This window comes from Diceros bicornis, chromosome 25, assembly GCF_020826845.1.
Source record: "Diceros bicornis minor isolate mBicDic1 chromosome 25, mDicBic1.mat.cur, whole genome shotgun sequence".
Classification (NCBI taxonomy): domain Eukaryota; kingdom Metazoa; phylum Chordata; class Mammalia; order Perissodactyla; family Rhinocerotidae; genus Diceros; species Diceros bicornis.
Genome location: NC_080764.1, coordinates 3,996,076 through 4,562,353, shown reverse-complemented (window position 1 = coordinate 4,562,353; position 566,278 = coordinate 3,996,076). Strand labels below are relative to the sequence as shown.

The following is a 566,278-nucleotide window of genomic DNA, read 5'->3' as shown; positions in this document are numbered from 1 at the left end:
AGCACCTGGAGGGTGTCCCAGCCTTGCCCTGCCGGCCACGGGCCTCTGCCTGCAGGTGGAGTAAGGGCACTCCTGGTCCCGGCCTGCGTCGCCTCCATCTGGGCTGCTTCCTTGCAGGGCTGTGCGGGCTCTTCATCCTACGATGTCCCAGGCGGCTGCAGGATTCCGGCTGTGCTCAGAGGCGCAAACCACAAGAGGACAGGCCAGGCGGGGGAGCTGGCCAGGCAGTTCTGGCCCAGGTACCACTCACCGCTGGGGCCCTGGGAGCAGTGCCTGTCCAGGGCAGGCTGCAGGTGGGCTCTCGGCCCTGGGCCCCCCTCACCAGGGCATTTGGCTGACTACCCCCAGCCTCTGCTGGGCACTGCTGTGGGCGCCAGGCCTGCAATTCCCTGGGCCTGCCAAGATTCACAAGTCTTCATTCCCAAGGGTCCTGAGACCCCCAGGCCAGGCAGCTCTGAGTCCCCATGTCCTGCAAGACCAATGACCTGATGATCAGGCAGGTGACATCCCAGAGAAGAAAGGTGGGCACACGCTGAGTCCCAGAGGCGAGAAATAGGCCAGGACGGCAGCAGGCGAGATCCAGGCTGACATCCAGCTGAACTTCATGGCTCCTGGCGGCCCTGCTCCAGCTCAGCCCTCCTGGAGCGGCACTGGCTGCTCTGCTCAGGGAGCGCACACTTTCCCTGCTCGCCTGAGCGTGAGGAGCTCCAGCCTCTGCTCACCTCTCCTCCTCCTCCCGGCCCCTCGGCCCCTTGTCCCCCCAGAACACAGCCCGGCCTACCCCATGCCTTCCCTGCCCAGGTCACCTCCCTCTCCTCCCTTCTCTCCACCCCCACCCACCTGACCCTCTCCCCACCCCCCAGCTCCAGGAATTATGAAGTTCACCCAGATGTCTAACCTAGATCCTGCCTGCTGCTTTTTAACCGGGTGTTTCCTGTTCTGTCCTGGCTGAAGAGAGTGTTGCTGTCATCTCCTCTGAGACTTGCCTTAGCCATTCCCTTCCCCCTCAGCTCTGTGCAGCCTAGGACAAGGTCCCGGGGCCTCAGTTTCCCCTCGTGGGAGGAGGCACATGAGTTGGGTAGAAGGAAGACCCCAAAGGACCTGAGTTCCAATCCTGGTTCTGCCTCTCACCGGCTGTGTGACCTTGGACAGACCCCTTTATTCTCTGTGCCTCAGTTTCCCATTTATAAAATGGAGCTAGCACTGACCTATTTGGGGAAGGGGGGTTGTGAAGGTTGTGGGTTCCTGCAGACCAGACCCAGTGACTGGCATGGGGGCGTGTTCTGTATTCCATGGACCTGCTTACTTCCAAGGACCCTCAACCTGCTTGGGGGACAGGGGCAGTCACAACAATGAGATCCCTACCCATCAGAGTGAGAGCAGGGACAGAGGGTGAGGGAGAGGGCAGGAGCCCTGGCAAGGGAGCTGGGAAAGGTGGGCCTTACGGGAAGGAGGGGTGTGGGCAGGGGATGGTAGGTGAAAGGGCATCGCAGGCAGAAGCCGCAGCTGGAGCGAAGGCTGGGCCAGTGGGTGGTGGGCACGATGAGCAGCTCTGGGGAGGGTGGCTTACCAGCAGGGCAGGGGGCTTTGCGAGGGGGCAGGGTAGAGGTGGGCTGTAGAAGATGAGGCAGAGGGTCAGGAAGGCCTCCAAAGGCCACACCAAGGAGTGGGCCTCTGCCCACCAGGGCCACAGGGCCCCCTGTGAGCTCCGGCCACCAGCCAGCAGCTAAGTGCACAGCATGGGCAGCCCCTCGAGGGGCAGTGTGGGAGACCCAATGCTAAAGGGCAGCCAGGAGCACAGGTGGGCAGGGGCGTCCTCCAGACAGAGAAAGAGGGAGCCCGGCCCGGCTGGACACAGCTTGCTCCCCGACACCCATTCTACGGAGCGGGAAGCTGAGGCTCCGAGGTGTGGAAGAGCCACTCCAAGCCCTGTCCTGTCTCCCAGGCACCTCCAGAATGGGCTGCCACTTGGGCAGGAGAGTGGGGTGAGGAGCCAGAATCCCCGGAGGTCAGGGCCAGGCATGAGCCACCCTGAACCCAGGGCCTGGCCTCCCGCAGGGCTGAACAAACCAACAAGCAGGTGAGTTAACGAACGAGTGGGCAGTAGATGAACGCTCCCTGAGCCCCTGGCTCTCCCTGCCAGTGTCCCCCAATCCTACCCAGCACAGCCCGCGGGACTCACTCCTGCCTTGGTGGTTCTGTGCTCTCTCTCCAGCACAGTGGAAGGGGAGCCTGGAGAAGGAACATCCTGGCAAGTGCAGGGAGGCAGGGAGGCACCCGGCATGCCCAGGAGCCAGCTAAGCGCAGAGCGGGCCAGAGCTGAGGGGGCGCAGGGGGCGTCACTCTAGGGGTGAGGAGTCACCGTGGCGGGGCGTGGGCCTGCCTGGGGAAATGCTCCTGAGATATCAGCCTCAGAGATGGAGCCTGGGGCTGGGGATCAGGTGGGCCCCCAAGCCAGCTGGGCATGTGGGCTCGACGCCTCGGGCAGGGCCCCTGGGAGGATGTGCCGGGTGGCCCTGGGAGGCCGGGGCTGGGTTGAACCGTGGCCAAGAACTAAGTACAGTCTGGGCACCGGGGCCGTGGCATTCTCTGAGCTCTTTCCTCATTCCTGGCCCTGTGGGAGTAGCCAGACCCCGGCGTTCCAACACAGCCACCACCGCAGATTTGCTTACCGTCTCGTGGGGAACCAGGGCCTCCTGCCAAACCACTTGGCCCAGGCCCGGACCCCAAGGGCCCCGCTGACCACCAAGTCCTGGCCCGGGCCACCTCCTGCTGTCAGCTGGGGAAACTGAGGCCCTGCATCGGGGAGAGCCGCCCCAGAGGCTGCCCGCACCTGGGTGTCAGGAAGGGACAGAACTTGGACTGCAAGTCCACGGTCCTTCATGTCTGTCTCCCCTCTCCACACCCTGGAGGGCACGTCCCCCTCGGAGAGTCCACCTGGTGGCCCCTCCACTGGGATCTGGGTCTGGAGCCAGGCTCCGTGGGTGCCCAGGTGGGCACAGTGCAAGGGGGGCTGTTTGATCAGTGGTTCCGCCTGATGCCAGGATGCCGGGACAGCGGGCAGTGGCCAAACCGGCCCCGCCACATGCCTTCCGGCCTTCGGCAGGAATGCCATTCATCCCCCCGTGCTCGCACGGTCACTGCAGGCGGGTGCCGGGGCCCAGCGGCGGGCCTCTGGGGGAAGCTTCGAGGCCTAGTGGCCAGCCAGGGGCTGCTGAGCTCCCAGGGGGCTCAGGCTGTCTTCCCATGCCTGGAGAGGGCAAGGGGTATCCCAGGGAGGGCCCTTGAGCCAAAACCCTCCAGACACGGCTGGACAGACCCACAGGAACCCAGAGGCCAGCTGGGGTCAGCAGGGAAGGGGGACACAGTGGAAGACAGATGGGGCCAGGGCCTCCTGGCTGCGGGTCCCCATTCTCCTGAGAGCAGCCCCCGCCCAGCCCTGTGGGTCAGCTCTGGCACCAGGCCCATGGCCTCAGCCCAGGCTGTCCAGGGTGGCCTCTGGGTCTGTGTCCAGCCCCTACCAGTGGCCCTTGCTGGGTGGGGTGGGCCTGAAGGGGGCATCAGTGCCACTCCAGCCCAGCCCACAGAGAGGGGCGAGGAAGTCTGGAGGGGGACGCGTGTGAGGGCCGAGGGGTCCCGTCCTCGGTGGATGGCGCATGTGTCCCCGCCCCAGGGGAAGAGCAGCAGGGCGTCGCGTGCAGTCCACACACACTCACTGCTCTGATTCCAGCTTTATTGGAGCCGGGCACTCCCCTCCAGGGTAGGCCGACACAGCCCGTCAGAAACCCACCGGCTCTCCTGAAGTGGGGACACCGCAGGGACACGCAGAGCCTCGGCCGCCACTGCCCCTGCCCGGGCCACACTGACCCCCCCCCACCTAAGGGAAGGGCCGCTGCTGACGGGTTGTTAGGAAGGGCGGTGTCCCGACCGGGGTGCCTGGCGGCTGAGGGACAGTGCGCATGACTCAGTGGCGTCAGGGGCCCCAAGAGTCTGTTTCAAGCAGGAGGAGGAGCCTGGCTCGGGGGACAGCGTGCGGCCATGCCCCCACCTCCAGTACCCAGTGTAGGTCACAATAATTTAAAAGACACTATAGACATTTCGACGCTATGTAACAATATAAGTTAACCAGGTTCCTTGGCAGAGGACGCCGGGCCTGTGGACTTGGGGGCGTCCTGGGACCCGGGAGGGAGGGGCTGGGGCCGGGGGGTGGCCTGGAAGCTCACAGGACAGCAGCTGATGGAGTGTCCTGGCATCCTCAGGGGCACGTGGGGTGGACGCCAGGGCCAGGGCCCAGACGGTGTCACTCACTCCAGGCTAATGACCAGCCCACTCTGAGGACACATTTCCACCAGTTTCCACGAGAAAATACCATAAATTTGGGCGGGGGCACTCGGGCAGTGGAAGGTGCACCAGAAGCTGGTTGCACACCATCCCCTCTCTTGTCAGTCACTCCCTCTGTGCCTCGGTCCCCCCAGGGAGGGGCAGGAGTATCTGTAGACCTGTCCAGCCCCAAGTCCTAGGTTTCTGAGCTCTCCCCACCCTGCCCATGGTCTACAACTGAGCGGGATCCCTTCCTGCTCCTGTCTCCCGGGTTTGGGGGTGAGTCAGACTTCAAGAGAGGGTCTGTGTGGTGTAGGGACCCTGGGGGAGGTGTCTGGAGGGCAGGCCTCTGCTGGGACTGCAGTGGAGGCCCTGGCAGAGTGGCGCCCTGGAGCTGAGTTTTCTCAGCATCAGAGAGAGGGCGAAAGGACCAGGACTGGGCAAGGAGACGTCCAGAGAAACCCTGGAAGGTGCCTCGCAGGGCGCTGGGGAGATGCAGACCCCAGGGAGGCTGGCAGCAGGGGCAGGGACGCAGCCAGATTTCCAAGGCATGGGGGCCACCTCACACCACCCTAGGCGTCCCCAGAGCACGTCCTCCAGGGTTAGGAGCCCTAGGCTGGGAGTCAGGATGCCCAAGCAAAGCGGGAGCCTCCAGGGCCTCTGGCCAGTGCTCGAGCCACTCTGGGCTCAGTGTCCCCATCGGTCAAATGGGGCAAACACCTCTGACCTCCCCACCCCTGGAACAGCGCTGTCCTGGGGGCTGGCTGGTTCCAGGGTGGGAGGGGCTTTGTAAACTGGGGGGTGCCAGGCTGGCGGGTGGCTGGGAGGGGACAGCATCCAGGAGAGGATGTGGCATTCCTGGAACCTGACACTGGTGACATTTTGATTTGTTTATATGATTTCCTAAAAGAAGGGGAGAGGGGCTGGAGGTCCCTGTCCGTGGCCAGCTCATCTGGGACCATACACACCGCCACCTCCCCCTGGGGCAGGGCCAGGATGCACAGGATGCTCCCTCGGTCCCCAGGGGCAGGGAGAGGAAGCAGAGGGCGGCAAGGGGATGCACGAACACAGGTACGGAGTTAGGACCCGCTATGCCTTAGTGCTAAGAATCCTCTTCTGATACTAAGAAACCATAAATAATTTTTGTCAACATCTGCCCTGACCTCCCCGGGGCCCAGTGGCTGACGCGGCCTGGGCAACAGTCTTGCGTGAGGCTGGTGGCGTGGCATTTCTGTGTCTGGGCCACCAGGCGGGGGAGGGCGACACTCTGAGTCTTGTTGTCACTTAGCTTTCCAGGATACGTGTGTCCTTGAGGTTCACTTTCCCGGAGAAAAGAAAAGGAATCCCCTGGGCCCCATCAGGGACACCAGCGCTGTTGGCCTTGCCCTCTCAGCTGGGTCGTGGGCACTGTTTTGCCAAGGGAAGTGACGGGAATGGCAGGAGACGGTGACGTCCCCAGTGAGCCCTCCTGCGCCTGGAGCCCCCACCTCCTCCGCAGCCTCTGCCCGCGGCCCCAGGCTGCACAGGAGAGGCAAGGAACGAGAGGATGTGCAAAATGCCGCGGCGGGGGCTGCGGCCGCGTGGCTGCCGCGTGGCCGTGGCCGCCGCTCACTTGCAGGTGAAGACCTCGGTGCGCTCGCTGCATGTGTTGCACTTGACGAAGCAGCACCAGTGGAACTTGCAGTTGCACTGCCAGACCTTGGTGTACTGGTGGGTGTTGTAGCCGCGGCCACAGCACATGGTGTCGCAGCCATCGGCGCCGGGCGAGGTGCGGTTGCACAGGCGGCCCTGCGTGCCCACGCTGCCCGTGGCCGCGTCCTCCTCGCAGTAGTTGGGCGACTTCTCGATGTACACCAGGTCCGTCTCCATGGGCTTCCGGTAGCTGCGCAGCTGCTTGATGCGCAGGAAGGTGGGCTGCCGCAGCCGGCTGGCCCGCACCACCTCCACCTGCACCGCCGCGTTGTACTTCTCCTTGAGCAGGTGGCCCACCTCGCGGAACTTGGGCAGCGTGGTCCAGCACGTCTTGGTGGTGCACGAGCCCGACACGCCGTGACACTTGCACTCTAGCTTCATGCGCTCCTCCAGGACCTGCGGGGACACAGCGGGGGCTCGGTGTGAGTGTGGCCCAGGCCTGGGCGCCGTCCCGGCCCCCCTCACCTCCAGCCTGACCTGGAGTCTGCTCCCCCACTTCCTGCTGTGTGACCGCACGTAAGTGTCTCCCCCTCTCTGAGCCTCAGTCTCCTCATCTGTTAAAAGGGGCTGTTGACACAGGTCCCTACTGCACAGGGCCTTGTGAGGGCCCCGTGAGAATATGCAGAACCTGGCAGAGCTCCACGCACGTCTATCTAATATGTTTCCCAAATTCTCACAACTCTTTAGGGAGCTTCGGGTCGAAGGCACTGATGAGGAAACTGAGGCTCCGGGCACCGTGGACTGTGCAGGTCACAGCACAGCAGGTGCCTGCACCCAGCCAGGCCCAGCAACAGTAGATGCTTAATAAGTGCAAATCCCCCACCCCTGTCTCCCCGACCATGCCCTCACGCCTGGTGTAGGGACTGGCATGCAGTCGGCGCTTAATAAATGGCTGTTCAATGAAAGCCTGGCGTGGCATGGAGCTCTGTACACGCTTGCTGGAGGACAGAGGGGGGGACAAGTGAGAGGTGAGTGTACGGGTCAGCGGGGCCCAGCCGTGCGATCTGCTGGGAAGCTGCCCCCCAAACCGCATTGTTCGTTCTCGCCAGCTCCCGCGGACCCGCGATGGGCGCAGCCCTGTGTTTCCCTGGGGCCGCCCTCCCCGGCCCCGGAAGGCCGGTTCCCAGAGCCAGCCCTGAACCCAGGTACTCATTTACCCGGATCGAAGGGCCCTGCCAGCCGCCCTGATTAAAGACAGGGAATGGTCAGCTGCCGCCCGCGGCTGCAGACAGCCATTTGTCAGCTGTCCTGGCTCCCCCTGGCCTCACCCGCCTCTCTTCAGCAGCCCAGCCGTGAAGGAACTTGGCTTCGCTCCGCCCCCTGGGTCAGAACCCAGCCCTGGCCCAGAAGAGGAGACCCACAGCACATGAATGAACAAATGAATGGATGACAAAGACAAAGAAACAACCCAGAGGGCCAACTACAGCCCCATTTTCCCCACCCCGGCTGCACAGGACCCTGGGCCTCAGCAAGGATGTCCGGGGCCCACAGCCCAGTGTGGGAAACAGAAGGAAACCGACACTCAAGACGGCAATGTGCAGGGGCCGTGAGAGCCTGACCCCCCCGGAGTGAGGGTGCCGGGCATGGAGGGTTTCCGGGGGGAGGGGGTGCCTGCATTGGGTGTTGATGGAGGAGGAGGAGCTCATTAGGCACAGAGGTGGGCTGTCCCAGGAGGGGCGCAGCAGGAGCGAGGTCTGGAGAGCCGGCACACCACCACAAAGGGAAGATTCAGCCCAGAAGAGCAGTCGTGGTGCTGGGTGGGCCTGAGGCTGGCGGCTGGAGCTCGGGGTGGGATTCTCTGCTCCTGCGTGGATGACTTCCTGGGGCGGAGACTGGGAGGGGGAAGCTGCTGCTCCACCGGGGGAGGAGGGGAGAGGAGGGGGGCAGCGCCCCAGCATCCAGAGGAGAGAAAGGGGGCGAGGTTTTGGGAACGCTCAGAACTGGAATTGCAGGGCCTGGGGACTGGACCGTGGGGTGTCTGGGAGGAGGGCACAGGCCAGAAGTCTGGTCTGGGGGTCTGGGTGAAGGGGGACCCTCCCCAGGGGAAAGCTTGTCTGGGCCTCCTCTGCCTCCTGCCCCTCTCCCCACTCCTGTCCACCCCACTCAGACCTCCCCCACCCCTCCCTCACCCCCACTCCAAGTTCTCTTTGCTTGGACCCTCCCCTCCCCCAAAAGCTTCTCCCTCCACTAACCTGCCCTTCAAGGTCTGGAAGCTTCCCCTCCCTGGCCACTCTGCCTGACACGTATGCCCCTCTGGCCAGAAGCTAACCAGGCAGACGCCCTTCCCAGAGGCCCCAGCCCAGGAATCAGTTCACCCCACCCCAGGCTGCTGGCCCAGGGGATTCCTCCTCAGACGGGCCACAGGGGCCAGAGACCTGGCAGGGGTGTCCAGGCTAGAGGTTGTGCAGGCCAGGTGGTCCAGGCTCAATTGCCTGCTGGACGGCTGCCCCCACCTGCTCTGCCGTCCACCCTGAACCCCTCCCCCGACCCCCTCCCTCTGTCCCCATCTCCCTAGGCAGCCCCGTCTCCACCCACCGCCCAGGGACGGTCAGACCCTGAGCAGCCAGGCCCGTGACCGTCGGCAGATGAAGCCGACGGGACAGCTGCTCGCAGAGCAAGGGGCTGCATCATCGCTTGGCTGGGCCCCCCGGGCCTGAGCCTCTCCTGGGAAGCGATCACAGCGTGGAAGATCGTGCCATTTCCGTCTCCAGCGCCCTCGTGATAAGAGCGACAGGGACGGTGGCACCAGTCCCTGCGGCCCCAGGAGACCACCTGGGAGGGTGCAGAGTGACCCAGGTCTGCTCAGAGGAGCTGGGGGCTGAGCAGGGCCCCTGCCCCAGGTCTCCGTTTCCCCCTGAGCCAGGTAGTGTGAGGGTGGGGTGGGGGCCTCCAGGAAACGGCCACCCTGGTGTTCTTTCTGGAATAACAGTGTGGCCCCCACTCTAGGAACAGAGGTCTGTCACGGCCAGGTTGGAGGGAGTCACGGCGTCCTGGCGCCAGCGGAAGGCGCTTCGCACACACTCGGGCAACAGCCTCAGGCAGGCGGCTCTGAGCCTGGGGCCCCGGAGGGAGGGCCACACACAGCCTCTTCCACGGCACCCTCACTCTGCCGTGGAGTTTCCTGACCCTCGATGGTGGCCTGCCCTCTCCATGGGCATGCGTGACCCTGGGGGACATAGTCCGTGTCTGCTTCCCCTCTGACCCCGGGCCCACAGAGTGAAAGGGACGTGGTCCTCAAGTGAAGCTATTTCATCAGCGCGCCTGGCCGTGACGGCGAGAGCACGGCAACGTGGTCCTGCCAGCCCGGGGGCCCAGCCTGGCCAGCAGCCCCTCAGCTGGAGACTTTGCTTGAGTGCCCCCTCCCTGGACTCCAGGTTTTCATGGCCCCCACCCCAGGACCGGCTTGGACTCTAGATGAGGTCAGGTAAAGGCCGTGCCCAGCTAACAGCGTTCCTGCCCCCCGGCTCCCAGTGCTGGGGGTCCTGGTCAGGGATGGCTTCAGACCTCACGTCACCAACGAGTGGGGCCCAGAGCCGTCCTGACAACAGCCCCCAGGGCTTCCCAGCTGGACAAGCTCCTGCCTTCACCGGGTCGGTGTGGAGGGGAAGACACTGCACTTCCTCTACTCAGGCATCGCCTCTCTCTGCCCTGCTATTCCCACCCCAGGAAGCAGGGACCACACAGCAGGGGCACAGCAGCTGGTGGGCACCGGCCACTCCCGCCTTCATGACCACAGGGGATGCTCCTGCAGGGGCACCATGTAGCTGCTCATTAAAGGCCACACAGCCCAGGAGGGGCGTGGGGAGGGTGGCCACGGCCTCGCTCTAATGGAAGCAGGCAGTGAGCTGGTTCAGTTCAGCCTCTCTGAGCCTGGCCCATCGGGGGGCCACATGCCAGCCTGGGGTGAATCACCAATGTGGTGGGCAGAACAGTGTCCCCCCAAATCCACATCCACTCGGAACCTCGGAATGTGACCTGATTTGGAAATAGGTCTTTGCAGATGTAATTAAGGTAAGGCTCGTGATGGGGTCATCCTGGATCAGCGTGGGCCCTGAATCCAAGGACCGCGTCTCTATGAGACTCACAGGAGGCCGTGTGATGGACGAGCAGAGACCAGAGGACGTGGCCACAAGCCAAGGAACGCTGGGAGCCACCAGGAGCTGGAAGAGGCAGCAAGGATCCTCCCCTGGGACACCTTGGTTTGGGACTCTGGCTCCAGAACTCAGAATAAATTTCTGTCGCTCTAAGCCCCCAGTCTGTGGAACTTTGTTGGTCAGCCCTCACCTTGCTTCCCCCCTGACGTGCTGAACTCCGTGGCCCTGAGGAAGTGGGAGGGGGTGGGGACAGGCCTGGACGCCCTGTGATGGGGGCCAGAGCGCCCCAGCACCAGGGTGACCCGTGAGGGCCTGGGCTTGGTTCTTATGGAAGCCTCAAAAGCCACACCCCGCCCCACAGCTCCATGGGGTTGGGGGCTGCGGGCGGGGACAAGGCGCATACACCACTGTGCCGGTGGGGAGACCGAGGCTCAGACGAGGGACGGGGTCGGCCAGGGCCTCAGCGACAGCCAGGGACAGCGCTGGCACAAGAGTCCTGGCTGCTGACCATTTCACAGCCCTCTCCTACGGCTGCCCTGTCCCTGACGGGCCCGCGCCATGACCTGCTCTCCCCCACAGCCCGCTTCTCCCCCCCGTGCCCGTCTCCGTCCACGGCTTCACCCCAGTTCAAACCCCCGACACGCTGACCCTCCTCCATCCTCGCCGCCCCCGCTGGGCCCGGCCCATCACCAGCCTCCTTGTCCTCCCGCCTCCTGTCTCCCCCAGGGCCCAGTCCGGCCTGCCTCCATTTCTCTTATGCCTTTTACCACCTGTCAGTCGCCAAACACCCCGCTGAGTCCCTCGCCAGGCCAGTCCGGGGTTCTCAGGGGACCCCAGAGCCAAATCAGACACAACCCCGGCCCTCGAGCTGCTAGCGTCACTCTGTCTCAGGGACCTGCAGTGGCACCTGTGGCCCAGAGGCTAAAGTCCAGCCCGGCTGTCAGGGCCCTTCCCCGCGAGGCCCCTCCAACCCACTGGGCTGAGCCGGGCCATGGTGCTGCACTGCCCTTGTGACCTGACCCACTGCCATACCTCTACCTGTGCTGGTCCCTCTGCCCATCACCCTTCCCCACATCTCTGCAGCTGACTCAGATGCATCCCCACGGAGCAGTGACCGGAGCTCAGGCCTCAGGGCCACCAGTGCCTCTGCTGGTTACCTTGGGCCCACTGTCCTCATGTGTAACACAGGGAACGTGAGCCCTTCCTCCCAAGGCTGTGGGAAAGCGCCTGCTGGGGACCTAAGCTACTGCAGAGGTTCCAGGGGCGGTGATTCCATTGAGGGCTCAGTCGTGCCTCCTCCTCCAGGAAGCCCTCCAATGCCTCCAGGAAAGTGAACAGCGTCTTCCTCTGCCCTCCTGAGGCCCAGATGGCGATCTGCCTGTGGCTAGAGAATGGTGCCTATGTGCTGTCTGTGATCTCCTTGGAGCAGAGACTGTGTCACTCATTCCTTCATTCATTCGTTCATCTGTCCAATCATTCATTCATTTCTTTGACAGTAATTTCATAACTGCCTACTGCACGGCACCCTCCACAGCTACGAGGAAAAGTCAAACTCTTGGCCTGGAGTTCAAGGTCTGTTCTGGGCTGGCCCTTGCTTACTTCCCGAGCCCCGTCCCCCCACCAGCCTGAACCGTTTGCAGCCCTCCCGCCAAGTGCCAGCTCCTTCTACCTCTGCTCGTCTCAGCTCTCGCACGTCCTTCGAGGCTCTGCTTGGACACCACTGCCTCTAGGAAGCTTCTGCTCTGTCCTACGGGTCCCGGGGCTCTTGCTGCCCCTGGGCATGGCCCCCACACCCATCACATGGACCCACACAGTGCTGTGGGAGCTCCCGCAGCCAGGGGCCCGTCTTACTCATCTCCGTCCCCCATGCCCAGCCTAGCCCCTGACACAGAGCAGGGGCAAGGGAGCGTTTGTTGAGCGAATAAGTGAGTGACTGGTGGCCTCAGCCATGGTCCCTGGGACAGAGGGCAATTTCAACCCCTCTTTGCCGGTAAAGGCAAGCCTGTCCCATGCATGCAGAGCTCCTCAGGCCCTGGCGCCCTGGGTGCAGCCGCCAGGGCTGGGGAGCCAGACCCAGAGAGGCGTTCCACTCGGCTGGCTGCCCTATCTCGGGCCATCTTGCCGCCATGGAGGCCGTTCCTCCCAGCCCAGTATCTGGGGCCCTCATCTCCCTGCAGGCGGGACCCGGCTCGTCTTGACTTCTTCCCCAGTGTGTCCCGGTCTGAATGTCCTCCATTATCACCCACCAGACTGCATCCCACCCCATGCGTGGAGCTGGCTGCTCCCGCCTCCTGGGAACATCCCTCCCTCGAGTCTCCCATGACAATCGAGCCAAAGGCTGCCTCCTCCAGAAAGCCTTTCCCAGTGTGCTGGCACGACCCCTCTGGGACCAGGGCAGGGATAAGGGACTGCGGCCCGGGATCCGCAGCCAGGCCCCGCTCCCACCCTGCGTGGAAACAAGGTCCCTGTCTTACCCCTGCCACCCACTAGCTGGGGGCCCGGGCATCCCTTCCCCCCTCCAGCCTCAGTTTGTCCCCCTCAGGAATGGGAACAGTGAGGCCGCCTCTCAGAGCTGCTGGGAGGGTACGAGGTGACGGCCGTGCCGAGCACCACCCACCCCGCACCTTAGGGGTTCAGGTCACCAACTCCCTCGGCTAGGAGAGGCGCCCGAGTTCAGGGAGGTCGTGACCCCAGGGCCACAGGGGCCACCGGCCTGCGCCGCCCGGCGCCCGCCCTACCTTCCTGCCGGCCTCGTTGTTGTGCAGGTTCATGAGGCGCCGCGCGTTCTTCTTGATCTCCCGGGCGTCCACGAAGCGCCGGGAGAAGTCGATGCCGTAGCGCACATCGGCGGAGCAGCCGCCCCACTTCCAGCCCTCGGCCTGGTTGTAGTAGCCCTGCTTCTCGCGGTCGCACCCGCAGTTGCTCAGGTTGCCCTGGCTGCAGGCGGCGGTGACGGCGTGGGCCACGCCGGCCGCGGTGATGGCATACGTGAAGGCGGCCTCACGGCTCCCTGCGGGGAGGGGACAGTGTGGACGGTGAGGCCCTGCAGGGCTCAGGGGACCCAGTGCCGGGCCTGGGTCCTGCTGCTGGCCGGCTATGTGACCCTGGGCTCAGCACTTGCCCTCTCTGAGCTTCTGACTCAGCAAAGTGAGGCTGATGGAACCCACCTTGCAGGGCTGCGGTGAGGACAGTGCCTGGTATACAGTGAGCACTCAATGCGTGCCACAGCTCTGCCACCAGCGTGTAAGACACCTCTCTCTCGGTCCCAAGAGCCTGGGCTGGAGGGGCCCAGTTTCTCCAACCCTGGGAGGGGCATGTGGGGTCCATGCTTGTGACCTCTGCCCTCTGCCAGCTCTCAGCCCCGCTCCTCGTGCACCAGCCGCTTGTGCGGAGCCCCGTGGGGCACCCCGCCCCAACAGCCAGGAACCAGAATCCACGCAGCCCAGAGCCAACCCTCTCCCTCCCCCAGGCTCCTCGCTGCCGCCTCCCCCTCTCTGACCACCCATCACCCGTCACCAGGCCCTGGCCTCTCCTCCAACACCCCTGCCTGGCTCAGGGGCCCCTGACTTGCCCAGGCTTGGGCGCCAGTCCTCCCTGCCTCCCTCACTCCCCAGCCACCATCTGGGTGACCCAAATCACAGTCCTGGGCTCATCCCCCTGGCACCTTCGCTGGTTCCTCTCTGCCTGAGCTGGGAAGGGAAGGCCCACAGTCCAAGCCTGAAGTCCTTGCCCACAGTCCCTGCCTGGCCGGCCTCCCCAGCCCTCTCTCCCCATCCTCCACCCAAAACAACACTCCTTCCAGTGCTGCTCACATGCCCCTGGGGGAACCTGGTCTTTTTGGTGGAATTCCCTTCCCTTTCATGCCCAAATCCTAACAACCTTCCAACGTTGATTCCGACGCCCCCTCCTCCAGGCAGCCTTCCCAGACCACCAGCCAGAAGGGAACCTGGCTGGCCGACCTCCCTCAGTGGCAGATCCGACCCTCTCGTTGCTCCTGACACTGGCCACCTAGTTAGCCCTCCACTGGGATTTCTTGGCTCCCCATGGGTCCAAAGGCCCTTAGATGGATGGGTCCAGCTCTAATTCTTCTTTATTGTCCATAGCCCCTGGCCGGGCCCTGCGCATCCTGCCATCCTGGCCCCAGTCTCTCGAGCCCCTCGCACCTTGCTACAAGCACGGAGGCTCTCTTCGGGCCACGGCTGGGTCCGTGTGGTCCCCAGCACCTGGCGCTACGGACACAGAGCTCAGGGCTGCCATGCGGGAATCTGACTGCCCATCTCAGCAACAGTGGGGTGTGGCCCAGCCTTCAGTCCCAAGAGGGGCAGCTGGAAACCCACGACCCTGTCCTTGCACAAGCCCCACGCCTGCACCCTGCGAGGGCCAACGTGCCCCTCCGTGTGCCTGGCTGCTGTTACCGGGGGCTGGGGTGATCCCCTCAGATTGAGAGAGGATTGACAGTCAAGTCAAGTCTGTTCCACAAACGTCCATTGAGCACCAACTGCATGCCCAGCCTTGTGCTGGGCGCTGACTGTGTGTTCTGGGGTCCACCTCCTCACCCAACAACCAGCTGGGAGGGGCTCATCTAGATGGAGTCCCTGTTCCCCTGCAGGGCTCACCCTCAGTGGGGCCCCTATTCCCTGGCGGGCTCACTTACGTGGGATCCCTATTCCTGGGGTTCCTCCCGTCCGGGGCGAGGACCAGGGTGGGACCAGCTGGTCTCAGGGGCCCAGGACAGAGGAGAATTTGGCTGGGCTCTGCCGTCATGGAGGGGGCCACGGCTTCCTGAACACTTCCTTCCTCTGAGAAGAGCTGTGGGCAGGGCAGCGTGGGCGTCCCTTCCTCCCCAGAAAGATTGGGGTCTGCAAAGGGTGCAGAGCTGCCACCGCCTTCCCAGGGCCTTGCTGTGCATGGGGGGCCAGCCTCTCCTCCCCTGCAGGTCCTTCCCGCCCAAACTCCCCCCACCCCGGGTCAGTACACGGCCACCTGGGGGCCTGCTGACCGCATGGGACGCAGCTCCCTGGGACTGCTCCATAAGAAGTCGCTCTTCGAGGAGCTCAGAGGAGCCCCGGTCCGGCCAGGGACTCCTAGACAGACAGAGGGACAGGGACAGGGGCAGGGAGAACCTGAGAATTGACCTCCTGGCTCTAAATTAGGTCAAGACCATCTGAAGAGAAGTCCATCGAGGGGGAAGTGGATTATTGAACTCCTTACTGTTGGTGGTGGTGTTGCCCAAGCCCAGAAGGGCCTGCTGACAAGCTCACACACACATGCGCACACACACACACAGAGGCACACGTGCACGGAAGAGGGACCAGTAAACTAGGTGGGGGATCCCAGGAAAGGAGGTGACCATAGAGCTCTGCAAGAAGGGGCACAGGGAGTCACAGAGCCTCAAAGGATGCCCTGACCTGCATCTTGGGAGGTGGAGTCAAGGAAGGCTTCCTGGAGGAGATGACCTCTTAAAGTAAGTCTTAACAAGAAGTATGAGTTAACTCTCTGTGAGTGTGTACATGTGATCTGTGTGACTGAGTGTGTGGTGTCTGAGTGTGTATGTGTATAGTGTGTGTACAGGGTGTGTATGTATAGTGTGTGTGGTGTGGGATGTGGGTGTGTGCGTGTGTGTGTGGTGGATGCACACATCCGGCCACCACAGAGCAAAGGTGCAGAGGTGAAACAGTTTGGTGTTACTGGAAGTACCAGGTCAAGAGTAAGGAGAAAAGAGGCAGCGGAGGTCCCAGAGGGCCAGATCCTGGGAGGCCAGAGACGTCCCAAGAAGCAGGTGCTGGGGCCAGACACATGGGATTTGGATTTTAGCGCTCGCTCACTCTGACTACACGAGGGAGGGGGAACTATTAGATAGCAGGTGAGCGGAGCTGTGCTTACCGCACTGTTATCACGGTGGGCCAGCCCTTCTCTAACCCTGTACACGTGTTCTCAGTGAACTGTCATGACAGTCATACGAGGCAGATCTCATTTTTATTCCCATCTTACAGATGAGGAGACTGAGGCACAGAGAGGTTAGGAAATGAGGTGTTAGTGGCTGAAGCAGGATGTGAACCCAGGCAGTGGAATCAAAGCCCAGACAGGCAGAGAGAGGGACTCAGGGCCTGGGGCATGGGTCATGGGAGACCATCCTGCCCCCCGCTTGGCCCCTTTGCAACTAAGTGACCTTGGGCAGGAGGAGACAGGAGAAGAGGCACACGCAGCCCCCTTGGGGAGGAGATGCTGCATTTGGACCCTCTGTGGACCTGGGGGAGCAGTGGAGAGATCTAGCCAGCAGGTGAACACCAGGTGGGAGCTCTGGGGAGGCAGAGTGGGCATGTCACCAGCTAGGCACCCAGTGAGGGGTTAGAAATCTCAAACGATTGGGCAATCGCCCCCAGAGGCCGGCCAGATGGAGTTAAAATCCCACAACCAAGCCCTGCTGAGCAAGGATGATGTGGGCGTTCCCTCAGAGGCCCGAGAATGGGCCGCCCATACCCTCCTCCTCACGAAGCGCCCATCCTCCCCGACGGAAGCCAGATGCGGGGCTCCCATGTCCTGCCATCCCAAAGCCCCCAGCAGGCACTAAGGCCGGGCCTGTGCGTTTGGAGGGCATTTCACGAAAACCTCCCCTCCATCCTGTCTGCAAGTCCCTGCCCACCCCGGGTTATGCCCATACCCAGCTCAGACTCTCGGTTACTCACCAGTTACTCACCGGGCCACCACTCCCACTAATTCCTTTTTTATTTGGTTTTAATGGGCCAAACACTCTCGTCTCGCCATGGAGACAGGGGCGGTGAAGGGCGAGAGAGCCGTAGTTTGGGGAGAATCGAGGAGGATGACGTCAGGTCCCAGATCGAGGGGCTCCCATGCGCCCACACTCTGCACACACATCTCATTTACTTCTCACGACAGCCCCACGGGGGGTGGGGGGACCATCGCCCCATTTTACAGACCTGGACGCTGGGTCAGAGGGCTTCGTAACCTGCCCCAGGTCACAGTGTGGCCAGGCACGGTGTGGGGAGACAGTCCCCTCCCACAGTCACTCCTGGGGCCATCTTGCCAGTCCCCATTCACAGCCTGCACATCCTCCAAGGCGAGAACGAGTGAGTGCTTAGGTTTAGAAAGAAGCCCCTCGAACCCATGGGCCTTGCTCAGCCACCATCGATGGCCCCCAGGCCTCTGAGAGGACCTCAAGCCCTGGGGGCCTGACAGCATCTGCCCCCACCCACCACTTCTGCAGCCGAGCTTGCCCAGGCCGGACAACTGGCCCACCTGTGGGCAGGGGCAGCCGCCTCCCGTGCATACCACTATTTCCGCAGAGCAGCCTGGCTCCCTGCCACCTGCCCTGGCGGACGCCGGCCTTCTCTCCACGTGGAACGCCTGTCCACGTCCCCTCGTGTCCACGGCTTAGCCAGGCCCCGGACACAGCTGGGGCGCACGCTGCTCTCGGAAGCCCCGTCGGGGTGAGGCGCCATCCTCTGGGCTTGTGCCACGGGCTGCAGCGGCGGTGGGCAGGACCCACGTCTGACTCTTTCGTGCGTCCCTACCCAAGGTTGTTTCCTGAGTCCCTCACACAGGCAGGTCTGGGGCTGGGCGCTTTGTCTACATCACCTCCCTTTATCTCCAGGACCACCCTGTGACATGGATCCTCTCGATGGCACCCATCTCACAGATGTGAACACGGAGCCTCAGAGGTGGGAAGTGATTTGCTCCATCTGAGCTCAGCGGCTGCTCCAGGTGTGTCTGGTGATGGGGGTGGGGAGTTGGAGAAAGGCACAGCGTGGACGGTCTATCTGAGCCCAGCAGCTGTCCTGGGGGCACACTTCGGTCCTGGGAGGTCTCGGGATCCAGAGCCCACCCCAGCACGGATCTGCACCCTCAGACACCGGGGCCAGCAGTAGCATCCGGCAGCATCCCTGGAAAATGCTGGAGACAGGCAGGCAGGCCACATGTCGGCCACCCCCCACCCCACAGCCCTCGTGAGCCCTGGGGGGATCCCTGAGCACACTGGCCCACTGTTTCCAGGGCAGTCCGTCTCTGGCGTCTGGCAGGGCAAGGTGTGCACCATTAGCCCTGCAGAGCCCCCACCCTGAGGTTTCGGGAAAACAGAGAAGGAGGTGCCCAGAGACTCGGGAGGAGCAGGCAGGAGAGCACTAGACTTGGAGTCTCACGCCTGCTGTGTGGCCCCAGGCAAGTCACAAACCCTCTCTGAGCCTGTGTCCCCATCTGCCAAGTGGAGCTCGCAATCCTCACCCCACCCCATGGCCCAGGAGCAGCTCAGAGAGCAAACAGACAAACGGGCATCACCCTCACCATCCCTGAATGACAAGCGGGCCAGGGCTGGCCGGGCACCGACTGCGTCCAGAACAGGGCTTCCAGGAAAGGCCTGCGCATCTCTGTGCTTGGCCAGAGTCTCCTCCCGGTCAGCCCTGCCCAGCTGCCCCCTCCATGCATATTCTGGATAAACCTAGAACATCGGAGCAGCAGAGCCCTCAGAGACCACTGCTACGTGGGTAAACTGAGGCGCCATGCCAGTCGGGGTCCATCCGGCTCTGCGCTCTCTTTCCTGTTGGTCATTCAAACTCAAGTCCTCGCTGGGCACCAGGCTCAGAGGGAGCAGACAGCCCCTTCCCTGCTCTGTGCCCTCGGTGATGCCAGCCAGACCCGACGCCCAGGGAAAAGGGGCCAGCCCACCCATCATCCCCTCACCCTGACCCCAAGGAGGACGCTGGGGACCAGGCAGATCCCTGTAGGCAAGGGCAGGGCAAGGCAAGGCAGGGCAAGGTGAGCACCATTGCTCCTGGAGGGCACAGAGCAACGTGGGGGCCTGGGCAGGATGGAGCTCCCCTCCCTCTCCCAGGGCAGAGCTGGAGGCGTGCTGCCCTCCCCACGTCCCAGGCACAGCCCATCACTGTCCACTCAAAGCTACCTGCCACTTCCTAGCATCCACAGGGGCCTGGCACACTATTTTCAGAAAGCCATTAAAAAGCCATAATTGAGCTCATAATGACGCGATTAACTGCCGGCCTGGGGAGGCTGGGTGGGAAAGGCATCTGGTTCCCTCTAGCAGGGGAGCCAGGAATCTGGAACCTCAGTGCTGGGGGGGATCTTGGGGACCATCAGTACTACCCCACTAGAAGCCTGAGACCAGAGAGGGGCAGCATGCTGCCCAAGGTCACATAGCGGCTTGGGAAATGGGGGAGCCCAGACCTGACGTGCCGAAGTGACTGAGGTGAGGTCAAAGGTCTGGGGGCTACACTGGGTCCCAGAGAGAGGCTTCAGAGTCTGACAGCTTCAGTTCAAGTTCAGACCCTAAAATTGGCCAGCTGGTGACCTTGGACCAATCAAGGGGCCTTTCCGTGTCTCCCCACCTGCAAAACGAGGATAAATACTCCAATATGGCCAAGTCGCCGTGCCAGCAGTGCCCACGTGTGGTCCTGGGTGGCAGGCCTGGTGCTGGCACCCTGAGCGTCACTGAACTGAGCCTACACGTGTGACACACACCACACACAGGATCTCTGTGGGGGTACACGCGTTTGGGCATCTGTGTGTGTGTAACTCTGCACACGTCCCTGGCCTTACACACGAATGCAGTTCCCGTGAGCGTGAGCAAGCTTGCGCACCTGTGCATGTGCCTGTGGCCAATACAGTTCAGTTCACTGTGCCTCCCTGCCAGCCTGTAATTGCCTCTCTGAAACAAAAAACACAGCATTTGCTACAGTTCAATAATAAAAAGGCAAATAACTCAATTAAAAATGGGCAAAGCATCCTAATAGACATTTCTCCAAAGAAGGAATAAAAGGAGTAAAAATGGCCCATAAGCATGTGAAAAGATACGCAACATCATTAGCTATCAGGGAAATGCAAATCAAAACCATAATGAGATAGCACTTCACCCCCACTAGGATGGCTAAAATAAAAAGACAGACAATAATAAGTGTTGACGAGGATGTGAAGAAATCAGAACCTTCATCCACAGCTGGTGGGAATGTAAAGTGGTGCAGCCCCTACAGAAGAGTTTGGCGGTTCCTCAAAATGCTAAATACAAGAGTTACGATACAACCTAGTAATCCCTCTTCTACAGAAAGACCCAAGAGAAATGAACACGTGTCCACACAACAACTTGTACACGAATACTCACAACAGCCAAAAGCTGGAAACAACCCAAGTGTCCATCGACGGGTGAACAGATAAAGAAAACGTGGTCCATCCACACAATGGAAACTCATTCAGCCATAAAAGGAATGAAGTACTGACATGCTACAATGTGGATGAACCTTGAAAACATCGTGCTCAGTGAGTGATGCCAGCCACAAAAGGCCACATGTTGTATGATTCCATTTGTGTGAAACGTCTGGAATAGGTAAATCCCTAGAGAGGGACAGCAGATGAGTGTTGCCAAGGGCTGCGGGGATTGGAGGATGAGAGCTAAGGGGTCCAGGGTGATGAAAATGTTCTAAAATGGACGGCAGTGATAGTTGCACAACTCTGAATACACTAAAAACCATTGACTTGCACACTTTAAATGGATGAATTGTATGGTAGGTGATTTCTATCGCGATAAAGCTGTTATGAAAACACATTTGAGGGCTTTTAGGGGATTGCTACCACTTGCCCTACTCAATCTAAACCCTCACAGGGGCCCCACGTGATTCTGATGCTCAGCTCAGAGGAGGCAGGTGACTAGCCTGAGATCACACAGCAGGCCAGCCACAGAGCTGGGATCTGACCGAGGACCCCAGAGTCCATGCTCAGACCACTCCCCACCAGCCAGGACAGGGAAACCACACGGTCCTGCCTCCCTCCTCTGACCAGGCCTGGGGCCCCGGCTCACCGGGTCGGTCCCTGGCACTTACTCACTCTCCCACCCCTTCCTTCCCCACTCACTCTGTTACCTTCCAGTTTCTCCCGAGAACCAAGCACAGCCTACCCTCCTCACCGGACCCCAGAGTCCTGGGGGAAAGGCCCTCAGCCTCACCCATCCCCAAGCCCAAGGCCAGGCATACAACAGGGCAAGACTGACACCTAGCAGCCCAGGGGGCTGATGGGCTGGGAGGGGGCTCACAGAGAATGCAGGTGGAGGGCCGAGGTCAGAACAACAGAGGGGTCAGCAGGACAGGGTGGCTGGTGGAGAGTGACCAGCGAGGGCCCCTCTCAGGAAGGGATGCTGAAGACAGATCCTGAATGACCAGAGAAGTGAGCCACACAAAGGCACAGGGAACCTGTGTTCAGGCAGAGGGAACAGTGATGCTAAGGCTCTGAGGAGGGAATGAGCTGTGCGTGTGTGGTTTGACCGAGCAGAGAACAGTGGGAGATGAAGTGGGCCAAGCTGTGTTGACTTCAGGAGCCCATGGGAAGGAATTAGACTTTATTGTAAGAAGATGAGGAGCCCCTGGAGGGTGCTGCCATGCTGGACACTGAAAAGGACCCTCTGGCTGACGGTAGGGAGCATGGTAGAAGGAGGAAGACGCCCTGGGAGGCTGTTGCAAGTGTCTGGGTAAGAAATGCTGGTGGCCTGCCAGGTGGAGGAGGTGAGGAGAGGGCAGGCTCGGGACACAGTCTGAGGGTGGAGCCAACGAGACTAGCAGGAGGACGGGGTGAGGGGTGCGGAGAAAGGTGAGACCAGAAGGGCTCCTGATGTGGGGCCTGGGCAGCTGGTGGGGCCGTCACCGAGAGAGGGGTGGGAGGACCAGGCTTGGGGGAATCAAAGAGCCACCTTGGCTGCAGGCAGTCGGGGTGCCCAGGGGACCGCAGAAGGGAGGCAGGGACAGCTGGGCACTCCAGCCCTGCCCGGGAGACCCCCAGTCCTTCCTGATCAGATGGAACTGGGGCCCCTGGTGACCTGGGCCCAGGCCTTCGCTCCGCCAGGCCTCAGTTCTCCCATGTAACATGGGGGTGAGGTCCAGTATAGTGGGTTCCAAATCTCTTTAGCAGGGAGCTTTTGTCAGATGGATCTTCCCGAGGAGCAGGTCAGAATGGGGCTTTTGGGGTTGAAGTGGCCTAGGGACATGGGACGGTGGAGTCCCTGAGTCCTCCATACCCGAGGCCTGGCTAGTAGGACACTGCTGGCTGGTGAGCTCCCCTGCTCCCCTGAGCCCCCACCTCCACCCCTCCAGCCCCCAGGCTCCCACAAGCCTAGAAGTGGGTGAGAGAGTGCTCCCCCACACATACTCACAGTATATACGTGGACAGACTGGGGCCAGGGAGGTGGGGAGACACCCTAAGCCACACTGGTGTCACTCAGCCGAGTGGGTGCAGTGGCAGTGCCCATGTCCAGGTTTTTAGGGGCCTAGGAGCTGGGAAGAGAAGCCCAGGGACCTGGGGCGGGGCCAGCGAGCCCCCTGAGCTGCTCACGCCCAGCCTGGGCTCAGTCACGGGGCCTGGGCTCCCTCCCTGCCTGAGTTGCGTCCCAGCACACACGGGGTTCAGGTCGGGGGCTCCAGGTGAGGCAGGGACGGGGGGGCCAGGCGAGCCAGAGAGGCCTCCAGGCCCGGCTAGGCCCCAAATCCCTCTTTGCACACTTTAAGAATCGGAAGACCAGAGCTCCCATCCACCAGGACCCCCTGCCAGCCTGGCCTGGGGTTCTGGGCAGGCGCCTGGCCTGAACCACCTGGGTCCAATCCAGGCTCAGCCCAATGACAGCTGGGCAGGCTGCCTGGTGCCCTGTGCCTGTTTCTACCCCTGTTAAAGGAGGTAATGACATCGCCCACCTCACAGGGTCCCATTCAGTGTAAATGAGTTGGTGCAACGGACAGCTCACAATGGTGGGGCGCAGGACGTGCCCAGTGCGGTGCTGGTCTCATTACCCGTCTCGGAGGAGCAGAGACCCTGCGCCTGGGGTGGGCGAATGGGTGGGCGAAGGCCTGCGCTGGTGTTATGCGTGTGCACGTATGTGGGTGTGCATGTGTGTGCGTGCCTGTGTATCCATGTGTGGTGCTCTCTCTGTCTCTCCCTTCCTGTATGTCTCTGTCTGTCCATCCCCCTCAGTTTCTGTCTATGTCCCTCTGTCCCTCTGTCTCTTCCGGCCCCACCCCGGCCCCCACCCCAGCTCAGTTCCGGCTGAGTCAGTGTCTCCACGCTAAGCTCTTCCTTGCTGTTGTCATAAACAGACCAGCGGAAAAAGTCATGCCAGGTCCAAACACGCCGGCACGCCCGCGCACCCGGAGCCTTTGTTCTGACCCAGCGAGGCCCTCACACGCCGCCAAGCAGCCCTCCAGGTGGGTTGTGCTCCGTGGGGCACGGGGGGCACCAGCCCCAGCGTGGGCAGAACCTGGCCCAGAGCCACACGGCGAGGAGCAGCGTGGGCCGGAGCCCAGGGTCTGCGTTCTGAGCTAGGCTGGCCTTCCAGGAGCTTCCACCCCTGTCTGGTGGCTCTGGGAGGCTGGAAAGGCCTCTCCTGCGGCCTCGCTTCCTGCAGCCTCTCTTGTTAGGAGGTCAGCCTCAGACAGCCTGCCCTCAAGCATGCTTCCTCCCTGGTCAGGGCTCGCAGCAAAATCAGCAACTGTGTGTGTGCGGGGACTGGTGGAACCAGAGCCCCTTCCTCCCCGGGGCCGCCCCATGGCCCCCCCGGCACCTGGACCCCCACTGTGTGCAGAGCTGGACTGCTGGCTCAAATCCCCGGCTCTCACCAGCGTGCGGCCTTGGGCGAGTCACTCAGCCTCCCATGAGCCTCTGTCTCCCCATATATGATGTGGGGACATAGAACCCAGAACCAGTGAGGTTTGTGAAAGGGCCGGGCCGCAGTGGGCCTCAGGAGACGGGTGCAGTCACAAAAGAAATGACCTTCCTGAAATGGTGGCAGGAGGAGTTGGGCTTGGAGATGGGCTGAGGGCTGGGCCTTGCCCCTCGGAGGCTGAGGATGGAGGCCCACCCACCCTGTGATCTGTGTCCTGCCTCAGTGGGCCAGAGCCCAGAGCCCAGAGCCCCTGACCGCTCATCCAGGGAACCCTCCAGCAGAACCCCAGTGTGGGCACTGAGGAAGTGGAGCACCTTCCTGACCCCCACTCTGAGGAGAGACCTCGAGTCCTGGCGGAGTCCAGGCCCCATCCTCAGTCCCTGGTACAGGTGGGCAAACTGAAGCCAGGAGAGCACAAGGCTGTGTCCCACTGGACACTGTCCCTACTGGACCCAGGCAGCTGGCCCAGGTGGCGTCTGCATTCCCAGCAGTGCCCTCTCTCCTCCCAGACCCCATCCCCACCCCAAGACCTGTCCCGTCTGTCAGGGCCCTGCCAGGAGGGTGGAAAATTCCCATTCTGGACGAGTTCCAGGCGGCCTCTGAGGGGCCATGTGAAAGGATCAACCACCAGCCAGCCCACAGCACCCAGCTGGTCCAAGGCCCACTGACCTCCGCCCTTCCATGCCACCCACTGGAAAGTCCAGAGCCTGGCCACTTCCACGGTCACCTTGGGATCCCCCCTCCCAGGTGCAGGCTGGCCTTCCAGTCGAGGGGGACAGAACTCGAGCCCGCCTGGAGTGACGTCAGGCCTTGTCACATCCTGAACCAGGAGTGGGTGTGGGGCAGCTTTGCCTCAAGAAAGTCTTTCTGACTCTGACATTCAAGGCCCCAGTTGTCCCCATTGCCCTGACTGCATGGACCCCGAGCCTCGGAAATGCCTATTCTGCTGCCTTAGGCTGGGCCCCTGGGATGGGGTGGGGAGTGACCGGGGCAGACAGGACCAAGATGTGCGTCCCTCAGATTTGGGGCCTGCTGGCCATGAGGGCATGTCCAGTGCGAGGCTGGGGCCCAGCCCGGCCTCCCAGCCCAGCCCCGTCGGCTCACCCAGGGCATCCTGGGCGCAAGGCTCCAAGAGCAGGGCTGGGTGGCCCTCACTCCACCTCCCAGGGCGCTGCCTCAGGCCTGACATACAGCAGGTGCTCAATGTGTGCAGGCTGAACAACAACAGGGGTTGCCAAAGGGAGCCACCCTCACACCCCTGCACTGCCCCAGGAGACAGCTGGTCAGTGACCCTCCACCCTCAGCCAAGCTGGAGGACAGTGTCCTGAGAAGAGACTGTCAGATCTGGGCTCAAATGTCCACTCTGCCCCTCACCAGGGTGACTCCGGGCCACTCCCGACCCCTCTGAGAGCAGTGCCACCAACAGAAATCTCACACGAGACAAGTAGGGCATTATAAATTTTCTAGTAGCCACAGAAAGAAAAGGGAAAATAACCAAGTTAACCTAATTTTAGTAACATATTTTATTTAGCCAATATATCCAAATATTACCATTTCCACATGTAATCAATGTAAAGATCATTAAAGAGATATTTTACTTGCTTTTTCCTTTCAAAGTCTTTGAAATCTGTTGTGTGTCTTACACTTTCGGCACATCACAGTCTGCACGCACCATATTTCAAGTGCTCCCCTGCCAGAGGGGGGCCTGTGGCCCCGAGTAGACAGTGCATCCCTCCCCGCTCCTGGGGACTAATATCGGACCTCCCTGGGCCTGGTCTGTGAAGCCTCAGACAGGGGTCCCGCAGTGGGTGCACAGGACCCAGGAGTGGCCCTCTCTCCTCCAAGGCCGCTGCCAGTGGCCGACTGGAAGTCTCCAGACTGGCCTCTCAGACACCCGGAGGTAAGTCACTCTGCTCCCTTGGATTGTCCGGGAACCGATGGCCTTTCCTGAGCCCCTGCTGTCTGTGGCTGGGGGGCTCAGGGCTCGCTCCCAATTCAAACCTCACCCACAGAGCAAACCCGAGTGGAGACAGCGGCCCCTGTCATGCCCGGGCGGCCACGTGAGCCGGTATTAGGGGCAGCCCCTATGCCTGGTCATGTCTGAGGCAGCACATGATGGGGGGGACTCAGTGTTCCATGGCAGCTCGGGGTGGGGGGTGGGAGCCCAAGCGCACACAGCCACAGCTCCCATGCCCCGTGCCAGTAGGTCCCAAGGCGCTCGGGGCTCAGGCGGGGGTGGGGCAGTGGCTGGAGGGCTCCAGTGGGCCTCTCCTGCTCAGAACCTTCCAGAATTCACAGCACTAACACCTTGGGTTAACAGTACTCCAGCCCTGTCCCCCTCCCCCAGCCTCAGGTCTCCCTACCCTCCAGTTCACCCTCCATGAGCCTGCAGTTCCTGGAAAACACTATCCACTTTCTGGCCTCTGGGCCCTGATACATGCTGTTCCCTCCACCGCAGCCCCCTTTCCTGCGCTCACCTCCAGGCTGGTCCAGGTCGCTCTGATCCCCCCTTGAGTCTCAGCTTACCTGTCACCCTGTCAAAGAAGCCCTCGCCAACAGTCCTGACTCCATTACGGCACCTGTTGGAAATGCCCTGCCTTGCTTGGGTCCCCGGGGGCCCTGAGTTTCTAACAGCTGCCCCTGGAATACAAGGTTCACCCCTGACTCACGTGTCCCCCTATCTCCCCCACCCCCCACCATGGCAGGAGACAGCTGAGTCCGGACACATTCACCCCCGCCCCCAGCTCATTTTCCGTTAAAGATGAGACAGGTCAGGAGGGCCCCGGGCCACAAGCCTCGCTCCACAAATGAGGAAATAGGCCTAGGGTGGGCTTGGGTGGCCAGAGGGTGGAGGCCACCAGGCATGAGGGGAGACCCTAGTGTGGGCCTCGGCTCCTTGACGGGAGCGGAGGAAATGGCACAGGGTCATCATAAGAAAGATCTGTCTTACATGAAGCAGTGAGCTCCCTGTCTCTGGAGGCGTAGAAGCAACAGGACCAGGTGCCGGTAGAGGGGTGGGAACCCTGCACAAGGGTTGACGTGCCCCTTTAAGGGGTTTCCCTTCAGCTCTCAAGATTTAGGCCTGGCCAAGGTCACAGGCAAGGCCCGAAGGAACCATCCCACCCACCCAGGCCGTTCCCCCTCTCAGGGCCAATCATTAATTGGCACCGCTTGAGTGGCTGCTCCCACGAGTGCCCCCGGCTGGCTGCCAGCTCCTGGCCCGGTGGCTCCCATCCCGCGCCTGGGGCACCCGCATGCCTCCGACAGCGGGGCCAGGCGGTGAGGCCGGCCCCACTTCCTGCTCATGACTCCCAGTAGCTGAGCCCCGGGAGGAGCAAGGCAGGCTCAGCCCCCATCACAGCGCTCAGCACGGCTCCTGCCTCCCACAGGACTCAGCCCAGCTCGGCCCGCAGCCAGAGCCCTCTCGGCCTTCATCAGAGGGCAGAGAGGAGCAGGGAGGGCTTTGGCCATGAGGGAGACTCAGCCTGGACCTTGGAAAGCCCACCAGCCCGGGGCGGAGTGCAGGAAGAGCTTGAGGCAGGCGCTCAGCTGGCCCGGGCTGAGAAGTGCAGGGAGGTTGGAGCGCCAGGATGTGACTAGGCCTGGCTGCGGACAAGGAAGAGCCAGGGAGGGGTGGGGAAATCAGATGTGAGTAAGCGGAGCAGACGGGAGGGCCTCCCAGGGCGAGACACAGCAGGAGCAAAGTCCCTGAGAAGGGAAGGGGCCGGTGCGCAGGGAAGAGAAGGAAGTCAGCTATGGCTGAAGCTCTGGTTTCCAGAAGGGATGGAGGGAGGCAGGGGTGAGGTAGGGCATGGGCTACTCAGACTCGAAGCTAAGGAGTCAACTATCCTGGGCAATAGGGAACTACTGCAGGTTTTGGAGGAAGAGAGTGATGTGGCACGGCCGGGGCTGGGTAGGAGGCAGGAGGAGGCACTGACAGCTGCAACGGGAGGGTCAGAGAGGCAGGCCCTGCAGTGGCCATGGGGCAGAGTGGAGGGGTGGACAGGGGAGATGACACCAGGTTTCTGCTGAGACGATTGGGTGGTCAGGCTGGCAGGGGGAGGCTGGGGACGGGACATCTAAACAGCAAGATGCTGAGCACATCAGGCCAGAGGTGCCACCGGTCAGCATCGCCGAGCGGCCCACAGGAGCAGCCGTGCTGGTCTCAGCACCCAGGGAGAGCTGTCTGAGAGGAGCTGAGAAGGGGCAGCCAGAGAGACAAGAGGAAGCCCGGCGAGCCAGGGCCCAGCCAGGGAAGAGGGGGTCAGTCGGCCATGCGAAGGTTACTAATGGCCTGGACAGGGGTGGTGGGAGCGAGAGAAGGGGAGGCATGGGGACAGCGGGTGTGGACAACCCTGCCAGAAAGCTTGCCTCCGAGATGCTGATGAAAGCGAGAGGGGGTGTCTTAGGGGGGCTCCCCAGAAGCAGAGCTGGAGACGCCAGATCCCAGGGGAGCTCAGGGCATGAAGAGCACCGCAGAGCAGCACCCCCTGGAGGCAACGGTGACATTTACACATTTACACCCCCTGCATCAGTCTGCCCTTGGCCGTGGCTGCCCGTCCCTGGGGGCAGAGCTGCAGACCCTCCCAGGCTCACATTGGGCCGAGGGCTAGTCTCCAAGAACGAAGAGCAGGGAGCTGTTGGCCGCTGTCCTCACAGCTCCGGGGTGGGTGACACAGTAATGGTGATCTGGATGGCCACCACCAGCGTCCACTGTCGGGCAGGTCACTGGGCGGGGGGCCAATGCCACTCCTCTGGTCTTTGGACTGTTCTAGCAGTTGGGCCTTTACTCGGGTACTGTTGGTGGACCCCCTGCCTGGGGCCTGACCTGAAGAGAGGCTCGGAGCAGCCACGTCTCCCTTACCGCCTGTGTCTCGTGGTCCCAAAGAAAAGTCCAAGCTCCCACCCCCATCCAGCCACGGGACCGTTTTCACTGCCCATCTCTCTTCGCACAGTGAGTCGGCGAGATGACCAGAGAGGGTGGCAGAAACCTGGATCTGAACCCAGCTCCACCGAGGGCAAACCGGGCAACCCCACAGTCCCCTGGGCCTCAGTTTCCTCAGCTGTGCAGCGGGATGAGAGCCCACTCGGCACGAAGTGGGCACTGGTGTTGATATCCTCCCAACTGTGTTGATGGGCGGGCGGCCACATCCTCCCCAGCTGGCACCTGGAGGGAAGGAGCTGCACTTGGGTGGTGGGGCCCCAGGGAGGGGGGTGCCATCCTCCTGGTTGTGCCAGGTGCCACCCACAGGCTGCTCACCACAAAGAGGCCCCTAGGGGCTATCCCCTGCGCCACCTCCAGCCCCACGCCAGGCGTTCCAAGTCCTGCAGAGCTCAGCTCTGGCCTGGGTCCCAGCTCCTGGGCCCTCTGGGGTTGGAAGAATGTGTTGTGCCCACACGTTCGGGGCCCACCTGTGCCCACAGGCTGGGGTCTGGAGTAGCAGGGCCCCCCAGCATGCCTGGCTCTGTGCCTCTGAGTTATCGCTCTCCCCCATCTGACCCTCACCACGGCCTGGAGGGGCAGCTCACGTCACTATTCCCACCCTCACTGGTTCAAAAGCAGTTTACTGAGCACCTACTGTGTGCAGGCACTGGGAGAGGCTCTGGGGACCCGGAGGAGGGCCTGCTCACTCGGAGCTCAAGTGACAAATGAGGAAACTGAGGCCCAAGCAGCCCCAGGTGCCCTGCTCAAGGTCACACAGCTGGATTCAAATCCAGGTCTGACTCCAGAAGTCATACTTTTCCCTTTAAGCCCCTCTCTGGGCCTCAGTCTCCTTCTCTGTGAAATGGGCACGATGTAGCCTCCCCCTGGGCTGTGAGGACGGGAAGACAGGGTGTGTGGCTCAGGGACTGTGCGCAGCACAGTGGGGCGCGGCCAGCAGAGACCTTTCCACCCGCTGATGTGCTTCAGGGGCTGCCACTGCCCATGGGATTGGAGGCTCACCCCCATCCCCCATCCCGACCTTTCCTGCACACTCCACCCCCCGCCCTCCAGCCCATCAGGCTCCTCGATGCTTCCACACGTGTCACGCCGCGGCATCCCGCGCACTCCGCTCACGCTGTTCCCTCTGCCTGGAATCCCTTCCACTCGCAGAATCACAGCACCATCTATTTATACAGCACTTACCATGAGCCGGGCACCACTCGCATGAGGCCCCTTGCAGGCACTACTACTGTTACCCCCGTTTTCCAGATGTGGAAGTGGAGGCATGGAGAGACGGAGCAGTGTGCCTAGGTCCACACAGCTGCTAAGCAGCAGAGTGTGCCTCTAGCCACTGCACTGTACTGCCACGCCACCAGCCTGCCCAGCTCACGCCCACGCCAGGACCACGTCCCCGGCCCCACAGCCCAGAGCGAGGACCCTCATCCACTTATACACCAGCTCCTATGGATACCTCCCCCGGCCCAGACGCAACGGTGCCCCAGAGGGCCAGGCCGGGTCTGGGTCTCCCCGGGGTCTCGGGCCCCCACCCCAGCAAGACTCAGAAGGAGATACGGGGAAAGCTGTTATGGCAAAAAGTCGGTCAGTGGGGCCAGTGCAGAACAGTGAGCGTGGGTGGCCTGGCCTGGCCTCTGGTGAGTAGTGGGTGGCCTGGCCCTGGCCCTGGCCCTGGCCCCCGAAGCCCCGATGGCGGGGTCCCCTGGAGCCCAGAGGTGCCCTTACCTACTCGGAGCTCTTGCCCGAAGACGGTCTTCTCGCCGAGGGCGGAGCAGTTCCAGCGTCCGAAGCGGAACTGGTACTGGCACTCGTTGATGCCCATCTGCGCCCCCTCCCCAATCACAATGATGGCATCCGGCCGGCTCTGGCAGATGGCGCGCTGCCGCGGGGCCAAGCCGGGAATCTTGTTGCAGATGATGTTGGCGCCCAGGGCCACGACGGATGACAGCGCTCTGCGGAGAGGGCAGAGGACACAGTGAGACAGCCGGGCGGGGCCCTCCCCACTCAGTCTCGGCAGGCGAGTGTGTTCCAGGCGCCCACCACACGCCCAGCTCTGCCCACCAGGGAACAAAGCACAGATCCCCGCCCTTGGGGGGCCATTTTCCATCCACTCACATGCGTGATCCTGGCCTCGAAAGGCACAGACCCACGCCTTCTCAGCCTGGGACTCGCAGGAACCATGGTATCACCAGTCTGGCCAATCGATGGTCCCACAGGATTGTGAGAACCGCAGCTCCCCTGCCTCTGAATCAGACACGCGGACCCTTGGGGGACGTGATAACCCACCTGGCATTTGACAACCATCAACTCGGGACTGTCCACAGCAGCCCCCGGGCAACAAGCCCCAACTCCAGACAGTGGGGGCTTTCCCATCACTCGTAGACCCCTTGCTCCCTCTCCCCCCACCCCTGGGTGTCTGGGCCAGGCAGGCTGCTGAGTGGGCCGGCCTGGCTGGGAGGCAAGCCCACCTGGGCCTGGCTCCCGCTGCAGCCCATGTATGACCGTGGGAAGGCACTCCACTTCTCTGAGCCTCAGTTTTCAAAGCCATGAAATGGGGTATAAAACACCTGACCCCATCACCACCACATAGGAACGGCAGGAGAAGGCTGCACACATGGGGACAGCTGCTGTTATTATTATTCACTCGTTTCTGGATGACTGGGAGCACTCAGAGCAGGAAAAAGGAGTTGACATGAATTGAGCACCTATTGTATGCTAGGCTGGGCAGGGTGCTTTATTACAACATCGTATCCTCAGAGTGGCCCCCAGATGGTGCCTTGTAATTAATCTCTTGGCACTCCCCAGGAGCTGAGACCGAGACAGGAGGCTTGCGAGGCTCACTCTCTCTTGACCGGAGGTGTTATCGCGTGACGGTTTGTTTGTTTAATGAGGTGAAATTCACATAACATGAAGTTAACCATTTCAAAGTGTACAGTTTCACAGCATCGAGTACATTCACAGGTTGTACAACTGCCACTGCTACCAAGTTCCAAGATATTGTCACCACCCCGAGAAGAACCCCACACCCCTTAGCAGGGGCTCTCATTTCCTCCTCGCCCAGCCCCTGGCAATAGCTACTCTGCTTTCCTACAGATTTGCCTATTCTGGACATCTCACACAGAGGGAGTCACACAACATGTGACCTTTCGTGTCTGGCTTCTTTCACTTAGTATCATGTTTTCAGGGCTGATCCACATCGTAGCATGAATCAGTACGTACTTAGTTCCTTTTTACGGCCAAATAATATTCCATTGTATGCAGCAACCACATTCTCTTTATCCATTCATCACAGATGGACATTTGGGTTGTTTCCACCTTTTGGCTATTGTGAATAATGCTACTCACAACATGTGTACACAAGTTTTCGTTTGAATGTCTGTTTTCAATTCTTTGGGGCATTTGCCAAGGAGTGGAATTGCTGGGTCGTATGGTAGTTTGTTTAGTTTTTTGAGGAACCGCCAAACTGTTTTCCACAGAAGCTGTCCCATTTGGTTTGAGCAACCAGGGGAGAAGGGGCAGCAAGCTGGAAGGAGGTGGGGGCTGGTTTCCACAGACCTTTGGGCAACAGCTGCCTTTCAAAACGGCATTTGGCTTCCAAGCAACAGACGGGCCTGCTTAGCGAGGGGACAGAAGGTGGGAGTGGGGGACCACCAGGGGCACCCCAGAGTGGATGGCCATGGCCCTGGCCTCCCAGCCCAGTGAGTGCCCTCCTTCTGCCACCGCCTGCCAGCCCCTTTCTTGAGAGAAACGAGTCAGTGTTTTTCCAGGGCGGCCGAGCACCCACAGCCAGCTGGGAAAGTCCCCGTGTGGCGTGAGCCCACAGCACGTGCTGCGACCGGGACGCCCCAACCGACACTCAATCCCCACGGCCCGCCTGCCCCGCCCGCTAATCTGGCCAAGATCCCCCTGGGTCTCCCACGGGCACAATGGGCAGAAACGCCTGAGGCTGGCCTGGAGGAAGAGCATCTGGGTGGCTGGGGCCCGGAGCGGGCTGGAATCTGGAGAATTCAGCCCAAAGTAATTGTAGAGCCTCAGAAAGCCAACCCGGGGAAATGAGATGGATGGGAACCCCGCTGGGCACCAGTCTCCAGGCCACAGGTCCTAGCCACTTTGGATCCTGGACGCTAACAGCACACTCCAAATTCCCAAATTCTTCAGCAGGCTCAGGGCTGCAAAGTGCCCACTGCCTGGGGTCAGAATGCCTGCGGGGGCAGGAGCTCAGACAAGTGGGGTCTGACTGAGGGCACCTCGGTGGGGCCTGGGATGCACCCTGGAGGCAGAAATAGATGGTTGCAGCCCAGGTCTCCGGCCTCCAGGCAGGTCACCCCAGCCAGCGCCAGCACCCAGGTCTGACCGAGTCACTTGCCCGCTCATAACCCACCCACAGCTCCCCGAGCTCCTTTGCTAGAATGAGGTGCCTCGGGATCTGGCCTCTGACAACCCTGCCACCTTTGCTTATGCTGGTCCCTCTGTCTGGCACGTCCCTCTCCCTCCCCTTCTCTGTCTGACAAACTCTACTTCCCTTCCAGGCCCAAGTGCAAGCCCCATGGGGCTCAAACCCCTCGGCCCCGGGCACTGAAGACGCACGCTGTGGGCCCTTTCTCTTGTGTGCTGACCTCACCCCTGGTCTCATGGTCGCTGTTTCCACGCCCAGCCTCCCCACCAGACCAAGAGCACCGCGAGTGCAGTGCCAGGTCTGAGCTGACTCTGGGGCTGCGGGCGCTGCCCCGTGCAGCTGTTCATGAGTGTTTGTGGAACAGATGAATGAGTGAATGAGTGAGTGAATACTCAAGGATTATGTCTAAAAGAGTTCTTACAACTCAATAACAAAAAGACCACCTAATTTAAAAGTGGGCAAAGGACTTAGACATTTCTCTGAAGAAGAGATACAAATGGCAAAGAGCATGTGAAAAGATGCTCAACATCACTCATTGTGAGGGATGTGCACATCAGAACCACAGTGAGTGCCACCTCACACCGGCTAGGATGGCTGTGATCAAAACGACATAAAATAGCACATGTTGGCCAGGATGTGTGGAAATGCAAACCCTCATGCATTGCTGGTGGGAATGTGAAATGGTGCAGCCGCTGTGGACAACAGTTGGGAAGTTCCCCCAAAAGTTAAACATAGGATTACCGTAGGACCCACCAATTCCAGTCCTTCGTGTATAGCTGAAGGAACAGAAGACAGGTGTTCAAAAAAAACTTGTACACAAACGCTCATAGCAGCACTATTCAGAATAGCCAAAAGGAGGAAACAACCCAGTGTCCATCAACGGATGAACGCACTAACAGAATGTGATGCACCCACACAATGGAATATTATCTGGCCATAAAAAGGAATGAAGTATGGATACATGCTACGTGGATGAACCTCAAAAGCATTATGCTAAGTGGAAGAAGCCAGCCACAAAAGATCACATGTTGTACGATTCCATTTATATGAAATGTCCGGCAAAGGCAAATCCACAGACAGAAAGTAGACCCATGGCTCCCAGGGGCCAGGGGGAGGGGGAATGGGAGTGACCACTTAGTGGGTGTGGAATTTCCATCTGGTGTGATGAAAAAGTTATGGAACTAGATAGAGGTGATGGTTACACAACATCGTGGAGGTACTAAATGCCACTGAATTATACACTTTAAAATGGTTAAAGTGGCAGATTTTATGTGTATTTAACCACAATTCAAAAAAATTCTAGCTATACACAGCACTTCCACATCTCATAGGTGGGATCTGTGGGAGAGGATGAGAGGGAACTTGTGTAGCGGGTACCCAGCTTGTACTGGCCTGTACGCTTCCCTGGGGGGTGTGGGGTTGATAGAGTAGAGGGGACAGGAGCCCCCAGCCCCGCCCAGCATGCCAGTGGGAAGCAAAGGCGTCTGGGAGGAGAGCCACAGTGGATTTTGTGCCAGGAGCATAAATAATCAGACACAATTGATAATTCAGAAGTCATTTCAAAAACCATCTCCCTTAGAATGCAGAGATTTTTCCCCTAACGATATTAAACACTCCCATCTGAGTACCAACCTTGGACGACACATGCCTCTGCTGTGTCTCCAACCTCTCCTTGCAGGGTGAGCCCTCCCCACGTTCCAAGAGTGCAGACTAGAGCTCAGAGAGGCGAAGGGACCTGCCTGAGACTGCACAGCCAGGCCCGGAGCCCAGTCTCTGCTTCCCGAACCCGGGTGGAAGCAGCACGTGTCTCGGAGAGCCACTAGCAGCCGGCCTGGAGCAGGAAACTATGCTCACTCTTCCTTCTCAAAACACAGCTTAAGTCCTTCCCTTGCTTAAAATCCTCCAGGTCACTCTCTAATTCATCCGGGTTTATGGACAGCTTCTGTTGCCGGAGTTCGAGGTCTCGCGACCCTGTCCATCCCCTCCCACACAGCCCGCACGTGCACAGCCAGTCTGACCACTGCCCTGCCCGAGCAGGCCTGGCTGCCACCCCCGAGCCTTGCCCACACTATTCCTTTGCCTAGAGGGGAGGGGGCTGATAGGCAATCCGCACTGGCCCTCATTAGGAAACCATCGGTGTGGGAAAAAAGGTAAAAATACATAAAAACGAAATAACGGGTGCTCTGGAGGGGGAGAGAAGTGGGTGGACAGAGGCAGCACCCCGGATAATTGGTGGTTTAGGGGTGAGGGCGTGCTATGGGCACTCTCAGCCAGCCGCCCCACAGAGTGGGCCCGGCTCTCCCCACAAAGTGGGAAGAACCCTCTGGGCGGCCTCCTGGCCCGCAGCTGCCCGACCAGGTGCCTGAGAGAGGCTGGCAGGGAGGCTCCAAATGGCCTGTGAGCATAGAGAAGCCGGGCGGGGCCCTCGTGTTTCAGTCGCTGACATTTTCCGTGGAAAATTCTGCTCCGGGCTCGTCCCCTTGTGCTATTCAGGGGCCTTGGGAGACAGGCACGATGCCAGGAGGAATGGGCAAAGCTGACAGTCTGGAAAGTTCCCTCACCCCTGGCCTGGGCCAGTCCCGAAGGGAGGTTGGAGGAGAAGGGGCTTCGGGCCCGACAGACATGAGGCTCCAGCCTCGTCCCCAGGGTCTGTGAACAGGACCCTCTGGCCTCAGACCAGAGGGCGGTGAGGCCAGCAGAGGGCCGGCAGGGACGCACTTCCCTGCTGTGTTTCTTGACACTGGGTTCGAGCCAGGCACCGTGCAAGGAGGGGGCTGCCGCTAGACAACAGGAAGATCTTTCTACCTGCCAGGGTGGTCCCAAGAGGATGGGGCTGCCTCTAGGACAAGGGGGCTCCAGTGGGGGTGAGGGGCGAGGTGACCACTGCCAGGGGACAGATGGGTGTAGAAGTGACCAATAAGGCAGGACCTTGGCTGAGGCATCAGCCAAGTACCAGGCTACCCACCTGGCAGCCCTGTGGGGCAGGGGCTCCGTCTGCCTGCCTGCCCACTTGCCCTCCTTCCCACCTGGACTCCATCCACGGATGTTGCCAGCCTGTCCCCTCCGGGCTCTCGGCCTTTGTGAACCCCGAATAAAGGAGACAGGCTGCTTCAGCAGCTCCCGGGGCAGTGAGGAGGGTACAGGAGACCTGGGGGCTGCGGGCCGGAGGGGGCCCTTCCTGGGTGAGGCTGCGCCAGGCAGTGCCCTCCTGCTCTCAGCCTACGCCGGGTCCATCCCTCTGCCCAGAGGAGCTGGGCCCACCAGCGGGGCCAGGTCCTGACAGGCAGCCTTCTCCCGGTGCTGCCCTAGGCCGGGAGGGAACCGGGCTCCAAGCCACGGCCACTCTAGCTAAGACCCTCGTCTGGCCCAGCCCCACTCCTGCTGAGGCCCAGCCTGGGGGGCTCCACAGGGCAGCATTCTTCCTCCAACACTCTTGGGGAATAACACATGGGTCACCTTACGGTTGGTGACCCTGAGGCCCAGAGAGGGGTAGGATGGGAAAGCCAGGGTGTCACCTGGCTAAGGCCCAGATTTAGAGTCATCCTGTCCTCCCCCTGTCTCTGGATAGCACACCGTGCTTCATTCAAGAGGGAACCACCCTCCAAAGCCTGTCCCAGTAGCCAGGAGCCTAATCTAAATCCCTCATGCTGTTTGGAGTTCTCAGCAGCTCAAGGCAGAGTGAGCACCTACTGTGTGCTGGATTCTGGGCTAAGAGGTCCCCTCAGTGGGGAGGCAAGTGTTATAATAATAATCACTATGATTATTATTCCGTCAGAATAGGAACCGGAGGTCCAGAAAGGTCCAGCCACCTGCCAAGTAGCTCAGGGAGGCAGGGAGGGGAGCAGGGGCTGGGACCCACACCTCCTGCCCGCACTGGTCAGTGCCTCATCACTTCCATCCTGACCCTCAAAGACAGTTGGCGGGTGGTCACCTGTCAACCTGGAGAGCCATCTTCCCCATGGGTCTCTGGGGGCAGGAGGCTGCATCTGGGGCCAAGCTGCATTGGAGGGGCCTTCCCTGGGGGGCTCCTGAAGGAGGGCCCCAACTTGCACCAGGCTGGGTGGAGTCCCTCAGGCCAGGGGCTGGGTCATCGACCCTCCCCAAACAGGCTGGCCTCGGGCTCCCGGGTGGCAGGGTCCCTGTCTTATTCCTCACTTATCCCAGCACAGTGAGGCGCAAGGCTCTGCGCCTTGGTGGGGGCCAGGCCCTGCCGATCCTCAGTGGTCCTTGGGAAGGAGTGAATGAACGACGGACGGACGAGTCAGCAAGTAGAATGTGTGCAGACAGCTCAGACACATCTGCTGAGGGGGCCCCTTCCAGGGATAGTGACCCTGGCTTGTGCAAAGAGCAGGCCGAGGCAGCTGGGACATCCTCAGCGGGGCTGGGGGCTACGGGCTGGGCAGGCGGGCTGACGGGGCAGTCATGGCACGCCCTGTTTTCACTCAGACTATCACAGGCTGATGAAATCAGCTTTTATTCCCACTGTACATGTGGCTGAGAAAACATCAGCTTTCCTCAGGAAGGCCTAGCACTTGAAGCTGCCGGAGGCGGGCAGGGTGACGACGGGGGTAAAGCTACCCCAAAGCAGCCCTCGAAAAGGCACTGATCCACTGGCATTGCCAGGGACAGGAAAAGCACGTCTTTCTGATTAAAAAGCCAGAGAGAAACGGTGTCATCGCCCGCCCAGGACCACGTGACAGAACAAACCTCTCAGACCCAGAGGAAGCCTCGAGCCATCTGATCTGTCCGCAGGGCCTTAAAACTATGGCCACGGATGTGGCCGCAGGAGCCAGGCACCTCCACCTCAGCATCTTGTTTCTCCTACAAATTCCCCAACAACCGACCCCACAAACCACAGCCCGGGAGGGAGAGAGATGCCCCAGCGAAGGGCAAATGGCCTCCCCACGGCAGGGACCTCCACCAACCCAGCTCCAAGCTCCCCCTCTGTGCCCTCTCTCTGGACCGAGCACCAGCTCTAATGCAGCCCACCCCCACCCCCAGGTTTCTGGGCTGGAGCAGCCCCTGCCCCAAACCAACCACAGAATCCTGGGAATGTTCTCGAGGCTAGGACGGGGGCAGCACTCCATGGAGGAGGCGAAGGATCCAAGTACTTCCTGGAACCCAGACCTCATGACTGAGCCAGCCGAGCCTCAACATCCCGGACCCCTCCCAACCCCCTACCCCGCCACAGGAGCCGGGAGGGGTCACTAGAGGACATCTGCCCTCCCCCTCCCTCCCCACCCCAGGTAGCAGGTACCACCATTGGCAGGTCAGCAGTGATGAGCACAGGCAGCCCATGGGGCCCCCTCTGCCTTCTGGGGCCGCCCACCCCCAGCCTGCCCCTCCCCTCCCCCCACCACTACCAGCAAGATGGCAGCCTCCGGGCCCGTCTGAGTCAGACCTCCAATCCCTGGCCTGGGCTGCTCCTTGTGGGCCCAGGCCACGGGTGTCAGTCATGAGGTTGGCCCCAGGCTGGCCCCGGTCACGCACTGTGTCCCACCTCTGCACCTTCACCCGGCCGGTCCTCCTTCCCAACATGCCCTCCTCCCAGTCCTGCTGACCTCCCCACTGCAGAGACCCTCCGCCAGGAGGCCCTCCCACCCCCAGGGAGCCAGGACTCTATGCCAGAGCCATTCAGGCTTTTGCTAATGCCATTTGGGGCACCAGATGGGGGCTCCCCAGGGTGGGGATCCCCAACTCTGCCCAGCACCCAACCAAGCCCTGGGCTGACCTTGGATGTGAGCCCCCACCCCAGCCCCAATCCCCCGGGAGGTGGGCACAGGCTGGCCAACTTGGGCTGGATCCCTGGCCTCCCTCCAGGCCCCATCCCTGGCCCCGGCCCCACTGCCCAGCTGCCCAGAGCTCCTCCAGCCCACGCTCCTGGCCCGGGGCGCTTTGTAATTCTTCCTTCTCGGGCATCCTCGGGCAAAATATTTGAAGAATGTTCTAATTATCTGCGATCAGCCAGGGAGGCGGGCCTGGGTCCACTTGTCCAGGAAGTAACTCTGCAAATACCTGGGAGGGCCGCACCTGGCCCCCACGCCCACCCAAATCTGCGTCCCCGCCAGCTTCTCCCTCAGGTGGGCAGGGGTTGGCCCGGAACTTTCCAGCCACCAACAGGCCCTAGAAAGCTCTTCTCTGGCTCTGGAGCCCAGCAGGGTCCCATGGGGCAGAGTGGGGGGCGGGGGCTAGTGGTGGCCTCAGTGCTCCTGCCTGTCAAATGGGGATAAGAATGTCTTCCAGGTCTGGGGTCACTCTATAGGTACCCCGATCTACCGTCACAGTGCCAGAGCTTGGCACCAGCAGGGTCCCACAGCTCTCCTCTATAGGATGGAATAGGATAGAACGGAACAGATGGCTCAGAGCTGGACACAGCTGGTGCAAGGACCTGGTGGACCTTAGGCCACCTGTCCTTCCTCTGGTCCTCCTTGAATCTGCTCATCTCCTTTCCCCTGCTGGGGTTCTAGGCGCAGCTCAGTGGGAAGCATAGGGCTTGAGGAGAGCCCCAGACCTCGAGAAGGCCACACCAAGGCTGCTCTGAGTCTCAGTCTTCTCATCTGAAAATAGGGGACAGTCAGCCCTCTTTTGGCAAATGGCTTCTCCCTCTACTGACCTAGGTGGGAAGAACCTGGACCCAACGGGGCAATGGTGGGTGGGGGAGATGTGCGCAGAGGGCAGTCCCGATCGCAGCCAGCCTGCACAGGGCCTGCACCTGCAGGGGAGGGACAGGCCAAGAAGACCACCCTTCATGAGCAGTGTCCCCCACCCTGTCCCAACCCATCCACACGGCGGCTCTTCAGGGTGGGCCTTGCCAGCCCACTTTATAGATGAGGAAACTGAGCTTCTAGAGAACACCCAGGAGAGAGCTCCATGCATGGTGGGCAGGGAGGAAGGTGTCCCAAGAGGAGGCACGGAGAGAGGCCCAGAGGCAGCAAGGGGGCCAGCTGGGAAATGAACCCATCCCTCTGCCCCTCCTACCCCACCCAGACCTCAGTTTCCCACCTGTATAGTGAGGGGCTGAGGCGACAATCTAGTACCTGTAGCTGCATCCTAAAGAGGGTTCCCTGGGTTTGAGGTCCTGTGTTCGAGTTCTGCTCGGCTGCTGACTCTCGCTGGCCTCTCGGAGCCTCAGTTTACCCATCTGTGCAATGGGGTGAACTGCCCCTGCTTGTAGGCCAGGTCTCCCGCAGGCCGGCTCCCTCCACCATGTGTCCTGCCTGCTGCAATCTTTCCAGGCCACTGCTCAGCTCAGCTCGCTGCCCGCAGTGTTCCCGGGGAAGAGAGCAGAGCGTCCGCCTGCTCCCTCGCGCCCCCGGCGGGCAATTGCCAGCCCGCCTCCCCACATAGCTGGCATTCCTGGCCTGGTATCCTGGGACCCCACCCTGGAGAGAAACCAGGCGGTCTAGGAGAAAGCCAGTGGTGGGCAGGGGGACTTGGGCAGGGCCGAGGCCGCTGGAGGTAAACTAGCCCAGCCAGGGCTCCTCTGCACCCCTCACTGGCACAGGGAGCTCATGGCTGAGGGGGCACAGAGGGCTGGAGGGTTCACGCAGCCTCCACATCTGCTAAATCGGTGAAATTGGAACCTCATCCAGTCATTGTGACCCCAAATCCTCAGAACGTTGACCTCTGACCTCAGAAACTTCCAGAGCTCTGCTGCACATTTAGGGCCCATGATGACACTCCTGGGTTTTAGCCACACTGAACTAGCAACTCCCCCTCCAGGGCACCCTGTCCCCTCCAGCCCCCAGGCAAGATTCCAGTCCCAGCTTGGTGCCTCCTCCTCCAAGAAGCCTGCCCATCTCTTTTCTGCTCTGCCCTCCTCCCTCCCAACATGGTCGCATCTATGCCAGGCTCCCGAGGAGGCTGTTAGGGGCTGAGATTCAGCACGGACTGTCTGGCCAGGCCATGGCCATGCTTCCTGCACCCTCTGCTGTGCTCTGGACTTTCCCTAAGTCTGACCCCTGACCTTTCTCCTCACTTCCCATGGGACAGATGGAGACACTAATGCCCAGAGGTGCCCTGGCACCTGAGGCCGCACACCAAGCTGAGGCCCGAGCAGGAATGAGACCCCAGCCCCGGCCTTGGCCTCAGCCTTGAAGCCCCAGATCTGTCGGACGCGGGGGCGCCTTGCAGGCCTGGGTGACCAGGATGCCAGTCTGAAACCTCAGGATAGACGGATGGACGAACAGGCGGGCACAACAGGTGGGAGGAAGCTGGCAGGCCACGCTGGCCCACAGCCAGGCTGGGAGTCTGGGCACCTCGCGGCTTGGCCAGCGCCTGGGCCTTCCTGGCCACTTTGGACATGGTCTGAGCAGCAGATTTGGGGGCCAATAGCCTGAGGACAGAGGACAGGGAGCCGTCATCCTTGTGCAGACCACAGGGCAGGGCCAGCATCCTGGAGCGCCCCTCATCCTGGAAGAGATGAGGATGGGGCCTGCCGGGGCCACTCGGCACCTCAGAGGGGAGTGTGAGCCCCACTGGAGGCCCACCCCATCCATGCTCTCCCCAGTTCTACGGCCCTGCCCTCTGCTCTCACCAAAGCTAGGGACCCCCTCTAAGCCAGAATCCCCTGGGCACAGCTCTCTTACCACCCATCTCACTTTTTAAGCAGCCCACTGCCCAGGGCCGCTCCCTCCGAGAGTTCCTGGGCCACCAGGGCCTCCAGCCAACAGCCTCAGCTTGGATGCCTTGCAGGACAGGGTGCTCACTCCCCCAGGAACAGCCCTCTACCCCTCGTCAGCCTGGCTGTGACGACATGAACGAGGTGGCAAGTACTTATGGGGGCCAGCACCTTCAGAACACCTCCCCTGGCTCCGGGGCCCCCAGGCCTTGACTGAGGTGGCGCAGGGTCCTAGCACCACCCCAGCCTTCCGAGGCCAGCCCTCAGTTGGAGGAGAGGGGCAGCACCTTGACCGTGGCCATGCAGACACCTGGCAGGATTTGGTATCAGAGCAAAAAGCAGGACCAGGCCCTGCGGCCTTCCCCCCACTGCCAGGCTCTGCCCCAGGCCCTGTCTGTTTCCTCAGCATTCTCCCACTCTCCCACCTCCCCCTCTTCCGCCCCTCCTCGTCCCCACTGCAGGAATCTCCACCTTGGAAGGAAGGCAGCGACGGGCAGCCGGGGTCGGCTCTAGGCTCACACTCAGACTTGACTGCAAACCCTGGCTCTCTGGGAGGGGCTGGGAAACAAGCATGTGGTGGCCGGCCCCCTGGGGGCAGCTGAAGCCTCCCCTCCAATGCCCACTCCTCGGGGTGGAAGCTAGACAACGAAGAGGACTTCCTTAGCAGATGGGTCATCACACCTCAGTCCCTGCCTCGCTCCTGGAGCTGCTGGAAAGGAAATGAGGGAGCACAGGGCAGAGGGTGTCCACCCCGCTACATACCTGCGGGAGCCACAGCCTAGAGTAGAGCCTGCCTGGTCACACGGCTGGCCGGGTAGGGTCCAAGAGAGAGGGCAGTGGGAATTCTCGGGCAGCTCTCAGCCCTCAGCCCACACCCCTCCCCAGACACCAACCAATAGCAGCCCCAATGTGGCATTTCCAGGCCCGGTGTCCCTAGGGTCCCCCACGCCCTGTGTGATGAGCCCAGAACCCCTGTGTGTCCTGAGCAAGTGGGGACACGGTGAGCAACCAGAGCCCAAGGCTGCTGACTCCCTGTCCAGTGCTCCCAGGACACCAGCCTGCCCTGCCAGTCCTGGGCTCCCAGCCCTGTCACACCTCATGCATACTCCTTGAGCACCCTCCCCGGGCTGGCTGCCTGGCACCCCAGCCTATGTCGTGGGCATGAGGCTCAGGAAGGTCACCCTGGGAACCTAGGCATGCCAGACACCATGCTCCACCCCCGGGCAGTACCACCAAGGCAGTGACGACCCTGCCAGAGCAGTGACGGGGGCTCGGTCCGTGGGTGCGGCCAAGCCAGCATTTCAGCCCACCCCAGGGCCTGGTGTGGGCAGATGAGCACATAGGACTGGCCCCAGGGAGATGGGGACAGCAAGGTGATGGATCCCTCTGAAGGGGGCGTGGCAGCAGCATCTGGAAATTCCCAGCGCTCCCTGCCAGCGGCGAAGTCACCCTGGGGGGACCTGAGTCAGGGGAGCCCAGACACCATCCCCCAGCCCATCCGTGTGCCACCTGTACCTGCCGGGCCCAGCTCACTTGGGGCCCAGAGGCCTCTGCCACACTGAGCAGCGGACCCTGACCAGGGCAGTGGGCCTCGCTGGGCCCCAGACACACAAGCGGCCATCTGACCATCCGACATGCAGCTGCCGGGCACCAGCTGAACCCCAGGCGCTGTGCTGGTCAACCCGTAACCGCAGGCCTGGCCTGCCAGAGCTTGTGTGCTGATGGCGCCTCCCCCCACGCTCGGCTGCCAATCAGCCCTGCAGATCCTGAAATGCGCCCCTCTCCTCAGCCCCCCGGGGCCCTCCGTCTGAGGCCAGCGTCCTCCCATCTCCCTCACTGCTGGCCCCGACCTAGAGGGTCTTAGCTCAGGATAAAGTTGCTCATCCCTGTCCTGCTTAAAAGCTGCCGCGGCCCCCCCAGGCCTCGGGCAGCTGCCCCAGTGCCACCCAACCTCGCCTGCCACCCTAACCGGCTGCTACCCGCTCCCCATCCCCACCCCGCCCCCCAGTCCTCCCTCCACCAGGAATGCCAGTCTCCTCTCTAGCACGTTGGTTTTTGTTGTTTTTTCTCCTATGGTGAGGAAGATTCGGCCCGAGCTAACATCTGTGCCAATCCTCTTCTATTTTGCATATGGGACGCCGCCACAGCATGGCTTGATGAGTGGTGTGTAGGTCCACGCCCAGGATCCGAACCCAGGAACCCTGGGCCGCCAAAGTGGAGCACGTGAACTTAACCACTATGCCACCTGGCCGGCTCCATCCTCTCCAGCACGTTCTTTAGGACCTAGGTCAGAGGTCATCTTCCATAACAGGTCTTCCCTGGTCCATCCACCCTCATTGAAGATGGGTTAGGGGCTCCTGCTGTGGGCACCACAGGGCTTCGTGTAAATGAGGAGAAGGGAGGGAGGGAGGGAGGGAGGAAGAAAGCAAGGAAGCAAGGAAGGAAGGAAGGGGGCCTCCTAATTACACCTGCACACACAGCTGGTCTTGTTCACCTGGCACGGGGGCTGCAGTAGATGCTGCGAGTGTGGACAGCAAGCTCGGAGAGGTGGGGAGGGCTGGCGGGAAGGGGAGGGGGGGAGATGAGGGCCCCTGAGAGCATCTAGGCCCATCACCCAGATGGAGAAACCGAGGCCCAGAAAAGAGGAGGGTTGCCCCCGAGCTTGCCTCACGTCCATGGCACACAGCACCATGCACATGCCAACCTGACAGGTCATGAGCTGGCTAGCTGGGGCTGCCTTCTCTCTCTGCTCAGGCTGGCCTGAGCCCCTTGGGTCAGGGACCAAGACAAGGAGGGAGCCCAGAGCAGGAATCTGAGGGCCTCTTGGCTCCCCCACACCTACTGGGAAGGCTGCCCCTCTGGCTCCAAATCTGAACTTGGAGGCAGCCCTGAGCCCTGGAGAGAGCCCTCGCTTGGAGCCTCAGGACTCCTGGTCAACAGACAATTCTAACCAGCTGGATTAGTGGATTTCTCAGCCCATGTGAGGTTTCGGGCAGCGAATTAGAAGGCAGTGGAGCTGCTGGAGGCGGGAATCCCACATCAGCAGCCCTGAGAGGCAGAACAGACTGAGAGCCAGACTGACCCGGGTTCCAATCTGGGCTCAGCCCCCTCGAGCATGACCTGGAGAGTTACTCTGTGCTCCAACCCTCATTCTCCCCACTTCACCACTTCCCAAGTGGGTGGCCCCTGCTAAGCTCCCCTTTTCTGGCAGCCAGGGAGGAAACAGATTCAAAGCAGACCCCAGCTGCTTCACACACGTCAGCCCCAAGAGGAGAGAAGGCCTTTCCAGGGGGCCCTGAGTCCTCCAGTAGTGGAATGCAAGGCCCTGTGTCCCCCAGCCTGGAGCCCAGGGCATGGTAGTACATTCTAGAGGAGTTCCCATTCAAAAGGGTTTTTCAGTGTTTTTCCACTTGGGACAGTGAGGGTCTAAGTTGCAGCTATGACCCCTCGGCGACCTGGCAGCTCCGACACCTGCTACTGGGAGGGCGAGCGGAGACACTGCCCGCCCTCGTCCCGGGGCTCCTGCCCTCCAGAGGGCCTGGCCATTCGCAGCTTCAGGTGGGCACAGCTGGAGGAATCCCTCTGGTCTGGGAGGCACGTGGAGAAGGGTCAGGAGCAGGGATGGCCATGGGGGTGGGGTCTGGAAAGCAATGGAGGCCCACAGGTGTCATCGAGATGGGGGATGCTGCCAGGGGATGCTGACTCGGGCTCTTCCAGACCACAGCTGACACCTGGGGAGCTGCCTGCAGGGGGGCATCCTCCCTGGTCCTGCTCTGGGCAGCCGGCAGGCTTCAGGGTCTGTGGCAGCAACGGTTGGGGGCTGCAGAATTTTAGTGTCTTCCACTCACAGCCTCAGACCGAGCCGTTCGTGGCATCCCCAGTGCCCCACAGGCCATCTGCTCCAGCCCGAGGCTGGGAGAGGCGTCGGTGGGCAGGGTTCCAGGCCCCACGCCGCGTTCTGCCGCTGAGGCTGCGGATGACCTTCTGGGGCCTCAGCATCCTCATCCACAGAGTGGGCCGACCACACCACATGGCTGCCTCACACAGAGGACCCATGAGTGCTGGCTTCCTTCCAGGCAGGGCCCTTCCACAGCATCCCTGGCCCTCACTCCTGCATCTGCTTGTATGCCTCCAGGGCCAGAGAGCTCACTGCCTCCTTTCCAACAGCAGGGCTGGCCCGAGCCGCAGGCTCCCCGCTCAGAAGGTGAGGGTGCCCTGCGTAGGGGGAGGACTGGGAGGGGACCTAGGCAAGTGGAGCAGCTCCGTGAAGGAGACAGGGAAGACGGAGACAGGGAGGAGGGAGCGCACCTGTGCCCACCCCCCACCCCGCCGGCCAGCTCGAGGGGAGGCCCCAGCCCCACGCCAGGGAAGGAGGACAAACGGCGGTTTTGTCCTTGGCCAGCGGGCGGCCCGCACCACACAATGACCCTTTCATCAGGCTGAGGGAGCCCTGGGCCGGGGTTTCATCTGACAAGGGAGGGCGCCCGGCCTCCTGTCCCCTTGCTGGAGGAGTGGGGGGGCCTGTGCCGTATCTGAGCTGGACCCAGGGCCACGGAAAAGGGAGGCCTCAGGGGAGCCAGCTGACGCCCCCCATCCGCCCCAGGGGAAGAGAGGCTCCAAGAGGGTAGGGGACTGGCCACAGGCCACACAGAGGGGCCCCATTCTGGGCCCCCCCAGTCCTGAGCTCGCAGAGCGTCTGGGTCTCCACAATCAAGACCATCCGATCCCCTCCCCTCCCATCCCCTGCCACCACCCTCAGGGACTACCCAGGGTGGTCGGACGACAGAGCGGGACTCTGGACACCCACAGCTGTGCAGCCTAGGCCCCCTAGCCCGTCAAAGCTGGCGTGAAGCTCCAAGGGACATGGGGGTTGAGGGGGCAGGGGCAGGGAGCGTGACTTGCTCGGCCTGTGTCCATGGTGTCCCCAGAGAAGCCAAGCGCACAAACAATGTGCAGTCGGGGCCTCAAGAATTACCTCCCTCCGTGGTGACTCCCCCCCTCCCAGGGCACCTCCATCAGCTGCCTCTACCTCCCCTGAGAGACCTCAGGACTCCTCTCCCTGTTGGACTACCATAAGGAGAATTTCCTCTCAGAGGCGGCATGGAGCTGGCTCCACAGCCAGGAGGACTGTTACCCTGGGCTCTGGATGACCTCAGCAGAGGGCCCCTCTGCTGGACCCCAGCATCCTGTCTACCCACCTCAGCAAAATGCTGTGAGGGTCCCTTAAGAGGAACCCTGGGTGAATATGTTTGACAGTGACTGTTGTCCTTTCTAGGAGTCTCTTTCGTGCTCCTGTTTAGGCAACTCCTATTCATCCTTCAAAACCCTGTCTAGGTGTCACCTCCTCCAGGAAGCCCTCCAAGACACTCTACAGAGTTCATCACTCTCCCCTGAACAAACGCAGCAACCAGGCCTCCCTCTGTGTCACCAATGATCAGCCTCCGTGTTCCTAATAGCTGAGAATGACCCCACGTCCTGAGCACTTACTGTACACCAGGAACCCAGCTGAGCACGTCTCTGCATTTGCCTGGAGAATTCTCATAGCCACTCTAGGAAGTTACAGTTCCCATGGTCCCCACTGTACAGAGGACACAGCTGAGGTTACAGGATGTACCCAGGGTGTAAGAGGAGGGATGGGATGGGAACCTGGGATCGGGGTCACCGTCAGGCCCCTTGGCCTCATGAGGACTCAAGGGAAACCTGGTTAGAAAATGGGCCATTCTCCTGCAGGCCTCAACACACAGCTGCAGAGCCCACCGCGGTCCCGGGGAGGAAGCTTATGAGGACCCACCTTCCCCTCCCGGCCCGCCCTCCCCACACCCAGGGGTTCACAAGGAGTCACTTCCAGAATGCACCATTCCCCCCTTTAACTAGCGGTTGATGAGCCTCGCCCCCACGTCCGGGATTTCTTGGAGTTCTCTGTGATCAGAGTGCCTCCATTGGTACATCTCAAGCTGGGGGTCCCTTGGGGGTTGAGATTTTGTCGGGTTCCCCGGCTCTAACCCCTCTGTGTGCACACCACTCTCCAGAGACACAGGTGCTTTCAAATCCCAACAGGGTGCGAGCCTGACCTGAGCCTGATGCAGAAGGGTCTCCATCCCAGTCACGGATGAGGAGACTGAGGCCCAGAGAGGCCCCTGGACCTGCTCGAGGCCACACAGCAGAGCTCATCCCCACCTGGACAGACCCAGTCTTCCAGGCTGGGAGTTGCTCCTCCAAAGGGCGACCTGTCCACACCTGAGCCAGATGGCCCCGTTCCGCCCCCGACATGGGCTATGATGCTATGGGAGTGGGCCTGATTCAGCACCGCCCCCCGGGTCATGCCCACAGAGCTTCTGCGACTGCGGTTGGCACCACCAATAAAGCCACAGCAGCAGAGCCGGGAAGAGGCCCAGCCCTGGCAGGACAGTGGTGAGCACCCCCAGCCCCCCCCCAGCCAGGTGGTCGGTGAGTAACCGCCCCGTCACCCATGACTCACTCGGCTCCCCAGAGCAGGCGGTCACCGACAGAGGCTCGTACCGGAAGATCTGGGGGGATCAGTGCAGCCAACCCCCACATCTGGGAGAGGGAGGCCAAGACCGGAAGGGACCTGCCCAGGACAGTAGGCCAGCCTTGTCCTGGCACAAGGCCTCGGCCAGGCCCCCATACCACCTGACCGGGCACCACAGGCCCTCCTCTTGGCCTGCAGTCCCCCACCTGCCCTCCCTTGGGCCCTCGCTGACCCCCACCAGTCCTGGGAGCTCCTGTTCTCACAACAGAGGCGCAGAGAAGGGTGGGGCTGGCCAGAGCTGCCTTAAATGGTCGGCTGGGCCAAGCTCAGCGTCCAGCGGGGGCTCAGGGCCCTTCCAGGCCAGCACACCCGTCCGACCCAATCAGTGGCAGGGGCCCAGGCATGCATCTGGGATTCGCTGTGCACGAACCATAGCCCAGGACAGGGAGCTGGGAGAGCAGCCCAGATGAAAGGGGCAGGATCAACTGTCCGCCAGTGTCTGTGATCCCAGCAATGGGATGCTTTCTGGAAAGTTCTCTGGAGCAGAAAGCAGCCTCCGCCCAGGGCCCCTCCTGCCCCTGGCATCCTCAGATCCTGCAGGGCCAACCTTCTCGACTTTCCTGTGGTACTCAGGTGGGCTTACGAGTGACCCCCAACAGTTCTCAAAGCACTTTTGCTATGGCTGCCTCACCGGTATCGAGGCATCCGCTCACAGATGCTCAAGAGGGTCTTCTCACCGTGCACACTTTCATTTGCATCACCGGGGCCCTGCTCCCACCCATGGCACCTTACACACCCGGCCAGGCTTGTGTCCACCCAAACAGAGCAGGGGAAACCCCAGAGATGCCGGGGGCCCCTCGCTCGCTCCCAGGAATGCCTGAGTTAGTCTCCGCTCAGGAAAGCCTGGCATCAGCACCTTCTTCCCCCTGGGGCTGAAGGTCCGGCTGGGCTGGTGCGGGGGCAAGGTCAATGAAGGCAGGGCAGGGGGCAGAGTCTGCCTTATTGTCACCCCCTTCCCACTTGGGACCCCAGCACCAGCCCAGGAACGTTTGGGAAAGCTGTTGCCTTAGGAGACTTTTTGCCAACAAAGCTGGCAGTGCGCACTCGGGGAGGGAGCCTGTGTGGGCACAGATGGCAGTCACTGCAGGCCTGGATTTGGGGGGCCAACCTCAAAGTAAAACTTGGGGTCTATGGAGGTATGCTGGCCACCACCTGCCCCTCAGCTGCTGCCCTGGTGCCCACTCTCACCAGCTGCTGAGCCCCGTGCCCACCTCCTCCTCTAAGACTCTTTCTCCACACCGTCCCTGGAGGACTCCTGGTTTCCCACTCCTGGACACCTCCCCGTTCACGCCAAACCTCAGCCAGCTGGCTCCAAAAATGATTTCTTCAGCAGAGGAGCTGCCGATTCTCTAGCAAGGCTTAAGATTGAGGTGCTGGGGATTCTGGGGAGGGGGAGGCTGCCCGACCTCCCCCTCTGACCTCTGAGAACCAGAAGCTGGGATTCCAAGGCCCCCTGAGTTGATCCATTTCCCGGGAGGGACGCCAGAAGCTGGACTCTCTGGCCTGGCACTTTCCTAGCCTGAGTGCCCAATGACCTGGCGTTCCCCACTCGGCCAGCGCCCTGCTCGGGGAGGCCTGCCCCCCCCAACCCCACCCCAGGCGATGCCTCCGCAGCCGGGGCTGCCCGCCGGGCCTGGAGCGCTCTCTGCGCCTGGACCTTGTAATTATGTCCCACAGCCCGGGAAACCGCGGGCCTCACAGCATCTGGCTGCGGTTGCGAACTTTTGTTTCAAGATGCGCGACTATTTATAGAAGGAAAACTGGTAGGATAGTAATTTCCTAGGAGCTGGAGAAGAAATTGGCTGCGTCTCTATTAAAAGGGGGTGGGGGCGCGGCGATTTATTAGGACTGCGGCCGCGCGGGGGGAGGGCGTTGCGCGGGGAGCGGGAAGGCAGCGGCTGCCCCCTCTGGCCGCGTTAGGCGACCCCGGACGTGGCCCGCGTGTAAAGGAGTGGGAGGGGGAGGGGAAAAGTAGGGGAGGGATAACTGGCTCTGAGGTTTAATCAGTAGCATCCAGCTTAAATTCCCCCAAATGGCGGTTCCATAAATCAAACTTTTTAAATCGGAGGCCAGAGCATATGCGTCCCATTAGGAATCGGGCGAAGCCACCGCTGCGCCGACGCGCCCCCTCGGCTCGCTGGGCCAGGCCGGGCCCTGCCTGGAGCTTCCCGGAGCCCGGCGGGCGCTGCCCGGCCCGACGCACACGCACGCCCGCGCTCCGCGCGCTGCCTTGGCCGGAACAGCTGGGCGTACCGCGGCGGACTGCACGCGCGCACTGCGCGCCCGCCTCGCCCCAGGTGAGGAGTCGGCCGGGGCCAGAGTCAGGCAGCGCAGCGCGGCGGGAAGGAGCGAGAAGCCGCAGCAACCTCGGAGGACAGCTTGGGCGCTGTCTAGTGGGGCGCAGCGTGCACGTGTGTGCCAGTGTGAACGCGGGGGAGCGGATGTGGCTGCGGCGCTCTCGAATGGGGCACGGCCCTCTCGAATGTGGCACGGCCGTGCGGGCCGCGTGGATTTATATAGGCAGGGGAATCCTGCTGGTCCAGGACTCGTCTAGGACGCGCAGAGAATCTCTGCGCCGCCAGCGTGCTCTCAGGACCTCCCGCTCGATGCGCACAGTCTAGTCTACCCAGGCACTCTGGCCTCTATAGCGGGCCACCCTTTCTCTGACCCCAAAGCCGGAACTTCTCACCGCCGCAGCCGCCCCCCCCGCAAGTCCTCCACTTCGGCTGCTTACGCCGGCAAGGCGACCCAAAGTCCCACGGCTCCCGCGCCCCGGGCACCCGGCGCCCCGCCCAGAGTCCTTACTACCGCGTTCCCTGCCCGTCCGGCTCCAGCGGTGGAGGCCGGGGAGGAGGCCCCTGCCCGCCCACCCCGCGTGCGGCCCGCGGCACTCACAGGTAGCTGCCGCTGGACAGGATGAGAAAGATCTGCGGGCAATAGACGGAGAGGAGCGCGCTGCGCGGCGACAGCAGGAGCATGGTGGGCCGGCGCTCCTGACGGGGCTGGGCAGGCCCCGCGGGCAGGGCCCCTGGGTCAGCTGAAGCCGGGGTCTCTGCGGCCCTCCCTGAGATAGGGCGGCGGCACGGGGCGCTAGGGACCCGGGAGCTCGGGCCCCGGCGCTGTGGTCGCCCGGGCCCCGCCGCCAGGGCCGCGCATCGCGCTGGGGCTGGGCTTTGCGAGCGCTGGGGCTAGAGTGCCGAACGGGGGAGCGGGCAGTGGGCAGCGGGTGCGCCTTGGCCGCCGTCTGGCCCTCCGTCCGTCGATCGGTCGGAACCGGCTCTGTTGCTCGCTCTGGCTCACGTCTCCAAGTCTCCCCAGGCGCGCAGCTGCCATTGGACAGGCCACCCCTACATCCGCCTCCTCCGCGGGCGGGTTTTTTAAAGGGGAGGCTGACCCAAGCGTGCGGTGGGAGCCGCCCCCAGGGCTTGCCCAAACTGCTTTGGCTCCGAACCACCCCCCACCACCATCACCACAAGTTTAGCGAACCACACAGCTCTGGCCTGCTCTGGAGTGTGCACCTTGGGGGGAGGCACCGCGGGGTAACCGCGCGGGGGCGTGCGCTCCTCTTGGGGGTTGTGCTCTCAACAATGTGTGCTCGTGTGTGCATGCATGTGCCTGTGTGTGCCTGCAGGGGCGTGGGCGTGTCTGTGAGGGCGCAGGTGTGTGTGCACAAATGCACCGTGTGTGCCGCGCCTCTGCCTGCGTGCGCCCCTGGGTTTGGTGAGGCTGGCTGTGGGTCTCTGGCACTCACTGCCATGGCCAGGTTCAGCCTGGCAGGGCTCACCTGTGCACGTGCGCACTGGTGTCTCTGCAGCATCCTGCCTCTGAGTCTCTTTGGAGGGTCTGCCAGCCGGAACGCACCCCCAACAAGTGCATAGAGGCCCCCAACTCTGGCTTCCCCAGCTCACTTCTTTTTCTCTCCTTTAAGGAGTTGCTTGGGAGGTGTGCAGAGGAGCACATCCACCAGGACACACTTGAATGAGCAATCTTCCTTCTTCCAGTGGTTTCTTCTTAAGCCCCAAACAAGGTTTTCAGTCCCACCTCCTATTGTCTGCCAAGCCGAGCTACATATGAATGTCCCTCTAGATGCAGTGTAGACCCTAGTGTAAGCTGGAGTGAAGGCACAAAGCAGAGAAGATGACAAGGAAAGAGACGTCGGTGCAACATGGCCAGCGGTCACAGGGGGAGTTCCAGGCTTCTGGACCTGCTGTGGAGACTCATCCCCAGCCCCCTCTCCACCTTCATCTCTGGGTCCGAGGCTCTCAGGCCCCTCTAGACCCCCCCTGCCTCTCCTGGCCCCAAGAGTAGGGGGCAGGCATGAAGCAGCGCTGGTCCTGGGACTTCACGACCCCAGTTCCAGAGGGCAGTGTCCTCCCAGCCCTGGCTTGGCCTCCTCCAGGGCTGCAGCTCGGAGCCTGTGCAGTCCCGAAGTGAAGAACCGTGACTCCCCAAAGCCACTGGAATTGCCCCAAATCCTAGGCACATCTGCTCTTAAGGCCTCGACCCCCAAAAGGATCTCCAGAGCTGAGTTCTCCACTCCTGCTGGTCTGGGAGCTCCCCCAGGGGCTGCGCATCTGCGCTTGCACCGGGACTGAGGGGCACAGGTGTGCGTGGCGGCTGTATGTGCACAGGTGGGAGGGGAGCAGCTCCCTGTGTACGTTCATCAACCCGCGCCCACGGGTGTGGGCTAGGGGGCTGTAGTCACAGAATAGCCCCCAATACATTCAATCTCTGATATGGGGTTGGAACTTTTATGGCCCTAAAACCCCAGCCCCTGGGATTCCAAGGCCCTGGAACACACCATTGGGGGGAGTCCCCAGGGCGTCTGCGGGCTGAGACATCGTGCTCCTTAACAATAAGAAAGGCTTGACTGGTACACGCAGCTGTTTATCGGGACACCCCCACCCCAGGGCAAAGGCCCCCAGGACTAACCTTCATAGCACCCAGTGAAGCATGTGCTACTGTTATCTCATTTTTCGGATGAGGGAAGGTGGGCCAGGAGGTTAAAGAGCTCCCCAAGGCCACCCGGTGAGGAGTGAGGGGGAAGACTGACCCCCAGATCTCATCCTTAATGCATTGGGCTCCCAGGTCACTTAACCCTTGAGGTCACATCTGGGCGCAGCTGCCCCCTCCTCCCCACCGTGCGCAGCCCAGATGGCTTGCAGAGAAAGCAGGCCCCGTGTCTCCAACGTGGGGCAGCAGGGGCTGTGGTGGTGGCGGGGCTGACCTCCTCCCTTCCCTGCCCTCCCCTTAGCAGACCGCGGGGGGCTCTCCGGTTTTCCTAGATGTGGTTCCACAGGGGGGTCTGGAGACCGCGTTTTCTCCTCACCCCCCAGGAGTGGGCGAGTTTGTGTTTTAGAGGGCACAGCAGCGGAAGGAGTTCCCCCCCACCCAGGGCTCCTGGGTGGGGGCAGAGGGCAGAGCCAGGGCCACTGCCTGGCTCTCTTACCCACTCCCAGAGAGGTTGGCACAGGTGCCCGGGTGCACAGGATGGGTCTCACTCACTGGGCGCTCCACTCAGATGCTGGCCCCCATCCTGCTCAGGATGGCCAGAGCCACAGTCCCATTTACAGAGAGGAACGGGAGGCTCAAGAAGGAGCGGGGAGAGGGCATCTGCCCATGCTCATGTAGACCTGGAAGCAGCCCTGAGAGCCCAGGTGGGGCTGCATCATCAGCTCCTGCTGCTGCCTGGGGGTGGGGAGCAGGGAGCTGGGAGGTGGTCCACGGAACTCTTCCCACAGGCGGTGGGGGCGGGGGGGGGGGGGGGGGTGGTGCTGCTTTCAGAAGACTCCTGTTGAGGAACTGGTGCTAGGAAGACTGGTCCATGGCAGAGGCCAGAGCCAACTCCCTTGCTCGGTTTCCTAATCCTTAAAATGAGAAGAGTAAAAGCTTTTAACTCCAGGCTTGCCAGGAGGAGACAAGGCCTCGGTGCTGAGAACCAGGCAGCAGAGAGCGAGCCTCACTGGGGGTTGTCCATTACTGTAGAGGGCACAGGGGGGGTAAGCGCAGGGGCAGCTGGAGAGTCCGGAAGACAGCGCCTCCCTCCCCAGGCCCCACACCTCCCAGATTCAGTGCATGCACGCTCACCTCCCATAAACAAACACCCAGGGACACAGCCTACGCGCAGACCCACGATAAACACCAGCAGCCGCAAACACGCCCGCCCAGGCCTGCAGAGCCGAGGCTAGGACAGGGGGCTTCCAGCCGTGCCTCTGCAGCCACCAGCCTCAGTGCAGGCCGGCTCTGGGCCTCAGTTTCTCCCTCTGTAAAATGGCGGAGGAGGCGATGGACGGAGGGGCGATGGGCGAAATGATTCTCAGGTCCTGGGAAGCCGCGTCTCTGCCGGCGGCACCCGAACTGGGCCCTCCCGCGGTCTGTTCCCCGGCTTTGCCCGCGGCCGGGACCGAGCCTGCCTCCCAGTTGCTGGCGGCGCACAGTAGGCGCGCAGGGCGCAGTGGGGCGTGGGGCGGTGGGCGCCCCCGGCGAGGTGCACCGCACCCCCTTACGGTCACACACCCCCACCCCCACTTCGAGCGAGGCCGAGACAGATTCTGTCCAAAGGAGATCGCAGCTCAACAGGTAGGAACTCGGCTGGGTTCAGGAATGTGGAAATACGACTCGGAGCAGCTACTGCAGCGAGCAGCAAGCGCGGCCCGCCGGGCGCCCGCCCGCCCGGCCGCGAGAGGGGGAGCGCAGCGAGAGGAGGCCGGGCCGAGGGCCCTGGGCGGGCGGGGGCGCGGGGCCCGGACCGAGCCCGAGGCGGCCGGGCCAACCGCGCTGCCCATCCCGAGCCAGCCGGACGAGTTGTCAAGGTAATTTCAACACGTCCGGGTGATGGATAGAGACGAAGGGCCGTGGCGGGTGCCCCGGCCTGCGCGCTCGCGGTCGAGGTGCGCGCCCCCCGCCCGCCCAGGCCTCCTCGGCTGCCCAACGCCCCCCGCCCCCCGCCCCGGCGCGCCCTCCAGGCGGCGAGCGCTCGGCCCGGGCTCGGCGCCCAGCGCAGCCCGGGGGAGGGAAGGCGCGTCCCACCCCCGGGGCCTGGAGCCCAAACAGGTGAAAGTACGCGCCGGGCACGCTCGCCGCTACCCGCGAGCCTGGCCGCGGCCGCCCGCGCGTCTTCCTCTCCCTCCTCCAGCTTTGGGCAGGGCGCCCCTTGGGAGTACCCGCCACTCAGGGGGCTCAGCTGCGTCCCTGCCGGGCTGGGGCGAGGGTCCAACACACACCGGCCAGCCCCGCATCCCCGAGAGCCGCCTGTGCCCTCCTGCGGTCCCCAGGTCCCTGCGGGGACCCCCTGGAGGCTGCTCCTGCCGGCTGCCCCAACCCTCGGCGGCGACCCCTGCCCACGGGGATACTCACCCAAGCTTCACGTAGAGGACGCCAAAGCAGAGAAACACGTAGAAAATCCACTTGCGAAAGTTTCTGTGCATGATCCAGAGAGGGGGGCTGCGCCATAGACAGTGGCGGCCGGAGGGGACGCGCAGGCCGGGCGGGGAACGGGCAGGGGCGGGGGGTTTCGGCCGACAGCTCTCAGCCGGCGCTGCGGCTCGGGCGGCCGGCGATGCGCGGGCACTCGGCGCGCGCTGCCACCATGGTGAGCCCGGGGCGCCGCCGCCGCGTGCGCCTGGGGGAGTGACCTGGGCCGGGGGCCGCAACCTCGGAGCCGGGCTGAGCGACCGCGGGGCCCTATGAGCGCCAGCGGGGGCCAGAGCCCGAGTGCAGCGGGCGGGCGGGCGCTGTCTCCACTGGGCGCAGCCGCCTGGGGCTGTGCGCGCCTCGCCGAGCGCCGCGGCGGCCAATGTGTCCGCACTTGTCGGCCTCCCAGGTGACTCGCGGCCCCGGCAAGCGAGCTGCGACCAAGCGAGCGCGCCGCAGGTAGGAGGATCCGCCTCCCGCCCGCCCTCCTAGCTCGCCGCGCTCTCTCTCTCTCCCTCGATCCCCGGCTTTCCCCTCCCTTTTCTCCTCCCTCCCCCGTGGCACACAAACGCATCCACCCTCCGGACCCCCCTCCCCAAGCCAGCTCCCTTGCGATAGCCCTCCCGGGATTGGGCGGGGGAAGGGGGATTGGGTGCGTCGGGGGGGGGGTGCGGGGGAGGGTGCGGCTCGCTAGAGACACCTGCGGAGGGGCCGGCCGCTTCTCTGCGCCCGCGGGGGTGGGGGTGGGGGTGGCGGGGCGGGGAACGGCTGGTACAGGTCGCGGTGGCCACTCGGCTTCCTGTTTCTATTTGGTGAGGGAGAGACCACCCACTCCCATCGCCATTCTGGGCACGCTTCCCCTCCACACAGCAGTAATCCGCAAGGGGTCCTCCTGGGCCACACCCTTAGCCCAGGCTTCGCTGCTTCCCCCGCAGCCCTCGATTGGAGTCCTCCTCCCAGCACCCAGGGTCACCTCCACCTGTAAGCACTGCTGCCAGTGGCGCTAACTCAGAGTGGGGACAGGAAAAAGACAGACAGACAGGCGTGGCCACATGCAGGGGGATGACTAGAATAAGCTCCTGCAGAAGCCGTTCGTCTAGGCACCATGAAGGGGGACGGATAGGAGGATGTTGAGGGGGCTTCTATGGCTGTGGGGAAGGCTCCCGGCCCCCAGGGGTTCCATGCCTCCCCTTCCCCGCCGCCCCTGGTCCCCGAAGTCTTCGCGGTCTCCTCTGCAGTGCCGGGCTCAGGATTCACGTTCAGCGCCCAGGTCGCGAGGTCAGAACCGCCAAGGCGCCTCGCACACCCAGAGCGATCTGGCTTGGCTCAGTCCGGGGCGAGTGGGCGCCCGGGCCCGCCCGTCCCTGCTGCGCGGAAGCCCTGTCTATTCCGAGGGGTGGGACGGTGACCGGCCGCCTAACTGCTGTCCTGGCCAAGCTCCACGCTTGCTCCGCGGGTTCGCAGCTCTGGACGCCTTCGAGCACGCCACTCTGGGGCGAATGGATGGAACTGAGAAGCGCTTAGTCCCCAAGGACCAGCCAGGACCCGAGTCTCGCTGGGGTGGGAGTATGAGTGCGGGAGGTGGGGGAAGGGGTGTGGACTCCAGCCACTCTTGGTCCCACCGAGCCAAACCCGGGCAAGGACTTAGAGTTTACCTCCCTCTGTCCCCCGCAGTCCCGCTCGACCCCCTGCCCCTGATCCCCTCTTAATCCTTCCAAATCCCCTGAACCTTTGCCACGACCCGGGCGCGGGCCATCCCTCGGCCCCAGGATCAGAGGCGGGGCCGGTGCAGCTGTGCGGAGCCGGGCGGATGGAGAGCGTTCCCAGATGAAAAGGACTTTGGAGATAATCACGGGCAGGGAAATTGAGGCACAGAAAGAAGTGAGATGACCATAGCAGCCTCATCCCCGAGTGTCCCCCGCGCCCCCAGATGTCACCCCATTTCACGGACCGGGAAGCTGAACCCTGGAAACAAGAGGGTCAGGGTCGAGCCCTCGCAGCCGGTGGCTGGAGCGGGGCCGGCCCGGGGATGCGGAGCCGCAGGAGGAGCTCCGGCGCGCGGTCGGATGCTGCCACCCGGCGGCGACACGGCGGACGCGAGGACGCCTGCGCGCCAGGGCCGGGGGCGCGGGCCACTGGGCCACGCCAGGCTAAGGGGCTGCGAGGCAGGCAGTGTCCCCCTCTCTGGCACAGAGTCCGCGCGCCACCTCGCCCCCCACCGCCACCAGCCTCAGTCTCCGCGTCCGTTAATGGGGCGAATCCTCAGGAGCTGTGGGGCTGTGGCAGGGCTGAAATAACTCCCATCGCAGGGGCGGCTCCTCCGGGCTCCCGGGCTCGGTTTCCACCCCGGACCCCCGGCCACACGGACCCCACCGCCCACTCCAGCCCGCTCCCGGACCGGAGCTCGGGTTGGTTCCTGGTCCAGCCGGGGGGAGTGGGGCCGGGAGAGGAGAGGATTACGACCGGCGGGCGGGGCGCCTGGGTTCGTTCACTGACTCAGCCTGCGTCTCTGTGCCTCAGTTTCCCCGGAGAGCAGGATGTAGAACGCGCCTCTCCGGACGCGGAGGGACAACGGCGCAGCATCGCTGCCCCCTGCCGGCTGCAGGGGGAGGCGGCGCCGGGGAGAAAGGTCGGAGGAGCAGGTATCGCGCGGCCGGGTTCAAGCACCGCCCGCGTGACGTCCTGCAAGCCGCTGCACCGACTGCGTCTGGTTTCCCGTTGGCGTCTGGAAGGGAATCTGAGTGGCTCGAAGGCTGGGGAAGATCTGGGGTGGGAAGCGCTCTATGAATGCCCTCTCCCTGTGCGCGGGGCACGCACGCGCACGGGCAAACACACACACACACACACACACACACACACACACGCGCGCGCGCGCGCGCGGGCAGCAGAAGGAGCCGCCTGGGGCAGCAGGACGGCTGTGCCTGAGGTTCGTACCCAGCCTGGGCTCCCAGGGCGGATTCTAGGCCTCTGAGGTCTGCGTAACCCACGCAGGTCCACACACACGCCCTGTCCCCAAATGGGATTGCAGCTCGGGTCATCCCGAGCTGGATGGCGACTAGCCTCTGGCTCCAAGGGTCCGGCATCTGTCTGGGTGGGAGAAAGCAGAGGGGATGCTTCTGCCTGGGATCAAGCTCTGGTTCCTAATCAATGTGGAGACCTACCAACGCCCAGAGGGCAGAAATATCCAGGGTCAGGGCACCCTGGATGGGTCTTAGGCCACCTTTGGGCTCAGCGGGGCTCAGCCACTTCTTACCTCTCTGACCTCGGGCAGAGCTCTCAACCTCTGCAGCCTGGGCCCCCTCATCTCCACATGGGGACAATAATAGCACCCACACCCCATGGTGTTCTGACATTTGGATGAGTTAACCCATGTGAAAGTGCTCAGACAGTGCCCAGCACAGGGCAGGCACTCAGTCAGTGCAAGTTCAGCCTGGCATCTTCTGGCCCCTGCCTGTCCCTCAGCCTCATCACATACATGAGCCCCCTTGTCCTCTCCTCTCCATCTCGGTTGTCTTTCCTTCTGTTACTTGAACACACAAAGCTAGTTCCTGCTCCAGGGCCTTTGCACATGCTGTTCCTCCTAGAGCAGTGCTCTTCCTCTGGATCTGTGTGGCCCCAGTGTAAATGTTCCACCCCAGAGGGGCCCCCACATACATACTCATATTCTGTAAGATAACACTCTGCTGTGCCTTTTGTGACACTGAGGACAGTATGTCATTATCTGTTTCCTGAATGTCTACCACCAGCCTATAAGCTCCATGGGGACCCTCCACGTCTGCTTTGGTTCCTGCTCTATCTTCAAGGCGTGAGACGGAACCTGGCAGAAGTGCTCAATAAGCAGTTGTGGGCTGAATGGAAGATTTCCCAGGGGCAGCTGGCATCTGAGACCTGCAGTGTTGCAGGCTGTGCAGAGCAGGGACCTGACCCCGAGTCCCGTGAACCTTGAGCTGAGCTTAGCCACCGTCTCCAGCATTGCCTGCACCCCATCCTTGCTGCCTTTATTCTGCCTGCTTCTTGCATCTTGTGACTGGCTTCACTGACAGGCATTTCCTGGACCCTGCAATTCCCGCTCAGGTTACACCGAGGGTGTATGGGGCCCCTTCTAGATAAGGAACAGGGCTCATCTATTGGACCTCACACAGCCTTGTGACATGGTGCTCCTAGACCCATTGCACAGATGAGGAAACTGAGGCAGAGAAGGAAGTGCTTGGCCAAGGTCACACAGTTGGTGGAGCTGGGATTCAAACCCAGGCCCATCAGGCCCAGAGCTTGGGCTCCTTCCACTGCATGTCTCAGCCTCCAGGGAGGCAGGGTCGGTGCCTCATGGAGCAGAGGATACAGGGTAAACCAGCCTGCTGCCAAGAGTCCCCAGTTCATGGGGGACACTGAGTGTGGCAAGAGTCCAGAGGACAGGAGGCCATGAGGAAGGTGCTGCCGGCGCTGGGCAAACCCCAAGGGGAGTGAGGTATGTGAGGAGGGCCTGGAAAGGAAAGGGGTGTGTGGGCAGAATGCTAAACAGCCCCTCGAGATGTCCTGCCCTAATCCCGGGGCCTGTGAATAGGATGAGACATCATACCTATGATTATGTTAGTTATGTGGCAAAAGACGTGATGAGGTTTCTAATCAGTTGGCTTTGAGTTCATCAAAAGGGGATTATCCCGGTGGGCCTGGCCTAATCACATGAGCCCTTTAAACGCAGAGAATTTTCTCCAGCTTGTGGCAAAAGGGGCAGTCAGAGAGCTTTGAGGCACAAGAAGGATTTGATGTGACATTGCTAGCTTTGAAGATGGAGGGCACCTCGTGCTGAGGAATTCAGGGGGCGTCTAGGAGCTGAGAGCAGCCCCTAGCTGACAGCCACAAGGAAATGGGGACCTAGTTCTGCAGCCGCAAGGACCTGAATTCTGCCCCAACCGGAGCGAGACTGGTTCTTCCCCAGAGCCTCTGGGCAAGATCTGGACCTGCCCACACCTGGGTTCCCACCTGTGAGACCCTGAGCAGAGAACTCAGCCACAGCTGCTGGCCTTCTGACCCACAGAACTGCGAGATAACAGATGGACGTTGTTTCAAGCTGCTGAATTCGCGGTAATCTACCACCGCAATATACAACTAGTACAGCACGATTCAGGCACACCGAGATGGGGGAGCAGAAATCCAAATGATGGCACAGTGTGACAACAGGTGCTGGGCGCTGGGCAGGTCGTGGAGCAGAGTAAAAGAAGAGACCAGAAAGAGGCAGGGGCTCAGACAGAGAAGCCAGAAGGTCAGGCGATTTTATGGGCACCGGGGAGCTATTGAAGACCTTTGAGAGACAGAGGGCCACCAGAGGTGGGCCCTGGATGGAGTGCCCCAAGCTTGCCTGACCAGCCAACTCCTAGGCTCTCCCCAGACCTACTTCTGCAGTGTCCTGGGGAGGGGCCTGGGAACCTGCATCTTAGTAAACACCCGGGTGGTGCTGGAGATTAGCACATTTGGGAAATGCTCCTTTTCAACAACTATATGCACGGCTGAAAGATCTGAGTCCACATCCCAGACCCTCTCTGTGTACAAGGTTTTCCTGAGCCCCTGTCAAGGTGGGGGCCCCCGTGGGGAGGAGCAGCTCATCATGGGAGGGGCAGAGCACCCTCTGGTGAGTGAGAACCGGAGCCCCCCTGGGAGAGAGGCCGAGGGAGACAGACGAGTTCCAGAAGGAGTCCGGGAGAGCCTTCCGGAAGCCCTCCTGACCATCCTCTCTATGCTGCCGAGGCCTCTCCCAGAGAAGGGCAGACAGAGCTCCTGCCTTCCCAGGGGAGAATGAGGAGCCCCCAGCGCAAGTCCAGAGCTCGACAAGATTCCCTGGGACACCCAGGAGCCCAGAGAACTGGAAGGAGTGAGCTCCTGGAGCTGGCATCAGTTCACCGAGAAGAAAATATGCAGGCTACCCTCTGACCTCTGACCTCTGACCTCTGTGGGGGTTATGAATCCAGGAGGCGAGGCATTTGATGGGGGGCTCAGGGATGCCTTGTGAATGAACTTACTGTTTGGCTCAAAAGTATCAGGGGCTGGGTCAGCCCCTGCAGAGCGAAGCGTCATCAATTGTCACCTTGGTGACCAGGGTTCCTTTCCTCCTCTTGTCTCAAACTCTCAGGTTGGTGTCATCACCTCCATTTATAGGTGCCGAGCAGACTGAGGAGCAGAGAGAACCCCACCCATCCACCAACTATTAGATTGTTATGTGAGAGAGATCAGCCTGTATCGTGCCAATCCACCAAGATGTGGGGTTGTTTGTTAGAGCAGCAACTGCGCCTTACCCTGACTGATGTACACCTCGCCTGTCTGGAAGGGTGGGCTCACTCTCCCAGATATGGCCCTGGAAGCCAGAGAAGCAACAGCTCAGGCTCAGGGTGGGAGACACGGCCCAGCCCCTTGCTCAGACTTCCAGCTTACAGTGCTTCTGATGAGCCTCCTCCGATGCCTGCTAATGCACCTGCAGAATAAAGGAAATGAGACCCTCACTCACAGTGAAGCATCGTTGTGAAATGAGCATCAGTGGGCTGCTCCCTTCAGCCTTGTAGGCGACTCTCGTCTGATTGGTCAGAAGCATCCACCTGCCCAAACAGGAAGCAGGATTGATATAGCCAGAGGGAAAAGAGGGGAAACAGTCCATACCTAGTTTCATGACTTCCCATACAGGCTTTTGCAATCCAAAGGGAAGGTCGAAGAAAAGCAGGGAACAGAGTTTATCTCATACAATACAATTGGGGAGAGAATGAACGAGAACAGACTCCTCATCTCCTGGAGGAAGGTCACTGGGGCTGGGAGAGGCAGAAAGGAGAGGGGACATGGCCAGAGGGGAAGAGGAAGGGGAAAGGACTAGGGGCTGGCCTTGGGGGCACATTTGGGCACATCAAGGGCCAGTCCTTGAGAGTTATGTGGGCATGATTCATCACCGACAGTTCAGCCAGTGCCTGAAGATAACCACCGTCCAGGAGGATGCCACAGGCTTGCCCAGGTGGAGAAGCTACAGTTAGAGTCACCGACTGTCCTGATTTGCACAGGACAGAGGGGGTTGCCACAATGAGGGACTTTCAGTTCTGAAACCGGACAGTCCCAGGCAAACCAGTCCTGATTGATTGCCCTAGCTGCAGATCTTTTTCTCATTACTGTGGAGGGAGAAAGATCCATAGTTTCTCAGCAGCTGCCAGCACATAATCCATGAATTTTCCAGTGGAAGGGTGTCTGCCTGGGACCCAGGACTTTTCATTCCCCATCCAAATTTCCTTGTGCAAACATCTTTCCCTCCCTCTTTTCAAACACCCTGAATAATCAGAAACCCCCCAGGACAGAGGGTGGAGGCAGTGATGGACAGTGAGTGTGGAAAGGAAATTCCCCACTTCAGTACTTGAGTGGAAGAAGACAGTTTGAAAATAACCTCCATTGCATGACATGCCACAATTTGCAGAAGGCAGTCAAAGCTGTACTAAGAGGCAAATGCATTGCTTTCATCACTAAAAGGAAAGATGAAAATAAATGAACCAAGTATTGAGATTAAGCATTTTTATAAGTAATATATTAGTCCAAGATTCAGCAAACTTTTTCTGTAAAGGCCCAGATACTAAATATTTCAGGCTTTACAGGGCCACCTGCAGTCTCTATCACATAGTCTTCTTTGATTTATTAATTTCCTTTACAACTCTTTAACAATGTAAAATCCACCTTTAGCTTGGGGATTTGGCCCTAACCATAGTTTGCTGACCTCTGTATTAGTCAGGACTTTTTCTATTGCCAATTACAGAAGCCAAGCTGTAAGCAATAAAAAAAGGGAACTATTGATTCACATAACTGAAGAGCCCAAGGGCAGTGCAGCTTCAGTCATAGCTGGATCCAGGGCTCAAATAAAATGACCAGTGATTTTTGTCTCTCCTTCTGTCAGTTCTGCTTACCTAGAAGTTAGTCTCATTCTCAGGCAGGCCCTCTCCAAGCAGTGGCCCCTCACAGCTCCAGGCTTTTGTCTTGCAGCTTGACAACTACAGAAGAAGGAAAGAACTTCTCCTTCCCAGATTCCAACAAAGTTCCAAGATTGACTGTCATTGCCTTTGACTGGTCTAGCTTGGGTCACATGCCTATTCCTGAGCCAGTCACTGTGGCTGTAGAGGGAAGCGCTGGCCTGGGTCACACGGGATCCTGGAGCCCAGGTTGTGGTCATTCCCATCCAGATTGCCTAGACCGAGAAAGGGGAATTCATGGCTCCATGAGGAAAATGGAAGGAGAGGAGTGAATGCTGGGCAGGAAAAATAACCAGTGTCTACTACACATTGAAAATTTTGTATTTAACAAACACATACAGCACAGGCACCATTCATGAACTCACTTAATCCTCAGGGAAGCCCTGTGAGCAAGGTGTTACCATCACCCCCATTTACGGATGAGGAAACTGAGGCATAGAGAGCATAAGGGCCTTGCTCAGGGACTTGAGGGTGATCCAATACAGGAAAATTGCTGTTGCATGGTCCATCCATAGGTCAAAGAAGAAAGGCTATAGGATCATGTCCAAAGATGCCCAAAAGGCATTGAGAAAAATTCAAGACCCCTTCCTGACTTGAAAAACAAACACACAACAAACAAACAGAAACCCGGAAAGCTTAGAGCAGAGGCTGCTCCATTAGAGTGACAGGAAATACCTGGACTTCACCATCTCTCCCTCACTTGCTCCCAAAGGCCAGCCTTTTGAGCCCTGGGCATTCAGGGCTCTTGATGTGTGCCCCTAACACCCTTCAGCCTGGAATCCTGAGCACTAGTCCGTGGTCCATGATTTGGTCCTACCTCTGTGCCTTTTCCATGCTGTTTCCTACCTGGAAATCCTTTCCCTCTCCTCTCCACTACCATTTACAGCCCGACTCTGACCACTCACCTCCTGGGCCCTTAGGCTAGGTCAGGCCATAAAAGGCACCAAAAGCCAGGCAGAGACCTGGCACCTCGTCCTGGATGGAGGCCCAGCACCATGCGCTCAGCTGCCTGAGTAAGCTGGGTTTCTCCACGGCGGCACCGTGGACACTGGAGACTGAACCATTCTCTGCGGTGGGGGCTGTGCTGTGCACTGTAGGATATTCAGCAGCATCCCTGGCCTGCGCCTTCCACCCCCCAGATGCATGTAGCAACCCCGCCCACAGGTTGTGACAACCCAAACTGTCTCCAGACATTGTCAGATGTCCCAGGGGGCAGGGCCGGCCTGGTGGAGAACCGTGGGTCTCAGCTACAAGGTCTGAACTCTTGGCGTGGAGGATGCAGGTTCTGTCCATCCTGTTTCCTGGACCTCCCCAGGACAGGGCCTGGGCAGCTAGGCTCATGCTGGCTCACAGGAATGTCTGAGCTCCTGCTTGGGGGACGCAGAAATGTCCAAACCAGCAATTTCCTTTTAAGCCAGTGACGCAGCAGCTGCATTGTCTCTGCCTGCATTCCACTGATGCCACCTCTGCCCACATTCTGCTGATGCTGGCCCAGTCCAGGGCCACGCCCGGCTGTGAGGGGGCTGGGCCCCTGGTCCTGGGCTGGGCTGCCGGCCAGGCCCAGCTTCCGCTTTACAGGACAGGTAGGCACACAGACCCTGACCAGGGGAGAAGGGGACAATGGATTTTGGAGGACAACTGGCAGCCCTTCACACCTCCTTAGACTCCGGTCCCCACCATGGTCCTCTCCACACCCATTGCCTGACACCCTCCCACCATACTCTCATTCCTACGGCCCCTTGAGGCCTTTGATTCCACAGCTCCTGGTCTAGAGGATACGGCCTTATCTCCTTAGCTTAGTGCCAACATTGTACCCGGGGCCAGGTCCTGCAGTGACCTGCCGGTCATCCCACTGGTGCTGTGGAGTCCACTCAGACCATCCTAAGCTGGTCACATGTTGTTGTCTCTTCCCCACTATACCCGTTCTGATTAGGTTTCACTGCATATTACAGCAAAACTCAAAACAGCAGTGCTTAAAAAGGTAAATGTGTCTTTTTCTTTCCCATAAAAGACGTCTAGACGTAGGTAAACTAGGGCTGGTATAAAGGCCATAAATGTCATCAGGGATCCAGGCTCCTGCCAGCTCATTGCTCTGCCTTCCTGAGCTTGTGCCCCTTCACCTCCGAGTCCAAGGTGGCCGCTAGAACTCCCCCATCGCATCAGCTTTCCAGGCTGCTGGAGAGAAAGACCAAAGGGCATGACTCTCCCCATTCCCAGACACTCCCACTTACTTATTGGCCAGAACTTGGTCACATGGCCATACCTAACTGCAAGGGAGGCTGGGAAGTGTACTCTTTTAGCTGAGCAGCACTGCGCCCAGCTACATTGGAGCTCTGTTACAAAGGTAGATGGAGAGATGGGTATTGGGGCACACGATCACCGACTTCTCCCATCCTGTGATCTACTCAGATGTCCCCATCCAGGATCCACCCAGCCTGTGGGCAACTGTTCAGACCTCCTCCCTGGGGGCTCAGCTGGAGCCCAGCCTTCGCCAGGTCCAGAAAGTCTGCGCTGAAGGAATACAGGAGCAGGTGGACACCCCGCACCCCTCACCCCCAGCCACCCCTGTTCATAAGAAGAGTGTCGAGTTAAGACCCGCTCCAGGCTGATCTGGTCAAAGCCGCTGCCGTGGGGCAGGGGAGGTAAGGAGGGAGGGTCATTGTGTAATGCAAACACTTCCATTTTCTCCTCCTCGTCACTCTGCCACGACATTTAACTTTCTGCATTTTTCATGCCTCTTAAGCCAAGTGTATTGTTTAGAAAACAGGGCTGTATCATCGCTTTCCCAGCCTCTCAGGGGTGATGGCCAAGCTCGTGGGGGTGGGGGAAGCTTGTTTCTGAGCCGGGGACTCGTCCCTAAGAAGCTGGGTTAACTGTCTGAAATGTAATTGCATCTGTAGCCATAATCCTATTTGCTAGGTTGATCTCCTAAAAGTAACGGAGTGTTTGTTCTTTGTCTCGGGCACCAAGAGCCACAGCGCCAGGGCTGGCCGCTGATAGCAGCCACGTCTGGGAATCTGCGTTCTTACTTCACACCCCGCGTGACTCGTGAACAAAGACTGACTCAGGGTCAAAGTATCTGGTTGGAGTCCCTTGCTTCAAGGGTGGGAAGCCCCTTGCTCAACGAGGGGAAGGACTGCCAGGGTCAACCAGGGGCCAAGCAAGGATTCGAACCCAAGCCTGCTGGTCCCAGCCCCCAAGGGCATCCCTGGGAGTTCTTGTACCGCCCCCCTCCTGTAGCTGCAGCCAGCGGATCCAGGATCTGGCCCATGGACCTCGTTGCCTGCATTCATCCCTCGGTGCAGGGCCCCAGGGAGGTGGGCACACTGACCCAGACTCCTCAGCCCCTCCTCCGCCGCAGCTCCTCATCTCAGCCTGAGACGCACACAGGCCACCAGGGGGCAGTATCCAGAGTGTCAGGGCAGGCTCCAGTCCTGGCCCAGAAAATGCCTTTGCTCAAGTTCTGGGCCTTAGTTTGCTCAGCTGTGAAATGGGAGGTTGTCACGGATGCTGAGGCTTTGGACAGCCCTGATGCCCTGGAACCCCTCATTTGGGTGGTGTCCCCGTAATGGTGAATGAACAGATGAGTGAGTAAATGAATGAATGAGTGAATGAATGAATGAGGCGATGGACCTGCCTTGGCCTGTCAAACCCTGCTCCCCTCCCCGGCCCCTGGGGCACTCTCTCGCTGCTCCCCCACGCCTCCTCTCCAGGATTAACCGAGGGAAACGCACGCCCGTTCGGAGCCGGGCGGACGAGCCATTCCTTCCAAGGAACCTCATCCAAAGGGGCCCAATGCCCCATCGCTGGGAGGTCCCGGGAGGCTTACGCAGACAGACGTGGTCTGCAGCGCCCGGCATGGTGCTGGGGGTGCTCCTCGGGGGCCATTACAGCTGATTCCTGGGTTCACGGTGAACAAGCAGAACGTGGGGGTTAGGGGCCAGGATCTGGAGATGAGGACTGTGGGTACCAGGCTCTGTGACTCCGAGCCTCAGTTTCCCCATCAGTGAAACACGAGCCACCTCCTTGGTTGTCGAAAGTGTGATGCCCTTGGCTGGGGCCTGGCACGCACCAAGTGCCCCAGTGATTGAGAGGTGTCTTGCCTGCAAATGACAATAATTGCAAACATTAGGGCATTTCCAGGGTGCTTGTAATATGGAAACTGCTCGGCTTGGTGACCCCTCTTCTTTGGATGAACTGTCCCCGAGGGAGGGAGCAGGTGGCACATGGGGATGGCAGCCCGGCCCTCCTCCTCCTCCAGGTGGGCGATGGGACCCCTGTGGAGCGACAGGGTGGAGCCAGGCCAGAGCCAGGACAGAGCCCGCCTCTGGGAAAGTGGGTCCTGCCCGCATTCCCCGTTCCCTAGCCAAGACCACAGAGAGCGGCAGCTCCTGAACACCCTCTTCTTGAGCCACCCCTTAGCGCTTGCAGTGCCCCCTGCCCTCCCCGCCTGGTGGGCGATGGGTATAAACAGGATGCAAAGGTGCCCGGCTGCGGAGGCCATGTTCAAGCTCCTTCCTCCTTCCCTTTGGTGGGGGGGCTTTTACAGCAGCCTCCCCAGAACCTAGAGACAACATGGGAAAGAGTTTGGGCAGTGGAAGTCAGCACGGTGCAAATGAGCTTGCCTCAAACATACACATTACTGATTTCCTGGCTGGTTAAAGTATCTGAATGGGGTCCTCTCTCGGCGCTGGGCCAGGAGGAAAGTTCTCCTGACCCGGGAGGTAAAAGAATGTGTAGTCGAACCGCAAGCTCGCAGGGGGTGGGACGGGCACGTAACTGAATCGTCCTGGCTCTTCAGTCCCGCACGTCGTGCGGACAGCTGGGGCTGGGGGCGTGGGCGTGGCGGGCGCTGGGTTATTACAGCAGATATTTCTCTGTGATGGTTTGGTTGACGAGGTCCACCTGGCAGCTGCATCTTTCTCTGGCCACAGAAGGGCCTTTTCTGGCTGAACTTTTGTGAGCCCAGAGAAACGGGTGCCAACTTCACGAGACCCCGAGGCTTCCGCCTTTCCTCCTGGGACCTGTGGACCAGGCAGGGGCGCAGTGGAGGAGGCCAGAGATGGAGGACGAGCCGAGGGGCCCGCTGTCCCGTCCCATCAGAGAGACCGTGGGCAAGCTTCCAGCCTCTCCAGGCACAGCGTCCACACTCATCTGGGCCAGAGGCCCGTTCACGGGCACTGGGGACAGCAGGGGCAGTAAGGGGACCACCAGCTGTGACGGCAGGCTATGCTCTCCAGGGCCCAGGAGTCCAGGAAGAAAACAGACCTGGCTCTGCCCTCCTTGGGAGATGCCACAGAAACCGACAGGAGCCCCGAGGAGGCCTGCGTAGACAGGGGTGTTCAGGAAAGGCTTCCTGGAGGACGGCGGCCGTCGCTGAGGCCTGAAGGATGAGCCAGGCAGACGGTCCAGGAAACAATCTTCAGGCAGAGGGGCCAGCACGAGGAAAGGCACGAGGTGTGCAAGCACAAGGCCTGCCAGCCGAGCTGGAGGCCACATGGGCCTTGGCTTCACTCCAGTGCTGGGGGAGTGGCTTCCTTTCAGAAGCTTCAGGGTTTGGATCTGTAAAATGGGACGACAATGCCTGCCTGCCCCCCCAGGGCATCTGCAGGCACTGCCCTTTGGCTCCCACACCCACCCTCATTAAACTCACTTGCACTGGGCCCCCAGCCCCAACTACCACACCCCATCCAGCCACGCAGACCCTCCCCAGTGACCCCTCATGCTCGATTTTGGGCACATTGCCTAGAGGACCCTCCCCAACCCGTCTTCACCAGGAGACTCCTGAAACAGCTCTTCAGCCCACTGAAATGGCGGGCACCTCCTCCAGGGAGCGCCTCCTGGTTGCCTCAGGTAGCCGTACACGCTCCCTCTCCTTGGCCCCCACAGACCCTTTGCCCTCCCATCTCGGCCTGGCTCCCCCTGTGCTCTGTCTGTCTCTGTTCCTCCAGGAGAAGCCTCCGGGCAGATCTGGGGCTGATGGCTGTCTCCCCTCCACCTTACCCCAGCACCCCAAGTCCACAGTGGTGCCTGGGGTATGTGTGGGAGAGACCCGAGCATGGCCACATGGCCAGGGCTACTGTGGGCTGCCCAAGGGCGACCACTGAGAGGGCTTCTTTGGCAAGTGGTGGTGGTGGTGGCGGAGGTGATGGGGGAGGTGATGGTGGTGTTTAGAGAATAAGAAGGAAAATCTCTTCTCCACCCACTGGGTCCACATTTGCCCCTGGATTTGGCCTCACCTGTTATAGTCCCTGACAAGAGCCACCCACTTCAGCCTCAGTTTCCCATGGAAGTAATGGGGGGGGTAGGTGACCCAGTCACCCTCTAAAAGTTTCCGCCCCCAGTTCTGACGTGTGGGTTCTTTCCCCACCAAGCAATTTTCAGATACCAGCAGGGCGTCCTACAGTTCATCTCAATTCTGACACTATCTACCCAGGGACAGAGTCAGATCCCACAGGTTAAGGGCCCAGTCCTACAAGACTGCCCCCACCCTTCAGATGCCAATAGCAAGTCCGGGTTGTCACCTGTGCTTCTGAGCGACTGGCTGTAGATTGGAGATTCCCACGACCCCCTCCTTGGGTTTGATTAATTTGCTAGAGCAGCTCACAGAACTCAGAGAATCATTTTACTTACTAGATGACGGGCTTATCATAAAAGGATGTAACTCAGGAAGAGCCAGATGGGAGAGATGCATAGGGCAGGTATGGGGAAGGGGCTCAGAGCTCCCATGCCCTCTTCAGGGGCCACTCTCCCCAAATCTCCACGTGTTCACAAACCCAGAAGCTCACTGAACCCGGTCCTCTTGGGAGTTTATGGGGGCTTCATTACAAGGGCATGATTGATGAAATCATTGGCCACTTGCGACTGAGTTGACCTCCAGCCCCTCTCCCCTCCCTGGAGGTTGGTGGGGGGTGGTACGGAAAGTTCCAACCCTCTAATCACGTGGTTGTTTCTTCTGGTGACCAGCCCCCATCCTTAGATGGGGTCCAAAAGTCACTTCATTAACATAACAAAAGGCACTTTTGTCACTCACAGCACTTAGGAAATTCCAAGAATTTTAAGAGCTTGGAATGGGGACGAGACAAAGATCAAATATATATTTCTTATTATGAATCACAATATCACACCCTCCCAGCTCCGCCCCTCGGTCCTGGGATCCCTGGGGCCTCTTTGCTCTGTGCTGTGGAGGGGGAGTTCATCCTCTCCTCAGTGGGTAGGGTCAAAGTCAAGGTTAGGTGACCGCAGCTGGGCCAGGCAGGAGGGTGGGGGAGGCCTGGCAGCCCTGTGCCCTGACGGCTGCCCGAGCCTGCGTGCCACAAGGTGGCCTGGCCCTGGCTGGGAGTCCACGGTGCTCCTGTGGGCCTGGGGGGCAGAGGCGAGTGGGAGGAAGTGGGACCTGGGGGATGAGGACTCAGAGGCAGTTGTGGGGGAGAGGCCTGGGGACGCCTCCCTTCCTGGCCTCACGGTCTCATCTGCACCATGGGGATGGTCACAGCACTCTCTCCTGAGAAATCAGAGGTCTTGCCCCCCCACCCGCCCCACCCACTGTGCTTCCTGCCCCCGTCTGCCCAGGATACACGTGGGCAGGTCTTTGTCCTGATAATAAATGACTAGCAGTAGGATCTATTGAAGTATACAAGGAAGCCATTTGGTCTAACACTGATTCCGCCCGACCTTGTTTTTCCAAAAGGGCCTGGCGTGGCCTGTTGAGCAGGCACTGTGCATCTGCTTTAAACGTTTTTGCGATGTCCCCAAGACAAGAAGGATGCCCTTAAAGACAGGAATGCATCTTCCCCCATATCGGCATTCCCATAAGGATAAGCATCTCTTCCTGGGAGCTAAGGATTAATCGCCGACCCCCTGTGCTCACCTCGTGACCGCTCACCTGCTGACCACTGACCTGTTGTGCCAGCTACGCATCCCGTGACAGTAGTAAAAGGGGCATTCCTGTCATATGTGACATATGGTCTTTGTTCCATGACATTATAAAACCACTCTGTAACCCCCACTTCTTTGGTGTCCTTCTTTCCTTGGGGAATAAAGGTCCTGGGCTAGTCCTCAAACCTAGCTCATAATAAACTCATTTTCGATTTATAGACTGATTATGGATTATTTGCAGCATCAGTCTGTAGGCAGCTCCTGGCCCTCTGGCCCTTGGCGGTGTGGCTCCGCCCAGTTCCTGACAACTCCCAGTGTGCCCACCAGAGGGCACTCTGCGGCCAGGAAAAGATGTGGCCGTGGGACTGGGCTGCGAGTCAGGAAGGGGGCTGGAGGGACAGACACCTGGAGGGAGGCTGTGTGACCCCGGCAGGCAGGTCCCCTCACCTCTCCACAGTGGTGCCTGCCTGGGGGGCTGTGAGCAGACATGGTGAGGACCCGGGAAGTGCTTGGCCGCACCCCCACCCTACTCGGGGAGACCCAGATTGGCACAAGAGGTGGAATGAGTATTTGAACGTGGGGTCCTCATGGGGCTGAGGGGGTCTGCAGGCCCCAGAATCGCCCCCTGAGGGGCCAAGGGCACCAAATGGGGCGCAGCAGAGGCCAACCCATCCAAGGCGGCTGAGTGAGGGTTGTGTGGACAGACCACACTTTGCACGTCCATCATCCGCTGGTGGACACTGGGGTGTTTCCCCTTCTGGCCACTGTGCGGCGCTGCTGGGAACTGGGCGTGCAGGCGTCGCTGGAGTCCCCGCTTCCACCTCTCCAGGGTGTACCCAGGACGAGCCTGCCGGGCCAGAGACGCTGCTGAACTTTTTGAGGAACCCCCAAAGTGTTGTTCACAGCCGTGCCCCAGGGTCCCATTCTCCACAGCTGCGCTTGTTAGTTCCCTTGTGTTTTTTATTACTATTATTTAGCCTCCTAGTGGGTGTGAAGTGGTCTTTGTGCTTCCTGCCTTTTTATGGATGAATAACACCCTGCGCTCTTCCTGTGGGAGCTCACGGTCAGGAGGAGGAGACCCTAAAACCAACCTAAACCCTGAGGGGCAAGGGCGGCGACAGAGGCGGCGAGCTGGGGGGAAGTCCGGACTTCAGGGAAGTTTCTGGAAGGCGTGAGGGACGAGGCGAGTCAGCGAGCAGAGCAGATGTGGAGTCTAACTGGGGACACCCAGGGGACACCCAGGCGGTGGTGCAGGCTTGGAATGGTCCTGGGGGGAAGGGCATGAGCTATACACGCACACCACACACACAGGCACATACACACACCCCACAAACACACTACACTCACAGAGACACCCCCCACACACACACCATGCACAAACACAGACATACACACACACAGGCACATGCACCATACACACACACACATACATCCTACACACACAGGGACACAAACACACACATGCCACATACACACACATGCACACGCACACACACGCCCTCAGACTCCGAGGACCAGGGACTGTGCCGTCATCACAGCTCGCTCACTCAGCAATATGTCAACCAGCAAGGATTTTTTTTCTTTTTTGTGAGGAAGATCAGCCCTGAGCTAACATGCTAACATCCGTTGCCAATCCTCTTCTTTTTGCTGAGGAAGACTGGCCCTGGGCTAACATCCGTGCCCATCTTCCTCTACTTTATATGGGGCGCCACCACAGCACGGCTTGACAAGCGGTGCATCAGTATGCGCCCGGGATCCGAACCTGCAAACCCCGGACCGCCGAAGCAGAGCGCGTGCACTTAACCGCTTGCGCCACCAGGCTGGCCCAGCAAGGATTTTTTTCAGGCCTCCTATGTGCCAGGTTTTGTGCTAAGAGGTTTTGGAGATACCAAAATAAGCAAAATATTTAACACATTCCCCTTGGGGGAGAAAGACACGGAGCCAAGTCTAGCAGGAGAGACTGACCCAGTCGGAGTTGCACAAACCAGTCTTCTCAGTGCTGGGAAGGTCCCCGACGATGACAGAGAGGGCACAGCAGGCAGGTCCCGGAGGGCTTCCCTGAGGCAGCGCCGCCCAGCTGAGTCTGAGGGGTGAGGCGCCAGCTGGCACAGAGTATGGGACCTGCAAGGCCCTGGGCGTGACTCTCAGGCAGAAAGGAGCTCACCTGAGAGCTGGCTGGGCTGGGGGACCTGGGTGAGTGCCTCAGGCTGAGGGGACAGCGGCCAGCAGGCAGGGCCTGAGGCCTGAGAAGGAGCTGGGTCCGTGGCCAGGGAGCCGGGAGGGTGGGCAGCTCTGCCCACTGCAGCAGGTGGGGCTGCTGCCTGGACTCCGGGCTCAGAGGGGGGCAGCTCCCCTCTGTGGACTCGGGGCCGGGGCCGGCTCCTCCCCGTGGGCTCAGCTGGGCCGGCCTCCTGGTCCACAGGCCTGGTGGCTGGGCGATTGTCCTGTCTCCAGGGGCCAGCCCTGGGGTCACAGAGGGAGGGGACCACCAGCAGCGTTGACCCCAAGTGGTCACTCGGGTACCCAGCCCCCAGCTGCCGGATCCTCACCCCAGCCGTTGGGCTGCACCGAGAGGGAGGGTGGTCCATGGTAAGGGAGGGAGGCCCAGGCGGCAGGCGGCCTGCCGAAGCCACCCTCAGAGTGCCGGTCCGCTCCCTCCAGCCGGGCTAGGACGGGATGGGCTCCTGCAGTGGCCCTGCCCTTCTGGGGGCGCTTCCCGGGTGGGGAGACCTACCAGCAGTCGAGCGCATGGAGGGTGGTGTGTGCACTAATGGAGGTGCACATGCCATGCAGGCGGGCTGGGGCAGGGCAGGGCAGGCACCAGGAGAGCTGAGCCCCGCAGGGTGCAGAGGGGAGCACCAGAAGGCGTTGGGCAGGGGAGACGGGGTGGGGGTGATTGGGGAGAACTTACATAGTCCCACTAATACAGCAGGGACTGAGACAGGCAGGTACCAGTGCCTGGTTGGCTCCTGGGGTGCAGGCAGACAGCACATGAACAAGATCACCCCAACAGAAAGACTCTAATGCAAGAACAGAGAAGGACACCAGCCATGGGAGGCCATTGCAGACAAGACCTGAAGGAAGCAGCCTTGAAGGGGCCAGGAGGAGAGCACGGCGGGCGGAGGGCACAGCCAGTGCAAAGGCCCTGTGGTGGGAAGTAGCTCAGCACAGCCCAAGGACAGTCAAGGGCAGAAGGAGAGGCAGAAGATGAGGCTGAGATTTTCTAAAGTCCCCCACCTCGGCCTCCAGGCAGAGTCCTAGGGCGCCTCTCATTTTAAGGCTGAAAGGAATTGATTTTGTTCAACTGGACAGGCCTCCTCTGGGAATCTGGAGCCCTGAATCACAGTGCCTGGTGGCGGGTTCACTCCAGGACACGCTGTCTTCTGAGTTCCGTCTTCCTGTGTGGCTGGGATGGGGGTGGGGAATCTGGCCCTGGGCCACCCCTCCCCCGCCAGCACATTGTCTGCCCTGCGGCCGGAAGCGGCTCCTGCCCAGGGCGGGCGGGGCTTGGTGACCGAGAACCAGGCGGCTGTGGGACTTCACGTCTGCGCAGAGAACCCGGGCCGCGCCGTCCTACGCACCCAGCCCGCCCCCCGCTGGCCTGGACAGAGGGGCTGGGGGACGTGGCTGCCGGCCCCTGTCTCCCGGCACAGCCACCCAGGCCGGGACCCCATCCCTGTCCTGTGGTCCATCCAACGCCCCCCAGGACCACCCAGTCACCCAGCTGGGGGGTGACTGACCCCCATTGCCCCCCTGCAGATGGCGGCCACCTCTCAGCCTGGATGGAAGGGAGACCAGAGGACAGAAAGCCGAGACCTAATTTACAAGTGAAATGACTTCAGGACTGCCCACCTCCTCCCCAAAGAAAAATAATCCAGCAATTAGGTTGCCGCCGAAGCCATGTGGCCACAGAGGCCTCTGAGTTCCTGGGGGATCTCAGACCCGAGACTCCAGGCACAGGGATGGGTGTGGGTGGGGGCACAGAGGTCAAACCCAGGCACCAGTAAGTGTCCCCTGGTCCCCGTGGCGCCCACCCTGGGCTGGGGGCTGCAGGGGCTGAGACACCCCAGCTCGACGCCACCCACCCCCCAGGCCTCGGGGTCACAGAGCACTTTCCCCTGGAGCATCCTTGAGGAGCTATGGCTGCGTCCAGCTGGGGAAAATGGACTTCATTTGTTCAGAGCTGAATTTGTCTCTGGAGCTCTGCCTCTAGCAGACATGTGATCCTGGTGCACAGGGTAAACCAAGTCAGTGCAGAGTGCCTCCTCTCCAGTGGCATCTGACTCCTGCACCATCTGTCCAGCCAGGCCTCCTCCGGGTCCCCCAGGCCTTGGTCACTGCACGTTCCTCCTGGGGAGTCTGGAAAGGTGGACCTGCTCTTGTGGCCACTCCAGGACCCACCGCCCCTCCTCGCCCTCACCAGAGCCCTGGGGCCTGCACAGGGCTCTACCCTGCTGGGTTCCCTGGGGCAGCGGGCACAGGCCAGCCCTGCCCGGCCCTCGGAGCCCAGCCCTGCCCTGTCCTGAGGGTCTGGGACCCCTCTCAGGTGCAGCCCCCTTCCTCGTCGAGGCCTGCAGCAGCACCAGCTCAGGGTCTCTGGCTCACCATCTCCCCAGAGCCACTGTTTGGGACGTGAACTCATGTTGGCCAGGCTCTGGTTTCTAGAAGCTTCTTTTGTTTTTCTTTCAAATGTTTTCCTAGCCATGCTTTTCAAAGTCTATTTTAATGTCAAAAGCTGGCCAGAATCTCTGTTATCCCTCTTGAGATATCTCCCTTCTCTCTGTCGCTGCCTGGCAGGGGATGGGGCTGGGGAGGGGCCAGTCTTGGGGAGAAAGGCACGTCCCCCACACCAGGCAAGGATGGCCATGCTCATTGGTCAGAGGAGTCGTTGGGTCCGATTAAATGATCAGATCAGGATGGTGTGCTCAGTGTGAGCATCCAGGTGCCTAGCAGCACTCCCTCCATCACCTTCCCTGGCTCCTGGCTCCCCATCGCCTCCCTGAAGTCACAGCATATCTGAGCCTCTGGGATTTATTTCTTCCACCTGCTCCCTCCTCCCCAGGCACATGGGAGCCCTGCCTCCCAGCCTTTGCTAACACAGGACCCTCTGCCCCACTGGCACAAGTTAGCAGGGCCAGCTTCAAAGGATCTCCTCAGCTCCTTGGTTTTGGAAGGGCCATGGATCCACCTGGCCTGACCTCTCCTCACGGCCTCCTTCCCACCTGCTCTCCCCTACACCGCTTCCTCCTGGCTGACCATACTCAGCTTCAGATCTCATCTTTGAGGCCCCCTCCTACAGGCAGCCTCTCCTGATGACCCCCACCTACCCCCAGGCTCTCACAGCCCCGGACTTTTTCCATCACCCTGTCTCCTGGCTAGACTGTGAGTTCCTCGGGACAGAGGCCTGGAGTGCCATCTGAGGGGCATCTTCCAGTGAGAGAGGATGGCTCAGTGGTGGGGGTCGGAGGGTACTTTCAGACGTGCTTCCTGCCTCCTGTGCTCAGGGGGCCTGACTGGGGGAGAAGATGGGCCAGGAACCAAAACAGGAGGAAAAATAGAAAAGACACTGACAGCTACCACATAACGGCTGCCGTGTGCGGGTCCTTTCATCTCGAGGCCTTAGAAAATGCGCTGACCGCTGAGGAGGAAGTCTGCAAGCGGAGGGGCCATCTTGACCCCGCGCTGAGCACGGGAGGCGGGATGTGAGCCCAGCTTGGGGCGTGAGCATCCCAGGCCCCTGCTGGCCCGCTTTCCCAGGGTGGAATTCCACATCACTCGGGGTGGGGGGCATCTAAAGGGCTCTGGGGACTGAGGAGCCTGGACGCCCCAGGCGGGCGGCCCTCTCTCCAGGCTGACACCCTCCTCCCCCCTCGTCCCCCAGGCCACCAGCCCCAGCGAACTGCTCCTTCCTTGCAGTTTTTCCTCAGCTCCGCCCACGCTCGCATCCTTTATCAAATGCTCCTCAGATGACCCAAACCCAGGGTGCTCTCTGCTTCCCCTCCATAGGGACCTCGCCCGACACAGAAACCACAGGGGGAGGAGATGCCCGCTGTCCCCATGGGGCTCTGGCCGAGGGGCCGGCCTGCAGACCTCCACTTGGTGGCTTGCCCCTTGAGCCTCCCACAGAGCAATCCTGCTCTGAGAAGGTCACTGCCCAGCAGTGGGGACACGGCCGAGTGTTTTAACTCCAGAAAGACCAGGCCCCGGTGGAGGAGCTGGCGCCAGCTCGGACAGCTGAATAAACAGCCGCGGTCATGTTTGCAGGCCCCCTGCAGCCTGGCTGCCCCATGCGCTGGAGGCCGCTCAAGGCCGAGAGTGGGCTGTGTCCCTCAGTGGAGATGGCGGCGCCCCCGCCCCCTTCCCAGCTCCCGGGCCCACAGCAGACACCTCTGTCTGGTGGACAGCGGGAGGGAGGGCGGGAGGGGGTGGGCTGCCCCAGATGGGGCCTTTGGACCCTACATCCCAGGCCCAGCTTTGCCCCTTTTGCTCTGGGACCTTCTGCACATTCCTTCCCCTCCCTGGCCTCAATGTTCCGACTGTGGAATGGACTGAAACACCCACTAGTGTTGTGAGGGCAAAAAATGGGGTGGATGTCAAAGGCAATGGGAATTGGGGTGGTGACAAGGTGGGTTCCAGGCTGGGGAAGCCTTGAGGGGTACATAAAGACTTGGCCTGTCCCCAAGGGCGGGGGAGCCGTGGCTGCCAGAGCAGGGACCACCTGGAATTTTAAGAAAACCGCTCGGGTGGCCGCTGGCGGACGAATGGAGGAGAGAAGGGAAAGAGGGAGACTCGTGGTAGCCATGCAGGGTTGGGGGCAATGGTCCGCTGGAAGCTGGAGCCAGGGCGGGCCTTGGGGGGGTAGGCGGAGCTGGGGTTGGAGGGCGGGTGGGCAGAGCCCCGGCAGCGGGGAGGTGCCCAGGCCAACCTGCTCCAGCTGGGCCAGGCCTGGGGGGCGGCGCCACCCACACTGTCCTCTTTCCTCATGTCTCTGGAATTCGGAGACCCCACTTCCCGGGGCCCACGGGGCCACCTCATGGAAACGCGCCCTTGAGGGGACCTGGCCATCACCTCGGGGAGATCAGTTTTGATTTAACCCCAAAATAATAACTTCTCCGCTTTCCTAATTGCATCCAGCTGCTAGGGGTCTCCAGGGCTCAGGCAGCTTCCCCTCCTGCCTCCATACCCCTGGCCTGGACCCGAGACCCCGGGGGACTCCAGGACACAGGGGCGACGGGAGCCAGATGCCTGCTGTCTGTACCAGGCCCCGGGGGCAAAGCTCACCGTGGACCCAGCCACCTGCAGAGGGGATGAATGGATGGGCCACTTATAGTGACCCTAGGGCCACTTAGAGTGCAAGCTCATACCTTCTAGAGCCTTCCTGCCTGGCACTGAGTTCTCCCTGCGCCCCTACCCCAGTATGGAGACGGGCCTCACACCTCCAGGCGCTCGACCGGAGAGGCCGCGCACCTCTTCAGGGCCAGGTGGGCTCCGCCCCACCCTCCCCGCCAAGCCTCATGTCCCCAGGAATGAGTCACTCTCTCCTGTCCCAGGCTGCCTGGGAGGGTTGACGTCAGCCATATGTCTGCCCCCTAGACTGGGAGACCCCAAGAGCAGGGCCCCATCTTGTTCCTCTCCAAATCCCTAGCCCTGACCCATCGTGTCAACGACAACAGCAACGTTACCTAAGATCTATTCAGTGTTTGCTGTGCTCCAGGCGCCACAGCATCTTCTGTGTTAGTTCACTGTGCTCTGTGATGTGAGCATTGTCATTACCCCTGCGGCATAGAGAGGTTGAATGAGCTGCCCAGTGACACACAGCGGGATAGGCAGGGGCCTGGAGGGAGCCGGGCAGCCTGGCCCCGAGCACTGTGTGTCCTGCCCAAGGACACTGGACAAGCGGCTGAAGGACCAGTAGCTGGGCACACAGGCCAGCCCTGGGCGTGTTTGTGGCACGACCACCTTGGGCCTTGTCACCTCTGTTTGACCTGAAGGCCTAGATCACAGGACAGCAAGGCGGCCACACCTGGATTACCTGAATGTGCTCCCTCCTTCCACGTCAGAGCATCCGATCCGTGTCCTGGCCCCCAGTGGACCCAGCTCAGGACACGCTCACTTCCCAATTGTCTGTTCACTCAGAGGCCAGTCTCCCAGACCAGTGGGGTCTGAGGAGAGGGCACATAAAATGACATTGGGGGTGACAGCAAGACTGGCCACCTCGCTGGGCCCTCGGGTGCTGGCCTCCGAGGCTGGGTCCCCAGGGATAGCCCGGGCTGTAGCAGGAGACTCCGTCCTGTGAGGAGCTCAGGGAGAGGAGGGTGGAGGGCTTGGGAGATGCCCACCTGCCCTCTTCCTGCCCTGTCCCCTGCACTCAGGTGCCGGTGTGGGCCCTGGCTCCCCTCCGCCCCGGGGCTGGGGGCCTGGCGACTGTGGCACCACCCCATTCCCGTCCCTGCACCCAGGATCCTGGGAGGATGTCCCAAACACACACCTTCCTGTGCCCGTGAACTGGGCCCTTCTCTTCCTCAGCTGGGTGGCCGCCACTCCCACAGAATAGTCAGCCCCAGCCTCCCATCCCCTCCTCCGCTCCCAGCCTCAAGCCCCGGGTGGCTGCTGATTGGGGTGGGGGCACTTTTCCACTTGAGGTGTCTGACTGCAAACATCATCAGCCACCTGACAAATCATCTCCCTACGGGGTCCACCCATCCGGCCCACTGACCCCCTGGAACCTCAGATTCCCCATATGTAAAGGGGCAATTGGGATGATACCCCGCCCAGGGGAGGACGGGAAGATTCAGTGAGACAACACAGGTGATGCTCTCAGCCAGGTCTCCTAATGAGGGCACCTATGGCCTTTTGGGTGCCCCTGGGTCTGTGGGCGCCTGGGGCAGAGGGGGTGGCCGTGTGTCACTGCAGCCACCAGGGGGCAGCAGAGGGGAGCAGTTCCACCCCAGAGCGTCCACCCTCCCAGAGCCTGCACTTTGTGCTGGGAAAGCAGGAGGGAGAGGAGGAGGCCAGCGGGGTCACTCCGGGCCAGCAGAGGAGTCTGGGCTCGGATCCTGGCCCTGCTGCTAACTGCACAACCGGGGCCTGCCCGGCCTCCTCTGTGCCCGGGGCGCTGCGCCGTGGTCGCTGGGGCTCTTCCAACGCGGAAATTCGAGGCGAGGCCCAGAGAGAGGCGGCCCCCACACAGCTGCAGTCCTGGGCCGGCGGGCCAGGGGGGCTCCTGGCGTCTCGTTGAGGCTCTGCCCGCCCCACTTCCGGTCTGCAGATGGGGAAATTGAGGCCCAGCCGGGAGCCGGGGCTCGGCCGACGTCACACACAAAGATTGGAGGCGGCGCCGGACCCTGCTGGGCCTGCAGACGCGGAGCCTGCCCTGCTCCCTCTGCACATCACTGACATCCCAAATTCCATTGGGAGCAGGGGTCCTGCCCAGCCTCCTGCTGGGCCCACCCTCGGGGGAGGTGACCCTCCTCCGGCTCCCGGGGCCCTGGTGGGACTGAGGTTCCAGGGCGGTTCCAGCTCTCAGTGTCCCGTCCTCCACCTAGGAGGGAATCAGCAGGTTTACATCAGCCTGGAGGTTGGGGGCTGCTGGGGCACGCTGGTTCCTGTGGCCCCAGCTGCCCCCCTCCAGCGCAGGGCCTGGGTGGCGAGTCACCCCTCGGGCCCCTCCCCTGCTCAGTCCCCCTCTCTCACCAGCTTCCCTGGCTGGGTCCCACCTGCAGAGGAGGCTGGCAGGGAGCCCCAGGGAGGGAGAGGTGCAGGCTTTACAGGGAAGGGGGCCTGCCTCCTCGGGAGGCTGGGAGAGCCCTGCGGAGGAGCGGGCGGACAGCCTCGGCAGCCCTCCACTCGCCAGCTCGGCGTTTCCTCCTGGCTTCAGCGCAGGAAGGCAGGCGGCCTCGAGCTCTCTGCTCTGTGGCCGGAAAAGACTCGTGTTCCAGGAATATGCAGCTTGGCAGGTCGGAGCAAGCACATCGTGTGGTTCCCAGACCCGCTGCCCCGCAGAGGTGCGTCAATTCCTGCTCTGATGCCGGGCATGGGGCGCCCGCTCTGGGCCCTGTTTCCCCGTGGGGCGGAGCTGTGGTCACAGGGCGGGGGCTCTCCGGGCCACGTGAGGCTGCGGCCGAGGCTGGGCCCGGGGCCATGCCAGGGCGAGGCCGGGAGAGGGGTAAATGTCTGGGGTCACCCAGTTGCCCCCGAGTGAGGCAGCCAAGCACCCCGGCCCGGAGGCCTGCCCCCTGCCTGGCCCGCTGGCCCCCATCTTGGCAGCCTGGGAGCAGGCAGGGCAAGGAGGCCGCGGGCAGCCATCTTCCAGCCGAGCTGGGGCCTGGCCGGCAGCGTTTCCCGGTGGCCTCCTCCCGCGCTCCGAGCTGCATTACCTCATCGGGAAGCCATTCCGGAAAGGAGCTGCAAAGCCCCTGGGAGTGGGAGTGGAGGGGAGCTTTCCGAGGGCCCTCCTGGCAGCCTCCGGTGCCAGACGAGGCCAGGCGTCACACCCCCGGGTGTCTGCCCGCCGAGCAGCCGCTGGGAGGGCAGCTGGCTTTTGTCAGCTTTTCGGGGTGACCAGGCCAGGCTGGAGCAGGCAGGCAGCATGGCACTGCCCATGGCCGGCTGGCCACCAGGCGGGCAGAGGATTTATTTCAAGAGCCGGAACCGAACGGCTGGACAGGAGGGGAAGCCAGGTGCAAGCTAGTGGCAGAAGCCAAGCCCTAGCCCCTTCTGCGCCTCAGTTTCCCCTCAGGCCAGTACCCCTCCCCACTTGGTTCTTGCCCTCCCCCTCCCGTGGCTACAAGGAGCACTGGACATAAGTGAGCACGTGACTGTGCTCCCTGCTGCCTGCTGATGTAAACCAGAGGCCCGGCTGCCTGCAGCTGGCTCTGAATGGGCCTTTCTGGGCCATGTGGTCAGGGCTGAGAGGGGTGGGGCGCTGCGGGGGCAGCTGGGGTGCTGGGGAGAGAGGAGGAGCTTCCTGCCCTGCCTGAATGAGGGTGTGGGGCAGACAAGGGGAGCTCCCACCCTGGTCCCAGCCCTCCCCCCACCCAGCTTGGATTCCAGAGAAACCTCCCAGAGCCTCAGTTTTATTGTCTGTAAAATGGGGCTAGCAATGCCCACCCACCCACTTCAGAGGATGGTTGAAAAGCCTCTTGAGACCATGTGAAAGAGAGAATCAGAGGCACAGGTGGACAGGATCTTGTGTGGGCCCGAGGGCAAGCACTAGTACCAGCTCCTCCTGGACCAGCTTCTAGGATGCCAGAGGGGTCCTCCCAAGACACAGGTCTGTTTGGTGCACTTCCCTACTAAAAAAAAACCTTTGCCTCAGGGTAAGTGAAACTGTCTTCCAGCCACGCCTGACTGCACATGTGCCCAAGCTCACTGCCCTGTTTTCAAACTCTGTCTGGAGAACTTCTACTCATGCTGCAAAACTCCAGGTGAGCTGCCCACTCCTCTGAAATGTCTCACAGAGTTGCCCTGAGAACCAAAGAAGAACATACATATGTGAACATGTGGGCATGGTCCCAAGGTGAGGAGTAACATGCTCTCGGCTGCCCTCGTTATTAATTATAAAGAGATCATAACCAAGGGCACACGTGTGAGCAGGAAGGGCTACTGGGGATAGAAGTTAGCGGGAAGGTTTTCTGACTTAGGATTCAAGCCCAGCCTTGGCTGATGCTACAATTTTCCAAAAGGAGAGGAGGAATTGGAGGCTGGGAATAGGCCGTAGTACAGAAGTTTTAAATATGGCTGCAAATTCCTCAGTCCTCCTCCCCCGAGAGGTGAGGTCTGTGTCCTGTCTTGAGTCCGGACAGGCTTGTGGCTACTTCAGCAACCGAGTGTGGCCAGTGCTGCTGGGTGACTTCCCAGGCTGAGCCAAAAGGCCACAGCTTCTGCCCTGGAGTCCTGAGGTGCCATGTAAGAAGGAAGTTCAAATACTCCAGGACCTCCGTGCTGCAAGGAAGCCCAAGCCACGTGGAGAGGCCACGTGGAGGTGAGCTGGTTGACAGTTCCAGCCTCGAATGATCCAGCCCAGGCACCAGACATACGGATGGAGGAGCCATCTCAGAAGCAGCTCCCCTAGCCTCAGGTCTTCTGAGTTGTGCCAGGTGAGCAGCAGACACCACAGAGCAGAGCTGTCCTCGCTGTGCCCTTTCAGAAGACCCGACCCACAGAATTCATGAGTGGAGTAAAACGGCTGTGGTTTTCTGTCCCTGTTTTGGAGTGGTTTGTCATGCAGCACTAGCTAACTAGAATAAGCTAGAATAAGAACTTCTTGACCCTTAAAGCCAGCCGCATAGCCCCATGAAACAAGATGGTCCTGACCTGGAATTCAGTTCCAGGAGCAGATTCCCCCCAGATGCTCCGAGCATTCCGAAGCCCCGCCTGCTGTCACCAGTGCGTGGGCAGGGTGACTGAGTGAATGAATCGCATCCAGCCTCCCTGCAGCCCCAGTCACAGAGCTGTTCCTGAGTCACCCCCCAACCCTAGAAGGAGGTCTCCCCTCCTCAGAACTCTCGTGGGCCTTTGAGGCTTGGATAATTGTGGACCCAGAAGCTCTGGGGAGTTATCCAGGTGCTGTGTGGCATGTCTGTCCCCCTATGCCTCAGTTTCCCCACCCATGGAATAGAGCACTGAACTCCTGATCTCTGTGGTCCCTCTGGGCTCCTAATCCGCCTGACTGGGAACAATGTGGGTGCCCCCCCACGTCCTCTCATTCACATGACTCCGCCTCCAGGGAAGGCAGGGCTCATGACTGTCATCTCGCCATGACGTCCTCAGCACCTGGCTCTGGGCCCAGCCCAAGATGGATACCACTGGTGTTTGCTGAATGAGTGAGTGAGTGAAAGAACTCTTCCTGTGCTCATTCATTCAAGCAATTAGTTTTCCACACATACAACAAGGTGTCCCTTACAGCAGCTCTAGGAGTCTACTCTTGCGTGTCTCATGTGATGGGGAGCTCACCACCTTTCAAGATAGCCCATTTCATATTGGGGAAGCTCTGATCAGAGAGCCTTTCCCTGAGCTGGCCTCCTTCCTGGGCCCCAGGGGTGAGTGGCTGGAGAAGGGGCAGGGGTCTCGCGACAGAGGAAGGAGCCCTCGCTACCCGTGGTCCTCAGAGCCAGCATCTGATGTGTGCTGGGAGCAGGCGAGGGGACTTCAGAGCTCTAGAAACCTCTCGGCTCTCTCTGCCCTGGGGCCAGCTGAGGTCCCGGGCTGGGCGGGGCGAGGGCAGCGAGCGCCGTTGTGCCCAGGGCCCAGCTGGGGCAAGGCCAGCACACCAGGAGGTCTGCAGAGACTGAGAAAGCAGCTGGGCAGAGAGAAGAGCTGGGCGGGACAGGTGGCCTGTGTTGTTTCCATGGCTTCAATGCTTCTGCCTGCCCAGCCTGGCCTGGGAAAAACAGGCTGGGCACCGAGCAAACGGCGCCTGTGACCGCCCGGGACAAAGGCCGGGCTGTTTAGGCGCTCATGGCAGCCAACTGGGCCTGCCTGGTGGAACAGGGGTTTAGACTAGGCCAGTCGGGGCTGAGCTGCCAGGCCCCGCAGCCTGTCCCTTGGGCCCCTGGGGACCGAGCTGGGGCTGGGGGAAGGGGCGGGGGAGGCAAGGAGGGCCCCGGGGGCAGGCACCACGCGCAGCTCTGCCCTCCGCTGCACAGTCCCCTTGCGGAGCCTCTCAGGAGACTGAAGACAGCAGAAGCTCCTTAGATAAAGGAACAGGACTTCTCCCTCTGTCTCTGGGTGAGGAGCCAAGAGACCAGGGTGTCGGCAACATCCCAGTGGGCCTCCCACCTCCGAGGGGCACCCCCAAAGAGTGGCCAGACACGGGCCCCCGTGTGAAGTGTGTGTTTGCTGCCTCTGTGGACGGATGCTGTCTCTGGCCCCGAGCCAAGCAAACCTAAAGTGGCAACATGCTGGTGCCCGGGACAGCCCCCACCCAAGGACAGATGAGCTGGCAGACGAACGCCCCTCAGCTGGGTCAGCTCAGAGCTACACTCTGCACGATGTCCCAGCAGTCCCCAGGGGCGGGGGGACCAAGCCCCAGCTGCCCTCAGAGGTGACCTGCTTGATGACATATGCTGTGCTGCCTGTGTCCCCTCCCTGCCACACTTCTGCACTCCCTCCTCCTGTCTCCTGGGATCCCTTCCCGAATAAGCCATGCTCACACACATCCATGCTTCAGGGCTGGCTTCTGGGGCAACCCAGAGTGGCTAGGAGCTCACAGACGGGTCTCTGCAGCCTCCCAGTCACAGGGGCTTCTGTGTCCTGGAGCTGAGACCGAGGAGGCAGGGCACTAGGGCATCCCAGTAGCTGTGACCCTGGGGAGTGTGGGAAGCCTCACCAAGGAAAGGCGCTGAGGCCAGAAGGACCCAGAGGCATAAACCGAGGGATACTGGGCTGCGCCTAGGGAAGGGGGCTTCAGGCTTGAGGAGATGGGGAAGAGGCTGAGAGCCAGGAGTCTGCCCAAATAGCAACTATCGGGCCTTCATAAGCCCCTCCCTGCCCCTTCGTTTGTGCCTCCATTGGCACATAGGAGCTCCCTGCACCCTTGCCTGCCCCTTCCCCACGGCTGGAAGGGGTGGTGTGCTCTGTGTGGCCCGTGTGGCAGTGTGGGCTCCCAGGAAGCCACGCTGAGGCAGGCTCTAGGGAGCAGGATGTCAGCTGGGGATGACCTGGGGTCACCACTGTGGCCGGGAGGGGAACGAGGCGGGGTGGGCAGAGGCCTGACCCTGTAGGAGGTCTGGAACTAGAAGCCACCAGAGCTGGCCTGAGTTGGGTGGAATCAGCCAGGCTTCATACTCTCCCTATGTCCATCCCAGGATGTGGCCGGTCCAGGGAGGCCATGACCTTGGGCCAGGCTGGTCTCTGCAGCTTGAGGCCAACCCTCAAGGGGGCCAAGGGCTGTGTGCGCTGGAGGGAGCCCTGTGGTGGGGGGAGGGGAGGCTCAGGCACCCACAGGTAGGCGCCACCTTGGGGTCTCTGTCCTGTCCAGCTGCCCCTGGAAGTATCCCCGCCCCCAGCACTCAGCCTCCCATAACTGAGGTCATCGCCTTCCCCAGGCTCCTCCTGCCTCCTGCTGGCTGCGGGTGAAGCCATACTTTCATGGTGCCAGCCCGGTCCTCCCCACCCCCTCCCCACCTCTCCACCCTCACCCTTACCTGTGGGCCTGACCTCACAGGCCCCCAGCCTCCAGTCCTCAGCCAGAGTGACCTTCCCAAATTCCCTGCCCTCGGTCACCTCCACTCACACCTGAGCTCCGGCCACCCACACGGCCTGTAGCCCTTGACCGCGCATCCACTCACCTCCACCTTCACTGCCTAAACCCCACCCCCCACCCTGAGTTACCCCTGAGCTCTCAGCTGAGGTCTTGGGAGGCCTTCCCTGGCCCTTGGCCCCATCTCAGGATTCTCAGCCTTTTACCGGCTCTGCTGCTGCAGGCAGCATCACCCACCTACGTGGGCTTCGGGGCAAGGGCCGTGCCTGCCTCCTTCACGGGGTGTCCCAGGGCCCAGCACAGGCCTGGGGCACAGCAGGCCCTCAGTGAACACGTGGAGAGAAGGAAGGAAGGGACGAAGGAAGGAAGGAAGGAGGGAGGGAGGAGGGGGGAAGGAAGGGAGGGGGGAAGGAAGGGAGGGAGGGGGGAGGGTGAAGGAAGGGAGGGAGGGGGGAAGATGTGAATGAATGAATGACATTGGGATGACCATAAAGGTCACCATGAAAGTGCCCTTTATCACATTGGAGATGGTGAAGGATTTCCTTTAGAGCCCCATGAGGGGCGGACCCTGAGCTCGGAGGCCATGGGATCAGCTCAGAAAATGTCCTTGAACTCTGGGAGGAGGAAAGAAGCCATCCTTCACTCAAGACTAAGAGGCACGCTAGAACATTCCCAGGAGAGGACACTCAGGGGTGGGGCTGAGCGGCTTTGTGATGCCAGCAGGTCCCACAGGACCCCTTTCATCTCCTCAGTGGCAGCCCTGCTGAGTCAGGGCCTGAGTCAGCTTCCGCCTCCCGCCTGCCTCCCTCGAGGGGTCTGCTCGGGGCGGCGTTCCAGCATCCCAGTGCCGGCCGAGACCCGCAGCCCTGGGCACCCGGCAGCCTGGCCGCCACTCAGCGAGCTCTGTGTTGGAACTTGTACGTTTCTGAGCTCAGATGTCCTTCCAGCCGCCTTCCCACAGTGGTGCCACAGCACATCAGATTGACACACCGATAAGTCATCACCCCAGTGCTGGAGAGGGGGAGGTAGTGGTAAAAGGCGGTCCCTTGACCTGGGGCAAGTCGCTGCCTCACCCACTTGCTTGTCGGTGGCATTCCCTCACCTTCCGGCCACCAAACCCGCCATGCATGAGTCCACACTCTCCCCTCCATGTCCCCACCTGCTCATCCAGGCCTTGGCCCGTTCTCTCCAGCTCCTTGGCAACCTTCTTGGCAACCTCCTTCTATCTCTGCTGCATCTTCCACAGCTCCCTTCCCCCCAGCACCCAGCACACTCAAGTCCCTCCCTCTTCAGGGAGAAACACTCTTGACGCCACACCCAGCTCCACACACCGCCACCCCTGTCCCCCAGCACATCCCCCAACATGCCCCTCAGCCCACTTCAGTCCAGTGCTTTACCATCCACTAAAATGGCTCTCATCAGGGTCAATGATGAGCCAAGGTCGCCTCTAATTCCATCTCAAGGCCTGTGATGCCGCCCACACACCTCCTTCTGGAAGCTCCTGTCCTGGGGCCTGCACTCTCCCCAGCCTCGCTGGGTGCTCCTTCTCTGTGCAGTGGCTGGATGGCCTCCTAGCTGACCTTAACCTCTCCCAGACTTCAGAGACCAAAGCACACGGAGGTTTCCCAAGTCCACACATTCAGTCCTGCCCCAGTCCCAAACCCCAGGTGCCTCCAGTGTTTCCTCGGTGTCAGCTGCCGAGAGAGCAGGGAGTGCTGGGAGTTCATGGAGAAGGAGAGGATTGAGTGAGGCCTGGACCAGGAGATTCCTAATGCCTTGAGATGCTGCCGTGCACGGGGGCACCTCCGTCTGGCACACGTCCACCTGTGGGCAGGCCTTCCCGCCTCCAGCCTCCTGTGGTTCCACTCATCTCTGTGGCAGCGGAAACCTGTGTGGCCTCCTGGGATCTCAAATGCCTCCCTGGATGTGCTAACCTGCCCCATCAGGGCTTCTTGGAGCTGCGCTGGGGCACCAGCTACTTCTGGACCAGGAGCCGCCCTCGTGACTTTTGACCTCTAACTCACTGTTTGACGTGAGGAGACTGAACTTCTCCTTCAGGTCCCAAAGCAGAGACAGATGTCCACCCCCAGGGGTGTCACTCCCAGACCCTGGCCAGATGCCCCAAGTCATCTGGATTTCTCAGTGCATTATCTCTGCTACCACCTAGATCTAAGCCACTGTCATCCCTCACCTGGGCCACAGCCAATGTCCCCAAAGTCCATTCTCCCGACCCCCCAGCAGCCAGAGGATCTTTGTAAGATAGTCAGACTTCACAGATAAATCTGCTCCTGGCAAGGCCCTCCCCCATCCCAGTCCCCTCTCCCCAGCAGTGACTGTGATTTCTGGCCAATGGAAACCTGCTGTGAGGGAAAAATGGTAAGTTGTTGTTTTAATCTTACTTTCTCTGATTACTAATGAGGTTACTTCTCTATTTAAAAACTTTAAACTTCGCTCATTTTTAATTGGGTTTTTGTCTTTTTTTATGTATGGGAGCTCCTTTTGTACTTACACATCATATATTATGAATTCAAATTCTTGTAGACAAAGAATAATTTTTAAAGAGGTTAAGTCATGATTCTCATGCAAATAAGAAAATGAACACATCTAAGATTTTACTCAACTCAATTAATAAGGGAGCCAGTAAGATGTGAAAACCAGTTCAAAGGAGAATTTGAAGAACAGACATAGGTGTGGGCAATCGAGAATGCTGAAATGAATTTGCCATTTGGTACAAAACTGGTTAATATCCTATAGGGCAACAAACTGTACTGTTTCGGATTATCTTTACTACAAGACAATTCAGTTATATCGCTACTTACAAAATTCATTTGCATTGCTATGGACAAGAATCGTTTACCTTCTAATCAATTTTCTACAGCTTAACTTCTACTCTGACAGAGGTGGTACTTATAAACTTTTATAAGTATTTTCCATAATATATACTACTTTTGTCATCTTGTTATAATTATAAACAACTAGTAGTATCGTGATTTTATCATTTTTCATAATTTTAGATTTTTTTCTCTCTCTCCTGGGTGTTCTGAAATGCCATTATAGTCCTTCGTGTGGAATGTTGGTCCTTTCATTTATGCTGCTTGGCATCCACTGAGCACTTCCAATCTGAGCACTCACATCTTCCTTCAGTTCTAGGGGACTCCTGTTTGGTATATGACTAAATGTTAGTTCCCTTTCCTTCTCTCTAACATCTACTCTGGGGAATCTTATTAGGTAAATGAGTACCTCTATATTTGTCCTTCTTGTTTCTTGATGAGAAGCCACCTAGTAGTTATATCATAATTCCTCTTTATGGAACGAGTTGGTTTTCTTTCTCCAAACCTTTCAGGATTTTCCCTTTTCCTCTGACTTTCAGAAGTTTGACTATGATTTACCTAGAAGTGGCTTTACTTGTGTTTGCTTGGGGTTTGATGAGCTTCTTGGATCTGTAAGTTAATGTTTTCCACTAATATTGAGACATTTTCAACCATTATTTCCTCAAATTTTTTCTGCCCCTATATCCCTCTCCACTCCTTCTGGGACTCCAATTAGATGAATTTGGACCACTCAATATTGTCCCACAGAAATCTTATTTCTCTCTTTTCTTTGGGTTGAATACATTCTGCAGAATTATCTTTAGGTTTACTGATCATTTCTTCTGCCATGTCCAGAACTGGAGCCCATATAGTGAATTTTTAAAATTTCAGTTATTGTCCTTTTCAGCTCTAGAATTTCCATTAATAGTTTCCTTTTGTCTGTGGTGATTCCCTATCTGTTCATTCATTGGTATCATATTTTCATTTAATTTCTTGAGCATATTTTTCTTTGAACATATTTACAGTAACTGCTTTGAAGTATGTGACTGCTAAATCTGAAATCTGAGGCCATTCAGAGTTCATATCTGTTGACTTCCTTCATGAGGCACACTTCCCTGTTTCTTTGATGGTCTAATAATTTTTGGTTGAAAACTGCTATTGGAGATAATACATTGTAGCAGCTCTGCAATGAGGAGCTGAGTGAAGGAAGATCAGCAGGGGCCAGAGCACACCAGGAGTCACAGATGTGAGAGGGTAGGGGATGGTCCCCCAGTTCATCAGAACTTTCACATTGCCATTTCTTCTGCCTGGAACAGTTTTCCCTCACCATTCTCCTCACTAGATTCTCATAGTGCTACCTTGGCTTCAGAATCACCCCCTCAGGGAAGTCCTCCCAATCATCCTGACCAGGTTAGGACCCCTTGTTAAACACATTTATAAGTACTTTCTACAACTGCTGTAATTACAAACTCGTTTGTGTGCTTTCTTCTGTCATGTCTATCTCCCCCACTACAGTGGAAGGGAAATGAGATCAAGGATGAGCAGTACGTTGTTACCACGTGCCTGGCACACAGAGGAGCTCCATAAACATTTGTCTAATGAATGAATGCTGCCCACTTTGCCTCCAGGACATTGTCCCAATCTGCTGTCTCACCAGCAACACATAAGAACATTCATTCCCTGAACCCTCACTGGTACTTGTAACTTTTTATAAGCACTGTCTTTAATCCTTTTATAAGCTTTTCCAATCTAATAGCTGGAAATTTTATCTTAGATTATTTTGCATGCTTTGAAGTTGAACCTTTTTCAGAGATATATTGGCAATTTGAACTTCCTCTTCTATAAATATTCTTTGCAAATATTTTGTCTTATTGATTTGTTGCCTGTATATTGAGTTAGAACTACTTTGTCTGGCACATATTTTTTCCCCAGTTTGTTGTTTGCCTTTCAACTCTGCTTATAACCGTTTTTTCCCCCCATGTGGAAATTTTTATTTTTGTATAACAAAAATCTCCATTATTTTCTTTATTTATTTCCCTGCCTTAAGGCCCCTGATGTGGGTGTCATTGCTTAGGAAGATTTTTCTCCACCTCAAAATTATGTAAATAATTATATTTTCTCCCAGTGTATTTATGGTTCCATTTTTCCACCTTAAGATTCTTAATTTATCTCAAGCTTATTTCGGTGCAAGAAGAGAGATATGGATCTAATGTCATGTCATTTTTCAAAATGGTTACCAATTGTTCCATCCTTGATTTAAACAAAAAAAAAAGTATGTCTAAACAGAGAAACTTGTACCCCACACCTTCATCTCTTTCTAGATTTTCTTTTCTGTTTGTGGATCCCCTGTCCCAGTGACAGTTCTATACCTTTTTGAAAATGTTTGCTTTATAATACATTTTACCGGTATTCAATTCCAATTGAAATTACTTAGTTTATTTATTCTGCTAATATTTACTGCATTCCTATTTTGAGTCTGACACTGCTCTAGGTGCTGGAGATACAGCAAAGATCAAGGCATACAAGAATTCTGTTTTCATGGAACTCACATTCTGTTCAGGCATTCATTGCTCATCCCTTCAAAATCCGGTGAACAGTGAACAGCAAGTACTTTCAATGCCAGAAGGTGGGATATTGATTTGGACATATAGTACTATGTCCCCAGTATTAAGAATACATTGGTCCAGGAACCAAGGGGAATACCTAGGTCAAGAAAGTGGGATTGGCTCCTCTGCCATCCCCACAACCTTAGGCTTTGTTAAATTCGAGGGCCTAGTTCCCACACAGGGATTTTTCTATCCGAGAACAAACAAGATTCCACTGATCTTGAGGCCTAAACTAACTACTGGTCATTTTGGCTTCCTCACGCCAGTGTACCAACAGGCAAAAAATTAGCCACCACACTGGCAGATAATTGACCCTGCTCTTCAAGAGAAGCTAGGCTTGAGGGCTGGCAGGAGTGTGTTTCAGAACCAGAGAATTCACCAAGTGCCTCTTATTGTCTCCAGATGGCAATGAGTAGGCAATGGAAGTGACCCCAGCCCAACAAGGGCGATGCCACTAAGGGTTTGGGTCCTTCAGTGGTGAAGGTCTAGGTTCTTTCACCAGCTAGGCAACCTAGACCAGTTGAGATGTTTATCTGGAATTTGTGATGGAGGATGGAGAGTGATGGGTGGACTGATGCTGGCCTCAGACCGGCTGCAATGGTGGAGACCATAGCTTGCCCCCCTAATAATCTTAATTTAAAAACTTATAGGGCCGGCCCCGTGGCTTAGCGGTTAACTGCGCGCGCTCTGCTGATGGCGGCCCAGGTTCGGATCCCGGGCGCGCACCGACGCACCGCTTGTCCGGCCATGCTGAGGCCAAGTCCCACACACAGCAACTAGAAGGATGTGCAGCTATGACATACAACTATCTACTGGGGCTTTGGGGGAAAAAATAAATAAATAAATAAAATTATTAAAAAAAAATAAAAAAATAAAAATAAATAAAAAAATAAAAACTTATAGAGCTTGCTGCTGGCCACCAACTTGAAGGGAACTCTGTGGGAGATTGGATTTCATCAAAGGTACAAGCAAATATGAATGATGCAAGGGGCGGACTATATCAGACACCTCTTGTGCACCATTTCAGTCCTCTCAGCCCCACCTCTCACTCCAGCCACTGCAGCCAGTTTCACAATGGCTTTGGCCAGATTTGGACAGGTACAACCGGACAGCACCTTACCTTGGGCCCATCTCTTGCTTCTGCCCTGGTGCTTCTCTGAGAATGTGACTTAGGACACCTGGGGGAACCCACTCTGCACTCACACAACCCACGAGTACCGGGAAGTCAACATCCATGGAGCCATCCTCAAGCAAGGGTGAGCAGGAGCTGGTGGGTAAATGCTTCCCCCTTTAATCTCATGGGTAGACAGTTCTGGGATGTATTTCATAAGTACCCCAGAAGTTTCCATAGGATCAAGTACCAGTCTCTAGCAGCAGTGATCAACCGATAAAGCATTCTTTATTGGTTTCTCCTAGGATCTCATTCCCAACAGAGCTGCCTGCAGGGAAGCCTTTGTCTCCTTTTCCAGGAAACCAGATTAAGGCACATGCCATTGCAGGGAGACAGATCACAAAAAAAAAAAAATAAGCTCACAGATTTGAATAAATATAAAGGCTATGAAGAAATAACACAGGATGATGGGATGGAGTTGTGATTCTAGATCTACTCTGTCCAATATGGTAGCCTCTAGCCACATGTGACTATTTACATTTAAATTTGAATTAATTAGAATTAAATAAAATTTAAAATTCAGCTCCTCAGTAGCACTACCCATAGTTCAAGTGCTCAATAGTCACAAGTGGCTAGTGGCTACTGTACTGGGTAATTCAGATGTAGAACAATTCAACCATCAGAGAAAGCTCTATTGGACAGTGGACTCTGGATTATTTGGCCAATACTTGCCGCTTTATACTAGATTGTAAGTATGAAAATGACAGAGTCAATATCTGTTCAGTTTTACTCTCTATTTCCAGCAACTAGCATGGGGACTGGCACAGAAGCAGATATTAATAGAGTTGAGAGAGAGAGAGGTAGGAAGAGGGAAGGAAGGAAGGAACAAAGGAAGGAAGGAAGGAAGGGAGGAAGGAAGGGAGGAAGGAAGGGAGACAGGCCAGCTTAGCCATGGGTACAGAGGGAGATCTCCTGCCAGCTCTACTGGGACCCCAGTCTTCCTTTGCCACGTCCCTCACAGCCCCCATGGTGCTCAGCGGAGCTGCAGGTTTCAGTGTCTGAGTCAATTTGTCCCCTAGGGCCTGAACTCCCTCTCCCAGTGCTGCGGGGCAGAATAACCCTGCCCAGCCAGCTTTGCCTGCAGTCCAGGGATGGGTGTTGGAGACTCAGGCCCCTTCCCTCCAGCTCCCAGATCATCTGTCATGGAGCACTTGGGGACCTCAGGTCTGGGGATCAGAAGGAATGGAGAAGAGAGGACAAAACTGACCAGATTCCACGACTGGGCGTGAGACTGAGAGAGGGTCCAGGATGAGTATCAAACAAATGCTGGGGTTTACTGAGCCCTTACTCTGTGCCAGGCACCAGGCTATGGTTACTATCTGATTTCGCAGAGGGTGAAACTGAGGCCCAGGGAGGTGAAGCAGCCTGTCTAAGGGCACAGGACCAGTCAGTAGCGAGCCAGGGTCAAGCCCAGGCGGGCCGGCACCCGCACTGGCTTCTTAGCCTCCGTGCATGCCCAGGACAAGAGCAGAACAGCACTGTGTGACCAGAGCCGAGCGTCTGTGCCTCCTTCCTGCTTTCCTGGGCCTGAGAGGCTCTGAGACCATGCCATCACCCTCAGGCCCACCCCGGCCAGCCCAGCCAGCCACCCCAGATCCCTTCTGCCTGTGACCCAGCCCCAGGGTGGTGGCAGCCAACGGAGGAGGTTGTACTGCCGCCAGCAAGAGGCCTCGGGGGCTGATTTCACACAGGAGCCCCACCCATGATGTCAGCGCCGCCCCCCGATCCCTGGGGTGACATAACCCAGCTCCTCTGCACGGGATCTGTGGGGGACCCACCACGTCCCAGGTGTTCGCCAGGAGCCAGGACGGAAAATATGACTCGCTTCTTCCCCCAGCGTGGGATCGCTTTTCCATTGCTAATTTCCGAGGAATCTGGTGAAGTAGTGGAAAGACCTAGAAGGCGGGAGACCTGGTTCTCTCCCGCCCCCTCTTGGCTTTAGACAAGCGGCCCCAGGGCCTCAGTCTCCCTTTTTCGGTCGGTCAGCAACCAGAGGCCAAGAGACCCAGGCACCGGTGAGGCCGAGGAGTTTTGAGGACAGCAGCCAGCCGACATCTGGGGCCGCAGCCTTGCTGGGTTTTGTTTGTTTTCAAAACGTGTCCTTGAGAGTGAAGACCAAGTCAACCATGACGTACCAATTTTATTTCAGAAATCGTATTTTACTATTAGGAGTACAAAGGACTTGAGAATTGGAACGTGGCTTCTCCCTCCTACAGCCACCCTCTGGATGTCTCAGCTTTGTCCCTGGAGCAGCCACATTTTCAGCAAGCCAAGGACGTGGAGGGGGCGTGCCTTTTGCCCCCAGGATGGGGGGGTTGCTTACTGTGTGTCAGGCCTGCTCTGCAAGGTTTGCACCATTGTTATTGCCATTTTGCAGCCATTCTCCCTCTCTGCCAGAATCAGGTCAACCTTTGCCATCACTTCTTCCAGGAAGCCTTCCCTGACCCCCCAGGTCCTGCCCAGGGGCCCTGCCAGGTACCCTCCAGCCGCGTGGACGCTGCCATCCAGTGTGTGTACCACCATGCTGAGCCTTCCTCTCCCCTCCCGGCCATGCCCACGCTGCAAGCAGCAGCCCTGGCACCTAGCACCGCCGCCTGTGATGCTTGCTGCCCTGATTGCCAGGCCAGCTTCCAGGGCCAGAATCACACTGCCGCCTCCTATGCACGCAGCCGCTCCTTAACCGTGCCCCGAATCTCGGGCTGAGAAGTCTGCCTCTGCTCTGAGGGCAAGAGGAAGCTTTTTACTCACCTCACCCCCTCTCCCCATCTCATTTTCCTACCCTGACATTTCCCTTAGCCAGACCGGCTCGTATATTTTATTTTAATTTTGGTGTTTCTAGTCCTGCTGGCCACCCATGAGGCAGAGTGTATAAACGCAAAGAAGTAGGAAAATTTGCCCGAGGAAGGGATTTCTCTAAATTGCATTCCCAGTGTCCTTTGCCTTTTAGAATACTCCCTCTGCCTGGAATATTCCCTATACAAGGAGTGCTCCCTCTGCCTGGAGGTGCTCCCTCTGCCTGGAGGTGCTCCCTCTGTCAGGATTACTCTCTCTTCCAGGAGTACTCCCTATGTCCTGTGAGCTCCCTCTGCCCACAATTTTCCCTCTGCCTGAAGTGCTCTCCACTCTCTCTTCTCCTGATGAGAAGCTACTCATTCTCCTTGACTCACCTCAGGCAGCCCCCTCCCAAGAGCCTTCTTGAAACCTTCTTCCCTGGCCTCCTCTGTTCTCCCACTACACGGTGCCCACCACCCACCATGCTTCCTCCCTCACCACACTCACCATCTGCTTCCTTATCCATCCCTCCCCACCCCTCCTGTCTCCAGCCAGGCTCTGAGCTCCCCAGGGACAGGGGCAGAGTCTCATGCCCTTTGGGGGGGCTCTGTCCCAGTGTTCAGACCAAAGGAGGCCTCAGTGGGTGAGTTGGCTGCTGGAAACCAATAATGCCAGCATGTTCAAGAGCCCTGGCTGTTGGGGCTGGCCCGGTGGCATAGCAGTTAGGGTCACGCATTCCGCTTCGGCAGACAGGGTTTCACAGGTTAGGATCTCAGGTGCAGACCTACATGCTGTTCATCAAGCCATGCTGAGGTGGCCTCCCATACAGAAGAGCCACGATTCTACAACTATGATACACGACTATGTACTGGGGCTTTGGGAGAAAAAAGAGGAAGACTGGGAATAGATGTTAGCGCAGGGCCAATCTTCCTCAAAAGAAAAAAAAAAAGAGCCCTGGCTGTGAAGGACGCAGCCCTGTGCTCTATTCCAGGCCTTTAAAAAGTGATCCTGCTTATTCATTGATGTGTAAAGAAGCTGGAAGAATCCTTAGAGATCTTCTCTACAACTCTGTCATTTAACACCTGGGGAAACTGAGGCCCAGAGAGGCAGTGTCTTGCCCAAGGTCACCTCCTCTAAACCTCTCGCTCCTGTCCTGGGCCCTCTCCATGGCAGGACTGAGCTCTCCGGTGTCTCAGTGGGAATAGACTCGTGCACGCCCTGCCTGCACAGACGCACGCACTCACAGGGGCCTCCCTCCCACTCGGGCAGCCTCATGGACCCAGAGGACCGACCCTCACACCCACTGCCTCTGCGAGATGGGCAAGCAGGCTCCAGACCCCTTGTCAGATGAGGACACTGAGCCCCCAGAGAACAAGTGAGTGGTCGCCAGCTAGCTTCAGAGCTAGGGCATGTGACTCTGGGCTGGGGCTCTGTCTCCTACTGCGAATATGTCCAATTCAAATTAATAGAAGGTGCTAGAATGGCCTGGTTTTTATGCATGTGTGCATAAAAACCAGCTTAGCTTGCTAGGTGGCATATGTGCTTCTGAGGTACTGCGTCTCGCCTGCTTAGTCACATAATGAAGACAATACCCAGGCCGCTGAGGAGACGCCATAGCACCCACATTTTGGCCTGGCACAACCCTACTGGGGTCAATTTAGCAACTTGTAATGTAGCGACACATGGAGAGGTCTTTCCTCTCTGTAGGCTACTTACAGGAGTGGTACAACCCTGTTGACAGGCTGTTGTCCCTGTGATGGGGACACCGGGGCCACAGGGACTAGGCTCAGCCAAGGAGAACAATACTGTTCACGCTTTAAAAGGGACATTGGTGAAGGGTGTCGATGACAAAAGGAAATGCTTGTGCCCAGTGACAAAGGCAGATGCTGAGAGGTCACTCTCCCAGGGAGAAGGCATACGCCCCAAGGAGAGGGAAGGGACCGGAACTCGCCCCGGTAGCGCAACTTCTCTCTGGAGTAGGCGCTTACTGGGGCCACCTTTCTTCTGTTACTGACCATTTAGAGGATTTAAAAAATAAAACGAATAAAAGAGACAGGAGGGCAGGAGGGAGGGAGGGAGAGACTGTTACCGAAAGGAGCCTAAGATATCTGGGACGGAGCCAGAAAGGCCAGGACGCACGGCGTGGGGCGCGCGGCGCGGGGCCGGGCCGCCTCCAGGCCCGAGGGTCACCGGCCCCCGCCCGTGGCCCGCGCCTCCTGGCCGCGCCGGGTGACTCCGCATTGGCATTCCGCGCCGCGCCGCCGGGTGCGTGCCCGCGCCGTTCCCAGCCCCCGGCGCCGCGCGGGGACAGTGGCGCATTGTTCGCCCGGACACCCCGGGCGGCGCAGCGCCCTCGGGGCTTGGCGCGGCCCCGCCGCGATTTGCATGCGCTCCAGTCACAAAGGTTCAAGGTCAGGAGCGCCCGGCGGCCGAGCCCCGCCCGGCCCAGGCGCTATTCTTCGCCCCGGCGGCGGGAACTCCTCGCCGCCCGCGCCCGGGCCGCCCCTGCGCGTGAATGGCCGAGCGCCGCCGCCGTCTGAGGCGCTTTGTGTCTCGGCCTGGCCAGCTGGGCCCGCGGGGGACGTGCCAGCTCGGCCGGCGGCGCCCCCCGCGCCAGCGCCCCTCGCCCATGCTAATCAGCCTGGCAGCGCGTCTGGGCGGATGGCCCGGGCCGGGCGCCCCCCATGTTCCCTGCTAGGAGCCCCCAGCCTCCCCCTGTTGCCAGGAGGCCCCCAGATCCCCTGCCAGGGGCCTCCCACTTCCCACCCCTCTGTCAGGTGCCCTCCACCCCACTCCACCTCCACCCCTCCTACCAGGAGCCCCCAGCCCTCCTGCCAGAAGACCCTCTTCTCCAGCTGCCAGGGGTCTGCCTGCTCCAGTGTGAAAGGCGGGACCCCAGTGGGGGAGTGGTTGGCCAGTGAGCAAGGCCTAGGACCCTGCTGCTGCTCTGATAGGACTCTCCTTGGGGTCTGGGGCATCCTTTCTGGGCCTCAGTTTCCCCTCAACGGTGGGGCGGTTTGCCCTGATGGTCTCTGGAGGCCCATCTGGAACAGGGGCGTGTCTTCCAGCAGGCTGCTGGGAATGTGGTGGTTAGACAGCCCTGCCCTGGGTCTGGCCTCTGCAGCCCTCCAGCCTCAGCCCTTCCCTGAGTCCAGGGTTGCTGAGTCCGGGGTTGCTGCCTGTGGAGACATTCTGCCCTGAGCTAACATCCATGCCAAACCTCCTCTTTTTGCTGAGGAAGACCGGCCCTGAGCTAACATCTATTGCCAATCGTCCTCCTTTTTTTTCCCCCTTTTTCTCCCCAAGGCCCCAGTAGATAGTTGTATGTCATAGTTGCACATCCTTCTAGTTGCTGTATGTGGGACACGGCCTCAATATGGCTGGACAAGCAGCGAGTCAGTGCGCGCCTGGGATCCGAACCCGGGCCATCAGTAGCAGAGCACACGCACTTAACCGCTAAGCCACGGGGCCAGCCCCCTGTGCAGACGTTCTGAGGACTCTGTGAGCGCGACAGTGTGGCTCTGTGGGAGTTGCCCTCATGAGTCATAGCACAGCATCGTTATCCTCACTCCCCGTCAAGGCCCTGGTCGCATGGTGTTTAATTGTCCCCCACTAGACCGGGAGCTTCTTGTGGGCAGACACTGTTCAATGCCCACAGCACGGTGGCACCAGGATGTATTTATTGACTTCACAGTTGGATGGATGGATGCCAGCCAGTGTGCGTTACAAAGAGCCTTTCTTGGGAGGTGGAGCCGGCCTCCCTTGGGCCTCTGAGTTCCACAGTCCCCCAGGAGTCTCCCCACCTCTGACCCTCTGGAGATGCTCAGAAGTTGTCTTTCTGCAGAAGGCTGGGAGCTGGCACACACTGCCCCACTGGGGTGCCCATCAGGAGGTCTAGAGGCTGGTGCTGCAGAACCAGGGCCCCCTGGTCGTGAGGCTGCCAAGGACCCTCACCTTTCTGCAGCATCTGTCCTCATGGCATCTGCATGAAACCAGCAGTCCCTCCAGGCACCAGAGGAGGGAGGCCTGAAGGTTGGGGGCATCATGTGCTGGGGTGCATTTCCATGGGGTTTCCAGCAGCAGCCAGGGCTGAGCTGGGCCTCATAGCCAGTCCACCTTGGCCAGGCCCAGGCCCACGAAGGAGGGACCCAGGTGGGGTGGTGGCATGAGGCACCAGAGAGAGGAGCCCCAGCTCCAGACAGACCCTCAGGTGGCAGAGAGTCTGGCCTCGGGAGTCAGACAGAGCCAGGTTCAAATCCTTCACCAGCACTCACTCACTACATGCCCCCGGGGGTCCCTCCTTCCCTCCGGGCCTCATCTATGAAATGGGCATAATTATGTTTTCCTCACTGCTCTGAGAATTGCTTAGGACCCTGATGTTACACCGCCTAGCCTCCTTTTCTGTCTCCCGAACTTCAATTTCCAGTGTGTCTCTAACCTCATCCCACTTGGCCGGATCCCACTACTAGCTGTTTTTCAATCACCCAGCACCTGATGCTCCCCTGCGTGGAACGCCCTCCAGCCTGTCCGCTCTCTCGGCCCCCTCTTCTCCATCCACCCCTTGCCAAGTAGTGCAACCATAAGGTTTGGTTCAGATACCACGTCCTCCAGGAAGCTGCCCCTGATCCTTTCCTCCTTCCCTCTTCCCTCCTCCCTTTTCCCACCTGCCTAGACTTTCCATGCCATGCTAAGGAATTTGGCTCCAAACCTGAGAACAACAGGGAGCCACTGCAGGCTTTAAGCACAGAGTAGCGACCCGACCCGGTGACTCAGCAGAGGACATGGAGAAAGGGTTCTCAGATATCTGGAATTCACAGACTGGTCAAATTTCAAAGGAAATATTGCAGACCTACTGAAGATTGCCAACTTTCTATTTTTCCATGTTGGGACATTCCAAAAAACAATTAATTATAATCTCCTTTTTTGAAAGGATATTTTTAAACCAAAAAAAAGTAGGAAGACAACCTCAAGACCAAGCCCATCTCTTCAGAACAAACGTGGCACTGGAATAACTTGCCCCTCGTCCTCATATTTGTCATTTCATTCCAACAGTTGCAAACATGGGTATGGCCAGGCCCTCAGGCGGGCAGGTTTTCCTCGTGACATCCTCTCCTCTCCTTCCTGGTCCATGCTTTCCTGACCCCACTGGACCAGGTGGGTCTCCTGACAGGTCCATGGCTCTGCTGGGCCTTCTAACCTGGTGGCTCTCAGACGCCGAGTGGGGGTACCCGGCCAGTCAGTGCAATGAGAGCTGAACCATGAGGAGGGTCCACAGGGGTGGCCTGCAGCTGTGACACAGGTCTCTCAGACCACTAAGATGGAAGGACATTTATGAGGACAGAGAAGAGGAGACAGCCAGCGCACAGATGCCCCTCTGTCTGTCTGTCCCCGTGGTGTGAGACAAGGAACGTGCAGATGTGAGTGTCGAAGGTGCACACAGGCATTCAACCCTCCTGGCCCAGGCCAGCGGGCTCCAGCCACTCAAGGGGGAGGGGAGGGAAGGACCAGCATGAATGAAGGGTCTGCACTGAACCTTTTGGAATGTTCTAGAAGAAGATTTATCCTTACTTCCGAGGGCAGGTTGTACCGTGGACATTTTGCTGATGGGAGGGTGGGCACCATTGGTGATTAGCATTGAAATCCTGCACCCAGCCTCAGAGCTGGGAGGCCCGGGGTGATCTCTGAGGGCAGCTTGGCATTGAAGAGAGGCTGAAGCCCAGAGAGAGATAACTCTTGCCCAAGGTCACACAGCAGGGTTATACTGGAAGAAGAATTGCTCTCTTAGACGACATGAACTTTAATCTTGTTTCCAGCTTTCCTTTGTGTTTTAATTTCTTTTTGTCAAGAACAGATTTCAAGCTTACCTGTTTCCACATGATTGCATGTTTAAAACTGGATGGCCTGAATTAATTTCCCACCAGCGCTGCTCTGCCTTGCTTTTACCAGCTGTGCTGTCCTGGACTTGCTCCCCCAAACAGGATGTGACATGACACCTGTGACAGGCCCTGGCTGGGCACTGAGGACACTGAAGGCTCAAGTCTTTGCTCTCTGGAAACTCACAGTCTGGTGGGGCTCCGAGGCAAGGATGTGCAGCTTGATATCAAAGGCCAAAAGAAGCGGGCAAGGCAGGAGTGGCTTTTCATAGCCGCAGGATCCATCCTGGAAAGCTCCCTGGAGAAGGTGGTAGCTGACACGCTCACTAACGTTAGCTGCTATTATTATTCACAGTAGGAGTAAGGGGAGGAGAAGCTGGGAAGGCAGCGTGGGTGGAAAGCACATCCCTTTCAGAAGGAACAGCTGTGAGAAAAGGGGGAGCAGGGCCGGCCCCGTGGCTTAGCGGTTAAGTGCGTGCGCTCCGCTGCTGGCAGCCCGGGTTCGGATCCCGGGCGCGCACTGACGCACCGCTTCTCCAGCCATGCTGAGGCCGCGTCCCACATACAGCAACTAGAAGGATGTGCAGCTATGACATACAACTATCTACTGGGGCTTTGGGGGAAAAAATAAATAAATAAAATCTTTAAAAAAAAAAAAAAGAAAAGGGGGAGGAGGCAGTGATGGGGAAGGGGTGGGACGTGAGCTTGGAGAGAGAAGCAGGGGACCGCCCCAGGGGGGTGGAGCATGAAGGGTTTTAAGAAGAGTGGGGACAGGAGCCGTGTGTTTGGGGAACCACTCTGGCAGCCACACTAGGGGAGGCAGGTGGCAGTGAGGGAGGCGACTGTCCGGATGAAAGAAGGTTGTGGCCCTGGGGAGGGGAGGATGGGCTGACTACAAGGGCCTCGGAAGGAAGGATGGCCAGGACTTTGTGTCTCTTGTGTCCCTGGTGGCCTTGCTTGTAACCAGGATGGACAGATGTGGAGGGGGCGCCCCATGCCAGGCCCTGTGTGACTGGGCCAAGAGCAGTGGCCTCCAGAGGGTCAAACAAGACACTCTGTGCTGCCGTGATTGGGGGCCTGATGGAGGGAAGTTGCAGGCGTGGGGGTGTGTTTCTGGAGGTGACTGCTTGATACAGGAATCCTGCTTCATAGCAGAGATGTGTCCGAGACTGTTGGCCCTGCAATGGTGGATGCCACACTGCAAGCCACAGTGAAGACCCAGGTGGGCCTGGTGGAAAGTTGGCAGGCCTTCCACACCCACCTGGAAATGGTCCACGCAGTCCTGACAGTGCCAGCAAACAAGCAGTGAAAAGTACTCAGTGGGCTCCGGGGGCGGTCGGAGTCGAACCTTCCCCAGAGTCAGGTGCCATGGTCCAGGGCCATTGACCCGGCAGAGCTCAGAGCCCAGGTCCTCCCTGCCTGACTCTCCTTGGGATTGCTCAGCAAAGGCGAAAAGACAGGGATCCACCGTGGGCCTGTCCCAGAACAGTGGTGTTCCTGCTATGACAGGTCTCCTGCCAGGTAGAACTAAGACATCTTTATGAAAAAAACATATCTGCACACACTCATTCCCTGCTGGTGCTAGAATAATCTGTTGCCCTTCCTGGAGGGCCAATTGGTAATATACTCAAGAGCCTTTAAAAAGCAAATCGTCGGGGCCAGTTGGGTGGCGTGGTGGTTAAGTTCACGGGCTCTGTCTTGGCGGGGTGGGGTTTGCAGGTTCCTACACACCGCTCATCAAGCCGTGCTGTGGCGGCGTGCCACATACAAAAAAATAGAAGAAGATTGGAACAGGTGTTAGCTCAGGCATAATCTTCCTCAAGCAAAAAGAGGAGGATTGGCAACAGATGTTAGCTCAGGGCCAGTCTTCCTCACCAAAAAGATTAAAAAATAGGGGCCTGCCCGGTGGCACAAGTAGTTAAGTGTGCGCGCTCCACTGCAGCAGCCTGGGTTTCGCCGGTTTGGATCCCGGGCGCGCACCAATGCATCGCTTGTCAGGCCCTGCTGTGGCAGCGTCCCATATAAAGTGGAGGAAGATGGGCACGGATGTTAGCCCAGGGCCAGTCTTCCTCAGCAAAAAAGAGGAGGATTGGCAGATGTTAGCATAGGGGCTGATCTCCTCAGAAAAAAAAAAAAAGTTAGAAGAAAAAAAAAAGATTAAAAAATAAATAAATAAAAAGCAAAATCCTGTGTGAAGTTACAATTATTCTCCTAGCAGTAACTAAAGGGAATTATTAGAGGAGGATGTTCGAAGCAGCATATTTGTAAATTATCTAGACAGACAACAATAAAGAATTAGGTACCAAAGTTATATATGGACATCTGAACATATTATTCTGCAATCATTAAAAAATGGGCTATAGAAACATTTAAAGATAGGTGAGTTGTTCATTGCGTATTAGTGAGAACGCAGATTATGAAACGTGACATATGACTGCAATGATTTTAGGTATGTGTTATGAATAGAGAAGAAAGGCTGGACAAATATATGTTCGAATGTCAGCTGCGGTTTCTTCGAGTTGGGATTCTATGTATTTGATCTTTTCTCTTTTCTCACGGGTGCTTTTCTGTATTTGCAAAATTGTTGACAAGGAACGTGTATTATGTTTGCAATCAAGACAAAGAGAGCTGTGCATGTGTGTGTCTGTGTGTGTGATGTTTCACTGGCCCAGAAAGAAAAGATCAAGTTCAGATAAAGATCCACAGTGACTCACTGCTTCCCCAAAGCAGGTTTCTCTGTCCCAGCTTGGAAATTACTACCAAAAATGCTGCATGTGTAAGGCCTGTCTTGGCTCCTGTTTTCCCAGAGTAGAGCTCCTCTGAAGGGCTGTCCCCAACCACCTGGGCAGGTTCACCCGTGAGGAGCTTGCTACATGTGCAGGCCTTGTCCCACCCAGACGTTCTCGGAACCAGAATCTAGGAAAGATCTTCTCCCTCCACCCCAAAAATGTCTTTTGTGTGTGTGTGGTAAAATATACATAACATAAAACTTACCCTTTACCGGTTCAGTGGCATTAAGTACATTCACATTTGTTGTGCAACCATCACCACCATCCATCTCCAGAACTTCATCTTCCCAAACTGAAACTCCGTACCTCTTAAATAATAACTCCTCATTCTTCCCTCCCCCCAGCCCCTGGTAAGCACTGTTCTACTTTCTGTCTCTATGAATTCGAATTTGACTAATCTAGGTACCTCATATAAGTGGAATCATATAATATTTGTCCTTTTGGGTCTGGCTTGTTTCGTTTAGCATGTATGTTTTCAAGACTCATCCACATTGTAGCATGTGTCAGAATTTTCTTCCTTTTTAAGGCTGAATAATATTCCATTGTAGGTATAGACCACATTTTGTTTATCCATTCCTCTGTTGATGAACCTTTCGGTTGTTTCCACCTTTTGTCCGTTGTGAATAATGTTCCTATGAACATGGGTATGTAACTATCTACTAGAGCCTGCTTCCAGTTCTTTTGGGTATATACCTAGGAGTGGAATTGTTGGGTCAGATGGTAATTCTGTTTAATTTTTTGAGGAACTGACATACTATTTTCCACAGCAGCTGCACCATTCTGTGTTCCCACTAGCAATGCATGAGGGTTCCGATTTCTTCACATCCTCACCAAGGCTTCTAATTTTCTGGGATTTTTTTCTTTTAAATAACAGCCATCTTAATAGGTATGAGGTCGTATTTCATTGTGGTTCTGATTTGCATTTCTGTAATGATTGGCGATGTTCAGCATCTTTTCATGTGTTTATTGGCCATTTGTATATCATCTCTGCAGAAATGTCTATTCCAGTCCTTTGCCCACATTTTTTCTTTTCTGAGGAAGATTCGCCCTGCACTAATGTCTGTTGCCAATCCTCTTCTTTTTTTTGGCCTGAGGAAGATTAGCCCTGAGCTAACATCTGTGCCCTCTGCCTCTATTTTGTGTGTGGGTTCCCACCACAGCATGGCTGACAAGTGGTATAGGTCCACCACCAGGAACCAAACCTTGGCCGCTGAAGCGGAGCATGCCGAACTTAACCACTAGGCCACGGGGCCGGCCTCTTTTGCCAACTTTTTAATCGGGTTTGTTGTTATTGAGTTGTAGGAGTTCTTTATATATTTTTGATAAGAAAGATCATTTTTTGCATATACAGTATTCTTGGGTTGATACAACATTCATTTATTACTTTTTAAATTTGGAAAGCATGTAAAGAAAAAGAGGGATAAAAGAAGCATTATCGATTATATTCTTTGACTTAGCAATTCCACAGCTAGGGATTTGTCATAAGGAACTTTCGTGAACATGCACAAAGATTTAGCCACAAGGATGTTCATCATAAAAGAAGGAGGAAGCAAGGAAGCGATGGAAACTGTAAACAGCATCAACGTCCAATCATAGTGTATAGGTTAAATAAAATACTGACCACTCAACACAGGGCGTGTGATTGCAAATACATTGTAGACGAACACTCAATGATGTGGGGACATTCGTGATACAGCCATGCATGAAAGGAGAAACTTTCAAAACAATATTTACACTACGCTCCCAATTTTGTTTCAAACAAATGTGTAATCGTGTAAAAAGGAAGTTAAATGCCAAAATGTTAACACTGGTAATCTTGTGTGGTAGAATCTCAGGTTATTTTTATTATCTTCTTTGTATTTTTCCAATTTTCCAAATTTTCTGCAATAACATGTGGCTTTACAGCCAGGGAAAAAAAGTTATTTTTTAAGGCATTCGCAAGTGTATGTACCGTGTTATCCCGATTATGTAAAAACCTATATATTTACAAAAAAAAAAAAGGATCAAGACCACAGTCCACACCGAGTTCTCGGCCGTGGTTTGCGTTGTGAGACTTAAAGCTTTCTCGCTTTTTCTCATTTTTATTTATACTCTCTTAGGTTTTCCAAATTCTCGACAATCTGGTTGTTTTGTTATCTGGTTACGACGCAAGAAAAAAGACAGAAAACTGTTAAAACTTAAAAAAATGAAAATCTAAAGTAAATGACAATCTTAAATAGATGAAATTTGGCTCAACTATCTCGGGCACGCGAGGGAAGGACAGCCCAGCTGTAGACCAGAGGCGGGACGCGGAAACTGAATCACCACCGCCGCCGCGGCCGCACAGAGGCCCCGCCCAGGCCCCGCCCCCGGTCGCGGGAGTCCCCGCCCATAGCCGCGTAAGGCTCCGCCCAGGCCCCCGTCTGACGGCGGCGCTACGTCGGCACCGCCCGCCGCCCTGGCAGCCAGAGGCTGCGGGCAGAGGCCCCGCCCCAGCCGCGTGGAGGCCACGCCCCCAGCCCGGACCACGCCCCCTCGGCTTCGCCGCTGCGCTCGCGGCGGTCCTCCGCCGCGCCCTTGCCGGCGCTTCCGGAGCCGGCCGCGCAGAGGCCCCGCCCCCGGGGACGTAAGGCCCCCCCCCGGCCCCGCCCCCTCGCCGCCACGCTACAGCCGCGCCGCCCGTCGCGCTGGTCCTGCTTCCGGAGCGGGACGGAAGGGCGGGCGGCGGGCGGGAGGCCGGCGGGGCGGAGGCAGTCCAGGGTTCACCGCGCAGGGGCGAGGCTCAGCGAGTTGACCCCGGTCGCGTTTCCTTCTGTCCTCCTCGTTCCTGTCCCCACCCGCCCTCACGTGCGCGGGACCTCACGCGGTGGCCGCAGTGGAGGCCGCACAGCCCAGGGACAGAGGTCAAAGCGGGGGGGGCCCGCCGGGGCCCCGGGACGCGCGCTGCAGGCCCGCCTGGCCCGGGGGGAAAGCGGGCGGATCAAAGCGCGCGGTGCCGGGGCCGGCCCTTCCGAGCGAGCCCGGGACGCAGCGCCCTGGGCAGGGCGCGAGGCTCTGCAAGCCGGGGTGTCGGCTGTCACCCTCTCCTCCAGGGAGGAGGCCGGTACCCGCGAGGCGTCTTACTCCCGCCCTGGCCAGTCTCTGTCCCCGGTCAGTGATTGCAGAGCCCCCCTTCTGCCGGCTGTGACTCGGGCGTAAGCTGTATGACTGATGGAGTTACAGAGCCGCATCAGAGAAGTTTGAAGGCTGAGAAATCGTAATAGAATTTGCCGTTTGTTGGAAACCACGTGCCAGGCCGGCCCGGGACCTATGCCTTTGTGTCGTCTCATTATTCCTAGCAGCGCCATTAAGTGCTGGTATGGCCCACCACCCCCTTTCACAGATGAGGGGGCTGAGATGAGAAGCAGCTTGCCCCAGGCCTCTTGGGAGAAGGGGCACAGCCTGCATTTGGACCTGATCCCTGATTCTGCATCTCAAGCTTTTACACTCTGCTAATCTGGCTCCTGTGACAATAGATTCAGGGGGCACAGCTGGCTGCCAGCTCTGTTATTTACCTTAGCTCACTGCTGCCTCCTCGCTGGCAGGAAGACCCTCCTACTCAGAGCTAAGCCCGCCTTCCCCCTCTGATGGTGTCCAGCACCTGTGAGCTCTACCCCAGGAGCCTGGAGATCCTGTGCCAAGTTAGCACCCACCTGTCACACGGGGTGCCTTTGCTCAGGTGATGGGAAAAGACAACCTTTGTCCAGCATCTGAGGAGAGGGTATGAGAAAGTGGGTGATTGCAGGATGGTCAGTTGGACTAAGTCGGCCATGCCAGTGGCACAGGCCGGGAAGTGTGGGTGAGAGCACCCCGGGATATTCACACACACACCAGCACAGACTTGAAGAAACCAAACCCTGGCTATGCCAAAGCTCCCTGCCTCTCATCTCCACCCTCCCGTCTCCCTGGGAGATGCTGAGGGGGCATTTTGCCTGTCCACGTGGCTTTCCAGGTTGGTATATGAAGGCCACGTGACGCTGGACATTGGCAGCATAGGGGACACAAGGCCCCAGCCCAGGCCAGCTCAAGACCCAGCACAGGGCGCCCACAGCCATCCAGACTTCCCAGCCTCCAAATGTACCTCCAAGAGGAAGCTGCAAATTTGAATTTTTTTTTTTTTTTTGGCTCCATATTAAAGAACAAAGCATGGGAACTGGACAGGCCCCTCTGTAAACAGAAAACACATGTTTTCTGAGAGAATGGGCTCTTCCTTTCCTGGTTTCTTCTCCAGAGGACAAAGGCCTCCTTAGGCCTGCTGGCTTCAAGAGCAGGGAGGCCTGGGACCCAGAGCTGAGAGGAGGTGATCCTTCTTTGTTCCAACTCAGGGAGCAACACCCACCTTCTTAACTGGGGGCAGAAACGGCATTAATGGGTCTGCTCAGCAGTGGGGTGGGCTTGGGGTGTGGTCCCAGGAAGGAAGCCCCTCAGGGACCTGAATAGTATTTGGGTAGGGGGAGGGAGAGTCTGGACCATTTGTATCCTCCAAACAATTGAGAAGTGTCTTGGGTTCTACCTGAGCTAGCTCCAGGTGATTGTGTGTTCCTTGGGGCCTACCAGCCACACACAGGGGCAGAGACCTCTCTAACTCAGAAGAGAGGCTAGGGCCTGATGTCTGCAGAGAGCAGTCATGCTGAGACTGAGTGCCCACTGCTGTGTGACTTCAGGCAAGTTTCTTAACCTCTCTGAGCCTTAGGTTTCTCGTCTGTAAGATGGGGATAACAATATTTGGTTGCTGAGGATTAAAGAAGATAACGGGTATAGCCCTGTCAGACACATAGGAGCTAATTAATGAGTGAATGAAATCAAACTTTGTCTCAGTTTCAATGCTGGGCTATTCCCACACCCTCAGAGTGGCCCGAGAGCCCTCTACAAACACGGAGGATGCCTGTACTCCAAGGAGCACCTCCACATTCCCCATCCTCTGCTGGGCACTAGGTGAGTGCCTGGGCTCAGCCACCCTCAGAGCAGCTGCGACACCTCTTTGGAAGTGGCCGTCTCAGGAACGGATCGTTCCTTTGAATCCCCAAAGCAGCCTGATCTTGGTCTTCCGGGGGAGATACACTTTGGGGAAATAACCAGATGTCCTTTGGGCCAAGTCTGCTGAGTAGGTGCGTGGATGCCAAGCCAGGGCCCCGTGTCCGGGGCCAGAATGTGCCGCGACTGTGAACTCAGGAGACCGTGTGCCTCCCAGCCCCGAAGGCAGTCTGGAAGGAGACTCTGGACAGGATCGTCTGGACTGGCCGCCACTGGTGTTGGCGGGTGTGAGAGTGCCAGTGTGCGTGTGTATGAAGACACGGAGATAGTCACACACGCTCAAGCTCGGTGGATAAACCAAACCAAAGCCAGACTAATTAACACAGGCTGCATTTCATCCCTCAGCCCACAATCTGATTTTCATGGAAATCTTTGTGGGAAAATTCCCAGCGTTTCTGATCGAGGCCGATGCCTGAGAGTGAGGCAGTAAGTTGTTCTGGAAGAATACACGACTTCGAGGTTGGGGTTTTCTCCCAGCTCTGCCCCTCACCAGCTGCGTGGCCCCTGGCTGGCCACTTCCTCTCTCTAGGCCTCGATTTTCCCATCTGAACAATGGGGACCATGCCTATCCTTCATATGAGAAGCAAATGGGGAAAATATGGATAGGAACATGCATAGAAGTCCTGACCTGGTGCATCAAGGGCCTTCAAAACATGCACACCCTTTGACCTAACACTTAGGCTTATGGGCATTTATTCTCAGGAAAGCAACACAGCCATACATAAAAGTGTCAGGATAAAGATGTTCCCAGCAGCGTTATTTACCACAACAAACACTTCAACAAGACGACATGTCCGACAATAGTGGCAAAAATTATAACCTGCCGGAAGGATGGACTCAGGTGCTCCAGGCAGGAAATGCAGGCCACACCCACACAGTGGGTCTACCTCAACCCGTGCCAGTGACCTCGCTCATTAGAAATTAAAAAAAAAACAAAACTATTCACAAGTTCTTTTCACAATAGCCAAAACATCACAAACAACCCAATTGTCCCCCAAGACATGAACAGGTAAAAGAACTGTGAGAGGCATTCGATGGAACACTGTAAAACAATAAAAAGGAGTGGGTTGTTGAGAGACTCAGCGAGATCCATGAATGTCAGTTATGCTGAGCAAGAGTTCATACTCTCTGATCCCACTTATATTAAATTAAATAAAGGTAAAACTAATCCATGTCGATAGGATTCAGATGGGTGGTTTCCTGGGGCCTGAGAGGTGGGGACTGCCTGCAAGGGGGGCTAGGGGACATTTTGTGGTGATTGTATTTTTTTCTTGATTGTGGTGGTGGTTACATGGTGGTATGCATTTGTCAAAACTAGCTGAACAGGGGCCAGCCCGATGGCACAGTGGTTAAGTGCGCATGGTCTGCATTGGTGGCCCAGGGTTCGCCAGTTTGGATCCCAGACATGGACCTACTCACCATTTATCAAGCTGTGCTGAGGTGGCGTCCAACATAGCAGAGCTACAACCCTACAACTATGATACACAACTATGTACTGGGGCTTTGGGGAGAAAAAAGAAAAAAAAAAGAGGGAGATTGGCAACAGGTGTTAGCGCGGGGCCAATCTTCCTCAAAAAAAAAAAAAAGAAGGAGGATTGGCAATGGATGTTAGCTCAGGGCCAGTCTTCCTCCCCGGCCCCCCCCAAAAAACTCGTTGAACAGTACAAGTGAAAGGGATCTTACTTCACAGAAGTTACACCTCATAGAATTGATTTAAAAAATTAGTTGATATTTAGATTTCATTTTTCAAATCCTGTAGAGAATAATATTTAAAGACATAAAATACAACATATTAAACAAAACAAATCTGAAATAACCTATAGTATGATAATACACACACACACACACAGTACATAATAGTATATGGTTTGGGAAATACATCAGAAGGCCTTTCAATAAAATGTACCTGGTAATTATCTCACAGGTAATTTTTGTTTTCTTTTTTGTGCTCTTCTGTATTTCCAAATTTTCTGTAACAAACACCTTTCTTTTTATAAACAAATTAAATAAAAACAAATATATCTCTTTTCCTTTTTTACAGCTGTAGCAGGTCAGGGGTGCAGGGCTGGGCTCCAGGATAGGCCTGCGAGGATGCCCCGGTCCAGCGAAAGGGAACTGCCTGGAAGGTGGTAGCAGACGATGGGGACATGGGGGGTGGGGCCCTTTCCCTGGTTCTTTGGCCCAGTTTCTGTGCTGGGTTATTCTCAAGCGCTGCCATGCCCACTGGGCACTGCCGATGGCAGGGAGGAGCCCTGTCCCTGGGCCAGCTCGAGGAGCCCTGAAGCCAGACCCTCCCGTTTGGAGTGCCGGGACCCTGTGGCTCCGAGCACCTCTCCTGAATGTGCCAGGGTCCCGTGCTGCCCTGGGCGGAGGGTGGGGTGTGGTGGGATTTCTCTGCCCGTGTGCCGCTGGCCTTGCTGGAGGAGGCGCTCCTTGGTGAGAGTTGCAGGGACCAGTGGGAGGGTGGGGGGTGGCAGACCCTGTGCCAGCGAGTGAGCACTGTAGCACATCTCCCTCCCAGCTCAGTCCTGTGAGGTTGGGGCTATGTTTACACCACCACTCTCTCCACATTTGGGGAAACTGAGGCTCAGAGAGACATGACTTGCCCAAAGTCACCCGGCCAGTAGCCAGTGGAGCTCAGAATTGGCCTCATGCCTGGATTCTCTCACCTTCAAACTTCAGTTCCCGGGAGCTTCTGGGCCCCAAATACCTCATTAATGGAGCACGGATTTGGGGGATAGGGGCTGTGTTTCTCTGGGGTCTGTTGTCTGCTCCGAGTTCTTGTGCGATTTATAATCTACTGCACAAGCAGCGGACCTGTCAGATGTTTAGAGGTTAAACATGACCTTCTCCGAGAAGAGGGCTCTGCCTGCATTTGGGGCTGCTGGGACCCCAGTGTCGCCATCCCCCTCCCCCCCGGGCCCCCTCCCCCTAGCCAGCTGGCCTCACAAAGGTGCCGATGAAGAGACCTGATTGCTTTGGTTTCTTTTCCCTCCCTGACTGAACAGATTCTACAACAGACTGAGGAAATTAAAAATCAGAGCCTGAAACTGTCCAAAAAAAATTTTTTTAACCAAGTCACAAATAAGAAAGATGAGGCAGCAGCAGGTTCAGGACACTTTGTGATGTCGAGTTTTTATCACTCGGCACTTTCGTGACTGTAAATGTCACGATTTACGGTCCCTGTGAACAGGCGGCCGCGGAGACCATGGGTTTACACCTGAATGTGAAGCTGCCCTGGAGTGCGGTCAGTGTGGAAGGCGTTCACGGCGTTGGGGGCATCAGTCCTTCGAGGACTCTCCCAGGCCTCACCGGGGTTTCCGTTTCAGAATAAGTCGATCAAGTCAAAGAAAAAAAGGTTTTAAAATGAAATGTATTTGTATGTCTATTTATATAACTGTAAAGAAATAAACTGTCGTGTTACTGGCAGAGGCTTTGGAGTAAAGAGACTAAAAGGGAAATAATTGCTTGCTTTCTCTTTCTTTCTTGTTCTCTTTCTTTCTCTTTCTCTGTCTCTCTCTCCTTTTCTATATTCTCCAAACTTTCCATAACAATGTGTATTGCTTTTATAATGAAAGGAGGTAAAATACACTTATATTAAAAGTAGTCAGTCTGCACCTGAGCCTCAAATGATCACCACCACCATCAAGGGGTACTTTTTACTGAGTAGCTGGTATGTGCCAGATCTTCTGCCAAACCCTCCCACCATCCCAGCTCCTCAGAACACCCTGCAGGTGGGAGCCATCACCCTTGCACACGGGAGCCGAGGCCCGGAGACGGCAGACAGCACCCACACGGCGGGGCCTGGGGGCGGAGTGTGAATGATGCCGCCTCTCAGAACGGTACTATTTCCATAACAACTTCCTGCCTCTTCAAGGTGAACGTTTTCCCTAAATACAGTGATCTTCAATTAAAATATTTTTATCTTGTTTGGATAGAATCTGAAATTATTTCTGTAAACAGAGTTCGGTAAAAAAAAAAAATCATGTTTTCTTTTCTATTTTATGAGCCTGTTAACTAATGGCCAAAGTAGGGATCAGCTACATAATTTTCAGGGCCTAGGGCAAAATGAAAATGCAGGGCCCCTTGTTCAAAAAAGATTAAGAATTTTAACATGGGGACAGCAAAGCACTGAGCATGGGGCGGCTGCACAGGCCACACACCCATGAAGTCTGCCGAGACAAGACCTTGACAGTTTTTGATGGAGCTAGGGTGAGCGACATCCCCTTTTGGGACAAACTGAGCACCAGTGACCACATGTCAGAAAGCAGATGGGTGCAAGCTTCAGGAAGATGTGAAGTTCCCGATGCGTTTTCCAGTCTGAAAATACAAAGAGGTTGCCCCTCAGGAATGGAGTCCCCAGTGAGGAGGCCACGGGAGAGGGAGAGAGCAGGGAGGCCTCCCTCCCCGGAAAAGGGCCAGGCCTCTGCGCAAGGAGCCTTCATGTAAAGTGAGGGATACCGACTGCACGCTATTGTGAAATGTCACACAGTGGCCCCGAGCCTCAGAGAACTCCAACTTTTCTGCTCGAGTGTGCACGGCTGACTCGCCTGGGCCTCGGGGGAGAAATGAGAAAAGCCGACGCCCATGCTTGCTCCTGGGAAAACACAATAGGAAACTTCATTCGACCTCCTCCCGGAAAGGATCCTGGGGATCACTGGCAGGTGGATTTTGCCCCCCAAATGTGGGCACTGAGGACGAACTGGCAGCCTGTGTATGTAAGCTGACGGGTGTCTGCGGCTCTGAAAACAGGCTCCACACGCCGCCCCAGCCAGCCCCAGGCGCCACCTGTCCACCTCCACCACTTCTATGTCCTCAGCCCCATGACAAGTTCCGGAAGTTTCCAGGTGGATGGGCAGCACCATTGGGCGCCCCCGTGGCTGCAGCCTTTTCCATGAACCGCGTATGGAGGTCCAGGACCGACTCCAGAAAAGATCATGTTTGAGAAGTCATTTGAAGGGAAAATATCCACTTAAGGGAGAGGGTTTCTAGTGCTTTGAAGCTCCACCGACCTTTGTGGGACAAAAGACCACCTACTGCCCCCGCCGCAACCCTCACCCTGGTCTCTACAGCCCCCTTGCCCATTTTTCTTTAAAAAACAAACTCCACTCTCCCCAGCTTGAAACAGCACTCTGGAGCAGCAGGCCTGGGGCCGAGCCTTTCCTCCATAAGTGTGTCTCGCAGGGCAGGACGGACAGACGAACGGGTGAACAGGGCCATGCAGGAGCATCTCAAGGCCGATGGGCAGCTGGACGTTCTGTGCCCCTCAGCTGCTGTCCCAGTGCTCACAGGGCCCTCTTGGGACTGGGCTTGGCCACTGTGCAGCTTCGCAGGCCTGGGGCCACTCGGCTGCCTCCCCCAGCTCAGACGCGTCCCCAGGACCCTGCCAGGCAGAGCCAAGAGGGCAAAAAATGGCCCCAGCAGCCAGGGAGCTCCCCAGGAGAGGAGGCCTGAGCTTCCGGATCAGGGCAAGGCCAGGAATCCTGCCTCACACGTGGAATATCCGCCTGAAGGGCGAGAACAGGGTCCTGCATTCACCACAGATTCAGGTGGGAGCAGGTAGGCCTGGGCCAGGACCCAGTATGGAGCCCAGGTCCCCTGCTGGACACCAGGGGTCCCAGCCGTCTCTCTGCTCCCAGGACAGGAACACAGAGTAGCTGCTCCCAGTGGCTGACCCAAGCCCCAGTGCTGAGGGGACATGAGGGAGCCGGGGGCCTGCTGCCACCACACTGGGGCCGTAGTCCGAGTCTCAACCACCTTTCAAGAAGCATCTTGTGCCCACTTTTCTTCCCCGCGAAAAATTTGCCCAAGACGCTCTGGAGCGGGTTATAAGCCAGGCAGGTGCGGAGGAGGGTGCCTCCGCGATGGGAGCACAGCACAGGTAAAGGGGTGCGGGGGTGGTTGTTTACCCCTTAAGAAAAAACAACCTAAAAAAGCTTCTGGGTGGAATGTCAAGTTCTGGGGGTTTCTAAGTCGCCGGCCCTCTCTCCAGCGTATTTCTTTCTTTCCTCCCCTCTCCCGGCCTGCTTTCCCTCTTTGTTGCCAAGCTCAGACGTCGCTGCTGAAACCCAGCCCAGCGCCCGCGAAGCCCGGAAACTTCCAGCTTGCGATTGTGCGGAAAGTTGGGGTCGCGGGGCCGGGGTGACAGCGGCGCCGCGGGGCCGGGCGCGGCGGTGACCTGGGGCCGCGGCCGCTCGCGGCCACGCTCTGCCCAGCCGCGCCCCGGACCTCGGACAGTCCGCCGGCCGGACGTGAACTTGACTCTGGCTCCCGCCCGCCGCACCGCGGGCGCGCTCCGGGACGAGCTGGTAAGCGGCGCCCGCTCTCCCGCCCTCGCCCTCGGCGCCCAGCGCGGCCGCGGGGCTCCGGGGTCCGGGTTCGAGCGCAGGGATCCGGATCCGGGTCCGGGTCCGGGGTCCGGGGCTCGCGCCGGGAGGGGGCGTCCCGGGGGGCGAGCGCGGAGGGCGCCCCACCGCTGTGGCCGCCATCAGAGCGCACGGCTGCGCCCGGGCCCTCCGCCCAACGAAGTCGGCCCTCCCGGCCTCCTCCCGAACAAAGACTCGGGAAGTTCGGGACGGAGTCTTTCCCGACATGTTCCCTCCTCCGGGCTGCTGGCTCTGGGCGGCGGCCATCAGGGCTCTGAAAGGGGAGAGGAGATCTCCCTGGGTTTCTTCTCCCCTCTTTCTTGCACGCCCCCCCTTCGGCTGGAGGGCAGAAGGAGGGGGCACCGATGCCATGCGGCTCTCAGGTGTTAACCCTCCGAGGCCCGGGCCTGCCCAGGGGCCGCACACGTGGTCAGGGACCCCACAGGTCGGGGAGAGGCAGCCCCCCTGCACAGCTGTGTCCTTGTCGCTGAAACGGGAGCGGGAGCGGGTCCTGGGGGCTCCGGGTGGACGTTGCTCCTGATCCCCACACCTGCCAGAGCGGATTCCCTGAGGCCTTCCTGGGTGACCATCCTGAGCAGGACCCCCAGCCGCCACCACCTATCTGCTCTGCCTGCAGCAGCTGTGCCAGAGCAGCCAGTGCCAATCCGCCATGACAGGCGCTGGGGACACAACATGGCAGCTGTGGTCAGGGCCTGGGGAGGAGAGGGAGCCGGCCCTGTGGGGCCTTGTCCCCAGGGAGCACAGGGATGAGGACACTGGTGTCTCCCCTTGCCTCTGTCCACAGGCCAGGCCCAGCCGCTGCGACCCCCCTGCTGGTTTCTCTGCACACCTCCCTCCCTTTGCCTGAGACAAAGCCTCCAGCCCTGTGCATGGCCTGATCCCTGGGGGGCACCACGGGATGGGGAAGCCACCCCACCATGGTGATGGCAAAGCCTCAAAAGCTCCCGAGCTTTGCCCTGGACCCTAGGCCTGGGCCTGAGGATCTGAATTTGACTTAATGCCCCCCAGCCACAGCAGGGACCGCCTGGCTGGCCCTGCTCTCAGCAGTTGCCAGGTCCCCAACCTTCCAGAGGCCATTGCTAACCTCACCTCTGTCACCCAGACCCCAGAGTCCTCCTCGGTGAGAGGCTGCAGAGGGAGCACCCACGCAGGAGTGAGAAGGCCCTGCCGGCCCGAGACTGGGCAAGTCACCCACCCTCTGTACCCTGGAACTCCAGCAGGTTCCTCCAATGGGCAGCCCACAGGGGTCAGGCGGGCCAAGTGGGGCACAGTGGAGAGTTTGCGGGGACTGTGGGAACAGACTGTCCAGGGCTGCCCTAAGGGGAGCCAACAGGTTAGGTGCTGCCAGTTGCTGCAAGAGGGTAAGGGCCTAGAGTCCCACAGCTTCTGACTCTTCAGGAGAAGGAAATCCAGATCTGTGAGTGGAATATCCAAAATTTGAAGCTACCACAGGAGAGAGGAAACATCCTTGGGTTGAACCCAGCCTGTGGCCTGCCTAGGTTATGACCCTTGTGTACACATGAGCTGGTTAGTGTTAAAAGGGGGGCAGGTTTCCTAGGGACCCCAGCCACAGCCCCACCTCTGAGAAGGATGCCCCGTAGGTCTGGGGCACAGGGAGGGAGGGGAGTTTGCACCTTGTTTACCCCGCATCACGCACGGGGAAGTGTCAGACTCCACATACTGAGTCCTCCAGGTGGCTGAAGCTGGCTTGCCTCTTTCAGACCAGATCTGCTTAACTGAGCTGATTTGAAGTTCAAATCTCCCTATAACATGGTGCCTTACCTCCCTATCCCCCAATCCTCCGGGAAGCCTCTGTGCCCACTCAGGCTGTGTGTGAGGTGCTCAGTGTGTAACCAAGGAGACACAAGATACAGAAAGAGAACCCGAACTTGAACTTTCTTCACGTCCTAGGCAGTAGAGCTGCCACCAGTTATGAAAACCTAGGTGTACGTATTGTTGCACCGAAGGGTGACAGTGAGCCAGGCCTGCGCTCAAACCCCAGCACTGCCTTGGGCTCGCTGGTTGGCCCTGGGCGAGTAACTTCACCTCTCTGAGCTTCCACTGCCTCATTCATAAACTGGGCTGAATAATAGTTCTGACTCAGTTGAACTGTTGGGAGACCTGTGACAGCTGTGTGAACACTTAGCGTGGCACCGGCACACGGCAGGCACTCAGTAAACATTGGCTGCTGCTGTTTTACTGTAGTCAAGGTGGACCTGCCTCCTGGATCTGCTCACACATCACCTGCTTCTGGGGCAGCTCAGGAATTTCTCTCTTGCATCTCATGTCAACTTTCAATAGCTTGCCTCTTCCCCACTTTTTGTGTTTCTTTTCTTATCCTAAAAGAAACGATCACTGAGCCCCACCCCTGTGCCTATAGCCCTGTGCTGAGCTCTGGGGGTCCAGAGCTGAGTCCGACATGACCCCTACCTTGAGAAGCTGCCAGATGCCCCATGCAATTATAACACCAGGATGAGGTTCTCCAGGCCAACTTCCCATCCAGAGGAGGTGTTTTCTGCACAGTGCTCCTGCTGTTGGCCGTGCAGTCTTTGTTGAATGCCCCCAGAGATGGGCAGCTCACCACCTCTCTGGCAGTGTTGCTGCAGAAGCTGTAGGAGGAAGCCTCCTAGGTACCCCTGAGCCTTCAGTGGTAGGACCAGATGTAGGACAGGTTTGCCGCAGTGGCTCTCGGTCCGAGACATCTGGTTTTATGGGGAAAAACCACACCTGGTAAGAAGGTCCTAAAAACTCGGTGAGGTGCCGATTTCGGTCTCCAAGAAAAGCACTGCAAGTGGTCGGTGCATATTCTCACAATACAGAGCCCTGTCTCCCATTTTTGCCAACGGCCCAGGTAGCAAGGAGACAAAGAGAAGGAGTCACTGAGGGGGAAGTAGAACAAACCTAGTACAAAAAGCTGGCTGCTGTGCATAGGAAGCTGGAAGGCAAGGTCAAGGTGTCCAGAGGCCTGGGGCTCCTTGCCTAGACTGGCTATGTAATTTGCAGAGCCCAGGGCAAAATTAAAACGTGGGGCCCTTGTTCAAAAGTGACTAAGAATTTCAAGATGGTGATGACAGAGCATGAACCCAGGCAGGGGCCCTTCTGAGTGCAGGGCCTTCCTGACTGTGGGGCCCCATGTGGCAGATCAGTCACACACCCACCAGGCTGGCCTGGCTCCTTGCACGTGTTCTTGCCGCGTGCCAAGGCCTGGGAGGACCCACAGGCAGCTCCGTTGAAGGCACATGACTCCTCTTCTGCACTTTTTTTTTTTCTGCCGTCACTGATGTTCCATGCTAATTTTAGAATGTTTTGAATCCTCACAAAAGAAGAAAAAAAGTTTTCAGTCACCTGTGAAACCATATTCAGAAATAGCCAGTGGGAACACTTCATCCAGCTTCTATGAACACAGAATTTTAAACAAAATTAGCATCTTAGCATCTTATTATAGGTATCATTTTATCTTCTGCTTGTTTTACTAAATGGCTTATCGCCACTCGTTCCCTAAGTCAGAAGATAGTATTCTACAAGTTGATTTGTAATGACTATTTAATATTCCATTGGATGGATTTCTTAACTAACCCCCCATTACTGGACACTTAGGTTAGTTCCAGTGATTTCCAGTTCTCCCTGTTATAAACAACACTTTGTGTGCACATTTCTGCTTATTGCCTAAGGGAGTGAAGGCTGTCACGGGAGACCTTCAGGTTCCAGAAGCTTCTTGGGGTTGTCTCTGAATTCTTTCTCGGCCGGGGGCTCGGCCCCCAGCCCCCTGTGCGGGGTCAGTACTGAGTGGATAGCCCTGGCATCTTTTTATTTTTAGAGAAAAACCCAGCCCTCCCCAGAGCTGACTTGAGCGGGCAGTATTGAGCACTTACTGCATGCACAGCACCCGCGGACCATGTTCGCCGCCACCCTGGGAGGTGCTGTAATCAGCCCCTTTACAGACGGGGACTCTGGGCCCCATGAGCAGAGGCACTGGCCCAAGGACCTCCTGCCTGTCCTGCTGTGCGAAGGACACATTAATGATCCTGAAGCAGAAAATGGCCCCTCAACCCGCCAAACTATGGACAGGATTTGGGCGTCCGGGCAGCCCCGACCGTTGAGCCTGTCAGGCTGGGGATGGAATGAGATCACGCTTAGCATGGTACCCACTCATGGGCAATGCTCAGTAAGTGGTGGGAGGAGGAGGAGCAGCTGCCAGGAGGTAAGGTTAGAGCCCCCTGGGGGAGGAGGGCTCCGCAGAGCATCTGGCCACCTGATGGAAAGCTCCAGAGGGCAGGGATGAGGTCTGCTGACCCCAGCCCAGCGCTGCCCACCGCAGATGAACAGAGTGTGTGGAGTGAATACGTCAGCAGCCACATCCCCGTCATCTCCTTCAGAGGCCTCTGGGCGTGTTGGAGGAGGGCAGGTGCTGTATTAATTTCCTATTGCTGCCATAACAAAGTTCCCTGATTTAGAGGCTCCAACAACACAAGTTTATCATACCGTCATGGAGGTTGGAAGTCTGAAATGTCTCATGGGGCTAAAATCAAGGTGTGGGCAGGGCTGGCTCCTTCTGGAGGCTCCAGAGAGAATCTGTTTCCTGGCTTTTTCCAGCTTCTAGAGGCACCCACGTTCCTTGGCTCATGGCCCCTTCCTCCATCCTCCAAGAGAGACGTGCACCTCTTTCTCTGACCACAGCTCCGAAAGGTTCTTCACTTTTAAGGATTCGTGTGATTAGATTGGACCCACTTGGATAATCCTAGCTGCTCTCCCGGCTCCAGGCCCTCAACTTCATCCACCTGCAAAGTAGATTTGGACTGTTCTGGATTTGTTCCTGGGCTGCGGAGCTTCCTGCCAGAGGCCCCACTGACCCCACCCTTTGCCTACCTCAAGGGCAGAGCTTCTGGGAACAGGGGCAGGCTCTCTGCTCAACCAGGAGCTGCTCTTCCTCTCCTCAACCCCCCAGGGCAGGCACAGTGGGCACTATTATCCCCATTTTATAGGTGGGCAAACTGAGGCCTGGAGAGGCCCGATAACTTGTTCCAGCCCACGTAGCTGGCAAGCGGCAAGGCTGAACCTTGGTGATGGCTGGACCCTAAATCTAGGGCTCCATGGGGCCCACCACCTGCCTCTGGGAATACGGTCTTCCCTGGCTCTCAGCCACAGCCCTTGATTCCTTCCAGAGGGTGACAGGCCTTCCTGCCCGGTTCCTAGAGCAGGCTGGCTGCTCTCAGGGCCAGAAGGGCAATGGGGCAGCCCTTGTCCATGGGCTTGTGTGAGTGTGGAGGGGTCTGGGGCCTTATTGTAGCTTGCATGTTGGGGGGTAAGGTGTGGATGGCAAAGGACGAGTCTGTCCCAAGCAGAATGGCAATGGTTCTTCCCAGTCCAGCCCCCAAGTGGGGGCCTTCAGGGTGTCTCTTTCCCCAGCACTGACACAGCACACTGACCTGTGCAAGGCTGAGCTGCTTGGAATGGGCAGATCAGAGAGCGTTCCTGGGGCCACATTTGAAGCTGGGGTGGCACTCGGTCCACGAAGGCGGGCAAGGGTGTGCACCCCAAGGCTGGGACTCGGCAGGGGTACAGTCAGTCTTCCCTCCAAGCTGCCCGCTGCAGCCACCCCCCCCCCGGGGGCCTGGGCCTGGCATGGGAGGAGTTAAGCCGCTGCGGGCACCTTGGCACGTCTCGTTGCCCGGAATGTCCGGCTCCCCGCCCCCACCGCTTTTCTTCCTTTTGCCTTCTTCCTTCTTAATTAATCGTATGCTGCTGCCCAATTTAAATATGGAAATGCCCAGGCCGAGGCCCTGCAATTATTTCTGAGGCTGGGCAGGCCGTCCGGGGCTCTGGGCTCTGGGGAGCATCGTGGCATCGCCTCCTTTCTGGTGTGTGTGAAATTATGTGCACAAAAGGCGTCTCCTTATCTGAGTGTGTGAACTAAATAAATAAATAAGGGCTTTTGTTTGTTTGCGGGCTCCTGCACATGACTGTTTTGACTAAACCGCCCGTGTTGTCTGTGCCTTTCTGGGACTCAGGAGACGCAGGCAGGCGGAGGCCCCCGCCGGCCGGGGGCTGGGGGCGACCGCCGGGCATCTGGGCCTCTCCCTCCCCTGGCACCGCCGGCACCCCGCACCCCTCCACACACACCCTCGCCGGAAAGTTCCCTGCCCGGGCTGGGCTCCCAGGCAGCCTGGCACCGTGCCAGGCTCGCCGCCGAGCGCGGGCAGCGAGGTGGGGCGAGCGGAGGCACCGCGGAGGACGTGGCCGGGCGCCCTGGGCGCGAGCAGGACCCGAGGCCGGGAGGCCGCGGCCCAGAAGGTGAGGGCAGGCCGGGTGGGCGCAGGGTGGGCGCTCAGCGGGCAGCAGGCGGGGCGGCTGGCCGGAGCAGGCCTGGAGGGGGGAGCGCGGCTGCGGAGGAGGCGGGCACAAAGCCGGGCAGTGCCAGGCATCACTGCCGCCCGCCGGGCCGGCCTCCCTCCCTCCGGCCCGGCCGGCTCCGCGGGGAGGCCGCGCGTGCATGGGGCCCGGCAGTCGCGGCAGACACGGAGCTGTGGCCGCGGGGCCGAGGGAAGGCCGAGCGAGGCGGGGCCCAGCGCTGTCAAGGAGAAAAACATCCCAAGGCCTGCAAATTGCTGCTCTCAGCTTTTTTTTTTCTCCTCCTGCTTGGGAGAAAAAAAAAAAAAAACGCAGCGCTTCCTCTGGAGGCGGATGCAAAAAGGATGCAGAATTTTAACCATCTCCTGCACAGGGTCCTTCCCCGGCAGGATCTGGGCCCAGGCCTGGCATGGTGGCACCATGGGAGGGGGAACGGCCAGAGCGTTAGATGTCTCTTTCCAGGAGATGCTGGAAAGCTGGGCCTTGTAGGCATCCGGGTCCAGAAACTGGGCCCGATCGGGGGGTGTGAGGACTGGAGGTCAGGGGTGCCCAGGCCTGCATAGAGCTGGCAGGTGGTGGGCCGCTGGGCACCACAACGGTCACCTCTCCGGTCACCATCACTTATGCCTGGCGGGCTCATCTCTTGGTGTTGAACATGGTGCCCGGGCACCCGGTAGGGGACCCCAGCACTGTGCTGGGGGGAGTCTTGGTTCTCGCTGACTTGGGGCTTTCAGCCATGCTGGGATTCTGGGCCTTTCTCATGACCGATCTTTGTGTTTTAAAAATAATTCGGAAAGTTTTCTGGTGTCTAATGAGGGCCTCACACACCATACGTTCAGGGCAGGACTTAAGGAATGAATTCTAGAGTGAGGAAGGTGATCTAGACACTGGAGGAACGGCAGACAAGCCCCAAATGCAAAAGGAGAGGCCCATGCACCTCACAGGGTGAGGATGCCGGCTGGGAGTGGGTGCGATGGTCAGAGGGGTGGTCCAGGGAGGCACAGTGCATAGGGCCCACAAATATGTTTTCATTGTAACGTCTTTTAAAATTAGAAGAAAAAAATGACTACAATAATAATGAATACATAATGATGAATTCAGCTTGGATTATATTCATCTTTATACCAACAGTCATAAAATATAATTTTTAATATTTATGGAGGAAGGGCCATGAAAGTTGTGATGGGGCCCTGGGTGGGTCCTGGTCTGTCCCAGGACAAAGGGTCAGATGTCTGGCTCCAGGGGGAGCCTTTGGGGGCCATCTGGGTGCCCTGTGAATCTGGCTTCTCTGAAGGCCAGTCAGGACGAGTTGACACGGCCTGCTGTGAAGAGGAGCCAGGGCCCTCTTGTGTGTATGCGTGTTCCTATGCATACATACGTGTTTTACAAAGGATTCCCAGAGACCTGAGTGTGCAAGACCTAATTATCAAGACAGGTGAACACAAGGCTGGGTCAGGTGTGGCCATGAGGGCCTAGTATTCCTGGCCCTTGGGTGAGGGGTGACACGATGGTGTCTTCTAGCCATTGTCTTCCTGGGAGAAAGCAGGCTGCGAGGCCCGTTTACAGCCCACCCCCCATACCCGCAGCCTAACACAGCTCTGTCCAGCAGAAACATGTGAGCTGTAAATGCAGCCACATCTGTAATTTCACATGTTCTAGTAGCCACACTTTTTAAAAAGTAAAAATAGGTGAAATTCACTTTAATAATACAATTTATTTTATCTAATATATATCCAAAACAGTATATTTCAACGTGTAATTAATATGAAATTATTAATGAGATATTTGTCCTTTTTTTCATACTAAATCTTTGAAACCCAGAGTGTATTTTACACATACATCTTAGTTCAGGTGGACTCTCCAAATTTCAAAGGCTTGATTTCCATGGCATGTGGTCAGGGACTATTTATTGTATTGGGCAGCACAGGTTTAGCTGGCCCCCATGGCCCCCCCCCCAGAGTTGCGGAGACTGATTTTTCTGCTTTTTTCTGGTGGCCCTTCTTGGCCAGGGTAAAGGACACTTCCCATGGCTGGTCAGGCCCCCAGTAGCCCCTTTCAGCCCTGAGAGCTGAAAGAATGGGTGTTGAGGCTGCAAGTTTCCAGGACGAGGGGGGACTGCTGCAGAGGGTTCTTCGGCCGTGCTCCCAGACGCCAGGGGGACGGTACAAAGGGCTGGCTTCAGGGTACAATTGTGGGGCGGTTAGTCACAGTGCCGGGGAGCGGGCAGGCAGACAGAGCTCCCTGTGTCTGCGCCTGTTGGGGCTGGGCCCTGCAGCCCGATTTCCCTGGCCGGCCAGCTTCCCATCCCTGCCCTCCTCCTCAATTAACCCCCTGCTGCCCGCTGCCTACCTGGCCGCCTGGCTGGGGCATCCTTACCAGGCTCTGGTTTCCATCAGCCACCCTGGCCAGAGGCAACCTCCTTCTAGAAGCCGGGCTTAGGCCTGCGTGATTTCATTGGCATCTCTTGGGAAAGAAACGTCGGAACAGCTCTGTCCCTGTGGCTCTGCAGCGTTTGCAGCTTGAGGAGGAGTTTTCGTACGAGTTAGAGAGCCCTGTGTGCTGGGCTCCCCACTTAAAGATCTCATCAGCATTGGAGAGTATTCAGCAAAGGCTGTGCATTTCTGGAAACAATGAAAAGCCAAAACTGTGAAAAATTAAGGAGTGGCCCTGAAGCTAGTGCCTGCACTGCATGTTTTAAAGTGAACAGACTGATATAAATATTTTAATCCTGTGCATAGATAGACGGATAAGATAAAATAAATTAGTCATGTCCCAGCCCTGTCTGGGGAAACTTTGAAAGCAGGACTTCTGTCAGCATTTGCTATTTAGTAGTCGAAATTAAAATCTGCCCTTCTAAGTTGTAATCCTAGTGTCTCAGAGATGGAGTTAGCGGTGTTGTGATTTGACAGTTAAATTACTAACACGAGGAGAAGGTAACTGTCCCCTAAAAAGGTATAAAACATAGTTAACAGAGTCTCTCTCTTTTTAATTTAAAAATTATCTGTGCAGAGAGTGTGTATTTTGGCTTTTCTTTGCTAAATTAAAGTAGCATGTGTTTTTATTTTAGAAGGCAGGGATGGTTTGCTGTGCCCTGTGTGAGGAGGGGAAATAAAATACAGGGTCTTTTGAAAATGTGCCCATCTACTTAACAGCTTAAAAATTCCAAGTGCCAGGCATTTTTCTTGGAGGAAATAAATGTCTCCAATTTATTCATCTTACCTGTTGACTACATTTTATAATTTAATCTTTGCCTAAAACTGAGGATGTCTTTGGAATAGAAGAAGCCTAGGTCTGTTTGGTCCATGAGATGTTGGTCTCTCTCTGTTAAAATCCCTGAACGCCGACTCCAGGCCCTGTCCACTCTCTGGACAGACCACGATCTGTATGCCACAGCTCATCCCACCTCTGCCTTCAGAGGACAAGTGATGGGAGACATGTTCAGCTCACATCATTTTGTTCTCATTTATTTTAAACCAGTTAAGATGATTTTAGCACAAAGAATGGTGTATCTTACTTGCATTCTGAGAGCCATTGGATTTTCAAGCTGGAGTACAATTTTTTTTCAAAATCCAAATTTAGAAATTGCCTTTTAGAGTAGAAAATAGCATGCTGGTTTGCCTTTCAACTCACTTTTAAAGAAAGATACGTAAGATCAAATACATTTGATTTGTAGATTTGTTTCCATCCGTTGTTATCAAGGGGTTGGGAATGGCCCACTTTTAAAAAATAGGAGAAAGTGTGTTCGCACACAGGTATAATGAGTTCTTCTGGGATGATTCAAGCCCCAGAGTTTCCACAGATATGGGCGTGAGTCACCGTCCTTTGCATGTTCTTTCCTTCCCAGGAGGAGTGAGGCATTTGGCTCTAATGTCATCGTGTGACAAAGGCAGTCCCTGCCTGGCTGAGGCACGATCACACCTAGCCCGGCCGCTTCATGCACACCTCTCAAGAGACAAACAGACCCTGTGCAAATGCCACTATTTTAAAGCAAACCCAACAAAATCTTCACTAATTGCAATTCTGCCCTGGCCGCAGGCACCACCTGCAGTATGGAAAAAAAAATTGGAAAAAACGGGAAACACACTAGAGCCCCCGGGGGAAAATGTCTCCCCTGCAAGAAAGTGCTGGGATCGGAGGTCTGGAAGCTACTGTAGGGACCTGGGAGACCTAAAGCCTCCATTCAGGGTCTGGGGCTCTTAAGTTTGCTCCTCCAAGCCTCAGTTTCCCAGATGTAAAATGAGAAGAAAAGGGTCCATCCCAGCCCACTGTCAAGGCTTGTTGCAGGACTATGACAACGGCAGCCAGTGTTTGCCCAGCAAAGCTGGCAGTTTCATTTTCTATTTGAGAGTGTTTCTCTAAAGGGTACAGTGCTCGAGACACGTGAACTGCCGTTATCATCTTAATAACTGTCCTGGCAATATATGATGATGATTATTTATGTTAAACTCATAAATATTAACAGTAATTCATTTTATTCTTATAATGAATTATATCTATTTGACTTATAATAAATATAGTTGTGTTGGTTGTAGCCCTTTCTGGTTATGAGAGTAATATATGCTTATTGTAGAAAATTTGGAAAATGCAGAAAAATGTTTGTAGGGGGAAAATTGTTCAGCATCCTCCCCGCTTGAGCTCTGGTCACATTTCCACGTATTTCCTTCCAGGCTTTCTTCTCTGCCTTGTCGATTCTTGTAGCATCTATTTTCAGATAACTCTGTGACACTGTTCTGCGGGGTCCTCCTGTCCTCTTAGAACTTCTGTCTTTTAGGGGCAGTTCCTCCTCGCTGGCCTACAGGCCGTCTCCTTTAGGCAGGCCCTGCGCAGGCCCTGGTGTTCAGGGAGAAGACCTTGGGCCCCATGGCACCCAGCCTCCTTCCTCTGCTGTTCTGGGAGCCGTGTCGGGGCAGGCTGGACAAACCGGGAACACGGCCCCATGGCAGAGCCCAGGCTGGCGCAGGGCGTCAGGGAGAAGGGCGAGTGGCATAAAACACAACCCTCTGGCAGGGCCCAAGCCGTGGAGATGGAGAAGAGCATGGCAGGAGAGGGCAGGGAGGTGGGAGGACGGCAGGAATGTTGCAGCATGGGGGAGTGGTGAAAGGCAGGCCTGAGGTTTGAATTCTCGGCAAAGAAAGCTGCTTGGGCCAAATCAGATGTGCCATTTCTTAGACGTGCAAAGTGTCGTCAGAACTGTTAAGATAATATTTTCAAGGTGTTTAGCTTTATAGCCCTGACTTAGACCCACTAAGCAATTGGGGGTTAGTGCCAAGGGACTCGGTAGGCAGAAACAGGCCAGCGCTTTCGTGCGAGGGCACCATTCCCAAACTCTGTGTCGCAATCAGGCATGTGCCTCGGCTGGTCCCACAAATCCATCAGGCGAAAGTTCCACATCACCAGGCCTCTGGAGGGAAACAAACCGATTTCCATATTGCTTTCTGGAGTAACTGTGATCCTAAGGGAATTCTAGAATTTCCAAAATCATTTCTGATAGGATAAGTGGAGTCTACGGGGTCTGCCTTATCCCCCTTAGAATAATGCAGCGGCTTCAATGTCTTAACAACAGATCACTAGAGATTTATTCATAACCCACATTGCAGACAAACTTCACAGCAAGGCCCTTGGTGGTAGCATTAGTTACAGTAGAGAAATATTAGCAAGAGATGAAATTTGGAATAATAGGGAATGCTGGGGTAAATTATCACATAACAAAATAAGAGAATATTGTGTCACTGTTAAAATGCTGTTAACAAAGAATTTGTAAGGGCATGGGGACATATGGATACAACATTTCACAAATAGTAAATATGTATGTAAATTATGTAATTGTATGTATATGTTCACTGTTGGGAAGGAACCAATAGAATATTATTTCTGGATAATAGCATATAGCTGAATTTTCCTTTGTTCATGTATTTTATACTTGAATTATTTATATTTTATACTCATTACTTAAATTATCTTTATTTTATATATCCATCTTTATATTTTACTCTGAAATTACTTATGCTTTGCTGTGTCTTCTCTAAACATGGTATTTTTATAAGCAGGAAAAAAATAATTTTTAAAGGCTAATGAGTAGAAATATAGACAAATGGCATATTTTTCTCTAATAGCAATGGATAGATGGCATGTAGCAGAAATATTCGTTAGGCCAACAAATATGAATAGTAAGTAAATATTATTCGTTCTCTTGAAAAGATTCGTACGTTGATAGATTATTAATCAAACACCACATGGGTTCCCTAACCAAACATGTAACTTACAGAACCGGGGCATAAAAATCTCAATTAAGATTTTGTGTGAACTTCAGGAGAAGTGTTTTTGTCCCCTAAACAATAGCACCAAGAAGGAAAAAAAGGCATTTTCGTTCTTCTTGGACTCTGGGTGGGATGACCACCTCCCATGGCTAGACTCTGTGCTTGATTTTGAGGTTGTGCTTTCTGCTTCTATTGTTTGGTTTTTAAAGGCAATTTAAAAGATTCTGCAGGTTCCTATCTGGAGAAGGATATAGATCTTGGATTCATAGTGCCACATGATAAACCCTGGTCTTTGGGTGGAAATCTTTAGGGGTTTATTTATACTCATCATTTGCCTTCTTTTAAAAAAAGAAAGAAAGAAAACATAATTTTTTTTTCCAGTTTGTACTTCCCAGGACTACGTCTCAAAATATTTTTCTGTGCCCTTAAGTCACCTACTGATTCAGGGCCGAGGGTGCATCGCTTGTGTCAAGATAAGAGGCAAGAATCTTCTTTTTTAACCATCATGCTACAGGATTTTGTGATATGGAAAAATCTGTCCATGTTTCCAACTAAAAGTGCCATTTGCTTCCCGGTAAAATGAATTCCCAGGACCAGCAGTGTTGGCAAGGGTAGAATCGCTAAAATGCAGGGGTTCGGGAAATAGCAATGTCCCGGTTGGCTTCAGAGGCCGAGAGGGGGCTCTCAGAGTGACCCCCGCTCGGCGGTCCACGAGGCGCAGGTGAGCTGGACCCGCGGGGACCCGCCGTCGGGCGCAGAGCCCCCCCAGGCCCCGCGCGCCGCGGACCCCGAGGCCCAGCCGGCGCAGCCTCAGTTTCCCCGGCTCCTCGGCGGGTGGGGGCGGCGGGGACCGGGGTGGGGAGGGTCTGCACGCGCGAGGCCGGCCGGCCTGGGAGGCGCCCGGCTGGGAGGTCCCGCGGCCTCCGGGGCGCGACCCTCTAATCCGCTTTAGTCAATATATTGTGCGCGTTCCTTGGGCAAAGTAAACAGGGCGGGCCGACAAAGCGGCGGCCGCCCGGCCCGCGACTCCCTGACCCCGGGGTCGCGCCCTTTGTTCGCCCTCAATGGGGCCGCCCCCCGCCGCCCGCCCGCGGCTAATTGGGGCGCGTGCCGCCGCCGCCGACCCTGGCCTGGGCGCGGCCGCCGAGTCGGCCCCGGCCCCGGGCGCCCGCTGGGCCCCGGACGCGGACCCCGGATCCCGGATCCCGGCTCGGCCCGTGGACCCCGATCTTCGCCTGATGCAGACTCGGCCCGGCCCCGGCTCGGACCTCCCCAGGCGGCCCCTGCCCCAGACTCAGACTCCAGGCCTCGGTTCGGACCTCGGACCGCGCCCTTCCCCGCTGCAGACCCGACCCCGGCCCGCGTGGACCCGGCCGCAGGCTCAGGCCCCGCGCCCTGCTGGATGCGGACCCCAGGTCCCAGACCTGAGGCCGACCCGGACCAGCCCTGGCCCCTGCCTCGCCCGGCCTCCACAGCCCCCGCCCGCCACCCTGCGCCGCGAGCCCGGGGCCTGCCTGGAGGAGGCGCGCGGAGGCCTCCCCGCCTGCAGAGCTGGTCCCCGGACCCGCCCTGACCAGACTGGCCCTGGCCGGCCTCCTGCCCCCGTGGCGCACGCGCCTGGTCCGCAGACGGACCTCAAGCAGCCACCGCGACCACGGGGGTGCCTGTCACCGGGGAAAGAGAGGAGGCCGCAGCGACACTGCTGCGGCGGGTCCCAGGCCGGGAGCGGCGGGAGGCGCCTCTCTCTGCAGGGCCCTTGCGGAGGTGGCGAGGTTTACTGTATCTTGTTTTTCCTTCTCTGCTCTTTATTTCTGCTGGGAATCCTGCAGGTGGGAAAGAAACGGTGCGCCGGGAAAGCGGAATCCCGGTGAGGGAGAACAGGAACCTTCAGACCGTTCTCCTGCGGTGGGCGCTCTCCCCCTCAACCTGTCTTCTTCTGCCAAATCACGACCTTTCCAGAGGCCGGGGTAGTTCTAGGTGAGACCGGGGATGCGAGGTGGATGAAGGCCATTGACACTGAATTCAGGCCTTGACTATTCCACGTCCACTGAGTTCTTTGGTTTTTCCTCAAATGCTGGACAAGGTTATAATTTTTATCTTTTGAGATTTAGCTCCTTATAACTTTTTCTCCCCCAAGGTTTTTGTCTGTTTTTTAAAAAGCACTTTCTCTTCTAAATAGGTGCGAAAATGAAGCAAGGGAAAGGGGTCTTGGAATCCTTTGCCTTTGAAGAGGAACTGGGTGGCTTCTAGTTCTTGGCCCGGCCAGGCAAGGCCCTCTGGCCCAGTCTTCCTTTACTGGTAGTTTGGTTCACCTGGCTTTGCCAGGGAGACTTTTTGAAACGTTATGTTTGTTTCTGAGCTGATCATTTGCGGGGAGGAATATTGTAATGTGGAATTTGGCTCCAGGTAGACTCAGTGCTCCAGAGTTGCTGGGTGGTGCCTTGCTGTTGTGAGGACAGAGCTAGGGTGGGGGTCCTGTGTGTACTCCAGGTGGGGAGGAGCAGGTGCCTCAGTAAATTTCTAGGTGTGGTGCCGATCTCTGCTGGAAAGGGAAGCCCTCCGGAGATGTGCCCTGCTGTTGTCACCTTCCCTAGACCTCTTTCCCAAATGACCCAATTCCTCCTTCTGTGTCCCTTCTTTCTTCATGTCCTCCTCACTGTCCTTCCCCCCACTGTCACGGCACCCACCTGTGCTTTCTCTTTTCTGGGGAGCAATAACTTGATGTGATCGGCATATGGGTGCCACTGCAGAATGCTGATGTCCAGGCCGGGACCCTGGCCACACTCCAGGAGAGAACCACCACAGTGAGGCCCTCCGCGGGGAGCCGGTCATCGGCCCTCCTTGCTAACACGAGACTTGGAGAATCCCCAGGTCATCCTTGTCCCCTGCTTGGTGTTTTATACTGAGGCCTCGGGCAGGGGCCTGCCAGGTTCACAGGGGGCCACAAGCAGGGTGCTGTTCAGGTGGGCTCAGAGCCACCTTGGCTGCTTGGCGGGGAGCCCTTGCTTGCAGGGCGCTGGCACCCCAGCAGAAAGGGCGGTGGACAGAGAGCATCGTGACCCTTCTGCTCGGGCAAGGCGGCTTTGTTACGAGGACTCTGGCAGGCCCAGCAGGGAGCTGGAGTCTGTGATTTTACACCGGAGATGGATTCATCCCAGCCCAGTTTTGAGGGGGTGATCAGGATGCACCTGGCAGGGAAGGGTGGACACCTCAGATGACCGAAGCTGGCTGCGGGGGAGGGGATCGCCAAAGCTGGCCAGCTTAAGGCTAGTCTGAGACCCACATTTCAATGGGGCTCTGTTTTTCCTGGGAACTGTTCTTACCTATAAAATAAGCCTATGTATGTATGAGTGCAAAGAGGTGGGTGGTGATGTTTTCCTTAAAAAAAAAAAAAAAAGCAAAAATAACAAAGTGGCATGTGTGCCTGGGGGTCCCAGGTCTGTGCAATATCAGGCCAAGTCACTACTCCACCCCTTGGGCCTCAGTTTCCCTGGCCTTTAAGGAGATAATGACAATTCTTGTTCTGTCTTCCTCTCGAGTATTACCTCAGGAAAAACCCTCTCTGTGAGGCTGTCGTTTTACGATTAAAATGCTTAGCGACTCGCGTGGTACCTGGCACTGCCTGAATGCTCGGGGAGTTTGTGTTGATTTGAACTGTATTGAAATCCTCTGCAGTGGCTATAAGAAGGGTGTGGGCCGAGCATGAGAAACTGAGCAAGATAAAGAACATCCCAGTCCCCTCAAGGCCTTTGAACATGACAACAAGATGACCCCCAATTTGGGGGACTGGATTTGATGGTTTGAAGACCCTCCTCCTCCTGGCACCTACGCCTCGGAGCCCAGGCGTTTATCCCAGGGTCCAAAGCCAGACTCTGTCTGCAGCCGCGCCCAGCCTGGCTTGGGTAAGGGTCTGAGGGCCCAAATCCCTGCCCAGGCCACACAATTTGACCTCCTCTCCTGAGGGATCGGGCTCACGTGGCTTCAGGAGCTGGCGGGGGGGAGAGCACACCTCAGCCCCTGGCCCTTCGTCTTGCTCCCCGGTGCTGGCCTGGCTGCGTTTGTGTAACGACGATGCATGAGTTCAGCTTGATTTGCCATTCACAAAACACAGTTTTTTACTGCAGGGAGAGTTTTCCTGTATCTGAGATCGGTCCTTGTTACCTGCAGCAAGTTATGTTTTCACCGGCTTTGGTGTTTGCACGTGTGTGATGAGAAAGGGTGTGAGCCAAAGAGAAGGTGTGGAGGACCTGCCCTCTACCTGGGCTGGGGGCTCGCCATCAGGACCTCACATCTGCCCCAAGCTGTAAGGGCGGCAAAACGTTCGTTTCTACACACAGACACATGCCCACATACACACGTGCATATACATACATATATATGCACACACGCACACATATCCCAGGGTGTTATCCTCGTGTCGCTAACATTTAACGTTCTAATAGTAAAGTTTGAGGCACCAGCAGGCTGTCTTGAAAGGCTCATTCAGCCTGTCTGCCTCGGAGCTATTTTATTTATAAGTCTTCTTGTCACGTCAAAGAACTCTGTGTTTCTTGCAGACTGTGTTCGGGTGGTTGAGTGTTTTGGTTTTTGGCTACAGCTGGTTAATTTTTCCGAATCTGTAGATCCAGGTGTGCGTTGAGAAGTTTTTTCCCAGCGCGAGAAGTTTCGCAGTGAGCCTTGGAGTCCTCCTAGAAATTTCCGGCGTTCTATGTGTGAGAGACTGCCAGTTTGGGAGAAGTTGTGAGCGAGAAGGAAGGAGGCGGCCGTGCCTTGTCCACTACCTCCTGCTAGACGGGGAGACTGGGAAGGGCCCACTTAGGATCTTGGAGCATATTTAGAATACAGAGTTGAAAACAGCTTAACGGATAAGATATGAGCAAAGGCGTTTAACCTTTGATGATCGTTAACAATCCCTGCCCGTGAGCATTATGGAAAACCAAGCACAGGAATGAAAATGCCTGTCCACGTCTCCCGTTATGTTGAAATCCATTTAAAAAATATATGTTCACCATGTGAAAATTATATAGACTCATTTTCAAGGCTAACGTTGTCCGTAGTCTGATTGCTTACATTACCACTTTCTTTTGGTTAAAAAAAAAATGAACTTCATGTTCTTTTAAAATTAGGAATTACACCAAAAGTTGCTCTATAAATAGCAAGAAACAAAACAGAACAAAAGCAGTGGCTTTCTTTTTTAGTATTTTTCTTTGCAGCTATTGAATATTATCTTGTCTTGCAGTGATAGATTTAGTTAAGACATTTCTTCACTTTTTGTAGAAAGGGCCTGTATGAAAAATCCAACCTTAACCTTGTCTTTCTGTTAAATGGATCTAAAAGCTACGATATTTAGATGTAGTCAGGAAAATGAAACTGTCATTATATATAAAGCAAATTACTTACCTGTGTTGTGTGAAATCATGTTAGGGTTTGTAAAAATAAAATGAGAGTATTTCAATAAATAAGACCAGTGTGGTCAAATGTCAAACAACTTGTAATTGACAACACCCCCCCCCCCCCCCCCCCCCCGCAAAAAAAACCATTCTGCATGTGTTTATTTTGCAGGAAGCTTAGGTTTTGTTGCAACCATTTTAAAGAAGTGATCTGTGAAGTCTTGATTTAAAAAAAAGTTCTTGGTGTCCCTTGCAATTTAACAATGAACTATTTGAGTTCTAAATCAGGGTTTATTTCCTTTCCTTTTTTTCCTTTATTCTAGAGGGCTTATAATTTTCCTAGCTCCCTGAAGAAGTGTATGGCTAAGAAATGGTACTGAAGTCCTCAGTTCATCTGTGGGGAAGAAAAAAATTCAACTGACTTTCATTAGTATTTCAGCACTATTTAAAATTTTTTTTAAATAAACATTTGACAGGTTTTAAAGTTTAAAATTGCTTTAAATTTTTAATAGCTAAATTCTGCTTAGATATGATTCAAAAAGCGTATGGGGTCATTAAAATAACGACTATTTCAGGCCCCTATAAAGGACCGATGAGATGCAAAAATACTTCAAATAAATCAATGCTTTTCAACTGTGAAAGGAAGGCATTCCTTCGACATTTGAGGACTGAAATGATTTTCAAATTTCCTGATGTCCTTTCATTTTCGTGGAAGTCGGTACCTTCTTCTACCAGAAACTGTTAAACTCCAAATTCTAATATATCTTTAATTGCTAATAAAAATTTGCTGTAAGGGGCACAATAAATTCTTTAGAAAAAATGTTAATTTCTCAATTTATGATGATTCCGTTTTAGAAATTGCAGAATTGAAAGACTAAAATAAATTGAGTACCCACTTCCCTTTGAAAGGTAATTTTGATTTTTTAAAAAATTTAGCTTGTATTGTGCTTTTTATCATTCCTTATAAGAAGCCAAGAATTGAGTTTTGGCATTTGATATATGCATATATAACCGGGGACATTGGCCCGTCATCCTTAAGTCATAGTCCCTGATTTGTTTTGTTACTACTTTGGAATGGAAAATATTAATCGTAATTCCTCATCCGTAAGGAAAAATTTTTATACTAGCATGTATGTGTTATATACAGCATATTCACATATTTATATATATAATTGAACACATTTATTGTAGACTTCTAGTTGTTTTATGTTCTCCTTTTATTTGAAAAATAATAATTAACCCGTTAAGAATGCTTTCGGGGTTGTTAGACTTTTTTTTTTTACATATACATACACAGGTAACACATCATGAAAAGTGGACATGTGGACTTCCAGAGTGTGTAGAACATGATAAAACAGCTGCTCACAGACCGTTTCTACGCAGACATGTGACTGCACGGGTGTGGAGTTCCTGCCCCTCACTTGGGAGCGAGCATAGGGCAGGCTGTTGGTCACTGCCGGCTGCAGGCACACTGTCTCTACTTTATATTTTTCTAAAAAGGAAAGAAGATATAGAAATGGTATGGCAGCATGCTGGTGTTTGAGGGGACGGGGGGATGCTGATGCAGTGTCCTGCCCTGTGCTTTATTCCTCAAACATGCTTGTCCTGTGGCCAGAGTTTCATTTCTGTTGCTAGTTAACTAACGCCAAGTTGCACATAAAACTGAGTGAACTAAAGCAAAAGATTTGGAAAAATGCTTCATGATGTTTGCAAGGAGGAATCCTTTCTGTGGATGCTGGCTCACTCCTTACCCAGCCTGAGACCCTATCAGCTCTGCTTTACTTCTGTCTGAACTAGTCGGCTGCTTCTCCCTCTCTTCTTCCTCAGCTATCTGCATAAGAAAAAAAAAAAAAATGCTTCCCCAATGTAAGTTGATGATAATAGTGCGTAAATAATTGAAAGCAAAAATGAAGCCTTCATAAAGTAGGAGTACAAGTGATTACAAAATAGGCGTATCAAAATGGAATCCCAAATCTGCAGACTACTTTGAGACAAAGGCAAAAGAAAAAAAAATCATAAGCCTGGTTTGCCTTTCTACACAGTACCCAGAGCTTCTTAGCAGCTCCTCCAAAGGATACATTGGGATGAGGGAAAAAGTAGCATCTAACCCAGGAGTTGCCACAAACTCTCCATCTCAAGTGTATTGGGCCAGCTTTAAAAACATCATTATTCTTGAGTGTGCAGGTTGAATGTTCAAAACCAATGTGAAAATGTAAGTTTTCACTCACCCTCATCCTACTTGCTTTAATTAGATTCGATGCATCTGTTTACGAAGTCCTCGGAATGCCTTGGATACTGAAAATTTTAAATTATTAAATGTTGCTACGTTGAGAAAAGAAAAACCCCCCTGACTGCCCCCGGCCTTCCGAGGCTAGAGTGCGGCCGAAGGCTGAGCCAGGACCCGCACTGGCTCAGGGGCATAGCAGGAAATTGCCGGCTGCATTCCCATTAGGCAGATCTTGGGAGAAATCAGGAAAAAATAACTGTATAAGGCTGATACTATAAACATCCTGGTATAGCGAGAACCTTCCTATGACTTATGTTTCTGGTGTGGCCCCGAGCACAGACAAAGTTCTTCCTCCAGGAAACTCTTCTATCATAAGGCTCATCAACAAAGTAAATTTTCCGGGTTTCCTTTTTGATAATTTGAGCACAATTTTTTATATTATTTATTTTGAATAATATGATAGCGAGTTGGAAAGACTTTAAAAAAACAACCTAAATGGAATTCCTGAATTCCATTGGAATTACCTGAATCCTGTTATTTTCCTTGACTCAAGCAGAATTTGATTTCTGAATTTGCAACCAAATTATATGTAAATTCTTGCCAAGTATAGAGGGGATAAAAAAAAAAGAGTGTGTGTTCTTGAATATTGTTCTGACTCACCCAATTTCTTGTTTTACCAAATAAAAATTGGGAGGAGGAAAAAGGCATTAAATTAACTTATTACTGTGTGTGAGAGCAAGAAAAAAAATTCAGCTAATAAAAAGGTTAGCAAGCTGGTATGATTATACAATGATTTCAGGTGAAAATTGCAAAGCTAATATCTTGGCATTTAGTCATTGCCTTCAGTAATGATACAGTTGTCAAATTTGTATTTGTGCCAATGGAACAAAAGTTGTAAGTGGCATAATGGAAGATAATCTCTTTTTCTTTGTGGCTTTTTTAATTCAATGTTTTAATCCACCCATTTAATCACAAAACATATATCACATTAGTTATAATATTTATAGTGTTTAGGAAAGTGATTATAAATAGATTATAGTGTGGTTGGTGGATGCAGTATTTTTATGTGTGTGTGAATGTAATCTCAAAGGTATGCAACGTTCCTAGTTTTGCACTTGGAGACGGTTTTACGTGAGAGCCGTAACCATATATTTATTTTCAAAATCCCCATTTGGTTGTTACCAAGCTTGCTCATTATTTTGGAAAAACAAGATTTGGTATTAAAAGGGCCTGATACTTAGGATGTTTAGATCTCTGCATTCAGCCCAGTTTCTAAAGCAATTCTGTTGTTCTGGAGTCCTCAAAGTTGCTAAACCACAAAATACCTTTAATACGTTTTTTAAAGTAGTTGAACCATACCGTTCAGATGAGGGAAGGGCAGAATTTATAATGGCCGTTAGTGGTTGGGTTCTGCCTTGGTGTGGCCAGAGCAGGAGGAGGGTGATAGCGGGATCTGTGTGGTTTTTTGGGACTGCCCTGCACATACTCATCTCTCGGGAACGTGTTTGCTTGCCCCGCTCATCCTAGTCGGGGCTAGGAATTGTACTGGGGAAGAAAATTGTAAAAGACTGTGCTAGACGAGAGAGATGGTTTTTCCCTGCGTATTGCTAGGATGTGGGTACGGCATTCCCCAGTCACAGACTGCTGAGAGAGCCGTCCTTTTCTGAGAAAGGAGGAACACAGACTTTCTGGGCTTCCAGCTCTGGACCCCATGCCCTTTGAAGCTGGGAGTGCCACCCTGGACCTTCCTCAGGGCAAGAGTGAAACCCACCCCATTGTGAAATCACCCTGCTTGGGCTGTCTCTGCTTCTTGTCAGCAGCTATGGAAAGTGAAAGTCAGGATTTCAATGCAAAGATTAACCGGAAAACATTTCTACTCCATTTTTAAAAACTGAATTTTCTCATAGAAGAAAAAAAAAAGCTATCCCTAGAAAGGAGAGGCCACAGTAAGATTCTAACACCAAGAAAAGCAATTTGGGAGATTTCTTAATATATCCTGTTTTTTTCCCCCTCCCTCTCTTCTTCCCCCCAAAATCACGTGTGTCATAGAGTGGTGGCAGTGATGTGTGTGTGTGGGTGGGTGTCCCGCACAATTCAAGGCCAAGGTCATGGGGGTCTAGGGAGCCTGGAAGGTGGGTCGGTGGGCAGCAGAGGCCCTGGCAGAGCTACTCCAGCCGCCCTAGCCCAGCCTTGCCCAAGTGGCCAGTTCTCTCTTCCTGGGCAGTCCAGTCCAACGTGGAATGGAGTTTCCTGGGAAGCAGAGCACACGAGGAACTTTTGAATTTACCAATGGCATAAAAAGTATATATATTTTTATGACAACGGGCAAGTTTCAATTGGTTGACAGAAATGGCGAGATGTGACGTCAAGGGACACTGGTTAGAATGCCAAGGTCGGCTGGAGGGGGGGGGGGAAGACAGGCACAGAGACATTGGGATGGGGCCCAGGAGGCCTGGTTTTAATCGGGCCCCCGTCGCAGGCGTCTGGGGACAGCCAGGTCCATCTGACTCTGAGAGAGGGCATACCGGGGCTGTGGGAGGGGGTCCAAGCGTAGTGACCTCGTGTTGGCGTCCCCGAGCACCGAGCACCGGAGGCCCAGGCCGGCTCCTCTGCGGGGAAACCACTCAGGCGCCCCTGCGGAGGCCGCAGGAAAAGCTGCTTCAGCCTCCTTGGCATTCTAACCAGTGTCGGGACCCTGGAGCCCGGCCGGTCGCGACCCGGGGAGGGGCGCGGGAAGGAACCGTGCGGCCAGAGGGGCAGCGGTGTAGTCGTCCGGCTCCGAGAGAGCAAAGCTGAGGCCTAGAACTTCTCCCCGCAGGTCCTGCGCTCTGGGCCAGGGGAGCAGGAAGTTGTTTCTGCGGGGAAGGAAAAGAGCGAGCTCGGAGCTGGGCAGCAGCTCCGGGCACGGTGCCCCCGCCCATCCCACGCCTCCCCGGGCACCGTGAGGGCACCCCCCCATCCCCCGCCAGGCACCTTGCGCACCCCCTCCATCTCTGGGCACTGTGCGCTGCCCTCCTCCACCTCACCAGATCCCGGGCACCTCGCCCCCCCGCCCCACTGGGCACCGCGCCCCTCCCTCTGAAGGGCCGGCTGTGTCCGGGAAGCCGCCGGGAGGTCGCCCTGGTGCGCGCCCTGCCCCGGGGAAGCCTGCTGCCACCGTCGACCCCGAGCTCTGTCCCGGGGTCTCGTCTAGAGCTCCACGGCGCACACTGGCCTCGCAGGGATGAGCCCGGCGGCCCTGGCTGCTGTCCGCGGCGCGCAAGGCGCTGCGGTCAGGCCAGGGACCATCGGTCCGCCCGGGGTCCCCGAGCCGGGCCCGAGCGTGCGCGCGCGCGCCCCGCTGCCCGCAATCATGGCAGCCGGCGCCTCGGAGCGCAGCCGCCGAGCGCGCTTCGGCAGCTGCCTCGGTGCCAGGGCGGCGGGGGCGGGCCAGGGCCGGGGCTCGCGCCTGTCCTCCCCCCTCGGGAGCGCGGGCCCCAGGCTCGAAGCGGAAAGCCGATGGGTCTCTGCGGCGCGGTGCCCCGGCCCCGCGCGGGCAACCGGGCGGGGCCGCGGGCCGGGGGCGCGCGGACGGGGAGCGCCCGGGGCGGCATGCCCGCGGGGGCGCGCACGCGGGGCTGCGGGACTAGGAGCGGGGCCCAAGCGGCGAATCCGCTGCTCGCGCCGCGCGCCCCGCCCGCGCGCGCCGGCCCGAGGAGGAGGGTGCGCAGCGGAGGAGGGAATCGGGGAGGGGCCGTGCCCCGTCCTCGCCCGCAGCGGGCATGGCTGGGGGCCCCGGGAGGCCTCGTTGGTATTCTGGGCACAGCCGAAGCCTTGACCTCTCCGCGGAACAGGGGCGCCAGGGCGCGCGGGCACGGCCACCGCCCCCGGGCGGTCTCCCCGGGCTGCGGGGCCCTTAGGCGCCTTGCTCACCCCTGTCCCCTCCTCTCCGGGTCCCCCGTACCCCCTCCCCTGCCTCGATCCGGCGGCGAAGGGGTGGGCAGGGAAACGCGCTCTCTGGGACAGGTGCCAACTCCGAGACAAAAGACATAAAATAGGCGGCAACGGGGGAAGCGCGGCCGGCGCGCTCGGGCGGGGACGGAGGCGCCGCGGGGGCCGCATCCTCGGTGCCGACCGGGGAAAGTTTGGGAAGTCGCCGCAGCGGCTTCGCAGCGGCGGGGGACGCGCGGGCCAGGCCGCCCTCCGCGCCGCGCTCGCCCTCTCCGCGCCGCTTCTGAATAATTCATGGCGCGGCCGCCGGCCATTAGCATGCACCGGGCGCGCGGCGCGTCTGTGCCAAGCCGCCGCCGCCGCCGCATTCGGCGCCCGGGCCGCGCCAGACGAGCGGCCGCGCGGAGGCCGGGCCCGTGCTGTCCCCGCGCCCGCCCGTCCGCCCAGCGGCGCCCATTGTGCCCTGGGGCCGCGCCACCTGGCCGCCCCGAGCCCGCCCGCAGTCCGCAGCGCGCCCGACGGCCCGGCGCTGCAAGTTGGGGCCGGCGGCGCCCGCCCGCCGGCCCTGGGATGCACGTGAACTTGGAGAAAGTCGCGGGGCGCGCGAGCCCGGACCTCCGCGGCAGGGCGTGGGCGTCCCCCGCTCGGCGCGCTTTCGTTTTCGTCCAGGACAAAGGTCCTCGCGGCGCTGGTCGCAGACGCGGAGACCGAGTCCTGCGGGCCACTCTTCGGCGAGGTCCGGTCGTTCAATCCAGGGAAGCTGGAGCCGGGAGAAGAGGCGCGGCGCGGTGCGGGAGCGGGGAAGTGGGGCCTGGCCGTGCGCTTCGCCCACCCGGTCCCAGACCGTCCCGCCCTGCGGAGAGTTGCGAGAGATGGCACTGCTTTGCTCTCTGCCGTTTCGACGTGTGAAGGAGGGAAGCGTTTGGAACCCAGGACTCAGACCAATGACCCAGGGCCTGTGCAGCCTCGGGCACGGGAGCGCAGTGCCGGCCGTGTCCGGGCGCGTTCCTCTGGCAAGGACAGGGCTGTCGATCTGCGCGCTCCGGGTGACGATCGGGTTCAAGGCGACTCCTGAGGACGGTAAGTGCATTTCTCACTTTCGCTCCTTAATGAATATCTAAGTATTAATGAAAGGATTTCTAAGAAGAGCCCCGGTGTAGGGCAGGCCTTCTGCCGACGCGGGGACACACGAAGGAGGTTGCTCTGGAACTCGAAGCCGGACCAGCTTGCACGAATTCCACGGCCGTCATTAAAATTCTGGAACTTGAAATTTGTGAAATACAGCTTCTCGTCTCAGGTGTTCGGGCCATTTGCCAGAGAGAATTTTGTTGAACACGTACAATAGCGTTAGCAGGCATCTTAGAATAGAACGAGAAGAGAAAACGTCTGTTTTTAGGTTAGAAGTGTTTGCAAGGTTATTTGGAAGCTACAATTCTTTGTCGAAAAATTGAAGTCTTTCATTCACTTCCTAAGCCAGCGCTGCTCCTGCTGCTGATTTTTTTCTGCTGGTCAGGCATTTAGGGAGAGCTGATTCCGGGGGCCCTGGGTCAAGCCATGGCAGCGATGTGGCCGGAGCAGTGAAAGGCCCTTGTGTGGAAGCTGTTGTTTATGGTGGCGTAAAACGAAAAACAACTCATAACTTTTCGTAATAAATCCCCCTTTATAGGTGGCTCACACACAAACTCCCTGGGGAGTTTGTGGGGAGCAAGGAAGGGGTGAAGGAATGCGCGTTTGCCGTAATTACAGGGTTTTAAGGTAACGCTGAAATTAATTTTTTCAAAGTTGGGTTTCAGAAGCCACGGAAGTCTCTGCAGGCCAGCACTATCTTCATTTTATGTTACTTCGTTGGTTCTGGTTATTGGGGATTTTTAAACGCATGTTTGAACTTGCAAGTCCGTCGCCTGTTAAAATGAAACCCATACTGTGGGAGATTAAGCCTGCTTTTTAATATGATCGTATCACAGGTGCGATTTCCCTTCCACTCTCTCCCACCTTCTTGATGTGGTTTGGGTAACCTTGCTGGGTGATTCGACCACAAAATATTGGGGACGGGGGCCTGTTACCATAACACCCTAGAGTTGTGAGCTGGCACTTGGAGGCCATGTTTCCGGGAATGTGGACAGAGGCCTGAGTGGCCCAGGCCTGCCTCGCGCCTCCCTCTGCCTGGCTGCCCGGTTTTTCAGATCCGAGGGAAGAACCCAGTATAACAAGGGGACCGTTTTGATAAGGTCTAGCCCACCATGGCACAAAGGATGAAAGTTTGCAGAAGTACTTTGGTCGTCTTTTTTGCTAGGCAGTTATCCCCTCTCCCATACTGCCCTCCTCCCCTTTTGAATTTTTATTTATGACTTTATCAGAGGCAGTTAGCAGACATGAAACCTGAGGTGGGACATTCGGGGGTGATCTTGGAAATGGGGGTGTAACCACTGAAGGCATGCCGTTCCAGCCGGGAGCTTGGTGTGGTGTGGAGCTTGGCGGTAGCAACAAGGTTAGTAATATAAGAAGCTCAAGTTCTATCGGGGCCTCGCCTGCAAAATGCGGGCGACGTTTTCCCCGGGTCCACAGATGACCTGTAATATATCGCTAGATGGGTGAGAGTGGTGTGGCATTCTACTGAGGCTGTTGGGCATCCCCTAGGATTAAAACAGACCCCAGAACAAGGGGCGTCCGTTGCTTCTTTCTACGGGCGAGACCCCGGGGTAGCAGGGAAAGGCCTGAGTGTCTAAGGAAGCACCCCTAGGGCCACTTAGTGGGGGATTGGTATTTGTCAGCTCCTGAGGTCCATCTCCTGCCGCGAAGTGTGCCTCTGGCACGTGGAGCGGGATGGGGCTGAGATCCCACAGCAAACAGTGGGGCTGCCCCGCCGACGGAAGCCCTACCCCAGCACCAGCACAGCTCTGCCCTGCCTTTGTCCTTGTTCCTTAGAGCCGGCCCAGTGCCAGTGGAGCTTCGGGTCCACCAGGGGCTTCTTACTTGTTGGGATATCCCATCCAGGCAAAATTTATTTTCGAGGACTCTCGCACGAGAGGCAAGGTTGTGAAAACGAAACTGGTGCCTGCCTGTTTGTATCACTTCCGGATTTAATAGAAAGAATGTGCTAAGCAGGGGGACAGGGTGTCATGGATTGTGGTGGGCTGGTGGGAGGATGGCCCTGATATTCCTGTTTTTGTTTTAAACCAGGGCCAGCCCCAGGGTGGCCCCTCGCCTGCACCTCGCCACGCCCAGCTTCTGGCCACTCTGAGGCCCCGACCTTCCTGGGTGAGGGGTCTCCAGCGGGCTGGCGGGGGCTGGCTGCTCGGCACCGGCAGTGTGGTGGTGATGAGGCCTCCACAGTGGCTGGGTCTGGAGCACGCCACCTGAACCAGTGCAGACAGCACTTTCCTCAGTGGAAACAGCAGGGAGCTTTGCAGTGGGGTGGCTTTTGGTCCGTGTGGTTTGCACCTGACTGAGGCCAGCTCTCTATGAACCGGTCTCACTTGCTCCCATCCTCAGAAGGGTGCTGGGGCCTGGTGCGCCCTGGCATGGACCAGGCCTGACTGGAAGGCAGCCCGTGGGGCTGAGGGAGGGACTGGGGACTCTGCCCACCCTGATGGGTACTCTGCCTAGGCGGGTGCTCCCTGGTATTCAGGGAAATCCCTTGCAAGGCACCGACGTGTGTCCCCTGTGAGGCCTTTCCAGGCCGGGCAGGAAACCATCTTGAAACCACCACACTTGGCCGTCGTTGGGCTTGGAGGGTGTATTTGCGTGTTTGGAGATAAGGGAGAATGCTCTTGCAGAAATCCCTTGAGCGGGGGTGTCCTAGCTCGCATCCGGGCAGTTCTAGTCCAGCCCCTGCCTCTGGCTCACCATGAGACCCTGGACAAGTCATGTCACCTCCCTGGGCCTGTACCCTGAGCTCTGGATCAGAAATGATAATACTAACCTCAGAGGGTCCTTGGGAGGGTTCAGACGACGTTATTTCCACAAAGCGCAGTTCCTGGCATGTGGCAGGGACGCCCTAAATGGCTGCTGCTGTTTGTTATTGTTGTAAATTGTAATCGCCATTTTTATTGCTAGTTACTATATTTTGAGTTTGTAAGGAAGAGAGAGCCCAGTTTTGGTTTCACCACAAAGGACACCTGGGAGTTTACTCCCCCACTCCACCCCCAGGTGGTAGCAAAAGTGCACCTTGAGGGTATTTTCAAGGTAGGCTGTCAGGAGCTTGCAAAGCAGGGCTTTCCTTGCAGGAAGCCTTGGCCTGGAGGCACTGGGTACACTAGGTCCCCTGGGGGCCCGGGATGTGCTCACAGAGGAGGCACCCCTCCAGAGAATGACACTTGAGCTCACCTGGGTGCTGACCCGGGGGGTCTGACCAGGAAAGATGAGAGGTGAGACATCCTGACTCCGAGGTCCAGAGGAGCCACGCCAGCTGCCAGTGTCCTTGCTGGCGACATGGGTGGTGATTCCGTGGGAGAGTTTCAGCACTCTGATGGGCTAATTGTTTTTTGGCCTGATACAAGTGTACATTTACCAAAACGCTGGCTTTGGGAGAATTTTATCTCTTAGCCGATCGTTCAGGAAGACCCAGCAAGATTGCCCTTTCTCAAAACATCTTGTTGGAACAAGAAAGAACCCTAAATGGCATCAGCCGTGCTTTCTGATGTTGTGCAGCCAAGGAGGGAGAAAAAGTAACAATTGTCCTCGCGTGAAGACAATGGACCTTTCATATGAAATATTTATTTTCAGGGCCGACCAGTGTCCCGTTGGCTGGGACAGCGGAGCTCGGGTGTCTGGGTATCACAGGCCCTGAGAACCCAGGGACAAGATTTACAGAAAAGGGAAAAAGAAAGTCCCCACCCGTGGTTCTTGGGAGAGTTCAGTGGGAACGGCTGGCTTTCTTTATCAAGTGGAATTTAAACTTTCACAAGTGTTTTTTCCTTCTGTGATTTTTTTGAAAGGCCGCAGGGGCGCATTCGCAAGCACTGGAAAGGTAGCCAGGTTTTGGCTCATGGGCTGGATGGGGCCTCCCTCGGGCCAGGCCCTGTCGGCCTTTGTCTGCTGGGGGGTTGCAGAATGGAAGTGAGAGAAACAGGACAGGAAGAGGAAGGGTCTGTCCTCGGGGGACAGGGGGGAGGCCACCAAGAGCGATGTGGGACAATATTTGTGATTCTCTGGTGTCCTTTACTCCTCCCCAAATCCCATTCTATGATGAACTTGGGAGTGGCCTGCAGGTTATTGCAGTCTGGCCTGACTTGACGAAGCCACACACAGACCCTAAAACACCGTCCCCAGCTGGAGAGGTTGTGTTTGTAACTCCCGGATGGATGTTTTCTGAATTAACAGAATGAACAGAATTTCACTGAGCCTGCCTGAGAGCCACCTGCCTTTGCCCTTCCCTGCTGCTGGGATAGTGCTGGAGCAGCTGGACTCGGTTCCTGCTAAATTCACAGCCTCAGTGCAGCCGTGAAGGTGCCCTGGGAAGCGAGGCTCATGTTAGGGACCCCGGGAGGAATTGATCAGGCTGGGGCTTGTGATGAGAGCATCGGGGAGCGAGTCTTCCCAGCGTTGAGGAGACATTGGGAAGACCTCAGTGGACAGTTGGCCCAGGACCCTGGGCAGCTCAGAGGGTCGTCAGTCTGGACGCCCCTGCTAGGCGGATGGAGGACAGAAGGAGTGGCTCTGATCAGGGTGGAGGAGCCCTCTCCCTTCCGTGGTTCCCCTAACCTAAAAGACTTTGTTGGCAAATGATAATATTTGGCTTCAAAAATGAGGTTCTGTTTTTTAAAGCCTCTGTCGATTTTTTTTTTTTTTAAATCCTGGAACCTCTTAGCTGTGGTCTGTTTCACCTTCTGCATTAATCTGCCCCCAAAAATGCTGTGACGAGAGCTCTCTTTTGGCGTTGACCAAAAACAGCCTCTGAGGCCATGAGTAAAATTGTTAAAATCGAAATGGAAAAGACTGAAATTTCATGACGTGGGGCAGAAAAACCCTAACACACAGGCTTTTATTTACTTTTTGAGGGGAGGGGTTGAAAAGTAAAATGCTACACAATCTTATTGTGAAATTCTGGGTGGGAAGCTTGTCTGAGTTGGGATTCAGGAGTCTTGCCTTTCGGGACGGCTCAGAAACCCGTGGGGATGGGTGAATGGAGCATCTCGACGAACGGCTGGGGCCCACTGTGTAGTCAGTGGCTGAGAGGTTTTCTGAGTGGAGATGTGACCAGCAGAGGCCACGGTGATTATCGTCAAGTGAGACTGGTGGTTGTGGTTACGAAAATGTGTGCATGGGGTGTACAAAGTAAAAAGGCCCATTTTTTTTTTTTTTTTTTAGGAATAATAGAATTTTCCCTCCAGATTATAAAAAGAATGTCGTCCCTGATGCCTTTGGTTTCTGATGCCGAGGCTGGGTTTTTCTGTGAAATGCCTTTCCTTAAGTCTGGGATTTCAGATGGCAGGAAGAGCGGTTAGGTGAAATATTTACCTGCTGATGTGGGGCTCTTAAATCTAGATTCGCCTTTCATGTGTTTAAGAGCGATATTTACATTCAAATCAGCCTTTTATAATTACATTTTAAATTATAATAAAATGATGGTGCCGGGGCTTCAGTCTTCCAAATGTTTAAGAGAGAAGGATGCTGGGTGAATTGTGTGTGGCTCGCACATCCCATCGCCAGACCTGCCTGGGCTCAGAGCAGGCGCCTGATGTGCAGGTTCTGACGTGCAGGTCACACGTGTGTCCTGAGTGTGTCACTTGTGGAGCCCTCCCGGATCTGCCAGGAGAAGGGCTTGTGGATGGGTATTCTGGCCCCAGCACAGTGGGGATGCTGCCAAGCCTCATGGCATGCAGTTCTGTCCGAGAAGGGCCTGGTGCGGGCCTGGCTGTCCTGCAGCCCTGGCTGATGTGTTGTGCCCTGAGCCCCACGCTGGCCCACAGGCCTTGGAGTGGAGGCCATTATCTCCTAGGCGGCCAGCTGGGCAAGGCAGCAGCCACCTCTGGTCGTGGCGATATTGTGTGTGTGTTGGGGTGGGGAGTGCCCACCTCCTCCTGCAGCCGTAACCGGGATCTGCCTCCTCTCCCCCGTCAGGGCCAGCCCCAAAATGGCCACCCACTTTTCAGGAGCTTCCCCCGTGGAGTATGGGGGGACCCTGTCCTCCCAGCGCCAGGCTGTTGGCAGCCACGCCAAGCCCTTCCTGGAGTGGAATTCATGGCGTTCCTGGTCAGGCACATGGCATCGGAATCCTACCTGCTTTGTCTCTGGCATCAGCTGGCAACTGGTCACATGGCCGTGTGTGTAAGGCCAGAGCCCAAGGACCGGAGGGCTCCCCCTGGGCTGCTTCCTTCTCACTCACCCCGTCCCCCTCCCTTTCGCTTTGGGCATGACCATCTCTGAGCGGGCATAAAGCAATATTAAAATAAAATGTGCTCCAGGCAGCCGGGAAACTCCCATCCCCAGATGCTGAGGTGTCCAGACCGCCCCTTATCTCCGGTCGTTACCGACAAAAAGGCCCCTAAGCCCGGGAGGCAGGCCCAGACCTGGGGTGTGAACTCACACGGTGGCCCAGCCACCGTCACTCCATGCTGTCCTCTCCACTCTGCACAGGGCTGGCCCTGCCTGCCTGGGGAGCCCCTTCCCACATTGGCAGCCTCGTGGCTCACCCTGCACAGGGATGGCCTGGTGATCATAGCCTCAGCTCCTGGCCACATAAAAGGCTGAAGGAGAAACTTGGGCAAACAGATTGGCCGTGCAGCTGCAGCCTGATGCCTGCAGGAGAGGGCAGCCAAGTCTGATAAATCTCCAAATAAAAGTGCCCATGTTAAAACCTCAAGCCCACTGAGCCAGGTCAGAGGGCTGGAGCACGGGCACGGGTCACCTTTCCTCCCTGTGGTGGCAAGGATTAGCTTTGATGAGACTGAAGGATTTGTGACGGTCTGAGAGGGGTGTGGTGACAGGTCTGGACTCTGGACCGTGGTGTCCTCATGGCTGCCTGGACACCTCATGGCCGCTCTCGGCATGGCGACTGTCTGCTGAGCGTCAATGAGGTGCTGGGCACTGTGCTCAGCACTCCGCTTGTATTTTTCATTCTGTCATCAAAGCAGCCCTGAGTGGCAGGAGCCATTATCCCTGTTCTTCATACAGATGGGGAAACTGAGGCTGGGAGAGGTGGCATGGCTTGCCCAGGGTGAGGTGGCCAGTTGGGCACAAGGCTAGATTCAAACCCATAGCTGGGGCTGTCGGCCGCAACCGCGCAGGCTCCCAGGGCGTTGGTGAGAATGGGCTCCCTCCGAGGGCCGGGCTCGGGGAGCTGTTGGGGTGGGGGCCCTCGGCCTCGCCCGGGGAGCACAGCCAGGGTGCTGGCCGCCGCCTGCTCCCCTGCAGGGCCTGGCGTGGGAACAATGCGGCCTCTCTCCCGGGAGTGAGCCCAGGCCGCCTGGACTCCCGGAACAGCCGGGCCAGGCCGCCTGCCCACAACATGGCGCCCGGGGCCGCGCCACCCGTCCACGGGGAGGGCTGGCACCTGGGCAGGGCTGGCTCCCGGCGTCCTCCTCTGGCCGGCCGCTGAGTGGTCAGACGCTCCTGCTTCCTCCTCCCTCTCCCACTCGGCCAGGCCCCCCCTTCCTGGTGGTGGGTTTGGGGGTCCAGCCCACCCGCCTCTGCCACGTCTGCCATCCTCCCGGCACCCATGAGCATCTTTCAAAAATTCCCGGTGGGCGGGGCCGAGCCGCAGCGGCCGCCTCTGGCCCCCCCTCCCCGGGCAGCCAGTGCCAGATGAGAGCAGGAGACAAAAGTAGCATTTTCCTCGTCCTCCTGGGCTGGCAGCAGGGCCTCCCCCAGCGCCACTTGGCTCCTGGCAGCCCTGCCCCCGGGTGCCGGGGTGGCCGAGGCCCAGGCCGCGCCGGCCAGGACCGAGGGACCGATGGATGACGGTGGGCAGAGACCAGGAGGCCCGAGGGCCTGTCGGACAGGGACTGGCACCTGGAGACAGCCTGCTGGCCCGCAGGACCTGCCCTCCTCCGCCCGCCACTGTGACCGGCAGACACGGGGACACCATTTTCACCTCCTTGCTTTGGAGAAAGCCCCCCGTCCTCCTGCGCCTTGGGTAAGTCACCTTCTTCCCTTCGCTTTTGCTGGAGACGAGCCGAGGGCTCTGCCATCTTGTGCTGATGCCTGTTACGTTTCCTTCCCTCTAATTGGTTCTCCGAAATTCAAAATTCTATTTCAGGTCCCCCCCCACATCTTCAGTGAAGTAAGCCCTTCCAAAAACTGCAGGGAAATGCAGAAGCCAAGCCCATTTATTTTTAAGATCCCAAGCTACGGGCTTTAGAAATCACAATAAAAATGAATGTTTGTTATTTCGCAGTAGCTGTGTGTTCAATTATAATTTGAACGGACGTTTCAGGAGGTATTAGTAGGCACGGCCTACTCTCGTGTCCAGTTATGTCGGTTTGTTGTGGGGGGGGTCTCATTATATTTATTATTATTTTAATTTTTGGCACTGCCAGGAGTGGCAAAGGGAAAAACACCAGAAGCGTCCACGCTTCTCCCAGCAAACTCCTCGGCAGGCAGGGCTAGGCTGGCACACGGGAGGATGGATTCTGCATTGAGAAACAGAGGCCCTTTTATTTTGTCCAGCGTCTTTAATGCTGCTGTGTCCACAGTTTTAGGGATCTGGTTCTTTCTCCCTTTCATTTTATTTTATTTTTTGGAAAAAAGAGGGAAAACAGCTCTTTTTGGCTCTCAGCTCAATGGGGAATATCGTTTAGGTTGTTTTGGGCTCTAGGCTTATTTAAGCCCCCGGGGGTGCCACATAACAGTGTGGTGCGTGGCTCCTAACAGCCCTGCCCACGGATGGCGCATGGGGTACACCTGGGCACATCTACCAGAGAGACCCTCGGGGGACCCTGAGTGGTCCAGGGCCTGTCTGTGCTCCGATCTCGTCCTGGTTTCCCATCTGCAGAGCTGTGGGCCGAGACACCCCGACTGTCCAGTGCCTGAACCGTGGCCGACGGGGGTGGGAGTCCCTCGAAGACCTTTGTGTCCCTGGGCCACGCTGCTGCCGCTGTTCTGGAGCTGGGCTCCTTGGCTGCCTGAGTTTCTCTGTTCCCTTCAGACCTGCTAAACCTTTTCATTTAAAAGGTAGGCTCTGCAGAGTTCAACTCCGAGCTCACCTCGTCCTCTGGCAGGCTGACAAAAGCGCCCACAGACGCGGCCTGGTTTCCCCACGTTAGAAGGGAGCCGGGATCTTGATTTATGGAAAATGGAAAATCAGGCCCAGAAAGTTCTAATTGCAACTGAGAGGAAAATTCCCACGTAAATAGATCTTTGTTGTCCTGATTCAGAGGCGTGTGGACCCTGTTTGTGCCGGCCTGAGCAGCCGGCTGGAGCAGACACCACCAAATATTAAAACTGAGCTCGGCTCGCACGAGGAATATTGGTGGCTGCTTTTGTTCTTAGATCAGACAGCAGTCGATACTGGAGGATTTGGGGCTGCAGAGACAGGCGTATATAGCAGAGATAATTAAAACATTTTCCTGATTATGACAGCCACATTCTGCTGCTGCAAGCTGGAGCATCGTTCCACCCAAATATTTAGCAAGCACCAAATAAAACACTGGTGACAAAATAAAAGTAATAGGAGAAAACAGTGTAATAAATTCTAAAAGCAAAAGAGTCAAGAGTAGAGAGAGACGGGGGGGGGAGAAGAGGGTTAATCATTTTTAAAGAATTTCTACTTTTAATAGCTGCCCACTCTTCATCTTTTTTAATTTTATTTTTTGATATAATTAATGTAGGTGAATAGGCCTTTAATCCTAAATCCTGGAATGATAGATAGTCACATTTCCTGGGCATTAATTCATTTCCTTTTTGGACAACGTAGGGGCAAGTAGCATAAAATCAATTAATTTCCATAAATGAGCGTTTTCATTCTAAATTAGTATTTTCCACCGAGATTATGTTCAGCTAATGGTTTTAATGTATATGGAAAACACATTTTCCAGCATACACCTTATATAGCTGGGATGTTATATGTGATCAATTATTGGATTAGTTTTTTGACTTGGGTAATAACACTCTGCCTCCCCCAAATCAGTAAAATTCCGTAGAATCTTTTTCTTTTTAATCAGGCAAAATATCAGCATTCTCCATGGCACCCAGTACTTCTCAGCAGTATTTTTTTTTTTAAGAAAGTACTACGCATAGCAGTTTTCACGTCGTCACTTCTATATAAATTCCACTATAGACTGAAATTATACATTCTCGCAGCACAGATGGGCTGGTCTGTCATTACGAGTCCCGGGTCCTTGTTGGAACACACAGCATATTTCAATTGTGGAGTCGACAATTTCGAAGAACTGAGGTCAAAATAAACAAGTTGCATTTGTGTATAAAAACAGCCTTATTAAATGATCCTCTCATCCCCTGGATAGTTCTGTAGAAGAACAAGCAGCACCTTCATTAAATTTTAATTTACATTTTGGTCTTCATCTTCTCCTTTTAAGATTCCAAATGCCTGGTGTCAAACGACCTTAAGTGTTTTAATTAATCACCATTTTTTATCTTGTTTTGCAGCACAAACAGTGTCACACTAGATTTAAATTCAAAATTGTGGGGTGTGGGACTTTTAATTTTAATATTTTCATAATCTCTATAGGAGAGATATTAAATCTCTAGCTGTTCTATATAGACTTATGTAAAATTATTTTAAGACGTTTATGAAAAATCAGATAAATATTTTGCATGGTCTAAAGTCACATTTAAATCCAAAGGAAAAAAAAAATTCAACAGGTAAACTACAAAGAGTAGCTATAAACTTCTAAAAAAATTATCTTGCCAAGATAACGAAGTGCAGGATTTATTGGTCTATATCACTAGCCGGGAGAGTAGGGCGGTTTTACAGCCACAATAATTTGCAAATGACGATAAGTGTTTATTTTGAGAATTTGCTCACGTTATGATATAATTGATTCTGAGGGTTCTTTTCTCCCCCTTCCTTCTTTTTAAGTGTTTACTTTTGCGTTTCCAAATTCTGGATGCAGGCGGTGCCGTTCTCAGCCTGTGAGGCCGCCTTCCCGCGTCGGGGCTGGAACAGCAGCCCAGTGTTTGTCGTGCTGAAGGAGAGGAGGGGGCTTCCCTCTGCTGCATCCTGCAGGCTCCCCACGTCCCTTCCATTTGTTAACAGAAGTGCTTTGTTGTGGCTTGTTTATTTTAAGGAATGTACCTGTTGGCAGAGAGGTTGGGGAATGATAGGAAAAGTGAAAAGTTGATGAAATTTACCAAAGCCATTTAGGAGCCACTTTCTCTAGTGATTCCACTCGGATTTTTTTAACCACTTCATCCTTTCCATCCTTTTGGTTTTTTAGCCTGTTGACTCCTGTCTCGGCACCAGAACTGTGTTCGTTAGCAGCCCTGTGTATGTGGCCCCGGTCTGGGTGCTCTCAAAGATTAGGCAAAACAAAGCAGCCCCAGCCTTTACAAGCCAGAGTCTCAGCGTCATGGCGGCCATCTGGTGATGGTGATGGTGGTACCAGTGCCCTCGCTGTGTGCCGGGGACCACGCCGGGCACCTTCCACATTTGGAAAAGCAGAGTGGAGAAGAGCATGAGTCCCAGGACTGAGGCTGGGGTTCGAATTGCGTCCTTTTTATTTCCTGGCTTTGTTGATCAGGGCGAGTCATTTCACCTCTCTGTGCCTCAGTTTCCTCGTCTGTAAAATGGGGCCAGTAAGTGTCCCTGCCTCATAGTAATACATGGAAGCACTTAGCACAACGCCTAGTTCATAGACAGCACCCCATAAATGCCATTAATCCTTGGTCCATTTCTGAGTCTCAGAAATGCCTGCAAGGCAGGGGTAACCATCATCTCCATTCTGCCCTGGGGGGCACTGAGCCTCAGAGGCTGAGGGAGTTCCCCAGGTTCAACCAGCGGATGGTGGTTGGCCCAGGATTCAAACCCAGGCCTGCCGTCCTCTAAAGCCCATGTTCATCCTACATTAACTGATGAGTGTGGACATACACATCCACACGCAGCTGGTTGTGGATGGTGTGCCTGTGACTGTGCCCCATGGCGTATGCGTGTAATGTGTGCGTAGACACACAGGTATCCTGTGTTTCCCCTGGTACGTTGGCGATTTCCAGAGGTGGACTGGTGTTTGGAGGTACCGTGTCTGCTTGGGACAGGCCCTCTTCATGGTTTCTCAGTGGGCCCTGGAGCCCGTGGACCACTCCTGGGGACGCCTGGACCGGGCACTGCACTGTGCCACTGTGATGGGTCCTCTCCCCAGCTCAGGGCTGGCCACAGCCGGTGGTGGTGGGCGGACAGGCTGCCCAGGCGCCGGGCTCCTGGTAGGTGAAGGAAGGCCCCTTGCCCGGGCTGGCTGCACTCTGGGCCCTGGCCAGGCATGGCGCCGTCTCCTTGGAGGGACAGGCAGTTCTGGGCGCCGGCCATTTGCAGACTGGGAGGAATGGAAGTGAGCCTCCAGGCCCCGGAGAGGAAATGGCGGCGCGGGCAGGCCCAGAACAGGATCCGGGAAGGTGGGCTGAGGGGGGGGAGTGGCCGGAAGGCCGTGGGGTGGGCCGGTCAGCGTGCTGGTGGCCCTCCTCCAAGAAGCGGCCAGCAGGGCTGGTTTTCCCGGGCGGGTCTGCATGTGTGCGCGTGTGTGCACGTGTGTGCACACGTGCATCTGCATGCCAGGGCTCGGGGCGCCGAGCCGCCTCATGGGGGAGGTTTAGCTACCTGGTTTCCCCATCAGGAACATGGCGGGGACTGGGGGGGATTTGATGACACGGCCTAACGCGGCTTTGGACAAAAAGGCCTTGATAAAGATGATTCTTACCACGAGGCCTCTTTTTGTTGTCTTTAAAATGGGGGTGTCAGCATTGGACTCAGGGACGGTCAGATGCCTGTCGAGAGGCCCGTGATTGGTGTGTTTTTTCCCTCTCTATGGCCTCGCAGGAAGAGGCTGGAGGCCTGTGCTCTCAAGTGAGCTACCTGTCCATCCCAGCCTCAGTTTCCCCGTCTGTAAAGGGTGGGGATAAATTCTACCCACAGGCTTCTGGTGGAATTGGATGCGGTGATGTCACCCGGCATTGACGACGGGGAAGAGTCCCCAGCCTCTGGTGCCTGTCGCTCTTGGCTCCTGAGCTTTGCAGGGGCCAGATGGGAGGTAGAGGCCAGGCCTGCAAACCCCAAGAAGGGAGCAGCCGGTGGGGGTTGGGGGGCCTGGCTGCTCCCGCATGTGCGCAGGAACCTCTGGCCCAGTTTCCTGGGAGCCCAGCCCTGCCCCAGGATTCCTGCAGTGGGTGTGCCCGCACTTCCGGCCGTTGTGGGTGGAGGGATCCTGGAGGCGGGTGAGGAGTTCCCGCCGTTCCCACCCAGAGCCTCCTGGTTGTGCTGCTGCTTTCAACTCGACGGGTCGAGGAGTCCTACCTGAGCCCGGTGTGTGAGGTCCATGCGAGCGGCCCCCGCCCGCCGGCCGGGCACAGGCACAGGGGACGTGGCAGTGGAGGCCTTCGGCAGCCACCGCGGCTCCGTGGGGCCTTCCACGGTGCCCTCCAGCTCAAGCCTTTGTCGTGAAGGCGCAAATAGTAAGTTGCCCGACGCCGACACTCTGGGAGGCTCTCCTGATGGGTGGGCCGCGAGGGTCTCAGGCCTCGATCCTGGGTACGCCCGTGCCAGGTGTGAGCTCTGCCTCCCAGGGTGGAGTCACGCTTCAACGGCCGACGTCCTGGGCTGCCCGGCCTGTGCGACCAACGCCAGTGGGTGGCTCACAGAGGCAGCCTCCAGTTGGGCACTCCTGGGCCAGGCAGCGTGGCAGGCCTCCACGGCCCACAGCCTCGGAGGGTGCCCCGGCAGGAAGCGCAGCTGCCAGGGAAGGGGAGAGTGTGACTGACCGGGGCAGGACCAGTTGGGGGACCCAGGGTGGCGGAAATCCCCTGCCGTGGCCCAGTGGACAAAGTTGGGGGCCACACTTGTTTCCCCCAAGGAGGGCCAGTGCGTGTGGGATGTTGCCAACAGGACTCAGCTCCTTGGGGTTGGAGGAGCTGCCCTTTATTGACCTACTAAGTGCCAAGCCCAGGGCTGGGTACTTTAATCCATTTTTTTAAACATTCACTTATAAATTTAATCTGCCCATTTCATTTCAACATCCAGTCAGAGCCAGTGCGTGCCAGCGCTGTTCTGGTGCTGGAATATGGCGTAAACAGGACGGCCGAGGTCCCTGCCCGCGTGCAAGGTGGGTGTTAACAGTTTTCTGCGTGAGAAAACCAAGGCTCAGAGAGGCCGAGGAACGTCCCCAGAGTCACACGCCTGGTGGGTGACAGGCCTGCCCGCAAACCCAGGTGTCTGACTGCAGGACCCACACTCTCCCTGGGCTGGGTGGGAGCAGCCCGGCACAGGATCCCTGCTTGTTTTCAGCCTGTCACGGGTGCTGACCTCGGCGGTTCTCCCCAGACGCCCAGCACCAGGGAGGACCTGTCCTTTGCTCTGGAGTTCTGCCGCCCCAACGGAGAGCCGGCATTTGCCTCCATCCCTCCCGTCCCGGAGCCCATGCATCGTGCTGGTTCTGGAGGTCCTCAGGACCTGTCTCTGGCTGGCTTGCAGTTACCCAGGATCCGGGGCCTGTTGGTTGGGCTGACGAAGCCCCCATGTGCCCTGCTGGGCGAGGGCTCCAGGCCTTTGTGGCTCATAGTGCCGGCCGGGCTGTGGACAGTACGCAGTGTCGCAGCGGGCGGCGGGAAGGAGGGAGCCATGGGGTTGTCCTTACTTTCAGTGTTCCTACGACCCAGAAGGGCGAAGATGTACGAGGTTATGGGCCCGGGTGATCTTGGAAGCCCTGCAGGGATTTATTGCTCAAGTCCTGGGAATAAACACCTTTGGGAGATGCTGTAATAACCCGAAACAGGCAAGACCATTTTGCGGCCTTTAGCATTCTCAAAATGGCCCTTTCTGCTCTGGCCCAAATCAGGACCTTTCCGTTGTGCTGGGAGCCTGCAGTAGACAACGACCCCGGGGTTCTTGGCAGGTTCTTCATGTTGGGGCTCATGGCAGACACCATTCAGCATCTGACAGATGCTGGCACTTCTCCCATGGAGAGGCCCGCACCCTGTCTTAGGGGTCCGTGGGTCCCCCAGGAGCTGGGGGTCGTCATCACCTGCTGAGGCCTGCTCCGTGGCTGGGGTCTCAGTGTGAGGGGAGCCCTCAGAGCAGGGCAGAACGGAGGTGCCAGGGTGCCACAGGTTCGCAGGCATCTCAGAGTTGCTCAGCCCTCATTTGACTCTCCAGGGCACCTTCCAGAGAGAGTAGGGAGCCTGCCGTGGGCAGACCCTGGAGGGGACCGGCTGATCTTACTGAGTGCTGTGTCCTGGGCTGGAGAGATAGAACCATGACTGTCCCATCTGTCCCCCTCTCACAGGCAGGGGGCCCTCACTCAGCAAATGTGGGTGCCCTCACGGAGGCCTAGACCCAGGCTGAACTGGTGCTGGGTGGGGCTAAGCCCAACCGGGTGGGGAGCAGAAAGTTGGCCTAGAGCATCCAGCACCGGTCTGAGCCCCTGGGGAACCCGGGAAGCCCCCTGGAGGTGGCAGACCTGCAGCCCCAGGCTTATTCCCGTGTCTAGCCCCGGGCCTGCCACGTCCCAGGGCCCCGCTGCCAGGCGCAGCACCGCCCCTCCCTCCGCCCCGCGCCAGCCCTGCACAGGCCACATCTGCTGCCGCAGCCACGCCAGAGCTCCGCCTCCTGGGCTCCGTCCCCATGGAAACTGTGGGGGGCCCCTCCTGCTGCATTTGGCCCGCTGACTGGTTTCCATTAGAGCCAGCCTGCTTTCCTTGAGCCCTGCCCCTGAAGTTCAAGGCTTCTCCCCGGGGGTTTCTGCCCACATTTGTTGAGCACCAGCCTCCGTGCCAGGGGACCCAGCGGTCTGGGCCCGGCTGCCCTGGCTGACATCCATTGGTGGAGTCAGTGCCTGAGGGGCTTGCGTTTCCCTGTGCCCAGGGTCCCTCCCAGGGCCGTGACGGCTCTTGGTCTTGGCAGGCCACAGGCTCAGACCACGTCCTATCTCGCCCAAGACCAGCAGCTGCTGAGGATCAAGCGCTGGACCCGAGTTAGAGGCCCCAGGCTTCTGTCCTGGCTGGGCCATAGATTCATTGGAGGGCCTCAGATAAGCCCCTTCCTCTCTCCAGGCCTCAGTTTACCCATCTATAAAATGCGACGGTTGAACCGTTTCTCCAGTTCCTTGCAATGCCAAATAAGAAAAAGAAAGAGAAAGCGAAGCCACAGGGACACCAGCTCTTCTGGATTCTCAGTTCTGGGATTTTTGTTTGTTTTCAAAGAGAGTTTTTTTTTTTTTTGGAAGGAAGGAGTCATGGAATTTGACCGGAGATGGTGGTTTGAGAGGCCAAGAGCCAGCAGAGCCCACGGACATGGGAAGGCCTGGGCAGCTGTGCCCGCTGGCCTCCACTTGGCATCTGCTCAGTGCCCAGTGACCTGGCTGTGAACGCAGAGAGCAGAGGCATGAAACGTGCCCATGACAGAATCCAGAGGGCTCTGGAAAACTACCCGAGGTTTCCAGAGGTCAGAAATGCAGGCAGAAAATGAGATCCAGCTTTTAAAAAACCCGGCTGGCTCATCCCCTGGGGAGACGGGGGGCCTGTGAGAGGCCCAGGAGAGCGCAGCCGCTCGATTAACTTCAGAAAGCTCACCCAGGGCTGGTCCAGGGCAGCGGCCCCCAGCCCCAGCCTGACGCCCTGATGGAGATGCTGCCCTCCCCTCCACCTCTTGGGAGTTGGGGACTTTCATAGGACATGATGGGTGACGACTTGGGGACTTTTTGCCTAACCTGCCGAATAGATGGTGTGGCTCCTCCCACGGGACCATCAGATATCATGGTTATCATGGGGCCTGGCCTCGGCCGGGCCCTGTCGGTGCCGTGCTGGGGACACTTTCCAGCTTACAGACAAGGAGCAGGACCTTGGAGGCAGCAGGCCTTTGCAGCAGCTGGGTGACCTGCTGGGTGGCCTGGTCAGGGCAGGTTACTTTCCTCCCTGGGTCTCAGTATCCTCATCTGTAAAATGGGATGGTGACGCTGACCTCCAGGGTGAGTGGACATTAGGTGAGAGTTGGGGTCAGGGCTGGATAAATGGAGGCAGTGGCATCAGAACTGCACCCACCCCAGCATCCTCGTCACTAGGGAAGCAGGCTGCACGTCCCAGATTCCCGCAGACCCACGGTGGGGCTGACACTCAACCGGCCCGACCCCAGGGAACGTGGGGACAGGCTCATGTCTCTCCAGGTCACCTGGAACTGCTGCTAGAAGGCCCTGGTAGCCGGCGGAGTGGTGTTTCCTCGTCCTCGTCTGGGCCGAAGGACCAAGTCCATCCCCACTCAGCTCCTGCCCGCCTTCCCACCCAAGGCTGCCTGGGTTTGCCGACAGAGCCTGATGGCAGAAGGAGCCAACAGACTCTGGGGACGTTGTCACCGAAGCTCAAAAGATGGGCGCGATGGCATTTTCAGTTTTCTGTCCTGGGCAGGCATGGAACTTTGGCCTGAACGGTGGCGTCCTGGAAGCCGCCAGCTCTCCACACCCCCGCCAGCCCTCCAGATGAAAGTAGGCTGAGGGAGCGAGCTTGGCAGAGCAGGCTGGGCGCTGGCCGAGGCTGATTTAGACCTACCGGGAGACCGGGATAATGTAGGAAATGAAGGAAATTTCCCCAGGGGAAGAGGGAAGAGAAGAAAGAGGAGCTTAAGTGCCCAGATAATTATAAAGCCTGGCGGGCCGATTTATGGCAGGCAGGCAGGCGGGCAAGCTCCTCTCGTCTCCGCCGCCCCCTCCTGTCTCAGTCCCTTGCGCCCCAGGGACCCACTGGTGAGGGAGGCAGCAAGGTCGGTGGGCGCTGCCCGGCACCCAAGCTCCACTTTGTCCCTTGGGGACAGGGGCCCTCTGTGTGCCAGGCCCTGATGTCTGTTCTGGAGCGACCTCATGGAATCCAGTGTGCCACCATCTGAAAAGCTGACAACTGGGAGACTGAGCTCCTCACCCCCATCTGAACAGAGGAGCCCGAGCAGGACTGCCCAGAGTCCTAAACTTTGGGCCCTTCCTTCTGCCCGCGGCTGCATTGGGGGCTTCGGGTGGGCAGGGCCCAGGAGGCAGCCCATTAGAACAGTGGTGGGTCAGACAGAGTGGCAGCGGCCACTGTTGGTGCCATGGGAGTGGGAGCAGCCAAGGCCGTGGAGTCGGGCAGAAGCAAGAAGGCGCATTTTTCCGGCTCGGGACCTGGGCGTGCTCTCTAACTAGATGAGAACGCGCCTCACGCACTCTGGCCAGGGTGCAGAAGAGGCCGTCGCTGCTGCTCCGGGCGAGCTGCCTGGACGGTGCGCCATTTTGGGCCTGACCCACCAGGGGCTTTCCTCTGCTGTGACCACACCCATTCCCTCCCTCCATCCTGTAATTCCTGGGGGATGTCCCCCAGCTGCTGACCAGCAGGGTCATCCTTGACTTCTCTCTGTGCCACACCCAGACCATCCCCAAGTCCTGCCAGCATTGCTGCCTTTTAGCATGTCCCCAGCATCGCTTCTCTACCCCCAGGATGGTGCCCGCGTCTAGCCCATCCAGGGATGTATGATCATAGTGCAGGCCTCTGCCCCATCTCCCACCTTGAGGGGCCCTCATCCAGCTTCCAGCTGAAGTCCAGTCTCCCCTACATGGGACTTGAGAGAGCCCTGACAGCCTGCCCTGCCCACCTCCATAGCACCATCCCCCACCTCCCCAGACTGCAGTGCAGCATCCCCTCCTCCTAGAAGCCCTCCCTGCTCTCCACCTGCTCCCTGCCCTGCACACCTGTAGCCCTGAGCTTGGGTGATTAGTTCGCGTGTGTGTCTCTCCGGGAAAATGAGTACTTTGGGCAGAATGGGCTGAAATCGCCTCTGTGCCCTGGAGCCCAGCACCACCTGGCACAGGCAGGCTCTCGGGGAACATTTCATGAATGAACAAAACGGAATCCGGCAGCTGAAATGGAAGAGGAGAAGGCCGTGAACCACCTGTCTGTGCTCGGCGCTGCAGCCCAAGCTGCCAAGCTCACCGCATCTTGGGTGAGTCAAGACGCTCAGGGAAACAAGCGGACAGAGTTTATTTTCCACCTCTACTGAGTATGTTCTCTTTTAGGACTAATCTGAGGGCCTTGTGGGACCACACCTCATCACAAACGGTGTGTTAGCGCCCGATGGACAGGCCCGTGCTCTGAACACCTGTGGCGCGCTGAGGGAGGACGGCGGGGTGACCCCGGGCCGTGGGAAAACTACAGCCGCTGCTTTGGGGGTTTTCAGTTGAGAAGACCAGCTAATAGAGGTGACCATAGAAGGCTGTGGGGCCTTTCCTGTCGGATCTCTGGTGTGAAAGGCAGAGGTCCATTGGCCCATCAGATGTCATGGTGAGCAATGGCACGTTCTGTTAGTTTAGGTCAGATATTTCCAATTCACGAATTTCCTGGACGGTCCTGCTGCCACGTCGCAGCTCGCGGGGTCCTCCTCCTGGAGGAGACCCTCTCAAACCGTGGGGCCCTCTCCCCTCCCTTCCCCTGGCAGTGGCTGGTCTCTGCCACATCGGCCCTTGGCCTGCCCAGTCCCTCCAGGGGACCCAGTGCGCCCCTCGTCTTTCCATCATCACCTTTGCAGGTCTGTGATGAGCAATGTGTTGGCACCCAGCACCCTTCTGAGCACCTGGCATCTTTGTTCAGCTGAGGCAGGTCTGGGGCACTTCTGTTAAGTCCTTTTAAAAAAAAGTGTGGCTTGGGGCCGGCCTGGTGGCGTATTGGTTAAGTTCGCGTGCTCCGCTCGGTGGCCTGGGGTTCACAGGTTCGGATCCCAGGTGTGGACCTATGCACTGCTCATCAAGCCATGCTGAGGCGGTGTCCCGTATAAAGTAGAGGAAGATGGGCACGGATGTTAGCCCAGGGCCAATCTTCCTTACAAAAAGAGGAGGATTGGCAACAGATGTTAGCTCAGGGCTAATCTTCCTCACACACACAGAAAAGCGTGCCTTGGGGACATCACCCCCTGACCAGCTTGAGGGTCCTTGGTCCCATCCTCGGCTCTGCCATTAGCCTGCTGCGAGATCTTAGGCCAATTCCTCCCCTGCTCTGAGCCTCAGTTTACCCACCTGCCCCACAATCTCTTTGACCTCCACCTCTGACATATGATGGGTCTCTGGAAGGTTCTGAGGGGCCAGGTTTGGAGTGGCTGCCTCAGACGTGTGAAAGTGCTCCTGGGCTTTGAGCCGGGACCCCACTTCTGGGGGTCTTCTGGGGGGCCAGGGGGAAGATTGGTGCATAAAGCCGGAGATGTTCATCCTGATGCCTGTACAAACGTGAGACGGTAAGCAGCCATTCTCCGGAGGCTGGATGTTTGAGTTACGTAGTTGTGATCAAGTTACCTGTTGGGACGTTATGTGGCTGTTCAGAATGACACCCCAGGGTTTGTAACCGTGTGGGAAATGTTCCCGGGGAAAGGTGGAGGCAGCTTGCGTTGATATGCACGTGAGCCCCTCTCGGGAGGGGAGGCGCCATGGTCCAGGCTCAGCAGAGGAGGATCAAGTGTCAGTTTTCTAAAATCTTGCTTAATGAGCATCTATTCCTTTTTTTTTTTTTTTTTGTGAGGAAGATCAGCCCTGAGCTAACATCCATGCTAATCCTCCTCTTTTTGCTGAGGAAGACAGGCTCTGAGCTAACATCTATTGCCAATCCTCCTCCTTTTTCTCCCCAAAGCCCCAGTAGATAGTTGTATGTCATAGCTGCACATCCTTCTAGTTGCTGTATGTGGGACGCGGCCTCAGCATGGCCGGAGAAGCGGTGCGTCGGTGCGCGCCCGGGATCCGAACCCGGGCCGCCAGTAGCGGAGCGCGCGCACTTAACCGCTAAGCCACAAGGCCGGCCCCACATCTATTTCTCTTGCAATGGGGGAAAAAATGATTTAAATTACAAAACTACCTGCCAGAGGGTTATTGACCCGCCCAGATTGTCACTGCTTGTTCTCCCCAGAAAGAGCGTTTACAGAGGGTGCAGGAGGTCATGGGGGCGGGGGAGGAGGGACAGCACCTTCACCAGGGCGCATTTTGGCCCTTTAAAAGGAACAAGGGTGACTTTCGGGGCGGCGCTCTGAGATGGGGTAGCACAGCGAGGCAGCCATGCTGCAGCTTCGGGGCAGAGCCCGTCCTTGAGTCTCGGTGCACGTGTAGAACGTTGAGTCTGAGGTCTGAAAATGACATCTGTAAAGAAGACAGGACCCCATTTGGTTGCCATGCTAGAACTGGGGTCCGTTACTTTGCCGTTACAGATACTGACATCGTTTGTGACGAACCCCGACTTAGCAGAGCCCCAGGTGGGTGTGCGAACGGATGCGCGTCTGGCAATGGCTTGCTATTCCGGAACTGACTGGGTAATTCACGTGGCGTTGGCAGCTGCCTGGTGTGAGGACCTACTGTGTGTACCGGCCAAGCCATTGGGAATTTCATGTTCGTTCATTTCCTCCGACGTCTGCTTTGAACAGTGGGTGTAAATGGCTCCTTTTTAAGATACAAAACTAAGGCTCAGAGAGGCCAGGTTGCTGAAGGCTGCACAGCCTGGAAGATTCTGTGTGGCCTGTTTGGCAGTGGGGCCTGGGCTCCTTCCCTGGGCTGGCAGCTCTGCCACTAGATGCCATGTCCTTGGGGATTGGAGCTCGCCTGCGCCCTGACCATGCTGGCTGCCGTGGTAGCCGTTGGCTCCCCAAGTCCCTGCTGGAGCCATGTTGACCCAAGTGAAGCGGCAGAGATGAGGACGCGCCCTGGTTTGTGCATCTTACAGATCAGGGAGGCTGGAGCGTGTGGCCACTCACAAGCTCGCTGGTCTACCTCTGACCCCTCCTGACCTGTCTTGGGTCTCGCTGAGGTCTTGGGTGCCCAGCACAGCATCACCCACTGCCGGGTCTCAGTCCTCCCCACTGCATTTCTGCACATAAATTGGGGGCACGCTCTGTGCACGATTCATTAGCACCTGGCACGGAGCATGTTTCTCTGATGTGACCTTTGAGAGGGGCCAAGTTTAGTGATGAAGACAAGTGTAGATGATGTAGGCTGAGCCCTCTGGGGGCCTGCATGCCCCTGGGTCTGGGCCCTGCAGCCTGGCCAACGTTGGAGTTCCTGCTTGGCGCTCAGAGCCTCCTGCCCTATGGCCTGCCCTCAGCTGTGTCCACTCAGGCCCCAGGCCCTGGTGAGTTGGTCAAAAAGAGTCTGGGAAGGTATTTGTCAAGGCAGCAGGGCCTAGAGTGACTTTCACTAGTCCTTAAAGCCTCCCGGCGGTGGTGGGCCGATCCACTGAGCCCCACTGTGCCGGGCACAGAGTGTGTATCATCGATAATCTTGTGTGTAAATCCAAGGAGGCGGGCGTCACTGTCTCTGTGTTACAGACGAGGAGACTGAGGCCCAGAGAGGGTGAAGGGGCTTGTCCGGGGTCACAAGGGGCAGAGCTGAGATGGGAATCCAGCGGCCCCTGGGTCACCCTGCAGATGGACGCAGACTGTTCCAGAGTCCAGAGTTACTTGTGGGCGGGGGCGAGGAAGGGGCCGGGTAGAGTGGGCACCGGCTTCCAGGGCATCCTGCCAGGGCCCGGTGCTGGTTCTGTCAGACTCAGCACCAGCCCCGGTGGGCCAGAGCCTTCCAGAGGACAGAACTGCTTCTGGAGAAAGAGCTGCCAAGATGGCCTGGGCCGGCCCTGCCGTCCAAGTGACCACACCATGGGGCACGGTCTCTGGGAGGGAGCAGGCGCAAGGTGCCGGGCCCCTGGTGATTCCGGGCCTGGGAGAAGGGGAGAGACTGTAGGCGTCGTTATGAGCCAGCCCTGGGCTTAGGACTCTTACTCTTGTCACATGTCACAGCATGTGAGGTGGGCCAGAGAGGGCAGTCCTGTGCCCGGAGCCACACAGCAAGCAGAGGCAGCGGGTTTGGCTGACTCCCCCTCACACCCACTCCCCCTGAACCTGCCTCATGGATTCTGGAACTTGGGGGCCTTGTGTTCCTGAGGGACCCCAGTTTGAGTTTGCTAGTGACCTTGAGACAGGAGGGGGCCCCTGGGCACCCCTTCCACCACCATACCATGTGGGCCGGCCTGTCAAGAGAGGACAGTTCTGGGAGGCTCAGGCAGCCTCGAGGGGGAGTGATACACGCTTAGGAGATTTTTAAAGGCTCTGAGGGCAGGTTAACGCAGCTTTTGTCTAACTGGGGAACACAGTGACTGGAAACAGGGAGTGAAGGGGGGCGGGCCGAGGTAGCTGGTATTGCCTGGGTGCTTCTGGGTGCCAAGCGCCAGATGGGGCCTCCCCAGTGCGGGACCCCAGTGGTCACTCAGCCTTCCTATTCCATGGCCGTCACTGGGAGAGTGGGTGAGAGGATCCTGGGGCCACTGAGTGTCCCGGAGGGAGGGCATTCTGTAAACCGCTGCTGTGAGGTTGGAGGGGGCCCCCTGGGCAGCTGTCAGAGTGAGTTTTCCGGCCGTGGCCACGGGTGGCTCCTGTGTCTCTCAGGGATCCAGCCAGGGTCCCAGAGCCACACCTGCCCCTGCAGCTGGAGCGCCACCCACCTATCAGGATAGAAATTCCACACCCCTCGTGTGTCCAGAGTGGGTGTGTGGTGGTCTGTGGGGCTGCCAGCGACTCTCCCTGTTTTTCACTGTTGAAGCGTGGCCTTGGCCCATTTCAACCCCACCCCAGCTCCTGTCCACTGGAAGCCCGATTTCTGACACTACCACGAGCTAGAGTTACATTGACTTGGGCTATTTGCAAAAAGGGGGGGCATTGGCTGCTGGGCCCCTGTACAGGGGCACCGTGGTGCGCTGCCCATGGTGGGGCCCCTCTGTGAGTGCGCGCTGGGCTATGTTCATGGTCCGGAGGGAAGAGTGGGTGCATGCTGCGTCAGCAAACCCGGGCAGTTTTGGGGGCCCCAGTCTGTGGTCCTTTCCTGGGTAAACCCCGGAGCTGCTGTTCCATCAGCTCCAGGTAGGATTGGAGCTATCCCGGCCCAGGTGGAGCAGGCGAGGGTGCATTAGATGGGATTTCCTAACCAGGCCACGGTGAGCCGCAGGCAGTGGGCCCAGGGTTATCAAGCGGCATCAGTGCACTGCTGGCCCCATAGTCGGCTTGATTCAGCCCATCCTGAAGGTAGGAGAGGTGGGGAGGACATCCCAGCTGTCCAGGCGAGGGCTGTGCGGCCTCAGGGCAGTCCTCTCTTGGGGTTGCTCCCCCTCCTGTAAAATAGGACAGTGATGTGCTCAAGGCCAGAGGCCCCGTCCTACAGCCGAGGAAACTGAGGCCAAGAGAGGCTGTCGGCAGTGAGTGAGGAGGGAGCCAGGATTTGAACCCAGAGCTGTGTGACTCGGGGTCCTGAGCCCACGCTGTGTACAGTCAGGGTGCGTCGGGCTTCCCAGGTTCCTGTCTCTGTTTTCAGAGAGGGGTTGATCTGGGCTCAGAGGGTTTGGGGTGGGGGCCTTGCTCCAGGCTCGACCCAGTGTGTCGGGGCTGGGGGCCTGAGCACGTTCTTGGGTCACCACCAGCAAGTGCCCTCCGGCCCCTGAGGGCTCACGAGTCCCATGAAGCCCACGGTCGGAGGCCGGAGACGTTGCTGAGGAGGAGAGCTGTGAACCTGTTGGGGTGACAGTTGGCCCCACCGCTCTTTGCCCCGGCAGCTCTCACAGCTCTTGTGCCCCCCCCGTCCTCAGGTGACAGGGTCTGGGGAAGGTCGTGCTCCTGAGAGGACTGGGATGACCACGTTCTTGTGGCTGGGGGTCCGTACGCCTGCACCTGGGTGCGTTCAGGACCCTGGGTGTGTTGAGAGGGAGGAGGGTGTAGGAGGGAACCAGACGCTCCTGGGGACTTGGAGCCTGGATCCCACCTTCCTCCTGGCCACCCCACTCACTCTCGGCCTGGGGCAGAGGTTCGAGACAGGAGTGGCCCTGGATTTCTTACCCGACCTGTGAATCTGGCCAGGCCCCAGCAAGAAGTCCTAGCCGTGACAAGTCAGACCTCGGTCTGGATTTGCCGTTGTGGTGTCACAAACAACAAGCCTTTCCTGCTTTGCAAGAGCCTGTGCTGGCTGCAAGCCTGAGCCTGAGGCTGGGCCGGGGCAGAAGTCCAGGTCTTGGAGTTGCCCTGGGCCCATGCCAGCTCCTGGGCCTACGCTAAGCCCTCGGGACCTTGCTGTTCTGCCTCCCTCCATCCCGAGGTGTCTCCTCACTGGCTCATTGGGAAGACCCAAAGTCATGTCTGCACCTTCTAAGTCCCAGAGAGCAGATCATTCCAGGAGTGAGTGGGCGGCACTTCCTGTCATCCTGGGTGCCTCCTGGGTGCCAGGTACTGTGCTAGGCCAAGGGACACAGCTGCATAAGAGATGGTCCCTGCTGCAGAGCCGCCAGCCCACGGGGAGACAGTCAGTGCAAGCATCTGTGAGCTGATTTCGAGGGAGCCCCCAGCCTACTGCTGGAGCTGGGGAGATAGATCCCTGAGCCAGGAGGTCTCCCTGGAGGAGGCAACCTAAAGGATGGGTAGGAATTAAGCCTTTCATGGCAGGAGAACATTCCAGCCCCAGGGAATGATGGGTGCCAAGGGAGGGCTGGAGTGAGGGCACCTCCAAGGGGTGACCGCCCTCTGCTGGGAGCAGGCATCCGGAGTCCCGTCAGCCTCCTCCCTCTGCAGATGCTGGAGATGTGCGTGGCTGGGCTGTGAGGGAGCCTGTGGGTGGGGTTTGTTTTGGGTGCGAGTCCAGCACCATGGGCGGGAATGGGGCAGTCGGACGGTCAGATGAGGCATTCCTTCCTGTGCTTCTCCTCCAAGTCAAGTTCTTAACCTCTGCGCACCTCGGTGCCTGTCTGCAGCGAGTGTTGGGCTGGGCCCATCTGTAGGTCTTGTGAGGGGTAAAGGAGAAGAGGGATAGGGGCTGCATTGAGCCCCCTCTCCGTTCTCGGGGCTGTGCACCATCAGGCCTGCCGAGCTGACTCCTTGGTCACCTTGTGTCTTACAGAACGTGGCTCGTCCCAGAGCACCCCCAAGAAAGTGGGCGCCCATCGTGGCCTTTGGAAGATGCTCTAGGACCCACCGCCCAGGTAGATGGTCTTTGCCCTGGGCCTGGGCCTGGGCCTGGGCAGGGAGGCAGCCCGGGAGGTGGGCGGCCTGGCTGGGGTGGGAATGTGGAGCCATCTTGTAGGAGACCCAGCACCAGCCCCACCCTCACAGGTCCCAAGTGTAGCCTGGCCCACCCTGCCCTCAGGAGTTCAGCCTGGCCCCTGACAGGTGGAAGAGAGCCCACCTCACGACCAGGAGCGAGGGAGCAGAGCAGAGGATCCCCTGGCCCGCTGTGGTCCCACCGAGACCTGCCACCTGCCCCGTGGCCTGATTACGGCACTGACTCGCTGCCTCGAAGCAGATGGAGTCGGGGAGGGCGGGAGGGCCAAGCTGTTGGCGCAGAGACTCTCCTGAGCAAGCCATCGCCACCTGCAGCCGTGCGAGGCAAGGGGCATGCCCAGCCCCCAGCCCACCTCCTACGAGCCGTCCGACTGGACAGACTCCTTTGGTGCCCGGAGCCTCAGTTTACCCGTCCATAAGACCGAGGCAGGAACACCTCCTGGTGGAGTTTGGGGATGCACAGCAAACCCCAGAGTGCTTATGCCTTCAGGGAGAGGGCCCAGGGGCAGGATGCAGTCTTTGCACACCATAGGCACTGGGAAGTGGTAGGGTTTATAATTCACTGAAGACAGAAAACTCCCCAGGCGCCTGACCCACACTGGCGCTCTCCTGACCTCCTCTTCCTTTGCTGGACCTCAGCACGGTCAGTTCCATCCGTTCGTTACTTCAGGCTTGTGTGTGCTGGGAGCTGAGTGAGACGAGATGGTGGTCAATGCAGCATGGGGACTTGCAGGCAGACTCAGCTCCACGTGGCCGTGGGGCTGTGTTGGCAGTGTCTCTGAGGCAGCCAGGAGGGTCTCAGCGGCCCAGGAACCCAGGCCTGCTCTGGCCACGTGGCTTTGGATCAATTTCACAGCCTTGCGGGGGGCGTGGGGGTGGCCCGACCAGCGAGGACACTGCTGGAGGTGGCTGAGTGGGGAGAGGTGACCACTCTCAGGCTTCTGGGTCTGAGCAGCTCCGCACAGTGGTCGTGGGTCTGTTTGCACATCACTGGAACAGGGTGCCCACCCGCCCACAGCAGGTGCTCTGTGGGGCCTGCCAGAGGCTGGGCCTGGCCTTATTCCAGACCCCCGAGGTTCTCTGTCAGTGCCTTCTGCGGTGTCTCCTGGGAGGGCACCTGAGGGCTCATGGAAATGGCCACACCATGGCTGCAGACTAAGCCATAGCATTGGGTCAGACTCCCAGGGTCCCTGCCCCACCCGGCCTTCACTGCTCTGTAGTCTTCCGGAAGCCATGTTCCCTCCCTGGGATTCTGTTTTCTCATTTGCAAAAAGGGCATCCAGACTTCTTCCTGCCTCCCTCCCAGGCACAAAAGAGTTGAAGGGGGAGCCAAACCAGCCTGAGAAGCTCTGAACTAGTGCAGCCACCACTTGCAAAGATGAAGCCTACACATGTGGCCTCAATTATCAGATGGGCAGGAAGGGAACTAAGGTGTTATTTTCTTGTTTATGTCCTGCCACGTTAAACACAACGTATCTATATATGAAGCAGCTCAGAGCAACATGGACAGCACAGGAGGGTAAAGATAAGCTGAGGCGACTGGGGCGAAGGGAAAATCGAAGGTAGGCCTAGCAGAAGCCGTGTCGTGTAGGAGCCTCCCAGTTGCTGATGGTAACCCATAAATTCAGCTCTAAGCTTCCTAGCAGCCAAAGCAAAGAGGGAGAGACGGTCCTTTGCAGGGAATGATGTTTGAGGAGTACTGGCTTCAGCAGTGATGCTGAGAGAGCTGCCTGGTGCTGACTCTCAGGATGCCCCAAAGGCCCCGATGAGGCCAAGGGAGGGAGCTCCCCGCTGCTCCGCATAACTGCATCCTGAATGCCTCACGCATTGTTTCATTTAGTTCTCTCCAACCCTAAAAACCTAGCTTGAGAGAGGGGCCGTGAGGGCCCCCAGGCCATACCACCAGGCCTCGCTGAGCCTGACTCTGATCTTGCGTCTCTCTGGCCCCCAAATCCACATCCTTGCATCCACATCTGCTGCCCCTTGGAGAGGGGTGGCCCCAGAAAACTGGGCTGTTTCAGCCCCAGTGTTTTGAGCACAAAGTCACATAGACACGGCGGCTCCCTGCCCTGTGGGGTCCGCTGAGAGGCTTTGGGTGGTCTCTGAGCTGTGCTGGGCTTCTCAGGGTCTTAGGGCCGGGTGGGCCAGAGCTGACGGTACAAATGCCAAATGTGCGTCCGCCACACACCCGGGGGCTCCTTCCCAAGACGTAACCACCATGTCTCTCTCCTTCCAGGTCTCACCCCTTCTTTCCAGCCACTTCGTTCCCCAGGTGATGCCTGAAGCCCAGACGGCCGTGTCACCTCAGGTCAGTGCAGCGTTTGAATGTTGAAAATCAGGGCTACCCACCCCCTCCCTCCAGGTTCCACCCCGGGCGGGGCATGCCTGAAATGGGACGCGCACGCACGTGTAACGTGCACGTGCGCGCACACATGCACAGGCCCACACGGCCTCTGGAGGACTGAGGAGCCGGGCAGGCCCTTCCCACACACACACTTCCCCGGGTTCAGCTGGGTCGGCTCTGACCTCCCACCCGCCTTTCCTCGGCAGAGGGACCCAGGTAATCCCAGAAGTCGGGCTCGCTCGGGTCTCACTCCAGGAAGCTGGAGTCGGGACCATCTTTCCAGCTCCGTCCCACACGTACGTTGAGTGAAGCTCCCTTTGTGGGGAGCCAGCTGTCTGGGGGTGTCCGTGGTGGGAGGGCTTGGGCCAAGTGCTGGGGACCGGAACCCAGGGCAGCTGGCAGTGTCTGTGGAGTCAGGCAGAGCTCAGGGTGCTCAGCAGGTGAGGAGGTCTCCAGTCTGCCACTTCCTATCATGGCTGCCTGGTGGCCCTGACGGGGGCCTGTCGTGCTCGGAGCCTGCCCGGGGCCCCCTGCCCACGCCCCACCCCCAGAGCCAGCCCACAGTGCAGACAGTCGGGCCCACTTGGCTGATTCTAGCCTCCTGGGGATTCGGGGGCCAGACAGGCATCGTCTCCCCTCCTTGCTGTTGCCATGGGCAGGGGCAGGCCTGCCTCCCAGGTCTGTGGAGAGGACCTCGGGCTGCTGCGTCTAGGCCCGGGACTCCTCTGCCATCTGGGCCTCGCGTGTCTACGGGTCCAGCTTGCCCGCCAGACTTTACAGACACTGCTCCTAGGGCTTTTGTGTCTGCACGCAGGGCCTGTGCTAGCTGGTGCCCGAGGGTGGGGCGGGACACGGGCAAGGAGCAGGGGAGGCCCCGGGGCACATGAGAAACAGAGGGGAAAGGGGGACTTGCGGGGGATAACGAAGAAAGGAGAAGAACAGAGTGGAGGCAGAGAGAAAGCCGGGCGGGCTCGGGGAGAAAGGAGGCACAGAGCAGAGTGACCTGGAGGCTGCTTGGGACTGTCACTGGAAACGGCCTGAGGGCACAGCTGGCCCCAGATGTCCCACCGGCCATCTCTGCCCACGGCCGTCTAGCCCAGGTACTTTCCTGGGCACCACTGTGAAATCCCGCGACGTCCTGGGGGCAGCAATGGCGGCCTTCAGGGTGTGAATGAACCCACACCCTAAGAGGTGTGTCCCTTACACAGGCTCGGGCACCAGACCACACCTGGGTCCCAACCCCTAAGCCCTGACAGGTACACACGCAGGAGGCCACGAGGGCGCATCCCCAGGAGCGTGGGAGGAGATTCCAGGGGAGGCAGGGCTGGCACACCTTGGAGGCCACAGGGTCTCCCCGGCCATGGCCAATGGGGGCCGTGCACAGCTGCTGAGGCCCAGGACATGTGAGAAAGGACCCAGAGCAGAGAAGGACAGGCCTGGGGGGAGTGGACGGTCCCTGGGTGGCACCCGTGTCCTCCATACTGCGTGATGGATGGAAGATGCGGCTGATGCACACAGTAGGTGCTTACTTGGTACTCATACAGGGCCTGAGTGATCACCAGGATGACCGCATGGCCTGGTCACTTCGAGGATGAGAGCGTGCCCAGGGCTAGCGGGGAGGGCCACCCCTCCTGCATGTGTACGCACCTTCGTTCAGTGTCAGGACCACCAAGCAAGGTGGGGCTTGTCATCTCCATTCCGTTCATCCAGAAACAGAGGTTTAGGGGCCGAGAATAGCTCAGCTCTGGCCTCGCCTGCGGCCCTTAAAGGCTGTTGGGACAGTGGAAGCCCTTTGGGATGCCGGCTGGGGCTGGGGGAGCATTGGAGGTTTAGGGGGGACAGTGACTCGCTTGGCCAGATGTGTTTTTGAACCGACTCGAAATTGCTCTGCTTGCACGTCTGCCCAGACATGGCCCAGGGTGGGGACAGGTCTCGGCATGGGGTGGCGCCCTCGGCCTCTGCTCGCTGCCCCTGTGCCTGGTGCCTCACCCACACGCGTTGGCAGACAGGAGCCACGTGGGCCTCTCAGCACCCAGTGCTGGCCGCTTCTCCGGAGGGAACATCCCTGTCCTCCCTGGTGCCCTGGGTTCCTGTGAATAGGGAGGCAGCCCCGTTCTTAAGGAATTGGTGCAGATGTGGGTTTATGGGAAACCGAGGCTCGGGGCAACGGGCCCGACACCCCACAGCAGAACCACATGGAGAAGCCACGTCTGCCAGCTCCAAGACTGACCCGTACTTGGCACCCACAGCCTGGAGACAGGGCCCCACGGTGATGCAGAGACATGACCACCAACATGCCCTGGGGTAGCACACGCTGTACTTTTATCTTTTCACCTTGGACAGGGGGGGCCTCCGAGGGCAGGCCCAGAGGGGCAGGAATTGCTCTAATACCCAATCTCCAGACACCCTTTATTGATCCAGACAGAAAAAAGCAAAGCCTTGAAAATACGTTTCCTTTGGTCTTCCGATCGCAGTGACAATGTTGACAAAATACAGAACGATGGCCTTCATTCAGCACTTCCCTGTTGGCCTGAGCAGTGCTCCCTGGCCGGGCGCAGTTAACCCCTGAACGCGAGGAGGGATGTGACAAGCAAACCCTGTGAAGACAAGGACAGGGTGCAGGGACCGCCTACCCCGCAAACCACATCTGGACAAAGCAGCTTTTCAATTCGGTTCATGCTGGTTAAGCACCTCCTGTTCCTTTGGGCCGGGCCCTGAGCCCGACGCCCTTGCCATGTGAGTCATCGCTCTGCCTGGCAGCCCCACTGGTGGGCATCTTTCAGTGCCGCTCCCCTGTGGGGGCTGAGGCTCAGGAAGGTCAAGGGGTCAGCCCCAGGTCCCCAAGCCGATGAGCTGCAAAGAAGGGGCCTGGCTTCAACCTGGCCAGAGGTAGAAGCACCTCTGTGTTCCAGGAACGTGCGGTGTCCCCAAAGGGTCGGGGCCTCCCTGTGGTGTCGGGGCTGCCGCATCCTGAGAGGCAGCCTCCCTGGGGACAGGCGGGAGTGGGGACTGGGAGGCAGCTGGGGACGGGGCCTACAGCTCAGGCCCTCGCTGGAATGGTGCCCCAGGTGGGCTAGAGGGTTTGTAAGGAGTCTTCCTGCTGGAGTGAAGCCAGGAGGCCTCAGACCCAGTGCCCTGGGCTTCCTGCCCTGGCCTGAGCTTGGCCAGACGCTTGGACATTTCCCCGGTTGGAGGCCTTGTTCCCCAGATACTACTGAGCTAAAAGCTCAGCTATGTCCAGCTCTGGGTGGAGAAAGACCAGACAGACACAGGAGTGAGCTGCCCTTCTCTGAGAACATCGTGCCTACCCAGCCTGGCCAGCCTGGGAGAATTGGAAAGCCAGAAGGCCCTTGGCCATCACCCTGAGGAAGGAAAATTGAACGTCTCAGATGTGGGGCTTCCTGTGGTCACCCAGCACTGAGGGGTCTGGCTTCTCCTAATAGCTGCGTGACCTCGGGTAGGTAAATGGAGATGTCTCCGGGTCTCCATTCCCTCATCTCTGAAACACCAGGGAGAATGATAACGCGTGTACTGCCTGTGTGACTGTGGGGAAGTAACTTAGCCTCTCTGTGCTCATTCCATCATCTGAAGATCAGGTTGTAATGAGGATTGACAGAGCCGTCCGGTAGGATGGGCTCAGGTCAGTGCCTCACAGGTGCAGAGCGTCTGCACTTTCCCGGGTTCCGACAGAGAGTGCGTGCCCAGGAAGCGGTACACACGTTTGCAGCAATATTGGGCAAACGGGGATTTGAACCCAGGGCCCTGCGGCTGTGAGTTTCCATCTTCCCCAGTGAGCCTCCGTGGGGCGGCTCCCAAGGAGAAGCCACTCCTGGGAGAGGTCCTGCAAGAGGACGACCGTTTTCTTCACACCCCGGGAGTTGTCAGGACAGCTGTGATTACACGAGTGACAGTGGCACTTGCCCACCATGCGACACTGAGTCACCACGGCAGCCCCCACCCTGTAGAAGAGGCGCAAGGCCTCCCTCCTGATTCCACTCTTGTTTCTCGACACAGGCCCTGCACTGGCTCTGCAGCGGCCCATCCCCGTCAGAACACGAGGCCCGGCTGTGTCCCAGGTGTGTGAGTAGCATCTCCCCCGACCTGGGTGTCTTTCAAGGGCCCCCCTGCTGGCCGCAGCCGGGGCCAGGGACCCCTGGACCTCTGTCTGTCTAAAGCGGGATTGGTCTCGGCCCCAGGTCTTCGCTCTGCACGGGCCGGGAGGGGTGGCCCAAGGCTGGGCCCATGGCGCCCAGAGCAGTCCTGCTTGTCTCTGCCGTGCATTCCGCGTTCTGGGTAAAATCCTGCCTGCCAGCCTCCACTCCAGAGGCTTCCAGTCCCGCGGGTGTCTGCTGGGACAGCAGGGGCCGTGCCTCTTGTCCAGAAGAGGTGAGGAGGGGGCTTCCAGAGGGACATGAGTGAGGTGTGGGTGGTTGGAGACGGAGGTTGGAGAAGCAGCCGGTGCAGATGTGGCCGGCTCCAGACCCCGGTTGGGCAGGGACTCGGGCCGTGGGAGGTCGGGAGGGGATATGGCTGTGCATCCCTGGAGCGGATCCTCCTGGTGATCCCTTCGCGGTCGCCCTAGCGTGGCCGGTCCTGCCGGCTGCCCCGTGCCACCAGCACTGGGCAGGAAGGAGCTGCCGACCTGGACCACAGGGTGGGATACGCTGAGATGTCCCTGGAATGCAGACCCGCCCCTTGGCCGCCTGGTCTGGGGCTACCATGACCTTGGGCAGTGGAGGCCCACCCTCCGCGGGTCTGGGGCAGAGGAGGATTTTCATCTGGCAGGAGCCTCCCTTCACCGCCTGCCTCTCCTCAGCGGTCACTGCCTCCAGCTGGGCGGCCTCCCCGGCCTTGCGGGAGAGCATGAGTGCTGCTGCCCTGGGCAGGAGCCTGTCGTCCCCAGGACCACCTGGAGCTCCTCCAAGGGGGTGAGGGGCCTCTGGCAGCCCAGGGCGGCTGGGAACTTGGGCGGGAGGAAGGTTCTGGAGAGGGTGCTGCCTGCCCCTCTCTCTGGCCAGGCCCTCCCAGGCCTCAGCGCAGGACAGGCGGCCACATTCCAGAGTGGACATTCCTCCTCCCGCCGCTGCGGGGCGCATCCCTGCGCTCTGGCCACCGCTGCCTTTGTCCTCCTAGGGCTCCGCAAAATGGCCGCCGTAGCCCTCCGCCATTTTGTGTGTGAGTTGGCTGGGCGGGCAGCCTTGGCGGGGAGAGCGAGGGAGCCCACTGCCCGCCCGCCACCCCGAGCGGCCTGGACGGAGCCAAGCACGGCCCCTAACCCAGCCAGGCCTTGGCCGTGGCTGTGGCTGCCCTGGGTCGGAGCTTGGCACCGGCCAACCTCTTGGCAAGGTGGTCAGGGAGCCCCGGCCCTGCCCGGCCCCCACGCCACCCCTCAGACTGACCGGCCAGCAGATGGAGATGCCGCAGAGCGGAGCCCAGGGAGCCATAATTAAAGCCGTGCTCCTGGAGGGAGGCCTTGGCAGCCCCGGGCCAGTGCAGAGTTCTAGAAATGACGCTTGTCCAAGTGGGTGGGAGTGGGCACCCTGGACACGCCGTGAACAGGGCAGCTCTGTTGTAGGCCGCACTGGGGAGAGAAGCAGCACCCTCGGTCCTCCGCTGGCCCCCTCACCCCTTCACCTGTCCAAGGAGCCTTGGGGCTCCTTGGCGGGCCTGTACCGGGCACTGGGACTCACGGTGGTCAGTCAGGCTTCGGTCTGGACATGGCCGCAGCACAACCTCAGGAAGCAAGGGCAGCAGGTTTCCTGGAGGAGGTGAGCTCCATGCGGAGAGTAGGGCGCCGCACTGCAGCTGGACTTCCCCTCGGGCTGGGCCGGCTGAGGTTCTGTGATACACAGAGCTGGGGGTGAGCCTGTTCCTGCCACAGCCCTCACCTCTGTGGGACCCGGTTACACCAAGACCTCAGCCTCCCTGAAGACGCGTTCCAGGGCTGGGAGCAACCAGGCATCTCCCTCCTCGTCAGAGAGCTCTCTGGTCTCTCTCTGGCCTCGTGCGCCTCCTGTTCTTGTTTTGTGCACACCGTTGACAAGCTTGCTGCTCCGACAGCGCCCAGGGGATCAGAGGTAGTGCATTGCCGACGGGAAGTGGTCATGCAAGAAGCAGGCTGCACGGTGTCCAGAGACTCTTGGCAACTGGTGAGCAGTGCAGAGGAGACACCCTTGTCACAGGAGCCAGCTCCGGGCCATTCACCATGGGACAGTGTGCCCTGCCGGCCTTGGCTGGTGGACAGGGACGTGGCGTGCCTCCGGGAGCCGCCAGCCCTCCAGGCGTCCACGTCTGCCCGCAGTTCCCAGGATGACGTCCTCAAAGGGCAGTGTACCTTCTGGAGGAAGTTCACAGAAATTTCCACATGAAGAAGCGGGGAATGGCGTTTGAGGAAAGTGTGTGCGTGTTAAAGGAACTGCCGCATTTCTCTGGCAGCGTGAGGTGGCGCCAGGCAGACCCGGGGGCAGGCCCTGCCCTGTGTTCTCCGCATGTCAAGGGAGACCGGATAGGAGCACACGTGTAGCAGGGCAGGGCCCCGGGAGCTGCGGGGTGCCTTCCCCAGACACCTGTGGCCCAGCCGAACCCTCCAGGCTGGGAAGGCTGCTGGATGCAGCCCCAGGCCCTTCCCAGACGCTCTCTCCTTGTGGTTCCCAGAGGAACATTCCGTCGCCATGAAGCGAGGTTTGCTCAGCACCCCCCCCCCCGGAAGCCCAGCCAAGGGCTGCGTGGTGGAATGCCCTGACCAGCACCATGGGTCCACATGCCAGGACAGGCCCGGAGCCTCCTAGGGGGCCAGGAGCCCCACAGCGGAAGGGGCGTCGGAGGGGGCTGCCGCCTCATGGGGCTGCTGGAGGGCGGGGTTCACACTGGGCATTTTCACGATGTGGTTGCCTCTGGTTCTCCTTCCCTTCCCCCCTCCCCTCGCCTTGTGACCCAGACTGCGGCTTCAACTGAGAATATTTTCAGATAAATACACGCCTTTGAGGTTAAAACTATTGCCTAATGGTTAAACACCAGACGGAGACGCCCAGAGGCTCAGAAAGGGCTCTGCGTTCTTGCGTTTCGCTTTGGACTCAAGGAAATCCTGGAGTGGTGAAGAACAGCTTCCCCCGCCCTGGGCACAGGGCACCTTGACCTTCCTCCTGACAGCCTTGGCATCCTCACGCCACTTTACAGAGCGGGCAGCTGAGGCCAGAGGCGCTGACTAACTTGCCTCAGGCCCATCGCTGGTTTGAGCCAGAGCAGAGGTCAGAACTGTGACCTGGCGGCCCCAGAGCCAGCTGTCTCCGCGCCCCCATGCCCATGGCCCCCGTGGATGCAAGTGTGTCTGCAAAGCAGTGCCAGCTCCCCAGCTTCCCAGGTGCTGTGGTTACACTTGTGGGCTTCCAAACTCACGTATCTGTGGGCAGTGACGCTCGGCCCCCGCCCCCCCCGTGTGCCTGGCCTGCTTTAGGCTTGGGGCATCATGACAGGCCTGGCCCCTGCCCTGGGGAGTGGACGTTCCCCCGACCTGGCCACGTGCCCCCCACGAACGTGGAGGTCTCTGGGGACAGGAAAGCAGGGAGCCGGGGCAGGGCGCAGACTTCCAAGGAGAGGAGGTCCCAACCTGGAACACATGTGCATCCATCTCTGGGAAGCTGGACAGAGAGGGGTGCCAACGAGAGCAGCCAGGAGGAAGGAGGGCCTGGGGTCTGTCCCTGGCTGGGGCTCCTGTGTGGCCTGTGCCACCCAGAGGTATGCAAGGCCGTGGGAAGAGCCTGGGGTCAGAGGAACGGAATTCCAGTTCTGGCTTTGTTCCTGTGTCCCCGAGGGGTGCCCTTGGGGGCAAAGAGGCCGCGGGCCCCCCACCTGCCAAGCTGTTGGAACCTGAAGCAAAAGGAAAAGTCCGTGACCACGGTTTGTCCTGCCTTTATTTGGGTTTGGTATTTTTAGATCATGGGTCTTTTTGCATTCATTTTTATTTTTTAAAATTTAGCGTTAAAAACTTTTGTTTCGACGACTGAGTTTTGGTGGCCCATAAATCGGGCGCCCGAGGCGAGTGCCCGGCTAGCCTCACTGCGGCCCAGCCCTGCCGGGCGCACGGTGGGCGCGCAGCACTGGCCCGGCCCGGGTTGGTCGCAGACGGCCCGGTGCACACGTCTCGTTAACTTTATGGGCCATGTTTGCAGGGAGACCTGCCCCCCGCCTGGGCCGCAGGATGCCACCGCCACGGCTTTTTCCCAGACTCCATTGTTGGCATGGCTTGCCGAGCAGAAACACTGGCCGCTTTATGGGGAGAAACCTAATCGGGGCGGCAGTTGGGGGGGCAGCCATGGGGGGGGTCCTGGCTCCCAGTGGCCCCGAGCCAAGCCCGAGGTGACTGCTGGGTGACACCGTCTGTCTGCCTCGCTCGCTCCAGACATCCGCCAGCCCTGAAAGGGCCACCTGCCCACCGAGGCCTCCCACGCACCTGTCCCTGCCAGCCTGGCTCCTCCCACCCGGGCCTCCTGGCACCTTACCCATGGGCAGAGACTGCGGGACTGGGCAGGGCCAGCGCTGGCAGCTGGCAGGTGGCAAGGCGACTGCTGACTGCTCACTCCCTGGAGCCCTGCTCAGGGAGCCCCCTTCACGCCACGTTGCCTGCCTCTGCCGCCGGCCCTCATCCAGAGACTGGGGAGGGTCTGTTTGGTCTATCTCAGGACCCCCACATCCCCCTGGAAAAGGAGAAGTCTTTGCTGACCCCCTCAAGCCTAATGCCCATGGTCACTCCCAGGACTGTAGGGCAGGTGGGCCCAGCGAATCATGGCCCCTGACACGCAGAACTGGGGCTTTTCTTCCACTAGCTCAGAAATGTCCTCATGAACAGGTCACAGACCCAGGAACATCCATCCTACTTGCTCCTAACCCCCCCAAAGAAACGGGGGTTGTTAGCTAAAGAGCCACGTTCTGTGCGAGCCCTGCCTGGTAGGGCAAAGCCAGAGTGGGGACCCTGCTAGGGTCACGATGTCTGCTTCCTGGTCACCTGGAGCCGCTGTGAGTGCACAGGGAGCCGCTGCAGCCATTGGGGGAGAGAGGAATGTGGCCCCTGTTCAAGGGCACCCTTCACCAGCCCCACTCACGTCAGCTGCACTGCCCGCTGCAGCTCCAGGTGATTCGGAGGTGGGGCCTGGATCCTTGAGCCGGGGCAGAGCTGGGATCCACCTTGGGGCCCCCTGAGGCCTCCTGATGGGCAATGAGAGAGGTGCACGTGTTTGAGGTGCACAGGGCCCTCGTGGGCAAGGAGCAGGGACAAGCAGGGCAGTTGCTTCTGGCAGAGGATGGGCAGGGGGCAGAGGCCAGGAGGTGGGGAGGGCTGGCGGACAGTCATGGAGGGTTGAGGAGGTCGCCCAGGGCATTTTTCTGCTCTGGGAGGCTGGAGGGGGGAGCCAGGGCATCCAAGGTGTGGGGGAGCCAGGGCTGGGCGGGGGCACAGTGGGAAGGAGCAGAGATGTGGCCGCACTGAGGGCGTGAGCCCTGGTGATGGACAGCTTGGCCTCTGGGAGCACTGAGGGAGAGGGGCAGGAGAGGACCCCCAGAGCCACGTGGTCTAATCTTCCCATCTCTGATAGTGGGTGGGGACATGGAGGCTTTGTGGTTGGCACGTAGGGGGCTGGACAGACCCAGGTGGGTCTGGTGCCCAGTCCAGCATCTCAGGCTCAGCCTCAGCGGCCCTCCAGCTGGTCAGCGGTCCCGTGTATGCTCGTCTTACACCTGTGTCGCTTTCTGAGAGGACTTGTCGGCTTCCCCGACTCGTGCTGGTCCCGGGAGGGCACCTTGCTGGAATGGGCCGGAGCCAGGTGGGGTTGCAATTCATGGAGCAAGCCCTGGCTGAGGCCTCGGGCCGGGTCCTGGAAGACCCTTTCCCCCACCAGGGGTTTCTGCTCTTGGGAGGACCCCAGGCCCCACCTGCCGCAGGATGGGAGCCTCACCTCTCTGGAGCAGCCTCTGTGAAGCAGGGCTTCAGCTCCTCTCTCCCGGGTCCCACTGACTGCCAGGCGTACCCTTCTGCGGACCCAGACTTCAGTGTGAGCTTGGCGCGGTGCTGGCCGCCCTGCCTGGGAACGCCAGCGGCTCTGACCGTTCCAGGGCAAGGCCTGGGTCTTGGTGGTCTCCAACCCGGCATTGTCCAGCACAGGTGGCCATAGAGGCCGTTCTGTCCAGGCTCTTGCACGGGGTATGTGCCCCGTGCAGACAGGCTGGGCTGAAATGCAGGATCTGCAGCAGGTGGCGGGGCGAGGCCGGGAGGAGGCACAGGGCATGGCTGCGTCTCTTCCAGACCTGACGCTTGGTCCTTTTTTCCTAAAACCCAAACAGTGGTGCTGAGACGGGAGCTCCTGTGCTCAGCCGGCCTTCCTCCCTGTGAGCTGGGTGTTAGGGCAGGCCCCTGGGCCAGGGCCGCCCAGCCCTGCAGGGGCACCTCGCCGCCTGGCCCCCTCTTCCCAGCCCGGCCCGAGCCCCTGGGAGGCCTCGCTCCTGGCCCTGGTGTGGGTGCACGCCCATTCCTGCTGGATGCCCGGGTGACTCTCAGAGGATGGCATGGGTGACAGCGGCACCACAGTGTGCCCATCCCACCATCCTTGCTCTGGGAATTAGGGAGCCATGGAGAATTTTATAATGGGGAGGGATGTGGTGGAGCTGTGCCCACCCCGTTCATCTCCAGGCTCCACCATGAGGCATGGAGGTCCTTAGAAGGGGACCTAATGGTGCCACAGCCCAGCCTTTGCCCAAGCTGTGCCCTCCGCCTGCAGCCACATCTCTCCTCGTCCTCCTGCCTCTTCAGCAAACGCCCCCAGTTGACGCGCCTCATCTGCCCACAATGCGCTTGTGATATTGTGACCTTTGACCTGTTGTTCTCTGAAGGTTGCCTCTGGCCTCCCCCATCAGACTAGACATGGCCTGAAGGAGCCGTGGTCCGTTGCAGTGTGTCTGGATGGAAGAGGAGCACTCAGCCCCGTCTCCCTCTGCATGGTGAGGACTCACTGTCCCCGGGTCACCGTGTGCCAGCCGCCCCCCGGGCTCGCCCCACCACCTCCATCCAGGCTTGCCCTGCCAGGACTCTGGGGCTTGGAGTCCCCGAGGTGTCCCCTCCTCTCCTCCCAGCTGTGAACCAGCCCTTGAGTGAGTTATTAATATACCTAGGCTGCCTGCCATCATCTGAGGTGCCACACGGGCGAGTCTCGCCTGAAACAAGAACAAAGGCCAAATGAGGGAAACTGAGTCACATCTGCTCCCGGGCTGGGCTGGGGGCCCAGGGTGGGGCTTGTGGTGATGGCCAGGGTGGGTGTGTCTTCCTGTACCCCCCCTCTCCATGCCTCACCACCCCGTGGAGCCCAGTTCTGCAGCCTGTGGCTCCCAGCTGGGGCTGGGGCCCTCCTGGGGTCAGCACTGCAGGCTCTGAGCTGAAGCCCAGGCGCAGGGAGGGCAGGCGGGTGGAGGCCGCAGGGTGGGGGCTGTCGCAGTCTGCGTGGTGGCACACACGTGGATTCCAGCTGCGATGTTAGTTAAGGGTGGCCAGGCTGCCGCCCACATTCCCGTTGGGTGGCTGCTGCATTGACCCACGTCTCAGTAGGAAGTCAAGGCCCAGGAGGGTGTAAGGTGTGCCCAGAAAAGCCCAGCGAGGAGCCCGGCTGGGGTTCGCAGCCATCTCCACCTGCTGGGCCATCCTGCCCCATGCCACCCTCAGCCTGCTGGGGCTACGCTCAGGGTCCCTGCCGCCTGAGGGTGTTGAGGTCTCAGGGGCTAAGTCAGGAGCCCTGAGCGCTCGCTCAGGGTGCCTCCCCTAGAGTCACTCCCAGACATTCACAGGGAGCCCTGGGCTGGGAGCCAGGTCCTTGGCCTGTTTCCTCCCCGGCAACGAGGCTAATGACAACCAGTCACCCCATAAGGCATCAGCAAACAGCCAGAATCTTCCTGCCTGGACGCTCCATTGCTGGGAGGGGCCAAGGGAAGACCCTCAGTCACTGTTCCCTCCACCCCCACCCTGGTGGCTGGCTGCCTCTGCCTGGAGCATCCCTGGTGTCACGCTGGTCCTGTCTGCCAGCCACGGAGTCCATGTGGAGGCAGGGGACCGGGACCTGAGACCCTCTCACGCAGATTTCTTTCTGGGGCCTTGAGGGGACACAGAGTGTCCGTGATCACAGGCCAACTGGGTCCTGGGCAGGGGGTTCAGGCTGCGTTGGGACATTCCTGCCCCCCCCCCATGACTGCACCTCAGTCTCCTGTGCTGGGTGGACTGTGCTGGGCATGGCCCCTGATGTTGTTGGCCCTGGCTCAGGGTCCTGGGACTTCCTCTCTGCCCCTCGGTGGGGAGGGTACACTGCCCTGTATAGGGTGCTGTCAGCACAGCGCCTGACACCCAGGGGTTCAGGGAGCAGTAGCTACCTGCTTGTTGGGACCAGGCATGAGACCTTCCTCTGCGGCAGTGGCCAAGGCCAGGCCTGGGACAGCCCGAGAGCAAGCCCCCTCCCCTGACCTGGGGTCAGGGATCCTGACCTTCTGAGCCTCAGTCTCCTCACTGAGAAGTGGGGTCGGTGATCCAGCTTTACCAGGCATGTGAGGACCAAATGGCACAGCCCAGCCTGGTGCCTGCCTGGAGGAGGCGGCCTGCTAGGAAGGGATGTGGAAGGAGGTTTGGAGTATCCGAGAGCTCAGAGCTCTCGTACCATGTGACTAGGTAGAAAGCAGGACATTCTAACCTCCGCTCTGCCACCATCAGCTGCGTCATGTCACCTTTCTGGGCCTCAGTCTCCTTACCTGTAAGATGGGTTGACAGTAGTATTCGCCTCATCAGCTTCTCAGGGTTCCCCAGAAGGTGGTGGCCATGCTGGTGGCTGTGGTGGATGTTTATTGAGGCTGATTCTGGGTCTCTGTCTCTCGAGGGTCTAGTTCCGGCCCAGCCGCCCTCCCCTGGGGGCCAGGCTCCCTTTGGAAGAAACAGCATCCAGTGGCCTCTCTCCAAGTGGGGACAGCTCAGGTCACCCTGGATGGCAGGACCAGACCAACCAGAGCCCACGGGGAGGGAGTCCCCACCTGTCCAGTGGGTGGAGGGAGCAGGCCTTGAGGTTACAGGTGCATCTCAGGGCAGCAGGGAGCCGGGAGGCTGAGCTGTCAGATGGAAGGTGGGCAGCCAGATAGGACGCTCACAGCACCTTTTTTTTTTTTTTTTTTTGCTGAGGAAGATACGCCCTGAACTAACATCTGTGTTCATCTTCCTCTGTTTTATATGTGGGTTGCCGCCACAGCATGGCTGACGAGTGGTGTAGGTCCGCGCCTGGGATCCGAACCCGCGAACCTGAGCTGCAGAAGGAGAGTGCGCCAAACTTAACCACTAGGCCACAGGCTGGTCCCCACAGCAGTTTTCTGACACACGTTCGTCTCCAATAAATGACAGCCTTCCTCCCAGTGTCACCAAGTCAGAAGTCCCTTGGGGACATCACGGCCACTCCTGTCCAGACGGGAGTGGTCCAGCTGCCTGTAAGAGTTTCCCAGAAGCCACCTCGCACTTTTCCCTCCCTCCCTCCATCCCTTCTCTCTCTCCCTCTGTGGTTGGTGGTTTCTCCTGGGGGGCTCCTCTCCGTGGGGGTGTTCCCGGCAGTTCACTGGTGCCCTGGCCCTCTGCTGACCTGCCTGCCAGAGTCCCTGTGCCCTTAGCACCTGGCTGGCCTGGCCCCCAGCCCCGGTTCCCCAGCAGCTCTCCCCCGCTCCAGGAGGCCTCCAGAAGCCATGAAGTCCGTCCCAGCACCAAGACTGACGGCCCTTTGGGGTGAGGTAGTAGGTTGTATAGTTTGGGGCTCTGCCCTGCTATGGGGTAACTATACAATCTACTGTCTTTCCTGAAGTGGCCGTAATAGCGACGGTGGACAGCATCCGGGACCCTGGCTGCGAGGGGCGCAGGGAGCAAGGGGTGGGAACAGCCTCTCGGCGGGGGGCGGTGGCTGACGTGCAATGAGAAGACTGACAGGCTGAGGGTGCACTTGCTCTGTGGCCTTGGGCAGGTCCCCTGACCTCTCTGGGCTTCAGTTTCCTCATCTGTGAAATGGGGGCAAATGAGGATTGAAGGAGAGTGTGTGAAGTGTCCAGGGCAGGGGAGGGCTCAGAGTTGACCTTACCTCTCCCCCCGCCATGCTGAGGCCTATGGGACGGTTTGTGCAGCCTGCCCCCCCCCATCCCACCGGTGGCCCAAGCAGATGTCTGGACTGGGCCCTCAGCTGCGTCCCTGTGGCCAGCACTGGGCACCAGGAGGAGGAGCTGGGGGCCTCAGAGGACGGGGCAGCTGAAACTTGGCTGAGGTTGCAGGGTAGAGAGACCACGGGTCTGCCTCAGTCAGCATGTTCCCCCAACGACGCCCCAGCCTGCCTAGCTCAGCGTTGAGACCCAAGGAGGGAGGGAGGCTGAGCTTGTCCCTCTCACTGCCCGGCTTTCCCAAGCAGGAAGCGAGAGGAGCGTTCTCCCAGCCGCCGCAGCCCCTCATGGGCACAGGCTCGCTCCCCGCTCCAACAACCCGCAGGTTGGTGGTGTGGGCTGCACTGTGCATGGGGACACCGAGGCACCATCTGCATTTTCCCTCCTGCCCTGCGCCTGCCTAGCCCTCCAGCTCGGCTCTGGTGGCTGCAGACCACCGGGTAGGGCCGGGGCTGGGCGTGGGGCAGCGGCGGGCACGGCAGACCCTCCCGCACCCGGGCGCCGGCGGGGTGAGGTAGTAGGTTGTGTGGTTTCAGGGCAGTGATGTTGCCCCCTCAGAAGATAACTATACAACCTACTGCCTTCCCTGAGGAGCCCAGCGGCACGTCCCCGGGAGGGCCCGCCCCATGCTCCAAGGTGACATCAGGGCAGCTGGCCACGTGGTGGGAGGCTGCAGTATGCACACCTTAACTTTAATAAAAGCTGTTCTGACGTGAATCTGGAACTGGCTCACTGTTCATTCTAGAATCCCAGGGACTGGACAGTGGAGAGTGTGTGCGTGTTGGTGCTGTTGGGGAGCGTGTGCGTGGCCTGACTGAGGAGCCGTGGCCTGGACTGGTGGGGGTCACCAGGCTTGCCTGTCTGTGCCCCTGACCCCCCCATTCCAGCAGCCTTTGGACCCTTCCGATGGGTTCAGTCCTGGACTCCAGACGCCAGCCCATCCTCCACCCCACTCATGCCCCCTCTGAGCGCAGGGCTGTGGGCCCCAGACCCCAGAGGGCAGTCCCCTTGTGGGTGGCGTGGACTCCCGTCAGTAGCTCCGAGCACAGTCCAGGCCCTGGCCCCTGAGGCCCCCTCAGCACCTGGGGGTCGACGGGAGCCCAGAAGTTCCCGTCCTCCCGCCCAGCTCCCTCAGGACAGCGTCCAGGGTAGCCGTTGTTTCAGGTGTCCATCCTCGGGCCGACCGCCATCCCAGATGTTCACCCACGTTTCTGCCATAGGCCTTGCCTTTAGGTTGGAGGCTGCCGCTGGCCTGTGCCTGTGATCCCAGCCTGGGTGTCAGAAGAGGCCTGTCCATGCCTGACCCAGTGCCGAGAGCGCCCCTTGGGGGAGGTGCTGGCACGGCGGGGTCCACACACTGCCCTGTGCCCGTGGTGCCTGGCACAGACCCTAATAAGGCACCACTTTCCCAGCTGTGGCCAGCCCCCCAAGTCACCCCCCATCCCCTACAAATACAGCTCTAGGTTGGCCCTTGCCCACAGCATGGTGCACACAGAATGGGATGCCACTGCAGCCCCCAAATGCTGCCGCCTGAGAGGAGAGCAGACAGGATGCGGTCAGTCCTCAGATGATGGTCTGGGATAGCAACCCTGTGACAGGGACCAGAGGAGGCTCCTGACCCAGCGGGGGGTCTGCAGGGCCCCATGAGGAGGGGCCGGCTGAGCAGGGACCTCTCGGCCATGCACGCAGCGGCTTGGGGCCTTGGCGGGTCACTCCTCCCAGTACCCTGGCCCCCTCCCCCCATGGTGACTGTCCGCAAGCTGCCATCTTGGCCCAACCTCCATCCTGAGTCTCCTGGCCTCCTCCTTAATCTTCGCAGGTCTCCCCAGCCCCACGTGGCCATGCCTGGGCAGACCAGCGAGCCCCCACACTGACATCCATCCGTGCCTGTCCTCACCTGGGTCTGCCTGCCTTCAAAGAGCTGCTGCTACACTGTGGGTCAGGGGCTGGGGGAGCCCGGAGCAGGGACCCCATGAGGCAGGGCTTCCTAAACAGGGGCCATCTGAGCTGGACTTTGACAGCTGTATAGGAGTTTGCAGCTGGAGACAGAGGAGAGGCCTTTCTAGTGGGGAGCCCCATTGCCCTCTGGGGCCAGGGCGGTGACAAACTTGGGTACTGTCCACCTCCCCTACTTTACGCCATGGCCAGTCAGCGGCAGAGTCTGGCCACTTGTGTCCTCTGAACATCATTTCTGTCCCTCTCCTCTCTCCATCCCCACTCTCACCACCAGGCCTCAAAGCCTCTCTGAGCAGTCCCCCTGTGCCCAGCCCCACCCTCACACCTGTGCACACCCTCACCTGGACCCCTCCGTGCCCCTCTCTGCTCATCAGGGCTCTGAATGCACAGCCCCCTCCTCTGAGCGTCCACGGCTCAGGCACTGCCTGTGACCACGGTAACCTGTGTCTGTGCGTGAGCCGACTGTGACCGTGAATGCCCCAAGGAGTCGCTTCGTTCTTTCCTCCCTACACCTCCGCTGTGCCCAGCCCTGCAATCAGAGCCAGGCTCTGCCCTGCAGAGTTCACGGCCTGGTGGGGAGTAGCCAGGGACACGCAGAAGCCACTCGTTGTGGTCAGCGTCATGACGGGGGCAGCCCGGGGCAAGGAGAGCCCCGAGGAGCCCTGCACCCAGCAGTGCAGTCAGAGGTGGCTTCCGGGAGGAGGTGACACCTGGCTCACTCTCTGTCCTTCCTACCTTCCAGCCAACCAACCTCCAGCCTCTCCTCTGCCAGCTGGCTGTCCCTAAAGACACGGGTGTCGGAACCGCCCAAATGTGGGCCTGAGGAGTCGGGGGGACAGGTGCTACCCATTGTCGTCAGTGTGGTCAAAGCAGTTGGTCTGTTTCATCCCCCTCGCCCAGCGCTGGGAGGCCCTGTGGCCCTGGGAGTTTGCGGAAAGAGCCCCAACTTCCGGGACAACGGCCTGGGGCAGTCGCTCTACTCACCAAGCCTCAGTGTCCCCCTCCCACTTCGCAGGGTGCCGTGTGGATGTCAGGAGGCAGCGGCTCCGAGAGCTTGGCTCTGGGGGAGCACAGAGTGGGCACAGGAGAAGGGCAGGGAGCAGGTGGGCCTGCCCTGAGCCCTGGTCCTTGGCCTAGGCGCTTGGCGCCACCTGCTGCCTGATCCAGGGAGTAGCTCCTGGCCAGGCTCAGGGCCGGTCAGCAGGTGAGCGGGCAGACAGCAGGCTGGGGGCCCCAGAACTTGGCCCCCCCAGACTGTGAGCTTCGCAGGCAGGCGGGCACTGTGGTCAGAGATGTGGATGAGTCAACTTGAGAACAGCCCAGCTCAAGTCCAGGGGAGAGAGCGAGGGACCAGGACCCTTGAGGTGGCCCCCATGTCCCCAGGCATGCAGGAGCCAGGCCTGCGCGGACCCCTCCTAGCCGAGGCGGGTCACCAAAGCATGGCTGTGTTCTACAGGAGAGGGGTCTGCGTGTCCCTGCTCCTCCTGGGCTTCAAGGGCTTCTGGGTGTCCAGCGTGGGCCCTTTGAGAGCCCATGGGCCCTAAGGTCCACAGGGGCCACCTCTGACCTTGGACCCCCAGGATGGACGGCTGAGCCAGTCCAGCATTTAGACCCTACAGCCTGGAGCCGAGCCAGGGCCTGCCTGGCCACGTGGGCACTGAGGGACAGGGCTGTCACCCAGGGCCAGCACTAGGGTGAGGTGGCAGAGGCCCAGCGTCCCAGGGGGCTCTCACGCTCGGGGTCAGTAGCAGGGCCAGCCTGTCCATCAGCACAGTGGGCACAGAGCCGAGGCGCGCATACTGTTAGGGGCCCACAAGGCAGTTTCATTTAATTCCTTTTAAAATCTGAAGGAAAAACAAAATACAACAATACTGAATATGTGTAGTAACAAATATATGCTATATGTAATATACAATATATAGTGAAGGTATGTAATAATACATGGTATGTAATATATGACATCTACAATAATGAACCCAGCCTGGATTATATTCATCTTTGTACCACATGTCATAAAACATGTTTTCTAATCTGTTTTGTGGAGGAAGGACCTGGGAAGGCAGTGTCCCCGCCTAAGAGTCACCTGGGCCCCCCCCGGGAGGGTGGGTGCTGCACTGCCGCCCAGAGAGGGCGGGCGCCTCCTCCAGTTCCATGCCCCGGGCCCCTCATTCACCTTATTGTCACCACCTAAGTCCCCCTTCCTGGCCAGCCAGAGGGAGGCCTGGGCCGCAGCTGGCTGGGTGGCCCCCGCCATTGGACTGTGCGTTTCCCGACAGTGACACCATGTGGCGACAGGAGGCAGTGGCAGCCATGGTCTGTGAACCGCCGAGCCCTGCCCGCACCCCTCCTCTGGCCTGGGCCCAAGGCTGTGGAAGGGGATGACCCTTCCTGGGCTGGAAGCCTTGGGTTCAAGGTCAACTCAGAGGAGTGGGTTCCAGGGGCACGTCCTGCTCCTCGGGCGTGTGGGGCCTGAGCACAGACTAAGTGATAACCGAGCAGCATCTGCCCCGCACCCCCTGCGGTTCCCTCCATGTTCTGGGCGCCCCACAGCGACAAGCTGGGACGCCCCTGCTGTGGTCCCTGTCACAGAGGAGGGCACCGAGCCCCAGATGACACGGCCAGCAGCATCCTGCTCACCATCAATGAGCCCTCAGCATCCCTTCCCCTCTCGGACCCCCTCCTCATGGCCACACCCACAGCAAACCTGTGAGGGGCACGGGGCCCCTGCTACCCACAGGGAACCGGAGGGAGCTACTGAGGATTCAGACCCACATCTGTCCCCAGGCACCGGCCACTGGTCTGAGGTCAGGCTTCCTGCAGGAAGGGAGACCTGGGAGGAGAGGGGACTGGGTTGTCTGGAGCCCTGGAGATGGGGTGGCCCCTGGCAGTGCCCCCCACCCCTCCCAAGGCTCCCACAGCCTCCTGGGCCCAGTGCCAGACAACCCCCAGCTGCTGTGAGTCTATATGGCGGCCAGATCTCTCTGGAAGGAGTGACTTCCCCACGGGTGGGGGTGGGGGGCTCAAGCCGATAGTTTAAATACTGGTGAGTCAGCTCCCACTGGTGACGCCATGTGCGGAGGTGGAGTTTCCCGTCGTCAGGACAATCCTGGAGGGGCTGCCGTCCTGAGCCCATGTCATGGATGCAGACGCTGAGGCTCAGAGAGGTGGAGTGACTTTCCCAAGGCCACACAGCAGGCCAGGGCACAGCCGGAATGGCAACCAGGTCTGTCCACCCCAGGGCCTGTAGCCGGGCAGGGAGGGAGTGGTGGTGCAGAGGAGGGACGGTGGAGCTCTGGCGTCCCTTCCCTGTGGCCAAGGAAGCAGGCTGGGCCCAGGGCCCTCCGGTGCCTCAGCTGCCCGCCTTGCACCTGAGGTTGGCCTTAGCAAGAGAAGAGTGGCCGCCTGCACACCACATGTCTGGTCCCCCAGAAGGAAGTGACCCTTGTCTCCCCTCAGACTTGACCTGGCCTCAAAGGTGGTGGGGCCTGTCCCTGGTGGGCCTGGACCCCAACCCTCCACCTTCTCAAATCCTGGGTGTCCAGGCCCTGCCCCAGGCCAAGCCCCAGGCGGGCAGTGCCGTCCAGATGTGGTGAGCAAGAAATGCAGACCTGTGGTCTCCAGGAATCCGACAGAAAAGGGCGCCGGTCCTGGGGAAGGCCTCGCCCCTCCCTCCCCTCCCCCCCATCACGGGGCCTCACTGGGCCTCCCTCTCTGCTGCCCATTTGCTGGGTCAGCCCTGAGAAGTCCAGGGCACCCGGCACCCGAGTCAAGATGTCCTATGCAAGAGACCAGAGCCACTGGCCTGTGGAGCATCAGGGCCCAGGCGGCAGCTGGTGGAGGAGGATGTGAAGGCCTGGGGGTGGGAGGCGGGGCGGGGGGCGGAGGGAGGAGCCAGGAAAGCCACCTGTTGTGGGGGGTGGTCCCCTTCCAGAAGGAGGGAGACAGGAGAGGCTGAGGAGGGAGGAGGGCAGGAGGAGCCAGTGTAGACACTTCCTCTAAGAGACTCTGTGAGGAGGGGGAGGGCCGTGGGCCGCAGGGGGAGGTCCCTGAGGAGAGCGCCCAGCAGGCCCCCTTCCCAGCAGCTCCCATGTGCTCAGAGCAGTGTGAGGAGCAGAGCAGGTGGGGGTGGCCCGTTCCAAGGGCGAGGAAGGCCATGTCCCCAGAGGTCACCAACAGCCTGAGGGGTTCAGCCAGATGGCCCACCTCCCCCACCAGGCCAGAGGGGGCAGAGGCTTCCGGAGCACCCAGCAGGCCCTCTGGGTGCTGGGGGTTTGGGAGGAGCGTCCTGTAGGCAGTCCGTGGTCATCCCCAGGTGGAGGCATCCTCCAGGGGCCCGTGTGCCCCAGCCAGAGGGAGGCCAGTAAACAGCTAGGCCCTCTGGCCTGTAGACATTCGCCCCAGCAGCCCCTGAAATGCCATGGGGGGACCAGGGCGTGGCAGAAGGAGCACATGACCAGGAGACCACCCAGCAGGAGGGTCCCGGCTCAGCCACACACTAGCTGTGTGACCTAGGGCAAGCCCCTGACCCTCTCTGAGCCTGTCTCCTCACCCAGGCCGAGGACGAGAAGACTGGCTGTCCCGGGGACATGGTGCCCACGGTCAGCAGGCACCGGCTCAGCAAATGCCGGCCAGGGTGGGCAGAGCAGGCACGCTCCGAGGGAAAGAGTAGATAAAGGCCCCAGCGCCTGCCTCGCCCGACACAGAGAGGCACCCTGACCCTCAGGCCAGCAGCACACGCTCCCTCCCGTGTCTCTGTCTTCTCTCCCCCAGCCCTTCTCTTTTTCTCCATCGAGCTGTCATAACAAGGGCCCCCGTCGTGGAACAAGGGGCTCATTGGTCTTTGCAACCAGGGAGACCCTGGGGCGTCTCAGTAAGAGGGTGTTGGGGGGTCTGAGGAGGCGGGGCATTGCCCAGGATGGATGCTCTCGGAAAGTGGGGGTGATTCTATGATGGGGTGTCTTAATAAACCTTGTCTGCAGGGAGGGGCCTGGAGCAGGTACGGCCGTGACTGGTGAGGCAGCAGCTGCTCCTGTGGCCGGGACGGGCGAGGTGTGGACACTTCATGGCGTGGACGACATTCATGTGTCATCTGTGTTCAGACGTGACTACAGGGCTCTGGTTTTTGTCCTGACCCATCGAGGTCCCGGAGTGTCCTTGTCCGGGGTTGGTGTTCTGTAAAACAGTTCAGGTCCGGGGAGGACACCCAAGCCCCGCCGACACCCCCGCTGCTCCGGCCGCCCCGGCTGCTTTCTTTTCCTCAGCACTACCCTCCCCCCATGTTCTATACCCACCTGGGTGTGGTCCCCCCACCACCACCAGGCTGTGGGCTCCAGGGACTGCGTCATCTTGTTCCTGCAGCGTCCCCGCACCTAGCCCTGGCACACAGCAGGCGCCCAATAAATGCCCACTGAAGGCACAAACGAATTAGAGTGAGCACACGGTCTGGTGGGGTGGAGCCCAGCGCCACGAGGACGCTGGTGGGAGAGGTGGTGGGGCAGGTGGGCGACAGGGAGCAGCACCCGGGGACCTAGGCTGAGGAGGGGCTGGCTGTCCCCTGTAAGGTCCGGGAGGCGCTCTCGGACTCCGAGGGCCCTGGACAAGCGCATCCAAGGCTGCTGCCCGGTGTCCTCTCCCGGAGGACGCTGCGGTGAGCCCACTGAAGGCCCTGACAAGGCCTCTCGGACTTGGTTCAGCCCACCACAGTCAGGCCCCAGCTGGTCCAGTCACACCAGTAGCCGTCCCACAGGACAGAGCCACCACAGCGGGCCGTGGCCCAGCCTGGCCTGGCAGCTCGGAATTTGCAAAGGTCCCTCTGGCTGCTGTGAGAGGAGAGGGCCCCATGGAGGCAGAGAGCCCCGAGGGGTGGTGGCCAGGGGGCTCACACCAAAGCAGATGCACTGGACCACGGTGGTGACCAAGGAGAGCACTGAAGTGGGCGGGTTTGAGAAACATTGGGGGTGACACCACAGGACCTGGGGGTTGAGTGGGGCAGAGGTGGGGGTGGCGGGGAGGCCCAGGCCTCTCTGGGCTGACAGGTGGATGGTCACTGAGACAGAGGAGCCAGGCTGGGAACAGGTGCAGAGCAGGTGAGGTTTGGAACACGCCCTGTGAGGTGCCCCAGAGACTGACCTCGGGGGCCACACACAGGCCCAAGGCCAGGCCTTTGCCCCCCGAGGAGCGTCCTGGGCCCACCCTGCAGGAAGCCAGGCCCGGACCCCGTGCACCCTCCCCACACTCCCTGCCCACGGGGCATCCGGGAGAGACTCCGGGGCTTCCTTGCCTGCTTGCTGGGGGCCTTCAGGGTCAGGGAGGGCTCCTCACGCCCTGGCCCCATGGGAGTCAGGCCTTGCTGCAGGCTCGGAGCAGCAGTGGGGACAGCAGCAGGGGTACACAGGACCCAGCCCAGCCGGGCCCCGGGACAGGGTTTAGAGCTGGGCAGTGGGCCATGGTGTTCTGAGAAGACCCAGGCAGGCCCAGGGCCGGAACCCCCAGGACAGGAGCTGAGACGCAGCTCCTGGAGCTTCTGTTCTCAGGCAAGGCCCTCGTCCTAGTGGGGGCCTCCTCCTAGAGGGCTGGGCCGCAGGGCTGGGCGGAGCCTGGCTCCGGGGCGGAGCCCAGACCTCGTCCCACTACTCGTGGTCAGAGCGAGGGGCGTCTCCCTCTCTCTGCCAACAGGATCTCGGCCAACAGCGGCTCTGAGAAGGGTGCTGGGGACGGCCGGGCGGGGCCTCGGCTTGGTCAGGGCAGGCAGACCAGACCCACCGGCTGGGGCTGCTCAAGCCCACCTGTGACCTGGGTCCCTGCAGGGCTGGGCCGGGGTCCCCACGTACCCTCAGCCACTTCAGCCCGGCCACCCTGCGAGGGGCCCTGAGCACAGCCAGAGAGAAACCGGCACTGGCCCGGCGTCAGGAGCCTGGCCTCTGTCCCTGGCCCAGGCCCTGCCTCCCTGAGGGACCTGGGGAGCTCCTGACCCCTCTGTGAGCCTCAGTTTCCCCATCTGCACAATGAGGAGGGCGTGGACCCTTTCAGCTGTGCCCTCAGGATGCGCGGGTGCATCGCCAGCCTCTGAGTGTGACCACCAGGTGGCGCCATGCGCCTGATTAGAAAGTGCTGCTCAGCCTCGGGGGTCTGGGAGACCTGGGCCCTCCTCCTCAGTCCGGAGGACCAGCAGTGCCCGGAATCAAGAGCACGGAGGTGGGGGTGCACAAGGTGGATTCAGCATCAGCCGGGCCACCACCACAGGGGCAGGACGCCTTCCCCCCCCCACAGCATCCCCTGGGTGGGCACAGTGCTCTAGTGGCTGAGGTGGCAGGGGTCTGGGGGGACAAGGGACATCCCAACTTCCAGCCACCTGGGAGGACCGCCACCCCTTGTCCCTCCCATGCACTGGACAGGGGTCCGACTGCTGGGCTGGGGTCTGGCCCGCGTCTGTCTGCACACATCCCTCTGTGGCATTGGGCCACATCACCTCTGCCTCTCTGAGCCTCGGTTTCCCCATCTGTAAAGCACAAAATAACTCCACCCCCTCCACACAGCGCCATCCTCCTCTGCCCCCAGCCACCCCCACTGTGTGCCGGCCCCTGCAGATGGGGGTGTCCCTCGCAAGGCCGTCCTGCGAAGTGGAGGGTGCCGCCTGTGCCAGCTGCTGAAGGCTGTGCGGCCCCAGGTTATGGCCAGCAAGGGCTGAGACGGCAGGAGAGGGGCCAGCATGAACGCGCCAGTTGTCCACCACTTGCTGGGGGGCAGGAGGCCTGGGTGGGGGCCCTGGTGGTCTCATCTGACCCCACAACAGGGGCTGAGCCAGGTTTCCCATCCCAGTGCTCCAGATGGGGACATTGAGACCCAGAGAGGTCAGCACCATGTCTAGGGTCACGTAGTGGTGTCCCTCAAGGACAGGGGCCTCCTCACTCCCCTCTGTGTCCCTTAAGTCCAGGCACGGCAGTGATGGGCAGCGAACACTCACTGTTGTTACCGGCGTGGTGCCTGCTCAGTGGTCCTGGGCAGTCACCACCCTCCCAGAGCTTCAGGGAGCCCCATCCCCAAGGGAGTCCTGAGGGTATTACGCAGCGGAAAGGAGGCCCCCCAAAGCTCTGAGCTCTCAAGGACAGACTAGTGACAGGGAGGGCAGGGAGCATGGGAACGGCCGTAGGCAAGTGGGCAGGCGCCATCCCTGGCTGCTGATGGGAGCCAGGTGCACACGGCGTGGGGGCCACAGGCTCTTTCAGCCTGGCTGACCCAAGCCCCCGTGAGGGGCAGGCGGCCCGGAGGGTGAGATTGCTCCCTTGGCAGTGGGCGGGGGCGGCCGCTGGCCTGGCCGAGGGAGCCTGGTGGGCGCTGGGGAGCAGGCTGGGAGTCGGGCCACGTCCGGTGAGCTCAGCTGCTCTGGCTGACCCTGATGGCCAGGGCAGTGCTCAGCTGGGCAGCCATGTCTGGGAGGCCATGGGCCATGCAACCATGCTGGGCCTGGGCAAGGCGGTCCTGAGGAGGCCAAGGCCAGGCCACTGTCCTGCTCAGCATAGGGCCCACCCCTGGACGGGGTCGGATGCCCAGAGAGAGCCAACTGCTGGGGCCAGAGGGGCTGAATGTCACCCTGTCCTGGTTCACGGCCTCAGCTTGACCTCCCCAGCTCTAGGGGGCTCAGTCACAGCAGGGGCGACCCTCTCCATCCAGCTTCCCTCCAGCTGCAGGAGGTCACTGCCACCCTGGGGCGTGTGGCACCCAGCCTCTGCTCATGCTGGGCCCTGTGCCTGGGAGGCCCCTCCTGCTGCCCCTTCCCCCCGGTCCCTCCACTGGGCCTTCCGTTACGGCCACCACCCCCGGCTTCTGTTAACCACTATGTAGCCCGGCACTGACCCTCCCGTGGGTGTTATTTTTTTTCTCGCCATCTTAATGATGAGAAACCTGCCCGAGGTCCCATAGCCTCTGAAGACGCCCATTCAGGAGCACGTGGGGCTCAGGCATCCTTGCTCAGACAAGGCACGCCCGGCCTTGCCTCCATCAGCCCGCCCTGGAGGCAGGAGTCCAGGCTCTCTCACCTCTGGGGAACCTTCCTGACAGAGGTCTTTCCTCTCTGCCCCCACACTTGTATGCAGACATGTCCGAGTCCTGGCACCTCAGGCACTTTTGCGTAGCTGGGGGCTTGGGGGAGCAGCTCATGGCTCAGGGCACTCAACTGCAGATCGGCCAGAACAGAAGTTTGTCACCTTGAAGATCAGCTTGGTGGTGCAGCCCTCAAAACCAACCTTCATTCAATATATTCCAGGAGATAGACCCAGAACAGACAATGACTACACAATAGGTTAGGGGTGAGATGCTGGGACCTTGGAGGCACAGGACAGGAGGGAGGACCCACTCAGCAGGGGTGGGGTCGGGAAGAGTTCATGGAGAGCTTCCTAAGACAGGTAAGTCTTGAGTTGGGTTTTGTAGGATGAGTAGGAGTTTGCCAGCCACAGAGTAGGAAAGGGAATGAGAAGCCCACACACTCACACTCTGTGATTGTATGTGTGTGTTGTGGGGACCTGCTATGTGGTATACCGAAGGGATGAAGTGGCAAGGGACCACTCATGCCCAAAAGGGCAGGTCATTTCTAGAGTCAGTCTCATAATTCATCAGGAAGCTTTAGTTGCAGGTGACAGAAACCCAAGCCAAACCAGCTTAGGCCCAGAGAGGATTTATTGGCTTATGTAACAAAAAATCCAGGAATTGGACCAGCATCAGGCATGGCTGGATCAAAGGATGTCCTCAGGACTTTGCCTCCCCTATTTCTGCTAATTGCTTTCTTCCATGTGGTTCCCCCCATCAGGCAGGATCCGCCTACTAGGCAGACAGGGCCATGCCTCCATCCCACTCCCAACCACGGTGGAAAGCTCTCTCCTCCTCTCCAGTAGTGGAGTTCCCTCTGACTGGCGAGGCGTGGGGCAAATGCTCAGTCCAGAACCTTCGCTGTGTGTGCTCACTGGCCAGGCCGCCCGGGTGGAGCCAGCCCCAGGCGCTGCTGTAGGGAAGGGGAGCTGACGGAAGAGGCAGTGGGTTCCGGGTGCGCAGAGCCAACTGCTGCTCCTGGGACGGCATCGAGATCCATGCCGGGTAGAGATGGCCCCATTGGGCAGGCTCCTTGCAGCGACCTTGAACTGTGGAGGATAGAGGGGCCCCTGTGGCTGAGTCAGCTGGGACTTCCCTTCTGTCCCCTGAGCCCGCCTGAGTGCTCAGCTCGATGTGGGGACTGGAGGCTGGGTTTGAGTCCACCCCAGCCAGATTATTGTAAGCAGAGCAACCGTCCTTGCGGCCAGTGTGGGAGGACAGGGAGAGGGCGTGGGTGCTGGCCGTCCTGCTGCGCTCTGGCCACTTGTGGCTCCCAGGACCCTCCAGGAGAGCCTCCAGCAGCCGCCAGGGAGGCACTGTCAGCATCACCCATTCTACAGACCAGAAGCCGAGGCACAGAGAGTTCTGTGACCTGCCTAAGAGGCTAGAGGCGACGAGCCGGGACGGGCCAGCAGGCCTGTCCCACCCACCCCGGAGCCGCCTGGGCTCCTGCCCTGCTCTCGCTCCCGCCCCTGCCCCACCACCCAGCCCCTTCCTGGACCTGGCCAGCAGCCCGCTGCTGATGGGCACCTTCACCCGACTGAATGCCCTCTCTGGGGAGGGCCGGGGGGCGGCAACTGAATGAAGCCCGGGAGGAGCCAGCAGAATGTTCAGCCTTGACGCTCAAACCAAACCGGGGCCGAGGCCCAGCCGCGCCAGCCGGCACACCTCCCGGCCAAGGCCCTCGCTGCTGCCCCGGCGTCCGTCCTCCTGCGCGGCTACACTCCCTGTGTGAGCTCAGGGTGTGAGGTCGCCCACACTCTCTGCTCTGACCCCCCATGCTGGCGGGGTCATGTGGCAGGGGCTCAAGTCAAATGTGGAGCCCCACCCAGCCCCACAGATGGAAGGGGGTCTGTGTCTCTGGGTCCAAGACACCCTGGGCCACTGCCCCAGGAGAGAGGTCATGCGGTACCCAAAGCCTGGCACAGGGCTCCCCTCCCTGCTCAGGAGCTCCGTTCCCCCCGCAGCTCCCCCACCCCCACCTTCAAATTCGGCACCTCAGTGTGCAGTGCTGAGCAACACCTGGTGAGTCTCAGAAGAGCCCTTTCCAGAAGGTAAGACCCCCAAGTACACAGATGACAATCACCATAGCAACAACTCAAGATCCACGCTGCAGGAGGAAGGCGCCGGCTCTGGGGCCCAGGCTGGAGCCCTTTACCTTTGCACCCTGTGCCCAGCACAGAGTTGGTACTCGGTGACCATCTGTCAGACAGATGGACAAATGAGGTGACGTTGGAGTTGGGCTTTGAAGGATGAAGAGATGTTCATCAAGGGGAAGAAATTCCTCACCCATGTTGCATCCCAAGTGGAAGGCACAGCACAAGCAAAGGCCCAGAGGTTAGCAGGAGCTCTGTGGGTGCTGCTGGTGTGGAAGAGGTTGAGGCCCCTTGGTCAGAAGGAAGAGGCGGAGTCCTGGTCCAGCAGAGGCCAATGTCCATTTCTTCCTGCCCCTGGCCTTGCTGGTGCCTCTAGTCCTCTGTCCTGGCTCCCCAGCACAGCCCCGACCCCCACATCTCCCCTTCCTCTCCCAGCCCCAGCCTCCTCCTCCAGGAGGCCTCCCCTGACTACCCCAAGCACTGGCTGTCAGGACTTCCTGCCCATCTGCCGCTCCTGTCCCTCACACTGCACCCTGGCCAGCCCATGTGACCCACAGTACAGGCTGGTCAGCACCCACTGGACAGATGAGGACACTGGGGCCAGCAAGGGTGCCAGCTGGGGTGGGTTGAGTTTGGGATCCCATGCCCGAAACCTGAGGCCCACTCTGAGAACAAGACACAAAGTCCTTTCAGGCTGGATGCCTGCGTGGAGCCAGGGCTGGGCTGGCCAGGGGGCCATGAGGGGCAACCCCACTGGCCCCATTCCACATGCCCTCCTGGGGTCCCTCCTCTCAGAAAGTGACCCAGCCAGGCAGCCCCTGGTGCTGCCCCCTTCCCAGCAGCCCCGCCCCATCACCTGGGCTCTAGCCTCTCCCGGGGCTGGGGCTGGCAGGGGACTTCCCAGGGGGAAAGCTGGATCACCCACTTCCCGGTCCCCCAAGGCCCTCAGCCTTGCTGGCCCAGTCACTGCTTCCCTGTGACAGGTTCCCTGCCTGTGTCACCAGCCACCTGTGCCCTCTCGTTCCAGGCCCCGGTCACACCCAACCACTGTCACCCCCAGCACACTGGACCCTGTGGGGACCCCTGCCGGGAGCGCCCCACCTGCCTGGCGCACCCCCACTCTCCGGGTGCCCCTCTGGGGGGCTCTTCCACCACCCCCGGCTGGGCTAGCAGCTCCCATCCTTCTCCGGGCACTTCCAGCTGTGGCACAGCTGTCTCCGGGCAGCTCCCTGAGAACAGGCCTGGGTCAGGCCCAAAGCAGGCGATGGGAGGCTGGGCACCCAGCTGCAGAGGGTCCGCCCTCGGCCGCCCATGGCACCCCTGCCCCTTTGACCACAGGCCTGGAAGGCTGTGAGCTGTGGGCAGCTCCCCTCCCGGCCCCCTACGGTTTCCCCAGTGGTCTCATCAGTGTGGGTGGAAGCTGCCCTTCGACCTCATGGGTGAGGAAGAGACAGGGGCTCCTGACCAGGCCCCCACCCCACGTGTGCTTGGGGAGGCTTGGTGGGGAGTGACAGGAGTAGGCAGGACGCCTTGGCCCAGGCTGGGGTCACAGGACACAGGAGGCGCTGAGCCTTCGTCCTCCTGTCTCTTCTCTGCTCACCCCTCCAAGGCCCCCTGCTGTGCTGGGACCACTGGGCCTAGGTAAGCAGCCCCGTCCTGTGGGGTCCAGATGGTCACCCCAGCAGGTGTTCCTCCTTGGCAGGAGTGGGCTCTGTCACCTCGAATGACCCTCCTTGAGGCTGTGAGGCCACCGGCCCACCCCAGCCAGGCTGTGTGTCTTCAGGCAAGTGGCCCACCCTCTCTGGGCCTCAGCTGTATTGAGTGGCCATACGGCAGCTCAATAAAGCTTTGATGTACCAGCTAATGGGACAAGACCCAAGTGCCCCCTCCTCCCAGGAGTCACCTGAGTTCCCTGGCCCCAGACCACGTATATCCCTCCCTTCTCTCCTTGTGCCTCCAGCACCATGCCCCTCCCCCCACCCCACACACACAGGGATGCGCCTGTCCTAGAACCAGTTGGACCAGTTGGGGACCCCTTAGACAGGGCCAAGTTCAGGGCTTGGTGGACAAATTACTCAGTGGATGGGGGAAAGGGATGGGGAAACCGAGGTACAGGGAGTGAATTGCCCAGTGCAGGCCAGTGCTGCCCGCAGCCTCTCTGCAGGCGCCCTCGTCCCTGACGGTCACCTCGTACACACCAAGCTGGTGCCAGCCCCAAGAGTCCTCACCAGAGCTTATCCCAGCCGGAGGGGCTCTCGGCCAGGGCGGGGGGCCGGCGGCCGGCTGCCCGAGTTGACTGGCAGCTGGGGAGGTGCACTCTCGGCTCCTCCATTGCTGCGGGAAGAGGGGGAGGAGGTGCCCCCTCTGCTTTCTACGGCTGCAATTCTGGTGCTAAAAGCAGAAACACGGCTTGGCTGAGTGCCACGTTCAGCCCAGGTCAGCTCCCAGGAACAGCCAGGCCGCCCGGCCAGGGCCTGGGAACACAAGGGGACGTGGCCCTGCTATGGGGCCTCAGAGGAACGGTCAGCTCAGGAGGCCAGTGACCTTCCCAAGGGCAGACAACCAGGCAAGGGCCAGGAGCATGCCGCTGTCTCCTAACCTGGTGTCTGCTCCCTCCCCCGGGACCCCTCCTCCCGCCAGGCTCCAGACCCCGCAGGCTGGGAGCTCCCTGTGCTCAGGTCCCTGGGCCCCTCCTGCAGGCCTGGCCCTAATGGCACCTGCCCCACATCACATCTCAAGCTCTGGGTACTTCTGTTGTCCCCATTTCACAGCCAGGAGACAGAGGCCAGGCAAGGTCAACCCAAGGTCACACCGGGGTGGGTGACAGAGCTGGGGTTGAAAGCGTGTCCCAGACCCAGCGTACACTCTCACCCACCACACCCCGCTCCCCCTGTGCTGGGGGACAGCTCCCCACTTCACAGATGAGGAAACTGAGGCTCGAGAGGAGAAGCGGTCCCCGAGATCACACACTGATCAGGAAGAGCGCGCAGTCTGTGGACTCAGGGCCAGCATCCCCGCCTGCACACCCCGCCCTCGGATGCGGCCCCAGATGCAGGAGGCATGGCCTGCGGCAGGAGCCGAAAGTGCAAGTGGCCCTGGCGGCTGGGGCCCGTGCCAGGAACAGCCTCATCTGGCCTCTGGGTTCACAATGTGCTTTGCACACCCACGCCCAGCCCCAGGGACGCCAGCAAGGTGAGTGGGGGGCCCAAGTTGGGGTGCCCAAGTCGGGGTGCCCGTGTTGGCCTCTGGACGCTGTGTGTCTGGCCCCTGAGACCTGGGTCCTGCAGCAGGATCCAGACCCCCTGGGCAGCCGGGTGGTCTGCATCTGCCCCCCACTGGACAGCGAGATTTGCATGGTCTCAGCGCTGGCCTCTCAGCCCCTCACAGGTCACCCGTGAAGCTGCATGCCAGGACCCGGCACTCTCCGCCCTGCGGAGGAGGCTCTGCCCCCAGTCTGTCGACCTCCAACCAGAGCCACGCTGGAATTTCATCTTGTAGTTGACGTTCTCTGTGTGTCTGGTTGCTGGGTGGTGCTGTGGGCAGCAGCCGTCTTTCTGATCGCAGCTGGGGGTGGTCCTGGGGACACTCAGGGTCAGGGGAGCTGCGGGTGGGGGGTGAGGTGGGCGGATTGTCACGCACATGGCTGTCACCTGGAGCCACCGGGCCAGAGGGCCTCAGCATCTGTGTGACGTGGCCCCAAGAGTCCAAAGGCCAGGCCAAGGTCATGCCTCGGTCAGGGCCGGCCAGGGCCAGAGGCCAGGTCTCTACTCCCACACTGAGCCCTCCTCCCTGCCCCAGGCGGCAGCATCCAGGCCTGGGCTGTCCAGGCTGTGGTTTTCACTGTTCTGGGCTCTGTTCACTGTGCCCCAGCCTGTGTCAGCTGCTGAACTGGGGTCCGGGAGGTGGCGTGGCTGGGAGGTGACATGAGCCCGGGACACCCTCAGCTCTCCAGGGCGGGCCAGGGGGACGGAGGGGCAGGTAGCCAGCATGCCGTGGGCTCCTCCACCCCCGTCTAGCAGAAAGGAACCAGGGGCCCCGGCCCTGCATCTCCCGAGGGGCAGCTGCCTGGCAGGGTGGCTCGGGGGCAGGCTGGGGTGTCTGAGCACCCAGCCCCCCAGGAGGGGTGACTCAGGGCCACCCTCACAGGCCTCCTGCCCCACAGACGGTGCTGCCACCACAGTCCACTTGGCAGCCTCTCCCCAGCCTGGCATCTGGGTCACAGGCTTCCCTGGGCTCTGAGGACCAGTGGGTGCCAGCTCATCCCTGGGGCCCCACTGCTCCAAGGAGGGTACAGGTGAGCTCACAGAGGCGAGGCCCCCAGCACCAGCTCAGCTCCTGCCTTCTACCTCCCACTTGGGCCCGAGGGCGGCTGTCCTCTTCGCCCCAGACCTGCTCCTCCTGCCCTCCTTCAAGGGCAAAGAGCCGAGAACCCACCCAGTCTCACGCCAGAATCTGGACCCATCCTGGGCTCTTCCCCCTCCCTCATGCCCTCTTCTAATCTCCCTTCTCCTAACCCTCCTCTCAGAGCAACCCACGTCTCCACCTCCTCCCAGCCCAGCCTGCATCCCGGGACAAGGTGGCCCTTGGAGACTCTGCCCCTGGCTCCGGCCTCCCCCGAGGGGCAGGACTCACAGCACTTGGGAGCCCCAACTGGGACCTGGGTCCCTGGCTCAAATCCTGGCTCCACCAGTCCCAGCACTGGGGCCTCTCCCTGCCTCGGTTTCTTCACCTGCAGAATGGGGGTCACTAGGACCGTCCCATAGGGCCAGGTGGGGAGTAAATGAGCTGGTTCTTCTAAGCCTGCCCTGGGCCATCCTTCCTCAGAGCCTGGGTCTTTGCTGGCTAGACTCTGCCTAGCACGCCCCTCACAGCCACCCGTCCTCCCTCAAGCTGGGCCTCAGGGACTCCCTGGCCTCTCTGTGCCCCCGCTCCCCTGCCGTCCTCACCTCAGCTCCTTAAAGCCCAGACTTGCCCCTGCCATGCCATGCTCAACTCCCCCTACACCAGCTGCCTCCTACAGGCAGCACACTCAGTCACTGGCCTCTCCCCTGAGCCCCCTGACCTACATGCTCGCCTGCTGGCTCTGTGGCCATGTCCACCTCCACCAACCCGGAGTCCTTAAGGCCCCCAGGCCTCTGCTCCGGTGTCCCCACAATGCCTGCCCCTCCTCCACCCCTTCCACCCAGAAAGGTCACCCCTGGAGTGACCTGTCACGACCCCCGTCCCCTGACTGCTAGGGCAACGCCTTCCTGGGTTCACCCCTGGCCTGGCACTCCTTGGGGTCAGAGCCTGGGTCACCTCCCTCCCCACCCTCCTCATCCCTGCACACTCTGTGCCCCTACAATTCCCCTGTGGGGCCTGGGAGGCACATTAGGATACGAGACTTTCTCCCACGGCGATGTGAAGGCTTGGGAACATTTTAAGCAGCAGAGTGATAGGATCAGAGGTGCTTTCAGAGGAGGGGGTTCAAGGGGCAGGGGAGTCCAGGTGGGGAGCAGGTAGGGGCTCAGCCAGGGCGAGGAGGTGATGGTGGTGAGGGAGGTGGAGGTGATAAGAGAGACGCTCTAGGGAGGAGCCTTGGCTGGAGCGGTGATGGGTGTGCAGAGTCAGTGGGGTATGGGAGTGTCGAGGCCAACTTCCCATGTCTGGCTTAGACACAGCTGGGGGGAAGGTGGCGCTGTTGTCCAAGATGGGGAACACTGAGGGTCCTCAGGCTTCAGGGTGATTGGGGTGGGGGGGTACCCAGAACGGTTGGCCGACTGGGAAGAGGAGAAGGACTGCCTGGGGCACAGCCGGGAGTGACAGGGGACAGTGCTTAAGTCCCCAGCAGAGGCCAAGGAACCCAGTGAGGCGTCTGGAGGAGGAGCGTGGAGAGGCAGGTGTTGGGAGAAAGGAAAGAGAGGCCAAGTGTGTCCCAAACCTGCATGTGGGCCCTGGGCGGGTGTCAAGGGACAGGGTGCACGCCCCGGGAGGCACTGCTAGGACAGCAGGAGCCGTAACCAGCACTGCACCCACACCACCTGGCCCAGCCGTCTCCCAGAAGCTGCCTCCGAATTCCCAAGCAGCCCATGGGCCTGGTGTTGGGTCTCAGATCAGAGAGGGAAAAAATAAATTCTTTGTGTCACACAAACTGCTGCCCCTTTCCCAGAAGCCGTGACAATTCTGTCTTTGTTCCCAGTGAAGCTAACGGTGGAGAAACCGAGGCTGTTCGCATTGCAGTCAGTCAAGAAGTCCCCTGGAGCCCGGGGAAGGCTCCAGGCGCAAGTTCAGTGGCGATGGAGGCGGATCAGCCGGGAAGGGGGCCCCCAGAGGCTGGCCTGGAGCAGGCTGCGCCCGGCACCCTCGCCGGGGCGGGGAAACATTGCAACTGGAAGTGGAGCTCCCCAAGGGACAGCTGTGCAGCAGCTGGCTCTCAGATTGGGGTTAGAACCAAAATACACAGGCAAGATGCCCTCAAGTGGGAGAAGTTGGGAAATAGCAGTGGAGACAGTCAAAGGTGCTGGCAGCAGGTCCTGGGAAGCATCCCGCCCCTGTGACCTCGGCTTGGCTGAGCGCAAGGTGCCAAGGCCTTCCGGGTCTGAGCAGTCATTGGGTGGGTGCAGGGTAGGACGAAGCCTGGCCAGCAGCTCCTCACCAGGCCTGTCTGCATCCACTTCCACTGCCCTCTGGATTGCCGCAGGGAGTAAATGAAAAACTCACATGTGTGCACACACAGAGACAAGAACATGCACAGGCTCACACATGCAGATGTGCATGCACACCACACACAGACGTGCCTGTGCACACACATACTGACATGAGCACACAGAGACAAACTCATATGTACAGAGAGACGTATATATCCTTGCACATGTATGCACACACAGATATGCACACAGATGCACATGTGCAAAAGCACATGCATATACTCACATGCATGCACGTTTGCCCACAGGAGTGCATACACACACGCACATTCTCGCTCAGGTGGTACACAAATGCACACAAGTGCACACACAGTCACATATATGCACACACGTACACACATGCAGACACAAATGCATACCTGCTCGTGCACGCACGCAGACGCAAGCATACACACACATATGCATTCTTGTGCACATGTCCATGGGGAAGGTCGTGACTTGGTTATGAGGAGTCCGGTGGCTCTCCCACCCCTGTCTTTCTCCTCTGCTGGATGAGGAAGTACAGCCATGGTCTTGGGGAGCCTCCAGGTCTCCCCTGTGGGCAGCACATGCTCAGCTGAAGGTCAGACACGAGGCAGCGGGATCAGCTCCCTCTGGTGCAGTTCTCGACTTCCAAGGGCAGCTCCCTGGGAGGGACATGGGGATGAGCCCTTGCACCTGCCACATCCCACAGCTGGGGGCTGGCTCTGCCCACCCTGGGGTGGGGGCAGTGATTTGCTCAAGGTCACACGGCCTGCTGAGGCCAATGTTCTTTTTTGAAATAAATCCCCCTTACATTATAAGTTAACAGAGAAAAATGGAGGATTTGAGACAGCCAGGGGGAGAAATTCTGATTCCATCTCTTCCCCACCACTCAGCCAATGGATGACTCATTATCCAATAAGCGCACATCCAGCGCCCGCAACTTCCCAGCAACGTGGGAGGATGTCACATGGAAGGAAACGCAAATCCTCTTTCTTGTAAACCAGTTAAATCCAAGAAGCAGCGCTGTGTGGCCGTGGCGGCGTGAGCCACCTCCTCACCGTCCCACCCCCCACTCCAGGGTGAGCCTAGCTGAAGGCAACCAACACCCCACTCAGGAGGGGCTTCGCACGGAGGGATGGGTGTCCTGCCCTCTGATCAAGTGGGCAGTCCCTTCTCAGCTACACGGGCCGTGGTCACAGGAGGTTCCAGAAACACTGCTTCTACCCACATGGCTCAGCATTTGCCAGGCGGTGTGGAAACAGCACGGAGCCAGGAGGCGGGAGCCCAGTAGCAGTGGGGCCACCCCTGGCTGGCTGTCCCGCTCTGTGCCTCCATCTCCCCACCTGCACAGGGGACATCTCCGTGTGGCTAGCTGCTGCGGTGCCACCCCGAGGAGCCTCCCCAGGTCCTTGGGCAGCTCCTCCAGGGCGGGGGTGGGGGAGGGTGGCTGGGCCCTCGGGCTCCGGAGCACAGACTGGCCCCCGGTCCAGGGCTGCACATTAATCATGCAGAAGCCGTGACAGAGCAGCCCCGGGCAGGGTGACTTGTCAAGACCGGTTTCCTAGACTGCGAAGGGCAAGGGGCCCCCACTCCCAGGCCCGTGGCCCATAAAGCCCAACCCTGTTGTAAACCACTGGACCGCACAGTGCACACCTCCACCCAGCACTCCCCCAGTGCCAGGCCCGGCCCTGAGGACCTTACGGATCCTTTCAACAGCCTGATGAGGTTGGACTCTCATTAACCATTCTTTATAGATGGGGAAACTGAGGCATGGAGAGGTGAAATGACCTGCCAAGTCCCGCCAAGCAGCAAATGGGGAGCAGTCTACTCCAGTGGCCACACTCTTGACCGCTGTGGTCGGCACCATAAGGGCCCCCCCAGCTGTCCACGTCCTGATCCCCAGAATCCATGAATATGTTACCTTGTATGGCAAAAGGGACTTGGCAGATGTGATCGAGTTAAGGATCTTGACCTGGGGAGATGATCCTGTATCATCCAGGTGTGTCCGGGTCATCACAAGGGTCGTGAGAGGGAGAGGGAGGGCAGAGTCAGCTAGAGATCAGAAGATGCTTCCCTGCTGGCCTTGAAGACCGAGGAAGGGCCACGAGCCAAGGAATGTGGCGCCTCTCTAAGCTGGGAAGGCCAGGAAACGGATGCTCCCCTGGAGCCTCCAGAAAGGCTGCAGCCCTGCCCTCACCTTGACCTTCACGCGGAGAGACCCACGTCAGCCTCTGACCTCTGGAAGTGGGAGAGGACAAAGTGGGGTTGTTTTTATCCACCGTTTGTGGTGATTTGCTACAGCGGCCACAGGACCCTCAGACCATCACCGTGTTCTTGACCTCCACAAGCCTCTCTCTTGTTTGGCTTAACCGTAGTTCACAAATTCTTTCCACGTCTCCCCAGAGGTTTTATATCCCCGTCTTAGTGGACACAAAATCAGTGCTGCTGTTGGGCAGTGGGGATACTCTCTCTTTTCCGAGGTTGCAATCGATGTTGCTGAAATCCCTCCTCCCATGTGGTCTTGGGCAGGAGGGGAGGAGGACTCTTGGGGGGACCTTTCTGGGGGCTTGAGGACTCTCCTAATGGGGCCACGCCCTCCTGGCACCTCCCATCCCGTGGTGTCTTCCTACCAAGCATGGGGGGTCCTGATTGTACCCTGGCCTGAGCATATCCCTTCAAACACACGCCCAAGCCCCGAGAGGAATCGATGGTGGTGAGGGTTGTGTGACTCCGTGAGCACAAGTGCTGCGGCATATGAATTATACTGCAATAAAGCTGTTATGCTGAAAAAGAAAAGAAATATCTACTTGTTGAGTTTCAGTGCAGTATCAAAGAATACCTACGATTACCTGAAACCGCTGTTAAACTCCCCCTCCCTCTGCCACCTGTTACTCACGTGAGGCTGGCTTTTCTTCACAGACATCAATGAAAACGACACATTGCAGCGGACTGGGTGGAGAAGCAGATGTGAGAGTCTAGCTGCCTTCTGCTAAACCAGACGTTAAAGAGATTCACAAAAATGTTTAAAAACAATTTTTTGGCTTTGAAAAATATAATCATTTTCATAAAAGTGATGTATGTATTAACGTGAATGGCTTATTATTTTTATATGAATTAATAAATATTTAAAGCTTTTTTCAGTTTTAATTTCTAATACTGGAAATATCAAGTATAGGCCACATAAACAAAACATTTTGAGGTTCTTAACAGTTTTTAAGAGTATAAAGGAATATGATGTTATAAACCAATGTTAACCTCAATTAAAATAAATTTTAAAAACAAGAGTATAAAGGAGTCATGAAATCAAAATGTTTGAGAATGGCTGTCTTACACAACCACGGTACAATGATTAAAATCAGGAAGTTAACACCGGTGCCACACTGTCTAAATCACAGACCTCATTCTGATTTCACCAAATGTTCCAAAAATCTCTTATAGTAACTTAAAATCCTGAATGGGAAATGGGAAGGTATTGTTTAATGGGGACAGAGTTTCAGTCTGGAAAGATGAAAAAAGTTCTGGAGATGGACGGCGGCGATGGTTACACACCAGTGTGAATGTGCTTAATACCATTGAATCGTCTACTTAAAAATGGTAAATTTTATGTCATATGTATTTTACCACAATAAAAAATTACTATGTTAAAAAATAAATAACAAAAGTTTATTTAAATATAGTGAATATCATATGTATCATAATAAAAACAAAATTACAGAGCACATATGTGATATATTTCACTATAAGATTGTAGTATACGAATAAAAGCAATCACTAGGGACAGCTTTCTGCGCAAAATAGCCAGGCATTGTTAAATCTGAACATGTTGATGTAAAAGATGAAAAAAGTGGTGATTTTTTTTATTCCATCATTTCTGTTGTTGTTATTGTTATTAATCTCAGATGAGATCCTAATCCCCAAGAAGCTTCCAATCCAGTGAAGGAGATGGACTAGTAAACAGACAAGTATAACACAGGGAGATCAGCAGAGGCATTGGGGCTGAGGGAGCCCAGAAGAGGAACACAGCCTGGAGAGGGGAGATCAGGGAGGCCTTCCTAGAGGACGTGGTGCTGGAAGTAATCCTTAAAGGAAAAACAGAAGTGGGAGGAGGATACTCCCTGCAGAAGCAAAAGCAAGTGTGAGGTGGTGGATTGCAAGTGGAGAGGCTGGAGAGAGGTGGGAATATGACCTTGGCCAACCCCGGGTGTCAGGCCCAGGGACTCTGCCCAGGCCTGTCAGGCTGCCAGCCGTGCAGGGATGTGGTGAGAGGGTGGGCTGTGCAGGTGGGACAGAGCCTGGTGGCTGGTGGACAAGGGAAGTGAGAAAGGGCAGGGCGGGCGTGATGGGGGAGAGTCAGGGCCTGTAGCCGCTTGACTGGGGCATGTCGACCTTCATTATCTCTGACCCTGACAGAGACCCTCCAAGGGTGGCCTTAATTCTCTCCACGAGGAAACTGAGGAGCTGAGAGGTGACAAATTAGCCAAGTTCACTAGCAGAGCCGGGATTAGAGCTCAGACTCTCAGCTCCACTTCGATGCCCTGAACAAAACAGGTGACAGGGACAGGGGTCCTCTGTCAGGGACGAGCCCCATGTCACCCACACGGCTGCCTGAGTCTTCCTTCCAGGGCCTGTGCCCGGCCCCAGGGGCCCAGAGAGAATTCCCTGGGGTCCTGCTCTGAAGGAATTCCCCAGTCCAGAAAATTCCAGCTGGTCCTCAGGTCTTGCCAAAGGGCCTCTCCCCAGCTGACATCTTGGGCTCCCTTCTGAGGGGGCAGAAGCGACTGGGCGAGGAGGCCCAGGCCAAGCTGGGAACCAGTCCTCTGTTTCCCTAACATCCCAGTGCATGAGCAGAGACTCGTGGGGCAGCCAGCCCTGGGTTCCCGCTGTTCCGTGCATTTGCCAGAGCACGCACCAGCCGGCAACGTCTTCCTCTTATCAGCAGGCTCTATCACCTCTGCTGGTTTCCAACAAGAAGCTGGAGTGTATTCAGGGATCAAAGCAGCGGGTGGGACTGGAGCAGCAAGTTGGATGGTGGGAAGGCACAATGAGTGTCCGCTCCTCAGGATGGGGTTGGGCCGGGACATGGAGCCGTCTGTCTGCTATGTGTTTGCGGAAGGCAGAGCTGGGTGACTTTCTTTTGACCTGCCTTGGCCTGAGAGGTTCCAGCCAAAAAAGGGAGCTAGTTTCCCCCGGGGAACAAGCTCGGAGGCCCACCCCCGGCCTGGAGGTCGCTCCTGAACGCATTTCCAAAGCACAGAGCACAACACACTGATCAGAATTCACTGCGAGGGCTCAGCGGGACAGTCACGTGCTGCTTCCCCCCAGCCAGGCAGGAAAAAATGATTCCCTCGTGGGCACTGGTGGCTGGCTTCTGGGGCATGTTACAGTCACACCTCCAAGCACAGCTCAGAATCCCAAGCTGGCAGGGGACGTCGGAGATCAGCCAGCCCAGCCTCTCAGTTTATAGTTGGGGACAGAGGCAGGGCGGTCGTGGCCGTCCAAGGTCATGGTCGGGAGGGGAGCGGTAGGCACAGTGGAAAAATTGAGGACACGTGAGCCCGGTCGTCGGGCACCCAGCCCAGGCCTGCAGCTCCTGGGTATGTGGCTCAGCCTCTCGGCCTCTGTTTCCGGGGCTGCCAGCAGGGAGACGAGCAGCTGCCTGCAGAGCCGCTGAGGCTGAGTACAAAGGGCCCTGTGCACTGTGGGCACGTCACCAACTACCCATACACGAAGCCAAGCCAGGAGGGAGCTCCGGGCCTGACCCTCTGCCCAGTGAGAGGGACCGTGACCGCTTTCCTCTGGGTCAACACTGCCCTTAAGGGACACACTCAAAAGTCCCTGATTAGTGATCACCTGCCCCACGACAGGTGAGGTGGGGACACCCAGAGCATAACAGGCCAAGTCCCCAAACGGCTTAATGTCTGAACCAGAAGACAAACACCACCGACCGCTGAAATAAAGATTCAGGCTTCTGTGTCCAGTGATGGCAGGCTAGGTTATATCGATCGCCTCTCTCTCTGGAGCCAAGTGTACATTTTGGATAAAAAAATAATTAAAAAAAATTATGTTAAAAGCCTCTAAGAGTGGCCAAGATGTGGAGACCTCTGGGCAAGTTCGAGGGCAGCAGGAAGCGGGAGGTGGCGCTCAGCGGTTTCTGTTCTGAGAGCCTTTGCCAACTGGCGAGGCTGGGCCTCGACCTTTGGAGAGGGGGATGTGGGGACAGAAGACGGGGTATGAGGAGTCTCCCTCCTGTTAAGTTGGAGGCCCCAACGCCCACACGCTAGGGAGCTGGGAACCGGGTGGGTGCGGGAAACTTTCTGAGGGCCCCGCAGGAGCCCAGAGCGCACCTTGCTCTCCTAGAGGAGGTCGACACCGGGGGCGCTGGGTAGTGAAGCAGGAGTCACACTTGGAAAGCGCCAGCTCAGTCCTTGGCACCTCCTTAGCGATTGCTAGGTCGTTGGGTTTTTTGAGGGGGGGGGTGGGGTTTTGTTTTAAAATTAAACTCAGCGCCAACACTTGCCCAGAGGTGTTGAGTTAATCAAATGCACCGTCCTGGAGAAATGAGGTGATGGGTTTACAGTCTCCCAGTCTGCCTTTCCCACCAACCATCCAGGAACCCCGCCCACCAGGGTGCTGGTCCCATGTCCTCCACCCCAGGCCACCGTCACCTCCTAGGGAGTGTTCTAGTGTGGACTGCCTTCATGCACCGTGTAGAATTCACCTTTCTTTCTGCCTCCAGCCAACTCCCTACCCCGCACAGCGTAGGCTCCCAGGCAGAGGGAAGGCTCGTCCCCCGGCCAGACCCCTGCCCTGAGGGTGCATGATGGCATGTGAGCCAAGGCCCCATGCGGGTGTGACTCCCACAGGCTCCCCAGGCAGCTGCCCACACTCTGCTCCCTCGCTCTGTCTAAGATCCAAATCAGGCCCTCACGCAGGATTTGATGTTCCATGCTGCAAGTCTCAACACACACCAGGGTGCTGACTTAAAAGTAAATATCATAAATAAATCTGGAGGAGAGAGCTGGGCATGAAAAGATTGGAAGCGCATCCGGAGGCCTTCACAGCGCGCTGCGTGTTGATCAGTAAACAGAGCCTGTCTGGGCCTTAAAAACCAACAGTACTTTACATGGCTTTGGGGACTGCGCCGTCAAAGCACACCAGTCCCCATCCACTGTTACTGGAACTTCATCTAAGACATTTTTACTAGGAAAAAGCATTTTCAGTAACAACACAGAATGTAAAGGACACTCTCAGTGAGAAAACGAGATTTCCTCACATCGACTAGATGAAGCTTTACAGAAAACTCTCCACAATGTCCTGGCTTCTCTTCCCCACTTTGCCGCAGACCAGGAACATTTTGTCAGACATGGCCTGTCCCTTCGGGGGGCTGGGGACCATGGTCCACCTCCTCATGTCGGTGAAAACCAAGGCCGGAGGTGCCTCCCCATTCCCTCGTACACTTACGGGGTCTCGTGTGTTCCGGGCCCCGTGCTAGGCTCCCGGACTGAAGAGCAGGGCGAGGCCGGCCCTGTTCGCACGGAGCTCTCTCCTGGAGCCGCAGCTGGGGCGGGGGCCGCAGGCTGCTCAGGCTCAAGTTCATGCTGCCTCGACTGCTGGCAGGCCTCTTCTGGGAAAGGCAGGCACCACCGTAGATCTGGGGATCGTGTGAGGGAGCAACACACAGGTACCTCGCCTGGCGTCTGAGAGTTTCGAGGGCTCAATCAACATCGGCGGTTTCGAGGGTCGAGCCAGGGGACTAGGTACCAGAAAGACAGCGCTGAACTAGACAAAAGCCGCACGGGAAGTGGTGTCAACCCAGGGAAGAGGGTAGCTCTGCCGGTGGCATGGATGCCAAGCAGGCTTCCTGGAGGAGGTGACCCTTGGCTGAGCCCTCAGGCAGGTGGTCACCAAGTCTCAAATTTGAGCCATCTGTCAGGTCCTATCCCTGCACTGTCCCTGTGCCCTCCTCATCCTCACCCCAGCATCTCTGGAGGTAAGCATCGCTGCCCCATTTTATAGACGAGGAAGTCTGGGCAGGAGGTCATGTCCTGTGTCTAAGGTTACAGCATGAGTAAATGGTAGAGCGAGGTTTTGAATCCAGGTCTGTCTGACACCAAATCCCAGGTTCTGTCTACTAATTTCAAGAGGGAAATGGGAGGTGTCCTAGGCAGAGGCAGTGACGTGCATATACACCTGTGTTTACTATGCATTTGTGGGTCAACACACCAGGTCCCATCTCCCCTCAGCCTCGCCCACGCACAACAGTGCAGTTCACGGTTGGGCCCCCTCCCGGGTCAGGTCTCCATCTCCCAGCAGAGCAGGATGTCCTCTACCTACCGAATTTATCTGACATCATGCTTTACAGTGAGACTCTCCTCCAGGTCACATGGGTCCTGAAGCTCCACACCCATGCTCTGAACTAGACCAAGGGCATCGCTGACCCAGCCCCTGTCCCAAGGAGCTTAAGCCACCTGGGGATGGAATAGGATGTGCTGTTCTGACTCTGAGGAGGGAAACGGATGGGGGCAGTGTTGCTGGGGGTCGGTTGCCTTGGGCTTCTTGAGAATGACGGAGACAGATATCAGAGACTGAGAGCCACGGCGAGGTGGAGCCTGTAGCAAAGCCAGTCTGTAAACTTTGGCTGGGGACAGGTTAATTGTCAAAGAGGTAGAGTGTCTATGACAGCAGCAGTTGCTGGGCCTGCCGAAGGTTCCAGATCTTGCAGACCTCAAGGGAGTGCATAGCTTTACCTAACACCACCACCTCTGCTTCAGTAATAACAATTGGTTAACATGTATCATTTATTATTTGTTACTAATCTGATGGAGTCAAGCCAAACTCCCCACCAGGCCACAAGGTACCGCCTACCTCTGCCCATCTTGTACCATTTCCAGTCTCTCTCCCCTTGAATATGGCCCCTCTCTCCTGCCACAGGCTTCTGCACTGTTGCTGCTGCCCCCCTGGAGCTCTGGGGCCCAAGACTGATCCTTAACATCATGCTCCTGGATCTGCCAGAGACAGCCAGGGTATCAGGCCAGGAGAGCACAGGTTTCTGGACCAGATAGCCAACCCCTAGGGGGTACCCTGGGGCAGGTGCCAATGGCAGAGTGGGTTTGAAGTCTGAGAGCCTGGTTCTTGCTTCCTCTTAGAGACCTCAGCCATGTGACAGCGTTCCTGGCCCTCAGTTTCCTCATCTGTAAAATGGGGACGAACCTAGTTGCCTTGTGGGACTGTTTCGAGTTCCGTGCCTTACAGTGACAAGACTACGTCACCTGGACCCGTGAGGTTTTCCTGTCATTACTAGGATAGCAGCCACGCCCATGTCCATGGTTGGTCCCCACCGAGGTGCAGCTGTGGGCCATGCAGCAGCTCTGTACTTCCCAACAGTGAACTCTCCCTTTCTCAGCGTATCCCCTGTCCCCAGTGACTTCCACCACCTGACCTGAAGGCATGCTTCCAGGAGATCAGAGGCCACTGCCCTGGCTGATGACACTCAGAAGCACAAATTCCACCTCATCAGGAAGCTTTGTAGATCAGCAATGGGCAAACAAGTGACTTGCAGAGGGCTTGGACAGCTCCTGGAAAAGGGCTTACCTAAGCTGCCGGGCAAACAGACAGACATCGGCCTGGACCCCCAGACCCATGGGAGAAGCTTTGCCCGGGCAGGGGTTGGGGCCAGCAGTCGGGTCTCACATTCTCTCTGACCACAGCTGACCCTACCTGCGTACATGTTCGGGGTCTAACCTGCTGCTAGCATTGGTGGCAGACCCGTATCACTTCAGGTGGCCTCCTCCAGCGACCCCCTCCCCTGCTCTGAATGTCCCAGCCTCCTGATTCCCCCTCCCCCGAGAGGCCAAGGAAGGGCCTTGGCTGCGCTGGTGGGGTTGGGCAGGGTGGTGTATCCAGGAGTGGCTCAGCGGGGCAGGAGTGGGCTCCATGACCCACCCCCCATCCTGGGCCCCGATACTGGTCTATGTGCCCCAGTGCAGTGGGCGCCTCTCTGTGCCTCTCTGTTGTCATGTGGGCACCATAATAATCATCTCTCTGAACATCCTCAAGATTAGAAAATGGGAAACAGGCCCTGAAACAGCATCAGCACCAAAGAAATGGAAGCTATGAACTGAGATACATGCGTCCCCAAACGCTCCCAGTATTTACGAAGGTTCCAAAGAGGAACTCAGGTGGTGCTCAGACATGTTTTCACGAGTGCTAATTTGTCCCCAAAGTTATAGATTTCTGCTCAGTGCCTGCACAGAAGGCCATCTGTTCTGTTGTGTAACCTATACTTCATCAACGCTGAAGGAGGTGAAGAGAGAGGGAGAGACTTCCTGGAACTGGGGGTGGGGCGGGGGGTGTCCTTTGCGACAGTTTCTCCCATGCTGGGTGAGTGACCAGGTCTTCACAGCAAACAGGAACCCAGGGTCCCCCCCCGGGGCAGCATGTATGGAGCCATTTCTGGCCAGGATACTCCCAAGAGAAAAGTCCTGTACGTCCTTCCACTTTCTACCTGTGGGGCCTGGCTGGTGCTTTTGTTCGTGACAACTTTCAACACACGCATGAAAAACAAGTTTTCTCTCCCTAAAACCTCGGGATCCCCAACAACATCATTTCTCTCTGTCTTCTGGGTGTACACACTACTCTGTTGAACTCTACACAGCTTCCTTTGTCCTCGTTCAAAACAACTTTTCCAGGGTCTCTCCAACTGCCTGGTTGAACTAGGTTTATGGCAGACCATCACAGTGCCTCTGGGAAAAGAAGCCAACACACCTGCATTTGGACTCTTGGTCCTTGACAGCCTGGGCTCTGGAGTATATCAGGTGATGTCTTTGAGTCTGGATGTCCTCACGAGGACATGAGCCCATACGGGCAGCCGCTGGGCAGCTTCCTTTGCTGCTACATCCATGACACCCAGCACAGTATGGCCTCTAGCCACATAAATAAATAATACTGTTGCCTGCCCAACCTACAGATATCCAGGATATAATGCACAGGGATCGCTTCCTAAGCTCTGGAACCTAATACAAATATTGGCTATTGCTAGGATGTGCAATAAAAGTTGGACTTGGTGTGCAAGTGGGAAAGTTGTGTGGGTGTGTGCAGGGTGGGGCAAAGTTCACCCAGGTATGCAGTGAACCAACAAGTGTGAGTTTATAAGACATCTGTGAAAGGGACAGGTTCCGCCTGGTCTCCAGTGTCTGTGCGTAATCCAGGCATTTGTTGGAACTGTGCTTCCTGCCCGGAGTAGGTCTTCCTGGGCTCTGGTCGCTACAAATAGAACAGTGGCAGGAGCAGGGAGGGCAGGGAGGAGGGCTGGCATAGCACACATTTCGTTCCCAAAGGAGGGGCGTCCTGATGCGCTGGCACACGGGGTTTTGTGCATTCCACGCGGGGAGCTCGGGCATCGCCGCGCAAACAAAGCCGCTTTGCAGCTCCCCCCACGCCCCCCTTGCTCCTCGCTATTGGCTGTCGGGCCGCGACCTCCCCCTGCGCTGGCAGAGGCCCAGCGCCTTGGCTGGGCACAAAGTCAGCCCCTCACCCCCGAGGCACCGAGGGAGGGGACACGGCTCTTTGGCAGCTGGCCGTGGGATGGGGAGCGGGTGGTCGGAGTCAGCAGCGCCTCCCCCCGCCCGTCCCCGTTGCCCTTCACCCTTCCCGTTCCCCCGCCCGCCGCACCCGCCCCGGCACCTTCGCCACCTGTTGACACTGGGTCCTCCCAGCTCGCGTTCCCTTTCTCCTTCTTTGGCACCCTGGGGTCCCGGGGTCCGGTCCTTCCATGCCCGCCCCCCATTCCTCACCCCGCGCACCCCGGAGATCGAGGGCACCCGCGCCTGGCCCCCGTCTAGGCCAGTTCATCGTACAGACCGGCAGAGCCGGGCTCCCGGAGCGAGGAAGGGCCTCGCCAGCGTGGCCAGGGCGCTGGGCGTGAACCTCCACCCGTCCCGCAGCCTGGCGCCCGCCTCCGCCTGGCCTTCAGCCCCTCCCGGTGGGCCATGCCGGCGCCGTACCAGCCCGCCCGGTGACCTTGGCAGTCCCTCCGCCTCCCTGGCCTCAGTTTCCCCACTGCTGCAGCTGCCGTGGGGCACGAGGTGGGAGCCACCCACGGCGGCCCTGTGGCCGCCGCGGCCCCGCCCCGGCCCCGCGGGGAGCCAATCGGGCGCCGCCGTCCGGGGGGGTGTGTCCCGCCCGGGGCCGCGGCTGGAGGCCCGGGGGCGGGACGGGAGGCCCGGGGGCGGGGCTTCCGGGCCGCCCACCCGCGCTAGCCGCCCGCGCTGCCGGGTCGCGCGGGGGGGCAAGGGGCGGCGCGTGCCGCGGGGGCGCGGCTGGCACGGGCGCGGGGAGGCGGCGCCGGGCATGGGCAGGGGACGCGGCGGCCCCACGGCGGGGGCAGTGGGCGGCGTGGGCGGAGGCGGCCGCTAGCGCCCTGCCCGGCGCCGCCTCCCTCGGCGCGCTCGCCCGGCGGACCGGCAGGCGGCGGACCGCGGCCCCAGGTGCCCAGGGGCGGCCGGGCGGGCGGGCACGCGCGCGGGGGTCCGCGGGCCGGGCCTCCCCTACCCGGGGACCCGGGGCGGCGGCGGCGGAGAGGCCGGGGCCAGGCGGCGCATGCGCGGGGCTCGGGGCTGGGGCGGCCGCCGCGGGCTTGTGCGGGGGATCCCCGGGCCCAGGGGCCCCTCGGGCCGAGCGCCGGAGGCCTACGCGGAGCCCCGGCGTCCGCGGCTGTCGGTGGGGCTGGGCTGCGCGGCGGCGAGGCCGGGGACCTCGGAGACACTGGGTCCTCAAGTTGTCGCGTGGGAGGGATGGCCCACCAGGCGGGGGCATCGGGCGCGCCCTTCCCTCGGTGCGGTCGAGTTTGGGCGTCAGCGACTGGGGGGCGTTTCCCGAGACCCCCGGGGATCCCCGAGGCTAGGTAGCCCGAGGCCGGGACAGGCGCGACCCCGGGGGCCGTGCGCCCGCGGCTGCGGTCCGGCGGGAGAAGCTCACGCGGGTTAGTTCCCCGGCCGCGGGGCGCCTTTGAGGAACTGCGCCGCTTCGCGCCCGAGCGCAGTCGGGCGACCCAGTGGGGCCGGGCCGGGCGAGCCCAGCAGGCTCCAGCGCGCGCCCTGCGCCGCCCCGAGGGGCCAGGGTGGTGCTGGCGGACGTCCCGAGGGTCGGTTCTGCCCCCCTCCGCCCACCCCGGACTAACAGAAGACAACTGCCCTCCTGTGCTTTCCTCGCCTTTTTAAGTTTAAAGAAGGGACGGCGTGCCCCAAATGTCAAGGTTCTTTCTAAGAAAAGCCTGTAGTTGTAGAATGTCTTGGGTTTCGCGGGGCGCTCTGGGACCTTCGGGGCTGCACGACCCTCTCAACCCAGCCACCCTGCGCTCCCAGGGCTGCTTGGGAAGGGGTGCGCGGGGAATGGGGAGGGGAGGCGGGGCACAGGGTGTTCCTGGGAACGGCCCTGCCACCCCCTCGCCGTTGAATAAGCCCGGTCACGGTGACTTTCCTCTTCCAAGGTGGTGGAGAGTTGGGGAGAATCCAGAGGACATATCGCAATCATTTCCTCCTTTACCTTCTCGCTGCCAAGGCCGCCCGCCGTGACAGGTCCTCCCGCCCCTGTGCAGGAACAGTTTGTGGCACCGCAAGCGCAGACCCGAGACGTTGTCATCACAGGTAAAATAGAAGGTTTGATTTACTCGTGTTTCCAGACCGAAGTCTTTAAGTGTTTACTTCCGTTGCCCTACAGACTCGCAATTTGGGGGTTAATTATTCCTTTGTGATGCAGCCTTAGATATATTTTCAGTGCTTTAAAAGGAAGATAAATGTGGATAGATTCCCCTTTAAGTTCTGAAAAGTTTAGTGTGTCAGTTTCGCTAGCAACTGCATTTCTTCATGGCAGGCTGGTTCCATGTAATCGAAAACTACATATAACTGTGAGAACTCTTTACTACTTAGACAGTGAAGTTACACAGGCTGACAAGTGAAGAACGGCATGCGGGCCTCTTAGCTGTCGTAATTGTAATCTGAATATCAAGCAGATGGCTTGCTGGGATAGTAGGTCAGGTCTAGAACTATCATCAGCTAGGACACGGACAGCGTGGAGAAGTGGGCGGATGGTGCAGATTTGAGAGGTCACTGTCCATGAGGGGCCGGGCAGTGAGCCTGACAAAATTCTGTACAACTTTGAAGGAAAGGCAAATTAATTGACAGTAGAAAAAAAATTCTCTCTCTCTTTTCTCACATCTTAGACATATAATAAGAGTCATTCCATAATCATAAAATTGTTTTTTTTTTGCTAGCTCATGTTTGTCAGGCTTGTGAACAGATTTTTAAACATTGTGTGTGTGTGTGAGAGAGAGAGAGGAGAAAAAAAAAACATTTCTATATAACCTATTTTGTAACCTACTTTATTGACTATTAGGTTATGAAAAGTCTTTCCATGTGAATGAATGTGTTTGTGCTTCATCATCTTAAATGTCTATATAATATTTTGTGGTGTTTAGATACAATAATTATTTAGCCAATTCCTTTATATGTGTGTGTGTGTGTGTGTGTGTGTGTGTGTATTTAATCATTCATTCTATAAATGGTTATTGAGTAGCTGCTGTGGGCTCTTGTGCTCAGTATTGAGCAAGGCAGCTGTGGATCTGCTCATGAAGCTGATTTTTATATCAGAATGTAAAAGAGAAACTTAAAGATTATCCTCATCATCTTAAAAGACACACTGGAGTGTGGAGAGGGAACTGTTTTTGCCATAGCACCTTTCTGTTTAGTGATTGGTAACAGTGCTTTTTTTCTTGCATGCTATCTATGAGCATCTGTGTTTTTGTAATAAATATTCTTTAGGTAATCTTTTAAAAAATTTTTATTAAAATGTTTCTTTGCTTAATGTGAACAGATTTTAAATATGTCAGATTCTCCTCTCTTTTCCTCTCTCACGGTCTCTGTGTGTGAATGGAAATAGTCTTAGTGGCACATAGGTTGAGTGTCAGCTTCCAAGTGGCTGGCATTTTTGTTGAACAATTGTAGTAATTTTGTCACGTGGCAGTTGGAGGATGTGGCCTGTAGAATTTCTGCCTTTTTGGAATTTGAGGGCCTCTGTTTGCATTTCTGTTTTTGGTGGCTTGGTATAGTGTCAGTCTTTTAAATATTTCATAAACATTTCAAGAAAAAGGCATAGTTTCTGTTTGTAGGATAGACATTTGCTGTATCTGTTATTTCTGCCTTGTTGACTACCTAGAACAAGCCAGCTCACCGCTAAGGCCATGTGCTTAGGGAAAATTGGGCAAAGAATGTTAATTTCCACCTTGGTGTTAAGATAGTTTTAAGGCAAGAACCAAATAGGAAAAGTCCTAGATGTCCCATGGGACCTATTTAAAAGAACTTGTTTCTTCTTCCCAGGATTTCTGTTGCTGGCATGTAGTGAGCTGCTTAGGGAAATGGACACATGGTGCAAATTTTCCGGCCTGTTCTGTAGCAGACATAACTAGTCTGATTTGCTCATTATCTGGAGGTATGTTTGTTCTTTGTTTCTAGAGTGTTTAATTACTTAGCATCTTGTAGTGGTGACATTGTGGTGTCTAAAAAGTGAAGAATTTACTCCTCACTGGGTCAGCCCTGTTGTAGCTGTTTGTGGTTGAGCTGCATTTGTGTTGAGATCAGCATATATACAAGAAAAAACATTTGAAAATTTTGGTTTGCGTCAGGGAAGCGGCTTGTTATAGTGGAAAAGGCGTTAGGCCATTAATCATGAGATTTGGATTCTCGTCCTGTAGCTGCTGCCTGACAGGCCTGGGGATTTTGTCCACCTCTCTAAACTGCTGTTTTCTCATCAGAAAACGGAGTTCCTTTTCATTCTACCTCTGAAGGGTTGGAAGGCTCAAAGGGGTGGCTTACGTGAAGATTCCTTTTTTTTTTTTTGCAGGGGAAGATTTGCCCTAAGCTAACATGTTTTGCCAATCTTCCTCCTTTTTTCTTCTTTTGCCCCCCAAAGCCCCAGTACACAGTTGTAAGTTTGGGTTCTTCTATGTGAGCCACCACCACAGCATGGCTACTGACAGGCGAGTAGTGTAGTTCCACGCCTGGGAACCGAACCTGGACTGCAGAAGTGGAGCACGCCGACCTTTGGCTGCTAGGTGATCAGGGCTGGCTCCATGAAGATTCTTTATAAAATGCAAAAAACCATATGCAGCCCAGGAGGTGTCTCTCAGAGGAGGAAGCCACGCCCTGAACTGCCTGCACCTCTCACTCAGCCACACCTGACCCCTGTCTTATTTTTGCTCTGACCATTTTACGATTTTCAAAGGCTTTCAGAAAGAAACACACCTCCCCTCCATACACAAAAAAAATTTTCTTTTTCTTTTTGAATAGGTAAACAAGAATTCTACACCAGTAACAACAAAATATGTGTGGTTCGTGCTTTCTCTGAACATCGACATGCCCTCAGGTTTTGGTGGTGATACATTTTGCATTGTCCTTACTCGGGTATAGCTAGACCATGCAAAGGGCTATTCCTGATCCTTGGGGGATCTGCGGAATCGCAGGCTCCGTGAAATCTTCCTGGACTTGGGCGTGACCGTGTTGGGCGGTACCTAGTTGCCGTCCTGCATCACGGTTCCTTGCCAGCCTCACTTTCCCTGCTGAGTCTAACTCGCTGAGAACAGAGTATGTGTTGCTCGTTTCTGCCCAGCTGGTCCTGTATACTGAGTAGGTACTTGTAAATGTTCATTAACAAACACGCGATAAACAGAATTTAATTCAACTAATATTTATTGATGGGCCTCTGTGTTTTCTCTGGTACTCCACTGTGGCGGGGAGCTGGCCTGGGGCACTTAGATATAGAGACAGCAGGCCTGCCCTCTGCAAGAGGATTCCCCCTTGGCATTTTGCAGCTTCCCTCGTACCTGGGATGGCAAGAGCATGTTCTTCCATCAGCACCAGACGGGTGTTTCTGTACGCCACGCTGGACTTCCACGTGAAGTTCCCATTGCGTTGGTGTTATCTAGGTGGTGATTGCAGTTGAAATGATTCTGTGGGTAATTATCGCTAGGTTTGGGGTATGTTATGCATTAAATAGACTTTTTATGAGATGGTTTGAGAATCTAATTAAGTAAAATGCTCTTTCTTTCTGCGAGATCACGCATTCAAATTCCAAACCACAGACTCCATCGGGAAGAGGTATGTTTAAACCTTTGTGAGTGGGAAGAGCTTAGGTTTAACACGGCAGGAGTCCTGCAGACACTCCAATTGTGGAGATGACACATGCACAGGAGAAATTGGAGAAAACGTAGATTAAATATCTTCTGTGATCCAGGACTCATCTGACTGCGTTTATTTTGCTGTATTTTAAGAGATTTGCAAATAAAAGAGGAGTGGCGGTTTCTATTCTGATCTGCTTGATTTACACTTTAACTTAGAGACCCCAAGTGAACTTTTGAAGAAGTATCACTTTGAATAGTGAGAGTTAGGAAAGCAAATACAGAAGGACTAATTGTCTCAAAGATTATGAGCTTCATAGGAATGATTTGCAATTGTAATAAAATTAAGTAAACAGCGTATCGTAGTTCCTTTTTTTCCCCATTTTTAAGAGTGAGTGAGGCCCCAGGTTTTCCTGCAACCATTTGTAACTAAATAAGTCTGTAGTTATGTGATAACCACACGGAGGTGACAAATCGCCAAGCTCTAGTAAAAGAGAACCAGTAGTTTAGAGGTTGACATGTGGATATGTCCCTTTCTGAGACATTCTAAGAAGTTAGTTGTCAGCCTTATATGAGTATTTAAATGCATATTTACAATTAACCAATAAGGCTTATAAAATACAGGATTGCGGAATCAAGGGACAACCAAATCTTGATTATCTGAAGGCAGGTTTTCTTCTATTACCTGTGTGTTAGATGGGATTTTTCTTAGTGGAAGAATTTTTAGAAGCATTTTCTGGCAGCTTTCCTTATCGGACAAGTTGACATCTGTTAGGCTGCCAACACGAGGAGCATATTCCCCTCCGTCTGGGATTATCAGTACATTTGATAAATTCTAGACTGCAGTCTCATTTTGGCTCAATTTGTGGGACAACTTGATGACTGGGTTAGTATCTTATTTATTCACTGTCCACTCACTTTGTATTTCTGTTTTTCTGTGCACTGGGGATGAGATTAATATGAATGATGTTTAAAAGGAAGATTGTTCAGAGAAATTTGAAATTTGGTTTAAACAGAATCATCTCTGTGTGTGTGGAAGTTATTTATACTAGAAACAAACGGCAGTATTGGATGTGTTTCTGGCTGCCTTGGATGTGAGGATTTGTGAGGGGGCTGTTTTGCTTAAGTATTATGATTGCGTTTATTTTCCACTTTGAAAAACGTTACCGAGTCTGTCACCAGATCTGGGCAAGGGACCTTCTGCTCGTGGTCTGTGCCGAGCCCTCCTGAGGGTTCACAGCAGGCAGACCAAAGTGCACGCAAGTTCAGAAAACGACCTTTGTTCTCTTCTTTCTCTAGGAAAACTCCCTTGTTGAGAGCATTTTCCAGAAAGGAACATTCTCTTGCTGTAGTTCTCAAATCATGAAATAAATCTAATCATTGTATTCAGTGAGGAGTCCTGAAAGAGACAGTAGTTTTTTTTTTTTTTTAAAGATTTTATTTATTTATTTTCCCCCCAAAGCCCCAGTAGATTGTTGTATGTCATAGCTGCACATCCTTCTAGTTGCTCTGTGTGGGACGCGGCCTCAGCATGGCCGGAGAAGCGGTGCGTCGGTGCGCGCCCGGGATCCGAACCCCGGCCGCCAGCAGCGGAGCACGGGCACTTAACCGCTAAGCCACGGGGCTGGCCCGAGACAAGTAGTTTTAAAAAAATTCAATTGTGCAAAGATAGTGACAGTGAGAGCTTACTGGGGGGTGATGCCCGAAGAAGGCTTTGAAAAATAAGAGGCGTGAAGAAGAGAAAGGTATTGGAGTATTTAAATGCACTTGAAACTGATGTTCCTTGAGAGAAAAGACCAGCACAAACAGGGTTAAAAGAGCATGTGTGACAAAATAAGGTGGGGTGGAAGTGTTGGTGCCTGGAGAGTTTGTCCAAGCCAGAGAAAGAAGGTTCTAGACCCAGGGAAGAAGGTGGGTGAAGGTGCGTGCACTCAGTTCTGTGGGGGGTGGGGTTCTGAAAGAGACAGGAGGTTGATCACCAATGGCCATGAAGGATGCTGACCCACCCCCGGAGCAGCCTGGAAGCCAAAGATCATAACCGTCAGCGAAGAGACAGGAAGTACCGATCCAGAGCTGGTGTGTTGAACAGAAAGAAGGTTACAGTTTCTGGCTAAGGGTGACAGCGGATGGTGACAGGAGTGGAAGGCTTTCAGTGAAGGGCAGTAGTAATTATTCCAAAGTCCTGGCCTCTGTTTGTGAATATAGAGGATACAGAGTATTTAGCAGGATATCAATATAAGAAGAGAAAAATAACGATATTTTTCTTTCCTTCTGGAAACAGAAAATTGTCGACTTTTTTTCCTGCTCCATTCTCTTTACTTAGATGAATCTAACACGGTTAGCTTTTAGCGTCTAGGTCAGAAGTCTAAGTGAAGGTGAATATTTAACCACATTCAAGGACTGCCGATAATCTTTAATACTAATAGAAGCACAAGACTTGAGAGAAAGAAGAATCGGGAAGGAAAAAACCCGGATATATCCACGGCTTAATCATGGACTGATAAAAGAGCACACACCTAGAAAGCAGTCAGTTACTGTGTTTGGCATGAATGAATTCAAATCTGGGCTTTCTGAGTAGGATGAGCTGTTTTCTAGAAGGTATTTCAGAAAGATACACGCCCAATTGTATCAGATCTGGTTCAGTCTCTTTAAGAATGAAACGTCTGAAAGATAAGAGCAAGCAATTAAAACTCAGAACTCAGAAAAGGAATTACTTTTAAGAGATGAAAAGATGAAAATCCAACATAAGGTATTAACACATCCATCCACCTGTTATTCTAAGACAGCTGCCGTCGTCATATTTACACACGTGAAGTTGAATTGCCAAGGGACCAGGGAACGGACGTTCACTTTCTGGTTGTCTGTGTATACCTACCTCTGAGTGCTCCTGGCTTTCCCTCCCTGTGCCAGCATTTCATCTCCACTGTGGCCTGGATCAGCTAGCCTTGCCACCTCCCTAGAGACCCCTGCACTTTGTCATCCGTGTCACGACCTCAGGCCTGGCATCCACTGGCCATCCTGACACCACCAGTGACCCTCCCCGAGATTCAAACTCAGAATGTCCGCGTCTGAGCCACCAGCATTTTCCAAGAACGAGGAAAGGGAGGTTTTCCTCCCTGTCCAGTAAGTGGCCTCTGCTGGGGTAGTAGAGGCAAGGACGAGTGTAGGGTCCCAACCCTCAGCTCTCGGACTCGCACGGACTGCTCCTCTGGCCTGCGCCTCCGTTTCCTCGTGGACAGATGGGGTGAATACTAGTGCTTTCCGTGGAGGGTGGTACCTGGCACATAGTAAGACCTCTATAGGTGGTTCTTTGCTTATTGTTAACTCTGCAGCCTTAACATTGACTCACTCGTCCTCATTTATCAGCTCCTGTCATGACTAGGAAGGCCTGGCCCTGATTCTCAGGGGCTGACACTCTTTCTACACTGCCGGTTCCTCCCACGCACCCTGCTTCCTCGTTCATGCCTGGGACACTCCCTTATCCTGACCCTCGTCCCCCATGTCACCCCCATAACCTCTACCCTGGAGATCTCAGCTTACAATTACTTTCTTAGGGAAACCTCTCTGAACTAGGTCGATCTCTCTGATACAAGCACTTACAAGCTTGGTGCTTTTTCTTCAAAGCACACGTGCATTATGGGTTCATTTGCATGGTGGCTTGATGAAAGTCACTCTGCCACGTGAGTTGATGAGTTGCGGACCCGAGGTTGGGGGGACCATAGCTGCCTGGCTCCCCATCCTCCTGGAGTGTGCTGCCAGCAGGTGCTGCAGGACCTGCGCTAAGAGCCTGCCGCTCCTCTGTGGCCACCCTCCGTTTGAGATTCCGTCAAGTCCTAATCAAATGCCACCTCCCTCGTGAAGCCTTCCTTGATGCAGGAGTTTTGTCCCTCAGAAACCCTACAGCAGCTTGAATCTCTCTGATTTGACGTATTCTGCCTTCACTTCAGCAGCCGTTCATTGAGTACTTCAGTCGTTTATTCCTGAGCTCATTCATTCATTTAGCAGATATTTGCTGAGCCCCTACTCCATGCCAGGCAGTGTTCTGGGTGCTGGGGAAGGCGCTGGAAACACAGCAGGCACGGTTCCCTGCCGTTATAGAGCACTGCCTGACGCGCTGAGCACGCCCCCAGGCTAAGAGGGGAGGCGGTACGAAGCCCGTGAAGGTGCGCGTGGTAAGAGCCAGCGCAGGAGGCGGGGGACAGCAGCGTTCTAACTGTAATCTGAACTTGCAGCCCAGTAAATGTTTGTCTTTAAAATTCCCTAAAGGAACTAGGTTGGGAGAGGGGAAATAGTAAATAAAAATCACCCAAGAAATTTCAGAAACCATTTTAGTTCTGAGTCTTATCTTAAAGGCATTAAGTGCTCAGGTGGAATCCTTTTGACCTGCTTAGGTCAGCAGAGTCTAAATCTTAGGTGGATGTTGACTCTCATCATGCATCTGATGACTTATAATCAGGAAACACTGCACGTTTAGTCACAGCGTCTGCCTTCTGTGTCGCCAGTAGTTCCAGCATTCAGAGCAGATACGCCTTCGGAGCAGTGAGTCTTTCTTAATCATAGGAGCGTGGTAATCGCTTCCAGACTTGAAGGGACATGAGCTGGATCGTGTGTGCTGTTAGCTTGACACCATTTGGTTTGATAGAAGTGAATGAGGCAGATTATTTCCTAGACGAATGGGAGCCCCATTCCTAGGATAATAGACAGTGAGTGACGTCGGTGCCTTGGAGGGCAGGCAGGCTTCTTGCTTTGTGGCCAGGGCAGGGGGAGGGAGGCAGTTCTGTCCTGCCCAGGGGGTCATGAGCCCTGTCACGTGGGAGCAGGGCTGGCTGCCCTCCGCCATGGACGTGATGATTTGTTGGGTCAGCTTCCAACACCAGACTTGCCTCTTTTTGTCAGGCTCCCTAAAAACCAGGCAACGCAGATGGGTTTGAGGTTTTTTTTAAGTCAAGTTTATTGAGGTATAATTTACATACATTTTAGATGTACAGTTCTGTGAGTTTTGAAAGCCGTCTCTGGTCCCCGTTTCCTCGCTGGTTGTCAGCGAGAGGTGCCCACATCCCTTTGCTCGTGGCCCCTTCGTTGCCAAAACCAGCACTGTGGATCAAGTCCTTTTCATGCTCTGTATCTCTCTGACTTCCCTTCTCTTCTGTCTCATTTCAACCAGAGAAAGTTCTCTGCTTTTAAGAGCTCCAAGATCTGACTGGGCCCACCTGGGTAACACAGGCTAATCTCCCATCTCGAGGTCTGTACCTGTACCTCAGTCTCCTGGGGCCGTTGTAACAAAGCACCACAATCTGGGGGGCTTTAACAACAGAAATTTACTCTCTCGAAGTTCCAGAGGCCAGAAGTCCGAAATCCAGGTGTCAGCAGGCTGCGCTCCCTCTGAGACGCTGAGGAGAATCCTTCCTTGCCTCCTCTTAACTTCTGGTGGTGGCCGTCAACCTGGGACGTTCTTTGGCTTGTAGAAGCATCTCTCCAGTCTCTGCCTGGGTCGTCACATGGGTTCTCCGTGTGTGTGTCTGTGTCCAAATTTCCCCTTCGCATAATAGGACATGAGTCATATTGGATTAAGGGCCCCCCACTCCAGTATGGCCTCATCATAACTACATCTGCAAAGATCCTATTTGCAATAAGATCACATTCTGAAGGACTGGAGGTTAAGACTTGGATGTATCTTTTTGGGGGGACACAGATCAACCCATAATGGTACTTTTAATCACCTCTGCAGAGTCCCCTTTGCCATGCAAGGTACTCTATCCACAGGCTCCAGGATTGGCACATGGACATCTTTGGGGGCCTTTATTTGGCACCACACCGTGGTCTTGCCCTCATGGAACTCACAGTCTCCTGGCAACTAACACCTGCTCAAGGAGGTGTGGGGTATTGAGACCGCTAAATGTGTCCTGTCCATACTCGAGTCTGGGTGACCTGTTCAGTGTCCAGCTCTGTCAATTAAGGGCAAATCTATAACATCAAAGATAAGAAGTGGTGGCCAGCGTTGCCTGATGCCTTAGGCAGCTGAAGTAGGGCAGGTAATATGGACCTCGCCGAGGTGTTGAGAGTTTTACGAGAGTGACATTAGGAAGGACAGTGAACGAACGAAGAGCATGGTGGCTCCTTCCTTCCCTCCATTAGGCTGATGCCAAGGGGAAAGCTCGCGCTGTGGCTGCCGAGGGGGCCAGCTGTGGAGGGGGCTAGAGTGCCAGGAGGTGGTGGGGCCCATGGGCTCTCCCAGCTCTGTGTCCCTGTTCGTAGAAGGAAGGATGTTGTGAGTGTACTCATTCCCCACGGGGGAGGTCTTCTCTGCCCCCCTGCCCCCCATTGTCTCCATCTAACGTGGCATATGCTTTAATTGCTTGTCTCCTCTGTGTCCCTCCCTAGAGCGGCAGCTCCACGAGGGCAGGGATATTTGTCTGTTTCCTTCACTCCGGTACCCAAAGTGGCTTCAACATGGCCCAGCATAGGAGGCACCTAAAACTGTCTGTGGAATGAACAGAGCCTTCCTCTCTGCTTAATGGTCTGTGCCCTCGTGCTTGTTGACAAGATGACAATTTTTCTGTCCTAAAATTTTATTAGCGTTTTGTTAGAAAGTTGTTATTTGAGTAATATTGCCTGACTGTGAGCAAAACCTTAAGGACATCTCATTGTTTCCCTATTTTCCAGTCTGTGGATTTTATTGAAGAGTACAGAAATACTTCTTGGTAGCTCTGGAAGTAAAAACTAAAGAGAAAAATCGCTATTTCCAACTGTGGAGCTAATAAGTATTCACGATTATTAAATGGTTTGTAAACGTTAAGATGTCGGCTCCACTTCTGATAACAGCTTAGTAGTTTGGACGTCAAGTCGAAAAGGTGGACAGAGTCTTGAAACATATGCTGGGGCATTGGAGAGCTCACGAGGTAGTGAATGATTGCCAGGCTGAGGTCTGGAGAAGGTAGAAACTTGACATTTGTGGTTGTTTTGTCCCTGGGGTGTTGGCCAGTTTATGGAAGGAGCAGTTAAGAACCTAGTAACACTTCTGTGGGGCTAGGACTCAACATTTCGATATAAAACCTGTAAGAAGGGAAAACCGTGGTAAATATCTCAGACTTTGGGTTGGGACCCCAAAAAGCTGCCCCCTAGGAATACAGGTGGTCTGGAAATCGATCAGCTTCTCAAGGACTGAAGCCCAGTTCTAACTAATCTCAATCCTTGAGGTTGGATTAAGGTGATCCCAGGTTGCTAGGACCGCTGATGCCTGCAGAAGCAAACGAACAACCTCTCTGGAGGAGCAAAGCAGCACCCCAGGCCTCTGATTCTAAGAATAAAATTTCAAATACAGGCAGTCCTTGCCTTGCATGGTTCCATTATGCACAAATTTCAATGACCACGGTTAGTTAAATAACACCAGGCTCCCAACAACAGGCTCAAATTTCAGTCACCAAGCATAAGAACTGTGAGCAGTTACATAAATTACAGTCTTTGCTCCCAGCTCTCCAGTCCACGAATCACTACACAGATAACAGATATGCATAAGGATCAATGACCAATCTCATCACGCCTTTCAAAGTCCGTCTGTGATTGGTCCCTGCGTCTGTCATTCAATTCACTCACCCACAGCAAAGCACTAGTTGTGTTGCCCCCTTGTCTCCCAGTGGTAAGCCCTCGTCACGTTTTATAGAAATGGAAAAGTGAAAGAGGAATTGGCCAACAAAGAGGAAAGTACAGCCAATAAGTGAAAAATGATAACGCCGGAAGTAAAATTAGAATCAAACGTAAATGGAGGAATAGAAAAAACAGCTGTCATGGGAATGTGGACACTGCTGCCATTCTGGAGACTCTAGACGGTCAGACGGGAACTTAGTAAAAGTGACTTGTCAACATAAACGAGGAAAGTGGTCATGATGGACAAGATGAAGATGTCCTCAGGGAAGTGATCCCAGCCAAAAAATTTCACATTCAAGGAACTCTCTAAGGTAGGTCATGACATTGAAAGTGCAAAGGGTAAAATGTTGGAAGCTGATCCAAACTTAGGAGTGTGATAGTTTGCTAAGGCATAGAAAAGATGTTCACTCCACATTGTAAGTGATACAGTGAGAGGAAGGCAAGCATGGTTCAAACTACTCTTGATAAGTTTTTTAGAAGGAAATAAACCACTTCAGTTCTCAGTGTTCTTAATGTTGTAAATTACAATGTACTAAATAAATACTAGTTTTACTGTATTTTTTATTTCCCTGTGCATTTACAACTGATAATAAGAGATATTTTAATGTTGTGACAAAAATTTTAAAGATCGAGGAGCAGTTGTAATCTTTACCATTAATTAGCAAAATGACTTTGCACAATTTCTGCTTGCATGATCCTTTTTATCGTCTTGCACTACCATGCAAATCAAGAGTGTTTTACAATAATGACACACAACAAAACCCACCAAGCATATGAGGAGAGAAGTCCTTATGAACCAGCAGAAATAATAGATGATGGCAACAGATCCACATGACTCTAAATATTAGATTATAAAACATAAATCTTAAAATAGTGTTGCTTGCTATATTCAAGAAGACGAAAGATAAGATTGATAATTTTGATAGAGTACTAGAAATTGTATTTTTTAAAAGCACATTGATTTGAAAAATGACCAAGTAGAAATTATAAAACTAAAAAATACAAAAGCTGAAATTACATACTCTGGAGGTAGAAGTAATAGCAAAGTAGACACAACTGATGAGAGAACTGGTGAATTATAAGATAGGTTAGAAAAAATATCTAAAGTGAAATGTAAAGAGACAAAAGGATGGAAATAAAAATATAGAGGTTATAGTGAAGAATTATGTCATACGTGTAATTGGAATCCTAGGAAGACGAGAGAGAGAATAGGGTAAAAGCAATATTTAAAGAGAGAGTGGCTGAAGTTAGTCCAACACTGATGAAAGACATCAAGTCACAAATTCAAGAACCCCAAAGAACTACAAGCAGAATTAGAAACAAGAAAAAATCCATACCTAGACACACTACAGTAAAATTTCTGAAAAAAGCAAAGACAAAGAGATAATCTTAAAAGAAGCAAGAAGTTTAAAAAAAAAAAAAAAACTTTCGAAGGAGCAACAATTCAGAGATAATTTCTCAACCAAAACAGTGGAAGCCAGACGACAATGAAAAGACATCTTCAGTGTTCTGAAAGGTGGATTTATTCCAGGAATACAAGGTTAGTTTAACATTTAAAAAGTAATCAAGCATCAAAAAATATGAAATTCTTAGGGATAAAATGCATGAGACTGTACAATGAAATCTACAAAACATTCTTCCAAAAATGATCTACAGATTCAAAGTGATCAGGATAGAATCTCAGCATGCCTATTTGTAGAATTTGACAAGCTAATTCTGAAATTATATGGAAATGCAAAGGACCTGGAACAGCTAAAACAACTTTGAAAAAGAAGAACACAGTTGGAGGACTTAGACTACCTGATTTCAAGAATTGTGGTCAAGCTACAGTAATCAAGACAATATGTTATTGCTATGAAAACTGACAGAGAATGGAACAGAATAGCAAGTCCAGAAATAGACCTACATATATGGTCAATTGATTTTCAACAAAGTGCCAAGTCACACAGTGGGAAAAGATAATCTTTTCAACAAATGGTGCTGCAACAGTTGGATAGCCATATGTGAAAGAACAAACCTCAACCATCGCCTTACACTATATTTACAAAAAGAAGAAGAAGAACTTGAAATGGGGCATAGACCTAATTGTAAGTGTTTAAACTATAAAACTTCGGGAAGAAAACATAAAGAAATCTTAGTGATTTGAGGTTTAGCAAAGATTTCTTATATATGATTCAAAAAGCGTGAAGTATAAAAGGAAAAGTTAATAAATTGGACTTCATCAAAATCATAAACTTTTGCTCATCAAAAGACACTTAAGAAAATGAAAATGCAAGCCACAGACTTGGAGGAAATATTTGCAAAACATATATCTGACAAAGGGCTGGTATCTGGAATATATAAAGAAATCTTACCATTCACTGAGAAGACAAACAACTCAATTAAGAATTAAAGCAAAAATGGACAAAAGATTTCAACAGACTCTTCAGCAAAGGGCACTGGATGGCAAGTAAGCACATGAAAAGATGTTCAACATCATTAGTCATTAGGAAAATGCAAATTAACAGTAGTAGATATCACTATTAGTAGCAGAGAGATATCACTCCACACCAACTAGAATGGCTACAATTAGAGACTGACCAAGTGTTTCTGGGGACGTGAAACAACAGGAACACTCATACACTGACGATGGGAACATAAAATGGTACAGCCACTTTGGGAAACATTTTGGCAAATGATATCACTGACATTACTCTCAAAAGTATCATATACCTGAAAGAAGCCATTCTGAAAAGGCTACACACTGTATGATTCCAACTATCTGACATTCTGAAAAAGGCAAAACTATGGAGACAGTAAAAAGATCAGGGGTTGCCAGGGGTTAGGGGAAAGAGGGATGAATGGGGGAGCACAGAGGATTTTTAGGGCAGTGAAACTACTCTGTATGATATTGTAATGGTGGATACGTGTCATTATACATTTGTCAAAACCTATAGAATGTACAAGACCAAGTGTGAGCCCTAATGTAAACCATGGACTTCAGTTAATAATAGTATATTGGTATTGGCAGTGGTAACAAATGTACCAAGATGTTACCAATAGGAAAACCGTGGAGGGGGAGTGAAGAGGGGGTATATGGGAACTCTTTGTACTTTCCACTCAATTTTTCTGTAAACCTAAAACTGCTCTAAAAAAGTCTATTAATTAGAAATTAAATTAAATATATATATATTTATATATTGTACACCTAGGTATAAATCTAAAAACGTTATGCAAGACCTCAACTCAGAAAGCTGATTACACTATCGAGAGAAATCAAATACAGCCAGATAACTAGGTGGCTATACCATGTTCATGGAAGAGACAACTCAGTACTGGAAGGGTGTCAGCTCTCTGTAGAAAGGCCTAGTGTGCCACGCCAGGGAGGCTGACATCCAACACCAAGTACGTGCAGGCATCTCCACTGTGTCCAGCTGAACCGTGCGGACTCTCAGAACTGATGACAGACAGTTTAAAGGGCCCTGCAGCCCCTAAATGCACCCTCTCCCAGAATGTCCTAGGATGCACTTCAGGGACTTTATAGTAGAAATTTCCATTTTTTTCCTTAAACAGCTTATTTCTGTTCCCTTAGCATACTTCTCACTTTAAGGTGCATTCTTCCTTTTTTCTTTAGAAAAACATTGGTTCTATGCCCAGCCTTTGCCCTTTAAACACTGGTGGTGTCCTCTGTGTAAGCTCCTTTCATAGGTTCATTACTTAAAATGGTAAGAGTTTTATTTTGTAAGAAAGGGAACAGTGTTCAGAATGTAGCACCAAAGTTTGATCATTCAGTCAATATTTATTGAATACCTGCTGTGTATAGGAGAGGACGGTGGCAGAGGTGAATTCTGTCGTAAGGAGTTACAGATATTTGGGCAGAAAAGGCATCAGTTAACACCTGTGATGTGAGCAGTTGGGGTGCAGAGGAGGGGCAGGGTCCTTCCACCTGGGTGGATCCAGGAAGGCTTTTGGGAGGAATTGGTACACACTAAAATATGTGGCAATGGGAGGCATTCCAGGTAAAGGAATAGGACAAAGTGTAGAGGCTGGGAAGCGTGAGGTGAGTCTGGCAAATGCTGAGTAGTTTCTTTTGGCCAGAATACAGGGTTTGCAAAGGGAAGTGAAGAGAAGATTGATTCATTCAGGATCAAGCTTCATCGAATATTTATTAAGCTCCTTCTCAGTGCCAGGCATCGTTCTAAGCACTGGGGGTACATAAGTGGGCAAACCCCACAGAGTCCCTTTTCTCCTAGAGCTGGCACTGCGGGAGAGACAGATGATAAGCATAGTGAGTGGGTACAGGGCCTGGTGTATTCTTCGAAGATGCTAAGTGCGGGGGGGAAGCCAGCGTGGAGACGGTGAGCAGGTCAGGAGCACCAGGGAGGGAGAGGGCTGCAAGGATGGCCAAGGGTGGCTTCGCTGAGAAAGTGACATTTGAGGAAGGACTGGAAGAAAGTGAGAGCATGGCTGGGCAGACGCCAGGATGGGGAGCGTTCTGGCAGAGCAGGCAGCCAGGCCGGGCTCGTGCAAGGAGCACGAGGAAGGAACGTCCCAGAAAGGAAGAGGACGTGAGGTCACTGAGGAGAGGTGGCAGCAGGTCACCGTGGAGGGCTTTGGGGGCATTGTAAAGGTTCTGGTTGTACGCCATGAGAAAGCAGCCGCAGGGGAGGAGAGTTTGGAGTGGGGGTGTGATATACTCGATTTAGCTGTTATAGGCTCCCTCTGGCTGGCCAGGGGCCAGGGACAGAAGCTGCAGGCTGGTCATGAGGCTAACAGGGCTTACAAAGGTCCTGAAGGTGTGCGGCTTGGACAGGCAAGGTGGTGCTGTGGGAGAGCGCTGCACTGCGTGGGCCAGCGGGTGGGCACAGGGAAACCGTGACTTGAGGTCCGGCCTGGCATGTAAGCAGCTGTGTGACCTTGGATGTTGCTTGTCCTTGGTCTGTTTCCTTACCTGCAAATCTGGGTATTTGGGACTGATGCTTTTCAGAGAGGTCCCTAGGCAGGGGGTGGTATGATCAGAGCTGTACTTCAGGATGCAGCTGGCAGCAACGCTTGTGCCCCCTGGAGAGGGGAGCCAGCCATCGGAGGCGGTATTAGGAGGCTGTTGCAGGAGTCCAGGTGGGAGGGAGTGATGCTGTGGCCGGGGTGGAGACAGGATGGTTGCAGGTGATTTAAGAAGAAAACAGTGTTTCAAAACAAAGAACAAACAAACAAACCAGACCATCCAAAGGACCCTAAGCTGTAACTTTGTGCAGACGTAAAAGACCAAGGTCACATCAGGGCATGCTGGGTACACGGCATGTTGACAGCTGTTCCCGGCTCAGATGTGCCCTCTTGGTGGCGGCCATGTGGAGCTGCCTGCATATAAAGCGTTGTTGCTCTGACAGGTGCCTTGGCACGCTCCCTTCTGCATTTGGACCCACGGAAGCGCATAATCAGTTACCCCAGAAACTCGACTGTCTCCGTCTTCAGATCCCCAGCGCTGGGTGTTATGAATAAACTCTTCGTAGGTTCCCTGTGTCTCTTATTTTTATGCAGAGCTTTACTTTATAGCAGAAAATTCAAATTTTTTTTCGTAAACAGATTTCTTCTGTTCCCTGAGTGTTCTTGTCACTTTAAGTTGCATTCACCCTTGTTTCTTTAGAAGAGTATTTGTTCTACAACAGGCCATTGAAGAAGCCACCCGGTTTATTGTTACTAACATTCGCTAAATGTGTAAATTATGTCGAGCTGCTTAAAATCAATGTTGGGTAAATTTTGTTTCTGTTCTCTTACTCTCTTCTTTTTGGGAATTTACAGAATAATTATGTTTCCAGCTTTCTTTTATTAGTCATGGTGAGTAGGAATTGAAGCTGTGTGGCTCCAGGAACCCCTGGTTCCAAAGAGGAAAGGCTTGTAAACATTGCCAGCTGGCAGACTGACAAAACCGAGGGTGTGAAAGTTGCTAGAGAGGCTGGGAGCCTGGGGAAGAGGCCAGCTTCAGAATGGACAAGGATACCGCCCGTCAGAGGTTCCCATCAGGTGTTGGTTCTTCTGTGCAGATACCTCCCGAAAGTAGGATTGGTAAAAATAGGTAGTAAAACAGTTTCTACATTCTATTTAAAAATGGGAGGAGAGGTGGAAATGATATTCCTTAAAAATGTCAATATCATAAAAGACAAAGAAAAGCTGTGACAGTGTTTCAGATTAAAAGAAATGACAACAAAATGCCAAATCTGACCCTAGACTGGATCCTGTACTGGAGGGAAAAAATGCTGTCAAGGACATTATTGGGTCAGCTGACAAAATTTGACTGTGAATCATAGATTAAAGTGTTGTATCTCTGTTAAATTTCCTGAAATTGGTAAGGGTACTGTGGTGCGTAAGAGAATATCCTTCTTCTTAGCAAACACATACTTCAGTATTGAGGGAGTTGGGGCCATGCTTATGTAACTACCTCCAGATTCCCTCTCCCTCTCCCTCTCCCCCCTCCCCCCTCCCCCTCCCTCTCCCCTCCCCCTCTCCCCTCCCCCTCTCCCCTCCCCCTCTCCCCTCCCCCTCTCCCCTCCCCCTCCCCCCTCCCCCTCCCCCTCCCCCTCCCCCTCTCCCCCCCTCCCTCTCCCTCTGCCTCTCCCTCTCTCCCCCCCCCACCCATAAAGAAAAAGCAGATTGGTAGAATGTTAATCATAAGTGAATATGATAAAGAGTTTACCGTGTTCTTTGTACTAGTGAAAAAGCAAACAAATAAACAAAAAAGACAATTCCTTCAGTATATATCCTACCTACATTTATTACCACGTTTGGATTCTGAAAGCTGCAGATCAGAAAATATGAGTAACAGCTCACCTAGTCTTAAAATATCACTCCTAATTTACCTCCCTTTTAGTACTTTTTTAAAATGAAAACATTTTTAAATTTTGAGGTAATTGTAGTCACATGCAGTTGTAAGAAATAATATAGAGAGATGCCCAGTCCTCTTTACCAGAGTCCCCAGTGGTAACATTTTGGAAAACAGTAGTATAGTCTCACAGTAAGGATGTCGACATTGATGCCGTCCAGACACAGAACATTTTCACACCCAGAGATCCCTCGTAAAAGCTGTCCTCTGATAGTCACAGTGACACCTCCCACCCCTGCCCCTTCCTTATTCCTGGCAATCTGTTCTCCATTTCGTCACTTTGTTGTTTCAAGAAAGTTGTATAATGAATCATATGATATGTCACTTTTGGGGACTGGCTTTTTTCACTCAGCATAACTCCGATGAGATTCATCCCAGTTGTTGGGTGTATCAGTAATTCACTCCTTTTTATTGCTGAGTGGTAGTCAATGGAGTGGATGTACACAGTTCCTGGAACCATTCACCCATCCGAGGACATCGAGGTTGCATCCAGTTTTGGGTTATGATGAATAAAGCTGCTATGAACATTTGTGTACTGGTTTTCTTTTTTTGTTTCAAATAGCTCGGTTGAGATACATACATACAACCATACAACACTGGTTTAAAGTGTACAGTTCCGTGGTTCCATACTTACAGGGTTGTGCAACCATTAACACAATCTAGTTTTAGAACACTTGCGTCACCCCTGAAAGAAAGCACATACCCATTATCGATCACTCCTCATTCCCTCCACTCCCACCCCCAGCTAGCTGTGGGCAACCACCAATGTGCTTTCTGTCTCTATGATTTACATATTGTGGACATTTCATAAAAATGGATTCATATACTATATGTTCTTTTGTGACTGGCTTCTTTCACTTAGCATAACATTTTCAAGGGTCTTCCATGTTGTAGCATGAATTACTTCATTTCCTTTTATTTATATTTTATTTAATTATATTTATAATGCTACTTTGAACATTCTTGTTCAAGTTTTTGTGTAGATGTATGTTTTCATTTCTCTAGAGGTGGAATTGCTGTGTCATATGGTAACTCTAAGTTTAACTCTTTTGAGGAACTGCCAAACTGTTTTCCAAATGGCAACATGATTTTACAATCTCGCTAGCAAATGTGTAAGGGTTCCAATTTCTCCACATCTTTGCCAACACTTGTTATTGTCTGTCTTTTTAAATATAGCATCCTAGTGGATGTGATGTGGTACTTCATTCTGGTTTTGATTTGCATTTCCCTGATGACTAATGACACTGAGCATCTTTTCAAGTGCCTATTGGCCATTCGTGTATCTTCTTGGGAAAAATGTGTATTTAAATCCGTTGCCCAGGGCCGGCCCCGTGGCTTAGCAGTTAAGTGCACGCGCTCCGCTACTGGCGGGCCGGGTTCGGATCCCTGGCGCGCACCAAGGCACCGCTTGTGCAGCCATGCTGAGGCCGCGTCCCACATACAGCAACTAGAAGGATGTGCAGCTATGACATACAACTATCTACTGGGGCTTTGGGGAAAAAAAGGAGGAGGATTGGCAATAGATGTTAGCTCAGAGCCGGTCTTCCTCGGCAAAAAGAGGAGGATTAGCACAAATGTTAGCTCAGGGCTGATCTTCCTCACACAAAAAAAATAATAATAATGATAAATAATAAATCCTTTGCCCATTTTTTAAATAGGATATTTGTCCTTTTATTGTTGAGTCGTAAGAGTGCTTTATATGTTCTGGATACAAGTCTCTTATCAGATGTATGATTTACAAATATTTTCTCCCATTTGGTGAATTGTCTTTTCACTTTCTTGATGTTAGTGTTTATAGCACAAAAATTTTAAATTTTGATGCCCAATTTATTAATTTTTTTGTTGTTGTTGTTACTTGTGCTCTTGGTGCGTGTACAGATTTTTGCATGAATGTAAGTTTTCATTTCACTGGGATAAATGCCCAAGAGGCAATTGCTGGGTCATATGGTAGTTGTACATTTAGTTTGATAAGAAACTGCCCAACTGCTTTCCAGAGTGTCTGTACCATTTTACATTCCCACCAGCATTGTCTGAGTGATCCTATTTGTCTGCATCCTCACCAACATTTGGTGTTGTTGCTATTTTTTATTTTAGCTGTTCTGATAGGTGTGCAGTGATAGCTCATTGTGATTTTCGTCTGCAAATCCCTAGAGGCTAATGATGTGGAACATCTTTTCATGTGATTATTTTGTCGTCTGTATATCCTCTTTGGTAAAATGTCTCTTCATGTCTTTTGCTTATTTTCTAATTGGATTTTTTTTTATTATTCAGTTTTGAAAGTTCTTTATATATTGGAGATAATTATTCTTTGTCAGATATTTGGTTTGCAAATATTTTCACCCAAACTGTACTTGTCTTTTTATCCTCTTCATAGGGCCTTTTACAGACTAAGCATTTTTAATTTTGATGAGGTCTAATTTATAAGTTTTTATTTTTAGGAATTGTGCGTCTGGTGTCAAGCCTAAGAACTCTTTACTTAGCCATAGATCGTGAAGATTTTCCTCTATGTTTTTTCTAAAAGTTTTATGATTTTACATTCTACATTTAAGTCCATGGTCCATTTTGAGTTAATTCTTATGTAAGAGGTAACACTTGGGTTGAGGTTCATTTTTTTTATTATGGGTGTCCAGTTGTTCCAGTGCCATTTGTTGAAAAGGCTGTCGTTCCTCCATTGAATTGCTTTTTCATTTTTGTGAAAAATCAGTTGGGCATATTTGTGTGGGTCTATTTCAGGGTTTTCTAGTTTGTTCCACTGGTCTGTGTGTCTGTCCCTTCGCCAACACCACACCATCTTGATTAGCAAGTAGCTCTTAATATTAGAGTCATTCCTCCCACCTTACTCTTCTTTGTCATGATTGTTTTAGCCCTTCTAGGGCACGCACCTTTCCATACAAATTTAAGAGTAAACCTGTCTATGTTTGCAAAAAATCTTGCTGGGATTTTGATAGAATTATATTAAACCTATAGTTTGGGGAGAATTAACATCTTTATTGTGTTGAATCTTCCAGTCAGTGAGCACAGTATGTTTCTTTTTTATTTAGGTCTTTGATTTTTTTCATCAGCACTTTGTAATTTTCAGTATACAGATCCTGTATATGTTTTGTTGAGCTTATACCTAAGTATTTCATTTTCTTCAGAGTGACTATAAATGGCATTGTTTTTAATTTTCATTTCTGCATGTTTATTATTAGTAGATAGAAATGTAATTTATCTTTGTGTGTTGATCTTGCAACCGTGCTGAACTAACTCACTAGTTACAAGAAGTTTTTTGTAGATTCCTGGGGATTTTCTACCTAGACAATCATGTCACCTGCAAATAAGAATGGTTTTATTTCTTCCTTTTTATCTGTATGCCTTTTATTTTTTTTTCTTAGCTTATTACAGTGGCTAGAACTTCCAGCACTATGTTGAACGGTGTGGTGCAAGTGGACTTCCTTTCCTCATTCCTGATCTTAGGGGGAAAGCAATTCACTCTTCCACCATTGACTATGATGTTAAGATTTTGTAGATGTTCTTTATCAAGTTGAGATAGATCTTCTCTATTCCAAACTTGCTCTGAGTTTTTGTTATGCATGGGTGTTAGATTTTATAAAATCCTTCTGCATTAATTAATATGATAATATGATTTTTCTTCTTTAGTCTGTTGATATGGTGGATTACAATGATTGATTTTTGAATGTTAAACCAGTCTTGCATACCTGGAATAAATCCCACTTGGTAACTGTGTAAATTCTTTTTATACATTTTTGGATTTGATTTGCTAATATTTTGTTGAGGATTTTTATGTCTAAGCTCACAAACAAAATTGGCCTGTAGTTTTTGTTTGTTGTTATTGTTGCTGTTTTGTACTGGCTTTGTCCGGTTTTGGTATCAGAGTAATACTAGCTTCACGAAAATGAGCTGGGAAGTATTTCCTCCTCTTCTGTTTTTTTGGAAGAAATTGTGTAAAGTTGGTATGGTGTTAATTCTTCTTTAAATGTTTGGTAGAATTTTCCAGTGAAAACATCTGGGCCTGGAAATTTCTTTTTCAGGGGATTTTTTATCACAAATTCAATTTCTAAATGGTTATAGAGCTACTGAGATTGTCTGTTTCATCTTGGTTAAATTTTGGTAGTTGTAAGTTTCAAGGAATTGGTCCATTTCTTCTAAGCTGTGGAATTTATGAGGCTTAAATCGTTTGTAGTCATTTGTTATTAACTTTTTACTGGTTGAAGGATCTGTAATGAGCTCCCATTTCATTCCTGATATTGGTGATTTGTATGTTATCTTTTCATTTTTGTCAATCTTGCTAGAGGTTTATCAATTTTATTGATTTTTCCCCCCCAAAGAACCAGCTTTTTGTTTCATTGACTTCCTCTATTGTTTTCCTGATTTCAGTCTCATTGATTGCTGCTCTTATCTTTATTATTTCCTTCCTTCTCCTTGCTTTGGGTTTATTTTGCTATTATTTTTATAGTTGTTTGAGGTAGGAACTTAGATTATTGATTTAAGACCTTTCATCTTCTCTACTGTAAGCATTTAATGCTATAATTTTCCTCTCAGCACTGCTTTTACTGCATCCCACATATTTTGATATGTTGTATTTTTATTTTCATTCCATTCTGTGTATTTTTAAATTTCCTTTGTGACTTCCTCTTGACCCATAGATTATTTAGAAGTGTTTGATTAATTTTCAAATATTTAGAGATTTTCTTGTTATGTTTCTGTTATTAACTTCTAGTTTGATTCCATTGTGATTAGAAAATACACCCTATAAGGTTTCAATTCTTTAAAATTTGTTGAAGTTTGTTTAATGGCCCAGGATATGGTTTGTCTTGGTGGATGTTCTGTGGGCGCTTGAAAAAAAAGTGTATTCTGCTGTTGTTGGTTGGAGTGTTCTATTTATGTCAGTTAGAGGCTATTGGTTAATTATGTTGTTCAGATCTTCTATAACCTTGCTGACTTTATGTCTAGTAATTGTATTGGTTGCTAACAGGAGGGTGTTGAAGTCCCCAACTATAATAGTGGATGTATCTATTTCTCCTTTCAGCTCTATCATTTTTTGTTTCATGTATTTTGAGGCTTTATTGTTTGGTACATACATATTTAGGATCATCATGTCTTCCTAGTAGATGAATCCTTTTATCATTTTTTGATCCCTTTAGTACCTTAAAAAATAGTCTGTTTAAAAATCTGCTAGTGTTCCTGTATGATCTCACTCATATGTGGAATATAAACCAACACATGGACAGAGAAAACTGGACTGTGGTTACCCGGGAAGTGGGGGTGGGGGGTGGGCACAAGGGGTGAAGGGAGTCATATATGGGATAATGGACAAACAAAAATGTACAACCCAAAATTTCACAATGTTAGAAACCATTAAAATATCAATTAAAAAAAATCTACTAGTGTTCTTCCTTTCCTATTTTATTCAGCACTCATTTATTCTAACATTATGTCAGAATTGACAACAATATTTTATGTGAAAATTTGATAGTATCATACCCTCCAAGATTCAAAATGAACTCAGAACAATCTTATATAATCTTGATAAACACGGGTTTTTTGATAGATATCAGTGTTGAGTTTAAGCAGGGATTTGAGTATATGTGAGGGGAAGGAGGTATTTCAGACTCTTGGGCATATACACAGGAGCTGTATCAGGTTCTCAGGTATATATCCAAGGAAATATATCAGATTCTTGGATATTCACCCAAGGAGGTATAGGAGAGTCTCAGGTGTAGACCCAAGGAGGCATATTAGAGTTTTAGGTGTATAACCAAGGATTTGTATCAGGATCTCAGGTTTATACCCAAAGAGATATATCAGAATATCAGGTATAGACCCAAGGAAGCTTAGCAGCATCTCTGAGGAAGGGGTAGATTTTTAAAGTATAGTCTAATAGTTCATTTACTTTGAAATTTAAAACAATATTAAAGGAAAATACAAAATACTTCTATTTATCAGAAGGGGACATGGATATAAAAAGATTGAGACATACTGGCTGTGGCCTTGTGACCAACTTATTCTATCTGTGTAGAAATGATTGGCTCCATTGTCCAAGATGGAATCACAGGTTCTGACTTACCCTCCTGCCTGAGACAAGCAAAAGTACCGACAAATAGATGAAACAATGCTTTTCAAGACATGGACATCAGGCAGTGAATGGCACTGATGGTTGAGAGGTGAGAACAAACAAGGTGAGAGGGTTTCCAGGCTACGGTGCAGGGAGGGGAACCCAGGCAGAGCTTGGCGGACTCTCTTAATTGAGGAGATGGAGCTGAGAGTCTGGAGATACCAAAGTGTCTAGTGTTCCCAGGGCAAAGTACCAGAGGAGAATGCCATACATGGAGAGACCTCTGGAGATCTGCTGACATACTGATTGGTGCATGTATATGAGCAAAACTACTTGAGGCCCGGAAGAGAACTATCTGAGAGGATCGGAGGGAACAGTGCCCAGCGCTCACACTGGGCCAGGCATACTGCCTGGCACTCACACAGGGTTGGGAACAGTGCCCGTTCCACCTGCCAGTCTGGAAAACCTCATACTTCAAGGGGAATTGGATAGAGTACTCAGACGGATCTTACCTCAGTGGTGGGGAGTAATTACACTAGACTACATACTGCTGTGGTTCTGCCTAACAAATATCAAAAATAAGACATAAAAGGATCAGGCTTTTTCCAAGTAATTTAACTGCATCCCAGAACAAAGTTCAAGAATATATATAGGAATACAAAACTATCCAGCACTGAAGAAGATGAAATCACAATATTTGGCATCTAATCAAAGATTACTAGGCATACAAAGAAGCAGGAAAAGAGGATCCATAATGAGTGGGAAAAAATCAATAAATTGCAACCTACCCAGAACTGATACAGATATTAGATTTAGCAGATAGGTACATTACAATAGTTCTTATGACTGTATTTCAGATGTTCAAAAAGTTAAGAAGATATAACAAAAGACAAAAATTGAACTACATTGAAAACTATAATGTCTGGGATTAAAAATACATTGGATACGATTAATAGCACATTAGACATAGCAGAAGAAAAGATTAGTGAACTTGAAGGTATAGCAATAGAAACTATCTAAAATGACAGACAACAGAGAAAAACGAATTTTAAAAAATGAAAACAGCATTAGTGAACTGTAGAACAACTTTAAGCAGCCTACTATATGTATAATTGGAGACCCTGGGGAAAAAAGTGGAAGACAGAAAAAAATATTTGAAGAAACAGTTGGGTCAATTCATTGGGAAGACTGAACTGTTCTAAAAATTTATGCATCTAATAGCAGATCTTTAAAATATACAAAGCAGGGGCTGGCCTGGTGGCGCAAGCGGTTGTGTGCGCGCTCCACTGCAGCGGCCCGGGGTTCGCCAGTTCGGATCTCGGGCGCGCACCGACACACCGCTTGTCAAGCCATGCTGTGGCAGCGTCCCATATAAAGTAGAGGAAGATAGGCATGGATGTTAGCCCAGGGCCAGTCTTCCTCAGCAGAAAAAGAGGAGGATTGGCAGATGTTAGCTCGGGGCTGATCTTCCTCACAAATAAATAAATAAATAAATAAATAAAAATATACAAAGCAAAAACTGATAGAACTGCAAGGAGAAATAGACAAATATATAATTATAGTCAGAGATAAATCATAGAACAAATATAGAGAATATCAGAAGATTTGAACAACACTATCAACCAACTTGATCTAATTGACATTTATATATAGAACACTCCACCCAACAACAGCAGAATATACATTATTGTCAAGTACATACAGAGCTTTTACCAAGATAGACCATATTCTGGGCCATAAAACAAGTCTCAATAAATTGTAAAAGATTCAGGTCATACAAAGTAGATTCTATGACCATAATGGAAGTAAATTAGAAATCAGTAGCATAAACATGATTGAAAAATCACCAGATATTTAGAAACTAAATGACACACTTCCAAATAACCCATAGGTCAATAAAGAAATCAAAAGAGAAATTAGAAAGAATTTCGGACTGAATGAAAATAAAAACAGCATATTAAAATTTGTGGGATGCTGCTACAGCAGTACTTAGATGGAAATTTATAGCACCAAACAGCTATGTTAGAAAAGAAGAAAGGACTCAAATCAATGACCTTAAGACACTAGAAAAAGAAGAGCAAATTAAATCAAATGTAGCAGAAAAAAAGAAATAATAAAATCGGAGTGGAAATCAATGAATAGAAACCCAAACCAAATAGAGAAAATCAATAAAACACAAAGCTGGTTCCTTGAGAAGATAAGTAAAATTGATAAATCTCTAGCCTGGCTGTTCCAAAAAAAACAGAAAAGACACAGATTAACCAGTGTCTGAAATGAGAGAGTCACTATTACTACAGATTCTGCAAATATCAGAATTTTACAAAATATTGTAAACAGCTTTGTGGCAACAAATTTGACAACTCAGATGAAAAGGACAAGTTACTTTCTGTAATTTGGAATAAAAAGGAAATACACAGACTTCTGAAACTGAATTCAAGAAGAAATAGGTCACCCGAGTAGCCATACATCTGTTAAATAAATAGAATTTATAGTTTCAAACCTTCCCACAAAAAACTCCAGGAGCAGATGGCGTCACTGGTAGAATCTACCAAATATCTAAGGAATAAATAATTCCAGTTCCACATAAAATCTTCCATAAAATTTAAGAGGTGGGAGTACTGTGCAGTTCATTCTATGAGGCCAGCAATATCTGATATCAAAACTAGACAAAGGCATTACAAGTAAAGAAAACTAACGAGCAGTATCTCTTGTGAACATAGATGTAAAAATTCTAAACAGAATTTTAGGGCATTGAATATAACAGCATATAAAAAGAATACTATATCATAGCCAAGCAGGGATCAGCCCAGGAATGCAAGGGTGGTTTAACAGTAAAAAAGTAATGTAATTTACCATTTTAACAGAATGAGAAAGAAAAATTTTGTGATTATTTCGATAGATACAGAAAAAGCATTTGATAAAATTTCATATTTGTTACTCATAAAAACAGCTGCCTTTTTACAAGGGCGCAGAGGCAATTCAGTGGAGAAAGGACAATCTTTTCAACAGACGGTGCCAGCACAATTGGTTATCCATATGCCCCAAAGGAACTTTGATCCATACCTCATATCATATACAAAAATTAACTCAAAATAGATCAGAGATCTAAATGTAAAATCTGAAACTATAAAACTTGTAGAAGAAAACACAGGAGAAAATCTTTGTGACCTTGGGTTAGGGAAAGATTCAGTGGATAGGACACCAATAGCACCATCCATAAAAGAAAAAATGGATAAATTGGACTTCATCAAAATGAAAACTTTTGTTCTTCAAAAGACAGTTTTAGGAGAAAGAAAACACAAATTACAGACTGAGAAGAAATCTTTGTAAAGCATAAACCTGATAAATCCAGAATACAGAAAAAACTCTCAAATTTCACCTATAAGAAAATTAACAGCCCAATTTTTAAATTGGCAAGAAATTTAAACAGACACTTCACCAAAGAAGATATATGGATAGCCAACAAGTATGTGAAAATGCCCAGCATCAGTAGTCATCAAGGCAATGCAAATTAAATCTACAATCCCCTTGCTAATGTTTCACAGCTCTTGCAGTGGTGGTACGATAGCACTGCATACCCATTAGAATGGCTAAAGTTACAAAGACTGTACCAAATGTTGGCCATGATGTGGAGGAACTGGAATTCTCATACACTGTTGGTGGAAATGTAAAATGATACACTTTGGAAAACAGATTAGCAGTTTCTTAAAAAGTTAAACATTTACCATTTGATCCAGCAATCCCATGCCTAGGTATTTGGCCAAGAGGAAAGAAAGCATATGTCCATACAGAGACTGGTACATGAGTGTTTACAGCTGCTCTCTTTGTAGTAGCCAACACTTGGAAACAATCCAGATGTCCATCCACAAGTGAACAGGTAATCAAACTGTGGTTACCCGTACACTGGAATATTACTTTGCAATGAAGAGGAATGAACTACTGATACACACAACAACATGGATGAATCTCGAAATACTTATGCTGAGTGAAAGAAGCCAGACAAAATGAGTATATACTGTATATTTATATAAAACCCTAGAAAATGCAAACTAATGTGTAGTGATGGAAAGCAGATCAGTGGGGACGCAGGCATGGAGGGGCGAGAGGGAGAGATTATAAATGGGCACGAGGAACGTTTTGGGGTGATGGATGTGTTCACACTACTGGGTTGTGATGGTGGTTTCACAGGTGTATACATATGTCAAAACTTATCATACTTTAAATATGTACAGATTATTGTATGCCATTATACGTCAATCAAGTCAGTTTTAAAAAAAACAAAACAAAACAAAATGATTGGCTCATAATCGGCACTGGAACTGTAGCCTTGGCTCTGAGGTCTTCATCTGAGCACTCAGACACTTCGTCTCAAGTGGCCCACCGTGAAGATGCTTACAGAAATCTATTAGCGGAATGAATAGACAGTTCTCCACGAAATATGCAAACATTTAGCAGCATGAGAACTAGGAATTCCGATAATCCTCCACATTTCATTTTGCCATTACTTTAAACCTCCAGTCTTTACTTTGAAAACAAATTAGAACAATATTGATTTTTTTCTCATCTCTAAAGTTTACTAAAGACCCTAGCAAAGAATTATATTCATGCAATGGAACGTCTACTCTGAGTGTAGATAAACTGGGAAGGAAAAACAGCTTTCAGGTGATTCAGAACCTAGATTATCAAATCTCAAAATTGTCGATAGTTGGGTTGAAAGCTGTGAAGCATCAGCGCTGGGAGATGTTACGCAGCACCGGGTGTGGGGAGGGACCGAGCGCCTGGTACCCCCGTTCCCGAGCTCCTGGGGTCTGCAGGGTAAACCACGTGTGTCTTGCTTTTCCCGCTGCTGGTTTTTGCATTCTGCTTTCTCGAGTCTTTTGCATCTGTCTACTTTCCAGCCTCAGGTGTTTCTGTTGCTGTCTCCTCCCTGCTCTTCTCTTCCTCGTGGATTTGTACCTTTTGTTTTTGTTTTTTTTAATCTTTTTTACTGTGGTATAAGAGAGGATTCAGAAAAGAGTGAAATTAAGCATATACCATTCACCACTTCATCTTGAAGTCCACATCTCCTTTTATAGATAAGGAAATGGAGGCTAGACACATTAAGTAAATGGTAAGTGTGCTCGATGTTACACAGCTCATAAGCAGTGCTGGCGGTTTTGACTGACTCCACAACCTACACTTCCTGATCAGTAGGCTAAGATTAAAGTTTGAATTAAAAAAAAATTCTGCAAAGCTGAGCTCCTGTTTCCTTGTTGAGTGTGGTAACTGAGTTTCTCCTGTGAAACTGCAATCTCTCCCTCCACAGCACTCGGTGCCATCCTGTATTCTGTCTCTGGGTGATGACTGGTGAACATGTTTTATCTTCCACTGGCCCCCAATGACTTTGGAACTCCTTAAGGATAAGGGCTATGTCCTGGTCTGCTGTCTCCCCAAAATGCCTAATACAGGCCGTGCACAGACTGATAAAGTTGGAGAGAAACAATTGCTTGGTGCCAATAGGAATAAAATTATAATATTACATGTCAATTATCTAACTAGAACTGCTGAAGAGAAGAAGCGTTTCCTTTTCCTCTCTCCTTATCCTTATGGGGGAGGATGAAACCAATGAAAATGTTATATTAAATATCCAAGGTTTTGGCTTTTCTCTGACTTTTCACTAATTTGCCATGGAGCAAGACATAGAATGAGAATGAGCAGGCACCCATCATTCAAGTAGGAAAAGCGGAAGGCACACACCTACTGACTTTGTACCTTAGTGTTATTTACGCAAATGTCAAAAAAATGGTTCTCACCTTGCAGAAAGATGAACCATATTGGTAAAGTCATTATTCTGGGTGTGCTTATAGAAGGGCTGATGTTGAGTTCCCAGACAGTTCTGTGGGCCGAGCGGGCGCTGGGCACTCAGAGTGATGCTGGACTGCTTTCCCTCATCAGAAACTTCTGGTATTTACCATTTCCTGTAACTTTATAAGTAGAGTGGGAATCGTTTCACTCTGGAGTTCCCTTGCCTCAGAATTCTGTCATGGACCCTGTTCTGCTCTTCCAATGCTGCTTTTCCTCAGACTTTGAAGAAGTGGAAATGCATTCAGAGCTTGTTGCTCTGGCAAAATCTAGTACCTTTGACTTAATCTGAGAACTGAAGGAGAAAGGTTTAAAATGAACATACTTCTTTATCAACTTCTTCTGTCAACAAAACCAAAACTCACTTCCAGGATATGAACTTCACCAGAAGTAATTCTCTCTCTCCTTGGTCACTCTTGGTCTAGAGCAGATTTGGACTTCCCTTGAGTTGGCCCCAAAAGTTAAAGATAAAAAAACTTCCCAGAAGAAGAGATGAGGTTTACAGCGGCCGAGCCTGTGTGTCCCCCAGATGCCATGAACACTAGTTTACAGCTGGCCTCCGCATCTTCCCACCTCCCACCGCTCTCTCCACCCTGGGGACCTGCTCTTCTCTTCAGATTCCGGATTTCATGGCTATCCCCTCACCTGCCCAGTTACCTAAGCCATGGCATAGGTTTATCCTGGACTCTGTTCCAGATCCGGGTCCAGTCGGCCACCAGCTGTCCATGTTAGCACTTCGTCTTCTTCCAGTCCTCCCCGCCTCCCCATCGTCACCTCTTGTGGGGACTGTTACAACAGCCTCATGAGGAGTCTTGCTGCTTCTCATCTTGTCTCCCTTAAATCCAGATTTCACCCTGCTGCCAGAACAATCCTCCTGCAGATCTTACCACGTCCCACTCCTGCTCAGCGCCCTTCCCTGACTCCTTGCCGCTTGTCAGGTAAAGGGCACCACGATGGGCGCTGCTGGCCTCTCCGACCTCTGCAGGCTCATCTCTTGCCACTTCCTCCTTGTGCTACATCAGAAATGGTCACAAATTCTCTGAGGCTTCCCCCAGCAAAGGTAGGGTTTATTTCCCTACTCGCTGGATCTGAACCTGCCTTGGGACTCACTGTGACCCACAGAACATGGCAGGAGCTTTTTGTGACGTTGTATGATTTACGAGTGAGGCCTTGCTGTTTCTGCACTCACTCTCGGGAATGTGGCCGCATCTGAGGAAGCCCGGGCTGGTGAGGACGAAAGACCTCGTGGTGAAAAAGACACTCCACAGCCAGCACTGACCACCAGCCACCCGGCCGTGGCTGAGCCGCAAATGAGCACAGCTGTACGAGTCACCCCAGAAGGCCCTCCTGGCTGAGCCCAGCCCAAATTGCTGACCCACAGAATTGTGAGCAAATAAAGCAGGTGGAGTTTTAAGTCACTGAATTTTGGGGTTGTTTGTTATGCAGTGATGCGTACCTGACACAACTCTCAAAGTGGATTGGCCAGCCATTCTCAACTACTTAATCAACGACCTTTTGGTCGTTGGGCTGTTCCCTTTTCCTAGAAATGCCCCTACCCTCTTATCTGTTGTTTTTTTCTGCCGCATTTCTTTCTAATCACCTTTTGGCATTCCACTTGGGTGTCCCCTCCTTTAGGGAGCCTCCTTGGCCCTCTAGGACGGCCCAGGTTAGCACCTGTCACGCAGCCTCTGCAGTCATTTGTTTGTGTCTCTTCACCTACTAGCTGGGCAGGTTCTTTGCCTCTCTGAACCTCTGCATTTTCTCCTCTGTAAATACAACCAGTACTCCCTACCCTGCCCGGGTCTTGGGAAGATTAGAGAAAACAATACACGTAACTGTGATTGAGGGCTGGCCCATGGGGATGCTTGGTCAATGTTGCTTGTCTCCTTTTCCCGCCCTCCCTGCCCTATCCTGTCTCCCACACCCACTGCCCTGCAGCTGCGGTTCCCTCCGAGGCCGAGATTGCTTCTGTGTGTGTGTTCTCCAGAGTTAGGCATGGTCACCAGCTCAAATGTGTACTCATCAGGTGCGAGTTCATGAAACACGGTCTCCATGCCAAAGGTGACCATCAGTTTAACTCTGAAGATGAAGGCTCAGCCTGATAAAATTTGCCTGTTGAGTGTCTGATACATTTCTCCCAAAACCCGTTAGGCCTTCCTTGTTCTGGAATGTCTTCATTCAGTTTTGGGCAAGGCCCTTAGTCCTCCGTTGCTTCTCCGTTGTCTGGCTGGTGAATACTTCCATGTCCTCTCCATGGCTGCTGGTTCCATCTGTACTGGGTCAAAGCTTTTGCCTGGTAAATAGGAATTTCATTTCCATTGGCTTTTGATTCTGTGACAAGCTTCTCAGCTCACTCAAATTTCACTGCAGCTGACACAAAAAGTGTCCGAAGTTGCAGCTTCCCTTTACTTTGATATCCCCGCCAACAAAGGTAAGATTCTATTTAAAAACAATAACTCCCCTTCCAGGAAAGTGGGAAGGAGTGTTGGGTTTGCAGTGAAGTAATAAATACTGTCACATAGTGTGAACTTTGTGTAAAATTGGAGAGAGTTCTCTTGGAAATGGTTGGGAACATTCTTTTGCCCTTTTAAAGATGAAGGTACAGAGGCTCACAGCTACTCTTTTGTGCCACATCAGACTTATTACCCGTTTTCACGCGCCAAATTCTTTTTTTTTTTTTTTGTGAGGAAGATCAGCCCTGAGCTAACATCGATGCTAATCCTCCTCTTTTTGCTGAGGAAGACCGGCTCTGAGCTAACATGCATTGCCAATCCTCCTTCTTTTTTCCCCCCAAAGCCCCAGTAGGTAGTTGTATGTCATAATTGCACATCCTTCTAGTTGCTGTATGTGGGACGTGGCCTCAGCATGGCCGGAGAAGCAGTGTGTCGGTGCGCGCCCAGGATCCGAACCCGGGCCACCAGCAGCAGAGCGCGCGCACTTAACCGCTAAGCCACGGGGCCGGCCTGCCAAATTCTTTTGATTACAAAATTTCAATGCCTTAGGCATTGCTGGGAAAGATCTAGATAACTCTGGTTAAACCTATGTGCTGTGCAGACTATTCTTAATATGTTTGATTTAGTTCATTAAAACACAGTCACTAGCTTCTTTACCATTGCTGTTCCCTGGTACTTGTTTCTTCTGTTTTAAATGTGTTTCTGTAGGCACGTTCTGTACTTACTTTGTCAGCGTGTTAATCATTGTGCAGGTGGTAATGATTAATCTGTTTCGGTGAATTCCTGGTGCCAGGTGAAGGTACAGAAGGGTTTTTAGCAATCTTTTGTTTATTTTGAAATGTTATTTTAAATCCTAGCCCAACAAATAAAGCTAAAAGGCTTCTAAATATTAAATATAATATCTAGAAAGTATACAGAAAAGTGTGAAGTGTCTGACAAGGTAGTGAATTAGAATCGGTGGAAAACAAAAATTCATTGAGCTCTCTTATCTGCCACATAAATGGTACTCCTTGAGAAAAGTTCCATCTTTTACCTTTAAACCACTCAATGAAGTCTTCTCAGGCTTAATTTAGCAAAGGAGAATGTAAATAGATTTGTACAAAGTAGTGTTATTAAGCATATTAAGTGATAATCTGAGAGGGTTTACAATACAATGAAGTAGGGTTAGTTACAGAAACATGAGTAGAGCAGAGTCACAGTCTAATGTTTGTAACTATTCATCCGGACCCTTTCGTGTCCAATATAAGTTCTGAGTGTGAAAATTCAAGCCCAATTTCATTTGTTCTTTTTCTTGGGTATCTGATTCCATAGCATATAAAAACGTTTTGATAGCTAACTATTATTTAATGTTTAATTACAGAAAATATTTAGGAAGGATCTTCTAGGTCCAAGAAACCCTGTTAATAAGGTGGGGTGCAAAGATGGGTAAGATACAGTAACACCCTCAGAGCCCACAACGCAGTGATTCCCCCTCAGTCTTGATTCCAACCCGATGACGAAGCTTCTTTACTCCTTCTTCAAAGCACCTAATTTATTTTATCACAGAACATTTCTCAAGTTCTCTATTGCTCCTAAAGTAGAGTCAGACTGATGGTCTGTGCATGCCTTTACCCAGCATCTGTATTGAGTGCCTCCTGTGTGCTCGGCTGTGGGCACGGTCCTCTCCTTCGGGATACGGTGTTGATGAGCAGTGCATCTGCTCCCCGCATCCCTGTCTGAAGCATCCCTTTCCTGCCCGCGGGCTTCACTGTTCACTGTTATGCTTGGATATGTTTTGTCGTCTTGCATGCTTTGTTCTTAAGTCCCTACGATGATTGTGATTCACTCTGCAAATTTCTCATCACTTTCCCAACATAGAACCACTCTGACTTCTGCTCTAGGTGTCTTTATGTTTTGTTGTCTTTGGACATCCCGTGTGTACTATTTTGCCATCTGGGTGACGGCAGCCTGTAGATGCTAACGCAGAGCCAGGGTGAGTTCTCACAGACCTTCACCGAGTTACTGGTGGAGTAAGTAATGCATGAGTACACTTTCTATGCCAGCCTTAGCTGAGCGTTAGAAATGGAAAATGGCATAGTAGAGATTGTGCCAGAAGTATGGATACAAAGATTAGCAAAACACGCTCCCTACCCTCAAGAAACACACGTAGTGGGAGACAGACATGAAAAGTTCCAACACCACGTATCATTAGGGCTCTGTCAGAACTGGGCCCAGGGTGCTGTGGGAGACCAGAGGAGAGTGTGCCAAGCCCCCCTTGGCTTCACAAAGTAAGAGCTCCTTATGCCATTAATAACTCATTTTAGCTAACCTCCCAAAATGGAAAATACCTTAGTGTGAAAGGTTATCAATTAATGTTAAAATTCTTCCAGTGTTTTCACCTGCCCTGTGTTTAGGTAACATAAAGCAGTAATAGAATTCTCTTTCTTCCTTTCTTTTCTTTTTGATTTCTTTTTTTTTTTTTTTTGAGGAAGATTAGCCCTGAGCTAACATCTGTTGCCAATCCTTCTCTTCTTGCTGAGGAAGATTGGCCCTGGGCTAACATCCATGCCCGTCTTCCTCTACTTTATATGTGGGACACCGCCACAGCGTGGCTTGGTAAGCGGTGCGTCGCTCCGCACCCGGGGGCCGAACCTGTAAACCCCGGGTCACCAAAGTGGAGTGCACAAACTTAACCACTACGCCACCGGCCGGCCTTGATTTCTGTTTTTTTCAATGTTTTGTAGTTTTCGTATACTCTGCTTCATGGTTCTCAAAGGAATATTTTGACTGACAAATGGTCAATTACTATGACCTAAAGATAGAATTTCGGCATTTTCCATTTGAGTCTCTGATATACAGGATGCAGTGCTAACATTTCAATTGGATGGGAAAGAAACAAATGCGTTTAGAGTCCCAGTAGACCTCAGGTGAAGGAGGAATGCCGGAATTACACAGAGCATCACGTCTTCGCAAGGACCAGGTCCGAGCTTTGCCTTTTCTCAACTCTCCATTCCTCTCCATCTCGCAGCTTGTGTGAAACTCTCTGTGCTAGGAAACTGAGGACCTATTTCAGTTCCGTTTGCATTTGCTCATCATTTCTTCAGTCGTTTTGTCTTGCCTCCTCAGCCAGGTTGGGAGCTGCTGAGAAAAGACATCGTTTGTTGTACCACTTTGTGGCTCCAGAGCACTTGTGGCCTAGGGCACAGTGACTGGCCCCGGTTTGCTCTTCTCGGTGAAGCAGGCTGTGGCAGTGTTACGTGGATGTTCGAGGTGGGGACTTCCCGTGGTATTTCTGCTCCCTGAGCTGAAGCCACAGCAATGGGGGAGAGCCCGGGAGCCAGAGCATGCCGGGAGCCGAGGGCAGGTGGGTCGGGTGTGTGCCCATGCAATCTCAGCCCTCTGCCTGGGGACATGTTCAAAGGGAGCCGTTCCTTATCTGCTCTATCTGGAAGCCAGAAAGGGCTGGTGTGTCCAGTGATCTGTGGAAAAGCCAGTCTGCTGGTCAGAGTTCGGGTGTTGCCTCACCCTGCGGAGGGATTTTAGCTCTTCGTGAACAGGAAGACCGATGTTTCTCTCAAGAAATCTCAGGTATTCTTTAAAAGCAACTGAAAAGTAAAATGATAAGATCTCAAAACATTCTAACCCCCTGAATGTAACGACAAGGAAACCAACATCGTTATGTCAAGGATCAGTTCCTCCTGTTCTGCGGCTCCTGGCTGGAAGATGGGATATCTGCAGGAAGAAAAGGCTGCTGTCTGCTTGCATTTTCCGTTGCAGTGCTGAGAATGCGATGGGGCAGGGGAGAAGGTGGTCACAGTCCCAGTGGTAACATGGCCTCTGCCCAGTTACCTGGTGTTTATTAGGCTGAACTTTATGGTTAACGCAGTACGTGAGTGACTGCAGTTTTAAACCTTTTGTTCATAATTTTAAAATATTCAAATATTTTAAGCAATGCTTACCCCATTATTTTGCTTGCCATTTGAGGAAATCTTTCTTCAGATATAACGCAGAATAAAATATGATAGAAAAATGCACAGATTCACAGCCTGATTTACACTGATAGATTATAGAGAAAGGAAGTCTTCAAATCCTCTGAAAGATTAATGATTCTCTTTTATTTTTCCTTGTGTGTTATTGTCAACTACGGTAATTTATTGTCAGAATGCCAAGCATGAGATGTGCATCTCACAAAACTATGTGGATTGTACCCATTTTTCATTTCTAAAGGAAACCAAACCATCCCTTCATCTTTGCACTTGTTACTGTTTACTTTAAGCAAAGCTGAAGAGTGAACATGTTTCACACAAGCACATTCCGTGGATTTGCTCTGGAATAGTGTTCTCACTCCACCAGAAGAGCCCAGCGTTCTGTGGTCGTGATGGGAGGGTAACTTGCGGTGAGCGCTGGCTGTTGGCGGCACACACCCTCTCTGGTCCTCTCTATGATGTGAGCCTTGGCTTCACTGCGACCATTTCAGATGGAAACAGTTCCAGAAGCTAAATGTCACCTCGTCGGCTTCATTGGGCGATGAGTGACTCTTTGGGCTCAGAGGGGCGGACCTGGAGCGGGGCATCAGGAAGGCAGAGATGGGAGGGCAGCTCAGGCAGGACCTGGGCGAAGGCGCAGAAAGGAAGCTGTGCGGGGAAGGGTGGACGAGGGGATAGCCCGGTGCTGCTGACTGCCATGGGCACAGGGGGACGGGGAGAGGGCGAGATCAGCGGGAGACACGTCCTGAGGGCCCTAACCTTGTGCTGAGGAGCCTGGGCTCTAGTCTGGAGGTCACAGGAAGTGGTTTCAGATGTTTGAGCAAGAACGGGAAGCCAACCAACATGGGAAGAACCGCTGTTTTGACTTGGTACCTGTGTCAGTTTGCTGGGGCCCCCATGACCAAGTCCCACAGACTGGGAGGCTTAAACAGCAAGAATTGATTTCCTCACAGTTCTGGAGGCTCAAGTCCGAGATCAGGGTGTCAGCAGTTCTGGTTTCTCCCACGGCCTCTCTCCGTGGCTTGCGGGTGGCCACCTTCTCACTGGGTCCTCACATGGTCATCCCTCTGTGCGTGTGCATCCTTGGTGTCTCTTTCTCTGGGTCCAGATTTCCTCTTCTTGTAAGGACCCCAGTCAGATTGGATTAGGGCCCTCTCTAAAGACTTCATTTTAGCATCATCACCTCTTTAAAGACCTTATCTCCAAATACAGCCACCTTCTGAGGTACTGGGGGTTAGGTCCCCAGCATATGAATTTTGGGTGGACACAGTTCAGCCCGTAACAGACCCACATAGAGAGTGTTCTTTCGTTTGCTGGTTGAAACAGTCTGGCTTTGTCAGGGACTCGCCTATTTAGATTTTTAAAACTCTACAATGTGTTTGTTACTGTACAATCAGTTTTTAGGAATGAATACCTACACGACTTACCCCATGGGTACAAGGGGAACATATAATGTTGCACCGTGTGTGTGTGCTGACTGCTTGTCCCTCCTGCTCTCCCCACCCCTCAGCCTGAGTCACATGGCCTGTTCGTTCTTAGGAGTTACCTACTGGCATGCTTCCATCCTGGGGCTTGCACTTGCTGTTCGTTTTGCTGGAACATTCTCCCCCAAGACATCGGCACAGCTCACTCCCTCTATTCTTCAGGTCTCTACTGTCCCTTACTCGGCAAGGCCTTCCTTGGCCTCCTGGTATAAAACAGTGTCCACTCCCCATCCACTGGTCCTGCATTATTGGATCACTGTCACACATTCCATAGGTGTCTTTGTTTATTTGCTCACTGCGTCCCCACCAGAAGGGGTGTTCCGGGGAGCAGGAACATTGTGTCTACTGCTGTTTTGTCCGCCTCAGACACAGTGGCTTGAGCTCAGCCCACAGTGTGCCCACAGTGGGAGAAGGAATGATTCTCAGCCTGCTCAGCTCTGGCTCCTTAAACGTTCTGTGTTTAGGGATTTTCATTTTCTTAGTGTGCTTATCAAGACTCAAGCCAAGAAAAGATGGTCAACAAGGCTGCTTTTTAGGTTATGGATTCAGATTATGAATTATGGATTCAGATATGTCTTCATCGATAAATGATGGTTGCATTCAAAGACAACCAGTGTTCTCTGCCCATTTCACTGATTGCTTCTCTCTCCTCCCAGTAGATTGGAGCTCAGTGGCGTGCCCAGCGCCATCTAATCACGATGGTGGACACAGAAAGCCCGATTTGTCCTCTCTCCCCACTCGAGGCTGATGATCTGGACAGCCCATTATCTGAAGGATTCCTACAAGAAATGGGAAACATCCAAGAGATTTCTCAATCCTTTGGTGAGGATAGTTCTGGAAGCTTTAGTTTAACAGAATACCACTATTTAGGAAGTGGTCCAGGATCGGATGGATCCGTTATTACAGGTAAGCATGCTGTTTCCTAGAAAGCTTTATTTAGAAGCTTTCTTTCCACAGAGAAATGTTGTTTCCACAGAGAAAATTGTTCTCTGTAGCGGGACAAGAAGTGATGTCTTTCTGCAGTGAAATCTTAGACATGATAAAGCATTCCATCCAGTGCCACTGGGCCTTGAAGCTTTTAAGGTGTATCTTGCTTCTCATAGTATGCCTTATTTCAAAAGCTATGCACAAATCATATAATGCTTGACATTCAGTTAAAGTAGTCGGCCGCATTTAAAAAATGCTGTGAGTTTATATTTCTTAAAAGTAGAGACTCCTATTGTAATGAAAATGACTCTCTTTTCTCTGGAAATGTATATGAACCATCTTCCTCCTTCCTGCATTGCATTAAGAACTACATCAGGTTTCAGGCAAGGTGGATACAAAGAAATAAAGCGTGGGGTCTACTTAGGTGACCTGTGGTATCATAGAAAAAGAAGAAATCATGAAACAGTTCACCCTTCTAAGCACCAGTTAAGCCAACCCAGGATAACGTGGTATAAACTGCACTTCCCTCAATTTGATGGAAGCTCCGTCTGGGGTGGACTTGACTCCACGAGGCTTCTTGGCAGAAGAGGGTCTTGGGTCGGGACTGAAGAAGTTGAATTGGGATTAGCCGGGAGGAGGAGCTGTGGTTGGTAACGAGGTGTGCGTTTGGTTTTCCACTCTGAGTGTGGAATGGGGGACTCGGAATAGAGAGAAGCTTCTCCCTGGCAATGCTTGGTGGAAGGTCTCTGTTCCTTCCCTCCCACAGCGCCCCTTGTGTCGAGTTCATGGCCTGGAGCACGTTTCTGCCAACTGTCTTCTCACTTGCTCCCACTCCACAAAGATCATTTTAGTGACCGTGTGCTGACTAGTGATGGGTGAAGGGAGCGTTTACACTCTGCCGGAAGTGGTGTCCACGATAAATGCTGTGTGGAGAGAGCATTTGAAAGTGCATGTGCTCTGAAATCCTGCAAGCCCACGGGGAACAGATAGTATGCATTGCAGCCGTATTCGCAATAGCAGAGATTGGGAAACAAGGAAATGGCTAAATTGTGGGAGGTTCCTACTTTAGGATACTTTATAGTAATTTAAAAGGATGAACTAGCTCTACCTGTGTTAATAGGAATCCATCTAAAAAGCAACATTGAATGAAAATAAACAAGCTTGAGGACATATGCAGTGTGATTCAGTTCTTGTGAAATCTCCAACAGCAGGCAGTGCAGGATGCCCTTGGGGCACGTGGACGCATACCACAGAGCGTGCTCCAGCTTACCATCTCAGGCAGCTCCCGAGAGAGAGGGAGGTGGGACTGGGGAGGGGTCCTATGGGGACTTGAACTCTCTCCAGCTTGTACATTTAACAAAGGACATGAAGCAGGGGATAAAACATTACCATTTGTAAATCTGGGTGGTGGGTATTATACTGTGTATTTTTCTATACGTTGGAAATACTTTAAGAAAAATTAAAACAGTGGGAAAGAGCATTCCTGGCAGAAGAAGAAAGCAGCATGTGCCGAGGCTCACGTAATCCTCATCAACACTCTGTGAGAAAGATCAGTGTCGTTGTTTTACAAAGATGGGAATAAACTCAGAGAAATTAGGTAACTTGGCCCGGTCACGCAGCTAGAATGAGAGACTGCCGAGACTCGACCCCATGCTTCCCAGCTGTCTCTAAAGCCATGCTCTTTAGCATGAACGTCCCCTTTGGAAGCCAGCAATGTTCTCAGCTCAGTAAATCAGGAATTGCGCCATTCACATGAGACTCTAAGGGGATGATGGGTTAGTGGGCTCTGGGGACCTTCGTGGCCGGGCAGCCTTTGTAGTGACTCCGACAAATCTTTAAAAGTAGTTCAAGTTTTGACTCCCTTTCTCATGACACGTTACAGAGGGGATGAGCTTTGGGGGAAAGGAGCAAGCATGCAGGGTGATGGCAGCTTCCAGAAACAGTGGGGGAAGGGAGCAAGGAAAAGCCTCCGAGGTGTGGGACTGCCTCGAGGAGCCCAGGCAGGTGATCTTGCACTAGTGACAGTAATAGTGACAGCCCAGGCTGCCGAGCGCTGAGTGAGCCACTGCACACACCTTGTCTCACTGAATCCCAAGAGCGACGTTTTGAGTTCATTGTTATGTTTAATGAATGAGGAAAGGAAGCAGGCCCCAGGACATTGGGATGTGCTGGAGATCAAAAGCCAGCTCTTAACCCCTCAGAATGGGTCCTTTACTCACCACATCACAGCCATACCGCGTGCTGGTCAGTTGTTTTCTTATATTGACCATTTGTAGTTCTATTGACTGTTTATCAGAAGATTGTTATTTTTTTTCTTTATCTGAATTTTAGAAGACTTATCTATTTTTGTTCATTTGGTTTTGTTTTTTTTTTTTGGTTTTTTTTTTCTTAAGAAAGGCAGTTTTTTTCCCCTTCTTTGGAAAAAATATAGTCCAATCTATAATGAAAGAATTCAGGGGTGCGCTTTTTTCTTTGGGTCATCCACACCCTAGAGGTTGTTCTGAAATAGAGAATTTGTGTGAATGGGGTGGGTGTGCAATTGTAAAACCTCTGGGGAGTTCTGTCCCAGTAGTGGACGGGAAGAGTGTGGAGACACCCTCCTGCCTCCTCCAGGATAACTCCATGGACCAGCTCCTCTGCCTGGGTTTTCTCTCTCCCAACTCCTCGCCCTCAGACAGGAGGAATCTGAAATTACATTCTTCTAACTTAATTCGAGGTTCCTTTTGTAAAACTAGCATCTTTTAGCCCATTGTCAAGAACTACAATCTACAATATATTTCTAACTCTTCTGAAAGTTCTGACACAGATAAGACTTGGAAATTTCATGTAAACCAGGTGGTCTGTGAAGTTCATGGGAGGCCACATATGACCAACTCCACAGGCCACAGGCATGTCCCATCTAAATAAATTAAGGACAAGGGTTTAGGGGGAGAGTGAGTTCCAAACTGGTCTTTAACCAATTCCAGGGAGCTTTATGGCAAAAAGAAAAAAAGGGAACTTACAAAAAGTGACCACATTGAAGTATAGTGGACACACATCCTTGACTTTTGGCCACTGGCCTTTAAGGTGGTGGGTGGGTGATCATCCACTTTTACTTCCCTCCAGCTTCCCCTTGCTATTCTTTTTTTTTTTTTTTTTGGTGAGGAAGATCAGCCCTGAGCTAACATCTGTTTTCAATCCTTCTCTTTTTGCTGAGGAAGACTGGTCCTGGGCTAACAGTCATCCCCATGTTCCTCTATTTTATATGTGGGACACCGCCACAGCATGGCTTGATAAGCAGTGTGTTGGTCTGTGCCCAGGATCCGAACCTGTGAACCCCCAGCCGCTGAAGCAGAGCGCTCAAACTTAACCACTGCGGCACCAGGCCGGCCCCCATCTCACTGCTGCTGTTATTCATCCTTTGGTCATTTGGAATCATCTCATAATTCTTAAAATCATGCTTTGTTTCCTTCACAAGTTTTTCAATGTTATTGTTACTAGCTAATTTGAGACATAAGGTTATTTCTTATTTGTAAACTAGATTTTTCATCTTTGTATCTGAGCCTTTGGGTGATAGTTCTAAATTATGTAAATTGTTCATATGGAAGGGCCATATATATAAAGTGTGTTCACTTCGAACTTTCCTCTAGGAGACCAGATGGCTGAGGCTGCTTGCTCAGCCAATCTATCTTTTTCCCCTAACTTTTCTTAGGAGCCTTATTGACAGACAATAAACTGCACATATTTAAAGTGTACAATTTGATGTACACACACACACATTTTTGCATGTGAAACCATCACCACAATCAAAATAGTGACCAGACCCCAAAATTTACTTGTGCCCTTTTGTAATCTCTCTTCTCCCCCCCATGCCTCCTCCCTCCTCTAGTAACAACTGACCTGCTTTCTATCATTATACATCCGTGTGTATTTCCTAGAATTTTATATAAATGGAATCATATAGTGTGTACTCTTTAGTCTGGCTTCTTTCACTCAGCAAACTTACTCTGAGATTCAGCCGCACTGTAGCACGTATGAGTAGTTCATGTTGTTTTATCCACTGTGTGGCTATGCCACTGTTTGTTTGTGCATATGCACCCATCCGTGTGGCTGGACGGTGGATTTGTTTCCAGGTTCTGGCTGGTACAAAGAGAGCTGCTGTGAGCATTCGTGTCCCGGTCACTGTGTGGACACGTGCTCTCACTTCTCTGGGTAACGCCCAGGGGTGGAGTGGCTGGGACATGCAGTAGATGTTTGTGTAACTACTTAAGAAACTGCCAAAATCTTTTCCAAAGTGCTGTCCCGTTTTGTGTTCCCACCAGCAGTGTGTGCGAGCCCAGTTCCTCCACGCCCTCATTACCGTCAGATATGACGGCTTTGGAGTCTTAGCCGTTCTAGAAGGTGTGCCGTGTCTCGTGGTGGTGGTTTGTTTGCATTTCCCTGAGGCCTAATGATGTGCACCATCTTTTCATATGTTTTTTGGCCATATACCTTCTTTGGTGGCATTTCTGTTCAGATCTTTTGCCCATGTTTAAATTGAGTTGTTTTTTTACTATTGACTGTTGCAAGATATTTATAGATTCTGGGTACAAGTATTTTATCAGATATGTGATTTATAAATATTTTCTCCCAGTCTGTGTCTGGTCTTTTCTTTCACTGGTTTTGGTATCAGACTAATCCTGGCCTCATGGAATGAGTTAGGATGTATTTCCTCCTCTTCAGTTTTCTGGAAATACTTCTGTAGAATTGATACTCTTTCTTCCTTAAATGCATTTCACAGATTTCACAGATGAAGCTATGTTCTTTTTTTTTCAGTCTTATTTCTCTCTCTGTTTCATTTTGGGTAGTTTCTTTTGCCGTGTCTTCAGGTTTACTGGTCTTTTCTTCTGCAATGTCTAATCTGGTCCTAATCCCATCCAGTGTATTTTTCATATCAGATATTGTAGTTTCCATCACTAGAATTATGATTTGGTTTTTTTTTCACTCCCAGTCTCTACCTAACATGTTTAGTCTTTCATCTAGCTTCCTGAACATTTAGAATACAGTCATAACAACTTTTTAAATGTCTTGTCTACAAATTCTATCATCGGTGTCATTTCCACATCAGTTTCAGGTCATTGATTTTTCTCTATATCGTGAGTCATGTTTTTCTGCTTCTTTGCGTGTTTTGTAATTTTTTTTATTGGATACCATACATTGAGAGCTTTGTTGGTGATGGATATTTTTGTATTCCCGTAAATATTTTTGAGTTTTGTTCTGGGACGCATTTAAGTTACTTGAAAAATGATCCTCTCGGGTCTTGTTTTTAAGCTTTGTTAGATGGGACCATAGCAGTGTTGATTCTAGAGGTAATTTTGCCCCACTACTGAAGCAAAACCCTTTTGAGTACTTTACCCAATGCCCTATGAATTCTGAGATTTTCTACTCTGTGTGGTGGGAACAGGACATATCCAGCCCCACGTGAGTCCCGGGTATTGTTCCCTCTAATCATTTTATGTTGCTACAGGAGTGTCTTTTCTTTGAGGCTCTTGCAGCTGACAGAGCAAAGACATATATGTGTATATCCTAACCAGTGTATATACACATAATCTGTAAATATTTCTATATGTAGCCGTCTGTATCTATATTAAGGTAAACATGAGTTCATACTGACGTCTGCAACTGTGATCCATTACCACATGGATCATTCTAGACTTCTCTTGCTTAACTGTAAGCTCACACTCCAATAGTAAGAAACCTGGCTGCTGCCATCCACCATTCATTTGATTAATTGTTCATTTCTGGAGTACACGTACAGTGGTGCACCAGTGGCCCTCTGGGAAGCAACTTGATCAGCTCACATCCAGTGCTTACGTGCTGTTCCTTTTGCCCTTAGTCTTACAGATGCCACTCATTTCCAAGGTCACTCAGGGCAGCACCTTCTTCCCACCTCCATCCAGTGAGGTTGTTTCATATATTTGTAATACAGTTAGGTTGTTTTGTCACATTCTGCATTCCATCCTAGAATCCTAGCTCTCCTAAATTATCTTTGTTTTATTTGTACAGATTAAGATTTACTAGTACTGTAAAGTTCTGTGGGTTTTGACAAATGCATAGTGTCATGTATTCACCACTACGTTTTCATATGAATAGTTTCACCACCTCCAAAAACCCGTGCTTCACCTGTTCAACCCTGCCTCCCCCACCCCCACCCAGCAACTGATCTTGTTACCATTCTGCCTTTCCCAGATATCACGTATTTAGAATCATACAGTAGATAGCCTTTTCAGACTGGCTTTTTGTTTATCCATTCACCTATTAAAGGGCATCTTGGTTGCTTCTAATTTTTAGCAGTGAAGAATGAAGCTGCTATAAATATTCTTATAAGTTTGTGTGGACATAGTTTTCAAATCACTTGGGTAAATATCTAGGAGTGTAATTCCTATAAGATTGTTTTGCTTCATAAGAAACTGCCAACAGTCTTCCGAAGTGGCTGTATTATTTCCATTCCCACAGGCAAGACATGAGAGTTCCCGTTGCTCCACATCCTTGCCAGCAGGTGGTGTTGCCAGTTTTTTTGGATTTTAGCCATTATAATAGGTTTGCAGTGCTGCCTCATTACTGTTTTAATTCACATTTTCCTAATGAGCAGTGATGTGGAGCATCTTTTCAGATGCTTACTTGCTATCTGTATATCTTCTTCAGTGAGGTGTCTATTCAGATCTTTTGGCCATTATTGAGTTGTGTGTTTTACTATTGTTGAGTTTTAAGACTTCTTTGTATATTTTGGTAACAAATCTTTTATCAGATGTGTTTTGCAAGTATTTTCTCCCAGTCTGTCTTGTCTTTTCATTTCCTTAACAGTCTCTTGCAGAGCAGAAGTTTTTAATTTTAAGAAAGTCCAATTTATTTTTTTCTTTCATGGGTTATGCTTCCGACGTTGCACACGTGGATTTTTATACCGTATTCTGGTGCAATTGACAAAAGTTAACAATTGCAAAAGAGCTGGAAGGAAGCAAACAAATTAATGAGTTCTGTGTAGGACACGTCCAGTGTGGAGGGTTTGGGGAGCCCTGGGGGCAGAGGTATCTGTGAGATAGCCAGACGTGTGGGTCCAGAGCCCAGGGACACCTCACCAAGAGCTTTGGGGATGCCAGTGCAATGGCGCTTGTCTGAGCACAGAGCGGGTGGGACAGCCCAGGATAGGGGCTGACTCGGGATGGGAGCTCTGCCCACTAGCTGATACCTCCTCACTAGATGCCTCACATGCCACATCACATCCTCATAAAGCTGATTTAGACGTAGGGTGGGGAGGCCTTGACTGTTTGTAAATCCTGCATCTTCTGTTCTTAGATACCCTTTCACCAGCTTCCAGTCCCTCTTCAGTCACTTATCCTGTGGTTCCTCCTGGCGCCGATGAATCTTCCAGTGCAGCACTGAACATCGAATGTAGAATCTGTGGGGACAGAGCCTCAGGCTACCATTACGGAGTTCATGCCTGTGAAGGCTGCAAGGTACCTGGACCCTGGAGGAGGAGCAAGGTGGCCGGTTTCAGGGACTATGTGCGGTTCCTTTTGCTCATACACAAATGTTTGTCATTGCAAAAAACATCTGCAAAAAATCATAGATAAGGAACTGACCTAAATAATAGATTAATTTCTCTCTTCAGAGAGTCTATGACAGATTGCTGGACTGTACTTTGTAAATAACTTGAAGAAGTGTGTTCTTTAAAAGAAAAGAAACCACCTTAAGAATGACCCTTTTATTTGAATATGGGGTCAAAGAGTTTTGCCCACTTTCTCTCTCCATCCTCGCCAGAAGGTCAGGCAGGGGAGTGGTTCTCCTGGCCATCAGAGATGTCGGGCGTCTTGCTCAGGATCCCACAGCACACGCCAGGTGAGGACCAGACCCTGTGCTGTTTCCTCCCGCAGCTGCTCTTGACTCCCCCAGCAGCCTCTTTCTGCGCGTCAGGGGTCTCTCCACCCAAACCACGAGCACCTTTGTGCACAGCCTCATTCTCATGCCGGCTCTACTGGACCTCTCAATATACGTGCCCAGGGCCAGCAGCACAGGAGGTCAGGCGTGGCCTCCAGCATTCTGCCCGCTGGATCACTGGCCCTCCCGTGACTCTCCAGCATGATGAGAAGGACCACAGTATTGTTACCCCGAGGCTCCCCTGAATCATTGCATACTTTTAGAATTATGTATACATTCTCAAGTTTGGCACTTCATGGACATGATACATGCGAGATCCAGTAACCTGAATGTTTGGTTAAAATCAGAAATCTCCTTTCCTTGTGCATGCTGGAAGTGTTTAGTAACTTTTGGAAAATGCCACAGCCTTTAATGGCATATCACACAATCTGCATTCTTGAAACACCGGCATTCTGCCCCGAGTCAGGCCTGGCCTTGGAGGCCTGGTCCCCAGGCAGAGTGGACCGTGTTAGCCGGGACGCCTCTGTATCCTGACATTTAAAATCCTCTCTTCTCACCTTCCTCATCATCCCATATGTTCTTTGTCCATCCTACTTTACAAACCTAGATAACTGATCAAGTGAAGATATCAACCTTCCCCTTATATTCCCCAAGAGATGGCTGTCCCCTGTCATGCAGGCCAGTCAGACCTACCACATGAGACATATGGAAAATGACTGGAAATCAAAGAGAAAAAAAGAACCCAACGCAGATGGAATCTCCTTCCCAAGTTAGAAAAACATGTACCTTTGAAAAAGCTACTTGTAGGGGCTGGGCCCAGTGGCGTGGTGGTGAAGTTCGTGTGCTCCGCTTCAGCAGCCCAGGGTTCACGGGGTGGATCCCTGGCGCGGATCCCCGGCGCAGACCTACACCACTCATCAAGCCATGCTGTGGCAGCGTCCCACATACAAAATAGAGGAGGACGGGCACAGATGTGAGCTCAGGGCTGCTCTTCCTCACCTAAATAAATAAATAAACAAGCTACTTATAAAGTAGGCTTTTCTGCAGGGCCATGGTTTTGTTATTTTTGGTTAGCTTTATCTTGTGTGCTAAATAGTAAAGTTGTTTCTTACTGGGTAAAGTTTAAAATGCTTTTACAAAGCAAAAAAATTGTTTACAAAGAGCTGGCTTCCTTTTATTATATTTTATTATAATTTTTGTCTTTTAGGGAGTTAATATTCTCTTACAAAAATGCTTAGAAAGTTTTTAGTCACATCTATGGATATATCATACAAGAGGAAAAAGTTACATTTGTATAAACCTTAACAGGGCTGAGTAACTCTTCAGGAGTCTGTAATTGTGTTTTCCTAAGCCAGATGAGGACATTTTGAAATTATTTGAATTTGCCTCATTTTATTGCTTTTCATTTTACATGTTATGAAATTTAAAATTTTCAATTTGTCCCAATTATATCAGACTTTTTAGAAGAGCTATTTCTGTAAACCTAGTTCATTTTGAAAGAGACAATCAATGAACAATAAGAACTGTGAATAAAGCAACGGCATTGATTTACTAGTGGTTCATACTCTTCAATAAACTTTATATTCATCTCACAGGGTTTCTTCCGGCGAACCATTCGACTGAAGCTGGTGTATGACAAATGTGAACGTAGCTGCAAGATTCAGAAAAAGAATCGAAATAAGTGCCAATATTGTCGTTTTCACAAGTGCCTGTCAGTTGGGATGTCCCATAATGGTAGGTAAGGTTGTCTATTGCATTTTCCCAGTCCATTCCTCAGTTTACCTTCCTTGTTGAGTTGAGATGGACTGTATTTTGAATGAATGCTGCAACATTTAATACCCAGATTATTTTGTAACCATAATAGCCTAAGAAAATAAAAGTCTCAAACAGCTGAGATTCAGCAGAGCACGTGGGATGACTGTTAGAACCTTTGAATGATAAGACGTTGATATAAGATTGTAACACCAACTGGAAGTCACTTTGGGATGTCTGAATGTTCATATCATACATATGAAGCTTGTGCCGTTTTGAACATTTTACCATACTGTGAATTTAATTATATTCAGTCTTACTCTAATGTTAGAACATGCTAATTACTACATGAAGGTAAATTTAAAATAACTAGTTCATAAGAGGTGTATGTCTACCTTCTGGAAAAAGAAAAAGGTATTATAGAAACTCATTGCTCACCTTCATCTCCTTGACCTAAAGGATTGATAATGGGAGTAAGCAACCTTAAGCCCTTCCTGCTGATGAAATGAGTCATAGTGTTACCTTTTATTTTAACCTTTTTAAAAAGTCCAGGATTTATGGAGTTTGAGTTTTATTTTCATCTCTCTAAAGTAGAAAGTTGAATATTATTGAGGAGAGGATTTTAACTTAGCTGCAAATTTTCATTCATAGTTTAGTTCATGGTGTGAACTTTTCGTTCCGCTATTCATCATTATTCCATGCTGTGTTGTTCGTTTCTGTTTGTTTTCCATTATTCCATTCTCTCCCCCGCCCCCCAGCAATTCGTTTTGGACGAATGCCAAGATCTGAAAAAGCAAAATTGAAAGCAGAAATTCTGACATGTGAACATGACGTAGAAGACTCTGAAACTGCAGATCTCAAGTCTCTGGCCAAGAGAATTTACGAGGCCTACCTGAAGAACTTCAACATGAACAAGGTCAAAGCTCGAGTCATCCTTGCAGGGAAAGCCAACAACAATCCAGTAGGTGTTCTTGCTGCTGTTTATTGCGAGTCTGAAGTGTTCCGTTGGCAACATGTCAACTAGGGTCGTAGACAAGGATTGAGGAAACGTATGAAATGTTCAGAAAATAATATTTATCCCCAAGGCAAACCAAAGTCAATGGAATGGAAACATTTCACTTAGAGACTCTAAAATGTAGCTTAACAACAACTCCTGTCTTCTGGGTTTGAGCCACCTCAAAGCTCCTAGCAACCAAGTTATTATAATTACCATGTAATTAATACACCAAAAAAAAATCTCATTAATAGCTTACCAGATTCTAGAGTCGTTTCTTAAGTACATTTTTTAAAAATCCCTATTTTAATGCCACAAAATGAAACCATTCACTTCACACTCAAAACTCGCCTTTGCATCCTTTCTCCTAAAACTGCTCCGTCCTCCCCCGTCCCATCCCATAGGCCCCCCACACACCTTCTTTTCTTCAATGAGAAGGCAGTGACGTCTCAGGGCTTGGAAAGGGCCATTTGTTTACAGAAACTTCATTGTCTTTTTGGACAGTTCTGGACCTTTTGAATAGCAACGATGAGGGCCCCTGGTGGACCCCCCACACTTCATCACCACCTAGCCTAGTGTCATCCTGCCCCCACCTCCCAGTTACCTAAGTCTTTGTCTCCATTACAGAACTAATCTCAGAGCTACCTTCAAAGAGGGGGACAGCTGAGGTTGGCAAATAAAGATACTTTGCCTTTTTGCTGTGAACATGGTGAAACAGGTTTAATTTGTACTAATGAATAGCTTGAAGCAATCCTTATTGGGAATTATGAGCTGGAATTTTTAGTCACAGGAAAATAAAGTGTTTCACAAGCTACTTACTTTCATGAACAAACCAAACCTCTTTTTTACTGCATCTCTTAATTCTTCAGTGAATTCTCCAGTTAAATAGGCTGAGACGTTTCAGCAGAGTTCAGGCAAACTCTGTGAAGTTGGTAAAGCCACACCCACGCTGGGCGGCCCTGAGGCTCTTACAAATTAGACCCTTTCTGGATCACAGGGGTGAAGACAAAGTAACTCTAACTTTGAATTTCAATCCTGGAAATGATTAGTATAGCCCCAAATTAGAATAACCAAGAATTTTGGTCTCTTTTAGATCTTTCTGAGCGCTTCTATTTCTCCAATGGATTTTCAGAATTTAAAGCCAACTTAAAAGTCATCATTACTCTTAACCAAACACTCTTGGTTAATATTAATTTGATTCCCATGGAGTATCCTTCACACTTCACTGAGATCCACATGCTCTTAGAAGGAGCCCTGTCACCCTTGGCCAGTGGTGATGAAATCTGGGCAGTTGAGGACTCTCCCACACAGTTCCTCTCAGAGAGGAATCTGTATTTTGGTAGTCTAGGATTGCGCTTCACTGTATCAGAAAGACAGAATTCAGTGTACTGCTAAGCGTCAATGCCTGCCTTGGCCCACACCTCCAAACCAGAGCACCACAGGGTTCCGCTTGAAAGGAAATGTCCGGGGGTCACTCCTGCATTTGATTGCACTGTTGCTCCAAGCCAAGCTCACTTCCCACCATGTCCTCTGTGTGTCGGAGGTGTGGCTCTCCTCCTGCCTCCTCACCCAGCCCAGTGTGCCCCAGAGCTCCGAGCTCCCAATAGGGGCAACAGTCTCTGCTGTTCTATCTGGGTTCAGTCTGGACGAAGAGCCAACAGGCAGGACACCCCCTGCCACTGCTGGAATCTCTTCACAGAGCCCCAGTTTTGTCACTGCAGGGGACATCAGGACCACAGCCTGCATCTCTTACGTGGTTTAGAAAGCAGTTCAGTCTACTGGTGGGAAGTGTGTTGGGGAGACCAAGCTTTGGCCCTGACCTATTCACCTTGACCTGTGCTCACCACTCAATAACCTTTTCAGAAAAGTTCCGACCTGGGATGATGTGACAGCCCTCATTGATGCTCTGTGACATGGAATTGGTCAGAGAAGCGGAGTCTGTTTCTCAAACATCCAAGTCTGCAGGGTTGGGGTGCTTTGGAGAGGATGTATCTAATGTTAACACTGCAGAAAGGGGCGCCAACCCCAGAGGGTGTGTTGCAGGGGCAGGGGGACATGAATTTGTCTAGGCTGTAAACAGATGTATTCACGCAACCATGAAGAACATGAGCTTGTGTAGGAGGATGGGCACTGTCCCCGGAGCAGGATGGGGCTGCTTTGCCATCAGCTCAGGGCTGGGCTCGCTTCCCAGCCGGCCTAGGAGCAGCTTCCTCCTGCAGGGACTGCTGGCGCAGGGGCATGTGCGCTCCTGAACTCTCACCCAGACTTGGCCCTAAGATGTCTGAAACCTTGATGGAGAAAGATAGGTGCTGGACAGACTTTTTTTTTTAATTTTTTTTTTTTTTACTTTATTTATTTATCTATTCCCCCCAAAGCTCCAGTAGATAGTTGTATGTCATAGTTGCACATCCTTCCAGCTGCTGCATGTGGGACGCGGCCCCAGCATGGCCGGAGAAGCGGTGCGTTGGTGCGCCGCCTGGGATCCGAACCCGGGTCGCCAGCAGCAGAGCACGCGCACTTAGCCGCTAAGCCACGGGGCCGGCCCTGGACAGACTTGTAATTTGAAAGCAGGGCTCTGGTTTGCTAGAAGGGGGGAGCTGAATTTATCCTTGCAGTAGACCATTTCTTTGTTCTGTGAAAACCACTTCTGTGGCCTGTAGATCAGATAAAGCAAAGACTGTGGCTGACCTGGAACCAGTTAGGGTGCTGAGTAGACCAGGAGGGGGAACCTGTGGGGTTGGCGGGGCGGGGGGGATGGAGGGGGTGGGATGGAGTGTGGGGGTGGAGAGAGGGTCTCAGGAGGAGGAAGGGAGCTACCATAGATTCAGTCACTTTAGGGAAAAATGGGTTTTAGCTGAAGGAAGGGGGGTGATGGGATACATAGCAAATGTCTGTTTTTATCTGGACATAGGCTGGTTTGAGACCCTGAGATTTCAGAACTGTGGGCCAGAAAATGACCAGGGCCTTTAGTTATCCAGTCAGAGCCTGTCAGGGGACTTGCTGCCCCTTGATTTGAGGGTAACAGGGACAAAAGCAGAGCTGAGGAACAGGGAGAACAGTAGTCTCCTTTGAGCATTGCTTCCAAAAGAAGCACTTTTCAACAGTGCCTTAAAAAGATAATGTGTTGATCTGTGAGGTGTTAAAAATGTCACAGAGGCCGGCCCAGTGGTGTAGTAGTTAGGTTCATGTGCTCTGCTTTGGCAGCCCAGGTTTGGATCCCAGGCACGGACCTACACACCGCTCATCAGGCCAGGCTGTGGCAGCAACCCGCGTACAAAATACAGGAAGATTGGCACAGATGTTAGCTCAAGGACAATCTTCCTCACCAAAAAAAAAAAATGTCCTGAAAAGACTTTTGAGCAGGCAGCCTGCAAATGAGACTGTGAGGAGCTTTGAAGTCAGCCTCTTGCTTACAGTGTTTGCTTCCCTCAGGGGAACCAAGGGCTCAGGCCCCAACTCGCACACACACGCACACTCACACACACTCGCACACTCGCACACACACTCACTCTCGATCAAGCTCAGCTGCTTCTGGTTCTAGAAGCTAGCTGTGCCTCTGAAAAATGAATGAGAGTGTTTAGTTAAAAAAAAAAAGCCAACTCGTAGTGCTAACTATTTAGATTTTAGCAATTCAAAGCATAAGGTGACAATAAGACACTACTGCTACTTTTTAAATCTAACAAACAAATCAGAACTTTATTCACTTCAAATGAAGGGGACAGCATATGTTTATTTCAGAGATTCCCGTATTGCTCAAAATTGTCAGGAATTACCTTTAGAGTCTTTATTTATTTATTTGGTGAGGAACATTGGCCCTGAGCTAACATCTGTGCCAATCTTCCTCTGTTTTGTATGTGGGACGCCGCCACAGCACGGCTGGATGAGCAGTGTGCATGTCCGCGCCTGGGATCTGAACCCATGAACCCCAGGCCGCCGAAGCAGAGCATGCAAACTTAACCACTATGCCACCAGGCCGGCCCCTCTTTAGAATCTTTATATATCTTCAGTTATGGAAAATCTTTACCCTCTGAGAATATAATTGAATTTTAGACAAAACCATGAATCATTTGCAGTCAGTCTGGTATGCAAACTGGGATAAAACAGAGTAAAAAGTCTTGTTTGAAAAAAAAATAAATGAAGCAAGGAGACTAACTTTTTACATGTGGCTGACACCAGGTTCTAAAACTAGTTTTGAAAGAGGAATTCCAACATTATTCTCAACATGGCCATATCTTTGGGATAAGGGGCCTCCCAGGCACCATCCTGGAGCAGCACTGCCCCTTCTAATGGATGTTGCCTTGCACCACATTGTGGGGTTTTGCCTCCTGTGTTATGTTGAAATATTATACATACTACTTAAGTTGTCTTTAGATACTTAATATTTTATCCTGTTTCTAGAAATGTGTAGTAAAACCTAACCAAAAGCTTATTAAATAATTTCATCCAAAGCAATTCTACCAATAATTCACAATTAAATTTTTCCTAAAAGATGGTGCTGCTCAACTTTTCATAGAAAGTGCTGTTGAAATGTATTTTGGAGGTGAATTCTTGTAACATCATTAACACACATAGAACACCGTCAGGTGTGAGCAAGAGTAACATACGTCGGTTAGGGGAGCCTCCCTGTCTCGGCGTGTGGTGATTTGAGGGGAAGCTGGGCGGCTTTCTGCCTCGTGCCGTTTAAGATCTTTACAACGTGCTTTATTTATTTGAACTGACCCCCTGTAATGTCAGATATATTCCTATTCAAACTTGAGTATAGAAGGCACATCCCAAAATTAAATATAAGCTGCATGGATTTTTTAAATAGTCTTATCAAGAGTGTTTATCAATGAAGTCTGGCAAATTTTCAAGTGTTTTAGTATACAATTTCTCTTAGCTTTAAGAAACTTTGTTATTTTGAATTCAGATGGTTTCTGATTTTGCCTGTACATGAGGACTGCCTTCTCAAATCAAAGTGATAATTTTATAAAAATGCCATGAAATATTTGTTACCGTTTAAGTCCCCGTTTATGTCCCGGTTTATGAGAGTATGTTTCACATAAAACTAGTCTCGGGCCGGCTTCATTGGCGTGCATCCTGTTTCACGAGTCCCCCTGCTTAGAAGGGCCCCACACTGGGGTTTAAATGGTCTGCTGTTGCTGTCTTGAAATTCTTGATCATTTTTTAACAAAGGGCCCTACATTTTCATTTTGCACTGGGCCCTGCAAATTATCTAGCCAGACCTGCATTAGTCCTATGAGATGCTCTACCAAAAAGAAATAAATAAAATAAATGTTCTGTAATCAAACACCTTGGGAACCACTGCTTACCCTGGCCCCATTCTTGAAGATTCACAGTGCACACTCCTTACATTAAAGACTCTAGGAGGCCCTAAGCGCGTTTAACTCAGTGCTTCTCAAATTTTTTTCACCATGGAACTCTTTTTTTTCAATTTAATACCTTTATTTCTGCTGAATGTACTTTTAAAAAGCCAGTGATTTGAATAAAGTCAAGGTGGCCTAATGGTATATTTTCTTGAATTGAGGGAATATTGCCATCTATCCTTTAGAAACATTTCTCTAGTCCATCTTATAAATGTTAATTTCTTAAATCGGAGCTCCAACTTCCTGTGAAGCAGAACTGCCCCCAGAGTTTCCCCAAACAATGGTAATCTGGCTTGCTTCTAAGGTCTTTGGAGAGAGATAGTTTTAGTCTTCCTTAATCAGACTTGGGATATTTAGAAGTTTGGCTTTGAATTTTGTATTTAGAATATTTTCACTCATTTGTGGGTAATTTAAAAAATATCCCCTCTCCTCAGATGTGGAATCAGATTGTTTTGTCCAACACTTATTGCAAATTCTAATTCTGTTTAAACATTTCAAAGACAATCCATGGGATTGTTTCAATACCTCCGTCTTGCTCCTGTGCCAGGTCCACCCCACAGGTGCCCTGAAGATGGTTTTGGTCTGTAGTTCCTCGTAATGCTCTTGCGAGCCCACAAACAGGGAACACATCATGCTGTGGGTCCAGATGCATGTCAGCGATGTGTTCTGCCCACTGGCAGAGTGATTCTTAAAACCCCTCTGTTGATGTCCTCCAGTAGGGATTGAAAATAATGCCTTGGCCCACTTGATTACTGGTCTGTAGAACACATATAAATCAGAGAGATCCCTTAGAGGCTGTCATTTCTTCTGCTTTGCACCCAGATCTGGCATACAATTTGGCCAGCAGTGGTGTTTGCACCCATTCTCCAAAGCCCCACCAGATATATAATCCCTGCTGGGGATGTTGGCTTCAAATAACATGGCCAACCATCTCTCCTTTCCTCCACTAGATCTTTACAGAATGGCAGGACCAGTGGGTTTAGATGCACATGGTATGGCAACATGTAGGGAGCTACCATGGGGACTTGGCACTTGTTCCAGAACATGGAGCACCCATGTGAAGCTTTCAGTTTCATGCACAGGGAAACACGGGCTCAAAGAGCAAGAGTTTATAATGCTTGTTTGCTTATTTCTACACAAATGCCAACTTTCTGAGTTGTATATATTTCATGCCAAATTTATTCGTTCAGCAGTGTTAGATAATGAGGGTTATCTCTAAAGTTCATGAAATGGTAAAAGTAAGAATTATGTGTAATTAAGGCTATTGCAGTAGTATTTAGGAGTTCAGAGAATATTATAAAATATTAAAAGTGCTTTGCTAATATTCTCTTGTTAGCTTTATTGCTAAAATCATTACTTCACTTTTCTAGCCATGAAATCCCCACCTAACATCAGGCAATGACGATTGTCTCACTGATTTATGTTGTTAGTTCCGTATTAATGTCTTCTTGGCCTGAGCTAATTTTGAGGTGGTTTAAGGATGAGGACTGTGTTCTGTGCGTATGTTGATTGTCCGCAGGGGGTCTGGATGCCGTGGCTCCTCACCAGTTTACTGAGAATTAAGAGGACAGCTTGTCACCAATTACCGGACTTACTCCAGTGTCTTCTTTTGCAGCCTTTTGTCATACATGACATGGAGACATTGTGTATGGCTGAGAAGACTCTAGTGGCCAAGTTGGTGGCCAACGGCATCCAGAACAAGGAGGCAGAGGTCCGCATCTTCCACTGCTGCCAGTGCACGTCCGTAGAGGCCGTCACGGAGCTCACGGAATTCGCTAAGTCCATCCCCGGCTTCACAAACTTGGACTTGAATGATCAAGTCACTTTGCTGAAATACGGAGTTTATGAGGCCATGTTTGCAATGCTGTCTTCCGTGATGAACAAAGATGGGATGCTGGTAGCATATGGAAGTGGTTTTATAACTCGTGAATTCCTAAAAAGCCTAAGAAAACCGTTTTGTGATATTATGGAGCCTAAGTTTGATTTTGCAATGAAGTTCAATGCACTGGAACTGGACGACAGTGATATTTCCCTTTTTGTGGCTGCTATAATTTGCTGTGGAGGTAAGTTATTGATTTAATCTGCTGGTGCATGTCATTTACAGCCTCCTATCTTGAAGAACTGGACAGTGGTCAATCTGATATGAGTGGGAGCTGCGCCACGGTGGAGCGAGCGGTGGCAGGGTGCAAGCGGTGGCAGGGTGGGAGTGCATCTGAGCCCCCTCATCACCACTACTAGAATTAAGTGAGAATTATATCAGTATCATATCATGTTACAGCATATATTATGCTATATAAATACATAAACATTATATAAATATGTTCTATTTATAATTATAATATACAAATATATATCCTATTTATAGTCATGATATAATATCAAATATATTAGATATCATTAATAATTATAATGTAATATAATAGCTAATATATTATATATTATATATAATGTATGGTATATAATATTGTTATTATATACTATAATTACATTATTATTACATTATATCTGTGTTACAAACAGTATTCTATAAAGTGCCGTACAGATGTTAGTACAGTTAGCGTCACTATTGGTATATTTATGCTATTTTGAAAAATATCAGTAGCTAACTGGCAGCGATTGCAAAGTTTGCTTTGCCAAAGAAAATAGATCCCAGTGAAGGAAAATCTGGGCCTCTCTGCAGGGAAGCTGGCCCTGCAGCCCCCACATTTTCGGCTTGGTATCACGTTCCTTTAAATAGCTCTGTCCCGGGTCTAAGAAGGTCATCCCTCTACTGTAAACTCGGCTGACCTTACCCAGCCTTGGGGGAGACGATGGGGTGACTGCCCCCGCAAACTGCCCGAAGCTGTACTGCACCCTGTGATTTACTGCCTCACAGAATTGAGGCTGGCTGCAACCAGCCTCATAAGTGGAGCTGGGTGAGGGCAGCCCAGCCCATGAAGTCTGTCCCTGTTACCACCCAGCTGGGCACAGTCAAGTGGAGGGAGTCCTTCTGCTCTGGCAAAAAGGGTAAAGCAACAAAGCAGTTGTATGTAATTGATCATAGTCCTTTGTATGCTCAAGATGCAGTGTTGTGGGTAAAAAGCGATTGCTTTTGTAGTATGATCACAGTTTTATAAAAGAAATGCTAATCGTATATCAATCCTATATATAGAAAAATGTCTGGAGATATACATTAAACCTGTATGATGAGGTTAAAATTATGAGAGGGGGTTCACTTTCTATTTTTTTACATCTTTCTGTTTAAAAACTTAATAATTGGGGCCTGCCCAGTGGCGTAAGCGGCTAAGTGCACGCGTTCCGCTGCGACGGCGTGGGGTTCGCCGGTTTGGATCCCAGGCACACACCAACACATCGCTTGTCAAGCCTTGCTGTGGTGGCATCCCATATAAAGTGGAGGAAGATGGGCATGGATGTTAGCCCAGGGCCAGTCTTCCTCAGCAAAAAAAAGAGGAGGATTGGCAGATGTTAGCACAGGGCTGATCTCACACACACACAAAAAAGACTTAATAATTATTTTACAACCAAAAAACAATGAAAAATCCCCACAATTAGCAACACTTTTGAAAATCCTAGTAATGAGTGGGACTTTAAAGAGAGCACTGCCTATTGATCATGGGTGAGCAGGTATTTTCCAGACCAAGGGCAGGACGCGTGGTCTGAGACTATCCCAGGAAGTCCAGTGCCCACGGCTGAGCTACCGCAGGGCGGTCACCTGGTGTGAACGGTGGCCCTTGCTGCACCGGGTCTCAGAGCTCCCCACTCCGGGCTGCTCAGCATCCTTTCCGCTGAAATCTGCCCTCCTATTCACATCTCGCTCCACTTTCTTTTCAGCTGATTCATGTCAGAAGTTACCTGCAGCAGTGCTTTACACCACAAAACCCAAGTCTAACATAATCACACTCCTTAAATATTGGTGAAAAACTTGAAACCAAATATCTAGTTTTGACTCAGGAAGAAGAATTTCATTTTCTATATTTTGCAAAATTGGTTGTTGTAATCATCATCAGAATGTATAGTTACTCTTAAGGTTTTTGGGGTTTTCCCGGGACAGGTGGTCATCAGGTAAATCCAAAATGAAAGGGCCAGACTGTCAGGTTGCTAGTCAGCTGAAGGTCATATAACTATTTAGGAATGAGTATTTGTCCTGTCTGCCCACATCAGGCCTAGTGACTTTGAAAAAAATCTAGTTCTGTCTTCTAGTCAAGTTGACAATATCTCAGGCAGTGACGCTTTTCGTAAAAAAGGCCATGTGAAATAAGAGCATGTGGTTTCTCAAAGTGACAAAGTTATTAGGCGTTAGCATGGTGATGATCACATCTCTTCTTTCTTTCGAGAATAGATCGTCCTGGCCTTCTAAACGTGGGACACATTGAAAAAATGCAGGAGGGTATTGTGCACGTGCTCAAACTTCACTTACAGAACAACCATCCAGACGACGTCTTTCTCTTCCCAAAACTTCTTCAAAAAATGGCAGACCTCCGGCAGCTGGTCACCGAGCATGCGCAGCTTGTGCAGATAATCAAGACAGAGTCTGACGCAGCTCTGCACCCGCTGCTGCAAGAAATCTACAGGGATATGTACTGATTTCTTGTGAATGAACAAAAAAAGAGAAACTTTTCAAGGTTTTTAAAGTTGACAGCACTACAAATGAGAACTGGGAGCAATGCAACTTTGCACAAACGTCCGCCATTTTACCCTTAGAGAATGGAAAGTGTAGGCTGTAGGCAGCCGGAATCCTAGTGCACATTTCTTTCTCTTTTCTCCAGTACTTCTAAGAGCCTGTGAAGTATTGAGATGCTGGTTATAAGTGGCTAATAGTCAGGACTTGGAAAATTAAGGAGGATGATGTTCAGCCGTCTGATTTTAACTCGCCTGATTTAATCAATGCAGATTTCTTGGTGTCACACTAGTAATGTACCATTGAATCCACTGGCAACCTCAAAATACGTGGTCGGTCTTCCCTTTTTACCATACGTGGTTGTGCTCCTTTGTAATTCTGAAAACTAATCAACACTTTTTAACTTTTATAATCCTGTAAATCTAGATGTATCCAAAGGTTAGGTATTTTAAAAGCAGCAAAATATTCATTTGGAAGACTTCAGCTCTGTTTCCTGAGTTTGACGAAAGACAACAGGCTGTTTTTTAATCATAAGATTTAGAGTTGCAGAGAATTCTTCAATAAGCTATCAAGACGCAGCAGTCCTTCAGTTTCCGGGTCACTGTTTGTGTGGTTGTAACGAATACGTGGAAAAGCCAGTTTCCAGGTTTGGGTAGAAAACCCAGAAAACCACGTCTCCAGACCCCTCTGGACTTGACCGTATGCCTGTTGAAGCCAGCGTCTGTGGTAAGCAGGAACAAGCAAGCTCTGAAAGTATGTCAGCTTCCATTCCTGTCACCTGGGCTTCCTGTCAGATCTGAACCAACTGAGGCAGGCTGTTTGGGGCCATGGTAGTGTTTTTAGGGGCAAACTGACAAATTATTTGTAAATGTTCCTCTGGGCCCCGTGGGTGAAGGCAGCTCCTGGTCTTTTCCAACGTTGCTATTTAAAGTATGCAGCTTTATTTTTTGACTCTTGGTGGTAGTAGCTGCTCCCTGGAGTGGAGAAGGTGAGGCACATGTGACTTTATAGGATGGGCTGGGGGGTGGGGGGCGGGGTGACCTGGAGAACGAGGGCGGGTACGAAGTCCTTCAAATGGTGGTTTTACTTAGTCTCAGGATTCACCACAGGCTGGTTGTTTTTACAAAGATTTAGAGAGTTGTCTCCTTTTCCAACCAGTTATGTAAGGTGGTTTTTCCAACATCTAAAATATTTGTTTCAGCCTTAAAGATCAACTTCAGTCCAGTTGTGAAAGCAGTGTAGAGCATGGTTTTTGTGTAAAGCATATGGACCTGGAGACACTTTCTCCTTCCGTCCGCCACGGTAGATCAGTTGTCCCATCAGGGAATTTTCGGCCGTCCCTCCCTCCCAGCCAGACTGGGCTGAGCTTGCCAGTACCATTGCCTCCATGGGACACCTCGCTGACAGCACTTAGGACCTGGTTGTAGGCTTGATGCCCCTCCCACTCCATCTTTAGAAGATTTGGCTCTAGAAGGGCATTATTATTTTCTGTTAAAGAATGATTAGGATTGATATTGATAAAGTTCCCAAGATGAGAATTATGAAAATGCAACAGTAGAAAGCACAATAAAACTGAGACTTGAACTAGAAAAAAGTAAAAGTTACAATTAGGACATCCTTTTTTAAAAATTACACATTTAGTAGTTTTTTTTTTTTTAAAAGATCCAATCAAAGGATATGTTGGAAGCAAATAAAAGTATTTCCACACGTGAATGGCACCAATCAAGAGGTCATCCTAAGTCCAAAAGGGGCTAAGCTTTGAGTCACATGGTGCATCCATTTGGCCATTCTTTACTAAAATGAGAACTCCTTGGACTCATGAGACTGGAGGGCTGTGGCTTATCTAAGGTCGTGGGGTCGGTGGATTCCAGTGCCAGGTCTGTGCTGCTTCCATTGACCACCAGCCTCTCACTCTGATGTACCCTAGACAGATGCCACTCAAATGGACATGGCCTTGGAAAGGGAGCCTCGAGACCCAGGCTTTCAGAAAATTCATTCATTCTGTTTAGATTTTCATAAAACCTATCTAAAATCGCTCCTTATTTCATGCTTTCTGCAGTAGCAGTCAAGCTGACGGAAGACAGAGGTTCTGCATTAACAGTGTGAGTGAGCATTTAGTTCTCTTGGGGCCTAGCAGGACTACCGGTGAGGAAAGGCCGGAAAGGAGGCCCCAGGGACCTCAGCTTGAATGTCAGTTGATATTGTTCACTTTTATTAATAGGAAGAAAATCACATGTTCCCATTCATTTTAAACAACAGCATCATTAATTGCCACTCAGAATATTTTGTCATCTAATCAAAGATTTCTCAGAGCATCAATAGTCAAATATAGATGAATTATTCACCAGTTCAATAAGCTGTAGTATTTCAAATAGGAACTATTAAAAGAGTGCATTTACTGCTTGCTAGGTTTCTTGCTAGGTAGACATCAGCATAAAGTACAATGGAAACTTTGTAACAGTTCTGTAAGCTTCAAACCACAAGCCTGAAGCCGGCCTCCTCTGGTGGTGAATGTGGCTCCTTTTCACCACTTTGACGGGATCTTCAATGAGTCACTGCTTAAACCTGGCTCTTCATTTTCTCGCCTTGTAATAGCAAAAAGTGCCAAACTCCTCAAGAGACCACAAAATTACCAAAAGCCTTTGTCTCAAGTGCTGACGAGAATGAAGGGACAACTGGGGCCCATCTGAGACGTGCCTCCTAACCATGCCAGCCAGCTCCGGCTTGGGATCCCACCTGGTCCTCTCCACCCCATCCCACAGCGCGTCCCTCCTGTTCCGCCTCCTGAGCATTTCTGGTTGGGTGTCCCAACCAGACGCTGAATTCTGCACCCACCAACCCGCGAGAAGCCTGAGGGCTGCACATGCTCGAGGCAGTTTCGGTGAAGTTCAGTATCATCAAAAACAAGATGCTCCCAATTCCATCAGCAAGAGCGGGATTCAGGAGCAGTTTGAATGTTGTCAGAGCACTAGTGAGCTGTTCCTTTCTTCTCGCCTGCTCTCCAGTTTTCCTGTGACTGCCCCACGGTTGGCTGATGAGATGAATTCGAAGCATCTTCTACAGAGTATGTATGTATAAGCATAAATAATGAACGTGAAGTCGAGGAGAAAGAAACTTGGTGCTTAGTACATTCAAGAATGCCCTCAAGAGCTGTCCCTGTTTTAAAGGGATTCTTTCTTTTCATTTTAAGAGCACAGAACGTGGCTTTTGGCTTGTACTGATGTGTTTCTTACACGGGCCATCTAAAACTCCAGGGAAACAAATGGCCTCGAGGATTGTGAGATCCCAGGGGCAGGGTAGCATCCTAAGATCTGAGCAGAAGCTCAAGGCACAAGTAAAATCTTTTGTTTGATATATGATGACAAGTAAACTATTAATTTGGCAACTGTTGTTTCCCCAAATCAACAGCATAACAGCTACCTCAATAGGTATATCAAGAGGCACCGTTAGAATTAAGGTGCTCAAAACACTGGGGCCTTTCTGGAGCATCTGCAGTCAGACTGTCTGTGATCAGGGCTCAGAGGTTGCATGCTCACCTTTGCTTGTCCGCACACTGAGAAATGAGAGGTTATGACTCTTTAAAGGAACTTTTGTTGTTTAAAGAGAACCTCAAAGATCCGCATGTGCAGAAGTTGCTGCCCTGATTTAGTGAGACTGCGCATGAACATGACCCGGGTCAGGAGAAGCAGTGATGGTCTTGGCCTGCAGTGACCCCCCCCACCACCAAGGGCCTCCCCTTGTCTTCACCGACGCCTGCTGGCTAGTCAGGGAGAGACTCTGCTGATGAGGATGGAAGGAGATGCCTCCAAGCAAACCTTAGCCGGACAGTGACTTTCCAATGTCTCGCCCCTCCTAGTAGCACCTGTGCCTCTGTGCTTGACTCCAGGCACTTCCTGCCTCATGCTTCCTTTTTTAAACCACGGTGACACGGGGCACATTTGATACTTAGTAGCCAGCTGCACAATGGAGGTTTTTTTTTGTCTTAACCCAGTGGCCCTGTCTTTGGAACGTCTTAACAAACTCCTGTTTAAATGTGTGTCCATTCTTTCAACCAACGAATCCAGCACTCCCAGCTAAGACTGACTTGACTGCTGGCCTGGCCTTCTGGGGGGCTTCCATGGACCCAGGGAAAGCCAGCCACCTCAAAGGACCTCTTCAACCCGTATGGCCTTTCAAAACACAGATCCCACTAGGAAAACATGTCAAGTGTTCACAACTCCCCAACTATGCTTTGGATCTTTACAGCTCTCAACGAAGGTTCCTGCTGTCTCCTCTGATTCTCAATCCCTTGAGGGGATCATCCCTAAATTAAAGTGAAAACACCCAGGCTCAGGATGAAGGGCCACCTGACCCTTGCAGGTCTCTGGCCCCAGTTGTGGCACACTTTCTCCACCTCCCTGCTCTTGCCAGCCACCTACGACCTGGTGAGTTCAGGGTCCGGGCGCCTCCTCCACCCACGCTCTTGTGGGTCAGCCTGGTCTGCCTGACACAGGTGTTCCTGGAGGGGTTACTTGCTTAAAGCCTTTCTTTTAAGCTCACAACAATGGTGTTGATTCAGGAGAGGCAAGGAAATTATACTGCCCATAGAAGTCGCAGACTAAGACCAAGGCCACCACCTGGGGGCTTACTGATTATTAGAAAGTGTCCATGGGAGATTTTCTCCACACACCCAGTGTTTATGGCATTGGCACTGCCAGGCACTGGGCGGTTCCAAAACCAGCTCTCTGTATTTGTTCTCATTTTAAAAGTGGCCCAGCTCCTCTTAGCTCTTGGTCCAAGCTGGCTCATGGGGGTTCCCTGGGATTAATGACTCTTACCAACTAAGTCTTGGCATCGAGTTGTCAGTTAAGGGGTCTCCTGCCTTCTGACAACAGCAACCTTCAGATGGCACAGTTGGGAAGTGAAGTGTCCGTGAACACCTGCAGCAAGAAGGTTCTGTAGACAGCTCGGCTGTGCTGTTGCTGTGAGGAGCAAAGGAAGGGGTGTGATGAATGTGGACCAGTCTGCCTGAACTGGGCTGGCAGCGCCTTGCTAACCAAGGGATTCTTTGATGCCATTACATTGTGGAGTGGCCTTCCTCTTTCTGAGTCCAAGAACTTCTCTCAGGGCATGTACTCCTCTGGAAGACCTTCTGCCCGGAAAGATCTAAGAGTAGGCTCCAAAGATTGAAGTCAAAGTTTTTGCTGAGATTTTACATATTTTAGGTGCCATTTTAATAGAATTCAGGAAAATGGTCATTGACCTCCAGCCTGTGAAACACACTAGAGTAAGAATAAAGCAACAAATTTGGTGTGACTCAGGACATAGGAGATCCGTTATATTTCTCAGGAAACCACAATACAAACTAAAATGTGATATTGGAAGTTTTGTAAAGAAAAAAATGACAGTGAGTCTTCATGCTTTAGTTTAGTTACATAATGCTTCCATTATGTTATTTTTGTGGAATACAGCAGGTTCTTAAACTTTATCTCAGTAGAGTGTGCTTATTAAAAAAACCCCAAGGTGTGGGCCCACTGGTTAGAACAGAAAGCGAGAGGCCTCTGCCCAGGGCTGCTTTCTGCACTGCCCTTTCCCAGCTTGGGACGGCTTCTCTGATCTGGAGTGGGATTATAAACTGACCATTTGCTTCTCAAAATTTCAGTCTGAGGCATGAGAAATAGAACTGTTTACTTCCCCCTCCCCGAGAAGGATGGGGCCATAGCACATAACATGGTCCAACTGAAGTACAGAGCCACATCCTTTTGGAATCCTTTGCCAAATAGAACAGACCGAACTGCATCCATGTTCAGTGTCACATCTTGATTGAAGCAATTGAGAACATCAAGGACTTCAGAGGCCCCATGGCTGTTAAATGCATTCTTTGCAAAATAATGAAGAAATATCAACTTTTTTACATCATAGACAGCAAATTAAGACCTGGGTCAGATTTTTTAACTTAAAATGTTTGCTAGCTTGGATCAAATGTGAAAACCTTCCATGTTTTTCTCCAGAGAAGGGAATTACCAGCCTCCTCTTCTCTTGCCCTTCTCCCCCCGTTCGGCATCTAAAATTCATTAATACGATGAGTGGATACAGTATCACGGAAGCAGGTGCACAGACAAGCCCCCCACCATGAGCTCTGCCTCTTAGGACAAGGGGTGAGCCCCAAGATGAGGGGCATGTGGCCAGAGGGGCCTCGGGCCTCGACTCAGCCTCCTCAAGGCAGGGAGGTCAAGCTTCAGGCCTTGAAGACAAGTGAGTGACGCATCTTTCCAAGATAAAATCATTCACTTTTGGGAAATGTCTTGTCTTCTTAAAGGCACAGATGGTCTGTTCCTTTTTTCAGGCCTAAAAAAAAAAGTACCTCACAAAAGATGAATACCACTTAGTACCCTTTTCAGTAAAATTATAGTATTCCCATTCAAGTATCACTATTTTTTTCTAAACTGTATGGTAAAAAGAACTATGTTAATAGTTATATCTTAAATACTGTGATTTGAGGATTTTTTAAAATGCTAATATAAATATTTTACTAACGTACAATCATGCATCTAATGACTTGGGTTCTTTTGAAATCAGTGTTAATTGACGTATGCTCTTAATAGCCTGGCTCTTGGACCTATTGGAAACACAAAGGAAGCTGAAATATCACAACTGAAATATAACTGCACACGTGCGCACACACACACACACGTCAAAGCTTTTCATCTATCCTGAGCCACGTAGAATTGATTTTCGTCGTGCAAATCTGTTCCCATTGTCACACTTCACATGCAGGTAGCACAGCAAGTCTATCTTATCATTTCCTCCAGCAAGGCCGCCTTAGACCCAGATCAGAAGTCACTGATTGCACACAGCAGGGTCTCAATGAAGACCATGAACTATTCCTGTGTAGTAGTAAGTAGCCGTCTGCTCTTCAGGGAATTATTACCTGTGGGTTATTACCAAAGACTTTGCAATATGAAATATTCTGACAGAAACAATTTGCACCAGCTGGTTCTCTGGCAGCCTCCAGATGGCCCAACCTGAAGCATAAAACAGAAACCACGGACCCCGTGAGTCTCCCATACGTTGTTTTCCTTATCTTGGCAAAATTCCTTCCTGATGTATATCTGTCCCACCTTTGGGATCCACAGGGCCATTCTGCTGAGACATGATGGGAGAGCATTTGACAGACACCCATCAGGACGGTGCAGGTTTCCGAAGCAAGACTGAGCTTGGTTTCTGGGTGTCTGTTTATCCTTACTCTTCTTGGGTGCCTTACACTCTCAAAAGTATTCAGGGCTGACAGACCCTTTGGTTTTTATACTGAACAGGAGCAGTTCCAAAGCAGATCTTTGTGAGCAGGCTGGGGTGTCCTCTCTCTAGGTATGGGGGGACATCTAGGGCCTTGGGAAGTAGGGATGTGCAGAGAAGAGCAATGGAATCTTCCTTGTCACATTAACTGGTAGTGGTTCCAGGCAATTAGAAAATGGTTATAAAATAACTTTAATTTAAAAAAAAATCTTGAGTCGTCTTCTTTTTCCCATTAGGAGATTGAACTGATCATATATATTGATTTATATCCTGAATTTGGGGGAACTTATATGTTTGGAATGTCCTACTGTAAGACTGATGAATGTAAAGAGTTAATTTCAGGGTGCAGTTTTGCCTTAATGGTTTTAAAAAATAAACTATTTTTTAAAATTATTTGTTGAGTTTTGAGTGATGCTGTGAGGTGAACTGTTTGGTTTGAAAAAACCAAATCCCCAGCTTTGGTGTCTGCCCTTAGCCCGGAACAGTCCTCCCACCCACTCGCCTGAGGTGGTCTTCCCACGAACAGAGTCCCTTTTTGTCTGTCCTTCAGTGTACAGAATGGACCTCGGACAGTGTGGCCCAGGAACATGACATCCATTTGTCTAAAGTACATTCAGCAGGGGAAGCTTTTAGAAGTGTGGGCATCTGAAAAGAAAACCCAGCACACAGATGGGTCAGTACAAGCTCTTTATTCATTCTCTCCTCAGACACGTTCCTAAGGCCCCCGGGGGGTAAGCTGGCCTTGCAGTAATGACAAAATGAGACAGAGCAGTTCCCACCCTCTAAGAACTAGCAGACAGAAGGTGAGCTCACAGTTCAGTATATCACCAGTTGCTACCATGGGGACTATGAGAGCAGGAGTGCCAAGGGGGGGGGGTGCCTGGGGGAGGGTTGCCCCGGGACAGCCGGTAGTCTGTGGGGTTGGACTTCACAGGCACCGAGCGCTGAGTTCGCTATGGAGAGGGGGCAAGAAACAGAATGGTTTTGAGGTGTGAGCATGAGTGAGGGAAGGAAGCCGAGGGCATTCCTCTGCCTTGGAGTGAAACTGGGCCTGGAGCTACAGCCAGAGCCTGAGCGACGGAAAAGGCTAGAAGCACCAACATTCAATCTCTTGATCCAGAGCACTTGCGGAGAACACTGGTCTCACAAATGTTTCAGGGGAAGGATTATTTTTCAAAACATTAACTAGTTCTTTGGGTTTTTAATTATAAACATGATATATGGTCAAGATTAAAAACATTTTCCAAGCATCACATAAGGATGTGAAGTAAAAGCTTTATCCCCCAGACCTCCCAGTCGTGTTCTGTAGCTCTCAGCATGCCTCAGCATCTTCCCACAAGCATACAGGTCGCCTCCCTGTGGACCATTCTGCTGAATGACATCTTCGTGGCGTGAGCACTCACTTTCTGGCATTTGGGAAGGCAGGAGACCCCTCTATCTGCGATGGCTGGGAGAAGCAGCCCCTCCGGCCTCTGCATGAGCATGGACAGCATGACCCCCCCAGATGTGACCACATATAGGGTCCCCATACTAGATCAACAGCTCTGAGACAGTGGGCCTTTGTCCCTTTGCTGCTGTGTCCACAAGACCCAGCAGAGCAGCGTGGCACATGGAGGCAATTCCTGGGTGTGATGAATCATACGATGGGTAAAAGGAGCCTTCCAGGCCTGGCCCTGTGTGAGCAGAAGCCAGGGGAGGACCTTGCAGGAAGGCCTGGAACCTCAGCCCTGGAGGAGAGCTAAAGGGCCAGCAAGCCCGGCTGTGGCTTCCCTTTGTCGCCAGTTCCCGCCCTGGGTCTCAGGGAGGGGAGCTATGGAGCAGCACGGCTGGGTTTGCAGGATGTCTGGTCTGAGGTCTGCCTTTGGGGGGCCTTCTCTGTGTGGCTCCCGGCCCTGTTGCTGCTGCAGGCTGGACCCCAGCTACCTTGGGCTACAGACCCTGCTCCCAACTGCCCACAAACAAGGCAGGGCCAAGCAGCTCCCAGCTCAGCCCCATCCCTGACCCAGAAGCCACAGAGGCCCAGCTGGCCCAGGAGTCCCGTGTAGGGTGCTACTGTGGATCTGGCACCCAGCTGCCCTCATATCCGAGAACTGGGCTGGCTGGCAGGCCTCTTTGATGGAACTTTCCTTTTCTCCAAGTCCTGCCGAATTTCCTGAGGGAAAGCATCGATGTTCTTCTGGACACAAGGGAGGCAAAATCTCTTGGAATAGAATATACTGCATTCCTGAAAGAAGACGGGAAGGAAGGGGGCTGAGTACCATGGGGAGCGTGGTGCAGCTTCCCCTGGAGGCTAGCCCTTCACCACATGCTGGACGGGGCGCTGAGCACGGCCCCCAGGATACACAGGCAGCTGAGAGGAGGTGGGGACAGTGTTGCCAGAGCCAGAACAGCAGGAGGGAGAGCAGGGCCCTGGGGCCCGGCTGGCCTCCTCCAGGAGTGAGGTCTTTGCCTAAGAGAGGAACATGATGGAGGGCTGACGGAGAAGAGGGGCAAAGGAGGTCAGACCCTGCAGGTCGGGGGTGCTAGAGGGTTTTCGGCACGTGGGAATCATCCAGTGAGACTGGCGAAGGTGTCCAGGAAAGAGGAATACAGGCCTGGCTTAACCAGGGTGGGAAAGCGGGATGGGACAGAAAGGACTGCCTGGCTCCACTGCAGGCTGAAGAGAAACGATGAGAAGCTGGGGCACAGGCCATACCCAAATGGTCAGAAATCCCAGATCCCTCCTTCTCCCAGCTGTCACAGCAGTGGGACAGGGGCTTGGTGACCACCAGTGCTGGGAGTGGCAGGGTGTTTGAGGGCTAGCCCCATAGACCAAAAAGGGCCTGGTCGAGTGGCTTCTCTGAGCAGAAGGCCAGAACTGTCCAGCCACGTCCGTTCCGTCCCCGCATCCATCCTCTAACACCAAACTCCGGATTTTCATCCCACACAGGGACTACCTTCCTAGCCCCTCTGCAACTGGGTGTAGCCATGTAGCTAAGTCTGGTCAGTGGCTGTGTGCCACCTCCTGGTCATGCCCTTCAAAGGAATGGGTGTGTGCTCCCTGTCCCTTCCCACCAGTGGAGATGTAGATATGATGGTGGGAGCTGCAGCAGCCACAGTGGCCCCAACAGACGCTGTGTTGAGGATGGCAGCCGTGCCCTTCCAGCCAGCACTGCATGTTCTGGACTCTTACACAGAAGAAAACTAAGTGAATACTATTTGTCTTAATCAAGCCACTGTATTTTGTGGGTCTCTTTGTTCCTGCACCTTAGAGCATGCCTCAACTAAGACAAGGCTGTGCTTCCTGCAGTTCTCGGAAGAGATCTGTACCCGGGAGGACTCACTTGCTAACAACCTACCATTTATTCAAAGAAACTTAGAGATTTCTGACAGCACATTGGGCACCCTCCCCTCTGCTCACCAAATGCAGCCCAGATTCCCAGGGGTGGCATTCAAGGCTTCTCCCCACCCAGCCCCACCCCCTTTCCAGTATTAACTTCCCAGCTGCTTCTCTCCCATCGGAGCCTCAGCCTCGCCAGCCGCACCGTCTCCTCAAACACTCCAAGACTCCGTATGTGGTCTTCCCTCCAGGCCTCTGCCTGAGCTGAGGCTTCTTCACCCTGACCTTTGACAGGCAGAGGCTGACTGTCTAAATGTGGTCTGCGACGCAGCTCCCTTGTTTGCACTTTGCCCCCGGCAGAATGCTTGGGACCTCAGACTGTGGGATCACTCAGGTGACAGGGGCCACACTCCTCAGCCACACCCCCATCCGTCGTTGGGCTTTCAGAGAGTAGGCTCAGCAATTCTGGTGACCTGGGCCCACTCAGCCTCTCCAAGCCTCAGTTTCTTCACCTATAAAATGATGTAATACTGCTTTGCCTAACTAGGTTTGGGGCAGGACTGAAGGACCCCTCACCAGTAAAACAAGTCCCAAGCATAGAGCCTGGCACACCACAAATGCCCAAGAGAGCACAGTTCCTTCCTCTGGAAGGTTCCCCTAGAACAATTAGAAAGAAGGTCACTGTCCTGGGGAAGGAAGGAGTGTGATGGCCCCCTGCAGAGTTGGGGGGAGGAGAAAGAACTATTAGGGGCCCCTGGGGGTGGTGCCAAGCCTCCAAGAATCAATTTCTCTTCCTCAACCCCCACTGAGACCCCCTAACTGACCCCAGCTTGCCCCTCTGCCTGTCCCCTACCCCTGTTGGCTGCAGGGACCCATCCATAGTGAGGTGGACCAGCTGGCCTCTAAGAACTGGCCCCCCAACTTAGTGACTGTGAGGGCTCCTCGGATCACCAGGAAAGGCTGACATTCACACAGTCCTTGGGAAAGGCTCATGTGTCACCTCTCCCACGATCACACATGTGGGGTCCCAGCCACAGGGAGGAGGAAAGGCAGCCCCAGGGACACGCGGCTTACCTACCGGGCCCACACACACCAGCCTGCTGCATAAACTGCATCGCGAGCCCAGGATCAGGAATCTGTCCTTGTCTGAGGTGAAGGGGTCCTTCATGACGTAGCTCTCCTCCAGGAGGCTGTAGGACAGTAAGTGATGCCAGCGGTCAGAACAGCCCGAACCTCTGCTGATGGAAGCTGGGCAGCAGCATGGACCTCCCCAGGGCCTGCACACTGTGTGGGCTCATGGAGGGAGCTGCTGGTCCCCCTGTGCCACCGAGTAGAAACAGAGAGGCAAGCAATGGAGGGCCAGGCCGGAATTGAAATCGGGCCTGCTCTGGGCTCTGTACCAGCTGCGATGGAGAGAACCACTCCTCCTCCGCTGAAAGAAGGGCTGCTGCAAGCGAGCCCCCAGACCCCAACCGGACTCACCAGAGTACGGGCGGGGGCACGAGGTCTGCATCCGAGCTCTCCAAGCCCTCCGCTCACCCCTAGGAATAGTGACGCCCACTCTCAAGCTGCCTGCTTCCACATAGGGAGAACCAGGGCGCCTTACACCTGTGTATGGTCTGGCCCCACACCGCACAACAGAAAGGAGACCAGAAAGGGGGGTTCCATGATGACCCCGGTTCCTGGTCAGCAGAGGAACCCCAGCCAGAAGAAAGAAGTCTTGCTCCTGCCACTTGTCCCAGGTGAGTAATGTATTGGTCGACTTCCCCTCAACGTGGCATTTGATGAAGGACAAGTTCAGGGTCAACAATCAAGCCCGGGACCCACTGGCTCTACTCTAGGCCTTCCCTGGGCAGATTCTTAGGAAGCTGGTCCTCAGGACTCACTCTCACCAATGCAAGAGCCGCAAGGCAGGTGGGCTTCCCACTAAGAAAGTGTCTCCATAGGAACCAGCAGGAATGGCAACAAGGCCCAGCCCCAAACGAGGAGGCCGCCATGGCGCTTTTCATTCCCAGCTGCTGAGCTGTTTCAGCCAGAGCCACGGGGCTTCTACCCACAGCTGGAGCAGGTGATGAACTCTGGCCCGAGAAGGGAGGAAGGGGCTTGGAGGTCCTGGAAGAGCTGGATGGCCCTCGAGCTTTGCCCTGTGCGCCTCCTCAGGTCACACCTGAAGTGGCCAGAGCCTGGAGGGGGTGGGCCTAAAGCACAGCACCCAGGTCATGTGTCAGACTCAGGTCAACCAGCTCCAGGCAGGGCTTCCCGGGCCACTGGTACTCACATGACAGACTGGGTGTCGGGGGGCTTCTGGCCCACATAGCTGTATGGAGCTATCAAGGCACAGAGCTGGCACTTAAATACGCCCAAGGGACGACACTCTGTCTCACACGCCATCTGCAAGATCAAGAGACAGGGCATGGCACCTTCAGAACCAAGAACTACACACATCACAAAGCCTCCCACTGCTCGCTGCTTACTCACAAGACACAGGGCGCCCCTTACAGACAAGGAACCTCAAGTTCAGAGTGAGCACGAGGCCTGCTCAAGGTCACACATCATTTTCAAGTGGACATGAGATAGTCACCAAGATAGACTATACCCTGGGCCATAAAATGGGCCTCAGACTTTAAAAGACTAAAATCATAGAGTACATTCTCCAAGCCCAAAATAATTAAATTAAAATCAGTAACAAAAAGATACCTGGAAAATCTCCAAATATTTGGAAATTAAATGATATACTTCTAAATAAACCATAGTTTAAAGAAGAAATCACAAGGGAAATGAGAAAATATTTTGAACTAAATTAAAACTAAAATACAATAAATCAAAATATGTACTATGCGGCTTAAGCAGTGCTTACAGGGAAATTCACTGCTTTAAATGTTTAAACTGGAAAAAAAGGTTTAAAACAATCATCTAAGTTTCTACCTTAAGAAGCTAGAAAAAAGCAAATTAAACCCAACGTAAATAGAAAGAAGAAAATAATAACACAAATCAAAGGAATAGAAAGTAGACAAACAATAGGAAAAAACCCAATAAAACAAACCTGGTTATTTCAAAACTTCAATAAAGTTGACGACCTCTAATTAGACTGATAAAGAAAAATGAGAAGAAAATACAAATTACTGCAATCAGGAATGAGAGGGGATATCACTAAGACTACAGACATTAAAAGGATAATAAAGGAATGTATGAACTTTTTATCAAATTAGACAATTTAGGTGAAATGGACAGATTTCTTCAAAAAATGCCAATTATCAAAAATGACTCTGGGCCGGCCCCGTGGCTTAGCGGTTAAGTGCTCGCACTCCGCTGCTGGCGGCCTGGGTTCGGATCCCGGGCGCACACCGACGCACCGCTTCTCCGGCCGTGCTGAGGCCACGTCCCACATACAGCAACTAGAAGGATGCGCAGCTATGACATACAACTATGTACTGGGGCTCTGGGGGGAAATAAAATAAATAAATAAAATCTTAAAAAAAAAAAAAATGACTCAGAAATAGAAAACCAGGGGCCGGCCCCATGGCCGAGTAGTTAAAAGTTCAGCGCACTCCGCTTCGGCCGCCCAGGTTTGCGGGTTGGGATCCCAGGCTCGGACCTATACCACTCATTAGCCATGCTGTGGCAGCGACCCACATACAAAAAATAGAGGAAGATGAGCACAGATGTTAGCTCAGGGCTAATCTTCCTCAAGCAAAAAAAAAAGGGGGGACAATTGGCAATAGCTGTTAGCTCAGGGTGACTCTTCCTCAGCAAAAAAAAGAAAAAATGAAGAAAAAAAAAGAACTAGAAAACCTGAACAGCTCTATAGCTATTAAGAAAATTGAATTCATAATTTAAAATTTTCCTAAAATATGAAATAAAACAACACCAAAATAACTTCATGCCCAGATGGCTTTATTGGCAAATTGTCAAGCATTTAAGGAAGATGTAATACCAACCTATAGAAACTGTTTCAGAATAGAGAGAAAGGAACACTTCCCCAGTGATTTTATGAGGCCAGTATTACACAGACACCAAAACTACCAGGATTACCCTGATACCATTAACCAGACAAAGCTTTATAGGAAAACTATGGACCAATACAATATCCTTCACTAACACAGATACAAAAATCTTTAGCAAAATATTAGCAAACTGGGGGCCGTCCCGGTGGCATAGTGGTTGAGTTCACATGTTCTACTTTGGCGGCCCTGAGTTTGCCGGTTCAGATCCTGGGCGCAGACCTACTCACTGCTCATCGAGCCATGCTGAGCGGCATCCCATACAGAAGAGCTACAACTCTACAACTATGATATACGACTATGTACTGGGGCTTTGGGGAGGAAAAAAAAGAAAAAGAGGAAGATTCGCAACAGATGTTAGCACAGGGTCCATCATCCTCAAAAAAAAAAAAATTAGCAAACCAAATTCGATAATTTATAAGAAGCCTAACACATCATGCCTGAGTGGATTCATCCCAGGAATGCAAGGCTGGTTTAATATTTGAAAACCAATGAATGCAATTCATAACAGTAACAGAATAAAGGAAGAAAACCATAGGATCATTTCAACAGATGCATAAAAAGCACGAGAAAATTCAACAGAATTTTACAAAATTCAAGGCTCCGAGTGGTGCTCCAAACCTAAGCAGCTCCCCAACTGACTACAGAATAAACTCCCTGCCCTGGCATTTGAGGCCTCTTGAACTCGGGTATCATCTTTTTCCAACTACCTCCCGCTCCGTGCACCAGGCTACAGCTCAGTTGGCTCACTCAATATCCTTCCAATATCCCCTGCACTTTCTCACCTCCTTGGCTTTGCTCCCGCTGTTCCTTCCACCTGGAAGGCTTTCCCCACATCTCTACCCATGCAATTTCCCTCTGGCTGTCTTAACGATTTCCTCTTTATCTTTGGCTTTCAGTGGTTTGAATATTTCATTTACTTTCTTTTTCTTTTAAACTTATTTATCCTGCTCGTGCTTCTTTAAGCAGTCTTTGATCTGTGGTTTGCTATCTTTCAGTATTTTTGGAAAATTCTTGACCATTATTCTCCAAATGTTTCTTCCGCCCCTTTCTTTCTCTCTCCTCCTGCTGCGATTCCAACTGCAGACGCGTGAGACCGCCTGCTACCGTCCCACAGCTCGGGGACCCCCTGTTCTGGGTTTGTGGGTCACTCTCTTTTCTCTTGTGTTTCAGTTTGGGGCATTTCTATTAACCTGTCAAGTTCACTGACTTTTTTCCCTCGGCTGCGTCAAATCAGCTGACATGCCCTCTGAAGGCATTCTTCATCTTATCCCCAGCGTTTCCACCTGCGTCTTCCTCACGGTTTCCTGAAAGGCCCCGCACGTCCAGGCCCGACCCCGGACCCGCAGCCCCTCCGCCGCGAGCGCCGCCACCCGCCGCAGTGGCCCTTCCCGCGTCCTCCGTCCCGTCGCCAGCGCCGCGAGCAGCCGGCGAGCACTGGGCACCCCACCGGCCTCCACCGAGGCGCCGAGTCCAGCCCGGAGAGCGGGAGGCGCCGGGAGCGACTAGGCCTCGGCGCGCGCGCCCCCGCCAGGCCGCGCACTCACCTCCGCCCCCACAGCCCCGCGCGGCCCCGGCCCACAGCGCGTGCGCGGCCCCGCCCTGACGGCGCCCGACTGCGGGCGCATGCGCGGGGCGGGGCGGGGCTTCGTGGCGGACTTCCGCCACCGCCGCGTCGTCCCAGCCCCTGAGCTTTAGGGGCGCGGCGGGGCGGGGTAGGGCAGGGCAGGGCAGGGCAGGGCAAGGCTTGGAGCTGCTCTGACCCTAGCTTGCCGCCTTGGTCTGGTTTTCTGGCTGCTCCGAGGCCCTCAGCTTCTTTCTGGGTTTTACACCGGGCGTCCAGGAGTCGAGGCTGCCGGTGCGTGGCCCGCAGATAACACGGTGGCGCGGAGGTTGACCCCATCGCCGCCCCGCGTGGTCTGCTCCCCACGCGCCTCGGCTGAAATGCCCTGGTCTTAGCTCGCGTGCTACCTGTCCCCCCCATCGAGCGGGAACCTCCGGGGCCTGGGCCGCAGGCAGAGGTGACTGTGTCCACTGAGGCAACAGACGAGATGGGTTCAAAGTGAGCCCTGTCGTTTCCTGCGACCTTTATAAAGCTGTGCACAGGGGACATGTCCCTGTGCTCCTCCAAAGCCTTAAAGTGGCCTGTTACGCCCGTCGTGATCTGGGCGCCAGCAGCCTTCAACCTTCAGAGCCTCACTCCGGGACACCAACCACACCAGCTTCCAAAGGTTCCTCGGGTCCCCAAGCTCTCCTGCCTCCAGGCTCAGACAGGCTCTTCCCTAGGACTGCAATGAATGTCCTTCCTTACCCCATCCTACTCCTGACCCCTCTGCTCCTGTGTATGCAAGGCATCATTCTGTGTAGTTAGGGGCAGGATTCTGAAGCCAGCAGGCCTGAGGTCTGGGACTTTTTCCTACGGGGAATTAATAAATAAGGATTATACAAACTAGTAATGCTTGGAACAAGAATTGCTCTTGGACCTGAGCAAGAGGGGCCCCTGCCCTGGGCACCAGGAATTAGCAAGCACTTTGATTTTGTTCCTAGAAAACATGACTTCAACTGTGCTTACACCAGTGACATTCTTTGGATCAATTCAAAGATTATATATTGTTGGGGTTTTTTTCTGGGTCTGCCCAAAGATGGGCCATCTTGATGAAGTATTTAAAATCTGACTTATAACCACTCTCAGACACATGGCAGTAATCCTCTGAATGCTGACCACTCTCAGACACGTGGCAGTAATCCTCTGAATGCTGTAAAAGCCATTAGATAGTTTAGACAAATTAGGCAATGCACTGGAAGAGTTAAGTGAAATAATATCCAAAGAGCAAATAATGGTCTTTGGCAGAAAATAAAGTTAATTTTAAATTTGAGCTGCCCACAGTTAATATAAGAAAAAGCTTACAAAAAATCCAAAAAGATTAAAAATATCTCATAAAGTTTTAGAAAAAAATGGTTCCCAAAAGAAACCACATGTGAAATAAGCACAAATCAAGAGAATGAAAAGACAAGCTACAGAATGGGAGAAAATATTAGCCAAAAGACATATTTGATAAAGGACTGTTATCCAAAATATGCAAAGAACTCTCTTAAAACTCGACAATAAGAAAGCAAACAACCTGGGGCCGGCCCGGTGGTGCAAGTGGTTAAGTGTGCATGCTCTGCTGCGGCGGCCCGGGGTTCGCCGGTTCGGATCCCAGGCGCACACCAATGCACTGCTTGTAGACCTATGCTGTGGCGGCGTCCCATATAAAAAGTAGAGGAAGATGGGCACGGATGTTAGCTCAGGGCCAATCTTCCTCAGCAAAAAGAGGAGGATTGGCATCAGATGTTAGCTCAGTGCTGATCTTCGTCAAAAAAAAAAAAAAAAGAAAACAAAACAAAAACCTGATTTAAAAATGGGCCAAAGACCAGATTAGAGACTTCACCAAAGAAGATATACAGATAGCAATAAGCACATGAAAAGATGTTCCACATTCTATGTCATCAGGGAAATGCAAATTAAAATGAGATAACATGACATACCTATTAGAATAGCCAAAATCCAAATAATGACAACACCAAATGCTGGTGAGGATGTGGAGCAACAGGAACTCTCGGTCATGGCCGGTGGGAATGTAAAATGGTCCAGCCACTTTAGAAGACAGTTTGGCAGTTTCTTAGAAAACTAAACATACTCTTACCATATGATCTAGCAATTGTGCTCCTGAGTGTTCACCTAAAGATGTTGAAAACTTATGTCTGCCCAAAAATCTGCACACAGATGTTTATAGTAGCTTTATTCATAATTGGAAGCAACCAAGATGTGCTTCAGTAGGTGAATGGATCAACTGTGATACATCCAGACAATGGAATTTTACTCAGCACTAAAAAGAAATGAGATATTAAGCCATGAAAAGTCATGAAGGAAACTTAAACGCATATTACTAAGTGAAAGAAGCCAATCTGAAACGGCTACATATTGTATGATTCCAACTATATGACATTCTGGAAAAGGCAGAACGATGGAGACACTAAAAAGATAAGTAGTTGCCAGGAGTTCTGGGCAGGAGTTGGGGGCGTGAATAGGCAGAGCACAGAGGATTTTTAGGGCAGTGAAAACACTTCGTATGGTATAATAGTGGGTACATGTCATTATACATTTGTCCAAACCCACGGAATGCACAACACCAAGAGTGAACCCTGATGTAAACTATGGACTCTGGGTGATGATGATGTGTCAAAGTAAGTTCATCAAGTGTAGCAAATGTCCCACTCTGGTGGAGGATGTTGATGGTGAGGGAGGCTGTGCATGTGTAGGGGCAGAGGGTATATGAGAAATCTCTCTACCTTCTCCTCAATTTTGCTGTGATCCTAAAACTGCACTAAAAATTAAAGTGTATTTTTTAAAAACACTAAAATGACATTCAAATACAATGTAGGGAGATTAGAACTAGGAAACAGGAACATTTGCTGGACTCTGAAGGAGAAGATTCATGTACAAATAATGCTGAAGCTAATGTCTATAGAGACTATTTTCTGGCCACTGTGGATCAAGTGTCTACTGAAGAGAGATTTGAACAAAGTGAGCAACCTACTGCAGTTTTCAGTTTTCTTTATAATATCCCAGCACTGAAAAATGTGAAAGGAGAAAAACTTAGGAAATACTGTATGGCTCTAGATACGTTGTAAGAAATGGTGAGAATAGTGAAATAATGATGTTTATATAATGAAATGGAAATAATTTGTAATATTTTCTGCAATAATGATAATTTTTCATATGAACCCTCCTTACAATGTTTAAACGTGATGTCAATATTCATGGTTCAATTCTAAATCTAAAGCTTTAAGAATTTTATTGACAATCGCAGTTGCTACTTCCTCAGCAGAATGAAGTTTCTCCCAACTGAAATAATTAAAAACTATCTACAAACTATAATGACTCAGGAAAGTTTATATAACTTGCCACTATTGTCAATATAACACAATTATGTGAAAATCTTTATTATTATTAACATAATGATTTTTCTGAAACAAAGACAAGAAAAATAAATTTTATGGAATACATACATAATAATTTATGGATTATGTATGTCTTCTTACTCATCCAAGCATCACTGGCCCATTGACAGAACACCCAGGGGTACACAATAATAATTCAGTTATCTTTGACATTTTCAGCCATATAAAAACCATAGTTTTACAGGTAATTTTTTATTTTGTCCTTATGAAGGTGTATTTGTCAAGACAGGTAGATATAACATTTTATGTAATGGTTTGTAAGCTTATTTTATAATGTGGATTTTGGCATCCTGCCCTGGGTCCCCACAATGTTAGGGATGGGCTTGCTGGGGAAAATGATTACCTGTGTGTTGTGGCAATACTTATGAAATGTTGTATAAATGTGGTCTTAAAAGAATAGCTTATAAGCTTTTTAAAATCACAAGTATTGTACATTGTGCATTTAGGTGAAGACTGAGAAAGGAAATCTGATAATTGAAAAATACGGAATGGAATGCAAATTACAATCTAAAGCACAGTATTGCTAATAGCAACAAAGGGGGTACTGTGGAAGATGCATTCTTTATGCACCTTGTTTCACTAAGTGCAGTCCTAGTCATCCCTTTCTCCATTTCTGCCAGTAAAATGAAGTCTAAAGCCTTGCATTTTGTTTTTAGTGCTAATGAAATTCCAGAAGCAGGCCTTAGTTTTTTAAGTAAACTCCTAAAAGTATAACATACATACAGAAAAGTACCTACTTCCTAAGTGTACAGCAAGATGAATGTTCACAAAGTATAGTGTACCTAGTGTACCCAGCCCCCAGATGAAGTCCTCCAGGACACACGGGATGCTGGGGGTTTCTTCTGGCTCAAGGGAAAGTTTGGCCCTCCATGGGCCCTCCGTGGAGTGGTGGAGGGTGGATGCATTTAGAGACCTGTGTTTGATGCCAGCAGAAAAAAATGCCTTTAATGTTGTATGGTTTTTAAGTAAACTTTTAACAGTAGAATATACATACAGAAGCAGGCCTTAGAAATGCAAGTCTTCATAATTAACAAAAGAGTTCCAGGTCGATGAAGGACAGGTCTCCTCTCCCCTGTAGATGGAGAGCTCTCTCTGCGGATAACACTTGTTAACTGCTCTGAGTTAATAAGGGCTAAATCGAGAACAAATCCAAGAACACTCATCTCGTTTTCCTGTGCAGTACAGACTTGGTAGAGTATACATAACTGTTGCCAACTTGTTCTGGAATATACCTACCCTATTCCTGGAAATACAAGGAGAACAAAAGAGTCTTAAAAGACTCATTTAGACATTGTTGCCATGTCCTTTGAAAATGGCCTTCAAAAGAATCCTGAATTTTGCTTTGCCTTGTTACTTGGTTTTCCTGATGTCATAATTGGCATTTCTGTATTTCTAAACTATGTAAATACTTGCCATTGCTCTATCAGATTAGAAGAAGGCCCTTGGCACTCTTTTCTCTTCCAATATGTGTGGATACTGTCCTGTGACTCTGCTAGACTTCTCATTGTAACCAGCAGTTGAGAGTCTTGTCTCCTTTGTAGGACTTGCAGCTGCCGTCCCTGGTCCTCACTCAGACTACCTCCCTGCTGGTCCCGGGGGTCCCCCTTCCTGGACCCCTGAGGCCTCTGCAGCTAGGACTGACCATTTGGGCCCTATGTTTATGACCCTGTAACTCACTCTCTCACTGCACAGCTCCAAGTCATGAGATGCTATGCTGGCCTTGGGGTGGGGATGAGGGGGGCCTCTCCCCACCCCCAGAGATTTCTTCCTGGGAAAGGAGGCCAACTAGTGTAACCCTGAGCCTCCCACAGCTCCAGGAGAGGGGTAGAGACTTCAGCTGATTGCTAAATTTGGGAAGAAAGTCTGGGCGCACCCACCCACAGAGTGTGAGTCTGCCTCGCCCACGTCAGTCTTCGGAGGCTTGCCCTGCGTGGCTTGCAACTGGGGCTTAACCTCCTTCATTCCGAGGTTCAATGGGCATGTGCATCTGACCAGACTGAAACCGGCCTCCATCAGTAAAAAGTAATCATTTGGACCCCATGTTTACTCTTTCTGTCAACCTTTTCAGAAGTCAAGTGGTAAAGAGAGGCACTAGCTATGAACGTGTGCTCCAGTCAGGACCAGTGGGCCAGTACAGACCGGGCCACCCCCCAACCTCCCCACCAGGGGAGTTAGAAAATCCAAATCCGACCTTCTGACCCTGACCGTGTGGGTGGCCTTGGGAGAGTCACTGGACCTCTCCATTTTCTCACCTGGCAAAGAAGACAACTCCCCTCCCCAGGTTCTCAGGTGTCCCCTCAGGAGGAAACGATGGGACGCGTGTGCGTGTGCCTTCCAGGACTCAGAGTGCGTTCCCCTGCAGCCCAGGGTCACGGGGGCAGCGAGTGAGTGACACACACCAGGGACAACGCAGCCACCCACCTGGTTTGGTCGTCCCCCTTTTCGGGACCTCGACTTCCAGGACAGGAGCCAGGTTTGCATATGCCCCTCGTGCAGAAATCACTGCAAAGCTCACAGGAGGAATCTCACATTTAATTCTGAGAAAGCTTCAAGTGGCATCTACATAAGTGAACGTGCTTCTGAATGAAAATATAACAGCTGCCAGCCCATGTTTCTCTTAAATAAGAAACCACACTTTCTTTACTATTTCTAAAAAATCCACCAGGCTATAAACAACCGAGAGCCCAAATCCTGGATGAATATACTGTTATCTTCAATATATAGAATATTTACAATCTGTCAGTGTGAGTCCTCACACACACCCCTTTTTGTTGTTTAACAAAAGTCATGTCTTGTGGCCAGAAAATGTTATTAAATTTTACATCTTTAACATGCAAGAGGCTTGAGGAGTAGACGGGAAGCTTCAGACTGGTTCTCTTCAGCTGTGTCTCTGACCCTCTGAACTGCTGTGGGCTCCACAGACACCTAATTCCCATCTAAAGGGAAATCCACCCGGGACTCACACACTGTCCTCCTCCTCTCTCCCCAGACGCTGCACTACACTCCGACACTCTCCTTTCATGTTCCTGAGCATGGAGGCCAGGACATGTGGGGACACTTCTGAATGTAGAGGGTGTGCATTGGGGAAGATATGAGTAGAAAGCACGTCTGAGCCACTAAACATTCCTTAATCCCACAAACTGAGCACTTGGGGGAAACTTGCCTATGGCTCTTGAAACTGTCATTGATCACACAACGAGATAAACCATTTTCTGCCCATTAATGTTTCTGGTCTTCAGCCCCAGATACCGGTGGCTGGTCTTCACTGGCTGCCCGTACAGCATGTCGACGAAGAACTCAGGTTCATCTTTGGCCTTAGGTTGGAAGGACAGAAAGCCAAATGTAGTTCTTAGCTTGTGACACAGATAGGTCATTGCTTCCGCTTCATCCGACGGTTCCTCGTACACAGGCTGCTTCATGTCCTCATAGGCAGACAAAATCACTGCCTGAAATAAGTTGATCAATATGCAGATCATCACCAGCATAAAAGATGAGAGGAACAGGACCCCAAGAACTCTGTTATCAGAAAATTCAGTGTTCTGAAAAGCTGATACACAATAGGAGAATATTGTCTGAGTGGCATGAATCAAGTTACAGTAGTTCCATTCATGCTGACCAAATACCAGGTAGCCGAAAGCCACGTATACAAAGAAATACACGGACACCACTAACGCCATGTGGCAGATGCCAGGAAGGGCGGTCTGGATGGCCCTCTGAGCCAGGCGCACATCATAAAAGAATCTGGAATACCTGAGGGTCTTCAAAATTGTCAGAAACAACAGGAAAGCCAAAATTATCCTCACCATATGATCTACTTGAGAAATTGCATGAAAGGGAATGAAATCCGCAGAGTTTGACAAGTAAAACTGAATTATGCCAGTGGCTAAGAAGTGTTTCCTGAGAAAGAGCACAATTAACACAGTAAACATGCATTTTAAAGCAAAGTTGAGCAAATTATACACACTTCTCATGTAGGCGGCCCTTTCCTGCATAATGATGTAGCCCTCATCCAAAATGTAGGCTAAAAAAAAAATGAGAATGGCCACATACAAGTAGATTTCTGCTGACGTTTTTCCGTTGAAATTAGCAAGTGAGAAAGAGTGCACAGATATGCTTGTGTTTACAACACCTAACTGAGAAATCTCAAATACGACTGAAACGGTACAGAACAGGTTTACATCTGGATTAAAAGTCGTCAGTTCCAGAATCACAGCCCATGTCTTCTCATCAAGCCAATTGCTTCTTTGGAGTTCCTTGAGCCTCAGTATGGAATTAAACTCCTGCTGTTCTGGAAAAAAATAGAACGCATACCCTCCTGATCCATAGGTATGTAAAAGTCCATAGGAATAATACATCCATTTCTTTTCCGGAGGCTTATAAGTAAACCCTTTTGTATTCTTGTCTATAGCCCGCTTATCAACTTTATTCCAAAGGTTAGAGTAGTCTTTTGTGTCTTCTGGGTCAGTGCCATATTTGGGATGACAGTGAATTTCTCTTTCCATGCTGTTTTGCACAAAGTTTTTGGCAGGCGGACAAGTCCTTTCACCAGGTTTTGCCCTTACTTGCCTCATCATTGGAAGGCCAAGGATCTTAGAGGAGCTGTCAGGAAGAAACGTTGGATTCAGGTCGTTGTGGAACAAAGGCGGCAGCACGCTGTTCAACCACTGGTAGATGTCCTCCAGCTTGGTCACCGTGGCCAGATCCACAGAAAACTGATCACGAATAAACTGATTATAGTAAAAGCAGTCGGTGTGGTGTAGGAGGGCGACAAGGCTCAACAGAAGGGCTAGAAAGATAAAGTGGGTTAGAAGGTAACTCAGGAACAGGAAAGCTCTTCTCTTGAGCCTCTTCTTTCTTTTGAATATTCTGATTTCATCCTCTGTGAGGGGCTGGTACATCCTCGTGCCTCGGATCTGGATGATGCGCTGCTGTTGCTTGTGCTTCTCACCGGGCTGCAGCCGCTCGCTGTGCAGCTTGATCTCAGTATAACGATACTTGCTCACCCACGACAGGTTTTTACAGTACTTAAGCCTACCTGTTCTTAAGCCTGACAAGACTATAATTTTAGCTGGCTGCACCAGAAAAACTGACTGACAGAACGAACAAAATGATGCAAAGAGCCACTCTATTGACTTTTCATAGCCGTAAGTCAGTCCATAAAATACAATAAAGAATGAGGATATGCTAGAAGTGGCAAAAACCAGGAACCAGGCTATGTAAACACACCACCAAGGCAGAACAATCCTGGGCTTTTTGAGGGGCGCAGGATCTGGCTGGGAAGAGGGCTCTCCAGAAGGAACATCTGGATTGTCTTTCATGTTTGCGTTATTGGCATTTATGTTTGTTCTGTGGCTGTGTGAGAACTTGCTTTCTGCTTTCTTAAGCTGGTGCCTTGTTTTAGAGGCTGCCTTGACAGAAGCCTTAGGAAGTCCAGTATTTTTCCTCGATGGAAGCTTTTCCGCCTCCTGGGTCTGCGGCTCAGCAGTTTCATGGGCATGCCACTTTTCCAAACATTCTTGCCAGTGTTCACTTGCTGCTGACACCACGGGATGCTTCTGAGGCGACACCTCATCTAGAGTCACTCGAGGTTTCCTCTGGGAATAGGTGAACAGAAACGTGATCATCACTTGCACAGGGATGGTAATTAAGACACTTTCCAGTCCTATCATCATTGATCTGACATATTGCCCCCCTTCTGCCTCAGTTTGTTGTTTATTTAGATTAAAGAACATAATATTACACAGAAGGGAGGACAACAGCATTGCTAAACAACAGGACAATCTCTGAAGCCTACTGAATGGTTTAGCAACGACACCAGAAAAAATAGAGAACCACATGTGATTCTTCCCCAACTTATAACTTGCATCTATCAGGAAAAAGTCCTTTCTGCTTAGAGGCTCATCTGGGTGGGTAACATGAAACGTTCTGTCCAAAGAGGTGTCAGCAGAAAGCCATTGCCGGCAGACGAACAGCCAGATGTGTCTGCTGAACAGATTTTCCACCTTGATTCTACTTAAATACCAACTGGGGGATTTGCCCTCGTTGTTGTGCCACACACGAATGGAATGGATGTCCCCCAAGTCACTTTTTGTCGTCAGGAGGAAAGTGTTGATGCTTCCTCGGTAGAGAGTTGTAAACTGCGGGTGGCTTAAACAATGCACATCGCTGGTACTTTCTGTCCCCCTAAGTTGGACAAAGACATTGGCCCTGGTCCCAGACCCACAACGGCTTCCTGTAAAAATAGTGATTAGGTAACATATCTTATCATAAGGATCATTATCAGGTAGAACTATCACATGGTCCCGAAGAAACGGGTCCATTTCATCTCTGTGCATGGCCCAGAAAGCGAGGACTATGTATAGGAACATAATGAAAAGAACAACAAAGAGGGTCACAGGGTTGTGGGTAATGTTCTTGATGACCTCTAACCGTAGGTCCACAGGATTTGGTACCACAATCACCTTGGCCGTCAAATAGTGGGTACGCAGGTGAATGTGGGCTAGCTTTATTGTGTCCAGCTGCCGCCTGGCCCTCCCTCCGTGCTTGCAGATACAGTGTACTTTGTGCCAGGTGGTCTTCTCTCCAAGAACGCAGGTATCTTCTCTCCAGTCACTCTGGATCCCATACATGTCCAAGCAGTGAACACTGAAGAGGGAAATTCTCACTATCTTGTCACTGGGCTTCATGACAAAACGAGGTGCCTGCAGAACCACGGTTATGGTACACTCAGATGATCGGCTTCGCTGAGCTATGACTTGCAGCAGGGACGGTGGGAGGCAAACCACACGGGCCCCCTTAACCGTACAGGCCGGGTCAAACAGGTCACTCTGGTTGGCAATTGGAGGGATGTCATGGGGCACGAGGAAGGTGGCAACGAGAGCAGTGGGGACAACCTGACTGCCGGCATACACCAACACTGTGAACAACACAGTCACTTCCGTCACAATGTGGACCAACACCTCCTTCACTGCTCCGCTGTCCACTTCAAAGCTAAACCCCCCTGTTGTCTTTTTCATCGACTCATCAACCGATGAGTCATTGCTGGGTCCCACTGTGAGATTAAATGTCGCAAAGCTCAAGTTTTTCCTGACGAGATACACTTCCGCTACATCAGGTGTGATCTCTACCACGTCACCGTCAGCTGCAGTTCCCGTCAGTCTGAATCCAACCACTTCTGCCAAAACGTTTTCTTGATAATTTAACCAAGGAAAGGGGTCATCTGAAAACTCACAAAACATTGTAGAAATCGGAGCATTAGCAGCCAAACTGGGAATGCTGCTCACGTTTAGTGAGGGATAAAAACAATTTCGACAGTGTTTCTCATTGCTGAAGTCCTTGGTAACATCCGACTTTTCAGTTTTCTTGAGATACATGTTAAAGCTGGAGCTCTTCATTACAGTGATCTCATTCCCTGGCACTTTACCAGCCAATATTGTGTCCGCTAGAGATTCTACTATGTAGAAAGGGTCTTCAAAAACTTCGTGACGAGCAGTCAGTTTAAAGATATTAGACAAACTTGTTAATATTCCTGTGCTCACGATTTCTATTTGTTCAGAGCGTAAGTGTTTATCTTTTTGTTGATACTGTTGTAGGGCTTGATTGGCTTGCCAAAGCCTCACGGTGACAAGTTTCCGAGCAACTCTAGTGAATTCAGAGGCTTTCTGGGTTAATTTAGTTATAGCCGTGACTAGCTGGCTAATTTCTACCAAAGTGCTTACTGGAAGAATGAAGGACTGATTGACCAGGTGTTCTCGGAGTTTGGTTTTGTCATCGTGCAGAGTTAATTCGGTTTTCATGCTATTCAAAATGGAAGCTGCTATATACATTAAATAACCGGCAGGTAAAAAATCCTGCTTTCCAAGCAAGGTTGATAGTGGTGAATTTGGTCCCATGGTGAAATTGAGTAACCGATGCAGCACAGAACTTGACGAGTTTTTATTAGTAGGAGCCTGTGCAGTGGCGTCAAAAGTCACCTGAGAAAAAGCTCCTAGAGAGTCATATACCTGAGCATACATCTTCAAGGCATAATGATTAGCCAACACACCAACAGGGAGAAAAGAAGGGGGTGATGTGGGGTCATTTCCCAAATACAGGATGGCTCCGAAGGTATTCTCTTTCAAAGAACTGATTTCACCCAAACCATGCAAATCAGAAACTATTATTTTATATGTAAGAGGCATGTTCTTATCCTTAAAATTACTACATTGGACAACAAACTTAGTAAAAAATGCAATTCCGTTAGCTGGGTTAATTTTGCATTCTCCGATTTCAGGGACATGGTTAATAATAAAGGGATGCCTCAAGAGCAAGTTCACACCACTCCAAGTCTCTAAAGATAGAGAAATCCAAAACTTAGCTTCTAAAAAATTCTTAAAAGCAAATGCTTTTACAGATAAATAAGCACCATTTCTCCCTGTCGTAGTTTGCCCCGTCCAATCAAATAGCATCTCATCACCTGAAGGCAACAGAATGGACCATTTATAGATATCACGGGTCATTGCACAATTTGTGCAAGTTAGAGACAAAGAAAATCTATCTGATATAGTCAAAACCGTATCACAATTTTCAATACACGCAATGTTTGCTGTAGGTGTTGGTCCTTGGAGCACATGTACCCTTTTATCAGCAAATGCTGTTCTGCCACTCTTCTGTATCATCATTCTGAAAAAATACACCTGGTCACCTTTAAGGGTTTCTGGCAGAAGTGTTAGTACAGAGCCAGAGGCCGACGTCCACTTCAGATCAGTCTGCTCTGGGAGACAAACGTCCTTGCTCATCACTATTATTTTATCTGTCTGGTAGTTTCTTGGATTTGTGGTACAGTACCAAAAAAATTGGATTCCCTCTAAAGGGTTGTTTGCATCTGGATCAGAGGACGTTGTTCCATTCAGAATCAGCCCATCTGTGAAACCAACTGTTATATCGGAATCCCCAAGAATATCCGCCTTCAGGGGACTTCTAACAATGGTGACATAGATAGAATCTGATTCTTGTACTGGAGAGTTCTTGGGATCCCTTATTTTGAGGGACAATGTGTAATTAAACAGATATACGCCCCAAGATAAAGAATTCGGGGGGATATGCATAATTGATGGCATTTTCCCTAATTTGAGTTCTGGTACATCCAAAGGTTTAGTCCAGTCTGGCACGTCAGATACAGAGGGCACGGAATAGATTTTCCAACGCTGAGTGATGCTTAGGGCCAGCGGGCAGTCAAACTGAATGGTGGCATTGATAGTGGCTTCCATCTTCCTGGTCAGCGTCACGGGAGAACCGTCTTTATCCCTATTGATCCTTACCAGGGTGATAACGCAGGGCACCTGTGATGGTAACTGACAGGACACTGAAGACTCGACGTCTTGGGAGCTGTTTGAGTTGACAGCTTTTAAAACAACAAGGGTGGGCCCATCTGTAGGACACTTGGTTTGGGCCACGAAGCCCATGTAGGGGTGAGGGTCTCCGGGCAGAATGGAGCGGGGCGACACGCGAGAGGAGGAGGAGGCAACCCCGGGTCCGACGGGCCAGAGACGGAAGGTCCATTGCAGACGCCCAGGCGAGTGCAGCAGCGGGGTGAACCACAGCAGGGAGAGCCGGCGCCCGGCGGCGGACAGGTGCAGGTCCACGTGGGTGGGCGCGGTGGCGCTGCTGGCGGCTCGGCCGGCGCGGAGCAGGACGTGCACGTGCAGGCAGGACCGGCGGCGCCGCTGCGCGGGGCGGTCAGAGAGGCAGAGGCTGCGGCCGCCGCTCAGGACCACGCCGCCCCCCGGGGCCGCGCGGGGCCGCAGGTTGAGGCGGGTGCCGCGCACCCAGATGCGGGCCCGGGCCTCGGGCGGGGGGCGGCGAGCCAGGGCGGCGCCCGGGCCGCGGAGGCCGCCCGGCAGCGCGGCGGGCCCCCTGGGGACGGCGGCCCGGGCCCCGCCGGCAGCCGAGGGCGCAGGGAGGCGGCCCAGGCCCAGGCCCAGGCCCAGGAGGAGGAGCGCGGGCCCCGGCCGCATGGCGCCCGCCGCCGGGGGGAAGCTGCGAGGCGCCGCGGAGGCCGCGGGAGGAGGCCAACGGCCGCGGGGGCGCGGGCCGCCAGGGGCGCGCGGGCCGCGGGGGTCACGAGGGCTGCTGGGGTCTCTGAAGCAGCGGGTGGGGCGCAGGCTGCGGGCGGCTTCGGCCTCTTCTGACGCCTGTGTAGGCCGCAGACCTGGCAGTGCTGGTGGGGTTAATGCGGCCCAGTGTCCGGGCCCCCTGAGAAGCCCCCTCACCTGGAATCCCACTCCCTTGGGAAAACTAGTCACAAAACAGTGGAGATCAAGAGGCCCTGGGAACTCCCTGAGCGCCCAGGGACGTCTGACTTTGGGTTTCTTTTGCTTTCTTTTTCTGCTTTCTTAAGGTGAAACCCTGAGTCATTGAATTTAGATTTTCTTCTTTTCTAATAGAGCCATTTAATGCTGTAAAATTCCCCCCAAATACTGCTGAACTGCATTCCACATATTCGTCATATCTTTATCATTCAATTAAAAATACTTTTAATTTCCCGTTATAGTTGTGATGCATGAATTAGTTTAATGTGGGTTAATTTCCAAACGTTTGGAGTTTCTGTGAAAATCAAAATGGTTATTGATTTTAATTTAATTATGTGTGGTCAGAGAATATATTCTGTATGATTTTTATGCCTTTACATTTATTGAGACTTGTTGAAAGCCCATTGTGTGGTCTGTCTTGATGTATGTTCCACCTGCGCTTAAAAAAGAACGTGTATTCTGTGTATTCTGTTGTTCGGTGGATACATGTCAATTAGATCAAGATGGTTGATAGTGTTGCTTAGATCTTCTATGTCTTTTCTGAATTTTTGTCCAGTTGTTGTGTCAGTTGCTGAGATAGGGTGTTAATCTCTCCTACCATGACTGTGGAATTGTCTCTTTCATTCTTTAATTCTGTCAATTTTTGCGCTGTGTATTTTGGGGCTCTATTTATTAGGCGTATACACATTTGTGCTTATGTCTTCCTGATGAATTGCTCCTTTTATCATTATGAAATATCTCTCTTTATCTCTGGTAATAATCTTTGTTTTGAAGTCTTTTTTACCTGATATTAAAATAGACACATTAGGGCCAGCCTGTGGCTTAGCGGTTTAAGTGCTTGAGCTCCACTACTGGCGCTCGGGTTCGGATGGAGGGCGTGCACTGATTCACTGCTTCTCCCGCCATCTGAGGCCACGTCCCACATACAGCAACTAGAAGGATGTGCAGCTATGACATACAACTATCTACTGGGGCTTTGGGGGAAAAAAAAAAGGAGGAGGATTGGCAATAGATGTTAGCTCAGAGCCGGTCTTCCTCAGCAAAAAGAGGAGGATTAGCACGGATGTTAGCTCAGGGCTGATCTTCCTCACAAAAAAAAAAAAAATAGACACATTAGGGCTGGCCCCCTGGCTTAGCGGTTAAGTGCACGTGCTCCGCTACTGGCGACCCAGGTTCGGATCCCGGGCACGCACCAACTCACCGCTTTTCTGGCCATGCTGAGGCTGCGTCCCACATACAGCAACTAGAAGGATGTGCAGCTATGACATACAACTATCTACTGGGGCTTTGGGGAAAAAAAAGGAGGAGGATTGGCAATAGATGTTAGCTCAGAGCCGGTCTTCCTCAGCAAAAAAAGAGGAGGATTAGCATGGATGTTAGCTCAGGGCTGATCTTCCTCACAAAAAAAAATAATAATAAATAAAATAAAATAGACACATTATATCTCAATAAAACTAGAAAAAATAAAATAAGTAGCCACACTAGCCTTGTGCTTACTGTTTAAATGGCACATCTTTTTTCATTCATTTACTTTCAACTTATTCATGTCTTTATATTTAAAGTGGTCTTTCATAAGCAACATTTAATAGGGTTTTATTTTTTATCCACTCAATCAATCTCTGCCTTTTAATTGAAGTATTAGACCATCAACATTTAATGTGATTACTATCACCATTTAATATAATTATTGATATGGTTGGATTTAGGTCTGCCACTTTATTATTTGTTTTTTTTATTATCCCCTCTGATGTTTTTTCTTTTATTCCTCATTAATTCATTTAGCATTAGTCATTCCACACATATTTCTTGAGCATCTACTATGTGCCAGGCATTTTTTCTAGCGTTAGCCCTAGTCCCAGTTCTCATGGAGCTTCTATTATAACGGGGATGAGAAACGATCAAAAATAACCAAGGCATGTGTGATTCCAGGTGTGGTAAGTGGTGTGAAGAAAAATAGGGCAGGCTAAGAGATAAGGATTAGGGATGAGATAGGGGAGTCACTGGAAGGCCTCTCTGAGGAGGAGCCCTCTGGGCCAGCAGATCTGCTGGCCAGATCCTCTCTCCCTCCCTCCCTTCCTCAGAGTGCACATACCAGGGAAAGGCCATGTGAGGACATAATGAGACATAATGAGAAGGTGGCCATCTGCCACCCCAATCAGAAAGAGGGCCCTCACCAAGAATCCACCACCCTGGCACCTGACCTTAGACTTCTAGCTTCCAGAACTGTGAAAAATAAACGTCTGTTGTTTAAGCTGCCCAGCCTATGGTATTTTGTTATAGCAGCCTGAGCAGATTAAGACAATGGGAAAGGTCAGGGCTGAAGACTCAGAGGTCATGTAGGGAGGAGGCACAGATAGAGAAATGGACAGACCCTAGAGTCCTCCAGTATTTCAAGATCAGGCCAAGGAGGAGCTGGAGAAGGAGCTGCAGTGGGGCAGGAGGAGAGCCAGGAGGCTGTGGCGTCCTGGGAGCCACAGGAAGAGGGAGTTCAAGAAAGGGCGTGGCCAGCTGTGCCAGGTGCAGCTGAGGATGAGGAAGAAGAGTGGGAGAGGTGGCCACTGGGTTTGGGAACAGGAGGTCATCCTGGACAAGAGCTGTGTCAGCGGCATAGTGGGGACAACCACATACAACTCTCTGGGCAAGTTTTGCTGACGTGGTAGATCAGAAAAGTGGGCCAGTCGGCAGAGGGGAGTTGGAGGGGGTGATTATAAAATATCTAAGATGTACAAAATCTATAAAAAATAATAAAGAACACCCTGTGCCCACATCCCAGCTAAAGAAATAAAACAATCCCAATACAGTTGAGATAATAATAATAAAAAAATAGAATAAAACAAAAATAAAGAAAAATAAACAAAACAAAACCAATACAGTTGAAGGCCTCAGTGTACCTTCCAAGAGAGAATCTCCAGCACCCTCCCAAGGCATCCATGAACCTAGGTTTAGTTCTTATTATTCTCACATGTTTCTTTACTGTTTACATCGGAACCAACACCTTAGCAATACATTGTTTTGTATGTTACTAAACTTTACATAATGCGATTATATTGCAGATATTCTTCTAAGGACTGTGAGCATCATTTGGTTCTATTCACGTAGCCTTAGTTCATTTCCTTTCATACTGCATAGTAGTCTGTTGAGGGAATAGACTATAATTTATCTATTCTGCTGATGGCTGTCAAAGTTGCTTTCTATGTTTTTCTATTATAAATAATGTTGCTAAGCACCTCGGGCTTGTCCCCTCGTGAGTGTAACCAGTATGTTAGGTAAGCAGATCTCAAATTTGAAGAAAACGAATTTATGTCTCCTCTCCCCTGCCCCCTGCTCCTTCAGACTCACTGTGTGAGGCTAATTCTTTCCTATCCCCTTGGATAAAGTTATCCATTCACTTTTAGTTTTAAAAAAATTACTTTTTTCAGAAATTAAAATGTCTGGGTCCATGTAAGGGTCAAAGCTCTAACTTTATTGTATATTAAACGTCTCCCCTCCCCAAATCTGGTCTTTGCCTCTCTCCCTGGACAACCCCTGACCCCCCAGGGGGACCTGAAGGGGCAGAGAGTAAGGGGCCAGCACCTGTGTCATGGGTGTCGCCCGGCGGCAGGCGTGTGTACACTGACTCTTCCTTGGAGGGCATGGCCTCCTCAGAGGGCCTTCCCTCACTGCAGGCCTCTCGCCTGGTCCCTCACTTAGGCAGGGTCCCTTCAACATCCTTCAGCCCCGGGTTTGTGGATTTCTGACCCACCCCATAGAAGCCCTTCACTCTTCCGGCGAGCCTTTTGGGTAAAGGCCTCCTGGCCCCTCTTTCCCCCCAACAAGGGCACACCCAGGCCAGAGGAAATGCAGGCACCCTTTGCTCTGACCAGCCAGGAGTGTGGCCTTCCCCACTGCAGTCCCCGCTCCCACTCATTGCTCAGAGCTGCTGCCACCAGCCACCAGGCCCTCCAGGGGCAGAGGTTAAGGAGTCTCCAGGAAGGCCCTGCCACTTGCATGGGTGAGGGATAGGAGAGGCGAAATGCCACATCACATGTTTTGGTCTCCAAAGACACTCTTCTACCCGCCTCTTCAACCTCCACCCTGGAGAGAGTGCAGGGCAAGGTCACCCACAGGCCCTTCAAGGGGACCTGGCACCTCCTACCATGCCCTACCAGGCATATTAGGAGGCTTCCTTGCCACCCTCAGTGTTTTTCTTGGCCTTCTGGGGCCTCCTGGTCATACAGGGGTGCAAAGTTGGAGCCTCGGAGTCTTATTATCTTCACTTATACCAGCTAGATACTGCCAGATTCTTCTGGAAGTGGTGGCACCAGTTTACACTGGACTCAGGGAGAGGGGACATGGGGGGGAGGAAGCAGCGAGGCACTCACCTCAGGCACAAAATTTAAGGGTGGGAGTGCCAAAAACCTGAGTAATCAAGACAAATAATATTTTTATATTGAGGTAAAGTTCACATAAAATTAATCATTTTAAAGTGTACAATTCAGTGGTATTAAGTACATTCACAATGTTGTACAACCATCACGTCTATCTAAAGGCCAAAACATTTTCATCACTCTGAAAGGTAACCCATACCCATAAGCAGTCACTCCCCATTCCTACCTCCCCGTGGCCCCTGGCAACCACTAATCTACTTTCTGTCTCTGTGGATTTGCCAATCTTGGATAGTTCATGTAAATGGAATCCTACCATATGTGACCCTTTGTGTCTGGCTTCTTTCATTTAGCGTGGTTTGGAGGTTCATCCACATTGTAGAATGTATCAGTTCTTCACTCTGTTTAGAGTTGAGTAATGTTCTATTATATGCATATATATAACACATTTTGTTTATCCATTCATCTGTTGATGGACGTTTGGGTTGTTTCCACCTTTTGGGAATTGTGAATAGCGTTACTGTGAACATTTGTGTACAAGGTTTTGTTTGAATACTTGTTTTCAAATCTTTTGGGTACATACCTAGGAGTGGAACATAGGGTCGTTCTATGTTAACTTTTTGAGGAATGACCTATTGTCCACAGCGGCTGCACCATTTTACATTTCTACCAGCAATGTACGGAAGTTCCGATTTCTCCATGTCCCTGTCAACACTTATTTTCCTTTTTAATTCCATCCATCCTACTCCATGTGAAGTGGCATCTCATTGTGGTTTTGATTTGCATTTCCTTGATGACTAATGATGTTGAGCATCTTGTCAAGTGTTTATTGGCCATGCGTATATCTTCTTTGGAGAAATGTCTAATCACATCCTTTACTCATTTTATTTATTTATTTATTTATTTATTTATTTATTTATTTATTTATTTATTTATTTATTTATTTATTTTGTGAGGAAGATCAGCCCTGCCCTAACATCCGTGCTAATCCTCCTCTTTTTGCTGAGGAAGACTGGCTCTGAGCTAACACCTATTGCCAATCCTCCTCCTTTTTTTTCCCCCTCAAAGCCCCAGTAGATAGTTGTATGTCATAGCTGCACATCCTCCTAGTTGCTGTATGTGGGACGCGGCCTCAGCATGGCAGGAGAAGCGGTCTGTCAGTGCGCGCCCCGGATCCAAACCCAGGCCGCCAGTAGCGGAACGCGCGCACTTAACCGCTAAGCCACGGGGCCGGTCCCCTTTACTCATTTTTAAATTGGGCTGTTTGTTGTTTTGCTGTTGAGTTGTAAGAGTTCTTTATGTATTCTGGATACTAGACCCATATTCAATATACAATATCCAATATTTGCAGATATTTTCTCCCATTCTGTAGTTTGTCTTTTCACTTTCTTAATAGTGTCCTTTGATGCAGAAAAGTTTTTAATTTTGATGAAATACAATTTTTCTATGTCTTCTTTTGTTGCTTATCCTTTTGGTGTCATATCTAAAAAACCATTGCCAAATCCAACATCACGAAGATTTACCCCTAGGTTTTCTTCTAAGAGTTTTATAGTTTCATCTCTTGCATAAGACAGATAATATTTTAAATGCAATATTTTTGAAAATCAATGCAAAAAATCCATGATGAACACAATATCAACATTTTAATAAGGAAGGACTGCACTTGAACTACTCACTTGACTCCTGCACCCTGGGGGGAGGTGGCGGGAGGGGCTAGATTAAATTGGGAGAGAGCCATGGAGGCTGGAGGTGTGTGGCTGATGGCGGAGCTCAGGTGGAGAAGCAGCTGACACTGCAGGAGAGGGCGGTAATATTCCCGCTGCAAGCCCTTGAGAGGCAGAGAGGATGGAGCCCAGAGCACCGGTGGGATAACACAGTAGAGCCAGTCGCATGGGATGCTGGCCAGAAAAGACCTCTGTGAATGTGCGCGCGCGCGGCTTCCGAGTTGGACTACGAAGAGCTTGAAAATGACCGCTGTCCCAGGGATCCCCTGCATCCCAAGGGACTCTGACTGCAGTCACCTCCCCAAGAGGGTCCCCATCAGGGAGGAGCCCCCTGGCGGGTGGAGGGGAACTGGGGCTGGAGGACGGTGAGCGCGTCCCCAGGCCCGCCCTCGGGTCCTGCCGCCCAAGCTCTCTGACGGGGGACACAGGCGCGTACACGGAGGCTCACACCGAAGCGTGCCCCCTCGAGCCAGCCCAGGTTCCCGCAGCCCCGGAGGAGGGGAGCGCGCGGACCCCCTCACAGCGCCCGGCCCCCGACCCCGGGAGGACCGGCCGCTGCGCTATCCACGGGCCCCTTGGCCTGGGGGCCGCCGGGGTGACTGCCGGGCCGGGCCGGCCTGTCCGAGGCCGAGCAGCGAGCGAGCGGGAGAGCGCGGCCGCCCCCGTCCCGCCCCGCGGCGCCCGGCACCCCGCCCCCTCCCGGAAGGCGGCGGCGGCGCGCGGAGCCCGGACCCCGACACCGACCCGCGCACCATGGCTGCGTGCGCGCCGCTGCGCGACTGCCAGGTACGAGAGGCCGTCCCCGGCGGGTCCGCCTCGGTCCCGCGACCCCGGGGGTGGCCCCGGGCTGGACGGGGCCAAATGGGACCTGCGCTCGACCTGGGGTCTGGCGGGGGGGCCGGTGAGAGGCGTGCGTGCGTCCTGGGCGCACAGAAGGGACCAGAGCACCCTTCTGTGGGGCCCCCACCGAGGGAAACCAGCGGGGCGGGGCGGGGCCCCGCGGAGACCCCGAGACCTCCTAAAAAGCGTTAACCACCGCATGGCACAGCAGGGACGCCGGGTGTTAGTGTCTCCTTCGGGACCCGCCAGGGCAGGGAGCCTGGGCCCATTTTGCAGATGAGGAAAGAGGAGTTCTGAGGAGCGAGGGGACTTGCCCATAGCCACGCAATACTCAACCCGAGGGGCAGCCGGCTGTGCTGGCGAGAAGACATTTCCCCGCCCAGGGGAGTGAGTGGCGGGTCTCTGCGCCCCTGGCAGGACACCGAGGGCACCGGCTACAGTGCACAGTTCTGACAATCTTGAGATGTTCCACTGATAGACCTGACGGTCTGAATTGTCTGATAAAGTGGAGAGATGAGAGGAATTGTTTTGGGGGTTGGCAGGTAGTGTACATCTTGCCAGCCAGGTGGAAACACTACCCTCCCCACCTGGCTCTCTAGTGCTGGACCCCTGTTCTGCCATCCCAGACCTCCCCTCAGCCTGATCAGTGACTCCCATTTACTGAATGTCTGTGTGACTGCACAAAGGGCAGGATCTACTCCCTGTGAGACAAAAGCCAAGAGGCCAGATGGTGGAAAAGAAAGGGCAGTTTATTACAGCTTGCTAGCAAGGGGGAAGATGGCTGACTAATGTCTCAAAGAACCATCTTAAGGGGGCACAAAATCTTACAGTGGTTTTATAGGCTGGTGGGTTATAGGGGAGGGGGTTAGGAATGTTGACCCTCTGGTGTTACTGACTGGGAGTGCCACACCAGATCTTTCAGTTTTCATTGATGATGGCTATCAGCATAGACTTCTTGTTGGGGGGGGGGGTCATCACATTCCTAAGGAACTCAAAAGAACAAAGTTGTCATCTTACCGTAGCTGGGAGGTACATGAACAAGCAGGGGTTGTAAAATCTACAGAGCAGTTAGATCTCCTGGAGGGTGCATATCCAGCTGGGTTAGTGTGTCAGAGGTCATTCAAAGTTACAATAGAGCTTTTTTACAATATGGCTTCCTTCATGTCAACCTTGTCTTAAGCCGGTATCATCTGTGCCCTGGGCGGATAGTTCACAGTCACCCTGTGCACCATCCTAGCCCCATTTTACAGAGGGGCTGGCCAAGGGTCTGAGGGAACATCTTGCCTGAGGGCACGTAGCTATTTAGAGGCCGCTGGGATTCACATCTGGATCTTTCCACCCAGGGCCCCTTCTCTCTCTGCTCTGTATTGTCTGTGAAATCTGGGAGTCCATGCCGGCCCCACAAGGCTGGGTCTTACGTAAACCCATACCTGCACGATGCTGGGCATTTGGACATCTTCGGTGCATGTTTGGGAATTGGGGTTCGTGTGTGTATGTTCGGAGGGCTACATGGAATCAGGCCCTGGTATTCCCTTCTTGCCCTGTGTAGGCATGGAAGGATGCTGGACTCCCGCTGTCCACCTCAAGCAACGAGGCCTGCAGGCTGTTTGATGCCACCCTGACCCAGGTATGGCCACTGGGAGAACTGATGGCCCTCCTATAAAGGTCCATGTTGAGGTTTTTTAAATTGGTGAATGCTTTTAATTAATGTTTTTCATTTTTTAATTTTTTGGTTCATCTTACAGCTACATTTATTCATGCCACGAAGTAAACAGTACTTACACAAGCGTGCAGCGATGCACTGCACTCCCGTCTAGCATCACTGGCTTAAACGTACATCCAGATTGACATGTAATCTGATGTGCTCTCCATGGAAAGCTGGTTAATGATGACTGAGCAGGCGCAGGCCTTGAAGCTTTCCAAGCTTTACATCTTCATCAGCACGCCTGATTTTATAAACCATGAAGCCCATCAACCCCATTCTTACCCAAATCTCCCAGTAAACAGGATAGTAGGGCTTCATGGGGACCCCAATATTCTTCATAATACTTAGAAGCATCCTGCTACAGGACCAACGGTTCAGTCCGCACCAAAGCCCCACAGCCAATGGCTCGGAAAGTTGCAGGTGCTTTTTAAATTGCATGGTGACTTTAGCAATAGACTGCAGTGAAATCTATGTGGTCTGTACCGCAGGACATAGGAACATGTTGGGAACATCTCTGCCAGCCCAGGGCATGGCTGAGAGATGGCAGCAGGCTGGCCATTGGGGATGGTCTGTGAGGGTGCTAAGCCCTCCACAGGCACCCCTCTCTGGCCTGCTGAGGGTTTGATGTAGGGCTCCTCCATGTAGGGCATGGGGGACCCTGTCCTGGGGCTAGTCTGTGAGTATACTGCTCTCACCGATGGCTGTTCCAAGACCTTTAACCATATTACCAGTCATTTCTAACACCAGTGAAGGAGCCTATAGTTTTAGAGCTAGGAGGAGTTTCAGAGGTAAAGTCCAGCTACTTTGTTTGACAGGTGGGGGAAACTGAGGCCCAGAGAGCTGAGCTGACTCTTGCGGTGAGTTAGAGGAGGAGCAGGATGCACCTGGGTCTACATACATGGATAGAAAACTAGAGCTAGTCTTGGGCCGGCCCAGTGGCGTAGTGGTTAGGTGCACGTGTTCTGCTTCGGCGGCCCGGGGTTCACAGGTTCGGATCCCGGGCGTGCACCGATGCACCACTTGTCAAGGCATGCTGTGGTGGCATCCCATATAAAGTAGAGGAAGATGGGCAGGAATGTTAGCCCAGGGCCAATCTTCCTTGGCAAAAAGAAGAGGATGGGCATTGGATGTTAGCTCAGGGCTGATCTTCCTCACACACACACAAAAAAAAACTAGAGCTAGTCTTTATCATGAACTATGGAACTGCTGCCTATTGACTCCATCTACACAACATAAGGACCAAGGAACCTTCAAGAAACATACAGACCATATAAGAAACGACTGGTGAAATGCTGTTAGCTTGCCAAGGGACTGCACTGTGTCCTTTGGGCTCTATTTGTTCCCTTCCTGCACCTTTTGGCCTCTGTAGAGCGTGAATTTCTTGTATGGCAGGTGCTCAATGCAGCGGCAGCCCCCCCACCCCCACCTGCCCCCGGCCTGTGCATATTCTGTCCCTTGTATCGGTGTCTCTGTGACATCCTGTATTAGAGCATGGGTTCTTTGAGTCCCTGCGCCAGCTCCGCTGTGACTTGTTAAAATACATGTGATAATTCTGCATAGATGTAGGTTGGACATCTGCCAGACACATTCTCAAATTTAATGCATTATTATGGTTTTAGGATTTTAAAAAATAGGCATTTTTTAAAAAAGAAGACTAGAAACAAATACACCAAGTTGTCAAAAATGGTGATGAGATGAGTTTAAAGGTTAGTTTTATCTTTCAGCCTTCATGCCTCTTCCTATCTTTCTATAATAAATGTTTACTGGGGTTCTTCTTCAAAGGGATGAACTAGAAGAAGGAAGGTTCCATTGTGGCACCTGACGTCAAGGCCCCTCTTAGGGCTGAAGAAGCTGACGTTGTGGGCGGGTCATCTGTCAGGAAGAACCTTCCTTGAGATGTTTCTTTTTTGGAAATAGAGGCCTCATCAGCCCTAGAAAATGTGCCTTGAGTTATGTGTATTCAGTCTCTTCTTCTAAAATCAAGCCAGTTATGGTTTCTTTGAGTTAGAGTCTAGAAAATACTCATTGTTCTAGAAAGAAAAAAAATCCAGATTTAGACATGTGCCTTCATTAACTGAACTAAGGACTCCCTGGGGACAGCTTGGTTTTCCCTTTTTATTTCAGTACGTAAAGTGGACCAATGACAAGAGTCTTGGTGGCATTGAGGGCTGCCTGTCAAAGCTCAAAGCAGCAGATCCGACCTTTGGTGAGTGGTGCTTTCCCTGGGTTGAGGAGCTCGTTTCCTGGGTCCAGCCCCTCTCTTCCCTGACTGCAGGACTCAGCTGGGTTGGGGAGGGCAGGCCTGGTGGCAGGGGCCAGACTGGCATTTGCACGGAGGGAGGAAGGGAAGATGACAGCCACCATTGGGCTTGGAATGACAGCTGCTCTCATAGAGAAGCCAGGTTCTAGAGAGGGCCATCTTTCAAATTTTTTCCCTAATTGTACACCAATTCTGCAAGGAAGACACTGATCCCATTTCAGTTGAGGAAACTGAGGTTCAGGGAGAGTAAGAAAGGTACCCAAAGCCACTCAGCTGGTAGTTGAGGGGCTGGGATCAGATAAGTCTGCCTGAATCCTGAGCTCAGACTTGCTCGTGGACACAAGAGGTGGCTGCCGTGGCCTTTCAGGGCACTGGTGTGACCTCACCCCGAGCCTTGGGGCAGGAGGACCCACTCGGTGACAGAGGCTGGCCTCACAGGCAAGCTTGTATACAACAGCCATGGGGAGGTCAGCCCAGTACATTTCAGAACCCCAGGAGGGTGGCCCCAGTGTGGGGTGAGGTTCTGGGCCTGGGAGAAGGGCTAAGGGGGGGGGGAGGGCAGAGTAGCAGGGACTCCCCCACAACGCATCGCCCCCCACTGTGGCCAGGTCCCGCTGAGGGCAGGGGCGCAGAATGGGGAAGAAGGAAGCTGAATCCAGCCTACGGGGGAGGCAGTAGCCAGGGGTGGGCTCAAGCTCTCTGAGCAGACCAGAAGCATGGGCCACATAGGTGGTCCCAGCACTATGGTTGGGCCCTAGGTCCCAGGCCTGGGAGAGTAGCTGAGTTCCAAACGCCAGTGGACACCCTTCCTCTGTCAAGGTGGGGGCTGGAAGCCTGGGTAGGACCTGGAGGCCTGCACGCCTGCCAGCAAGGGGCTGGCAGGGCTACAAGGGCCACAGGGTCCCCCCCGACCCCTGGCCACAACACCCTCAAAGCTCTCAGCACATGAGAGTGGCCAGATCATGGCTTCTGTGCTCCAGGGACCAGCCTCTTGGACAGTTCTACTGAGTGGCCCCTGGAGAGCCTGTGCTGGTTGTAGTGACAATATCAGATGATCAGGGGAACAAGGGAGGAGCCACTGGGGCCCACAGGCAGCCCTTGACGGTTCACCCGGTGAAGGGGGGGAAGATGCCCCAGACGTTGGTGCTCACCAGAACGCCCTTGTTAGAAAAGTATCAGTGGGGGTGCAGGAGGCTCTTGGGGCTGCCGCTCCTCCACATGCATGGTGAGGGCCCAGGCTGAGTTCTGGACTGCAGATAGGGGCACAGCGCCCAGCCCACTTGCCGCCTGGGGGGTGGGGTGTTTATTTCACCCTCGGGGATGGGTGGGGCTGGGCCGGGCTGGGCCAGGCTGGACTATCTGAATCACCAGCTGTTTTCCAACTGTTCACCAGCGATGGGCCATGCCATCTCTAATGGCCTCGTGCTGATTGGCACGGGAAGCTCCGTGAGGCTGGACAAAGAGCTGGACCTAGCTGTGAAGACCATGGTGGAGATTTCCAAAACACAGCCGCTGACGCCACGGGAGCGGCTGCATGTGTCTGCGGTAGAGACCTTTGCCAAGGGGTGAGGGTCCTCCCTGGGCTAGGGGCTGGTGCTCTGAGGCCGTGCCGAGCGATGCCACAGGCTGCCTCAATGCCCATGGGAAGGGGGTCTTTGGGGTGGTTCTCACCCTGCCTTCAGTGCCCCCCTGATGAAAATCACATCCTGCTGCTGCTCTGTCATCAGCTAACTGCCAAGTAAGGAAGTAGTTGGCTAGAATTCCCAATATAGCATCCAAAGTGACTTATTTTGTTTCATTAAATAAGTTGGTTATTAAAAAAATAATAGGACCACATTTACAGAAATATATAAAAAATAGAAGAGAGGGGCCAACCCAGTGGCGTAGCAGTTAAGTTCATGCGCTCTGCTTTGGCAGCCTGGGGTTTACCGGTTCGGATCCCGGGCGCAGATCTACTCACTGCTCGTCGAGCCATGCTGAGGTGGCGTCCCACATAGAAGAGCTACAAATCTACAACTATGATACACAACTATGTACTGAGGCTTTGGGGAGTAAAAAGAAAAAAAAAAGGAGGAAGATTGGCAACAGATGTTAGCACAGGGCCAATCTTCCTCAAAAAAAAAAAATTAAAAAAAAAAATAGAAGAGAGAAGAAAACCTCACCCTCAGGCTTCTTGCCCTGACACACCCTTGTGAGCATCTGCTCATGGCCTTCTAGATTGTCCCCTACCTCTGTGGTTCCCGTGCTGTCCCCCTGTGTGTGGACATTCTGATCCTGGAGCCCATCTCCGGGAAGCCCTTGTGTCTGCTCAGACAGAGATGCCCCGCAGAGCTAGGTGACCTGAGCTGATTGAATACAGGGTTCTGAAGCAGTGACAAAGTTCTGGCCACGTCCTCCTGGTGAGTCAGTGCCCGACGCCAGCACAGGGGTGGAATTCCACCTCGGAGACTTCCTCCAGCTGGTTTATAGTCTTGGGTGAAATTGTCTTGGCACCTTGTTAAACCAGTTTTTTTTGCTTGAATTAGACAGTAAAATTTCCCACTGGATTTTCAATTTTCTGAGCCACAACCTAACATAGAAACTTACATATACATATACATACATATATATATGTATATATATATCTTTTTAACCAGTTCAGTGCAGACTATGACACTGGCAGGAATGATGCCTTCTGCGCTCCCCGTGTGTGAACTGTGCTTTCAGTGTTGCTGAGAAACCTCTCTTCACTTCCAGGAACTTTCCGAAAGCCTGTGAGCTATGGGAACAGATCCTCCGGGACTACCCGACAGACATGTTGGCCTTGAAATTTTCCCACGATGCCTATTTTTACCTGGGCTACCAGGAACAGATGCGAGATTCTGTGGCTCGAATTTACCCCTTCTGGACACCCAACATCCCCCTTAGCAGGTGTGTGCTGGTTGGAAATCACATCATTTGTATTTCTTAGTCTCTCTCCTCTGCTCTAAAAACATGGCAACTCTCCTGGCCCTGCCCTAAAAACAGTGAGACTACTGTTGCTATTTTCCTAGTTCTTTAAAATGAAAAGGTTTCATTTTCTTCATTGATCTTCATCCCATCCTGTGAATGAGGTTGTACCATGATGTATCAGTCAGGACAGGATAGTTTTGCTGCAGTAACAATCATCCCCTAGATCTTATTCTGTAGAGAATTATCTCTCACCCATACTACCTGTCCTTCATAGGAGGGCTGAGGGCTCTGTGTCCGTGTCATTGTCTCCCTCCAGGATCCCATCTGATGAAGTAGCTGCTCTCTGGACACACTAGTCCAGGGAAGACAGCTCTCCTGAGGGACTCACAATGGCAATTAAGTGCTCAGGGTAAAAGGGATACCCTGCTGCTCCCAAGTCATTGGCCAGAACCGACCAGTCACCCACCCACAAGAGGCCAGGAAGTGCAGTTCTGCTGTGTGCCTGGGAGGAGAGAGAGGCCTGGAATGTCTAAACAGCCCTGCTAACCACCACACATGATCACCTCCACTGCCTCTTAGTCACAGGGTTGTTGTGAAGGTCAAACGGGTTAATAGATCGCAGAGCTGTCTGTCAGGGTTCTCCAGAGAAACAGAGCCAATAGGATGTGTATATCTATATCTATATTATTTATACATACACATAGAGAGAGAGAGATTAATTTTAAGAAATTGGCTCATGCAGTTGTGGGGACTAGCAAATCCGAAATCCACAAGACAGGCGGGCAGTCTGAAAAGTGAGGCAGGGTTTCTGTGTCATGATCTGAAGGCAGAATTCCTTCCTCCTCTGGGCTTTCTCTTAAACCTGCAACTGATTGGATGAGACCCACCCACATTATGGAGGATAATCTGCTTTCCTCGGAGTCTACTGATTTAAATGTTAATCACATCTACAAAATACCTTCACAGCAACATCTAGATAGTGTCTGACCAAACAACTAGGTACGCTGGCCCAGCTGAGCTGAAACATCAAATCAACCATCATAAAAGCCTAATTGTGGGGCCGGCCCGGTGGCGCAAGTGGTTAAGTGCACGCGCTCCGCTGTGGCGGCCCGGGGTTCGCTGGTTCGGATCCCGGGTGCGCACCGACGCACTGCTTGGCAAGCCATGCTGTGGCGGCGTCCCATATAAAGTGGAGGAAGATGGGCACAGATGTTAGCCCAGGGCCGTCTTCCTCAGCAAAAAACGAGGAGGATTGGCGGATGTTAGCACAGGGCTGATCTCCTCACAAAAAAAAAAAAAAAAAAAAAAAAAGAAGCCTAATTGTACCTGACACATCATAAGCATTCAATACATGTTTAAACATGGAGGGTTAAATGACGCCAATAAGAAATCAACAAATAATTTAAAAGAAAAATCTGGAAGCCAGTGCTCTAGAACATTGCTTCTATGACTAATTCCATGAATAATAAAAGCTAAGGTTTGTCTCTATGCTTGGTAGTAAAGATACCATCTGAGCCTCAGATAGAAACTCCATCTCTCTATCTTGTTTTCACGTAATCCCACAAAACCACAGGAAAGAATGCCTCTTCCATGTGTGACCACCCTGGGCACTCAGGTCCAGGGGTCACAGGTGAGAAATGGAAGTGTGCATTTATTCAGCAAAGTGCCTTCAAGCCCATCCTGGGCTGGGCCTGGGCCGAGAGTGAGTTGGACGGGCAGCGTCCTGGCTTCTAGGAGCTGGGTTCTGGGGAGGAGCTGTCCAGTGAGTGCAAGCCAGGCTGGGCTGGGGCCATGCGCAGTGCTGCTGAGCAGAGGAGAAGCCACTGACAGCCTACCATCACCGCGGCTTCCCGGGGAGGTGTCCTGGGCTGTGCCTCCGGTGGGCGTCACCAGGCAGACAGGAGGAAGAGGGCCGTTGTCATCCTCAGTGGAGAAGTTGTTGATGTCTTGGGGGGGATGTGAATCATGGAGGGGGTCTGCTATGGAGATGGGATTTGGGGTTTGGGGGTTGGACGATTGTGTAGATGAGGAGAGTCGCACTGCTCTTCACCAACCAGAAGCATCGAATCGCTGGGAACAGTGCTTGGCGTGGTGCCTGGCACAGGGACAGCGCCTGGCTGGGCTGTGTATCAGTGTCCCAGGGCTGCTGTAACAAAGTGCCATGAACTAGGGGGCTTAAAACAACAGAAATGCATTCTTCTCTCCCAGTTCTGGAGGCCACAAGTCGGAAACCAAGTTATCAGCAGGCTGCGCTCCCTCTACAGGCTCTAGGGGAGGGTCCTTCCTGCCTCTCCTTAGCTTCTGGCTGTTAGCAATCCTGGCGCTGCGTGGCTGGCGGCTGCGTCGCTTGGTCCCTGCCTCTGTCCTCACATGGCTGTCTGTCTTGTGTATGTACGCATCACCCTGTCTAAATCTCCCTCTCCTTTCTCTTATAAGGACCCCAGTCTTTGGATTTAGGGCCCACCCTAATCCAGTGTGACCTCATTTAACTTGGTTACATCTGTAAAGACCCTAATTCCAAATTAGGGCCTATGTTCAAACCTGTCATTTTGGGGACACAGTTCGACCCATTCAGGTCATGCTGAGGGTTGATCAGTCCCTGTCCACTTTTTTAAAGATTTTTTTTCTGGTTTAAGCTACGTGAAAGGCATCTATTCTTTTGGATTGATGGAAACCAACTTCTACGATCAGGCAGAAAAGCTCGCCAAAGAGGTAAGTGGCCCTTCCTGAGTGCCGACCCTCAGGGAGTAGCGTCGGGGGGCAGAGCACGTGAGGGCCACCACTGGCCAGTGACCCCACAAGGCCCCTGCTCTGGGCCTTGTTTCCTCAGAGATACTGGGGAGGGCTCTTGTTAACAGAGAATGCTGCCACCTGTCACCTACCCCTCCCTCCGTCCTCCAAGCCACATTATTACTCAGCAAACTACCTCCACAGGGAGGAAGATGCGTGAGGCTCAGGGAGGTTACATTCCCCTCTCTCCCTGTCGGTCGTGAGGAATGTAGGCTCTGGGCTGCCCCAGCTCTGTCTGTCTCCAGAGCCTACACTTTGTGCTGCCGGAACCAGAACTTTGTAGGCGAGGAAGCACATGTTGACACTGGTTCTCCCACCTGGAGCCTCACATTTCTAGGTGTCACTGATGGCACCAAGCTTCGGGCAGTGGGGCAATGACTGCAAACAAAGGCTGCTTCCCTGTGGGCCCTGACCTGAGGCTTGGGGTCCTGCCAGCCAGCCCTCCCCTTCACCACCCCCATCCCCGTCAGAGGGAACAGTGGTAAAGGGTGCAGAGCAGTGTGGGGTTTGCTAAGCGCTTCCCACCGGCCCAGGCCTCTCCCTCCGCGCTCACTGTGGTGGTCTGGCTGGTGGACGCCGCTCACGTGCTGGCCCGGGGCCAAGCGGTCAGGCAGGGCCTCGAGGCATCCTCTGTCACCGGCCGCCACAGTGTCTCTGGCTCTTGAAGTCCCTCTCCCCAGCTCCTCTTCTCGCAGGAGCAGAAACGGAGGCCCAGGGAAGGGCTGTCATGCACACGGGGGCGACAACTGCTCCTGTGCCTGGCTCAGTGTTGGCACTTTATATACACCTGCTCGTGTCTGCTCAAGCCCTTTACCACAAGGCATTAATCTCCTTGTTGCCCAGATGAGGGGCCGAGGCTCTGAGAGAGGCCAAGGCCAGAGCTTGCCCAAGGCCGTGCAGCTCAGAGAAGGCAGAGCCGGACACTCACCTGGGCCACCTGACCGGACCACTGTCCTTTAAGCTGCCTGGACCAGACCCAGCTTCCCAGCATCCCAGCCAGGGCTCTTGCCCCCAGACTTGCCTAGTTATCCCCCAGCACCCCCTCCTCAGGAGATGGCCAGCATCCTCTGGGGGCCCATGGGGCCTTGAGGTCTCTGAATACTGTTCCATTTACAGAAATGGAGCCCAGACTTGAGTGCAGGGTGATGGGCTCTGTGCTTTAGCCCTGAGTCTGGCTTGGGAAGACCGGGGGACTTCACAGTGATGTTGGCTCCATGGCCTGGGTGATCATCTAGGTGCCACCATCTGGGGGTCAGCCACAGGAAGCTCTCCTGGAGACCATGGCAGCTGGGCCCTCCTATTAGGTAGCATCCATCTGGGCACCTGAGTACTGGCCGCATGGTTCGAGGAGCCAGAGGACGGCTAAAGGACGCAGGCTCACGCCCTGCCGTGTCGGGGCACCCCTCTGTGCTCCCTTCACCCCCCTTTCTCCTGCTCTCCCCGCTCCTATAAGCGCCCGCACTCTGACCCCAACACCAACACACCGCAGGCGATCACTGGGCAAAGCCAGGCTGTGACAGGGACCCTTCAGGCTTCTAGGAGAGCGAGGATGGGCTGCACTAGGCTCTGCTGGAGTCTGGAGAGGCCTCACCGTCGTGACATAAGGGTCATGTGTCTGCAAGCCGAGCCCCAGGCTGACGGGCGGGAAGAGCAAAGGGTGGCTTAGCAGGGGAAGCAGAGCGGCAGCGGCACAGCCACGGAGCTCAGAGCGTGGGAGTCTGAGCGCCTGGCAGGCTGAGGCTTAGGGCGTAGGTGGGCAGGGCGGGCACTGGGAGCAGAGGCTGCGGGGGCAGCAGGGCTCTGATCGTGCTGGGCCTTGTTGACCCTGGAGGAAGTTTGGACTCTGTCCCAGGGGACCTTGGGAGGGCTCTAAGCAGGGAAGGAAGGTGGTAAGGAACCCCTGAAAGGGGTGGGGCCTTAATCTCGGCAGAGGGGTGAGAGCCGCCCCGCTGCCCTGAGCCTCTGACATGCGTGAGAGCAGCATGCCTAGTGGGTCTGTTCATGGGGCCCCAGCACCCCAACCTGCTCAGCTGTACCCCTTCAGTCTCCCGAAGTGTCCTGGTCCTGCAGGGCTCTGCCCCGGGTGCCCATCGTCCCTATAGACCTGCTGTTTCTTACAGTCCCCATGTGGACTGGGCAGGCAGGGAGTGGGAGCAGGAGGCAGGCTTGCTGGGGACCACCTGTCAGCATAGACCCCACAGCGGGTGCCAGGCCAGGGGCAGAGGGCACAGGCCTTCCTGGCTCTGTGCCTGTGAAAGGCACGGGGAACTGAGGCAGCGGGGCCGGGGGACACTGTGACCTGGTGTGGGGCGTCTGGGCTCACGTGGACTGTCCACAGGACCACTGCGGGCCTCACCTACTACTCCGTGCCTGGTGCTTAGTAGGTACTCAGTAAATGTGAGCTGAACACATAAGTGAAAGAACAGCCCCCCTGTGGGGTGAGAATCACACTGAGTCCTGCCCGCCTTGCTGGTCACTGTGAAGCTCACGGGTCGTGGGAGTAGCTGTTAATAGTGATAATGTCAGACGAGGCGTTTCAGAGCCCAGAAAGCCACGCGTGTGGCCATCGCATGTGTGTTGGTGGGAAGGGGCAGCCATGAGCCCCTGGAGCACTTGACCATCTGCAGTGTTCACACGCAGCATCCACTTTATCTCCACAGTGGCATTACTTCTCACGGGGGGTTCAGGGGAGAGGCCCAGAGAGGCTGGGCTGCACATTGCAGGTGACTCGCTGTAGGTAGGAGGCTGTGGGGCCAGGGGGGTGAGCCCCTGCTACTGTCCAGTTATGTGGCTCTTGGCAAGTCGCTTAGCCTCCCTGAGCCTCAGTTTCTTCATCTCTGAGATGCGCAGTGATACCCTGATTGGCAGCATCTTGTAGTTGGTGTCACAAGCTGGGACACAGGAAATGGGGCTGCTCTTTGGGGTAGTTGTCGTTTTGAGGCAGAGCCCAGTCCCCACATTTGTTTGGGTCCCTTGTCCCCCTGCGTAACTCAGAGACGCCGCGTGGCCTGACCCAGGCAGCCTGACTCATCCACTTTATCCCAATTTGTGTTCCACCCCCTCCCCGTGTAGGCTTTATCTATTAACCCAACAGATGCGTGGTCGGTGCACACCATCGCCCATATTCACGAGATGAAAGCAGAGATCAAGGATGGACTGGAATTCATGAAGCACTCAGAAACCCGCTGGAAGGTATGATTCTCGTCAGTCCATCTGCCTGGAAAATTCTGTCTGTCCCCTCGAGTGAAGCCCAGGGTTTACAGACAGGAGTTTTAGGGTGCAGCTTAGTTCTGGGGAAACTCGTGTTCTGCTTGGCTTTGTTTTTATCAAGCCACAATGTCCACTAGGAGCCACAGGGCTCCCCAACACCTGCCAACATTTTGCAGATGATTCTAGAATTGCTCTTGGCCTGAGGCTTTTGGTTGTAAAAGGAACGGATGAGAAAATTACCAGGAGGAGAGACTGGCACGGGTGAAAACCTGAGGGCCTGAGTTGCCTCTTCTGCCACCACCAGCCAGTGGGTTCAGCATCGAACCCAGAACCAAGGAGTGGGCTCAGGGAGTGCACAGTGCGGCTGGGGGATGATGGGGTGATGGCACGGTGATGTGTCTGCAGGACTGGCATGTGGGGGTCAGGGCCCTTGTGGGGAGGGGTGCTGGGGCCTCCCCGTTCCCATTCCCTGCACTTGCCTGCCCCCAGCTGTGATGGTCCCCCTTCTGCATGCACCTCTTGTCCCAGACTTGTCTGTGGCACACAGCCTGGCCACCTGTCCAGGTGTGGTCTCCTTCCCTGCCCTTCTTTGCACCCCAGTGGGCTTCCCAAGGCACTGCTGACGGAGGTGGTGAGTCTCTGCCGGGGCCTGGCACCGAGCAGCAGGTGCTCAGTGATTGAGCAAACCTAAGAGAGACCAGCAACCAGGGGGGAGCAGGGAGCTGGCATGGTCACCTGTGTCGTTGGCCTAGAACATGCCGGTGAGAAGTCATTTACAGGAGAGCAGACCCCTGGCTTCTCCGGGAGTGGTATCAGGTAGAGCAGGCTGACGTGTGTGAGATGACGTTTGAGAACGATAGCCCCACACAGTTCACACTCAGATCTTCTATGGATCCTCAACGCTTGGGATGGGGGCAGCCTGAGCCAGGACCTGGGGGGGCAGTGTGGGGTGCTCGGGGCCCCCCAGGCAGATGCTTTTAGTTCTCATGTCAGCACTGAGTCTGGACTGGGGGAGCGCCCTTGTGGCCATGTTCTCCTGGCTGAACCGAAGGAGGCCAAGGAGGCCTAGCCAGGGCCTTCCAGCACATTCTATCCACATCCCTCCCCCAGGCCCTGTGAATTTCCTGGGCCACGTGCTTGAGGCCTGGCTCTTTCTGGGACAGGAACGTGATCCCTCTGAGCCTCAGTTTCCTCATCTGTACACCTGCTGTTGTGACAACTGAGAAGCCCTTGGCCCCAAACGAGTCCTCATCAGTGTTGGCCTACTGCATGTAAAATGAGGCGGCCGAGGCCGGCTGGGGTCATCTCCCAGTGGCCCCTCATCCCTTGATGTCTGCATCTGTCCCCCGCTGTGGCTCCAGCAGCCTCTGGCCTGGCTGACAGCCCTGGGGAGGGTGGCAAGCCCTGGGGCTCCTTTTCCTCCTCCTCCTCCTCCTGCCCCAGGGGTTCGGCTGCCAGCACAGAGCTCAGTCAAGGCTCCAGTCACTGCCCCAGGCTCTGCCCTGCCCTGGGGACTGCCCCTCCCACCCCGAGAGTCCAGCTCAGAGTTCTCTGTGCTTGAAGGGCCTGGTCAAGTGGAATGAGCAGTCCCCCAGCAGTGCATGAGCCACACCATCAGGGGCACTCTCCAGAATGTGCAAACCCAGAAGAGGCATGTAACTCAGTTGGGCATGAAGGGGCAGTGATAGGGAAGGCTTCCTAGAGGAGGCAACCTCTGAGCTGAGTATTGAAGGATGAGTAGGAGTTTGTCAGGCGAAGGACAGGGAGATGGAGGGTATCCTAGCTGAGGACCAGCTTGAGCAAAGACACCAAGGCCTACGGTGGCCTGTGAGGGAGAGGGGAGCTGGGCAGTTTGGCGTCCTTAAGCACAGGTGCAAGGTGGACGTGGGCCACAGAGGAAGTGTTGTCAGTTCCTCTTTCTAGGAGACAGGAGATGGTGTCCAGGCAGGGGAGGAACCGTCTGTAGTAGCCTCACAGAAGGAAGGGCTAGAGTTCATAGTGGGGCAAGGAAGAGGGGCCTCCCCGGGACAGGCACAGCATGGGGACCCAGGCCACTTGCTCAGGATTTACTGAATGAATACCTGCTGTGTGCTCGAGTCAGCAAGAACTCAGGCAGCAAGGTGGGCAGGACTCAAGTGCCAGGGAGGATATGCGCTTGGCCCTCGAGCAGGAGGGAGCCATCGACTGTTGTAGGGGCCAGGAGCCATGCAGTCTGAGCTGCACTCAAAAAAGATCCTGGGGCCTCTTGATTCAGCTCTGTCGGGCGGCCGCTGCTGGGTGTCCTCCTCTCTCAGCCAATGAGGCTCGTTTCAGGTTCCCAGGAGCTGCCGCCTGTCAGGGATCATAAGTCTAGTCTCCTAAGCTTGGAATATTCTATCGGGGCCAGCTCAGAGTGAGAGCAGGTCTTCCTTCAAAATTGTCTCATGTTGAGGGCCGGCCCAAAGTGTAATAGCAGGAACCGTCCAGATGTCAGCCCCGCTCCCCTTGTTCTCTGGGCTCTGCCGGTGCCTTTGTGGAGAGTTCAGCCCTGGCTCGTTGAGCCTCATCCTTCATCGGATGCCCTGCACTGTTTGGACACAGTGGTCCTCTGCAGCTGTTGGGGTGGATTTGTGATTCGTTTTCTCCACTGCACACATAAGGAAGACGAGGCTCAGGAGCTGAGTAGCCTCCTCTGTGTCGGCCCTGGTTCTCCTGTCGTCTAGCTCTGGGGCTGACAAGTGGCCGCCTCCCCCAGCCCCAGTTTCCTTGGTAATTCGGGCCTATCGCTCGCCATCCCTTAGAGCTGAAGGTGATGACACAGCGTGGAAATGCCTGGCCCAGACCAGCCTCAGAGCAGGTCACTCAAAGATGTGGAGTTCTGCGTTGGCACAACACAGCAGCTGTTCTTTTTATTTATTTATTTATTTATTTTGTGAGGAAGATCAGCCCTGAGCTAACATCCAATGCCTATCCTCCTCTTTTTGCCGAGGAAGATTCGCCCTGGGCTAACATCCATGCCCATCTTCCTCTACTTTATATGGGACGCCGCCACAGCATGGCTTGACAAGTAGTGCGTCAGTGCACGCCCAGGATCTGAATCTGTGAACCCTGGGCCGCCGAAGCGGAGCACGCGCACTTAACCGCTGCGCCACCGGGCTGGCCGTACAGCCGTTCTTTTTTTCCCCACAGGCTGTCTGATTTTTCTCTAATTCTCTCGTTCTTTCCCCAGGACTCTGATATGCTGGCTTGTCATAATTATTGGCACTGGGCTTTATATCTGATTGAAAAGGTAAGATGACCGGCTGTCTTATCCTGCAAAGGTGTCCAGAGAAAAATATTTTTCTGCCTTTCGTGATACTTTATATCCCGTGGAGTAATATTTTGTGTTTGCACACTTAACGGGTGTCCTGATACAATAAAGCATTAACGTTTTCAAATAGCTTTTCAGGACTTAAACGACTGTAGGCATGTTTTTCACTGTCTGGACTTGGAAATCATGTATATTGTGTGCAATTTGTGGAGACAATTTAGACCGAGTGTCTCTCTGCTGCTAGAGTGAACCGCTGAGCCCCCACCCCACAGACTGTACATGAATGAGCCACGAGACCCTCCCAATGCTTTGCCCCAGTGGGAGCAAAGGTGTGGGGGACACCCTTGACCCCAGTGATTCTGCCACTGGGTCCCATTTAGAAGGGTGCTTCTTGCAGTGCTGTTTATCATAGAGAAAAATCTAGAAGCTCCCTAGATGTCCAAAGAGAAATGCTTGGAAGACGAGGACCCTGTAATGACATGTAGAATGCACTGATACAGTGTCTAAAAGAAAGCAGTGACCCCAGCTGAATGTACAGTAAGGAAAATAGAGAGAAAAAAACTAGAAGAAGAAATTCATGAGAAAGCTTGCAGCAGTTTGACAAGCACTTAATCAGAACAATAAGGTTTTAACAGAAACTGCTGCCTCAGCAGCAGAGGCTGCTGTCTCTCCCACAGCGGGGAGTGGAGAGCCCAGAGCAGAAGTGGGTTCCACTTCTCCCGTCCTGGGACCCACACGGCAGCACTGCCCGTCCCCCTCTGTAACCTGCGGGGGACTCTGGCATGGCTGTTTTCAGTTCATATCTCAGTATTGCATTTCACCTTCTCCACGTGTTCATCATGGGAACTTGATCTTTTCCAGGGCGAGCATGAGGCCGCGTTGACCATTTTTGATAACCATGTAAGTCTGCGTTTGTACCCGGTCTGGTTTATTGCAGCAATTTGGCTTTTAGTCTCTAACGATCTTTGAGTCCATCAGTACTTTCCCAGCCAGAAACAACAGTTGGAGCACACTTCTTGTGCAAGACCTCGTGGGGTTAATTTTTGCCAGGAGTGGTGTTGTAATCGGAATGGGATGAAGATATTCTGTTGACTCTGTTCACTCCATTGGGATTGGTAGAATTACACGTCTAAGCTGGTCATCTCTGAAACTTCCTCTAGTCGTTTTAGATGGCTTTTCTTTGGTAAAATCATTTATCTGCCCGTAGGAATTTTTTTTATTGTAGTAAAATATACATAATGTATTTTACCATTTTAGCCATTTTTGAGGGTACGGTTCTGTGGCATTAAGTACATTCACACTGTTGCGCATCCATCCCCACTGTCCATCTCCAGAGCTTTTTCATCTTCCCAAACTGAAACTCTGTGCCCACTAAACCCTAACTCCCCCTCCCCCTCCCCCCAGCCCCAAGTGTGCTTTCAAGAGAAGGAGAAAAGGCTAACTTACAGCTCCCAGGCAGCCCAGTGCAGGCTTAATCATAGAAGCCTAGGATCACGAAAATGCTTGTGGTTTGGGAATCTAAACACCCAGTAAAATTTCTCTTAAGTCATCCTTTCGCGTTGTCAGGGTTTTGTGGTAAGAAATGAATGGTGACCAGAGCTGTGCGCCATGAGCATAGATCAGCTGAATCTAGAACCGTGAATGGGCAAGACGAGTCTCCCATCCCGTGGTCAGGAGCTGGGGGGTGGGAGGTGACAGATGCCAGGGCCTGGCACGTGCTCCCCCAGGTATGCAGTGTAGTGGGCTCTTTCTTCAGGTCTACCTGGTGTCCCTCTGGTGCCAGGAGCAGTCTGAGCCCTTGGCGAGGGGGACGGTCCTGATAGCTGAAGCAGAGGGGACAGTGGTGGTGGCTCCTGTTTGTTGAGGCTGGCTCTGTGCAGGCCCCACACACTGCCCAGGCAGGCGGACTCTGGCCATCCCTGTGGCCCCCTCATCCCCCACCTGCCCTTGTCTTCCAGATCCTCCCCAGCTTGCGGGCCAACGGTGCAATGCTGGATGTGGTGGACAGCTGCTCCATGCTCTACCGGCTGCAGATGGAAGGTAGCCAATCTCGGCACTCTCCTTTGGCTCCTCTTCTCTCCTCCCACAGAATGAGAGGAGACAGCCTCCGCCTGGGTGCAGGGCTGGGCAGGAGCTCATTAGCAAGCCACTCCAGGTCACCGCTGCGGGCCTTGGGATGGCATGCTTGGCTGTGGCCTTGGGTACCAGCTCTGCAGCTGCCTTCCAGGCAGTCTGAGGCCAGTGAGCCCAGGCTGCCACTGCCCTTTCTTCCAGTTCCCACGGCCCCTCGGTGTGCAGGCCTCAGGCTCTGTGCCCAGGGTGGCACCTGCCATTCCCGTGGCCTGCCCACCAGGCCTGTGGGGCACAGGTGGCCCCTGGCCCCCTGTCTCTGGGTGCCACCTCCTTTCCTAGAACAAGTTTTCTCAATGCCCTGGGATTTCAGAATGAGAGATTTCTCAATATTGTCACCGCAGGTAGCCTTGACAGGGTTGGCTGCAGCTCTGGGTGCTATGGAGAGCTTCCAGCCAACCGCTAGGGTGCCAGACTATTCTCCCTTTGCCCCCAGGCCCAGCAGAGGGCTTCCAGCCAACTGCTAGGGTGCCAAACTGTTCTCCCTTCACCCTCTAGACCTGGGGTCAGCAGGACAATGTGGGGATGAGGCCTGGGCAGCGTAAGCTGTTTCTGGAGGGTTCTAGGAAGGCTTCCTAATGGAGGTGAAATGTGAACCGTGGAAGGATGGGTAGGGTTTTACAGAGATAGGAAAGGGTGTTATATGCAGAGAGCAGCCTGTTTGAAACCCCAGGACACCGAAGCCAGCAGCCTGTTATGGGGACAAGTGACTGGAGGGTCACTGTGGTCAGATGGAGTGAAGAAGGCTAACAAGTGGGGAGGGCCAGGAGCCCCTGTGCAGGAAGGGCAGGGTGAGGAGTTTGGCTTTTATCTGGGTGTACGGGGAGCCTGCTAGAGCAGGAACAGACAGTCTCTGGATCTGCCTCTGAGAAGGACTCCTCTGAGCAGTGGGGGTGCTGAGCCAGAGGAGGCAGGGGCTGGAGGCCAAAGGAATGACGAGGAGGCTGCTCACTTCCTAGGCCAGCTCATTGATGTTCAGGTGGTGAGGCAGGGGAACTGAAACCTAGGTTGGCTGGAGGCCTGTGTGTCATGTCCAGCCAAAACCATCCAAAACTGAGTGGAGAGGGGAGGAGCCTGGGGGAAAGGTTGAGTCCTGTTGACCCTGAGACCCTGTTACCCCTTTGCCTGTGGAGGCAGAGCTTGAACACAGACCAGAAGTCTCTAAGGAGCCCGAGGCCTCAAGGCTGGGCTGTCTCAATGTGTGCGCGAAGGAGGCTTGGGAAGGGATGGAGGCTGTGAGGCCTGCCAGGGATTCTGCAGGGCAAGTGAAGGGAAGACAAAAGCCACTCGCTCCCTCACTGCACAGAGTGGAGACTCAAGAGCTGTGTGCAATTTGAAGGCTGAGAGAGAGGTCAAGGGCAACATCTCTCATTAGGGAGGTGCCCATGAGGAGCAGGAGGAAGAATCTGGTAACTTCAGGAATCGGGAGGGACAGGAGGTGGGAGGTGGTGTTGGAGAGTGGAGCAGAAGTTGGGACTGTCTAGAGTTGAGAAATCTGGACACAAATGTTAGAAGGATTTATTTATTAATTCAGCAGATTTTTATTGAGCACCTGTCATGTATCAGGTGACATACTGGCGATAACCATGGGAAGAATTTTAAAAGTGGTTTTGGTGTTCGGCAAAGGGGCCAGAGACTTCACTTAATACCCTTCGATGGTTTTTTAAATTTGCTTTCTACCCTATGCATCTGTTGCTTTTATGATTACACAGAGTTAATATAAACCCGGCCCACCCTCCACCCGAGACCAGATGCCGCCTGCCAGCCCTGCTCGCAGCCGGGCCTCCTCACCGGGAGCAGGGTTGTAGGGGCCTCTGCCGGTGTGTGGGTGCAGGACATGCCCCGGAGCCTCACGCCAGGCCTGTCGGTTTCCTCCTCGTGTCCTCAGGGGTGTCTGTGGGTGACCGGTGGCAGGATGTCCTGCCTGTGACCCAGAAGCACAGCCATGACCACGTCCTGCTCTTCAACGACGCACACTTCCTGATGGCGTCCCTGGGCGCGCGGGAACCCCAGACCACGCAGGAGCTGCTGACCACCCTGCAGGATGTTACTGAGTATGCAGAGAGGCCAGGGCCCTGCTGCCAGGGTGGGGTTGGCCTCCACCCTGCTGAGAGGGCGACGGGGTGCTGGGGCGTGCCAGGTGTGCTCAGTGCCCCTGCCTGCCAGGGAGGCTGGGGGTGGAGAACCCTGCCAGTGAGCGCAGCTGCGTGGGGGTGAGCGCACAGAGGGCTGCTCACAGGTGTGCGCCCTCCAGGTGTGCGTCTCCCAGATGTTTGTCCCCACAGGTGTGCACCCCCTGGGTGTTTGCACCTCGAATGTGTGCCTCCCAGGTGTGCATCCCTGCGGGTGTTACCCCTCCCCCAGTGTGCTCCCCCCTGGTGTGCGACCCGCAGAGTGTACCCTGCAGGAGTGCACCGGGTCCCCCAGGACAGAGAGCCCCCTCTCTGTCGCCTGGGCCAATGTGAGAGCCTCAAAGTTAGTGTCTTGCATGGGGGACACGGTGGGGCCCTGGAACCAGGGAGACCTGCCGCTTACAGGGTCTGAGATCCTGGACAAGGCACTTCTCTGCTCTGAGCCTCAGTTTCCTCATCTGCACATTGGAGACAGTGCCTGCTGAGGCAGGCTAGTAGGAGAGTGAGATGCAGTGACGTGGTGACACTCCCTGGCATGGCTCCTGGCACTGGTGGGAGCCAGGTCCAGTCACAACTGAGGCCAGAGAGAGTCCAGGGAGGCAGGTTCTCCATAGCACAGGCCACCAGGGATGCAGCTGCCTCGTTTCCTGCCTGGAGGGCCAGAGCTGTGGGAGCCGTGAACCCTGGTAGTTTGTCCTGGGTGACCATTGCCACAGCTCAGGCTGGCCACCACCACAGCCTCTGGCCCTGCCCCTCCTCCAGGGCCCTGTGGCATGAACCAAGGGCTTTGGCCAAGGAGGCAGCTTCAGGCCCAGTGCTCATCACCCAGATCCGCCACCTCCTGAGGCCAGCAGGCAGGCACGGGCTGCCACAGCCCTCCGCTCCCGGTGTCAGTGCCAACTCCAGTCCAGGCCTTTACCTGCACTGCCTGCGAAACTCCTGATAGCCCTGCGAGGTCGGCACTGTGACTCCCACTTTACAGATGAGCAGACTGAGGCCAGAGTTGGGGGACCTGCCCAAGGCCACGCCACCAGTGAACAGTTGAGCCCAGTTCAGCTGAGTTTAGAATCCTGTTCTCTCCCCCCTCGCTGCTTCTCCTCTGCCAACTCACCTGATCAAGGCACCTACTGTGTGTCGGGCACAGTGCCAGGGACATCAGGCTGAGGAAGAGATGGCCCCTTCCCTAAGGAGCCTGGGTCAGGCGGGGAGACAGATGTGCTGTGACAGGGGCAGGCCGCTGAGGGCACCTTCTTGGGCTTGCAGGTCCCCAGGGGAGAACTGTCAGCACCTCCTGGCCCGTGACGTGGGGCTGCCCCTGTGCCAGGCCCTGGTGGAGGCCCAGAACGGGAACCCTGACCGCGTCGTGGAACTGCTCCTGCCCATCCGCTACCGGATCGTGCAGATTGGAGGCAGCAACGCCCAGGTGAGCCTCGGCCTCGGGCCATGCTAGCAGCTGGAACGCGGGGGGCCGGGTCCAGAGCCCACAGCCCAGCAGCCCTGTCTCTCCAGGGGTTGGTGCCCACGGTGTGGGAGTGGCCTTATCTTTCACTCCCCTGGAATGTGGTCGCTGAGAACAGGCCAGCCTGCAGCAGGGTGAGGTTGGGGTGGAGTGGAGTGGGGTGGGAGATCCCGCCCCTCGTCCCATGTTACAGGACCCTAACTTGCCCGACTGACCTTCCAGAGGGACGTCTTCAACCAGTTACTGATTCACGCGGCCTTGAACTGCACCTCCGGCATCCACAAGAACGTGGCCCGGTGAGTTCCTCGCTCGTGTCCCAAAGCCGGGCTAGGGAAGGTTACCGAGCATAGCCACCGCTCTCACACGGGGGTCTCCCTGTGGGCCTCCCGAGTGCCCAGAGGCTCCCACCACCCTTGGCCTGAGGTGGTTCCTGCCTTTGAAGTAGTGAAAACTTGAGGCTACAGAAGTGTTTGGTTCTTCCTTGTTAGCATGCTCACCTTGGCCAAAGTGGACCAGCCCCCTACCCCCAGGCCCACCCACCTGCCCTCCCCAGCCCACTCCTCGTTCTAGCCATGCTGAGCTATAGCTACCCAAACACATCCTGCTCTTTCAGGCCCCTGGGCCTTTGCACGTTCTGTGCCCTCTGCCTGGGATGCCCTTTCACCTTTTTCACCGGGCTGATGCTGACTGATCCTGCAGGCCTCAGCTCACATTGTCCTACCTGACTGTGCTGGGTGCCAGGAGGAGTGGTGGGCAGGCAGACCCAGGCCCTGGCTGTGTGGAGCTCACCTCTCATGTGGGAACTGACCCTAAGCAATTAATTACTCAAATATATGTAAACTGCCATGAGGGCGGGGCGTATTGCTCCGAGATGCTGTGTTTGGAGGTGCTGAGTGGGCAGGGAGTCAGGAAAGGTGCCCCAGGGAACTGACAGTTGAGGGGAGGCCTGAAACCAAGCAGATTCCACCAGGCCAGGGGTGGTCTGGTGAGGAGGAGGGGCTGGAGGGGTGTGGCTGGAGGATTGGGGATGTTGGGGTGGGGGCACCCCAAGAAGAAAGCTCTGCGAAGCCCAGCCATTGCCAACTCGGTGCTCCCTCACCCCACTCACTCGCCCCACATGGGGCGGCCGAGTTCTTTGCCAGCTCCTGCACCAGCCCATGTGCTCCTGGGGTGAGATGTGACCCCCCCTTACCCTGGTCCCCTGCACCCCACTGGAATACCAAGGGGAGAGGAGGAAGAAAGGAGCCGAGGGGTGCCCAGTGGGCAGAAGGGGTGTCGTGAGACCCAGCAAAGCTGTTGCTGAATGTCTGGGACGGCCTCCGCTGGGCTCCTGAGGTCAGGTGGAAAGCCCCAGGGTCTAAACAGTCCCCGGGTGGCCCATGGAGGGCGAGACCCAGCCGCCCTGACAGTGTTTCCAAACCAAGCAGTGCAGGTGTTCACAGCACTGATAAAACAGGTGTAGACACTGTGTCATACTCAAGTCTGGATGGACATGCTGGAATGGGTTAAAACTCTAAAGCGTTTTGGACACATGCCCCTCGCTGTTCAGCCCTCCATGGCCATGTGCAAAAGCCGCACACATTTCTTTAGTGGTGGAGCCCCTTAGCGAGCTCTGGGCCATCGTGCAGGTGAGAGTTGGCGCCTCTGGTGGCAGCTAGGCGGCGAAGGTGGAGCCGTTTGGACAGAGAGGAGGGCTCAGGGCTTGAGGAGGGGTGCTGGGGCAAGCTCGGGGGCTGGGGGTTTGTGGGGTCCATGCTGGGGGGCTACTGTGCAGCAAGGGTTTGCCCTTGGGAGTGGAGGGGGAGAATAGGCAGACACCAACTGTGGAGGGGGAGCCTGCTGCTGTCAGGGTGACCGGCATGCCCCCTCCAAGTGCCCTCCTGTCATCGTCACGCAGCTCAGCTTCCCTCCCCTACAAGAGGGAAACCCTCAGCCCCTGCCATGGTGTCCCACCCCCAGTGCCAGGCCCCAGCTCCTAACCCCACCCTCACCCTGCAGAATCACTGTTGCCAGTTGTTTGGGGTCTTTGCCTTAAATGATACTTGCTTTGTTTAAACTTGGGCTTTTCTCACACCATCTCCTCTACCGCTCGCTCTCCTGGAGCAGTCTCAGGTGGGACCCCCCAGCCCCCCGTAGATGCACTTTCCCGCCTTGTCCTGGCATTTGCTATGATGGGAGGATGGGCCCCAAGTTTCCGAGGCAGACGAGGCACAGAGATGTGCTCACCCTCAAATTCTTGTCACTTGAGGCATCACAGGGACATTGTCAAACTGTTCTCAAAACACTGATGTCCCGGTTACGCTCCTGCGCCAGAGAACTGGGCTCTGGAAGTCCGAGCTTTCTCATCCTCACGCCTCCCCCCGCCCAGCACACCGCCTTCTCTCCAGTCCCCCGGCCAAGGCCAGGCCTCCTGCCTCCCGGCTTTGTCTTTGTCCATCCTGTCCCCTCTGCTGTGACGCCGTCCCCTCTCTCTAGCAACCTGGGGAGGGGAGCATCTTGCTTTCAGCCCACCTCAGCCCCAGCCCGAGGTGCCTGGGTCCTGCCTTGGGGCCAAGGTGCCATCAGGCCCCTACATCCTTCTAGGAGGTTCCACCACAGACCCCGTCTCTTTTCCGCAGGAGCCTTCTGATGGAGCGCGATGCCTTGAAGCCCAACTCGCCCCTGACCGCGCGGCTCATGCGCAAGGCAGCCGCCGTCCACCTCCTGCAGTGAGCTGGGCCTGGCCGCCTCCCCAGCCATCAGATCAGCTGCCCACTGGCTTCGGAGGGTTGGGAACAGCGAGAGCCTGTTTGCCAGGCTTGTTAGGGGTAATCTGCAGCTTTAAGCAGAAAGCCCTGTAACCAGCAGCGTTAGAGGAAGGGGGGACACAAATCAATTTTAAACATGATTCAGAATCTTCTTCTAATCCTCGCTATGGGCCGGGGTGCAGTTCTAACCAGTCAGAACCAACATGGGTGCTGCGGTACCACTTGCTTTGCAAATTCTGTTTTCCCAGGGGACTCGTACACCTCCTCTCCTGGTTGTTCAAGGGTTGGAAGGCAGCGGTGGGGTGGGGGCGGGCTCAGCTGGGGAGGAGGGTCTTCCACACAGCCCCCTAGGCTGCCCCAGGCATAAACCCTCTCATTTTGTCTTGCTCATCATATTGTAGACAGCTTCTGTTATCCCATCTTTTGGGTGAGGGTACCCCTGGCGGGAAGGGACTTTCCCAGGGTCACAGCTAGTGGAGGCCCTGCTGAGATTCACCTCAGGCCCCTGTCCTTCCTGAGGGAGGGGACCCCACCTCGCTGCCTGTGGCCTCGGCCCCCAGCTGCTGCCCCCACTGCTCTATTCATGGAAGCACAAGCACATGAGTTGGCCCTTCTGCTGTCTCTAGAGAGAAGTCTGTGAGCTTCCTGGGGGCTTTGGTGGCACAGATTTGGGCTTGTTGATTCTTTTTGTGTGTGTGTGAGGAAGATCGGCCCTGAGCTAACATCTGCCAATCCTCCTCTTTTTGCTGAGGAAGACTGGCTCCTGGGCTAACATTCGTGCCCATCTTCCTCCCAGCATGGCTTGCCAAGCAGTGCGTTGGTGCGCACCTGGGATCCGAACTGGCGAACCCTGGGCTACCGCAGCAGAGCGCGCGCACTTAACCGCTTGTACCGCCAGGCCGGCCCCGGGCTTGTTGATTCTTTATTCTAAACTGCACCTCGTAAAGGGGCCTTGGGTACGTGGTTTCCTCTGTCGACTGTGACTAATCAGACGAATGCACGTGCACTGAGCTGGTGCGCCTTCTGGGGTGTGAGGACTGAGCTCAAGGTGCCTTGCTGTGGCAGAAATCAAAGCATTGTGACATGTGGCTTTAACAAGATCTGAGCCAGTTTTATAAATGCTGCCTCGGCCTCCTGCTTCCCCGTTGTTAACCTGGCCCCGTGGTCCCTCCTGAGCGAGCTGCAGATTTCAGTAGAATGTGCTGGGTCAGTTGTGCTGTGTGAGAGGCGGTCCTGGCCCACAGATGTTTTTCAGGTTCCTCTGGTGCACACTGAAATTAAGTAGGGACTCATGGGGGCAGGGAGGGGGCAGGGAGGGGGCAGGTCTCCTGGGAGGCAGCAGAGGCCTCCAAATCCATTAAGCGAATTCCTGGGATTAAAATAAATCAGTTAATTTGTTCCTCTGACTAGCTGTTGCTGGGCAGGTGCCTTTGAGCATCTCCCATGTGCCAGGCCTGGGTTGAGTCCTGGGGGAGACAGGTTTCTTCTTGAACTTGGGGTGGGGGTGGGGCAGAGAGTCAAGAAAATGGGTAATTCCAATAGGATTTTGAGAGAGGTGCTGTCTGTACCGAGGAGCTAGGGACCCATCCCAAGGGGGAGCCTGCCCTCCCATCCTGAGCTGTCCCCTACTGCCGGTTCCCCTGACAGAGCCTGCTCACACCCCTCTCCTGGTTCCGAGCAAGACACATCTTGGCCAGGGAAGCAAGAACCCTGGTCTGTCCCCAGGGAAGCCCTCCACTGCCCCCCTGCAGGCTGGTGAGGGTGCTTCCTCTGTGCCCCACAGCCCTCGCACCTGCCCTTGCTATTGCACCTTTGTCCCCGGCTGTGACCTCCTCAGGTCAGGGTGGGCATCTGTGTCCCAGCATCACCCAGCACGTGGACTGCACCGAGTACCTGTCAGTGGACACTGATGAACCCTTGAATGAATGCATAAAAAAATGAAGCAGAATCCTACTGGTGGAAGGAAGAGATTAATCCACAATGGATAGGCCGATCTTAGACGAGAGGAGGAGGCCAAGAGAAGAGATGGGTGAAGGTATCGTTTAGTGTTGGCAGCGACAAGTCATTAGTAATGGTGCTGTTTACTGCGCACCTACTGCGTGCTGACACAATACAGGAGTAGGGGCATCGGGAGTGGGTGTTGGGGACCCTCACCCCCAGCAGACACCCACAGGGCTATGGGGATCCAACACCTGGGCCAAGAGCCTCCAAGTCTAGGACCCCCTAGGCTCCTTCCTACTGCAGTTTCCCATGGTTGTGAGTTAGGCAAGCCTGAGCCTTGGGACTGTGGATGGAGCACAGGCTGCACCAAACTGGCTGCTGTCTTCAGGAGGCCTGGCAGGCAGAGGGAAGCCTGGAGCTCTCGGGCTGGTGGGCCCCATAAAGGCAGCCTGCCTGGGGGTGAGCAGGACTTCCGACAGGCATCTGGGAGACAACTCCACCCAGCGCTCTCCTTCGAGCCCCTCTCTGTCCAGGCCTGAAGCCAGGGCCTCTCCTGGACCTCCCTGTTCCTTGAGCCAATTAGTTCTCTTTCTACAGCCAACTTGAAGCTGGTTTTCTGTTACTTGCAACCCAAAGGCTCTTGACTGATACCTGCAGCTGGGATTTGCACCTGGGTCTGCCTGGCACTGTCTTTCTTCTCCAGTTAAGCAGGATCCTGAGCAAAAGACAAGAGAACTCAGAAGGGATCCCATGGTCAGAGGCTCAGGTGGGAAAGGCAGTTCCGGGGGAGCCAGCACATTGGGGCCCAGTGGGGGTGAAGAGGGAGGCTGAAGGCTGCAGAGGGTGCCCCTAGATAGAAAAGAGGTGTTGAAGATGCCAGGACAAGCCAAAAGGGGATGCAGAGGTCAGGCCGGGCTCCTTCCAAACTGCTACACCTCCTACCTTACCCAGTTCTTACTCTCTCAGCTCCTGCCTGGTGCCCCGCACTGGGCTGGGTGAGGCTGGGGGACAGCAATGGCTGAGACCCCGCCCTGCCCTCTAGCAGCTCACAGTCTCATGGGGAGCTGGACTCAGGATCACAAGTGAAGTGGGACCATCAACGTGGAGTGATTGGTGTGGTTGCTGTGAAACGGGATGTGGGAGCCCAGAGGGGGGCCCAGCCAGCCTGGAAGTCGTCTTGGTGGAGGTCCTGGTCCCAGGATGGCTGCCCCTTGGACAGCTCCCCACCCAACCTGCCCAAATAAATAGCTCATCATCGTCCCTGAAAATGGTGCTCTCCCTCCAGAGTTCCATCCCTCCCGGGGCCGACCCTGACAGTCATCCCAGGCTCCTCCTTCCTGCCCCCTCCTCCATCCATCAGCGCCAGATAATTAGAGCAACAGCTTTATGATACTGTGCCCTGGGTGGAGCCCCTCATTTGAACCTCAAGCCCAGGGTGTGGGTATTATTTATACTTGGTTCACAGTGCCAGGCTCAAGTGAGGTCAGTCTCAAGATGCCAAAGAGGCAGGTGAACATACTGCCGCTGATTGACCCATCTACCAATCCTCCACGTAGCTCAGATCAGGGAGCTCCTATTTGCTCCAACATGGGCACTCCCCCACGCAAACTCCATCACCTGGCCACCGGACCCTGCCTCGAGGCGCACCCCTCCAATCTGCCCACCTTTGCCCTCTGGACAAATCCAGCTCCCCAGGTGGTGACAAATCCCAGGGCAGGCTTTTGCCACACCCTCTGGCTGTGCTCAGGCCCTCATCACTGTCCCCAGCGGCGAGACAGCTTCTCCTGGTCCAGGAGCACGAACTGGAGTGTCTGGTCACCCAGTGTCACCAGTGCGTTCCTCGGCGGAGGGGCCGGGTTTTGTTACTGTATTCGGGACTGACCCGTGCTGCTTTACAAAGCGGGCAGATGCGCCTATTTCGTTCGGTCTTCACATCAACACCCTACGCTAGGAATTTGACTTTCTCTATTTACATTTGAAGAGCTGGGACCAGAACCGTGTCCGCTGCCGCATGTGACTGCCCCGATGCCGAACCTGGGGGCACAGGGCGAGCCCTAAAGATTCCCCCCCATCCCCTGCTGCCCGCCCACTGCAGACCCCGCAGGACCTCGAGCATGCGCAGCTCACCCACTGCGGAGAGGCAGAGCGCACGCGCACCGTACTCCTCCTCCAGGGTCCTCCGACTACAACCCCCAGAATGCACCGGGCGCGGCGACTTTGCGCCGCTCTTTCAAACCGGCCAATCCACAGCCACGCCGCGCTCGCCGCGCCGCGTTTAAATCCGGGGCGGAGGCGCGGCCACAAGTGTGCCGCGACCGCTCGGAGTGAGGGTCTCGAGGTGGGCTTGGGCTCGTGTTGTGGGGATGGCGAGAGCTGTGGTGGGCCGCTCTCCTCGCGGTCGGTCCAGGGCGGGAGGGCTGCGCGCCGCCCGGACCGGGCCTGGGCTCTGGCCGGGGGCCGAGGGGTCCCCTGGCGCGCTCCGCCGGGGCTGCAGTGATTACGGGGCCGCCCCGGGGGAAACCAAAGCCCCCAACAGTCCGACCTGAGAGCTGGGAATTTCGTTTTCCGGGGCATTCCGGCCTGGCTCGGACCGGCCCCGACCTGGGGGTGCGTCGCGGAGCGTCTCAGGCCGCATCTCGGGTGGCCTCTGCCGCCCATCCTCTCCCTGACCCGGCTCTCCCTGGCCCTGTCCGTGCTGCAGAGGCTGCTGCTGCTGGGCTTCGCCGGAGGTGAGGGCGCCGGGGCCTGGGCGCGGACGCCTGCTCACCTTCTGGCCCCGTCCTCCCTGCAGTGACTCCCTGACTGCTCTCGCCATGGAAGGAGGAGACGGCAGCGACGTGTCTTCCGCCACTCAGGCCGGAGAACCGAAGGAGGATGTTGCCGTGAAGGGTGGTACGTCCTTGTTACTGCGGCGCTGTTGTTCAGGGAGCTCAGTGGGGATGTGGGTCGATGTAATGCTTCTGTGAGAGCTTACTCGTGTATTTATTCATCCGTGCTCTACACCCATGACACTCATGGTCCCTGTCTTCAAGGAGTTTGCATCCCTCTAATTTCTTTATTTTCTGGTTTTCTCCATCCCCCTTCGCCCCCAGTTTTAAGTTCCATCACAGCAGGGATTCATACCAGGTTGTTTTTTACTGCAGTATCCCCAGTGTGGAGAACACTACCTGGCACTTCGTAGGCGCTCAAATATTTGTGGAATTGGATTTTATGTTTTCTTTTTTTTGTTCGTTTTTGGTTTCTGTTTGCTAAGACTTGTTTAGGGTCTTTGCGACCATGTTAGTGAGGGAGCCTGGCCTGTAATTTTCCTGTTTTGTTCTGTCCCTGTCTGGTTTGGGTGTGGAGGTGAGAGTACAGCCTCACCAGATGAGTTAGGGGCCGTGCCCTCTTTTTCTCTTGAAACATAATGACATCCTGTTGTCCCTTTTATCCTTTGTTCCTCACAACACCCACACTAGGCAGATAGACTGGGTATCCGAGTAGCCTTAACACCTCCATATTGGAGAAACCGTCCTAGAGACTTTGCCAATCGTCGTTGCTTCTTCATTGTATGTAGAAAGGTATTTGCTGCCGCACCCCTCTCCTCCTTCCTGTTGTATCCTGCTTTTCAAATATCAGTCCCCTTTACGGGTATGCTGAACCCCATTGCTACCTCTTGAGGACTTCATCCCTTCCGTCACCCTCCTTTAGTAGCCTTACTTGTTATGCTCATCATTGATATACAAAGACCTGTAATCTCACTTGTCCCCAGATCCTCTGCTCCCTCTCCATTGCTCTGTGCCTCATTCAGAGCCAGACTTCAAGAGCTTTCTCTATTTGTTTTGCTATTTTTTTCACATCCTTCAACCCCTTCCAGCCCCTTCTGCCCTCACCGATCCACTCAAGCTACTTTTATCAGCTACTGATGACATCTTTGTTGCCTAATCTACTGGCACTTTTCTGTCCGCTTTTAATCAACCTCTCAATAACATTTGACCTTCTCTCCTTCTGGAAAGTTCCTTTCCTTGGCTTCTGAGGCATCTTGGTTTTCCTCCTGCCTCCCTGGCTGATGCATCTCCATCTCTTTGCAGGCTCCTCTTTCTCTACCGTCTTCTGAAGCTGATCTTCCCCAGGACCTGGTCTGGGTCTCTTTGCAATTGCCTCCAAGGAGCTCTCAGACATTCCCATGGCCTTAAACCCCATCTGCTTTCTGATGGTGCCCACATTTGGTCTTGAGCACAGCCTCTTGTCTGAGCTCTGGACTTGTATATTCACCTGCCTATTTGGCATCTTCACGTGAATGTCTTGCACCTCAAACTCAGCGTATGCCCCTGCCACTGCATTTTTAGCCTGCTCTTTGTCTTTCTCATGTGAGTAAATGGCCCCTCTAGTCACCCAGCTGTCCAAGATGTGAAGCTGCCACATTCATTCAATCATCAGTTACCGTCATTTCCACCTTCAGAAGATGCTTTTTGATCCATCTACCTCCTTCCAGCTCCAACCAAATGCCACCACGTTGGTCTCAGCCACGTTAACTCACCTCCACCTACTTATGTATTTTGCACTTTGGCCAGTGTGTACATTTGTAATTTCAATAGATATTGTCTGCTTCCTTTCTGATACTCTACACAGCAGCCAAGTCACCTTTTAAAAACACAAGTTAGATCGTAACACTCTTCTGCTTGAAACCGTTCAATAGTTTCCTGCTGCGTTTGGATAAAACCCTCTGGGATCTGACCCTACCTACATTTCAAATTCCTCCAGCCACTCCGGCCTGTGACCAGTTTCTCAGACACTTTGTGATTTCCTCTGAGGCGTCCCCACCTCCATGTTGGCCTCTCACCACACTGCCTTTCACTCAGTGTTCCCACTGGACAGTGCACTCCTCCGGGAGCACCCTTGACCCCCTCTCTGCCTGGTACCTAGTGGAGGATGTGGCATGTGTTTGCAGAATGGACAAGTCAGCCAGCCCAAGGTCACTCGGAGCCAGTTTCGGAGCCTGGAGTAGAAGGCTTCGTCTCTGAGTCCTGGTCCAGGATTCCTTTTTCCATACCAGACAGTTGGAAGTTTCTAGCAGTGACCTATAAAATTGACTTCCTAGGTTCAGACATGTACAAAGTGAAATCTGTCTCCCTCTCCTCCTTGTCCCTTAGCCACTTATCTACCCCCTCCGAAGGCCGTCGATATCATCGTCTCTTAGGTGTTCTTCCAGACCTACTTTGTGCAAGTGCAGGCTAATATGGATACAATATCAGTCCATTCCCCTCTTTTTATATTGCGTATAGAACCCTGTCCTGCATCTTGTTTTTTGTGCCTGATTAATCTTGATGATCTTTGCATATCAACATATGAAGAGTGTTACCCTTCTTTTTTGTGCCTAAGTAGTGTTCCTATGCGTTGTCCTGTAGTTTATCTCATCTGCTGTGGGTGAACATTTAGGTTGTGTCTAGTGTCTTGCTGTTACAGATACTGCTGCATTAAGTAACGTCATGGATGTCTGTAGGATACATTCACAGGAGTAGACTTGCTGGTCAGAGGGGATGTGCCTTTCTTGTTTCGGTAGGTAGTGCCGGGTATAGCTGTAGTAACGTACGCCTCCCCCAGCAGCGTGTGAATTGTCTCTTTCTCCACAGCCTTGCCTACAGTTTATCAGACTTTTTGATTTTTGACAATCTAACAGGTGAAAAATGGAATCTCAGGGTAGATTTATTTTTCATTACTCTTATTTTTGAGTGAGGCTGAACTTCTTGTCATATGTTTAAGAACATTTCATTTTACTTTCTGTGAATATTTTCTGTTCAGGTCCTTTGTGCATTCTTCCATTATGTTGTTGGTTCTCTTAGCAGTTTGTAGGCATTGTTCATACATCAGCCCTTTATGATGTGAGCTGCACATATTCTTTTCCCTGCTTATTGTTACTTCTAACTTTGCTCACGGTGATTTTTGCCATACAGAGATTTAAAACATTTTTGTAGGGGCCGGCCTGGTGGTGTAGTGGTTAAGTTCACGCTTGGCTTCAGCAGCCCAGGTTCGCGGGTTCGGATCCTGGGCGCGGACCTACATATCACTCATCAAGCCATGCTGTGATGGCATCCCATGTACAAAATAGAGGAGGATTGACACAGATGTTAGCTCAGGGTGAATTTTCCTAACCCAAAAAAAAAAAAAAAAATTATATATTGGACCATCAATCTTTTATTTTATGGATTCTACTTTGGTGTCTGAGTTAGACCTCCACACTCCAGGTTATAAAATAATTTCCCCATGGTTTATTCTTGTTCCTTTAAGGTTTCATTTTTTTCAATTAAGTCTTTGACTTATTTGGAATTTGTCCTGGTATAGTAAGAGATATGGATCAAACTTTATATATATATTTTTTCTCCCAAAAGCTTATCTCTATTTATCTCAATAATTCATTTTCTCCTTTTATTTGATATGTTACTTTTATGATATACTAAGTTTTCTTTATATGCATCTGCATATTTCTTGTTAGGTTTGTTCATAGGTATTTTGTATTTTTTGCTACTACTGTAAATAAGGTATTTTCTTCCATTGTATTTTCTAACTGTTCTTTGTAGATATGAAAGCTATTGATTGCTGTGTAATAATTTTGTCCTCAGCCATCTGCTTTTATCCTTTTACTATTTGTAATAGTTTTCATGTGATTTTCTTGTGTCTATAATCATAGCATGTGTGCACTGTGATCATTTTACCTCCAAATTCTTTCCTTGTCTAATTGTGTTGGTGAATGTGTCCAGAACAATGTTAAGAGTTGTGGTGACAGTAGATGTCATTGCCATGTGCCAGGCTTTAATGGAATTTCTTCTTCAGTTTTCCATTAAGCCTAATGCTGGCTTGTGGGTTAATTTACATGTAGATGGTAGACCTTGGTGCTGTTCTTCAGTGTTTCTCTGGTTTGTCTTTTCTCCTGGGTACATGATAAAAGTGTTCTTCCCTGCCACTTGAAGTTGGGTTTGGCTCAGGTGACTTGAAAGGTGGCCCATGAAATGGAAATGTGATATGTGTCACTTCTGGGTCTTTAAGAGCCAGTGTGGAATTTGCTCTTTCTCCTTTCTTTTCCATGAAGACCAGCAGTGTTCCCAAAGGTGGAGGCTCCATCAGCCTGGATTCTGGAGTGAGGAGGACATAGAACAGGGCCCCAGCCTGTTCTCAGCAGACATAGAGTTTGAGTGAGAAATACAGCTTTGTTGTTATAAGCCGCTTGCGATTTGAGGGTTGTTTATTGCTTTAGCATAAGTTAGCCTGTCCTAACTGATAAAGTATATTTGCTTGTGGCTTTAGAAGGAATGCTTCTGATGGTAGCCCATTAAATGTAATTTTGGCTTTTGGGTTGAGATGGATACTTCCTTAAATGATAAAATGTATCTATTACTTTTTATGAAGAGCTTTTAAAGTCAACGGTGTCTGTTGCATTTTATCATATGCCTTTTCAATGTATATGGAGACAATCATGGCTTTCCCTGTAGGTCTAGTAATATAATGATTATGTTACTAGATAGTATAAAATTAAAGCATCCTACAGTCCTGAAGTCCTGGATGAATCTCACTTGGTCATGATATATTCTTCTTCTTCTTTTAATGTGTTATTGGATTCTGTTTGCTGGTATTCCTCTTTAGGAATTTGATGTTGATATGAGACTGATCTGTAGCTTTCTTTATAGAGCAAACTTGATAGGCTTTTGGTATAGTTACGCCTGCTTCATAAGTAAGTTGGAAGGTTTCTTTTTTCTATCCTTCAGAGCAATATAAATAGTTTTGTAATGATTTATTCTTTAAAGATTTGGTAGAATTATCTTATGAAACTATCTGGGACTTGTGCTTTTCTGGAGAGAATAGCCCTTTAAAAGATAAATTTGTCCGATTATTTTATAATTGAACTGTTTAAGATTTTTTCTCTCTCAGAGTCAGTTTTATAAATAAATAAATTTAAATAACTTAAATACAAAAAATAAACTCTATTATTCTAGAAAATTATCCATTTCAGTCAAGTTCTTAGGTTTATGTGTGTGGAGTTAAGGAAACTAACTTATGAATCTTTTAATTTCCTCTGTCGCTGATTATTTCTCTTTCTCTTGTGCATTTGTGCTTTCTGCATTCTCCTTGATTAGGTAATTCGGACTAATTGAACTGACTAGTTAGGACTAATTAGGATATTAGTAAACAGCCATGTATCGCTTAACAATGGGAACACATTCTGAGAAATGCATCGTTAGGCGATTTCGTCGTTGTGTGAACATCATAGAGTGAACTTACACAAATCTAGGTGGTATAGCCTACTACACACCTAGGCTATATGGTACTAATCTCAAGGGACCACCATTGTGTATGTGGTCGATCGTTGACTTAAAAGTCGTTATGTTGTGGCGCATGACTGTATTTTTCATTTTATGGTTTTGATAAGCTTACAGCTTTGTTTATTAGGATCAAATAAGATATGATTTGTGAAAGTGCTGTATAAACCTTACCGTATTGAAATGTCGGTTCAGTGCATTTTGATAAATATTTGCTAAGTGTCCAGACCCTTAGCTGGCCATTGGGGAATTTGGGACAGTGTTAGACATTTGCCGTTTTGGAGGAGCTTACAGTCTGGTTGGGGCCACAGAAGGATCAAGAGACATACACAGAATAGTGAGGGAGGTACCGTGAGGGAGGTCAGGTCCAGGTGCTGTGGGACCCCGCGGGAGGGGTGGGAGTGGAGTGTAGTGTGGGAGCCAGAGGAGGGAGCAGCTGTCCCAGCAAAGGCACCCACTAGCCCAGAGCCTGTGGTCTGTTAGAGGGGGTCGGGCTTGTAAACAGACAGGGCTGTTGAAGGCACTAGGGTAGAAATATGGACAGGGGTACAAAGTGCAGTTTTATCTGGGGGTCCAAGATGGACTCCAGAAGAGATGACAGTCAGCAAATACATATGGAGTCCCTACTGTGCATTTGAATAATATTGAATTTGCTTTTGAAAGCAAAAAAAGTTGTAGTTTGTAAGCAGGGAATTTAATTCTAGGGGAGCTGACACAGGTGGTCTTTTGAAAATATTCTGTACCTGAAAATGACTTACCTAGTGTTGAAAAGCTAGTTAAATGACTCAGTGAATGCATTTTAGATTATATCTTAAAAATAAGGACTTAGGCTTTTGGGGCAGCTTAGCAAACAGAATGGCTGATGCTATTTTAAAAAGAAAAATGGAAGAAATAATATAATCTAGATTCCCCTATGAAAATGTGACATTTAAAATAATGATAAGTTACACTTCGGGGAGTGAAATTTCATTATAGTTTTGATTGCTATAGAGACTGGTAATGTTTTCTCTGTATCAAGCCCAACCCTAAAATAACCGTGGACTTTTTTCCCCCAGACATTCTTCTTTTGGCTGATGAAAAGTTTGACTTCGATCTTTCACTGTCTTCTTCAAGGTAAACAAACGAGTTTTCTTCCCTTGCCTTGGGCCTAACCACATTCGGTAAAGTCTTTCATTTAAATGCCAGTGTTATTAATAATCCTTTTCTTTTAAAATAGTGCAAATGAAGATGATGAAGTCTTTTTTGGACCTGTTGGGCATAAAGAAAGATGTATTGCTGCCAGCTTAGACTTAAATAATCAGATTCCTGAAGAACCTCTTTGGCCAGCATCTGAAAACTGCTTCACTTGGAGTCCTCTCACTGGGGAAAAATTTGTGGAAGTTTATAAAGAAGCTCACTTGTTGGCCTTGCAGATAGAAAGCAACAGCAAAAACAAGGTGGCCCAAGCCGCCAAGCCTGAAAACTCCTGGAGCCAGGGTGTGGAGAGATTCATACAGGAGTCAAAATTAAAAATAAACCTCTTTGAGAAGGGAAATGAAATGAAGAAAAGCCCCAGGTCACTTAAAAGGGAGACATACTACTTGTCAGACAGCCCCTTGAGGGGACTGGCCCCCTCGGGAACCCAGCCCCCACCGCGCGTGGCCCTGCACAGTGCCCCTGCCCAGGCCAGCCTCCCCCAGAGGCAGGGGCCGCCACACTCTTTTCGTTCTTCTTTGCCAGTGGAACCAAGTACTGCTCACCCTCCGAACCAGGCAGTGACTCAGAAAAAGGTCATCAGCAAATTGCTGCCGCCCCGAGCTTTGTCTGTTAGAGGGAAAAACATTCACTTGGCCGTGGAGCAGGTAGACAACACTGCGTACCAGAACATTTGTCTAGGGAACTGGACACTCCCTTGCTTCTTAGCCCTCTTGGTTTATGCCCTTTAATGGAAACTTTTATGTGGTTTTCCATTATACGGGGAGAAACTTGGAGATTTAGCTGCCCTGAGAGCTCAGAAGCATAGGAATGGGAAGTCCGTGAAGAGCGCTAACCACGTGGGAGCTGGGTTTGGGGTGGATGTGGGCAGGGCTGCCTTGCTACTGTCATAACTTAAAAACACTTCCTCCTAAAGTCTGTTTGAAATTTTCCCTTCTGTTTTGTTACAACTGGACATTCCACCCATTAGGGATTTCATTTGCATTAACAAGCAACTTCTTTGAAAAATTCTCCCTCCTGGAATGGCAACTAGTCATCCTCCCTAACTATGACTTAGTTTAGATTGCTTTCCTCCCAGGCATTAAGCGGATGAGCTGTCCTGGGAAGTGGCAGTGGACAGGTATGCCTTTGGGGTGCGGTCATCCAACTCTGGGTAGCTGAGGGTCCTAGAGGCTTGTAGGGGAGGGCACTTTGGTCACAGAAGGTACATGTCAGACGATGGCTGCTTCCAGGTTTGCCTGATCTGGCTCTGTGCTCAGAGGAGGAGGGGGAGCTCCTACTTTGGAGGAGAGGCAGCAGAGAGGCCCTGGAGGAGCAGGTTGGAGCCTGCCCTGCACTCTTTCCCAGCTCAGCTCCTGGCCCTGGGCAACAGGCTTCAGCTCTCAGCCAGTTAGAGAGGAGTGATGCTTTGTGGGGTTGTTAGCAGGTTTAGGTCAATGCAAAATGCCCAGCAAGGCCTAGACATTCCTTTTTCCCCTCTACAAGCACGTCTCGTGGACCACATGACTGCCTACTATCAGAACGCAGAATTGAACCAGGCTGAAAGTGCGTCTGCCACGCAGAGCCCTGCATCGAGGAGGGATGTCAGCCATCGCTTTCCCTAATTAGCTGGGGTTGTTCCTTTAACCATACAAACTCCTTTTTCTGGAGACCATGTGGACATAAATTTCTAAAGTGATCTTTCTGGAATGAGAACGACATAAGTCTTGTGTGTAACACGTGGAGTCAGGGCAGCGACTTGCGTGTGTAACACGTATACTCGAGCAGGGGGTTGTGTGTGTAATATATGGACTCAGGGCAGAGGTTGTGGTATAATTTTGGCTATTCTGGGTCCTTTTGTTTTCCTGGTCTGAGGTGGTGATCTGGTGCCAGAGAGCTGAGCTTTTGATCAGTGAGGTGTTAGCTGTACAGCTGGGTGGCATTTTGAGCTCATTTGGGAACCCCCCACCACGTGCCACCTTGTTTTTATGGGAAAAGTTATTCACTTCTAGAGCAGCTCACTGGCGCACCCTCACTGGGGTAAGATCGCCTCTAGAAACGACTGGACCACTTGATGGTACTATTTAGAAATGTGCTTTCAAGACAGCTGCTAGGATGGCTGTAGTAAGAAGAACAAAATAAAATAACAAGTGTTAGTGAAGACATGGAGAAATTGGAACCCTCATGCATTGCTGATGGGCATGTGAAATAACGCAGCCACTGTGGAAAGCAGTTTGGCAGTTCCTGGAAAAGTTCAACATAGAATTACCATATGACCCAGCAATTCCACACTTTGGTATAGTCCCCAGAGAATTGAAGACATGTCCACACAGAAACCTGTGCACCAATGTTCATAGCAGCATTATCCTAATAACCAAAAAAGCAGAAACAACCCAGTGTCCATCAACTGATGAATAGATAAATAGAATGTGGTCCATGCATACTGTGGAATATTCTTGGCAATAGAGAAATTCAGTATTGATACATGCTATAACATGGATGACTCTGGAAAATAGTATGCTCAGTGAAAAGCCAGACACAAAAGGTCGCATATTGTATGATCCCATTTATATGAAGTGACCATAATAAGCAAATTACTTTATAGAGACAGAGCGTAGATTAGTGGTTGACTGGACTGGGAGGTTGAGGGAATGGAGGGTGACTGCTACAGGCTGTAAGTTTCTTTTAGGGGCAACAAAAATGTTCTAAAATTAGATTGTGATGATGGTTGCACAACATGATGAGTATACAAAGAACCATCGTGATGTATACTTGACAGTGGTGAATTTTATGTGATGTGAGGTATATCTCAACTTAAAAAATGATGTAAAGGGAAAAGTTACTGCTTCATCTTTATGACTTTATGAGCTTCTATTGCTTCTTATTAAACTCTCCATGGATTAGTTCCATGAATGCCCTCATACCTAAATGTCTGGAATTTATTCTTTGTTCGACTCTGCTGGCCAAAAAAAATGGCTTTCCTTACTAGATGAAGAAGATGCATTGCAATTGAGCAGCTTGTCTGGTAGAGGGAATGACCCTTTAATGAATAATTCCTTTCTGTGCAGCATTTTACAATTTGTAATAAGAACCAGTTTCCTCGTTATCATCCTTAAGTAAGAATCTTGATTGAGGAATAGCTTTAGAGGCTCTCGCACTTATTAATGATCTGTCTTGGTATTATTTTACCCTATCTTTAATGAGGGAGCAAACTCAATCATCGTTTTTGTCTGTGGTAATTTGGTGGAGGAAGCGAACTGTTGTATTCCCTTCAGTCTCGTTGATGAATGAGGAACATGTGTAGCATTGGGAGGATGGATGGTGCCTGCAGTTGCTCTAAACTGAAGCCTTAGTGTGTCTGTACATTGTTAAAGACTGGACAGCTCTCACATTTCATTTTCAAATTTTTCAGCTTACTAAAGAGAAACCAGCTAGTCCTTGCAGAATGAAAATCCTGAATGAAAAGGAATCCCACAGGGACATGCCACCTGACAAGCCCAGCACTGCCCAGGATGTCACTAGCTTGCCAGCGAGTGGAAGCCACTTGGTCCAAGGCAAGCGGTCACTCCCTGTTCCAAGCAAGGTGGGTTGTCTGGGGCCGCAGGTGGGCTGTGGCTTATGAGTGAAGGGAATAAGACGGCAGCTTTGTATACGTGGGATGTGTCTTTTGATTAAAATCAGGGTTAGGAAGGTTGACGGAATGCCCTATGAGAAGCAGCTTGGTGAGATGCAGAGAACGCAGGCCTGGCATCTGCTGGAGGCTGGCCTCTGGCCTCTGCCACTGGGAACTCTGTGGGTTGAGAAGAGTCAACCTCTCGGAGCATCCATGTGTCTGTGATGGCAGAGGTGCTCTCTGCTTCCCTCACAGGGCCCTTGAGCAGACGAGATGGGATGTCGACGCTTTGAAGACTGCAGCTCCTCACAGGCAGAGAGACAGCTGCCCACATCTCTGCCATTTATTTTCCAGCATTGGTGGTCAGACTGAGCTGTGTGTACTTGTAAAAATGGCCGGAAGCTGGGCCCTACAGCTGCTGACTCAGCCGGCCTGGGTTGGGCCCCAAAATCTGCATTTCAGGAAGCTCCCAGGTGTGCGTCATGCAGGGCTTTGAAGATTACACTTGGAGAAGTACAGCTCGACCTGTTTCTTCTTCAAATTCAAGATGATAATCATTAAATTATTAAAAATTACTTTAAAACCCTTTTGCAGAAATAAGTAATGGGTACATAATGAAATCTTTGGTGATTCTGTTTTTTAACGTTTTGTTTCAGTTGGGGCTGAGGAAAACCCTGTTAAAACCACCTGGTTGTGCTGGCAGCCTCGAAAGAAAGCCCTCTTCCTTGGGGTGTGTCTCAGGCATGACATCCAGTGTGTCTGCTGCTCCAGCAACAGGCAAAGGTGAGGCCGGCCTGTATCTCGGGGCTCAAGGCAAGGCCTTGAGTGCTGTCCATTCCTCTGAGACTATCTTCACAGAACCACCTAGGGTCAGCAGAAAGTTCTGGAAGGCTTGCTGTGGTCTGGAGCAAGGGAGACTGTGTCAGGGTCCCTCAGGGTGCTTCCCCTGCTCTGAGGAGAGGCACTCGCAGAAGGGCGTTTTTAGTTTAGGGTGGTCCAAGCAGTCGCGACGCCAGCCTGAGAACACAGAAAGACACTGAGGCCAGCCTCAGTGGAAATGTAATCAGACACAGGTTTTTAGATAGGACTGTTCCAGGTAATTTAGGGTATATGACCCTTGTAACTCCTGGGTTTTTATTTAAATCTCACTCCCAAACCTTAAATTCAGGCTATCTTAACTTAAGTTCTCTTAATTACCAATTGGCAGTCAGGATTCCAAATCAGATCAATCTGATTCCAGTAAAACTTAATCTTACCAAGCAAAGGATGCCATCTAGTGGTAAAGAGAAGAAGCCTTAGTAGGCTATGGGGAAAGGCATTCGATTTCCTGCTCTCAAGGACTAAACCCTCTTCAAATTATACTTGCTCTGTAGACTGACTGTAGTCCAAGCAGCGTGGTGTGGATTTTGGTCACTAAATATGAAAAGTATGAACTCCAGAATCAGATTGATCTGATTTGGAATCCTGACTGCCAATTGGTAATTAAGAGAACTTAAGTTGTTTCCATATCTTTACAAACTGAGAGGATGATGGCACCCTGGCAGTGCTCTTGTGGGCACTGGAAGAACTACATACGGTGCCAGTCACCTCTATGGCATGTGCTTGGCAAGAGGAAGTTCTGTTACATTAGGTGTTGTGAGGTCTCCTTTGCTGTATTGGCTCAGGGCATCAGCACTATTTTTGTTTATGATTTCTACATTCCTACCTCTAGTAAAGGCTCAGACAAATTGAATGGGGCTTCTGGTGTGTGTATATTTCTCTGTTGTCTGTAGCAGAATCATTAGGGTCAGATACGATAGTGTGTGGGGAGGAACACTGTAAAACTGTTACCCACTGAATAATATGAGTTGTGGCATTAGGCATTCTCTTCAAGTTTTGTGTAAGAATCTTTTACTAGATTGACTTCCATATAGAGTATATTGGCAGCTGAGTATTTTCACCCTAGTTTATCTGCTATTCTGTTTTAATTAGCGCTCATGATCGATATGACCCAAGCTCTGTAATTTAAAGGAACCGACCCAGTAACGATTGTGTCTTTTCTCCGCGTTCCCCTCCTCACCTCCGCGACCGGACAGGTGGGGCTTGTGACTAGACTGTCCACTTCCATCTGGTCAGCTAGGGTAGATTTCTGCTGTTGACATAATCAGTGAAGCTAAGAGAGCTTGAATTTATGTATACTTATACACACCTTGGTAAGTGTCTAGAATTAGCAGCTCAGAACACACTCAGCTAACCCACAAGCAACCTGAATTGTCCTGTGTTTGAGGATGTTGCCTGATGGACGTGCAGAATGTTGTTCATGTGTCATAGGTTTTTTTTATATGGAAATCATCGTGATAGAAATAATTTTTTTCACTTTAACACATTTTAAGGTAGATTTGCTAAAGATAGTATATCTCGTGTATATACGTTTGTTAAATAATTTCATAATTTAAAAATAACATAAGCTTGAGTGACAACTAGATTTTGTGTGTCTCCTCTTTTAGCTAAGTCAAGTGAACTTCCGAGTAGTCCTGCAGACAGTTCCCGGCCTCTGTCAAACACCAGCCAGTTAGGCAGAATGGGACATGCCGTGTCACAGCCGTCTCTGCAGGCAGGCCCTGCTGGTGTGTCCTGCAGGCAAAGCAGGTGGGCCGAGGTTGCTGAGTTGACAGCGGAGCAACCCAGGGCGCCCCCCACGTCACCCCTCATCCAGCTCCAGACTCCAGAACAGGGAGGCCCAAGGCTGAGCTCTCACTCTGGTCTGTCACAGTCTTCTCAACTGAACACAGCTGGGAGGACAGGAAGGCGGGATTCCTTTCTAAATTCCAAGACAAAGGTGATGCCTACCCCTACAAATCAATTTAAAATCCCTAAGTTTTCCACTGGTAAGTAATAGATAAATTTTAATGTGTTTTTGAAATGTTGAACGAATTATATTTAAAGTTAAAAAAATTATTAGTTTTGGTAATGGTGATTTCTTCACTTTCTTTTTTCTTAAAGCATTTTAAATATGTCTTCTGGCTTGCATTGTTTTAGATGAGAAGTCAGTGGTTTTCTTATCTTTCATTCACTCTGCTCTGTGTAACATCACTGTTCTTTGCTGCTCTTAAATTTTCTCTTGTTACTTTCAGCATTTTGATTATTATGCCCCCTTTTTTTTTTTTTTTGGTGAGGAAGATTAGCCCTGAGCTAACATCTGTTGCCAATCCTCCTGTTTTTGCTGGGGAAGATTGGCCCTGAGCTTACATCTGTGCCCCTTGTCCTCTATTTTATATGTGGGACGCCTGCCACAGCATGGCTTGATAAGCAGTGTGTAGGTCCGCACCTGGGATCCAAATCTGCAAACACTGGGCTGCCAAAGCAGAGCACAGGAACTTAACCACTACGCTACCGGGCTGACCCCAGATTATTATGTGTTTTGATGTAGCTTTCTTGGTGTTTATCTTGCTTGGGAGTTCTTGAGCTTTTTTTGATCTGTGAGTTAATATTTTTAATCAAATCTGGAAAAAAAGTGGCCGTTATTTCTTCAAATATTTTTTCTTGCTTCCTCTCATTTCCTGGGACTCTAATTACGTATGTTATAGGTCATGAAAGCTCTGTTCTTTTTTTTTTCCAGCCTCTTCTCTTGTGCTTTAGTTTGGATAGTTTCTGCTGTCATGTCTTCAAGTTCATGAATCTTTTCTTCCGCAGTGTGTGTAATGTGCTGTTAAGCCTGTCCAGTTAATTTTTCATTTCTGACATTATAATGTCCCCATTTTTGTCCTCATGGTGTTTATGTTTTCCTTTAAATTCTTAAACATACTTATAATGGTTGTTTTAAAGTCTGTTTCTTCAATTCCCTCTTCCCTGGCATTTTGAGATCTGTTCATATTGACTAATTTTTTCCCTGGTTATGGTCACATTTTCCTACTTCTTCACATGTTAATAATTTTTTATTGTCCGCTGGACATTGTAAGGTTTACATTTTTGAATGTCTGGATTTTGTTGTCTTTAAGGAGCTGAATTTTGCTTTGGCAGGCAGCTTAGTTGCGGGTCAGCTTGATCCTTTTGAGCCTTCTTTTTAAGCTTTGATGGGCGGATCTTGAATGGGCTTCCCTCTTGGGGCGGTTTAGCCCTGGTACTCACGTGTGGCCTGTCCGAGTCCCTGCTGCGTGTGCTGTGTGTGCACAAGGTCTCCATGCTGGCTGGTTGGATGTGTTTCCCAGCCCTCGTGAGCAACGGCAGTTTTCCCAGTAGTTGTTCTCGTTTCGGCCTTTCAGAGCCTTGCCCTGCACGCGTGCCACTGCTTACTGTGCAACAAAGTTGGGATCCCTGTCAGACTTCGAGAGCTCCTCCTCTCTCTGTAGCTCCCTCCTCTCTAGCGCTCTGCCCCTCAACTTCCACCGCCTCCCGGAACCCTGATCATTGTCTCCTCAAATCAGTGAGACTGCCGAGCTCTCCTTGGGCTCTCCCACCTGCACGGGCATCCTGATGGGGCCACCGGGCAGACTGTCTGCCAGGCATGGTGTCTGGGCAGGTGGTAGGTGGGTGTTTGGTCACAGTAAATTAATCTAACAAATTTGTATGACACAGAAAGTCGTACAGAGCTAATTTAAGGGAGAGAGTAGTCCTGGCCTCCTCTCTCAAGTAGGTGCTTTCTAGGAGGCTTGAATAGGTTGAAGTTATCAGCATTGCCAGCCAGTACAGTGGCCTTTAATGCCAGAAGACCTCATTCTGAGTTACTGCTGACATAAGGATGAGCCATTCTATTGAGTGTCTTCCAGCACTAGGCAGTCTTTTAGGTACAGGGGATGTAATGATATGATAGAGCCTACTCTCATGGAATTTACAGTTTAATAGTAAAAGGCAAGAAATGTTATCAAATAAGTATACTTTGAGATCATAAGTATAATGAAGCAAATGAAGGATGATGATACATAAAAAAAGAGGATGATGTTATAATGACTGGTATGTGTTGGGGAAGAATTTAGATAGAGGGGTCCTTTCGCCTAAGATGGTCAGTGAAGGCTCCTCTCAGGAGGTAACACTGAGCTGAGATCTGAACCGTGAGAAGGAAGGAGGCAGCCATTAGAAAAGCTAGAGGGAGAACATTCCAGGCAGAAAATGGCAAGTGCAAAGGTCCTGAGGCAGAAAGATGTTTGACAAATTCTAGAAATGGCACAAAGGCTAGTGTGGTAGAAATGTAGTTATAGTAGTTAGGATTAGATTCTGCCATAAGCCCAAAGTAACGTTGATTCTAATCAAGACAGATGTTTATTTCCCTCTCACGTAAAATTCTAGGTGGATGTTCCAGAGCTGGTATGGCTCCCCTCAGTGGTAGGGATCCAGGCCTCTTCCATCTTGTTTTGCTATGATTAGCTTCTCTCCCTCATGGTCCCGTATGGCTGTACCAGCTCCAGCCCTCATACCTACCAGCAGTAGCGATGGAATAGGAGAAGAGCAAGTCCCTACCTTTCAAGGAAACTCACTGAAAGCCGTACATGCCATTCCATTTATGTCATTACTCAGGACTTAGTCACGTGACCACACTTAACTACAACGGATGCTAAGACATGTCTTTTTTATTCTACATCCAGCTAAAATTTCTTACTAAGAAGAAGAGGAGAGTGGATATTAGACAAAAACTAGCAACCTCAGCCAAGTTAGTGAACGAGAGGAAGAATAACGAGAGATGAAGACAGGCCAGCTCATGTAGAGTCTTGTGACGGTGGAATGGCTCTCAGTGCAGGAGGAAGTACTGAAGAGGGTTTTAAGCTGGGAGGAACAGGGCCTAGTGGGCAAGGGTGGAAGCAGAGAGAGCCACGCGGAAGCCTCACCATGATCCAGACAAGAGCTTCTGGTGGTGGTGGAGAAGGTGAGGAGGGGCCTGGTCTGGGGACGTTCTGGCAGCCCAGGATAGGACGTGGCAATGTGGAGAGGGGACTCAAGGGACCCTGAGGTTTTGGCGGGACCACCTGGTTGCTCCCTCTCATGGTGGCGGGAGGCCTGGAGGGAGAGCACTCCCGGGCAGAGTCCACTGGTCCAGTGTGGGCCTGTTGAGTCTGAGATGCCTACAGTGCTCCCGGGCAGAGTCCACTGGTCCAGTGTGGACCTGTTGAGTCTGAGATGCCTACAGTGCTCCAGTGGGCGGTGCTGAGCAGGCAGGCAGTGTATGAGTTTGGACTTCAGAGGAGAAGTCAGACCTGGAGATAAAATTTAGGTTTCCACAGCAGAGAGCTGCGTGTGTTTGCAGAAATGGAAGCTCTGACGGATGGTTCTGCAGGGGTACCTCACGGCACGGGGCACATGGAGGTGTTAGTAGCGTTTGCTTCCTTTCTTTCCAAGTGCCTGAAGCCTGCCGTGGCCACGGTTCATCCAGCTACCTCTGCACAGTTGTCGGCTGGTCCTCCTGCTGTCGAGTTGTGTGGAGCCGTGGGACTCCTGCCACCCTCTGCTGCTCAGACCGTGCCTGACAGCTCCTCCCGCTCCTCTCCAGTCTGCCTTCTCGCTTTAGCAGGCTGTTCCTTGTTTCTTCACATCAGGGACAGGGCCGTCTCGCACACACCTGTCATCATTCATCCTGGGCCAGACCGTCCCCACAGCTCAGTACTGGCGAGGCCACGGGCAGCGACCACACTGCTCAGAACATGCAGCTCTGTGGTCGGGTGGTGTCTCACTTGCTGTGTGGCTGAGAGCACTTGTGGTTGTGACACCAGCTGTCATCACAGAGGAGACACGGGGACAATGAACAGAGCCCTGCAATGGAGCTTTTGTGTCCAACTTTCTGAAAATATTCCAGAGACCAGTAGTGTCATTTATTGCGACTCTGTGTGCTGCCCAGGGGCCAGACGAAGGATCGAGACCCAGAATGGCTTGGACTTGTCTCTACAGGATTAGAAGCTCCATAGATGGAACCCCACCTTCAACACTTTGGGAGGAAATAATTTCCAACCTAGGATTCTTACCCTGGACTAGCCCTTGGTCAATTTTGAGGGTATAATAAAGATAGTTTAATCATGTAAAATTTCATGAAAATAGTTACCCTCCCGTGCGTCCTTTGGAAGCTCCAGAAGAGTGCTCCAACAGGATGTGGGAGAAAACAGGAAAGAGGGGCATACGGGGTCCATGAAAGAGGGAACCCAACAGGGGGGTGAGAGGGGCTTCCGGGTTGGGAGTGAAGGGCCAGCACAGGCTCAGAGAGGCCTCCGTGTAATATGTGGACTCAGTGCCCCGAGAGGTGTAACCTCATGGAAAATACTCCCAAAGACAGAGGTTATGGGACATGTAGTCAGAGAGCCCCCTTTGCCCCTATTCCCCGCACACACCCCAAAATAAGAAACAAGCAAAAAAATGGAGGCAGTTATTAAGATCTCAGGGCAGGGGCGTGGATGGGAGCCCCAGAGAGAGATGTAGTTGGGTAGCCCATTTGGCTCAGCTGTGCATGTTGCCGTCCAGTGTCAACACTGACGGCCAAGTGAACTGTAGAGGGCAGGCAGGTGGTGCCTGAGGGAGCTTATTGTGGCAGCTAAAGGTTTTGGAAATGAAGAAGTAGCCGCAGAATTTAGAATCATGAAGGTAAATACAAGAAACACCAGTTGGAAGTAGGGTAGGTGTGGCAGGAGACTGCTGTTTGTCTCTTAAGATTTTTACCCTTCTATTTTTTTCGTGCAGGAATCACTTTGATAAGGTCAGTTTTTGAAAAGAATAGGAGATGGGAAATGGAGATAAGCATGTGCAGGCAGCTCTTTTGAGAGGATTTTGCTTTGAAGAGGTGCAGAGACATGGGGCAGTAGTGGAGAGGGAGGAAGGGGCAGGGGCAGGTGCAGGTTTGTTTATGATGGGAGGGGTCCAGAGAGGGGTTACGTGCAGGAGCCCTGGCCTGGACCGCGCCTGGCTGCCTCGGAGCGTCTGCTGCAAAGGGGTCTCAACACCAGCCCCACCTTGCCCTGGGGCCTGGGGTAGGGGCTCTGGGCACAGCTGTCTGTCCATGGCTTCCAAGAGATAGCAAGGTGTTGCCTGGGGACCTGGCACCTGCGGCTTTGGGGGCCCCAGGGTGAGTTTGTGAACTGGTTCCAGTGTTGTAAGGGGACTGACTGTGGGCCCGCAGTCTGGGGCCTGTGCTGGGCCTCGCTCAGCTCTCCAAGCCGGCTTGTCATTAACTTGTGATCAGATGAGATCATACACGTGGAAATGCTTGTCTACTGCAAGACAACACGTAAAGAATGTATTGTCTTGTGATTGTCCTTGTGATGTCCTATTCCGGAAATGAAGGAGTTGGTGGGCTTTGTGGGGCCTGCTTGGGAGCCTGACCACATTAGTGTTGCTTCCATGGGTGAGTGTCTAACAAATTCAGGTGTCCCACAGGTAGACATGACTCAGTTCTGCTGAGCGCTGCCTTCTCTTCGGTGCCTGTAAAGTTGTGCTGTGTTCCTGTCTGGGGATAAGTAGCCAGGCTGAGGGCAGAGGTGGTGATGAGGGCTCTTCCTCTTCTGCACCCATCAGTCGCCCCCTAAAGCCCTGCCTGGGGTGGGTCCCCTGGAGGGAGGACGTGTCCCCTCTCACACCCCTGGGCCTGGCAGGTTTTCCCTGTGGGCTTGTCTGACCCTCGTCTACTTTCGGTGTCATCTGCACTGCAACTTGGGAAAATAGAGACATTTAGAGGAGAATTGCCCATTTGGTGAAGAGCCCCAAATGGTGGACTTATTACTCGACCCGTGTTTGACTGACGGCACACTTCCTCTCGTCTCAGGCGAACACCCAGGCAGCGCAACGCCAAAGTTCTCTCGGGCGCAGAGGCTGCAGTCCTGCACGTCGGTAGGGAGGTAATGAGTCGGTCTGCCTCCTTTCTTTTAATGTTACTATAAGAACAAACTAACGCATCTGCTGACTTCTTAAAGTCCCTTCTCAAATGTGTGGTGGCCATGCAGGTCTGGCCTTAGCCCCAGTCTCTTGGAAACCACTTTTTTTCATATCCACAGCAGTTTACCATAGCCACAGACTTGCCTCTTGTGGTGTAGATGCTGATCCTCAGCCCTGAGCCAGGGCGGTTCTCCAGCCAGGCTGCACAGCAGGAGTGCCTTCAGAGCTGTTGCAAGTGCCCAGCCCACTCCCAAAGTTTTGATTCAGTTGGTCTGGGGTGGAGCCAGAATCTGTAGGTTCTAAAAGGTGCCTCTGATTTGTGCCCGGATGAAGACCACTGGGTGGTGCAGTTTCTCAGACTTGGGGTTTGAATCCTAGCCCCACCACTCCTGGTCTCGATCTAGTCAAGTGATTGGATTGTCCTGACTTTGCTTCTTTACCTGTCCAGGGGGGATGCCACGCTCAGCACAGCAGATCCTGCAAACAGTAAGAAAACGCACACACACATGAGGCCTAGGCTGGTGCAGGAGCTGCTCAGACAGCTGCTCCCCTTAGTTGTCCTCCCACTGCCACCCTGTATTGCCACCTGCCGAGGTGGGAGGGCTGCTCCATCCACACATCCGGCCTGTTCTGGTGACCAGGCCCCAGCCTGGCTCTCTGAGTACTCTGTCACAGTGGAGGGACCCTGCCCAGTGCAGCTCAGTCCTGTGCATAGCAGCTGTAGGTGAGGGCGGAAGTGAGGACACTCAGACCCGTGGGAACAGTGTTTCCAGGGCTGGGGTCCGGGTGTGTGGCAGCATGGGAGCCCTGCTTTGGACCTTGCAGGGATGGGACGGGCAAGACGAGCCCTGGGCTCAGGCATCAGAGCAGGGGCCCTAATCTTGGCTCTGCCCGGGACCAGCCTGGGCCGTCTGCAAATCTTTCCACGACTCTGTGCTTTCCTTTACTTGTGTATGAACGTGGGAGGCATGTCCTGGGGTTGGACCAGCTGCTTTCCCTTATAGCATTAGTCATACCGAGGTTCCTTCCACGCACAGTGGGTCAGAGCAAAACCCCGAGCCCGACAGCCACTGACCGCCTCGCTTCGGCTCTCTGTCCTGGCTTTCTCACCTGCGCATGGCAGAACAGCTCCTGCCTCCCAGGGTGACTTCGAGGATTACATTTGTTTATATTTTTATTTATTTTCACTGGAGTTTGTGGTGGAGCTACCAGTGCTCAGCAATAAAGGGCAGAGGGCAGTGATTCCAGAACTTTGCAGAGTGGCAGCTGGACTAGAGCACCCCTCCCTCCTGCCCCTGCTCCTGGAGTGATGCTGTTTTTCAGTTAGAGTTTGTTTTCAGACTCTTTTGGGAGAACATAAAGACTGTCCTTGTCGGATGATAGAACCAACAGATGGGTCATCCCCAGACCTATGTGGAGACATTGGTAGGATGTTCTGACTTGTTTATAACAATTGGCTCTACCCAGCCTCTCTTCTTTATCAACAACAACAAAACAAACTGACAGTTGGGTAAGATTCTTGGCAGTTGAAGCCACAGGTGTGACCAGGGTTGGAAGGAGAGATGCATGAGAAACAAGCAGCAGGTGCCGTGACTTACTTGTTTGTGTTCACATTTGAGTCAGGTAGCCTTAGACCTGGGGATGAATGAACACTCAGCGAAACCTGCTCATCCACTCACGTGCCCAGCCAGACCCCGCTGTGGGTCTGGACTTCCTTATGGAAATATTTATGCCATCAAAAGGTGACTTAGATCTCTTCTGAACCTCCCATGAAGTATGTTTTCGTGATACTACCCAGAAAGCGCAGGCACATTTGATGGGAGCCCGTGAGGAGAGAGGGGAGGCCTCACCCACTGAGGAACCGGAAGCCTGCGCTAGGGATTCCCTGGGGTATTGGCAGAAGCTCTGAGTCCCTGCCCTTGCTGCAGCCCCTCCTCTGAGAACAGAGCTCCAACAGGCTTTGCTGGCTTGAGTCTTTTATGTTGAAACCATAGGACTTTGTACTGCATTAGCAGATTGGCTGAATAATTAGATATTTTTTAAGGTCATCTCTGCTTAAGACTCCAATTTGTCTTTGCAGGATGGTCGTCCATAGCACTCCTGTGAGACGCTCATCAGGGCCAGCCTCACAAAGCCTTTTAAGCAGTGCGAGGACCCCTGTGAGTGCGAGGCGCATATCAGCGTTGCCCACACCTGTCGGCCGTCGACTCGCTGGCCTTCCATTGGTGACCCCTAAAACCACGCCCAGGATTCTGGCTTCTCCCCTGTGTGTGTCTACTCGGCGACTTTCTTCTGAGCCCCGGAAAAAATCTGCATCGAGGTAAGAGATAAAGGTTGCAATAAGTGTGTCTCAAATTCATAAAACCTCAAGCGATCCCCATGCTGGAAAGGCTGCCCAGTCTGGTACTTAGAAGCCACTTGTCAGGAACAGCCGGGCTGTGGTTTATCCCCCTTCTCAGCGGCAGCGACGGGAGCCTGATCCCCTGCTCTCCTGTTGTTCTCTGAAAGGAAGGGAGGGCACTGGCTTTCTCCTTCATCATATTTCTCACCTGCTGTCATCCTGGGTTTGGGCTGGAGGGCTGGGCAAGCGAGGGAGAAAGCCTGCACATGAGTACAGTCATGCACCGTCTTGGTCAACAACAGGCCGCGTATACGATGGTGGTCCCACAGCATTAGTACCACGCAGCCTAGGTGTGGAGTAGGTTGCACCATCTAGGTGTGTGTAAGTATACTCTGCGATGTTCACACAACGACGAAATCGCCTCATGATGTGTTTCTCAGAATGCGTCCCCGTCATTAAGCGACGCGTGACTACACAGTCTGGATGGATGAGGGCTCTCACTGGGAGGAGCCCTCTGGGCGAAGCTGCACAGGAAGGTGCGTTCGCATCAGGAACTCTGGGATCCAGTGCTGTCCTTGCGACTGGGTCCCGGAGAGAGTCCCGCAACCCTGCCCTCAGCGTCTCTGTCGGGTGATGACACTCAGGCTTCCAGCTTTGTAGGATCGCCTGCTCCACCCACCTCTCTTGCCTCATCTCCCGCTGTCTGTCACTTCACTCCAGCCACACTGCCCCTTCGCCATACCTTGGACAGGTCTGTCCTTGCCGTCCTGCCCCTGGTCTTGGCAGAGCTGTCCCCTCCCTTTTCTGAAGTTCACGTTCAGGGGCCAAACTCAGCGGCCTTTCTGGAAACCCCCTCCCTGCTCAGTGACTCTGTTCCGTCTCCTGCTTTGTTTTCTCAGAGCCTCGCTCACCTTCTCGCTGCCTAAACAGGGTATGTGTGTATTTGTTTCCTTGACCATCGTCTGATAGTTCCTTAGCACAGAAACTCCCTGAGGGCTGGGACCTTCTCCGTCAGGCTCGTCACCATGTCCTCAGAGCTGAGAACGGGCTCCTGGCACATAGGGTGCTCAGGAAATATTTATGAGAGGAGTCACACATAGAATCTGTTGTTGGTCACTAGCTTCCTTGACTAGAAGTTTTGTCTAAAGGAGAGTTAATGGGCAAAGCATAGGCATTGGGCTTTCAGTTTGCTTATTATGTCACGGCAGAGCTGTGGGAGAGGCTGGGGGATTCTGGGAACGTGAGGACCTTAAATTGACCCCTCTTTTTCACTTCTGATTCCAATTCCATTTCTGGTCTGATGCTCTTGAGCCAGACAGCTTCTGAGGCTCCAGGCACTGGGGCGAGTGAGGTCTGGATCCTGGGGCTCCTGTGGAGAGGACAGGCGGTCTCCCTGACCATGGATGAGGCCAGGGTTGAGAGCCCCTAAAGCTACGGATTCTGCAAAGAGGAGCTCGCAGATCTGTGGATCCCGGGTCATGGGTGGGAAGGTTATGATGGTCTCAGCTCCCCAGCCTCAAGAGGCCACTAAGGACTTGGGTGGGCAGGCAGCGTCCTCTCCTATGTCATGAGGCTGTGAGATACAGGCTAGCAGGGAGCAGGGGGCTTCTCCACTTGCACCACCCAATACAGAGGCCGCTAGCCACGTGTGGCCATTTAAATTCTAGTTAATTAAGTTTAAAGGAACTTCAAAATCCAGAACTGAATTTCTGAAGCTCATTTGCACCAGCCACATTTCAGGTGCTCAGTAGCCCCATGTGGCCAGCGGCTCCTGTACTGGACAGTGCAGACACTGAACATTCCTGCCTTATCCAGCAGGGACAGCTCTGCCCCTTGGAGGGGACCGCTTTCTGCTTCCCATCAGTTGTGGCAGTGCTGTTACTTGGGGCTGTCCAGTAACTGACCTGAGTCCAGTGGGCTGACCTTCCCCGTCCGTCCCCCTCGCTCCCAAATGGCAGTGGGGAGAAATCAGCAAAAACAGACAAGATTGCAGTGAGAAGATAGACATAAACAGGAAAGATTGACGGTATTCTCAGGAAACGTGGCCTGCAACTCTCTGACAGTGAATTTGAAAACCTAATGAAATGATTTCCTAAAAAATACGTTGTCTAAATTAGCCCAAGGAAAAGGGGAAACATGAATTAAGCCATAGTTGGAGCTTAGAAAGGTGACTAAAGACCGAAAAAGGCACCTGGCTCAGGTAAGGTCACAGCTAGTCACATGTGACCTTTAAAAATCTAATTTTTAAAGTTAACTATTTCAAACTACAGATAAATAAAGATGGAAGGTTCTATAATTCATTTTAATGCCAAACCTGATAGCTAATGATAACACCTAAGAAAGGAAACTGGAGACCGATTTCACTGATGAATATAGGTATTAAAAAAACAGTAGCTTGTCATCTATCTGGAAGAAAATTAAATTGGACCCATCTTATATCATGGAGAAATAAATCCCAGATAAATTAGAGACTTAAATATAAAAAACAAAAACAAGCAACATGGATGGGCTTGGAGGGTATTATGTTAAGTGAAGTAAGTCAGAAAGAGAAAGACAAACACTGTATGATCTCATATCTGGAAGATAAACCAACACATGGACAGAGAGAACTGTATTGTGGTTACCAGCGGCAATGGGGGTGGGGGATGGGCACAAGGGGTGAAGGGAGACATGTATATGGTGATGGACAAACAAAAATGTACAACCCAAAACTTCACAATGTTATAAACTATTAAAACATCAATAAAAAAATAATACAAAAACAGTAGAAGAAAAAAGTAGGAGACTGTGTGAATAATTAGAGGGCAGGAGACTGGAAACACAGTTGAAAACCCAGGAGTGATGAAGAAAAGACAGCCATATTTAACAGTGTAAAAATGAAAAACTTCTCTCTTTCTTTATGGCTAAAATTACCATCAATGAAATCAAGAGACAAATGGTTGAATATAAAGCAACAGGCAAAGGATCTGAAGAAGCTCAAATGGTTAACAAATCAGAGAAGACACCCAGATTCACTACTGTCAGGGAAATGCACATGACAGAAACCAGGAGGCAGCTCATGGTAGATCCTCGGGGTTCCTGCTGACTGGTGAGGGTGTGGGGGAGAGGGATCCTGGAACACTGCTGGCAGGAGTGTGTGTTGTGATGGGACATTTTGGAAAGCCATTTATCAACATCTGTTACAATTCACACAGACCCCTGACCCAGCAGTCCTGCGCAGGAGTGAGGCTACAGTTCATATGTACAGAGAGGCCCATAGCAGCAGGGTTTCTAGTGGCAAAGACTGGAAGTAAACAACCATTTAGGCAGCCGGTAAGAGGCCTGAGTTAGCATTGTACTTGGGGGGGTTTCCATAAGGAATCCTTGAGGGAGAAAGGATGCAGAAGAGGGTGTGGAATATGATCCCATTTCTGTAAAAGAAACAATGGCTGAGAAAAAAGTCCTGTGTGTGTAAATATATCTACCAGCGGTAGGTGTTGACTATGTAGATATCTACTTAGTTCTACGAGAATAAAGAAGACTGTGGAAGAAAAAAATGCTCAGATACATGTGACATGGGGGAGAGAGAATATCAAACAGAAAGGAAGACAAACAAGACTCAGTATGTAAATAGTCACAGTGATCTGTGTAAGTCTGTTGTATATAAATGTAAATAGAGAAAAAAATTCTTTTTTCAGATTGTTGTAAAGTGTTTAAAATATTAAAAAGAAAATATAGGGCCCGGCCCGGTGGCGCAAGTGGTTAAGTGCACACGCTTGGCTGTGGCAGCCCAGGGTTTGCAGGTTCGGATCCCGGGTGCGCACGGACGCATCGCTTGTTAAGCCATGCTATGGTGGCGTCCCATATAAAGTAGAGGAAGATGGCCACGGTTGTTAGCTCAGGGCCCATCTTCCTCAAGGAGAAAAGGGGAGGATTGGCATCAGATGTTAGCTCAGGGCTGGTCCTCCTCACAAAAAAAAAAGAAAATATAGTGTATTCCTTGTGTAATTCAGTTTTGAGTCATCAGGTGTTGAGGGCCCACCAGGCAGCCAACTCTGTCCTCGGTCTGGAGACACAGCAGGAAGCAGGCAGATGGGCAGGTGCTCCCTACACCGTCTAGTGGGAAACACAGTCCTCAAAGGAGCATCTGCACGGGAGATGTGTGCTACGGGGGCAGCCTCCACCGTGGGGTGTATAACCAGGGGATCCAAACCTGCCTGGGTACAGGCCAGGCTCCTGAGGAAGCAGCAGGAGGAGGCGCTGTTCCAGGCAGGTGGAGCAGCCCCCAGGCTCCCCTGGGGCTGGGAGGGTGGGGCCGTGCCTAGGAACCAGGAGAAGCTGTGTGGTTTGCATGCCGATGGAGGCGAAACTCCTGCTCATGGTCCTCGCTCCTTTCCTGCTATTTAATAACCTTAAGGACAAGGGAATAAAAGGGGCACATGTTGATAGCAGCCTGGTAAAATTTTAGAGCTGATAGAACCTCAGAAGTCATTCAGTCTTCCCAACGGAGCTGGAACAAGAGCCAGGACGCTCTCCACTGTATGACACAAAAATAACACCACGGGCAAGCAAACTAGCATTTACAGGAATTTCCTTATAAGATTTTCCTTTGTTTCCTCCTGCAGAACTTCACCAAGGAGGGAGAGCAACAGCAAGGCTGCTTCTGGGTGCTCGGACTTGTCGTCCGACGAGAGTTTTTCTCCTCTGTCTGCTGTGCCACAGGCACTTAGCTTTTCTCCAGAAAAGAGTGATTTTACTGTTTCAAAAAGTGCCACCCCAGAAGTAGCGCTGGATGAAGCACAGCCGCCTGAAGATGCAGCCCCCAGTGAGGTCAGAGACAGGCGCGGGTCACTCGTGTTATACTGGTGAATGGGAACTGCCCTGGAAGCCAAGTGGTAGCTCAGGACCACGGGCCCAGAGTTGCCTCTACAGGACTTCATCCTGTGACCCTGGGGCCTCCAGCGCCAGCTGTGCCAGAGAGGAAGCCAGGACCTCCGGCCTCTGGAGGAGAAAAAATCCACCCCTCCCCCTGTATTTGACACTGATAGGGCCAGCGTTCACAGGACAGGAGGTGGGAAGTCCGGCAGCAGCGAGGGGTTAGTGGGCGCTCCAGTGTCGGCTCTGACAGGTGGGAGGTGGACGGGGGTGAAGCGTGGCCAACAGGAGAGAACTCGGTCAGTGCATGCTCACCACAGCCAGCTCTCCCCACCCAGGGCCCGTCCCAGCCCTCCTCCTTGAGGCTTTGGAAAGCCCTCCCTTTCCAGACTGTTAGCCACCTAGGGACATAAGCAAAGCCTCCATTTTCCCAAGATGGTTGACAGAAAGATGCTAGAATTGCCTTTAAATCTTGTGTTCTTGTCCAGGCTGTTCTTGTGGATATCAAGCTGGATCAACTTATCATCACTCCGAAAGCTGACAGCACACCCCTCATCGACCTCCCTCTCATCGATCTTTGCAATACTTCAGAAGCAAACCTGGCTTTGGGATCAGAAAGTAGACCTCTGATCGACCTCCTGACGAACACTCCAGACATGAACAGAAACGCTGCCTTGAAGCCTCTCCTCGAGGTGGCACAGGTGAGGAGCAGCAGGGGGGCTGGGAGGGTAGGGTTGGCTTCAGCCTTGGCTGGCCTCAGTTCTAGGTTTGTTCCTCAACCCAGGAACATCACAGTGACCCAGGAAAGAGGCTACTGGGGCTTCTAAGGGTGACATGTCTTAGGGCACGCCTCATCTTTGGTGGCGAGAGCTCAAAGTTCAAGTCCCACTGAGGGATCCTGCCTGAACCCGGGAGTTCTCTGAGGGCAGGGGTCACATCGTTTCCACCCCAGAGTCCCCCGTGCCTAAGGTCTGACAAGGGAGCACAAATATTTGAGAACTCGGAGTTCTTCAGTAGGTGCATCTTCTCCTACCAACTTCTTAGATGGGACAGTTGAGATCTCAGTGTGCCCGAGCCAGGCTTACTGAGGTGTTATGGCACCGAGCCGCGGCGAGACGGCTCGTGGGCAGCCCAGCCTTCAGTGAACAAGGTCCTGCAGTGTTATGGGCCGGGAGGGGCAACTCGGCCGCTCTTTTCACTTCCTGTTGCTTCTCTTGCAGCTGATAGACCTGGCCTCTCCTCTCATCCAGCTGAGTCCCGAGGCTGACAAAGAAAACACGGACTCGCCGCTTCTCAAGTTCTGAGTAGAATAATTTTGTGCATTTTACTCTGTTACAAGAACAGTTGGTCCTAAAGTGGTTTTCAACGCTTAGAAATAAATTTTAGGAGAAATTGTATTGGAAAAATTAAAAAAAAAAAAAAAAAAAAAGCCTAAGTACAATGACCATGCCTGCAGGGGGCTGCTGGGTCGCGGGGTGTTTTTGCCCAACTAAGGTCACTACTATCTGGTAGCTTCCGTCCTCGCTGCCCCACGCACTGCGCTGGAATACCAAGTGGAAGTCGCTCCAAATGGAGAATTTTGTTTTGAATCTTTTGTATGTAAAATAGCAAGTGACTATTTTTAAAATTAAGTTTATATGAAAAGTTAAATATTCTAGATTTAAATTGTAAAATAAATGAAAATGCATTAAAGCACATCTGGATTTTTAAGATTATCTTGATTTTCAGAAATACATAGCTATTTTTATCACTCTTATCAGTATGCAAGATTTATATTATCCAAACCCTAATTTAAAATTTAATGTGACGACATGGATGGACCTTGAGGGCATGATGCTAAGTGAAATAAGTCAGACTGAGAAAGACAAATACTGTATGATCTCACTTATATGTGGAATCTAAAAAAAAAAAAAAAAAAAACCCCGGAACTTACAGAGAATAGATTGGTGGTTGCCAGGGGTGGGGAGTGGGTGAAATGGGCAAAGGGGGTCAAAAGGTACAAACTTCCAGTTATAAAATAAATCAGTGATGGGGATGTCATGAAAAAACAATTTAGTTTGAATAAAAATTGGTTTAAATGCAGACCCTAGACCCTTCCCCCCAGCTCTGGGGCAGGCCTAGTAATCGGCATCTTTACTGGGCACCCAGGTGACTCAGATGCCAGGGCCGCAGACCACCCCGTGAGAAGAGGCTGCTCAGGGAGGTGGGAGTGCAGAATGGAGAGAAGGCAGGGGATGGGGGCGCTTCTCTGCACACTAAAGTGGGGACTGTGTCCGAGGGAGAGAGAAGCGCTCTGGTGGAGGGCAGCGGGAAACAGCAGGAGCTGAGGGCCACTGCAAATCCTATTCTCTGCCTGAAGCCATTCTAATTTAATATTTTTAAAAAACTAGCTGGCCTGAAAGCCACTAATCTGTTTAGGTATCTCCTTATTTTATGAGGAAATTTCTCAGTCTTAGTTCAGTGGCCTCATAGCAGGCAGTAGAAAAGCTGCTAATTGGACCGCTTTTTGGGCTCCTGTCCGGTGCTCCCTGCATGAGACCAGGGAACCCTGGTCCCGAAGGCTGAGGGGAGGGAGCTGGCGGGGCTGTGCTTCACCTGGTACAGTGAATGTCCGCTGTAAAGCGCCATTTGGAATGGTGTCTCCTGTGGGATCAAGAGAACAGCACTGCTGCGCCTATGATAAAAGCTTGACATTTAAATGCAGAAACACTTGTTAGTATGAGCTCGTAACTGGAGTATCCCGAGTAAACTAGCAGTTAGACTCTGAAAACAAGGCACTTTGCTCTAGGAACTCTCCCTGGCTAGCCGCAGCAGGGAACCTGCAGGAGTCACAGCAGTCTTCGCCTCTTCCCTCTATTCCCATGGGCAGCACAGAAGTCTAGAATCCAGAATTAGCGCCACAAGGGTTCTCAAATGTCTGGTGTGGCCCCATTTCATAGGGGAAGAACCAAAATCTGGAATCGAATTAATTCATTCAACAAATATTTATGGAGACTCTACTGTGGGGAGGCTGCATTTCTGCCAGGGACACAGAGGGACACGCATCCCTACCTCCTGGGGCTTAGCGTCTAATGACGCTAAGTGACGGAATGGGGCTCTGGCCGCCCCATGCACACCCCGGGGTCGAGCTGGGCCTTGGCCCTCGCCTCCTCCCTGGTTTTTCTCCTCTGGGGCCCCTTCCCCCCAGCCCAGGTGCCTCCGGAGCAGCCAGACTCCTTGGGGCTCAGGTGCGCTATCCAATCTACAAGTGTCCTCAGACAGGACTAATCTGACGGTCATTTTCTTCAAAAAGATGAAGGCCCCCAGAGCATGAGCTGGATAAAGCAGCGCCTCCCACCCCATGTGTGTCATCCCCTTTCCTTCCTGGTCTGGTCTCTCTGTCTGGCTGTCCTGCTGAAGCTGCTCCTTCTGACAAGCGTCCCCCAAACTCTTTTCCTCTTCTGGCCCCCGGACCCTAATCCACCACTCCATGGGCTCGGTGTGAGAAATCGCACATGAGGACTGGAGACTAAAGTGCTTCTGGAGTGCCTTGAGGGGCAGGCCTCTTTCTCTGTAGAATAGTGTGAGCCACTTTGGCTGCCACTAGAGGGCCACCCGCCCGAGTTTAAGAGGTCCAACTTCGTGTGGTTTTTACAGTATTTCATTAATTTCCTAGTGCAAATGTCTTCACATTTTCATCTCTGAAATTCGCATCTTAACATCGCTGTTGGCAGGCGGCACTTAGGATGTCAGTCTTTGCCATCGCTGGTCCATCCACGGACCTGGACTTTTCACAGTGGTCAATCACTTGGAGCTACAAAGTAGCTAAAATACCATATATTGAACTGAAAAGTAGCAGAAAATACATTGCCAACGTATCAAGTTTCAGCCACTTTGTGGGTTGGCGGCAGCATACTTAAACCTCAAGTCCTTGCTTTGGGCAGGAAAACTAGACTTCTGCCCCAATCTTGTATCAAACTGCCACACCCAGAGAGGGCATGGTCCTCTAGGCTGAGCCAAAAAATCCAGCGACATCAGCTCGGGAACGGCCACAGCCTGGGCTAAAGGTTCACCCCTAAATCTGCTGGAGGCCAGATACTGGGTTTATTCATGTCTTTCTGGGAACTGCAAGGTGAAACTGCTGCCCTTGTTGGATGTTTCCTGATAACTTCTTCTTCTGAAAAAGCGCCCTTCTGTCCCCACAGGGGCCCTGCCACCTTCCCTCCTATCGGGAGCTCACCCCGTGCCTGCTCCTGGCACCAGTGGCCACGACTCTCCAGTTGGCAGTTCCTGCTTCTCTCCTCAGAAGTGGAGACGTGGGGCCTCAGTTCACTCGAGATCCTTAAAACTACTCCTGTTCTCTGGAAAACGGCTCCCTTAGTAATTATCCATGTTTAATCATTTATGTCCACTGCTGACCTTTTCAGAAACTGTTAGGAAACTGATTTTCATGCCAAGTGTTGGCGTGGGCCTGATCTCAAGACCATCTGCATTTTCGGTGGCGTTTCCTCCCCTGCATTTTTCAAACCATGGTTCAAATCCTACTTGAAATCAGCTGAGCAGACAGCACCAACAGTTTTAAAAAACAAAACAGAATAAAATGAAAATATAAGATTGCATGGCACATTGCAGGGGTGAGAACTGTTTTGACATGCGTTCTATTTTACACTTACGTGTGTAGATGGGTGTGCACTCTGGGCACAGTGTGCGCTGTAAAATGTGACACTGTGGGTTGAAGGTGAAAAACAAAACTGGTGATTGAAAGCACGCCTGCATCTTGCACATGCGGGCTGCAGCTCCTGGCGTCAAACCAGACCTCACCGCCCTCTGAGCCCGAGGCGCCCAGGTCTGAGCCCGTCGCCCTGGCCCTCCCAGCCTCTCTGCGGGTCAGCCCCTGGACCTCTAGCCCGCTCTGCTGGGTCCCGGTCTCCCATCCCGGCCTCTTCCTTGGGTTCCATTTACACCCTCTTCTTTCAGGCCCAGCAAACGTGTCGAGGTTCTGCTGCGTCTGTCACCCAGAAACCTCCCACCTGTCATTTGCCCGGCTCCCCCGGGCACGCACTGACTGTCTCACTCATTCAGACGCAGCCGCATCTCCCGTCGGACGGCCCCACGGCACCGCACACTTGGAGCAGACCGGGCAGGCCACTTCGTCCTCAGGGAACATCCCAGGAGACAGAAGCATCAAGCCCTCCACCCTCTCTGCCCCCCTCATCCATTCCACCAGCAAGGGCTACAGACTTTACCTCCAAATACTATCTTTGTGTCGCCACCATTGCTTTCCAGATGGCTGTGATGGCCTCCTAACCAGGCTCCCGTCCCCTCCTCTCGACAGGGCAGCCAGGAAAATCGTATAAAAGTTTAAATGTGATCACTTCGCTCCCCTGCTAAACCCTCCAGCGGCTCCCACTGGGTCTGCGCGACCCCCGCCCCAGGGGCCCAGGGCCTTTGCACAGGCTGGGCCCCCCGCCTGCTTGTCTTTCCCTCTGGTTCAGCGAGCCCGCTCCCTCTCCTGGAAGAATACAGCTCGGCGTCACCCCCTCGGGCCGACTCAGTCCCTCCCTTGGCCTTTCAGCGCGTGCGCGAGGCGCTGCCTAAGCCGCAAGCTCCCCGGCGCCGGAAATGCAGCCGCGAACAGCACCCGCCCGTCCCCGCGCGGCGCACACGCAGCCGCTGACACAAGAGAGCACCGAGCACCGCAGGCAGCGGAGCCCGCCCCGGAGGGAAAAGAGAGCGGGGGCGGGCAGGGGGCGCGGACGTCGGCGGAGAACGGGACTCCGGAATGCAAGTCCAGAGAGGGCGGGCCAGGCCGGGAAGGGCGGAACGCCGCGCGCCGAGCACACGCCTCCGGCCGGGCGGCGCCCGCGTGCTGCGCGGCGGGGCGGGACTTCCGGCGCGGGGTGGAAGCGGCGGCGGCGGGGGTAGCGGCGGGGCGTGCGGATGCAGGCGGCGCGGCATGTCGTGTGCGCCCTGTCCGGCGGCGTGGACAGCGCGGTGGCCGCGCTGCTGCTGCGGCGGCGAGGTGAGGGGCCCTCCGCGGAGAGTCCGGCCGTCGTCCCCGTGGCCGTGGCGCGGGGACCGCGTCCTCCCTGTCGGCGGGGTCGGGGCGGCCCGAGGCGGCTGGGCCGACGGCGGGCGCGAGGCTCCGGCTCGGGTCCTTCGCGGCCGCGGGGCGCTCCCCCCCGGCCCGAGGCCCCGCGCGCGGGGCGGGTGGCGGCGTCCTCAGGGGCCGACCTCTGCCCCGTCCACGGGGCGGCCCCGCCCCGACGGCCGTCCGCTCGTTGAGTCGCGCCTGGTCGCCGTTCGGGGGACGACACTCCCCGGCAGAAGCCCGAGCGTTGCCCCGCAGTCACGGGTGTTGGGGTCGGGAGCCCAGGCTAACTGCCCGTCCGGATTCCCCGTCGGTGGCCTCCCGTGCGACGCCCCGTCCGCTTAGCCTTTGCCCTGAGCCCCGTCCGCGCTCGGCGCTGGGCCGCAGGGTGAAGGCGGGGCTCCTGGCCCCGGGCGAGTGCATCCAGCCTCCCCTCTGTGGAATGGAGGTGACGCCTGCCTCACGGGGCTTCTGGAAGGACTCAATGACAACACGTCCAAAGGGTTACCCCAGTCTCCGACACGTGTTAGGCCTTCAGGGGACACTAGGGGTTGTTAGTGCGTATTAATAACCGTAGCTGTTATGAGAGGTATAATGAGAAGTGCTACAGAGACACGTGGGCAAACTCGAGGTGTATATAATTGTGGGAAAGGGGGAATCAAGGCGTCATAGAGGTGGTGGTCTTTGAGCTGGGACTTGAAGGAAGATTAGGGTTTCATTAAGCAATGAGTTGGGAGTGTGAGGTAAGATGGCAGGCACTGCTGGCGGAGATACCAGCCCAGCGAAAGCACGGAGGGGTGGGAGCGTTGGTGGGGTCTGGCCAGAGGGAAGTGAAAGGAGGGAGGTGGAGAAGTAGGTTGAGCCCTGATTATGGAAGATGTATTAGGGACTTTATGTTGGGCACAGAGCCCTTCAAGGTTCCTGACATGGGGTATGGGCATGTTTTGGGAGATGTGGAAAACTAGGCATGGGGAGACCAGATATTTTATTTACTCTTTAGGAAGGTAAGCGCTGCTTCCTCCCCACGATCCAGACTACAACTTGGTATTCCAGCCTTTCTTGGGGGAAGCTGATGGACGCAGCAAAGAAAAAGCGTGATCCTCTCCTCTTGGCATCAAGGGCTTTCCCAGTCTTGTTGGAGGTGCCTGTCCTGTTATGTGCCCCCTGTAAAGTTAAGGATAAGCAAGGCGCTGAGGTCCCATCTTCGAGTGGCTGAGCCTGCGCCCGTGTGAGTGGATCACATCTCCATGAGAAAAATGATCAGGCAGATGAGGCTCTAGAAGAGGGGATTTTTAAAGCTCCGTGTGTGGAGTTGTTTTTTCATCCTGCAAGCACTTTTTAAGCCTCTGTTCTGTGCTGGGGACAAAGGGTTGTGTGAGACACAGCCCCTGCCCTTTGAGGAGCTCCGTGCTTTAGGGAGTCGCAGGGGGGCAAACTGGAACAACTGGAGCCCAGTGTGGTACGTGCTGTAAGAGAAGCAGAGTCGCTTGCTCTGGGGAGCAGAGGAGGGAGGGCCTGACTACCTGCTGGGCTGGGGGTGGTGTTGCAAGTATAGGTTTTAGTTTTGGCAAAGCTTTGTCATTGACTCTTTGTTCTTTGGAGTACTATGTCAAACCTTCTTTTGCAGTCAAATACCCTGTCTTTCATTACACTGAGCCTACCCTAAAGGAACAGATTTCTCATAAAGGGTAGGCACCTGTGTAGTTCATTAAGATGGTGTAAAGCTCAAGTTGGTCTTTCCAGTATTTGGTTGGACACTTTGTCACAAAAGAAAAGGGCAAAAATAGTTTATAAAATATATGGGTAATACAGCCCTTAAAATAGCCAAAATTTTAATTATCTTTATGTGTGATGACTTCAAATCTTAAGTCTTAGATGGTAATTGGAAATAACTTTATTTTTGTTTGTGAGGAAGATTAGCCCTGAGCTAACATCCGATGCCAATCCTCCTCTTTTTGCTGAGGAAGACTGGCCCTGGGCTAACATCCGTGCCCATCTTCCTCTACTTTATGTGGAATGCTGCCACAGCGTTGCTTGATGAGCAGTGTGACGGTGTGGGATCCGAACCTGCAAACCCTGGGCCACAGCAGCGGAGTGCATGCACTTAACTGCTATGCCACTGGGCTGGCCGCTTTAAATAACTTTTTTTTTTTTTTTTTTTGTAAGGAAGATCAGCCCTGCGCTAACATCCATGCCAATCCTCCTCTTTTTTTTGCCCCTTTTTCTCCCCAAGGCCCCAGTAAATAGTTGTATGTCATAGTTGCACATCCTTCTAGTTGCTGTATGTGGGATGCTGCCTCAGCATGGCTGGACAAGTGGTGCGTCGGTGCGCGCCCGGGATCCAAACCCGGGCTGCCAGTAGCAGAGTGTGCGCATGTAACCGCTAAGCTATGGGGCCGGCCCCCTAGATAACTTTTGAAATGAGTTTACTTTTCTGATAACTGAATGGTGGTTTGTATTTGCTTTGAAAATTTTTGTTGACTTTCTGCTCTTCATTCATTCACACATTTGCTAAGCCTCTCTATGTGCTAGGCATTGTGCTGACACAGGGTGGGGACACGAAGATGAAAAAATGCCATCTTGCTCATATGCCAGGGACGCAGGCAAACAAGTCAGTCCAGCCATGTCTTGTGATGCTGGAGGCCTTTACAAAGTGCAGCGGGAGTATAGGGGAAGGAGCGTCTAAGTCAGCCGGGAGAGTCAGGGTCTCCCCGACTCTCACTAAGATGTGAGTCAGCTCTGAGGACCACGTGTCGAAGGAGGGGCTGCCAGGCAAACTAGTGCACAGAGGCATGAGGCATGGTGTGTCAGGGAGCTGCCAGGGCTCAGGAATTGCTGCCTTTTTCACCCCAGGTTGATTTTACATGCTTTCCTTAATTTGTCTTTCCTTCCTCCCCCAGGTTACCAAGTGACAGGGGTGTTTATGAAGAACTGGGACTCGCTGGATGAACATGGAGTTTGCACTGCTGACAAAGACTGTGAAGATGCTTACAGAGTTTGCCAAATCCTAGACATCCCTTTCCATCAGGTGTCCTACGTGAAGGAGTACTGGAACGATGTGTTCAGGTGAGTGCAGTTCATAGACACGGAAGGCTCCCCGATGCGCTGTGAGCCCTTTCCCAGGGAGGATTGCCAGAGTCAGCCAGACTGTGAGCGAGCCCCCAGCGCTCTTTGGCCGGGGTGCCAAAGACCAGGTGTGGGAAGCCTCCGGAGCTCTGTGTTAGAGGCAGGCCTGCATCCCACAGCACCCCTAGCTCTTCTTCCTGTTAGTGTGCCACCTGCCAGCAGTCTCTTTAATGCCTCTTGAACCTTGAGATGTTTCTGATGGTAACTTAGGGTAGGGGAGCTAAGGCTGAGGTCTCCCCTGGAGGGTGCCACGAGGTGAATATCCATGCCCATGCAGGTCAGTGATTGGGGGTTCTAAGAAAATAGTTAGGTGATCCACTCCCCTGTGCCTTTTGAAAACAAGAAACAAACACACAAAAAAATTATAAATCTGATATCCCAACAATTACTATTAAGTGCTTACTCTGTGCTAGGTGCTGTGCTACATTTGGGAACGTAAAGGTATATAAACCACGGTCCTGAATTTGTAGTCTAGTTGGGGGGAGGACGTTATCTTCTAAAGAGGTAATGGTGGTGAGTGGCACGTAGGAAGTACCAGAGAGTCTACTGAAATGGTGCAGGTTCAGAAGAGGGAGAAGTGTGTCCTGTGGAGTCGTCCGGAAGGCTTCATGGAACAGGTGAGGTTTAACCTGCCCTTGAAAGTAACAGAGTGGAGAAGACATTCCAGATGGGGTAGAAAGAGCAGTGGTGAAGAGGAGGAGAAATGCCCATCATTTATTTCGGGACTGTTGAAAAATTTCACTAGACTCTTGTTGCTGCAGAGGAAGGGTGCTTAGGGCTGGAGTGTAGTGAGCCTTGACTAGGCTCTAGGCCTTGGGTGACCGTTGAAGGCGTCTGAGGCAGTGGTGATGCGCACAGGGGTGTGTTATGCTTTAGGGTCAGAAAATCCTTGGGTTCAGTCTTGATTTTGCCACTGTGTGATTTTGGGCAATTGATTTGACTTTTCTAAGCCTCAGTTTTCTCCTCCTTTAAATGGAGATAGTGCCTCAAAGGGTTATTATAAGAATTAAATGAGATTGTATGTAAAGCTCTTAGCCTGGTACATTGGTAAGCAATTAATGTAGCTCTGTTTATTTTCATCATTAAGAAGACAAAACTGTCAGCCAAGTGTGGAATAAATTACAGGAGGAGACCGCAGGCAGGGAATCTCAGGAACACTGCTGCTAGAGACTTGGAATAACATGGGGAGTATGGATGGGAGGGGAGGGCTGGCTGTGACAGGTCCCCAGAGGACAGACCCATGGGCAGTAGATGTTGGGCTAAAAAGTCAGCTGGGGTGTGTTAGATACGTACCTGGACCTGGGTCTGGGATGGGGCCCTGGAACCTGCGCTTCAACAAGCACTTCAGTGGATTCTGGTGGAGGGGGTTCTTTAGATTTACTTTGGGAAACGATGTGCTGGGGCTTGGTGACTGGTGAGTGTTGGGGGCAAGAGAATGTGAGGAGGAGTCAGTGATACTTTCAAGGTCAAGTCTGGATGGATTGGGAAGGCTGATTTTGGGGGTTCCTTTGAGTACTGCAGGGTTTGAAGTGATTGCAAGAAATCCAGGTGAATTTAAACTTCACCCTTTCTTGCTTAGTTTGGCAAGTATGTGAGTGAATGTGATTATTTTCGTGGTTCACTCACCTCTAACTAATGCCAGGCAGGTAGAATGACTTGTCCTGAGTCCTGCAGCAGATTAGGAGCAGAGCTTGGCTTAGAGCCCAGGTTCCCAGGCCAGCGTTCCCACTGCGTTCTGTTAAGGTCCCTGCACTGCGCCTTGGGCTCTCGTCATCAAGGCTGAAGGCAGAGAGCCCCGTCAGAGTGTGGGGCTCGTCTCTGCATGGCCTCTGAGCTCACGCTGGGCTCTGCCCATCTCCCTCTGTCCTGGCCTTGTCTCAGCTGCCTCTGGGTGTGGTTATAATTGTGCTCATTGATCTCTTTGTTCTGAAGGCTCACTGTTCTAATAATGCTCTCTAGCCCAGAAATTTCTTCTGAATTCTTTTGTTCAAGACCCACTTGGCCTTCGAGGGTCGGAGTCCAGGCGTTCTTTGCGTTGCCGTCTCCCTCACAAAGTGCAGACGGGGTTTCTCTCCTTTCACTGAGTAGCCTGGGCTCCACTGTTTTTGCTGACACGTCTTCTGTTGTGCTGTTGAGTAGTGGTTAACAGTATATACTTTTCATAAACTGGTTTAAATGTTCAGTCTCTTTCACCATTTATTTAATTGCTTGTTAAGTAGAAAAAGTTTTGGGGGCCATGGACGTATAGAGAGAGTAAAACGTGGATTCTACTTTAAGTAGTTTACAGCTTAGTGAACCTCTTGACAGCTTTCTAACAATTAAGAAAAAAAAAGGAAAGAGTAATAATATCAAGTGTCGTTGAAAATATGGAGCAACATGAGTTTTCTGCACTCCTGGGGGGAGTGACAAGTCGTAGGAACACAGTTTGCCTGCTAACGTGGAAGATGCACATGTGACCTGTGACCCTGTGCAGATGCTTAGTCTGTCTTCATAACACGATCCTCTTGAGCAGCATTGTGGTTTTTGGGTTTTTTTGCTGAGGAAGATTGGCCCTGAGCTAACATCTGTGCCAGTCGTCCTCTATTTTGTATGTGGGTTGCTGCCACAGCCTGGCTGATGAGTGCTGTATAGGTCCACACCCAGGATCCGAACCCGTGAACCCCGGGCTGCCAAAGCAGAGCACGCAGACTTAACCACTATGCCACCAGGCTAGCCCCAGCATTGTGTTTTTTTAACCATTGTTGATCAATGGAGAGCTTTAGGTTAAATGAAAAAGTGATTGCATATACCAAGAATACACCCAATTTTAAACTCCTGAGACAGGCATCATAACCCTCCTGAAATGAATACTCTAAGACCAGGAGATTCTTGCTAGAATGTCCTTCTCCTATGTGCAGTCAGTCTGTTAGAGCTGAAATCCTCTTAGTTAGGTTGCCTAATCCACTGTAAGTGCCTGGGAGGTGGCTAGTCCTCAGAAGCACTCGGTCACATTAGAAAAGTATTTTTTGGCACATTTGCCAGTGACCTGGGTTCCCAGGCTGATATTGTGGAATGGCTACGAGAGCCCTGCATTGTCACTCCAGAGGATTTTACCCCTACTCTGACTTGCACATATTCTCTTCCTCGCCTAAGCCTTCCTATGTTAGAGAAGTTGAAGGAAGCGGAGTTTGGTGAGTCACGCTCAGCCCCTCCCCACACCCTGTGAGCCTTTGGGAAGACGGAATGGCTACTGAGCCATAGCAACAGGTAGTAATGCCTTATTTTAAATCCAGGTTTGTTAGTTATCATAGATTCAGGTGGAAAGTGCAACTCGTTTTAAACAAGTGTTTGATGACAGTACTGAAAATGGCTGTATACTGAAGCTGTCCTGTTTTGCAGAAAATTGTAGTTTTGGTAAGACAAGGAGAAACTCTAAATTAAGCAAGTAATTAACTGATTTATTTTTTGAGGACTGATTCACACTTAGAAATGAAACGTTTTTTTCTTTTATTCCAGTGATTTTTTAAATGAATATGAAAAAGGAAGGACTCCCAATCCTGACATAGTCTGCAACAAGCATATCAAATTCAGTTGTTTTTTTCATTATGCTGTGGATAATCTTGGTAAGTAATTTGGATTATCTTCGTTTGTTTTTTAAAAAATCATAAGATTTTCAGAGATAGCCAGAAGCCAAAACCTTGTAAACAGTTTCATCTTTCAGAAGGAAAAGAAGCAGTGAAAATGATAATACTTTGTATTTCACTGAAAGAAGGAACTTTCTGGCAATGTGACATGGTAAGATCGCCAGGAAGGAAGAGCACCTCTTCGTCGTGGACCACACAAGTACCAGGACAGGCACGGTTGATTTCAGGAGAACCGACTGCAGGAGGTCCTGAGGACAGATGTGGATCCCTGGCCAGAGAGTTGAAAGGTGGGGCCACTAGGCCCTGTCTGCAGGTTTAGCTTTGCCCCTGAGCTTTGCTCAGAGCGGCTCTGGTTCCAGATGTGAGTGTATTTAGTGGAAGTTTCAGGAGCCCTAACTCAGGGCTCAAGAAACTCGGCATTTAGTTTCTTGTTAGCAATCCTTTTTTCTAGTCCTGCTGAGACCTTTTCTCTTTCTTCCAAATGTTGGTTTCTGCTTTGTCCTGAGAACAGGTCTGGGTCTGCACCTGATTCAGGATCCTGGGTCTCTGTTTTGTTTCTCTGGGTTTGAAACCATGTCTTAGTGGCCTGTTCTGAAAACCCATCTTATCGTCAAGGTCCTGCTACCTCTGACAGCTTGCCTGCAGGTTTTGTCTCTTCCTAAATTCCTGCTTCTCATTCCTCTCTGCCTGTGGGGACGTCCCCTTTCCTTTATGTTGAACCTTTCTAATGCTGCCTTGCTGGCTTAGAGTACCTCTTGGCATCTGTTGCTATGCTGTTGTGAATTCCAGGTTCTGTTTCCTGTCCCCTGCTGTTGGGTTCACCAGTAATAAGCTGAAGTTCCAGCTACTGGCCTTTCTGTCCCATCGCAGCTCGCCCCGCCATGTGTAGCCACATGCCAAGACATGTTATTGTGTGCCATAGGACTGTTGGCAGCTCTGTCCTGTCAGCACTTTTGTGGTGACTAAGATGGGGACAAAGTAGGCTTGCAGATCCAATGTACAAGGGACCTACAGGTGCGAAGACAATGAGGAAAACTTGGTTCATGTTGTTAGGTAATAAAACAAATGCCTGCAAAAACAAAGAGTCAAAAACACTTAACAAACTTGAATCCTGAACTAACGCCAAAAACATGAAATTGAATAGAGATAAATGCAAAGTCTGCTACTGAGTTTCAGTAATTAATTCTAGTACAAGATGGGGAGAAGACCTGGGGACTTTAGATGCTTCGAGCTGACTGTGAGTCTACAGTCTGGCATCTGGCATCAGAGCCAGCGCAGCCTGACCTCGCCTTATGTCAGACAACATCTGAAGAAGGGAGAGGGGTCTCCTGTGGTCTGCCCTGGGTAGGCCACGTCTGGTGAGCTACATTTAGTTCTGGTTTATTCAGGAAAAAGTGACAGACGCATGGAGTGTGACTTGATTTTGAGTGTGTCTGGAAATATGCCATCTGATGAACTGTGTGGTTACTTTGGGGTCTTCATAGTGGTGCTCAGGTGTATGCCTAGTGTGTGATGCCAGAGGGCAGAGCTGGATGCGCAGGAGAAGGATGTCACTCGGGGGAGGCACCCCTAGCTCCTCAGGAGGGGAATGATGCTTGCCTTTGGAGAGCGCGAAGCTCCCTGTCACCTTAGCTTTTCAGGGCACCCCTAGGTGGCCATCTTTCAGGGATGCTTTGGAAGGAATTTCTGCGGGGAATGTTTCCAAGTTTGAATTTACTGCATGAACAGTGCAACACAGAATAAAAATACGTGAAACCTAGACTCCTGACATCTTAGGGCTTCTCACAGATGAACCTGTGCTTTTGGCAGTGTAAGTGGTTGTTCTTTAAGGAAATAGATTTGAAGAGTTGTGTTTTTTTTTTTTTTCTATTAGAAAATCAATTAAGGTGTAATAGTGTGTTCCTAAATATACTTTTTCAGATAGTTACTGTGCAGCAGTTAATTCTTATTGTGTCTCTGTTGTACACTGAACTAGTTTGGTTGGTTAAGTACTGAATCAGTTTTGCTGCACTGTCCGGGAAGAAGTGTCTTGGAATACTGAATATCTGAAATTTTCACACAATGGAAAGGTTATGGACTAATACATGCCTTGGTAGGTTCTTTGACTTTTTTGCATAATGTGGAAAGAAGAAATTGAATATGCTTGATGGTCCTTCACCATCTAGCATCTGTATCAATTAATACATAATTATTAAAGAAAATTTACAGAACAATGAAAAGAAGAGGGAAGATGTCGTCTATAATTTCACTTCCCGGAATCAAGGGAATAGACTTTCTGATATTTTTCTTCATCTTTTTCTGTACATTAAAAAAAATGCTATGATAGTATTATATACTTTTTTTTCTCTAAGTCTTAAGCATTTTCCCATGGCAATGGCATTTTATTTTTTTATTTTTTTTTTTTAATTTTATTATTTTTTTTTTCCCCCCAAAGCCCCAGTAGATAGTTGTGTGTTATAGCTGCACATCCTTCTAGTTGGTGTACGTGGGACCCGGCCTCAGCATGGCTGGAAAAGCGGTGTGTCGGTGCGCGCCCGGGATCCGAACCCGGGCCGCCAGTAGCGGAGCGCATGCACTTAACCGCTAAGCCACGGGACCGGCCCAAGGCAATGGCATTTTAATTTACTTCGTATTCTCCTGCTGTTGAACATTTTGGTTGTTTTCGGTTTTTCCTTAGTATAAGAAACTGTGAAATGAACTGTTTGTACTTAAATCTTTGTGTGCATATCTGACTATTTCCTTAAGCTAGAATGAATGAATGGACAGATAGTAACTTCTGAAAGCCCATTAAAGAGGCAATAAAACCTTGTAACAAGGTTATGTCATTTTAAATGAAGAGTTAAAGGCCGCTTGTTTAACCGAATTTAAGGTGTGCCTCTATTCCCCGAGCCAGCGAATGCAAGGCTGAAATCTGATCCTTGTGTTTTAAAAACCTTGCAGGAGCAGATGCAGTTGCCACAGGTCACTACGCAAGAACCTCTCTGGAGGATGAAGAAGTCTTTCAGCAGAAGCACGTTAAGAGGCCAGAAGGGCTTTTCAGAAATCGATTTGAAGTTAGAAATGGTAAGTAAAAGTGGGCAGGTCAGAGCTTAATTGTTTGTGAACAAAGTGAGATATTTTGAAGAATGACAGTGGGTCGTTGTTTGAGCATACCTGCCAGACCTCTGTGTGTTCCAAACTAGCTTGTTTGTTTTGGTTTCCTCTTTGAAAAAGTGCAGTTACCGAGAGGGTCGTTTCCTCCAAGGGCCTGTGATGGGCAACAGGAGAAGTCCTGGTTGGGGGTGGGTGGGAAATTGAATCTGTAATTTATAACCCAGTTCTAGACACTGTGTGTTGGTGATTTGAAGGTTCCCATGATATTTGAGGAAATATTTGACAACAGTGACTGGAGTGCTGTAGGCCCTGTTACTTACCTCAAGTTGTTGAGGCCTGAAGATCAAGGTATACTTCAGTGTGACACAAGTGCTGTTATTTGGAGCACAGGCCTGGTGGCCAGGCTTGGAACTGTGTTGACAAGGATTCTGTATACGAATTAGTTTATCAGTGTCAAAGGGAGCAAAGTTTCACTTTCCTAGAAAAACATAAATGCCAGACAGTGAACTGGGCAGCTGCTGTCTTGTCCTGGTGTACATTTGTAGAAAAGGAGGATTCACATCATTGTTAAGTGAAAGACAAAATGGGACTCAGAACCATGTTTCTGCAAGGACCACCACCTGCTCCCCTGCTCCCAACCCCGGGGCTTTACATGCACACTTTCCACTTCACTCCTCTTAGCAGTGTCAGGAGGTATCTCATCTCGCCCCATTTCACAGATGAGGAAACTGAGTCTTGGATGAAGTCATTTGACCTGGGTGCCTCCGATAGATGTGGATCTCTGCCCAGCTCCATAATCTGTGCTCTTTCTGCTGTACCAGGCCCAGCTGAGTTCTGTGTCACCCAGCCTGCGGCCATCATGTGGTAGTGCGCTTTGTCACGGGAGCCCTGAGTGTGACAGCAGTTGCTTGGCTGCCCTGTTCTCTTTCTCTCTCTCCCTGCCTTCCGTTTCTCACAGCAGAGGGTGCACAGATAACCTTACTGCCTCGAGCCCACAAGGACAGCACTGACTTGTTGGGAAGGCCTCCCACTGCTGCCTGCAGATGCTGGGCCTTCAGCTGCCGTGTGTGCCTGGCGGGCCTCTGGGGTACTGACATGTGGGGGAGACATGGCAGGTTTCCTCTGCTCTCTCTCCCAGCTCCTCTCCGGGGACTGCCTTTCACACTCCTGGGTGCCACCCGCCTGGGAATCCCTTCTGTATCAGGAAGACATGACTTTGAATGCAAAGCTCTACCACTTGGGGACTCCACAGCAGAATGTCCCAGTGGATGTGGACTTAAGAGACTTGAGTAGATGAAGGATTTCTTTCCATGTTGAACAGGCATGGCTGCCTGCCTCCTAGAACATGTTTGCTTCCAGAGCTGTCTGGGCTTCTGTGATGAGCCACTGGCACTGTGAAGCTTCACTGATCCCGTTGGCACACGTTTATGAAGTTTTATGTGTAGCTGTTTTAATAACACCACAGTGTCTTTGTCTTCAGTGTGTTTTTTGGAACACTAAAGCTGTTTATTTTATTCTTATTCAGTTGCCCTGGAGACCTGGAATAGGGCCCCCTGGCCTGGGCCTGGGTCATGGGGAGGGTGCACAGGGGGGCAGCAGAGGGCCCAGCCCCAGGGTTAGTGGTGCCTGAAGCCGGTGCTCCTGGGCCCTGGCCTTGTGACCGGGTGGGTCTCCTCACCTGTACAAGGTGGCGGGTGGCACCCCGGCCTCTCCGAGTAAATACACGGCCTGAAGGAGCGGAGGTGTATGAATAAAGCTCCCGGCACAGGCAGGCCCTCGCCAAAGGTTAGTTCCTTTCCAAGGTGTTAATGAGAGGTTTGGGAATTTGATCGGAGACGTAAAAGACACTTTCCACTCCAAACAAATGGACTGAAGGTATATTTTATTATATAGAGCATAGTAAAGGCGACAGTCTGCAAACAGATCTAAATAGGTCAAATATTAAGAGGGAAAAAACATCAGCCCTACTGGAAAGGGAAAACACCCACATCGGCTGAAGAGAAATGACACAAATCAACCGGAAAGAGAAACACCAGGTTGACCGAAAAGAGAACACATCAAATCAATTACTTTATATCAAATCAATTAATTTATATCAAATCAGTTATTCACAACATCCACGCCCCACTGCCGGGAGAGCCCTGTCAATCGACGCGGCTGGGCAAGGATCACACGTCCTGGGCAAGGTGTCCCTTTTACAGGTGGAACTCTCACTAGGGCTCAGTTTTCAGCAGTTTTTATACCATCAGTAATTTTTAGAGTAAGCAATTACAGAGTTTGCAGAGCAAGTATTTAGTGTTTTTATGTACAAAATGGTTACCAGTGGCGTACGTGCACTGAGCCCCCTGGCTAACGTCCCAGCCCAGTAGTTGTGTACGTGCATTGTTCTCTTTGGTTATCGTCTCAGCCCGGCACAGGTGGCCAGTCCATTTTGGGTTACGACGCTCTAAGAGCTTTGAAATGTTACAACTTGCAACTCTTTCCGTGGGAGAAAGGCCAGTTCCCGGGAAAAGGCTGGTTCCCACCACACAGAAAGCAGCTTTTATATTTTTTTTTTGTGCTGGTGGCTGTAGGTCAATGGAGCGGCCAAACATGGCTGTACTCATGTCAAGACATATTTGGCCGTGGCCGTCTTTATTAACCATAAGACACCATATGTACAATGAACTTCGTATACAAGTACATAAGGCACATCTAAGGATCCAAAATCTAATGACTACAATAATTATAAAACTATCTCACAATAAAGACCCAAACCCCAGGTAACCAATCAAATAACCCCTTAGAATATGAAATGTTATTAACTTGATCTTGTAAATCATGTACAGCATCAAAGATAACATTAGATAAGGTAACACTTAGGCCTAACAAACTAGCTTGTGGAAGTCTAGATCAGCCCCCATCACGGAGGGTAGCAGAAGGCAGGGTAATAGAGAAATTATCTGATATTGCGAAGTTGTTTGCTGTTTCTGAGACCAAATTTTTCGGCCATTTATAGTCTAGGTTATAGGTCCCACTGGTGTAGAGCAGTTGGTCCAACAGTAGAGGGTCAAAGGTTGTCCTCTAGAGGCATTAGTTGGTGTGTAGGTCTACAGCAGACATGGAGTTGCAGCACAGCATAGCGAACACAGCAAGAGTATCTATTTACGCAAAGAAACAGAATTTTTAGGAATATGATATAACTGTTCATTTCCTGGAGACATAACTATGAGTGTTGCAGTGGGCCCTTGGGCCACTATTTTTGCGGCACGGGGAGCCACATTGGGTGGATGTGTCACCCACACTTTTGCTCTAGGTTTTTATCTATCTGTAGACCCAAATCTTTGCATTTCTCTTTTAGTTAATTTATTTGGAGGTTGTCTTTGTGACACATTTGGAGTCAAGAGGGGAAGCACCAATAATTGTCCCACTCATTCCCCAACCTCTAGAGTTAGTACTGTGTCACTATTATTATATAATATAAATTTTATTTTTTTTTGGTAATCTGAATCAATGACTCTTTTTAGTATATCAATATCTTTTGTTGCTAGTCCAGAGCGTCTTTTTAACAAACCAAAAGTGTTTTTGGGAAATTGTACCCCTATCCCGGTAGGGACTATAGACTGCTTCTTAGGGGGCAATTGAATAGAATGAACAGTAGATAAATCCAATCCAGCCGCTTCGGCCGTGGCAGGAAAAGGCGGTTTAGCAGACTGAGTCAGGGGCCAATAGGTTAAGGTCATAAGCTCATGGGTGGCGGCTGCCACTTCTGTAATCTTTGCTGGTAATAACCTTGATAGAGGAGTCTCATTAGGGCCTAGTGGCCTGTTATTTAACACATGTAGAGCAGTACTTAGATGGTTGTGCCACCCCTTTAATCAGCCATGACCAAGTTTCTTCAATTGTTGTTTAAGCAATCTATTTATTTGTTCTATGAGGCCTGCAGCTTGGGGGTAATAAGGTATATGATAAATCTATTTTATATAATTTTCCTTGGTATAAGTTTGAATCAACTTATCTGTAAAGTGGGAACCATTGTCACTCTGAATTTGCCTTGGTGTTCTATAATATAACTTAATTGTATCCAATAATTTTATGGCACTCTGTTGGATGGCCACTTTAGCTGGCATAGCCAATAAATAACTAGAATATGTATCAACAGCAGTGCAGGCATAAGTATAGCCACAAGAATTTGGCAATGGTCTAATAAAATCTATTTGCCAGGTATGGGCGGGAAATAATCTTTTTTGGATATGACCTTGGTAGGGTTGTGGAACTCCCCGTTTATTTAACTGTTGGCATAACTGACATTGTTGTACTGTAGTGGCAATATCATCATGGGTGACAAGGATTTCTCTTTGTTGTGCCCACCTGTATGAAGCTTGTTCTCCCAAGTGTCCACTCTTTTTGTGGACCCATTGTGCTAAGCCTGGGTTGTGCGTTGCACGATTCTGCACCAGCTGATTAGCATGAGAATTATGTTTTTGTTTTGTAGAAATTAAAGAACTGTGAGCATCAACATGAAATATAGTAACAATCGTGTTTTGACACCATAACCATATGTCTTCCCATAATCTCTTTCCCCATATTTTTTTATCATTAATTTTTTAATCATGTTTTTTTTATTGTGGCATCTACGTTGCCAAACCTTGTGCCACTGCCCACGAATCAGTATATATATGACATTGTTGCCCCTGTTCTTGTTGAAGTGCCTGATACACCGCATAGAGTTCAGCATATTGGCTACTCATATTATCTCCGGTGGTGACAATTGTTTGTTGGGTGGATGGGTTATAGGCAACTGTTTTCCATTTCCGTGAACCCGATATCATTTTGGCAGAACCATCCGTAAACCAGGTATGTTTTTGTTGTTCTTCAGTCAATTGATCATATGAGACACCCCATTTAACAGGAGATTTTGTTATATCAGTCTTGGGTGACACAGTTGGCTCACTGCTATATTGAGACACTTGTTCATGCAATAGAGACAACCCCTTTGGGCCAGGTTTGGCCCGGTCTTGAATATACCATTTCCATTTGATGATACTAAATTTTTGTGCATGTCTAATTTTATGAGTAACAGGCGTGCTATGAATCCATTGCATGATGGGTACTTGGGGTCGCATAATTATCTCATGTCCCAGGGTAAGGCTTTCTGAGTCTATTAGAGCCCAATAGCAGGCTAACAACTGTTTTTCAAAAGGACTATATCTTTTACTGGAACAGGGAAGCTTGCGACTCCAAAATCCCAGAGGATAACGTCGGGCACCTTGTTTTTGCCATAAACTCCAGCTGGCACACTGACCAATGACATCTACTTGTAACTCAATGGGTCCTGGTTTAATTGGCCATAGATCTAAAGCAGTCTGAATAGCATGTTTGGCTGCTTCAAAAGCTTTTTTTTGTTTTATTCCCCATTTAAATTCATATTTTTTTTTTGGTAACTTTATATAAAGGTGCAAGGAGCCGACTTAAATGTGGAATATGTGCCCTCCAAAATCCAAATAATCCAATAAATTTTTGTGCTTTTTTTTTTGTTGTGGGGTGCTGTGAAATCTAATATCTTTTGTCTAGCTTTAGGTAAAATTTCTTGTTTTCTATTATTCTAAAGTATTCCCAAAAATTTAACGCTTGAACTCGGGCCCTGAATTTTAGCTGGATTAGTTTTCCATCCATCCTCCTCAAGTGTGTCCATTACTTTTTCTAACTGTTGTTGTACTCTTTCTTCTTCATTTTTTTTGGATCATAATATCATCTATATAATGTATTATTTGGACATCATTAGAAGCAGGTACCTTTGCCAAGGTTTCAGCAATCTGTCGATGGCAGATAGTGGGACTATGCATATATCCCTGAGGAAGTCTAGTAAAGGTATATTGTTGTCCCAGCCACGTGAAAGCAAACTGTTCTTGGACACTTTTAGGTATAGGTGTGGTGAAAAAGGCATTAGCCAAGTCTATGATTGCATACCAAGTGCCTGGATAACTTTGCACTTTTTCTATAAGAGTAATCAAATCAGGGACGGCCGCTTGAATAGCCGGAGTCACTTTGTTTAGCTCTCTGTAATCTACAGTCATTTTCCATGTCCCATCACCTTTTTTAACAGGCCAGATAGGATTATTCTGGGCTGTAGTTACTCTGCGAAGGACTTTTATAGCCCAATAATCTTCTATGGTCTCAGATATTTTTTGTTGTCCTCCAGGGATGCGATACTGTCTTTGATTGACCACTTGTGTGGCAGGTGGAATTTCTACTTTATGATGTAAACATCTCACAATTACAGCATTAATATGGAAAGACAAAGTTCTAATAGCAAACTGGTATTGTCTATCAGCCAAATTTAATGTCAATCTTTTTAGAATATCAATCCCAATTATATATTTTGGTATTGGCACAATCATAACTAGATATGTGTGCCAGGGTAGTTGCCCAATTTGGATAGAAAGATTAGTGGTAACTGCCTGGATTTCTTTTCTTCCTAATCCAGTTATCAGAATTGATGTACCTTGAAACTTAGTTGGATTCCCATAGATAAGGGTGGCCTCTGCCCCGTATCTACAAGTGCCTTCACACTAGTTGTAGATCCATTCTTCCAAAATATTTTAATTGGTACATGTGGTCTAATATCTTTTCTTATAGTGGCACTAATCGATACAGAGGTTTGGCCTTCCCCTCAATCACATAAGTCAGCAAAAAGAGGATCCGAGGGAGGAGGCGGTGCACTAGATGCAGTAGGCACTGGGTTGGAAGCATTCTCTATACTGTCCCTTCTATTCACTTGTTTTACATTCAGCCCTTTTTCTTTATATAGTTTCTATAATTTTTTAGTGTCAACTCTATCAATCTGGTCTTTGGGTACTCCTGCCCGGAGTAGGGCCAAAAACATATCACCTCGAGTTATTTTATCTTTTTTAAGGAATGTTTCTCTTTTTTCCCTTCCTGGAGAGTTTTCAGTTGTCTGCCAGTCTCCCAAGTCTGCTAGCTGCATAATCTTATCTGCAAGTATTGATACAGGGTTTTTAGTTTCATTCATGAGAAGGGTTGTAATTATTTGTTTGTGTGCCGGAGGTGTAGTTTTTATCAACTTGTTTTGCACCTGGACACTTAAAGTCATTTCATTTAAAGCTTCACCACACCCCAGAAACACAGCCCGTTTCATGGTTTTTTCTCTCATCTTTTGGACACAATCTTTTAAAGTATACCACGGTCTATTAGTGTCCGGCCACATATCATCCGTGGGGTATTTATCTTGAGCTCCTTTTACTGCAAGAGCCAATAAAGTTGTACCATCAGTGTCTTGTCCACGATCATTTGGGGGGTGAGCATTTATACTCCAATCTCTGAAAGCTCCCCGTATTACTGGATCATTGGACAAAATTATAAATTTAAAAGCATCTCCTGCATCTAGATTAATTCCTGTAGCGCCCATATCATATAGGCGAACAAGCCAGGTTATAATGGCTTCTCTAGGCTTTTGTGTAGCCCGGGCTAAAATATCAGAAATTTCGTGTTGGTTAAAATTTTCAATCACATCTTTCCTTACAGAATGATTACCATCTATTTTTATCCGCCGACGGCGAAGAGGACGTGCCTCTGTGCGTTTGGGCAGTTTTTCCTCTTCCTCATAATCAGTTTCAGAATCATCATCCCAGATATCACCATCCCATGTGTCCGGGTCCCACTTAGGACCGGCCGATGCTATGGCCATATGAACTTTTCGTTCATTTATTTATTTTTTTCTTTTTATATTTATATTTGGCAACTCTTACATCAGCCTTTTCTGCTGTGGCTTGGTAGTTACAAGCCTGATCTCCCAGTGCATGATATTGACATTGAATCATAGCCAAGCGAGACTGCAAATCTAAATTTTCTTTTTTCAAGAGTGCCTTCTCTTTCTGTATCTTATCCCTATCTTCTATAGCCCGGCGATAAGCAGTCAACAAACACCAACTTCGCTGTGCCAAAAAAGAAACATCATCTTTCGCTTTCCTTTCCACCGTCTGCAAAGCTTTGGTCACATCCAACGGTTCAAATCGTCGCAGACGAGCATCCCAAGCTTCACATAACCCTGACCTACGAGCCCACTCCCCAGCCAGAGTGCAAAAGGGAGGGTCCTCCCATCCTGAAATTTCTTCCACATTGGCTTCAGTTACCTTTCGTTTGAATAGGAAAGGCATCTCCTTAATCGAATCCTGCTCACAGCGCCAGTTATGTTATGAGAGGTTTGGGGATTCGATCGGAGACGTAAAAGACACTTTCCACTCCAAACAAATGGACTGAAGGTATATTTTATTATATAGAGGATAGTAAAGGCGACAGTCTGCAAACAGATCCAAATAGGTCAAACATTAAGAGGGAAAAAACATCAGCCCAACTGGAAAGGGAAAACACCCACATCGGCTGAAGAGAAATGACACAAATCAACCGGAAAGAGAAACACCAGGTTGACCGAAAAGAAAACACATCAAATCAATTACTTTATATCAAATCAATTACTTCACATCAAATCAGTTACTCACAACATTCACGCCCCACTGCCAGGAGAGCCCTGTCAATAGACGTGGCTGGGCAAGGATCACACGTCCTGGGCAAGGTGTCCCTTCCACAGGTGGAACTCTCACTAGGGCTCAGTTTCCAGCAGTTTTTATACCATCAGTAATTTTCAGAGTAAGCAATTACAGAGTTTGCAGAGCAAGCATTTAGTGTTTCCATGCACAAAATGGTTATCAGTGGCGTACGTGCAATGAGCCCCCTGGCTAACGTCCCAGCCCAGTAGTTGTGTACGTGCATTGTACTCTTTGGTTATCGTCTCAGCCCGGCACAGATAGTCCATTCCGGGCTACGACGCTCCAAGAGCCTTGAAATGTTACAACTTGCAACTCTCTCCGTGGGAGAAAGGCCAGTTCCCGGGAAAAGGCCGGTTCCCACCACACAGAAAGCAGCTTTTATATTTCTTTTTTGTGCTGGTGGCTGTAGGTCAATGGAGCGGCCAAACATGGCTGTACTCATGTCAAGACACAAGGGTTGCCAGCTTTCTTTTTTACAAATAATAGATTTTGAACTTGTTTTAAAATAACTCCGAACTGCTAGAAAATACAAATTGTTCCCAGTATTCTGAGGCTTTTATACATGCACTGTTTGGTTAAATTCAGTTTTGAAACAAAAAGTAGCATTTGGCAAATGATGACTGGTTGAACTGTTTAACTGGTTTTTTTTGTTTTGTACATAAAAAGTAATGGAATAGAGATTTAGAGATTGGCACAGTTTCCAGCTCTGCCATTCTCTCCCGGCACCTCTTTGGGCGAGTCACTTTAGGTATCAGCATCAGTTTCCTCGTCTGTAAAATGGGGATAATTCTACCTCACACGGCTAACGTGAGAATCCCATTTGAGGTCAGGGGTGGAAAACATTAACTACACAGAGAGCATGTCACACACATGACTGCCCAGCCATACAGGTGTACGCGTGTTGTTAGACCCGTCACACGTGTAGCGCGCTCTGAGTGCTACTCGTTGAGGCTTTTCTTCGCACTAGCTATGAGAAATGGTACTGTGTTTAGTTCTTTCCATTGGTTATAGAACTTCAGAGTGGGCAACCCGACAGCTGCAGTCATGGAAATTCTGTAACATGCCAGGCAGGACTGATCTGGCCCAGAGGTGGGGCTGGGCCTTTTTGGAACCACTGTCACGTGGTCAAGGTCAGTCACCCCTCTGCACCATTGCCTTAAGCCAGAAATGATTCTTTATAATAAAATAGAGAATATCAGGGAAATTGCAGAGGAACATCGGACAATGTCAGCTTGGAGTCCAAACAAAAACCATTTTTACCAAGAAAGAAAATGCATTTAAAAGTAGTGTGCTGCTGCAGGAGCATAGTCTGTCTCCAGTGGTCCACCCTGGGAAGTTAGGAGAGTCCTTGAAAACAGCCATGGCGTGAACACATCTGGGATTGTTAGAAAACAGCACAGCTGACACCATGTCAGTGGAATTTTCTGTAAGTTATCTCATCCAATTTTCCCAAATGGGCTGAATTTATTTTAGACTTTTTTTTTTATCGCTTCAGAACATTTTTTCATGAGATGTTTCTTCTTTGAAAATATTATAATCGAAAGTATGAACTGGAGTAAATTTCCTTGTCACATAAAATCTACCTTCCCTGTATTTTTTTTTAATAGTGGATAAATTGGGAGTGAAAATTTTTCTTACATTTACCATGGTGGTTCTTTTTTTCTGATAGCCTGCTATTGAGTATTGATTTTTGTTTCTGCCAGACCAGGGGTAATCTGTCTAAGTAAACAGAAGGATAGTATTAAAATCAAAGTATATGGGGCCAGCCCCGTGGCTTAGCAGTTAACTGCGCGCGCTCCGCTACTGGCGGCCCAGGTTCGGATCCCAGGCGCGCACCAACGCACCGCTTCTCCGGCCATGCTGAGGCCGCGTCCCACATACAGCAACTAGAAGGATGTGCAGCTATGACGTACAACTGTCTACTGGGGCTTTGGGGGAAAAAGGAGGAGGATTGGCAATAGATGTTAGCTCAGAGCCAGTCTTCCTCAGCAAAAAGAGGAGGATTAGCATGGATGTTAGCTCAGGGCTGATCTTCCTCACAAAAAAAAAAAAAAAAATCAAAGTATGGTTATTTTTATTCCCGTAATATCTCTTGTTCTTTACTCTTGGCAGTGGTAAGACTTCTCCAGGCAGCTGACAGCTTTAAAGACCAGACCTTCTTTCTCAGCCAGGTTTCCCAGGACGCCCTGAGGAGAACTCTCTTCCCTCTGGGGGGCTTAACGAAAGATTTTGTAAAGAAAATAGCTGCTGAGAATAGACTTCATCATGTGCTTCAGAAGAAAGAGGTAGGATTGAGGGGTGTGTCTCCACGGTCTGGGGAGAAGCGGGGCCGGTGGCCACAGCACCTCGGAGGAGCTGGACACACACAGTAGGAGGTGCTGTTGATGTCCAGAAAGCAGCTTAGAAGGGGCCTCTGTCTCTGCCCCCTCCTCGGCTCCCTGTTGGGGCAGCTTCCCCGGCAGCCATGTTGGCTCATCGGGGTGCTCTTGGCTCAGCCTGCCAGGTGAGAGCAGGGCAGTGAGGACCAGGCCCTGAGACACCCCGCTGAGGGGAGCAGCTCTGTTGCTCTCTGCACACAGAGCTGCTTCTCATCCCCTCAGCCAGCACATCCTTGTCCGGTGCGTTCTTTGTGCTGCTGGCATCTGAGGATACAATGAGGAGCATCCTGATTCATCCCTGCCTTTGCAGAGCTTACGGTCAGCAGGGGGAGACAGACACGAACCATACATTGTAAACTCAGGAAATGGCGATGAGAGAAGGAATGGGGTCCTGTGAGAGAAGACACCAGTGGGCTTCAGTTTAGATTGAGGGATAGACATGCCAAGAAAGGCCTCTGAGGAAATTATGTTTTACCTAGGGCCCAAAGGATGAACAGGATTTAGTGTCACGTAGATGGTTGGGGAAAAAACAGTCCAGAAAGTGGGAATACATGTGCAAGGCCCTGAGGCAAGAAAGCCTGGTGCATTGGTGGAATTCAGGTGAAGCCAGTGTGGTGGGGGCTTGGTGCTGGAGGGTGGGCGTGCAATGGGGTGATCCTAGCAAGCTCAGCAGACCCCTGGTGTGTTCAGTCTGATCAGACCATTTTGGGTTGAGGCAGCTTGAGCTGTAGCCACTACTCCACGTCTGTCTTTTTGGCAGTGGGCATGGCTGTGCCTCTTGTCAGCAAGTCATTGTCCCTGAGGAAGGCACCGCTCCACCTGTCCCTCCACCCATCATCTCTGTCCATCCCTTTACCTGTTCAGCTTCCGGGGTGAGTGTAGGAGCCGAGGGAGCCACCCTCATAGGACCTACATTCTAGAAAGAGACAGACCAAAGGAGAAGTGATGAAGCCGTCTGACGAGTGCAGCGGAGGAGAGAGCTTATTCCAGCTTCATCTTCTCCTGCTAGAAAATATCAGCTTGAGAAGAGACTCCTTCCTCTGACTCTCCCTCAGATGCTTCAACGTCTGGTGGGGCTGTTCTCCTTCCTGTTTCTGCTGTGGTCCCTGTCTCTCCCCCGAGACGCAGCTTTAGTTTTCTTTCCTGGGGCGGCGGGTGTGACGGTCTGCAGTGCAGGGGCAGACCCTGCTGGCTGGAGGTGGTGTGGAGTTGCTTACTCAGCCGGCATGATCCACGTTTGGGGACCTTAAATAAACCCCGAGAGGCTAGGACATTCTGTAGGCCTCTCCAGGTCTGTTTGTGCGTGGTGACTGGTGTCTGTGGGTGCTGGAGGAGAAAGGCCAGGCCCTTGGCCTGAAAGTGTGTGGCTCAGGGCAGGGGGTGAGGCCCGAGGAGGCCTGCAGGGAGCACAGCTTCTGTTCTAGGGTGGGACACCTCCTGCCCATCTGTTGATCTCATGCTCTGCCTTCCTTTCATTTCAGAGCATGGGCATCTGTTTCGTTGGTAAAAGAAATTTTGAAAATTTCATCCTTCAGGTGAGTGTTCTTTGATGTGAAAGGATGGAGCCATGTTTCTGTTCTGGACCTGCCTGGATCCGTTAGTAATGAATTAATGTTTGTTTTCCAGTATTTACAGCCTCGACCTGGTAAATTTATTTCTATAGAAGACAGTAAGGTTCTGGGAACACATAAAGGTAAGACACAACCTCTGGCTGCTTTTCACTGTGAACTCATTGAGTTGTGGGGAAATGAGACCAGATACCTGCAGCCCCTTCCGTGTTACCTGTGGTCAGAGAAGACTGCTGGGGAGGAGACAGGGTGACACGAAGCAGGGCAGCAGCAGCCTCGACTGGGGGTGTTTGCCTTTCAAGATGTGTCTCCTTGTAAGCACTGCAGCTAATAAAAAAGGACGCCATCTGATTCAAAAAGACTTTGTTCTCTGAGTTATGTGTTAAGTCCCTATAAATAGAATTTATTTTTTTACTACATAAAGAAAATATTAGACTGCAGAAAAATTCCACCCTGATGGAAGGAGTTAGGTTGACTTGAAAGCATGAGCTTCATGACTTGGACTGGGTGAAGAGATGGGGTCAGAAGGTGCCCCTCACGTGGCAGGGGTGCTGCCCACTCATTTGCAGACACGTATTGGGGATGAGGGGCGCCGTGAGCCTGCCCTGAGCTGGCATGGGGAGGAGAGGGACAGAGACGAGTCAGGCGCAGTTCACAGCCCAGCTGGAAGGACAGAGGTTGGGTCGGTGAGTGGTGGGGCTGTGCCCTTGAGGGCCTGGGGACCAGACGAGTCTTGACCCAGTGTTGGTCTGACCTGCTGGAAGGACAAGGGCTGGTGCTCGGACAGACAGGCTCCCAAATGAGTTGTTCTTTGGAGATCCCCCACTCGGTTTAGGCAGACGGCTTCCCCTTCCTGTTGGGGAGAGTGGGGCTTAGATGTCATGGGCTCCTGGAGAGCTGAGCATTCCTGAGGCAGGAGGGGGTGACAGCCTTGCTGAGACAGTACTGCAGGGTGCTCCCAACCCGTCTCCAGCAGGGGGCGGTCAGATGACTCATGGCTTACAGAAGCCTACGGTTCAGTTGCCCAGCTTTACTGAAGTAGTGTGCCAGGGTAGGGGCACCGAGATTCCCTCAGTAATCTCTGCCTGTGCACAGGTCATTCCGCAGGAGGGTCTTGTGATATTTGCTGTGGAGGTGGGGGGAGGCGCAGAGGACTCGGGGGAAGCCCTGAGTCCTGGCCCTAATGCAGTTAGTACATGGGGGTGGGGGGCATACCTACAAAACCCAGAGATACATTGGGGGCTCAGCAAGACAGGGCTCATGGCCTCAGACAGTGCACCCAGCCCACATTCTAAAGGAGTTGTCCCTGCTCCTTGTGGGTCAGGTGGTCCCGCAACTGGGATGAGCTCAGGTTCTTGGTCAGGGCTGACGCTGGTGGTTAGAGACCCTCGGCCTCTCCAGGCTCCCCCTCGGTGGTCCACGGAGCCTCTGCCTGCTGCCTCCCTTGCTCTCCTCTCCATCACGAGGGGTGTGATATTTGAGACGAGACTCATCCTCCCTCACTGGGAAACTGTTTCCGTAGGTTGGTTCCTGTACACTTTGGGCCAGAGAGCCAAGATAGGCGGCTTACGAGAGCCCTGGTATGTGGTGGAGAAGGACGGCGCCAAGGGTGATGTGTTTGTGGTGAGTCTGGCTGGCCATGTAGACAGGTGACGGAGGTCTGTTTTTGGCAGAGCCCACAGTTTGTGAGACCAGGCAGGGCTGGTGAAGTCCTACAGAGCGGCAGTGACCAATGGAGCATCCTTGCCTTTCCTCTGCACCCTCCTGGGACTGGCCCAAGGTACCAGCAGGATTTTGTTTAAGGTACTTATTAGGCTCTTGTTGTATGCTGGTCACTGTATTAATCATCACATTAGTCCCTGTAAATAGATACTGTTCCTCTGATTTTACAAAAGAGGACAAGACTCGGAGTCGCATGCCGAAGGTCCCACGGAGAGGAGGCAGCCTCGTGCCTAGGACGGGGCCTGCACACAGTAGGCTCCTGCAAGTCATTCTTGAACGATGGAGGTGTCACAGCCAGGACCAAACCAGGCTATCTGCCACAGCAGGGACCCAAGCCACTGTGCCCTGGGCTCCATCCCTGGCTCTAGAGCAGGGCTTCACAAAGGGGGACGAGTTTGCCCTGCCCCCTGGGACATTTGGTAATGTCTGGGGATGTTTTGGGTTGTCACAACATGGGGAAGGGTAGGGGGAACAGGTGCTACTAGTATCTAGTGGGTGGAGGCCAGGGACCCCCCCACCCCCCCGCCCCGCCGTGCCTAACAGAATGATCCAGCCCCAAATCTCAGTAGTGCCGAGGCTGAGAAACCCTGCTCTGAGCAAGCTGGGATGCCATCTTGTGCCCTGTCACAAAGCTGGGGGACCTCCCTTTAGATACAGGCGGAGAGGACAGCAGACTCGCCTGCCAATTCTGGGACATCTCCTTCCAGGAGGAGCTGTGGGTATAAAAGCCTGGACAGGGATTATGGTCAAGCATGAATTAAAGTGGTTTTAGTGTAAAATTCAGTGGTTTCTTTTGCTTTGAGAAAAACCAGAAGGGTCTTTTACTGACGCTTGTCCCTGTATGGATCTCCCTTGGAGCCCAAAGCCCCCAGACTTAATACCTTTGGTCCTGCCTCAGAGGGAAGGCTTGCTAGATCCTAGGAGGCCAGGGGGTATATGAGGGACAGGGGTCAGGGGCCTCAGAAGCAAACCACTCAGTGCGGCCCCGGGGAGCTGGCACCGTCCCTTCCTCCCCAGCCACTTGGGGTTTGGTAGGATTCTTGCAGGGGCCTTTTTGAGAGACAGGCTGGAGGCATGGCTGGCCCCTGTGTCCCTGGCGCTGGCCCCAGGTGGGTTGTGGGGGACAGGGTGAGACCTGAACTTCGAGGAGGAGTGCTGAGTAAGGTCATGGGGTCGGATCGCATGCACCTCTGCTTCTTGCTAAGTGTGACCCTGACAAGTTACTTTCCCTCCTGTTTCTTCGTTTTCTCATCTGAAAACGAGGGTAAGAAAACTCGTGGGATGGTCACCTGAATTTTCACATCAGATACTGCAGTTTTCAAGTGTTTGCTGTTGGGATTGTTGTTAATGAAGTACAGTGAGGTGGCTTTGGGTGGGGGGCTCCTCTACGAAGGGCTCCAGGGCGTCATGACCTTTGCGTTCCACTCTGCAGGCCCCCCGGACAGACCACCCGGCCCTGTACAGGGACCTGCTGCGGACCAGCCGCGTGCACTGGATCGCAGAGGAGCCACCCGCAGCCCTGGTCCGTGACAAGATGATGGAGTGCCACTTCCGCTTCCGCCACCAGATGGCGCTAGGTGACTGAGCGGGCGGGATCCACCAGGAGAGGCCAGATTTAGGATGCGGAGATTAGACCAGGGGGCTGAGGCTTGGGGCTGACCACACATGGCAAGGCCAGTGCCCCCCTCCAAGGGCCCCTGTCTTCCACCAGTGCCCTGTGTGCTGACCCTCAATCAAGACGGCACCGTGTGGGTGACGGCTGTGAAGGCTGTGCGGGCCCTCGCCCCGGGACAGGTGAGTGGGGAGCACCCAGCTCTGTGCTGCAGAGGGAGGAGGGTATGCCCAGCTGGAAGGCAGGTTGGGCCTCAGCGAGTGTGGCCCGGAGCTCGGCCCTTGTGCATGGAGAGGGGCTTCAGCACTTGCTCAGCTGCCCCCAGGCGGCTCCCATGCAGATGAATGTTCTTGTGGCTGGTGGGCTTCGTGCTCTGGAAGGTCGGCACTGCATTTCCTCCCAACCAGAGCACCAGATTTACAGACGAGGGGGCTGAGGGGCAGGGGGTGCGGGTGCTCGGGTCACACAGCCAGTGAGGGTGGGAGCCCTGCGCCTGGTGGTGCTTCTCTCCCAGCCACAATGGCCCTGATGGCCTGGCTCCTGCTCGGCCACTGGGAGGGCCCAGCTGCCCCTCCTTGGCCTGCCTCCAAGCTGAGCCCCTGAGAGCGAGGACAGAAAAGCGAGAGGCAGAGCGTCGCGCTGCAGATGACACGGGCCTCTCTCCTTTCAGTTTGCTGTGTTCTACAAAGGGGACGAGTGTCTGGGCAGCGGGAAAATCCTGCGCCTGGGGCCGTCCGCCTACACGCTCCAGAAGGGCAAGAGCAAATCCAGAGTGGCCACCGAGGGCTCCAGTGATGGCCTGGGCAATGGCCCTGGCTTGGGTCCGACGCTCTGACAGAGGCCGAGAGGCTGCTGAGCACCCGGGAGCAGATGTGGAGGAGCAGAGCCCAGGCCGCGGCAGCCAGGGTCTTGGCTGCTGCTGCCCAAACCAGGGCGAGCCTGGCTGCGTCTGCCGCCCGGTCCCAGCCAGGCTGGCCAAGGTCTGGAAAGGCTCCAGAGCCAGGGAGAGCCCCAGGAGGGGAGGACCCGTCTTCTCCAAGTTGCAGCTCTAGCCAGAAGGACTTGCTGGCCAGTGGGTCTGTCCCAGGTACCCGATTTATAGAATTCCTCTTTCATACCTTGGGAAGGTTTTCCACCAGGGAGCATGTGGAGGGGACAGCGTCGAATAAAAATTCTATCTGGGACATGGATTCTGATAGTGGCCTCCAGTGGGCTGGAGGCCCAGGTGGGCCCTCTCAGGGGCTCCACTGCAGTGGCCCCTCTGACGGTTGAGGACAGGAGAGCGATGGAAACCCTGCCCACCTCTCCCTGAGATCCCAGCCTTCTCTTATCACAGCTGTGCCCACCCTCACCCTGTGGTAGAGGACAAGTGACAGAGAGAGAGAGAGAAGGAGTGTGTGTGTGTGTTTTGTGGGGAGAGGGTGGCTTGGGGCAGGCCGAAAGCTGCTTGAAAATAAAGAACGTCAGAGCCGGCTGTGCTGAGTGAGCGACGCGCTTTGGCCTGGGGGCCTTTTGGTCACCACTGTCCTGGAGTGATGTCATCTTACTGTAGGTGTTGAAGGAGGCCGGCTGCGGGGAGCCCAGGACTTGGAGGTGGGAAGTTGGGGGATGCACCACTCGGCCTCTCCACTTTTCCTGGAGGCCTCCTGCCTGTGGGAGGAGTCATCAGCTGAGTCAGGCAGGAAATTGGCGCTTTATTGAGAGGGCGTGTGTGTGCACGCCACACTGCATCCAACTTCCCTGCCTGGGGGAGTGTGAGGGGTCAGGGGGTAGTCAGTCCCCTGTTTGGGCTCCCAGTGGGCCACAGGGTCCCTGGTGCTCTGCCCTGAGGGCCCAGCCCCCTGCCCTGGGCGCTAGGGATAGTGAGCTCTCACTGGCTTCAGACCCAGCACTTGGTGCTTCAAGCCAGGCTCCTGTGGGAACTAGAAGTGTGGTTCCGCATCTCCTGTGGTGAGAAGGTTCTAGACCAGAGACAGCACAGTTCTCCAGGCACTGTGCTGTTGGGGGAGCGCCTTCAGTGGGGGTCATGTGGCCCTGCCATCCAGGGCTCAGAAGCCCCTAGTGCTGAGTGAAGGGGCTGCTGGTGGTGGCAAGGCCAGCCTGGGTCAGGGTTCTTGGTTGGAGCCCCCTTGGAGGCAGAACACAGAGCCCACACCTGACCACGAGAGAGGAGCCCAGAGCTGGGTGACAGGCACCTGGGCCCTGGAGCATACAGGGCCTGGTAGCCACTGTGAGGAGTGGGCTTTCTGAATGGGAGGGGAGGCCAAGGGTGGATTTTGAGCAGAGGATCCCTCTGACCTCTGTGAGGTACAGATGGGAGGGGACCAGGTGGGCTGTGGAGGGTTGGATGAGGTGGCCAGCAGGGACAAGGGTGGGATTTGGGAAGTTAGACATAGTGGGTCAGGGAGCAAGGAATTAACCACTAAGTGGATTGTCATGGTCACCGGTGGCTGGTGGTGTTTCTGCTCAGCATGGTTTGCAAAGCCAGGCGTTGTCCAGGGGGAGGAGGGGGTCCAGGTGCTCTTGGTTCTCTAGCGTGTCAGGACGGATGGTTCTCCAGCGCAGAGCAGTCACCGTCCTGCGGGTACCCTTCACTCACTCCTCCTCCAGCTGAGGCTCCACTCAGCAGGAGGCTTCCCGAGGGTGGAGGTTGGGCCAGAGCAGCCTCCCACGTGGCTTCAGAGACAATTTCCATGATCCAGGTGAAGAAATAGGTCCTGAGAGGTGGATGGCTCAGCTGGGCAGCCAGTGAGGGCAGCTGCCACCCGCCCAGACTCAGCCTGCTCGCTCCAGCTGAGCTGGACCAGGGACGCCTTGCTCTGCCCTGGCCAGGAGGCAGGCCACAGCTCGGCATCCACTTTCTATCTTGTGCTGGGCGGTGGGGACTGGACAGGCCAGCAGTGGCCCCATAGTCCCTGGGGATTCTCAGCCCAGCATGGAGGCTGGGGCTGAAATGCTGCCTTTGATCTGCCAGCTCAAAGGGCAACATAGAGCCTCCCTGGGCTCAGGTTTCCTCTGATGCACTGTCCTGGTGGCTGGGCCTCCTGCCTAGGAACTGAGCTCTGAGCTGCGGCCCCCATCTGGGGAGCCTCCACAGTGCCCACCCTGCTCTGTGCAAGGCTGACCCTTGAAAGTGGCAGAAACACGAGCAGGCGGGAGGAAGGGCAACGGGGTGGAAGTCGGCTTGGGCATGGGCTGGCAGAGGAGGCGGCCTTTCTAGCCTCTGGACGGCTCTGCCCATCCTGCCAGCCCGATGCCAGGCCTCCAGCCTGCCAGGTCGGCCAGTAGAGGAGGAGACACAAACCTGCTGCTGCCCTGTGGGTCACCCAGGCCTCACCCGTGGCTGGTGCCCATGGCCACCTCCCGGCCAGGAGTGTTACCTTCTGTGGTGGGCATTGCCTCTCGTGTGTGCTTGAGGCTGACTCTGGAAGACCCCTGGGCAGTGCCTCAGAGAGAGATTTAGCAGCAGCTGTCGGTCAGGGGGCGCCACTGGGCCAAGTTCATGGGCTGGGACTTGGGCCTCTACCCACGCCCTGCCCAAGCCCTGGGGGCTGGCAGACTCCAGGGCTGTACTCCCTAGTTACGTTCAGAAGACCCTGGGCGGGCCCGGGGTGGGGGCTGAGAGGCTGCCAGGCCCCAGTCTCTCCCTGACATCTACTGATCACGAGAGTAGGGGAAGGAGATGAAAATGTTCCGGGCCCAGAGCCAGATGCTCGTACACACGTCCTGCTCTTGGTATAAACGGAAGTGTTGCCCCTGTGCCCCACATCGTTCCCAGAGTGATCTCCATGCGACAGGTCCTAGGACTGTGCACCCACACTTCACACCTGAAAGCTCCTTCCCCAGGCTCCAGGTCACTTTCAAGCCCCTCAGGCATGTCTTCTGCCCACATAGCCCCTGGGCTCCAGCTGCCCTGTGTCCATGTGCCGGCAAGCCTTCCCAAGCCCCTGATCTCCCTCCCCCTCGGTGTCTTAATGAAGCTTGTCTGCAGGGAGGGAGCCTGGACTGAGGCTACGGCTGTGCCTGGTGAGGTAGCAGTCGCTCCTCTTGGCTGGGACAGGGGAGCTTTGGACATGTTTGTGGCGTGGACCACATTCAGATGTTCCATGTGCATGTCTGTGTGCAGATATGATTACAGAGGGGTCTTGTTGTCTCGATCCCTCGGGTCCCAGAGCAGCCTTGTCTGAGGTTGGTGTTCTGTGCAATCATTTATGTGCACTAGGCCCAGCTGATGCACCAGGCCTGCTCCCCTGTGCCAGGGGCTGCTGTCTTTCTCAGATGTTTCCATATTTTCCCATTAAGCATGGCTTTGGGGTTGAGAGAGAGAGATTCTATCCTGTGCACTACTGAGCACTCTGAGACGTGAACAGCCTGTGGACTGGGGAAAGAGCAAAACTTGGAAGAAGGACCTTTGGGGGAGTGGGGCTGTTTGTTTGTGGGTGATTTTCCTGTTTTTTCTCCCAGATTTGACCCAAGGGTGTCCCCAGTCTCTGGAGCTGTGTGGCCAGTATTGGGGCAAGAACTCCAAGAGAGGTCTGGGAAAGGGGGGGCCCTGTGGGCCCAAGAGTGGGGGGATCCCATTATTTTTTCTCTTTGCTCTAATTTTCCCCAAGGGTGGCCCCATTTGGGGGAAGTGTGAGGCAGTGCAGATGGCCACAACTCTGGAAGAAACCCATCTTTCTGGACAGAGGAACCAAGAAAAGGGGCCCCAGTAGTTAGAGCATGTGAGGTGAATCCCAGAGGGGTGAGAGCTGGAGAAGAGGCCCCTAGTTTTCCATATATACTGACACAGGTACTGGCTCACCCCCGAGCTGTGGGTCTGTGGCAAGACCCAAAACGGCACATCAGTGTCAATCAAGGATTCCCTTTGAAATTAATCAGCATACAAAGAACCAGGAAAATGCCAAGACAAAAGACAACAGATTTCAGCCCCAAGATGATCCAGATGTTCAAATTATCAAAGAATTTAAAGCAGCTTTTATAACCATGCTCCACGAGGTAAACACTCTTGGAATGCATGGCCAACTAGAATTCCTCAGCAGAGAAAAGTTATAAAAAGGAAGCAAATGGAAATTTTAGTACTTAAAATTACAATGTTTGAAATTAAAAAATTCACTGGATGGGCTCAATAGCAGAATGGGGATTACAGAGGAAAGAATCAGTGAACTTGAAGATTGATCACTAAAAATGATCACATCTAAAGAACAGAGAGAAAAAAGAATGAAAACAGATGAACAGAGCCTCAGGGACCTGTGGGACAATCAAAAGGTCTAACATTCATGTCACTGCAGTTCCAGAAGGACAGGAGAAAGAGACTGGTGCAGGAGAAAGAAAGTGAAGAAATACTGGCTAAACATTTCTCCTAACGGGTGGAAGACATACATTTAAAGATCTCAGGAGAACCCGAATAGGGCCTGCTCATCAGACTGTGGCGGGCCTGAGGGAATGAACAGAAAGTTCCAGCACAGTTCCTGCTCCTCGTGCTGGGCAGCAGCCTCCTGTGCTGCCCCTTCCACGGGGAGGGGGTGAGGGTTGGGGAGAAGCAGCACAGTAGAAGTACAAATTCAAAAATCTTAATTTATTGTAGACTTTTCTCATTCATGTCATTCCAGTGTTTCGAACGTTAATAAATATACATTTGTTTAAAAAAAAATCCTCCAGTGTCTGATTTCTCTCATAAAGTCTTAAGTCACAAAAATAGGTACATTTTTCCTGTCTTAAGAAAACTGACAGTTGTTTTTTGGTAACAGTTCTGATCAAATTGAAAGCTACACCTCAAGGGGCAAAATCCAGTTGTGGAAGAGTAATTGAAAACATGGAAGTGGAGTGTTCAAAGACTCAAAACACGAAAACCTTTTTCACTTAGAAACCGTCTCATCAGTGGTAAACACTGGAAGATACTATCATTGCGTATCTTCAAAGGCCACTCACCTGTTAAGGCACATTTATAATTCATGCAGGTATGAGGGCTCTGGGATCGCATTTCACCTCTGTATTGCGCGTCTGGTCTTAGACCAGTTTCAGATTTTCTCTCCTCTTGTGCAGTCCTTCGTTAGCGATGTGTTAACATTTTCATCAGAATAACACATTATGCAAATCTTTGTGTTTTACCTGATTTTCATCATATCTTATGGTTTCTCATATTTGGGAGCAGCTGTGCCGATCATTTATTTGGGCATCTGATTTGAAGGACAAAGGAAACACTGAAATAAAACGTGTCTGAATAATTCTGGGCCCCGTTCCACAGCCCCTCGGGCCACGCTGTGCCAACTGCCCACGGTGGGACTGTCACAGCCAGCCGGTCCTTGGTACGAGTTTCCAAAAAACAGCTTGGTAACCATTGAAAAGTACGGCTGTGGCTTTGTCCCTTTGCACAATTGGCCATTTGAAGCAAAATGAAGTAATTGGTCAGACTCTGGGGGTGGGACTCCAGGCTGCCCGGAGATCCTCAGAGACTAAAAGAGCTAGAAAATTGGCAGGAAGGAATGTGACATCCTGGAAGACCTCATACCTCCGCCTCAATCGGGAACGTGTGAACACTTTAAAATCCCACCACGAACAGGGCCAGAGGGACAAAGGAATTCCCACCTGCCATACCACGCTGACTGGGAAGGGGGCCAGGGAGGCCCTGCAGGGCCCAGACGCCCGAGAGGAGGGGCAGCTGAGGAATGACCAGCGTGTACATCACAGCTGTGTGGTACCTGCATTTTGCGCTGACCTCAGCAAGCTCCTTGAGGCCTGCCCAGTCCCAGGTCACGTCGTCTCGGATCCACAACTGTCGAGGCAGATGGGAGCTGAGAGCCAACACCTCAGAAACAAACGTGCTGTGAATTCAGGCGCCATGTGTAATGCCCGCGGGCTCCTTGCTTGCTGGCTGAAAGCAGCGGCAGGAACCTCTGTCTCATGAGTTTCAGCCTCATTCCCACCTCAGATTTGCTGGGACGCCAGATTCAAGTACAACCGTGCAATCTTCCTTATATAAAAATAGCGAGAGACCATTCCACAGATCTCTATTATCAACAGTCAGTACAAATGCAAAATATACACAGGGTTTTGCCTTCTCAGAGTTCCACACAAATATATAAAAGTAGCTACACCTTTTCAGCATAGGAAAGTAATTTGCTTTAAGACAAGGGGTGCCTTTGCAAATGGCTGTTGAGGCTGCTGGCCGGGGCGCCTGTACTGCAGGGAGATGCCCACACCGCGGCCGGACCTTGGTTTTTGGTCTGTGTTGGGTTCCTCTCACGCAAGGCCAGCTCGGGCTCTGCCAGCCCTTGTGCTGGGCCCTCTCCTGGCCAGGTCTGGGCACAGTTTTGGCTCTGTCTGCAGGCTGAGGATCGAGCTGTGTCAGCCCGGGAGTCCACGCCTCCTCGTGCCTGTGACCTTTGGCACTTGTCAGGGGGTTGGATGGGCCCTGAGCTCCTGGGGGCAGCACAGGGCTTCCTGTCTGGACCGTCAGTCACACCAGTCATGGGGCTGCCACTGTAGGGACCCCACCACCAGGGCCTGCTTCACTGGACGGGCAGTGGCCCCTCGGGCTCCAAGGGCACGATGAGACGGCACAGAGGCCTGGGTGGAGATGACCGGCTTGTCTCACAGTTTCCTGATAGTTCAAATTGAAGTTTCGTTACTGCCTCTGTGCGTGGGAAGAAGCCATGAGGCAGGCGGAGGGTCAGCGTGGACACCCCTTGCCACCAGTGAAGCCAGCAGCTAGGCCGGGTCTGAGGTTATGCAGGGGCAGAACCCCCCACTCAGGAGACAGGGGAAGCCTGGGGGCTCCCGGGAGGGCAAGCTCACGTGTGGACACAGCTACAGCAGAAGGCAGGAGCGAGGGCAGATCGGGTCTGTACCCCTGACACCCAGGCAGCTGGGCAGCCAGGCCCATCTGAGTGTCTTCCACACAGCTGGCCTTGGAGTGGGGCATGGGGCATCAAGGTCAGCAACCAAACTCATTCTTTAGGTTGGGTTTTAGGAAGGTCATTCTAGAAGACCTGGCTCCCACTTTTTGCTCCTCTTTTGGAAGTCTGCAGGAGGGAGCAACCATGGAGAGGGCCGCAGTCCTGTCTACAGCCAGTATCCCAGCTCCAGGCCTCTGCAGCTGGGCACCCTGGAGTCTGAGTCTCCTCAACCACAAGGGGTAGTAATGACCCTGGGCCAAGGAGACGATGCTTACAAAACACTCCGTCCAGCATAGTCTAAGTCCTGGAATTTCAGGGCTGGACAGGACTTCAGGGCTTCAGCTAACGTAGCCCCTGTAGTCCCCACAGGGCACGAATGTCTGCAGATGCCTAGAACAGGGAGTCTGCCCCATTTCTGGCCAGTTCCTGCTGACCCGAGCTGAAGGCCCTGTCCTAGGAGGCACCCCACTGCAGCCCCGGGGCCCTCTGCTGAGGCCCCTGCCCGCTGCCCCTCTCTGGACACGGGGCCTCTCCTCCGGACAGGGGACAGAGGGAAAGCTGGTTGGGGGCCGCCCCTGCTGCCTTTCCCGCTGAGGCCGGGGCTACTCACTCGGAGTCGGAGCCGTGCGCCTGGGCGCTCCCGGCGCGCACGTTCATGGCCACCCCGTTGAGGTGCTCGCGCCCCGGCTCCCGGCGCGGGGTCTTGACGGTGATGGCGCCGTCGGGGCCGCGGACCCCGTCGCTGGAGCCCAGGGAGGACGACCGCGACGACGCAGGGCTCTGCTCACACTCAGCCAGCTTCTCCCGGAGCCGGGACTTCAGGGTCTTCTCCGTCAGCGGCGGCGGGTACGTGACTTTGTTTTTCAAGATGCCTGGAGGTGGGGAGATGGAGGTCACAGTCAGGCTGGCTGCAGCGACTCGGGAGGGACGGTCCCTGCGGATCCGGGCAGCGCAGCCGCCGGTCTTCCCTCCTTGAGATTCAGCTCCAGGTGGCGGGGCCCGACGGCCACCTGCGCCCTGCCGGGACGCCAATTTCCCCTCCCCCGCCCACCTCGTCCCCGCCCCCAGCCGCCACGCGGACCCCGCCCCCTCCCAGCAAGCCCCGCCCCCGCCCGCCTAGACCCCGCCTCTGTCCCCCTCCCCAGGCGGAGGGACTTCCAGGGGCAGCGGGCCCTCACCACACCGAGGCACCTTTTATCTGCTCCGGGGGCTGAGTGGGGAGCGCAGGCTTCTCGCAGTGGTTGCCCTGCGCGTCCAGGTGCAGCTCCACGCTGACCTTGGTCTCCACCTTCAGACGCGGCTTCTCGCCCGGCTCCTCGCTGTCGCTCCCAGCCAGGCTGTCGTCGGGCCAGCCGGCAGGGATGTGGTCGGCCGCAGCGTCCACTGAGGCACAGGAGTGACCCTCAACAAGCAGGGAGGATCCCCCCATTCTGGGAGCTTCAACCCCTAAAAGGCTCCGAATCGTCCCTCCGCGGGGAGCGTGCGTCCTGAGTGGCCCTGACCTGCCACTTGCAGACCTGCAGGCCCGGCAGGACCACACCCTCCAGGTGGGGAAACCAGGCTCTGAGAGGGAAGGTCCTGACAATGGGGGCCCGGGCTGCAATCCCCCACTGCACCCCAAGACCCGGGAGCCTCCTGCTGGCTCCCCCCAGCATGTGGGGACAGCTTCTTGGGTCTTTGCAGTGAGGGTTCCCAGAGAGACCCCCCAAGACTTCCCTGTCTGTGCTCTGTGGATGGGGGGGAGGGGCCCTCCCCAGCCAGCGCTCCTGCCTGCTGTCCGTCTATGCTGCCGCCACATTCTGCACCCCACTAGGCCCGCTAGGCCCGCTCTGCAGCCTACCCTGGGCTGCTATGCCCCGGCCCGCTCACCTTTGGGGGTGCTGTGGACAGGGCCCCGGGTCGGGTCCCACTTGTCTTCGGCCTCCACCCCGTCATCCTCGCTGTCTGAAGAGTGTGAGGAGGCGTAAGAGCTGCTCTGCTCATCCAGGGACAGCTCGCTATCCGAGTCCGAATCGTGGCCTGCAGGGTGCACAGGAGGGACGGGGGCTCAGGCCCAGGCGGGCTTCCTGCCAAGAGCAGAGTGGAGCCACCTGGGGCCCAGGCCTTTGGGGGCAGTTGGGCCCTTGCTGACCCTCTAATTGTGACACAGCCACAGACACCTCTTCAAGCCTGTATGTCCTCCAGTGACCGAGAGGGCCATGGGACAGATGTGAGCCAGAAAGGAGCTCTGGCCCACGGCCCCCCAGGAGAGAGACGTGCAGGCTGATGGAGACCACCCTCTGGGGGACACGTACCGTGGGGCTTCTTGCTGCTCCTGGGGATGAAGGACGGATCTGGCTCACCCGGGCCGCCCCGCACCAGCCCAGAGGACACGCTGAGCTTCTGGCCCCCTTCGTCCCTAGAGAGGAGGGGAGGGTGGGCTCAGCACCATCACTCAGGGGGCGCGTGATGCGGCCACCCAACATCAGTGAGCACATTCTGCATATGCCAGGACGGCCACATGGGGCTCTGGAAGGTTCTACCACGAACCTTCCAGAGAGAGACTCCCCGAGTGCAGGGGGAAGCATCAACTCAGATAGCAGGACACACTGCTCGGACCCTTTCCAGCAGGGTTGGGACGGAGATGACAAAGTCTGTGTCTGCTCTGAGAGCTGGGCCTCCCCCTTGAGAGGACAGCAAGGGCGCCCGGCTCGGCCTGACCTGAGGGTGCTGTCCAGCGAGGCGGTGGACTCGCCCAGGGCCGTGCGGAACATGTTGGGCTCCTCGTTGTAGGTGTTGTTGCAGTTGAGGGAGCGCTGGGGGAAAGGAGGATGGTTATTGGCTAGGCAGAGGCCACCAGGGCGCAGAGGGCGGCTCTGTTCCCACAGCAGCCCCAGTGCCCACCCTGACTGTGCCCCTGCCGGGCACACACAGGAGCCTCGCAGCAGCCGAGAGGAGAGCATTGCCGGCCCCTGCTGTGGTCAGAGGATGGCCTCGCTCCCACAGCCACTGCTTCTGGTCAGGGATCCTCGCCTGCCACGGCCCTGTCCTCCCGAGACCTTGAGAAGTGGGGCTGTCTCTGTGACAGACCCCATCTAGTCGACTCTGCTCGCTTCCTGGGACTGCTGGAAAGGCACAGGCTCGATGCCACACTCGGCAGATGACTCTGTGATGCCCCATTTGAGGGGGACGTGAAGCCCACAGAGCTGCATCTAATGCTCGGTCCAGACACCCACACTGACCCTCGGCGAGCGGTGCAGCCCAGCCCCAGGCCCCTGGGGTCCCCGGGCGCCTCTACCGTCAGCAGGGTGGCCCTCGTGGTGGTCGAGTCGTCCGGGTGCGGCTTCTTGCCGGCGAGTACCCCCTTCAGGTGCTTCCGCACATCCCTGTTGAGCACGCAGTAGAACAAGAGGACAAAGAGGCCCTGGAGGGAGGGGCGGCGGGTCAGCGCCGGGCACGGCCCTCAGGAGAGAAGCCAAGGTCCTGCCGCTGCCACACCGCACACCCGCCTGCCCGGGGACGCGTGGGGCTGGGGGTGCCCAGATCAAGCCTGGCCGCCGTGGCCGCAGAGACGTGCACCAAGGCCCACGCTAGCCTCCACTCCCCAGGGGCTGCCGCTTTCTCGGAGGAGCCTGGGCAGGGCAGCCAGCATGTGGGGGGCAGGAGGGCCCCAACCCAGGCCACAGCCCTCGGCCATCTGGGATCCCCCAAGTTATGTCTTTAATCAACTTCCTGGGAAGCCCTGGGTGTAAACCGTAAAGGGCCAACACCCCTCCTTGGGGGCACAAGTGGGATTTACGCCTGGGGAGGGGGAACGAGCTCCTGCACTGGCTGAGCAAAGGACCGTGTCCTGATGAGACAGGAGGACCAAGGAACAGGGGTCCCTGGGCAGGCTCTGGGCAGCTGTGTTTGGAACACCACGCTCCTTTTTGGTGGCAGGACCGTGTGTGGGAGGCTTTGCCGTAACCCCTGACACTGCGGCTGCACTGGAAAGACAGCCAGGGTGCGGCCCCATTTGTCCTGAGAGCAAGGACACAGCCTGGACACTGGGTCAGACATCTCCCCAGGGACCCTCTCGGCCCATCGAGGTTGTGGCATTTCAGAGAGGCAGCAGCACAGGTGACTCATGGCCTACTAGGGCTGGCCCAAGCAGAAGGCCCCGCCGGGTCACTCGGAGAGCTGCCCACCTGTAAGCAGCTGAAGATGGCGAAGAGGTAGTGGAAGGTCAGCACGTCGCTGTTCACAGCCAGCAGCCCCAGCAGCCAGGTGGCGCTGATGAGCAGCAGCAGGAGGAAGGCGGTCCTCAGCAGGGAGCTGCCAGGAGAGGCGGCACGGCGTGATTCCATAGTCCTCCTCCCTCAGAGCCATCACCCACCCAGCCATGCCCCCAACTCATGCATCCCTCCATCTGTCCATCTGTGCATCCACCCACTCGTGCATCTGTCCGTCTGTCCATGTATCCATCTACCCACTTTCCCTTCCTTCCTAAACCCTTTCTAAGCATCTACCATGAGCCGGCCACTGGCTCACACAAGGGAAAGGACAGACGGAGCTTCCAGTAGCACAGATGGAGGCAGAAAACAGGCAATAAATTAAAAAGCAAATAAGTAAATAAGAAATTATAAGCCGTGACAAGGAAAACAGGCCCGTGTCCACGGCGACTCCCGCACGTGCCCTGGGAGAGGCTGCAGAGCCTGGTGGGCAGGCTGCAGTAGTTGTGAAACTTGAAGGTGCGTGGAGAGGCACAGAGGGGGGCGGTCAAGGCCTGCCCAGTGCATGTTCCAGCTCTGCCCGTTACTAGCAAGTGACTTCCTGCCCTCTGCCTCGGTCTCCTCAGCTGTAAAGGGGACGATGAGGGTGCGCCCCTCGTGGGGTTGTGGAGGAGACTGCACGGGTTAATGTGAGTCCAGTACTTGGAAAGGTGTGTGTCGGGGAGGAAGCACAGGACGATGGAGGCAATGACCAGGCTTGGCCACAGGGCCCCTGCTCACTGTCTGCCCCTCTGCAGCCATTTCAGACTCTCTGCTGTCTTCTCCACGGACTGGGCAGACCCTCATCCTCTGCTGCCCGGCGGCCCCACCTTGGGCATCATCCCTTCACCGGCCCCCCGGCTCAGGTCACCCAGCCTCATGGACGCCCTTGTCCTCCTCTCCCGTGACCCTTTCTCGGCTCCTGGACTGCACACTGAGCTCTCGTGCCACCCTGCCTGCCCCCCGACACATTTTTGTGGGTCTCCTTTCCTCTCCCAACCAGCAAGCACTGCAGGTTCCTCTGCGCTGGGCCCCATTCTTCTTGCCCGGGGAGCGCCCCCACTCCTGCGGCCCCAGCTTCACCATCACCACCAACCCAGACAGTTCCATCCCCGCCCCACCCCCAGCCCCGCCGGACTCCACTCGGCTGTGTCCCGGCACCTCAGCACCCCCCGACCCGGCTGTCATCGTCCTCCACCGCCTCCTGTCCGCATCTGCTACCACGGCCGCCTGCCCGGCCCTCCCTGTGGTCAGCCTCCCTCCTTCTCCTCCACAATGTTCGAATGCTGCTTGGATCCAGACATGGCTCAGCACAGCCCGGACAGCGTCCAGATGCAGCGGCCTCTCCCCCACTGCGGCCTGTTGATCCCTGTCTACACGGCAGTCCTCGGCCCTCTGGACTGGCCTAGCTTGTCCTCAACGACTGGTGCTCAAACCAGACACTGGGGGGGGGGGGGGGTCTCTGCATCAGGTCCCACCCAGTGGTCAGGTTTAGCACCAACTTACACAATCCCTTTTCTTTCATAATAATGGTGCTTTCTTTGGCAGGAAACCTTTGCAGACAGGACAAAAATGACTGTGTTGACCTGAAAAAAACAAAGCAAAGTCAAGGGGCCACGACTGCATTGTCAAAACAAACCTTGAAAAGCCAAACACTTCTGAAGGTCTTCACCCTGCGTCTCAGGGAGGTGTCGCTGAGGTGACAAGGCCTGGGGGCCCACACCCCAGCCTGCCAGCAAGGGACCCTCCTTGGGGCTGGATGCCAAGCGGTCTCACAGTGGACGTGGATATGGAACAAAACCCAGAATCCAGGGGTCTGAGGATGAGACCTCATCACTGTGAGACCAGCCCTTCCCGCCCCACCCGGCTGCTTAGAGGAGCCGGTGACCCAGCCAGCCCCAAACACTCCTTCCAGCTGATGCATCGAGTGGCACCCCAGCTTCCCACGTCCCTGAGAATTGAGGGTGCTGCGAACCACCCCTGACTCACAATTATAACCGTTCCGATGGGCCCGGCAAAGCTCCAGATCAGGGTGTCTCGAAGGGACAGCCAGCAGAAGTCCGGGTTTCCATAGCCCTGGGGGTCCAGGCCCACCGCGAGTCCTGGGCAACGGGGATGAGAAGAGTGAGGGCCACACCCCAGGAGAAGACCCCTCCTGAGGGCCAGCCTGGGCGAGGTGTGGCCAGCCCCACACAGCAGGACCCCGGGGCCCCAGCATCGCCCTCAGAGGGAATGGGCAAGGAGCCGAGATAGATAGCTGAGATGTGACAAAGGCCCAGGTCCCCTCTGAGCAGGAGTCCCCCTCGGTGCCAAATCACAGGCCCACCACGCCCACAGGGGCCTAAGCAGCCATGAGCTGCTCATGAATTCACCCAGAGGCAGGGAGCCCACCCAGGCTGGGGCTGCTGAGAGAGACCAGAGAGACACCAAGGAGGGCGGCGACGGGATGGGGCAGAATCAGCTGTGAAAACACAACGAAGAGACCCTGCTGTTGGGCCATGAGGAGGCCAAGATGATGTGACGGACCACAGGTGCCAGGGAGGAAGGACCTGAGAGCATGCACAGACCACACCGCACAGACACATAGACACGGACCACACCGTACACATGCACACACACCACACATACAGACCACACACACTGTACACATGCACACACACCACACATACACAAACACAGACCACACACACCGTACACACACACGCTGACCACACATACACACAGACCACACACACCATAGACACGCACACACACCACACATACACAGACCACACGCACACAGACCACACATACACACACATACAGACCACACACTGTACACACGCACACACACACCACACATACACATACAGCCCATACACACCGTACACACGCACACAGACCACACATACACACACGGACCACACATACCATACACACGCACACAGACCACACACCCCAAGACCACATATACACACATATACAGACCACATACACTGTACACACGCACACATACACACACACAGACCACACACACCATACACATGCACACAGACCCCACATACACACACATACAGACCACAAACACCATACATACACACACAGACCCCACATACACAATATATAGACCACGCACGCACACAGACCACACGCACACAGACCCCACATACCACACACACCATACACATGCACACAGACTCCACATACACACACAGACCACACACATACAGACCACACACACCGTACATACACACACAGACCCCACATACACAATATATAGATCACACACACCATACACACACACACAGACCACACATACACACATATAGACCACACACACCGTACACACCCACACATACACACATATACAGACCACACACACTGTACACACGCACACAGACCACACATACACGCATATACAGATGACACACACCATACATATGCACACAGACCACACATACCCAATATATAGACCACACACACCGTATACACGCACACAGACCACACATACACACATATACAGACCACACACACCGTACACACGCACACAGACCCCACATACACACACATACAGACCACAAACACCATACATACACACAGAGACCCCACATACACAATATATAGACCACGCATGCACACAGACCACACACACACACACACACACAGACCACACGCACACAGACCCCACATACCACACACACCGTACACACGCACACAGACCACACATACACACATATACAGACCACACACACCATACACGTGCACATAGACCACACATACATGCATATACAGATGACACACACCATACATACGCATACAGACCACACATACACAATATATAGACCACACACATTGTACACACACATGTGCACACAGACCACACACACCCCAGAAACTGCTCACCATTCCACAGTGCAATGCAAATGGCAGTTTCTTATATTATCTAAACCACAGCCATTGTTCTAACAACCAGGTGACAAGCTAGAGGAGAACCCTGTCCTTGCAAAGCCGTCAAGGTGAAGTTTGCAGTGACTTCTTCAACACAGACCTTGTTTGGGAGGAAGGAGCCAGCGTGACCTGGGCGCTCCTCGCTGTGGCCCCCTCCACCTCCCCCACCTCACTCCCCCACCCCAGGACTGGACTATGCCACAGCGCTGCCCCACCAAGCTCCTTATTTAGATTCTAAAAAGATCAAGTCTCCCCATTGATGTTTAAAACCCTCCAATGATTTCCCCCTGCCCTCAGGAGACAGCCATGGCTGCTTCTGTGGCCTTCTAGGCTGAACTCCGTGGTGTGGCCATGGCCACACTCCAAACCACGTGGCACCCCCACCCCTCGCTCCAGGGCCCGGCCTCGGGTCAGTCCCCAACCAGCCATGCTCCCATCGGTCCCCACACAATGCTGGGCCACAGAGGCACGCTCCCCTGCCCTCTCCACCACCTTGTTCCTATTTGCCCTCCAGTGCACACAGCGCTTCCTCCAGGAAGCCTTCCCGGCCTGTCTTGTCCCAGGTGAGAGCAGGTCCCCATCACCTCTCCCTCAGCTCTGAGCCCACAACAGTGCAGGGTCCGCGGATGAACCTCCAGTCAAGTGGGCTGGAGGACGTTAAATCGCCCGTCTTCCTTGGAGGGGCGACTCCCTGGGGACTAAAGGCTTTGCTGTTCTCACTCACTGCTGACTCCGGGCCTAGAACAGAGCCTGGCATAAAAGAGGCACTCCACGGATGAATGAATGAATGAATGCACACTCCTGATCCCGTAGGGGGTTTAGGTAACTGAGTCTTGGTGGGGGTTGAGGAAAGCTCACAGGAAAACGGGCTGAGAGGACCAGCCACCCAGGTCCCTTGGATTCCGGAGGGCCCAGGCTGGGACAGGCACCCACGGCCCTGAGACAAGGCCTGTCGCCACGGCCCCAGACAGCCTGCCCTTCCACTGCTTGGGTGTCTGGCACCCCAAGCAACGTCTGGGCGGAGACGCCCTCCTCCATTTAGCCCCCGTCTGGAGGGGACACCCGAGGTGACCACAAGGTGGGGTGGAGATGGGAACGTGTGTCCCCCCCCACACACACAGATGGCAGAACAGGCAGGAGAGGGCCAGCTGGGCCACATGTGGACGGCAGGCGGGGCCAGGCAGGGAGAGGTGGAAACAAAGCCGGCAGGAACAAGCCAGCCTCCATCTCAGCCCGAGGTTCCCTGGGAATTGCTTTAAGTTCTTCTGCAAGAGGCTTAAGCGTTAAAAAAAAAAAAAACTGTCTTTAAAGTAAGTTAGAAATGTGAAATATCTGAATTTAGACTCCACAGCTGTCTCAGAGGCAGTGCCATTTCACAACGTGCAACTTGACAGCGAGGCGGTATCTTTGCCCAGATGAGGTGTTTATCTTGAGATGAAAAACAAGTCACAGAAAATAGTCTTCTCTGTGTAAAGTTGTCCCTGTGGCTCAGACGGAAGGGGCCTCCGCCTCAGGGCTGCTTCCTTCAGCCCCCTCTCTGCAAGACCTTCCCCCTGCCACCCGCCACCCCTACCTGGTCAGGGCCCTCAGTCCCCAGCAGGCGGGAGCTGCGGGAAGGTGAGGGCACTCCTGTGTGTCACTCGTGCCCACTATGGCCAGCCCGGGGCCAATAAGCGTTTGTGACGTGAATGGGGAAAGTCACGTGACTTCTCCTGTAAAATGAGGAAGACCCACTTAGAGTGACCACGTGGAATAGCCGGCCTCAGGTCTGACCCTCACAGGAGTCCACAAGGAGGAGTCAGGTTTCTTCTGAGAAGCCCCTGAATGTTCTAATCGTGGCCTCCCACTGCCTCGAGCCTGCATGGATCCCTGGAACCTGGGGATTACTGAGGAGAAGAGGGTTCAGCTCTTTCTTTGTGAACAGAAGTGTGGATCTTTCTCAAAAGGAACTTTGACTTTGATACTTAGTGAAAACTGTGCTGAGGAAGTGCTGCTGTTCTGTTCATTCATTCACCCATCTACCCATCCACTCACTCATCTACCCATCCATCCACCCACCTACCCATCCATCCATCCATCCATCTACCCATCCACCCATCCATCTATCCATCCATCCATCTGTCTGTCCATCCACCCATCCATCTATCCATCCATCCATCCGTCTGTCCATCCACTCATCCATCTATCCATCCATCCATCCGTCTGTCCATCCACTCATCCATCTATCCATCCATCCATCCACCCACTCAGTGGACAGATGTGGAGTTTTTCTCTAGTGCCATAGACAGAACCCTGAACAGCCCCAGGCCCAGTTCTCAAGGCCCTGTCCCCCCAGGTAGACACTGACTGATCACACTCATGTGTGCAGATGAGCATGCAGGGCTGGGGCCTCCTCTGCTGCGGGCGGGCAGAGCTGGGTACAGAAGAGGGAGGAGGCCTGAGAGCTCCTCCACCCGCATCAGAGGACATTGGCTTATCTGACTGGGTTCCTGTGTCAGCATGTCACATGGATTCCCCTGCAGTGGTGGTCGGTTCCCGCCCCAGGCCACCCCAGCGGGGCTGCTCTGTGCGTCCTCACCTGTGACAATGGCTGGAATGCCCCAGCCCACGACGTAGTAGAACCTCATGGGCCCCGCGTCGATGTTGCGCACCTCAGTCAGCATGCGGTAGACGTGCAGGCTCTCCACGAAGGCCCAGGCGAAGGTGCTCATGTAGACGTAGTGCAGGAGGATGGCAATCACCGTGCACAGAAACTGTGGACAGGGAGCCCACTCAGTGCCAGTCCCCCGGGACCACACCCCCTGCACCGAGGGCTGAGGGCCGGGGAGGGAAGTGACCAAATCGGGCCACTTTGCAAACGTGAGGGTCTGTAGATCTGAAAAAGGAAATCAAGTTAGTTGTTTTTCTCCATTTGATTCACCCAGGAGTGGCCGAGCACCAAGAGTCACAGCGTCTCAGGCTCTGATGTGGATCAGAGGACGAGAAGTGAGGCACCTGGGGGCCCAGGGACCCTCCCCAGCCCTGATCAGTGGCAGGTGTGAGCACAGCCCAGGGGCGCGGGGGTAGGCAGAGCCTCTAGTGTTTTCAAGAGAAGTTGGAAATTGGTATTTTCATGTGATGGTTCCAAATTTGGAAATGTTGGCATTTAATTTAAAGTTAAAAAAATATTGTGGAGGCGGCCTGCTCAGGCTGTGGTCCCCAGATCGTGATCTTGGCCTTCGCCCTGACCCTCATGCAGACCTCCTCGGTCCAGCAGGGGCAGCCAGAGGAGGCAGGAGGCTCCAGCTTCATGACCTCCCCATCAAATAAGAACCAGTTCATTTTGCCTGCACTGATTTCATGGAGACATATATCTTCCACCAAAGAAAGAACAGGGATGAGAGCCTGTCCTGTTCTGTCCTCTGCTGGGGGTGGTGTGTCTGGAGGCTGGCCGAGTGCCAGGAAGAGGAAGTCAGCTTCCACAGGGCAGCTGAGAGACAGCATCCCGGCCTCTGGCGACCTTGCTGGGCCAGCCCTATGTCCCTGGACATGGAACATGGCATGAGAACAGGAGGAAGGCAGTGCCAGGGAGGGGCTGGGGGCACTGGAGTCACAGGAAGCCCAGCCTCTGAGGCCAGCAGTGCAAATTCAGTCTGAGGTGCTCTAGGATGGACCTTGAAGAGCTCTGTGCCTTCTTGGCCCAGAGCAGCCTCACTCAGGTCCTTCTGGGAGGGCGTGCCCCAGCCAGGACTCCCAAGGCCAAGGGCGGCCAGCAGGGAGATGTGGGCAGGCACCCCTCCGCGTCCTAGGAAGATGGACTGGCAGGGTAGGAGAGGGCAGTCTTCAGGGGAGGGGGAAGAGAAAGCCCCTGGCCACACCCACAGCTGGGCCCCACCCCTGGCCATACCCACAGCTGGACCACACCCACAGCTGGGCCCCACCCCTGACCACACCCAAAGCTGGACCCCGCCCACAGCTGGGCCCCACCCCTGAGCAGACCCACAGCTGGACCACACCCACAGCTGGGCCCCACCCCTGACCACACCCAAAGCTGGACCCCGCCCACAGCTGGGCCCCACCCCTGAGCAGACCCACAGCTGGACCACACCCACAGCTGTGCCCCACCCCTGACCACACCCAAAGCTGGACCCCGCCCACAGCTGTGCCCCACCCCTGACCACACCCAAAGCTGGACCCCGCCCACAGCTGGGCCCCACCCCTGAGCAGACCCACAGCTGGACCACACCCACAGCTGGGCCCCACTCCTAACCACACCCACAGTTGGGCCACACCCACCACTGGGCCCCATCCCTGACCACACCCTCACAACTGGGCCCTGCCCCTGACCACACCCACAGTTGGGCCCCACCCCATCACATCCACAGTGGAGCCACACCCACAGCTGGGCCCCGCCCCTGACCACACCCTCATAACCAGCCAGGACCCTGACCATACCCCCAATTGGGCCCCACCCCCATCACACCTGACATCTGGACCCAGCCCCTGACACATTCTGTTCCATCCTCACTGCTGTCACATCAGCCCCACCAAGGTCTCAGTGTTTGTGCCAAGGAGACACCTCAACTCCAATAGACACAAGAGCAGGAGGAGACACAGGGAGGGCTACCACCTTGCCTGACGCCGGAAGCCTCTTTGCTCAGGCCCCAGGTCCGCGTGCCCTGTGGGGAGCTCCACAGAGTGTGGGCTGGCTGGGGAGACGAGCGCCACCTGCTGCCACATCTACCTCGAGAGGCCATGATCTCTCCAGAAACTAAACCCCAGAGACATGGGAGGGACCATTCCAGCATTAACATTTGTCAAATACAGTACACAGCAGGGCCCAAGCAGAAGAAAAAACAGAAGCTTGGGTTATGACATGCCCTTTGCCTCAGACGCTGCACACAGTCAGGAAAGGGGAGAGTCTGGGCTTCGAGACCGGTGAGCCTGGAGCTGGGTGAACCCCACACCAAACACCCCCCACGTCCCCCGTGTGCAAAGCACGGTTGGCTTAGGAAAAGGAAGAATGGGGAGGAGGTTGGTTGGCTTGTTGCCTTAAACAATGTGAAAAGCAAACCCACAAAACCACCTTTTGAAAAAAAAAGCAGCCCTAGAAATACGACATTTTGAAACATTATGGGGCCATACATGCACAGACTTCTGCACTAAATGGACTAACTTTCCCAGAAACAGAACAAAGACAAAACACTAATGCATCATAAATCATTTCAGCCTGCCAGTAATCCGGGAGATGAAAAACCTCGCCCAGAGATAGGATTGTGAGTTTCCAGAAAACCCATGAAGACCAGGTGCAGTGCCAAGCCCCTAGAATTATGGCTGCAGCATTCCTTCTCTTCTTCGTGCTCACCGGAGCGTGGCTGGCTGGAAAGCTCTCATTCCAGGTAGCACAGGAGTCGGTGCTTGAAACGATCAGACAGGCTCTCTGCATTTCCCATGTGGTGTTTAGTTGCAAGGAGTGGCTTACCACCAACTCGACTCCCCTTTCTGGAGACCACTCAAAGGCACATGGGAACGGCTGTGAAATGAGTCAAGCAGCTTCCACCCCTAGAGCCGTCACCTGTCTGATGCACTGATAAGGCCGTGCACACAGGCAGAGGTGCGCCTGACACGCCTGGCCGGGTGCCGAGGAACCGCTGCAGCAGGACCACAGGGGAGGACTTCTCACCCGGCCGACGCCAGCCCAGTGCCCTGCCTTACAGAGCCCCTGGAGGGCCACAAGATTTGCCCTTGCTCGTCCAACAAGCACGTATGGGTCTGTCCTCCTGAGAAGAGGAAGAAGAGCTCAAGGAGGCAAGTGGCCTCGACCAGCTGGCCAGAATATTCCATCTTTGTCTTTTTATTTAGTCCTAGGACCTGTTCGTTCCCACAGACACACTTCCTCTTCACGCCAGGCGATGCCTCCCCATCGCACGTTCCTCAGCCCCCCGACTAGTATGTCCAGCCTCGCCCAGACTTGCTGCTCTGTCTGAGTTCTCATCTCATCCAGTGGCGTCCTCACCTACTCGCCCCCTTCTGGAGACCTGAGGCATCCCCAGTCCTTCCTCCGCCTGCCCTCCATGCCCGGTGGGCCCTGACTCCTGCCCCTCCCCCATGCCCACTGTCCTGGCCTCAGTTCTGGGCCTCGACTCCACCTCCAGACCTCTGACAATAGCCTCCTGGCTGCTTTTCTGACCTCCAGTCTCCTCCACCCATCTTCCCCTTGTTGCCAGGGTGGTCTTCCTAAAATGCAGACCCAGTCAAGACTCTCCATGGTGCAACGCTGCTTGCAAAAGATGGCATTGCTTGGCACAGCCCCTGGGGCTCTGGATGACCAGATCCCCAACCTGTCCCCGACTTATTCTGGACTCTCCTGTTGGACAGCAAATGGACGGTCTTGTTCAGCCCTTCCCTGACCAGGCACAGCTCCCTGACCCGCCACCGTGGCGTCAAGTGGGCACCTGACAATCATGTACCATCATCCAGATCTGTGTCTGGAATGTGGGCTCCACGGGCAGGGATGGGAGGGCTTCTCGAATCTGGGTCTTTGGTAGGCTTAATACAGTGACAATTAATAGTCCTCACTACATGAGGAATGAAGAAATGATAGCTATGTCAACAGCACAGGGCAGCGGCATGGGAACGGCCCACTGAGAGAGTGACGGCCCATTGCTCACATTGGGGGAGATCAGGATTAGTTGAGAGTAACCTCTGAACTTCCCGGAGTCACAACATAATCATGTGTGATGGTCAGCTGGCCTCACATCTCCCCAGGGCTATTAGGGTCACCATTTAGTGATGGACACATGAACTAACACACATGAAGAGAACTGTGTGCCCTTGGGCGGGTCACTCAACCTCGCTGGCCCCCAGCTCTCTCACCTGTAAGAAGGGATGCTACCCCCTCCTGGGCCCCAGGGATGTATCAATTAGATACCAGGCATGTATGTAAAGTCTCGAGCACAGACCCTGCACCTCCCCCTGCACCCCCATCGTGTGCTGTGACCCTTGTATTTTGAAAACCCCCTTTGTAAAAATGGAAAATCATTCGCAACCAGCCAGAGGCTGCCAAAGTCACAAACCTTCCTCCTCCTCCTTCCTCTTGCTTTTCTGTCCCCATGATCTCAACAGTGCTGCCACCTCCCCGTCCAAAGCTGGTCCCCCTCCCCAGGGTCCTCACCCACACCCAGCCCTCCCTCCCTCCCCTTGACATGACGTGGCTCAGATCTCTCACATCCCACGAGCTCCACCAGCCCCAGTTCCGCCTCCAGCTGCAGCCAGTATCTCCTCCTCTCCTCCCTCACAGCCAGACTCAAAAGGCGTCTCTCCCGGGGTCTCCACCACAGTCACTGCTACTCGCTCCTTTGTAAATTACATTTTAAAGCCACTTTGTGGCTGGTGCGCAGGAATGCAACTGATTTTACATATATTTCTCCAGTAATAGCCAGCTACCTTGCTAAACTCTCCAATTTCTCATAATGTGTCTGTAGATTGGTTTAGATTTTTCTGTGAGGTCCATCATACCCCGTATATAATCTAATCACCCAGTGATAATTACCATGAGCCTATGCAACACCCCATGAGCACACATGACAAAACAGGAGCACACGTGACACCCCAGGAGCATACATGACACCCCAGGAGCCCACGACACCCCAGGAGTCCACATAACTGGGGTGGCTTGAGCAAGACGCCCCTATATCTAACCAGATCACATCGGAGCTCGCCCACCTTCCTCTCTCCCCTCTGCTTCTCCTCCATTTATTCTCTCAGCAAGCTGCTGTCTCTTCGTCAACCCTCTCTACCCGCCAACACCACCTCACTGAGTTCTGGGCCATTCTAGACGTCTCTCTCCCTCTCTGGGGAAGCACATGGGCTTCCACAGAAAACTCAGCCATGACCCCTCAGAAAGTTCAGGGGTGGGTGGGAGATGCCGCCCGACAGGGACGCTCGTTAACAACATGCATCGCGTGTCTTCAGGCCACAGAAGTTCAAGTCACAGCTCGCAGGACGCTGGGGTTTGGCAAATGACTGTAATTTCTGATGAAATCACTAGTGTCTACATCAGGAAAGTAACAGTTGACGCATGTGGAGCCCCCGGCCTTTGTGACGTGGCTCCCACGCACACCCTTGGAGGGAGATTCCCACCCAACACAAAGCGACAAGCCCCCGGACTTGGGCCGGGGTCCCCAACTTCCCATGAGATTCCCTGCTGCACCCAGTAGACTGAAAGAGCAGTGAACGCCCGCCCAGCCCCTTAGAAAGGAGACACCCCCTCCACTGTTGCAGCAAACGAGAAAGCTCGGGCCCTCCGCGCCGGCATCCGTGCAGCTGCACATGTGGGCCCGAGGCCGGGGGGCAGAGGGGCCTCACCGGGTTTTCCGTCTGTGTGATCCCGATGACGAAGACCAGCTGGGAGAAGAAGAGCGCCCCCGTGAGGTTTTTGTGGATGCTGTGCAGGTTGGAACGCAGCGTCCGCACCAGTGCCAGGAGGACGAAGGCCACCAGCAGGGCAGCCAGTGACAAGGACACGGCAGCGTAGGTGATGATCTTCAGGGGCAGGACCTCTCCGTGCTGCGGGCGGGGTGGTTAAAAGCAGAATGTCAGGGCTGTGGCTCTGAGGGGGCTTTTGCACAATAAAGACACATTAACGACTATCACGGGGAGGAACCCACGTGACGACGACATGGTCCTCTGGATGGCAGAAACCAAGAACAAAAACCAAATGCACAGTGTGGGATGATGAAAAGACATTCTGGAGCTGGATGGTGGCGATGGCTGCACAACAATGGGAATGGACTTCATGCCCCTGAGCGGTACATGCACGTGGTTGAGATGGTGAATTTTATGTTCTGTATATTTTGCTGTAATAAAAAAACAAAAAACCTCACACATAAATCCTGCTGTCCAGGAGATGCTGAGCCTGTCCACCCAAAATTCTGAGCTGGGAGAGGCCTTCTAAACAGACTCGCAGTTCACACAAGAGGCTGATGGGTCGCAGCTGCAGGGGACTGCAATTGTCTCCTGTGCTTTTGCAAAATATGGCACTTGTCCAGGACCCAGCGACCTGCAGAGTTTTGGCATCTGGACAACAAGCAGCTCTGGTTCCCTGGTAATGTCCGGAAAGCGCTGTTTAGAACTCACACGGAATTTTGGGCCGGGGCTACTCAGGGGAGCATGGGGAGCCGGGCCTGGGTGGGGATGGGAGGACGGAGTGCTCAGAGATCTCTTTCTGTAGCTCCTTCGAGTGCGGGCTCTCGGGGGTCCACCCGGAGGCTGCAGTCCTGCTGCAGGGGGCCGGAAGCCTGCAGCCTCAGCCCGACTTCCCCATGGCTGGGGGCTATTCAGGGACCTCTGGATCTGAGGCACCAGGGCTGGCAGTCTTTGATCCCTGCTCTGGTTTCATTTCTTCCACCTGAATTGCGGCTTCTTCCACCCGTGAGTCTGCTTGTGGCACTGCCTGGCTTCCTGGTCGTGAGACGACCCCCAAATCCCACCCCTACGTGGACAAAGACCACTAATAATTAACTCCCGCCAGGCCAGGACCCAGGGCCACCTGCCCAAGAGAGCTCTGTTGTCGGCGGAAGGCCTGAGGGCACTCTCGCGCACCCCGAGGGCACGTCACCCACAGCCCAGCTCTCCTCCTGTCACCACGACAGCCGCAACAGCAACCCATGGCTGACTCACCCCCACAAGAATGCGACAGAAACTCAGGCCGCTGAACACCAGAGAGCCCTTGGGAGGGTCATGGCCTGGCCTCCTGGGCTACATTCCAGGCCCGAAAAGTGGGCGCCGGGTGAGGTCACCCCAGGCCTGTCTTCTGGCTCCTAGACACCAGTGTCCTGCACACGCCCAGCCCAGGCTGACCTCACCGCCGCGCCCTGCTGGGGCCCCACTGCCCGTTCATCCGCGGGCCCGGAGGCCGGCTCGCAGTCCCAGGCTGCGGAAAATGCCAGAGGTTAAACATTAGCCGCCCCGCTGCTCGGTGCCTCCTGACTGGCCTCCTTTGTCTTGTGGGGCCCGAGAGTGTGGCGCTGAAGGGAGATATTCCCATTGTTCCCGCCAGCCGTCTCTTTTCTTCCTTAAAGTTTAAAGTGGGGTAGAAACAGCACCATCTAGCAGACCACTGAGAACCCTGCGCTGAAGTGAGGTGCATACTCCAGGAGTTTCTTTTCAGTCTGAGGTTCGGGTCTGCCATCACGGTTTTTAATTTACAACCTGGGCTCTCTGAAAACCCTTTTAAGGGGCTTTTGTTATGGAAATCCTACCAGATTCTGGCCAATGCTCATGGAACACGAATTTTAAATCGGTCAATTCAGTTTGTTCAAATCACTTAGAAGGAAAGATGGAGTTGTCGAGGGGGTAGGCTTGGGGGATAGGCTAAATCTCGAAAGGAATTAATCCCTGGACACCCTCACCAGCTGGGCAGGGTTGCCCGTGGGGGAGCGCCCACCTCGCGTCTGGAGACGTCCATGAGCACGGCACAGCTGGTGGCGTGGCTGCACTGGCAGGCAACGTGGGTCCGGTTCCGGGACAGCAGCTCACAGCCCTTGGCTGACCACCCTCCAGTCCCACTGGGGCTGCAGAGAAAAGTCGGGGGTGAGATGGTTCCCTCCACCGCCAGGGTCTCCGAGGCCCTCCTGCCCCCGCTGGAGCCCGAGCAGCATCCTCACTGTGCCCAAGACAAGCGCCACGGTCCCCGCTCCGAGGACCACGGCGCTGGCTGCACCTGGGACCGTGTGAACGCCCTCCTCACCCTCTCGTGGAGCCTCTAATGAGCACCCTCTGAAGTTGACGTTTATGTGTCATCCAGCAGTAAAACTTAAATGGGGACATCTTGGGTCCACCACATGCCCCTTTTATCAGAAACCATAATAGTCAGTTATTAAAACAGCCACTTTGTACTTCTGTCTTCTTTTGAGTCTAGATGATTTAAGAAATAATATCGCGCATTTGTCCTACACTTTCATCTTCAGATTGCAAAATGTTTTATGGCAACTGCCTGGAAGCAGGGCCCCATTATTACTCCCGTTCTATTGATGGGACACCCCAAATGACAAGCCGCTATGGGGGTGTGTCAGCCTCCCTGACTCTGGGGAAGTCAAGTAACTTCTCTGATCCTCAGTTTACTCATCTGTAAAATGGGATGGGAAGGCAAATCCGTGTTTACCAAGAACTTTAAGATCCCGGGATGACAGGTGCACAGAAAGCAGAGATGTAATTAGAGCGAGAGCTAATTGCCAGGATTCAATGAATGACCAGCAGGAGGGCCATGCCTGAGGCACACCAAAGCCTTAACACTGCCCTCAGCGTGAAAGTGGGTCTGCCATTCTGTCTTTTGTACGCCAAGCATCTATTATACTCTAGACACTACACCAGCATCTCATTAACTAGAATTTGGAACATACAGAAGGAGGAGAGAGTGACGCACGGTCTCTGCCGAGCCAAACCTGCCTCCTAGCAGGAGCCCCGTGTGGGCCGGGCTTCTCCTCCTCACCCCGGGTGCCAGCACCCGGCACAGTGCCCAGCAGAGCCCCACTCAGTGGAACCCAACTCAGTCCAGGGAAGAGTGACTGCAGGGGATGTTTGAGTTGCACGGGAACCAAGTCCCAGACGCACAGCAGTCAACCCCCACTGCAAGCATGGATCAGGGGATGGGTGGAATGGACCCTGCCGAGGCGGGTGCAGCCTCCACAGGGTAAAACCAGCCCCAGCAGCTGCTGTGTTGTCTCCTGGGCGGGCCGGCTGAGGTCAGGGTCCCCCATCTGAGGCAGGTGCCCCCACACACATCTGGGACTGCCCGCTGTTGGCGGAAGGGCCCCTGGGCCTGGTCTCTGAGCCCCACCTCCTGTGTGTGTCCCTCCTTGTTTGGCGGTGGGCTGGGCCCTCGTCGGCTGCTGCATCATGAGAGTCCTGCAGGTGGGAGGCTCTTCTCTGTGCTGACCTTCTCCAGAGGCCTCTATGTGTGCCTGTGCATATGTGTGCACATGCGTGCATAACTGTGTGTGTGCACATGTATACGTGTCTGTGTTTCCAGGTGTGTCTGTGTACACGCATATGTGCACGTGTGTAACTGCACACACATAGGGAACTCTGACAACCGCAGGATGAGCCTCCTGCCCCACGAGGGGCTGGAAGAGGAGCAACAGACCACAAGAGAATGCCCTGGGGACACCCTGCCAAGGGAGACCCGTGGGGACCCGTGCAAGCTCCAGCCTCATCACAGCCCCCACGCGGAAACGCCCAGCCTAGGGGCAAGAGGTGGCCACTCCGGCTCCCGCGTCACCCTTACGTGATGGAGTGGTTCCAGAACACACAGACGGGCTTGGTGCGCTCCTCGGTCTCCAGCAGGGTGTACTCCACCAGGACGGGCCTCTCTGGGGGGCTGGGGAGCGGCGCCCCCTCGCTGTACACCACCGCGCTCACCACCGGGGTGTTAATGACGGGCCGGTTAGGCAGCCTGTGTTGAGAAGCGAGAGCACAGGGACAAACGCACTTAGAAAACACCTGGGTGCCACCGTGAGGAGGACACAGGACAGGCGTCTCTCTAGGAGGGACTGAATCACAGGGCTCGAGTGCGGAGCCAAGGCCTCTGCTCTCGGGCAGGGCCTGGGCTGTGACAGCATCGTGCTCCATGCAGGTTTTATCACTGATGGGGCATGCACACGGAGCGTGTCACCTGTGGGTCAAAGGCGGACTTCACTTAAAAATGAAGAGAAAGTATGTGCGAGGAGATGGTGCACGCCATAATATGTAACAGCAGAACCCCTGGAAAGGGCTGAAATATCCAATAAAAGAAACCTAGTGGGATAGTGACAGCTCATGGAAGAATCTCATCCAGCCACTAGGAAGGATGAACATGAAGACGAAAGACCCAGGGAAGGATCTGGAAATGGTATTAAGGTTGATAAAGTGGAGCCTCGCAGTGTGCCCGCCTCTGATCAGGGCCACGAAGCCCCTTTGGGCATGATTCATTTTTCCATCCAGTATCCACCGAGCAGCCCCTAGTGCTGGGGCCACCAGCGGCCCAGGGCAGACAGGTGTCAGGGGATGGACCCTCTGAGCAGGAATTATACTCCTGAGCCTGGTGTGTCAACGGTATCCACCGAGGCTCGAGGCGGGATGTGTGCTGGGAGGGGGCGTTCTTGGCAGAAACTCAAGTGACAGGGCCCATCTGGCAGATCCAGAACCTCTGTCCAAGGGCAATTCCAGGGCACTGGTCTCTGGCCTTGGGCCAGGGTCACAGTGAAATGTCCTTATTCCGATGTTCGGGTGGTCGAGACTTCGACTTACGAAAGCCTCAGAACTCTCCAGAAACAGGCCCTCCATGCCCTCATGGGGATGGCCTTACCGGAGGCTGCGGCGGTCGGGGTCATAGTGCTCGGGCAGGAGCTGCCCCAGGGTCCGATAGATGATGACCAGGACGACGGCGAACTGGCCGGGCTCCTGGGGGTGCCTCTTCCGCCTCCTGAACGGGGCCTCCCTCTCGGCGCCGGGCTCAGGGTGTGCCATCTGCGGGGCGGCCTTGCGACCTGCCGGCCTCACCGTGGGGCCCTCTGCAATGTGAGCACAGAGTGTGAGCGTGGGGGCCGGACACCTGGGGTCCCACCAAATTGCCTTCTACTTGAGCAAGTGCTTCCTTTAGGAAGACATGTTCTGTGGGAAACAGCAGGCAGTTCCTCAAAAGTGACCCTGCAATCCCACCTCTGGGTATGCGCCCTGGAGAACTGAGAGCAGAGACTCAAAGAGATACCATATACCCACATTCACAGCAGCACGACTCACAACAGCCAAAAGGTGGAAGCAACCCAGTGTCCATCAACAGAGGAAGGGATAACAAAAGGTGGTCTAGCCACACAATGGGATACTATTCAGCCTTAAAAAGGAAGGAATAGTGGCTTAGCGGTTAAGTGCGTGCTCTGCTACTGGCGGTCCAGGTTCGGATCCCGGGCGCGCACTGACACACCACTTCTCTGGCCATGCTGAGGCCACGTCCCACATACAGCAACTAGAAGGATGTGCGACTATGACATACAACTATCTACTGGGGCTTTGGGGAAACAAAAAAGAGGAGGAGGATTGGCAATAGATGTTAGCTCAGAGCTGGTCTTCCTCAGCAAAAAGAGGAGGATTAGCATGGATGTTAGCTCAGGGCTGATCTTCCTCACAAAAAAAAAAAAAAGGAAGGAAGCATGGACACACGCTACAACAAGGATGAATCTTAAGGACGTCACGCTAAGTGAAAGGAGTCAGTGAAATACTGTAGGATTCCACCTACATAAGGCTCCTGGACCTGTCAGATTTGTAGACAGAAAGTAGAATGGTGGTTACCAGAAGCTGGGGGAGGTGGGATGGGGAGTCAGTGTTTAATGGGGACAGAGTTTCAGTTTCACAAGATGAAAAGGTTCTGGAGATGGATGGTGGTGATGGCTGCACAACAATGTGCACGTACTTAATGTTGCTGAACTACGCACCCAAAAACGGTTAGGATGGAGAATTTTATGTTACACGTATTCCACCACAATTAAACAAAAAGCAACAGCTGTCATGTGATGACCAGCTGACGTCCACCCCCAACGCAGGGGTCTCCCCAAGGGCTGCTCAAGGAGCATGTGGGGGAAGTGTGAGTTCATGGGGGTTTGTGTCTCATGTTTTTATTTCACATAAAACACAGGCGTGTTTTAAACCGTACAAGCTATAGGCATACGAGAGGCCATGTATAGATCCCATAAATAAAAAAATATATATATTTTGGGGGGTACCTGCTTAAAATTTCTCTCCACTGACTGGAGCGTGCAACCATGGATGCTGGAGGCCCCGGTTTAAACCTGAATCCCCGTCAGCGTGCCCATGGGGTCACAGGTGGGGGCATCAGCCCTCAGCCCACCCCACCAGCAGGGGAACACTCCCTTGCTTCTCCCCTAACCTTGCAGGAGGCACACATGGCCACACTCAGCCACAAACGACACAATGCCCCCTGGCTGCACCTCTGGAACCATCCAGACCACCCACTGCCAGCACAGGCTGCTGGAGAGCGTGGGCTCCAGGGAGGCGGGAGGGGCAAGCCTGAGGGACAGGGAGGTCTTGGAGGGGTGACTGTGGCTGGGGAGGGGGAGGGCCTGGGAGACGAGCCTGTGGAGGGGCTGTAAGATGCGATGGGGGAGGGTGTCATCTCTGGATGGGGACGTTGCACACTGGAAGGCCCGAGGCTCAGAAGAGCTAACTAACCAATCCGAGCAAAACGCCCTCTGACCAACTGGTGTCCGCCCCTGCGAGACGGCACACACTCCTTCCACGTCCTCCCACCCCTGCTCACGGCCACGCTGGTCAACGACTGGTTAACAACACTGGTTAGCCCCACTCAGGCTGCTTAACAATATTGCTTAGAGACACTCAGGCTGGTTAGTGACACGGATTAGCCACACTCAGGTCGGTTAACAACCTTGGTTATGGACACTGGCTTTGGGGTCAGGCGGGGATGCGGCTCTAATTGCTACAAGGGTTGCTGTTTTTCAGGGTTTGTGCTGAGCGGCGTTCTGGAAGGTGAGCATAGGAGGCCACAGCTGGTGTGTCTCACCGGCCCAGTGCAGGGCGTCACCACCCATGTACCTGCTTTGGCACGCCTCACCTAACTGAGCGGTCCCCAGCTCCTTTCTGGAGGGAAGGCAGTGCAGCCTGGGGGCTTTCTTGAGTGACAGGGCCAATGCTCTCCCCAGGTGCTCCCTGGGCTAGATGATCCTCCCAGGTCCCCCCACCCCCACTTGGGCCAGACGCCACCCAGTCAAGGGCTCCGACTTGACTTGGGCGGATGTAATTATCCTTGCCCAGCAAGTACATTTACAAGTTCTCCACTCCTATAAAGTCCCATAAAGTGGGAAGCAAAGGAAGATACTGACTCAGTTCCCCCTAAGCGTTCCCCACAGTCTGCTCCTGCGGCCTCTCATTTAGTGGCTTCTCTGACACAGGAGAGGGTTCAGCTTCCAGGTGGCCCCTCGCAGGAGCTGGAGGACCCCAGAGCACGCCTCGCAGCAGTGAACAAGCCCACCCCTTCCTTGTGTTGCGCCTGGCTCCAAACAAATCACTGAGTCTAAGGCCTTAGTTTTTTCCATGACTCTACTGGCTCGTCGTGTCTCCAACTAATGAGTCAGTGGGCGAGTGGGCACGGCAGACTCCCCTCGGGTGGGACATCCAGGGGCACCTCACCCCAGCAGAACAGGCGAGACTCACCGTTGCACCGTCTGGGCCAAGGGTGGGCCAGGGCATGAGGAGGCTAGGGCCCGGAGGCCGGGGCTGGCACGAGAGCCTGCCTAGGAGAGTCAGGGCAGAGGAGGGATTTGGGCCAAGGTGGAAAGGTGAGTGTCTGAGGTGGAGGGGGCCGGCTTGGCGATGTCCAAGGTGGGCGTGAAAGGGGGCAGGGGCCACCCTCCAAGCCAAGCCCTAGGGCCGACATGGTCATCCTGTAGGTGGTGGAGAGAGAAGCAGGTCGTCCAGGACGGACATCCAAGCAGCTGGTGGGACGCCGAGGGGCCCGGACTGCACCCCCTCTACCTCCTGAAAGCTCACCCAGACGGGTCTCAGCCGCGCTTGCGGCTCATGGAGTTTACGATGCTTTTCCTCTGCTTCCCCGCCTCGGGGCGAGGCAGGGGTTTGGGGAAATCGACAGGGGAGGTCACAGAAGCCAGGGGGCGCGTCTTCTCATCAGTGAAAGAATCGGGGGGTTTACTCCGTGGTGTCTGTGCTAGCTGACATTTCAGCAGGGAAAGTAAACGCCACAGTGAGTAAAACGCGTGTACAGGGCTGAGGGGACCTGGGCGTCAGCCAGTGGCTGTCGGGACAGCAGGGAAGCAGGTACCAGAAGCTTCTTCCACAGGGTTTTCTAAAGCAAACTTGGCTCCTGTGTGCCCACTCCTGACGGTCACAGGCCCGAGAGATGACCCAGTGGTCAGTTCAGAAGCAGAAACACTGACAAGCTCAGAGAAAGAGCCCACTTCTAGGCCCAGATAGTAAGCAGTTTATGTACATATGCACATACGGCACTTCTGAGGAGAGTTCCGACCAAATACACTGCCAAACATGAAAACCCAAATCTACCCCAAATCAAACACAGCTGGAAAGACGGGGTCAGTATCGAGCATGATCCTACATCAGACAAGACCTCTTTAAAAGTTTCTGAGACACTTGAATAATAGTATCATATAACCAACAAATAAAACTGATTTACTAAAAACATTTCAAATTTTAAATTGTCCATTGTAGAATTTTACGTTTTTGAGTCCCTATTATTTTGAGATGTTTTCAGTAGCTGGAGTGGATCTGTGAAAAACACTTTGAGAAAAGTCAAAACGTTTAAGCCGTTTGGTATTATAATCCTAACCCAGGACTGAGGAACTGCACACAGACGGCTTCCGGTTTGTTGGTTTGTTTAGAGGGGTGGGGGCCAGACTCTAAAGTATTCCCTGCACGTAGAAGCAGATTTTCACTGCACATCCAGGAAGACTAGCTCATGCACAATGAAGGGCTCTCTCGTTTGTCACTTTATAAATTAACTGTTTGTAAGAAACGACCCGCCCTGCCACTCGGGTCTGACACCAGCAAACCCCCGTCGGCCCCCCGATTTCAGGGTGCATATGCAACGTGCCCCCACAGAATGTGCTCTCCTACGGAGAACTGTCTTGCTTATTCTCCCAGGACCTTTCAGAGGTCCCCACCCTCCAAGACCTCCCACGAGCAGCACTGGGTTTCTAAGAGGCTCTACCTTTTCTCTCGGGTGGTTTGAAGAAGTCAGCAGAGAAGACAACGGAGGACTCCAGCTCTTTTGGGAACTCCTCACGAATGTCCTGGAACCGCGGCACCCTGGCGCCCGTGAAGTTAAATGTGTCGAAGACGTCGACAGCAAGAACTGTGGGGACAGTTCACTTCCATCACACACGACTCCCAACTCCTCCCACGGAGCTCTCTCAAACCATCCCCAGAACTGCTGTCTCTGACCAAGGATCTTGATAACAGAATCTACTCCTCCTCTTCTGTGTTCTTTAAACCTGCTGACAGTTACCCAGCAGAAAACCTCCACGTGAAGGGAGAAAACACGGCGCCAAGTTCGACGACTGAATGTCGCATCCGAGAACCATCTGGCTCGGGTCTGCTGGGGGGGCCCCAGGAGACAAGCATGGTGTGCAGTGTGCGCCTCCTAGCCCCAGCCCACGGATATGTGACTTTCCTGCAGTTGGTATCCCTTCCAGGTGGCAGAGATGGATTGTGATGGAGGCAACAGAACTAAGAAGCCCTAACTCTCTCTCTCCCTCTGTCTCTAGCAGGCGCTAAGACGGATCGAAGGGGCTCGTGACTTCTGTTTGTTCGCCGACACTGTCGAGTCTGAGGCTGTCAGGGTGACTTTCCATTGCTGCTGACTGTCCCTGCCTTGGGGGGTCTGATGACAAAGAGGCTGACAGTCACCCTGCATGCTCCAGGCAAGCCACCTCCACCCCAGCGCAGGGCAGGCGGGATCGGAGGCTCAGGAAGGGCCTGGGATGTGCAGCCCAGCCTGAATATCTTCTGGTCGGGAATCGAGGGCCCCTCCCGGGTCAGCCCCTGAGGGTTCACGTCAGGGACGCTGCCTCCAGGTTAAAGACCCAGGTCCTTTCCGTGATAGATAACTGGGTCCATCATGGGGTGACTCCATGGGAAGGGACAAGCCCTCGGTACTGCCCAGCGCCCCCCACGTGGGTGCTTAGTAAACGCGTGCAGGAGGAGGAAGCAAGGAGCCCCTGCCCCCAGCGACTTTCTGTCTGGGTGGGTGGGGGCTGGTTCCACCTTCCGGGGCTTTCTCTCCATGAAGGAACCCGACCATTTAAACCTCTGTCCCTGAGAAGCATCTCCTGGGAGCTGCGGGTGACTTGGTCCCTCAGGCATTTGCTCTGTTGATGGCTCAGCCCCTGGCCCAGGGAGGGTGGGTGTTCCCCACTGCCCAGGTGCCCAGCCACCCAGTCCCACGTCCCTCCTTGGGTCTGGGCCTCTCTGAGTGAGTCTGGACCTGCGGCCAGACCCTCCACACCCACTTCCCTAGACTGTCTCACACCCAAGTCCTGAGAGGCCCAAGGACCACCAAGATCATGCCCGCAGCTCCTCGACTCCTAGTCTCCCCTGCTCAGCACCTGTGCCCGATTTCCTGGGCCTGGCAGTGACGCGTGTGTGTCTGCCGATCATCTCTGACAGGCTGGACAAGGAGAGCTGCATTCTCCCCATTTTACAGACAAGGAAACGGAGGCAGAGCTGGTGACCCATCCTGAGAGATGGCCAAGCTGGGCTGTATCTCAGATGGGCCCCGGGATCCGCCCGGAGAGCATCCCCTGCCCTCCACGCTGGCACGCAGCCCTTACTCATGTTGGCGGTGACGATGACGAAGGGCCTCAGGTAGGTCCGCCGCACGTTGCGCGCCACGTTGCTGAAGTAGGCCTCGAAGCGCCTCAGCAGCTGCGCGGCGCCACCCTCGCTCCGCTGGATCTGCTCCCACGCGGCCCTGGTGCCCGGAGCCAGGAGGGCGCTGCCCGTGCGGACGACGTCCTGGTCAGACAGACAGACAGATGGTGCTCAGCTCACATGCGCGGCCACCCCATGGGGGCCTGGCTAATGTGACAGGGCACACCAGGTTCTAGAAACCTTTAGGTCACCAAGAGCAGGCTGGGCAGGATCACAGCAGGGAAGAGACTGTTGGTGTTTCAACTTCAAAGACATTGTGTCAGGGACAAGCCCTGATGGTGGTTCACCAAGTGCACCCCGAGATGCAAAGGGGAGATGCCCCTGGTTACATGAGAACCCCCAACCCCACCAGGTAAACCGCTGCCCCCACCGCTGAGCATGCAGTTGAGGCAGCCTGGGGACACGCTGTGGGTCACTCTGTGGGTGGCACTCCCTCCCCACACACCTCGGGGTTTATGTGAACAGGTGGACAGTGCAGGGCACACATGGGAGGCCGTCCACCCACGGGGGCTTGGCCCCAACCCAAGACACGCACCAGGAAGGGAAACTTCTGTTTGCAAAGAATTGAAAATGGGAACAACTCCATGGGCCCAAACTCTCGGGCCTGGACTGAAATGCAAGCAGGGGCCCTGCCTAGGCCCTGGGGGCTCTGCATGGACAGGGAGGCCCCCCAGGGGCTCTGCACAGATGGGGAGGCCCTGCAGGGGCTCTATGTGCATAGGGAGGACTAGAGAGGAGTGAAGAGGAAGCACAAGGTGACGCTGTGCCCCTCCAAGAGCAGTCACAAACGTCTCCTCACCAATTATTCTAAACAGACGTTTCTTAGGGGCCCATTACTTGGACAAACACAAAACAGGATGGTCCTTGTAGGAGACAGCATGTCCTTCTGAAAGCAGGACCCCGGAGTGTGTGGTTGGGACTGGGGGCTCTGGAGCCCCACCCTTACAAGCTGTGTGCCCTTGGCTCCCTGTGCCTCAGTTTCCCTACCTGGAAAATGGGTGGTAACTGCTCTACATCACAGGATGTGTGTGGGGAATCAGTGGGCTAGTTCACGTAAACCATGTGGGACACTGTCCGGCATGTAAGAAGTGGTCAGCTGTTAGCGGCCACAACTGTCATCAACACTGTGGTCTGCACGTCCCCTGGACAAAATGCTCCTAATGCTGCCACTCCGCTCTGCTGGTCACTGCACTGGCCTCGGCTCACATGTGGAAAGTGACGCTTTGCCCTAAGGACACCGGGTACGAGGAGCTGTCACAACCGAGTGAGGGCTCCCGGCCGTCCTCTGAGCCCCTGCAGGGCGCCTGAGCTCCCGGCTCGTCCCCCGGCCTGCGGGGCTTCCCTGAGGGCTATCCACCCACCACCTCCTACCTCGTGGAAGTCGGCGTCCCGCGTGGCCGCCAGGTCGAAGCCCTGCTGGCCGCTCTCGTGCTGCAGGATGCGGCCCAGCAGCTGGTAGGCCGTACGCACGTCGTTGCCGAAGAGCGCGCCCGCGTGCCACGTGGCGTTCCGCAGCGCCCTGGCCAGCCGCAGGGACCCGTCGCCATCCATCCGCGTCTCGTTACGGCTCAGCTTCTCGTTCTGGAATGACGAGGGGAGCAAACGCCACATCTGCAAACCCACCGTGGTTGCTTTGAATCCTTCCTCTTATTCAGAAATCCCCTACTTTCCGGTGGAAACTTCCTTGTCAGGAAAGAACTTAAAAAACCCAGAAACCCAAAAATGAACTTTGGTTGATCACTGTGGCACGAGAAAGGAGGGTCTCTCAGGCCACAAAGCCCTCGGAAAAAGACACTAAGTGGAAGACGTGAGAGAGTAGGACGCAAGGAGCAGGGGGAAGATGGGTGGGCAGCGGACGCGGACGTGGGGACTGAGTTTCCAGAACGAGGCGCAGAGCCGGGTCCTGAGGGAAAGAGGATGTGAGCGCCGATGCTCCCGGGGCACGCCCGGCCCGTGACTCGAGCCCACCCCGTCCAGTAACCCCGTCCGCATGCAGTCCCTGAGGCGCGGGCCTACCACGGCTTTGAGCTCCACGAAGGAGACGGTGGTGCAGTTAAAGAGCTCGGGGGGCAGCCAGCCCTTCTCCCCGCTGCAGTGTCGGACCGCGTTCCCTAGGAGCAGAGAACGGACTCGTAAAACCTGAACCTCGGATTGTTAATAACGCTGGTTTATCCGAATGGATTTAACCCAGGGTATTCAGTGAGGTGTGAACCCCAGGGGTGACACGCACCCCTCGGCTGGCCCAGGGCCAGACAGGTGCCACGGCCGTGAAGCCAGCACAGGCTCTCTCCTCTCAGGCCTGGGGCTGCGTCTAAAGCTGCCTGACGCTGACAATCCGGCCTCGCAGCCGGCCTGAGCTGTCCAGCGACTATAGGCAAACACCTGAGCAAGTCCGTGAAAAAGAAATCAGCTCAGTCGTTTGCGGAGTACCAACCGCTTCCACGTGCACCGCAGGCCTGCCTCGAATCCGACTCGGAGCCGCGTGCTTTCCGTGCATCGTCTCACCGAATCTCCCAACACCCCTCCTGGCGTGGACGCAGCCACCATCCCCATTTCACACGGAGAACCCAACGCTGCGAACAGTGACACGGCCTGTCTGAGTCCCTCGCCACTTGCTCTCTGTGTTTTCATTATGCCCTTTCCAGGTTTTGTCATTTACTATTAAGGAAAAAGTTTTCTTATTTTCTCCCAACACTTTGGCTAAAGAAATCTTTCAACACGGAACATCTGTGAGTTCCGACACCTCGGCCAGCTCTCCCGCAAGCCATGTGCCTCTGTCCACTGCTCTGCCTGGAATGGATGTCACAGGCCACGGTACTTACCCACAGATCCCTTGGGGCATGGCACTGCAGCCGGCTGCCCGAACTTGGTCTGTGGCCACCAGATGCCGGCCTCAAATGCCCTGGGACATCCGTTGTAGATCACTGAGGGACGGAGGAGAGAAGGCTGCTCAGCCCAGCGAGGCTGTGCCCGCAAATGTGAGCGCTCTCCGAGTGCTCCTCCCTGAAGGAGGCCCTGCCCCACCAAGACCCGCACCCCTGACATCTGCCCCCAGTCAGTGCTAGAATGGCAGGGGGTGACCTAGGCTCCGACCCACGCCCTCCTGGAGAGCCAGGTTAATTAAGGCCAAGCGGACACATTCAGACCATGAGTCTGCCGAGTGTTCCCCGAACCCCAGGAGTGTGTGACGCACACCCAGACACACACATGCACACTCGAGCCCAGCAGCCTGTCCCCTCGAGGTGGCCTGAAGGAGAGGGTCAAGGGGCAACTCGGACCTTCACAGCCAAGCATGGTGACCTCAGCAAAAGGGTTGTCGCAGCGGTTGCACTGGCGGCCAATGACGCCGGGCTTGCAGGCGCACTGCCCAGTGTCAGTGTCGCAGGTGCGGCTGTGGGAGCCGTGTGGGAAGCAGTCACACGGCAGGCAGGCATCCTGGTCCGGGGGCCTGTAGTAATTCTCCTGCAAAACCCAGAAGCAGCACGTGGGCCTTCAGACGCCGGCAGAGGCTCTGCTCCCGGAGGGATGTTTCCTGACCTGCGTCCAGGTTCCAGCCCAGCTTCTGGGCTTCTCCCTGCTGCCCTCCACCCGCGTCCCCAGGGTGGGCAGATCACGGGGGCCACCGGGCCAAGCGGGGCAGGCTCTTTCTCCAGAAAGCACCCCTCTTTCATTTCTTAGCAAACACTTATTATGGGCCACCTTCATATTTGTTCTAAAGAGGATCAGAGATTCAAATGGAGATCTATGTACGAGGATGGTTTTTGGAGCCCTTTCTTTTTTAATCGTGAGAAATTAGAAGCCTGAACATCTACCGTGGGCAGGTCAGGGTGATGGTCAAGAGCGTCAGCTTCCAATTCGGACAGTCCTGGTTTACACCCAGCTGGGCCGTTCACGGGCCACACTGCCCCTGCCAGGCCACTCGGCCTCCCCAGGTCCAAGCGCACCCCACTGAAAACTGGGACGGGCTGTGACTTGGGCAGAGCTGCGTCCAGGCTTCCGTGCCAGGCAGGGACACAGAAGTGTCCCCACGGGGGTTCCAACCATGCATGTTTAGTGCTCGGGAGGGAGCACGACAACATTAGCAGTCACCCTGGGAGGGGGGATGGGCGTCACCGTCACCTTTCAAATTCCTTTCTGTGCTTTTTATAATTTTCGATGAGAAAAAAATTCTAGGTACATTTTCCCCAAATACCCTCCCCACTTTCCTCCCACTTTGCCACCCACGGACGCCACAACAGCCGACTCACTCCACGTGGCTTTCCCAGTCCTGATCTGCTACGGCCGTTATGATTTTTCATTTAAGCATTTCAAGAGACAAGTCACGGTCCGTTTCCAGAGGCACTGTGGGGCACCTGGGACATTACTGACGCTAAGCAGACCGGCGGGGAGGGTCAGAGGGCACCCGTGACGGCAGTCTCCCTTCCTGGGTCAGCAAGCCCATCCGCGTGACAGTGTGTGGCCCTCGCCAAGCAGCTGCGGTTACCAGCAGAACTTCCCTTTGGGTTTCAAGTTACTGACAGCTCGAAGGCAGTTGACATAACGATTCTGAAGGTACATGACATTTTCCAGGAGGCCGAGGGGACCGGGTTTTCATATGATTTGGGCTGAGAACACTGAGGCACGTTCAGAGACCACGAGAAGGAGAGCCCAGTGCTGTGCACGTGAATGACAGAGTCCCGAGGTGGGGTGTGGGCTAAGCTTTTCATATTTTTAAAGTTTTGGTCATCATTGAGTGCAGGTATGATAAAAGATGAGGGAAATGGCCAAGTAGGAGAACTGTGGTTGGTGCTGAGGATGAGCTGACCTCACAGAAATTGCTGTTTCCTGTTACCAGCTGGGTGTGGTGCTGAGGGTCCTAGTTCCCATGGTCTAAACCAGCTCACAGGTGGAAACCAGCCCTGGTGTACTCACAGTACAGCAGTGGGCAGCAAAAAATCTAAAACTACATTTGTACATAAATGTATGTGTGTGCGGGCATATGCACTGTGATTTCCCTGGGCTCCAGACCCACATGCATGTAAATGTGTCCAGGTAGATGTGTGTGTAGCTATGTGTGTTTATGCATGTGTAGGTATGCGTGTGTGTGCACGTGCACGCTTGGCCCTCTCCCTGGGCTTGGCCCCGTGGTGGGCTGGGGGACGTGTCTGGCCATCTACCCGCAGCCCGGGCCTCACCTTGCACTGGCACTGCCCATTGGTCTTGTTGCAGTCGGGGTCGAAGCCTTTGCCCACAGCACAGTGGCAAGGTCCGCACACAGGGTTCCCCCACCAGCCTTTGGGGCACGGAAGGTCGATCCTGTCGGGTAAAAAAGGATGGAGGATGGAAGGTGTACATAACTGTCCTTCTCAGAACCAGAGGAAGCCTCCTGGAGGCCTGCAGCCTTGGCTGGCCTCGCTCTGGGCACCAGACAAGGCTCGAGGGGCCTCAGTTTCCCCCTGCTGACCCTTAGAATTTCGAATCCTGCTCCCAGCCCTCAGGGGCCCCATGTTGGCTCTACCTACAAAGTTGTTATTTTTTAAATAATTTGTTTGCTCACTTTTTTCTTCTACTTGGAAGACACAGGTGAGAGCCCCAATCCGGCTTCCTGCCAGCACGACATCACCACATTCATTCTGCCCTGCACCCACCCAGTGACACCTGGCTCACGGGGGCTCAGTGACGACTGAGGTCTTCATGACTCCAGACTAAGCCCAGCTGCCCCGGGCAACCTTCTCCCGGGACCCGGGGCATCTGCCAGCTTGAGGATCCTGAACAAAGGAATCTGGAGCATCCATGGTTCCCCAGCTCCCTAGGTTGAACACTGGCCACATCCCCACAGCCGCTCAGAGCAGCCTTTCCACAGATGCAACGTGTACCTCAGTCAGGTCGGTGCGGCCACGGGCTGGACCCGGTGGGCTCAGAATCATCAGAACCGCCCAGTCCTGCCTCATAAGGCAGCATACCTGAGATGAGCGCTGTCGAAGGTGACAAGGCCTGGCCCACCCCTCCAAGTCATTGTCACTGTCCCCTACCTCCCCTCCCGACCTGACCGCTCACCTGAATGTCACCTGCAGACCTGCCTGCCTACAAGATGCCCCCCAAGCATCTTTCAGGCTCCTCAAAACAAAGTGTCGCCCTGTGTTTACTATCTTGGCTAATGGCACTCCATCTGCCCACCCACCCAGTGGTCAACCTCACTCGCCCACCTGATAAGCAATTATTAAGTACCGACTGTGTACACAGCAGGGGCATAAAAACGACCAGGGCAGGGTTCCTGAGCCCAGAAGCTCCAGCCTGGTGTTTACGGATCTGCATTTACAGTGTGAGGACCACAGAGCCTTGGCATACCCCTCCTGCTCACTGCCTCCTCAGCCCCGCAGTGCCTACAACACCAGCCTCCTAGCTGGTTCCCTGCCTCTGGTTTCTGCCTGCTTCAACCGTACTCCAGGCAGGAGCTGCAGGCCTCTGAGACCCAGACCTCATCCTCCCACTTTTCTGCTGGGCCCCACGGCCTCCACAAAGTCGAGCTCTGTTGCTGCTTGCAGGGGAGGCCCCCCTCCCAGGCCTGTCTGCCTTCCCAGTGCAGGACATGCCCGTGACAGCACGTGTCTGGCTCTGCCCCGGGACAGACCCGCTAAGCTCTTTAATCTGGCCTCATCCCACTGCTGCTCTCCGGCTCTGCCCCACTGGTTTCCCCCTGGAATTCTCTCTCCCTTCAGCCTCCCTGGCTCTGGCTCCCATCCCGTCGTCATCCAGCAGGCTGTCTGGTACTTGTCTTCCCATGAGATCACTGAGAGCTCAGGCCGTGTCTTGTTCATATTCTGGTCCCCAATGGACAAGGAGCAGAGGGAGGCATCCCTGCCAGTAGGAGCAGGCTGGTGCCTACGTGGCTCCAGCACCGGGATGGCCGGCACAGGCCGAGGACCACCAGCCGTGACTGCATCACCTCTGAAGGGGCCAGAGTCTTGTGGAGAAGCAAGTGGCCCCTCCTGGGAGAAAGTGACTGACCTGTGAAAACTACACACCTGGGCCTGTAGTAACTACACTAGGCCTTACTCGCATGTCAGACACCACCCCAAACCCCTGACTCGAAGGATAAAGTGTTTCTGTAACTACACTCCTCTTCCCGTGTCTGAGCGCCTGCCTGACCCGTGCATAGTGGGTTCTAGATGAATGAGTGGCATTGTCTGTTTGTGGAGTGGAAACTTGCTCAAATGGGGTTAGTTTGAGATGCCCAGTTTGATTCTCATTTGTTTCACGCCAAATTTGAAAAAAACGTAAAATCTGTCCTTGTTATGCAGAATTATATGTGTTTTCGGGTTAAATGACAAAGAGGACAAAATACGTCGGGGGAGCAGCAGCCGCGCGGACTCAGGGCGGCGGCGTCCTGGGGCGTGCCCTTACTTGTTCTCACAGTACTGCCCGTAGTGGCTGGGCCCGCACTCACACACGTAGCCCCGCGGAGAGCCGGGGTTGCGCACGCAGGCCGCGACGTGCTCGCAGGGGTTCAGGTGACACACGTCCACACACCTCCTTCCAAAGTACCCTGTGGGGACAGGCCAGCGTTACCCCCACCCCAGAACCTCCAGCACCGCAGGTCCACCTTCTGGGGCCTGACCCTCTGGGTGAAGACGTCTCGAGCAAGCTGGCTGCCCTGAGACTCACTTTCCACGCTACCCCGCGGAGTGAAGAGGCCGGGGCACCGTGGAGTCACGGGAAACAGACATTCGGTGGATCAGACTTGGAAGTGCAGAGATGGGGGTCTCCCAGGCTGTCCCAGGAGGGTGGGAGCTGGAGGGTAGGGAGTCCCGGCCACCCCAGCACACTTGGTGCGGGTACCAGCTGAGCATGGTCGCCGCACCTCAAAATTCAGAGGTGACCACTGAATCTTGTAAAATGTGTACTTTTCACTAATTCTTTCCCTCCTGTCATCACGTGCCCCGAGGATAAAGCCTGGTGTGCCCCTCTGCCCCAAGTGAAGGAGAGATGTGGGAATGCATCTTAAGAGGAGAGGGCCCACTCCTTGGTCACAAAGCCCAGGGCTCCACAGACCCCCAGAGAGTGGACGGGGGAGGCGATGCCCCAACTTAGCTTTCTTCAGTGTATTTCAAACAGCAAAGGCGTCGCCCTCTGCTGACGGGCATCAGGAAAGAGGGGGCGTGGGCGCCGGGGCCCCACCTTTGTCGCAGACGCAGGAGTAGCCGTCCCAGGCGTCACGGCAGTGGCTGTGCTGAGGGCAGGGGCTGGAGGCGCACGGGTCCTCCACGTCACAGCCATCCTCCACCCTGACTTTGAGGGCGTCGTTCATGTTCAGTGTGGCGATGTTGGTGGACGTCTCCCCCATTCTCACTCCCTGTGTTACAAAAGGGCAGCTGGCCTTGGTGCCGGGGCTTTGGGGCGGGAGGAAGCCCGAAAGGTAACTGGCGGTTAAGAGAACCCCAAGTTCTCTCGGGTCCCTTGTTTCAGTTTTCTACAGAGCCGGGACGGGTGGGGTGAGAGGAGCAGAGGTCACTTCTGCCTCCATCAGGTTTGTATTCCAGGTGGGGAGACGGCCCACTCGGGAATGAAGGCAGAATGATTCCATATCCCAATCATCCCATGGTTAGCGTCATGAAGGAAAAATAAACGAGGGTAATGGGAGGGCAGGACTCTGATGAAGCTGGGTGAGGCAGCTCGTGGAGAAAGGGGTGTGCAGAGGGCATCTGGGCACAGGGGCCACCATGCAAGGCCCCATAGTGGGGCTGCACCCGGTGAGTTCCAGGGCAGGAGGCCTGGGTGCCCGGAACATGGCGGAGACGCGGAGGGGAGCTCGGAGCACAGGCCGGGCCAGATCACGGGGGTGTAGGGGCGTTGAAGGCAAAGGAAAGTAAGGAGTTGACTTCTCTGCAGCGGGAGGCCCAGGTGGGGGGCATGAGCAGGTGCCGTGAGCTGAGCTACTGTATAAGCAGCTCACTCCGGCCACTGCTAGGACGCTTGGACGAGGGGACGAGTGTGGGACCTGTGCAGGTGAGCACGGGGGTGGACTGGGTGGGGCCGGTGGAGGCAGCGAGAGACAAATCTGGACATGACACGAGGGTAGAGCTGCGGGAGGCTGACCGTGGCACGGTGGTGGGGGATGGTGGGGCAGAGCCCAGCACAGGGGGCCTGCATGCCCCTGACCTTGAGAGGAACCATGGGGGAGGATGGGTCTAAGTTGGAAATAGGATTTGTTAAGGTTGGGTTGGCTATCAAACAAATTATTTGGTTACTGAAAACTAACAAGTCGACCAACAGCACCAACGGCAGCGCTGACAGCCCCTGAGCCAGCCATGAGGGGGTGGGCGCCCCGAGCTCTGCCATACCTGCATGCAGCCCCGGAAACCACGGCGCACAGAGACCTTATCTTCAGAAACGCCCCCCACGATGATGCTTCTCATCTTCAACCCCGGAAGCTGGTTCCCAATCTGCACCGTGTCCTGTGCAAGGAGAGGGGGGCTGCATCCACCATTCTGGAAACATCTGGCTGAGAAGAACGTGCTCGAAGGCCAAAATGCAGTCACTGCTTTGGCAAGCTCCCCACAGCCTGAGGACACCTGGGCCTCCAAACAGAGGTCCGGCCGGGCTCAGCCTTCTCAGTGGAGAACACGGCTGACTGAGGGTGATGGGCAGGGCGCAGGAACCAGGTCAGAGGACACGTGTCCGAGTCCCAGCCCAGCCAAGATGGTTAGCTGGGGGGATAGGGGCCACCCTCCCACCACCATAATGGGCACCACTAACGAGCCACTGTGTGAGAAAGAGCTTGGTAAGCTAGGAGATGGCAGCAAATGGAAAACATGTCCACTGTTGCAGGAATCTAAGAAAGCCTCGGCTGTATCCTCAGGCCCTGGAAGGCGTACACGTGGAACATGGCAGCTGTTTATTCTCAGAACCAGGTGTGAGACGAGTCGAGACTTCAAGAGCACTTAAGAGTCACAAGTAGCCCCTTAGTGTGTGGGCGTCCCGTAAAAATGCCTCTTGTTACCGGCTGCAAATCATGGAAACCCAGTGTGGTCCAGCAAGTGTTCTCTGAGCGTGCCCTCCTGGAACACCACCTGCCCATCTGGACGGGCGCACCTCTCTGGTGTCCCACGGTCCCCTCTGGTACCTGGGTCTCATTGCTCACCCACCTTCACGCACCATGCACTCTGAGGGCAAGAACCCATGCGTGATTCCTCTTTCTACCCCAGAGGTTTGGGGCTGAGCACACAGTTATTGCTCAAGACAGCTTTGCTGAAAGAAACCTCTGCTAAAGGTGCCGGTGCATCATGATGAGACACACAGGTGGACAAGGTCCAGTTCCTGATGCCAGGAGCTGACCATCTAGAAGGGGGATGAAGGGCAGACACCAGTGACCTCAGCATAAGGGGAATGTGGGACCCAAATTCAGGGGGGCCTGGAACATGCATCCCCAAATCCACAAGAGCTCTGGTGGGTCCTGGCGCATGGAGGGGTCCCTCTGTTTCCCACGGGCCTGATGAAGGGGTCTGTCCCAAAGAGGGTGCAGGTGCTAACTCACCTGGTCCATCCCATAGTCCAAGGTCATGACCGCCAGGTACTTGATGTCTTTGCCCTCCTTGGCGCTCTTCAATTCTATCAGCAGGTGGTGCCACTCCCCATCGGTCACACGTGACCTGGACAGCTTCATGGATGCCACGTCTGAGGGGCCATGGGACACCTCAAACTGAACGTAGTTGTTCAGGATCTGCAGGACAGGGAGAGCCACACCTACCGATTGATGTGATGATGACAAAATAGAAAATACTTTGCAGTCACTTAAAAATAAAGCCATGCAAACAGACTTACTGCTGGGCATTGCATCAAAGATAGACTCACAAATTAGGCAAAGTTTAATTTGGTGTTGTTGCCAGTAAGTCTCTTTAGAATTACACGCCTTTTTCTATGGTAAGAAGCGTCAAATGTTGACACAGGTCAAGTAAGATAAAGCCTATTAGATAAGTACTGGGAACAAGCACAGTTTCAGGTGACTAGTGCGCTCTTATTTTGGACATAAATGTTACACTTTATGAGATGAGATTCAGGTCACCACATTTAAATATATGTACAAAACTCAGAAACCAGCATTGTAACTGGCCTAAGACGTTCATGTTTTAAGAAAACGTAGTCAGGGGCAACGCCAAGGTCTTATTTCCCCTAATGGAGGACTAGGCAGCTTGGACCAACCCTCCTCCTGAGCACACCTAGAAAAATGAGACAAAATATTAAAGCATGCCTGTCTGAAGGTATCAGAGTGACTCAAGTCATTGTAGAGGTACAGAGCCATAACCAGGGAAAAATGGGAATCTGAAAATAATTTTGGTGTTTGCCTTGCTCTGTTGTCATCAGCTGGTTCTGGAAGACACAGCTGAGGCTGAAAGCTGAGCAGAGCTTTCTAGGCTCATGGCGCTGGGAGGATAGTAACTAGAATTCAGAGCCTGCCCAGGGTGGGGGCTGCCAACCAGAAGCAAACGTGGGGGATAGTGACATCACCATCCTAGTTTCAAATTCTCTCTTATTCTTCAATACAATGTCCAGCACTCAATCAAAAATAACCAAGTACCTGAGGAAACAAGAAGTATGCTTGAAAACCAAGAGAGACAGACTCATGGGAATCCAGACAATAAAATCATTAGACACAGACTTGAGAATAATAATAATAATAAGAAAACAGATTCAGGCAACCACTAGATGCTTACTTCTGGAGGTAAATGCTACATTTCATGAGATAAGATTCAAGCTACCATGTTTAAACACATGTAAGAAAGATAAAAAAGTAGCATTATAACTAAACTAAGATACTCATGTTTAAAGATAACTTCAATTAAAAGACAGAGTAGATTAAAAAATAAAACAACTATAGTGGACTGCTTAAAAGAGACACACCTAAAATATAAGCATACAGAAAGGTTGAAAGTAAAAGGATAGAAAAAGATACATCTAATAAACACCAACCAAAAGAAAGTTGGTGTAGGGGCCGGCCAGGTGGCGTAGCAGTTAAGTGCGTGCGCTCCCCTTCGGTGGCCTGGGGATCGAGGTTCGGATCCCAGGCATGCACCGACGCAACGCTTGTCAAGCCATGCTGTGGTGGCGTCCCATATAAAGTGGAGGAAGACGGGCATGGATGTTAGCCTAGGGCTGGTCTTCCTCAGCAAAAAGAGGAGGATTGGCAACGGATGTTAGCTCAGGGCTAATCTTCCTCACAAAAAAAAAAGAAAGAAAGCTGGCGTAGCTATATTAATAGAGACATAGTAGACTTTAAAGCAAAAATTACTAGAGATGAAGAGGATTTTCATAACGAAAACAGAGTCAATTTTCCAGGAAGATAAAACAATTCTAAATTTGTATGTGCCTAATAACACAGCCTCAAAATCTACAAAGCAAAAACTGACAGAACTAAAATGACTAAGAGATAAATCCACAATCAAGGTTGGAGATTTTTAACTCACTTCTCTCAGTAACTGAGGAAACAGACAAAAACCAAAATCAATAACAATATAGAAGATTTGAATGCCACAATTAACAAACTTCACCTACTCAACATATATAGAACACTAGAGAACACAACTGCAGAGCACGCATTCTTTTCAAGTATGGGTGAAACATTCACAAAAATCACTAAATGCTGAGCTGTAAAGCAAGTCTCAACACATTTCAAAGGCCTGAAATCATACAGCATACGTTCTCTGACCTGCAATTATGCTAGAAACAACAAAATGATTTACTAGCAAATGCCACCTGTTTGCTAATTCAGAAATATACTTGTAAATACCCCATGGATCAAAGAAGAAATTATGATGGAAAATAGACAATATTTTTTAACTGATTATAAAGATAATGCGCTCAATAATGTATTTTGATTTTCAGTCTCAATCAATAATCAATTGGGGAGGATAATTTTTCATCTTTTTACACTTTGTTTCCTTTTGTTCCACAGACGTTTACGTCAACTCGTTAATTTCCCTGTCCATTCTTTCAGTGTCCTTACTAACAAAACCCCAAAGCCAGCAGATCAACAATAAAATTGACGTATGTCTATAAACAAAAGCGATGCCGGTAGAATGCATCCCAGGACCACGAGCACCTTAGGTCTGTCCCCAGACGTAAGAGAGGCATTCGACAATAATGAGGTTATCCCACTTGACAATGCAGGCGGATTTCGGGCGCCTGAGAGCAATTACCCAGATTGTTTGGGCTGCAGGATGACTACGTAGCTTGTTTGGCTGGCCATGGAGGCGAGGGAACACCTCAACTGCTGTCCCCGGGCCCGCAGGAGGCTCCGTTCCAGACACGTCACGTGTAAATGGCCCAGAATACTCCTGCAATGCCCGGCTGAACAGCCTTTGGGAACTGCCCCAGGGTGGCCTTCTGGGTGGCAGGCCACTAGGGTCTGGAGGATCACCCCAAGGTCACCACTCTTGCCACCCAGCCTTCCACAGGGAGGGGCTGCCACAGTGCCTGCCAAAAACCCTTGATCTTTGGATTAGCTACCCATAACGTAATTACTCAAACAATACGGGAGTTTGTGGATTTCAGCGCTGTTTCATGCTTTTTTCCTACCGAGACCTCAGTGCCAAACGACAACTTGCAAGCCCTAATTCATCACCTGAATCGAAAACAGCCAATTTAATTTGTTCCAACAGTGAAACAACCACAGAGCAAAATACCATCCCCGGGCAGAACTGCACTTGCCAAGTTTTGGCCCAGAGCTAGCTCCTGGGACTGCCTGGTGAAATTATGAAACTACGAGTTAATAAGGGGAAAACAATGACAGCTGTAATTATCTCGGATGCACAAACTGCATCTTCAGTACGATCTGAATGGGCCTGCGCCGGAAAACACTCCTGAGCAAGGATGCAGGTGAGGGGCCGGTAGAAGAAGAGAGGGGGGCTTCTGTTGGGGCTCTGAGCTCCCAGCGCCCGGCCCGGACAGGGTTATTCACAGCCTTCTTGGGGCCCTGTCCTAATTCATCTGTTGACAAGTCTGGGGCCCACCAGCCCACCGGGAGCCCTCGGGGCCCTGCCCCCTCTGACCTCGCACAGGGAGCTCACAGGAGACGATGGGAAGCACCTCTGGCCTCTCCCTCTGCCCCTGCCACACAGAAATGTTTCCAGATGGACGGCCCACAGGGGCAATGCAAGAAGGTCCTGTGGGCATTGCAGGTGGGTGACGAGTGAACTATGGCACCTGGAGGTCAGAGTCTCTAGGCCTCAGATTCCCCCATGCAAAAATGAGAGATTGGAGCCGATGCTCTGTGAGGTCCATCTCACCTCCGACCGTCTCTGACCCCAGCACAGTCTGCCCTGTCTGGGAATTAAGTCCGCTCCACACTGGGCAGAATAAGAAGTCCCAGGACCCAAGAGAGTGAAGAGAAATGATGCACAGCTAGGTGAGCACATGAGGACTACAGCAGAGGGGACCACAGCTAGCTCCGGGAGGAAATTCCTGACTGTGGGGGCCATTACACCTGCAGTAGGCTGTCCAGGGATGACAGCGGTGTGTTCAGGTGTGGCCTGGGACTGAGGCACAAGTAGGCTGGTCTAGGGGCAGAAACTCCGTGCGCTGAATGGATGGAGGAGGGAGAGCCCTCAGGCTCCTCAGGGTGAAGATAATGAATGACCCGTGTGAAGGAGGTCGGCGCTGCTCGCTGAGCCAGTGTGCCCAGGTCCACCACATTCACATGTGCACAGAGACATGCGCACACAGACACACACATGCACAGATACACATATGCACACAGACACACATATGTACACAGACATGCACACACACGTATACATACTTGGAGGAAAGTCTGGAAAAAAGATAGGGAAGAACGAGGTGGTTATGTAGCACCCTGCTCAGGCACGATCCCCCCAGGCCACCGCCAATCAGGTCTAAGAAGAGTCATAAAGTAGACCTTCCAGGAGGGACAGCTGCCTGTGTGATCCCTGCTCAGACAGGGGTCAGAGGTAGCAGGGTTTACATCAGAACATTCTGTTCCTGCTGTCACTGCAGACAGGAAGCACCTGGAGACGTGAGGGCAGGAGGAGCGCTTAGCCCAGGCCTGGCCGGGTGAGCCTGCCACCCGCACCCGAAGGTCCCTGTAGCTGCCCATAAAGCAGAGTCTCCTGGACTCTCAAATATCTCAACACCCCAGTCGAGGGCGAGAACTGCCCCCTCGCCTCCGGTAGAGACAGCTGGAGGCAGAGGGGCAGCCTGGCGCGTTTCAGAAATTAAAGTAACTTATTGCTCCCTTGTGAAATACCTACAGAGCTGGGAAGATGCAAGGGGAACTATTTGTGACCAAAAAACTAGGGAAGAGAGTGCATTAAAATAATCTTTTAAAAGGTTTTAGGCACGCTGCCAATTATCCAATGTTTTCAATAAACAAAACAGTAAAGACCAAAGCGATTAAGAGCACACATGTGTAAGGTGATTCAATTTTTAGGAAGACTTTTTGGAAACTTCTAGCTGGGTTCCACCTCCTAGAAATAACAGCAGGCAAGAGCACTCTCAACCACAACTGACAGAGGCCGGCCACTTCCACCTGAAGGTGCTCACGGCCTCCTTTAGCTCTGAATCGCCTGGAGACCGCAGCTGCCGTCTACAGCAGCCCTCGGCTGAGTTTCGCTGCCAAGGAGCTGGGCCACTGGGTCCCCCCAGCCCCACTCTTACTCCTTCTCAGGCGAAAAGGATGGAAATGAACCCCCCGAGGGAATCCAGAGCTGCAGGCTGCCTTCCCCGCACTTTTCCCTGTTATGAATGGCGCGATTGTGCTGCTGCTCGGGAAGCACGCTCGTGTTCCCTGCACGCTCATGTTCCCTTTCTTCTTCACCCCAGAGAACCCACTAGACTGGCATGGAGAGGAGGGCGGTGAAGCAGCGAGGTTCCCCTCCATGGGTGCACTGGGAAGCCAGTGCTTTTGGGGCTGAGATGCCCGAGGGCTCTGGTTACATCACTCAGGCACACACCTGCCCCGCAGGTGCCCAGGGTGGGACGTGGTTCTCGCTCACCTGGAGATGGAGCCTGGAGGACACGCCTGCTGTGGCCTCCATCAGCACGCCGTCCTCCTTCCTGGTCCGGAACATGAGGCCCAGGTACCAGGGCACAGAGATGGTGATGTCCAAGTCGCTCCAGGACACGACGCTCTCCCCGCTGAAGCGCTGGGGGTGAGGCATGACTGTGGACACAGACACGGGGACCTCTGAAAATCAGACAGCCTCTGAAGATCTTTTTCAGCTGCAGGGGACAGAGATGGGCTCCCAGGGAGAGAGGAGGGAAGGAATCCTGGGCCTCTTTCTTTTAATGCAAAGGCCGGTTTCAGACTTCCATGCATACAGCATCTAGCCCTCTGAATCCAAGAGCCGTGGGCTCTGCAGAAACCCATCCCCTGGGACTCATGCCACCTTCCTGAGGAGTGAAGCCGAAGCCTGCAGGTTCCGAACCGTGGCCAGGGTACGGCAAGGGCACTCAGGCTGGACGGGAGGCAGAGTGGGACAGCTCAGCACCCCTGGGCTCAGTAGATGAGGATGCTGGGGGCCCGGTGAGCCCAGCCTACCTGTCCCACCCCAAACCTGGCCAGGTGGGGGCCCCAGGAGCAGGAGCTGGGGCTGTACGGAGGATGATATCCTGATGGGACAGCACACGCCCCTAACCCTGCAACCTGACCCACCGTCAGCTGGTGTCTGGGGTGGGTTTCCAACCCACCTGGTGATGAGCACAGAGGTGGGAAGGCTGCTGGCCAGCCTTGGGGCCCCCCAAACTCCCAGATGGTTTGGAGGACCAGGGAGGTGGCAACGGGGGACCAACAGCCTCATCCAGTCTGTTATGCTTGGAAAAACCGTGGGTGCCAGATAGACCACTAGGCAGGCAGGATGCAGAGTCAAACCAACTTCATCATTTTGCCTCCAGACTCCTGCGTACCACAGGCAGGGCCCATCCCAGAATCTCACCCTAATTCCTCCAGGTGGGACGGCACAGGCCTCACCACGAGGTGGTTAAAGACGAGACCACCAGCACAGGGCACCCAGCTAGGGGCTGCCTTTGGGGGCAACGCATCCTCGTGAGCACCGGGTGTCTGTTTCCTGCTCTTTTGAACCCAAACCCTGGCAGCTGTTTTCTCTGGCACAGCTGTAGCCGGGACTCGCGGCCTCCATAACAGGAACTCTGGGTGTGGGCAGCCCTGCCCAGCACTGTGTCCACCCAGTCCTGCTGTCCCCTCCCTGCGGTCTGAGCTTCCCATACACACTAGTCAGCCAGGGCTGGGCCTGACCTGTCTACAGGGCCCCAAGGGGTCCAGTCCACCTGCTGCCCGGAAAACAGACCCACTGGGCCTTGAAAGATGTCCCTCCTATTCCCATGGGTTTGCGGCCAGTGGGTGACTCCAGGGCAGGACTCCTAGGGCCATCAACTTGCTATGAGCACTGGGCATCTCCAGAGGCGGATCCAGGGGGCACGCCCAAACTTATCTGGCTTTAATCTACCCCTTTCAGTTTATCTTAAAATTAAAAGGCGTCAATGATTTTAAAAACGATGACACTTATTTAATGTTGTTTGCTTCAAAATGAATGAACTGTTTAAAACCTGCCAGTGTCTATGACAGCATACTAGACGCAGGGGTGGGTGGAGGGAGCTAGGCCCCATCTTTGATGCCCACGGCACGGTCCAGTAGGGAAGCAGCCAGCCGGGAGGCCCCTCTGGAATGAGGGGGGGGGACTGGGGGGTCCTGGGCCCGGGGAATTGCCCTTTCAGGCCGCGGTGTGCCTGTGGGGGCAGGCTGCAGCCACCAGGAGGCCCAGCCACGCCCCATCTTGCTTCTCTGACACTCGGGGACTCCCGACGTCATGCTGGTGCTGCTCAGACGAGGTGCTGCGTCCTGCAGAGCCGTCCCCAACCCCCCCTGCTCCAGTTCCACCTATTGTGGTGCCCCCACGAGCCCCCTCAGCCTCTCACCCCAGCCTAGGCCCTGTGCATGCTCCCACGCCCCCTATGCCTGGGAACACACGGGCCACCAGAGGCTGCTGGCCCTGGACACGGAGACCCACACGAGTGGTCCCGGGCACCCGGCACCCAAGAGCAACACGTCCGAGGCCCCGTGGTGGGGCAGGCACCGACAACGCCAGGCACTCACCTTGCTCGCAGTTCTTCCCGCCGAACCGGAGTGGGCACTCGCAGAGATAGGTGTTCCACCTGCTGACACAGGTGCCCCCGTTCTGACACCAGGTCCCGTCGCAGAAGTTCCTCTGAGCGGCACAGCCTGGAAACAGAGTGCACAGCGCAGTCTCAGAGCGGGAAACACAAGCAGAGCGTGACACGGGGGGATCTGCCGCTGTTTCCTAACACGGATCTACGCTGTGGGAAGACTGAGCCCAGCGAACAACAGCCAGAGGGAAGGTGGGCAGGCCCAGAACCCTCCGGCAGTGGTCAGCGTAAGACCTGAAGTGGCACAGAATGCGCTGCCCATGTCTGGAGATTCTGGGCCTCTGGGCATCCTGCCAGCTGGCTGGGTCATCTGATTACATGCCCAAGTCCCTGGGATTGAGTGCCCCCGGGGTTGGTGGCTGGCCAGCCCAGCAACATCACCACCACCCCACACTGCAGAACCCCCAGGCCCCAAGAGCAGCCCGACCTCGAGCCCGGGCTCCCTTCCTGGAGGCCCACAGCTGGGCGCATACGGGCTCGGTTCTAGGAAAAAGTCACGGCCCAGGATGTGGAGGTGGCCTTCCCCTGCATGGCCACTGAGGCCCAGCCGGGCACCACTGCTACAGCCCCATGAAGCCCTGGCTGTCATGCCGTACCTGCCCTGGTGCCATTGTTGGCGATGAAGGCGGCCATGTCCACGTTCCTGCCATCGATGGACAGGTTCCGCATGCAGCCCACGAACTGCCGGTTGTGCACTGGGAAGTCTTCAGGCAGGTTGGGGACGCCCCCCAGGAGAAGAGGGCCTGTCAGATCCAGGGACCTGAGGAGGCAGAGCCAAGCTCTGTGACATCCAGGCAGCGAGAGGCAGCCACGTCACAGCGGCCTCTGCCACCGGACACGCTCATCATCTTGAACGTCAATCAATGAACAGGGAGCCAGGAAGGCAGGCGGCCAACAGGCCAGAACACAAAAGCCGGATCCTACTTCTGCTGCCACCACTGGCATTCACGCCTCTCCGTGCCTCACTTTCCTTGCACTCGCATCAGAGCCTGGGCCAGTCCATGCAGAAACAGGACGTGCAGCCCACTGAGCACAGGTCAATGCCGCAGTGGTGCTACCTTCCTCCAGCCTCTGGTGCCCTTGAAGGGAGGTCACAGCAAATCAGAACCCTGGTTCCACACAAGCAGCCACGCGGCCTTGGGCACAGCCATCTTATCAGTAAAACAGGCGGGATCCCACTCCATCACAGCTGGGTGGGGATCCTACGGAACAGGCGTATAACCATCCCAAGGCCACACCAGATGCTCAGGAGAGATCAGGTTCATCTAACTGGGGTCTTCAAAGAGCTTATTAAATATGCCACCGAAACACAATCAGAAATGAGTCCAACAAGGACCTTTGCTCTGGCTTTTGAGGCTGGCGTTACAAGATAAACACGAGAAGGGCCATAATGTCTACATCAGCATTTCTCTGTCCCTGAGTGAGGATGAGCCCTAAGAAACCTCGAGATCAGCAGGGTAACACAGCCACTCCGATCTAACAGAGGAGGATTACTACTAACACTGAACCACAGAGACCAGCACTGGCTGGAACAAGCCAGCGATCCCATGCAGACTATGCTGAGGACGGTCTCTGGGGTCAGCATGCCGGCCGTCACAACCCTGGGGTTGGCCTGGCCACTACTTTGGCAGATGCATCTAAGGGGATATATTCTAGAAGGTTCTAACGTGTCGGAGGGAAGGGGAGGGAATCTGACTCTAGCCTAGATTGGGGCTCCGGGACGCTGGGCCCAGGTGTCATATGTGGGGGTCCGGCCCTGGGCGACCCCTTTTGCAGCGCTGGCCATGGGGGTTGGATGCCCATGGTCCCTCTTCCCGGATGCTCACTTCTTAGAGCCACTCTGAGTGCCCTGGGCAGCACAGCTGTAGTTCCCGATGAAGCCGCCAAAGCGCACGGCCACAGCCGTGTCACAGTCGTCCACAGTCACCACGGCCACCTTCTCTCCGGACGGCCCGTGGGGCAGGCCCAGGCGGCCGATGTTGGGCTGTCGGAAGACAAAGCACAGGAGGCATCAGCACGTTCTCCCACCAGCGCCCTCGGCAGGTTCACCGGCCCCTGCACATGCCACCCTGCCTGCAGAGGGGGGAGGACACGGGAGGGTGGCGTGTGCATCAGGGGCAAGAAGCGCCCCCAGCCTTGTTTTAAATTAGTCCCCAAAACCAGCTGTACTAGGTTATAATCTTAAATAAAATTATGTCCCTTCCAAACCTCAGAATGTGATCTTATTTGGAAATAGGGCTGTTGTAGCTATAATTAGTTAAGATGAGGTTCTGCAGTAAGGTGGGTCCTAATCCAATATGACTGGTGTCCTTATAAAACAGATGCAGAGACAGACACACACAGGGAGAACACCACGTGACAACTGAGGCAGAGACGGCAGTGATGCGTCTACAAGCCGAGGAATTCAAGGATGGCTGGTACAACCAGAGGCTGGAAGAGGCAGGAAGGACCCTCCCCTAGAGCCTTCAGAGGGAGCACAGCCCTGCCCACAACTTGATCTCAGACCCTGGTGGTGTCCCCTGGAGTTGTGCAGTGCACAGCCTGCACCACTGTACGTGGTGATCCCAGCTGAGCCTTCCACTCCCCCCGGCCAACCATCTGACCTGTACCTCAGTTTTTCTGTCTACAAGATAAGGATTTAATATTAGAATACCCATGCTCTCTGTGTTACAGGGACTTTGAGGGTAATGTCAACATAAGATACAGGAGTCTCTCAAGAGCCCCTCTTAGACAAATCCAAGGGAGGATTTTACCACACCACCTGGTCTCCTAGGTCACGGATAATCCTTTCCATTTTCTTCTACGTCAGTCGGTGAGATCACAGGTCTGATAAACTATATCCTTCAAGATTTCACCTTCAGTTAAGCAGCAGTTAGAGAAGTATAAAAAATAATGTTTTCTCGCTCTGTATCAGCAGCCCGCTTTGGAAAACGTGCACAAGCACCTATTACGGGATGCTTAAGTGCTAGGTGCGATCCTGGGGAAAGAACCGTCCCCGGGCTGTGCGAGCCCCATATTATCTTTACAACTTATAATTTACATTTTTGGGGATGGGTGTGAGCCTTCCAGAGCACGGACGTAAACAGCATTTATGCTTGGGAAGCTTACTGGAATGCAGCTGCTGTTTACACAACAGCAGTCGTCCTAAACTGCTGCTCAGTTATCAGTGGCTCAGAGTTATGGGATTCAAGCAAAAGCAGCGAGGAAAAGGAAAACCGGAGGCGAAGACAAAAAAATCAACATTTGCACTCAGAGCCTCAGTTACCGCCTGAGACAGCCCACCGTTAAGACAGACTGCAGAGCCTGGGACTACTTAATCAAAGCAGCAAGCAAGGCTTTTAGGAAAACAAACAGTCTCTGATCAGATCACCCAACATCTGCTTCTGGATTCCTACTCCCAGATCCACCGGTCATTGGGTCAAAAGTGACGGTCCTACGGCCGCAGGACCAAGCATTCTCAGAGCAAGAAGTGAAAGGACCAGCAGGAGAGACGCACACGGAAGCACTGGGGAGAAGCCATGACTCTGAGGGCCTGCTCCCTGCTCCACGGGGCACCCGCCGCGCCACCCCTTCCCATGCTGCCCCAGAACCAGCAGCCCGCCTCGTGGCCAGTCTGCTTAACACGCACCAACTACCCACTGTGCAGTCAGTGTCACCAAGAGAGCACACGGGAAGCTCGGGGAAAGGCTGTGAGCAAAAGGAAAACGAGGCTGCAGGTGACTCAAGAGGCATGGACGGGGTTCCTCAAAGAGTAAACAGAGCTGCCACAGGACCCGGCAACTCCACTCCCAGGTACAGACCCGAGAGAACTGAAAACAGGCACTCAAACAAAAGCGTGCTCACAAATGTTCCCAACAGCACTACTCACAACCGCCAAAAGATACAACAATCCACATGTCCATCCAGCGATGAACGGATAAACACAATGTGGTCTATCCACTCGATGGAGTATTATTCAGCCATAAAAAGGAATGAAGCACTGACACGTGCTACAATGTGCATGATCCTCCACAACATTACACTCAGCGAAAGCAGCCTGTCACAAAAGGCCACACACATATTGTGTGATTCCGCTGATATGAAATGTCCAGAATAGGCAAATCCATAGACAGAAAGTAGACTGGTGACTCCCAGGGCTGGGAGGCAGGGTCTGAGGGGAATGGGGAGTGACTGCTAATGGGTACAGAGTTTCCTTTTAGGGCAATGAAAATATTTGAGATCTAGACAGAAGTGGTGGTTGCACAATCTTGTGAATGCACTAGATGCCGCTGCATTGCTCACTTTAAAGGTTAATTTTATGTTATGTGACTTTCACCTCAATAAGCAAAGAAAGCTGTCCGGATGAGCATCCACCATTCTCAACCCCCCGGCTACTCTCTACCTGGATGACCTTCGGGAATCTCCTTCCCCATTTTTATCTGTAAAATGGGAATAAAATACATGATGTGGCCTTCCCATCAAGATTGTCACGAGTAATAACACACAGTAAGAGGAGAGAAAGTTCTCGGTCGGAGGTGAGAGGTGTGCACATAATTACACAGCAGCTTGAATTGGGAGGGAGGGGTGAAACGCAGACACCAGGGGTATTTGATTTGGGCTCAGGTCGTCTGTTTTTGTCAAGGGAAGACAAAGCTGCCTCACACTGTACGGCCAGCACGCAGGACATTCAGAGCACCGACGTTGGGATCTGGCACGGGCTGATGAGAAAGCGTGCTGCAACTGTGCTGGCACAGGTGGGGAGGAACAAAGAGCAAAAGGAACTGCTCCCTAATATTTCCAAGAAGAATTTTTAAGGTTTGCCACACATTTGCACAAAAGAAAAAGACGACATGGGAATAAAGGGGCCACATGGCAACAGACGAGTACTTTCTCAATTCTCACGTTAGCAGGGTGCTGGACACAGGATGGGGGAAGGCCAGCGTCCCTGCATCTTCCCTCCTTGGGCTTGGCTGTGCCTTGTGCGGCTGCTGGCCAGACCCAGAGGACCCCCTGCCCCCACTGACCCCATACCCTCCCCTGTAAGCAGCCAGGCCTGGGCACTCAGGGGCCAAAGGAAGCAGGCACAAGATACACAAACCGGAGGTGCCCACCAGTCACACGGCCTGAGGCTGGTGACATCTACACCCCTCCATGTGCACAGGCTGCCCTGAGCAGAACCCGCCACAGGACAGGTGGAAATGGGGCCAGTGAGGACAGACCCACCACGCTCACCCCTGCCGCCATCTGAGAAAACACCCAAAGGGCCACCGTGCACTTCAGTGGGGACCTGAAAGCAACAAGCTTTGCGAGTCTGGGCAGATCCAGATTCTGGATTCTCAACAGATCAGCCAGAAGCCATCACTTGGGGTCTGTCCCTTTTATTTCCTTCAACTTATTTTCTCCTCTATGCGCAGACTCTCCCTGTGTGCTTCCATTCAGATGCTCTAAAGCAGCCAGTGGAGACTCTGTGTGAGCACAAAAGTGTTTGGTCCTTACGAAGCGCTCACATTTCTACAGGCTTTTAACCTGCTGCAAACAATTCCTCGTCGGGGAGGCCGATAGGGGTTCGATTTCAAATGCTGGATGCGGGGGACGGCAGTGTAGGCCTCGAAACCAGACACCAGGAGAGGCAAGTCTTGGGAAACAGATTCATGCTGTGTCAGAAATGATTAACCGACACTCATATCAAAGAATTCACACATGGCTGGACTTCAGGAATGTCACAGAGTCAAAATGCAGCCTTGAACACGTACCGTGCTGCCCGTCCTCAGACACAGCGAGGTTCACACCCGACGTGTGGGCTTGCAGGACACAGCCCACAGGTGACAGCGGCCCCAGGAAATGCGGGCAAGACCCGGCCGGTCCCGGTACAGAGGTGACCAGCCCTCCCTAGGGAGCAGGCATGGCACTTCTCTGAAGTGACTTGGGAAATCCGTGGTCAGAGTCACCAGGAGAAACATCCAGACACACACACGCTTCCAGGATCCAAACTGATCCCCAGGGAGCCTCTGACAGGACTTCGTTGGAACTGGAACAGCAGACCAAGAGCCGCCTCCCAGAGGCCGAGGCTGGGCTGGGAGGGGCTCCCACACAAGGAGGTAACAGGACATGTTCTAGTGGAGACCACCCTCTCTGAGCCTCAGGTCCCCACCCTAACACGAAGTGTGAATTCCCTCCTGCCCTCCAGGCAGGCCACGGCCCCTCCCAGGACCCCGCTCTCTGGTCAGGCCTCCACTCAGGTGTTTGGGACCCCGTGACAGTGACCTGCTGATCAGTCTACATCCCTCGTGTGGAGGGATTCACCAACACCACAGGAGAAAGGGCCGGAGACAGAACGTAGGAAAGACAGGTGAAGGGGCACAGCAGTTTATCCTGAAGCTCCACCCACTTGCTATCACCGCACCCCTTCTGAGTCTTCTCGAGGCACTTACTCTGCTTGATTTTCCTCGTCTTGACTTGCCTTGTTACCGCTACACCCACCCCGAAGAACGCAAGTCCCTGCAGCATGGACCTCACCTGCCCACTCACACGGAATCCCAGGGCCCGGGACAGGGCTCAGCCACACTGGGCCATGATGAAAGGACGCCACATACGGCAGGTTCACCTGCACCCGGGTCTGCCACGGGGTAAGAGCCACGCTGACCAGACCGGCTTCTCCAGGACGGTGAAGTGGCCAGACATTTTTGGAACTCCATGCAGAACCCAGTGTCTCCATAAGGATCAAACGGCTTGTTCAACGAGAACTGGGCTGCTTCTCGGTGTGGACGTGCGGAGCTGCCGGCCACCAGGGGCAGCCCGGGGCCTGGAGGTGGTTCTGGAGCAACACTCCTTCCCCGGTTCCACCTCACCTGCATTTGCAATCGGGGTCGGGGCCTGCTCAGCAGCGGTAAAAAGCCATTTTGCCTCCTTCAGTCAACTAGATTGCCCGCAGAAGCTCGGAGTTCCCCAAAATTAAGTTGTAAAAATATTTACTTCTCTTGAGTTTAACATTAAGGACAAAAAAAAACCCAGACCTTTTTTGATCTTTTTCCTTGAAGACATCGGAAACCTACATCCTGGGAAGGACACAGCGTCTCCCTTAGGGTGCGGGCAGCAAACCACTGCACAGAAGCTGGACTGGGCCATCAGGCCACTTACCAGCCGCCAGGCAGAGTGGACAGCTCTGAGTTATCCCGGGGGTAAGACAACCTCAATTCCTGCACACAACTCCAGCCGAGGGGGGCCAGGTCTCCCAGCTCCCTCATCTGCCAGTGACCTGGGGCAGGGTCCATACTGCTCTGAGCGCAGGCAGCCCCGCCTCGAGACTGGGTAAGCTCATAGCTACCACCTCCAGGGTCATGTGGGAACAAAATGAAAGAGTGGATCTGAACCCCTTCACAGAGTGCCTGATGCTGGGCTGGCTGGTCTGGCTGTCACACCAATTCGGCCCAGCTGTGACAGCCTAAGGCCGGCAGGGGACACGGGACAGCAGTGTCCACAGCCTCCAGGGAGCATCACCTCCCGAAGGCCGCGAGTCCACACCCTGACCCCACTTAGGAAAGTCACCTGACTTCCCTGCACATGAGGATGCATCTGTAAAACAGGGGTAAAAATAACACCTCCCTGGCGGGATTCACGCACCACGTACGGGAAGGGCTCGGCGCTACGCCGGCCACCAGGGGCATTCCACGAAAGTCTGCGCTGCCGTGCTGTCGGCAAAAAAAACGAGAAGAGCCAGAAAGTGTGCAAATGGCTGCTTTCCTTGGATTTCTGCTGCTTTAATATTTTCCTACAAGAAAAGAATATAATTTCTTTTTATACATCCTTAAAGAAAAAAGGAGCAATCAGCAGCTCTTGCGTAACTGCGTCTTGACCAGAGCCACAGGTTCTTCTCCAGGCTTGGGCACAGAGCGACCTGCAGCTTTGGAGTCCTGCACTTGTTCAATTATCCAGGAGACGCTAACAGACTCTTCTTATTTTGAGAGCATTAAAAGGAAAAGATTTTCAACAAGGGTGTGAACCAATTGGTCACCTTAGAATTTCTTTAAAAAAATCACACCAAAGCCTTCTGTTTCTCAGGCAGGTGGTCAATCCAGGGTCACCGACAATTCTGGCCACAGATAAAAGCGGGGAGCTCCGTGTGCTTTTCTGATTGTTGTAGATATGCTCAGAAATGAAAGAACCGAGGGCTGAAGGCACAGGGTCACTGAGCTCTGTCTGTGTGCTCGGCACTGTGTATAAAGAAGCGTCTCCTAACAGCCCCAGTGATCTCCGTGGGGATGACTTTTGTTCTGGAAAAGATCCATGGGGCATGTGGCCAGCCCTCCCTGGGCCCGGCACTTCACCAGACAAAAGGTCCCAGGGTCCACAAGAGGGAGCCAGGAGCCACTCAGGTGCTGTCCCTCCTGGACCCGGCCATGAGGTCAGGGGCCCCCTCTGCGGCCAGCTGGCCTGCCAGGCTCTCTGGGTTTTCTGGGAACCAGGGAGTTTATGCAGATTTGCTCAGAAGAGGTCTCTTCTCCAATGACAAGTGAGGGGCTTGAGTTCCTTACGTTTATATAGCAACTTCTTGGAAAGCTGGGGTAACACATTCCTTCTCTTGGGGGCTTTGTAGACGAAGAGTTGCTCAGCACAAACTGGGGGGACCCTCGGGCACCCGATGAGAAGCTCATGTCCCTCCACATGTGGGATCCTAAATCTGATGGTTGGTTACTTACAGCTGGACGAGAGATGGGGAGGGGGCACCCCTGAGCGGCAGACCACTGGGGTCCTCCGCATAGGCACGGGGGCCGGGCGCTGGGGAGGGGCTCCTGGGGCTGCAGAGATGGACTCTGGGCTCAGCCCACACTGTCCCAGAAGAGGAAGGGCAAACCACTTTGAGCAATGGCAAAGTCACTCTGAGCTACGAGGATTTACAGGTCACAGGTGGCCTTTTCATAAAGCCTCCTCGGACAAAGGGAGAGAGGCTCACAAGAGATGGGCGTGCAGGCTCACACACATGCTCCTGCAAAGCCCCGGCCTGCTCCTGCCAGGACCCTCACAGGTCCCTCTCTGACTCCAGAGGCTGGACAGCGGCACAGAGAATCCCCGAGACCCTTGGTTTCTCCGGTCCCCCACAGACCCCAGGGCCTGTCCCTCACCTCCATCTCCTTTCTGAACAGTCTCCCTCCCCTTTCCTCCCCTCCCGGTCTGCAGGCCTTGAGGGTGACGTGCTGGGATCCTGTGATGAAAATGGGGGGCTGAGTTGGTTGGGAGAAAGCATGGAGGGGCTAGAAAAGGCAAAGGGGAAGGTGGGGAGAGGGACAGCCTCAGCAGGAGGGCACATGGAAGCCCGGCACTTCACCAGACAAAAGGTCCCAGGGTCCACAAGAGGGAGCTGGGAGCCTCTCAGCTGCTGTCCCTCCTGGACCCGGCCATGAGGTCAGGGGCCCCCTCTGCGGCCAGCTGGCCTGCCAGGCTCTCTGGGTTTTCTGGGAACCAGGGAGTTTTCGAATTCCATGGCTCAGGCCAGCCTAGCCCCCACTGTCCTGCTCTGGGCCTCAATTTCCTCCTCCTCTGAGGGAGGATGTGAGGACCTCAGTCAGTCCCAGGGGTGGGAGCAGAGGCGAGGAAAGGCAGCCAGCCGGGGGGGCAAGGGCTGCATCATTTCACAGCATTGGAGGGGCGTGAAAGCAGGGCGCCGGGAAGGATGGGGGCGTGAGACGGACGGCAGGTCAGGGAGAGCGGCCACAGCACCAGACAGGGAGCTGGGGTGAAGTCACTGCTGCCTGAGCCCTGCGGGCGACTTTCCATAACAGGCGGGCAACACAAAGGCCCAGGGTGGGGCCACGTTTGTCCCGGGGAGTAATTATGTTTCCAGAGCAGGTGACTTGACCATCTGACGAGGCCGTGTTTTGGAAAGGAAGCAGGCGACTCTGTTCCAGCTCCTGGGCCGCCAGCAGGCCGGCGCCCCTCACCTCTCCCACGGAGGCCACTCATCAGCCTCTTCTCACCGCCCTACTCAGCTCCAAGGGAGGCACGGAACATTCCAGGTCCCAGATGAAGGCAAATTCGGTTGCAGACCTTACCCTCTGACCTGATGGGTGAAGGGAACGGGGCCAGTCATGGGAGCGTCGATATTCGATATTTATTGACTACCCGCTGGGGCAGGCACAACAGAGGCCATTCCGTCCCCCGGAAACTGGCCGAGTAAGTAGGAATACAAAATGACTCACTCCGGACTGGGGCCTCGGGCTTGAAGGGGGTGAACCCGCACGGTAGGAAACAAGCGCAGCGGGGGCCTCCCCGCGACTCTCCTCTGAAACATGTGTCCACTCTGCAACTCTCTGTCGGTGGGAGAAGCAAAGCTACTGAGACCCCAGTGCAGACATGGGGACAATCACACCTGCCTGGCGGTCTCCTTCATCATAAAGCTCTATTGTACTTCACAAAAGCTTACCTACAGTTTAACAAAGTTTAGCTTCCTTATCTTGTAATTCTTTAAGTCAAACGATTTTTTAAACACAAAATTTAACAGAAGAAAGCAAAAAAGGTTCATAATCCCATCACCCAGATGACTCCTGCTGTATTCTTTAATAAAAGAAAATGCGAAACATGTAAAACCTCACAGAAAGGTATAAAAGGACCACGAAGGCCGCCTCCTTTCTCATCAACCTATTCCCAAAGGGATCCACTCCGTCGTAGACTGTTTGCAGAAAGAGCCACGATAACGCCTCCTGTCACAGAATCATGAGGAGTGATAAATATCTGATGTTTTAAGACACCACGTTTTGCGGTGGTTTATGACCCAGCAACAGCTTTCTGATACATGCTGTTGACGGTTTTTTTTTTTTGAGGGAGGATACCCTTCAGAAAAAAACACGCGTACACCAGCACATATTTGTACTGTGTATCTTTCCAAGTTCTTTTCATTAAGCTTTTTATTTATTTAATTTATTTTTTGTGTGTGAGGAAGATCAGCCCTGAGCTAACATCTGTTGCCGACCCTCCTCTTTTTTCTTTTGCTGAGGAGGACTGGCCCTGGGCTAACATCCGTGCCCATCTTCCTCCACTTATATGGGACGCCACCACAGCATGGCTTGAAAAGCGGTGCGTCGGTGTGCACCCGGGATCCAAACCCCGGGCCGGCACAGCGGAGCACGTGCACTTAACCGCCATGCCACGGGGCCGGCCCCAAGCTTTTTACTTTGAGATCATTTTAGATGCACGTGAAATTGCAGAAAATAACAGAGACCCGATGTACCCTTACCCAGTGTCCACCAATGGTAACTATCCTGCAAAAGCTGGGATGGGGACGCTGAAACAGTCAAGATGCAGAACATTCCATCACCACTAGGACCCCACTTGTTGCCCTTTCACAGCCACACCTGCTTCCCTCCTCCCCAACCCCAACCCCTGCAACCACTCATCTGTCCTCCAGTTCTATCGTTTTGTCATGTCAAGAATGATATACAAATGGAATCCTACAGTACATAAGTGTGTGAGATTGGCTTTTCTTTTCTTTCTTTTTGGTTTTTTTTTTTTTTTGCTGAGGAAGATTCACCCTGAGCTAACATCTGTGCCAGTCTTCCTCTATTTTGTATGTGGGTCACCGCCACAGCATGGCCGCTGACAAGCAGTGTAGGTCCATGCCCGGGAACCGAACCTGAGCTGCCGCAGTGGAGTGTGCCGAACTTAACCACTAGGCCACAGGGTCAGCTCCCAAGATTGGCTTTTCTTGCTCAGTGACTTTTCTGCCGCGTTTATCAATAGTTCATTCCTTCTTATCACTGAGCAGTATTCCAAGTTCTGTGGTATGGATGGACTACGGTCTGTTTAACCACTCGCCCACTGAGGCCATCTGGGTTGTTTCCAGTTTGAGGCTGTTATGAAAAAACCTGCTGTGAACATTCGTGTACAGGTTTCTGTGTGGACAGGAGTTGTGTCTACATTCACGAGGAATATTGGCCTGTTTTCTTTTTTGGTACTGTCTTCATCTGGTTTTGGTATTAGGGTAATACTAACTCCACAAAATGAACTGGGAAGGGTTCCTTTCTCTTCTATTTTCTGGAAAAAGACTGTATAGAACTGATGTAATTCCTTAAACATTTGGTAGAAGTCTCCAGTGAAACCATCTAGGCTCGGAGATTTCATTTTGGGGAGTTTTTAAAATACAAATTCAATTTCCTTAATAGTAACATGGTCATTCAAATTATTTATTTCATATTGAGTGAGTTATGGTAGTTTGTGTTTTTTGAGGAATTGGGAATTTATTCTTGATATTGGTATTCTGTGTCTTCTCTCTTTCTTTTCTGGTCAGTCTTGCTGGAAGTTTGTCAATGTTATTGATCTTTCCAAAGCTTTTTGTTTCATCCATTTTCTCTACTGTTTTTCTGTTTTCAGCTTCACTGGTTTCTCCTCTTATCTTTATTGTTTCCTTCCTTCTACTTGCTTTGGGTTTACTTTGCTCTTCTTTTTGGAGGTTCTTGAGGTGGGAGCTTAGATTATTGATTTGAGAATGTTCCTCTTTTCTAACTTAAGTATTTAGTGCTATGAATTTCCCTCTCAGCACTGCTTTACCTGTACCCCACATATTTTGGGATTTTGTATTTTCATTCCCTTTACATTTTTTAAAATTCTAAACAAATTTCCTTCCTTCCTCCCTTCCTTTTACGAATAATTGAATGCTTCGGTCAAATCTCCACTAGGGCCTCTTGTTCCCAACACCTGATGGAGTCAGTCAGTAGAGTCAGGGCGAGTGAGGCAGTAGCTTGCAAGGCTAGAGCTGCTTGAGAAGAATAAGGGGCCCTGGTGGGGCCCTAGGGCGAGCAAGGAGGTGGTGGATTGGTGGAGTGAGAGGTTGTTTAAATAATGGTAAATTGAGAAAATAAATAACTACATTGAGGGTAATGGGAACAAGGTTTCTTACTGATAAAGAGTTACAGATACGGAAGGGGAAAAACTAGAATGAACTCTGTAGGGTTGGAATGAAATTCATGGTTTTCAATACGTAAAGATAGAGAGAAATAAATATGAATTTCAGTATGTGTATGTATGTAGATATGTATGTGCACACATACTCATACACACACACACATATACATGTCCTAGTTCTGCCTAATGAGAGAGACTGGGAGTGAGACACCCCAGTAGCAATGAGCACACCTAGCACCTGGATCTTGGTTTCTAAATACCATTCTTTACTAAAACAATCCAGAGTTCTATGGATAAATGGCTAACTCCAGGACTGGGGCAGAAAAAGTACAAAATAAGCCTGGAATGTCTTATTGTGCCAAAAAGTAAAGGAGTGCTAATAAAAATGATGGGGGTGTGTCAAAGGGACAAAGCCAATCAGCTGGCTCTCACACCTGTGTCCTTTTAGCCAAATCTGAGATACGGGCCAAATCAGAAACAACCTCAGCACCAAATTAATGAAAATAATAGATTATAGCCCACTGAACAAAACAGGAACTCATGAAGCCACACTGACATAAACAAGTAGGGAAGATTTTGTTTCTTTCTGCTTGTTTTAGCAGAAAGCCAACTAATGGACCTAGAATGATTGATGGAACTGGAAAACAGCTGACATTCATCATGGTAACAATGGATACGGGTAGGATCATTGAGGGAGGCCAAAACTAGTGGGTGAAAGATGATGCGACAGAGCTGGTGGGGAGAGAAAGATAAAGCAAATGCAAAAAGATGTCAACAGTTGGGGAATCTGGGCAAAGGGTATATGAGTTCTTGTTTTAATCTTGCAACTTTTCTGGAAGTTTGAAATCTGAACTTAAACTTTTAAAATTGTACACCCTACCACCTGTTCTTCAGCAGGCTTTTTTCATCTATTAACAACACTCTTGGAGATCTTTCCACCTGGACACACAGAGCTCCACCTCACTATTTTTCATGGCTGCGTGACACTCCACGGTATGGATGACTCTATATTCTATTAAATAATTTCTGAGCTAGTTTCTATAAGTTGGAATCTACGAGAGAACTATGCACTCACTTTTATAAAAGCTGACAATTACCAAGGCTTCCATTCTCACAGTTTTGGAAAAAAGTACATTTCCATCACTCTCTGCTAACAGTCATTTTCCATCTTTCTAGATATACACACAAGGACAGGCTCTTTGGGGCTCTATTACAGACAAACAACACAGCCACACAGACCTGCCTTTACCTGGCCTAGTGTGTGGTGCAGGGGTGGGGAGGGGCGAGGCAGTGCAGGCTTATTTGTCCAGAAGAAGGTGCTCCCTGTTCCTTCCCTGACCCTCTTCCTCTCTCTCTTTTCTCTCCCTCCCTCTCCTTCTCCCTCACCTCGCTGAAACATGAGCTCCTAGAGGTGGTTATCTTCTTTGTCCTCTGCATATCCCCATACCCAGAAGAGTGCCTGGCACGCAGTAGGCACTCAATAAACGCTCCATGTATTAATGAAGAACAAAGGCATGAAGGAAGGGCTGCAGGGAGTGAGGAAAGCCAGGCAACCACACCCCAAGGGCCACATCCTGTTTAAGTAGATGGGTCTGGAGGACCCCAGGAAGGACTCCATCAAAGCCAGCTTGAGACAAGACTCTGGGGGGAAGCCCTTGAGTTTTCTGGAACACTCCCTGAAGCAGAGGGAGACTCTTGACACTGGGGGGGCGGATCACGTTCCTCTGCACTGACCCGTGCGTAGCCCACTTCCCTTGGGACCCCTGGAGCTTAACGTGTGACCCAGACCCAAGAGGTTACGAATGACTTGAACAAACACAGGGTCTGATGTGTGGCCGAGGTGGAGTGGTTCCTAATGAGCCCCTGTGCCTGGTGGTCCCTTTCCCCAAGGTCACGGAAATGTCAAGCAGACAGATGCTCTGCTCAGTTAGAAGCAGAGGACGCTGACACCAGAGGGGAGAGGCTCAGATCAGCCAAGGCTCTCTCTTTCTGAAAATGCCTTCAGCCCTGCGCCAACATCAACCCACATCATCTCAGAATCACCCTGAACCAGAACAGGCCAAGCCTGCCGAGCATCCACACAGCCAGCCTGGCCGTGAGGGCTCCACCACAGGAATCGCTGCCAATGCAGCCATGTGCCCTGGCAAGGCGCTTCTGGGGATATCTGACAATGACTGGAGACATTTTTGGCTGTCTCAACTGGAGGGTGCTACTGGCATCTAATGGACAGAGACCAAGGACGCTGCTCAATGCCCCACAGTGCACAGGACGGGCCCCTGCAACGAAGAATAAGCCACCCCCAGATGTCAGCAGTGCCGAGGTGCAGAAACCCTGCTTAAGCCACTCACCTCCCCCTAGATCCCTTCTTCATGCAACATCAAGATCCCCTGAAGATCCGGCCCTGCCCGACCCCACCCTCAGTGCTCACCCTCCCTCCGAGCATGCCCCACGCCCTGAATGGGCCACACTGCCTGACGTGTCCAAGTCAGACACGCTGCTCCCCGCCCCCGCAGGTCCACGTCTACCCAGCCTGTCAGGAGGTCACCCTGTGGAAGCCTGAGAAGACATTCCCCGATGCTGTAGCCGAGGGGGGCACAAGGCGTCCTTGTTTCCCCAGGATTTTATTAAACACTCCTCAATGACGTGTCTGTGCCCCCAACCCCCGGCTGGGAGCTTCTACCCTCACCGTGCTGCTGCGTGTCGAATTATTCAGACACACACTGTTGATAAAAAACCCAGGTGAGGTGGGCGCAGCGGGCAGAGCGTGCTCAGGAAGGCCTGCTGCCCTGGGGAGGGGGGCCGCCCCCTGTGTTCAGCCCAGGCAGGTGGGGCCACCTAAGGACAGAGACAGCATGGTGACAAGATGGAGACCGGATAGCAGAGCAGAGTCTGAGATCATTCTCAGACTCACCTTCACCTCTTCTGGGCCTGGTGGCATCCTGACTGCAGGCTGCAGCCCTCCCGCCCCTCCAACTGTGCTCACAACCTGCCCAGCCCTGCCAGGCACGGGCGCACAAATGTCTCTGATCTGGAGAAGTAAGAGCCTCCAGCACCGAGACAGAAAGTCACGTAGGAACAGCACGGGCCTCCTGTGAGACAGACAGACATAATCTCTGTGAACATTTCCCCATTGTGTGACCGAGGCAAACCGCATAAGGGAGGCCGCAAGACACTGAGTGCAAACTGCTGGGTTTCCTCCATCAAACAACCTCAGGCAAGAGAGGAAATAGCTGGGCTGCAGGAGAGGAAAGGCCTAATCCTGCCCGAGGGGCTCATTCCGGCTGCTGGAAGGCCGGCCCTGGAAACGGAAGCGGCCAGGGCGGGTGGCCCTCATCCACCGCCACTGGCCCCTCTTCTCCTGGGAGGCTCCTCCTTCCTCCGGGACATTCCGGGGCACTCTTCAGTGGCAAGTTCCATCCCCGGTGCTACTTGGAGGGTCTCTGCGAGCAGGCAGGCCCTTGGCTAATGCTCCCTGTGTGCACAGCAATGGCCAAAGATGACGCGTTAAGACCTGGGCAGGGGGGACCAAGCCAGGGGTCCTGTCCCTGCTTAACTACACACTGTCACTTCGGCCAGATGATTCTGGAGCACACCACGTGCAGGCACTCGGATGGGGAAACCAAGGCTGACTCAGCCCCGCAGCCAAAAGCCTTCTGCCCGGCCCTGAGAGATGTGTTTCCCGCACAAGCAAGAAGGAAAACGTACCGCGTGCTCTTCGCTTCCCTGACATGGAGCATGGGTCCCAGAGGGTCCCCCGGCCCATAACCAGCCCATCTAGACCACTCTCCTCTCCGGGCGCTCAGCCCCCAGGAAGCACACCCCAGTGGGGACCGCCGATCCCTGGTGTCCAGCCTGCGGGCCTGAAGAGCACAAAGTGACGGACGGGCAAGAGGCCGAGTGTGCTGGCTCAGAGGCATGAACGGCCGGACTGCAGGGTAGAATGTTCTCGCAACATGGCAGCTATGTGCTCTGAAGCAGCAGGCAGGCGAGAGCATCCTCTCTGGGGCTTGCTTATCCTTCTCTCTACTTGAGGTCACGTGCAACGTCCTGACAAAAGCCTGGACGTGTCTGAGCCAGAAAATCCACAACCCCTGGTCCCCATTCTCAGGCCAGGAAGGGTCAGCCTCACGGGAGCTCTGCCCTGAACATGCATCCCTGTGGGTCCTGCCCGGATACGGAAAAGCCATCTTGACAACGTGAACAGAGAAATCGGGGAGCGCAGCCCCGTCTGTCCGTCTGCCCCGCTGGCTGGAGCAGATTCAGGCCCTGGCGTCAGATGGAACAGTCCCTGAGCTCAGAGGTACTGTGCCCGTACTGTGGGGACACAGAGTACACGGGGTGCGGCCCTGCCCTTGGGGGCTCCTGACCCTCCAGAACACGGCACAGTCTCCTCACTTGTGCCCAGGAGAACACTGCTGACCCTCAGTGCCACATCGTGAGAGCCTGGCTGGCAGGAAAGACTTTCTCTGGTGGGGGAGAAGGGGCAGAAATGATGCGACCTAAGTGAAGTTGTGGGGGTAGGAAGCCGTTCTCCTGAGCAGCCGAGTCGGGTATGAGGCCCACGGGCATCAACTGGGGAGAGCGCGTCATGTGGGTGAAGACACCTGGGAGAGAAAACCCAAGTTGTGCATCTATCCGCGAGATCAGACGGGAGGAGGAGGCTCTGAGGAGTCGATCTGCATCGCTGCAGCTCACACGGCCACACGAGGATGCCCCCAGGTGAGCAGCAGGCAGGCGCACCTCTCGCTGGCTAATAATTGTCCCAAATAGCCACGGGGGCCCCACTTCAGAAGACGCGAGTCCCTGAGATAGGGACAGCAAATACACCTGTGTCTGGAGGCCTGTTGTCAGCCACTGATCCCTGACCCCAGCACCTTCACTGGCTCATACACACCTTCATCAGGCAACTATGCACAGCCCATCCACAGCCCCCGACCTGGGGATGAAACGGAGCCCGTCCCAGGCACTGGAACATTCTCTCCTTAGTCCTCAAAATCCCGAGAAGAGCACTCAGCCCCCAAGTCGCTTCAGATCCGCACCCTAGACCCCTCCAGAACCTCTCCTTCACCCTCCTGGCGAACAAGGCGCAGAGTTCCACGCAGGCGTCAGAACCCGCTGGGCCCTGCCCTGGGGCAGTGATCACCGCTGGGAGCCTGTCTGGGGCGACCCCAGGGAGGCAGAGGGACGGCAGACGACCGACTGGGGAAAGAGTGAGAGGGAGGGGCCTGGATGACACCCGGACCTCAGGCCCAGGTGGTGGGAGGCGGACATCAATCACCGGTGTGTCAAAACCTGAAACGCAGTAGACGCGAGAGACAGGGAACACTCTTCCTCCACGGTATACTTCCTACAGAGAGAGGCCTCGTCTGCCAGCCAACTCAGGCCCGAGCCCTGGAAGCCTCGTGGGGAGCCATGGCCCAGCTCAGCGAGGGGCGGGCAAGGCCAACGCGGACCCATCGAGGGAGGTGCCCCGGAGATTCCCAGGAAGGAGAAGAGTGGTTTGCAAAACCACAGCAGCAGAGAGCGGGGCATTTTGCTGCAAAAGCCAAGAAGCCAAATGACAAGCCAATAACCAGCAGAATAAAACAAAACCAAAAATGCTGACATCTTCCCAGCATTTCCTCCAAGACCCTCCCGACTCTCCAGTTACGTGCAGGTACAAGGGGACAATTAAGGCGCTGGAGCTGTGGTAGAATGGCCGGCAATTTTAGCCAGTAACGACTCGGGCCAAGGCAGCTGCAATGAATAGGCTCTTTCTGCATCCTTCCCTCGGAGTAGGGTGACTCCGGGGTCCCTGTGTCTCCCCGCCCAGAGCCCCCCAGGGGAGTATTCCCACCCCAGCACAGGGCTTGGCTATATTTACACAGATCCTCAACAAATGCTCATTTCCTAAAGAACTTTCTCAACCAGCATATTTTTTAAAATTTCAAAGTATAAATGTCCTAAGACAGAAAAGCCACCAGGGTTCTTGGGAAGGGTGCCCCGTCCTACCTTGTTGTAATACTGCACCTGCACCGAGTGCCATCGCCCGTCACTCACACCCCCGGGGACCTGTGGGGCCACCATTGTCGTGGTCTCACCTGCGGGGTGGGGGGAGACCCAGAGAGGAAACGGGTTAACAGACCACTGTTTAGAAAGTCCTTTTGACAGTCTGGATAAATTTCTTTTCCAACAATTGGAATATCATGTTTCACGGCTTTGTAAATGTTTTTAATCTAGAGATGTACCACACTTCAACGATTCCCCAGTTTCTGGAAATCTGAGCTGTGTCTTCTGCACTTTCAGCATGATAAACAACACCGCAATGAACATCTTTGTGCATCCTGGATTTCTCCCACGGGACGGATTCCCAGACACAGGAGCAGGGGATCAGTGCGTGAGCAGGCTTGGAGGAGCCGCACGGGATTAGGGTGGTTTCAACCGACCAAGTGCCTGTGACACGCCCCGAGAGCTGCTCCTTCCCTCGAGGAGGCCCTACCTGCCGAGAAGGTGAGCTGCACCTGCTCGTCCACGATCTCCAGGGCAATGAAGTCATGCTTCTCGTTGAAGCGGCCGTTATAGAGGAGCAGGGCGTTCCTCTCCTGGGTGGCAAACCTGCGGGGCCGAGCAGAAGGACGTCACACAATGAATGACCCTGGCACAAACGGTCTGCAGGCGGCAGGCGCGGAAACAAGAGGCTGCCCAGACTCGACCAGCCCAGCCCACAGACGGTGAGAGCCAGGGGCACACTCAAGAGAGACTCTGGTCCGGGCACTCGTTTTTCTCATCAGAGTTGCCAGCCCATAAAACCTGATTATCAACGCTCTTTTCTGGAAGTAGCAAACCAGATTCCATGGGGGAATTTGGTTTCCATGGCCTATACAATGTGAAAGGATTACATCTGCACAATGTTCTAGAAGGACAAGACACAGCCACTATATACCAATTAACGTACTTGTTGGAAGTGAATGCACGCCAGGGCACAGAGATTCAGTACCTTCTTGCGCAATGAGGCTGGTGTTGATGGACCACCTCAGTGCCCCTTGTCTCCACCACCACACTCCAGCCACACTGCATTCTTTTGCTCCCAAACACTACACTCTTCCCTGCCCTGGGGCCTTTGCACCTGCCACTCAGGAACGACCTTCCCTGCCTGTGTGGATCTCTCAGAGGTCACTCTAATTGCACTTTCTCTAACTCATTTTATCTAAATTGTGCCCTCGCCCCATCAGTCCATCACATCACTCAGTTTACTTCTGAAATTATTATGCATATTTGTTTATTAGAACGTGTGATCCTTAAGGGGAGGGATTACGACTCTTGTTCACTGCTGCATCTCGGTGCCCAAAACAGGGTCCGGTCCACGTAATGCTGATGTCCTTAATAATGATGTGCTGAATAAACGAATGGACGAAGGCATGAGCAAATGAACAGATGCATGAAAATGAACAGACCTGTCAGGCTCTAAGCTTTCAAAGAATGAAAATCCACTTACTCCAAGAAGAGGTAAACGTTGTCAGAAATCCTTCTCCCACCCCCACGGTCCTGAGGAAGCGGCTCCATCAGACCCGAGGGGTTCTTCAGACCCACCGAGTCGCCACGATGCCTCCCCGACAGCCCCGGTTACAGAGGACCCGGCAAACCCCCCGAATGAAGCTGGGACTGCTTCCTGAGTTAGCTGGTGTCTCTCATCGGAGATTAAGTGGGGAAATTCTTTCCTTTGATTCAAGGTTGGTTTATCCGTCTTCACGCAGCAAGAGTCTGCCGGAACCAGCCTCAGGCATCTGCCCCTTCCCCTTGAGTTACACAGACTCCACACCTTGAATTCCCTCTGTCTAGAAAGCAGCGAGAACTAATGACAAACTCTAAAGAAAAATACCCGCACAGCAAGGTGGGTGCTCTGGTGTGGAGAGGAAGGGAGCCGAACTAAGCCTGGGATCAACTACACCGGGCTTGTCTCCCGAGGCTCATGGGGCCACCCCTACTCCTGCCAGTAGGCCTCACTGTTGTGGTTTCTTTTTGGCCCCAGGCGGGAGCTGGGACGTGGTGCCAGCGTTGAATGCCCCCTATGGCACCCTCGGGGCCAGGCACCATCCACTGCTGGATACGCAGAGCTAAGACGGGACTGGGGCCAAGGAAAGGATCTGAGCAGTGCAAGTAAAAAGGGGAAAGAAACAGAAACCGAAGCTTGGGGAGGGGGGCCAGGGGAAGGAGGGGAGAACAAAGGAGGGGGCAAGAAGGGGGAGGAGAGGCAGCTGGGAACGCGGAGCCCAGGCGCTTGGCAAACAGAAACCAGAAAGAGGAGACGCACCGCAAAAGAAACAGCCTGAAACAAAAGCCGCGGCTGGTGCCCCAGCGTACCTTTCTCACGGTGGGCGCCTCTCGGAGGCACAGAGGCCCCCGACCCTCAAGGCCCCAGTCCCAAGCTACCACAGCCCCCAAGGTGTAGCTGTTCTGCTGTCGACGTTTTGGGAGGACTTCTTACGATTCTGCTTTTGAAGTCATTCCCCACAAACACTGCAGAACTCTGATGTGGCGGTGGCCCTGACGTCTTAGCCATCGCCACACAGACCGGAAATCACCCATAAATTGCTGCCAAATGCAATCACCTAAAAATACTAGATTTGGCAAGCAAGTGGACATAACATTACATTACGTGGAAATTTAATTAAATGCTACTATTTTTTAGTTTCTCTAGAATCTGGAGCCAACAGATTTCCTTTGTCGGTTTCCAGCACGTTTGCCGTGGGCCTGCCCACCTCTGGGACCAGGACTTCTGGTCACCCTTTAGGTCAGCCTCCAACAGGGACCCCCTCCTGCACCGCACATGACGAAGACACAGGACGCCTTTAATTTAGGAGGTGGGCACCCACAGAAGCCCACTGTTTTAAACATCATGCCCACATGGGACACAGAGGGGCCGGAGATCCCACAGAGGAGCCTCGTTTTGGAGGCTGCGCCCACGGGGTGGCCTCTTGAGTGTAGGGTTTGGGGGCGGAGGGCAGCGATCAGCGTTCCGAGCAGGCAGAGAGGCAGGATCGAGGGCCGGTGCAGGGCCCCGCACTCAATGGTCTGCGTCGAGGGGTGACACCTCCTGCCTGTGCCACGGCGAGAGGGAATGGGAGCTACCAACTGCGCCAGGAACTTTCTCCACACCCCAGACCCTCACACACGCCCCGGGGAGGGACCCTCTTTAGCTGCTTTGCAGAGTGGTGGAGCCAAGGTGCATGGGCCAACACATGGACAATAGCCTCAAAGCAGTGTGCCGCCAAGCGGCCCACACCTCAGAACCCATTTAGAATCAAACTACACACACTGCTGCCTTGCAGCCGGGCCCAGACGGCCGAGTGGAGCCACGTCTCCTGCCTGCCCTCTTCCCGGCTCCCTGGGAAAGGGCATCGCTCTAAGGGTCAGAGAGAGAGCCAGGAGCGTGGCCTCGGCAGCACCCGGGCTCCACGGAGGACGCCACCCTTGCTATTTCATTAAAGCTGGTCTCAAAAGGGAAATTCAGGAGGATGGACAAAATCGTGGGAAACGCCTACAAATCAGGACAAGCAGGCCCTGGGCAAACCCGGGGTGGGGGGTCCCACCTGCCAGCCTCGTGACCTTGGACAAGTTTCTCAACCTTTCTGCGCCTCAGTTTCCTCTCCTGCAAGATGGGGATAAGAGCAGTACCCAGCTCCCAGGTTCTTGTGAGAAGGAAGCAGGTCTGACCGTGAGCTTCCCAGAGCAGTGCCCAGCACAAAACCCGCATGTTGTTGCCACACAGTCGACAAAGGACCCTGTGCTGAGCGGGGCAGAGCCCAGAGGTACTTCACTGGGGACCACTCTCTAAACAGAACATCCTCCAAGAGGACCCAAAACTGACGGCCGAGCCCAAGAATTTACTGTGGGGCTGGAGCAGACCAAGGCGGGCAGGTCCAGTTGGCTGCAGGGGTCTGCCCACTTCTGCAGAGCCTCCAGCAGACGATCCAGGCCACTCAGAATGCCCGGAATGTTCACCCTCTGCAACTCAATCCCCTTCCCAACCCCCACCAAGCCAGAGAGCCCTTCCCCTGGGAGAGCCAAAGGCGTCGGGCTGACAGCTCGGGGGCTATAGGCAGGGAGCAGTGGGCACTCGTGCCTTCTCGGCACAGAACTACCAGCCAGCCGCTCACTGACCCCTGGGCACCTGGAGTGTCGGGACACAGGAGAAAAAGCCCCTGAGGAGCTCCAGGTCAGCGGGCGGACAGGCCGGGACAGAGCTAGACTCAGCACGGCGGCCACTGCAGGCACAGCTCTTCAGGAGCTTGAAGCCAGGAAACACCAGCCCAGGATCCCACGCGGTCACTTAAAGGTCTCAAAGGTTGTGCATCAGCTCTGGAGACTCTAGCACAATCCATCCGACAACCAGGACAAAAGTCAGGATCAGGAAATCTAGCAAGAGCCCCCACCCCAACCAAAGAGCTTGCATGGAGGACCGTTTACAGCCAGAAGATTTGAGCCACAACGTAGAAAACCCGCCAATGATTCAAGTCCCCATGTTAACCGAGCGCCCCCATCAGGACCTTTGCGGGGGAGTCCAGGGGCGGCCCGAGCCTGCAAGCAGGGATGTCAGAGGCTGAAGGCAGCGGACAAGCAGGTAGTGACCGGACCGTCCAGCCCGCGCGGGAATGCAGGCGTCGCCCGGCCTGGGTCAGGGGGCTTCGGAGGAAGGAGCAGGACTTGGGTGGGCAGGAGGGGGTGGGGAAATGGCCTGTGCAAGGCTGGGCAGGTCCAGGGTCCATAAGGAGGTGAGGGCAGCCACATCACAGGGCACAAGGTGCCCGAATAGAGGGTTACCAGCAGTCAGGCCATAGAGGGCCCTGCGCGCCCTGTTAAGAAGTTTGGGCTCGGGCCGGCCCCGTGGCTTAGTGGTTAAGCGCACGCGCTCCGCTACTGGCGGCCCGGGTTCGGATCCTGGGCGCACACCAATGCACCGCTTCTCCGTCCATGCTGAGGCCGCATCCCACATACAGCAACTAGAAGGATGTGCAACTATGACATACAACTATCTACTGGGGCTTTGGGGAAAAAAAAGAAGGAGGATTGGCAATAGATGTTAGCCCAGGGCCAGTCTTCCTCAGCAAAAAGAGGAGGATTAGCATGGATGTTAGCTCAGGGCTGATCTTCCCCACACAAAAAAAAAAAAAAGGAGAAGTTTGGGCTCTAACCCAGGCAGCCAGTAGGCCTGGCAGGACTGTCGACAGGGATCGACCTGACTCAGGCTGAGAGCAGACGACACCAGTGCTGTCACACCAGGTGTCACCAAGGAGAGAGGACGGTGACAGGAGCCAAGGTGCTGGGGACTGGGAAAGAGAGACGTGGCCGGACACGGGAGACATGAGGACGAGGGACTCACGGGACCTGATTGAGTGAGGACGAGGACAGGACAAGAAGGGCCCTGCTGCCTGGGGCCACTCTGCAGATAGGGCTGGGAGATGGAGACAGAGACGAGGGGTTCCTCTTGGATCTGCTGAGTGCGAGGCACCCGGGGACGTCCAGGCAAAGGAGTCAGCAGCCTGAACATACGCATTTCAGTGTCCAGCCCTGCAGAGCTGGCTTTTGTGGTTTACTGGGGCACAACTGTGCAGTCTCCCTGCCTGGAGTCTCCACGCTGCCACCTCTTTTCTGAGCTCCGTGGAATCAGGGCCCTCCCTCCTCCTCAGCACTGACATCGAGGGTCCTTCCCGCTCGATTTTAAGGTCCCTAGGGACTGGAGTCATTTCTGATTCGCCTCTGCTACCCAGAGCACCTCTCACACCACAAGTGCTCGATAAACATGTGTTGGAGCAAACTGAGGGCACGCGGCCCCATGGCGCTCACCACCACCGTGAACACACCACTGTGAACGCACCTGCAGCCCTCAGAACTGCCCAAGCCCTCTGCGGAGGCCCTGCCTACCCCGTCCCCCGATACGCTCACCCACATTTTCCATCTACCCTTTCCCTGGAGTCAGCCAGCCCACACTCCTGGCTCCACTGGGTTTCAGGGCGACGGTGGTGGGTCCCAGCCACTTACCCAGAAGACCAGGCCTCGCTCGCTGACTGCTCCGCAGGGCGGCTCACACCAGCAGTCCACAGGGCCTGCTGGCTGCACTGTACCCCTCAGCTGTTCAGGGGCAGGACTCCCAGGAAAGGAGCCTGCTCCATCCAGCCCTGAGATGCCCCATTCTTCAAAGGGCAACTCAGAGGGAGCATCCGGGTTCTGGGGTGCCCGCTCAGAGGAGGACATAGGATGCAACATTGCTACCAGAAAACCGTGTTCCCCTAAGGGGCCCCATAAACACTGGCACAAAATGACCAAATATAAAATATACCCTACTCCACGAACTTAAACCTGACAGAACTCTTTAAAGTGTAAATGATAGATTTTAAAAGATTAAATTAAACCTAAATTCTCTTGGAGAAAAAGATGCAAAAATAAGGGGCTGGGGAGACAGCCCAGTGGTGTAGTGGTTAACTTTGTGTGCTCTGCTTTGGCAGCCCAGGGTTCACGGGTTCAGATACTGGGCGTGGACCTACACAACACTCATCAAGCCATGCTGTGGCGGCACCCCACATACAAAATAGACGATTAGCACACATATTAGCTCAGGGCCAATCTTCCTCAAGTAAAAAAATAATAATAATAAGAGGAACATTGGCAACAGATGTTAGCTCAGGGTGAAAGTTCCTCAGCAAAAAAAAAAAGGGTGCAAAACTGAAATCATGACCACAGCACACAATAAGCCCGCATCGTTGTGTTAACAGATTAAGGAACCAGAGCTAAAAGGGGCAGCCGCCCTTGGTGACCCAGCCCAGAGGAGGCAAGGCAGCTGCCCAAGCTGAGTCTGCCTGAATCCAAGCTGACTGGTCCTTCTTCCCTCCACCTCTGGCTGCCTGGATGTCAGAGATGCCCAAGTGTTGGCAAGTGAGCAGGACCAGAACAGTTAAGGGCCGGCTTCCTGGGGGTGTGGCCTGGGCAGTCACCCAGGGCCCCACGCCTGGCTTAATGCTCTGCTGTTGCCAACTTGAAATTCTTAATTTTTGAACAAAGGGCCCCACACTCCCAATTTGCGTGGGGCCCTACAAGTTGAGTAGCCGGTCCTACAGCCAGCACTGACCAGAGCTCCTCAACCATCAAAGAACTACCAGTGGACGAGGCTTTTGCTGTTATCTGGAGGGACGAGATGCTGGAGACCCGAGGGGACCCTTTCCCAAGGCTCCAGCAATAGGAGTCTGTGTCTGGACACAGCAGGGCCCCACTCACGTGAGGGAGACGGTGAAGTGGAAGCGCTGTCTCAGGCCCCGGAAGGTGACGAAGGACTGGGGCGGGAAGCTCCTGGTGGTCACCTCGCAGTAGGGCCTCTCGAACTCGCCGGGAGGGCACACGCAGTGGAAGCCACCGACCAGCAGGTTCACGCAGGTGCCCCCGTTTCTGCACACTCCGTTGGCACAGCGGCCCGAGCGTGCGTTCACCTCGCAGTGCTCCCCTGGAGGGCGAGAGCAGAGCGAGGGGAGGTTACACAGCCAGCCAAGGAAGGAGCGAACCAGCCCCCGAGGCCCCGGAAACACCAGCTACAAAGTCTGCTGCTGAAAGAGACGACACAGGCGCTCGCGACGGAGGCTTGCAAGCCTCCCACCCCAGGGTCGGCCTGCAATCAGACGCGTGATGTTCTCACGGGAACTACGGCACCGTAGTGGGCAATCTAAGGATAGTGGGTGAGCGGGGTCCCAGTAAGCACACTCTGGGGGGCCTCCTCGACAGAATGCGTGAGGTGACTGAGTCACACCAACCGTGTCCCTGTCCCAGTCCCAGGCCTGCCACGGTGCCCATACTACAGAAAGCAGAGGAACGTGCAGCACTGGACACTTCTCAGCATCCAGTCCCGTTCTGAACACCCCGCTGGCTGAGCCAGGCTCTCTCTTACAAGAGAGTGATCTAGAGATAATGAGACTAATAAGAGGGCCTCGTGCCAACTCCACACACCCGTGTCTGCTGCGACGGCAGAGCACACTAGAACCTTCACCGAGACTCTGGAGCGTGCCAGGATCACACTGTACCCCAGTGCCACCTCCTCGGCTGGCCTCCTGCTGCACCCGCACTCCACACTGCCCCTCATGCAGACCCCCAACAGCTGGGTTAACGCTGGATTCCAGTTCGTCTTTTTGTGTGTGTGTGTGTGTGTGTGTGTGTGTGTATGAGGAGGATCAGCCCTGAGCTAACATCCATGCTAATCCTCCTCCTTTTGCTGAGGAAGACGGGCTCTGAGCTAACATCTATTGCCAATCCTCCTCCTTTCCACCCCCTACAAAGCCCCAGTAGATAGTTGTACATCATAGTTGCACGTCCTTCTAGTTGCTGTATGTGGGACGCGGCCTCAGCATGGCCGGAGAAGCGGTGTCTCGGTGCGCGCCTGGGATCCGAACCCGGGCCGCCAGTAGCGGAGCGTGCGCACTTAACCGCTGAGCCACGGGGCCGGCCCTCCAGTTCGTCTTTAATCATGTCTGTCTCTCCCACTGGCCTGTGAGCTCCCCGAGGGCAGGGGCCACTGTGCTCCAGGGTCCTCCCCGGAGCCTAATCCCTCAGTGACAGGAGGGTTCCAGAAGCTTTCCCAGAAAGACTGACACCCCCCAGGGCGCGGCCCCTGAGAAGACCAATTTTAGAGCCTCAAGTCTGTTTCTCCAGGAGGTTGATTTTAGCAAGCTCCATAACTGATCAGTGTAAGAAAATTCTTTCAATCATGAAAGGAATGCTTCAAATGAGCTTTTTGAGGAACAGGTGACACTGATCTGTAATTAGCATAACGATCATCAGAAACCCATGGTGCTCCTGAGAAATTTGAGCTTTCCTCTCCTTTCTCCAAGTACCCCCCATCTTCACTCCCAGGCTGCAACACCCAAGAATACATAACAGCTAAGCAAACATGACCCCAGTCAGAGACCCGTCAAAAACAAGGAGGAGAGTTGAAGTCGCTGACCTCTTCCTGAATCATGACCATGCAGGGGCCACCAGGCCAGGGACCCCCCAGGGCTGGGGCCACCCCCAGGGCCAGGCACAGGTCAGGTGGGTTCTTCTTCCTCCTCCTGCCCCCGACCAGGCAGGTCAAGGAGGCAGTGGCCAGAAGCCCCAGCCAGGCCATCCACCTGTTCTCCATGGGCAGGGGCTGCCCCCCCAGGGACATGTGAACAGAGGCTTCACACCTGCTCAGAAAGGAAAGAAAAAGAATGGCAGCCCAGGGACCCGCCCAGACCCTCCGCTCGGCTCCACCATCGATAGAAACTGGCTGATCTCCCCCGCCCGGCTCCTGGCTTACCGGGGTCCCCAGCCCGCCACATAATGCTGGGCTCCGGCACCCCCCAAGGCACACACACACACACACACTCATAACCTCACACATGTGCCCACACATGCATACACACACACCTTACACGTGTACACACACACAGACACACACAACTTCACATGCCTTCACACTCACACCTGCATACTCACACCCTCAGTCACACTCTCACTCACATGCAGTCACACTCTAACACACACACACCCTAACACACACACGCGCGCGCTGATCAGTGCTCCTGGGCCCTTCTCCAGGTGGGCGGCCTGCAGCTTCTTAAATTCCATGCATTAATTTTAAATGCTTAGCTTAAGGTGTATTTGTTCTCCTTCATGCACTTCAAATTCTGTAATCTCTACTTTTAAAATATATGACATTTGGGAGTGTTTGCTTTCCGAGTTCCAGCTTGGCATGTCAGTGGCCAAGTACAGCATATTCTAGAATAATAAAGCCGCCGTGAGAGCACAGGGTGGGGTGTGCTCCTCAAACCGTGACGGGGAACAAAGGGAGGCCCAGCACAGCCCTTCCCACGGCGCTCTGCCCCGAGGTGTTCCAGAAGCCTACCCATCCGAGCTCTGGTCCAGGTGGTCCAATGTTCACATGGATGGAAGTGAAGCCCACGGCCCCACCGCTGGCCACCGCCACTTCTACGCTCTGCCTTCGCCGTTGACTGGGACTCACTCCCCCTCTCACCTAAGGGCCGGAGGGCTCTCTGTCTTCACCTGGCCTCCAGGGTGTCCTCTAAAGGGCCACCTGCTACTGAGGCCCAGAGATGGAAGGCCCCGCGCACCCAGTGGAGAGCTCTTCACTCAATTCCGGAAGATCTGAATTTGACTGCCATCAGGTATTCCTGCTGCCAAATGCAGTTTTAGCGGCTGCAAGGAAACCTCGTTCCTCAGGCCACCCCTGTGGACCAGAGGACGACAGCAGCAGGAACTCGTGCTGCCCACAGCCACACAGGGGACTCACGCGTTCAGACACGCTGCAGACCAACCAGCCACCTTTAAAGCATCTGGCGTAACGAATGCGAGGGGGTCATTCTGTCCCTCCACTGAAATGGTCACGCTGTTTCAAATAAGTTGCAAATAAAGCTGAGCCACCACAAAGCACAACAAATTTGGTAGCTTCAAACAACATTTTTTCTCTCACAGTCTGGGGCCAGAAGTCCAGAATCAAGGTGTCGGCAGGGCCGCGCTCCCTCTGGAGGCCCTAGAGGATCCTTCCTGCCTCTTCCAGCTCCTGGTGGCTCCCGTGTTCCATGGCCTGTGGCTGCGTCCTCCCATCTCTGCCTTGTCATCACAGGGCCGTCTTCCCTGCATCTCAAATCTCCCTCTCCTTTCTCTTATAAGGACACCAATCATTGGATTTCGGGTCCACCCTAAATCTAGGATGATTTCATCTCGAGAGCCTTAACTAATTACTTCTGCAAAGACCCTATTTCCAAATTAGGCCACATTCTGAGGTTCTGGACATGAATTTGGGGGAACACTACTGAACCCACCACAGCAGCCCTCTGTGTTTGTCCTAAAATTACAGTCGTAGTAAACTTTGGTCTCTGCAAACACAGCACCCTGAGGTGAAACTGCATCTGACCCTGTGGGGCTGCAGTTTCCAGAGCAAGTCGCCAAGCTCTGGTTTCTGGTTTCTCTGCCCTCGGGAGACACTATTCCCCAGCCTTTTCCACCTGGCCAGTAAGGGTTGAAGTGCCGGGCCAGGCCTCCTCTAGGCCCCACACCCAACCATCCAACCCTTCTCCCCTTGTGACCTCCCCACAAACCCAGACCTCAGCCCCGATCTCCTCTCGCCAAACCTGTTCTCCTCCAAGTCCCTCGCCTGGGGGAGGGTCCCGCCATCTGTCCAGGGAGATAAGCCACTCCCCTCCTCCTCCCATGTCCCCATCAATGCCATCTCTCAGACTCCCGTGTCAAGATCTCCACGGCCACCTGTACCCCAGGCTACGCTGCCCCCACCTGCACAGCCACAGCGAGCTCCTCTCCGAACCCACGCCTTACAAACCTGCCTGCTCTCCGCAGAACACCAGAGAGCTTTTCAGAATGCTGACCTGGCCACAACCTGGCTTAAAATCAATCCCACTGCTCCATGGAGACCCCCCACCCCCGCCTCGGGGCCTGGCCCTCAGCCACATGCCCAGCCCCATCCACACCACACTCACCCACCTTACACGCTGTCATACGATTTTCCTCGTCACAGGTCAGTTGGGGGATTCAACAGACTAATGTATGTAGCCCCATACATACCCGGTAGGTACATACTCATACACATTCACCACTATCAGCAACGATAAACCAGCGGTGACCTTCTTTCTCTGAGCCTGCTGTCCTCTCTCCCGGCCTCTGCAGGTGGCTTCCCTGTGCCTGGATGATGTCCCATCTCACGCACAACCTCCTTCAGGAGGCTTCGCTCACTGGCCTGATGAGGTCCCAGGTGCCCATGGCAGACTCTGATGGGCCCAGAATCTCCTCTCTCTAGAGAGCGCTCATCTCAGCCCCAGGGTGACACACACTATGCGACTGTTAGCATCTGTCTCTGCAGGCTCTGGGGTAGGGGCAGGGTCTGTTTTGGGGCCAAGTCTAAGAATATCCAGCACACAGAGGGCGCCTAATGCATGCCTCCAGTGTGTAGTGCCTACGATGACCGCCCTGCACACAGAGGGTGCCTGACGAACACCAGACACAGAGATGAAGGCCCAGCACATAAGCAGGTACTCGACAAATGCCTGTGAAATGAAGTCATAAAAAGCCAGGATTTCCCCAATTCCACGCCGGTGATGAATGCTTGTAGGAAATTATAAAACGTAGATAATTCACATATTTGATTCAAAATGTGTTGGAAATATGTTGATGTAATGAATGAAGAATTATCCTACACTTGAACACAGCTTTCTTACAAAAGGCAGTGAGAACTCTGAGCATTCAGGTTTCCAACGAACTGGGTCAGCCCGGGTAAGCTCTCATCTCTGGGTTCTGGGACCCTCATGCAGGCCGACCCCCATGACCCTGTGGGCACCTTGGCAGGGTCTCCACAAAGTCCAGGCTAGGTCCTTCCCACAGCAGCCACTCCAGATAAGGTGTTTACACTCTACCCTAGTCCACTTAGGTTTGTCCTCAAGTGTATCTTCCATGCAGTGGTGTGCTGCAAACCCCAAGAGCCAGCCCTCCAGGGGAAAACCCTGATCTGTAACATCTGTCCATTTCCATGGTATACCTACCCCCACTGTGGCCAATTTCAAGCCATCAACTTGACATCACTGAACTTGGAGTTGGGAAGAGACGTGAAAGGATAGCTTTTAATTCTTAAAATCATCTCACCTTAAAGTAAATAATTTGGATCAAATTTAGGGAGCCCTATATCTTTGATTCTTTTATATAGCTCTTATAAGAAACACTATTTTAATGAAATAAATGTTCTCAGATGTGCTTACTGTCATGATTTAACTTTATCTTTCCTTTTCTGGGAATTCTCATTCAAAATAAATTTAGGCTTCTCCTTACATCCTAGTGTCCTGCTTGGTGTCAAACGCTTGCTCTGAGTCATTCTAAACCTGGGAAAATCCCCCCATCCTCCTACTATGCACCTGCCCCCATGCCAAGGATCGTGTTCACCCAGGCAAACAGATAGCCTCGCTCAATAATGCAGGCAGCGAGGCGCAACTGCCCATGTGAGAGATGGAGGGGCAGCCTCCGGGTCATGGCTGCAAATGCAGAACCCCCAAAAGAAATTTTGGAAAGGACCTTCACTCCCAGAAAAAGCATTCTTAACTGCAAAACAGAAGCTCCCAGGAGTCGAGGCCCCTCCAGCCCCTGTGGCCTCACACACGTCCCCATACTGAACACCTGTCCCACACCAGGCTTGGGACTGGGAGTGAGGGGACACTGCCTGCCTGCCCGAGGACCCCAGCCCGCAGTGCCAGAGCCACAGACCCTCGGTTTGAGGGGTTTTTAGTCCCCTGGAGAAGCCCCAGCTTCACAGGGCTTAAGCCAACGGTTCACCTCCAAGTGTCTGCTGAGAGCACAGGGTTATGGAGGAGAGGGTGAGGCCCAGCCAAGCCCCTCCCGGGTTAGTCACCGCACAATCCTCAGAGCAACCTGCTCTAGGACCTCTCATAGGCCCCATCTCACAGACGAGGAAACTGTGTGGTGTGGTGTGCGTGTGTGTGTGGTGTATGTGCGCGTGCAGTATGTGTGTGTCGTGTGTGTGTGTGGTGTATATGTGATTCTGTGGTGTGCATGTGTGGTGTGTGCGTGTGGTATATGCATGGTGTGTGGTGTGTGTGCACGTGTGTGTTGTGATGGTCCCAGCAGGTCTGGGAGAGGGAGGCAGGGCTGAAACCAGAGAGATGCTGACATGAACCCCGTTCCTGTACCTGCCAAGAACTTGCTTCAGAATTTGCCCCCGGGGGGCCACTCCCAGTTCAGGGGAAGAGAGATGAGAGAGGCGTGGGCCAGCCGGGAGAGGGAACACAGCCAGGCCGAGACCTCAGGACTGGAGGAGGGCTGGGGACGGGCCAGGAGGGGAAGGGCGAGTAAAGGTTTCATGACTTAAGTTTTTCAATAAATAAAGAGACAACTGCCTTCTAGTCTTAAGCAATAGCTAACGGCTTTGAACTAGAAAAACCAGAATTTCCAGAGGCCGCGAGGGTAGAACTCGGCGACAAGGCATCTTTGCAATTGAAGCCTGATGTTTAGGCAGAATTAAGGTGCGTGCAGCCCACAGAGAACAGGGCGTCGGGAGAGAGTGGAGCACCCAGAGACATGGGCACAGGACAATTCAGAGTCAGGTCCTCAGACACAAACACACCGACCTGAAGACAACCCCGGGCCCTCAGTCCTCACAGTGGATGCGAGGATGCAGAGAGGGGGCTGGTACCCTAACAAAGAAGACGCAACCCAACAGTGTGGTTCACATCAGAAGGTTCACTCCCCAAGAAAGCACAAAGGACGGGGGACACTACAGGGTCTGAAAAGGGGAGGTTACATCAGAAATGATTCAACACTGCAAGTCTGCCCATCCATCCTTCCATCCAGCCAGGGCCTCAGCACTGCCTTCCACCAACCCCCCTGCAGCACCAAGGCCAGGGGCAGAGGTTTCCAGAGCAAGCTCCTGACCAGTGCCTCAGTTTCCCCAGCTATAAACCCCTCCCTGAAGGCAGGATTTCTGTTTCTTGTCCTGGATGGAGCCACCCCTAGCACCTAAGAGGCTGGTGTCATGGGGAAATGAGATAATTCTGTACAGCTCTGAGCTGAGCACCCAGCTCGGGGTGTTATTATTCTGACTCCCTGTAATTTACTGACTTCCTGAGACTGGAGGCCTCACCTGTCCACCCCTCACCCCCACGGCGCCCCTCCCCTCCCCCAGCTCCCTTCCAACCTCTGGGTTCTGCTTCCATCACCTCCTACCCCCCCCTCCCAAGTTTCACGCTTGTTTGACAGTCTCACCTCCCAGTGACCACCCTGCCCTGGAGCCCCCTCCCCATGGGGCCAGGCGGCCAGGAGAGGCCTCTGCAGAGAGCCCAGACACCTACCCGCTCACCCGGACCCCCACTGGGAGGGCGGGGAAGCAGGAAGTCCACACCACCTGTCCCGGGTTGGGCCTTCTCTGGATGACTTCATTACTGTCTTTGAAGCAAATTCCCAGAGCCCCAGACACACCCATTTTTAAAAATATAAATAAAAAATGCATTCCAGCAGCAAAAGAAAAACGACCGGCTTCCCCATGGCTTCGGTTTTCCCTACAGGAGTCACCCTCACACTTGAGGGCAGGAACCTGGCGAACCTGAATAATCCGTGTGCATTTTAAACCTCTGGGGCTTACAGCAGGATTCCAGCACTGGGAGCCACAGTTGGAGACCCCTCCTTTCAGAAAAGGGGTGCTCTCCCCACCCTCCCTCTCCGCATACCCATTATGGGTGGGGGGACGAGAAAAGAACCAACCCTGAAGTGTGCTTCATGGTGGCCCCCTAAAAGACATGCCTGTGCTCTAATTCACGGACCTGGGAATATGAGCTTACACGGCAAGAGAGAATATCACCTCATGAGGCAAAGATGTCTTCAATTCAGGATCTTGACATGAGAAGATCCTCGTTATCTGGGTGGGCCCTCTGCAACCACACGTGTCCTTATGAGGGAGGGGCACTCTCAGAGTTTAGAGGCAAGAGGAGGAGGCCACATGAGGACGGAGGCAGAGACTGACGGGGCCACAAGCCAAGAGCACCTGAGGCCACCAGAGGCTGGCAGAGACAAGGAAGGATCCTCCCCCGGAGCCTTCAGAGAGAGCACGGCCCTGCCCACACCTTGGCGTGAGAATTCTGGCCTCTAGAACTGGGAGGGAATTAATTTCTGCTGTATTAAGACCCCCAGTCGTGGTCATTTATTACGGCAGCCACAGGAAACTGCTGCAAATCTCAAACACATCGAGGGAACCAGCCCGATTCAGCGGAATCTTCTTCCAGGACAGTCCCCGAGAGAAAGCAGTGCCCCTTAAACCTGTCAGCACCTCCCGAGCTTCAGTGGACCTAGAGCCATTGGAGAGAAAGCACCCTCTTGTCCCCGAGGCCTGTGGGGTGCCCTCAGCTGGCAGCAGCTAAGGACCCAGGAAGCACCAAATAAACAGAATGCAGGTGGATTTCAAAAGTCTTGGTGCCAGAACGGGTAGGGGGGCCAACCAGAGGGGGCCCTGGACATGTGCAGACGAGGCGCCTGGGGCACCGGGGGAGGGTCAGCCGAGCTGACCACCAGGACTCGATGCCCAGAACCCAGCTCAACTCCCTCAACAAGGCGCTTCCAACTCCCTGAAAGCAAAGGCAGGGTCCTTCTGAGCCAGGGGCCGGGCCACGGACATGGGCTCAGACGGATATTGGATATTGGGCTCAGGAGGCATCCGGGACCCTGAACGAGGCAGAGCCTGGCAGACGGTCCTGACCTGGGCAGCCTGGGCCCCAGCCAACGTGCCCTGGGTCCTGGTGGGACACAGCCTTCACACTGCCCTGGGACCTGAACCCACGCTGAGAAGCCCGAGTCCCGTCATGGGGCCATGCAGGGCTCCCTTGTGGCCTTCTGGGCCTCTGCAGCCGCCTCTCTCCAGGAACCATGGAGGGGGGTGCTACACAACCTGGAAACAGCCTCATCCAGGGAGGCCCCCGGATTTGGGAGAGGTCCCCCAGGGAGGCCCTGGGGAGACAGCCAGCCTCTCGGCCAGGGCATCCGCCCTGCATGTTTCAAGAACCAGCTCCAGGAGGACATCTTGGACATAGGACTATGATTTAGTTCTAATGACACGGTGACATCTGAGGGTGGGAGCAAGGGCAGTCCTGGGAAGGTCTCCTAGACAGAGAGGATGGGCAGGTGGGGATGGGCCGGGCCCTGCTCCCTGGGGGAGAGGGATGCACATGGCCTGGCCCCGGGCAGAGTGCTCAGCCCCTCCTGGTGGGGAGTGGGCTGGCCTGGCTGAGTCACCAAGGGGTGAGAGAGGGAGGGAAGCAGGGAGGGAGGCTGAGGGTCTGGGCATGCTCCTGCTGACCATGGGAAAGACGACCTATCAGTGGAAAGTGAACCTGGCGGCTGTGTGCAGGGAGGCTGGAAAGGGGCGTCCCCACCACTTTCTCAGTTCGCAGGGAAACCGTGCCAACTCTCAAACAGCAACGTGTCCAAACTCAGCTGGAATGTTAACTAAAACCTTGATCATCCATGCAAAACAGCAGCTCAGCCCCCTGATGGTTTGAATTCCCCTTCCTGCATGGTGCCAGGAGGAGGGACAGTTCCTCGGGACAGATCAATGTCCAGAAAAAATAGCACATATTCACTGGGAGGCAGGAGAACAGCCAAACTGCCCTCATTAGCACAAACGCCCTCCCTCCAGCTGTGCCCGGCCAGCTCCATTAAGTCTGGCCTTACCACCTGGGCCCCGCAGGCCCCGCAGGAGCGTGACAGAGATGTGTGTCTGTCTACACCAGGGAAAGGGCTTGGGGCGGGCGACCGGCAGTGGTGGGAGCAGAGAACACTCCCTGGGGAAGTCTGGGGCTGCCACTCTCAGGCCAGGGGCTCAGACTGGCCCCTAGCAACTTCCGATGGGCCTCCAGAGAAACGGTGGGGACAGCCAATCCCACCGTGGTGCAGATGGCAAAGGCCCCGCTTACTCATCCTCCCACAAATATTTACGAGTGCCAAGTGGTGCCAGGCGCTGGTGGGAGCCAAGGGTGTGGTCAGCAGAATAACGGAGCCCCAAAGATGTCCACGTCCCACACCCTGAAGCCTGAGGATATGACCTTACACTGCAAAAGGGACTTGGCAGGCGTGGTTCAGTCAGGGATCTTGAGATGGGAAGTAATCCTGGATGACTGGGGGCCCAAGGTAATGACAAGCGTCCTCATGAGGCGGAGAGGAGGACGAGGGTCAGTAGACAGAGCTACGATAACAGAAGCAGAGGTTGGAGTGAGGTGAGGCTGGGCTGTGAGCTAAGGAGTGCAGGCGGCCTCTAGAAGCTGGAAAAGGAGAGAATCTCCCCCAGAGCCTCCAGAAGGAATTGTAAGAGAATAAACTTGTGCTGTTTAAGCCACTTGTTTGTGGGACTTTGTCACAGCAGCCACAGGACACTAGCTGAAGGGTGAACAGGGAAGCCCAGTCCTTGCTCTAATGGAGCCTGTGTTCTAGCTCTTTCTACAGAGCAGCTGCTCTCCAAAGGCACACACAGCGGACACTTGCATCCTGCAATGGAGGGGACTGGCAAGACCCAGCCAAGGAGGCTCGTCTCCCCTCAGATGGCACGGTGTGATACCACAGGGAGGTTCTGACTGCATGTGGCATGTCCTCAGGTCACTTCACCAGCCACCATCCGACACTTCAGTGCATGCTTCTGTTCCTCGGGGACACACCCTGCACCCAGTTCATCTGCTGAGTGGGATGTGGAGAACTTTCGTGCTCTTGTGTTCCGACCTTTAAAAGGAGAACAAACCACAGAAGCCTGTCTCCCACCCAGGAGTGTCCTCTGGCCCAGCAGATGCTCGACAAGCAGGTTGACAAGAAGTGGCTACCACCACCGACTGCCAGAAGCCCTAAGGAGGGTGGAATTGTGTCCCCCCAAATCATACATTCAAGTCTTGACCTCTGGTACCTGTGAATGTGATTTTATTTGGAAATACATTCTTGCAGATGTCGTCAAGCTAAAACAACTATACTGGATTAGGGTGGGCCCTAATCCAATGATTGGTATCCTTCTAAGAAGAGGGAAATTTGGACAGAGACAAAATATACACGGGGAGAAGGCAGTCTGAGGACAGAAGCAGAGACTGGAGCGATGCATCTACCAGCCAAGGAACACCTGGGGCCTCCAGAAGGCAAGAAGAGGCAGGAAGGATCCTCCTCTGGAACCTCCAGAGGGAAAGTGGGCCAGTCAACACCTTGATTTTGGACTTCTGGCCTCCAGAACTGTGAGAAAATCTGTTCCTGTTGTTTGAAGCCGTCCAGTTTGTGGTCTTTTGTTATAGAAGCTGCAGGAAGCTAACAGAAGCCCCGAGGAGGAATGCAGGGCCAGTCTGAGGATGGTCCTCGTCCCTGATGGCCGGCTGTGCGTGTACACCCTGACCAGGGGAGGAGGATGCTAATTCTGTCTGTCAAAAGCCCCAATTTTGGGGGGAAAGAATTTCATAGAAGAGAACCGGCGATACCTGGTTAAATTTATCCACACCATGATCTCTCAGTATATGATTTTAATGGAAAACAAAGACAGCCAGAAGTGCAGTAATGCCCTAGCTTCACGATAACGTACCAGGGAAATGCTGGAGATCCACAACCTAGAATCTGTAGACAGAGCCAAACGTAAAAACTGGAAAGGTGCTAACGGGAGAAAAACTTGAAGTAATCCTGAATATCTGAAAAGTACAATTTCCTAAGAAAGGATTCTGTTTCTGCTTTATTTGAGATTTTAATTATAGGCCAGGTAATGATTTTTATTTTGAATGATAATTAACTCTCTGGTTTAAGGACTAAATTCAACTTGACAAGGAATACTTCGAAGTGCAGCTTTAATCCCGTAAATTGCAGGAAGCGCTGGCAAACCTGACTTCTCCCTGTATTAGCGAACGGCACTCCGCAGGATGACAGCCCGGCTCAGGACGCACGAGGCATTTTCAGTCTAAGACGGAGGTGCAGGGTTTTCCGCTTGGGACCCTTTAGTACGTTAGTGAATCACATGATGATGGACACACCACTACTCTGATAGTAGAATTCGAGATAAAACACAGAGTTGGAATAATGTACATTTTTTACAACAGAATCAGAGAAAGGCCAGAACTGATTTTAAACTTTTTCCCATGAACCAAAAAGACGATTAGATTTTTACACTAAAAATTTCCCTGGCCCTGAACCTACACAGAATGTCCTGGCTAGGGGAAGCTCACCACGGGGGAGAGTCAGGGTCCCCAGCCCAGAGAGGTCACCACGGGGGACAACTAGTCAGGGCCCTCAGCCCAGGGAGGTCACCAGAAGGGTCAGTTAGGGCCCCCAGCCCAGGGAGGTCACTATGGGGAACAGTCAGGGCCCCCAGCCCAGGGAAGTCACCGCGGGGAACAGTCAGGGTCCCAGGAAGGCCCTCACACAGGACAACTGGTCGGGCCCACCCTGGGGTAGTTAGCACAAGCTCAAACCCAGCATCACTGAGACTCTCCTAAGAGCCCACTGACCCACAGATTCCCAAACCAGGATAATCCCAGCTGAGGAGCACCTGATATGATGCAGCGTCCAGCAGTGTGGGCATCTGAAGCCCAGGGACAGCTGCGTGCACAGAGGTGGGACTATTAGCCACTATTCACTGAGACACCCTCCGAATCCAGACAAGCGGCCCAGGGGTCTAAAAACAGGGGCTCGAGAATAAACAGGACCCTAACAAAGATGACTCGGCTGGAGCGACCCAGGATGGGTGCCCAGACGGCCTTTGCCCAGGCAGGGCCGCTGCCAGGCCTTCCCTGCATCACGCAGAATGCAGCAGAACAGGGAGAACCCCCCTCCCTGGTGACATCAAAGCTGCCGCCTTCTCAGGAATGTTCCCCATGGGCAGACGTTAATCTGAGATGATAAATCACCTTGCACGCTCACAGCGTGAAGATATATGGACAGGAGAAGGGCAGAGCCTTCACAGGCGCACTGAGGAGTGGAAGCGCAGGTTAGCACATAGCTGTGCTGTGAGAACAGGACCAGACCGGGCTCGGCCAGTGCTCACACCAGCAGGACAGTCATCAACGCCTCGGCGTCCCCCCAGGACGGGACAAAGGAGACAGGAGGAGAGTCCTGTCCCTCCAGCTCAGTGATCGAAGCAGCAAAGGTGTTGTTTTCAGCACAACACAGCAGAAGTCGAGGCCCCCAGGATGTCTTCCCGGGCCTGCGTGGAGGAGCGGCCCAGTTAACCTCTGACCCTGTTGTCCCTGCACGAGTATTTATTACACGCCTACTGTATGCCCAGTGCTGTGCTGATGGACAGGAGACGCTGGACGTCAAGCGCAGAGGGGAAGGAGCAGACGGCACCAAGCAGACACAAATTCTTGGCCTCTGACCACCGCCATGGAGGAGGGGGCTGCAGTGAGGGGAGAGGAATGGGGACAGGGAGGTGACATTCAGGGAAGGCCTAGGGGAAAGGGCACTCCAGGTGCAAGGGCCCACGTGAGAGGGGCCAGGCATGTTTCCAGAAGGTGAGCAAGGGGAGTAGGACCAGGGCGAGGCCGGATCCCAAGGGCGCTGCGGGCCCAGGCTGCTAGACCTTACACTAGGGCAGCGGGACCAGGGCACGGGTAGTAGGATGCGACTCAGGGCACGGGTAGTAGGATGCGACTCAGGGCACGGTTAGTAGGATGCGACTCAGGGCACGTTTTAACTGGACACTGTGGGCTCTCCATGCAGAGCAGATCGCAGGGGTGGGAGACAGGTCAGGAGGCTCCACCGAGTGACGATAACATGCCGAGCAGTGGAGAGAAGGGTTGGAACATGGAGGCAGAATCGTCGGGACTTGGTGATGGTTCAAACATGAAGTGTTGGGGGGGATCCACCGTGAGCCCTGAGTGGGCTGAAACGAGAAGCCCAGGGAGGAGAGGCAGGTTCGGGGTGGGTATCCGGAATCGGTGCTGGCCGCTCTGAGCTGGAGACCCGCGTGGCGAACTGGCCGTAGAGGCGGGAGGGCAGGTGTGGAAGCCTCGCCTGGGCAGCACGTGAGGCCTTTGGAGTCAGGCTCAGGAAGGAGACCCCCGGGTCTCCCCACCCAGCTCTGCACCTCCGTGTTCCTAAAACTGGATGACAATGTCCCCACCTCATGGGGCTGTCACAGACACGGAGGAAGGGCCTGGAGCAGAGCCTGGGATGACCTTGTTCTCAATCCCCGTTAGCGAGCGAGCGTTACCAGGCTGGTAAGGAGAGTGTGATTAGACGGTTTAACTAGGGAAAGGGTGAACCAAGACGCAACAGGACCGGGATTCAAAATTGCGTCCTACGGCTCGCCCTGGGTTTAATTACGTCCAGTGTCTTCCTGGGAAGGAATAGTTTCCTGCTAACCCCTTGGGTAACAGGCTGACCGTGAAGTGAACCCCCCTCCCTGGGGCCACCGGCCTGCCCAGCACGCCGCTCTTTATCGCCCATCACACTTCTCTGTGAACTTAGTGCTCTAGACAGAAGGCGCTTTTAAAAGGTGCTATGAAATAAACGAAGAGAAAGGACCAGCTCAACAGGTAGACCCAGCCGTTCCTCCCTGAAGGAGTTCACGGGGCGGACGGGCCCGAGCTCAGAAGCCAGGACACAGCGTTTGAATCCTGACTCATCTCTCAGGGCTCCTCCACCTCCACCGTGGCGGTGTGGGCAGGACTGCTCTCTGTGTGGGCCCGTCCCGTACACTGCAGCATGCTGAGCAGCATCCCTGGCCTCCACCCACTAGCACCCCACCCCCAGCTGCGACCACAAAAATGTCCTCGGACCCTCGGATATTGTCAGATGTCCCCCAGGGGCAGAATCATCCCCCTCGTGGGAACCCTGGGCTGGATACTTCAATGTTCTGTACCTCAGTCTCTCCACTTATAATACGGAGCTGCTGCGAGGATTAATGAGACAACACATGTAGAATCATCTAGAACAGTACAGCACACTGAAGTGGCCAATAAATATTAGCTGCAAAACACTGTTGTCCTGAGGGACACGGAAATAAGTGAATCACACTCAACGTGAGAGCGGAGCAACCAACACATAAACAGGGCATGAGGAAGCCTCAAGGAAGACAGAGGGATGTCATCCGAGAAAGTCGGGAAATCTTCCAGAACCTTCCCAGAGCAGGGGATGGCGGCCGAGGTGGATTCTGAAGGAGGCAATGCCAGAGGGACGGCAGGTGCGGAAGCGGGGAGACAGGAAGAACGGGGCCACATCCTTGGGGAATTTAACGGAAACCAAAAGCACGCAGTTTACAAACTGTAAGACTTGGGGCTGAGAGCTGAGGAAAACGGTGTGTTCGTTACACAATAGTTGTTCGGTAACATCTGTTGAGTTGAGAAAGAAATCAGGATGGCATCCAATACGCCTCCACACAGTCAATGCCTTCAGTCCTTCTGTCCCCGTTCCTTTTGGGTGGGGTCAGCTGCTGCAGCCCCAACCACGGCCCCAGCGCAGAATTATTTGCACGGACATGGGGTGAAGAGGCCTTCTCCCTGCAAGGACCGGGGGACTCCTCATCCCATGGGGCCTCGGTACTCCTCTGAGGCCAAAGTGGATTTAAGGAACACAGGAGAGCCGTCAGGAATATTTTTTCCAGCATCAAATTCACTGAGCTTTTCCTGAAATTAACTGATACCTTCCTTCACCCCGCCCGTCTCCTGTCGGGCAACACAGGAAGCCAGGGTCTTCCAGGGGCCTCGGCTGCCTCCACCTTCCCAACCCGAGGCCAGAGCTCAGCTTACCAGGGAACAAGTAACAAAACCCTTGCGACGACAGTGCTGCTTTCACCACCAATAAATGAGCTCAATTACCTCCATTCCAAAGGGGGATGGCTTCAAAGGAAAAGAGGAAGAAAGAGAGGAAGGAGGACAGAGTAAAAATAATCAGTCTGAATCAGTCCTATCTCGGAGGGAAATACGTAGGATAATCTTAGTACCAAAGACATTCAAATTAGTCCCATGCCAATCACGACATTTCAGTGGATCTTCTGGTGATGACACACTGGGCCATTCCCCAGTCATTACTTTTCTAGAAACGACTCTCATGATGAAAACGCAATTGGAGAACTCTGAAAGTTCTCAACAGGTCATTCTCTCTTTGGAGAGGGTCCAGGAGTCCACATGTCCCTAGCGGCCTGCTCACATGCGGCCCCAAGCTTACATCCTGGACCTCTCGAACCCAGGCCTGCTGCTGTGGCCGCTAAAGCGAAGCTGGTCTCCCCACCCTAGGCTTCCAACCCATCTTCAAGACAAAGCCGCCAGAGCCTGGGGGGAGACTGAGGGGCTCTCCCCACCAGCTCCCCGCCGCCACGAGTCTCAACCAGTGACAGGACCAATTGCACAGGTAACACTGGGTGGTCCACCCAATTGGGCAGGAGCAGGTCTGATGTGTGCACTGGCCTGGCATACAGCAGGCACTCAATTAATGCTTGTGGAGTGAGTGAATGATTGTATACTGGCTGACCCCCTGGAGTGCACCAGGCCCTTCCCTGGGGGCCTGGGACCACAGCACTTCGGAAGAGGCCAAGACACCAGCTCAGCGCCGTGAAGTGGGAAGGAGAGGAAGGGCGTACCACTGCCCGCTTCAGGAAGCTCCACGGAGCACGGCTCCACTACAACTCCGAGCGGGGACCAGGGCGAGAGGGGAGCCCGGGCCAGGTCTCCTCGGCACAACCGGAGACCCCCATCTGACAACTCTGTGTGGGCTTCAGGGGCCGCGTGTCTCCTTTGCCTTCCCTCCCCGCTCACCACCAGGCCCCAGGGCAGCCAGGAATTGAGGATTAACACTCAGCGAGTGTTTTCCCCAGTGGGAAAGAGACCTCCAGACCCGATGGGAAGGACAGACGGACAGCCAGCCACAGACAGGCGGGCGAGGGGAGAACACGGGGCAGGCAAGCACTTTCTCACCACACGGCTGTACCACCCATTGTAAGCAGGCTGGGGTTCAGACGCGGCCAGCTGGGGCACACCCCCACCTTCTCAGACTGCTGACAACCTCTCTCTGGTGGCTTCTCCTCTTTGATGCCAAGACCATGCACAGCCACCTTCCTCTCCCAAGCCCCCCGGGGTTTACTCTCTCTTCCTGCTTAATAAATCCTGCTAATACCCTAAACCCCTGTCCTAAGCTTGATCAACTTGTGCCGTCCCACACGGCAGACAATGATGTCTCAGGTGTTTCTATTAAACGTGCTAACCAAGGACACCGTCCATGGAAGAACCCCAGTGCTACCTCCAGTACGAATCAAGTCCCACCCAATCCCCAGAGAGCTTTCCAGAGAGACAGACCGTTCACAATGGGGGCCGTCGTAAACTGCATTTTCACAGGGGCCACAACTTTATGTAACAGGAGATCGAAGACCACAGCAAGAACGAGTGTTTCTGTACTGCTCTCGGCGGGCGTTTCATTTTCAAAAACAACCGTGAGCCGCCTTTGGAGCAATTCATCCCTGTGACTAGTCAGGATACCTCGGGGTGCGTGTATCTTCAAGGCGGAGAAGATGAGTAATTTCTACAGCAACAACGAGGCGTGAAGGAACGAACCTCTTTCCGGACCAAAATGATTAATGGCTCACGATGTCTCCCCCAGGTACACGGCTTTACAATAACCAATTAAATTTGAAATCCGGAATGAAGTACTTTAAATTTAAAGCCACTTAAAAGGAGCACATGTTGTTTCACGCACGTAGATTTTTTTTTTTAGGTGGCTCTCACGCTATAATCTTCCTCCTACTGTTCTCATAAAGAAGTGACTTAAGTCCCACGGGGTCAATAGAGACCTCGGAGCTGTTGTCAGGAAGCCCTCTTCCCACCTGCTCGCTGGCTAAGAAGCCACTTCTGAAATCATTTCAAGGTTCACGGAGCCGACACCCGGGCCCAGCGTCTGTCCTTTGTTTCCCCCAGGATGGAAGCAGACCGAGGAAACCACTGGAAACCCTCTGACATGTGAACTGGGAGCCTCGTGCAAATCAGAGGGGACCCGGCCCCCCCCCCCCCCCCGCGGCCTGTGCCCGCCCCGGGGCCCAGGGGAGCGACACCTACCGGTGAAGTCCTCCTGACACTCGCAGGTGTAGCCGCCCTCGCGGCTGCGGCACCGGCCGTTGGCGCCGCAGGGGCTGGAGTAGCACAAGTCGATCTCGGTCTCGCAGTAGTCGCCGGTGAAGCCCGGCGGGCAACGGCACCGCAGGCCGTTGATGGGGTGGATGGGCCGGAAGAGCACGGTGGTGGAGCTGATGAAGGGTGCTGAGCTGTCGAACTTGAGCACCGACACGCACTTCATGTAGTTCTCGCAGGGCTCCCGCAGGCAGATGTTGTCGTCGAAGGGCAGCACGCGCTGGGTGGACACGGCCGTCAGCAGCGTCCGGTTCAGGTAGATCTGCTCCTGCAGGTCCTCTGAGGGGAAGAACTTGTCGCGGACACCGCCGGGGAGCAAGGCCGAGAAGGTCACGTTCAGGATGTTGGAGCTGACGTCCGTGTCGTTCTGGATGTTGAAGACGAAGACGTCGTCCTTGGTGGTGGACAGCACCGTGGCCACGCCTTCCACGAAGAGGGACAGCAGCGGAGAGAGGAACTTCTCCTGCGACATGTTCTCCAGGCGGACGGTGATGCTGTTGGTCAACATGTCGTCGGTGATGATGGTGACCCGCAGGGTGCAGAGCGCCGCCACGCTGTGGATGCCGTCTGCGAGACACAAGGAGGCTGGGGTCACTCGGGTGACCGCCCATGGGAGTCCTGGTCCCACTGGGTACAGCACACCCACTTCCCACACCCAGCCCCCACTTCCCAGCCCCCATCCCTCCCCCTCCACACCTGGCTTCCAAAAGCACAGCTCTCATCATGTCCGTCTTGCTCAGAAGCCCCCACTGGACCCCCAACCCCTCAGCAGGACATCCCATGACCACCATAATCCAACCCTGCACTGCCCCAGAGACTCCCCACCTAACATGCTTTGCTCTAGACACATAGGGATGCCGAGCCCCCATTTTACCACCTCTGCACCTGTTCCAGCCACCAGGAGACCCATCCTGATCCTACCCATCTCCCCTGTTCGATTCAGACCTCACAATGTCCAGAATGGTCCCGCCCAGGTCTTGGTCTACACTGTGTTGATGGTTTCTCTTCCCTTAGCTGTATCCAATTCATCTCTACACGCCCAGCACATGGGAGACACTCAGCAAATGCTGCTCTAGAAGGACATGTACGAGATGACTTTGCCCCTCAGCCAACACAAGTGAGCAAACCATGAAACAAGGGACTTAGGATTTTGAGACCAAAAAGAGTACAATATTTTGCTCATAAAGTTGAGCACACCATTGGTTCTGAGCCCAGAATCAGAGGGGCTGTCCAAGGGCTGGCCACAGGTGCTCTCCCTAGGATGGCTGTGGGGCAGCACCACCAACCTTCCCGGCACCCCTCACAGGTGCAGCCACCCCCCACCCCCAAGGGGCCTTTACCTGCCTCCCAAGACCCCCCTCGAATGTACTATGGGAACCCGAGAAAAACCTGGAAGTTTACATCCTTCTAGCTTGGCTCATATTCTGTGTCCCCGCAGCTCTGGTTGATCCCGCCCCTCTGCTCCCCTCAACCTGTCTCCCTGGCCCCCCATGAGCACACCCGCCAGTTTCCATGGGGCATGGAGCCATCTGTGCAAGCCAGTGACCCCCCTCAATCCTGTGAGCCCCTGGTGGGTAAAGACTTCTCCCTCTCCTCTCAGACCGACTGCCTGGCAGGTGCCCACCGGAGAGGGCAGGAGCCATGGGGGATCCCCTCCCACTTGCTTCTGGGAAGCTGCAGAAGATGCAAGAAAGCCTGGGACCACTGAGAGGATGCAGTCAGGTAACAAAACCCAGAGGCCAGCCACCTTGTCACTCTGGCCCCAGCACAGTCCCCACCAAGGCACAAAACTTGCAGGGAGCCCTTAAAATAACGGGGAACAGGAGCACCGAAGCTTCTGCACCCTGGCACTGTTTTTCTCAGGCACTTGAGAGCCATAAGCCACTGTGCGAGGGACCATGAGTCATACAACTTGTGCAATCAATGGAGAAACATAATCGCTCCAACACACAACACATTCGGTGCTCTACTGACCTATCACAGCAAACCCGAGATTCTGGGAGATTCTGAGAACACCAGCATCATCCCACTTCACAGCTGGAGGGCGGCCCCGGCTTCCACCCCATAATAACACCCATCGCCCAGTAAGTCAGGCCCCGAGCACGCTATTACTATTCCACCCAGTCCTCACGACAACCTGGCAGGGCTGAATTTAGAAAGTGACAATAATATTTGTATAACCTTGGTGTGGGGAGGGCATCTCTAAGGCTGGCACAAAACCCAGAGGTCTGCAAGCTAAGGGCTCAGTTCTGTCTACAGCTTCTACGGAGCAGAAAGGCGACAGCCCAGACCACCTCTGCAGCTCATCTACAAAGGGCCGGTGGTAATTACTAATAAATAACGAGGAAAAATAAATTAAGGCAAAAAGAAATGGCAGAGCACATGGTGGCAGACAGCCTCAAGGATGGCACCACCCCCCTTCCCTCCCCACAAGCAGGCCACTCCCTGGCAAGAGCGAGCATTGATTCCCCTCCCCTGGGATGGGCTGCACTTGCAACTGCCTCAGTTTCCCTCCACCATGGTCCTCACACTGCAGCCACACCAGTCGTCCTAAAATGCCCATCTCATCATGCCACTCCCTTGGGGTCCCCAATGGCACCCAGAATAAAACCCATGCCACTGACCCCATCTTATGGTCCTCCATGATTGGTCCTCATCACCCTCCCCTCTCATCATAGTGACACCTTCCTGTCACCCTGGCTCCCTCTTCCTGCCCCAGGGCCTTTGCATACCTTGTCTTCCACCCAGAGCACTGCCCTCCTTGTCAACTATCCAGATCTCAGCTGAATGTCCCTCATCAGAGGGGCCTTCCTCACCCGCCCCCCACGCTCTGCCACATCCCTACTTTATGCGCACAGGAGAGGCCACAGCCTGATTTTATTCTTATTTGTTCATCTCTGTCTCTCCCCGCGTGAGCCATGAGGACTGAGAACCTGTAGGTCTTGTTCCTGTTGTACCTGTCACGTCTAGAACAGTTCCTGGCACTCAGAAGCTGCTAGATAAACATTCGTGGAATGGAGGGAGGGAGGGAGGCAGGGAAGAATGAAGATGCCCAGTGGTACCTCTTTAACCCCAAGATTAACATTTGCACAAACAGCATCAGAGACTCCATTTTTCCAAGTAAGCTATTTTCGTTTTTTTTTTTTTTTGCGAAGGCCCATTATAATAATACAAGACATAGGATATTGTTTGTTTCCTGGTGGCAGTTCTTATAAAACATCCTTTTAATCTTAAACCACACACGGATCGGGGCCGCCCTATGGCTTAGCGGTTAAGTGCGCGCGCTCCGCTACTGGCAGCCCGGGTTCGGATCCCAGGCGCACACCGACACACTGCTTCTCCAGCCATGCTGAGGCCGCGTCCCACATACAGCAACTAGAAGGATGTGCAACTATGACATACAACTATCTACTGGGGCTGTGGGGGGAAAAAAAAAAGGAGGAGGATTGGCAATAGATGTTAGCTCAGAGACGGTCTTCCTCAGGAAAAAGAGGAGGATTAGCACAGATGTTAGCTCAGGGCTGATCTTCCTCACCAAAAAAAAAAAAAAACAAAACACCACACATAGATCTGTTCTGGCCCAAGACGCAAAGGTCATGCTGATTTTAAGCTCCAAACTTTGCTCATCTTGGGTGCCCTGGGCTATCCTGTCCCCCTCCCCGGGGTGGGGTGGGGGTTCTAGCACTCGGACCCTCTCACAGGCAGCCCAGGGGGGCACAGCACAGAGGAATGCCCAGAAACAAGAAGCCACATTCCAGGTACAGACATTTTCACTAAGGGCCAAAATGACAACATGACCAGAAAAGAGCATTAAATATTAACTAGCGTCGAATGCGCTGGAAAACAAAATATGCACCTTACTATTAATATACATCAATTTCTTTCAAGACCATGGACGGCCCTGGACACCTCAAGTGCTGGGAGACAATGAATTTACTTTGTACTCAAGTCGTCTGGCCTGGACTTCTGAGCCTCCACAAGCACCAACCTGACTGCCCATCAACAGGGGGCCCCAAAATAAAGAACGGCTGTCCTGACCGCGGAGCTCTGCGCAACTCACCCACAACAGGGAGACACCTCCACTGCTGTCGGGACAGACGCGGACAACACGACGTTAGGGGGAGAGTGAGTGACTCTGCACACAAAACAAAAACATATGTTTGTGCACGAGTCCAGAGAGCCACTGGCAGGGAGAGCAGAACATCCACTGGTTACCACGGCTCCGTCCGGGTCGCTGAATTTGTTTTTAAATAAACTTTTTATTTTAGAACAGTTTCAGGTTTACAGAAAAATTGAAAAGATAGTGCAGAGAGTTCCCAGATACCTGGCACCGGTTTCCCCTATTATGAACATTATTACATTAGTGTGATATATTGTTACAATTAATGAAGCAATACTGACACACTGTCAACTGAATGAAGTCCCTGCTTTATTCAGAGTGCCTTAGCTTTTACCTACCGCCCTTTTTCTGGTCCAGGACTCCATCCAGAGGCCCACAGGACATCTAGTCGCCATGTCACAGCTCCTCCGGGCTGGGACGGTTTCTCAGACTCTCCTTGTTTTTGCCGACCTTGACAGTTTTGAGGAGTCCTGGGCAGGAATGTTAGGTCACTGATATTTGGGTGTTTTTCACTTTCTCCTCTATATTTTCCTATATTGTTTTATTTTTCTGCATGAGCATACACTAGGTTTACCAATTAAAAGCCTATTTTTATTTTGGAAAACACAGAGCTTGCCCAGGGCTCTCCGCAGCCTGTGTTCCAGGCGTTCCTTCTGTGGCTATAAGCAATGGTGCTGGAACGAGCAACTCCGGGTCAGCTTTGCAGCGCCCCACAATCAGTCACGCGCAAGTTCCACTGCTTTCCTTAGGAAAGATAAGTCACCTCCCTGTCCCTGAGTCATAGTGGGAAAGAGACAGAACAGATGGCAGAGCTCGAGGCTGTAGGATGCTCACCGGCAGGTGCTCTGCACGCACAACCTCAGACGATGCCTGGGAACAGCTCTGCAGGTCTTCACGGAGGGTGGGGTCTGTCCAGCCCTCTGACTTTGGGGAAAGGATAACCATCATCCAAGATCACGTCCCTCGTGGCAGGACCATGCCTGAGTCACCGGGGGGGAGAGGTCACACTGTGGCCTCCAAGGAGCCAGCGGCCCTCGTGGGGCGGGGGACAGAGCTACATTTGCAGGACACGGTGCCAGGACAACCCCAGGAGGCAGCAGGGAGGCAGGCCTCCAAGGAGGAACAGTTTGTCCTGGGGCTGCCCTAACAAAGCACCACAGCCTGGGGGCTTTAGCAGGCTTGAACAATATTAACCTCTCAGTCTAGAGGCCAGAAGTCCGAGATCAGGGTGTTGGCAGAGTTGGTTCCACCTGGAGGCTCTGGGGGAGAATCTGTTCCATGGCTCCCTTCCAGGTGCTGGTGGCTGCTGGCAGTCCTTGGCGTTCCTTGGCTTGTCACTCCAATCTCTGACTTGTGGTCATGTGGCCTTTTCCCATGTGTGTCTGCGCCCAAATTCCCCTCTCTTAAAAGGACAGTAGCTGTTGGATTAGGGCCCACTCGAATCCGGGATGACCTCATCTCAAAGCTGACCTTGATCACATCTGAACAGATCCAATCTCAGATAACACCGCATTCTGAGGTTCCAGGTGGACATGAACGCGGGGGGACACTATTCCGCCCAGGACTGATGCGACTGTGGTTGTGGGGAGACAAGGCCATAGAGGTGGGTGGAGGTCCTCTGATGCTGCCGCCCTCCTGGGCTTCTGGCCTCGGGCGGCTGCGGGGGGGACGCAGGAGAAACGTCCTCACGGTGTGGACTGGGCCTGTGCACGGGCAGTGCTCACTGCTCCCCGCGGTGGCTTCATACTAACATCTCCCCGCTATTGCCCCTTCAGTCCTTGTCACAGCCCAGGAGGGGCACCACTGCTGGTCCTTCACAGAGGAGGACACTCAGGCAGCAAGCAGTAGGCCCAGAACGACAGGGCTCGAGACCCCCCGATGGGGGATAAGGCGAACAAAGGGCCTAGAGGACCACAGTCCCGGCCTGGGAGGGTCTGCTGAGGACACGGAGGAGGAGAGGCTGGTTTCCTTGGAGACAACACAGTAAGGCAGGGCTACTGGCAGCTGAGACTTAGCTGGTGCCAAGAGGGAGCAGGACCACTCACCGTGAGTGTGCCCACCCCACCCCATGCAGTCTGGGGGAGGCACCTCCGGCTCCTATCGCCAGCACCCTGCCAGGCCTGGTTGGCACAGCCACGATGCTGTGGTCAGGCTGGCTGTTTGCTGTCCCACCAGTCTGAGACAAAGGCTGCGCTCCTGTCCCTCGTCCTGCCCCGTCCGGAGGCCTCACAAGGGGCAGGGAGTGCCTGCTCAGGGGCCACCAGAGGCCAGGGGACTTTGAAGTGGTTCCCTGCATTCCTCCCTCAGCGGGGTGTGCTGTTTTTTGAGGCCAAATTGAGGGCAGACAACAGGTGCGATGTTTTGATCTGCTACCTGAAGGGTGTCTGGCTTCTCTCCTTTCTGGGCAACAAAGGCCAAACCTAGAACCTGGGGCTGGGGATACGGGCTCACCTCACAGGAACAAGGCGACGAGGGTGAGGCGTTGGGGGACAGCGAGGACAAATGCCGGTGTCAGGTCCGCCGGCCTGCAAAGATGCAGCTTCTCCTGCCCCATCCACGGAGGAGGCACCCTCAGGCCCAGGAGGGGAGAGTCCCACTCAAGCACCAGCAAGGTGGGCAAATCAGGTATCGCATAAAAACCCCAACCCTGCTCTCAACGCGTCCATGTGTTTACCTGTCACTCAACTTGCAATGTGCTAAAGGAGCCAGTCCAACTCTGCCGGGCACCAGGTGGGTAAAGAGAGCACAGCCAGTGGCCCCTGCCTCCCTGTCCCCATGAGCACCATGACCTCGGCAGGACAAAGGGGAGGAAGGGTCCCTCCTGACCTCCCAAGGCAGCCCCCAGCCCCACCCTCCCAGGTGCCTTCTCCCAGCCGTGGACCCCGATGCCTCACCACACCACATTAGTGCTCATGTCCTGATCCCTATTTTGGGGGGACATCCAGACTCCTGCAAGACCCCAGCACCCAGCCCCCGACCACAATGTGCACCCTCCATATTGACATCTGAGTCCCTCAGCCTACCCTTCCTTCACCTAAAATGACTTCAAGCCCACACCCTCACCCCTTCCCCTGCCCCCCCCCAAGCTGTGCCTGTCTTTGTGCCCACACCTCCTCAGAGGAGGCAGGCTCTGGAGCTCACAGCACCCCCCAATCCCAACCTGGCACTCACTCCCTGATAACCGGGTGCTCACAGGTGCAAACTTTGCTTGGTCCATCGGTAAGGGGGGGTAGGAGCAAGGGCACCCCCCACAACAGTGCCGGGAAAGCCACCTAAGACACTGGGTACAAATACCAGGCCAGCGCCCAAGAGCACGCGGAAAGCACTCAACCAGCCTTCTCGCCACTGCGACTGTTATTAACAACGCCAAATCAAATAGGATGACCAGCTGCAGGAAATTTAAACCTCTTACTAGTAACTGCAATAACCACAAGGAGCCAGGTGGGAAAGAACAAACCCAAGTCTGACCGTGGGGCCCAGGCCCAGGCTGCAGGGCCCTGGGCGAGTCGTCCACCTGGCTGGGGTGTGGCTCCCTGAATCAAATGGAAATGCACACACAGCCACTGGGAAGCTCAGAAATGGGTAAATAATGAGCATCGTAATGCTCCTCTTAAAAATTTTTACAGCTTCAAATACACAACCATTCAAATAAAATATGCAATTTGATTTCACTACATTATTCCATTTCCAAGACACACTTATTTACCTAGCATCCTTCTTCCTCTCCAAAATTATAAAATTCTAGAAATGACAAGGAATTATTCTCTCCCAAGACATGGAGGAGAGGGAGAAGAAGCTACATCTCCAGACCATCAGGATCAAGTGAGCCAAATAAACACCACACGCGGGTAGAAAATGCCTGACTTCAGGTGGCGCAAGAAATAAGGAGATCTTACAAAGGAAGGACATTCTGACATATGTGACGGCATGGAGGAACCTCAAGGACACTGTGCCGAATGAAATAAGCCAGTCACAAAGGGACAAATCCTGTATGATTGCACTTACATGAGGTCCCTAGAGGAGTCAAATCCAGAGACCACAGAAAGTAGGGAGACAGGGGCTGGGGCGGGGGATGGGGTGTTAGTGTTTAATGGGGACTGAGTTTCACTGGGATGATGATAAAGTTCTGGAGATGAATGGTGGTGACGGCTGTACAACAATGTGAATGGATTTAATGCTACTGAACTCTACACCTAAAAACGGTTAAAATGGCAACTTGTATGTTATGTAAATTTTACTACAATTATAAATAAATAAAAATATAAGCACATAAATAAATGAGGAGACATGAAATAACAAAAATATCTAAAAGTTCCTTCTCAATGTCACTCCCACATGTATTATTTACAGTAAAATCACATGATCTTCGATAACATGGATTCAGACACGTTCTCTCCTGATTTCACAGATAAACTAAAGCTCCCATCCCAAGGCAGAAGTTAGTATCTAATTCAGAATTTCACACTATCAGGTTATCCCATGAGACTCACAGTTCATCATGTCTATGCTGGATAGAATCTTCTTGAAAGCTGAAGCCATAGCACGTGGGTTTGTTCACAGCTCCAAGTGGCCAGCCCGACCCAGGCTACAGATGTGGGCTGAGATGCAGAGAAAGTGCATTCTTGTCAAGACAAAGAACTCTCACTGAAGAGTTAAGGATTGGTTCCTCAAAAAGTTAAACACAGAATTAACATATGTCCCAGAATTCCACTCCTAGGTGGAATTCAAAAGAATTGAGAACATATATCCACACAAAAACTTGTACATGAATGCTCACAGCAGCGTTATTCATAGTAGCCAAAGAGTAGAAACCCAAATGTCCATCACCAGAGGATGGATGAACAAAGTGTGATCTATACACACAAAGGAATATTATTCAGACACAAAAATACATGAAGTACTGACACATGCTACAACACAGATCTACCTCAAAAACATTATGCTAAGTGAAAGAAGCCAGACACAAAAGGCCATAGGCTGTATGATTGTGTGAAAGGTCCAGAATAGGTAAATCCATAGAGACAGAAACCAAGTTGGTGGTTGCTAAGTGCACGGGGGCGGGGGGAGGATGGGGAGTGACTGTATAACGGGTGTGGGTTTCTCTGGGGTGATGGAAATGTTCTGGAACTACACAGAGGTGGTGGTTGCACAACACTGTGAAGGTACCAAACGCCACTGAATTGCTCACTTTGAAACGGTTAACGTTACGTTACGTGAGTTTCACCCCAATAAAAGGAAAAAAGAGTTAAGGATTGACTCATTAAACTGCTTTATTTTACAGGAGATTATCCGAAAGGAAAAAAGACTGTTTTAAAATGCATGTTAAGAATGATTTTCTTAAAACCAAGCAGTAAACCAAGTCAGAGGAGATGAATGGGTTGCTGTGAGCTCAGAACCGCCTTTGACTTCAAGGAGCTGGGAAGCCACCTTCTGACCTTGGCAATGATCAGGGAACTCTCTCTCCCCGTGAAAATGCCGGGTGGAGCTAAGCCACCACCGGCGGTTGACACTGTAAACTAAACATTGCGAAAGGAACCTCGCACACGGGAGGGGGCACATGCCCGCGGTGACACCACCACGGCCGCCTCCGCCTCCAACTGGGACCACACTGAGTTCCGTCAGGAACCTTTGTTGTCCCTGGTTTTCATTTTATTTCAAGCACTAATTAAACAATACGTAGGCATTGTTTGCCAAACAGGAATCCAGAAGTCTGATCCCACTAAACTCCTGGCTGGGGATGCGTGGGGATCGCCAGGCCGTGTGAAGAGGAGGAGCACAAAAGCAGTGATGGCAGGAGCTTCAGCCTCCAGGGCAGGCTTTCCCCACCGCAGCGAGGCTCACCTCTGGGGCCGACTCACCTAGGGGGCCGAATAACTCTCGGCGAGGGGGCATCCGGGATGCCGAGCAGCACCCCAGCCTACACCCACTAAGGCCAGTTAGCCACCAACTGTCACAATCAGAAATGTCTCCGGTTATTGTCAGATGTCCACTGGGGACAGAATCACACCCAGTTGACAGTCCTGCTCTAGGAAACAACATGAAAGTTTCTGGAGCCTTCTTCCAGCTTGAGACTCTGAGTGAGAACCAGGAACCTTGGGGGTCAGCACCCTGAGGCTGCCAGGCCAGCCCGGGGCCTCCACGCCTCCCCATAGCCACATCTGGGGCTTCCCTCCACCAGCAGGGCCAAGAGGGAGCCTGTCCAGCCTCGCTTTTCCCTGCCAGAGCCAGAAAGGCCACCCTTCTGCCCCCATCCTAGGAAAATGGGCAAAGTTCCCCGAGACAAAGATTAAATCCCAAAATGGATTTAAAAGAACTAGTGAGTGCCCTGCCTTGTTCTGAGCTGAACAATGCCCTCCAGCAGGACAATGTGGCCCCGGGCACCCATCAAGGGACACTCACATGTTCTCCAGCCCTGGACACATCAAGGAGCGGCTGTCAGCCCAAGAGAGCCGTGAACAATAAAGATGAGATTTCTAACAAACAGACATCCCAGCCCAGCCTGCTGGCCGCTGAGCCCTGGGGCCCTGCTCAGAGCTCTGTGAGGCCTCTTAGTCACTGCCACTCACAAGCAGCCCACCACTAGTCCACAGATTCGAGAGGGACAGGTGCCAGTCTGGAACATTCTGGGCTCTGGCTCCGAAAGCGCCCTCCACCACTTGGCTGAGCAGTCGCCACGGCGCACTCCTCTTCCAGCCACCTGGAGGGTCAGAATGGCAGGTGACCCTTGGCCTCCCCCCCGGGTGGGTACGATGTAGACGAGTGCACACGTGTGCCATTTCTCCTTCGCTCCTCTCCTGAACTCGAGTTCTGTGTACAGACACCTGCATGTATTCATTTAAGAACACTCCCTGGGTTTCCTTTCACACTGGAAGTTTCTCTCTCTCCAACATTTCATGCTGGGCTTGTGTTTGGCCCTCTCTCAACCCCCACGTTAGCCAGCAGTGCCTGTGAAATTCAGACTGTCTCCGGGAACCACTGGCAACAAATGTTAAGCGGCTCCTAGCCCTAAGCCCCGAAGTCCCTCCAGAACAGGAAGGCCACAGAGGCTGCCAGGGGAAACCGCGATCTGGGCCAGGCTCTGGAAGTGTCATCCGTCACCCCGTGGGGTGGACGACAGAGGCTCCTCAACCAGACGCCTCATCTTTGGGAAAAGCTTCCTCTGATGGCAGGAGCAGCACACACTGTCCACAGTCTCCCAGGAGGTTCAAAAGAAGCAGGAGACGGAGGCTGCCTCTGGGCAGGGGACGTGGACCCTGGTGGCAACCCCAGGGGATAGGTGAGCAGGAGACCATGTTGTTGCTTGGCACTTTCATAAATCTTTTACCGTGGCTATGTGTGGTAGACAAAATAACGCTGCCCTTGCTGCCCAAAAAAAGTCCAGTCCTAAGGCTGGGAACCTGTGAGCATGTTATACTACACAGCAAACGGTTAAAGTTGCTGACCAGCTGACCTTAAAATAGGGAGACTATCCTGGACTATCCAAGTGGCCCACGGTAATCACAGGGTCCTTAAAAGTGGAAGAGGAGGCAGGAGAAGAGAGTGAGAGAAAGAGCTGTGATGACGGAAGCGGGGTCACAGAGATGCTATGCTGCTGGCTGTGGAGATGGTGGACGGGGCCACGAGCCAAGGAATGCGGGCGCCTCTAGAAGCTGGAAAAGAACAGGAAGCAGAGTCTCCCCACAGCCTCCAGAAAGGAGCCAGCCCTGCCCACACCTCTGCTTCATCCCAGCAAGACCCAGACAGGACTCCTGATCTACTGTAATTGTAAGAGAACAAATTGGAAGAGAATAAATCCAGGTCATCTCAAGCCACTAAGTTTGTGGTGATTTGTTACAGCAGCAATGGAAAACCTCATTCTATGAGGTTACCATAACTCTGATGCCAAAATCAGACAAGGAGAGCATAAGGAAGAAAAATTATAGGCCAAGTCACTCAGGAACATAAACGCAACAACGCTTAAAAAAGAGAAAATGTAAAATGTAAAGTAAATTTAATAATGTATAAAAAAGACAACATATCAAGCCCAAATTGGATTTATCTCAGGAATTTAACATTAGAAAATGTGTTAATGTAACATCACACTTCTTTTAAAAAGCATATTTGCATCTCAATAAGCAGAGGGAAAGATTCAATAAAATTCTGCAATCATTCATAATAAAGACTCTTGGCAAACAAAGAAGAGACAGGTGCTTCCTTAAAATGATAAATGGCCTCTATAAAAGTCCAACAGCAAACATCATATTTAACAGTGGTGCCCACTATCACCACTTCCACAGTGTACTGGAGGCCTAAGCCAGCACAGTAAGAGAATGAATGAATGAATGAGTGGTATAATGAATGAATGATTGGAAAGGGAAGAAGACATAATATCATTATTCACAGATCATATGACTGTCAACATAGAAAACTCCAAAGGCTCTACAGACAATTTGTCAGAATGCATAAGAGCATTTGGCAAGGTGGCTACAGAGAAGAGCAAGACAGAAAAATCAAACGCATTTCCTTATACCAGCCTCACAAAACATAACTTTTAAAATATCATTTACAATAACAGTAAAAATATACTGCACTTAAGAATAAATCTAATAAAAGACATAGAAGCCCTTTATAAATAAAAATAGAAACTATTATTGGCAGAAATGCAGCTCTATCCATATTCACTGATAGGAAGAGCCAATATGGAAAGGGTAGCAGTTCCTCCTCAAATTGACTTATAGATTCATTGTCATTCTTATCAAAATCCCTACAGGGTCCTCCATAGAACTTGTAAGATAATTCTCTAATCTATATGGAAGACCAACAGGCCAAGAACAGCCAGGGCACTCCTGAAGAACAGGGGAGGGGACAGGTTCTACGAGATGTTAGTCTGCAGTAACCAGTGTTGGCATGAAACAGACCAACAGACTACAGACAGGAGACAGAACCCACAAACAGACCCGCACGGCCAGGAAAATGTGACCCACAGAGCTGACAAGTGGGAGAGAGGAACCATTCCACAAACGGTCCTGAGAGCATCGGTTGGAGACCATCTGTATAGAGGACAGAATGGCATTGGATCCCTACCTCACTCTGAACACAAAAATCACTTCCGGTGAATTAAAGACTTAAATGTGAAAGGCAAAAATCTGTCTTGGAAGAGATCATATGAAATTACATTTATGATCTTGGGGCAGGTAAGGATTTCTTAAGACACACAAAACACGATCATAAAAAGAAAAAATGTAAAATTGTGACATTAAATAGAAGAACTTTACAAAGAACCTGATTATAAAAATTAACGACAGGGCCGGCCCCATGGCTTAGCGGTTAAGTGCGCGCTCCGCTACTGGCGGCCCAGGTTCCGATCCAAGGCGCGCACCGACGCACCACTTCTCCGGCCATGCTGAGGCCGCGTCCCACATGCAGCAACTAGAAGGATGTGCAACTATGACATACAACTATCTACTGGGGCTTTGGGGAAAAAAAAGGAGGAGGATTGGCAATAGATGTTAGCTCAGAGCCAGTCTTCCTCAGCAAAAAGAGGAGGATTAGCATGGATGTTAGCTCAGGGCTGATCTTCCTCACAAAAAAAAAAAAAAAAAATTAACGACAAGGGGCTGGCCCAGTGGCGTAGTGGTTAAGTGCATGTGCTCCACTATGGCGGCCCGGGGTTCGCAGGCCTGGAGCACGGGCGCAGACCTATGCACTGCTCATCAAGCCATGCTGTGGCAGGCGTCCCACGTATAAAGGAAGATGGACACTGATGTTAGCCCAGGGCCAATCTTGCTCAGCAAAAAGAGAAGGATTGGCAACAGATGTAAGCTCATGTTAGCTCAGGGCTAATCTTCCTCACCAAAAAAAAAAAAAAAAAATTAGCGACGAGACAAGCCACAAACTGGAACATATTTGACCTTAAAACAAATAAAAAGATGCTCAACACCATTAGTGCATTGAGAAATGCAAATTGAAACCACAATGAGATACCATTTTACACCCACCAGATTGGCAAAAATTAAGAAGTCAAACACCAACAGGTGACAGCAAAGAGACGAATGCTCGTTCTTTGCTGGTGGGAATGTGAATTGGTCCAATCACCTTGCAGAACACCGGGAGGAACCTCAGAGCACGCATCATTCCCATGCTGGATGGCCAGCAATCCATGGGTACACACCCAGAGGAAGGCACGCCCGCATAGGCCAGGAGACACACTCACGAAGATCCAGGCAGCAGAACAGATCCACAGAGTGGATGGAACACCACGCAACAGTGAAAATGAACCAACTACAACTTGGGACACCAACACGGATGCTGAGTGAAAGAAGCAGGCCGCAGATGAAGACATCCAGTATCATACCCATTTATACAAACTCCAGAAACAGACACAACTAATGAGATAGGTCCAGAATTCTTTAACTGAAACTCTTGGGACCAGGTGGTTCTGGAATTCGGAATTTTTTCAATTCAGGACGGTAATACGGTGCACATACCACCTTACTTAACAGCAGACGCCCCAATCAAACGTGTCATCTTCCTGCAGCCCCGGCTGGGAATATTCACACCACGCAGGATAAAAACCATCCACAGCCTCATGTTGGTTTGGATCAGGTTTTGCCACCAAATGAATTTCTGCAAAACTTACTTTGGTTTTCAGAGCTTTTGGATTTGCGGAAAGCAGAGGAGGACTGTGGGCCAGCGTCTTAACAACTAACACTGCGTGCCATGGAACCAAAAGGAAAAGGGAAGGGGCAGGAATGGGATGTGACGGGGGGGAGGCACGCAGAGGGCGCCAGGGACACGGAAGGTTCTATGGCACGCGTGTTTGTGGTCCTTCATACCACACACGTGTTATATTATCTCGTATATTTGAACTCTTTCAAAACAACAAAAATTCTTTAAATGAAAATAGAGGGTGTAAGGGGGAGTGATCGAAAGGAGGGAAGAGGCAGAGTCGAGGTTTCTCGCTTCGATGCGGACACTGTTCCCAGAGACAGGAAACTCAGGAAGGAGGCGAGGTTTTCTCTCTGTCTGGGGCGCAATGAGTTTGAACAATGTGATGGTTTAAAAAAATGGCCACCAACACTTTGACATCCTCCTTCCAACAGGTGAGACCTGTGTCCCTTCCCTCTTGAATCTGGGTGGGCTGGGGGCGGCTTCAACCACTAGAGGAAGACGGAGTGTCGCTGTGTGATGCCTGGGTCACAAAAGGCCCTGTGCTTCCGCCTGGCTCTCGTGGACACTTGCTCTTGTGACAATCCTGCTCTGCCACCCACTTCCTCTGTGACCTTGGGAAAGTCCTTGAACCCCCCCATGCCTCAGTTTCCTCATCAGTAAAACCAGGATGAGGGGATCTCCTGCCCCCTAGAGATCTGTGATCTGCAAGAGCTACACCACTCTTCTCATCTGTTCTATCTTCTGCCTCTCCCTCCACCCAGTGAGGGGCCAGAGCAGATTCCGCTACCCCAGGGACGAGGACGTGGGGCCCAGAGAGGCTCAGGGGCTGGGCCCAGGACACACAGCCTTCGAGTAACGGGGATGCAGGTCATGATCTTCCCAAAACGGCACAGGGAGGCCCGGCAGCCTCCACCTGCCTACTCTGCTGTTTTACACAAACGGCACTTTCCAGAGAGAAAATAATTATTAACTGCAGAGGCTTAATGAGGAGAGGGAGCTGCAAGGATTTCTAATGCCAATAATTTGTACCTATTTAGGAGCAAAAGTGCAACTACAAAGGCAACTGGAAACAGCATCAGACATGCTTCCTCTGCATCCAGGTAAGTCAGCACAGTGAGCACAGGTGCACGAAGCGAGACAAAAACCAGAACGTTCTCCAGGCTCCCAGACCCCGGCCCAGCTCTGAGGCACCTTTGGGAGGAGCCCTGAGGACCTTCACCCCGCAACCCAGGAGAAGGGGGCAAGAAAGAGGGGCAGAGGTGGTAGGGAACTGGGTAGGGGACCTGGCATCCATGCAGCTCTCCCACCTCGGCTGCTAGGCCCCTGCAGGGGACAGGGCCCTTCCCTCCAGCCCAGCCCCGCTCATGCAGCAGCTGCCCCAGGCTTAGCCTTCCTCAAGGGCCAGGGGGTGCAGCATCTGACGGGGACTAGAGGGGCCACTCTCTTGGCCCCCAAATGTCTCCCCACTCAGGGGCCCAACAGTCCCTTCCAGAATAATTTCACTAAGACCCCTTCTGAAACACAAATACCACTGAGAGGCTATATTAAGCCCCTGACCCCTTGGTGGGTTAACTCCTCAAGGCAGGGGGCCAGGGGCAGCCTAGGACTCCTCCGGGCAGGGGGCAGCTGCCCTCATGCACCATGAAGGCCCCTCGGCCACTCACTGAGGCAGCCTGCACTCTGGTCAGGCATGGGGTACTGCCCGCAGTGGCCCTGTGGCCATTGGAGATGCTAGAGTGAGCGTCCACAGTGACCTCACACACACGCTGCCTGGTGGCAGCCGACACCTGGCCTGGCCCCCCAGCATCAGCAGGGGACAGCCACCCGCCAACAGCCATAGCTCATCTTTGCTACTTTCACGGACCCTTCCCTCGGATTGGGTGAAGAGCCGACAAATTATTTTCTTTGGGGGAAAAGATCAAATATTGGCCCAGACGTCTATTAATTTGCAACTTACATCACAACTGCTGAGAACAGAAAAGCAGGGAGTTTTTCTCTGGTTAAATATTTGCTAAGAAAATTCCGATCCTAAATTTCAAGAGACTGATTTAGCACGGCATTAGAAGGGCAAGACACAGTCGTTTCAGATTATTAACCAGGAACTCCTGTGGAAGAAGCATGAGAGAAGTTGCAGAGGCCTCCACATGAAAATGCACCTTTTAGCAAAGAGAGAAAAATGTGTATTTTAGTATCTTTTCTTCTCTTGTCTTCATGACGCCTTAAATGTTTTTCTGTAGTTGAGCTTTTAATTTACTTCTTTTCAGGCCTCTTTTCCCCCTACATCCAGACGGTGAAATTAGTTTCCAGGATTCAAAGGGTAGAACAAAAACTCTTCCCCCGCCCTGAGTTTGGTTCTAGGGGAAGACAAGCCCTCCACCCTCATATCTGCTCTGTGGTTCCCCTTCCATGGCCTTTGTTAGCAGCCCCCCCACCCCCTTCCCCTGAAATTAATGAGCTGGGGGCCTATTCTGAAGTCAGTGAGCGAGAAGATTCAAGAAAGACTGAGAACTCCCATGGACGGGACGAGGGCCGCGTGCCAGCAGGCTGCACAAAGCACGGTTAAGCAGCTTCTGTCCTGCTCACTATCGGGGAGCCTGGAGAGGAGGCAACATCTCAAGTGAAGCTGAAAATAACATCTGGCTGGCTGACACCTTCCCTTCCATTACACACCCCGTGTCTGCGCGTCTCCACATTGCAAAGGAAGCTGCGTCTCCAAGACGGGCGGCTGACACAGCTCCCGATCCATTTCCATCCCGGTCTGGACTTTCCACGCGCGCCGGGCTCGCGTGTGATCCCACTGTGAACGCTCAGGCCCGACAGGCTGGGAATGGGCTGCGCCCGAAGCGGTCAGCAGCTGCCCTCGGACAGAGGGAAAAAACAGAGCCTGCTCGCTTTTGTGAACCGCAGATTGGTTTCATCACAATGATACACCTGGTGGCCCCGCTCGAATCTGCTTTTGACATGCCCTCAGCCTTCAAGGACTTTTCAAAGTCACAAATGAGGACACGGTCCATACAGAATGTTCTCTGAGATGCGTCCTGGGCCCCGTATCCCCCCACCCCAACCTGTCAGCTCCTAGTCCCTGATGGCAGTGTGTCTCACCCCTGTTCTCCACCCCTATAGGCCACCTGGCTCCCAGGAGAAACTCTCCACTGAGCACCTACTGTGCGCTTTGCCAGGGCCTCCCGCCCCTGCCCCTCCTCCACATAATGCCCCCCTCACACTCACATACACACTCATACACACTCACACACACTTCTGCGGTTCTGAAGGCGAATGCCAGCTCCAAGTTCTTTTGGTGGCGCCTTTAGTGTGAGTCTGAACAGATGGAAGAGATTAATCTAATATCAGATATCCTGTTATTAAGAGATTAAGAGATGACTTAAAAGTAACAAATTGGATTTCCCTCTTAACGGTACCCCAAGGGTCCTGAAAAGGATATAGAAGTTCACTCAGGAATTACCACAGCTGACTACATCTACAATTCGTTTATAATTTAAAATTATTTGGCATAATAAACCTTTTTAAAGATCCTAATCTGCAATCTAAACTCAAAGCAACTAATTAAAATTGTTGTCACTCATTAATTCAACCAATATTGCAGCCTTCTGCATGCCAGGCCCAGATCTGCCAAGAGAAAAAACCCACAGTCTTGCCCTCAAGGCGTCCTCAGCCTGGTGGAGGTGACAGATGGGGCCAGAGACAATTATGGTGTGTAAAGTGCCATGGGGGGCATCCAAGGTGAGAATGGGGGTTTGAGGGAGGGGCACCCAGGACACAATGGGGAGTGTGGGGGGAGGGGCACCCAGGACACATGGGGAGTGTGGGGGGAGGGGCACCCAGGACACAATGGGGAGTGTGGGGGGAGGGGCACCCAGGACACAATGGGGAGTGTGGGGGAAGGGGCACCCAAGATACAGTGGGGAGTGTGGGAGGAGGGCACCCAGGTTGCTGATGGGAGGTGGGGGGAGGGGTGTTGGGGTACTGGGTCGGGGAGGGGCCTGCTCTGAGCTTCAGCTGCAGGAGGACTGGGCACTGTGGGCGGTAAGAGCAGCTGGGTAAAGGCTGTGGTCAGCACGTGCTCAGGGCTGCTATCTGTCCCTGTTATGTCAGTGCACCTGGTGACAATGAGAGCTGTGAGTGCCCTCCCTCCAGAGGCACTCAGAGCAGAGCTACACTGCAGGCCCACACACCCTCCCCACTCGGCCTCGAGGGGCACAGTGGCTGGCAAGGACACCGGGACGGCCTGAGAGGCCGAAACACTAGGTGTGTGTGGGGGACGTGGCAGCCGGGCCCAGCCTTTCCTGCTCCCGAGCCTCCAGCCATGCCGGTCACCCACACAGGCCAACGTGTGTGGTGAGGAGGAAATTCAGTCTGTGGAACGTCCACAGAGGCATCAGAGAAGTGTGTGTGTGTGCCTGTGTGCCTGCATGTGTGTATGTGTGCACACGTGTGCCGACCCAGTGGGGCTGTCGAGGAGGGCATGGCTTAATCTCCTGAGTCCCTGACTCCACGGGCAGCCTTCAGAAGCATAGATGTGCAGAGAGAGGGCACGCCTGGCACCCGGGTGGGACTCAGCACAGGCCTGAGAGAAGCCTGGGCAGCCCCACACGCCTCGCTGGGGGACACAGAAGGAACAAACGCATCCCCCAGCCCCACAGCAGGGAACTTTCCAGAAACAGCGTTTTCTGCTGAAGATCAGGCCCCTTTGCCTGGCAGCCGCACTCTTCCCAGCACGTGGCATTTGGGGTCACGATGGCAGGAAGGAATAAATCAGCTCGGATGGCCAGAAGTGCCCACACCCCACAGCCAGGGCCAGGCCACTGTCCAGCTGGTTATAGATTCTGATCTAAACAGTAACTGCCAGGAACTTAGTTCTTCTGAAGTGAAGGAGCATTTTCAGTTTGTAACCAGTCTTAGGGATGTCTAAGTGCTTTTTCTTTGCTTGAAATTGTTAGCCAACAAATTGCCGTTGTCCCCAAGTCCTCTAGTCGTCACAACCTGAAGTGCCAGCCAGTAATGATCTTGGGGTGACTTCTTCCTGGCCCGGTGGTGGGGGTGGGTGGAGTGCTTTCTGACAAGGGCACTTTTAACTGTTAACCTGAGGCCGGCTTTCCCACCGCCCCTGCTGCCGGGGCAGAACCAGCCGTAATTTATCACCTCCGTAATTTATCACCTCCACCGGGAAGGGTTTCCCAAGGCCAGGGCTCTGCAGGTGCTGAGCAGCCATCATGCCCCTTCTAATTGGAGGGGAAGCGCTGCTTAGACTCTAAAGGACTCCTGAGGCCCCCGCCTCCCCTGATTCAGAGATGGTCCCATGGACGCCAGCGCTTGCAGCAGGGCTGGGTTCCTCTCTCACAAGCCCCTGAGAGCAGCTTTCAGTCTGTGCAGGACAATACCCCGGCTCCAAGGACAGCAAATTCTCAGATGCGGAAGTGCAGACGCAGACCTGGCGCTGCCTGGCAGTCGAGGTGAAAGCAGGCTTCTTCCCCTGCAGCGGCGAGAGGCCAAAGGACACACTTTCTGAGGCCCGACTTGCAGCAGTGCAAAGAGCTCCCCAAGCCGACACAGCCTGTCCACCCAGAGTGCACCTAGGGCCTCAGTCTCCTCCAGCAGGAAGAGACCCTCAGACACACAGGGCCCCGCACTCCCGAGAAGGGATCCTCCAGGGTCCCCTGGAGAGGTTTCGGCCAAGCTTGGCCCCTGAAACTCCCCACCCGCTGCCTCCATCCAAATGTTTCTGTTCTCAGTCTAAACGTTTTATGTCACAAGAGACACATCAAATGCCACTCACCTGTACACTCTAGGGCCATAACCATTTTACTCAAAAAATACTTTCAAAAAGGGACCTTTCTGGGGCGGGTTGGGCTCACTTTTAAAACAACCGAAAATTCCACAGCACCAAACTCCTGCAGCCACTGCATCTGCCCGTCCTCGCGCAGTTTCCAATTCCACGGTGTTCTCGTCATCGACCCCATCCATCCGAGCGCCCAGCCCGGCCTGATGCAGCTCCAGGGACTTCTTCCTAACCCTCCACCCCATCCTGCCCACCAGCTTTCATTCCCCTTGTTTTATGGACCAGGCCTCAGAGGTCAGGAGGTTAAGTGACTTGCCCAAGGCCACTTGACTGGTTAATGACGCGCCAAAATGCAAGCCCATGTCAGTCCAGGGGCTCCAGGGCCCCATGCTGCCCACCACACCCCACTGCCTCTGGCATGAGGGGTGGTTGTTCCTCCCGTAAATTCAACACCGCTGGATGTGGATGCACACCCACCAGCACAGGGAGGGGCTCTGCTGAAATCCACGCTCTGCGGTTCTTCTAAAGCGGGTTTCTCCACCTCAGCACTATGACGTGCATTGGGTCATTCTTTGCTGTGTGGGGCTGTCCCCTCCACTAAAGGACACCGAGTAGCATCCCTGGCCTCTACCTACTAGATGCTGGTAGCAAGCCCCCCCACACTGTGACAGCCAAAATGTCTCCAGACATCGCCAAATGTCTTCTGGGGGGCAAAATCAGCCCCGTTTGAGAACCACTGTCCTAGAGAAACCCAGCCAGAAAGGGTTTGTTTTTTTTTTAGTTTTTCTTGTAAACTAGCAAAAAGGAGAAAAATTAAAAGTCACTCTATTATTTTTAATATTTGCAGGCAGGTAAGGCAAGGCTAAGTCAAAATGCACACAGGGACTGGCTGTCATGACACCATACTGGACAACTTGGAGACACAAGAGAAGAGAAGGGGATGGTCGGGCCACTGCGATCCGTGATGGCCGAGGCCGGACGCCCACTCCAGGACATCCCCCCAGGCTCCAGGCAGGTCCCAGGACGCAACCATCCTCTCTTCATTTCAGGAATAAAGCTGGCCAACATGCCAGGTGCTAACAGAGAGATCTCCACGCTTCACAGGCTAGCTCCGTTTCAATACAGAAGTTCTATTTCTCGTTATAAAATTCTCCTTTAAAACATGCTGGCCATCAATGGTCTTAGTCATATGTTGTCGCGTTATTTACATAAAGAAGCAACATGGAGCGTAGGTAATTTTCACTCAGAAACATGGCCCTGTTTTATTTCCCCAAACAAAGTCTTCCTGGCCTAACTCCAAGCACGGACAAAAATTACCTCTTTATTTCTCTTTTCCATACAACTGACCCCTTGGTTTTCAAAACCCATAGCTTGTGTTGATCCTAACTTGATGTATTTTCTTCCTGATTAGAAATAGGTTTTTGGTAATAGGATGAAGGATTAAAAGGTAGACAAAATGAAGATGGAAAACATTTACAATTTCTCTGGGGGAAAAAAGTATCTGAGAGAATAGACTGAACCAAATCCTTCTTTCCAGCAAGCAAGGCCTGCGGGGCGCCATCATCCCACGGACGCCCCCGCCTCCGGTCAGCACATGTGCTCTCTCACTCACCAGGAGCGCGAGGGAGTGGCTCCTCTATCTAGAAAGTGTGTTGGGCCCCAGTGTCTGCTCAGGGAGGGAGCAATAAACTGGGTGCCAGGGTGATCTAATACCTGGGTGCCCAGGTGCCTGGGAGAACCACAGGTGACCTCCACGCGGGACCCTTTTAGGTTTAAGAACAGATTAGACCCAGCTGATAACAAAGTTAGTAAACTGAAAGAGGTCAAAAGAGGATATTCAGAATGAAGCATATTCAGAAAAAAAAGACAGGCACAGAATCATCGTCACGGAATGTAAGTCAGCTCTATGCTTTCTTTATTTATTCCTTGTTACTTCATCAGTTACACTTTTAAACAAGCGGAGACTGCTTTCTGGGCTCTCTGGTAGATTCCACTGGCCTATCTGGCTATGCTTGGCTACTGGCAGACCCTCTTAATTACAATGGCTTTCTAATAAGCCTTGGCACCCAGCAGACCAAGTCCCGCCCGCCCCTCTCTTCTTCAAGATTGCCTTGGCTCCTCTCGGCCAATTTCATTTACATAGAAAACTTATGTAAATTAATATGTTTATGCATGTAAATTTTATAATCAGCTTGTCCATTTTTTCAATTTCCCCTAAAAATCATGTGGGTTTGGTTAGTATTTTACTCAATCTATGCAACAGTCTGGGGAGAAATGATATCTTTACAGTACTGAGTCTTCTAATCCATGAACTTGGTTAACACCCCCCAATTTATTTGTCTTCCTGAATTTCTCACAATAATGGTCACACATCACAGTTCTCTGTCCATCTTTTTTAGATTTATATCTTTTTTTTGATCTTTTTATGCTACTGAAAATAATGTATCTCATTTCATTTTCCATTTACTGCTGGTACCCAGAAACATATTTGATTTCATATATTACCCCAGTATCCAGCCATCTTGCTGAAATCCCTTATTATTTAATCATTTATTTGCATATTCTTTTGGATTTTCTTTGTATGTAACCATATCATCTGTGAATAATAGCAATGTTATTATTTATATATTATATTATTTATAATAATGTGTTATGTTTATACATACTTTTTTCTTCTCTTGTTGCATTGGCTAAGACTTCCAGTACAATGCTGCATCCCCAGCATCTGAAACAAAGTCTGACCTGTAGTATAAACTGAATGAATATTGACTGAGTGAAGTGAGCTAACTCATTGCCAGCAACCAGTATTCACCACAAGTCTCAGGTCAAGAGTCAGCTCTTGGATTTCATGCCAGGAGATCTTAATCCTGCTTGTTAGCAAATGAACAACTGCCCAGGGGCTGTGAGGGTAAAAACCACTTGACTGCAAAATAAGACAGAAAAAAGGGAGAGAGAAAATAACCAAGAGAAAGGAACAAAACCTATGCTATTTTGAGTCAATATGACAGCTTTCCTAGAGAATCGATTGAGAAATTATTTTCATTAATGAGAGCTTGAGAAGGTGGCTGATTACAAAGACAAAAATTCATTACTTTTTAACACTCAGCAAGAGCCAGCTAGAAAATGTAACTGAAAACAACAACAGACTCCTTTATCATAACAGCAACAAAACCCGTAAAATCCCTAGAAATGAGCCTAAATGAGATCTGTCAGTAGAGACATGATTCATTTTACTACAGCACATAAAAGATGATATTAAGACATGAAGAAACCTACTATGTTCCTAAATAGAAAAACAACATTGTAAAAATATCACTTCTCTCAAAGTGTATTATTTTCCTAGAGCTGCCCTAACAAATTACCACAAACAAACTGGTGGTGTAACACAACAGAAAATAATTCTTTCAGTTGTGGAGTCCAGAGGTCTGAAATCAAGGTCTTGGCTTGGCAAGACTGGTTCCTTCCAGAAGCTCTGAAGGAGACTCTGTTCTGTGCCTCTTCCCAGCTTTTGGATGCTCAGCTTGAGGCTGCATCACCCCAATTTCTACCTCCATCCTCACACATCCTCTTTCTGTGTCTTCTCCCCTTCTCTTCTCTTCTCAGAACTCATCATTGGATTTAGGGCCCACCCTAATTCAAGATAATCTTGTCTTGAGATCCTTAGCTCACCTATATCTGCCAAAGACTCTTTTTCCAACTAAGACCACATCTAGAGGTTCCGGGTAGATGTACCTTTCAGGGAGCAACTATTCAACCCACTAAAGTCATCCATAAATGCAATGCAATGCTCCCCAAAATTCCTACAGGATTTTTTTAAAATTCAACAGACCTTTACAAAGCATTTATTAAGCTCACACAGAACAGAAAATCCATAAAAACAGCCCAAGAAAATTATGAAAAAGAACTATGGGAGGAAATATGCTCCACTGGCTTTCAGAACAGGCTATAATATACCAATAACAAAATAGTGTGGTGGTGTGAGAGAGTGAGAAACATTCCCTCTTCCGTGGTTGTGGGATTGCAGTTCGTGACAAAGGCGGCATTTCAAGGAGAGGGGATGGTCTCTGCAAATAAGAGGCATTGAGACAAGTGGGAAGACCAAAGCTTTGCCTCATACCGTTACCCCAAAATTAACTCAATAAACTAAAGAGCAACGTATGATAGGAAGATAAGACTGTAAAAAACATTAAAATAAAACATGGGACACTTATAATCCTGCAGTCAGGAATGCTAAACCCCAAACCAGAAACCACTGGGAAAAAGACAAGCAGGAATTGGCAGGCCACAGAAGAAATGCAAATGGCCAATAAACATTTGAAAGGAAGCTCCACCTCAAAGGGATCAGAGAAATGTGAAAATTAAACAATGGGCTATTTTTTACCCATCAGATTGGCAAACGTTTTGGACTATGATAACATCAAGTTTGGGGAAGACACAGATTAACAAGCTTCTGAGCTGGTGGCAAGAGTGTCAGCTAGTGATGCATTTTTAGAAGACAATTTGATCAAAATTTAAACACCCCATATCCTTTGACGCAGCAAATCCACTTCTCTAAAATTTTCAAGAAGCCTTGGCAGACCCACACAAAGACTTTTGTCCCAAGGATAGTTACTACTTTGTTAAAAAAAAAAAAAAAAAAATGCAAGAAATGGGACACAACCTGGACCACCATCAATCCCCAACCACCAGGTATTCTGCAGGAGCTTTTAAAACTGAACCAAGTCAGGATCCTCTTGTGCCCCTGATCTGTCCACTCTCACCCCGTCATCTCCCAGCATTGTCTGCTTTCCCCTCTCAGAACCCCAAGCTGCCAGGTGCCAACTGCTCCACCAGCTACAGTCTAAACTCCTCCACTGTCTGCAAATCCCCTTCCAAAAGCTGAAGCCCTGCCCCTCCTCCCCTGGAACACATCAGGTCCTCAGGAGTGACTGTCGCCCCACAGGATCCAGTCTCTCATGTTGTAACCCCACCCCAGCCCCTCGCCCGCAGCTCCCAGTGCTGCTTTAACAGGAAAGCCAGGCTCCCAGCCCCCAAGGGACACAAGGAAAGTTCTCTGCAACAGGGCAGCAAAACCCCGGTGCAGGGTTTCAAATGCCCACTGGAGATGCTCTTTTATACGGAGCTGCTGCAGCCCCTCCCCCCAGGCTCCGGGATCACATTTACCGCAGCGGCAGTAACCATGGAAACGGGCTGCCCTGCACAGGCAGGCGGGAGGCGGTTGATGAGTAACCTCGGGGACAATGACAGCAGCAGCTCAGTGCTTATTCAGATGATGGGGAGGGCTGAATGGGAGCCCAGCACAAAGGCCACTGCAAAATGTCTCGAGGATCCCAGCTTCCAAAGGGGGCGTAAATGACGCCCATAACTTGTCACAAAAAAACAGAGGCCGCGCGGGCCCACACCTGTGCTTTTTGATCTTGGGGGGAATTTACAACAAGGACTCTGTGGGCCCTTTGTCAGATGTCATTTTTCTCAAAGCGCACTTTATAACCATTGTCCGCTCTATATTCTGGGCGGCCTGTGGGCCTTCAGGTGCAGAATGAAACTCACCAGAATGAACCTCACCAACATGTCCCTGTGCCTGGTGTCGGAACACGGCTGGGGGGCAGTGGGTCGGCCTTTCACTGAGTGGTCTCCATGGCACTGTAACTACCCTTTACATGGCAGAGCTGGCCCTGTGTGCACACTGGAGATGGCGGCGGCCCGCAAGAGCTGAAAATCAGTTCGTTCACGGGCCACATACTTATCATAGTTTTTAGATCCCCCCACAAAGGCAGAACTTAACTGTTATTTTAAAAATCAAACATCTCCCTTTGTTATTTGAACATGTCTGATGAGAAATAACTGCATGCACCTTTCCATTAACTCGGAGAGTAACTCCCCGAAAAGCATTTCTGAATATTTTTTTAATCCTTTCTGACATAGTCATAAGCTTCCTTGACTCGAAGAGAGAATGAAGACAAATCACAGGATCTTCATCATTCCGGGAAGTACCAGTGGAGGCAGGTGTGGTCCAATCGATTTGTGACTCACCTCTGTTCTGAAGGAGCCGCGGACGTTCATTGCATTTTTTATCAACTACTCAAAAAATTGCTCTGGAGAAAACAGGATATTTTATTGGGAAATTAGCAACTGAAACCACTAGGGACAAGGGCGACTCTTCTGGAGCCCTGAGGGCAGGGCCAATCCTCTGCCGAGTGCCTTACATACACTTGTGAAATAGGAACCACCACCCCTGTTTGTCACAGGAGGAAATCAAGGTTCTGCGAGGTTACGTGACAAACCCGAGGTCACCAGGTAAGTGACAGTGGAACCCCACGATATCCCCATGTGTTCCTGCCTCTCTCTGACTTTTCCTGCCTTTATTTTTTTTTCACTTTTTGGTGAGGAAGACTGTCCCTGAGCTAACACCATGCCAATCTGCCTCTATTTTGTATATGGTATGCCACCACAGCATGGCTTGATGAGCGGTATGTAGGTCCGTGCCTGGGGTTCCGAACCCACAAGCCTCAGGATGCCGAAGCAGAGTGCTCAAACTTAACCACTATGCCACCGAGACAGCCCTCTGCCCTTAATTTTAAATATTGAAGGGCCTGGGCCTAAATCAGGGACAAGATGTACCTTAAAGAATGCACGCTCCATGCTGAAGTGTCGAGCATTCACCAAACCATGAGGTCATGCTTGGCAATGATGATGTTAATGTGCTCTGACCCTAGCATTTTCTCCACAGAACACACGTGTTGCATAAGGCGAGGCCCACTTTTAAAAAAAAGAATGCACGCTCCATAAGTGGTAGGACAGCGATGACTGGATTTAAGTTACTTCCGGTGGAGAATGAGCTGCACGGGTGGGCACACCCCGCGAGCAGTGAGGTACCTTCCCCAGGCCCCCTTGGAACTGCACCCCAGGGCACCTGGTTAGCATCTGAAGGACTCTAGCTGGACATGTCCACTCCAGGGGCAACTCCAGGACACTGTCTTATCCCTGTCCCCAACCACTCCAGAGGTCTGTTACCAGAGAGGCTCTTTCCTGGTGCTGTAAGTGGCTTCGAATGTACAAATGAGCAACACCACCGGGGGCCTCTGGCCCTCCCAGGGACAGGACCTAAGAACCTAGCAGGATCAGAGCCTGCACCCTTGGGAATGGAGCCCTGCACCCAGGAATCCAGCCTGCCAGTGGTCCGGTGGTGTGCAATCAATCACCAGAGGCTTTCTGCTGCCTAATCCAGCCAGGAGGTCAGCCGGAGCCTGTGCTAGGAGACTCAGCGTCTGCTTCCAGGGACCTTTCATGCCTGGGGTAGCTGAGAGCACACAAGCCTGCAGGACAGGAGCTGCGCCTGCATGTGTCTGCTTCCTATGGCTGTCCGTCAGGGCAGGGCGTCAGCCTGAGGCTCCCCTTCCCTCCGGCACCGCACGGTGGTGGGGCCACCAGTGGTCACTGCCAGAGAGAACCGAATGACAGTGAACACAACCGGCTGTGGTCAGTCCCCAAGAAGGAGTGGCCGAGGGGCCGGAGGCTGGACCTCATTCTTTCATTTAACCCTCAAACAGCCCTATGAGGTCAGTAGCACTGTCCCTATTTTCAAGAACAGAAACTGGGGCTCAGAGAGGTTGAGCACATCGTCTCACAGCACACAGAAGCCATAAACGAAAACGATAGAGTTTCCACGACAAAAGTATTTAAGACTTCCACCATGAAGTTTTTTAACATACCATCAAGTTAAAAGAAAAATTCAAAATTACAAAAAATTTGCAACAAGTTAAAAATATATATTTCTATAAAAGTTAAAAAGATATATTATGAATACATAAAGAGTATAAATCAATGTATATTACATTTACATATTTATATATACACATTATAACTACATAAAGAGTAAATGTAAATCAGTAAAAGATAAGAAATCTAACTGAAAAAATCAATTGGCAATTCACAGAAGAAATAGGAATGATTGATAAACAGATGAGAAACTGTTCACTTTCCCGAAAGAAAGATGCAAATCAAAAAAAGGAAAACATTTATTTTTACCTATAGGATTAGAAAAGGTGAGAAAGACTGATCTTTCCAATGATGATGCAAATAGGGGCATTTTTATACACTGCTCATTCTGGTATAAAGTAGTACAAACTTTCCAAAGGCAAATGGACCAAGGTTATCAGAATATAAGTGGGCAAACTCTCGGCACCAGTAATTTCACTTCTGGGAATTTATTATCAGAATAACCTCAAAAGTTAAACACACACACCACACTACTGTTCACAGCAACACTCTATGAAAAAAAGAGAATTTGGAAACAAATACACAGTAAGAGGGAACTGGCCGAACACATCACATTACACCCATAGAACGGCAGATGCGACCATGATTAAAGAGAGCAAGGTAGCTCTTCACATGCTGGAATGGAAAGTCCACAATGATTCATGTAAAAAAGGAGCTGCACTTAGGGTGGATAGGGAAATGAAGAGAGAAATACTGTATGAGCATATCCATAGAAAAATGTACAGAAGAGTAAGCAGAAACTGCTGATTTTCCACTTAATGCATTTCTGCTTATTTGAACTTTCACAAGGTTGTTTGACTTTTTTTATTAATAAGATTCTTAAGGACTTTTTTCTAACAAAATAAATCTATTCCACCCACCCTTCCTCTCTCCCAAAAAGGGCACTGCTGACTGACTGCTGGTTCTGGAAGGATCTGTAAAGCACGGTGGCCCAGCACCCGGGGCAGTACCTTGGAGCATGGCCCCCTCTGAGCGTGGCCCCCCAAGCATGGCACCTGGGGCAGCAGCAGCCCTGCCAGCCGGGTGGCCCGAGGGAGGAGGCACCTCCTTCCTCCTCAGACTCTGCTCCCCTGTTTTCCAGACCCGATGCAACCCCTCCCTCTGTCCTCAGACCAGGCCCCCTTCCCAGATCAGAGACCACCAAAGGTCCAGCTAACAGGGGCCGCCCCGGGTCCCCCTCCTGTCCCCTGGCCCCCACCCAAGACCCAGCAAGTCCAGAGAGGTGTCTCACCTCCTGGAATTCTCACCCATTCCCAAGACCACTTCTTCAGGGGGATGTTTCTAGAACATCCAACATGGGGTAGGGGGTCCTTTTGCACTGTCAGTCATCTGCACGGCTTGGAGGCACCCTGCGCACACAGTAAGCACTTCTTCCCAAACATGGAACCCATCACCGACACCAATGGAGCCCGTCAGGGCAGCAGCTGGGCACCTGCAGTCAGGGGGCCTCCATGCAGCCCCCCAATGTGTGCTGCAGTCTGAGGGGGGACTGGGGAACTGCTGGGTCCCCATGAAGGCCAAAGTCACCAGCACCCCTTCAGTGGGCAAATTTGCACTTCTCCTGGGTGGGGAGGGAGGGGGGTCCCTATGCTGAGAGCCCCACCCAACACCCTGTGGGGCAGGGCGGGCTCGGGCTGCACCTCTCATGGGCCAGCCTCCTGCAGGCCCTGGGTCAGTGGGGAGGGGGCTGCAGCTGCCCCCACACCCCCAGGCTTAGCCCCCAGACCCCTACACGGCCTGCAGGGGGAGTGCAGATCCCACCAGTCACTCCTACCCACGTCCCGCTCCTGTCCTCTCACCAGGCTGGGCTCAGCCCCTCCACCCAGCTGACCTGTGCTTGACCCTTGTCCCCCTCCTGGCCCACCACGCAGACCTCAGAGGCTACAATCTGGGCCCTCCCCACCCTAAGACGGGCTGGTTGTGCCTCCTGGCGCCCCACCCTGCCCTGAAGTCCTGGGAGCCCCTGTTCAGTTGGGCAGGGGTGCAAACTACAGGGTAAGCGCCACGAGGGGGTGTGCCGCCTGCTTCCTTCCCTGCCGTGTCCCCAAGACCTCATACGGCAGGTGCTCAGTGAAGATGCGCTGGCCAGCCTGATGAAGAAAGGGACACGTCCAGCTCCCGGCACCCTCCTTCCACCTCAACACGCTATCTTGTGCCGTGTCCATGCGTCTGCCTGTCCCCAGGCTGTGGGCTTCTTGACGGAACGACTATGCTGGGGGTGGCTTGGGCCCCGTGGCCGTGACTTCTGTGTGGCACTCAGTGCATACCAAGTGCCCAGTCACCCAGGCTGCTGTCCCTGCCTGGCCCACCGGCCCTCCAGGGGCCCCTCTGAGACTCTGTGCCTCAGGGGTGGACACCCTCATGGGGCTGCGGGACCTGCCCTGGAGCCCTCCACACTTCTCTTAAATCACGCCCGATTCTGCCTGCCTGCTAGCCAGCGCCCAACAGCCAGCAGCCGTCCTGGCCACCACAGGGGTCCCTGCGAGGTGAAGGCACAGTGCTGGGGACACTGTGGTGTGTATAACCCAGGCGGGCACGCAGGTGACAGCCTCCCAGAACCAGATGAGGGCCCTCCCGGGAGCCTCGTGGAGCAGCAGCACCTCCTAACACCTGGGCCCCAGGTCCTACCCACCGCCCGGTCCACCTCCTGCATGGCCCTCTCCTCTGTCGGGAATCTGGGCTCCACGGTGTCCTCCACCGTCCTGTCGGGAATCCCTGATCCCTGTGTGCTCACCCTCCGTCCCCCCAGGAAGGGAAGCTCGGGGCAGGGGCTCCACCCGCTCCATCCAGACACCCTAGCGCTGAGCACGGTTTCGGTACCCCAGGCGCCCCACGGGCATTTGTGGAGGTGACAGTCCCGACCCCAGGAAGCCCCCTGGGCCCCAGACTGGCGCCCCTTCCCCCAGCGTAAGCTGATCTTGGGCTCTGACCGGCCCCCTGGAAGGAAGCTTCCCAAAGGCAGGCCGGGTCTGCTTTTCCAGACTCCTGCATCTGCACTGGGCACCCAGCAAGCGCTCACAGGTGTCTGCTCGGGAGCTGGGGGAGGCGGGGAGGGTGCCTTGAGACCCTGTCGGGAGTCAGACTAGTGGGTGGCTCTGCTTTCTCTCTGTCATCTTGTCACCTACTTGGTCACCCCGCCCCCGCTGGCCCTGCGGCCCCTCCATGCCCTCCTTTGTCGTGTGACATTTCTCACATGCCTGGGCCCCTCTCCTCCCTAAAGGATCTCGTTTACTTGCCAAATTCCAAGTGTCCCTGATGCCCCTCACAATGGCCCCCCCTCACTTGCTTCAGGCAACGATGCTGCGGACCCTCTGGGTCTCTCTGTCCACCCTGGTTCCAGGAGCTCGTTTCCTTTCCAAGGATCCGTGAGTCTCGGTCTGGATGAAATTGAGAAATGCCAGATTTCTAGGAATGAATATGTGACACGGTTTATAAATAGCACATTCCCATGGGTAATGCTGAGAAAGGCTGAGAACAAGCCTTGAAAGGCAGAGACGGTCATGTGTCTGGGAACCTGGGACACGGAGACGACCACAGGGCAGGCCGGCCGAGCAGCAAGCCACCTGAGCCGGCTCCAGCAAAAACAGGCAGGCCGCTAAGAGTGTAAACGCGACCTCCCTGTCCTGGGAAGACTCCGGATCACTCCTGCCACCACGGCCTCTGTCCAGGCAGGACAACGCAGTGCCCAGTCGGCTTCTCTGCTCCATTTTAATGGTGTCATCATAATGTCAAACGGCTCCTTGCTGTCCTGTCCCTGTGCCTGGTGGCCCCCTCCAGTCCTGGACAGTCAACAGAGTCCCCAGGGCCTGTTCTGGGTCAGGAAGATGCAGATGCCCCACTGGGCAGCATGACCCTCAGGCAGAGTCCGAGGGGACCGAGTGCAGCCAGGCTCTCAGACGTCACAGGGACTGGACAAGGGGGCACAGTGGGGGGTTCTGATGACCCACGTGCCCATGACATCTGCATGGTGGCGCTCATCACACCCATTTACCAATGAGGAGGCTGGAGCTTAGGGAGGGTGACGGGCACCCCAAATCACACAGCCGGGTGGGGTGGGCCGAGCCAGCCTCCTCCACCCGAGACCCACAGGCTGCACCCCTCTCCAGCTGTGTTCATCACTCTACACTGTCCTAATGTAACCGGCCCCCAGCCGATGCCGCTGAACCACACATACCGTGACCCCTGAAGGTGTCCTGGGGGCCCCTGGTGCCCCCAGGGATGGGGGAATCAAAGGTGAACCCAGCAGACCCCAGCTGGCCAGCTCTAGGGCAGTCCTCTCAAGAGGGGGGCCCAGGGGACACAGGGTGATGTCTGAAGACATCTTTGATAGTCATGACTGGGGGGATGCTACTGATACATAGTAGGGGGGACCAGGGATCCTGCTCAATGTCCTACAGTGCACAGGATGGCCTCTCCACAGAGAATGACCCCAGCTCGAGTGTCAACAGTGCTGGGGGGACAATGCCTGCTCTGGCGGCCAACAGATGGCAAGTGTGGGAGTGATATGAAGGAGAAAGTCTTTGGGGGCCCTAAGCGGGGACTGACCTCAGGGAGCCAGCTCAGGAAAAGCCCTCTGAGGAAGGAGGGGCTGACGAGGGGACGGCTGGTGGAGGCCCAGGAAGGCGGGGCCCAGTGCACCCCCGAGGAAGGGGCTGCCCCTGTGAGCTGGCTCACAGCAGGATGCTTGTTGAGTATGTGGCCCATCCAGTGAGGCATGAAGGACCCAGAGTGCCCTCCCCCCCTCCATTCAGCCCCAACACCCCACTCATGGGGCACAGGTGGCAAAGCCAGAGCTTTACACCTCCAGCAAGGCCACTCTTCATGTCCAGTACACTGGCCAGGGAGGAGAGGGAGCCCCCGTGCTCCTGGCCACAGGGCCAAAGGTACTGCAGGGGCGAGGGAGTGTGTCCTTTCCAGGATGGCTGGTGACAGCAGATGAAGAGATGCACAGAAGGCTGGCTCTAAAACCAGTGAGCTGGGCTAGCTCTGAACCCTCTGTGTCCAGCAGACAAGGATAGCCCTCCTAGTGGCTATCCTCAGAGTCGGCCTCTGGCTCATCAAGGTGAAGTCATAAAAGCTAACGTCTTCTGGTGGGAAATAAATTATTTTTTAAAGAGAGGGATCCAAGCGTATGCATTTCAGGAAAGGAATGGTTCATCCCAGGGAGACTGCAACTCCCCCCTTCCCAGGCCTCCCCTTGAAGGTAATTAAAGCGAGCTGGACACACAAGCTGTCCTTCAGGGCCCCAATGTCCCTGGACAAAGGGACGGCTCTTCAGGGTAAGGGCCTCAGAGGTGTCTCCCAAAGCTCGTGGAGCCCACTCACCATGGCAACCCTGTGCCTGCCAAGGCCCGGAGGATGAGCCGCACGGTGGCTCCTCAGAGAACCAGGAGAGCCGCCTTCCTTGCCGCAGACACGTGGTCTCGTGAAAAGTCAGAGAGAGCAGCAGACAAAACACTGCGACTTAAAACAAGCCACAAGGTCAACAGGGACTGTCTCTGAGCTTGGGTTTGGGTGATGTCCTGCATGTACCTTTATTGCTTTTCGGTATTGCCAGAATGTTCTAGAGTGAGCATGCTTATCTTTGTGAACAAACCAAAAATGTTTTGATTCTGAAAAGTAACTTCTATTAATAGCCCATAATAAAGCTTTAAAAAAATTAAAAATTCACAGAGCTGGCCTTCTTCACGGTATGTCTGCTCAGCAGTTTTCCTGGTTTTGTTTTTACCGGGGCATTGAAGATGGGATAGAAATATGATGAATACGGAGAAAAAACACAGGCGACAAGCACAACCAGGGCTCCCTGGAGACCACAGGGCCAGCTCCGTGAGTCCACCCGGCCAGTCAGCACAGGCCAGCTCCAGGCCCCGCTCCCCGCAGCCCAGGCTCCTGCCACACACACCCTCCTACCAAGGCTCTTAAATCCCAACTGGGACACTGTGCGTCACAGTGTCACGGCTCTCCCAGGCAGAGCATGACATGGAGTAACCCTTTCCCTTTACACTATCTTATAATGCGATATTAACTATGCTAAGTTTCTTTGGCACTCTGTCATTCATTCATTCAACAACCACCGACCATGCCTTCACCTCGGGCTGAGCACCTGCAGCACAGAGAGCCGTGAGATCCCAGGACCTGAAACGCTCAGGGCAGAGGAGCTAACACTCTGCAGTGCCACACTCTTTGGGGGCCCCCAAGGCATAATGGGGCACTCCATGAGTGAGGTGCTGAGGGCAGACAGTGAGGGAGCGGGGAGAGCGGGCGGGAAGACAGAGGGTCCAGGGGCCAGCGAGGGCACTTCCCAGGCATGGGGCAGCACCAGGATGAGCACCAGCCTTTCCCACTGACATGTGGGCACCCTCAGTGTCCATCCTGCAGCCCCCGGGCGCTGCCAGCTCTGTGCGCATCTCCCGGTAATTAGACACAATTACCCGCCTCTTCTCACTACTCAGGCCCAGCAGTGAATAAGAGCATCCCCTTGCCCGGGCCGCATAACTGTGGAGTGACGGATTCCTCTCGTTTCCTCCCAGCGTCAGCTATTTCAGTTCCGCCAGGACACGCCTGGCATCCTGCTGCCTCCAGGGAAGTACAAATCATTTCCGTCCTGAGGTCCCCGAGCTGGCACGAGCCTTGCCTGGACCCTACCCCAAGCCCAGTGGCCCCCACACTGCCAGGAGAAGTCCAAGAAGTCAATGCAGTTACACGGAAAACATCTACACGACAACGGAGGTGACCAATGCACTCAAGTCCCAGCCTGGGCACTTCCAGCAGCATCCTCACCATAAAACTTCAGGAGAGAGATCACCTCGAGGGGACTTCAGAGGCACCGTAAGGAGATACCCGCTGTGGGGCTGCTGTGGTTTACCCTGCCCTCTACAGTGGGAGTCCCATTGCCGTGGCCTGCAGTTCACGTGGGCAGCAACACTTCCGTCCAGTCCGTCCCTTCATCCCCACGCCCAGCACTCACCTGAACAGAGAGCTCTTAACAAATGCTGGTTGGAATACGAGCCCAGAAGCCAAACCTATAGGGAAATTTATTAATCCATCCTCAGAATAACAAAGATTGTGTCAATGTCCTATTTACAGTTCATCCCAGCTCTTTGCAGGGCATGTCTACCTTCCTCTCACCTCCCAGCCCCCTGCAGGGACAGGTCCTTGAGAATGGAATTGTCTCTAACCTTGACTGCCAGGCTTTCCCCACCCAGATGGGCCCCCGACGCCAGGGGGCTCCCACTGAGGCTGCAAGATGACAGAGCGAAGGGCCAAGAGGGAGACCGCTGACGATGGGGCCCAGGTTCCCAACCGTACTTATTTAAGCCACGCCTGAACTGCTAACCTGTGAGACACAGAATCCCAGACATTTACACAGGCCCCTGATGTCCCATCCGGTGAGGTCGGAAGGCGGAGGTCCAGTCCACCTTCTGATCCCCGCGGGCCTGAGGCCCCCCCTCTCCGAACCAGTCAATCAGACCCAGTCCTGAGGGGCGTGGCCGGAGGACACCACAAGTACATCTGTGGTCACCAGCTCCTCTGGAAGGCAGGGGCTGCGGTCACTCTCCTTGCCACTCCCTTTCACATCCCCAGACCGTAACCAACTCTGGGTCCCCCCACCTCCCAGCGTCAAGAGCAGCAAAACCCCTAAAGTCAGAGCTGCGGTGTGAGCTTCGGCTCGCAGCTCAGCTCACAGCTCGGCAGTGCAGCACAAGGAGCCGCAGGCCCAGAGCTGCCTCTCTGAGTCATCCCCACGCCTTCAGCAACTGCAAGTCAGTGCAGGAAAGGCCCCGGAGCCCCCACCCCACCCCGGGGATGTCTGCCTGCACCGCCGGCCCTCCAACCCTCCATCCCAGCGGGTAAGCACCCAGACCACTCTGGGCCACCTGGTGTCCAATCCAAACCCCACACCCCGAGTCTGTGTTGCCTTCAGAATTCAGGGTCGCTGTCCACACTCGACCTGATGATGGACTCAGAGGCCAGTGCTTTCCCCTGGGGCCCGGCAGGACCCCTTCCCTCGTCACCACCAGGTCAGGCAGTTGGAATGGATTCATTTTTAAATTCATGATTTCCTGTGAAGAGACTTCCGCTGCTAAAGGAATGTGCTAAGTCGCTGACCTAGTCCAACCCTAGGTGGCGCGGACAACCCAGAGAGGCGACAGCAGCTGTCCCCATGGGGCAGAGACCGAGGCCCAGAGAGGTGGGAGCAGACAACCCCGTTTGCGCTCCAGCCCCAATTCCCTGCGTCAAATTCCTTGCTGCTTGAAATACCTAGAGTGGCTTCTGTTTCCCAGAATGGATGCTGAACAGTTCATCGGGTTAATAAAATTAGTTTTTCAAAAGCAGGGAAGGGGGCCGGCCCGGTGGCGCAAGCGGTTAAGTGCGCGCGCTCCGCTGTGGCGGCCCGGGGTTCACTGGTTCGGATCCCGGGCGCGCACCAACGCACTGCTTGGTAAGCCATGCTGTGGCGGCGTCCCATATAAAGTGGAGGAAGATAGGCACCGATGTTAGCCCAGGGCCGTCTTCCTCAGCAAAAAAGGAGGAGGACTGGCGGATGTTAGCTCAGGGCTGATCTCCTCACAAAAAAAAAAAAAAAAAGCAGGGAAGTATAGAGAATACCTTAGAGAATTGGATTTTCCTGCATAAAGTACTAAACCCTCAGCTCTCTGGAAACACACTCACCAGACTGGCCTCACTCAGCAACCCCCAGAGCACAGGTTTGATTGAGCAGACTGGTGGGGGTACACACCAAGCTCTAGGATGCTAATGGGTGCCAGAAGTTCACAAGAAGGACACCTCACTGAGACCAGCTGCTGGGAAAGATGAGGCCTTGATGTGAAGCTGGTGATTAGGACACGGGGAGGAGCAGGGCTGACGTGGGGCCAAGTGAGGGGCTGGGTGAGTGAATGGCGGGGGGGTACACAAAATGTCAGGGAGGCGGCGGGGGCAGCAGGGGCCAGCACAATGAGTTCGATTCTGCACCCCAACATTTGTCCCATGGGCAAGTGCCTTGAGGGAAGGGTCCTGGCGGCCCAGGTGGAGCTCTCCATCCACAGACGCGCTGAGCAGCAGCAGAGGTGACAAGACAACACGGCGGCCGGGCCAGGTCTCCAAGAGCTGGTGCTACCAGAGCTGTGGCCAAGGCTCTCAGAGGTGGGAGACTGGCGTGGGGCGTAGGGGACAGAATTCCATCTGGGAACAAGGTGTGAACTGAATAAAGCCTCAGGCCCAGAATTACCTGCTCTGCTCAGGTGGAGGGGCAGGAGGTGGGGACGGAGGGGTGGAGCTATGTGAAAGGGACTGACAGGCGAGGTGACAGCAAGGTGACCACCTGGCCCGCTTTGCCCAGGACTTCCTCAGTTTTAGACCTGGAGTTCCACATCCTGAAACCCCTCGGTCCCAGGCAAACTGGGCCAGCTGGTGACTCTAGTGTCGGCTGAGAGGAGGCAGACAAAGGATCAAGACAAAGACCCAAAGGTTGTGTTTCTGGCTCTGCAGCAGTTCCAGGCTCAGCACCGCCCCCCCCGCCCCCCCGCCGCAGACAGGCAGATGTACCTGACCCCTCCTGGCACATGTGACCACACGCCCCTCGAGGATGGGGGCAGACACCTGCCTCCCTTCCCACCAGACAGTCGGCCACCACACCACTAAGAGCAACCAGTCCCGACCCACTGGCATAGATAAGTCTTGTGATTTGACAATATCTCTTCAAATATCAATGAAGGAAACCAAAAATTATATTGAATATTCAATTTGGAAAATACTACTTGATTTTAAAAAGTAAAAAAAAAGGTATACAATTTTGGGGTGATGAAAATGTTCTGGAACTAGACAGTTAGTGATGGTTGCACAGCACTGTGAATGTACTCAACGCCACCGGACTGTCCACTGTGAGACAGCTAAGTCAGTGGATTTCACATTCAGTGAACTGTACCACACACACCCACAAAAGGTAAACCAGACTGCCCTCAGAAATCAGAAATTCAGGCGGCTGAACAGGTTGAACCCGTGCTACTAGCTGGCGGTACCCAGTCTACCTCCCTAAAAGAATCTGTTGAGCCAACCCAGGGAGCATTGTAAGACAGCATCCTCTGACGATGATCATGCAAGGATGAGCTTGTAAAGCAACAACAGGAAAGGACACGCTATGAAAACTCACTTTCACCCCTTAATACCTCTGGGCACTTTCCACGTCCACCTCACCGTGTGCTCCTCAGCTCACCTGACCCCAGGTCCGTTCTCGACACCTCTCACCAGTTTGTACAGTGTTTAAAAACAACTCTCTCAGGACACAGGACACACCCCGAGGGCTGCGACAGGAAGCTGTGGCGCTAACCACGTCACAGTCCCTCCCTACTTCCCAAATCCACCTGCCGCTGACCCTCGGAATCTTACTCAAACCCATGTCACAGCTGGGTGAGCCATGGTACATCTTTTCTGGTTTTTTAAGCAGTGGGTACACGGGAAAGACCCAGAGACTGGGATTGTTGGCTTCAGAGAGCGCAGACACGGAAACTCACTGGTTCCGTGGAAGAAGAATCGAGAGCATCCCGGTCAGGGCAGGCCCTCGCCTGATGGGTCATTGAACAGAGGGACAGAACCCCTCCTCGGGCCCCCATGCCTCAGTTCCCAGCTGCAGAGAAAGGAGCTGCCAGATATGAGTTTGGCCCCTGAAGAAGTTTGGCCCAGTTTTCACACTGTTCCAAATTCGCTTTTGGTTCAAAAAATGCCAGGCCAATGAGCAACAGAAACAAGAGGAGGGAAAACAAAATTCCTGCTGCCAACACAATGAGTTTCCCAGGCCAGACCGCGGACTCGGACAGCTGTCCCGACCCTGAAGCACTCAGCTTCCTGCCTCCGGGGTCACCCGAGCCTGGTTCTCCCCACAAACGGACTCCACCGAGCACTTCTTGTTTCTATTTAGCGGTAAGGGGCACTGTCCGGGCACAGAACCCCAGTCACTGCCATGCACCACCCCGGCCCCCAATCCTCCTTCCTCTGGCATATTTGTTCCACAGTGAAGTGCCCACAAAACACGCCATAACTCATTACACTGGACTTCCCGTCCTGTACACACACACACACACACACACACACACACACACACACACGCCCCTGACCTCCGACAGCCACATGCCGGACGCATAGGAAATCTCTCAGAACAATAAACCAGAATATTTTCCATTGTCTCTTCTTTGAAGATTTAGGGGAACTTTCAATTACACATTAGAGAATTTTCCATGCTTAGAAGAGAAGGCTGCACTGAAAAGGCGACTCCGCAGCTGTGTCACTTGTCACTAAGACACCAAACGCAAAGAATCATCTAGCTGCCCCTCGCACCTACGTTCTGTTCACCGCACATACCTCTGCCCCTCGCTCCCTCCTGAGGACAACAGAGCATGCGCACGTCCATGTAGCCTAAACGCCACCTCATTTCCTAAGCGACTTAGGGACTTCGGAGCCTGTGTGAGCACAACCAACAGGGACCTTATCCTGTGCGATATTCAGTCTAATTAGAGGAGTGTGAGGAGAACCAGGGGGCAGGATCCCGATGGGTCATGGGCATTAAAAGGGACACCAATGCTGGGCTTCAGGTGTTCAGCGGGCAGCTGTGGATCCCACTGGCAAAGTGGAACTCTGTCATCCCATTTAACACGGAGATCAGAGTTTCGCACATGAGTGTGAAGGCAGGTGGGTTGAGTCCTCCCAAAAGATATGTTGAAATCCTGACCCCTGGCACCTGGGAATGTGACCTGATTTGGAAACTGGGTCTTTGCAGATATAATTAAGATATAAATTACGATAAGGTCACAGAGGAGTAGGGTGGGCCCTTAATTCAATAGGACTGGTGTCCTTGTGAGAGAGGAGGAGACACACAGAGACACACAGGAGAAGGTCATGCAACAACAGAGGCAGAGATTGCAGTGATGGAGCTGCAAGCTACGGATCCCCGGCAACCACCAGAGCTGCAAGAGGCAGGAAGGATCCTGCCCTAGAGCTTTCAGAGGGAGCACAGTTCTGCTGACACCTTGATTTCTGACTTGCGGCCTCCAGAACTGAGACAGAATGAATTTCTGTTGTTTGAAGCCACCCAGTTTGTGGAATTTTGTAATAGCAGCCCCAGGAAGCTAACACAGCAGGTCCATAACCTTGAGGAACTGGTCCAAAAAGAATCTGCCCGACTCTCTCACTAAAATCTAACACCCAGCCAGTAACAACCCCTTTGGCTTCCTAGGAGGCTTGAACCAAGGCAGGCTGCTGCCTAACAAGGTCTGTAAATGAAGCAGAACCTTCCAGAGGAGCACAGGCAGGGAGCTTGCGTTCGCCTTTTCAGGCTGGGCAGGGTAAGGAGCCCGCAATTCAGATCCTCTCCGTGCAGGCCCCCACACAAGCTCCAGAGGGATCCGAGAGGCAGTGCAGGTGCCCAGCAGGGATCTCACACAGGATGGTCAAAAGCAATTCCAGGACACCGCTGGAATCTGTGTCCTGACTCAGACCTCAGAGGACAAGGGCTTGGGCTGACCCTTGACCTCACGACCCCGGGACCTTGCAAACCCCAGCATCAGAGGCTAGCGGATAATTCTGCTCAGCACCAATGAGCTCAATCTGTTCCCCAGAAGGCCTCACCTCACGCGACACTACAGCTTCCAAGCCCCTAACTGGGGCCACTCACCATCACTCAGCCCCTCACCCCCCGGCCTCCAACATTCAGCTTGACCTGCCCAAGGCCCAGCTTGCTCTTGATCTCCCTGAGAAGCCCCTCCCCACCACCCCCACCTGCAGGGTCCCCCCAGCCTGCAACATTCACTGTTGAGCCTGCATAGAAGTCAGCTCCCCCAACGTCCTGTAATATCCACGCCTATGGGGACTCAGGGTCCCACCTGTCCTGATTCTCATGCCTCCCCTGGTGACCCCACGCCTGGTGTCCTTTCTCAGGGAGGTGGCACCAGTGACTCTTGAATACAGTGCAGAGTCACGGAAGAATCCAGAACCTCTTACTCAGGCCACCTCCTCTCCCAGGAGCTATAAAATTTCGGGCAGAAAGAGTGCGCCTTTACGACCCTCCCAAGTGTTCCTCTCCACCTCTCCCGGGCGCTCCTTCTCTGGCCTCGGCTCCTGGCCGAAAGCACTGAACAAGACATGTCCAGCGTTCCCAGACTACCGCTCTTCCCCCAACACTTCCCGACTGCCCATGAATATTCTGGCTTTCCGAGGTTGCTCTAGTGCCTCCGGTGACAAGCCCGGGACAGAGGCCACCTGTCCTCTGGCAGTCTCGGTGGCCATAGTGGGCTCTGGTGGGGGGTCCCAGGCGGCTAACTGGAAACGAGACCAACAGAAAAAGGAATGAAGCACTGACACGCGCTCCAGCTCGGACGAACCCCAAAAACTCTGCGCTGAGCACAAGAAGCCAGACACGAAGGCGACACAGGGTGTGAGTCCACTGATATGAAATGTCCAGACCGGCGATCCCACAGAGACAGAGGGCAGACTGGTGCTTGCCCGGGGCTAGGGGTGGGGGAACGGGGAGTGACTGTAATGGGGATGGGGTCTCCTTTGGGGGTGACAGAAATACTCTAGAAGGAGACAGAGGTGGTGGTCACATAACATTGTGAATATACCAATTGTTCACTTTAAATGGTTAATGTTATGTTATGTGAATTTCACCTCAATAAAAATAAAAAAGCAGAGAGACAAAGCCTGATTGCTTAAAGGCCTTAAAATGCCAATAAAAATACAACTGGACCAGCACAGGTACCAAGTGGTACTGAACCCGACACTCAGTCATGAGAGGAGGGGCCGAGGGACAGGGTGGCCCTGGGAGAGTAGAGCCCACGGGCACGCACAGAGAGAAGGCACCGAGATCTGGCTGACTCCCCAGCCAGGAGCTGATCTCCTTCCTGGGCTGGGTCTCGAGGCACTGGGGACAACTTCTTCTTACCCAGAGCTTTTAAAACCAGGTACATGTTCATCTTTGCGGCTTCTAGTATATAGTTAAACACCAAAGAGATTTTGCCCACGTACCAGACCCAAAATTTATATTATAGTATCTGCCCCTTTTGCTGTTTATGATGTTAAGACACCACTTGAGAGTCTGGAAAAATGCACAGAATGAGAGACTCGAGCCCTGCAGGAGGGGCCCTGGATGACTTCAGCGGCCCAGGACAGGACAAAAGAGAGCTGGGCCCAGCCGTTCAGCTCCGGTGAAAAAACTCCCCTGAAACTACAGGGCAGAGGCACCTGCTCCTACATGTCCAGCACCCGAGTGACCGGAACAGTATGGTTTTGTTAGCATTTTTTTATTGTGGTAAAATATATATAACATAAAATCCAACATTTTAATCATTTTTAAGTGTACAGCTCAGTGGCATTAAGTACATTCACATTGTTGTGCAACCATCACCACCATCCATCTCCAGGACTCTCTTCATCTTGCAAAACTGAAACTCTACTCATTAAACACTAACTCCCCTTCCTCCTCCCCCAGCCCTTAGCAACCACCATTCTACTTTCTGTCTCCATGAATTTGACCACCCTAGGAACCTCACAGAATCCTACAGTATTTGTCCTATTGTGTCTGGCGTATTTCACTGAGCATAGCTTTCTCAAGGTTCATCCATGTTGGAGCATGAGTCAGGATTTCCTTCCCTTTTAAGGCTGAATCATATCCCATTGTCTGGACATGGCACTTTCGCTTATCCATTCATCTGTCAATGGAAACTTGAAGGGCTTCCACCTCTTCACTATTGTGAATCATGCTGCTCTGAACATGGGTGCACAAATGCCTGTTCGAGACCCAGCTTTTACTTCCTTTGGGTATATACCTAGAACTGGAATTCCTGGATCCTATGGTAATCCTATGTTTAATTTTTCGAGGAACTGCCATACTGTTTTCCATGGCAGCTGCCCCATTTTACATTCCCAACAGTGCACGAGGGTTCCAATCTCCCCACAGCCTCACCAACACTTGTTACTTTCTGTTTGGTTTCCTTTTGACAATAGCTACCCCAAAGGTGTGAAGTGGTATCTTATTGTGGTTCTGATTTGCATTTGCCTAGTAATCAGTGATGTTGAGCATCTTTTCATGTGCTTATTGATCATCTGTATATCTTCTTTGGAGAAATGTCTATTCAAGTCCTTTGCCCTTTGTTTTAACCTAGGTGTTTGTTTTTCTGCTGTTGAGTTGTAGGCATTCTTTATATAGGCTGGACATAATCCTTCATCGGACACGTGATTTGCAAATATTCTGCAATAGCTTTTAAATGAGATAATTTCTCAGCACCTTCAACGTACACGGCAAGAAAAAGGTTTCCCAAGTCACAGCCAGACCCCCCAGGCCAGACTTCTGTTTTCCCTTAACCTACAGAATGATACAAGGGTCAGAGTGGGGAGCCGTGTCCTGGGTGATGACCATCCCACCTCCTTGTTTCAATGGGGACGCTGGGGCCCAGAGGGGGACCACCTGACCAGCGTCAGGCAATCAGCAGGAGGGGGTGCAGCCCGGGCTCGGGCACCAGTGCAACCTCATGCTGCCTCCACTACCGGAGATGCCGGGACTGTGGCGATCCGCAGCAGTCTCCGATGACGACAGCTGGGCAACTTCGCTCTACGAAAATGGTCTTTCAACAATCGACTCACTGAGAAAAGTTTATTGCCCGGCTGGAGAGTTCTTATCTCCAAATGCTAACATTGCGTATGGTTTTATTTGAATTAGTTGCTTTTAGTTTACCTTAACCATGTATCATTTAGATTAGATATTTTAAAAATCCTAAAGATAAAAAAGATCCAGAACTAGTGGTGAAAACAGACTATTAAAAAAGAAAGAAAAATCTCGATTGATAGATAGATGGAGGGAGGAAGGAAGGAAAGAAGGAAGGAAGGAAGGCACAATCTGTGCTCTGGGAGCTGGAAAGCCCCTCAAGGGCATGTCAGCCAGCTGCTCAGTGTGGGCTCCTCACTGGGTGTCCACCTCCCCCTGCCTCTAGCTCTGACCACTGAAATGTCCCTCTGTGCACTGGGTGCACACCAGTCCTGCACTCCAGTTTCCTATGACACAGCTCCACCACGAGAGAACCCAGAGACTCGGGGTCAGCTCCCTAGGACCCTCTTCTTCCCCATCCTGCAGTGTGGCTGTGCCCCTGCTCGCCTAGGAAGCAGATGGGGGCAAAGGGGCTGCGTGCTCCCATGGAATCACGCACGATGTGCACATGATCCTCAGCCCTCCTGTTTCGGGCGATGTAGTCACTTGCACTGAGCTTCCATCCCCGGACCCCCAAACCTGTGCCCAGGGGCTGCTGTGAGGGCACAGCTCCCCCTCACAGGGCTTACCATTGGCCAATGGTGGGGGTCAAAGGGGGCGGCCAACAGTGGTTAGAGCACTCAGATACCAGGGTCTGAACCTGGCTCTGCCCACCACTACGAGCTCTCTAACCTCAGTCACTTGCCTGTAAAATGAGGATTCTATGAGATTTCAGTGAGACGATGCGGGAAGACGCCGGCATGTGCCTGGGAAGTGGGAGGCACACACCAGGGTAGTGTGGTGACAGTGCTCTTATGTGACCATCCCCAACGCACCATACAGCTTGGAGGCAGGGCTCCTCTACCACAGCCCCCCCAGGTCTACAGAGGTCAGGCATGGACCCCCTGACCTTGAAGCCACAAGGGAGAGGAGGAGGAGGGCAGAGAGCAAAACAGGAGGGGCAGGGGTGGCGCTCCACCAGGGAGAAGAGTGGTTCAGAGGGGAGCCCAACATACCCCCAGCTCCCCAGAGCCAGCACAGGCATGGAGAGACCCGGGGGTTTCCACACTTAGCAGAAACACTGATGGAAGACAGGTGAGGAGCGGGCCGGCGGGCAGGGTGGGGCTGGGGGCTGGGACTCAGCATCTCAGGCCTCTGAGATGGCCTCTGCCTCCTGAATCGGGGGTGCGGGTTCATGCACCAAGCGCCTTTCCATCCAGGGAGACAGTCCTGGCTCCCTGAGTCCCCTGCTGCCCCCTCGAATGCAGACAGACCGCCCCAGTTGTCCTGACATGCTGGAAGCGGGGGAGAGGCAGGGAAGAAGGACAGACAGACACAGAGGAGGAGAGGCCTCCGTTCGCAGGATGAGAGAACGCCTCACAGACTTTGCTCAGCCAACAGCCAGAAGGAAACTCAGGCCATGGAAGAGAGGGATGGGCAGAGAAGGCCAGCCTCTCCCACCACGTCCGGCGAGCACAGTGTCCCCAGTGCAGCCCTCACTACACCCTGCAGATGCTGTAAGCCTGCACCAATGGGGAAACTGAGGCACAGAGACACAGCCATCACCTGGGGAGCCAGGACTCTGCCCCCACACTGCTGGCAGGCTGGACATGCCAGCTCCATGTTCAGGCTGGGAGCGCCTGGTGGGGAGGGCGAAAGGAGTGGACCTGGGAAAGCCAGCAGGGCCCTCACCAGGCCAGACCCTCCCCAGGGGCCACATCTGCTAGCCTCCTTGCTATGGCAGAGCTCCAGGGCAATCCCGAACCAGGAACCCACTGCTGCACAGAGTCCCACCCTGTGAGGGGCAGGGCTCAGGAACACTCCAGACACCCCAACACAGCAGATCCACCCCATCAACTCTGCAGTTACTGTGAGCCAGGCCTGACCATCCGATGCTGGGGGTGGTGGCACAGACGGAGGACTTGGCCGGGCTTGGCCTGGAAGACGCCAGCGCCAGCCTCACCTCTAACGCTTTCCACATGGATGACGCAGGGGGTTGTGTGTTCCCTCCAACCTCAGTTTCCTGCCCAGAAAATGGAGGGACGATTGCCTCTCCCATAGATTAACGGAGAAAGTACACCTGGTTACCCAAAGGTCACCTTCACTGACGGTGGTCCACGGCCAAGGACGTGGAAAAGCAGCCACAGAGCCTGTCCCAACAGCAGCTGCTGCTGCTGACTTTGCGTATCTGACATCTTGATGCCCACTGGCCAACCCTATGAGCTAAGGGCTAGCCTGAGTCCCCTTTCCTGGGGAGCCCGCTGCCCTTGGTACACGCTCAAGCCCCCACACAGGACCCTCAGCTCAGAGGGACCCACTTCACTGGCCAGCATGCTCCCCACCACGACTGGAAAGGTTAAAACGGCATGTGAGGGTGGCTGGAGGAAAGGTTATTCTATGTAGTTCACCTTCAAGGTCGTGGTGAAATTGTGTGTGTGTGCCCGTGTGTGTGCCTGCATGTATATGTGTGTCTGTCCGTGTGTACGTCTATGTGTGTACATGTATGTAGGCATACACGTACATGTGTGTATGTGTACACATGTGTGTACACGTATGCGTCTGGGTGTGCGTATATGTGTGTATGTGTGTATGTGTACACGTGTGTCTGTATGCGTGTGTGTGTGTGTGTGTATGGCTATGTGTCTGTCTGTGTCTGTGTGCTTAAGAAAGAACCCAGGGCCTTGATCCTGGACATCAGGAGAACAAACACTCACTAGAGTGATTAGAACGATGAAGGGCGTGTGTTGGGCTTTTCCCAGCTTGGGAATGTTCATGCCCTAAAAGGGGACCTGATTACCAAGTTATCCACAAGTTCTTACCTGAAGCAAAAGTGTGAGAATTCAACCATTGGAGTTTTCCTGAAAAATGCCTCTTCCTTTCACCCGGGGCTAAGCCCCCAAGGATTGCACAGGAGGAACTGAAGTGGCAATTCGGGTGTGTCCTGTCTTCTGCACTGGCCCCCTCTCTCCCCAAGTGCAGGCAGGGGCTGTCTGCAGCCTCGGCAGGCACCTCCCAGCACGCCTCTGGCTCGTTCCACAACCAATCCACAGATATTTGTAGGCACCTACAGTGTGCCGGGCCCCAGGCCCACAGCGGGAGGCAGAGGGTGCCCCTCTTGTCCCCTACAAGTGCAAGGCTGGTTCCCTCTGGCCGCTACAACCTGAGACCCCCACTCTTCCCCATTCCCTCAGGTCACCGGGCTTAGCCTTTCAAAACACACACAGAAAGCAGAGGGTTGTTTACCACACCTCCCGCAATAGTCAAGAATTTAATTCTAGGGCTTTCATATGAACCTACATGTTCAGGTTACACGACAAGAAGAAAAACCAGAAAACTATTTTCCCCAAGGCCGCGAATTGAAAAGAATCACGCCAAACTCAGGCATATTTTCCACACGCTCTGCCCCACAAGATAAAATCTACTTCTGTTCGAATCCGAGTCCTGGCAGGGATGGAGGCCCTGTGGCCCCATGCCACATAACACACCCCCAGGCGCAGCCACTGCTGCCAGGCCCGGTGCCCACCGTCCCACCCACCCAGTTCCTTAACACGTTTCTGCTCTCAGGCTTCAAAACGGGCAGGTGTGCGCATCAGCCCAAACCAAAGTGGTCTTTTCAACAGTGACACCGGGTCCTGGACAGAGTCTTGGCATCACCAACAATGGCGGCCACTTTCCCAGACATGATCTCAGCACCACCCCTCCTCCCAAGAGGCTCACACGCCTGCGACTTTTCCTGGATTTTAAAAAATGGTCCCCCTGCGTAGCGGTTGGGTTCGTGCATTCTGCTTTGGCGGCCCAGGGTTCACCGGTTCGGATCCGGGGCACGAACCTACTCAACGCTCATCAAGCCATGCTAAGGTGGTGTCCCACATAGAAGAGCTACAACTCCACAACTATGATGCATAATTGTGTACTGGGGCTTTGGGGAGAAAAAAGAGGAAGATTGGCAACAAGTGTTAGCTCAGGGCCAATCTTCCTCAAAAAAAAAAAAATATCCCCATCACCCTAGTTGGCAGGTAAGGCCAGATGGAGACCTCATGTCACCAGATAGCCAGTGCTGAGGTGGGGTACTCAAGCCCTCGTGAGTCCAGGTCACCTGTGGCCTTTAGCCCCTGTCCATCCTCCCCTGACTCCCCTGCTCCATCGCCACAGGTCCTGTAACTCAAAAAGAAGCAGAAGCTACGGTCCCCTCCCCCTCCCGGCAGCCCCCGCTACACTCAGGTGGGCCACAGCAGGCACTCGACTGCCACTGGGGCTTGTCCCCCAGTCTCTGCCTGTGCCACACACAGGCAGGCAGAGTCGAGAACGGGCCAGGATGTCATGCACGTCAACGGGTCAAGTCCCCTCCACCCTCAACTCAACCCGAGTTACCAGAGACCCCCACGTCCCCACGGCCATCACACCTTCCTTCTGAGCTTCACTCACCTCCAGAGACCCTGTCCTCCACTCCTGAGGGAGGTCCCAGCCTCCCCTTGGCTAACCCCAGTCACATCTCTGTCCTCAGGCTCCCCGACTGCCACTGGTGACCTCCTTGGGGAGCCTCACTCTCCCTCAGCCCCTGGGGCCCCAGGCCCTTGGGTTCTTCTCTTGCAGGTGGTTATCCCTGCTCCAGCCCTCACGCAGGCCCATCCCCACCAGACAGGCCACTCGGGCCAAGGCTTCTCAAGACTGCACCTGAGACCCGTCCCCATCACACACATCCTCTGCCTTAGTGCCCTTACTACCACAGCCATGACCGTCCTCTCTGTGACCCCTGCAGCCGTGCTGACCACTTCTGACCGTGACCCCAGCTGGTCTCTCTCACCCAGACCTGCACGTCCAACCATCTTCATGATAACGTCAAAGGTGCCCCAGGAGCACGGGGTCCAAAGGGGTCTCATGATCTTCCCCCAAAGCTGAACCCCCTACAAGGCCCCCGGCTCCGTGAACACGCCTCCCTCATCCTTGTCCTCATGCTCTGGAAGCCAGTTTCTTCTGGAAAGCACACCTCAGAGAACAGGGCTCTGGAGCCACCATCCAGGGTTCAAATCCCAGGGCTGCCACCACAAGCTGGGTGCGCTGGATGGGCTGTCCAGCCTCTGGGGCCCTGGCTTGCTTCCTGCCGAGATGGAAGCGATGCTGGAACCTTCCACGTCACGAGGCCGCTGCAGGAGAGTGCGCTGTGCTTGGGCAGGGAGTGCCTGGAGGGAGTTCCCAGCACGCGGAGCACTGCTGCTGATCAACCCTGTCATCGCCTCCTAATCTGACCATCTAACCTTGCAAACTCTCCCTCCGTCCACCCACGCTCCATGGCCACACCGACCTGGGCCGCCCGAGCGGCACTCTCTTCCACCCTCCAGCTCCTACCTAGAGCGCTGTTCCCATCAGCAGCGCAGACGCCGCCTACCACCCAGCCCAAAACCTCCCCTAACCGCCTCCCCAGCCCTTCCGTCGGGCCTCTCCAGGTGGGGGACTCCTCCACGCCCATCCCCCTGCCAGGAAGGCGCTTCACAATCACGTCGGTGCCGGTGCCGGGAGTCCCCACGCCGCCCTCTCCTGTACCTCCCTCCCCTTGAATTCAGTTCCCTGTTTATCCAATTATCTGTCCCCAGCCAAACTCCAGGAGGACAGGGCCAGACCAGCTCTCCAGGGCCTCACATAGTAAGCCTGGCACACAGTAGGTGCTCAATAAGTGAATAAACAGTCCTTTATTTGTAAGCCAGTGTTTCTGAAAGTATATTAGCAGATGACTATCTCCAGAACTGCTGAAGCCCTTGATGGTTAACTAGCAGCCCAAAGTACCTAACTCTCCGGGCAGTTCGTGTCGCTGGAGAATCCAGTGGTTTAAGCCAGTCCCACCCTTTCTACACCGTGAGATTCAGAAAAAATATAACACCGTGTGTGCAAAGCTGCCTGGTACAATGGCTGCCTCCTTATTTCCTTGTTTGCAATCATCGGTCTAAAAGCCCCTATGATATCCTCTATTTAACCAGGCAAATACTTTCTAAAACTTTATCAAGCCTAGACGACTGTATACCGTGTACTCCCTACCAAAGCAAACATCGAGGTTACTTGATCTCGTGATTTCACCAAGTTTTAGTGTTTTCTGACATGTATGAGTGACTCATCGACCAATCATTTTTATCCACAAATGCTACTCTTCCCACATCCACAGGCCCCCAACGCAGGGCCATTTTCTACCAGATGCTGTGTTCTTTGACGTATGGCTTAAGGCTGTAAACCCTCAGGCACATGCATGTTCAAGCTGGATTAAAAATGTCAGTGTTACTAAAAGATCAGCATCTAGAAAGACCACAGAAAGTATTCGTTCCATGCCTGAGAGTCCCATTAGGTTATTAACCACACTGCTTTGGAAAATGCAAACACAGCTTGAATAAACGCTCCTGCTAAAAAGTCCCTAGGTAGAATTTTAAATCTCACTCAAAAACCGTCGCATAAAAAATGAACATCTTGTATCGCTGGATATCATCCCCCAAATGGCGGCTATTTGAATGTGATCATATTCAGAATTCAGAAAGTTTTCAAGTAGCGTTTTGTCCTTGGTAGGCTACATAAAACCACGAATGCTCTCTACTCTTAGTCTAAAACGCCTGTACTAAAACTGCCCTCCTCACAGCACGTCCACCTCAGGCCCCACCCCCAGGTGCACCTTCCCAGCGGGCCCCTGTGCGGGAGGCACACAGCCCTTCCCCGCCTGGGCTGTTCCCTACTGCACCCCCAGAGCGGGAATAATGCATCAGAGGCTTTAGGGCATGGCTGTAAATGCTGGGAAGCCAATAACAGTTCACTGAAAAGGCCTATGAAACAATAGCCTTCCCCATTGTTCCCTAATAAAACCTAAGAACCTGACTCTGGTTAATTCAAGGGCTGATCTTTTTGTTGTTTCTACACAGAGCTTTCCTGTTCAGAATAACCGATTTTATAGTTCATGGTAATTTGCTTCTTGGGAGCATTAAGGAGTAGTCAAATGGTCTGAGGGTTGTGCAGCGTCCTGAGGTCCCACTTTAAACCAGAGCAAGGATTCGGCACCAGAACAATTCAGCTTATCAACTAATTCCTCAAAAATTTCCTCTCGGGTAAGAGAGGGGAGTGTGAAGCGTGGGCTTGTTGCATCTCAATCATAGTTTGATGCCTGGTGCTCCTGCTCGCTGGCTGTGTAACACTGAGAAAGTTACTTAACACTTCTGGGCCTCAGTTTCTTTATCTGTAAAATGGGCAGCAGTGTATCACCACTCACCTCCCAGTTACCAGAGGCATAAGTGACAGCATAGATATAAGAGTTTAGAAAACTGCTTGATATCCAGTCGGAACCCACTAAAAGGTAATCATTCCTATCTAGCAGGGTGGACACATGAGGCCCCAAGGCCTGATATACACGAGGGTGTGTTGCATAGGATTCAGAGCCCAGAACTAGATCCCTGAGACATATTACTACGTAGCGTGGAGCCCGAAACCCACCTTCGCCTGTGGGCCCGGCTGTGGGCCCACCAGGTAGGCGAGACGGCCCTCAGTAATAACCTGTTTTGAATGAAATCCATCCTAAACCCTGTTTTCCGGCCAACACAGGGGGCCCACATTCCTGATGCTCCAGACACAAAACATCCCCGCTCCCAGCATGCCCCCATTCCCACTAAAGCACCACGTTCCCTGTAAAGTCAAAACCCTATGATCTTGCCAAGTCGTTTTTATATAGGCTCAACGTTCCACTCTGCTTTATCTAGCAGATAAGCAGCACAGGAAGAAAAATTTAAAAATGCAAATGGAAATTTAGGAAAGAGACTTTTTTTCCCTTGTGTGATTGCTCAGAATATCCATGACCCCTGGTTAACACACCTTCGCGACCTCACAGAACCTAAAATATTCACCTGCAGGCGGTCCACGCTGCCAAAATCGATGCTGAAGTATTGCATCACCTCAAAAGGGGACCCATAGGTCCCAAATCTCATAAGCCAACAACTGGAACTAGACCCTATTTGCCACCCGACCCTTAGTCTATGAAGGATTACACCAACCGTGGAAACAAAACACATCAGGAAATTAACTTCTTCATTCTCCCAGGGCTCCCACGGCGATACTGTATCGTAATAATTTACTGTCACAACTCATCTGAAACATCGACTCAACCCGCAGATCCGAGCCTTTCTTGGTGACAGTTTAGATCTGAGCCTTTCTTGGCGATAGTTCAATCTCATAATTAAGGTCACCTGCCCACACCAGCCGATGAGGTCCACAGGCAGGCCCCTCGAGTAGCCGCCGGGGGTCCCACAATTGTTTCCCAACCCCCCGCCAAATCCTGCTCTCTCGACAGTGTATCGAGGTTCCCATAGCCTCTACTCGTCCCCCTCTCCCAGGCCCCACAGGGCCCCCCAGGCCTCGCCTGGCCCACGGGGGTCAGCAGCAACGCTTCCCTGCCCACGTCTGGCTGGCTGAGCGGAGACGCCCTCCATCTTCCGCTCACCTCCTGCCCCAGAGCGAGCCAGCAGGGTTCCCACACTGGCTCCACCACCAACCTGGGCAGGCCTCTAAGTAACACCCAAATTAGAAGCCCGTGTCCAGGAGCAGAAACCAAGATCAAACGAGGCCGTGCTTTTCAAAGAGCTCCCACACAGACGAGTACACATTGCCCGATTGTTATTATCTGGAGGAGACAGAAAAGAGACACCAAGGGAACTAACTCCAACCCTATTACAGGGTGACTCAGGGACCCATCCGGCAATTTCCAACGGTCCCACCCAGGAACTAATTGGCACATGGGGCGGGCAGTGACCTTTGATCTTCCCAGACAGGCATGTGGCTGACTGCAGAGCATCACCAAGCAAACCAGACAACTCAGACAACCCCGGAGACCAGGTCTTAACTGCACCTCTCGGGAGCCACGGCCTGCTGAGGAAAGCACCCAGAAGCCCTGGTCTCGAACTTGAAGAAGCCCAGTCCTGCTCCCAGCAAAAATGCTGAGGGAAGCAGGGCCATGCCCCTCCCACTCCCTTGCCTGGGTCGGGAGCACGCCCCCAGCATCCACCATCCAACCGGAGGCCACAAATCCACAAAGAGTTGCCCAGGCCCTACCCGAATACGCCCCAGCACGCCGGGCAGGCCCCTGGCAGGTCCCGGCGGCTCTCTAGGCAGCCCAGCAGGAACCCCGACGGCCACTCACCAGAAACAGACACCTCCATGAGCGCCTCCAGCGGCCGGTTGTTGTCAAGGTCACGGCTGAGCTGCAGCTCGCCCGTGGCAGGGTCCAACAGCAGCAGCTGCAGCTCGTTGCCCTGCAGGAAGGTGTAGTTGAGGCTGTCGGAGAGGTCAGGGTCGTGGGCCGGGATGCGGCCAATCACCCCGGTGGGGAAGCTGTTGGACTTATTGGTGACATAGTTGTTGAAGAGGATCTGGAAGTCTGGCAGCACTGGCGGGTTGTCGTTCTGGTCCAGGAGGCGGATGTGCACCGTGGCACGGCTCACCAGCGGGGCCGACGTGGCCTGCACCACCAGCACATACTCCCGCCGGAGCTCAAAGTCCAGCTCCACCAGGGCACGCAGGTCCCCGCTCAGCAGGTCCAGCTGGAAGACCTCGGGCACATTGCCTTCCACGATCTGATACATGATCTGGGCGTTGGGGCCTTCGTCGGGGTCGTTGGCACGAATCCTTGCCACCACGGACCCCACCGGGCTGTTCTCCTCCACAAACAGCTCCAGCTCGTCCCTCTCAAACACTGGGGGGTTGTCATTAATGTCCAAGACTGTCACCTGGATTTCCACTGAGGCACTAAGGGGTGCTGGGCTGCCGCGATCCACAGCCAGAGCCCGAAGGTTGTACACAGCCACGTTCTCCCGGTCCAGCCGGCGCTGGGTGCGGATCACACCAGACGTGGGCTCGATGTAGAAGTCCCCATCGCCATCGTCCCCTCCCTGGAAGGTGTACAGCAGGCGGCCGTTGGGGCCCGAGTCCCGATCAGCGGCAGAGACCTGGAGAACACTGGTTGACGGGGGAGCATCCTCAAAGACCGAACCCTGGTAGAAATCCCGCAGAAACCGGGGCGCGTTGTCATTGGCATCGAGGATAAGAATCTCCAGGGAGGTGGTGTCCGACTTCTGAGGGATGCCATTGTCCCGAGCTGTGATGCCCAGTGTGTAGGCAGCCTGGTCCTCATAGTCCAGCTCAGTCGTGGTGTAGATGGTGCCGGTGTCCGGGTCGATGCGGAACTGCGGCACGGGGTCCTCCAGCACGTAGGTGATGCGTGCGTTCTCGCCCGTGTCCTCGTCGGTGGCGCTGATGGTGGCAATGGAGGTGCCCACGGGCCGGTCTTCGCTGACGCTCACCGTATAGTGGGAGCTCTGGAAGACCGGCCGGTGCGTGTTGGCATCGGTGACATTGATGAAGACCTGTGCGGTGTGCGAGCGCGTGCCGTCGGACGCGGTCACCGCCAGCACGTACTGCCGCTCCTGCTTGTAGTCCAGCGGCAGCGCCAGGGTGATGAGGCCGCCGCCGCTCTGGCTGCTGAGGGCGAAGCGGTTCCGGGTGTTGCCGCCGGTGAGCTGGTAGGTGATCACGCTGTTGGCGTCCCGGTCGCGCGCCCCGCAGGGTCAGCACGCTGCTCCCCACGGCCGCGTCCTCGTTCAGACGAAGCTCGTACACGGGCTGCGTGAACATGGGGTCGTTGTCGTTTACGTCCAGCACCGTGATGGACACGCTGGCCGAGGAGCTCATGGGCGGCGAGCCGTGGTCCACCGCCTCCACCCCGAAGCTGTAATGCTCCACCTCCTCGCGGTCCAGCTCGGCGCACACCGTGATCCAGCCAGAGCTGTTGTGGATCTGGAACGGGAAGGCCGAGGCCGAGGCAGGGTCCTGGGGCCCAGCACCGCCGCCCCCGACGGAGGCCGAGGCCGTGTCCACCAGGCGATAGCGCAGACGCGCGTTCTCACCTGCATCGGCGTCCACCGCCTGGATGTGCAGAACGGAGTGGCCCAGAGGCACGTTCTCCAGCACGGCCGCCTGGAAGGGGCTGCTCACAAAGATGGGGGCGTTGTCATTGACGTCCAGCACCTGCACGGAGACCAGCCCCGAGGAATTGATGAGCGGAGGCCGGCCCCCGTCCTGCGCCTTGATGCGCAGCGTGTACTCCCGAATGGCCTCGAAGTCCAGCGGGTTGATCACATCCAGGCTCCCGCTCAGCGAGTGCAGGTAGAACTGCCCCTTCAGGTTCCCGCTGACGATGCTGTAGTGGATGGCTGCGTTCTGGCCCTGGTCTCGATCCGTGGCCTGCACGCGCAGCACAGGCGTGTTGACCGCCACGTCCTCGGGCACCTGGACCACATAGCGCTTCTCGCTGAACTGGGGGTAGTTGTCATTCTCGTCCTCCACCACGATGTGCACTGTGGCCGTGGCGCTGAGCGGGCCCGGGTTGCGGCCCTGGTCGTTGGCCTCCACCAGCAGCTGGTATGAGGCCGCCTCCTCCCGGTCCACCGCTGCCCGCGTGCGCACCACGCCCGAGCGCGCGTCGATCTCGAAGACGCCGCCCGCGCCCTCCAGCAGGCGGTAGCGCATGTTGGCGTTGGAGGGCGCGTCGCCGTCGGTGGCACGGATGGTCAGCACCTCGTAGCCCACCTCAAGGTTCTCACGCACGCGCTCGCGGTACTCGGACTGCTCGAAGACCGGACTGTGGTCGTTGGTGTCGCTGACTGTGACAGTGAGGTAGGTAGCAGCTGAGCGCCGTGGCGAGCCGTGGTCCACGGCGCTCACTTTGAGCACGTGCGTGTCCTTGGTTTCGCGGTCCAGAGCGCGGGCCGTGCTCACCGCGCCCGTGTCGGTGTCGATGAGGAAGTAGCCATTGGAGCGCTCGTCGAACAGCGCCTCCATCTGGTAGCTCAGGCGCCCCGCCTCGCCCTCGTCGGGGTCGTGCGCGCGCAGCTCGATGACCGCGGTGCCCGCCGGCTCGTTCTCGGGCACCGACACCTGGTAGCTGGGCAGCGGGAACTGCGGGGTCGTGCTGCCGCCAGCGCCCCGCCGGGCCCGCCGCGCCGCCCCCGCCCCGGCCTGGGGGAGGCTTGGCGGCGACGGCGACAGCGACGGGGAGGGTGTCCCCACGGCCCCCTCCAGCGCCAGCTCCACCCAGATGGTGCCGGCCGCGCGCCGCAGGGCACAGAGCAGGCGCAGGCGGGCCGAGCCGCCGGGCGGCAGGCAGACAGGGTGGTGTGGGCAGCGGGGCCCGGGGTGCGGCGGGCAGCTGCAGGCAGGGAACGTGGTCAGGGCCACGAGCGCAGAGTGCAGCGTGGCACCGCCGCCGCCAGGGGCCGGGAAACAGAGCACCGCGCCAGGCCCAGGCACCGTGAGCACAGTCCGCGCGTGCAGCTCCGCGCCGGGGGCTCGTCGGCGCCGGGGCCGGGCGCCACAGCCCGGGCCGTGCGCGCGCGCCCGCAGGCGTAGACTCAGCGCCGTCGGGGCGCCGCGGGCCACCAGGCGAATATGCAGCGGTAGCGGGCGCCCCCCCAGGCGCGCGCAGCCCCGGGGCCCCGCGCTCAGCCCCCGCCGACGCCCCGCCAGCCGTCCGTCGCGGCTCACGTCCAGCAGCTCCCGCAGTGCCCGGGGCGTGCGCGTGGTGTCCAGCGCGTAGGTCCAGGCGGGCCCGAGGGCGAAGGCGCGGGCCCCGCCGGGCACGCGCAGCTCCCAGGCGGCCGCTCGAAGCCCCAGCGCCGGTAGGGCGGCGGCCGCAGCCAGGAGCAGCAGCGCGGGCAGCACGGGCGGCGACGGCGGCGCCATGGCCCGGAGCCCGAGCCCGAGCCGGGAGCCCGAGCACAATCCATGCACCCGGCGCGTCTCCGCATCCACCCGGCGCGGCCAGGGGGCGGCTCCCGCGCGCCTGGCCCCCGGCCCTCGGGGCAGCGCACGCCCCGCCTCCCCGGGGGCCCTGGCGGGGACACCGGGGGCCGCGCTCCCGGTCTCCCCAGCAGCTTCCACTTCGAGAGCACTTTGCGAAAGTTTGCGAAGTTGGTTTCAAGATGGCTCCTCCGCGCGTCCCGGGAGGGCGCAGCGCATCAACCTGCGGTGGTGGCGGCTCCAGGCGGCTCCAGGTGGCTCCCGCGCGGGCTCGGCCGGGCGGCGTGGGAAGCGGGGCGGGCCCGGAGCGGGGCGGGGGCTGCGCTCCCGGAGCGGGCTGGGCCGCACCGCGCCACTCAGACCCCAGCGACCGGCTGCTGCCTGGGCGGTGCGCTCGGCCCGCGCCCCCTCTGCCGGCGCTCTCCCCGCCCCCGGCCCGGCCCCGCCCCCGGCCCCGCCGCGTATTGTTCAGCCCCGTGGGGAGCCGGCCTGGAGGTGCGCGCCGAGAGGATCGCTATGGAGACGCGGGGGCGCAGCCGGGGCGGGGGCTGGGGGCCGGGCCCACTCCCCTGCGGTCTTCCCACCCAACCTCCGGGGGGGCGGTGCAGAGGGAGTCGGGCCGGGAAAGGCGGGGCTGGGGGGCCCGGGCGGCCGCTACCAGTGGGGCGATGGCTCTGCGCCTCCGGGGGCCGGGTGGGGCCCAACGCCCCCCACCCCACCCCAGCAGAACTGATCTGCGGAGACCACCGCCGCGGCAGCCGCGCGGGTTGGACCCGGGAGGGGAGAGGGACGGGTGCGGAGGTGCCGGGCGGGGGCCAGGGCGCCCGCCCGCTAGGAAGGACCGCGGGGGTGCCGGGGGACGGTTACACATTTACAGCAAGATGCGGGAGGCTGAAGGGCTTTACTCCGACAAAACTCCTCTGGACTTTGAAACCCAATAGGCAACTAACCGGATTCTGGTCCCCCTTGGTTTAAAGCGCAACTTTTAAACGAAAAGAAAAACCACCCGGGTTGACATTTGGGATTTGGAGTGGGGACGGCGGGAGCGAGCTGGTCTCCCGCGGTGCGACCCACCTGAGCGTTCGCGGACGCGCCGTCCGCCCCGAAGCCCCCCGGCTACTCCCAAAGCGCGGCGGCCGGCCGCGCGGGCGCTGAAGGTGGCGTGGGGCGCGGAACCACCCAGGGGCGGGGGGATGGGGGATGTCCTGTACGACGACACCCTCTCCCCCTCTCCTTCGGGGAACGGACTGGGGAGGGAGGTTTAGAACTGAGATACAGCCGCCTTCTGTGGGGAACCACGGGGGGAGGTGGTTAGAACTAAGCGACACCCGGCCGCCCCCTGCGGAGCACAGCCTGGCGGGGAAGAGGGGTTAGGGCTGTGCGACAGACACCTCCCCTCCTACGGAGCTTTAGGACTGTGCCACCTCCGGGTCGGGGGATGCACTCGCCCTGCCCTCGGTAGAGCCCTGGGTGCCAGAACCCACCCCAGCCCCTCCGCCTCTCAGTCGTCGAAGGCAGTGGGGGAGTGGGGGGGAGTCTCTCCCACCGAGAGGCCTCTCCTGGTCCCGGGGAAGCGGCAGGAGGGACAGATGCTGCGCACGCGTCACTAGAGCGGGTCTTTTTGACGAGGGAGGGTCCGATCGGCCGCCGCATTTCCGAGTTGAGCGCAGACAGGTGTGGGGCCCAGGTCGCAATCAGTCAATAAAAACAAACTCAACCGATTTTGGTCCAAGTTGCTGAAAGCAATGTCTTTGGGCTGAAGCCAAATATCAGCATTTTCTTCCCATTAGCAACGATTTGAAGACATTATTGTTGACCTCAGAGGTCGACTGACTTTGGGAACTTTTAGTCCGGGAGTTTTCACTGGCAAGCCCTGTAGGGAAATGTGCGGGGGCGGGGAGGTGGGGGGAGTCCATCCCTTGAGTGTGACCACCCAGGACCTCCCGGGACTGCCCTTCTCTTCCTGGGGAGGGTCAGAGGGCAGGAGATTGAGGGTCAGGACGGCTGGGAGGACCCTGCCCTCACCTCTCAGTGGAAAGACCCCAGGCCAGGCGGGGTGAAGGAGACCGCAGGGGGTCCCACACTGGAGAAATCCCCAGTGCTTATTTCACAACAGGACTTTAAATAGGGTGGGTTGGGTTTAAATAAACAGAAGGTGCTGTTGCACTGCACTTGCTGGTTTTTGAAAATTCAAATGCAGTGAATGAGTTTGGGTGTGGGCATGCTTTTCCGGAATCAGACACCTGCTGGCTGGGACGGCCCTGCACCACTTCCTGGTCCCAGGGACAGGAGGGGAACACAGGGACGGGTCTCACCAACAGGATGTCCAGCAAAAGGCCCAGCGACAAATGATGGTTCTACTCACAGATAGGCAGAAGCAGGCCCGACTCCACCCTACAGTTTAAGAATGCACCAAACAGGGAAAAGAGCACAAAAAACAAGGAGGTGATGTGAGCGTGGTCAGCAGGCGGGCTGGGGAGTCGGCAGGTCCACTTCTGGACCTGAGCGTTGGCAGAGTGTTGGCTTTATGATCTTACACTGAGCTCTATGTACATGCTTTATGCCATTTTCCATATGCCTGCATGCTACCGTCCACAATTTTAAAGAGGAGGGCAGAGGGGAAGGATTGAAACACATGCTGCAGCTTGTGATGTGACTGAGGGGTGGCCCGGTTGCATCAGCAGAACAGAAATCATAAATCTGAAATGGCTGGTGCCTTTGAGGGGTCACATTCCAATTCTGCCACTAACTACTTGTGTGACCTTCACCGGGGCCTAACTCCTCGTCTAACTGGAGAGAGCAGTACTCCAGATTCCTGGCGTTGTCGGAGGATTCAGGCAGGAGATCATCTGCATCAAGAGGCTGGCACGGGCCTGGCTCAGGGGCAGATCCACCAGGGCTAACCTCTACTATGGTTGTAGCGTCATTTTCACCAGCACGAGATCACGGTTGCTTCATCACTGCCTCCACGGTCCTGGCTGAAATTGTGGATTAAGTGGGGTGTGCAGGCGTCCCTGCTCCTGGAGAGGCAGGAGCTGTAGCTTTCATTTGGTTTCCCAGGGAGTCTGTGCTCCGCCACTGCTCCAGTCACCCAGACTGTTCACAGAAGTGAACTGAGGCCCCGGAGGGGAAGGCACGTGCCTGGGGCTCCAGGAAGGGGCATGGCATGTGTAGTAGCCTGTCCCGCACCACCCGAGGGGCCATGTTCTGCCCTTCCCCCTTGGGGGTGGCTCGAAGCAGCGGTCTTTCCTCGCACTCACTGCCTCTCGCGGCCACTGTTAGGGGGTCACACGGGGGGAGGGACTTGGAGTTTAGCAATGGCACCGGGCCTCTGAGAGCTGCTGGCTGGAAGAGGCCGCATGTCTAATGCCGTTGTATACGCCTGGAGTCGCTGCCACTGCTCCTCAGGGCTCAGTGAATCGTAATTGATGTTTATATTTTGCACTCACCCCGAGGTGTTTCACGTGAAATGAATGCTTTTAAAAATAAAAACAGAATTGAAAAGAAAAAAGGCAGAAGCTATGGATCTCTACTGTTGTACATGTTCTAAAAAGCAGCTCAAAACACTTTTTGCCGGGGGCTCGAACCAGAGCCCACATGAATTCTGGAACCTGTTCCTTACGCAGTAAATCCCTGGGCCAGTCTTTAAAGAGCGAGGAGCTGAAAGAAACCCCCATCAGTGAAAACAGAAAAGCAAGTCTGGGCCTGGGCCCCACTTTGCCATTTTTTTTTGGAATTCAGAGGGGAAAAACTGTCTTGGGAAGATTCCCCATCCTCTCCCCAGTGCCCCTTATGTTTGGTGGGGTTTGACTCGTGGAAAATTGTGGAAGTTAAAACATGGAACGAAAACGGGACCCTGACTTAATTAGAATGTTAATAGAAGCAGAGGATGAAGAGAATTTAAACCCTAATTGAGCACATTTTATGTACTCGAGATGCCCTGAAAGACCCAAATAACATTACGACAAAAAAGAAAATTGTTCAGGGCAGGCCCGGTGGCGCAAGCGGTTAAGTGCTGGCGCTCCACTTCGGCGGCCCGGGGTTCGCAGGTTCGGATCCCGGGTGCGCACCGACCCACCGCTTCTCCGGCCATGCTGAGGCCGCGTCCCACATACAGCAACTAGAAGGATGTGCAACTATGACATACAACTATCTGCTGGGGCTTTGGGGGGGAAAAAAATTAAAATTAAAAAAAAAAAAGAAACAAGGGGAGGATTGGTATCAGATGTTAGCTCAGGGCTAGTCCTCCTCACTAAATAAATAAATAAAATTGTTTTCCTGCTTGGAGGTTGCCAGAGGCTTCTAAACACACATGCTGGGGTTTCTTCCAGGTTCCCAGGCCCTTGGACTGGCGTGTGTGGCCTCGGGACCCCCTGGGTGAAGACCCCTCTTGGGATCCTTACTCCCTCAGATGCTCCCTGAGAAGGCAGTACCCAACCAACCCGAGCCTGGCCGGCCCCTGGACAGGCCTCAGCTCCAGGAAGGTTCCGGAAGGCTCTGGAAGCTGGCATGGGCAAGGCCTGGAGTCCCAAACTCCAGTCTGACTGGAAGGGCTGTGAGCACGGAGTGAACAGGCACAGTCTCATGTCCAGTGCTGCACTGCATCTCTGGGGAGCCTGTGGGGAGGAAGACACGGTGCCCCTCGCCCCTACCCTTAACCCCACGCCCACCAAGCCCATCCAGGGCAGGCCCACGGGGCCCACCTCAGGCTGCACTGGCCCCTAGTGGCCGAGCACAGTCTCTGCCCCGCTGGAGACTCACAAGTGCCCACCAAACGCTGTCCCCAAGCAGACGGCAGAGACAGCAAGAACCCCGAGCCTGGGCACGTGTGTGCACACGTAGGCAGGGCAGCCTCAGGGGCACGCAGCCCCTGCTGGCCCTGAGCAGGCCGGGCGACACAGCCTCCTGACCACGCTGCCACATTGGGGCTCCTAGGACGCCCTGCAGGGTAAGGGGGCCCAGCTCCGCTGGACACGTGGCAAACTGAGGCTCAGGGTACGTGGCACAGGGATGGGGGGGCTGGAACTCAAACCTGGTATTCTCACCCCAGGTCTGGTCACCAACCCCTGGAGAATGACCTGAGCTGGCAGACAAGGAAGAGCCAAATCCAGTCCCCAGCACCTGGGGGAACAGGTGACACATTTAGGGGGGCAGGGGGCTGGAGGGGGACTCCCAAGGACCAAGGAAGGCCACGAATGGCAGGAACAGAGCCAAGCGAGGTAGTGCTTCCAGGCTCAGATGGGAAAGGGGATGCAGATGCCACCAGAAGACTGAGCACTTGCCGGAGTCCACAGTGGCAGACATCCTTGTTCTGTTATTATTATTGTCACCAATTATTATTGTTGCCTCCCCGCCTCAAACATTGTCATGAAGCCAATGTGGGGGAAACACTATTGTTTAACTCAATTATTTTTCTCCTTCTCATACCTCCCTTCATTTTTTTAAAGATATATTTCACAAACCGTACAATTCACCCTTTCTAAAGTGTTTTTTCGGATATTCACTAAGTTGTGCAACCATCACCACTATCTAATTCCAGAACATTTTCTTCACCCTGGAAAGAAACCCGGTACCCATTAGCACTCATCTCCATTCTCTTCCCCCTACCCCACTTGTCACCACTGATCTACTTTCTGTCTCTATGGATTTGCCTATTCTGGATAGTTCATAGAAATGGAATCCCAGAATGTGTGTCCTTTGTGACTGGCTCCTTTTGCTGATCATCCACGTTGTAGCATGAATCAGGACTTCATTCCTTTTGACTGCTGAGTAATATTCCACTGTATGGATAGACCATGGTTTGTTTATCTGTTCATCACCTAGTGGATATTCTGGTTGTTTCCACTATTTGACTGTTTTGAATAACGTCCCTTCCTTCTGAGTGGAGGAAAAAAAAAGGCAGGACATTTCCCTCTGCAAAGCTGCACACAAAATCTTTTTTGAAATTATTCTTTATTTTTATATTTTGACATTGGACCACAGCAATGCTTCATCAGCGGCTCGCAGGGGACTTTCCTTGGGGACTTTCCTCAGTCTGTGCTGGGTACAGGGAGGGGCTCTGATGCTGCCCAAGGGGGGATAGGCAGTGAGGTGGCAAGCCAGTGGCCTCTGCTTTCCTGTCCCCTCCCCCACACCATCACCCTCCCCCAACCCCATCGAGGGCCTCTCGCCTGCCCCGGCTTCCTCCTTCCCTTCTTGCATGCATGTGTTCATTCATTCATTCACTCATTCACTGTCCATCCAATACCATGGTGAACACAGAAGGCAACTCCCTGCACTCGTGCAGAGATTATTCTCAAGGAAGAATACAGACGGTAAATATAAGGAAATATTCGGTCTCAGGTGAAGGAAATAAAGCAGAATATGAGAGCGGTGGGAGGGCACTTTGGGGTGAGGTGATCTGGAAAGGCCTCTCGGCCAGGTGACAAAGGGGCAGAGACATCTGGAGGAAGCACATTCCTGGCAGGGAAGACAGCAGGTACAAAGGCCCTGAGGCAGGAGTGTGTGTGCTGGGGGTGTTTGAGGCCGGGGTGGGTGGAAGACAGTGAGGGGTCACATGGGCCACAGGCAGGACTTTGGTTTTTCTTGGGCTTCTGATGGGAAGGCATTGGGCAGCTGAACGCAGGAGAGTACAGTGATGCGATTTGTGCTTTCAAACCACCACTCTGGCTGATGGAGGGGGGTGGAGAGGATTTGGGAGGCCGCACTACAGGCATCCTGATGGGGGCCGTAGAGGCGGAAGAAGTGGCCGGATCTGGGTGCGGTTTAGAGGTGAGTCAGCAGGACTCCCCCAAGGAGTGGAAGTAGGGAAGGGTGAAAGAAACAGAGACGCCAGGGTTCCCCCAACGCGTGGGCCCAGCGATGGGCAGTCGGTGATCCAGTCCCCTCCCTCTCTTCCTCCACACCTTCTGCCTCTGACACACCTTGGGGATCACACATCGGTGCCTTCCTCCACGAGGTCTCCTTCCAGAAGGGCCACAGCGCCTCAGATCACTTGGTTGGAAACACGTTTAGTGAGAACCACCGTGTGCGGGACCCCTGGGAGCTGCAGGGAGGCCGAGATGGAAAGGGCCCCCTGTTTCTCCCTCAGGAAGCTCCCACCTCCTCACGTCCCTCTGGGAGGGAAGAGGGCGACCGGGAGGCACTTCTCCTTGTTTATTTGTCTTGCTTAACTTGCAAACTTTTCTGGGGTTGGGGAGAGATGGGCACATGATTGTGGGCCAGAATGATTTCATTAGTGATTCTGCAGGAATGGGGGAGACCCAGACAAGGTGAAGACGGTCCCCAAATCCTAATTATGTCTTCCTAAAAAATTAAAAGAAAGCTCTCCGTACCAGGGTTGCAAAGCTTGAGAGCCAACCCTGTCCCTCTGCCTCCTCCTCTGACGAGTCCCTTTCCAGGGAGACCCTGCGATCACATCTGGAGACAAAGGCGTAGTGCAGGGTAGGGAAGTATACACCAGGGAATGCCCCAGGTCCAGCGAGCAGCGGCTGAAAGATCATCGCTATTTTTGCCATTGTTACGGTGGAATGTCGGCTCGCCCCCACCCCTCAGCAGCTCTCCACACCAGAGTCCAGCCGCCCCTATGTGGACGTGTTAGAAACACAGCACAGGCCTCCTTGCCCGGGTCACCAGGAGGGAGTGGGGAAGGGCAGCTGCTGAGAGGACAGGCGAGGGAGCCGGCCACTCTGGGATGCTGGGGCGGGACATGGAGCAGAGGGCTGCCTCTGTCCACCAGAAGCCTGACCCCGGGTCTGAAGGAACTGGCCACTCTGTGCTTTCCCAGGGCCAGGAGGGCGGGGACGTCCCACCTTGAAGGGAATCCCAAATCCAGGGAGCATGGGAACTTTGGCCATCTGGGGACTGGGGGATGAGGGGACACCTGAGACCCATGTGCCTTCCAGGCAAGAGGTGCCATCCCTAAGGAGCCACCAACGCCAAGGGTCTCCTGGTCACCAGTCTTGCCAGGGAGAAAAAGCACCTCTCATCCTTTCACCCCAAAGGATGAAGGCCTCTTCCTTGCAGGGGTCAGCCGAGATCCCCAGGGGAGAAGCTGGCCTGAGGTTCTGGGGGCTCCTGGAGTCATCTGGGGTGTGCAGGGATACAGCCACGAACTGGCCCCGACCTGAGCAGCAGGCGAGCCCCGGGGCCCCCCAAGCCCTGCTGGCAGAGGAGGACCCTCCTGGGGCAGGGGCGATGAGTCACGCCCTGCCGGATCTTGTGTGCATGCCGAGATCTGCTTGAGGAGAGCAGACCCTGCCCTGATCAAAAGGAGAGAAGATGGATGAGGACCATAAATAGCCCAGAGCCACCGGGCTGGCCTCGGGGGTGCAGGCGGTGCACACAGGAGGTGCATGTTCTGAGTGCCCACGAAGCTAAGAAACTCCAGATCCAGTTGACATCCATGGCTCTCTGCCACCCACTTCAGGGGACAGGAGGACAAGCAGGGGCTGTTGGCAGTGCGTTCGGTTCCTGCAAGTTTCAACTTCTGTCAAAATTGGTTAATTGGTTGCTTTGCATGATTCCAGGCACACGTGCTTCTCTGTCCACAAAATTTGCTCATTCGCTGGTGCACCCAGGAAAATGGATTCGGCTTGCTTTTTCCAACCTCTCGTCTGTGCAGAATGGACAGTGAGTGTTTGCTGGGGCTCTGTCCCTGTTGTCTGAGGAGGAGGGTGGGCAGGACAAGGAGCATTGGGCAGTGAGTCGGGAGGCCTGGCTGTGGGCTTGGGCAAGTCCCTTCTCTCTGGGCCTCAGTCTCCTCCTCTGTGAAATGGGGTGTATTCATTTCCTGTGGCTGATGTAACAACATCCCACAAATGTAGCAGCTTAAAACAACACACATTTATTATCCTACAGTTCTGGAGGTCACAAGTCCAAAATGGGTCTCACTGGGCTAAAGTCAACAAGACAGCAGTGCTGCAGCCTTTCCAGAGGCTCGAGGGGAGAATCCGTTTTCTGGCCTCTCCCAGTTTCTTGAGACAGCCGCGTTCCTTGGCTAACGGCCCCTTCCTCCATGTTCAGAGCCAGTGGTGGCCAATCACAATGGCCCTTCTCAAATTGCATGGCCTTGAAATTCCTTCTCCTGCCTCCCTTGTCCCTTGTAAAGGATCCTTTTGATTATACTGGACCCGCCAGATAATCCAGGACAATCTCCCCATCTCAAGGTCGGTCGATTAGAATCTCAATTCCATCTGCAAACTTAACTCCCCCCGCCAGGCAGCACATACTCACAGGTTTGCGAGATGAGGACATGACATCCAGAATGAGGGGGCACTATTCCGGCTGCCACGTGGGGTCGAGCTAGGGACTTCTGTGGGGCAGCCTCTGCTCACACTGCGGAAGTGGAGAACAGGGAGTGCTGTCAGCAGAAGCCCAAGCGTCAATTCCTCAGCAGTTACTCCTGACCAGGGTGTTCCTGGGACGAGAAGGGGGCCTTTGTTCCAGAGTGGAGGTCTGGAACATTCCCAAGGCTGGCCCTCTGAGGGATACCACTGTGACCCCCACACCCTCACCACACGCCTATGGAGATGTTTCCTGGGGCCAAGATTGGGGGAGGGTGCTTCATTTCATCTGGGCCACACACCACTGCTGAGGGCCCACCTGATCAGATGTGCTGGCCTGCCCTCGCCAAGTTCCATCCACTTGGCAGACAGACATGCACACGTAATAGTTAAAATACTGTAGGGTAGAACCCAAGACAGGGTCACTCCAAAGAGAAAGTGACGTCTCCCACCTACGAGGGGAAAGGTGTCTGAGAAAGCTTTCCAGGGTAGCTGGGTTTTGAAGTGTGAATAGGAGTTCACCAGGTAGATGGGAATGTGGAATTCCAGCCAGAGGGAACAACCTGTGCAAAGGCATAATGGAGAGATAGAACATTGTACGTATGTGTTCGGGGGAGCGGGGAGACTGTAAGCAATTTGGTATGACTGAGGGGTGAGATGTGGGGGCAGGGCTGGGAGATGAGGCCAGAGGTGGGCAAGGGCTGGGGTAAGGTGTCTGGCCTTTACACTGCAGGCGATGGGATTTAAGCTGTGGAGGGACGTGGTCAGGCCTGCACTTTAGAACAGGGGCAGATGGGAGAGTGGTGAGGGTGGGGGAGGAGACAGACTGCCCAAACCGGACGCC

General features: G+C 53.9%; 8 protein-coding genes, 1 long non-coding RNA gene and 1 pseudogene across 16 annotated transcripts; 5 read left to right on the top strand and 5 right to left on the bottom strand.

Annotated features, from left to right (window-relative positions):
* Positions 1–3,724: 3,724 nt before the first annotated feature.
* WNT7B (Wnt family member 7B) lies at positions 3,725–56,029 on the bottom strand. 2 transcript variants are annotated; one of them, XM_058568146.1, is made up of 4 exons: positions 55,628–56,029; positions 30,431–30,657; positions 12,845–13,116; positions 3,725–6,408 (listed from the first exon to the last, which is right to left on the bottom strand). In XM_058568146.1, the coding sequence occupies exons 1-4, from the start codon at positions 55,696–55,698 to the stop codon at positions 5,929–5,931; spliced, it is 1,050 nt and encodes a 349-aa protein (XP_058424129.1). In that variant the 5' UTR covers positions 55,699–56,029; the 3' UTR covers positions 3,725–5,928. The 2 variants fall into 2 exon arrangements, with proteins under 2 accessions (XP_058424129.1, XP_058424128.1); XM_058568145.1 differs by lacking the exon at positions 55,628–56,029 and adding an exon at positions 51,167–51,249.
* An 84,872-nt stretch (positions 56,030–140,901) lies between these two features.
* Positions 140,902–182,392, top strand: LOC131421483 (uncharacterized). Its single transcript, XR_009223867.1, has 4 exons — positions 140,902–141,437; positions 167,363–167,444; positions 169,760–169,831; positions 180,746–182,392. It is a non-coding gene; the product is annotated as an uncharacterized LOC131421483 (long non-coding RNA).
* Positions 182,393–217,314: 34,922 nt separating this feature from the next.
* On the top strand, positions 217,315–277,873 carry PPARA (peroxisome proliferator activated receptor alpha). 2 transcript variants are annotated; one of them, XM_058568143.1, is made up of 7 exons: positions 217,315–217,492; positions 255,974–256,220; positions 263,553–263,713; positions 265,730–265,868; positions 266,645–266,847; positions 273,862–274,309; positions 276,586–277,873. In XM_058568143.1, the coding sequence occupies exons 2-7, from the start codon at positions 256,013–256,015 to the stop codon at positions 276,828–276,830; spliced, it is 1,404 nt and encodes a 467-aa protein (XP_058424126.1). In that variant the 5' UTR covers positions 217,315–217,492; positions 255,974–256,012; the 3' UTR covers positions 276,831–277,873. The 2 variants fall into 2 exon arrangements, with proteins under 2 accessions (XP_058424126.1, XP_058424127.1); XM_058568144.1 differs by lacking the exons at positions 217,315–217,492; positions 255,974–256,220; positions 263,553–263,713; positions 266,645–266,847 and having other exon boundaries at positions 265,767–265,868.
* A 7,384-nt stretch (positions 277,874–285,257) lies between these two features.
* CDPF1 (cysteine rich DPF motif domain containing 1) lies at positions 285,258–292,943 on the bottom strand. 4 transcript variants are annotated; one of them, XM_058568140.1, is made up of 5 exons: positions 292,245–292,943; positions 290,502–290,537; positions 289,737–289,849; positions 288,537–288,648; positions 285,258–286,363 (listed from the first exon to the last, which is right to left on the bottom strand). In XM_058568140.1, exons 3-5 carry the CDS (start codon positions 289,847–289,849, stop codon positions 286,217–286,219), a joined length of 372 nt encoding a protein of 123 aa, XP_058424123.1. In that variant the 5' UTR covers positions 290,502–290,537; positions 292,245–292,943; the 3' UTR covers positions 285,258–286,216. The 4 variants fall into 4 exon arrangements, with proteins under 4 accessions (XP_058424123.1, XP_058424124.1, XP_058424122.1 ...); XM_058568141.1 differs by having other exon boundaries at positions 292,670–292,943; XM_058568139.1 differs by lacking the exon at positions 292,245–292,943 and adding an exon at positions 291,690–291,809.
* Positions 292,944–299,651: 6,708 nt separating this feature from the next.
* PKDREJ (polycystin family receptor for egg jelly) lies at positions 299,652–306,458 on the bottom strand. Its single transcript, XM_058567985.1, has one exon. It carries the CDS (start codon positions 306,456–306,458, stop codon positions 299,652–299,654), a length of 6,807 nt encoding a protein of 2,268 aa, XP_058423968.1.
* Positions 306,459–313,529: 7,071 nt separating this feature from the next.
* Positions 313,530–339,640, top strand: TTC38 (tetratricopeptide repeat domain 38). Its single transcript, XM_058568138.1, has 14 exons — positions 313,530–313,626; positions 315,230–315,307; positions 317,510–317,591; positions 319,039–319,210; positions 320,382–320,555; positions 323,213–323,288; positions 326,439–326,558; positions 329,785–329,844; positions 330,727–330,765; positions 331,824–331,905; positions 333,884–334,049; positions 335,391–335,550; positions 335,809–335,882; positions 338,205–339,640. Exons 1-14 carry the CDS (start codon positions 313,594–313,596, stop codon positions 338,296–338,298), a joined length of 1,410 nt encoding a protein of 469 aa, XP_058424121.1. The 5' UTR covers positions 313,530–313,593; the 3' UTR covers positions 338,299–339,640.
* LOC131421906 (ATP synthase subunit ATP5MJ, mitochondrial-like) lies at positions 315,459–315,739 on the bottom strand (annotated as a pseudogene).
* A 2,922-nt stretch (positions 339,641–342,562) lies between the features above and the next one.
* On the top strand, positions 342,563–371,063 carry GTSE1 (G2 and S-phase expressed 1). Its single transcript, XM_058568134.1, has 12 exons — positions 342,563–342,612; positions 343,066–343,166; positions 349,621–349,678; positions 349,782–350,406; positions 353,151–353,321; positions 354,008–354,134; positions 355,838–356,218; positions 362,062–362,134; positions 364,252–364,491; positions 369,117–369,321; positions 369,855–370,067; positions 370,587–371,063. The coding sequence occupies exons 2-12, from the start codon at positions 343,088–343,090 to the stop codon at positions 370,668–370,670; spliced, it is 2,256 nt and encodes a 751-aa protein (XP_058424117.1). The 5' UTR covers positions 342,563–342,612; positions 343,066–343,087; the 3' UTR covers positions 370,671–371,063.
* Positions 371,064–375,270: 4,207 nt separating this feature from the next.
* On the top strand, positions 375,271–402,577 carry TRMU (tRNA mitochondrial 2-thiouridylase). Of its 3 annotated transcripts, none has more exons than XM_058568135.1 (11): positions 375,271–375,367; positions 378,337–378,502; positions 382,058–382,164; positions 385,126–385,248; positions 395,937–396,109; positions 397,684–397,737; positions 397,829–397,895; positions 399,293–399,393; positions 400,925–401,069; positions 401,204–401,286; positions 401,775–402,577. In XM_058568135.1, exons 1-11 carry the CDS (start codon positions 375,286–375,288, stop codon positions 401,937–401,939), a joined length of 1,266 nt encoding a protein of 421 aa, XP_058424118.1. In that variant the 5' UTR covers positions 375,271–375,285; the 3' UTR covers positions 401,940–402,577. The 3 variants fall into 3 exon arrangements, with proteins under 3 accessions (XP_058424118.1, XP_058424119.1, XP_058424120.1); XM_058568136.1 differs by lacking the exon at positions 375,271–375,367 and adding an exon at positions 376,286–376,664; XM_058568137.1 differs by lacking the exons at positions 375,271–375,367; positions 378,337–378,502 and adding an exon at positions 382,250–382,472 and having other exon boundaries at positions 382,065–382,164.
* A 4,090-nt stretch (positions 402,578–406,667) lies between these two features.
* On the bottom strand, positions 406,668–556,499 carry CELSR1 (cadherin EGF LAG seven-pass G-type receptor 1). The gene is given in 36 exon segments (XM_058568133.1): positions 406,668–408,740; positions 409,613–409,874; positions 410,194–410,385; positions 410,872–411,021; positions 411,297–411,400; positions 411,703–411,797; positions 412,280–412,405; positions 413,169–413,295; positions 414,738–414,817; positions 415,221–415,333; positions 419,737–419,911; positions 425,505–425,705; positions 427,585–427,711; positions 429,424–429,591; positions 430,483–430,687; positions 434,887–435,030; positions 436,508–436,691; positions 437,979–438,188; positions 438,624–438,718; positions 439,430–439,531; positions 439,886–440,069; positions 441,782–441,902; positions 443,991–444,132; positions 444,765–444,939; positions 445,928–446,041; positions 447,121–447,306; positions 452,594–452,760; positions 454,711–454,836; positions 455,378–455,541; positions 456,608–456,765; positions 473,643–473,731; positions 474,130–474,245; positions 480,900–481,122; positions 499,199–499,837; positions 552,498–553,911; positions 553,913–556,499. Coding segments are annotated over 36 exon segments (9,084 nt in total). The 5' UTR covers positions 556,094–556,499; the 3' UTR covers positions 406,668–408,715.
* Between the last annotated feature and the right edge of the window lie 9,779 nt (positions 556,500–566,278).

What these genes read in the sequence shown, in the direction of transcription:
- WNT7B (XM_058568145.1), bottom strand. Translation starts at nt 51,249, where the DNA reads ATGCTCCTGCTGTCGCCGCGCAGCGCGCTCCTCTCCGTCTATTGCCCG. An exon ending in CTGTCCAGCGGCAGCTACCT is followed by an intron (nt 30,658 to 51,166) that starts GTGAGTGCCGCG and finishes CCCTCTCCGCAG; the next exon opens with AGCGCTGTCATCCGTCGTGG. An exon ending in ACAACGAGGCCGGCAGGAAG is followed by an intron (nt 6,409 to 12,844) that starts GTAGGGCGGGCG and finishes GTGTCCCCGCAG; the next exon opens with GTCCTGGAGGAGCGCATGAA.
- PPARA (XM_058568143.1), top strand. Translation starts at nt 256,013, where the DNA reads ATGGTGGACACAGAAAGCCCGATTTGTCCTCTCTCCCCACTCGAGGCT. An exon ending in ATGCCTGTGAAGGCTGCAAG is followed by an intron (nt 263,714 to 265,729) that starts GTACCTGGACCC and finishes TTCATCTCACAG; the next exon opens with GGTTTCTTCCGGCGAACCAT. An exon ending in TGCTATAATTTGCTGTGGAG is followed by an intron (nt 274,310 to 276,585) that starts GTAAGTTATTGA and finishes TTTCGAGAATAG; the next exon opens with ATCGTCCTGGCCTTCTAAAC.
- CDPF1 (XM_058568140.1), bottom strand. Translation starts at nt 289,849, where the DNA reads ATGGCGTGTGAGACAGAGTGTCGTCCCTTGGGCGTATTTAAGTGCCAG. An exon ending in CCCGACACCCAGTCTGTCAT is followed by an intron (nt 288,649 to 289,736) that starts GTGAGTACCAGT and finishes ACTGTCCTACAG; the next exon opens with CCTCCTGGAGGAGAGCTACG. An exon ending in GGCTGGTGTGTGTGGGCCCG is followed by an intron (nt 286,364 to 288,536) that starts GTAGGTAAGCCG and finishes GTCTTCTTTCAG; the next exon opens with GAATGCAGTATATTCTATTC.
- PKDREJ (XM_058567985.1), bottom strand. Translation starts at nt 306,458, where the DNA reads ATGCGGCCGGGGCCCGCGCTCCTCCTCCTGGGCCTGGGCCTGGGCCTG.
- TTC38 (XM_058568138.1), top strand. Translation starts at nt 313,594, where the DNA reads ATGGCTGCGTGCGCGCCGCTGCGCGACTGCCAG. An exon ending in TGACCATTTTTGATAACCAT is followed by an intron (nt 330,766 to 331,823) that starts GTAAGTCTGCGT and finishes CTTGTCTTCCAG; the next exon opens with ATCCTCCCCAGCTTGCGGGC. An exon ending in ATCCACAAGAACGTGGCCCG is followed by an intron (nt 335,883 to 338,204) that starts GTGAGTTCCTCG and finishes TCTTTTCCGCAG; the next exon opens with GAGCCTTCTGATGGAGCGCG.
- GTSE1 (XM_058568134.1), top strand. Translation starts at nt 343,088, where the DNA reads ATGGAAGGAGGAGACGGCAGCGACGTGTCTTCCGCCACTCAGGCCGGA. An exon ending in TGCTCCAGCAACAGGCAAAG is followed by an intron (nt 354,135 to 355,837) that starts GTGAGGCCGGCC and finishes CTCCTCTTTTAG; the next exon opens with CTAAGTCAAGTGAACTTCCG. An exon ending in TCCTGCACGTCGGTAGGGAG is followed by an intron (nt 362,135 to 364,251) that starts GTAATGAGTCGG and finishes TTGTCTTTGCAG; the next exon opens with GATGGTCGTCCATAGCACTC.
- TRMU (XM_058568135.1), top strand. Translation starts at nt 375,286, where the DNA reads ATGCAGGCGGCGCGGCATGTCGTGTGCGCCCTGTCCGGCGGCGTGGAC. An exon ending in GCTGCTGCTGCGGCGGCGAG is followed by an intron (nt 375,368 to 378,336) that starts GTGAGGGGCCCT and finishes TTCCTCCCCCAG; the next exon opens with GTTACCAAGTGACAGGGGTG. An exon ending in CCAAGGGTGATGTGTTTGTG is followed by an intron (nt 399,394 to 400,924) that starts GTGAGTCTGGCT and finishes TCCACTCTGCAG; the next exon opens with GCCCCCCGGACAGACCACCC.